This window comes from Capra hircus, chromosome 7, assembly GCF_001704415.2.
Source record: "Capra hircus breed San Clemente chromosome 7, ASM170441v1, whole genome shotgun sequence".
Lineage (NCBI taxonomy): Eukaryota > Metazoa > Chordata > Mammalia > Artiodactyla > Bovidae > Capra > Capra hircus.
This window is the reverse complement of record NC_030814.1, coordinates 86319906-86896621: the sequence shown is the minus strand read 5'-3', so window position 1 is coordinate 86896621 and position 576716 is coordinate 86319906. Positions and strand designations below refer to the sequence as shown.

The 576716-nt window shown below is 37.9% G+C and overlaps 1 protein-coding gene and 1 pseudogene across 1 annotated transcript; one reads left to right on the top strand and one right to left on the bottom strand.

Annotated features, from left to right (window-relative positions):
* Positions 158709-159393, top strand: LOC102182865 (annotated as a pseudogene).
* On the bottom strand, positions 287781-576217 carry CHSY3 (chondroitin sulfate synthase 3). Its single transcript, XM_018050710.1, has 3 exons — positions 575416-576217; positions 572596-572879; positions 287781-290183 (listed from the first exon to the last, which is right to left on the bottom strand). Exons 1-3 carry the CDS (start codon positions 576215-576217, stop codon positions 288621-288623), a joined length of 2649 nt encoding a protein of 882 aa, XP_017906199.1. The 3' UTR covers positions 287781-288620.

Sequence of the window (576716 nt, the reverse complement as noted above, 5' to 3'; positions counted from 1 at the left end):
CAGCATTCTTGCCTGGAGAACCCCATGGTCAGAGGAGCTTGATGGGCTATTGTCCATGGGTCACAAAGAGTTGGACATGACTGAAGTGACTGAGCACATCAAGGTGGGGACTATCTGTACATGTTTTTACATAAACATGTATATATGGAAGAAGCCTCACCATGTGCCCTGGATTATCCTTTGCTGGACATTTTGGCAGTCAAAAAGAGCAAATGGGGGATGGATTTCAGTTTGAAGATTTCAAGTTGACTTTGATATTAAAAAAGGGTTTAGAAGTGTTTATGTTTTCAAAAGGGTGTGATACCATTCATGTTACCTCTTAAAGAGTCTCAGTTCAAAAAAGATGATGAGGTCAGCCAGTCAGTCTTCATGTAATCTTGGTAGTAAGGCATCTGAAGAATGAAGAGTGCTTAAACATGTAATGTTTGCTTTCAAGGTCTTCAACAAACAATCAAAATCACTTTGCTAATATGTTTAGCATCTTATCTGTGAGTCTAGATGCTCTCTTCTAGAACACATTGGTCACCCCAAGTTCCCTTTCCTCAAACTTGACAAATGGACACATATATGACATTCAGGATCTAGCTGAGGCAGTGGAAGCCAAACAGGCTTGGTCCAGCATGTGGGTTGTAACTATAGTAGAGCCGCGGGTTCTCCAGTGGATTGGGAGCCCCTCTCCAGGCTTGGGGGCACTTCCAAGAAGGCCAGTGGTTGGGCATGTCTGACTGTCTTCGATGTTCATTTCTGTTACTCATCCTTTGTTGATCATATTTGTTAAAAACATTATAGTATGAAGTTTCCTTTATATATTATTTATGGTATTTTTCATAAACAGAATATTTTAACTCAAATATAGTTAAACTGGTTAATTTTTTTTTTAGAATTATTGCTTTTTAGTGTCCTGCTTAAAATACTGTTCTCTACCTCAAAGTCAGAAAGTTATTCAACTATATATTCTAACAAATTTTAAAGTTTTTTCTTTTTCACTTTAAATTTTATATTCCATCTGGATTTGATTTTGTGCATGAAGTGAGGATGGAATCCAATTTCTCCTTTTCCAAGTAGAAAATTGTTTTTTCAACCTTTGTTTACTGAATGCTTTCCTCCATTCTCCACTGATCAGTCATGCAAACTGTCAAGTGTCAAAAACTTACTATATCTCGATAAGTCCTGATATGTAATAGGTAAATTTTGGCCTCATTCTCTTGTTCGTCTTGTTCTTCTCCATTCTCTCTTCTCTTATTTTATCAGGAGTGTTTTTTCCTAGTAATGGCTGTTTAGCTTTTCCATGTAATCATTAAAACTGTTCTCTCAAGTTCTAAGAGGGAAAAAAAAAAAAGCTCATATGCTTTTTACTGGAAATACTTTGACTGTATAGATCAAATTAGGAAAAACTGATATCTTTACAAGTGTCCCCATCCATGAACATATGATATCTCTCTGTTTTTCTTTAGCACTTATAGTCTCTTCCTAGGAAATTTTACAATTTTATGTATATAGGTCTTACACATAGTTGTTAAATTTAACCATAGGTATTTTGTGACTTTGTTGCCATTATAAATGATGCTTTTAAAAGATTACAATTTGAATTGCTGCTGATACATAGAAGTGTAATATTTAAGACTACTAAAATATAGTACTTTTCTACATATCATTGCTAATATTTAATGTAGATAATCATGTCATCTGTAAATGATGAGAATTTTATATTCTTCTGATTTCTAACACTTTGATATTTTAAACTGTACTTGATAAGGCCATGAGAAAAACAATACACAGGTATGGCAATGGTGCAATCCTCCTTTTGTTAGTTATATTTTAAACTATTATTAAGCCCTTATGTCTGAAAAAATTCAAACATAAAATCTGAAGAATGTGTGAGTAAGCATAATTTTCAACCTTAAATATTTTTTTTTGCCAAACCATTTGAGAATAAGTTTCAGACGTCATGACTTCTCACTCTTAAATACTTCTAAGAAATAACCAAAATAATTAATCATATTGAGAAAAATCAAGAGTATTGTTATAATACTATTATCTAATATGTAATACATACTAAAAATTTCTCTATTTTACTGTACAGTCCTTTATAAAAATTTTTCTTAAGATCCAGTACAAGGGAACACATACAATGTGATTTTCATCTCTTTGAAAGTGAAAGAAAGTGAAAGAAAGTGAAGTCGTTTAGTTGTGTCTGATTTTTTTGGCATTCCATGGATTGTAGCCTACCAGGCTTCTCCATCTATGGGATTTTCCAGGCAAGAGTACTAGAGTGGGTTGCCATTTCCTTCTCCAGAGGATCTTCCCAAGCCAGGGATTGAGCCCGGGTCTCCCGCATTGTAGGCAGACGCTTTCACTGTCTGAGCCACCAGGGAAGGTTTCTTTCATCTCTTTAGTCAAGTGGTGCCGGGAAAATTGGTCAACCACTTGTGAAAGAATGAAACTAGAACACTTTCTAACACCATATACAAAAATAAACTCAAAATGGATGAAACTATAAAACTCCTACAGGAGAACATAGGCAAAACACTCTCTGACATAAATCACAGCAGGATCCTCTATGACCCACCTCCCAGAATACTGGAAATAAAAGCTAAAATAAACAGATGGGACCTAATTAAAATTAAAAGCTTCTGCACAGCAAAGGAAACTCTAAACAAGGTGAAAAGACAGCCTTCTGAATGGGAGAAAATAATAGCAAATGAAGCAACTGACAAAGAATTAATCTCAAAAATATACAAGCAACTCCTGCAGCTCAATTCCATTAAAATAAACAACCCAATCAAAAAATGGGCCAAAGAACTAAACAGATATTTCCCCAAAGAAGACATACAGATGGCTAACAAACACATGAAAAGATGCTCAACGTCACTCATTATCAGAGAAATGTAAATCAAAATCACAATGAGGTACCATTTCACGTGAGTCAGAATGGCTGCTATCCAAAAGTCTACAAGCAATAAATGCTGGAGAGGGTGTGGAGAAAAGGGAATCCTCCTACACTGTTGGTGGGAATGCAAACTAGTACAGCCACTATGGAGAACAGTGTGGAGATTCCTTAAAAAAATGGAAATTGAACTGCCTTATGACCCAGCAATCCCACTGCTGGGCATACACACTGAGGAAACCAGAAATGAAAGAGACACGTGTACCCCAATGTTCATCGAAGCACTGTTTATAATAGCTAGGACATGGAAGCAACCTAGATGTCCATCAGCAGACGAATGGATAAGAAAGCTGTGGTACATATACACAATGGAGTATTACTCAGCCATTAAAAAGAATACATTTGAATCAGTTCTAATGAGGTGGATGAAACTGGAGCCTATTATACAGAGTGAAGTAAGCCAGAAAGAAAAACACCAATACAGTATATTAATGCATATATATGTAATTTAGAAAGATGGTAATGATAACCCTGTATGAGAGACAGTGAAAGAGACACAGATGTATAGAACAGTCTTTGGGACTCTGTGGGAGAGGGAGAGGGTGAGATGATTTGGGAGAATGGCATTGAAACATGTATAATATCATATAAGAAACGAATCGCCAGTCCAGGGTTGATGAAGGATACAGGATGCTTGGGGCTGGTGCACTGGGATGACCCAGAGGGATGGTATGGGGAAGGAGATGTAAGGGGGATTCAGGATGGGGAACACGTGTACACCAGTGGTGGATTCATGTTGATGTATGGCAAAACCAATTCAATATTGTAATTAGCCTCCAATTAAAATAAATTACTTTAGTTCTAACACACAAAATATAAAATCTAGGATACTACCTTTATCCTTGTCTTTTACAATACTGACATTTTAAAAGTTTATAGGATAAAGTTTCTATTTTGTTTTACAATGTCCTCTAATTTATGTCGAAAGAAATTCTACATAAGTAATATTGTGACTTTCACAGTGCATCATGTTAGTAGGCATTTGATATCAGTCATATTGATTGTTAACTTTCATTTCTTGGTTAAGGTATTACCAGTCAGATTTTTCCATTACAAAATATATATCTCCCCTTAATAGTTTGCAAGTGAAAAGTTGGGAGATATTTTGAGACATTTTTATTATATTGTTGCCCATAAATTTTCATTTAGTTATTTAACAGCTACTGATGATCCTTGCCTGAATCAGTTAACGTAAGAGTAACTATTCTGCTCCACTGATCTGTCTTTTTTTAAAACCAGTACCACACTGTCTTGACTACTGTAGTTTTACAGTATGTCTTAAAGTTGGGTAGTGTCAATCCTGCAACTTTGTTCTTCTTCAATATTGTGTTGGTTATTTGTGGACTTTTCTTCTCTATAAAAAACTTGAGAAATCAGCTTGTCAACATCCACAGAATAACTTGTAGGGGTTTTGCCGAGATTGCATTGAATCTATCAGCCAAGTAGGGAAGAACTGACATCTTGACAATACTGAGTCTTCTTATCCATGAATATGGAGTGTCTCTTCACTTACTTAGTTCTTCTTTGATGTTATAAGTTTTACAGTTTTCCTCTTACATATATTTTGCTAGATTTATATCTGAATACTTTGGTATACTTAAAAGAAGTATTCATATATAAATACTTCTCCAAAATGAATACTCTCATTTTGGAGAAATGTAAATGTAAAATGTGTTTTAATTTCATATTCCATATCTTTGTTGCTGGTATATAAGAAAGTAAATAACTACTGTATATTAACTGTATATCCTACAACATAGCTATAATCACTTATGAGATCCAGGAGTTTTTCTGTTAATTCTTTGGTACACATATATATGTCAGACACACACATATGGAACAAACCAACAAAATTTACCAAATCTCGCTTAAGATGTGGTTATATTATGCTTTTGATATATATGTAGAGTCATTTGTTCCTATCTGTATATATATATATATATATTTCTCATATCTTTTGATACAATTATAGTTTAAAAAACATAAAGCATGTTAACACAACTCCGAAGGCATTTTAAAAGATGTATTCAGGAAGATATTTATACTTTTCCCCTACATCCTGTTTCCCTTCACTCTCTGTCAAGCCAGAAATTTACAAAATTGTTTCATTCATTTTTCCCTTCAAAAGGAATATTTCTAACACTGTCCCATTTAAGATGATTTTTTGGTAATAGTTTCTCAGTACACTTTTTCAGGGTAAAGAATATAATTTCTATACCTAATTTGTCAAACATTTCTATCGTGAATGGGGGTTGAATTTTATCAATTATTTCTTAATATTTGTTAGAATTATTTCTCTGGTATTATTCTCATTCTCACACACTGTTACATTTGAGTTCTTATTTTGCTTTCAATTTTTGAATCCATTCTCTTTAATAAGACTTGCTAAAAATCCTCTGTTCTCATATTTCAATATGGAGGTAGTTTTATCTTCATTTCTTTCTAGTTATTCTTTCCCCAATTTCTGATAGTTTCTCTACATGAATTCACTGATTAATACTCAGCTCAATATTCTAGAGGAAACTTTTTTACATACGTTTTTACATATCTCTTTCCATTCACCCAAAGGGGGCTATTTTCTTTGTCTCTTTTTTCTGGATATCTTTTAGATTGGTTGAATCATGTTTTCTTTTTTTAAAAAATCATTCATTTTTTGTTCCTCTGTTGGAAATGTGTTGTGTTCCTTTACATTTAATGAATATCCTAGAAGTTGAAATATGCATTTATTTATTTGCCAATTGGAGAAGGCAATGGCAACCCACTCCAGTACTCTTGCCTGCAAAATCCTATGGGCAGAGGAGCCTGGTAGGCTGCAGTCCATGGGGTCACTAAGAGTCGGACACAACTAAGCGACTTCACTTTCACTATTCACTTTCATGCATTGGAGAAGGAAATGGCAACCCACTCCAGGGTTCTTGCCTGGAGAATCCCAGGGACGGGGGAGCCTGGTGGGCTGCCATCTATGGGGTCGCATAGAGTCGGACACGACTGAAGCAACTTAGCAGCAGCAACGTCAAAACAAGCAAGGTAATAACTGATTGTATCAGAATCACAGGGGGTAAAGAAATGTATTTTGACAAGATCCTTGGGTGATTTTTTTGTGATACATTTGAGAATCAGATTAAGAAACAATTATACTAGAAAACAGCTTGAGTGAGTGAAAGTTGCTCAGTCGTGGAGTGGGTAGCCTTTCCCTTCTCCAGGGGATCTTCCTAACCCACGGGTCAAACCCAGGTCTCCCTCTTTGCAGGTGGAGCTTCCCCGGTGGCTCAGAGGTTAAAGCATCTGCCTCCAATGCAGGAGACCCGGGTTCGACGGAGAAGCCTGGTAGGCTACAGTCCACGGGGTCGCAGAGTCGGACACGACTGAGCGACTTCACTTTCCTTTCCTTTCACTTTCTTTACCAAGAATACTGGAGTGGGAAGCCTATCCCTTCTCCGGTGGATCTTCCCAACCCAGGAATTGAACCAGGGTCTCCTGCATGGCAGGTGAATTCTTTACCAATTGAGCTATCAGGGAAGCCAATAGGTTAAATCAGGGTAAACAATTAGGCTTAAATTTTATTTTTCTGTTTCTTGATAGTCCAAATAGAAGCAAATAATACTGAATTTCTATTTAGAAATAGAAGATATAACAAATGATAGAGGCATATTTCATGAGAGCAATGAATTTGAAGCATAATTTTTCTCTGTCAGATTTTAAATACTTCCATATAAGCTTTCAAAAAGGACACTGATGAATATAATGTACTGTGTTATCAGGAGCTAGTCTATAAAAGATAAAGAAATCTTTCTCATATCATCTATTGTTTAAAGTCAAACTCATTACATTTAAATCAATCTCTGTAAAGATTTTTTTTCCCTACACAGATGAAATGATTGTTTTTGCATGTCTGCTTTTGAACTCTGTGCAAGAGAAGACGACAGAAGAATTTGTGTTTATCCTGTTCTAATATAAGGAACAATTTTACGATATACTTTGTCCTAAACACTACAACACTCTGAGCATACAAAAATGGCTAAGAGCTGGCCTGTGTCCTCAAGGAATCACGGTCTAGAGAGGGAGGGAGAGTAGCAGAAAAGTGGTATACTATGCTGTGATGAATGCTTACTCAAACATATTCCATAGGCATCTCAGGAAGACAAATGGCCGACTTTTACATGCCTCAGTGGGGGAAGACTTAAATACAGACGATGCTACTCCTTGCCTCTTGAAAGATGTTTGCATAGAGGAGACAAATGTTTTTGGCTGTTCACTTCCCATTCTCCCATTTTCCAGTAAGAAAAACTCATTATTCCTTATAAGAACTGCTTCTCTTTCATCTGGTTAGAATTTCACTCACTGAGTCTATGTCTCCATCAAAAAAGGCATTATGAAACTACAGATTCAATGAGAGTATCCTACTCCTATAGGTTCAGTGCCAGGACAATGAGAGTGTTTTCAGGAAGTGTTCTGGATGCATGAAAGAGTGAAGGAAGCTAGCTATCTTTCTGAGAGCCTGAGTACTAAAAAGACATTGTTTCCCTGGAGCTGTGCGTTGCCATCTTTGTTGCCATTTGGAGAGAGCCTGCTTGAGTAAAACCAAGAAATTTTCTGGACCCAAATTCTTAGGTTCAAATCTTACAAAGATGAGAAGAAAGACTATGCTAGAAAAATAGAACATTATGTCTAAAGAACACAAGTAAACAGAATCTGAGAATTTTCTTCAGCTGAGAATAGTTTCAGAGATCCAACTGAAAACTTAAAAGGAAAACTTTGCTATACCATAATTAGGAGTTTAACAGGCAGTACAGTGTTAAAGACTCCGCCTGCCAAAGAAGGAGACACAAGAGACATCAGTTCAATCCCTGGGTCAGGAAGATCCCCTGGAGTAGGAAACGGTAACCCATTCCAGTATTCTTGCCTGAAAAATTCCATGGACCACATACAGTCCATGGGGGTCACAAAGAGTCAGGCATGGCTAATTATGCACGCACACATGCACACACACACAGTCATGATCATAAACTTTATCTTGCCTATAAAGATAAACAATCTGGATGAACTAATAGTGATCATATCTTCTACATTATCTCTGCTGAAGACAAGTCATCTTAACGAGATTTTTATAGGAACTATATAAAGACATCTGAATGATGAGATCTTTACCAAGTAGTAAATTATCAACATTCTACATTATTAACTGCTTTATATATGCAAAGTAAAAGGTGTGTAGAGAGCAAAGGCAAATTTCTAAAAAATTAAAATGGAAAAGACTAACTTTTCTTTACTGAGCTGGTATTTCTTCACATGGACAGGCTTCAAACACATATACAATGTTGAGACTTTTCTCAAAGTTCCTATATTCCCAACATGGGTTAAATTAAATGTCCAGAACCTATACTGTATTAATAAAAACTACAAAAAGTGTTCATAGTAGAAAAATTTCAGGAACAGATATTACTGTTTCTGTCGCCACGAAGGAGGTATGGTTTGTGTCTCTGATAAACTGTTCAGTTTTTGAGCAGGACTCTATCTTGACAGTCCAAGCAAGATAACAGGGCCAGAAAATGCATCCTCAGATAACTTGGGGAAAGCTATGGAAGGGAGTTGTTTAGTACAACCCATCTGGAAGTTAAAGAATTAAAGCCACAAGTAGTGGCTTAAGTTGGGCATAAATGATATATGAGCACTACTAATGACTATTTGATATGTATGGCACAAACCATGCTAACGTATGATGCAAAGATTTCTGTGTTCATTAATGCAGAACAAGATGAGAAGGGTTATCTGAAAACTGTATCAAACATTTAGATGGAAACTAAAATAAATTTGAATGTATTTATGCCAAGTTACAATAGGCCATATAAAGATAGCTTTAACAGGGAATGCATTTGATTGTCAATTAATTAAAAAAATTCCTTGTTTTAGAAACTCAGATACGATTCCTATTGTTATTTAAACTCTCCTTCCTCATGTCTACAGTGGATCTGTTTAAATTTACCTCAGAGTTTTACTTAAATCTTACAGAGATAATAATATTAAGTCCTAAAACTATAGAGTGCTATAAATGAAATATTAATAATATCTTTATTAACCTATTACTAAATAATTCTACATATTTTTATTGTAGAGAATTGACAATGCTGAACAAAAATCAACTGTCTTCTATAGAAATTTACTTAGTAGTTTTATGACATAGAATTTTTATTCCTAAGATTAGCACTGGAAGTTTTATTCTATGTTGTTTTTTTTGTTTATTTGTTTGTTTTCTTACCATGCAATATCACCAGAGCTTACCTGAGTTAAAAAGATAAATATTTAAAATCAAATAATAAAAATTCAAGATTTAGTGTTTAAACACTTAGATGATCAAAGAAATAGTATATCTGAAATTATTCTTGCTATGATACTCAGTGGTCACTATGGATCTTTGTTTAGTAGAGACTGCTAGAGAGCAATCAAAGGCTGACAAAATTAACCAGATTCATAAAGCCATTCTATGTCTATTTTTCATAAGGCATTTTGAATAGACCACTAAAAAAATGTCAATAGAGGCTCTGGTCAAAACATTTACATAAATAATGCTGATTCTGGAACTGAATTTTTTAATTTCTGTGAGATTGTTGAAGAAAAAATTCTCCTTAATGAATGATGCCATTTTGAATTCCATATATTATGCATATATTTTTAAGTATGAGATCCATTCATTTACTATTTATTATGTGGGTGTGTGTGTTTGGGTCTGAGATCTACCCCTGGATGGATTTTTACAAGCCTCCTCATTTATCTTATCGAATAAACTACTCTTAAATGAAAACCTTTTGCTATCTGAATTACCTAATTATTAAGTGGTAGATATTCATCATTCTAAAGGTACTTAACATATTGATGCATGTAACAACTTCTAATGACTGTTTGTAACAACATCTCAAGGTCAACATGACAACTTACTTGCCAAGCATCAAGAGAAATGAAACACAAATATTCCTAAACTGGCACCAACTTTCACTCATTTATCCCCTTCAACAAGCTAACAGGCAAAAGAGAAAAGGAATGGAAATAGAACAGATGATAAAAACTTCCTGGTCCATGTCTCCAGTGACATCTGTTTAGGGATAACTTAACAAGGGATTTGAGCTGCCTTATGATAAGTGTGTGGCACTCTGTAACCAGCTCAATACTCTGCTGGAACACATATGTTAGAAAGACATACATAGCCTATCTTAAAAAAAGAAAGTTAAAACCTCACCTTGTCACCTCCATGTTTTACTGTTTAGAATTTATATTTGATTTATATGATTCATTTCCTTAGTGTTTTATATTTTCATATTAGTCTTTGCATCAGAGTCCTATATATGTTGGTTTTCACAATGGAACTATAACTGATACATTTACATCATTTATTGCTTTGACTTCTAGTATATTGCACATAATACATCCACATGCAGGCTAGGGAATGGATTTAAAATGCACAAATACTCTCCTCCACCCTTCTGTGCCCCTCTTGAAAACACTTTATGGAAATAAAAAAACAAAAAAAATTAGCTTATAATAGCAAGAGGATTAAGAGAAAATAATCATTGAAGTAATTTTAATATATTTGTGGAAGAAGATGAGTGAATTAAAGTTGGTTTACAGGCAAATCTGAGGAAGGAAGCCAGAGCCCATATTAGAGGTGATGGAAACTATTTCAAGCAGAATCCTAGTTATGAGCATGGTTTCAAGAGTGAGAAGAGGAACAAAAGGTAGACATTAGTGGAAGGTCTTTCTGCACGACAGCTACAGAAATCAGTTGCTGCATCTTTCCTCCCCACATCCCCATACCCTTATTACCAGACTCTCTTGTAGATTCACTTTTATCTTCAGGTGGAAAGCCTGAGGACTCTATTTTAATGGCTTCTAATATGGATACTGGTACGTTTCCAGAGAAAATCCTTCCTCACTCTGCGATTCAGAAAGTGCTGAGTCTCAAATTGTGCTCCAAGCATATGTTCCCTGAAGGTAACTTTCCAAAGGAGAAGTCTGCCATGGACTTAACTGTAGCCACACAACAGCAAGAGGAAATCATATCCGTTTTCAAGAAAAATTATGCTATACTTTATCAATAATGTGAACAGATAATCAAGATCAATGGAGAGGAAGAGAATAATTTATGAGAAATAAAAAAACAGGAATAAGCAGAATAACTATAAAGGGAAAACAGACTACTCAGGAGACAGAGGATTCTAGGACATACTTCAGTAATTAAGAATAATAGAATGTAAAGAAAAGGGAAGATCAAGAAATAAGAACAAATCACTGACAAAAAATTAAACTCATTAAGAAGAGGAATTCATAGAAAACAGTGCAAGAATGTTAGATCATTTTCACAAGCATAGGCATTTTTATCTGTTTTGCTTATTACCATGTTCCCAATTTCTAAGAAAAGGCCTTAAAACTGAAGACATTGAATAACTATGTGTTGAAAACTAGTGGTTACCAGTGGGGAAAGGGAAGGAGGGTAGGACAATACAGAGGTAGGGGATTAAGAAGTACAACTTTTAGGTGTAAAATAAGTTATAAGGATATATTGTACAACACAGGGAATATAGCAAACATTTTATAATAACTACAGATGGAGTATAACCTTTGAAAATTGTGAATCACTACACTGTACACCAGTAATTCATATAACAAGTATATATCAACTACATTTAATAACAAATAGATACGTGTTGAGTAAATGAACAAATCACGCAAAGACACAACTATGCAAGAAAACAAACTGAGACTCAATCCTGGAATGCAAACAACCACCCATTCAAAAAGGACAGAAAAGAAAGTCAGGGGTGAATAAAGTGCTAAATAAGTATAGAGATACAATCTCCAAAAAGTGAAGGAAAACACAGATCTGCAGATGAAAAGAGTAAGATTAATGAAAAAAGATAAAAGACTCATCGGGGAGTTGCAAAGATGGCAGAATAGGATAAGCCTGAGCTCATCACCTCCCATGAGAACACCAAAATTAACTATTTATGGAGCAACTATCAATAAGAATGACCCCAAAACTAGCATAAGGATTATCTACAACTAAAGATATAAGGTAAGAATCACAAGAAGATAGGCAAGAGGGGTAGAGATGCAATATATTAACAGTAAAGATCCATAATCCTGCAGTAGGTGACCCACAAAGTGGAGGACAAGCATGATTGTAGAGGTTCTCTTCATGGAGCAAGGGATCCAAGGCCCACTCTGGGCTCCCCAGCTTGGTAGTCCTACTCTGGGCTGACAAGCCCCCACAAGGCTTGGCTTTCAAGGCCAGTGGGAGAGCCAGAAAGCTATGGGAAACAGAAACTCTACTTAACACACACAAAGTCTCACATGTTCTAGAATCCTGAGCATAAGCAGTAATTTGAAAGAATCCTGCATCAGATCCATTTGATAATCTTGGAAAGCCTCCTGGAGATGCAGGAAACAAGGAAATGCACATTGTGACGATAGCTGCTGGCAGCCATCATGGGGAGCTCATCCCACCACGAGGACCCTGGGGCTGGCAAACACTACTCTAAAATCCCCCCTTTAGCTTATTAGTTCTGGAATCTCACCCTGCCCACCAGCTGCTCAGCACCAGTCCTGGGACAGCTAGGTTGGTGGGGACAAAGAACCACCTTCCAGCAAGCTGGCTACCATAAGACACCTGAGCCTCTAGCCAACCCACAACCTAGCCCTGCCTACTGGAGAGACTAGGATCCAGCCCCATCAACCAGTGGGCCTGCACTAGCCCTGGGGTCCCACACCCAGGTGATGGAGCCAGGCTTACTCACTAGCAGACAGGCACAAGTTCCAGGACCTGGCCTCATCCTCTAGTGGGCAGATACCTGACTTGGAATACCATGGCCCAAGCCCCATACAAGAGCAGGCCAAAACCAGGCCTGGGGATCACCACAAACCTGCAATCAGCTGTGTCTAAAATTGAACTGTCCACCAGCAGGCTGGGATCATCCTGAGCCCTCATCGTGCTAATAACAGGGCAACACCAGCCTCAGGACACTTTGGCTCCTTCAGCCAGGTGTCCTCAGATCCAACGTACTCACCAGTGGGCCAACAACAGCCCTCAGACACCCACAGTCCATGGTCTTGCCCACCAGCAGGCCAACACTAGCTCTAGGACCCTGGTCTCAGAGTAAGCCAACTCAGGACCCAGCTCTGCATACCAGTGGGCCCACACTAGTTCCAGGATCCCCTGGGGCTCTGTAGACAGCTACCACACATGATTCAGCTCCATCGAACAGCAGGTTACCACCAAGACCATGACTCCCTTATTTATTTCTAGTATATAGAAACAAAAATAGTGAATTACACAAAATGAAGTGATGGAGGAATATGTTTGAAATGAAAGAATGAGATAAAATCCCAAAAGAAGAATTAAGTGATGTGGAGATAAGCAATCCACCTGATTAAACACATAAGGTAATGATCATAAAGATGCTCAAAGAACTAGGGAGAAGAATGGATGAACAGAATGAGAAGTTAGAAGCCTTTAACAAAATTGGAAAATATCAAGAGCCAAACGGCTGAATAATATAACAACTGAAGCCAAAATACACTAGAATGAATCAACAGTAGATTAGATGATACAGATAAAGCAGCCAACTTGGAGACAGAGTAATGGAAATCACTTACTGAACAGAAAAAAAATTTTATAAAAAAGAAGACAGTTTAAGAGACCTCTAGAACAATATCAAGCACACTAACATTATCATTATAGAAGTCCCAGGAGAAAAGAAAGGGGTAGAGAAAATTTGCGGAGAAGAAGTCAATGGCACCCCACTCCAGTACTCTTGCCTGGAAAATCCCGTGGACGGAGGAGCCTGGTGGGCTGCAGTCCATGCGGTCATGAAGAGTTGGAACTGACTGAGCAACTTCACTTTCCCTTTTCACTTTCATGCATTGGAGAAGGAAATGGCAACCTACTCCAGTGTTCTTGCCTGGAGAATCCCAGGGACGGGGGAGCCTGGTGGGCTGCCATCTATGGGGTTGCAGAGTTGGACACGACTGAAGTGACTTAGCAGCAGTAGCAGCAGCAACAACAGCTGAAAACTTCACTAACCTGGAACAGGAAACAGACATCCAGGCCCAGGAAGCACAAATTCCCAAAGAGGATCTACCCAAAAAGGCCCAGACAAAGACAAACTATAATTAAAAGGTCAAAAATTAAAGATAAACAGAGAACATTAAAAGCAGAAAGGGGAAAAGCACAAGCTACCTAAAAAGAAATTCCCATTAGGCTATCAGCTGACTTTTCAGCAGATACATTGAAGACCAGACAGAGTTGGACTATCTATTTAAAGTGATGAAACAGAAAACCTACAATCAAGAATAGTCTACCTGGCAAGGCTTTCTGGAAAACTGGGATAGCTACATGCAAAAAATGAAAGTGGATTGCTTTTTCACACCACATACAACAGTAAACTCAGAATGGATTAATGACTTAAATGTCAGACCTGAAACCACATAACTTCTAGAAGGGAACACAGCTAATATGTTGTTTGACACTGGCCTTCAGTAACACTGTTTGGATATCTCTCCTCAATGGAGGAAAACAAAAATAGAAATAAACAAATGAGACTACATAAAATGAAAATGCTTTTGTAGAATGAAAGAGACTATCAATAAAACAAAAAGGCTGTCTACTGAATGGGAAAAGGTATTTGCAAATGATGTATCTGATAAGGACTTAATATTCAAAATATATAAAGAACTGATACAACTCAACATAAAAAAATAACCCAATTAAAAATGGATAAAGGATCTGAATATATAATTTTTCAAAAAGACACACAGATAGCTTACAGGCACATGAAAAGATGCTGTCACTAACCGTCAGGGATATGTAAATACCCTGATACCACAATAAGGTATCATCTCACATCTGTCAGAATGGCTATTAGCAAAAGGACAACAAATAACAAGTGCTTACAAAGATGTGGAGAAAAGCGAACGGCATACTTTGGGTGGGAATGTAAATTGGTGCAAGTACTATGGAAAACACTACGGAGGTTCCCCCATAAAATAAAAACAGAACCACTACACAATCCAGCAATTCAAATCCTGGGTATTTATAGTAAGGAAATGGAAATACTAATTCAAAAAGATATATGCATCCCTATGCTCACTGCAGCACTGTTTACCAAAGCCAAGATAGGGAAACAACCTAAATGCCCATCAACAGACGGATGGATAAAGAGGACGTGGTGCGTATACACCATGGAATACTACTCGGCCATAAACTGGAGTGAGATCTTGCCATTTGGGACAAGATGGATGAACCCAGAGGGTATGATGGTAAATGAAATAAGTCAAGCAGAATAAGAGAAATACTGTATGATTTCACTTTCAGGTGGAATCTAGAAACAAAACAAGAAAATAGAAAACAGAAAGAGACTTATAGAAACAGAGAATAAACATGTAGTTGCCAGAGAGGAAAGGGATTGGAGGAGGAGAGACATGGGTGAGGGAGATTAAGAAGTACCAGCTTTTGGTTACAAAGTAAATGATTTACAGATATGAAGTGTACATGATGGGGACTACAGCCAATATCTATGTAATATCTTTGTTAGTGATAGATGACAACCAGACTTACCATGCTGATCATTTTGAAATGTATAAAAATATTGAAAGACTGTGTTCTGTACCAGTAACCAATATAGTATTGTAGTTCAACTATACTTCAAAAACAAGCAAACTCATAGAATGAAAAATCAGACTTTTTGTTACCAATGGTGGGCTTTGGGGAAGGATAATTGGTTGAAGGTACTCAAAAGGTTTAAACTTCCAGTTACAAGATAAATAATTATTAGGGATATAATGTACAACATGATAAATAAAATTAACATTGATGTACACTATATATGAAAGATAGAAAGACAGAAAATCCTAAGAGTTCTTATCACAGTAAAAATATTTATTTTTATATTTCTTTAATGCTATATCTACATGATAGATTATGGATGCTCACTAAACCTATTATGGTAATCATTTCATAATGTATACACGTCAAATCATTATGTTGTACATCTTAAATCTACACAGTGCCATATGTCAATTACATCTCAATAAAACTGGAAGTCAATTCTAAAGGAAATCAATCCTGAACATTCATTGGAGGGACTAATGTTGAGGCTGAAGCTCCAATACTTTGGCCATTTGATGCAAAGAGCCAACTCATTGGAAAAGACCCTGGTGCTGGAAAAGATTGCAGGCAGGAGGAGAAAGGGACGACAGAGGACAAAATAGTTGGATGGCATCACCGACTCAATGTACATGAGTTTGAGCAAGCTCTGGGAGATGGTGAAGGACAGGGGTGCTGCAGTCCATGGGGTCGCAAAGAGTCAGACACGAATGAGTGACTGAACAACAACAACAATAATTGGAAGAGGATAAAAGACACTCAAATAAATTCTCCAGATATTTAATAATACCAGAGGTGTACAGAATGTGTATCCTCCAGAAAAATAATATTAACTACAAAATGTTAAAGTTATGCTACAGGCTTAGACCTCCTGCTATAATCTGCACATGCTCCTTTCCCTCAAAAAGGGAAAAATGGGTTTCCAAACTTCTGACAATAAAAAAAATTAAAGCCAGTACAATATCATCATTTAAATACAAACTTAATTTAGACTGCAACAGTCTTCTGGTGGGGTAAAGAATCCGCCTGCAATGCTGGAGATGCAGGAGATGTTGGGAAGACACTCTGGAGGAGGGCATGGCAACCCTCTCCAGTATTCTTGCCTGGAGAATTCCATGGACAGAGGAGCCTGGCGGGCTCCCTGGGGTCACAAAGAGTCGGACACGACAAGTGACGGAGCACAGCACAGCAGAGCACAGCCTTTCCTGCTAACGTCATTTCTGTTTCCAGATCCAACTCGGGATCCCCCGTGGCATTTAGTTATCTCTCCTTCCTTAGTTTCCCTCAATTTGTGATAGTTACTCAGTTTTCCCTTATTTTTCTTGTGACACTTTTGAAACATACTGGTTAGTTATTTTGTAGAACGTTCTGTAATTTTTGTTTGATGCTTTCTCATTATTTGCTTGAAGTTATGTGTTCTTAGCAAGAGTATTACAGAAATGATGGTGTAGAAAAACACTCATACAGACACTTGAGTTATTACAAATCCAACAGTGTAATGTTGTAGAGGCAAGGAGAATCTTTTTAATAAATTTTGTTGGTTCAACTCAATAAATATATGGAGGGAACTTTAGCCCTTTCACTTTATAACATACACCGAAATAAATTTTACAGGAGTATAGATTTAAAAGTAAAAGGTAAAACAGTAATGTTATTGAAAGGAAACACTGACTGTGTTTGGGAGTTATTTTTAAAACATAGGACATAAAGACAACTAGTTCAGTTCAGTCGCTCAGTCATGTCCGACTCTTTGCGACCCTATGAATCGCAGCACGCCAGGCCTCCCTGTCCATCACCATCTCCCGAAGTTCACTCAGACTCACGTCCATCAAGTCGGTGATGCCATCCAGCCATCTCATCCTCAGTCGTCCCCTTCTCCTCCTGCCCCCAATCCCTCCCAGCATCAGGGTCTTTTCCAATGAGTCAACTCTTCGCATGAGGTGGCCAAAGTACTGGAGCTTCAGCTTTAGCATCATTCCTTCCAAAGAAATCCCAGGGCTGATCTCCTTCAGAATGGACTGGTTGGATCTCCTTGCAGTCCAAGGGACTCTCAAGAGTCTTCTCCAACACCACAGTTCAAAAGCATCAATTCTTCAGTGCTCAGCCTTCTTCACAGTCCAACTCTCACATCCATACATGACCACAGGAAAAACCATAGCCTTGACTAGACGGACCTTAGTCAGCAAAGTAATGTCTCTGCTTTTGAATATACTATCTAGGTTGGTCATAACTTTTCTTCCAAGGAGTAAGCGTCTTTTAATTTCATGGCTGCAGTCACCATCTGCAGTGATTTTGGAGCCCTCCCAAAAAAAGTCTGACACTGTTTCCACTGTTTCCCCATCTATTTCCCATGAAGTGATGGGACCAGATGCCATGATCTTCGTTTTCTGAATGTTGAGCTTTAAGCCAACTTTTTCACTCTCCACTTTCACTTTCATCAAGAGGCGTTTTAGCTCCTCTTCACTTTCTGCCATAAGGGTGGTGTCATCTGCATATCTGAGGTTATTGATATTTCTCCAGGCAATCTTGATTCCAGCTTGTGCTTCTTCCAGACCAGCGTTTCTCATGATGTACTCTGCATCGAAGTTAAATAAGCAGGGTGACAATATACAGCCTTGACATACTCCTTTCCTAGTTGGAACCAGTCTGTTGTTCCATGTCCAGTTCTAACTGCTGCTTCCTGACCTGCATACAGATTTCTCAAGAGGCAGGTTAGGTGGTCTGGTATTCCCATCTCTTTCAGAATTTTACACAGTTTATTATTATCCACACAGTCAAAGGCTTTGGCATAGTCAATAAAGCAGAAATAGATGTTTTTCTGGAACTCTCTTGCTTTTTCCATGATCCAGCGGATGTTGGCAATTTGATCTCCGGTTCCTCTGCCTTTTCTAAAACCAGCTTGAACATCTGGAAGTTCATGGTTCATGTATTGCTGAAGCCTGGCTTGGAGAATTTGGGGCATTACTTTACCAGCATGTGAGATGAGTACAATTGTGTGGTAGTTTGAGCATTCTTTGGCATTACCTTTCTTAGGAATTGGAATGAAAACTGAGCTTTTCCAGTCCTGTGGCTACTGCTGAGTTTTCCAAATTTGCTGGCATATTGAGTGTAGCACTTTCACAGCATCATCTTTCAGGATTTGAAACAGCTCAACTGGAATGCCATCACCTCCACTAGCTTTGTTCGTAGTGACGCTTTCTAAGGCCCACTTGACTTCACATTCCAGGATGTCTGGCTCTAGATTAGTGATCACATCATCATGATTATCTGGGTTGTGAATATCTTTTTTGTACAGTTCTTCTGTGTATTCTTGCCACCTCTTCTTAATATCTTCTGCTTCTGTTAGGTCCAGACCATTTCTGAAAGACAACTAAGCAAGTAGGAAACACAATTTGGACTACATTGAATTTAAGAACCTATGTATTTAATGAACTTGTTAGCAAAAGATACTCTTAATAGAGTGAAAAGGCAAACCACAGGGTGGATAAAGATGTTTGAATTATTTATCAAATCAAGAATATGCAAAATGATGGACATCAGTAAGTTAAAATATTCAGTAGGAAAAAGTCTGAAATAGACATTTTACAAAAGAACATATTCAAATGGCAATAAACACATGAAAAGTGTTTGCTGTCTTTAGTTATAAACCAAACCAAAATTTAAACTACAATGTGATACAAATGTATAACCATCAGGATGGCTAAACTGAAAAAGACATACAATACCAAGTTTTGAGTAACAGAAATTGCCTACGGATAGGAATTGTTTTCTACTCTTGTTTTCTTTCCAATAGTAATTAGCAAAGTCAGCCTGCAGATAACATTCAGACTAATCAGGCTTTGTCAATCACCTCAGATATGCAGATGACATCACCCTTAAGGCAGAAAGTGAAGAACTAAAGAGTCTCTTGATGAAAGTGAAAGAGGAGAGTGAAAAAGTTGGCTTAAAGCTCAACATTCAGAAAACTACAATCATGGCATCTAGCCCCATCACTTCATGGGAAATAGATGGGGAAACAGTAGAAACAGTGGCTGACTTTATTTCTAGGGGCTCCAAAATCATTGCAGATGGTGACTGCAGCCATGAAATTAAAAGACGCTTGCTCCTTGGAAGGAAAGTTATGACCAACCTATACAGCACATTAAAAAACAGAGACATTACTTTGCCAGCAAAGGTCCATCTAGTCAAGGCTATGGTTTTTCCAGTAGTCATGTATGGATGTGAGAGTTGGACTATCAAGGAAGCTGAGTGCAGAAGAATTGATGCTTTTGAACTGTGGTGTTGGAGAAGACCCTTGAGAGTCCCTTGGACTGCAAGGAGATCCAACTCCATCCTAAAGGAGATCAGTTCTGAATATTCATTGGAAGGACTGATGTTGAAGCTGAAACTCCAATACTTTGGCCACCTGATGCGAAGAGCTGACTCATTGGAAAAGACCCTGATGCTGGGAAAGATTGAAGGCAGGAGGAGAAGGGGACGACAGAGGATAAGATGGTTGGATGGCATCACCTACTCAATAGACATGAGTTTGGGTAAACTCCGGGAGTTGATGATGGACAGGGAGGCCTGGGGTGCTGCAGTCCATGGGGTCGCAAAGAGTCGGACACGACCAAGCGACTGAACTGAACTGAATTAGGCTTTTGGAAGCTGAAGTTTAGAAAATGAGTAACTCTTATAAGTTCGAAAGGGTAAACTAGAATCAATAATTTATAGATCATAAACAGTTGCTGTCATATACTATAGCTGTTCTTTAAGCAGAGTATGGGTTAGGCATGCATGCTAAGTCACTTCAGTCATGTCCAACTCTTTGTGCCCCTATAAACTGTAGCCTGCCAGATTCCTCTGTCCATGGGATTCTCCAGGCAAAAATATTGGAGTGGGTCCTCGTCCAGGAGATTTTCCTGACCCAGGGATTGAACCCACATCTCACGTCTCCTGTATTGGCAGGCAGGTTATTTACCAACAGTGCCACCTGGGAAGCCCACAGTTTAGGCATACTAACCCTATAGTGGTGGCAAGGATCGTTGCTGTACCTGTGATAAAGGACATTAGTGATGCTGCATCAGATTAAGTTATAAACTGAAAAGATTCTATTGAACCAGCTTAAGGATCTTGACTTCAGACCTGTGGCCAAAATATATGACAACGGATGGGAGATAAGGCAGTCAAACACATCAAAAGAAAAGATCTGCAGCACTTTTTTTCCTTGTGCAAAGAAAATCTACTAATTACTACCTTGGACATCAGAATCACAGAATCAGGTGAAAAGAAAACCACATATTTTTGCCACAAGAAAGTTACCCATCCACAGTTTTGTATCTCACTTAAACTCAGCTCTATCACCTATGCTACCCTGAACAAGTAAGTTCATCCCTCTGTGTCTGTTTTTTCACTTAAAAAGGAGGAAATAATTACACTTATTTCATAAGGTTGCTGGGAGGGTTAAGTGAGAGAATGAGATTTATAGTACATATAAAGCACTTAGAAAAATGTTTATTAACAGAATACTATGAATCTCTAATAAATATTTATAAATTCAGAAAAAAGTTGAAACAATATGTGAAAAAAAAAGAGGGGTGGCAAAAAAAAAGAAGTGAGGACAGGAAAGGGAATGGAGAGAGAAAAGGAGTAAAGATATGTTTTTTTTAATTGTGGGAGGGATACACATATTGGATAGCCAGAAGAAGAGGATACTGTGAAGAAAACTAATATGGTTTGACAATAAGACAAAAGAATCAAGATCAAGCAAAGCCAAAAAAATCAAGGGAAGAACAATTTCTGAAGGAGCAAATGGCTGACTAGTTTTGAACAGATACATACAAACCAAGTAATTGTGATATTCCTAATAAATGGGCTAAGTTCTTTCTTAATATTCAGTTTCTAATGTTGGACAATTTTCCAGAATAAGAAAACATAAATATAGGTCACGTGTTCTAGTGACTCACACTGACTTTGTCACAAAGTAGCTTTATTTTTGTCTATTGTCCAGCTCTATTTCTCAGGATTATGGAACTTTAGTATGAAATAAGTATGGTCTGAATGCTCATAGAACAGCAGTTTGCTATTGCCTTAAAATAGCTTCTTCAGCATTGCTGGTCATTCATTATACCAGTGGCTCCCAGCTGTGATTACACAGTTCATTACAGCTGGTTAGTCATCGAATAGGAGTCTTCATTTCAATGACAGGTTTTTTTTAAAACTCTACCACAGAGTACCAGTGCCTCATTTCTGCTCAATACAAGTGGTTTTCTGTTCTAGAAGATGAACTTTCCATTACTTACACTAATTATGTTTTGTAATGAACATGTCATGTATTTTGTTGCTAATCTGGGACATCATTTCACAGACGAACATCTGGATCACACTTGATGAGTCTGCATCATATAACTCTTCCCCCACCAATAATATGCTCTAATTAGCTTGATGATTTTATATAATTTATAATAAAAATGTTAAAAATTAACAGTAATAAGACTTTATGTTGTATAGACAGGGCTTAGAATTTTAAACACATTTGTGAATATATGAAAAGAAAGAACAAAATTTTATAAAGAAGAAGGGGGAAAGTACTGATGATCCTATCAACTGAAGGTGAATCTAGTCGGTACTCAGGCATATTTCCTTTTTATTTTTTATCTATAACTTTTAAATATTTAGATCATGTATTTGCTAATTTTTATGTTTTAACATTGTAATTTTTTTCCCTGTATTAAAAACTATTCTTAAACACTATGACATTTTAATGACTATACAGTATTTAATGGCTTGGTATACATTTTCGATTTTTATTGAATTCACTTTAGAGTTTATTCACATAATTCTTGCTCCATCATTGGGCTAACATCACGGCATACTTATTTTCTCTTTTGATAACTATTCATAGTCTCTGCCATTTTATTTTTGTATGTAGGTATTTTTATTACAATAAGCTTCCTCTATCATCTTAGTATTATACTTCCTTTTTAGTGCTATCATCAATCTGTCTTTTCTCCTTTTTTCCTTAAGTTTCCAAAAACTGTACTTATATTTTTAAAAAAGACGATATTGGTCTTATTGAATGATTTTACTGTTTGAACAATGGGAAAAAATGTTATTTTTTTGCTTCTGTTCTAATAGATCTCTTTTCCCTGGTATTTTATTACAATTTTTTTTAAATAAACTCATGAACTCAATGAGTTTTGGTTTTAATATTTTAACAATTGAATTATAACGATTTCAAACTCATAAAAAAGTAATTTTATACTTACATTGTACCAGGACTTACCATCCATATACTTAACATTTTCTTTTTAAATTCTAGTACCATGCTGTTTCATTCTTGCAGGTTTCTAGTACAGTCTAAAATGTAAGATTACACCTCCAGCTCCATTCTTTTTTAAGTCTGCTTTGGCAATTCAGGGTATTCGTGGCTCGTTATGACTATTAGGATTATTTGTTCTAATTCTTTGAAAAATGTCATGAGTATTTTGATAGTATTTTGTCATAGGTATTAGACCTGTAGGCTAGTTTGGGTAGTATGGACATTTAAACAGTATTAATGTTCTCAAGCCAAGGATGAATATTAATGAGGCTTCACTCTTCTAATACTTGAGAATAGGAAGAAGTTTACAGAGTTCAAAATTCTACTATGGAGAATTATAATTCCCTGAAAGAATAAGTTCACAAATTCTTAATGCAAAAGGAAAATATTCTCACTAATATTGATTACTGCACAAGTTTAAATATTAATAGTTTTATTTTCTTTACATTACCCGAAGTCTGATATATCATAAGATATAACCTTGACAAAGATTAATACTAAGTAGCTAAAAACCAAGCAGGAGTGAGAATGCTGACAATACCGCAAACAATAGAATAAAGAAGGAAACAACTTGCTTTCTGGTTTGCAAGTAGTTACATGTTACATTTGTAAACCAAGTGTTCTCTGGAACATAGGCAAATCAAAAATAATTTTAAAAACCTGAAACCAATGTATATGTTCCATGAAGAAAACAATGAGGCTCATTGTGATCTTATATTACAAATTAACTATTATAATTTAGCACTTCTCATTAAATAACACAATTATTAACATAACTATCTTTTTAGAACAATAACCTACATCTTTAATTTTTATATTTCAAAACATAAACCTTACTTGTTCATGCAAATGCACAGAGCTAGTGGTTTATAATTAATGTAGATAGCTGTGAAAGGAAGTTTTGAGAATCAAATTGGATGCTATTGTTGGCAACTTCAGAGTATACTATTACAGTACAATTATCCAACTTCTCTTCTGTTCGCCTTTATTCTTTTCTCAAAATAGCTTTAAGGAATGCTAGGGACAGTAATCTCTCCTTTGAAGCATGAACGAAGGAGTAAAGGTAAAGAGCTTTTCTTTAAAAACTTCTGTAAAAACCTGCTTACAATTTTCTGTAAAAATCTGCTTACACTTTAGTATCTGCTTCTGTATCATTGACTACCTCACTTGTTAAGGAAGCTGGAGAATATAGGTTGTAAATGCATGCATGCACATAGTAAAAATCAATGAGTTCTAATTCTAAGAAAGAAGCAGAATAAATGTTTGGTTAGTAACTAGTGGTCTCAGGCACAACAAAAGAGAAGAACATCAGTGAAGATAATTAATGGAAGATGTACTGCATGAAAGATTAATATATGATTGTTCCCAAGTTGGAGAATGATGCAGGGTGACAGTATACAGCCTTGACATACTCCTTTTTCTATTTGGAACCAGTCTGCTGTTCCATGTCCAATTCTAACTGTTGCTTCCTGATCTGCATACAGGTTTCTCAAGAGGCAGGTCAGGTGGCCTGGTATTCCCATCTCTTTCAGAATTTTCCACAGTTTATTGTGATCCACACAGTCCAAGGCTTTGGCATAGTCAATAAAGCAGAAATAGATGTTTTTCTGGAACTCTCTTCCTTTTTCTATGATCCAGCGGATGTTGGCAATTTGATCTCTGGTTCCTTTGCCTTTTCTAAAACCAGCTTGAACATCTGGAAGTTCATGGTTTACGCAGGCTATAGCCCTCCAAACTTCCTTTTTGAAAGTTAAGTCTGATTGTTTCAAGAAGTATATGACCAAAGAAAATATACAGTGTAAGAAATAGGGAAATAAATGGATAAGACAATTAGCATGCGTGTGTGTATATATATGTGTGTGTGTGTGTGTGTGTGTATGTATATATATGTGTGTATATATATGTATATACATGTGTATATATATATATATACACACACATATATATATAGAAAGAGAGAGAGAGAAAGAGAAATATAGGACTTTTCCTAGAAGAAAACAGGAGAATATTTTCATGAACTAAGAGTAGGACAGATTTCTTAGACCATTCTAACAAAAATTATAAAAGGAAAACATTTGATAATTGGACTTCATTGACATAAAATATTTTGTTCTTCAAAGCACATCATTAGTGAAAAAAAAGGTCAAATACTGGAAAAATATTTGTAAAACATATCTCATGAAGGACTTGTATCTAGAATACATAAAGAACTGCAACTATTCAGTAATAAAGAGAAATGTTGGAGAAGACTCTTGAGAGTCCCTTGGACTGCAAGGAGATCCAACCAGTCCATTCTAAAGGAGATCAGCCCTGGGTGTTCTTTGGAAGGAATGATGCTGAAACTGAAACTCCAGTACTTTGGCCACCTCATGTGAAGAGTTGACTCACTGGAAAAGACTCTGATGCTGGGAGGGATTGGGGGCAGGAGGAGAAGGGGACGACAGAGGATGAGATGGCTGGATGGCATCACCGACTCGATGGACATGAGTTTGGGTGGACTCTGGGAGTTGGTGATGGACAGGGAGGCCTGGCGTGCTGTGATTCAAGGGGTCGCAAAGAGTTGGACACGACTGAGTGACTGAACTGAACTGAACCCCTCAAAACAGGCAAAATATTTGAATAGATCCTGAACAAAAAATTATTAAAAGCACCTGAAAAGACATTCAGTGCCAAGAAATCACAAGTTAAAACCAGTTTTTCCAAATTCTATTCTTCCTTCAATCCACTCTGTCAGGATTCCATCCCCACCGCTCACTGAAAATGTTTTTGTTAAGATAACCAGTTTCCAAACTGCATATTTCTCTGTGCCCAGAGTTTCTAACTTTTAGCAGAATTTCAAGAAGTTATTCATTCCTTCCAACTTGAAATATTTTCTTCTTTTTGCTCTTCTTTTTGTAACACCAACCCACCCTCTTCACTCAAGTGAGAAATCATGTAGCCAACTGCTTACTTGACACCTCCACTCAGACATCTACTAGGCAGCCCTCAATGAAATGGCCCAAAGCAGAAATCCTGATTCTCTCCTCTCTATCCAACTTCTTTATCTCTGTTGGTAAGACAACTTTCCACCACTTGCTCAGGCAGAAAAATGAGACTAATCCTTTTTCCTTGTTTGAAAAATCACCTCTACCCAAATCATCAGCAAACTCTACAGGTTTAACCTTCCAAAAGAAAGAAAACCACAAAAACAAAACTACTCACTAACCAAAAAAACACCGTACTGAATCTACTGGATTTCATTAAAGCATCACAGTTCTATCCACAGCTATCTTTGCCTGGCTATAAAATACCTTCCCAATGATTTTCTTGCTGCCCTTTTTGATCTTCTACAGTCCAATATCCAAACCACAACTGGGAGTAATCATTAAAATCTGAATTACTTCTTGTCATTCTTTTCTTTAGACCTCTCTACTGTCTCCTACCAATGACTTTGAGTTGCTCTTGGGATAAAGTCCAAATTCTTTGTTTAGAACAACATTTATGTGTTTTAGAAACAGAAGAAAAAAAAAAGAGGGTAACTAGAGCATGCTAAGGGAGGATGAGAGGATCTTGCTCGTTTCTTATCCTCTCATCCTCACAATGGCAACCCACTCCAGTGTTCTTGCCTGGAGAATCCCAGGGACGGGGGAGCCTGGTGGGCTGCCATCTATGGGGTCGCAGAGTTGGACATGACTGAAGTGACTTAGCAGCAGCAGCAGCATCCTCACTTATTGTGCTCTCGCTATCCTTTATTTTCTTTTACTTCTAAAAACACATAAATGTTGTTCTAAACTTAAGAGTGGCTTAATTATTTTTCTCTCTAACTGGAATTCTCTAACCATACCAATGGATGCATGGCTGGTTCCTTCTGGCATTTTAGGTCTCAGTCTTTCCAACTAAGCAATATAGTAGTTCTCATCCTTTACTACACAGTGAAATTTTATTCTCTTCAGGTCACTATTTTGCAATCTGCTTACTCCTTGGAAGAAAAGTTATGACCAACCTAGATCATATATTCAAAAGCAGAGACATTACTTTGCCGACTAAGGTCCGTCTAGTCAAGGCTATGGTTTTTCCTGTGGTCATGTATGGATGTGAGAGTTGGACTGTGAAGAAGGCTGAGTGCCAAAAAATTGATGCGTTTGAACTGTGGTGCTGGAGAAGACTCTTGAGAGTCCCTTGGACTGCAAGGAGATCTAACCAGTCCATACTAAAAGAGATCAGTCCTGGGTGTTCTTTGGAAGGAATGATGCTAAAGCTGAAGCTCCAGTACTTTGGCCACCTCATGCGAAGAACTGACTCATTGGAAAAGACTCTGATGTTGGGAAAGATTGGGGGCAGGAGGAGAAGGGGACGACCGAGGATGAGATGGCTAGATGGCATCACAGACTCGATGGACGTGAGTCTGAGTGAGCTCCAGAAGATGGTGGTGGACAGGGAGGCCTGGCGTGCTGTGATTCATGGGGTCTCAAGAGTCAGACACGACTGAGCGACTGAACTGAACTGAACTGTTCATTTAATACTTTGCTTCTTATTGTTTACCCTTCTACCACTAAATGCGCAAGATTGAAAGTAAAATGAGAATAAAATTTTGTCATCTTTATTCATTAATTATCCCCAATGCCAAAAATATATGTTCAGTAAATGAGTATGAAATCATTGTTCCAAATATAAGATTTTCATTGCGGAACTACTGCTCTAAAACCTTGTGTTAGCAGACATAAATTAAGAATAAAGACTGTATAGCAAAAAGATGAATTAAAACCTGACTACATGCAATTAATTCCAGTTGAGCTATTTCAAATCGTAAAAGCTGATGCTGTGAAAGTGCCGTGCTCAATATGCCAGCAAAATAGGAAAACTCAGCAGTGGCCACGGGACTGGAAAAGGTCAGTTTTCATTCCAATCCCAAAGAAAGGCAATGCCAACGAATGCTCAAACTACAGCACAACAGCACTCATCTCACATGCTAGTAAAGTAATGCTCAAAATTCTCCAAGTCAGGCTTCAACAGCACGTGAACCATGAACTTCCAGATGTTCAAGCTGGTTTTAGAAAAGGCAGAGGAACCAGAGATCAAATTGCCAACATCCACTGGATCATTAAAAAACAAGAGAGTTCCAGAAAAACATCTATTTCTGCTTTATTGACTATGCCAAAGCGTTTGACTGTGTGGATCACAACAAACTGTGGAAAATTCTGAAAGAGATGGTAATACCAGACCACCTGACCTGCCACTTGAGAAATCTGTATGCAGGTCAGGAAGCAACAGTTAGAACTGGACATGGAACAACAGACTGGTTCCAACTAGGAAAAGGAGTATGTCAAGGCTGTATATTGTCACCCTGCTTATTTAACTTCTATGCAGAGTACATCATGAGAAACACTGGGCTGAATGAAGCACAAGCTGGAATCAAGATTGCCAGGAGAAATATCAATAACCTCAGATATTCAGATGATACCACCCTTATGGAAGAAAGTGAAGAAGAACTAAAGAACCTCTTGATGAAAGTGAAAAAGGTGGCTTAAAACTCAACGTTCAGAAAACTAAGATCATTCAGTCCCATCACTTCATGGCAAATAGATGGAGAAACAGTGGAAACAGTGGCTGACTTCATTTTTTGGGGCTCCAAAATCACTGCAGATGGTGACTGCAGCCATGAAATTAAAAGATGCTTACTCCTTGGCAGAAAAGCTATGGCCAACCTAGACAGTATATTAAAAAATTGAGACATAGGTCCATCTAGTCAAGGCTATGGTTTTTTCAGTAGTCATGTATGGATGAGAGAGTTGGACTATAAAGAAAGCTGAGTGCTGAAGAACTGATGCTTTTGAACTGTCTTGTAGAAGACCCTCAAGAGGCTGTTGGACTGCAAAGAGATCCAACCAATCCACCCTAAAGGAAATCAGTCCTGGATGTTCATTGGAAGGACTGATGCCAAAGCTGAACTCCAATACTTTGGCCACCTGATGTGAAGAGGTGGACTCATTGGAAAAGACCCTGATACTGGGAAAGACTGAAGGCGGGAGGAGAAGAGGACAACAGAAGAGGAGATGGTTGGATGGCATCACCAACACAATGGGCATGAGTTTGAATAAACTGGAGTTGGGGTTGGACAGGGAGACCTGGCGTGTTGCAGTCCATCGGGTTGCAGAGTCGGACATGACTGTGTGACTCGGCTGAACTGAACACACAATTAAATTAGCTCAGACACAGAGAAGATGGAAATGAAAATAACGACATTTCGATTTGGGAGAACTTGAAGTAGAAATACAATTTCACCTCTAATAGTTTTTGTCCTAAAACTCTGGTATGTGCTTTGTCTAATTAGTTGTATTAACAAGAAACTAAATTTTGGATGCTAATTCCAGAAATCTGTATGTACTTAAAGGGGATAATTTAAGTTTGGGCAGTAATCCAAGCTGCTAAAGGAAAGCAATTTGTAAGCACATTACTTAGGCTCTCAACTTTCGAAGACAATGAATCATGAATCCATGGTCAGAATCCAGGGATGAACACTCAGAAAGAACATTAAAAAAAAACCCAAACAACTCCATTTCTACTTAGCTATAAATTTAAGGAATGAAATGTGTTTGTACTCTGTAACATTTATCAAGAAATCTAATACTTTAGAGGGAGGCTAAGGCAACTCATTCAGGTAAGCTAAGGAAACACAGAGTTATGGGTTATCTTATAATAGTTCTTAAAAAGAATCAGATTAAACTATTGATACATGATGATAGAGAAGATATTTTCTATCCATTGAAAATTTTGAGTATCTTTTAATAAAAATGATTTTGTTGCTTATAATGTTAGAGATTTAAAGTCAAGTGTTGAGAGGTTATGAACATTTGGGAAAAATCAATTTGTTTACTGTTATAATGGAAATACTTAGTCTCTATTGTAGTGTCTATAGCCTCAAAGGAAAGAGCTATATCTCTAATTATCCTGCCAGCTCATCAGGAGCACCTGGGCCCAAGTCCCTTGTGACATGAGGAAAGTCTTATCACTATAGTCTACTATCCCACCTAGAATATGAGTTGAAAACTAGAAAACTGATAAAATTGTGTGAAGCACTTGCCTGAGATTTGAAGGGAATTTTAAAGATCAAATAACCATTTGACATGAGAATGAAAGTAATCATTTAAGATATACCAACAGCTGAAAAAGAATTTTAAAAGCACGTATGTTACAAAGGAAAGATTAGTCTACACACCACGATAAATCTTAATTCTACTTTCTTACTCTCTGGCTGGAAAAATCTCTACTTTTCTAACCTTTATTTTTACAAATACTTGGCATAATTAGCAGTAGCTTCATTGCATGATGGGCTCTCACCAAATAAAATGATGAAATCCTATTTTTTGAAACCCTGTTTTTTAATTCATTCATTTTAAAATCTTGATTGTCTTTGTTGAGGACTGTATTTTGGTGGTAATTTTATGCTCACTCAATTGAGTGTTCAGTACAGATTTCTATTGTTTAGACATGGTATTTTTTGCTATGGTATAGCTTATCAGCACTCCACTAGGGTGACCACCTACTTTGCTTGGTGCTCAGTGGTTCTCCAGGACACACTAGACTTTCAGTGTTAAATTCTGAACGGTCTTGAAGAGTTGGTCACCCTAGCACTGAGAAAGAGAGGTCTTGAAGAGTTGGTCACCCTAGCACTGAGAAAGAGAAAGCAAATGTAAAAATCTTTGAGAACGTAAGATAAAACAGGAGGAGTAAAGTTGCTCTTAAAAATTTTTTGCCAGTTTAACAACATGTTCCTCTGTCAGTCCATTTCCGATATAAAAATGCCATGTAAATTTTAGGATATTTCTAGGTGAAAATGTGGAGGTTTAAAATTTGGCCAAACTGAGAGCAATGATCAATGTTAGTATGGAAAAATGTTCTTCAAGAAGTGGAAACTATCAGAAATAACTAGTAGCCTCAGTGCTGTATTAAAAACAAATTGGTTTGAAACTTTAAATTCATGATTTTCAGATATTGCAGAGGCTTACTGAATTCAGTCCAAACTATCTTTTGAACTCAGTACTCCTCTATGTGCCTTCCTCCCCAGAGATTTTATTGCATGTATAACTTATTAGAGATAATTTCATACATTATCAGCTCTTAAGGATGAGTTGATATAATTTGAAGTTGAGGAACTAGTAAATCTTTGAAAAATATATCTCTCACCTTTCTCATCTTTTTGAAATCCTCTCCTTTCTAGATTTGCTGACACCAGTTTGAATTTTCAAATATATCATTCCAACCTCCCTTCTCTGGCCTCTAGCATTCAGCTTCCACTTGGGGCTTCCCACGTCTCCATCCTCCTCCTTTTTCTTCCTTTCTTTTTTTTTTTCTTTCACTTTCACTAACTGTCCTTTCCCTTCCCCTCCTCTTCATCTTCTTTTTCTCCTCTTCTTAGAAAAGGTGATTTCAAATCATCCTTAGGAGGTGATCTCATCTACTCTTATAGTTTCAAATACCATGTAAATACTTACAACTATCAAGTATATGCATTAGCTCAGATATCTCTTCTATATACAGTTGCTAAGGGCCTTATGCAATCAATTCATATATTATTCAATATGAACATGTCAAAAATGAAACTCATCATTATCTACCAAATGGCTGTTTTTCTTGACCTGCCATTTTACAGCATGGCACCACCTGTCCCCAAAGTCCAGAAAATGATCTGTATCCTTTCTCTCATACCCATCAAGTCAACAATTCTGATCAATTCTAAACTTTCTAAATGTTAAGAGCAGTTGCATTTCCTTTGCTGCAGACCATTGTCTTTGCTCACCTGGATTACTGCAGTAGACTACAGTCCTCCTACTGATGCAGGGCCTTGTCCTTTCTTCAAAAGTTTTGCACACTATAGCTGGGTGGCTGTCTAAATTATGAATTTTATCATGTCATTTCTAAGCTAGAAATTCTTCAGGGTCAAAGTCTAAGTTCCTTAGCATAAAGTACAAAGACCTTCATAATCTAACACCTATTTACTTGCCCAGTACCTTTCCTGATTACTCATCAACTCCCCTTTCTCTCTCCCCTATCCCTATTCCTTGGATGTCTGATCCAGCCAGAGTAAGTCATTTATAGTTCCCCGAGCAGATATTTGGTTGTGCCATCCTTGTTCCAGGAGTATTTTGACTGCCTGGCTAACACTTTTCATTCTTCAAGGTTTAACTCAGGCATCACATTTTTCTAAGGCCTTCCCTCCTAGGTCAGTTGGTAAAGAATCTGTCTGCAATGTAGGAGACCCCAGTTCGATTCCTGGGTTGAGAAGAGTCCAAAAGACTGTTCTATACATCTGTGTCTCTTTTGCTGTCTCGCATACACGGTTATTGTTACCATCTTTCTAAAGTCCACATATATGCATTAGTACACTGTATTGGTGTTTTTCTTTCTGGCTTACTTCACTCGGTATATTCATCCACCTCATTAGAACTGATTCAAATGTATTCTTTTTAATGGCTGAGTAATACTCCATTGTGTATATGTACCACAGCTTTCTTATCCATTCATCTGCTGATGGACATCTAGGTTGCTTCCATGTGCTGGCTATTATAAACAGTGCTGCGATGAACACAGGTACATGTGTCTCTTTCAGTTCTGGTTTCCTCAGTGTGTATGCCCAGCAGTGGGATTGCTGGGTCATAAGGCAGTTCTATTTCCAGTTTTTGAAGGAATCTCCACACTGTTCTCCATGTGGCTATACTAGTTTGCATTCCCACCAACAGTGTAAGAGGGTTCCCTTTTCTCCACACCCTCTCCAGCATTTACTGCTTGTAGACATCCCCTGGAGAAGGGATAGGCTACCCACTCCAGTATTCTTGGGCTTCCCTTATGGCTCAGCTGGTAAAGAATTTGCATGCAATGAAGGAGACTGGGGTTCAGTCCCTGGTTTGGGAAGATCCCCTGGAGAAGGGAAAGGCTACCCACTCCAGTATTCTAGTCTAGAGAATTCCAGGGACTGTATAGTCCATGGGGTAGCAAAGAGCTGGACAGGACTGAGTGACTTTCACTTTCACCTTTTTCAAGGAAGTGTTATTCCCTCTACTATGTAATATAATAACTGCATATGCCTCCTATATAAGCATTTCTCTGTTTATTATAATTTTTGTTAACTCATTTGTCTCCCTCAATAAAATGGAAACTCCTTTTGAACAGGGACCATGACTTATATATATTTGTGCTGTCAGCATCCAGCAATGGAGGTGGTTACATACTGCTAAGTCGCTTCAGTCGTGTCCAACTCTGTGTGACCCCATAGACGGCAGCCCACCAGGCTCCCCTGTCTCTGGGATTCTCCAGGCAAGAACACTGGAGTGGGTTGCCATTTCCTTCTCCAATGCTTGAAAGTGAAAAGTGAAAGGGAAGTTGCTTAGTCGTATCCGACTCTTAGCGACCCCATGGACTGCAGCCTACCAGGCTCCTTCGTTCATAGGATTTTCCAGGCAAGAGTACTGGAATGGGGTGCCATTGCCTTCTCCAGGTTACATATTAGATATTTGGCAAATGTTAAATCGATATGTGAGATGTGAGTCATAAAAGTGAAGACTTGACTTCATTTTGTAAACCTGGCTATTATAAATTTCAAAGTGAAAGTTACTCAGTCGTGCCTGACTCTTTGTGAACCCCATGGACTATGCAGTCCATGGACTTGTTCAGGCCAGAATACTGGAGTGGGTAGCCTTCCCCTTCTCCAGGGGATCTTCCTAACCCAGGGATCGAAGCCGTGTCTCTCACATTGCAGGTGGATTCTTTACCAGCTGAGCCACAAGGGAAGCTCAAGAATACTGGAGTAGGTGGCCTATCCCTTCTCCAGGGGATTTTCCTGACCCAGGGATTGAATCAGGGTCTCCAGCATTGCAGGTAGATTCTTTACCAGCTGAGCTATCAGGGAATCCATTATAAATCTGAGGCATCTCCAAAATCTTAAGGAACAAAGGGAAATTTTTTAATTCTACTTTTCTCATGTTTCCAAGAATCAGGACACCTTTCTACATGGTCTATATGGTTGAATTTCTTTCTTGTTTTTTCCCTTGAATTTCCTCAAAATAAATGTGTTTTCTATCTCAGTCTCACACATCTATTAGTATATGTTTTAAATACAGACTGCTAAGATCAGAGTGATGGTAGAATGAAAATAAAATTCTGTTCTCTTAGGTCAACAGATCCGGGTTTGAATCCAGACTCTGCAGTTTTGTTAGTCTTCATACATAATTTAACTTCTTTTATTCTTAGTTTTCAAATTTAAAATGGTAAAATGGACCTAATACAACCTTTCTTGTTAGACTGTTATAAAAATTAGAAAAGATGAAAATCAAATACACAGTAAATGTTCACTTCAATTATAAGTTTGGCTTCCCTGGTGGCTTAGATGGTAAAGAATCCGCCTGCAATGCAGGAGACCCAGGTTTGATTTCTGGTTCAGGAAGATCCTCTGGAGAAGGGAATGGCTACCCACTCCAGTATCCCTGCCTGGAGAAATCCACGGTCAGAGGATCCTGGCAGGCTACAGTCCATGGGGTCGCAAAGAGTCAGACACGACTAGGCAACTAACACGAAGCAGCAACAGCAGTTCAGTGTTCCAACAACAGCAGCAGCTGGAATTCTATCACGAAACTGAATCACTCTATTTTTAAATAGAATCTTCAAAGGATTATAAGGAATAAGAAATTCCTACAGTGCAGGTGATATCATATTTTTAAATGTGTATTTTAATAAGAGCACCAACGTGTAAGTCTGTTATAACAAATTACCTGGGTTCTTACTTTGATTTTTTTCATAGCTTTAAGTTTATGAATTTAATACATTTATTGAAATTCATGTCAAGTATTTTACTAAGCATTATGGGAAGATGCAGAATCAGGCATCACAGTACCATAATGGATCTTAAAATTCAGTCATTCAGCCAAGACATGCAGAAGTAATAAAAATGTTTGAATATTAAAAGTAACTTTTACTAAGTATATTATCAAAACCAATATTAAATATTAGTACCTTTGAGTAAATATCCACAGCATCACTTCATATGTAATCATCTAAATTTCTAATAACAAGAATGTATAAATTTAGAAGAAAGTCTACATTTGCTCCCTTTATGACCTTATCTAATGTCTTGCTTTTAAACACCACTTTCCTGATTATTTCCATATTCATATTTCCATTCTGGACTTTCACTGAACTCCAGATTCACATATCTAACCGCCTAGTTAACATCTCTAATTGAATGTGTAAGACATAACTTAAAATCCCCAACACTGAACACTGATATTCCTGCCTTCACAACATGGTCTGCTTCGTATCAGCAAATAGATACTTCATTCAACCAGTTTCTCAGGCCAAAATGGTATTGTCATACTTACCTTCTGTTGCTCACCCCTAGTACTGAATACATCTGCAAATCTCACTGGCCCTGCCCTTAGGCTATATCCAGAATCTAATCACTTCTCACTGCCTTGACTCTTACCTGAGCACAGAACATTAGAACTGTAATATGGGTTACTGCCATTTTCCCTGGCCTCTCTGCTCCAGTATAATTTATTCTCCACACAGGAATAGCAAGAAAGCCTTTTTAAAGCATAATTCAGATCCCATCAACACTCTGCCCAGACTTCTTTTGGCTTCCTATTAAACTCAGAGTAAGAGCCAAAGCTTCTGCAATTACCTAGGAGGATATATGAGATCTGGCCCCACTGCCTTTTCAGCTTCATTCATTTAATTGCTCCCTTACTGATAGTGTTCCAGCAACACTTGATTCCCTTGCTCTTTCTGGAACTCACTAAGGAATCAGGGCTTTTGTGCTTTTTGTTCTTTCTCCTTGGCATATTTTCCCCTGATGTCTACACAGCTTGCTTGCTTCTTCACCTAATTCAGGCCTCTCTTCAAATATTACCTTATCAGAGAAGCTCACCTTGCCTATCTTATATCAAATGGCACCCACTCCTGATATTCTTTCTCCTCTTTACCCCATGGCACTTATCTCCACCTATCACAGTATTTATTGATAAAAAATGTTTTTCTATATTTTCTCATTAGAATGTAAGCCACAAGGGGTCAATGAGTTTTCTTTCACGTTCACTGATTTACCCACATTACTGACCCAGAAAAATGCCTGGCACATGATAAGCACTTAATAAAGATAAGCTGAATAAATCATTGAAGAAATTTCATTGTGTTTACTATTATTGGGAAACAAAAGCAAACAGCCAAGTATGACTATCACAAGCCATTTTAATGGGATATTAGTTCTAGTAATACCAATAAAACCATTTACTTATCATCAATTAATCTTCATACTGCTGGTTTTTACATTCCTAATTTCTGATCGCTAAGTTTATCCAGAACGGTGGGGTTACTTGCAACACTTGATGCTCTGGTCAATTGAAATGACATTCTTGGAAAATAGTTTTCCATTTTACTTTACAGATATACAAATAAGTTCCGTAACAGCTTTTTGAGTTTCTGTATAGTAGCCTCACTTCTCAGCATCAAAATAGTCTCGAGTAAGTATTTACCTACTTGTCATCTATAAAACATTAGCCTGTCATCATGGTTTTTAAAGGTACATCTTCTTTACTTTTTAAAAGGCAGGAAATGTTAAAGAAGTCCTATGAATTTCCATATGCTTTCCTGAAGTCTTCCTACGTATTGGAATAGGCTACAGGGTCTTCTTATGTGGCGACCGTTTTAAAAATCATGAGCTATTTTGCTTCCATGCATCTGCTTTTTAATGTTTCCTGCACTATATTAAAAGAAAAACGAAATTTCCTTCTCTTTACCAGTAGTAATTTGTGTTGTCTGGATTTTTGCAGCCTAAACATGTAGATTATCTCTTCTGATGTTTGCTGCAGCTCCTGCTTTGTAATCATACGGGTAGTTTCACTTGTCAGAGTAACGGTTATGGCCACAAAACGAGTGTTCCTATCAGCAGTGAAACCCTGAAGGCTGACTTTCTTTCTGCACATGAAACATGCTTTATTGGAATGTATGTGAGTGTTTTTAGTGTGAGCGGGGAATGACAGGCAAAGTAGGAACGTACTGTTAAATATTTTACTACTATTTCATATTTTGAATGGTGAGATATAGCTCTTACTTTCATGCTTTACCCTATCTGCCCACATGTGCATATCTTTCACTCCCAAGATTTGACATTTAAAATTTTATTTACACATCTATCATATGATAAGAGTGCTCCAAAAGAAAGGCACTTGGAATTGGTTAGAGCCGGGTTTTTATTTCCTACTTCACCTCTTTGTTGCTCTGAAACAATTATCAAGTCATTTAACCTTTTCAAGCTTCAATAAAATGGGAGTAGTAATAGATATTTCACAGAGTAATGTGAAGTTCAAATAAAAATAGGTTTGCTAAGCACACACTTAACAAGGAGGCTGATGGACACTTACTGGTTAAAAAATGGTAGCATCACTGGCTATCAAAGTGGCACCATGAGGTAGCACCCACATCTGATGGAGAGGCTGTGGCACGTAGGCTGGTCACATTCTTATCTGGAGCTCCAGGTATTATAAAACGCATAATGGTTTTGACTGCAGGAGTGGCCCAGCAAACTGCTGGGGCAGTAGGACTCCACGAGGCTTCTTTGAGAATTCCTTACTAATGCTACTGCTACCTTTACCCTCAGAGTTCGCTGGCAACATAGAGAAATCCTCCAAATTTCTCTGTGAATAGTTGCTTGCAGGCCACAGCTGACTTGACTCTAAACAAATCAGTGTCTGTGGGTTAACATGCTCTTTTACTGACACTGAACCATGAAAATATTCTGACTTGATTCATACTCCATGATTACCAACATGTTTATAATACTTGCTAGATTGTATGTGATAAATGTCCACCTTTCATATGACTTATTATCTTAAATTTATAAGCTAATTTCAAAACCTAAATAGTATAGAAGCAAATATTTTACAACAGTTTGGGAATATATGAATATTCTCTTCTAAAGTGAAGTCACTCAGTCATGTCCGACTCTTTGTGACCCTGTGGACTGTAGCCTACCAGGCTTCTCCATCCATGGGATTCTCCAGGCAAGAGTACTGGAGTGGGTTGCCATTTCCTTCTCCAGGGGATCTTCCCAACCCAGGGATTGAACTTGGGTCTCCCGCATTGCGGGCAGACCCTCTAACCTCTGCGCCACCAGGGAACATATTTCAGTGTGTCAATAACTTCCTTAATGAACTATGTACCCATTCATGCATATACTCAGTATCTAGGCAACAGATATATATTGGTACACTAAGTATTAATATATCATGCTGCTGCTGCTAAGTCGCTTCAGTCGTGTCTGACTCTGTGCAACCCCATAGATGGAAGCCCACCAGATTCCCCTGTGCCTGGGATTCTCCAGGCTGGAACACTGGCGTGGGTTGCCATTTCCTTCTCCAATGCATGAAAGTGAAAAGTGAAAGTGAAGTTGCTCAGTCATGCCCGGCTCTTCGTGACCCCATGGATGGCAGCCCACCAGGCTCCTCCATCCATGGAATTTTACAGGCAAGAGTACTGGAGTAGGGTGTCATTGCCTTCTCCAAATATATTATGCTAGGTGTCACTAAAGAACGTCTCTCCTGTATACCTTTAAACCACCATCAGAATTATATTTCCCGATGGCAAATCTGATTATTTAAGTTCCAACCTAAGACAAAACCCCAAAACTCCATCAGTTCACTGTTACCATCAAAAAATTTGAATACATTATTATGATATAAAATCTATCCCCTATTCATTGAAACTGAAACTTCATACACTTATTCGTCTTTGCCAGTTCCAGCAAATAACATGTTCTTGTGTTCATCTCTATCATGTAAAAATTGTTGCTTTTGCCTAGAAATTTCTTACTTATTTCTCCTTTTTTTCAAAAGATAGCTCAAAGCACACCTCAAATCCCATATCCAGAAAAAAAAATCCCCCTGTCCATAATGCTCTGATGACACACATTCATGTTTCTATTTGAACTCATTGCTGCTATGCTGTATTTTCTCTCAGAGTAATACAAGTGAGAGAGAGGAATAGATTAAGGAAGATAAGATGAGGATAGAGTGATAGACTGTGGCAGGAAAGAGGTAAGGGGGGAGGGTAGGAAAAAGAGAAAGCAGTAAAGGGAAAGGACTCTTCTATAAATCTGGGTATCCAGAATGATCACAGTCTTCCATCATGCATCTCAAAGTAGAGCAAACATACTACCAGGGCTATATTACCAGGTACCAAGAGAATGGGAATACATACGATTGATTTGTTACTGATACTTAGAAGTCAATTCTCCCTGAAGACTAAACTTAAAATGTTTTATAGATAATCATATTACTATATGCCAGAGAATATAAAATGTGAATGAGTGGTTATTATATTCACATTAGTTTTATGCTTACCCAGGTTTTATCAAGCTAAGCTTACTAATCCTCTAAAAATGCCAACCTATGTGTTTACTCTCTTCTAAAAGGGATCCTTACTTTTAAGTGACTGAAAATAATGATTACTTTAGTATTCAACACGTCCTATTCATCAATTTAAAAAGAAGCAAAATATTAGACTATATTACAAAGCTACGGTAATCAAAACAGCATGGTATTGGTACAAAAGCACACACACAGGTCAATGGGACAGGATGGAGAGCCAAGAAATATACCCATGTGCCTATGATCAATTAATCTATGACAAAAGAGGCAAGAATATGCAATGAAGAAAAGACAGTCTCTTCAATAAGTTGTGCTTGGAAAACTGGGCAGCTACATGTAAAAGAATGAAATTAGAACATTCTCCAGCACTATACACAAAAATAAACTCAAAATGGATTAAAGACCTAAATGTAAAGTCAGAAACCATAAAACTCCTAGAAAAGAACATAGGCAGAACACTCTTGACATTAATCACAGTAATAGTTTTTTGTATCTGTCTACTAAGGCAGAAGAAACAAAAGGAAAAATTTGTCCCATTAAACCAAGTTTAACTTAAGAGCTTTTGCATAGCAAAGGAAGCAACCAAAAAAATGAAACGATAACCTACAGAGTGGGAGAAAATATTCACATGTGATCAACAAGGGATTAATATCCAAATTACATAGCTCATACTACTTAATATCAAGACAGCAAACAACCAAATAAAAACATGGGCATAGAAAATCTGAACAGTTTTTTTCCAAAGAAGACATATAGATGGCTTATAGATACATGAAAAGATGCCCAACATTGTTAATCATCAGAGGTTAAAACTACAATGAGATATCACCTCACATTTGCCAGAATGACTACCATTTTAAAAAACAAACTCAAATAATAGACGTTGGCAAGGATGTGGGGAAAGGGGAAACCTTGTACACTGTTGGTGGGAATGTAAATGATTAGCATGATTACCACATTCTTATAACACCTGATAAACCATCTGTGAAGAATGTTCCCCTTTCATATCACTAAGCAATTGTCTTGAATTTATGAACTAATTTTCAAACCTAGATAATATCCAAGCAAACATTTTATAATAATTTGGAAATATGTGAATGGTAGAGTTCTCCCCTAAAGAAGTTAACAGGCACGTGAAAAGATGCTCAACAGTGTTGCTTATTAGAAAATTACAAATCAAACAATGAAGTATAATCTCATACATGTCAAAATGGCTATCAACAATATGTCTATAAATAACAAATGATGGCAAGGAAGTGGAAAAAAGGGAACCCTAGCACACTGATGGTAGAACTTGAAATTGGTATAGCCACTAAAGAAAATAATATGGAGGTTCCCCAAAAACTAAAAACAGAGCTACCATATGCTCTAGCAATTCCATTCCTGTGTATATATCCAAGGAATATGAAAACACTAATTCAAAAAGATACATGTACCCCAAGTTCATAGTATCATTATTTACAATAGCCAAGATATTAAAGAAATGTGTCCATTAGCAGATAAGATGTAGTGTGTGTGTGTTAACATATACACATATATGGGCTTCCTGGGGGGTTCAGATGGTAAAGAAAAGTGAAAGTGTTAGTCTATCAGTCATGTCTGACTCTTTGCAACCCCATGGACCGTAGCCCTTCAGACTCTGTCCATGGACTTCTCCAGGTAAGAATACTGGAGTAGGTATACATTACCTTCTCCACAGATGGTAAAGAATCTGCCTGCAATGCAGGAGACCTGGGTTTGATCCCTGGATTGGGAAGATGCCCTGGAGAAGGGAATGGCTGCCCACTCCATTATTCTTACCTGGAGAATTCAATGGACAGAGGAGCCTGGTAGTGCTACAGCCCATGGGGTCACAAAGAGTCGGACATGACTGAGCAACTAATAGACACACACACACACACACACACACACACACACACACACACACACACACACACACACACACACACACACACACACACACACACACACACACACACTGGAATACTACTCAGCCATAAAAAAGAATGAAAGTTTTTCTATTTGCAACAACATGGATGGAACTAGAGGGTATTATCTTTAGTGAAATAATAATTACAAAGACAAGTATGCTATGCTATGACATATATGTAGAATCTAAAAACATAAAACAGCTTGTGAAAATGACAAAAATGAAACAGACTCACACAAACAGTGAGCAAACTATAGTGGTTATTACCAGTAAGGAGAGGGAAAGGCGGATGGGTAATATTGGTGCATGGGATTATGTATAAAATATAATGGCAACAAAGAGATATTGTATGACACAGGAAATTACAGCCATATTCTTGTAATAACTTTTAAATGGAGTATAACTTTTTGGAGTATATACCAAAGCACTGTGCTATACATCTGAAACTAATATACTATTGTAAATCAACTATAGCTCAATTAAAAACCTATATATTGAATTGTTTTAAAATAATTTTTCCTCTAATATATAAAGCAAATTTTTCATTTAGAATTTTTATGTGATGTTTTTATCTGATATTTTAGCACAGTTTAAAATTATTTAAAGACAACAGTACAAATACATTTATTTTTATTTCATTCCTTCTCTTGAAGATAAGGTACAAAGGGATTCAAACAGATATTCCAATGCAACTTTATAACTAAATTGACAATGTATGCATAATAGTACATATCTGCAGAGTTATTTTAATAAAATATATCATTATCAATTAATGCTATTCAAGTACACTCCAGGTACACAGAATATCAAAACACTTGACAGGAGATATTTCTCCTTTGTGTTAGGCACAGTTTCTCCTCTTTTTATTTCATCTTTTCCTTTGTTTGTTCCTCCAGTTCCTATCTTGCTCTTACACAGTCTCTAAGTAATGGAAACCCACAAAATTATTTCTCTTCGTCAAGAAAGCCCTTATTGAGGCACTTTTTTTCTGATAAATTCACTCAGTTTGCAAGCCTTACTCTTACCTAATAAATATAAAATTTCTTTGCAGATCTTGGCCAAAATTATGAAATAAGTCAGGTAAGACAAACATCTAGAAGACTTGAGACTTACAATGAGGTCAGTAAGCTTGAGAAGCTGATGACGACGGCCGAATTGGTCAGACTCCAGACTAAACAGTGGAGGTGGGGCGGTGGGCGTCTAATGTAAATAACTTTCATCTGGTTGTGAAATGCAGTTCTCACAAGCTAAAAGAGGTATTGAGGCACCATGTGAAGCTACAGCAGCCTTGTTTGTTGCTATAGTGCCGTGCCACTTAGAAAAATCGATTTTACTTCCCAGAAAATGAAATCTAGCCCATTCCCCTGCAGAGAGGAAGGGTTTCAGGAATAGCTGAAGTGAATTCCTTGTTTGAGTAACAAGAATCTGATACTTAATTCCCTGGTTGACTTGAGATGAGCAGTAAAAATCCACTCAATATGCAGAGACTGTTGGGCATAAATGCAAAAGGTGATTGAATTAATATGAGAAGCATCTCTCTGCCTTGAGATTATCACTGAAATTGGTTTACAGGTTTTCATGCTTGAACCAATACGCTTTTAATTTAAATTTATTTTCTTATAATTGGAGGATAATTGCTTTACATTATTGTGGTTTCTACCATTTATCAATATGAATCAGCCATAGGTATACATATGTCCCCTCCCTCTTTAACCTCCCTCCCATCTCCCACCTCCCACTCTATGCCATTCCTCTGTGTCGTCAGAGTCCCGGATTTGAGCTCCTTGTTTCATACAGCAAACTTTTACTGGTCATCTAATTTTACATATGGTAATGGATATGTTTCAATGCTATGTTCTCAATTTGTCCCACCTTCTCCTTCCCACCCTGGGTCCAGATGGCTCAGTGGTAAATAATCTGCCTGCCAATGCAAGAGACCAAAATGCTTTTTAGCTTCTCAGTACAATTGAGCTGCATGATTAAACATGACAAGCTAGAAGTCTCCGGCATGGAATAAATAGTACATTAAAGGTCTGAGGGCAGCCTCAGGCTCCTGGTGGCACGTGCTTTCATTCAACTGTCACAGGTACTAAATAATATGACCTTCTCACTCCAGTTGGATCACAAGTCCAGTTCTGAGATCAGGATTAAAGACAATCACATCCCTTATTTTATCTCTTCCTTTAGGAATTTCACTATTCTAGATGATTAGAAACAATGCATTTTTTTCTTCCATTGGAGCAGTTTATTTTTAAAGATCAACATCTATATAATCAAAATCTCAAAATTTTTAACAATAGCCTTCTGAAAATTGGATTAGGTGAGGCACCCAGCTAAAGAAAAACAAAAGGTGAAATGCATTAAAAATCACTAAGATTGTTCACTTTAGCAAATGTTTTAATAATTACTTTAGCAAGAAGAAATCAGATGGACTAGTGAAAAATTACTGTTAGATTCAAATGCCGAGAGGTTACTTCTCAAGCAAGTAGAATATATTGAAATTATTGAATTGAAAGAAGAGAAATCGATGGAAAACTTGTTGAAAACCTGTTTGGAAACAAAAACTTCATGAGAAATGGACAGTATGATGGTTACAAGTTACTTGTATTTTCAGTTCTGTAATAAATGTAATCTGAATTTAGGCTGTTTGAGTGTTCTTTCAGATTATTCTTCCTGTATCCTCCACACAGACTGAAAGAAGCAGACAAATCATCCTTGATTTTTTTTCCCACTAGACTTTCAATCCATCAGCAAGTCCTATTTTCTCCACCTTAAAATATATTCTTATTTTCCACTTTTCTCACCTCTATCGCTAACACTTGTGTACAAAAACTTCATCTCCAGCCTGGATGCCTGCACCGGCTTGACTGCTCCCCCGCATCCTACTCTCCCCTATGGTTCTGTCTTTGTATCACAATCATATTAAAAATTAATCAAATCATGGTACTGACTGAAACTCTTCTGTGATGCACTGAAGGATGAAACCCTTGTTTGTACCAGGTCTCACAAGTCCACACCTGTCTGGTCTCTGACAATCTCTCTGACTTCATCATTTTACTGTTCTTCTCCCTTACTTCTTTGCAGCTGAGGTGCCCTTCAAAGCAGCTGCACTAGATGTATTAGATAAATTCCTATATTTTAAAACTGATTTATGTTTGTTCTTCTGTCCCTCTGGAATGGCTTTTTAAAAAATTTTTGCTTTACTTCTTAAAATTTGAGTTTCTACTTACAAGTCACTTTCTCACAGTCTTCCCTTCACTATTCACTATCCCTTTATCTCAAACTTTTCCTTTTTGGCACTTATCACTACATTATACTAAACTGTCTATCTACTTCTTCGCTATCTTTCTCTCCCATCAGAATGTAAACTCTAGCAGGTGCCTTGAAAAATCAAGACTATGCCAAACTGTCTAGCAGTTTAGGCATGCATATCTTTTTTTTTTTCTCCTTTTCCTACAAAGTCACTAAGTATTTATAATAACGAGGTTTGGTTGTTGACGCTGTTATTACTGTTTTAGTAGAGATTTTGACTTCCAGGGTTATCAAACCCAGGTCAACCTCATTGCAGGTGGATTCTTTACCAGCTGAGCCACTAGGGAAGCCCTCATTGCACACATTAGCAGCTAATCCAAAGGAAGGTTTCAGAAACTTTTGAGTTCTGGTAGGTCTTTTAGTCATTCGACCAGTTCTTAGTGGATACATAAGCATGATAACATAGTAATCTAGCACACACACTCAAAACAGACTAGTTGGTTTGACTTCTTGTTCAAATCACTTGCTAAATGATCTTCTTATAAGTTATGTGTTTATAAATTATGAATAATAATACTAATAATACGCTTATTACATATATGCTGCATAAAATTCTTGCAAGGGCTCAGAGTCAATCAATGTAAAACTGTGAACAATTCTTGGCACAATATGAGTATTTAAGAATGTTAATTTTGAGATTGTTGTACAAACTTCCCTAAATAGAAATGATTACTATGCTTCATAGAAATAAGACTTGGTATTAATGACTACATCAAAGGATTTAGATTTGGAAAAAAATCAGAAAATTTGGCTTCTGCTGTCTGTGAGAGATCCTACAGCCACTGTGTGTCAATTTCCACAAATCTCATTAAGGCTACAGTAGTGATGGGCCTTTAAAACACTGTCACTTTTTCTAGGAAGTATATGGCTCTGGGGTATAGAATGACACTTCTTCCCTTTTTGGTAAAGTAAGGGTTTATTCTTTCCAGAAAGACTCAACACTTTGAATGCATAGTCAGGTTGACTGAACTGATTTTCTGTTTCAATCAAACAATTTGTCAATTGGTACAAACTGGAGCAAACTAGTTATATTCACGGTGGAGACCCATGTCACCTCATTCTTTGTTTCTTATGGCCTATGCATACAAATCTTGTAATAATCAATGTAAACAAGCAGGAAATATTATAGAAGTATCTGAGGAAATAAATGAGATTGGAATTAAAATAAGGAGATGAAACCAAAAAAGGATAGATAGATACAGGCTATTATTTCTAAGTTTTAAAATATTTCTCACGTATGACACTGGCAATATATTTTAGGGATTATGAGATGTTAGTTTGTTGATTTAGGAATCTTTAGGATCTAATAACAGAAATTTTATTCCAAAATAACATGGAATTAGTGACAAAGCATATAAGGCTGCATGCATGCTATTGTGTCTGTGGTGTGGTTGTTTTATAAAAAATGGAAAAAATTCTGGCTCAGCAGACAGAACTAAGGTTAGGAGTTATGTGAGTCTGTTATCTAACTTAGGAAAGTGCTAATAATGAATGCAGGTATATAAATTACTTCACGAGCTTAAGTACTCAAGAATGAACATGGTCATTTTTCTTTTTACCATTTCTTTAAGTCTGACTTAATCTGACCTTATATCTGCCCAAGCTGACAAACAATTGTAGCCATTTTTAGGACTCTTGGCCATGCCTTTGCCCAGCTGGGTTGAAAGATTCCGAGTATCTTTGTAGTGACAGATGTTTAAGAAGTCATTCCTAGCTCTGGTCTTCACTTGCCCAAGCCCACTTGTTCCTTAAAGCCCAATGGCTCCATTGCTTGTTAACCTTTGAATTGCTCAATGAACACAGGTAAGGAAAAGATCACTAAAATTTATCACTGAAAATGGTATGGAGACCGGATCAGTTCACCATTTTCAAATTTAATCCATAAGACACAGACAACTCTATACAGTTATTTAAACTAATCTAGGTCATAGAAAGTTACAGAAAATTCCCCAGTTTTCTTGATAAGGTAAAATAACAACAAAATGCAGTGAAGATAGCTTTAAAATAACTATAGGCCCAAAATCCCATATGAAAATAGATTAGAAATTTAAGTTAAAAGTCCATCAGTATATGAAAAGAACAATAATCTATAATCTATCATTTACTACAGAAAGGCAAGAAGAGCTTAAGTATCAGAAATATGTCAAAGTAATGAATTTAATTACAAGCCAAATGAGAAAATAAAATCCACCCAATAAATGCTTTAAGGTATTTAGGATAATTTAGCAGCTACTTATAAGAATATCTCTAAGAAACAGAAAAAAGTATATTCATGAAGGAATATTCAGTGTTTTTTTTTAAGTTAGAAAACAATATAAACTTTGAATACTGAAATGCTAGAATACTTGAAAAAAAAGCAGAAATCATCAGACAGATATGCCCACTACATTTCCCCACTGTATTGTAGGTTCAAGTGAATACAGTAAGACAAAAAAGAAATAACAGTAAAAATGTAGGAAACAAAGAGCTGAAAAATTTCCTTTTATTATGATATAGTTTTATGCTGAGAAAAACCAAGAGACTTTAGAAATACCCTGCTGGAATTAACAGTATATTATAATAATGTGGATGGATTCAAGGTAAATATTAAAAAGTTAACACTGTTTCTTTATATAAAGCTCTATTCTCCTAGATAACATAATGAAAAAATTAACTTGCAAGATTGGATTAGAATATAAGAAAATTAGGAAAACATTAGGAAATGTTATGTTATCAAATTAAGCCACCAGAGCTAACTAAAGAAAATACAAATTAAAAAACTGTAAAATAAGTTTTAGAGATGCTCTATCATATTCTTAGATAAGAAGACTTACCATCATAAAAGTACTCTCTCCTTAGAAAAGAAATTTTATGCAATCTCAAATAGAACTCCCACAGGATATTTTAGGGAGAGAAGAATTAGACAAATAATTTTAGTTCATATGGAAGAATAAGGAAGACATGGGGAAAATAGCTATTTTCTTAGAAAGACTGTTTTGTTAGTAGATATAAGAATATATTTTCTTTGAACTTCTACATATACAATCTTTGTACTAGCTTTTATTAGAACTCAATTATTTTAACAGTATTTAACAGTGTTACTCTTGGTTAACTACTCAGGAAATTTCCCCTTTTAACAGTAAATGAGATCCTATCTTGTTGAATACAGATAGGATAATAAATTTGTTATTGTTGTATAATAAATTTGCTCCCTTTTGGAGTAGCCAATAAGGTGATATCAGGTAGGATCCTTGGCAAGTTCTTTAAAAGGGGCTGACTCAGTTGGCTCATCCTTTATTTTCTCTCTTTCCCTTTATTTTTGATGCCTAGAATGTAGATGTTATATAAGTAAATCTTGAGTTGTCCCCTCAAGTGAGCTTGAGGATGTTAGCCGTGTACTAAAAAAATGACAACAGAAAGATCCCCAATCCCTGATGATGGTGGAGCCACGATGCCATCTCATGTCTGCCTACCTTTGAACTTTGCTGCTTTTTTATGATTTCTGTTGCAGAAAACTTAAAGCGCAGCCAAAATTCAGATAATACAGCGCATCTTCAATGAAATCTCCATCCTTAGAGGTACTTTCTAAGTGTGCATGTAACTGAGTCCATCTCCTGCTTAAAATACTTCACTGAGTACTTATTACTTAGAAAATAAAATTGAAATTCTTTAGGTTACCACTTACTATTCTCGATGACTCTTTCATATGCCCTCAGCCATTTCTATTCTTTCTCTAACTCAGATCCCTCACCGGTAAATAAAATGACCTGCAAACTTCTGAGAAGTCATGTGTAATTGTCTATGTTCTATGAGAAGCCCTTTCTTGGGTGTTTTCAGAAGCCAGGAGTTCCTTTAGTAATATCTTTTATTTTGAATTTTCTCTATTATTTGCCTCTCTTTCAACCTAACTGGCATGATTTACTTGGACACAGATGCAATTTCTTTCTTTTTTGTGTCACTAGGTCATTTGTAAGTAAACTGGAAAATATCAGATTTTCCATAAATATGTGTTGCATTATTGATTAGAATATATGTTAACTAAATTCTCAAGGAAAAACTTTCCATCTGTAGCTTCCTTTACCTTATCACCAATACTGTCTCAGAAAGATCCAGGAAACCCTCCTCCCTATGAGAATGTCGAATTTCGGGCACATTGGGATAAATAATATTCCTTGATCACTTAGGATGTGCTGGATATGGTGCTCAGCACTTTACATACCTTTTTTCATACAGCTTCAGAACAACACAATGAAATAAATTATATCATTATCCTCTCTATTTTGCATCTGAAGGCTCCCTAGAGGTAGGAAAATAAATGAACTGCCTCAAGTTACGCAGGTAGCCAGTTGTGAAGCTGGGGTTTGGCTCCAGGCAATGAGACTCTAGAGCTTCAGGTATTGCTCTGCTTCTCTGATGCAGTCACTGATTGTTTGGCACTAAGATCAAACTAGATCCAGGTTTTAATCACACCCTTGCCACTCATTACCTATGCGACCTCAGGAAAATTGCTTAAATTTTATGCATTTATTTCTTCATTTGTAAAACAGTGATAATAATCACCCTTCTCAGTGATTTGCTTTAAGAATTAAATGAGCTGGTGCTCAGATTATTCTAAGTCACTTTTTCTTAGAATATTGGGTTTCTTCATTTGTTTGTATTTTAAGCATTCATTTTGGGGAAGTTAAGATGTAACATAGTTTTTCTAAGAAAGTATTTGTTTTATTCAATTTTCAGCCTTTGATGAAATGCCAGGAAGTCAAGTAGCACTCTTAAAGTTCAGAGTTTCAATAGCTGGACTGGAGTTAATCACAATGGAATAGCATCCACTGCAGTCCTACAGGGATTAACCAAATCCTCACACAGCCAGTGAAATGATAGCAACACTCCTACCTCCAAGAACTTCGCTTTAGTTGACTCCTGACTGATTGAACACACACTTCTTATTTTGTTAATCAGAATTAATTAAAAAAATAGATATATTTCTTTACCTGAAATTTTCACTTCTGTTAAACTCTTTGAAAAATATTCACAACATATTCTGAACAAAATATTTGGAATCTTTTAAGTTAAAATGACTTACAGAGAAAAATTCATCAGCCAGGATTGACTAGAAGAAATGATTCCTAGTAATAATGCTCAATACTGTTCAAGCACAGTAACATTGTTCTACAATAACAGTATGAAGAAAATCAAGCACTAAGCGATGCACAAAGGAAATATAATAACACAAAGCCTTCTTTATGTTCCTATGTATCATCTGTTTTAAGGTAACTAATAAGATGAACAAAATACAGTCAGGTGGCAACCTAGCAACTTTCAAAATAGTATTAAAGGTTAACAATGAAGTTTTCTAAAGGAAAGCTACAAGACATTATTGGTTATGTTCCAAAAGTGGGACCATTGTTTATGAATATAGCTAGCAACTGCATGTTATAATTGGTGACAATTACCACTAGTTTTCAACTAAGAATTCTCAGCTGCAGTCTCTTTTAGCTTTTCTGCCAGAAATTGACTGATTGGACCTCCAAGTCCAAAAACACAGATCTATATCCAAGCAGGCATGCAGTCCTTTCCCTCTGTAATTGCGGCATCTTTCCTTTAATAGAGGAACAAAAAAATTAACCATGCTTGGTCTCCAGAGGGAGGAGGTTGCTAAAATTCTGAATGCAGCATGCTTTTCACCTTCAGAGTTCTAGACCGAGACTGATAGCTTTAGAAAATAACAGCCTTATTGCAATAGTTCAGACTAGGTGCTCAGTATCCTCAGCCACACAGGATTTTAAGAACTCATATTATGACTCACACTTGTTTTGCCCAGGAAAATGGCATCTTTTTGGTTACTGCTTTTGCACACACTCCAATCAGCAATGCCCCCTTTATCCTTTAGGTTCCTGGCTCCTTTTCAACTTTGCAAGAGAAGGGACTCAAGGATTAGCAGAATTGGCCATACATTAGCCATATGTGTATTCACTACTGCTCTTTTCTCATCTTATACTTATTGTCATCAATTAAAACTCTGAAGGATCTGTTTTTATTTGTCCTTTGGCTAAATCATTCCTTCTAACAGATTATTTCCAACAGGTCCCTTTAGCTTTAAACTAATTAGTGTATTAAAAGCATGTTCTCATGTTTATCTAATTGCATACCCAGCATGTCACAAGAAGTTTTTAAGAATAAGGGTGGAGGATCAAGGTTTGGAATTTTCATGGTTCCATTTAAATTGTTCCTAAGGCTGACTCTGAATGTCACCATTCTTTAGACATTCACAGATACAAATTTGCTACTAGCCAGAGTATCAGACTGTTTGGACTCTACCTCTCCTTTTATGGTTATTTTTCTGGATTATTAAAGTAAATACTTACATATATAGCTTGTTTTTAATACTTGCTACTCATACACCATGGGTGATTAATAACTTAAAAAAAAAAGACTCTTCATCCCTTTCTATGGTATTTCCCATTTAGATTTAAACTAAGTCTTATATACGAAGGTAATATTTCATTCATTTGTCAGGTTTTTATTAAATTATAATCCACCTGCTTTGGAGAGTGAATGTTGTTTGCTCAGTCTTTCACAAGAAGATTAATGTCATCTGTTCTGTACAATGTCCTCCCTATTTTCATGCAACAGTTTGCTGAAATTGGTGAATTGAGAATATAATGATGTTACCTTTCTAACATATTCAATAAATGACCATGGAAAACAATTTTTGATTAAAAAAAAAAGTGCTAGCAAATCTTACTTCTATTTAAGACAGCTATTTTCTTTCCTAATGGAAGAGTTAAAACATAGTGAAAAATAGCCATAGAGAAACAACTGATTCACCAATCAGTAAATATTTATTGAGCATGAACTTTGTGTGAGATTGCTCAGGATACTGTTACATGGCTGTGAGCAAGATGGACAAAAATCTCTGAACTTGAAGAACTTACATACTCACAGTGGAAACATACAAAAGTGTACAAGTAAATTACTTATAAAATGTTGGGTTAAAAGTGATAATGAAGAAAATATATACAGACTACAAAGAATCATACATAGTAATTAGAGACTGCATCTTCGAAGAGATGACATTTAAGCAAAAGCTTAAACTAAAAATACCTTTGGAGAAGTCTAAGCAGAACAAACTACTCTTAACAAAAATCTTAAGAGCATTTGTGACAGCTGTGAAGCTGTTTGGAGAAGTAGCTAGAGGCCAAGTCATTTGAAGCCCAAGAAACAATAGCAAGGAATTAAGATTTTATTTTAACCTCACAGTACAACAATAGAGATTTCCACATTGATATGACACTACATTATTCTGCATGCCATCTGGAGTATGGGCGTAGATATACAAAATTTGCCACATAGAATAAACTATTGAATCACATGAATAAGGAGTTCTGGAGTGATCAAGACTAGAAGGTACATCTGGGAATATAGCATTTAAAAGCACAATAGTAAATAGATCACCCAAGAATTATTATAAATAAAGAAGAGCAGACAGCCGTATTCCCTGGAGTTTCCCAATATATTGGTCAGAAAGAAAGTCACTTCAAAGTTGACAGCAACATAAAACACTCACAATCAAGAGTTTCAGGAAGTAGCAAATGATAAAATGTGCCAACTGCTGCTGAGAGGTCAAGAAGATGGCTGCCCAGTAACCACTGTATTTGACATTTAGAATTTATCGTAGACTTTTTTGAAGGCTTCATTTTTAAGACAATAGGGGATAAGGCCTCATAGAATTATCTCTCAATTTTCCTTTTTGCTAAAGTTAACATTCTGCTTTTATTTGCTTGAAGTCTGTTTATAAAATAACAGTACAGTTTGAAATCTGACTGTTCCTTTTTCTATGCCTTCTTCCCTGATGTATAATGAGTATCCTGGATTATTTTCCTCCTATGATTTTATGTTTATAATCAGAAAATACTTTTTGTGCTTTTTACAATTACATTGTTACTATCAAATTTTTAGTGACCCTTTCGTGATTCATTTTTTAAAACTCATTTGTGAAGTGTACAGATTGTCTATTTTGATACAATATAGAGTACATCATGAGAAATGGGGTGGATGAAGCCCAAGCTGGAATCAAGATTGCTGGGAGAAATCTCAATAACCTCAGATATGCAGATAACACCACCCTTATGGCAGAAAGTGAAGAAGAATTAAAGAGCCTCTTGATGAAAGTGAAAGAGGACAGTGAAAAAATCGGCTTAAAGTTCAACATTCAGAAAACTAAGATCATGGCTTCTGGTCCCATTACTTCATGGCAAATAGATGGGGAAACAGTGGCTGACTTTATTTGGGGGGGCTCCAAAATCACTTCAGATGGTGACTGCAGCCATGAAATTAAAAGACACTTACTCCTTGGAAGAAAAGTTATGACCAACCTAGACAGCATATTAAAAAACATTACTTTGTCAACAAAGGTCCATCTAATCAATGCTATGTTTTTCCAGTAGTCACGTATGGATGTGAGAGATGGCTTATAAGGAAAGCTGAGCACAGAAGAACTGATGCTTTTGAACTGTGGTATTGGAGGAGACCCTTGAGAGTCCCTTGGACTGCAAGGAGATCAAACCAGTCAATCCTAAAGGAAATCAGTCCTGAATATTCATTGGAAGGACTGATGTTGAAGCCGAAACTCCAATATTTTGGCCACCTGATGCGAAGAGCTGACTCATTTGACAAGACACTGATGTTGGAAAAAATTGAAGGCAGGAGGAGAAGGGGACAACAGAGGATGAGATGGTTAGATGGCATCATTGACTCAATGGACCTGAGTTTGGGTAAACTCCAGGAGTTGGTGATAGACAGGGAGGCCTGGCGTGCTGTGGTTCATGGGATCGCAAAGAGTCGGACACGACTGAGCGACTGACCTGAACTGAATGCACATATATATATATATAAAATTCAAATAAATTTGGATTATCATAATGTACTCATTATGTACTCTCAGTTTTATGTATTTCCCAGTTTATAAATGCTTATATTTTTAATTTTTTTGTTATAAGAGATTCAATGAGCATCCTTTTATATCTTATATTTGTTTCTGTGCACATATGGAAGAAATTTTAGTATATAAATTTCATGGAATGGTAATTACTAAATGTTACATCTTTAATTTTATCTCACATAGTCAACATTTTCTCCCAAAACAAGGTAGGTATGTTTGTTTATGTTAAACTACTCATTTCGTCTTTCATGTCTCTTAATTACGTTGCTTTCTCTGTGTGATTTCCTTGTATCTATCTTCTACTTCTCTAGTGTCTCTTTAGGTGTGTCTGGTTTGTTGCTGTCTTAATCTATCAAGCTTTTCATTTCAGTACATTTTAAAAATCAGAAAGTTCCATTTGCTTATTTTTATAAAACTACTTGTTCTATTTTATTAAGAATTTATACTTTCAGTTTACTTCTTTAATCATGTGAAATATATTTCTATCATAGCCTCTTCCAGAATTTCCTATTATTTTCACTTTTGGGGATGCTAATTTTTCTTCTCTTGAATCTGTTGATCCTTCCTCAGTATTTTTCATTGTCTTGCATTATTGTGAGTTCATCTACCATAAGGGATGTCTATTCAGTGGTAATCCCCTGTGAATTATATTTTGAAAATGTCACTATGAAACACTTTGAACCAACTTCTGCTTTTGATGATCCCGGACAAGTTTATAAAGCTTTATCTCTTTATGATACTTCAGTTCAGTTCAGTCGCTCAGTCGTGTCCGACTCTTTGTGACCCCATGAATCACAGCACGCCAGGCCTCCCTGTCCATCACCAACTCCAAGAGCTTGCTCAAACTCATGTCCACTGAGTCGGTGATGCCATCCAACTATCTCATCCTCTGTCGTCCCCTTCTCCTGCCATCTTCAATCCTTCCCAGCATCAGGGTCTTTTCCAATGAGTCCGTTTTCTGCATCAGGTGGCCAAAGTATTGGAGTTTCAGCTTCAGCATCAGTCCTACCAATGAATATTCAGGACTGACTTCCTTTAGGATTGACTGGTTTGATCTCCTTGCAGTCCAAGGGACTCTCAAGAGTCTTTCTCCAACACCACAGTTCAAAGGTATCACTTTATGATACTTGAATCTGTATAACTGTACACTTAGGAGTGTTATAGGTCTGAAGACTCAATTTCTACTTCATTCATTCATTCACATATTTGGCATGCAGGATCTTAGCTCCCCGACTAGGGATCAAACCCATGCCCCACTGCAGTGAAAGGGTGAAGTCAATGGCTGGAACAGCAGAGAAGTTCCTCTCTTTCTTTCTATGTATTTAATACATTTCTATGTATTTATCAATACTTCCTCGTGCCTGTACCAGAACTGGCGGCATCTGCTATGGCTCCATCTCCTTGTTCCTAAAATACCATACTTTATTGCTATCAAATTTTACAACTAGTTAAGTCATAACCCACCATTCTTACACCATTTTCTACTTCCATGTCATTCCCTGTTACTAAGTTCACCATGCTTTTGTAGCATTTCCACATTTTAGGGGTAAGCCTGCTGTGCTCGTATTCTGGGACAAGTTCGAATACAGCCCTTTGGGGATTATATTGTCTGGGCACATCTGGCAAGCATGTGGGTTGGAGTATTTTTCAATTGATGGCATTTTAGAGGTGTATCTGATCACTTAGCAGGATAATTTGTTGAGATTATAGCTGAGGTTTTTAAGAGTCAAATTTTGTACTCAAACCACTGAGTAAGCAACTAAAATATTATAAAAATACATGTTAATTACCTGTTACTTTTACAACATTGTTTCACAATGGAATGAGTTTGTTCTCTTTCTCTGGCAGATCATGGAGGTTACCAACAAGTTGGGCAACTGCACAGATTCCACACCAAGCTATTGTGTCGTCTGGGTTGTGGGGGTGCTGTTTATTACCAAGTATTGACTAAATGTCCATATAAACAACAAAATTATTTGCCTTCACCAGTCAGGCTTCTCTCATTGTCCTAATCCTTGGGAAAGGATATCCATATTACTTATGGAATAACTACAATATTAGACTTGAGATTTTTATTAGAGAAAACAAAAATAACATTATCTTCTTGGTTTGGTTAATACAAAATAAATGCCCAAGGACTGTGTATATGAGAGAAAATAGCAACACTGCAATATTTCAGTGGAGCTAAGACCTTATCACCAATCACTGCTGAACACAATTAATAAACTCAAAAACGGAGAACTCCACTCTCCTGCGTATGTTCTCTACAGATTTGTTTGTCAACTTAGCATAAGTGAGAAAAAAATCCTTTAAGTTTTCTATTCAATAAGTGACTTTCTGGTACCCATTTTGTGGCACCTCAGCTTTGAATTTTTCACTTTAAATGTTCTTTCAATGCCAAATACTATATCTCAATTCTGTGCTCTTCATTAATCAAATCCAAGCAAGTCCTTGGAAAACACACTGAAGTTTATATGGTTTTCTAAGGACTGTTTCAAGTGCAATGAGAAGATTGGTATGACACTTCTGCATAGTGTCCAAAAGTTACCTAGAGCCAGGACTTAATGGCTTCACAGGCAGTCAGTATGAGTGATGCTGTTTGTGAAGAAATTTTACTGAAATAATTAATTGGGTACACAGAGGAATCCCTCTTCAACAAGGCATCACTCTATCATTCCTCAAGGGAAGATATAGTGGGATTCATATTTAAAGGCAATTTACTACATCAAAATAAACAGATATGATCTCTTCCTAGAAAAATAAGGTTGCTATTTTAGGAAGTAAAAGAAGAAAATATCAAACGGTATGATAGCCTTTTCTTTCTTTTTCTTTTCTTTTTTTTGGCCATTTCTCCTGTCAAAGTGGTATTACTTTTAGGTTTTACATTAGTTTCAAAGACCGCAGTTGAAATCATGAGTTTATCCTCCCCACACCACCCCCAAAAAAGTAAACTGAAAAGGTAAATCAAGAATACTACTGACTTCAGAATCGTAAGAAAAAAGTTTTATAAATGATTGCTCTTTTTTCTTCTCACTCCTACTGCTTTCTGATTGGAAACATTAAATAAAGATTACTTTATTCATTTATTAACTTCTTCAATCATTCAATTAATATTTGTTGACTGTCATCTGTTGCCAAGCACTGTGCCTAGCACTGTGAATTTATGGAAGCTTGAATGAAATATGCTATTATACCTTCTCTCATGGAGCTCTTAATTTTATGGAAAGATTTCTTGATATGAGGAACAGTGAGCTGAAATGCCCAATCTGTGGCCTTATTATAGGTGAGTGTGAAGCAAAGCAGTCCTAGCTGAAGAATGACAAGGTGACTGAAGCAACTGACTGTTAAGTTCCCTTTAGCTCCGTAGGGGAAAATATCTGCTTTGAAGTGTGAAGTGAAAACAACATGCTGAAATTATGGAGATGTTCTGGATACTCAAATTTGAGGAAGAAAAGCAAAATTTTTCTCTTAGGCAAAATTTATATGAGCATGATAGTTAGCATCGAATTTATGAGGGAAATAGGCTGATAACTAGTTTGAGGTATGAGTCTTGTTTTACATTTATTTGTTTATATTCTACAAAGACATGTTTCCAAATGTGCATTTTTAATAAAAACTTCTGTCCTCAAAGAATAAGCAGAATCGCAAAGATCTTAAACTTCTTTCAAGCTCACATTTCTGAAGAGTCTCTCTACAGAGTCTTACACCCATTAACAGGCTACCCGAATGGCAGAAGTTGAGTGAGCAAGGACAGGATCAACCTCCAGTGATTTAAACGAGACAGTATTTGGGAAATAATCAAAGCAGTGATATACAAAAAAGGATCGCATGTACACCCGTGGTGGATTCATGTCAATGTATGGCAAAACCAATACAGTATTGTAAAGTAAAATAGAGTAAAAAAAATAAAAATAAAAAAAAAAGGATGTCTATATTTGAAAACAGGAAAAGTCTAATCCTAAGTAATCATGCAGCAGAAAATGAGTAAAATAACTATTTTTGATACATTTGAGCCATGGGAAATATTTATTTCCTTAGAATGGGAAATAACATGGTTTTGGTGAATGAGAAAGTAGACAGGAGAGAGGAATATAAGAAATATGCCTTCACTGAGAGCATCAAAGATCTTGGGCAAACAAAAATCTAACTTTGATCATTTCAAAGAAGTACCCTGTTCTTCAAAATGCTTTTTTGCTGTTCAGGGGAAGCAAATACTATTGGCTTCTACACCTATATTTTTAGTTTTATTTTTAAATGGATTAAATAAAGCTATCAAATTCTAAGCATCTCCTTCATTTTTATTTTTGCCAAGTTGGGAAAATCTTAATTTTCTTTATTTTCCTTTTTTTTTTAAGAAGTATTTATTTTATTTTGTTTGTGCTGGGTCTTCATTACAGTGCATGGATTTTCTCTCTAGTTGATCCGTGTGTGGGGTTCTCTAGGTATAGCACACTTGCTCTAGAGTGCACAGGCTCAGTAGTTACGGTATACAGGCTTGTTGCCTGCCCTATAGCATGTGGAATCTTGATTCCCTGATGAGGAATCAAACCTGCATCCCCTATATTGGAAGGCAGATTCTGTACCACTGGACCACCAAGGAAGTCCCTATCTTTCTCACTAATACAAAGATTTTCTGTCCCACTGATAATTATTTTCCCATCTCTGGCATTCAATTTTTAAAAAATTTGTAACTATATAAACAGTATGTAATTATATGAGAATTGAGACACTTGATGTTTTATTCTTCCTGCACCTCTGCTGTCTTCCTTCACAGCGAAAGTTCTGATTTCACTTTATCCTCATCCTTACTCGAATCTTGTGCTTTCTAGAGACAGTATGGAAGTTTTGGCTGTATACTATTATTATTCTGTTTCTTTCATCTATTTTTCAATTTCACATATAATTAACACATGTATTATAGAATTCTATTAACTTTACAATCCATTTAGAATTGAATGCAAAAAAAAAACATTAATACTATTTCACATACTTTGTATCTGTCTTCCCATAAGATCTGTGTTTACTTTTTAATGTTTACGAGGTTTTCTTCAACATTTTCTCACATAAATAATTTGGCTGGTAGACCTTCTGAATTCTTTCATGCTCAAAATGTTTCTCTTTTGTTTGACAGATAAATTGTATCTCAGATGGATACAGTTTTCTTGAAATACAATCCTTTGCTCTCAATAATCTATAGATAATTACCCAGTATTTTAGCTTTCATTGTATATTTCAAAGATACAAATTCCTTACCTTAAATGTTTTCTTTTTTTAAAGTGTTTCTGTGTGGATGCTTGTAACATTTCATTCTTATTCTTTTTTTTTCTCTTTTAATTAAACTTTTTATTTTGAGATGACTGTACATTACTAGGCAGCTATAAAAAATAAGAGAGATCTGAACTTGTATCCAGTTTTCCTTAACAGTAACATACTGCAGAACTACAGAGCAATATTATGGTATACTGACATTGATACAGGCAGAATACAAAAATAGGTCTATCACCACTAGGATTCCTTATAATTGCCCTTTTGTCGGCACACCCAATTTCTTCCTGTCCCTCTACTTCCATACCTCCTGGAAACCACTAATCTCAATTTATATAATTTTGTCATTTCAAGAATATGTAAATGAAATATTGCAGCATGTAACCTATTGGGATTTGCTTTTTTCACTCAGCATACATCTCTGGAGGCTCATCCAGGTTGTTGCACATATCAACAACAGATCTTTTTTTTTTCTGAGTTAAGTATCCTATGGTAGGGATATGCCATAATTTATTTATGCATTCATTCCACTCAAGGTCATATGAGTTATTTCTAATTTGGGGCTCTTGCAAATAAAACTGCCCTGTATATTTGTATAGAAAATCTGTGTGAATATAAGGTTTCATTTCTCTGGGATAGAAGCCCAGGAACATGACTGCCAGATCATATACTAGTTGCATGTTTAGTTTTTTGTTCTTATTCTTGAAATTGAAATATTTAGCCATGGTATATTGAAGAGCATGCCTCTATCCTCTTCCTCCATCTTCCTTTTCCTCCTCTTCTTACACTGAACCACTTGGCAAGCAACTTCCTCCTCCTCTAAATTCTCTGCTCTTGATACGACTTCTCTTGGTTTTTAAACTGTTTTTCTTGCTATTTCTTCTCAGTCTGTATTCCCTAAGACTCTGTTTTCCTTGCTTCTACTTGCATGCAATCTTCCTGGCTGATTTTGTCTGACTTTTTGGCTTCTATTATCTCCTGGTAGTCAAAGACTCTTAAATGTGTCTCTAATCCTAACAGCTTATATGCAACTGCTGTCAAGTCTTTTCCACTTTAGGAATCTACTGAATCAAAACTCAGCATGTCCAAAATTAACTCCTACTCAGCCTTCAAAATTCAGCTCTACCCTACAGTGGTTTCTTTGATTCTTTCTCCCCCTGCATATATCTTTTTTTTTCCATCAGCTGCATATCCTTCCTTCAGTTTTGAATTAAAGTGAAAGTGTTAGTCACTCAGTCGTGTCCAGTTCTTTGCAACTCCATGGACTATAGCATGCTAGGCTCCTCTGCCCATGAAATTCTCCAGACAAGAAAACAGGAGTGGCTTGCCATTTCCTTCTCTACGGGATCTTCCTGACCCAGGGACTGAACTTGGGTCTCCCAAATTGCAGGCAGATTCTTTACCATCTGAGCCACCAGGGAAACAATTTTGAATTAACTTTTCAAAAATGTTACAAAAATACAATTTTCTTTGTACTCAGAATTTCTTTATACTCTTTACCCAGCTTTCCCCAGTGTCAGCATTTTATGTAACCATAAATAACCGTATGTAACTTATAACACTAAAAAATGAAACTGCTGTACTGTTTGATAAGTGGTGATTTTTCAAGTTCCCTCACCATTTCTATATTTACTGGAATTACACTGTGAAGAAGGATCAGCCCCTTCTCATTTGTTCATATATTCCATTATTTATATCAGTATGGACTCATGGGTATTTATTTTATTTGATGGGATATAACTCATCATTTCTGTTTTGCATTTTATCTTAAATTGTTCCAAATTTGGTCATCAGGCACATGTTCAAATCAGCTTCTATACTCCTTTTACATGCTCCTATCATGTTCTAAGGGTTTCCTTACTTCCTGGTCCCACAAGATGTTCCAGTTTCATGAAGTATTTTTTCATAAAGTATTTTTTCCTCTGTTAGCCCTGGATTCAACCACTGATCTAAGAAGTCTTGGTTCCTTTTATTGGAAAATAGTATTTACAATGCTGCTGCTGCTGCTGTCACTTCAGTCATGTCCGACTCTGTGCAACCCCATGGACTACAGCCCTCCAGGCTCCTCTCTGTACATGGGGATTCTCCAGGCAAGAACACTGGAGTGGGTTGCCATGCCCTCCTCCAGTATTTACAATAGGGATACACAATTCCTGCGTGCCAGTTGTGCCTATCTTTCCTGGGATGTCATTGCTTCTCGGCTTTCCCAGCAGAAAAAGCCAGCGAAAATACATACACTGATCATACATACACACAATAACAAACACACATATACCTATATACACACACACCTATATATACATATATGTGTATGTAAATGCATATATGTCCATATGTTAAAACCTTTAAATGTTAAAGATTAAATTTCTTCTGCATTATGAAAAAAATATCTTTATTTACTTTGGCATTTGCTATTTAAATAAAGTCCATGCTCTTTGGGGAGTTATCCATATCACTTATTTTTAATGTATTTAAATGTATCAATAATATTTGCCATTATGGTTTCTTGGATGCCTACCAAGATAGAGGCCATTCAAGAACCACGAGAGAGCAATAAGCAGTATCAATTAGGAAAAAGAAAACCATGTCACCCTTTTTCTCCAATTCCCTCATCTAACCCAAAGGAGTTGGATATTATAGCCACCAGGAGCATGACAGTGTGAAAGAGGCCCAGGTTCTCTTTTCACTAAAGCATTTTTTGTTCCATTCAGCCCTTCAACTGATTTGGCATCCCTACATTAGGAATGGCAATCTGCCTTATTCAGTCTACCCAATTCAAATATCATCTCATTCACAAAGATATTCACAGAAACACCAGGATAATGTTTAACCAACTATCTGGGTATCCCATGGTCCAGTCAAATTAACATGTAACATTAAATGTCATAACCCCCTTTACCCATATTGCCCTCGTGCCTCCTGTGATGTCTCATTCCTGCATTTGAGTATTTTATATAAACCTCATGGATTTTGTTTATTTAGAGGTATCAGAAAAGTCAAGCCTAAATCAAAGTGTTATTCTTGGCTGAACTGAAACTTAAATGACTCCCTTTCTTGCTTCTCAGACCTTTGGACTCAGACTAACAGTACATCATCACCTCTCCAGGATCTTCAGGTTGCCAACTATAGATCTTGGGAATTCTCAGACTCCAAAACTTCATAAGCCAATTACACACACACACACACACACACACACACACACACACACACTCCAGGATCTTCAGGTTGCCAACTATAGATCTTGGGAATTCTCAGACTCCAAAACTTCATAAGCCAATTACACACACACACACACACACACACACACACACACACATCTCCCAGTGGTTCTGTTTCTCTGAAAAACCCCAAGTAATAAAGATGTTTTTTCTATTTGCACTTCATTAAGCCCAGTTCATTTAAAAAACATGTTACACTAACATTTATTGACTATGTTACAATATGCTAAGTATTCTGTATATTTTTCATGTTTAATCCTCACATTTATCTTTGAATAGTAGGTACTATTATGCCAGTATTACCAAGGGGGAAACAAACTTTAAGAGAAGTCAGTAATTTGCCTAAAATAACAACACTAATTAATGGTAAGGATTCAGTTCTCTGAGGTGAAAATCTATATTAATTTGTTTTCAAGTAGCAATAATTCTACATTGGCAGAGCCCTTATTTTAGAAAGCTACGTTGTAACATACAGAGAAAACAACCCTACATAATTTTCTCTTACACCACCAGCATTGTTAGATTTTATTTATAACCTTAAATTTCACCATAATATTTAAATAGGCACTGCTGCTGCTGCTGCTAAGTCGCTTCAGTCGTGTCTGACTCTGCAACCCCATAGACAGCAGCCCACCAGGCTCCCCCGTCCCTGGGATTCTCCAGGCACGAACACTGGAGTGGGTTGCCATTTCCTTCTCCAGTGCATGAAACTGAAAAGTGAAAGTGAAGTTGCTCAGTCGTGTCTGACTCATAGCAACCCCATGGACTGCAGCCCACCAGGCCCCTCCGTCCATGGGATTTTCCAGGCAAGAGTACTGGAGTGGGGTGCCATTGCCTTCTCCGTAAATAGGCACTATTGAAGATTAAAATTCTATCTTGAATGCTAAAAATCTAGTACATTCAGGGTCAAAGTAGCTGATCTTGGTGAAATGTATTTTTTGTATTTGGCTTTTTTTCCCCCACGGACAGAAACGTCTGATTTGAGAAACTGTACACTCTGCATTCATGAAATGCAAAAGAGGCAGTTCACTTGTTCTTTACAATGTGTATTAAGAAGAAGATAATTGGACTAATAAGAAATTGTTATGCCCTTTAACAATGAGTACATTCCTGAATTATTACTTTTCTAACTATGCTTTTGCTTTGGCAGCTAGCCAGACAATTGCTGCTTTACATTCCCAGTCAATATTAACTCAAATGTAAAGTAAATGGCATATTCTATTTTAGAAATGTGCAATGATAAAATGGCATCATAGGAAATGCATAAAAATTTCCATTTTAATAAGCTGAATCACGCACAGAATGCTAAAAGAGAAGAAAGGTGAACTATTTATGACTTTAAGACATTTTCAGTTTAAATGGATATGACATATTGTAGGAATTAACCTCTTTCATCGCAGCTTTATCCTGCTTCTAGGGAAATTTGATTTAAATTAGAAGTAAAAAGGTGCCTGAACATACACACGTGTATCAGATATCACTCTTTCCTCACATACTTCTGCCTGGCTTGCTCTTTCATCTCCTTTAAGGCTTGACTTCAGTGTCACATTCTCAGCCACATTTTCTCTAACCACTCAATTTAAAGCTGAATGTTTTCTTCCCCCATCTTTTCCAGTACTCCGTCACCACCTACCATACTTAATTTTTTTCCTTAACACTTACCCCCCCACCACCCCCCGGCATCTTCTTTATTGTCTGTTCTTCTGCACCAACAAGTAAACTTCCAAGAAAGCAGGAAAATTATCCCTTTTGTCCACCTGTACTAAAACACTGCCTGACACAGAACAGATGTTCAATGCAATGCTGACATGCTTATATATTTTAAATTACCTTATAAATTTAAATAAATTTAAATTTCTTTTATAATTTTTCTTAATCTTGGGACTTATGTGGCACTTTATTTTTCAAAATATATAAAAAGTCATTATCTTTCGCTATCAATTTACATCTTTACTGTTGTGAAACAATGTAATCAACAATATTGCATCTTTGAAATTATTTTTCACTCTGTTTATCTCCTAATATTTATTCAATTTTTATAAATGTTCCATATGGCCTTGAGAAATACTCTTTATTTTCGAAGTATTCAGTATATGGTTCTATATACTCATTTAGGAAGACATTTTCAAATATATATGCTTACCAAATATTTTGTCTACTTCATTTACCAAGAGAAACAGGTTTAAAATTTCAAAGAAAATATCAAACTTATTTATAAATTGATTTATCCACTTCCCTTTGTATCTGTGATGCTTCGTTTCTGTGTTAATGAATTTAGCATTATTATATATTCTATTTAATTAAACCTTTTGACAATTTATGGTAATATTTAATTTCTAGCCATATTTTTCTGCCTTAAAAAAAGCTTTCTTTATATTAACATAGTTAGATCAGCTTTATTTTTGTTTATATTTGTCTGGTGTTTTTTCCATATTTTTACTTTCAATCTTCCTATGTCCTACTGGAACAACATGAGAAACTTAGATTTGCAAATATCAACATCCTTTATTGGCCAGAAAAAATTAAAGGGACTGCCAGATCCCTAGATGTTATAATTAAAAACTAAACAAAAACAGCAAACCTACTATGATGTCATAAAATATTTAAAATTTTACACTAAATGTCATATATGCTGTCATGAGTGCCAGACCTTATGATAGGCACAGGAAAACAAATACTAGGTAAAATGAAAGTATATGATTTTTACAGTAACTTTGTGAGATAGTAAAAGTGTTATCTCTATATTAGAGGTAGCAACATACAGGCTTAGGTAGTTTTTAGTGATTTTCCAGGCTTATTCAAGTGGCAGTAGCAGAGCCAGAGCTGGTATCTTTGGACTCCCAGACTAGGTTTCTTTCACTCCATGACAATGCCTCTCTCTAGCACTTACATTTCTCAAATAAGTCAACATGTAATGTGGAGATGGTTCCAGATAACATACAGGGTGTTTGAAAATACTTGATGTCTGCTACTGACCAAAGGCTCACTGATGGAGTCACCAGGGCTAAAACCATTAATAAAGCTAAGAAGGGGAAAATAATAATACAAAGAAATATACGAGCCTTGGTAAGTCTCTGAATCTTTTTTTTGTCTGTATTAATTTTTGTGTCATCTCCCACCAGGACATGCATATGTATCGCTTAGTAAAGAAATGAAATAGAAGGCCACTGGAAAATCAGAGCTTTAACAATAAAAGTTACTGTCTTTGTGTTTAATGTGTGCTCTCTCTTTTTATTTTATAAACTACAGATGTAATATTATTACTTCCCAACGAATAGAAACATTTCTATAAAGAAAGCTTATCTCGTGCAGCAAAGTATAGAAACAGTCTTGTAGTGCTGGGCATTTAAAGCAATGAATTGCATGTCTGGTTAAGGAAATAAGCCATAATCATTAGACACATGAATGGTAACAAGCCATTTCCTTAATGAATCCCTATTAAGGTATAAGGTATGTTAAGAGTCAGCTTTATGAATAGCCTTAAAAAATCATTTGAACTAACAAAATTTATCTAGCCTGCCAGACTAACAGTCTTCAATGATGTTCCAGCTTCTATGTTCTGAGAAACCTAGCCACACTTCTTCAGCTTTCTTTTTCCTATTGCTGCAGCTGACAACTTTCTCTCTGAGTCCCTCAGCTTTGCTCTTAAGCTGTCTGTTGCTCTTTTTCTCTGCAACTAATATGTGAAATATACAGTGATGGGTGTGCCCTTCTTAATTCTCAATTATACTTAGTGGACATTATCTAGACCTATAACATTTATGTCTCTCTGCAACTGTGCCCACTCTATAGAATGTCTCCATTAATTGATGCAGGCTTCCCCATAGACATACTCTTTTATCATCAACACTCATGATTTTCACTCTTAATTTCCCTTAGCATTTTAGCTCTATGTAAAGTGATGTGATGCTCTAAACAAACCATGCTGAGGCTCCCAAGGAAGACAAAGAGTGTGGAACATCCGTAGATATTTACTGAGACTCTTTTTTGGGGCAACACAAGGCTTAACATTGAGGTGCTGAGCATGGGTAATTAGAAGTTATGTTTTATAAGTGGAAATAGTATGTCGAGAATAATAACTCAGTTGAAGTATCATTATTTGTCACATCTGAATGACACCAAGATATCCAAAGGAAAATCTAGAGCACTGAAAAGTATGAATGGAATTCTAGACAGTCCGAGTTTTAGACTTTAATTCAACTGTACAGCAGTGATATTAGATGTCCTGGAAGTTTATGCGGCCTTTAAAGAAAAAAATTATAGAGGATATAACCAAACCTCAGTCATGTTAAATTACCTACCAATGGAGGAAAAAAGAAATTATAATGCAGATTAACATGCTCAAGATAAATTTGCCAGAATTAGCAGAGCCCAGACTTTCCTGATGCTCTGAGAAGAAAACTGGGAAGGAAAACTTTATCTCTTTGTACCTTCATTTAAATCAAACCAGTGAAGTAGTTATGGAGTAAGTATGACTATTGCTACTTTACCTATAACGGAAAACAAGTCTCACAGGGATAGAAAGTTTTACTGAGATCAACAATTTATTATAGAACTGAAATTTTTTTCTAGATGTTCTGTTTTCTCAAATGCATTACTTTCTACTCAGGTAGATTCAAAGTGAAGCTAGAGGGAAAATGAAAGGCACTACTGCCCATTTAACTAGGAACAGCAGACAAGACACTTGGTTTATCAAAAAAGCAGCTGTTGTGAGAAGTCAGATGATTGGACAACTTCTATAAATCTCCCCCTCTTCTCTATGAGGAGTCATTAGGTTAAATTTCCATTGAAAATGCTGGAATTTTCACTCATTTGGTCTATAAATAGCATGTTAATACAGGGCAGAATTTGTGTTAGGATTAGTTGATAGAAATTAATAAAGAATAAAAATAATTTGGGGCATTTTAAGATGTTCTTATACATTAGCCCCCTCCCCCCCCCCAAAATAATATTTACTCCTTGTGATATATGCATTGAAAAGGTCTAGGATAACATTAAAAGGAGAAAAAATAGAGTATTTGTTCCAGAAGTGAGTATATATAATGTGGTCTTTGAAGGGTATTTAAAAAATAGGTTTACTGAGGTATAAATGATAACGGATAAACTCTGCACATGTTTAAAGTGTACAGTTGATAAGCTGTGACATCTGCATGTATCTGTGACTTCACCATCGTAATCAAGATAATGAATATATTCATAATCCCTAAAAGTTTCCTCATACTCCTCTGTAATCCTTCTCTTATTCCCACCTCTATCCCCAGGCACCCACTGATTTGCTTTCTGTCATTATACATTAAATTTGGATTAAATTGTGTGTGTGTGTGTGTGTGCATGTAAGTAGTTGTGTATAAGTGTGTATGTTATGTGTGTGTGCCTCTGACCCAATGAAAGCAGTTTAAAAAAGTGTTTAGAAGTTAATTATAGGGAATTTGTAATGTTTTCTTAAAAGTGTTAGAAAACTGTGACCTACTTTAGTGTCTGTGACCTTCTTCAGGTCACCCAGGTAATCAAGCAACACAGTGGGTATCATTCTCACTTTCAGATTCTTCAGAATTTATCAATGTATTTTGTCACAGGATATCCTAGAGGTAGCTCACTCAGTATGACAGTTTTAGCTAAAAGATATAAAATCATCCTCTTTGCAACATATTTTCAATTGCCTTACCGCACTGAGAACAAAAAACCTACAGTCCATTAAAGATATTCAGAGCATTTTCAGAAAAACAGGAGATTTTGAATTTAAACACAGTCCCCAGTCACAGGCTTCAGTACTCAAGGGGCCCATCTGGTGATTTTGTCTCCGGGGAGCTCTAATTATCTCATGATAAAGTATGACCACTTAGAGTAGAACAGCCATGGATTTAAGTCTGAGCACCATCATTAATTCTGCATCACCTTGGGAAATTATGGACTAATTTAGCATCTTGCTACTTTCACCCAAAGTTAGCCATTCAGTTCAGTTCAGTCACTCAGTCGTGTCCGACTCTTTGCGACCCCATGAATCGCAGCATGCCAGGCCTCCCTGTCCATCACCAACTCCTGGAGTTCACTCAGACTCATGTCCATCGAGTCAGTGATGCCATCCAGCCATCTCATCCTCTGTCGTCCCCTTCTCCTCCTGCCCCCAATCCCTCCCAGCATCAGTCTTTTCCAATGAGTCAACTCTTCTCATGAGGTGACCAAAGTACTGGAGTTTCAGCTTCAGCATCAGTCCTTCCAAAGAACACCCAGGACTGATCTCCTTTAGAATGGATTGGTTGGATCTCCTTGCAGTCCAAGGGACCCTCAAGAGTCTTCTCCAACACCACAGTTCAAAAGCATCAATTCTTCGGTGCTCAGCCTTCTTCACAGTCCAACTCTCACATCCATACATGACCACAGGAAAAACCATAGCCTTGACTAGATGGGTCTTTGTAGGCAATGTAATGTCTCTGCTTTTCAATATGCTATGTAGGTTGGTCATAACTTTTCTTCCAAGAAGTAAGCGTCTTTTAATTTCATGGCTGCAATCACCATCTGCAGTGATTTTGGAGCCCAAAAAATAAAGTCTGACACTGTTTCTACTGTTTCCCCATCTATTTCCCATGAAGCGATGGGACCGGATGCCATGATCTTCGTTTTCTTAATGTTGCACTTTAAACCAACTTTTTCACTCTTCTCTTTCACTTTCATGAAGAGGCTTTTTAGTTCCTCACTTTCTGCCATAAGGGTGGTGTTATCTGCATATCTGAGTTTATTGATATTTCTCCCAGCAATCGTGATTCCAGCTTGTGCTTCTTCCAGACCAGCGTTTCTCATGATGTACTCTGCATAGAAGTTAAATAAGCAGGGTGACAATATACAGCCTTGACGTACTCCTTTTCCTCTTTGGAACCAGTCTGTTGTTCCACGTCCAGTTCTAACTGTTGCTTCCTGACCTGCATACAGGTTTCTCTAGAGGCAGGTCAGGTGGTCTGGTATTCCCATTGCTTTCAGAATTTTTCACAGTGTACAAACAAGATCATCATGACCAAGATAATCATGATGGTATGATCACTCACCTAGAGCCAGACGTCCTGGAATGTGAAGTCAAGTGGGCCTTAGAAAGCATCACTACGAACAAAGCTAGTGGAGGTGATGGAATTACAGTTGAGCTGTTTCAAATCCTGAAAGATGACGCTGTCAACGTGCTGCACTCAATATGCCAGCAAATTTGGAAAAGTCAGCAGTGGCCACAGGACTGGAAAAGGTCAGTTTTCATTCCAATCCCAAAGAAAGGCAATGCCAAAGAATGCTCCAACTACTGCACAACTGCACTCATCTCACAGGCTAGCAAAATAATGCTCAAAACTCTCCAAGCCAGGCTTCAGCAATACGTGAACCATGAACTTCCAGATGTTCAAGCTAGTTTTAGAAAAGGCAGAGGAACCCGAGATCAAATTGCCAACATTCACTCGATCATGGAAAAAGCAAGAGAGTCCAGAAAAACATCTATTTCTGCTTTATTGACTATGCCAAAGCCTTTGACTGTGTGGATCACAATAAACTGTGGAAAAAAGTTAGCCATAGACAAATATCATATGATATTGTTTATATGTGGAATCTAACACAATGGTACCAATAAACTTATTTACAAATAGAAACAGAATCATAGATGTAGAAAACCAATTTATGGTTACCAGGAGAGAAATCTAGGGTGGATAAATTGGAATTGACAAATACACACTATTAATGATAAAATATATAATTAATAAGAACCTACTGTATAACAAGGGAATGCTACTCAATACTTTTAATGACCTATATTGGAATAGAATCTAGAAAAAGAGTGGCAATAAATATATATATATATATACTTCAGTTTGCTATACAGCAGAAACTAACAACACTATAAATCAATGCTAATAAAAATCAATTTAATAAGTAAATGAAACAACCATAGGCTTTATGTTAGAGACCATTTAATGCCTTTGGAGAATTTAAAATACATTACAAAAACCATAATTAGTAAAAATAAAAACATCCCAAAACAAACAAACAAAAAATATCTATCCAATAAAAACACTGTGTAACTCCGAAGAAGGCTGCTGTGGAAGGCTTATTGATGGTTTGACATTGCTCCTTAAGGTGGTCACCCAGGACAGAATACAACAGTTCCATTTAGACTTCCTCTAACTTTCACCACAACTAACATAACAATCACTAAAATAAATTGCATTTGGGTAACAAGCTTTATAAACAAAGATGTCACATGAAAGAGGTATTATAAATCATAAAACACATTAATTTATGCAATTTTATCTTTCTGGACCAATCTGTATTTTTAATAATTACTAAAGAACAAATGCAGTTGATAGAGAGGTATGGTTATTTGAACATCACTGATTACTAATAGCTTTAATTTTGAAAAATTTCCCAACTTTTTAGTTTGTCAAATAGAACACAAAAAGAATACAGTACAGGGAGAAATAATCTTTAAATTAGAAATAATTGACATCACTTCATTGATATTTCATATCTCTTCTAAAGTATCTGTAGAATAGTCTCACTTTTACCCTCCTCAGTAATCACTTTGAGTGGTCTGCTAACTGGGAAGACAAGAGACATATACCAGAGCAGATGGCAGTGTGACCTTCAGAGGTCAGTCATGGACTTCATCCTCAGTTTTGTCACTTCATCCTGAGGATGCTGGGAAATGATTTAACCTTTCCAAACCTAAGTTTCTTCAAGTTCAAAATGCAAAGGCCTCCTTCATTGGCTCTTACCATAAAAAACTGACATAATGCATCTGAAACAGTGAGTGTATATGTTTATTGGGAAAAAACTGCATAGGGAGTGATAGGATTTTTAGACTGTGACACACCCACTATGATGAGCCACAGATTGGTTCAAACTTTTAAAAACAGAGTCTAGGGAGGATCCTCTCTCTTCTTCCCTGTCCCTTCCTCCCTCCCTCCTCTCCTCTCATCTACTTCTCACCCTCCATTTCACTTCCCTTTCTGAACTGATAAGTACCCTACACAGTGAACACTTAAGTTTCTTTTATAGCTATTAATGGATAAATGGCTAGACATATTCAGAGAAGTATTAAAGTTAGAAATTATCTTTTCATTATTATCAGGTTGCTATAGATGCCTTTAATTTTGATTTTAAAATGTATGGAAGACTTGTTTATATCAAGATTTTTTTCTGGCCATGCACATAAAATGATTCAACACAATATTTACCCTCTTGTCACTAATGCTTCAATCTATTCATATAATGTAGATAATTCTCACTTATTTTCCATAGTGATGCAAATATAAATCATATAGTGTTTTAAAAAATAACATAATTCAGTACCAAAGCAAAGTAGGCTATTAGAAAATACCTATTACAACTCTCATTGTACAGATAAGGAAGACTTCCAAAAAGTTGGCTCTTAATATCCTTTTTGATTCTTTTATTGTGTTTAAGATAATTTCAAAAGAAATTAGAGACAGATGTATCCTCTACACCATCTTGAGCTAGCTGACTTCATATAATCTACTCATACATCTCTTTGGAAGGACAATGCATCAACTAACATAGACTAAAAATCATTAGATACATACCTATTCTTGCTTCCAAAATATTGCATCATTGGTTGTTTTTCATGGGTCTGATATCTCTCTCCCTTTGGCTACTGTGAATTCTCCTACTTTATAGGGAACCCTGAGAATAACTCTTTCAGACAATCATTAAAGTTGGTCATTAATAAATGCATGTTTATCAAAACAGAAATACAGCCAGAAGCTTCCTTCTACTTTCTATTCCCAGCTGTTTAAATTAAAAATGACTGAAGATATGGCTGATTTAGTATTTTTACTTTCAAGCAAACTTTCTGATGATTGGGTAGGAGCCCTGCGAGCAGCAGTAATATTCTAGTTCTTATAGGAATAATAGTTTTCATGATTATGTTCACATTTTAAAAATTAACACAAAAATTTCACTTTGAATACTTACAATTTACATACTCTGATGTTTATTTTACTTTGATAAAATTTTAAATTAAAAATTACTTTCAAAAGAAAGTAAAACTATAAACATTAAAAATTTAACATATGCTTTTCAAGAAGTTGTTATGGTTTAGAAAAATCATGAGATAACTGAAAAAATAAATGTGATTACATGAAAGAGAAATATTTTACTGGATAATTCTTAGAATATTAACTCTCATTTGGCCAGTGACATTCTATCAAGTGAACCACATTGGGCATTTTAAATTAAAAGAAATTAGTTGATTTCTTTTATATAATTGCTCAACAAACATTAAAATAATTATGCAGTTCTATAAAGAATAATGTGGAAAGAATTAAAGAGTTATTAAGTGAAAAAGTTAAGTTGCAAAGAGGTATATATTGCATGACCTAACTTGGGAATTTGTTTCTAGTTTTTCTAAGCAGATTAATTTTTGACTTATTTTGAACTTCATATAAATGAAGCTATAAAGTATGCATTCTTGTATGTGAGCAAAGAAATAAAAATGTTACTAAATGCAGGAAGGAATAAGATTAAGTGGAATATTCCCAAAACTGTCATGGAATTTATATTCGATGACTAGATAATGAGGGGCTTACTTGGTGGCTCAGTCGGTATAGAATCTGCCTGCAACGCAGGAGACCTGGGTTCGACCCCTAGGTTGGGAAGATCCCCTGGAGGAGGGCATGGCAACCCACTCCAGTATTCTTGCCTGGAGAATCCCCAGAGACAGAGAAGCCTGGAAGGATGCAGTCCGTGGTGGTACAGTGGATAAGAATCTGCCTGCCAATGCAGGGGAAATGATTTTGATCCTGGTCTGGGAAGATTCCACTGAAGCCCGTGCACCACAACTGCTGGAGTGGCGCAACAGCTACCCACACACTCTAGGGCCTGCGCGCGACAACTACTGCGCCGCGAATGCTGCAAGTACTGAAGCCTACGCACCTAGAGCCTGCGCCCCACAGAGAAGCCACCGCAGGGGAAGGCTGAGCATACTAACAAAGGGCCACCCCTGCTCCCCGCCGCGATAAGGCTGAGTATACTAACGAAGGCCACCCTTACTCCCCACCACAATGAGAAGGCTGAGTATACTAACGAAGGGCCATCCCTACTCCCCACCAGGATGAGAAGGCTGAGTATGCTAACGAAGGGCCACCCCTACTCCCCGCCACAAGGAGAGGGCCGAGTATACTAACGAAGGGCCGCCCCTACTCCCCACCACAAGGAGAAGGCTGAGTATACTAACGAAGGGCCGCCCCTACTCCCCACCGGGATGAGAAGGCTGAGTATACTAACGAAGGGCCGCCCCTGCTCCCCGTCACAAGGAGAAGGCTGAGTATACTAACGAAGGGCCGCCCCTACTCCCCACCGGGATGAGAAGGCTGAGTATACTAACGAAGGGCCGCCCCTACTCCCCACCAGGATGAGAAGGCTGAGTATGCTAACGAAGGGCCACCCCTACTCCCCGCCACAAGGAGAGGGCCGAGTATACTAACGAAGGGCCACCCCTACTCCCCACCGGGATGAGTAGGCTGAGTATACTAACGAAGGCCACCCCTACTCCCCGCCACAAGGAGAAGGCTGAGTATACTAACGAAGGGCCACCCCTACTCCCTGCCACAAGGAGAAGGCTGAGTATACTAATGAAGGGCCACCCCTACTCCCCACCACAAGAGAAAGCCTGAGTGCAGTAACAAAGGCCCAGTACACCAAAAATAAAAGTAAATTGTAAAAAGAAGTTATTTCTTTTTAATATATTTGAAAAATTAAATTTGCTCACACATCTATCCTCCATCATGTAAACAAATAAAAATAAAAATTCTTTCATTTAAAAAGAAACAAATTCAGTTCTTTAAAAATGACAGATAATTTGGCAGCAAGCAAGCATCAATAGTCCAGAGAATGGTTACATTCCGCGAACTGTACTTTCTATTATTATTGAAAACTGTTCAAGTTTGCAATTTGAACTCTCTCATTGACCTAAAGTTTTCTTGTTTTGAGCCACAGGCTACCTTAATTTATGAACTGTAATTAATTTCTAGGAAATTCACTTCAAGTTTTATAAGCAGCAACCACAGGACCCTCTGAATTCCTCCTATCTAGAACTAGTATGGCTAATCAGTGATATCTGGCCATTGCCAAATCTCCATGGACTACTCATTTTTAATTCATTTCATAGAGAATTTTTTCTGTTATCTTAGTTAATCCTACCTTAGTTTTCTGATTTCTGCCCTCCAAACACACTGTCGTAGCCACGCGTTCCAGGAAACAAACTCACTCAGGACAACGCAGAGAGTGGAGTGCAGTTTGTTACACTGGTGGGCCCACGGCAGAGTCTCCTCTTAGCCAAGGACCCCAACCAGTTTTTGTGAAAACCTATATACTCTAAGTTACTTGCCCAAGCCCACCTCCCCAGATTCCCTGAAACTAGTCTGAATAACAAAGTTAACCCAGGATTCGTATGCCTTAAGCCTAGGTAGTTAACAGTGCACAATTGTCAATAGGCCTGTGGTCATACCCCAATAAGCATAATAGAATTTGTGATTCTATTTGGTTACATGGATAATTAGGGTATTCTTTTAGGCGATGGAGAGCCTAGGTATAAGTCCTTGGGCTCTTCCATCCAGGGGGTCTGGTTTTCTAGTTGGTATGTCGTTTCCATAGATACTGGGCATATAGCTCAAAGTCCACAGTCCGGCCCACGATGGAGTCCTGATTTCAAGCAGGAGCCTGTTCTGTCTGTTTCCTCCTTCAACACCACCCTCCTTTCTGTCTCCATCCCTCATGTTAGTTGAGACAATTTATTGTTGTACTATTCATCATCTCCCATCTTCCCCAGAACAGTAGCAGCTTAACTTCATGTATCGTATCAAGCCATAAGTTATATCAGATGTAGTTTACATGAAGCGCTAGTTAAAATGTCAAGCAGAGGAATATCAAAAGTATTCTTATTTTAAAAGCTCAGAAACAATCAGCTAGCACTACACAACCATCCCTATGGCAATAGCAATTGTTGACATGGATTTCTGAGTGTCTGGATTCACATAAAACATTGGTGAGGATGTAAAATAATTCATCTACTTTAAGGGGAAAAAAACCCCTACGTTTTGCCTTTATTTAGCTGATTGTCAATGTTGGTTCAGCTCTACAAACCAGCCCTGTTTCCTTGGACACAACACTGAAAAACTTTCTGGAATCCACTGTCAGTATTTATAAAATTATTAAGTATAACTATGTGGCAACCCACTCCAGTATTCTTGCCTGGAGAACCCCATGGAGGGAGGAGACTGGTACGCTACAGTCCATGGGGTCACAAAGAGTCAGACACGACTGAGCAACTTCACTTTCACTTTCACTATGTATTTGTCAGTTCTGTGACTCTTACCTAACAACCTAAGAATGATTTTATAAATACTATATATTTTCCCTGAGTATAATACTGTATTAATTACTTTAAAGATGGAAATATTTTGTGCTTAAATCTGTTCCAGAATTAGTATAAAAATTATTAAGAGGCAATATAATAAAAAGTTTCAAAGTATTATTTGTTGAAGAACACATAGTAAATATCATCTCTTCAAAGTACTAGAGATAAATATCATTTCTTCAAAGTATTAGAGATAAAAACACAATGGCAAGGTTAGGAAGACTTCCAGAAAAAAATAATTTGAATTAAATGACTTATCTATATATTCATCCACATATTTATCAATTAAAGAAATATTTTATTGAGACCTGGGGCAGGTATTGGGGACATAAAAATTAGAGGAAATCTTTGTCCTCAAGATCCCAGTAGAATTTTACTATGGATTAAAAAAAAAAACCACGGTAAAGGAAAAGGCAACATTTTTGATAGGTGCTATAAGCATTTGCATAAAAACATAATGCTCACAGAGAAAGACTGCAATTCATTCTATTTGGACCAGGGATGAGGCAGGATCATTTGGTTTTAAATTTTAGGTATCAGCCTTAGCTAGCTTAGGTTAAAAATGAAGGATTGAACGCATGTAAGAACTAAAGATTTTAAAATTAAAAAAATAAATTAATTAAAAAAATGAAGGATTGACACCTACAATGTTCATAAATGAAAAAGCAGTTTGGATTCTGGAAGGAATGGGAACTATAAACTATTTAAAAAAAATGGTGTCAGGATTCTCTCTAGTTCTTGCGTCAGTTTCTGTCTACACATATTAAAATACTCAGTAATAAAGTGAAGTAAGGTGGAGATTTAAACCATGAAGAGTAGTAATATAGGAATGAGAGGATACAAAGAATCCAGATTGAATTCCAAGTCTGGTTTGTAAAATTATTTGGAGTATGTTCTTATCTACCAACATTGAGATTAGAAGTGAGACGGCTTAAGTGTAAATACAGGAAGTTCAGCATAGCATTTATTGAGCTCAAAGTCACTGTGGAACTCCTCAGTAGAGATAACAGATAAGCATGAGGATATGTGGAAATAGAACTCAACAAAAAGGACACTTATAATTGGACTCACTGAATTTAGTCTTTCACAGATGATGGTAGGGTATACTTTGGAAATAAAAATGAGAGGCACTGTATACAAGTGAAGAGCTAGAAAAGATTTCCACATGCCTCTACGGCTATGGGTAAAGAAGTCTGAATGATAATAAATGGAGAGAACAATGTGAAGTAAATTAATCAAAGAAATATTTTATTATTTGTTCATGTTTGTGAACTTTATTTTCTCAGCCAGACTATAAGCCAGTAACTATGTTTTGTCTTTTTGTCCCCTATGTTTTCTCTTTTTTTCCCCTATGTTTTCATTACATGATATATTGCTCTAACTGGTGTACATGTTCAATAAATATTTGATGAATAAATGAATGCAATAATGAAACTTCAAGATTAGGGACTATGTTAAGGGAAATGTTGCATTTGAAAAAGAGACTGCTTTTTCTGAGTGGCTTTGTCTGTGTTTATCCATTTCAATGGATGACAAATTTGATAAGAGGCACTGAACTCATAATACTGCTTGTGGTGGTAGAAAAATGGAGTCCATAATTCTTGAGCAAAAGCTCTGTGTAATCAGACAGCAGATTACCTAATAGTGATGTTTGCTTTTTTATAGCTCAACACTTTGAACTATTCAAATATGTTTAACATTTGAAATTTATACAGGGAAAATGACGATTTCATTCCAAGTCTAAAACTCTCTAGCCTTTACCCTATTGAATGAAAGACTTTGTAACTTGATATTTGTTCCTTTAAATTTGCTGAAGAACACAATCATATTGAATACATGAGGTTTATGATGCTTCATTTCAGCATGCCATATTTTTAATCCTGATCATTAGGGTACATGTCTCTGACAAGAGAATTATTAACACCTGCTGAAAAGCAGGGTGATTGCCCAGAAAAATAGTAAAGGTATCATGTTTAGGCTTTACCTGACAGACTACTTAGTTCATGGAATAAAAGATTCAAGATTGTAAAATACCTCAAAACTATCTACAGGTTTAATAAGATCACATTTAAAATCTTAGCAAGGCTCTTTGTGGAAACTAACATGAAATTTCTAAAATTTAGATGGAAATACCAAGAACTAAGGCTAACAAAGGTATTTACTTATGATTTATTTGCTTTTTTATTAAAATACAGTTGACCTTATAGTGATTTGATATTTGCATACATCATGAAATGATGATCACCACGATAAGTCTAGTAACAACCTGTCCCCATACAAAGTTATTACAATGCTATGGCCATATTCCTTAAGCTGTTATTATAGCCCTAAGCCTTACTATCTTTATTTGTTATATTTATTATGTCTGGAGGTTTGTACCGCTTAAATCTCCTTTACCTATTTTGAACCCCTTCCTTTCTGGCACCATCCATTCACCATTTGTTCTCTGTATCTGTGAGTCTCTTTCTGTTTTGTTTTTTTAGATTTCACATGTGATATCATACAATATTTGCCCTTCTCTGTCTGACTTATTTCACCTAGCATAATAACCACTAGGTCCATCCATGTTGTCACAAAAGGCAAAATTTCATTAAAGTTAGATTGTTTTTTTTATGCTGAATTGTGTGAGTTGTTTGTATAAATATTAACTCCTTGTGACATATATCATCTGGAAACATCTCCCATTTAGCAAGCTAAGCAAGACATTCTTGAAGGAGAACAAAATTGAAGATGTATGCTACTGAATAGCTAGTCCTAAAATAGAGCCACATTATTTTTAAATTTTTTGGTATTTCTGTAAGGATGGTCAGACCGACGAATGAAACGGAATAGATTCTGGTGATTAACATATTTATATACATTCAATTTATGATAAAGTTGGCATTGCAGAGAAATGAGGCAAGTAATATTTTTAAACAAAAACCCTGGTCAAGTGGATATTTAAATAGAAAAAATTAAACTTTACCCATTCCTTATACTATATAAATATAAGTCAATTGCAGGGGGATTATAAATCTAAATAAGATAGATAAAACTATAATGCATCTAGAAAATCACACGTACAAATAACTTCTTGATTTTTAAATAACTAAAACGTTCTTAAATAGGTCACACAAAGCACAAAACCAACAATAATGACTGATAAGCTGAACTACATTAAAATTAGGGAAATCTGCTCATCAAAAAGCTACCCTTAAGAATGAAAAGTCAAGCAGTGTGATGGGAGAAAATACCTGCGAAACGTAAAACTCACAGTAATTTTTTATCCAACTATGTAAAGATTCCTACAGCTAATATGAAAAAAAGATGGACAAACCAACAGAAGAATAGGAAAACATGTGAACAGGCACTTTACAAAAGAACATGATCAAATGAAAGAGTACTTAATCGAGTCATTAGGAATTATAATTAAAAGCTGAATGAAATACTCCTTTACATCTACCATAATGGCTAAAATTTTTAAATATTGAAGAATACTAGTAAACACATCAAGCAACTGAAACTTTCCTACACTGCTGCTGGAAACAAACTAATATGATTAACTATCAATTCTGTTTTACAGAATTTAAAGTTGAACACATAACATAATTCATAGTCCAAAAATTTGATTATTAGGTAAATATCCAAAAGAAACAGGTACATGTATGGTGAAAAGAAAAATACCAGAATATACAACACAGCATGATTCTTACTGGAATGAATAAACTGTGCTATATTCATAAAAGAGAATATGATTCACTGATGAAAATGCATAGACTACTGCCACTTGGAGCAATTTGGTTAAAATACATGCATATAAATAAAAGAAGGATGACAATATATATATTATATGACTTTATTGATATAAAGTTTAGAACTAATCTTTAGTATCAGATGTCACAACACAGGAATAAACCTGAGGAATGGAGCAGGGTTATTAGTGACTAGGAAGGGACGTGAGGGTTGTGGAGTATAGATAACGCTCCGTTTCGAAATTTAGTTTGTAAATGCATGGCTGTGTTCCATTTTTTATAATTCTAGTAACTCAAACTTACTGAGATTTGAGGAAATGACTGAATGTTCACAAAGCAATGGGGCCAGCATTATTATTGGTTACTTTGCCTCCTATGTCACAAAACTTTTCGTGTACTCAATGGGCAATGGAGGGCCTCCCAAAAATGATTATATTAAAAAGGAACACATTTACTATTTATAAGTAAAATAAGCATACTACATTGGAGAAGGAAATGACAACCCACTCCAGTATCCTTGCCTAGAGAATCCCATGGATAGAGGAGCCTGGCAGGCTGCAGTCCATGGTGTCACAAGAGTCAGACACGACTTAGCATCTAAACCAACATCAAACAGTCTTCTGTCGACAGCTGTTCAGCAGCAAGTTGCAATCTTGGAGTTCTCGCAGAAGAAGATGAGCACATGTCCTTCTACTCTGCCATCTTGTATGTACAAAGTCACCTCCACCATCCTGTGTGTTCCTAAGGTTACTTAATCAAATATGAAGAATAAGCAGAAGGCCTTTTGCTTGGCTCCTATTTCTAGGAAGTTTCTAAAAAGTAATGCTTAAATATATTTTCAGTAAATGTTGTCACCATTATGTAGTTTAAAAAATATTTTAGGTTCTATCATTGACCATTAAACATCATTTTCTTACCAGCATTTAAGTATTCTAAAATCTTTTTACATGGAAGAGATGGTGACAGAGAAAAAGAGGAGCAATACTGAAAATAAAGGGAAAAAATACTCTAAGATAAAAATTCTAAATTACTTTAAATATATTTAAAAAAAGAAAGTGTCTTATGACCAGCCTTGTAAAGGAAAGGAATAAAGACAAAAATAAACAAATGGGACATAATTAAACTTAAAAACTTCTGTACAGCAAAGGAAACCATAAACAAGATGAAAAGACAACCCTCAGAATGGGAGAAAATAACTGCAAATTAAGCAACTTACAAAGGATCAATCTCCAAACAATGCGAGCAGCTCATGCAGCTCAACATCAGAAAAACAAACAATCCAATAAAAAAATGGGTAGATGACCTAAACAGACATTTCTCCAAAGAAGATATATATATGGCTAATAAACACATGAAAAAAAATACTCAACATCACTTATTATTAGAGAAAGACATCACAACTACAGTGAAGTATCACCTCACATCAGTCAGAATGTCCATCATCAAAAAACCTACAAACAATAAATGCTGGAGAGGGTGTAGAGAAAAGGGAACTCTCTTGCACTGCTGGTGGAAATGTAAATTGATACAGCCACTATGGAGAAGAGTATGGAGATTTCTTTAAAAACTAGGAATAGAACTATCATTTTTATAGTTCTTAGCAATCCCACTACTGGGCATATACTCTGAGAAAATCATCATTTAAAAAGACACATGTACCCCCATGTTCATTGCAGCACTGTGTACAGTAGCCATGACATGGAAGCAACCTAGATGTCCATCAACAGATGGACAAAGATGAATGGATAAAGAAGTTGGGGTGCACATATGCAATGGAATATTACTCTGTCATCAAAAAGGGACGGATTTGAATCAGTTCCAGTGAGGTGGATGAACGTAGAACCTGTTACACAGAGTGAAATAAGTCAGAAAAAGAAAAACAAGTATCATATATTAATGCATACATATGGAATCTAGAAAAATGGTACTGATGAACCTATTTGCAGGGAAGGAAAAGAGACTCAGACATAGAGAACAGGCTTATGGACATAGCAGGGGCCAGAGTGGGATGAACTGAGAGAGTAGCAGTGAAATAAACACATTACCATTTGTAAAATAGACAGCTAATGGGAAGTTGCTGATTAACACAGGGAGCTCAACCTGGTGCTCTGTGACAACCTAGAGAGGTAGGATGGGCTGGGACGGGGCTTCAATAGGGAAGGAACATAGGCATACCTATGACTGACGCATGTTGATGTATGGCAGAAACCAACACAACCTTGTAAAGCAATTACCCTCCAATTAAAAATACATGTTAAAAAATAAAATAATGAAAATGCATATATACTAAAATGGTACATTTCATTGGTAAAACAATAATCCTTTTTTTTCATTTTGTTTATAGAATGTTTTCCAATTTTCTTAATGGACATGTATCATCCGTTATGTAATAACAAAACATTCTAAAGATTATGGAGCTTAATACATACGAGTGGTTTCTTACTGGCACTTGATTCAATATTGAGAAAACTGTCAGTAAAAAGAAAGAAACCTTACAGTTCAGTATATCAACTGGCCCAGTGATCCCAACACATTTATGCTTTTTGACTGACAGTAAGACTTATTTGAATAAAAGCAGAGCAAGGAAAGTAAGTTCGAGTTCACACAAGGTACCCTTATATACTTGCAAAAGGTGTCCTGTAGAAAGATTGCCTGCATATTGTCTCACAAAGGGACAGAAGAGTTTTCAGTTATCTTCTCTTTTCCAGTGAACAATCTGACATGCACTTAGTTTGAACACTAGTTATATTGATGTGATGTTTTATTTTTCTAAAAAGGGGAAATTTTAAAAAATGGCATATAAAACAAATATTAATAATAAATCAAATTTTGTTCAGGCATACATCTGCCTGTAATAATGCCCAATTTTCTGAAAAGGTGGGAAACCTCTAGGCAAAAGTAATAAATCATTAAAATCAAAAATATAATTTTAATGGGATAATTAACTTTTTTCTTCATAGTGGGAAACATTAAATTGTCTAACTTTCTATTACTAATATATCAATAATAACCTATTTTACTATTGCACTTAAAAGTTGTATTTATGATTAAAATTCCCTATAAGTAATCTAGAAACATAATCTGAGAAAATAATATACATCACAGAAAAACATACCACAGCCGTTAAACTTTTATGTCAGATCTCCAACGCCATAAAAGGATAAATCTACCTAGTGTTTATTACAGGGGACAAATGATTATCTCAGGATCTATAGAATTCCATATTTCTACTACCAAAAGCAGAGACATTACTTTGTCAACAAAGGTCCGTCTAGTCAAGGCTATGGTTTTCCCAGTGGTCATGTATGGATGTGAGAGTTGGACTATAAAAAAAGCTGAGCGTCGAAGAATTGATGCTTTTGAACTGTGATGTTGGAGAAGACTCTTGAGAGTCCCTTGGACTGCAAGGAGTTTCAACCAGTCTATCCTAAAGGAGATCAGTCCTGGGTGTTTATTGGAAGGACTGATGCTGAAGTTGAAACTCCAAAACTTTGGCCACCTGATGCAAAGAGCTGATTCATTTGAAAAGATCCTGATACTGGGAAAGATTGAGGGCAGGAGGAGAAGGGGAGGACAGAGGATGAGATGGTTGCATGGCATCACTGACTCAACGGACATGGGTTTGGGTGGACTCCGGGAGTTGGTGATGGACAGGGAGGCCTGGCATGCTGCGGTTCATGGGGTCGCAAAGAGTCAAACACGACTAAGCGACTGAACTGAACTGACTACTAAAATATCCTGAGTTCAATTTTGTGAGTTCTTTATAATATTAGTAAACTGAAAAATCACCATGGCTTTGGATTTGATACACATAGGTCCACATGACATATTGGCCTCCAGAAATATTTAACAAATACATGGTAAGAAAGAATAAATAAAACAGTTGACATCTTAAGAAAATAAGGCTTTTAACTTATAATTATTTTAACTGCTTGACATAATTTGCTAAACCATAATTTCAGAACTTTAATCAGATGCACAAGTTTATTCATTTAATCATTACATGTTGTGTCCTTTTTTGCCATTAACTTCTTCCATGTTGCAAAAAATTTATAAAGTTTGGAAATCGCCCACTGTAATTTATCCATCTGTTTACAACCTAATGAATGAGAACCCAACGTGAATTGGGGGGATCGTAACCATCCAGTTTCAGTACACAGTCTGCTGAACTGGAACTTACCAAATCTCCACTTCATATTGTGTTGTGTGTTGGAAAGAACATGCAACTTTGAACTCAAAGACTCATATTAGCCCTGATTCAGTCACCTGACTGGCTGTTTTCCAGAGGGTAGGAATGCATAGAAGCAGAGGTACCGATTCTTTGCGAGCCTCCCATATTAGATTGAGATGAGACTTACTAACTCTCTGTGCATATAATTAGTGACCTTGAAGTACACATATCTATCCTTCACTCTTTAATAAAGATGAAGAATTTTATTAGGCAAAGGGGAAGAGATTTTACAAAAAGAAAAAAATCTAAAGGTACAGAAGAAAGCCAAAGCCAGTATCAAGATACTGATGAAGGAAATAAGATAACAAAGAAGAAAAGAGGAGGAAAGTAACACTATTTGAACTTTATATTTTCCCACTGAGTAGAGCAATAAGTAGGAATGTTTTGAGGAAATAACAGCATCAAACATCCAATATAACCTTAAGATGAACAAGCAGTCAATGGTTAGATCCTTTTAACAACCCCACAGAGAAAAGATGAATTTTCATTGCCTATGAGTCTCTAACATGGATATGGAAATAGATGTAGGTACAATAATGATGGCTGCTATCTTTATTGTTAACATATTCAAGAACCCTGTCTGAAATTTTCAAACTCACTGACTTTAGCTGACTTACATGGTAACAAATGTATCCCTAGTCTCTCTAATATCCCTGGAAGGAAACAGTGTCGAACAAGAACACTAATTTTCTCTTCCTTTTTTTTCTACTTGAGACCCATTCTGGCAGTCCCAACCTTCTCTAATATAATTCGCCCTTTTTCAGTTTCTTCCGTTCACATCACCTTGCATATGTCCTTCATGGTCTGATCAAATCCAACAACTGCTTTCTATGTACAGTGATTTGCTACGTGTCTCCCTCACAGAAGCATGAGTTCCATGAGGGCAGGAACCCTGCTAATCTTGACACCACTGCATCCCCAGAAACTACTCTATCATTTGTTGAATTAGCAGTGTTAAAAATACATATTTGACATTGTAGACAAGGTTATTTCATAGGTGAATATTAAATGGTGGCCTATAGCCAAGCGGAAAGTACTCCTCAGAAAATTAGAATCAGTATTTTTGGTGGGCAATAGAGTGAACTTAAAAAAAAAATTTATATAAATTTATTTATTTTAATTGGAGGGTAATTACTCTACAATATTGTATTGGTTTTGCCACACATCAACATGAATCTGCCACAGGTATACACGTGTTCCCATCAAAGTGAAATTTAAAACCAAGAGCACACAATCCTAAATTACACTCAGCAACTATATACTATGTAGGACAAAGTTGTATTATAAAAAAGGAAAAAAAATCTATGGAAAAGATTTCAGTAATTATCAGGAGGAAATTAAGATGATGGTCAGGAACAATACTCATGTATGTTCATGTTAGACAAGTGCCACAGATATGCATACATACATATATGTGTCTCACTGCAAAGAATGTAGATGGTGAAATATGCTTGTTTCTAAAATAACAAAAATGTATATGTTCTCATGAGTGTACCTGAGACTTCTGCAACACTATTTATGGCTTGAATATAAGAACCAGAAACACACAGGCAGTGGAGGTTAAAAACAATCACACTGTCAGATAAAATAATATTTCTATAGAAATTTATACTAAATGTTCATTTTTGTTTTTAATAAAATCACTTAGAAAAGGAAAAATACTTCATTTATCTGTACACAAATTCAAGACTTGTGGGGTTTAGTATGAATGGGGCTCATAAGCTATATTCAAGTTAACTCTGTGGAAGAAAGGATAATATTTTGGGGAAAATTAATAGATTACAGATATTCTAGACATATAGATAATAAAAAGAGCAGCCAAACAAATCTGTGATTTTAAAAATATCAACTGTCTGGACACAGTAATCTTCTGCCAAAAGTGATCTCATAAGTTAGGGGGATCAAGGGTTTTTATTAATATGGACTTGTTTCTGGAGTTAAGAAATGGCTTATAATAAAGTATAGAAAGCTTGGAAAAAAATTAAGATATAATTTTAATGTTTCTAATAATAAAGGAATTGAGTTGATTACATTCAGATAGGTAAATAGATGCCAGGCCTTGGGAAATCAGATGAATGTTTAATATGAGAAAAGCTATATTTTATCTCATGACAAGAAATTCTAAAGTATAGTTTGACTGAAGGTGGGAAACTCTTCAAATAAAGTTTTATAAAATATAGAGGATAAAAAGTAGCCAATTAGTTAAAAATTACCCAAATAAGAAAACTGCTAATAAACAAAGATTTGAAGAATTAGAAAACTGACGTTGTCGTTCAGTCGCTAAGTCATGTCTGATTCTTTGCGACTCCATGGATTGCAGCATGCCAGGCTTCCCTGTCTTTCAGTATCTGCCAGAGTTGGCTCAAACTCATGTTCATTGAGTCAGTAATGCCATCCAACCAACTCATCCTCTGTCACCCCCTTCTCCTCCTGCCCTCAATCTTTCCCAGCAGCAGGGTCTTTTCCAGTGAGTTGGCTCTTCACATCAGGTGGCTTAAGTACTGGAGCTTCAGCATCAGTCCTTCCAGTGAATATTCAGAGTTGATTTCCTTTAGGATTGACTGGTTTGATCTCCTTGCTGTCCAAGGGACTCTCAAGAGTCTTCTCCACCACCACAATTCAAAAGCATCAATTCTTCGATGCTCAGCCTTCTTTAGGATCCAACTCTCATACCCATACGTGACTACTGAAAAACCGAGGGCACATGATAAAGAGCAACACCAATGTTAAGAGGCTGAAATTCACTAGACCAGTGGCCACAATGTACTGAAGCTTTGAAGAAAAATCTAAGGAGACGAAAAACAATTTTACACACATGGGAGTAAGGATAAAAAAAATAAAAATAGAAGCAATGACCTCAATTTTTCATAAAGTTAAAGACAGATGAGAAGAAAGAAATACTACTATATAAGATGCATTTGCTTTCATCTTCTCCATCTGGCAGAATTATCTTCAAACTGGAAGGAGTGGAAGAGATTTTATGAAGATTATAGAGTGATTAAAACATGACTTACTAAATGCGACAATGAGGTAGTGTACCTTCCTGAACAAATTCAAAGCACCTATATGCAGAGGAATTAAGTAATAGGGTCTTGAGAAAATATATTCATCCGATGTGAATGAACATAAAAGCATTTTCAGTAAGTTTTGGGAATCCACTGAGGATAGGAGATCTGCCAGATAGCTAAACACTAGCACATGTTGCTCCAGATTTTCAGACATGGCACGGGGGATTTCATATGCCAGTGCTAAATACCTCTAAATTATACTTTGGCAAAATTCTAGCAAAGATTTTTGTACAGATGGCTTGTGAACATTTAAATAAAGATACATTTTCTAGGAATGGGAGTAAATTGACTTAGAATGTCACAGAAAATTTAAATACTTTGCTTTTGGAAAGCAGCTTCCAGATTAGCAGGTCAGATGAATGCCATACATGTAAAGCCTTTCAATACATCCTAACTGAAAGCATGCAAAATGTTTTCACATAGTATTAATAACAGAGTTTGCAGAGGCATAATAACTTAAATAAGTATATTGAAACAATGTATGTCAATAGGTTGGTATTTTGAGAGTGGTTCTCAAAATGTATTTGGAAAACCTGCTCAATAACTTGGACAAAGCAGTGGAAGTCAGATTTTTCAAATTCCCTGTCTTGGGAAGAATTGTCAAATCAAGATGGAAATATCCTGACAGGCCCACACTACAGACAGAAGTAATAACAATATTAAAATTCAATAGGAATAAATACAAAGCCTTGATTTTAGGCTAAATATTCAATTGTACAACCGCAATCTGAAAGTTGGAATCCTTAAATAAAAGTAATTGATGTAAAAGCCCTTGCAGATTTTGAAGGACCGCAAGTTCACTGTACAACTAAATTAGGTAAATAAAAGCCAAGTGAAGGTTTATGGTATCCAGCATCACAGTATATGGCTAGCACAATGGAGGAAATGAGATTAGTGCTTTCTACAGTACTTTGAGCTACATGTTAAGATATAATTGGAAATTCAAGTGATGAAAGGAAAGGTCAGAACAGGATGGCAATTAGTAATGAAACCACACTATAAAGGTAAGGCTTGGAGACTGAACAGAAGGAAAGTTTTAAAGGTATGTAATATACGTCTTCTAAGGACTTCAATGGGAATAAGAAAACGAGGAAAGGCGAGCAGGAGATAGAAAGCAATGAGCAGAAAGACATATTTTAAAAAGAAGCAGAAAGTTAAAGATGGGGAAATAATATTTTAAATACCTATTTTTTCCAATGAGCTTTGCTAAATAAATGCTTTTAAAATAGTAGATTCATGTATTTGTAAAGGAAGTAGTATGCTTCCTTTTTGATATAAGATGTAGTGGACACATTATTTAGGTGGCATAACAAAATACACTGCATAGAAGTTAAAGGGAGCATTATTTTTGATACAATATAAAGTAGAACTTCATAAAAATTACAGCCATCCAGCAACAACAGCGCAGACTGCCTTAAAAGCAGAGTTATTCCCATTTGTTCCAGTGTTATAGCAAATCTGAGGTTTAGGGAGTATTTGTCAGGGATGTTCTGAAAGCAGTCTCCACATTTAGAAGTTCCATAATGAAATAACCTCCAGTAGCATCTCCAATAGAAAATCACAATGACCTTTTATGTTAATGGCCAGAGAAGAGTTTAAAAAACAAAAAAAAAACAAAAAAAAAACAAATGCAAGGTAGTTTCCAGTAGCTAACTTTCTCATCATGTTTATTATTCGGAAGAGAAGCCATGGATAATAAAATCTAAGAATAAACAAGTAATTTTTATTAGTTTATTTTTTCCCTTTTAATTGTTAAAGTTTAGAAAAATATGTTTGGGGGTTAAAATGCTCTTCTTTGTAATGACACTATGTATTTACATAGTACTTACCATGTGCCAGACAGTGTTCTGAAAACATTAATCATATTAACCCACTTAATCCTTAGAAAAATCCTATGGCTTAGATATCATTAGTATTCCATTCTTTCTTGCAAATGAAGAAAATGAGGCATATAGAGATGAATAACTTCTGAGATCTCACAGCTATTAAGTAGAAAATCCAAGACACCTAGAGTCTAAAAGGTGGCAAGTGCTACTCTTTGCTGCTCTTTTATTTCCCTATTTCCCTTTACATTTGAATGGAGTTGATTAAGAGTACTAAAATATCCAAGACACTGGTAAACACAAAAAGAATTTGAGATGAAAAGCAAAGACAAAGTCTATATATGTGAGTAATCAAATCACATGAAATTTTACTTATACAAAGTATTACATCTACAGAGTCACATATTTAGTATTCAGAGGAATCTTATAGCTATGTTCCCTATATCAAAGACTCAAAGAATAAAACAATTTTCTGTCCCAAGTTAAAATATCATTATGGATGGTTGTCCATTATATGGCAGTACATTCTCTGGACAGACATAACTACTGTAAGTAATTAAAAATGCAAAATTATATTTTATAATCATCCTAATGTGCTATGAACTGATCAAAATAAAAGTAGTAATCAGATGTTGCTGATAAAAGTGTACACGAAAACTGATTTTTCTCCTTAGGACACTCATCAAGACGGTTAATTTGAGCTGAAGTTTTGAAGCATTTCAGAATTCAAAGGTTATTAGACTAAGCCCAGGGCTCATCCAAATTGAGGTGTGTAAAAGAAGATCACAATTATAAAACAAGATGCCTAAGGTTACATCTACAACTTAGTGGTTAAATTTTACCCTTAAAGAAAATTGCCTGTTTCAAATTCTGGCACTGAGTGTAGGAGGAAAAAAGTATCTTTTTAGAATTCATAACCATAGGCTGCTCCTTACATATATTGCTATAGAAATTCACACTACATAGATTATGTTAAAGACAAAATTACAGTGACACATTAAAATAGGAAGGCAGTTTTTATTCAAGACCACCATGCAATATAGGTATAGGGACTACTGTAACAGGGTTTTGCAATAGGAAAGAGAGACTGTGCTCAACTTCAAATATTATACAAGGAAAATGGAAATTCATAACTAAGGTGTAGAGCACACGCATGTGCATGTGTGTGTGTGTGTGTGCCTGTCCATTTATATGGGGATATATATGTAAGTGTGGATAATTACTAAGAGGGAACACCAGGAGTAAGGGAGGATTCTAGCTGAAGACTGGCCAACATCATCACGCTAATACCTGGGAGATGGTGGGGGATGAAGAATTTGGTCAGCCACTGAGGGTGATCAGATATCCAGGGTACGGGATTCTGGCTAAACTCACTTAGCAGGATTCATGCTGAAAGGGCCTCTTCAGGACATACCCAAAGATGGGACCTAATTGTAAAAGAGCTCCAAGGAGCCTGATTAGAGTCTGCAAGGACAGAACATTTATCAAGGGTAAATGCAGACCAAATACCAAATGCAGTTGGTAAAGCAGCTCAGTGAAAAATAGAAATTTCAGTAAACGTTACTCAACCAATGGTTAGTCAATAGGGGAAAAATAAAATCACATCCCATACTACATAGGATACACAAAAATCTATTCTGAGAACATTAAAGACCTAACTGTGACACAGTATTTGTAAAAGTTTAAAAATTAATATAGGAGATTATCCTTAGATACTTGGGAAGGGAAGGATAGTTCAAACTATACACACAAAAGATCAATATATACACAGAAAATTTGTTAATTACATTAAAACAAGAAGCATGTTTCTCTAAGCCACAATTAAATGAGTTGAGAGATAATCCAAAAACTGAGAATATTTATAACACAGAAAATAATAAAATATATATTTTATCTTAAGATATATTTTGTATCTTAAATATAATAAAAATTTCAAGTCATCAAAAAAGAGAGAAGGGTAAAACATTTTAATAGACACTTCATATAAGAGGAAATCAAAATTGTGAACCAAGAAAAATTTATGAACTAAATTAATAATCAGGGACACACTGACTGAAATAAAATGGAAAACCATTTCATACCAACCAAGTTGGCAAAACTAAAATTTCAAATAATACCAAGTGTTAGTAGTTACACAGAGCAGAGATTTCTTGTCCATTGCTTGTGGGAGAATAAACTGGTATAGCCACTATGAAAATAACGGTATCATCAATTAATTAATCCTAAAAGAGCTTATAAACTTATAAAATCTTATACATAAGTTTGGAAGATACTCATAAAAAGGTTTATAGTGACTCTTCTCATAATGGGAACAATTTCCAAACCACTCAACTTTACCCAGTAGAGTGGATAAAGAATTTTCTACTAATATTCAGAAATGAAAAAGATGATATGACTGAACTGCAGGAACATAAGGTTCATTTAGAAAAGCTAGTCACAGAAAAATGTGCACTGTATTTTTGTGCTTACATACAGTACATGGACATTCAAAACTAAATATTATTTTAGAGATGGTTAACATGCGAAGAGTTGACTCATTGGAAAAGACTCTGATGCTGGGAGGGATTGGGGGCAGGAGGAGAAGGGGATGACAGAGGATGAGATGGCCGGATGGCATGACCGACTCGATGGACGTGAGTTTGAGTGAACTCCGGGAGTTGGTGATGGACAGGGAGGCCTGGTGTCCTGCGATTCATGGGGTCGCAAAGAGTCAGACATGATGGAGCGGCTGAACTGAACTGAACCAACATATAAAGTCAAGCATATGTGTGTGTGTGTGTATATGTGTATATGTGTGTATATATACACCTTCATGTTGAGGTTTGACAGAATAGAAAAATTCTATAAAGCAATTATCCTTTAATGAAAAATAAATTAAAAAGATTACAAAATAAATAAATAAATAAAGTAAAGCCAAAAGGAAAAAGCCCACAAAATTTAGGTTAGGTTGGTTATGGTCTTTTAAAGTAACTGGGCATGGGTACCAAGATGTTTCTTTAAACCTGACATGTATTTTAGAAAATTTTTTTTTACTTTTTTGTGATTTAGTATTTATACAAAACATTAAAAATGGGTCATCTATTCTGACTGTGTCATGCTGCTTCCCAGGACTAGTTAATGTATCACAGAAAATGAATCACATTTGAAAATGTAATATACATAATTCTGTTTATAATGTGGTTATGTCTAAATATTTTTAAAAGTCTAAAATATTGGCAAAACAGCTAGTAGTGCCTACTTCTATTACTGAAAATGAAATTGAGGAAAGGAAAATGATGGAATATTTGTTCTGTTTACTACACTTCTCTTTTAATTGAATTTATTTTTAATAATAGCACATATCATATAGCTTGAGATTAACTTATATGCAGAGTACATCATGAGAAACACTGGGCTGGATGAAGCACAAGCTGGAATCAAGATTGCTGGGAGAAGTATCAATAACCTCAGATAAGCAGATGACACCACCCTTATGGCAGAAAGTGAAGAGGAACTAAAAAGCCTCTTGATGAAAGTGGAAGAGGAGAGTGAAAAGTTGGCCTAAAACTCAACATTTAGAAAACGAAGATCATGGCATCTGATCCCATCACTTCATGGGAAATAGATGGGGCAACAGTGGAAACAGCGGCTGACTTTATTTTTTGGTGCTCCAAAATCACTGCAGATGGTGACTGCAGCCATGAAATTAAAAGACGTTTACTCCTTGGAAGGAAAGTTATGACCAACCTAGATAGCATATTAAAAAGCAGAGATATTACTTTGCCAACAAAGGTCCGTCTAGTCAAGGCTATGATTTTTCCAGTGGTCATGTATGGATGTGAGAGTTGGACTGTGAAGAGAGCTGAGCACTGAAGAATTGCTGCTTTAGAACTGTGGTGTTGGAGAAGACTCTTGAGAGTTCCTTGGACTGCAAGGAGATCCAATCAGTCCATCCTAAAGGAGACAGTCCTGGGTGTTCATTGGAAGGACTGATGCTGAAGCTGAAACTCCAGTACTTTGGCCGCCTCATGCGAAGAGTCGACTCATTTGAAAAGACCCTGATGCTGGAAGAGATTGAGGGCAGGAGGAGAAAGGGACGACAGAGGATGAGATGGCTAGATGGTATCACCAACTAATGGATATGAATTTGGGTGAACTCCGGGAGTTGGTGATGGACAGGGAGGCCTGGCGTGCTGCGATTCATGGGGTCGCAAAGAGTTGGACACAACTGAGTGACTAAACTGAACTGAACTGAAACATCTTTATTTAATCACATACTGTCAAGTGATACAACCTCTTTATTTCAGTTCTCTCACCTGTAAAATGAAGCCAATGATATCATCTACAACTTATAAAGTTATAAGAGAATGAAATAAACAGTGTTTGGCCCAGAGTTAAATACTCAAATATAAGAAATTACTTCTATAAAATATAGATAACATAGGTTTGTAAAAAGTTTAACACTGGATGGTAACACAAAAACTATGAAATAAAAGTTACTTCAAAATAAGATTAAGACTGAAAAGTAGGATCCACTTCTCAGCCTGAGTATAAATTTGCCTTTTTTGAAAAAATGTGAACATATGTTTATAGATGTAGTGGTTAACCTATAATTAGAGTTACAAATAAGGCCAGCAAAATCTTTTCAATTCTAATTTCATCCAAGCTCACCAACTCAGACTATACATATTACTAAAATGTATAAAGGTTTTGAATGGAGATGAAACTTCTAATGGAGTCATCAAAATTTGTCTGTACTTCTCATCTCTTTTCTCTCACTCTTGCTTCACTTCAGGGTAACTGATGTCGACTTAAACACAAATATTACAGAAAAAAAAAATTAAAAAGACCAAGTACAAACGAAAGGTGCTTTCTCTCTAATGCTATAATGCACACTTTTTCTCTTGTTCACTTCTTTGATAAGAAGGTTACTTATAATGTCCTACTAACGACAGATTTTTAAACCCAATGGTTTAGGCACAAGGGAATATTAATAATTAAGTCCCCAGAAACATCTCTTATTGCAAAATTTCTAAAAATATTTTAATACACCTGAAATTTGTATCAATAGATTAACCAAGCTTCAGCAATTTATCTTAAAAATTTCTTTGGAGCTAAGAACTCAGAACATACACTGATGTAGTCATTTAACAAGATGGAGAAAGAATAAGTAACTGTGTTAGTAAGCTGACAGATGTGCTGTACTGTATCTATACATCTAAAAAATCAGCCAATTTTAACGTATATTACTTTTATATTTATATTTTATATTAATCCAGTCATCCAATATCAAAGTTGGTAATCTTCAAAAGCATTTTGCCCTAACTCTAGGAGTAACAGAAGGTACTAGTATCTCCACCCCTTCTTCTGTTTCTTCCTTAAGGTAAGAAACATGCTTATAAGACTCATGTAATTGATGACTACCAACTGGATTGAGATGGAGGAAAAAATGAATAAATTATAAATTTAAATACAAAAGCAATTACTAAGCTTATAAATTATTTAAATATTATATTAGAATTGATTTGGTTGGGTCAGTACTTTTCAAACTTTAATATAAATACAAATCACCTGGAGATCATACTAAAAAGCTCAGGTTCCAATTCAGTAGGTTTAATCTGAAAGATCTGAAAGTTTTAATTTCTAACAAATGCCCATATAGTACTGACAATGTCAATCTAAAGACAGTATTTTGATTAGTAGGGATTAGTATAGTAGGAAGAGAGCTCAAATATTATTTTACATGAATAAAGAACTAATCTCAGGATACAACTGAACTTCAGAAAATAAGAGGTCAAACTGGAAGATTATTAGGTGGCAAAATTAAAAAGGGAGATGATTCAGACTTAAGCTCTCAGAAGTCAAAGTCAACCCTTATTAAAAAGAATGTATTTTAAATGATAAATCTTGGATCCACAATCTATTAAGTTATTTTCCCCAAAGGAAACTGGATCCAAGAACCCCTTGAGAGTCAATCTCTTAAAACTGAGGTTTAATCTTGAGAGTCAATCTCTTAAAATTTTAAATTGGAAGACAACGATATGAGCTATTAGAAATTTCCTTTAGATAGTTAAAATACAGCTATGTGAAGTGGCCACATACAATTTTGCTAGTTGAAAGAGGAAGGCCAAGAAGATCAGTGAGAATACATGAGACATTATACACTGTATTTTATGTAGTAGTAATTTTATTAATGGGTATGAAGCATGACCAATGCATTTATGGAGTCAAGAATCCAAGTAATGCCTTAAGACACAATACAAGGGGGAAAAAGGCAGTCAAACATGCCATATTTAGCACAATAGAAATCTGGTTTAAAGGTTGGCTGTTGACCAATAGAATTCTAAATCTCTGGGTTTGACTTCCCAGGGACTTAATGATGGAAGATTTATTGTTTTCTTTAAGGATTAAGTTCTTCTCTGAATTAAAAGAAGATCCTACTGGGTTAGCTCTTCCTCAACTTTACCTTTTTTTTTCCTTTTGGCAATCTTCATAGATAAAGGTTTGGAAGCATGGCTGTCCCATTTTTTCATAGGTAATGGAGTTTGCTGTTTTCAATCTCACTTTTGCATTTGGTATTTCTCAAGCAACAGCATGCAGAATTTGCTTTTCCATCGTTAACAACAGTCCAAATGTGACCACTTGCCTAGTAACTAATTATTCTTGCAATGAAGACCAAAATACACATATCTTATTTTCAAGGTTACAAGTCATGATATCATAGAAAGGGGTGGTATCTCCATGGGCCCAAGAATGAAAGAGTTTTAAATACTGACATCCTAGATGCTAATGAAGAAGCTGTCATCTGATTTATTTGAGAGATAATAGCATTGCTGCCACAGATTCAACAAAATCATATTCTCTGACTTTTCATTCATAAACTGTACTTTTTTACTATAAACTTGAATGAAGATATTCTGAAACAATTCAGAAAGTTCACAAAAGCCATGTTTTTGAAATTCCAATCTAATATACGTGAAGTATTGGCATTTTTGTGAAACATAAGTCATGAAATTATATTTCTATCTTTTGGCTCACATGCCTGGTTCTTATTCATTATGAGACAATTAAAAGCTCTCAGTTCCACAATCTTAGTGTCTTGATTTGATAGGTTCTATAGAAGCTGGAAGAGGTCAGTCTTCATTCCAGTCCCAAAGAAGGTGAATGCCAAAGTATGTTCAAACTATTGTACAACTGTGCTCATTTCATGTTAGCAAGGTAAAGCTCAAAATCCTTCAAGCTAGGCTTTAACAGTACATGAAGCGAGAAATTCCAGATTTACAACCTGGATTTAGAAAATGCAGACGGACCAGGGATCAAACTGCCAACACTGGCTGGATCATAGAAAAGGCAAGGGAATTCCAGAAAAAAATCTACTTCTGCTTCATTGACTATGCTAAAGCTTTTGATTGTGTGGATCACAACAAACTGTGGAAAACTCAAGAGATGGACTAAATGCCAGACTACCATAGATGCCTCCTGAGAAACCTGTATGTAGGTCAAGAAGCAAAATTTAGAACCAGACATGGAACAATGGACAGGTGCTAAATTGGGAAAGGAGTACGTCAAGGCTGTGCACTGTCACCCTGCTGATTTAACTTCTATACATCACATGAAATGTGAGGCTGGATGACTCACAGCTGGAATCAAGATTGCCAGGAGAAATTTCAATAACCTCAGATATGCAGATTACCACCACAATACACTGGAAAATTCTGAAAGAGATGGGAATACCAGACCACCTGACCTGCCTCTTGACAAACCTATATCCAGGTCAGGAAGCAACAGTTAGAACTGGACATGGAACAACAGACTGGTTCCAAATAGGAAAAGGAGTACGTCAAGGCTGTATATTGTCACCCTGCTTATTTAACTTATGCAGAGTACATCATGAGAAACACTAGTCTGGAAGAAGCACAAGCTGGAATCAAGATTGCCGGGAGAAATTTCAATAACCTCAGATAAGCAGATGACACCACCCTTATGGCAGAAAATGAAGAGGAGCTAAAAAGCCTCTTGATGAAAGTGAAAGTGGAGAGTGAAAAAGTTGGCTTAAAGCTCAACATTAGAAAATGAAGATCATGGCATCTGGTCCTATCACTTCATGGGAAATAGATGGCAAACAGTGGAAACAGTGTCAGACTTTATTTTGGGGGGCACCAAAATCACTGCAGATGGTGACGGCAGCCATGAAATTAAAAGACGCTTACTCCTTGGAAGAAAAGTTATGACCAACCTAGATAGCATATTCAAAAGCAGAGACATTACTTTGCCGACTAAGGCCCATCTAGACAAGGCTATGGTTTTTCCAGGGTCATGTATGGATATGAGAGTTGGACTGTGAAGAAAGCTGAGTGCCGAAGAATTCATGCTTTAGAACTGTGGTGTTGGAGAAGGCTCTTGAGAGTTCCTTGGACTGCAAGGAGATCCAACCAGTCCATTCTGAAGGAGATCAGTCCTGGGATTTCTTTGGAAGGAATGATGCGAAAGCTGAAATTCCAGTACTTTGGCCACCTCATGTGAAGAGTTGACTGATTGGAAAAGACTCTGATGCTGGGAGGGATTGAGGGCAGGAGGAGAAGGGGACGACAGAGGATGAGATGGCTGGATGGCATCACGGACTTGATGGACGTGAGTCTGAGTGAACTCTGGGAGTTGGTGATGGACAGGGAGGCCTGGTGTGCTGTGATTCATGGGGTCGCAAAGAGTCGGACACGACTGAGTGACTGAACTGAACTGAACTCAACTTAATGGCAGAAAGGGAAGAGGAACTAAAGAGTCTCTTCATGAAGGAGAAAGAGGAGAGTGAAAAAGCTGACTTAAAGCTCAACACTCAAAAAACGAGTATCATGGCATCTAGTACCATCACTTCATGGCAAATAGAAAGAGAAAAAATGGAAACAGACAGAATTTATTTTCTTGGGCTCCAAAATCACTGTGGATGGTGACTGTAGCCATGGAATTAAAAGACACTTGCTCTTTTGAAGAAAAGCTATGACCTAGACAGCATATTAAAAAGCAGAGACATCACTTTGCCGACAAACAACCATATAGTGAAAGCTATGGCTTTTCTAGTAGTCATGAATAGATGTGAGTTGAATCATAAAGAAGGCTGAGCACCAAAGAATTGATGCTTTCAAACTTTGGTGCTGGAGAAGACTCTTGAGAGCCCCTTGGACTGCAAAGAGATCAAACCAGTCAATCCTAAAGGAAATCAGTCCTAAATATTCATTGGAAGGACTGATGCTGAAGCTGAAGTTCCAATACTTTGGCCTCCCAACGTGAAGAGCTAACTCATTGGAAAAGACCCTGATGCTGGGAAAGATTGAAGGCAGAAAGAGAAGGGGGCAAAAGAGGATGAAATGGCTGGAAGGCATTACTAACAGAGTGGACATGAGTTTGAGCAAACTGTGGGAGATGGTGAAGGGCAGGGAAGCCTGGCATGCTGCAGTCCATTGGGTTGCAAAGTGAGGACATGACTGAGCAACTGAACAATAAAATGTTCATTATATTGATTGTTGTCAAGATATCATGGGTGCATATATGCAACAAAGATATCAACTTGTATGTTACAAAGATTTGCTATTTATAGTTGCCAAAAGTTGTTTATCATTTTTAATTTTCAGGGAAAAAAAATTTTAAACCACAATGACAGTACTCTTAAACCCATTAGAAAAGCTAAAACTTAGAAGTCAGACAAAATGAAATGTTAGTAAGACTATGTGGCAACAGAAACTTTTATACATTCCTGGTGGTTGTATAAAGTCCTATAAATTTAAACCCACATTTATTCTGTAATTTAGAAATTTAACTCTTGGATATTTACCCAAGGAGATAAAAACATATACCCTCACAGAGCCTTTCACAATACTGTTTCTGGCAGCTTTATTAAAAACAGCACCAAATTAGAAACAAGTGAAATGTCCTTCAACAAGACATTTGATAATTCATGAAATATTTATAGAGTTAAAAAATAGTACCAAGTAATACCTGTGATCAAGTTACCAATGCATGCATCCCCAAAACATTATGCTGAGAGAAAGAAACAAGATACAAAACAGTACATGCTGTCAATATCACATGATTTCATCTGAATAAAGTTGAAATCAGGCAAAACTAATCAGTGCTGATAGGAATCAAGCTATTGTTTCTATGGGTAAGACACCGTCTGGACAAAGGGACAGTGGAAATTTTTGGTGCTGTGGAAATATTCTGTATTCTTATTGGGATGGTTATTACATGAGCATATGTGTTTGTTAAGCTCAAAACCGAACACTTAAAAATCTGTGTATTTCACCGTATGTATTTTACTTCAATACAATGGAATATTAATCAGACATAAAAAATGAAATACTGCCATTTGAAGCAGCATGGATGGACCTAGAGATTGTCATACTGACTGAAGTAAGTCAGACAGAGAAAGGGAAGTATCATAGGATATTGTTTTACGTAGAATCTAAAAAAGGGTTACAAAGCTATTCACATTTTCTATGTGAATGATAAAAATTATCTCCAAATAACTATAAAAAATTCCTATACTATGCCCCTAATATATATTTTTTCTTCTTATACTATCTAGGGCCTCCAATAAAACACAGAATAGATGTGGTGGTAATGGACATATCTGACTTATACATTATTTTTAAGGGGTTACTTCTACTGTTATTTTATTTAAGATGATGTTTGTTCTATATTTATGATAAAATTGTATTAGGCTTTGGAAATTCCCATCTATTTCTAATTTACTAAATGTTTGTTCTATTTGTATTATATGTGGAATCATATATTGAAAGCAAATGCTTTTTTTGCAACCACCACAATGCTGGAGGTAGAAAATGCTATTGATTAGAATCTAGTTTGGCTTCTCAAGACTAGTTCCCCAGGGTTTTTGACTCTGGTCTCTGTAATCTTGGGTCCTCTGACTCATTCTTGTTCTATGAGAAATGGCTTATATTTCCATCTGAGCAGTTCTATAATACTGCTTTCTCCTCTTAGATGGCTGAGGGCTAAGAGTTCTCTTTTCATTTTCATCAGTTTCTATCCTTTGCAGTCCAAAATACAGCAAATCCTTTAAATGTTTTGTTGACTTTCTCTATATTAGATTATAATCCACTCTATTAGATTGCAGCGACACTTGTATATATCTTTAATCCATGATCATTTCTACTTCTGGCTGAAAACGCAAGGTTACCAGGCAATGTATTAACTTTTTGAACCCCTTTGCTAGTGAAGAAGCTATAAGGGCAACCTCAGATTTATCAGGGTCTTGTCAAGAGTCTGGTATTTGCAACCATGACTTGATCTGATTTCAACTAGATTTTGGAATAAAAGCCCTTAAAGCTCTTAATGGACCCATTTGCATGCTAAAATAAATGAAAAGGCTGATTCTCAGGGGAAAAGTGCAGGTAATTATTTGAATATACCAATAATAGCAAGTATAAGAAAATAAAGTAAAATTAACAATCCACTGTTCTTAACTATCCCTTTCCCATGGCAACCGTGTTGGTTTTCTAAGTCTATGTCTCTTTCTGTTTTGTAAGTAAGTTCATTTGTATCATTTCTTTTTAGATTTCACATATAAGGGATGTCTGCTAAGTTTAAATGGATAATAACAAAAACCTATTAAACAGCACATGGAGCTCTGCTCAATGTTATGTGCCAGCTTGGATGGGAGGAGGATTTGGGGGGAATGCATGCATGTGTATGTATTGCTGAGTCCCTCTGTTGTTTACCTGAAACTGTCACAACGTTGTTAATTGGCTATATACCCCAATACAAAATGTTTTTGGTGTTAAAAAATAAAAATAAAATTTAAAACACCAACCAAACAAAAAAAATCCACAGTTGTTTCATTTTTAAAATGGCAATAATTATGACACATCCCTCAAGGACTGGTTAGTATTTCCTTTTAGTTTTCAAATGTAAAAACTCTGGGATAGGAAGACAAAGAACCTAATTTTTTACTTCCTGAATTATAAATTATTTTAAGGGGACAACTCACTGTCTTCATTCTTCCTTGATTCTGTTCTTTCAGCTTCTGAAAAGATTAGTTACAGAGTCCCCATGTTAAGCTCTTTATGCAGACAGTCTGTACCATTTCAAGAGCACTTCTTCCTGACAAAATACCACTGGACTAACTAAACAAGGGAACAGAGCTTCATGTAAAAGATGTGGTCATTAACTGCTCAACTAGATTAATTAAAGTTGGTCATTTTACTTGTACTACTTAATTCTCATAATAATCACTAATACATTTTAAAACTCAATTGATGGCTTTTAAAACTAAAAGAAAAATCAATATTAATTTAACATCATGGAAAGAGAGGGTGTTTCTGGATAAATTCAATGTCTAAGGAAGAGACTCACAAATCTATTTAAATGGAAAGATCAGCCATAGAAACTTCAAGTAAATCAAAAGCTAACCAGCCATGGCTGTTTCATTATCTCCAAGTGAAAGGCAATCTCTGGAAATTGTGTGCTATGATTAATATAATTTACATGGCCTGTTTTTATTTCCTTGCCAAATGCTGTCTGCTGAATAGCTACCCAAATCTTCCCTTCATAGATAATGAGACAAAGGTTATAAAATTTTATCAAAGGAAATTTATTTAACTTATATGTATAGGGCATCTGCTAAATGCCAGGCTAGGCACTAAAAATACCAGGATTCTGCCTGAATGGAAGGCTTCTCTATGGGAGAAAAAATGACAGTGAAGACTTTGTAATTAAAAAAATGCATTTTCACTGTAATTTATGACTATGAAACTTCTATGAAGTAGACCAATCTTATACCACACATAATGTAAAATCTTCTGACTTTTAATGGTTTAAATAAAATGAGGCATTAAAAACTGTTGTAAATGTGGAAAAAAATGATACATAATTCACTTTTGTTCCACATCTACATCTCTAAGGAATCACTATTTTACTAAAATATTAGGGATCCAAATTGGTGATCTTAATCAAGATCTCTTAATCATAAGAGGTTTATTTATTTATTTATACTTAAGCCTAAAGACATTAATCAAAGTAAGAGTTAGCTGGTTATATTTTAGTATGGCATTAATTAATATTTTGGCTTTGAATTTTTCTATACCCGGTATCAAGAAGCTTTTTCTATGAACGGCCATATAGCAAAAAAAAATTAGGCGTGGGCCAGTTTCTACAACAAATACTCAATTCTAAAGTTGCAGCAGGAAAGAAGTCCTAGACAAAACAAATGAGTGGATCTGTTACCACAAAATTTCACTTCAAAATCACGAAGTGGGCTGGACTGGGGCTGTGGGACACAGTTTGGCAGTCTGTGTTGTATACTACAGGTACATTTTCTTTATTTTCAATTTCAAGATTTCTTTTTCTGGTCTTTATTTTATGTGATACTTATTATAAGAACTAAACAGTCCTTACTTATTCTTTTTCAAAAATTAACAGTGAATCTCAAATACAGTTGATATTACCATAAGGCATTTTTTTCATAAGACCTTATGTACTTTACTTCTTAATTTCCTGAAAATGAATAATCATATCATTTCCTTAGGACTTCCCTGGTGGCTCAGACGGTAAAGCATCTTGCTTACAATGCGGGAGACCTGGGTTCGATCCCTGGGTAGGGAAGATCCTCTGGAGAAGGAAATGGCAACCCACTCCAGTACTCTTGCCTGGAAAATCCCATGGACAGAGGAGCATGGTGGGCTACAGTCCACGGGGTCGCAAAGAGTCGGACACGACTGAGGGACTTCACTTCCTTAAACTGTTTTTACTACTACATGATGGCATATTTGTATCAGCTTATAAATTTTGCTTATGGTAGATTTCACTGAAAATCTTAACTTTTAATCAAATATAATTCTTTGGAGCTACACTGTATCATGCAACTTTGGAATAGAGACCAGGGAAAGATGAAAGGTAAAACAATTTGTCCTCTGCTACCAAAAAAGCATTCCAAAATTCTCATTTAGAATATTGCTTTTTCTACTGTACCGTGAAAAATTTGAAGCTAAACCTTATTAATGTGCATCACTGCAAGTTATATTCAAGGCCTTTTTAATTTCTCAGTTGGATCTCTATGTCCTTGAAATTATTTGAGTGAGCATTACTTTTTTTCTCTTGACAAAGATGAATGGTAAGTACTTTGAGGGGAAATTTTTATCTACACTTGACTATATTTGCATGCTTCATCATGAAGAAGATATAGGAGTGCAAGTTCATTTCAAAAAACATATAAACTCTTTTACTGAAAGGAAATATCAGATATATTTCTTGATTTTATACAATAAAATCTAGCATCCAATTGCAACAACTGAGGATATGTTCCTCTTAATAATTATGTTGTTTTCTTTAATAATAAAAACATTTTCTTCAGGTTAAATGTTTTCAAGTTACTGGGGTGGGGGGAGAAAAAGGATGACATAACACCTAATTTCTAAGGAGGTTTTTTTTTTTTTTTCCTATTTGTCTGGAGTGACTAGAGAATCATGACCACATGGTCTGTGATATCACAGTTTTATAGCAGAAAACTACTAATGAAGGATATTTCACTATTCCTACCAAGAAATCTGAAGTTTTACATTAAGAATGTTTAAATTAAAATAACAAATTAATACAATTATCTTAGAAGAGGTATTTTTACAAAGTCCTCAAATTTCTGCCTTTTCATGCATATCTTTTAATGCTTAATTTTTTTAAATGTAGTTTTTCCTCAGGAAACAACATTTATCAAGATTTCATTTTTGAATCAAAGCTAAGTTTCTGTGCATGTATGTATAAATATTTTAAAATCTTAATTCCTAGTAGAGGTTTTATTTTTTAAAAATACATAAATTTTGTCAGTAACATAAAGAATAACTTATTCATTTACATTTTATTTCAATAAGATAAGGAATCAGGCATCATTTTACTCGACCTCACTCACCCATTCAGCTCTACATTTCATTAGGAAAATCTGGGATTTTATATACAGACAATACATCTTACCATTATTTGTTACCTTTATGTTTATATATATAAGCTTTTTGTTTATATATATAAACTTTCTGTTTATGAGGTTTTGTTACTAGATTTTCTGGCTCTTGTACCAAGACGTTCCATTTGGAAGGATATAAGTTTTTGATTCCTGAAAGCCCCTCTGCAAGGGGTAGTGGAAATATTCTCCTATTTCTTCCTATGGTTGAAGCCCTTTTGTGATTTGATGAGTAAAACTTCCTTTTACATCTTGAGATAATTAAATTTAAATTTAATTTTAGAACTTTAGTGATGTTGCATACGTATGTGCATTTTCATGAATGTTTCAATGGAAAATAAAGGTGGCAGTTCAGATTCCTCTAGTAAACAACCATTACTATATCCCAGAAATTAGTATTTTCAGGTGTGTGTGTGTGTGTGTGTGTGTGTGTGTGTGTGTGTGTGTGTGCGCGCGCGTGTGCACGCATGCTCTGTCATGCCTGACTCTTCGCAATCCCATAGACTGTAGCCTGCCAGGTCCCTCTGCCCAGGCAAGAATACTGGAGTGGGTTGCCATTTTCTACTCCCGGGGATCTTTCCAACCCAGGGATCAAACCCACATCTCTTGTGTCTCTTGCTTTGATAAGCAGATTCTTTACCCATAGTACCACCTGGACAGAATAGCTTAAAAAATCCTGGAAGAGCCATCATGAAAAATGTTTTGGGAAAAAACCAAAAACTCAACTGCAACAAATATGGTGATGATATTTTCACTATTTACCCTTACTTCATATATCACAACTGTTTTGATCACAATGTTTCAAGATAAAAGTTGCATATCAGTTAAATTTTATGGCCCATTTTTTTCCCTTAAATGTTAAATAGTTTAAAGAAAATATCTTTACTCATATGGAAGTTACTCCCTGAAAAAAATAAATATAGTTGTACTTTGAAATATCTTACAAGGCTTACATGAGAATTATATTATTAAAAGGTAGTTGTTGTTTAGCCACTAAGTCATGTCCGACTCTGTGAACTCATGAACTGTAGCCCACCAGGCTCCTCTGTCCATGGAATTTCCCAGTCAAGAATACTGGAGTGGGTTTCCATTCCCTCTTCCAGGGGATCTCCCTGACCCAGGGATTGAAACCATGTCTCCTGCATTGGAAGGTAGATTCTTTACCACTGAGACACCAGGGAAGCCCATTATTAAAAGGATAACACTTTTAATATGAATTTGGAGATATATAATAAATCTCTACTATGTCCAATATATTGTCAGGTTTCTGGAACATAGCTGGTAAAGAACAAACCATAATCAAGTAAAAAGTTAAATACTCTAAAAGAAATAGCTATATGGTCACTAAAAATAAAAGAAACATTTCCCTAGATTGTAACTTAATATGCTTCCTTCAAGCATATGAATCCAATCTCCTGACTTTCTTCTTTTTCTTTAGGTAAAGTTGATGCTGTGCAATGGTTTAAACCTTTTGGAATTATACTTTAAAACTGGGTACAGGGAGCATTTCTATGAGCAGTGGATTATTTTTGTAGACTCTTTTATATTATGATTATTGAGCATACCTGCTGAAGAAACCAGATGCTTACTGGGCAAGTTGGGGAGGGTCTAGAAAATTAACCAGTAGTATTGAGACAAGATAAATTATTTTATGCAAGTGATTAGAATTTGCATTATTTTCCTATTCACAAGAAGTATTTCACATTATTTAATTTTAAAATAAAGATTATATTTTGGGGGAATAGGTAAAAATAGGTAGAATCCGGCTGCCATCTGGAGACCCGGGTTTGATTCCTGGGTCAGGAAGATTTGCTGGAAAAGGGATAGCTACCCACTCCAGTATTCTTGGGCTTCCCTTGTAGATCAACTGGTAAAGAATCCACCTGCAATGTGGGAGACCTGGATTCAATCCCTGGGTTGGGAAGATTCCCTGGAGAAAGGAAAGGCTACCCACTCCAGTATGCTGGCCTGGAGAACTTCATGGAGTGTATAATCCATGGAGTCACAAAGAATTGGATACAACTGAGTGACTTTCCCCTTCCATCATAAGAAGTTATACCAGAACCAGCAGTTAAAATAAAATCTATAGAAATTCCCAGTATGTCAACGTTCTTACATCTGCTACCAGTTGTCTATCCCTAGGCACACTTATAACTAGAAGATTTCCACCCATCTTCAGCGCAAAACACTATCTCATCACATCCTTTACTTAAAATTTAAAAATCATCTTGTTTGTACACAGTGCACTGGGCTATGCTCAGGAGAATGACATGAGCAACTGTAAGAGAGCTTAGTATATGAGAACAAATTTAGTTTTCAATAGGTTTCCTACAGTGAATTTTCTTCAAAGAGAATAAAAGCAAAAAGTTCGTTCCTTCTGTATAAAAGAAAGGAGGGCATACTAAAAGGCCAAGACTTTGCTCTAATTAAAACACTAACAATAATGGCACCTAAACCCTCATTTTCTTACAAAGTATGTGAAGAATACATGCACATTGTTTTCCAAGCACTGGTCTTGTCACCACTGTCGGTAAACGGTTCATCTCTTTCACAACTCAATGCTTTGAGCTTCCACATGATCTGTTGCTATTAAGTGGAGATGTAACATTGAGAAATAGTCTGTATGTTCTATTTATATAAATTTCAGTATATGATGAGTAGCAGAGTCCTAATTTGGAGGAAAGATTAAGAAGTATCACAATAAATCCAGGCTTAAAAATGAGAGAAACACAAAGCCATATGCACTGGATTTTTTTTTTTAATCTTGCTTGTATCAGGCTTTAAAGAAGCCAAAACGGGGCTTCCCTGGTGGTCCAGTGGTTAAGACTCTGCCTTGCAATGCAGGGGACACAGGTTTGACCCCTGGGTCTGGAAAGATCCCACATGCCACACGGCAACTAAGCCAGCGTGCTGCAACTACAGAGCCCACACTCTAGAGCCCGAAAGCCACAGCTACTGAAGCCCATACACCCTGGAGCCTGTACTCCACTACAAGAGAAGCCTGTGCACTGCAACCAGAGTAGCCCCAACTCATCACAACTAGAGAAAGCCAGTACTGAAGATCCAGCACCGCCAAAACTAAATACATCAAAAAAATTAAAAAGAAAAAAACCAGCTGGCACTAGTGTTTTATGCCACTCTGATAAATTAACAGGGGAAAAAAGGAGCAATAAATACTGATAAGATTACAGTTTTCAATATGGTTGTCCGAGTCAAATTCTAGGAAGCTTACTACGTTGTTAGTTTAGAAAGTCTATGAACACACGTATTTTCTAAAGAACACATATCATTCATCATATAGAGGTTCCCTCATTTCATCCCCATATGATAGAGTTTCTTTTTTTCACTGGTATAAACATTTAGGTTAGATGAAATAATGACAAAAATCAGTAATGAGTAACAAACAGTGGCTAGTACTATTTATGTTGCACATAAAAAACTAAGAGATGGTGTGAGCAAAATTATGTCCTAAAACACATAGCAATGTAATATAAACCCCCCTTGGAAAATCCCATAGCTCTACTGGTCATACAAGAATCAATGCCATTTGGTGAGTGCACTGTTTGACTCGGGACAAACTGGAGCCAGGATTGACCTCCTTTCACATAAAATCAGGATACCTGAGGAAATCTGTACTGTTTAGCTTTGCTTAGATACTTATTTTTCATATTTTTATTCAGAATACTGTTCAAATGCAAGCAATCTGCATTCTATTTTGTCCATATATCCTCAATCCAATGTCTACTCATCACAAATCCAAGACTTTGTCTGCTGTAGCTCCTCAGGCAACAGACTGAGGATTTTTTTTTTTTTAATGAGGAATTTCTCTCAAAATCTTTTCTTTTCAACACTCTGTTATCCAAATTACTGAAAGCAAAATGGCAGATCTTAATTCTCTGTCTTCCTTCCTCATCCAATACACTGACAGAATAAGAGATGACTCTTGTTATTGAAAAACTTGGGGTACTTTGCTTTGAAGGTTAGTGACTTTTTTTTCTCCTAAGAATCTCTGGGCTCAGACATGTGCAGACTGAATGAATTCACAGATTCCTCCTTCCCCCTCCACCTTTCAGATCACAGGCATCAATAATGACCAAGTGAGACGGTATGGCCCTTAACCTTATCAAATAATCATTTAATTTCTGGAAATTTGAGTGAGGCTTATAATGGGAGCCAATAAATAGTTTGGTATCTAAGGTCTAGCTTATGCTTTAGAACAATGCTTTTCTCACTGTTATAAATTAAGACAAAAGTATCAGAACTAAAGTGTGAATTATAATACATCATTAGAATCAAATTGTAGGAAGTGTTTGGCATTGAGGGCATGGGAAAAACTCTGATACCCATCTTTATTTTTAAAAAACTGATACACTAAGGAGTTTATAGAGATCACTGATGTCTACAATTCTAAGTACATTCCACACCAAAAAGTACGATTTAGCCAGACACACATTTTTCTTATTTTTCAGGATGTTTACTATATTAATACTACTCTAAGAAAAGTGGAAATTGCTTAGTCGTGTCCGACTCTTTCCAACTCCATGGACTGTACCTGCCAGGCTCCTCCGTCCATGGAATTCTCCAGACAAGAATACTGGAGGGAGTAGCTGATCCCTTCTCCATGGGATCTTCCCAACCCAGGGATTGAACCTAGGTCTTCCACATTGCAGAGGGATTCTTTACTGTCTGAACCAGGAGGGAAGCCCACTGTAAATAAGCAAACAAATCATAAAACATTTGAATCAGAGCTATATCCTACTCAAAAATATAAAATTAATTAGATATGGTGTTAAATTAGATAAGGTTTGTATGTCAGTAAAGTTTCACTAAATAACTTCATCATGCAGACTGAAAAAGAAACAAAGAGTAGTTGTCTATTTACAGTATAACTTTTTAAAAAGTATATAACATCTAGTAAAATTCATGTAAAAATTAGAATTTTCTGTTAAAAATGTAAAGTCCTATAATACAGTCAGTGTTAAAAAAAATGATGAAACTAATTCATTCAAAGAGTTAATTTTCTCAAACTTAAAGGGAGTCTCTTGACTGTGCACTCTCTCTTATCTCATTTGAGGCCCTTAGTTATTCTATATTTGTGGCTTATCACTCCACTTAAATATCTTTAAAAAGTCATTCAAGTTTCCAAATTCATAAACAAAGAGGAAAATCTTCCATCCCTCTTCTTGAACCAGTCAATGGCATTTCACACCAGTCACCACGCCTTCCTTCACAGAAACCTCTCCTCCCTCAGTCTTGGTGCCCTCTTGGAGCTTTCTTTTCAGCCTGTCCTTTACATGGTGTTAATCCTTGGGTTTTCTGTCTTCTGTTTCTCTTTGCCTTCTCTGAGAAATGTTAAACGTTCCTTCTGCTTTAGCTTTCACAAGCATGCCAAATGTGATGCAGAAGCTTAGAATTTATTGCCACTTTATCCCCCGCTACATGCCCATGATTTAAAACAGAATCTGTTTATAAATCCTTCCAGATTTGTTCATTCTCCAAATCCATCACACTGTGAACTGAAAATAGAGTTCATTTCCCCAGACGAAGTTTGATAATCATGGGCAGATCTCCATCAAGGATATGGGAACAACTCCAAAGAAATATAAACTAGGTGTTCCTCACAGTGTGTTTTGCCAGGATACAGCTCATAGATGGTTCAACAACTTTATATTAAATAACAGCAACTACTCAGAGACTATTATTACCAGCAGCTCTGGGCCTTTCACATGAATAGCTGAAATCAAAAGAATGCAACAAAAATATTCTTAAGAATCAATCAAATCCAGGTTACTTTCTGGTTTGGACAGCCTGTCCTCTGCATGTTTGGGGTTCATGTGTGTCTCTTTCCTGTGCTTGCTGTTTATATTAAAAGGTATCAGCACAGTTTTTCAAGATATGTATATAATTTCCATCATACTATAAGCGGTCAAAGGTAAAAATCAGTGGGTGTATCTAAAAATTCTATTTCACACAGAAATAAATTTTATAAATAACGATTTGGACAGTAAACATTAGTTAATATCAATTAATTGCTATTGTTAGTTAACTATCAATGTGTAACAATGCTCAGAGATTTAAAACCAATAATAAAAGATGCCATTATCTGAAAACTAAATGTTAGCTCAAGGGTGACTTCCCTGGTGGCTCAGATGGTAAATTGTCTGCCTGCAATGCAGGAGACTCATGTTTGATCCCTGGGTCGGGAAGATCCGTGGAGAAGGAAATGGCAACCCACTCCAGTATCCTTGCCTGGAGAATCCCACGGACAGAGGAGCCTGGTAGGCTACAGTCCATAGGGGTCGCAAAGAGTCAGACATGACTGAGCTACTTCACTTTCACGAAATATGCTGAGCCTCTCTAGTAATTCATATTAAAGCAAAGATAAAATATTTTATTACACAGCTACGGAATTTAATTATTGGGGACATGCTAGAATTTTCATGAAGCAAATTGTAAAAAATTATTATTTATAGAGAAGGCTATTGTGTATAGGGAATATCTCTCCCATAAGCTTTCATTTTTCTCAGTAAAATCTCTTATTAACATGTTTATCCACCAAAGTTATACAAGAATTACATTTCTACAATAGGTAACAAAGTTACAGGAGCAAGAGTATTTTAATTGGATTATTCCTATCTCTGTTAAGCTTTCCTCAAAATAATTAAAAAAAAAGCATTCACCCAAAGGATAAAATGTTCAAGCAGGAATGGCAAGATAAATATATGAGAGGAAAGAGGACGAACTTCTGTTTGGTTCAATAAATTGTCTGGTGTATTTATTTGTTTTCCATTATGTGTAAAGTGTTACAAAGAATTATGAAAATGGGATGGAATCAAGATGAGTACTATCTTTTCATAGCAAATGACTTTTTAATACAGCAGTTAATTGAATTGTTTTCCTGCAATGAAGGTCACAGACAGTGTGATTAACTATCAGAACTTTTAGAGAAAAGTGTCACACTCTCACTATTTGGAAATCTGGGAAAGCATCTTATTATATTTAGTCCTATTAAGTTACAAGAGAAAACGAAACATAATCTACAAAATGAAGATAAACTACTGGCAGGGCTACATTTTCTTCACTTACTTCAAGTAACTTTATTCATTATTCACTGTCTCACTTAAGATATCCATTACTGACCATACTGTTCTGGAGAATACAATAATACCAATGACAGAACCTGGGAAAATGTCTTCAGGAGTGATGATTTGCATTCACACAGACACTTCCCATAAGCAGAGAATACATAGATGATTGCGGCCAGTACAATCCTTGAACCAATGCAAGAGGGGTCCCAGGCCTGGGTACAATACTTGAGAAGGCCCTTCTCTTGTCTTCCTTTCATTTTGCCATAAGGGCAAAGAGCTAGGAGGCCAAGGGACAAGTTCACTGCGAAACTGTATTTTCCCCCACTTCTTCACCATGTTTTTGGTGCCTGAGATGCTGGAATTCCCTGTCCAAATGGTGCTAAGCCTATATCTAAGGCCTGTACCAACCGTTCCCCAGGCCCACCTTCCAGAACGTAGACCACATCTCCAGGGTGATCATCCCTAGGTTATAAGAATGACTAAGGAAGAGACACTGTATGAAAGAATGGAGCTGGATAAGGTTGTATAGGTGCGGGAGGGAAAAGAAGGAAAGTGGGTCCGGGAACAGCTTTTCTTATGTGGCCATACCTACATGTTTGTTCATGTTGCTCCCCATCTGCAGTTCTCCTTATTCTCCTGGTGAATACTGACTTACTGTTCAAGGCTAGCTTCCTGGGCATACTACTTATTTCTTACACAATTTATACATGTTTCTATTATTACACTTATATGACACTACAGTTGTTTGCTTATCTGTTTTCCCTTTGAGCTCTTGAGTGCTGATAAAATATTTTATTCCATTTTTGTATCCCTAGTGCCCTTCCCTGTGCATATACTAAATTATCATGTGACAGACGTTAAAGATTTCTTTTGATCTAAATCATGATCATATATCATCCATTTAAACAAAATTTAAGACTCTTATTTCAGCTGATCAGTGAGTGACCCAAATAAGTTTATTGTGTAGTATCCTTGTTATAGAAAGCTGCTATTCTAAATATGTCTTACAGAATAATTGAGAGTTTTGTTGGTATGATACTCTATTTGTTCAACTGGCATATGAGTACAAGGGAAAAGAAAAATATGGCTAGATTAAGATAAAATTAATAATTCTAAAAATTCTGATTAATTATTGAACTCAACAAGTCATCAGAATCAAGAGGATATTTGATAACAGAAACAAAAGCAATGGTGTAATGGAAGTTTATCTTTTAGGCTATTCTACTGGAGAAGGCAGTGGCACCCCACTCCAGTACTCTTGCCTAGAAAATCCCATGGACGGAGGAGCCTGGTGGGCTACAGTCCATGGGGTCGCTAAGAGTCAGACACAACAGAGTGACTTCACTTTCACTTTTCACTTTCATGCATTGACAAGGAAATGGCAACCCACTCCACTGTTCTTGCCTGGAGAATCCCAGGGACGGGGGAGCCTGGTGGGCTGCCGTCTATGGGGTCGCACAGAGTCGGACATGACTGAAGCGACTTAGCAGCAGCAGCATAGAGACTTTATTTGGAAGGCAATGGCACTCCACTTCAGTACTCTTGCCTGGAAAATCCCATGGATGAAGGAGCCTGGTGGGCTGCCGTCTATGGGGTCGCACAGAGTCAGACATGACTGAAGCGACTTAGCAGCAGCAGCATAGAGACTTTACACTGGGTAACATAATTTCATTATCTACCATTTACAAAAAAAAAAAAAGGAAAAACTCCATTTTTGCGTGTCTTGTACTGTTTTGTGTCAAACAGTGCCTTGCATTATTCTGTATAATTCTGTGTAAAACTGTCCTTGTGAAAATGTTAAGCAACCACAAACAGTTTTAATGAAAAAGTGTCAAGAAGCCTATCAACTGCTAAATATTTATTTCTACCAACTACAATAATGTGAAATTTCTGCCTAAATATCACGCCATTTAATATTTGTAATAAGCATCTGTTAAAGTTCTGTTCAGTTACTCTTTGTTGAACATCTTTCTAAACTCAGTACTGTGCTTGTTATGTAGGTTCCAAGAGAAAGAGTGAGTTGGAAGTCATTATCCAAATCAAAAAGATTTCCTAGAAAATGAAATCAAACACATTTAGGAAAACAAAAAGGAGCAATAATTAAATAAGTACTCAGCAAGGGCCTTGGAAAATTTAGGAAGAAGGATATCGGTACAATTTGGTTTCAATTTAGTTTCAGGAAGGGTAAATGCTTGTGTGGGCCTTGAAAGTTGCATTTAAATAAGTAAAAGGTGGAGAGGAATTTGGAGGACTCAGGGCTTGAGGCGGATCAAGGTTGCTTATATGAGGTAACACAACTGGAGACATGCAGATCAGAACAAGCAAACAACTGCTTTGCGATGACGTTTTAACTCATGAGAACCAAATATTAGCCAAGTATCAGATTAAATCAGTCGACAGTGGGACACAGGAGATGATAATATTGTTTGGAAATAAAAAGGTAATTCTGAATAAACAGTAATTCTTACTACTACACCAAAGAATGTTTTTGTAGCCCAAATCATTCCTGAGTTCAAAACTGTCATTTCTACATGAATTCTTAGCATTCATAATTTAATGCCTCAAATTCGTCAAACTCAGTATGTATAAGAGAACCCTTCATTTTCATTCAAATGTCCACATATCAGTAACTGTTCCGCCATATACCTAGTTCTTTAAGGCAGAAGTCTACTTTTGCCCAGTTGGTTGCCAACCCCTGCTTACTCTTACATCCAATTTGCCATCAGGTTTTAATCTACCTTGAAAATATGAGTGCCTCTACCTTCCTATGTCCATACCTATGGCATCTATCAATCGGATCTGTAATCTGAATTTTTGCAGCCACCCCTCAACTGTTCCCTTTGTGACCAGTAATCTTTCCCTATATATTATCTTAAAATGTAAAGAAGATCCTGTTCATTTGTTACTTGGAACCCCTTAAAGGCTTCCGTCACACTTGGAATAAAGATTCCAATGACCTCCTGCACCTCCTGATCCTTCCTGCACTCACCCTGGCTTACTTCTCCATCCTTATCATTTAATACACTTCACTGATCACTATGCTCCTGCTACACTTTTCTTTCCTGAGTTCTTCTGTTGTCATCCACTCCAGTTTTCACATGGCTATCACCTTCCAATTATTCAATTCTCAACTTAAAAATCCACCTCTCAAATAAGTTTTTGTCTCATATAAGTAACCGTTTCACCCCATACCCATTTTTTCATTGCTTTCATAGTATTTGCCACAATTTATAAAGTCTCTTTCATTTGCTAGCTATTATGCATTTTTTTTTTTAAAATTCTGTGAGAACAGAGGGCAGACACACTGAAACCATACTCACAGAAAACTAGTCAGTCTAATCACACTAGGATCACAGCCTTGTCAAACTCAATGAAACCAAGCCATGCCTGCAGGGCAACCCAAGACGGGCGGGTCATGGTGGAGAGGTCTGACAGAATATGGTCCACTGGAGAAGGGAATGGCAAACCACTTCAGTATTCTTGCCTTGAGAACCCCATGAATAGTATGAAAAGGCAAAATGATAGGATACTGAAAGAGGAACTCCCCAGGTCGGTAGGTGCCCAATATGCTACTGGAGATCAGTGGAGAAATAACTCCAGAAAGAATGAAGGGATGGAGCCAAAGCAAAAACAATACCCAGAGTTGTGGATGTGACTGGTGATAGAAGCAAGATCTGATGCTATTAAGAGCAATAGTGCATAGGAACCTGGAATGTCAGGTCCATGAATCAAGGCAAATTGGAAGTGGTCAAACAAGAGATGGCAAGGGTGAACGTCGACATTCTAGGAATCAGCGTACAAAATGGACTGGAATGGGTGTATTTAACTCAGATGACCATTATATCTACTACTGCAGGTAGGAATCCCTCAGAAGAAATGGAGTAGCCATCATGGTCAACAAAAGAGTCTGAAATGCAGTACTTGGATGCAATCTCAAAAATAACAGAATGATCTCTGTTCGTCTCCAAGGCAAACCATTCAATATCACAGTTATCCAAGTCTATGCCCCAACCAGTAACGCTGAAGAAACTGAAGTTGAACGGTTTTATGAAGACCTACAAGACCTTTTAGAACTAACACCCAAAAAAGATGTCCTTTTCATTGTAGGGGACTGGAATGCAAAAGTAGGAAGTCAAGAAATACCTGGAGTAACAGGCAAATTTGGCTTGGAATGCGGAATGAAGCAGGGCAAAGACTAATAGAGTTTTGCCAAGAAAATGCACTGGTCATAGCAAACACCCCCTTTCAACAACACAAGAGAAGACTCTACACATGGACATCACCAGATGGTCAACACCAAAATCAGATTGATTATATTCTTTGCAGCCAAAGATGGAGACGCTCTATACAGTCAACAAAAACAAGACCAGGAGCTGACTGTGGCTTGGATCATGAACTCCTTATTACCAAATTCAGACTCAAATTGAAGAAAACAGGGAAAACCGCTAGACCATTCAGGTATGACCTAAATCAAATCCCTTATGATTATACAGTGGAAGTGAGAAATAGATTTAAGGGACTAGATCTGATAGATAAGAGTGCCTGATGAACTATGGAATGAGGTTCGTGACATTGTACAGGAGACAGGGATCAAGACCATCCCCATGGAAAAGAAATGCAAAAAAGCAAAATGGCTGTCTGGGGAGGCCTTACAAATAGGTGTGAAAAGAAGAGAAGTGAAAAGCAAAGGAGAAAAGGAAAGATAAAAGCATCTGAATGCAGAGTTCCAAAGAATAGCAAGAAGAGATAAGAAAGCCTTCCTCAGCGATCAATGCAAAGAAATAGAGGAAAACAACAGAATGGGAAAGACTAGAGATCTCTTCAAGAAAATTAGATACCAAGGGAACATTTCATGCAAAGATGGGCTCGATAAAGGACAGAAATGGTATGGACCTAACAGAAGCAGAAGATATTAAGAAGAGGTGGCAAGAATACACAGAAGAACTGTACAAAAAAGATCTTCAAGACCCAGATAATCATGATGATGTGATCACTCATCTAGAGCCAGACATCTTGGAATGTGAAGTCAAGTGGGCCTTAGAAAGCGTCACTACGAACAAAGCTAGTAGAGGTAATGGCATTCCAGTAGAGCTGTTTCAAATCCTGAAAGATAATGCTGTGAAAGTGCTGCACTCAATATGCCAGCAAATTTGGAAAACTCAGCAGTGGCCACAGGACTGGAAAAGGTCAGTTTTCATTCCAATTCCAAAGAAAGGCAATGCCAAAGAATGCTCAAACTACCGCACAAATGCACGCATCTCACATGCTAGTTAAGTAATGCTCAAAATTCTCCAAGCCAGGCTTCGGCAATATATGAACCGTGAACTTCCAGATGTTCAAGCTGGTTTCAGAAAAGGCAGAGGAACCAGAGATCAAATTGCCAACATCCGCTGGATCATAGCAAAAGCAAGAGAGTTCCAAGAAAACATCTATTTCTGCTTTATTGACTATGCCAAAGCCTTTGACTGTGTGGATCACAATAAACTGTGGAAAATTCTGAAAGAGCTGGGAATACCAGACCACCTGACCTGCCTCTTGAGAAATCTGTATGCAGGTCAAAAAGCAACAGTTAGAACTAGACATGGAACAACAGACTGGTTCCAAACAGGAAAAGGAGTACGCAAGGCTGTATATTGTCACCCTGCTTATTTAACTTCTATGCAGTACATCATGAGAAATGCTGGACTGGAAGAAACACAAGCTGGAATCAAGATGGCCAGGAGAAATATCAATAACCTCAGATATGCAAGATGACACCACCCTTATGGCAGAAAGTTAAGAGGAGCTAAAAAGCCTCTTGCTGAAAGTGAAAGAGGAGAGTGGAAAAGTTGGCTTAAAGCTCAACGTTCAGGAAACAAAGATCATGGCATCCGGTCCCATCACTTCATGGCAAATAGATGGGGAAACAGTAGAAACAGTGTCAGACTTTATTTTTTGAGGCTCCAGAATCACTGTAGATGGTAACTGCAGCCATGAAATTAAAAGATGCTTACTCCTTGGAAGAAAAGTTATGACCAACCTAGATAGTATATTCAAAAGCAGAGACATTACTTTGCCGACTAAGGTCCATCTAGTCAAGGCTACGGGTTTTCCCGTGGTCATGTATGGATGTGAGAGTTGGACTGTGAAGAAGCCTGAGAGCTGAAGAATTGATGCTTTTGAACTGTGGTGTTGGAGAAGACTCTTGAGAGTCCCTTGGACTGCAAGGAGATCCAACCAGTTCATTCTGAAGGAGATCAACCCTTGGATTTCTTTGGAAGGAATGATGTTAAAGCTGAAGCTCCAGTACTTTGTCCACCTCATGAGAAGAGCTGACTCATTGGAAAAGACTCTGATGCTGGGAGGGATTGGGGGCAGGAGGAGAAGGGGACGACAGAGGGTGAGATGGCTGAATGGCATCACTGACTCGATGGATGTGAGTCTGAGTGAACTCTGGGAGATGGTGATGGACAGGGAGGCCTGGCGTGCTGTGATTCATGGGGTTGCAAAGAGTCGGACATGACTGAGTGACTGAACTTAACTGAACTGAACTGAGAACAGGAACCACGCCTTTTGGATTCACTACTACATTTACTTCAAGTAGCATGGTTCCCGGCACATAATAGTTACTCAAGTAATATCTGCTATCAAATAAGCATATTTGGGGTACATTTACCAATATATAGCCCTCTGAAGTACTTTGAAAAAATACTTTAATGTAAACTAAATCATACTGATATGTTTCCTCTTAAAATTTTATTGAGAGAATTTGGAATATAAGTATTAGTATTTAAACAAAGAAACAATCAATACAATTTTAAGTTCAATGGTGATGGTAAATTGGAACGACCATAACAAAAAACAGTATGAGTATTTCTCAAAATCTTGAAAACAATCCTACTTCTGGGTATGTAATCAAAGGAAATGAAATGAGTATCTCAAAAAATATCTACACAACCATGTTCAGTTCAACATCATTTGCAATAGCCAAGATGTACAAACATCAGCGTCCCTGGAAAGATGAATGAAAAACAGGGACAGGAAAATCTGGCACATGCCTGCACATGTGTGTGCATGTGCATGCGTGCAAACACACACACACACACACACACACAGAGGAATATTATTCAGACAGAGGAATATCTTGCCATTTGTGACAACACAGATGACCCTGGCAGACATTATGTTAAGTGAAATAAGACAACCACAGAAAGACAAACATTGTATCATCTCATTTATATGTGAAATCTTAAAAAGCTGAATTTACAGGATCAAAGAATAGAATTGTGATTGTCAGGGGTTGCAGGGTATTGGGAAATGGGGAGATACTGGTCAAAAGCTATAAACTTTTAGATATAAGATGAGCAAATTCTGGGGAGCTAAGATGAGCAAATTCTGTAGCATGGTGACTATAGTGAATATTAATAATACTGTATTGTATACTTGAAATTTGCTACGAAAATCTGTGCTGTGCTAAGTCACTTCAGTTGTGTCTGACTCTTTGCCATCCTATGGACTGTAGCCTGCCAGGTTCCTCTGTCCACGGGATTCTCCAGGCAAGAACACTTGAGTGGGTTGCCATTTCCTGCTCCAGAGGATCTTCCTGACCCAGGGACTGAACCTGCATCTCTTATGTCTCCTGCACTGGCAGGTGGGTTCTTCACCACTAGCGCCACCTGCTAAGAAAATTAATTGTAAGTATTCTCACCACCAAAAATAGTAACTATTTGATGTGATGGATATACTAATTAACTTGATTGTAGGAATTATTTCACAATGTTTACATATACCAAAACATCAAGTTGTATAATTGAAAGACATATTTTTACTTGTCAATTATATCTCAATAATGCAGGAAAATGGCGACTGTAATATATAATTCAATATAACACTACTCTGCAGAACTTAGTAATCACTGATATACCAGATAAGAACAAAGGTTTCCAAAATGTCAGTCCTTAGGACGGTAAAACACATTTGCTACTTTCAAATTAGGTAGATCTTTACAATTAATTTCAGAAAAATGAACTTCTTAAAATTTCAAATTTCATCTATGAATTTCACATTTAACTTCATAATTTAAAAGTGACTTCTATTTGCCAGTGGATTATTGATCAAAAATATGTTTGTAAATAGCATTTGCTCATTTTTGAAACGAGATGTGAAAGAGTATTTCAAATTTTTCCAATCTCATGAAAGAATAGTCAAGATTTCTAAGAAAAGTAAAAGCTACTCTAGACATGCTTATTTTTCATAGTTCGGTTTTTGGTTAAATTAAACAACACAATAGATAAAATATAACTCAGGTCTCAATAAGATTTTTCTTCTGGCTAAACATTTCAGGTGATAGAAACAGAAAAAAATTTAAGTCTAAATCCATTTTTTTTTCCTTTGTTTTTGGTGTAGACTCAGTACATACTGGGCAGTTATTAATTATAAGATCGAGGAATCTGTCCTTAAGTTAAAATGGAAATTCATTCCAATCAGTGTTACCTCTACAATTCAATCTCCTGGGGAAAGAGTGCCAGCAAAAACACTATGTTAGTAATTTGAGAACAAATCATTCTAGACAAGGTATGAAATGGGATAAATCTTAACATTTACACATTTATTTTTCTCTCTTCTACAGAACCTAGCAAACAATTGTATTATTATGAAGCAAAGTAGTGTTTATAACAAAAAATTACATTCAGTTCAGTTGCTCAGTCGTGTCCAACTCTTTGTGACCCCATGGACCGCAGCACTCCAGGCCTCCCTGTCCATCACCAACTCCCAGAGCTTGCTCAAACTCATGTCCATTGAGTTGGTGATGCCATCCAACCATCTCATCCTCTGTTGTCCCCTTCTCCTCCGGCCTTCAATCTTTCCTAGCATCAGGATCTTATCAAATGAGTCAGCTCTTCGCATTAGGCGGCCAAAGTATTGGAGTTTCAACTTCAACATCACTCCTTCCAATGAACATTCAGGACTGATTTCCTTTAGGATGGACTGGTTGGATCTCCTTGCAGTCCAGGGGACTCTCAAGAGTCTTCTCTTGAGAAGACTGGCAAAGTAATGTCTCTGCTTTTTAATATACTAAGTTGGTCATAACTTTTCTTCCAAGGAACAAGCATCTTTTAATTTCATGGCTACAGTCACTATCTGCAGTGATTTTAGAGCCCCAAAAGATAAAAGTCTGCCACTGTTTCCACTGTTTCTCCATCTACTTGCCATGAAGTGATGGGACCGGATGTCATGATGTTTGTTTTTGAATGCTGAGCTTTAAGCCAACTTTTTCACTCTCCTCTTTCCCTTTCATCAAGAGGCTCTTTAGTTCTTCGCTTTCTGCCATAAGGGTGGTGTCATCTGCATATCTGAGGTTATTGATGTTTCTCCCAGCAATTTTGACTCCAGCCTATGCTTCCTCCAGCCCAGTGTTTCTCATGATGAACTCTGCATATAAGTTAAATAAGCAGGGTGACAATATACAGCCTTGATGCACTCCTTTTCCTGTTTGGAACCAGTCTGTTGTTCCGTGTCCAGTTCTTACTGTTGCTTCCCAACCTGTGTGCCACTGGAGCGGCGAGTGGCTGAGAGGAGATACCCCATGTCCAAGATCAGGAGCAGCGGCCATCAGGAGATACCCCACATCCAAGGTTAGGAGCAGTGCCTGCGCTTCACTGGAGCAGCCGTGAATAGATATCCCTCGTCTAAGGTCAGGAGCGGGCAGCTGCACTTTGCTGAACCAGCCTTGTGGAGATACCCCATGTCCAAGGTTAGAGAAACTCCAGTAAGATGGTAGGTGCTGGAGTGGCTGTGAGGAGATACCCCATGTCCAAGGGCAATGGAGAAGAGCCAACAAGATGGCAGGAGGGGCAAATTCGCATTTAGAATCAAACCCCTTTCTTGCCAGAGATGCTCAGAGGGCTCAAACAAATCTTGTGTGCACCAGGACCCAGGGACCCCACAGAGACTGACACAGAACTGTGTTTGATCATCTCCTGTGGAGGTACGGGTTGGCAGTGGTCTGCCTCAGGGACAGGGGCTCTGGGTGTGGGTGTGGCATAAGTCCTCTTGGAGGAGGTCACCATTTACCCCACCATAGAGCTGCCAGAACTTACACAGGACTGGGAACAGACTCACGGAGAGCACAAAAGAACCTTGTGCACTAGGACCCAGGAGAAAGGAACAGTGACCCCACAGGAGACTGTCCCAGACTTGCGTGTGGGTGTCCGGGAGTCTCTGGCGGAGGTGTGGGTCTGTGGTCGCCTGCTGCAGGGCTGGGGGCATGGACTCTAGCAGTTCATGCATGGGATCTTTTGAGGGTGGTCACCGTTATCTTCATTACCTCCACCATAGTTTGGTACCAGGTAAATAGCAGGGAGCGAACACAGCTCCACCCATCAACAGAAAATTGGATTAAAGATTTACTGAGTGTGGCCCTACCCATCAGAACAAGACCCAGTATCCCCCTCAGTCAGTCTATCCCATCAGGAAGCTTTCATGAGTCTCTTATCCTTCTCCATCAGAGAGCAGACAGACTGAAAACCACTATCACAGAAAACTAACCAATCAAATCACATGGACCACAGCCTTGTCTAATGAAACTATGAGCCATTCCATGTAGGGTCACCCAAGATGGATGGGTCATGGTGGATAGCTCTGACAAAATGTAGTCCAATGAAGAAGGGAATGGCAAATCACTTCAGTATTCCTGCCTTGAGAACCCCATGAACAGTATGAAAAGGCAAAAAGATAGGACAATGAAAGATAAACTCCCCAATTCAGTAGGTGCCCAATATGCTACTGGAGAACAGTGGAGAAATAACTCCAGAAAGAATGAAGGTGGTGGTGGTGGTTTAGTCGCTAAGTCGTGTCCAACTCTTGTGACCCCATGGACTGTAGCCCGCCAGGCTCCTCTGTCCATGGGATTTTCCAGGCAAGAATACTGGAGTGGGTTGCCATTTCCTTCTGCAGGGGATTTTCCCAACCCAGGAATTGAAGCCACGTCTCCTGCATTGCAGGCAGATTCTTTACCGACTTAAGCTATGAAGGAAGCCCTAGAAAGAACGAAGAGACGGAGCCAAAGCAAAAACAACTAGTTGTGGATGTGACTGGTGATGGAAGCAAGGTCTGATGCTATAAAGAGCAATACTGCATAGGAACCTGGAATGTTAGGTCCATGAATCAAGGCAAATTAGAAGTGGTCAAACAGGAGATGGCAAGAGTAAACGTAGATATTTTAGGAATCAGAGAACTAAAATGGGCTGCAATGGGTAAATTTAACTCAGATGACCATTATATCTACTACTGTGGGCAAGAATCCCTTAGAAGACATGGAGTAGCCATCACAATAAACACAAGTGTCCAAAATACAGTACTTGGATGCAGTCTCAAAAGCAACAGAATGATCTCTGTTCATTTCCAGTGGAAACCATTCAATATCACAGTAATCCAAGTCTATGCCCCGACCAGTAATGCTGAAGAAGCTGAAGTTGAATGGTTCTATGAAGACTTTCAAGAACTTCTAGAACTAACACCCCCAAAAGATGTCCTTTTCATTACAGGGGACTGGAATGCAAAAGTAGGAAGTCAAGAAACACCTGGAGTAAGGCAAATTTGGCTTTGGAGTACAGAATGAAGAAGGGCCAAGGCTAACAGATTTCTGCCACAAGAATACACTGGTCATAGCAAACACCTTCTTCCGACAACACAAGAGAAGACTCTACACGTGGACATCACAAGATGGTCAACACCGAAATCAGACTGATTATATCCTTTGTAGCCAAAGATGGAGAAGCTCTATACAGCCAGCAAAAACAAGACTAGGAGCTGACTGTGGCTCAGATCATGAACTTCTTATTGCCAAATTCAGACTGAAATTGAAGAAAGTAGGGAAAACTACTAGACCATTCAGGTAGGACCTAAATCAAATCCCTTATGAGTACACAGTGGAAGTGAGAAATAGATTTAAGGGACCAGATCTGATAGACAGAGTGCCTGATGAACTACGGTCGCAGGTTTGTGTTATTGTGCAAGAGACAGGGATCAAGACCATCCCCAAGAAAAAGAAATGCAAAAAAGCAAAATGGTTGTCTGCAGAGGTGTTACTAATAGCTGTGAAAAGAAGAGAAGCGAAAAGCAAAGGAGGAAAGGAAAGATATGCCCATTTGAATCCAGAGTTCCAAAGAATAGCAAGGGGAGATAAGAAAGCCTGCCTCAGTGATCAGTGCAAAGAAATAGAGGAAAACAATAAAATGGGAAAGACTAGAGATCTTTTCAAGAAAATTAGAGCTACCAAGGGAATATTTCATGCAAAGTTGGGGTCAATAAAGGACAGAAATGGCATGGACTTGAAAGAAGCAGAAGATATTAAGAAGAGGTGGCAAGAATACACAGAAGAACTGTACAAAAAAGATCTTCATGACCCAGATAATCATGATGGTGTGATCACTCATCTAGAGCTAGACATCCCGGAACATGAAGTCAAGTGGGCCTTAGGAAGCATCACTGTGAATAAAGCTATTGGAGGTGATGGAATTCAGTTGAGCTATTTCAAATCCTAAAAAATGATGCTGTGAAAGAATTACATTATAGAAAGATATTTTGGATTTTAATCTTTCTGTTTCAAAACTGCTCCTCATTCTGGGACAAACCTCCTTGTGATTTTTCTACTTGATATGAATCAAAAATTTCAGGACACAAAATAATATATTTCTTATTACTCTATATTAAAAAAACATGTAAACCATGCTCAGTTACTATTCATGACACTCTAGAGCATCTCTGCTTAGCAGTAGCAAATTCAATGACCCATGCAGTGTTGGCCACCAAGCTCTTGGGGTGTGTGTGTGTATGTATGCTCAGTCATTTAGTAATATCTGACTCTTTGAGACCCCATGGACTGTAGCCTGCCAGGCTCCTCTGTCCATGGGATTCTCTAGGCAAGAATAATAAAGTGGCTTGCCATTTTCTCCTCCAGGGACTCCTCCCTGAATCAGGGACTGAACCTGCATGTTCTTTATCTCCTACGCTGGCAGGCAGATTCTTTACTACTGCACCACCTGGTCACTATTTCAACATGGTAGGGGCAGAAAAAATGAGGAGAGGTGGATCATAACTTGTATCTGCCTAAACAATGAGCTCAATGTTCCAGTCTACATTTACAACTATGATTTAAGAGAACAGAAGTAAGGTAAGTGGTAAAGTTACTATACTGCCATAATGTCATTTAGTGTAAAGTCCTAAGTAATTTCTTAAACGGAGATTTCAGTATTTTTCCCAAATGGGTTTAGATAGAGTAATCATGGGATTCTGAAACTGAAAATCTTAAAGCCAGGAGATACATATGTAATAACCAACATTCCGTGTGAAAACTAACATATATTTTATAGAAAAAAGAGAAACTCCTTCTTAGGGCAATGTTTGTAATACAAAATAATATGTTTTGTCACAATAAGGGAAACATTATATGGCAGAATAAGAAAGTAAAGTTTTTTCTGTCTCCCTTGAAAGTCCCAAACTATAAAATTAAAACTCGGTCATGGTATCTATTAATCCTGCAATGAATTTTATCATATTTTATAATCAAATATAAAAATCACATGGAAGCTATCATATATAAATCATCATAATGGTTAAAATCATACAGAAGTTTCTAACTTATTTTGTAGATTGTGAGATACTGTAGACAGAGATAAGAAGTACTTCTAAGGACCAAACATTTTTAATGATTTCTCAAGATTCAAGTGGATTTATAGTTCACAGATTTTTTAATAGAAAATATAGTTCACAAAAAAGTTAATTTACAAAACTAGATGCAGTTTACCAAATGGAATTAGCAATAGCATTTAGTAATCCAAAGTAAGAAAAAGAGAATGAGGTTTAAATGAATTGGGAACACTTTGAATTAAATCAGCTCACCTCTCTTGTGAACCAAATGAGCTTACATTGTAAGTATTCTTTGATTCACTTCATCAATCCAAAATTGCCTAAGTATTCAGCTAAGCAGTAATTTTATTTGAAATTACTTAGACATAATAAGTGCTGAATGGTCATGGCGTGTGTTTTTATTTGTTGTGAATTAACAAAGATGACCTTCCGAGATATACTAGTCATTTGTCCCATCACTAGAATATATTGATTTGGCACGACAAAAAAGAGAAGTAAAACAAATGGGCCATATGTGTAACTCTTTTTAAGAAACACTTATATAATTTGACCTAGGGAAAAATGGTGACATTTCAGAGGATTCTTTTGGGGAAAAGATGAGAAGGACACTGAGATCTCTCTTCACAGAAGACTTTTAAAGCAAAATATACCTCAAATCTACAGAAAATTTATAATGGCATTCATAATGAAAAATTCACTCATCTCTCTCTGAGAAAGATATCTTATTCTGCACTTCCTCAACAAATTGCCACACTGGAGGCATTTGAATTTCTAAAAGACAAAATTCTCTTTAGTAGTGAAGGAAATTGTAGAGTATCTTTCACTTTTAAGTCACTAGATATTGGCAAAGATTCCCTTGAACTTCCAGTGTCCTCAGTATAACACTCATTGAGAGGTATATTATAGCATATGGATTATAGTAAAAGTTTGGAGCCATGCAGATCTGGGGTCAAATTCTGGCTCCAATACTGGATCGTTATAAGTGGCAGAAAATACAGTTTAAACTAGTCTGAGCAATTTTTAAAAATCTCTTAGTGCAAATAATTTAAAAAGATTTAGCATAGCTGAAACTTTATTCCCTTTGGTCAACATTTATTCCACCCCTGACCCCCTCCCCTAGGTCCTGGCATGCACGTTCTACTTTCTGCTTCTATGAATTTGATATTTTTAAGGTTCTGCATATAAATGAAGTCATACAGTATTTGTCTTCCTCAGTCTTATCTTAATGTCCTTAAGGCATAATGTCCTTTAGGTTCACCCGTATCTTTACAAATGGTAGGATTTCCTTCTTTTTTAAAGTTGAATAATATTCCATTGCATATTTGCCATATTTTCACAGTTTTGGCTGCAAAATGAATAAATTTAGGAGATCTAATGTACAGCATGGTGACCATAGTTAACTGTACTGTATTATATACTTGAAATTTCCTAAGACATTTTAAGTGCTCAAACACAAACAACAAAAAAGGTACCTATATGAGGTAATGGATATGTGTATCAAAACATCATGTTTACACATGTTAAATATAAACAATTTTCATTTGTCAATTATATTCAAAAAGCTAAAAACAAGTCCAGGCGGGGAGTTAGGCTCAGCTGAATTCAGGGATCAAATAGGGTTAACAGGACTGAATTTTTTTCACCATCTGGCATGTTTCTCTCTCTTTCCCACTATGACTTTATTTGGTGGAAAATGGTTAAAAGCTCCATATTCTCTCAAGAGTAAAATCCAGCCATGAAGATGGCAGGCTTACAGAGCTTAAAAATTACATGATCTGAAAATTAAATTCGATTACTAAAGAGAGGTTAATGGATTTTCGGTGACAAAAATGCCATTTCCCTTAAAATCTTCTATTAACTGTGTGATCTCAGCAACTCACTTAACTCATCCAAGTATAAAATGGAGATCACAACACAGACTATGTTCTATGGTGTCCTGGGAGTTAAATAAATTTTTGAAAATAGTTTCTTAAAATCTTGGCAGAATGCAGACAAATAATAAGTGAGGAATAAAACTGCTGAAAATGCTCCAGAAAGAGCTGGAATAGAAAAATGGGGTCCTGACCTCAGCTCCTGATCACTAGGATGGATGGTTTCTCTAAAGCGAAACCACACTTCTGTAACAAAAATACATCTGAAAGTGTGCGACTAAGTGCAAACAAGAGCTTAAACTTGCCAAAGAAAATTACACTAGCATCTAGGAAAGATGTTAATGTTTGGCAAATAGAAAGAAAAAGGAAAAACAAACAAACAAACAACACTTGCACCCTTTTTATATGAAAAATATATCATTTGTTTTAATCCTTCTAGTTACAGATGAAAAGGAGAGAATAAAGGACAAAGCCATAGCTTCATGCATGTACAATAGCTGGATATGGGGGAAAAAAAAAACTGGTGAGATTTCCCTGTGTCTGGCAGGGATCTTCAGACTGGTAACTCACTGTACTAGAATGATGAGACACAGAGAAGAAAGAGCGAGCGAGAGAGAGCAGAGAGAGAAAAGGAAAGATGAAGGCAAAGAAGGGGTAAAGAGGGGAGACATGGAGGAAGGAAGCAAGGATAAAGCAGAGACATGTGCATTACTCCACAATGGCAAATGGAGAAGGGGCACTTGATCTCCTTCATTTCAGTTCAGTCACTCAGTCATGTCCGACTCTTTGCGACCCCATGAATCGCAGCACGCCAGGCCTCCCTGTCCATCACCAACTCCTGGAGTTCACTCAAACTCACATCCATCGAGTCGGTGGTACCATCCAGCCATCTCATCCTCTGTTGTCCCCTTTTCCTCCTGCCCCCAATCCCTCCCAGCATCAGAGTCTTTTCCAATGAGTCAACTCTTCGCGTGAGGTGGCCAAAGTACTGGAGTTTCAGCTTTAGCATCATTCTTTCCAAAGAACACCCAGGGCTGATCTAGAAACATGCTAATGATTTTATTCCAAGTTCCTTGTGTAAGAAATATGATTTTCCAGATGAGAACAACAGATAACTGCCCTAACTGGGAAAATGCCTGAAAGTGGAATACTGATTCCAAAAACTCTCTAATAGTCCTGTATTGTCAGAACCCAAGGCACCTTTTGGAGACAGGAAGTAGACTACAGGGATGAATCATAGTGGTTCCTGTTAACTCAGTTGTAGTCACATAATAAAGACTACAAAAGAAGTACAACAGGGCAAGTAGGTAGATATACTATAGCAGGTTTGACAATTATCTTTCTTTTCCATTTCTATCTCAGAGTCCCTCCAAACATAATATGGATTTTTATTAAATGGTGTTCAATATACGTGTATGTTTCTGTCACAGGGTTATTTGACTTTATCAGTATGTTATCATAATCAAGTATGCAACAATTTGCAATCGATAATTATCCAAAACAATTCAACACACTATATTAATAAAAAAAAATTTTAGGGGAAGAAGTGCTACAAAGAGTAGTTAAGTCTGTAATTATTCATATGACAAATAAAGATTCGTTGATAAACCTACCCACTACTATATATATAACAGGTAACTGATAAGAACTGATAGAGCACAGGAAACTGTACCTGACACTCTGTAATGAGTTTTATGGGAACAGAATCAAAAGAGTGGATATAAGTATATGTGTAACTGACTCACTTGCTGTACACCTGAAACTAATGCAACACTGTAAATCAACTGAAATCCAATAAAAATTTAAAAATTCAAGGCCTCACTTAGGATTTGAAATCTGGGGCAATTACATGGGATAGAGGAACCAGCAAACATATTAATAATCTTGCTACTAAACAAAACACCCATTCACTGGTATTACATAACCCTCACATACATTGTTCTCTTTAAACCTTTAAATTGTCCATTATCTTTCAGAGTAATCAGAAGAAAAATGTCTTATATTTACCTTGATTTTCTTTCCCAGTGCTTTGTTGATGAATCTGCTAAAGTTTCATCTGTTTTGTTTATCTTTTCAATGAACTAGATTTATTTTCATTTGATCTTTTTCTACTGTTTTGTCTCTTATTTCATTTATTTCTGCTTGCTCTGATCTTTATGATTTCTTTCCTTCTGTTAACTGTGTATTTTGTTTGGTCTTTCTTCTGCAGTTGCTTTAGGTGTAAAGTTAGTTTGTTTATTCGGAATTTTTTCTTATTTCCTGAGGGCTTCCCTGGTGGCACAGAGGTTAAAGCGTCTGCCTGCAATGCGGGAGACCTGGGTTCGATCCCTGGGTTGGGAAGATCCCCTGGAGAAGGAAATGGCAACCCACTCCAGTACTCTTGCCTGGAGAATCCCATGGACAGAGGAGCTTGGTGGGCTACAGTTCACGGGGTTGCGAAGAGTCGGACACGACTGAGCGACTTCACTCGCTCACTTAAGATCACATTGCTATAAACTCCCTTCTTAGGGTTGCTTTTGCTGCAGCCCATAGATCTTGAACATCATATTTTCATTTTCATTTGTCTCTAGGTTATTTTTTTATTTCTTCAGTGATCCATTTGTTGTTTTAATAGCATACTGTTTAGCCTCCAAGTGTTTCTGTTTTTTGTTTTTACAGTACAGTTGTAATTTCTGATCTCATAGCATTGTGGTCAGTAAAGATACTTGATGTGACTTCAGTTTTCTTAAATTTACCTAGGCTTGCTTTATGGCTGAGCATGTGATCTATCCTAGAGAATGTTTCACGTGCACTTGATAAGAATATGTATTCTGCTGCTTTTGGATGGAATGTTCTGTAAATGTCAATTAAACCCATCTGCTCTAATGAGTCATTAAGGCCTGTGTTTCAACAGTTCTATATAGAGTTCTGCCAAGAGGATGCACTGGTCATAGCAAACACGCTCTTCCAACAACACAAGAGAAGACTCTACACATGGACATCACCAGATGGTCAACACTGAAATCAGATTGATTGTATTCTTTGCAGCCAAAGATGGAGAAGCTCTATACAGTCAGCAAAAACAAGACTGGGAGCTGACTGTGGCTCGGATCATGAACTCCTTATTGCCAAATTCAGACTGAAATTGAAGAAAGTGGAGAAAACCACTAGACCATTGAGGTATGACCTAAATCAAATTCCTTATGATTATACAGTGGAAGTGAGAAATAGATTTAAGGGACTAGATCTGATAGACAGAGTGCCTGATGGACTATGGATGGAGGTTCATGACATTGCACAAGAGACAGGAATCAAGATCATCCCCAAGAAAAAGAAATGCAAAAAAGCAAAATGGCTGTCTGTGGAGGTGTTACAAATAGCTGTGAAAAGAAGGGAAGCAAAAAGCAAAGGAGGAAAGGAAAGCTTTGCCCACTTGAATCCAGAGTTCCAAAGAATAGCAAGGAGAGATAAGAAAGTCTTCCTCAGCGATCAATGCAAAGAAATAGAGGAAAACAACAGAATGGGAAAGACTAGAGATCTCTTCAAGAAAATTAGAGATACAAAGGGAACATTTCATGCAAAGATGGGCACAATAAAGAACAGAAATGGTAGGGACCTAACAGAAGCAAAAGATGTTAAGAAGAGGTGGCAAGAATACACAGAACAACTGTGCAAAAAAGACCTTCACAACCAAGATAATCACGATGCTGTGATCACTCACCTAGAGCCAGACATCCTCGAATGTGAAGTCAAGTGGGCCTTAGAAAGCATCACTATGAACAAAGCTAGTGGAGGTGATGGCATTCCAGTTGAGCTATTTCAAATCCTGAAAGATGATGCTGTGAAAGTGCTGCACTCAATACGCCAGCAAATTTGGAAAACTCAGCAGTGGCCACAGGACTGGAAATGGTCAGTTTTCATTCCAATTCCAAAGAAAGGCAATCCAAAGAATGCTCAAACTACCACACAATTGCACTCATCTCAAATGCTAGTGAAGTAATGCTCAAAATTCTCCAAGCCAGGCTTCAGCAATACGTGCACCATGAACTTCCAGATATTCAAGCTGGTTTTAGAAAAGGCAGAGGAAACAGAGATCAAATTGTCAACCTCTGCTGAATCATAGAAAAAGCAAGAGAGTTCCAGAAAAACATCTATTTCTGCTTTATTGACTATGCCAAAGCCTTTGACTGTGTGGATCACAATAAACTGTGGAAAATTCTGAAAGAGCTGGGAATACCAGACCACTTGACCCGTCTCTTGAGAAACGTGTACACAGGTCAGGAAGCAACAGTTCAAACTGGACATGGAACAACAGACTGGTTCCAAATAGGAAAAGGAGTACGCAAGGCTGTATATTGTCACCCTGCTTATTTAACTTATATGCAGAGTACATCATGAAAAACGCTGGGCTGGAGGAAGCACAAGCTGGAATCAAGATTGCCAGAAGTATCAATAACCTCAGATATTCAGATGACACCACCCTTATGGCAGATAGTGAAGAAGTAAAGGTCCTCTTGATGAAAGTGAAAGAGGAGAATGAAATAGTTGGCTTAAAGCTCATCATTCAGAAAACTAAGATCATGGCATCCGGTCCCATCCCTTCATGGCATATAGACGGGGAAACAGTGGAAACAGTGGCTGACTTTATTTTGGGGGGCTCCAAAATCATTGCAGATGGTGATTGCAGCCATGAAATTAAAAGACGCTTACCCCTGGAAGGGAAGTTATGACCCACTTAGACAGCATATTAAAAAGCAGAGACATTACTTTGCCAACAAAGGTCCATCTAGCCAAGGCTATGGTTTTTCCAGTGGTCATGTATGGATGTGAGAGTTGGACTATAAAGAAAGCTGAGCACTGAGGAATTGATGCCTTTGAACCATGGTGTTGGAGAAGACTCTTCAGAGTCCCTTGGACTCAAGGAGATCCAAATAGTCCATCCTAAAGGAGATCAGTCCTGGGTGATCATTGGAAGGACTGATGTTGAAGCTGAAACTCCAATACTTTGGCCACCTGATGTGAAGAGCTGACTCATTTGAAAAGACCCTGATGCTGGGAAAGATTGAGGGCAGGAGGAGAAGGGGACAACAGAGGCATCATTGGATGGCATCACTGACTTGATGGACGTGGGTTTGGGTGAACTCTGGGAGTTGACAATGGACAGGGAGGCCTGGCGTGCTGTGGTTCATGGAGTCGCAAAGAGTCAGATATGACTGAGAACTGAACTGAACTGAACTTCCTTACTGAGTTTCTGTCTCAATGATCTGACCATTGATATAAGTGGTGTGTTAAGATCCTTCACTATTACTGCTTTTCTGTCCATAAATTTTCAGTCCCTAGCAGCATAAATCCTATTTTAGAAAATAATGTTGAGTGGGATCCCAAAAATCAAGAGAAAAAAGCACAATTTTATTAACATTATTTAACAATGTAGGATATATTGATAATATTTACTTATTTAGAAAGTAAATGAAATGACAAGGTGAGTTTTTGATGATCATAGGCATTTAAAATTTGGACTTACTCACATGGGCAAATGGGTAGTTACGGTAGAATGTCTTTAATTATCTATCTTGAAATCTCAGGATATTCTTCAGTTAAGAAGAATTGGCAAGAAAAGATTTTTCTCCTTGAATATTGCATAAATATGAATAAATCCAACATAAAATTAGCATACTGATCATCTTTAATACGCTAAACCATGCTACATAGCACATTTATGTTTTAAATTATACCTTTAATAGTATAAATGTATTTATAAAATTCAAATTGATTTGGTGACATCCTGAACCCCCTCTAGAGACCTGCCATCCATCTGAATCATAAATTTATAAGAAAGAGTTACCCATAAAAATACTGAAATAAATAAAATATAGTTTCTAATTAGTCTGGTGAGGGTAAATATACTAAAGTTCCCATTCTCCACTAGCTATTTTGAATGTTGCTCAACACCTGGTTTGCTCTATTTCCCCCTAAACAAATGTATTAGCTACTATGTTAGGATAGTCAAAGAGACTTTCTAAGAAATTTAGCTTCATAATACCAACTAAAATAGTTATCTCTTGAGAGAATGAGCCATAAAATCACTTTCATAAAAGCATACAAGTTATTTTTTGTACAATAAAATTTATCTAGAACCTACAGGGCAGGGGTAACTCAAATTTTTATTTTAAATTTTTTTTTGGCATCAAAACCAACACAAGAGGTGACAAGTCAAGGCCTTAAAATAATCACGTTGATGTTTCAATGACAGCCTTATCCCTTATCCATAGGAGAATACATTTTATTTTCCAAATCCACTAATGTAAATTCAGCCTTTACCAAATTAAGAACATTTTAATCTCTTCACAATACACTCTGACTGAAGATTTAGGCACCTTCCAAATATAAGTGATTAGTATTCAAACATTCTTGCCTTTCAGAAAAAGCTTTTGAACAAATTGATGTGTAAATTGAACAAACTATCAGTTCCATCTCATTATTAAAGAACAGCATTTTGGCACTTCCTCTGCCAGGTCCTTTGTTTTAGTAAAAAATGTCTTACAATTTGTGATAGACTCCACTAGTCCACCGGTTTGTTTACAAGGCTTTCATCAAGCCCCCTGTGTCTCTTGAAAACCAGCTGAATCTCATTTCCCTTCCATTTTGGACTACACATTTGGAGCACCATGTAATGGTTTTGGCTATATGAGCAGTAGCAGAATGATTCCAGAACCATCCCAACCATTGCTTTCAGCTTTAATTCACTTTTATTAGTCTTTGATTGTGTTGACAAGACCCAGCTGTGAGTCTAATTATCAATACTTCTATAAAGTCTTGGTGCTTATGACACCATCAGAGCAGCAGAAACCAGGACTAGTATCTTAACTAAAGAGATTATAATTTAACATGATTTTAAATTATCTGATAATAATGTGATGACACTTTTAGATAAGTCAAAAGATGGCTCTTCTACCACAGCAAATAAAAAGCAGAAAAATTGTGTATGCTAACAACCTGGTCTTGCTCAAGGTTTTGAACCAATAGAAGCTGTATGATTCAAAAGTTACTGATACAAAAAAGGATTCAACAAAAACAATTCCCATTGATGAATATTTCAAAAGCCAGAATTAAACAAATCCATACAGAAAATTCTGGCATTAACTATTCTGCTAGACATGTGGAGAAATCATATTAATGGCCTTTTGCTAAGTTCTTAGTTCTTTTTTCTACCTGTGGTGGATAAAATTTCAGGATAAATTATTTATCATTTGGGGGGAAACTGTGATGGCTATGTAATGGGTCACTTGGCTAAGCTGAAAACTATATTACCCAGAATTCCCCTTTTTGTAAGTTTCCAATTAGGGCAAACCAGGAGAAGCCTCTTTCAAGATTGGAAAGAACTAGGAACATAGGGCAGCTATTTTGTCACTGACTCATATATCTGGTTGGCTGATTCAGCAGGAATTTAACCTGCAATTCTCTACTTTTTCTGGATTCACCTTCAGTTTTTTCTGGTTTTTGGCCAGGTGTGTATTTAGCTCTATAATCCCTTCTGCAGGATACAATTTTCACCAACATCAGAGACAACAAGAATGGACATGAGTTTCAGTTCATCTTCCAGGGGTTTCAGCACTTTCTCTCCAGGTTCCACCTCACACTTGCAATTTTCCCTTCTTAACTGCCTAACTATGAACTTCAAGCTCCAGTAACAGACATGGAGACAGACACAGTTTTAAAAAGACTACTTAACCAGTCTGATTATGTAAGCCAATTACCTGTGATAAATATGTATATGTATATATAGGTATGTATGTGTATATAAATGTATCTAATTTACATTGTCTCTCTTCTCCAGCAGCTCTGAGGGAAAAGAATTTTGTATCTAGAATTTTATAAAAAGACAAATTTTTAATCAAGTTAAAGGGAAAAATGAAATGATTTCAAGACATAGTAAGAATTCACAAAGTTTCCCTCCCATGCACTCTTTGAGGAAATTTATTGAGTGCCTTCTACAAAAGCAGATATCCAAGATAGAAGGTATATAAAAATCAAAAAAACAGGACAGGACAGAAATAGGACCACAAGAGCAAACTGAAGAAATGTTAGGAAAGATAGCTGGGCAATAAGCCTGAAAAATAATTGGTCCAAAATGGATGAGGGAAGCCTTAAAATTTTAAGAATACTTTAAAAAGATAGTAGACTTACTGCAACAAATAATAAGATGTATATGGTGAACAATCTTAGGGATAAATTCTTATCCTCTTCTCATCAAGGAAAAAAAGAGGATAACTCTCATCTTCCTCTTCTCATCATCTACAAACTACAGGGGTGCAGAATGGGGAGAGCTGTACAAGAAAGTCATGATGAAGAATAATACTCTGAGTAGTTAATTTTATGTTAGAAAACGGTACATACAGGAGACAAATATTATGCTTTTCAACTGCTTTCAACCTTTTGTACATCCCTTTTATGCTTGGAGAGTTTTTTGTTTCTGAATCTGTATCCCCAAAGCAGAAATCCCCAACTCACTCCCTTGTATGTGATGCAGGCTCTGCCATACAGATACAGCCTAGTAATACCTGAAAATAGATAATGTGCGGAAGCAGTCAGAACCTTCTGATAGGTTGGCAGAGATGACCAGTCTTCACCAGTCTTCAGTGAGAGAAAAGGCAGAAGTTTAAACATCAAGAGCTGAGAATACAAAGACACACTCTGGTGACTATTCTTATGTGATAGCAGGAAGGCTTCAACTGATATCACATTGTGTTCAATGGAATAGCAGGATTTCCTCCATGAAATAATTTGTCCATGCTGCTCCTTACAATGCCTCCAAATCTGACTGTTCAGTCCTGACATAGTCTGATCTGAAAATGCCATTATTTTCTGTTTGAACTACCTAGAACAGGTTGTGCCATTTGAAATTAAGAAAATTCACTAATGTAGTAATTGGTACCAACAGTTTCAGAGGAAAGCAGAACTTGAAGGAAATGAGAATTAACACTTGGTCATGCAACTCCGAAAACCCACAGTAAGACTTTTAGACTTTGTAATTGCTACCTATGAACAGTAAAAAAGGAACAAGGCTCTTCCTCTCTATACTGGAGAGATTAAAGAAACACACTGACAAATAGACTGATAAGATACAAACTTCCGAATTTCTTTCTTTCACAGTGCTTAAGTATATAAAAACAAAAACAAAAAAAATCATATTTTTTTGTAAACTGCTAAATTATATCAATTTAATTTGAAATATCACCTGGGATCTTATGGGAGAATCAGAACAATGGTTGGAAGAGTGGCATCCTTGGTATTAAAATGGAGACATGCGGATGTTTTGGGATTACTCAGAGAACCCCAAACTTCACACTCTTTCTGCCATTCTGAAAACTAGCAACGCCTTTCCTGCTTGACACAATTGTTCATTGCTTCTTGGCTTCTTTTTCCTTTTTTTTTCTGGAACCTTGCTACTGCTAAGTCGGTTCAGTCGTGTCCGACTCTGTGCAACTCCATAGACGGCAGCCCACCAGGCTCCCCTGTCCCCGGGATTCTCCAGGCAAGAACACTGGAGTGGGTTGCCAGTTCCTTCTCCAATGCATGAAAGTGAAAAGTGAAAGTGAAGTTGCTTGGTCGTGTCTGACTCTTCGCAGTCCCATGGACTGCAGCCTACCAGGCTCCTCCGTCCATGGGATTTTCCAGGCAAGAATACTGGAGTGGGTTGACACTGAACCTTAGGCTGTGGTTAACAAAACTACCTTATCAGGAATTCACTCTATTAATCAAATCTTTACAAAAAGTCCCCAAATATGAGGATTTCAAATATGATACAGGCTCTGATTTCTCATGTAATGAGTTTGGAAGTTGCCACTCCATTAAAGGAAGTAAAAAGTGAACACTGAAAATTCAAAAATTCTTCTTAGAGCCATAAGAGAAGTAAGTCACCAGGCAAACTGCTGCTCTCTGGCCGGAGCCAGCGTGAGGAACTCCGCCCATGGCAAAGGTCATGAAGAAGGAGGCTTCGGCATACGCAAAGGTGGGATCGAGCCTCAGGAAACCCCCTGTTCCCGAGCATCCACCCCCAAAACCAGAGTCTGCCTACTTTACTGCTTTATGCTCTCACCTACACCTCTGACTTTACGGGGGGCTGTCCCCCACCTCTCTCGGAGAAGGAGTTAACCTACAGTTCCAGTTAATAAAAATTCCTGGGCGTGACAAGGGTGTCTGAGGTCAAACCTCTCTTCTGGCAGACTAGCTTGTGTGACAGGATTATCCATACCCTTGCTACTATTGTTTACAACCTCTCAACCATAAACAGCACAGAGAGTTTAGAGTATTTTGAAAGTCTTAGTTAGCATTGGTTTTTTCTAAAGATAAAAATCATGTTGGTGAAGGGTTTTTCATTTATTGGGCCAATGTTTGCTGCTAAATCCCTTGCTCTTATACATGTTAATGAATATATAACTAGCATATAGGAGAAATAAGTATTAACCTTTAAGATTAATCATGTTAACCTTAGGCTAAATAAATTCCTTTCTTAATTGTAACCCACCCTCACCCGGTGGTGCCTGGTTTAAGAAAAATCACCCCTGGAAAATAAGTTTCTGGTTGACTGACCGTTATCAGAAAAGAAAGGATCATAAAATGTCAGCAGGCCTCATGGCCAGAAGATGATGTAAAACCCCTAAGATCTTTTTGTATACATTTATATGAAGCACCTGATTTTGATAAAGGTCAGGACTGCTGACCCCCACGTGACTTTAAAATTTCCATTTTGTCTCTGTGTGTAACAAAAGGTATATAAGCAAACCTGAAAATAAAGAAAACGGATCAGTTTCTGGAAAGACTGATTCCCCGGTGTCTTTCTTTCTTGTTCTCCGTTTTTCTGGCTGAATTCTCATCTGGAGCGTGGGTACTAGCCAAGCCTGCTAATTTTGTCCTGGCTTTTAAGATCCACGTAAGAGGGAGCCCAAGGAGGGGCACTCTCCGCTATTCAAGTGGGCGCCGGTGGCCTACATAGGTGGTGCAAGCTTCTTGTCTCGAAGCTTTATTGGTATCCCACGTAAACCAAGTTATTCAGCCTCTTTTTCTCCACTAATTTTCCTACTACACTATTTCTTTCTAATCTCCCTCTATATCTTTAATTAAGCAATTAATTCCTAGGACGCTGACTCTGTCCCCACTTTGAATTACCCTGGATCCATCAGGGCTGGACCCTGGCAGCTCTCAAAACTGGAGAGACTAACAAGAACATAGAGAATCACAACTCACGTGAATAGAACTCATGAGCTAAAACCTCTCTGGGAATCAGTTTCTGATAGGAAAATAACTGTAGCTGACAAACTGCAAGAAGCTCAGAGTGGACAAGTCTTATAGTTTAGAAGCCCAGGAGGGCTCAGTATTGGGGGGTTGGAGGGGGGTCCACATTTTTATAAGTTTTACAGGTCCTTAACCAAAATCTCATAACAGGTATCAGAGAAAACTCTCCTCACGCTGTTCATGGGAATATAAATTGGTATAGCCACTGTGGAGAACAATATGGAGGTTCCTTAAAAACTAAACTTAGAGCTACCCTGTGATCCTTCATACATGAATCTGGAGGAAACTGTAATTTGAAAAGATACATGCACCTCAATGTTCACTGCAGCACTATTTACAATAGTTAAGATGTGGAAATAACCTAAATGACCATCAGGAGGTAAATAAAGGAGATGTGGTACATTTCAGTTCAGTTCAGTCCAGTCGCTCAGTTGTGTCCACTCTTTGTGACCCCATGAATCACAGCACGCAAGGCCTCCCTGTCCATCACCAACTCCTGGAGTTCACTCAGACTCACGTCCATCTAGTCCATGATGCCATCCAGCCATCTTATCCTTAGTCGTCCCCTTCTCCTCCTGCCCCCAATCCCTCCCAGCATCAGAGTTTTTTCCAATGAATCAACTCTTCTCATGAGGTGGCCAAAGTACTGGAGTTTCAGCTTTAGCATCATTCCTTCCAAAGAAATCCCAGGGTTGATCTCCTTCAGAATGGACTGGTTGGATCTCCTTGCAGTCCAAGGGACTCTCAAGAGTCTTCTCCAACACCACAGTTCAAAAGCATCAATTCTTCAGTGCTCAGCCTTCTTCACAGTCCAACTCTCACATCCATACATGACCACAGGAAAAACCATAGCCTTGACTAGACGGACCTTAGTCGGCAAAGTAATGTCTCTGCTTTTGAATGTGCTGTCTAGGTTGCTCATAACAATGGAATATTACTCAGCCATTCAACTGAGTGAAAGAATGCCATTTGCAGCATGGATGAACCTAGAGATGATCATATTAAGTGAAGTAAACCAAAGACAAACACCATGGTATCTTTTGCATGTGGAATATTAAAAAACATGATGAAAATGAACTTATATACAAACAGAAATAGACCCACAAATAGAGAAAACAAACTTATGATTACAAAAGAAAAACGAGGGGATGCATAAATTAGGAGTTTGGGATTAATATATACATACTACTATATAAAAAATAGATAACAAACAAGGGCCTACTACACAGCATAGGGAACCATACTTAATATTCTGAAATAAACAATAAGGGAAAATAACATTAAAACTGAATCACTTTGCTATACACCTGAAACTAACACAACACTTTAAATCAACTAAATCAACTATACTTCAATTTAAAAATTGATTTTAAAAAACCCAAAAAGGAAAAAATATATATATATATAATAATGAATACAGTGAACTCTTTATGTTCTCTGCTTTTCTGATTCACGTTAAAAAAGGTAGGTTAATCAAATCTTTCACAGGTCATAAGTGGTATAAAAATCAAGCTAATAGTCATATCATTTTAGTTAGTACTTTTTAAAAATTGTTTTAGGATTTAATAACATTCTTTCCCTTTGAGAAACATCTGACATCCTAAAACTGATATTTGACTGTTATTTTTTGCTTTAAAAAGTATGTTAATAGAAACTTTAGTATGCAACATAAATGATAACCTCACCAATCTTACCAACATTTGTACATGAATGAGAAGACAGGATTAAAAAAAATAGAAGACAGGATAACTGGTTATTGTTGAGTAGTTAAGTCATGTCTGACTGCGACTCCATGAACTGCAGCATGCCAGGCTTCCCTGTCCTTCACCATCTCCTGCAGTTTGTTCAAACTCATGTCCACTGAGTAAGTGATGCCATCCAACCATCTCATCCTCTGCCATCCCCTTCTCTTGCACTCAGTCTTTCCTAGCATTAGGATTTTTTCCAATGAGTCAGCTCTTCATATCAGGTAGCCACAGTATTGGAGCTTCAGCTTCAACATCAGTCCTTCCAATGAATACTCAGGGTTGATCTCCTTTAGGATTGACTGGTTTGATCTTGCAGTCCAAGGGACTCTCAAGAGTCTTCTCCAACACCACAGTTCAAAAGGATCAATTCTTTGGTGCTCAGCCTTCTTTATGGTCTAACTCTCACATCCATGCATGGCTACTGGAAAAACTGTAGCTTTGACTGTATGGACCTTTGTTGGCAAAGTGATGTCTCTGCTTTTTGATACACTGTCTAGGTTTGTCATAGCTATTCTTCCAAGGAGCAAGCATCATTTAATTTTGTGGCTACAGTCACCATCTGCATTGATTTTGCAGCCCAAGAAAATGAAATCTGACAGTTTTCACATTTTAAGGATAAACATATGTGTAAGTGATAGTCACTCAGTCATGTCTGATTCTTTGGGACCCCGTGGACTATAGCCTGTCAGGCTCCTCTGTCCATGGAATTCTCTAGGCAAGAATCCTGAAGTGTACGTTGCCATTCCCTTCTCCAGGCAATCTTCCTGACCCAGAGATTGAACTCGGTTCTCCTGCACTGCAGGCAGGTTCTTTACTATCTGAGCGGCAAGGGAAGCCTGTTATTAAATCTACTAGATATCTTATAAAAACTCCTGAATCATGGTAGGGAAAGCTCCTGAGCACAATGTGATCCAACTTTATAGCTTAAAATTATCTGGTCTGTAAAATGTTTTAACTAAATAAAATACAGCTTGGGATTTCTAACCTTTCATTCTATATTTTGCTCTTAGTATAAAGTGAAAGATTTGAAATTATCCTATATAGCCAAACAGCTGTTTCATCTTCAAGTAAGTTCAGCTTTCCTAAGCTTATTTATAAGATCAAGTGTCTTCAATTTACAGCACCCAGTCTTTTCCTAAACATCAAAGAGTATAAACATTCCTTGTATTCACAGGACATATGAGAACAGTTGCCACACGATTAAATTCTTCCAACTTAGGTCCATTTAAAAACATTTAAATGAATTTTACCACTGGTTTGATATGATATAATACTGTCTGCATCTTGAAATAAGTTTCTTCACGTCACATGTTCCAGGCAATACTTAACATATATGCATGAAATTTCCCATTGTCTTAAGTGACATAATCCAAATTCCTACAAGTCAACACCTTCTCAATATTACAGATTAATCTAATATCACTCATGAATTACAACACAACAATGCCATCATTTATCATTTAGAATTCACTGCAGGGAATAGATATCACTCATGGTATTTAAAAAGGAAGGGGTTTAATGAAAATAATCAAACTAACATTCAAAGAACTGAATGAGTTGGGTCTAAGACCACCAAGAATGACTCCCAGAATAATAAAAATAACAATTAAGGAAATGATTCTGTTTACAACAGCATCAGAAATAATAAAAGACATAGGAACAAATTTAACAGAAGAAGGATAGAATTTAAATTTGGCCAAGAAATCTTTGAAATGAACTGAATTTCCTGAAAACATCTAGAATGAGTTGCCTGCAGTAAGGCAATCTAGAGCTTTATTATAAAACATGTTAAAACTCCATTTTTAGACACGATCTTATAGGCCAATGGGACTGTATCTTTACATTAGTCTATATATTCTGAATTTCTGCAGACACAAAAATGTGTGCCTTCATACTCAGAATGGGATTCCCTGGTGGCTCAGATGGTAGAGTCTGCCTCCAATGCTGGAGACCTGGGTTTGATCCCTTGATTGGGAAGATCTCCTGAAGAAGGAAATGGCAACCCATTCCAGTATTCTTGCCTGGAAAATCCCATGGACGGAGGAGCCTGCAAGGCTACAGTCCATGGGGTCTCAAAGAGTTGGACATGACTGGGTAACTTCATTTTCATTTTCTTTCTTTTTTCATACTCAGAACATACTAACTTAACTGAATTCAAACTATTAACTTAAAAAAAAAGTACTATTAAAAAAACATATATAGTGAATAATCAACTTGACTCAGGATTTTACTCCCAAATGAGTGGGGTATTTTTCCTGCAGCATATAGGGCAGATACTCATAACAAAATATAGATGTTGGCAAGTTTCTATTTTAAAAGATAGGTTTTACTTATTGTTTCTAGCTCATTTACTTCTGTCCTTGTTTAATTGCTTATAAGCCCTTAGGGTATTATAAGATAGATAATAGTCCCACAAAAAAGTTTTTGTTGTATAAATTATAGTATACATGCAATAAAAAGTTTTATATTAGATCCTAGCACCAAATTCCTCTAACTTCATGAGTCAACTACACTGGCTTTTGGCATCTAAAAAGATTTGTACCACATTCAAATCTCTCTCTCACATTATTCATAAAATAAATTATAGGAAAAGCCACTAAAATGGTATCCTTTTAACCTAATTATGAAAAGTGACTTACTATGGTACACTTAGTACACTTAGTTGTATGTTAAAATGAGCACAGAAAAGGAAGTGAACAAGAAGGAGAGAATAGCTGTAATAGCTGGTATTACAACGTATCAAGGGAAATCACTTGAAAATGATTCATAAAGCTTTCAAAGCAGACAAATGGTCCCATATATGCCATTACGCATAAGAGCAACTATTTCCACTTCTGACGGCTTGGAGGTACAGGAAGCTGCTCATTGAGGACGTCAGCAATTATTTGATTCTGTTGTACCTGCATCACTAAACCAATCAAAGAGAAACCCAAGGTAGTTGCAGTTAGAAATCAATTTTTTTGCTGCTTCATTTTAAATGTGTTATTGGCTGAGGTGTTGGTATTGAATTACGCTGTAGCTAGACGTTTCACTGCATTTAGATTCTTGAATTAAAATTCTGCTTCTAAGTCACTACAATTTTATACCTCAGTTTACTTGCATATTCTGAAATGTTATGACTTGTTAGGAATCTGTCCCCCTATCCTGGGGATTTCCTCAGACCTCACATTTTGTAATTGGGAAAGTGACTTCTCTGATAATTTACCGAATTGGTAGTAATGAAAGCTAAACAGAGAAGTGGAGCTTATAGGTGATTTACATCCAGGACATAATTAATTGTCCATGAGAGAATTATTTTCTATAATGTTTATTTAACAGTACCATACTCTCCTGTCTGTTTAAATATTCTTTTTGTGATTGTATTATATCTTTCCAGTCTGTGCTTAGGGACCATTGGTACTATTTTCCAGTGTTCCACCATAGCAACTAACATTACATGTAGTCATAAACTACTGGGGCTGACAGCATCCTCTCATCCCACCTTCACATCAAAGATGAAGAAACAGATCTACAAGTCTGAATGACTTTCTAGAGGTCACAGAGTTAATTTCAAACTTAGAGTGAAACTCAGATTTCCAGTATTCCCTCTACTATGCTGTACAGTCTCTGAAGCCAGGATGTCATTCTCGTGTATTCAGTGACAATGGTCCTTGTATGGAGGAGATTCTCCCTGACGGAGGACAAGTGATCATGATGATTCTGACATTGTGCTGCTGGCTTCTTTTGTGAAGACACTGCTAGTAACTCCCTGCAAGAAGAGCTTGCAACTCAGCCACATTTTTGGTAGGGGCAATTGATTATCAATAAGCCAAACATATTCTTAACTGACTCCTTGGGTTTATGGTCAAGGACTAAAGTAGAAGAAACTTGCCTACTTTAGCATTATTTTTCTCAATAAAACACTTGGCAAGAATCAACCACAAAAATCTAGGAAGAGAAGTCAATTTCAGCAAGAATTTTAGAACAAGGAAGGAAAGGTCTGTTTTGGCTGCAATTTGTAAACCTCTTAGCAGCCAATATACCAAGACTGAAAGAAAGCACATACGTGTCAGTTCCATTAAGGTAATGAGGCAGAAATTCAAATATGAACCACCCCAGACTTATGCTAAGTGACTGAAAACAAATTCAATCTGAGGGCCAAGCAACATTTGTTCAGACAACTCCTACAGAATTATAGCCATAAACATTGAACACCATAGTTAAAGGGCTTAAAACTTTGGAGATTATTGGACATTGACTGTCTACATGACAACTAAGAAGCTGTGCTGACCCGCTCCCCATTGAATATAGTGAAAACTATTGAACAAAAACATTTTTTAAAAAAATGAAACTATGGAAATAGACCTAAAGACAAACAGTAAATGAAGAAACATCAGCTAAAGAAAAATTTGAAATTTTGGTTTAAATAAAAGGACAAGAGTTTGTGGTATTCGAAGAAGAATATTCACTCACTACACCTCCCAAATGAGCAAGGTGGGGACTCCATTCCAAACTGCTACAGCTTCGAACACAGGGCTCCTTGTCCCTAACTCCCTGTCACAAAGCAATTTCCCCTCAGGGTAGAGTAAGATGTTTCACCCCACCCCCTAGCTACCTGTTGTTGAGGCTATACCCTGGATGAATGTCACTGAGGGGCTGCTGCCCAGCCCTCACTCACGGTACAGAGACTTTACTACATGATACTATCAGCCTGAGAGTGGAGGCTCTTTTTATCTTTGCCCTGGTCCATGAAGCAGTAGTCCCATATTAGGTGAGGTAAGCACCTGAGGACTTCTGGCTCCTCTACCCTGACTTCTTAGGATTCCAATCCTAGAGGGAGAAGGGTCACTCAAAGAGAAGCATACCACTGTCCCAGTTTAACTCTTGAGCCCCAGGTTAGAGATTTTGCCTCGGGTGGACAAACTGTAAAACAGCTCCGAATCACTTCCTGAACTGATTTCACTGGAGAAAGTTAATCTCAAGGGCATTCGCAAAAACAGTGGAAGTTGCAGTGAAAGGCAACTGGGAGGAAATTTAAGCTCAGTTGGTAAAGAATCCGCCTGGAATGCAGAAGACCTGGGTTTGATTACTGGGTCAGGAAGATCCACTGGAGAAAGTATAGGCTACTCACTCCAGTATCCTTGGGCTTCCTTTGCGGCTCAGTTGGTGAAGAATCCGTCTGCAATGCGGGAGACTTGGGTTCGATTCTTGGGTTGGGAAGATCCCTTGGAGAAGGGAAAGGCTACCCACTCCAGTATTCTGGCCTGGAGAATTCCATGGACTGAATATTCCATAGCGTCTCAAAGAGTGGGACACGACTAAGCCACTTTCATTTTCACTTTCAAACCAGTAGACTGGGTGATTTATGAGAGAGAATAATTACAGAAGAGCCCACAAGAAAATTAAAGACTTCAGCAACTCTAAGCCAGCTAGATCTAACAGATATCTACTGAGCACTCCACACAACAGCAAGAGGATATATGCAGATTTAATATTCTCCAGGATAATCTACATGCTAGGCCATAAACCAAGACTCAATAAACTTAAAAGGCTAGAAACAACACAAAGTGTGTTCTCCTACCACAATGGAATGGAATTAGAAATCAGTAGTAAGAGAAAATTTGGAAAACTCATTAATATGTTTAAACAACACACTCCTAAATAACCAATGGGTTAAAAAAGAACTCAGAAGGGAAATCAGAAAAATACACTGAGATAAAACAAGACACAACAAATACACAAATACACTGTGTACACAACAAATACTGCTACTGCTAAGTCGCTTTAGTCGTGTCCAACTCTGTGCGACCCCATAGACAGCAGCCCACCAGGCTCCCCTGTCCCTGGGATTCTCCAGGCAAGAACACTGGAGTGGGTTGCCATTTCCTTCCCCAATGCATGAAAGTGAAAAGTCAAAGTGAAGTTGTTCAGTCGTGTCTGACCCTCAGCGACCCCATGGACTACAGCCTATCAGGCTCCTCTGTCCATGGGATTTTCCAGGCAGGAGTACTGGAGTGGGGTGCCATTGCCTTCTCCTACAACAAATAAAATGCTTAGAAAGAAATGTAGAGCTATATGCCTATGTTAAGGAAGATCCAAATCAATAATCTAAACTTCTACATAAGACACTAAGAAACCAGAGAGACTAAAGTAAGCAGAAGTAAAGAAATAATAAAGGTTGTGTGTGTGTGTGTATGCACGCTCTGCCGTGTCTGACATTGCGATCCCACGACCCATGGATCAAACCCGCATTTCTTGTGTCTCCTGCATTGGCAGGTGGATTCTGTGCCACTTGAGAAGCCCTAACAAAGGTTAGAGGAGAAATTAATTAATAGAAACGGTAAGTTAATATCTCCAAAGGAACAGTAGCCTTCTTTCTCCAGGAATGACAAAAGCACTATAGGAGGGTGGTGGCTGATGAATTCAGTAGCTTATAATACTTTGCTTTTGTTACTTAGTGTCACATTGGACTAGGCTTCCCCAGTGGCTCAGAGGGTAAAGAATCTCCCTGCAATGCAGGAGAACAGAGTTCGATCCCTGGGTCAGGAAGATCCCCTGCAGAAGGGAATTGCAACCCACTCCAGTATTCTTACCTGGAGAATTTCATGGACAGAGGAGCCTGGTGGGCTCCAGTCCACGGGGTCACTAAGAGGCATACGTGACTGAGCCACTGACACTTTCACCCCACTGGACCACAAGTTGTCATTCAGTCTGAATAAATGGAACCACTATCTATGTGTGCAAATGAGAGAATATTCCCAACCCTCATCAAAATTGCATGTGCACATGGATATTTAATAGGTATCTTAAAAAAACAAACAAAATTTTGGATGATCAAAAATTCTTTTCTCGCCCTTCGATCCTTGGAAAATCTATTCCTCCCCAGGTCTATTTCTTTCATCTAAGAACATGACCTACGCAGTTGTTCAACCAAAAACAGAGAGGGATCTCTTTCTTGATAATCAATATCTAATCCAACAGTAAATCCTTCCTTGTTTACCTCAAAAACAACCTGAAAAGTATATTTGTTTTCTCCATCCTCATCAATGACATACTAGTCACCACCATCATCTTCCATCTGCAAATGGAATCTAATCACCGTGCTTTTCAAAACAATTTTATGCCTTTTCCTAGGCACTGTATAAAATGTAAGCTGTTGAACTTGGTACACCAGGTCTGACACAATTTAGCCATGCCTGCCTCTCCAACTTCATTTCTCCTATTACTCTTTTGTTCACCAGTTTCCAGACAAAGCGGCCTTTATTTACTTGATGATATTAGGTTTTTTGTTTTTGTTTTTTTTTTTTTTGAATTAGAACATCTTCACTGGCTTTTTTACTGTGATCTGGAATACTCCAACTCTATTTCTTCTGACTGGGTCATTTTTGTAATTAATATTTCACCTTAACTCCTAACTACTCCCTAGACATTTCTAAGTAAAAATATTTCTTCAGCAACTATTATTGTTACATTTTATTTTCCTCAAAATAAATATCATTTTCATATATTTTATTCATTTCTTGTTTATCTATTTGTCTCTTCCATTGGACTGTAAGCTTCACAAGAGCAGAGACCTTGTCAATCCTGTTCACTGGTATATCCTCAGCTACTGAAGAATGCCCAGCAAATGGTAGTGACTCCATAAATAAATGACATATTCTTGAAATTTCCTACTATTCCAATCCTGTATTCAACCTTTTACTGTTGAATACTGTTGTTTACTGTCTTAATGTCGAATAATCCTGTTGGCATTAATTTATAAATATCTTTTGAATATATCTACTTCTTTCCATGTCCTCTATTACTTTGCCAGATAACATTAATCTCTTAACTGAGATTAAGAGTCTTTGATTCTGAGACAGCCTCCTACCTGAATTTCTGATATCATCTTTTGTCCCTCTCTCATTTTCTTACCACCCTGAAGATATGAATAATCCATTCCAAACTATAATAGAATCATGTTGCTCTGCTATTTGGTACTGCTCAGTGGCTTCCCACTGTTCTTAGAAAAATATCAAAATTATTAAGAGCTGCAAGGCCATAGGTGGTCTTATTCCTATATACTTCTTCAGTCTCATCTCACTATTTTCTCCTTCGTGCTCCAATTTCTGGTCACCCTGGCTTTCACTGAATTACTTATCCTATTCTGCTTTTTGCATCACAAAGCTTTAGTGCCTGCTACTCCATCAGCCTGGAACAGCCATCTTACTCCTCTTTAATACTTTTGTTTCAGATCTCAATCAAGAGTGTTAGGTGCTTGGGAAAGTCCTGTTGATCCATAATAAATGAACATAGTCTTGAAATAGTCAAGATCAAATACTCAAGCCTGGGTTATCAGCAGGAACACTGTTGAAAAAAGAAGAAAAGTGAGAAAATAAAAAAAGAAAATCCAGATGAGATGCCTGGGTTCAAGGAGAGGGTTCTAGCTATTCATATTTTCTCAACAACCTCCCCTTCTGTTTGTTATCTCTGATTATGAAACTGACTCTACAGGATCTCAAGCTATTGCTGAAAATTCTCCAAAGACTGAGACTAAACTATTTCTCAAGGCTGAGCATCCCCCTTTGGTTAGCTCCAACTGATCGTTAGAAAGATCAGTTTTAGTGACTGAGCAAAAATTGGTTTTCCCTCAACCTCTTTCAACTGATGCTCATTCTGTACCTCTAACATAAATAACAAATTCGAATTTGGTGAAACACAGGGCTGCTTTGTTTTACTGACAAGTCATCTGACACTTTGACTCATAAGCTTTCTTTTCATCTAGTATCTAAGCCTCTAACACTGATGCTAACTAATGCTTCCCCACCTAATGCACATGGACAGTGTTCTGTGTGTCTTTTTCACTTGAGCACACTGTTCTTCAATCTACCTATTGTATTTGATTACGTTCTGTTTAGCCTATTCTAGAATAACAAAATCTTTGGGATCCTGATTTGCTACCCTTCTCTTTTACTTCATCTAGTAATGAACAGATGTGCCTTCAGAAAATCATTAATGAAAATGTTTAATAAAAAAAAATCTAGATCACAGACATTTTCTATGTCACTGAAAACATTTCTTTACACTAAATTCTTCTGATATCAACTCAGTTACAAGTTCACCATTTAATCAGTTTAGACAATATTGAAAACTTTCCAAAATGTTATAATTTGGGCAACTATAACAAAATATCATAAACTGTGTAATTTATAAACAACTTATAAACAGTAAGAAATTTATTTCTTACAGTTGTGGAGGTTGGAAAGTCCAAGATCAGGGAGCTGGCACGTTCTGTACCTGGTGAAAGCCCCCTTCCAGTTTGCAGGCTATCAACTTTTCCCTCTGTCCTCACTTGGCAGAAGAGGCAAGGGAACTCATTTTTAAAGTGCATTAATTTCATTCATGAGGGATCTGCCCCCATGATTTAATCACCTCTCAAAGGCGCCGACCCCTAATACTAACTATAACATTGGGCATTAGGATTTCAATGTTTGAACTTCAGGGGCACAAAAATATTTAGCCTGTAGCACCCTATGTATATGTGCTCAGTTGCTCAGTCATGTCCGACTCTTTGCAATCCCATGTACTGTAGCCACCCAAGCTCCTCTGCCCGTGGAATTTTTCCAGGCAAGAATACTGGAGCAGGTTGTCATTTTCCACTCCAGGGGATCTTCCCGGCCCAGGAATCAAATCGAATCTCTTACATCTCCTACACTGGCAGACAGATTCTTTTACCACTGTGCCACCTGGGAAACACCCAGTATGTTTTATCTAAAGCTTCTTTTAAAACAATGCAACAGTCATAAAATAGCTTATTTTATTCCAGGTGTTATTATGTATTAGGCAGCATTTTTCCCGAGCTTAAATCTATTAATTTATGCGATAAGAACTCAAAGAAAAGTGAACATTGCAATTTTTGTTGTTTTCCTTTCAATTATTATTTCTATTATTATTGTCCTTGTGTGTGTGTGTGTGTTAGTCGCTCAGTCGTGCCCGACTCTTTGCGACCCCATGGACTGCAATCCACCAGGTTCCTCCGTCCATGAGATTTTCCAGGCAAGGATACTGGAGTGGGTTGCCATTTCCTTCTCCAGGGGATCTTCCAAACCCAGGGATCGAACCCAGGTCTCCTGCATTGCAGGCAAATTCTTTACCAACTGAGCTACAAGGGAAGCCAAGCAGTTCTACAACCAATTGTAACCTTGTCAGGAAAAAAAAAAAAAAAAGAAAAAACTGTAGTTACTCTGACATAACTTGTTTTAATGAGGCCATGCTGGCTTTAATGATCCTGTTTCCTTTCCCAATTGCTCACATATCAACCTTATAATAATATATTTTAAATTTTAGCCTGGAAAAAAGGCCAAGTTTTCTGGTTTGCAGAGTGTACATATCAGAACTGCTTTTGTTGTTGCTGTTTCTGCATAGTTCCTTAGAGTTACTCAGTATTAACTGTAGGAGAAATGCACATTTTAGGAAGTTTGGGATCAGATCATTAAATAAAGTCTATGTGAAAGGCAGAAATGATTAATACTTCAATGCTTCTACAGACCACCAAACTGCTGATTAATGTGTCTTAATAGTTCATTTTTTATATTCTAAGGATGATTACATCACTTTCTATATAGGCATAAGTGATTATCACAGATTTTTGGCCACTAAGTTAAAACTATCTTGATTATAGCATACAGCAACAGTTAGATATATACTTGGTCTCTACAGAGGTTTCCTGTAATGACTAATATGGTTAGGAAGGAACCTTCATTCCTCTGGTTTTGTTTTCCCATACAGAATCACAATAACTCTATAATACCCAGTCTTCTTCCTTCATCCCTGTAATACCCAATCCTCTTTGCTCATCCCTTCTTTATTTCACCTCATATAGAAGAAGTGTTTGTGGTTGACTGGGCCAGGGTATGACAAGCATTGATTCATGTATTTTAATTAGCAGAGCTCATCTATTAAACATCTATGGGCTCTGGGGATTAATTTTCTTTTTTTCCCACTCAGGACACTTATCCCAGGTCAGTATATCTGGTTAACTCAAAGTTTCCCTTGGTAAGTTTTAGCAAATCTTTTGGTCAGCAAATGAAAGTCACAGTCTCTAATTAGCTTTATTAATACTAAAGCCAGTATTTGATCTCTGTCACTCTCTCTTCCATGTCTTATTTCTCAATTGGTTCTAAATTCAAGATGGAGCAAAAAAAAAAAAAAAAACAAAAAAAAACAGGTGTGATTTATTGGTTTTCCCATACTGAGAACTCTCCAGCTCCCATAGGATCTAAATGTTTTTCTTGAGGACTGAGAGACTTTCTTTAACTTAGCTGGAGGTGTTTACCCAGAAACAACACGTCTCATTCAAGATGGCTCAAGTCTCTCCTTGTTTAGGAATCAGGAGCTCTATCTTTTATTTTGGAGGACGACCCCCCGCCAAGTTGCGTTGGCTCTTTAGAGCTATCCTGAGAAATCCTATCCCCAGAAACTTAATTTTGGGGGTGTTCATTAGAATGGCACTCATTTTCGGTTCTGAATAGGTATCTGAGATCTCCCAGGGGCTCACAGGTGTAGAGTGTCCTCTTCTCTTTTCTTCCATGGCTTGACTCATGAGTAGTGAATCCAAGAGTCGTGTCCTGGTACCTTGACTGCTGGGGGGGTAGAAAGTATTGCAGGGTAGGGGCCCTTCCACATGAGCTGGAGTTGAGCCTTTGGGGACCCATCTTTCCAGACTTTAATTAGGACTTGAGTCCCTGGAGCATATAGTGATGGCTCTTTAGAATCTTTTGAGTCCTGGTTGACATTCCACAAGCATATATCCTGTTGGAACTGCCCAATGGCCATGGTTTAAGACCAGAGGGTCTAAGCCTTTGGATCTGGGAAGAGGTCACTGACATAAACTAAAGGTCTCCCATATAGCATCTCATGAGGACTAAGACCAGCCTGCTCCTTAGGGGCAATACGGGTGCAGAGGAGAGCTGTTGGTGGTTCAGTTCAGTTCAGTCACTCAGTCGTGTCCGACTCTGTGCGATCCCATGAATCACAGAGCCTCCTTCTATCCGAAGGAGGTCTCCTGGGTTATCTGTTTTATCACTGATTTTAAGAATTGGTTGGCTCTTTCTACTTTTCCTGAAGACTGAGGCCTCCAGCCAGTTGGAGATAATAAGTAATGCCCAATGCTTTAGAGACCCCTTGGGTGACCTTAGAAGTAAATGATGTCCCATTGTCAATTTGTAATGATCTGGGCAGACCAAATCTTGGAAAGATTTCATGGAGCAGTTTTTTTTTACCACTTCCTCAGCCTTTTCAGTCTGAGTGGGAAAGCCTTCAGTCCATCCTGTGAATGTATCTATCATGACTGGTATGCATCTATACCCTTGAGAAACTGGCATCTGGGTGAAGTCCATCTGCCAGTCCTTTCCTGGGTAGGTCCCACACCATTGGATGGGCTGGGCTAGCTGGGGTCTTCGAGCTCCTTGGAGGTTGTTTAACTGGCAAGTGGAATAAGAGGAGACCATTTGCATTATAGTCATTTGGAGGCCTGTTCCTCTGAAGGACTTCCTAGTAATTTTTGGAGTGGCAGCATGTAAGGAGTTAACCAACTTCCATTGGAGGTTCCCAGGCAGAAAAGGGAGTCCTCCTGTTGGAACACCCCATATGATCTTGAAAGCCCTCCCTCATAGCTTTAAGAGTCTCACCTTCAGGATATGAAGCAGTCTCTGGCAAATTAGTCTGTGGAACTAAGGTGGCAAATCCTATTAGGTCATGGTTCTGTAATGCTGCTCTCCTAGCTGCCTGATCAGCTGCTTGGTTCCCTCGTGCCACTTCTGTGCTCCCTTTTTGGTGTCCTTTACAGTGGGAGACTGAAACCTCGGCTGGCGGATGGGCTGCCTCCAAGAGCCTAAGGCTTTGATCACCAGATTTGATTGGGGACCCTCACATGGTCAAGTGGCCTCTTTCTTTCCAAATAGCAGCATGTGCCTGTAGCACCAGAAAGGCATACTTGGAGTCAGTGTAAATGGCTACTCTTTTTCCTTTTCCCAGCTCTAGAGCTCAAGTCAGGGCTATGAGCTCAGCCAACTGGGCTGAAGTACCTGGTGGCAAAGGTTTAGCCTCTATGGTCTCAAAGTTGGAGACTACTGCATACCCGGCTCTTCTTTTTCCATCCAAAACAAAGCTGCTTCCATCAGTGTACCAGATTTCCCCAGGATTGGTCAGAGGATCTTCTGACAATCCCTCTCGGGGTTTTTTACAGTGGCCCAAAGTTTCTGGGCAAGAGTAAAAGGGGAGAGAGCCCTCAGGGGTAGGCAGGAACATAGCTGGGTTAACATAGCTCACAGGGGTGTGGCGGATTCATGCTGATGTATGGCAAAACCAATACAATATTGTAAAGTAATTAATCTCCAATTAAAATAAATAAATTTATATTTAAAAAAAAGAACCTCACAAGGGGATACAGGCAGGCTTGGATTTTCCATCAGCACTACTTGATATCTGAGGATCCTTTTATCAGACATTCATAAATGGCCTCTCTGATTCAGGAGCTGTTTTACTTGGTGGCTGGCAAAAATAGTTTGCCCCTGAGAGAGTTTTAAAGCATCTTCTATCAGGACTGCAGTAGCTTCAAGATTTCAAAGGCAGGGAAAGATCTCTTTCCAATAAAGGAGTAGGACACTCAGGGACCACCAGAAACTGGTGGGAAAATAGTTGTCCATCCCAACAACAAAGTGCTTTGGTGCATCTTTTTGTAACTGTCTTTCCTGTAGCACCCAAAACGGTACAGGTTTGGGAGGAGAAGGCTCTGGAGAAGGAGGTCAGGACACAGTAGGTAGCCCCTGTGTCAAACAAGAAATTCTCGGATCTACCCGCCACATGCAGTTGTACCCTTGGCTCCAGCCCTGTGATGGTTATCTGTGACAGGCGGGCTGGCTGGAGTGGGCCACTTCAGTCCTGTTGAACCACTATGAGGGAAGGCTTGGCGCTTGACCCTGAGGCTTTTGGGGTCCCAAGGGCAGAGTGCCGCCCAATGTGCCAGTTGATGGCATTTGTAGCAAGCCGTTTAAGGAGACTTGCCATGGTTTGGACACTCTTTGGCCTGTATACAGATTAGGCATTTGCCTTGTGCCTGTCCTTTAAGGACTTGAGGTTTGCCATTGGACTTTCCTGGAAGGCGGCCAGCATCTGGGTAGGCCTTGTCTCTCTCCTTCTCTCCCTTTCCTGGGCCTTGGCCTCCCTCTCCTGTTCTCTGTTATAAAAGGTGCTGGTGGCTGTCATCTAAAGAGGCAGCAAGGCCCTGCTGCTGTCGCTGTTGTAACTTTATCCTGATGTCTGATGCACACTGGGACAGGAATTTGTCCTTTAAAATCAGCTGTCCCTCATAAGAGTCTAAGTCCAGATTGGTAAACTTTTGAAGGGCCTTTTTTAGACATTCCAGAAAGGCAATGGGATTCTTGTTGGGCTTCTGAGTTACTGCTGAGACCAGGCACAGTCCCACAACTAACAGGCATCCTTCTATTTCCATGGGTGGACCTCCTTAGGGGTGAGTCTTTCTGAAGCTTATCCTACCCCGTACTGTTGCAACCTGAGAGCTGAGCGTCCCTGAGTCAGGGTGCAGATCCCCAAACAGGTTGAGGCATGACAATTTCCTGGAGATCAAATCCCTAGGCAGGATGAGGCATGTCAGCCTCCCAAGAATTGGGTCCCTAGGCAGATCAAGGCATGTCGACCTCCTGGGACCTCTGGACAGGTGGATCCCCAAACAGGTTGAGGCATGACAACGTCCTGAGGAGCAGATCCTTAGACAGGTCAAGGCAGGTCAACCTCCTGGGACCCCCACGCCAGAGTTGGGCATCCCCAAGGTCTCCAGTGTGACTAGTGCTGGACAGAATTAAGGGGGTGTAATCTTACTCGTTGCTAGTTTGTCCACCACGGATGGAAATAGATACCATGATGTAAAGCAATCCAAGCCTGTGTCCTGAGACTGGGAACCTGGTGCAACAGCCATAAGCCTTATCGTCTTATTGCTCTGAAGGAATGTAGGTAACTGACTTCTCTAGTCCTCCACAAGAGCAGGTTAGGGTGTTTCCAATGGTAAACATTTTATTGTCATAGACCCACTTTAGGTAATAACAGAAGTAATGACAAAGGGGTGGGTTATCTGGTCCTGTTAGGGGCATTAAGAGGATTTTAATAATAAGCGGGGTGGAGCGATGCTGTCTACAAGGGGGCAGGGTCCTGGTTGTAGGAGTTAGGAAGTGGCTTAGGAACAAATTGATAAGAGACAACAGACCAGATGTTCAATAAAAGTGGAGCGGAGATTTGATCCGGGGGGTATGTTTGCGACTTTAGGAGAAGGGTAGTAAGGGTTTGGGCCTGAATGGCCTGCCTGCAGGGCTAATTCCCAAGTGGCAAACATTATCCCTGGAAGCCCAATTGCCCTTGAAGGGATACCACCAACAGGTGGACTTCTAGCAGGCACTGTGTGCCTGGCACCCGCGCTAGAGGGCTCACTGAGAGATGCTGTTGTTGCACACGTAGGAAACATGGAAGATGAAGGCCTGAATATCTAGAGGGGTTGGATATTATATAGTATGTCCCTCCCGAGGGCCAGCTATTTTACAGCTGTCCCTCCAGAAGACTGTAGAGGAAACACTGCGGGCCTGGAAGGGGCTCAGGAAAAGAGGATGAAATAGGAGGGAAGAGGGCAGGGCACAACTTCTGAAAGAATGACATAGCCCAAGGGCATAACAGAAACCGATAAAATCAAATGGGTCCAAGATGACCAGGCAAATTCAACTAAACCCTGATCCTCAATCTGCAAGCTAAACGACACAAACAGAGGTGCCAGGACAGTTCCAAGACACGGTCACAAGGAGTTGGAATGAACCTTCCACACATTAGTATATGAAATCACCCAGCCCATAAAAAAGTAACCACACCACATCCCATGGCCATCGCACTCACCCTCTGTGATGGCCCACACTCTTGGAGTGTGCTTCTCTCTGAATCCGAACAAATCCACCTCTTACCTATCGCTGTGTTTCTGAATTTTTTTTGCAACGAGACATCAAGAACCTGAGCTTCATTAGGTCCTAAAATCAGGCACCGAGGGTTTTGGCTGGGCTTAAGACCCAGTAGAATATGACTAAGTGACTAAGCATAGCACAGTGTCCCTGCCACATGGGTTTGGGTCCTAATCGTAGGTAAACAGTTTCAAACACAACTTTTCCCCTTCAGGAAAGATGATGACCTGCCCAATATTTTGTAAGCAGTGGCACAGACAGAGAGAGGAGCTGAAGGACGGGAGGAAAACGCAGTGAGAAAAACATGCCGAGGAATCGCCTTCATAATCTGCCAGAAAATCTGCTAAGTACCTGACCTGTGCTCACAGTTTTTATTGGCCTGATCCTTGGCACAAAGAAGATTAAGGAAAGAGGAACCCTCACCTGCTTGGGCAACAGCTACTAAGGAGCAGCAGATAGTAGAGTCTTTGGGACACATTGGGGAGTAACCCCTGCCAGAGTTCCTCACTGCACCTACTGCCACCTACCTGTTTGCAGGGGGTTTGAGAAACAAGAATCAAGAGATTGTAAAGGAATTAAGATTTTGCTAGCCGTATGTCCTTCCAGCAATATGAGCAAGGACCTCCTACCTTAACCGGAGGTCTACTGGAATCTGAGACTGAGCTGTGTGAGCTTGATGCCAAATTTGTTACTGCAGTCCTGGTTTCCGGCATGCTGGGCTTCTTGTCACTTTCTCTGCACTGGGTTTTCTTTGTGTTCAGCTTCCACCGCGGGAGCTTTCACAAAGTTGGGCTTCTGCTGTGCTTGGCCTCTGCCTTGCGGGGAGCCAAACTGAGGTTGTTTCAGCCAGGTTAAATCTGAGTCATGGCACCATATATGTTGGGGGAGTGTGTAATTTCCTTGGTTCTGTCTCACTGCAGCAGAAGTTTGAAGCAGCAGACCAGTGTTACAGCTCGGTTTTATTTGGCAAGCAAAGGAAAATACAACCTCAGGCATGAGGGCAGACTGACCCAAAGAGGCCTCGACCCATCCTGGCTTCCTTCTTTTTCTATGTTTGTCTCCTCCCCACCACCCCTTGAGCCTGCCCTACGCAAATTGGGCTGGCCAAGAAGGGGGTGTGTTTGTTTCACCTGAAGTTCTCACTCTGGTCCTCGGACCTTCTTTTGTTTAATTTTTGCAGGCTTCTCCCTTCTTTGTCTTTTAGTCACCACCATTTTGGACTTCTTTTTCCTATTCTAACTACCTAACACCTTTAAATTTATTAGTATATCATTTTAATTCCATATAGCTCATATCTGTAGCCTCACCCACATAATGTAGAAATAAAATCTTCTTATTTAATCATGAATACATTTCTAAAAGCAAATTTCCCAAGCACTATTCCTTTCCCAATCTACCCTCTAATTCCATGATATTAAAATTATGCCCCATACATGGTTAGTGACTCATTTCTTGAAGAGAAACAGGAGTTTATACAGTAACATGCTGTTTTTATGTACTTTTTAAAACAAAATGAACAACAGAACAAAAAAATGCCCTTGTGAGAAAATTAAGAATTTGTTCAGTTGCAAGTGATACCAACTCAATTTCAACTAAAACAAAACAAAATAAAACAAAAAAGGAACTAAAAGACTCTATAAACTGGAAAAAGAAGAAGGGATACTGTGCTACAGGAACAGCAGGTACCCACTGCATTCCACTGACCGGCCCCCTTGCATGCACACACAGACTGCTATATACATACTTCCTTCCAAATATACAACTCATTTAAGTGTTTGTTCAGCATTATTTACACAATTATTACAAGGAATGAAGAATGCACTCTCAGTGTTAGGAGGTGAAATAGATCCAAGTAAAAACCTACCTCAACTACCACAAGCAATCCCTGCTTTTTTCCAGTTTATCAGATTATATCTATGGGCTCTTTTTTTTTTCTTTAAATACACATACACACTTAAGTTTTTACAGAAACATACAATGTTGATGTACGCATGCATATCTTTGTGTTTTTCACAGAAAAGTCACACTTCATGTAATATAAAAATTGTTTCCATCCCTCTCCCTCTCACCCACCACAATAAGTCCCTTGGAGAGTTTGCCATGTCATTTTCAAACCTGATATATAGTATGTCAGGGCTGTATATACCATAATCTATTTGCAGTTTATTTTCCCACTAATGGAAATATAGGCTGCTTCCAATTTTACAGTAATAAACAAGACTGCAAAGAAAATACTCGTTTATTCCTTCCTCTGAAGTATAATATTAAAACTGGGTATATAACAAGAAATTGTATAAACTGTGTTTATATTTTCTTCCCTGTTTTCCATTAGCCTGTGGTTTTCATTATTTGGCTATCTATGTACATGTTTTACTATTAATCTAGTGTTCGCCATTTGTATATTCTTTTTCGTCTGTCACTTGCTTTCTAACACTGCTTATAGTGAAGTGCATTGGTTGTAGAGACTTAAAAAATGTTATACAGTCAAATTTACCAATTTAACTTTATGGCTTCTAATGTTGGTTTACAGAGAGCTTCCATAACTCAGAGCCCCCAGATTATTTTGATTTATTTTCTTTAAAAGTAATAATTTTATGTTTCAGAACTTTAATCCAACTAGAATTTATTTTTACGACTCAAGTGAAGAAGATCTTTAACTGTGGTTTTGCCAAATATTTATCAGAATTTCCAGCACTACCTTTAGGTAGCTTAAAGGTTCTCTGTCAATTCAAAAGAGTTAAAATTATTTTTATAACTAACTTTCCATACAGATGGGTCACTTTCTGTCAAAGTGATCAGTTTTTTACATCTGTACCAAATAACCAGTGCTTTAATTATTTTATATTAGAGCAAATTCTCTCAAACATTTTGCTCTAAAACATGTCAGTTGCTTTCTACTTTAAACTGAGCTAGAACAGGGACGGGGGAGCCTGGTGGGCTGCCGTCTATGGGGTCGTACAGAGTCGAACATGACTGAAGCGACTTAGCAGCAGCAGCAGAACAGAGACTGGATTTACTCTCCCAGAAGAAACACTGGACAAAATACACAAACAATAGTCTTCAAGACATTGAAAAAGGAAAATGATCACCGAGAGAAAGGAAATGAATTTAGGCTTACAACTGTCACAGCTTTATGACCTTGAATGTTCCAGGCAACAGAACAGGGAGGGAAAACCCAGGCAGAGCCTGGACGATTTCCTGACCTGAGATGATGGAAATGGGAACTGAGTGGCTATAGTTAGCCCAAACGCTACTCTGTTACTAACAAGTCTCAAAAGTAGGAACTATTCCAAATAACTTAATTTCGTCTCAGAACAAAGGTCAATCATACACGTTATCAATGCAAAAATGTCCAGCATTTAAGGCAAAATTCACAATGTTTGACATTGGGAAAATCCAGGAAAAGACAACCCCAAATTAGGGGGGGAAATAATACCAATCAAAAGCAAACAAGAAGGTCTGAAAAGGCCAGCACACCTGAGGTGGCGAGCCTTCCGGGTGGGGACTCGCCACGCTGGGGTGGCCTGGGATGGCCCTGTGGCCACCAGGGGAGGCTGGACCCTAGGACAAGGGGTGCTTCCTGCCTGACTGGCTCCAGAGCAGCTCCCAACACCTACCTGCCTACTATGCACCTTTATCCTCCACCCCCAACTATGGCCACTACAGGAACACCCTGACCCTCAAAGAGGAGGGTTTCCAACCCTTCCAGCAGTTGCAGGCCCTGTCCACATAGGCTTCTGGACAGCACCTCCCTTGCTGTGTGCACTGGCCCAGCCTTGCCAAGGGAACCACTCTGGTACAGCAAGTTGCCAACTTGGTACCCAATTCCCCGCCTCCCCAAGCAGGTGGCATATTTCCAGAATGGCAGTCACCACCAGCGAAGACTTGGGACACACCTGAGTCCCACAGTGAGCTCTGGAAAGTCAAAGTGTTAGCTGCTCAGTCCTTGTGTCTAGCTTCGTGATTGCATGGACTGTAGCCCACCAGGCTCCTCTGTTCATGGAATTCTCCAGCCCCAAACTCGTGAACCAAGGGGAAAGCATCTCACCGCTACCACCTCACCCAGGAAGACCTGCACTTAGTTCTATAATGGGTCATCCTCAGCCCACAGCTTTCGGCCCACTTGCACCATGCAACTTCCAGCCTCCTGATCCCCACCGACAGCTCCGGGTCTGATTTTCTTCCTCAGAATAATGACTCCCTTCAGCTACCAGAAGGTCTTCACCTCCAGCAGATGGAAGTTAGGTTAAGTCACAGATTTGGGGGTATTCTATAGCAGCTTTGGGGCCAAAGGAATCAGGTTTGGAACCTTTCAGCATAAAGTGGTCAACACCAGTGAAGTCAAGATGCACAATTCCTTAATACATGGGAGATCTTTGAAGACGGTCATTTGAGCCACTTTACTTACAGAAAAGGAGGTACAGGGAACTGGACATCCTATGTCAGCTGTGCCCATTTCCCGCTGGAGCAGAACCTTGTGGCCACACTATGTCAAGGGCAGATCTTTTATGAAAGCTATAAGGAGACCTACCAGAACCAAGAGCTCCTCCTGTGGTATGGAGATTGCTAGGAGAAGTCTTTGGATATTCCGGTGAGCCTACAGGTTGTAAAGCAGGGAAAGCAGGCATCTGGGTCCTCTAAGGGTGATGACATATCTTTGCCGTACCCAGTGAGGCCCTCTTAGTGGAAGGACTGGGCTCTTTCCCCAACACAGCACCTTCCTGCTGCTTCTCCACTTGCCTATGGAACTTCTCCCTCCCAACTCTAACGCAGAACACAAAACTGAGGGCGTGTCTAACTAGATGGCCATTGCCCAGATGGAGGAAGATGTCCTCATCTTTCCAAAGCTGCTGAACCTACTTCTGTTCACCAGGATACTTTTTCTTGTATCCCTTCACCTGCTCACAGAGAACAAAAGTGAAACACATGGATGCAACCTCTGCCTTAAAAAAAAAAAAAAGCAAATAAAAACAGATATTAAAATTAACAGTGATATTAAGTTGATTGTCATAACTATATTCCACATGGTTAATAAGTTAAATAAAAAACTGAGCATGTTGAATAGAGACATGGAAAATATAAAAAAAGATTCAAAAAACTCCAAACCAAAATCCTAGAGCTTAAAGTTATTATGTCAGAAATGAAAAATCCTCTGGATGGGATTGATGGCTAACTGGATACTTCAGCACAAATAATTGATGAACTTCAAGACACAGCAACAGAGATTATAGAATATGAAAAAGAGAGCGGAAAGTCTAAAATAATGATGAGAATTAGCAAGCTATGTGACAACTTCCAGCAACCTAATATATGTGTGATTAAAGTCCCAGAAGTAGAGAAGAAACAGGGGGTACAGAAAAAACATATGAAGAATAATGGCTCAATTTTTTACTAATTTGGTGAAAAGTATAGTGCACAGCGTGAAGTTTTACAAAGGCAAAAGAAACATTTTAAAAACTGCACCAAAGCACATCATGATCAAACTGCTCAAAACCAGATAAAGGCAAAAATATTAAAAGCAGCCAGAGAAAAAAGACATATTATATACAAATGAATAGAGATAAGGATGACAAAATATTTCTTATCAGAAGCAATATGAACCTGGTCATAGTGGAGCAACATCTTTAAAGTACTAAAGAATAATCAACTTATTAATAGAAATCTATACTTACCAAGGGGTACGGAGGTTTGGGAGGGAGACAAAACCTTAGAAAGGAAGAAACCTTTGTGGATGATGAATATGTTCATCGTCTTGATGGTGGTTAATTCACAGGTATGTACCTATGTCAAAATGTATCAAAATATGCACTTAAAATTTGCAATTTCTCATATGTCAATATTTAAATAAAGCTATTAACTATTTTAATGGAGAAAAATCTGGCATTCTTACACAGTTTACTATTTTCTTTTTTAAAACCAGCTGGATGAAACTGGAGCCGATTATACAGAGTGAAGTAAGCCAGAAAGAAAAACACCAATACAGTATACTAACAAATATATATGGAATTTAGAAGGATGGTAATGATAACCCTGTATGCGAGACAGTAAAAGAGACACAGATGTAAAGAACAGTCTTTTGGACTCTGTGGGAAAGGGAGAGGGTGGGATGGCATTGAAACATGTATACTATCATGTAAGAAATGAATCACCAGTCTAGGTTTGATACAGCATACAGGATGCTTGGGGCTGGTGCACTGGGATGACCCAGAGAGATGATATGGGGAGAGAGGTGGGAGGGGGGTTTCAAGATTGGGAACTCATATACACCCGTGGCGGATTCATGTCAATGTATGGCAAAATCAATACAGTATTGTAAAGTAAAATAAAAATAAATAAATAAATAAAAATTAAAAAAAAAAGAACCTAAAAAGAAATAATAAAATAAAATCAGTTGGTCAAGTTTCATTGTAATCCCTAATGGAATTTAAATTTGAATTCCACTGATGTATGATATGAGAAAGAACTGATATACTTATGATTTTGATTCTATTTTCTTAATTTGTGTGTGGGTTCTGATTGATTCTGAAAAAATGTTGAACTGTGTAAATTGTGTCTTTTCAATTTCTCTTTCCTCCTTGAACCTTACAGGCACACGTGTAATTTAAAAAATGTCCCAACTAACTTCAATGTATAAATGAAAGTACAGTTATTCCCTCATCAAAGGGTAACAACCAGTTTCTCTATCCAGTAGTATCTAGTTAGTATCCAATAACATATGTTCCTCTGCTAAGTCACTTCAGTCGTGTCCGACTCTGTGTGACCCCAAAGATGGCAGCCCACCAGGCTCTCCTGTCCCTGGGATTCTCCAGGCAAGAACACTGGAGTGGGTTGCCATTTCCTTCTCCAGTGCATGAAAGTGAAAGGTGAAAGTGAAGTCGCTCAGTCGTGTCCAGCTGTTAGCGACCCCATGGACTGCAGCCCACCAGGCTCCTCCGTCCATAGGATTTTCCAGGCAAGAGAACTGGAGTGGGGTGCCACTGCCTTCTCCCCTACATATTCCTCTACCCAGTTCCAAATTCAGGATCTCTAATTGAACAGATTCAGAAATGGTTTCTTGGGATCCCATTAATTCAAACCACAATGGGAGGAAAGACTGAGAAGTTCTCATTTAGAAATGGAGGAATAGGTCCTGGTAGTAGTGATTTGGATCCAGGATCTATATCATATCCAGATGGGCCCGAGAAGCAGAGGTTTCCTACTCTGGATGTAGTGCAAGTTACCTATTCTGCCTAACTGGCTGTCTCTCGCTCTGCTTACTGTAAGTATCTCTTTCTGACACTAGAGAGGTATACTATAAAGACTACCACTGCTGCTGACCATGCCAGTTCAGCAGTCCAGATGTTGTTGCTGCCAGGTTCATGGCCTAAAAAACAGCAGAGGTATTGAGCAATCAGAGGGCCTTGGATGCCTGCCTCAGATTTCTCTGACAATTCAACTCCTGAAACTCTATTGGTTCTCTATTAATTTTGCTCTTACAAACTCTGCTACCTAACAACCAAGACAAGAATTTTTATTAGTCAGAACTTTGAATCCAGGCATCATCTGAGTATTTTATGTTCCTTAGCAATTGGCATACAGATTTTATCCTTGTCTCCAATTACCAACCTAAAAGGTCGTGTTGGCTTCTGTGTAATGGCAATATAAAATTACAAATTGTGATGGTGAAAGCGAGCTAATCTGCCCCAAACGTCATCCCAGTGAAAAGCATAGTTAATATAGAAAATTATTCCTTGTGTAACACAGCACAGAGGACTGTAGAGCATCAGGTGGTTGTGAATAAGAATACCACAATGAGCATGGAGTGCAGGTATTTGCTTGATATCCTGTTTTCAAATCTTTTGACATATACCCACAAGGGGAACTGCCATTTAGTTATTTAGTTCTATTTTTAGTTTTTGAGGATATTCTATATTAGTATCCATGGTCTGCACCAATCTGCATTCCCACCAAGAGAGCACCAGAGTTAGTCCATTTTCATCCACATACTCCGAGCACTTATTTCTTGCTTTTGTGATAATAAATGTGCCAGTCTAACAAGTGGGAGGTGATAGCTCACTGTGGATTTGATTTGCATTTCCTTGATGATTAGTAATGTTGAGCACCTTTTCATGTATCTGTTGGCCTACTGTATTTCTTCTTTAGAGAAAAGTCTATTCACTTCTGCCCTTTTAAAAATCAGATTGTTTGGGGGTTTTTGTGTTCTTGCATTAGTTTGTTGTTGAACTATAGGCCATACTGCAGACAGCCTCAGGTTTACCTGATGCCAGCTTCTGATCTCAGAGTAAAATAAAAGATCACTTCGGTTCAGGTCAGTCGCTCAGTCGTGTCCGACTCTATGTGACCCCATGAATCGCAGCACGCCAGGCCTCCCTGTCCATCACCAACTCCCGGAGTCTACCCAAACTCATGTCCATCAAGTCGGTGATGCCATCCAGCCATCTCATCCTCTGTTGTCCCCTTCTCCTCCTGCCCCAATCCCTCCCAGCATCAGGGTCTCTTCCAATGAGTCAACTCTTCGCATGAGGTGGCCAAACTATTGGAGTTTCAGCTTTAGCATCAGTCCTTCCAATGAACACCCAGGACTGATCTCCTTTAGAATGGACTGGTTGAATCTCTTTGCAGTCCAAAGGACTCTCAAGAGTCTTCTCCAACACCACAGTTCAAAAGCATCAATTCTTTGGTGCTCAGCTTTCTTCGCAGTCCAACTCTCACATCCGTACATGACCACTGGAAAAACCATAGCCTTGACTAATCGGACCTTTGTTGGCAAAGTAATGTCTCTGCTCTTTAACATGCTATCACTTAGCCTTTATTAATTTATTTTTTTAACATTCAGCTAATACACTGGCTGCCTCGCCAGTCATAGGTCACATTACCCTTGTCAAGTTTGGTGGACGATGATTGGTCACTTTGTCAGGGAGGGACGGTTTCAAAGGATCTAACTTACAAGAAGGTAGAAATTATCTTCGTCAGATAAAGCAGTAAATTTTCTTGATGGGACAAAAAACAAACAAAAAAAAGCCTTGAAACTGATGGCATCAAGGATTGACATCACCTGATAAAAACCAGTTATTTTCTGTAAGCCGAAATTTTGGAAGTTAAAAAAGCAGAAGATTTACCTAATCTCTCAATTCCCAAATCTCTTACATTTGAAGGAAATTCCAGTGGATAAACTCAAGTATGTACCTGCTTAAAAATCAAAGATTCTTTGCTTTGCTCTTACATTCTTGAATTGTGGAAAATTTGTGAATTAATAACAAAATACTAATAATAGTTAACATTTATTCAGTGTTTGTCACATGCCAGATTCTAAGTATTTTCCATACACTGATTTATTAACCCTCATAACAACCATTATGAGGCAACTATTATTAGCATTTCTATTTAAGAGGTTAGTAAATGGAAGGCCTGGAGTTTAGACTCAGGGCTATCTGCTGCTGAGTGGGCATAGTCACCTCTCTACAAACTGCCTTTCTTTTAGTACATAGAAGGTTCTCAATATGACTTTTCAGAATGAAAAGAATGAAAAGTACACCAAGGACTGCAGGAATGATAAAAGGACCTTGTATATTTTCTTAATCTTGAAATACTAGGTTGGGCTTCTCTGGTGGCTCAGCTAGTAAAGAATCTGCCTGCAATGCAGGAGACCTGGGTTTGATCGATCCCTGGGTTGGAAAGATCTCCTGGAGAATGCAAAGGCTACCCTTTTCAGTATGCTAGCCTGAAGAATTCCATGGACTGTATTGTCCATGGAGTCACAAAGAGTCTGACATGACTGAGAAACTTTTACTTTCATATCTTTTGGAGGGTAAATTTGAAGAAAATTTTAATACTCTTAAAAAAATGTTTCCAGTAGCACATTTGGTTTCATAAAAGCTGTGCTTCTTATCTTCTAGGTATTCTTAGGATATTGCTTGTAACCCTTTTTAAATTCTACAGGCTATAAGCTACTCTGACATAATGGATCTTTTCAAAGTACATAAATTGCCACTTAAGAAGTGCCTAAACACCAGAAGAATCTAAGTTCTGTATCCATTCACTCGAGATGAGTTTTTGCGGAGGTAAACTTCCTTGCTGCTGTTTTATAGGAATGAGAGTTTGGGTGCCTATTCTGAGTCAGTTGCTGAGGTAAATACTTTCTGACCTCTCAACTCCTTCAGTCAAATTCAGTTCTTCATAACCAACAACTGCTCTGTGTGTCCAGCTAGTCATCAAAGGGATTCTCAGGTCTTCCTTCACCAACATCACAAGTTTAATTCTTTTAATTGTGCTCAAGTCATCTACATGGGTCTCTGAAACAGGCAGAACAATTTTCTGCTGAATTAAGCAAGATTGTAAATTCAAAGAGAATAGCTTAACTACAAAGGCTTATTGGATTGCAAATCAATGTAAACAATTTACTTCAAAGGTCTCTGCCTGGATCAACACTTAAGGTTGAAATGTGCTTCAGTAGTGCCTGAAAGCTTAAACAAAACTATCATTTAGATATTCCACATTTTCATGTTATAGTTTGACAGATTTTTCCTCATTCTGTTTTCTTACTAAAAAAGATTAGTCATTTGTATTTTAGAATCTTCTAAGAGTTATTCTATTGATCTACTATGACTTTTGATTACACTGAGAAGAATGTTCACACTCCAAGTTTCATGAAATTTTACTCTCAAGTAGACTGGAAAAACCAACAAATTCTCAATGTTTCTGAAACTTCTTTTAAAAATTGTTCATACAATTTTAATAACATTTTCTTTAAACATTGGACTTCTGTACAGAAGGTTGTATCTTAAGCAAAATGTAAGAAAACTTCTATTTTAATTGTTTAATTGTTTTCCCCTGTATGTCATTCCAACCAAAGCCACCCAACCAAGCAAGCATTCTATACCATGAGTGTTGTGTTTTTCTTGTTCAGTTCAGTCACTCAGTCGTGTCCAACTTTTTGCAACCCCATGAATCCCAACATGCCAGGCCTCCCTGTCCATTGCCAACTCCTAGAATTTACTCAAACTCATGTCCATTGAATTGGTGATGCCATCCAACCATCTCATCCTCTGTCATATCCTTCTTCTCCTGCCCTTTGTCATTCCCAGCATCAAGGTCTTTTCCAATGAGTCAGTTCTTCGCATCAGGTGGCCTAAGTATTGGAGTTTCAGCTTTAACATCACTCCTTCCAATGAACACTCAGGACTGATCTCCTTTAGGATGGACTGGTTGGCTTTCCTTGCAGACCAAGGGACTCTCAAGAGTCTTCTCCAGCACCACCATTCAAAAGCATCAATTATTTGGTACTCAGCTTTCTTTATAGTCCAGCTCTCACATCCATACATGACTACTGGAAAATCCATAGCCTTGACTAGACGGATCTTTATTGGCAAAGTAATGCCCCTTCTTTTGAATATGCTATCTAGGTTGGTCATAGCTTTTCTTCCAAGGAGCAAGCATCTTTTAATTTCATGGCTGCAGTCACCATCTGCAGTGATTTTGGAGCCCAAAAAACTAAAGTCTGACACTGTTTCCACTGTTTCCCCATCTATTTGCCATGAAGTGATGGGACCAGATGCCATGATCTTAGTTTCTCAATGTTGAGCTTTAAGCCAACATTTTCACTCTCCTCTTTCACTTTCATCAAGAGGCTCTTTAGTTCTTCACTTTTTGCCATAAGGGTGGTGTCATCTGCATATCTGAGGTTATTGATATTTCTCCCAGCAATCTTGATTCCAGCTTGTGCTTCCTCCAGCCCAGCATTTCTCATGATGTACTCTGCATATAAGTTAAATAAGCAGGATGACAATATACAGCCTCGACATACTCCTTTTCCTATTTGGAATCAGTCTGTTGTTCCATGTCTAGTATGTGTTTATAAAACATGTATTCTTATTTTAAGGTGATGTATTTTTAATCTCTACAAGATATATTCAGTTCAGTTCAGTCGCTCAGTCGTGTCTGACTCTTTGCGACCCCATGAATTGCAGCATGCCAGGCCTCCCTGTCCATCACCAACTCCCGGAGTTCACTCAGATTCACATCCATCGAGTCAGTGATGCCGTCCAGCCATCTCATCCTCTGTCGTCCCCTTCTCCTCCTGGCCCCAATCCCTCCCAGCATCAGAGTCTTTTCCAATGAGTCAACTCTTCATATGAGGTGGCCAAAGTACTAGAGTTTCAGCTTCAGCATCATTCCTTCCAAATAAATCCTGGGGCTCATCTCTTTCAGATATATTAGGCTATATAAATTATTCTTGTGTTTTCTAAACTTTTCTCATATGAGCATAGTTCGGAGTGGTTTTGGTTGAATTTTTTATCATGGTAAAATTTATACGTAGAAAAATACACAGATCTTAAGTGTCCACTGATGAGTTTGATAAAATGATTCATTTCTATAATGATTATTGCAATGAGATACAAACTACAGAAAATTTTCTGTTCACTCCTTTACTTAACACTCAGCCATTATTTTGATTCCTATCAACACTTATTGACAAATTTGCACACCAGAAAATAAAAATTATTTATACAGGAATAAGTGAGGAAGTGAAAAGACTGATGAAAGATCATGTAGTTTATAAGATTTTATTCTGAAATTCTTAAAGCTGTATTTTGTGTGATATCTTGACTTGTTGGAAGAATCTTTTAACAGAATTTCTATTTTTAATTGGAAAAATTTACATGAGAAGGCCTATGATTTACATATGCATTTGGTAAAATTTCAGAAGGATTATAAATAGAATTTATGAGAGTAGTCTTGAAAAACTTTTTTTTTTATTGAAAAACGATATTCTAAAGGAAGCAAAAATGCAGTACTGTGAGAAATACATGGGTTAAAATATATGTAAATTTTAATATGGAAATAATAAAAATTGAGAATATCAGCCGTTTAGAAACAAATATTGCTTGGATGTTAAACAAAAAACCATATACAGAGAGAATAATTTGTCCATTAAAAGTAGTACGGTATTCAAAGAAGAGCTCATTAAAAATGTCAAATATCTTCAAAACTGCTAACAATAATATTAAACTTTTAAAGTATCTGAATTATCTGGAAAAATAAGACCTGCTGAATAACAGTGACATACTATTAGAGACTAATAATTTTTCAAACTAATTAAAGTAGATGAATATGTGTCAAGAATAAGTATTTAAATTATGCTGTTTTTAATGTTGGATAATTACTGACTTAAAAAAATGGTTTCATGGACATAAATGCATGTTAGTTTCATTTTAAGAAAATTATATTTAAAAATAATTGTTGAAAAAAGTATCTTATAGATCCACACATATAATAAAACTAATTTTGTAGTCAATAAGTAAATATTTAAAAATTAAATTTTTCCTTTTCTCAAGCAATTCCAAAAAACTGAAGAGGATGGAACACCCACAAATTTATTTTATGAAGCCAACATTACCCTGATTCTAAAACTAGACAATGAAATTACAAAAAAGGAAAATTACTTGCCAATATTTCTATTAAATATTGATGTCAAAATCCTCATCAAAATGTCAGCAAGCCAAATTGACAATATACAAAAAGGGTCATATACCATGATCTAGTGAGCTGTATTCCAGGTATGCAAGGATGGTTCAATCCCTACAGATCAACCAGTGTGATACATGACACTAACAAAAGAAAGGATAAGATCACAGGATTATCTCAACAGATGCAGAAAAGGCATCCAATAAATTCAACATCCATTCGTGATTAAAACTCTTATCAAAGTTGAAAGAAAGCAAACATATCTCAATATAATAAAGGTATTTTATGGCCACAGATAATATAGTCAATGGAGAAAGCTGAAGTTTCTTCTTCTCAAATCATGAAGAAGGATGCACACTGTCACCACTTCTATCTTAAATAACATTGGAAGTCTCAGTCACAGCAGTCAGACATGAGAAAGAAAAGGTATTCAAATTAGAAAAAAAAACGTAGTAAAACTGTCATTGCTGACATGATACTAGAAAGAGAAAACCGTAAAATATCCACCAAAAAATTATTAGAATAAATTGAGTTCAGTAAAGGTGGAGGATACAAGTCTAATATTCAGAAATATGTTATGTTGCTTTTTATAGCACTAACAATGAAAGAGAAAGCAAGAAAACCACCCCATTTAAAATCACATAAAAAATTATAAAATACTTAATAAACTTAAACAATAAGAGAAAGACCTATACTCCAAAGACTTTATAACACTGATGAAGGAAGCTGAAGATGATACAAAAAAATGGAAAGCTAACTCATATTCATGAATTGGAAGTATTAATACTGCTAAAATTGCCATACTACCAAAATAAATCTATAGATTTAATGTAATCTGTATCAAAATACTCATGACAGTTTTCACAGAACTAAAACAAATATTCCTACAATTTATATGGAACCACAAAAGACCCATAGTAACCAAAGAATAAAACTAGAAGTATCATGCTACCTGACTTTAGAACATGCTACAAATCTACAGTAAACAGAACAATATTGTGCTGGCACAAAATCAGGCATATAGATCAAGGGAAAAATCCATAAGTAAACCCACACACTTAGGTAAATTAGAATAAAAAGGTAAGGATACACAGTAGAGGAAAAATAGTCTCTTCAATGAATGTTGCTCTGAAAACTGAACAATTACATGTAAAAGGATGAATAAGACCATTTTCTCACATTATATTAAAAAATTAACTCAGAATGGATTAAAGACTTAAATATAAGACCAGAAACAATAAAACTCCTAGAAGAAAACTTAGGCAGAGCACTCTTTGACATAATTGCAGCAATAATTTCTAGATCTACCTTCCAAGGCAAAGGAAACATAAGCAAAAGCAAACAAATGAGAACTAATTAAACTTATAAGCATTTGCACAGCAAAGAAAGCCACTCTGCATATCAAAAAAATATATACTGAAGGAAAAATATTTGCGAATGATATGACCAATAAGGGGTTAATATCCAAAATATAGAAATCAAGTCAAAATTTTAAAAAAAATCCAGTGAAAGAATGGGCAAAAGACCTGAATAAATGTTTTTCCAAAGAAGACATACAGATGGCCAACAGGCACATGAAAACATGCTCAACATCGCTAATCATCAGAGAAATGCTAATCAAAAGAAAAATGAGGCAACACCTCATACCTGTCAGAATGGTTATCATCAAAATGTCTACAAATAACAAATACTGGCAAGGATGTGGAGAAAAGGGAAACCAAGTACACTGTTGCTGCTGCTGCTGCTGCTAAGTCGCTTCAGTCGTGTCCAACTCTGTGCAACCCCATAGACGGCAGCCCACCAGGCTCCCCTGTCCCTGGGATTCTCCAGGCAAGAACACTGGAGTGGGTGGCCATCTCCTTCTCCAATGCATGAAAGCGAAAAGTGAAAGTGAAGTCGCTCAGTCGTGTCCAACTCCTAGCGACCCCATGGACTGCAGCCTACCAGGCTCCTCCGCCCATGGGATTTTCCAGGCAAGAGTACTGGAATGGGGTGCCATCGTCTTCTCCGAGTACACTGTTGGTGGGGTGTAAATTGGTGCAGCCAATATGGAAAACTTTATGGAGATTCCTCAAAGAAACTAAAAGTAGAACTCCCATATAATCCAACAATTCCACTCCTTACTACTTATCTGAAGAAAATGAAAACATTTTGAAAAGATACATACACTCTATGGTTCACAGTAGCATTATTTACTATAGTCAAGATATGGAAGCCACCAATGTGCCATGAACAGATGAATGGATAAAGATGTGGTGTAAATATATACACACACTATAGAATATTGGCCATAAAGAGAATGAAATTTTTCCATTTGAAACAACACAGATGGACTCAGTGGGTATTATGCTTAGAGAAATAAGTCACACAGATAAAGACAAATACTGTATGTTATCACTTATATGTGGAATCAAAAAAAAAAAAAGAATGAATAAAACAAATCAGAAATAGGCTCACAGATATAAAGAACAAACTAGTGGCTACCAGTGAGGAGAGGAACTGGGGAGGGCAAGATAGGGGTAAGGAATTAAGAGGTATAAACCACTAAGAATAAAATAAATAGGCTGTCAGGCTATATTTTACAGCACAGGGGATATAGCAAATACAGTAATTAAATGGAGCAAAATCTATAAAACTGTTGAATCACCATGTTGTACACCAGAAACAATATCATAAATCAGCTATATTTCATTAATTAAATTTTAATTACATAAATTATTTTAGCATTTTTTAAATTCTCTAAAGTGCCCTGGTTTAGAAAATAAATTACATAATCATATCATAAACAATGTCCTTGAAATTTCTTATATGTGACATCACTCTCTAAGAAAGTAAAAGTACAATCCCTAAGAATGAGTTATCTTTTTTTGTTTCTTTTTTGGATACTTCTTTTTCCCTGTAATGTGAGCTCTCTATGGAAGCACATTCTCTTTCCTGCTCACTGCTTTATGTTGAGCAGTTAGAATAGGGCCAAAATATAGTAGAGGCTGACTAATAAAATCTTACAAAACACTCTTTTGTTATGGGACAGATATGTTTCAACATACCTAATGGCAATTTATATTCCCAACACATTTATATGAAATTATTTACATGAAATTTATTTGAAATTATTAATGACTGCGGCTTTGTAGTAGAGCCTGAAGTCGGGCAAGTTGATTCCTCCAGTTCCATTCTTCTTTCTCAAGATTGCTTTGGCTATTCGAGGTTTTTTGTATTTCCATACAAATCTTGAAATTATTTGTTCTAGTTCTGTGAAAAATGTGGCTGGTAGCTTGACAGGGATTGCATTGAATTTGTAAATTGCTTTGGGTAGTATCCTCATTTTCACTATATTGATTCTTCCGATCCATGAACATGGTATATTTCTCCATCTATTAGTGTCCTCTTTGATTTCTTTCATCGGTGTTTTATAGTTTTCTATATATAGGTCTTTAGTTTCTTTAGGTAGATATATTCCTAAGTATTTTATTCTTTTCGTTGCAATGGTGAATGGAATTGTTTCCTTAATTTCTTTTTCTACTTTCTCATTATTCGTGTATAGGAATGCAAGGGATTTCTGTGTGTTGATTTTATATCCTGCAACTTTACTATATTCATTGATGAGCTCTAGTAATTTTCCGGTGGAGTCTTTAGGGTTTTCCATGTAGAGGATCATGTCATCTGCAAACAGTGAGAGTTTTACTTCTTCTTTTCCAATTTGGATTCCTTTTATTTGTTTTTCTGCTCTGATTGCTGTGGCCAAAACTTCCAGAACTATGTTGAATAGTAGCAGTGAAAGTGGACACCCTTGTCTTGTTCCTGACTTTAGGGGAAATGCTTTCAATTTTTCACCATTGAGGATAATGCTTGCTGTGGGTTTGTCATATATAGCTTTTATTATGTTGAGGTATGTTCCTTCTATTCCTGCTTTCTGGAGAGTTTTTATCATAAATGGATGTTGAATTTTGTCAAAGGCCTTCTCTGCATCTATTGAGATAATCATATGGTTTTTATTTTTCAATTTGTTAATGTGGTGAATTACATTGATTGATTTGCGGATATTGAAGAATCCTTGCAAAGTGTGTTTGGCCATGGCAGTAAAACGATTTTCACCATATATTGTTATAACATTTTAGAAAGCTATTTCATACATATATATATATCATAAAAGAAATATTCAAACTCAAAAACGTATCAAAAAATTATATAGCCAGAATCTCCCTTGAACAAAAGTAGTACAATTTTATGTTTTCAGAATTCGTTATGGGTAGGTACATTTTCATCATGACTAATGGGAACTAGAGAGGTGATGGAATTCCAGTTGAGCTACTTCAAATCCTAAAAGATGATGCTGTGAAAGTGCTGCACTCAATATGCCAGCAAATTTGGAAAACTCAGCAGTGGCCACAGGACTGGAAAAGGTCAGTTTTCATTCCAATCCCAAAGAAAGGCAATGCCAAAGAATGCTCAAACTACTACAGAATTGCACTCATCTCACACACTAGCAAAGTAATACTCAAAATTTTCTAAGCCAGGCTTCAATAGTACATGAACCATGAATGTCAGATGTTCAAGCTGATTTTAGAAAAGGCAGTGGAACCAGAGATCAAATTGCCAACCTCCGCTGGATCATTGAAAAAGCAAGAGAGTTCCAGAAAAACATCTATTCCTGCTTTATTGACTATGCCAAAGTCTTTGACTGTGTGGATCACAATAAACTGTGGAAAGTTCTGAAAGAGATGGGCATACCAGACCACCTAACCTGCCTCTTGAGAAACCCGTATGCAGGTCAGGAAGCAACAGTTAGAACTGGACATGGAACAGACTGGTTCCAAATAGGAAAAGGAGTACATCAAGGCTGTATATTGTCACCCTGCTTATTTAACTTCTATGCAGAGTACATCATGAAAAACACCCCGCTGGATGAAGCACAAGCTGGAATCAAGATTGCTGGGAAAAATATCAATAACCTCAGATAAGCAGATGACACCACCCTTATGGCATTAAGTGAAGAAGAACTAAAGAGCCTCTTGATGAAAGTGAAAGAGGAGAGTGAAAAAGTTGGCTTAAAGCTCAACATTGAGAAAACTTAGATCATGGCATCTGGTCCCATCACTTCAGGACAAATAGATGGAGAAACAGTGGAAACAGTGGCAGACTTTAGTTTTTTGGGCTCCAAAATCACTGCAGATGGTGATTGCAGCCATGAAATTAAAAGACACTTGCTCCTTGGAAGAAAAGCTATGACCAACCTAGACAGCATACTAAAAAACAGAGACATTACTTTGACAAAAAAGGTCCGTCTAGTCAAGGCTATGGTTTTTCCAGTGGTCATGTATGGTTGTGAGAGTTGGATGATAAAGAAAGCTGAATGCCAAATAATTGATGCTTTTGAACTGTGGTGTTGGAGAAGACTCTTGAGAGTCCTTTGGTCTGCAAGGAGATCCAACCAGTCCATCCTAAAGCAGATTAGTCCTGAGGGTTCATTGGAAGGAGTGATGTTGAAGCTGAAACTCCAAAACTTAGGCCACCTGATGCGAAGAACTGACTCACTGGAAAAGACCATGATGCTGGGAAAGATTGAGGGCCAGAGAAGAAGGGTATGGCAGAGGATGAGATGGTTGGATGGCATCACCGATTCATGGACATGAGTTTGGATAAATTCCAGGAGTTGGTAATGGACAGGGAGCTTGGCATGCTGCAGTCCACGGGGTCACAAAGAGTCAGACATGACTGAGCGACTGAGCTGAACTGAAATGAATGGGAACTTGCTTTCCTACTAAACTGATAATATTTTCTTCATGTCTCTACCTTGAACTAGAACTTACAGTGGTTTTCTATTTCTGGGTCAAGTAAAATTTACTTATTTCTGAAAGTATTTAATTATAAATTTATTTTTATGAAATGGTCACATGTACTTATAAAAGGTAGAATGACAATGGAACTTTCTTTTCCAACAATTACAAGCAAGGCAGATTAGGCATTCAGTTAGCTCTTGGTTCCCCAAGGTGAGAAGACACAGCAGACACAGAAGACACAGTCCAGGGACTCCTAGACAACTGTATATATAGGGCAGGATCCCAGAAACAAGAGGACGGCACTAACAAGAGACTCTGAAGACCTGCAGAGGTTTCCCTCTTTTTTTTTTTTTTTAACTTTATAATATTGCATTGGTTTTGCCATACTTCAACATGAATCTGCCACGGGTGTACACGTGTTCCCAATCCTGAACCCCCCTCTCACCTCCCTCCCCATATCATTCCTCTGGGTCATCCCAGTGCACCAGCCCCAAGCATCCTGTATCCTGCATCAAACCGAGACTGGCAATTCGTTTCTTATATGATATTTTACATGTTTCAATGCCATTCTCCCAAATCATCCCACCCTCGCCCTCTCCCACAGAGTCCGAAAGACTGTTCTATACATCTGTGTCTCTTTTACTGTCTCACATACAGGGTTATCATTACCACCTTTCTAAATTCCATATATATGCATTAGTATACTGTATTGGTGTTTTTCTTTCTGGCTTACTTCACTCTGTATAATAGACTCCAGTTTCATCCACTTCATTAGAACTGATTCAAATGTATTCTTTTTAATGGCTGAGTAATACTCCATTGTGTATATGTACCACAGCTTTCTTATCCATTCATCTGCTGATAGACATCTAGGTTGCTTCCATGTCCTGGCTATTATAAACAGTGCTGCAATGAACATTGGGGTACACATGTCTCCTTCATTCTGGTTTCCTCGGTGTGTATTCCCTGCAGTGGGATTGCTGGGTCATAAGGCAGTTCTATTTCCAGTTTTTGAAGGAATCTCCACAGTGTTCTCCATAGTGGCTGTACTAGTTTGCATTCCCACCAACAGTGTAAGAAGGTTCCCTTTTTTCCACACCCTCTCCAGCATTTATTGCTTGTAGACTTTTGGATCGCAGCCATTCTGACTGGCGTGAAATGGTACCTCATTGTGGTCTTGATTTGCATTTCTCTGATGAGTGATGTTGAGCATCTTTTCATGTTTTTGTTAGCCATCTGTATGTCTTCTTTGGAGAAATGTCTATTTTACTTCTTTGGCCCATTTAGCTGAGGACTGATCAGCATATTTGTGCAAAGAAACTGTCTGAAGACAGAGAAAAGAATCACCAGAAAAAAAGTAGGAGGAGTAAGTACTGAGCTTATTCCAGACAAAGTGATAAACTTAACAAACAAGCAAAATACAAAAATATGCAGCACTAAATAAGATAAAATTTATATCTTCCATCCAGTAAGAAGGGGCTTCCCTTGTGGCTCAGCTGGTAAAGAATCTGCCTGCAATGTGGGAGACCTGGGTTTGATTCCTGGGTTGGGAAGATCCCCTGGAGAAGGGAAAGGCTACCCACTCCAGTATTCTGGTCTGGAGAATTCCATGGACTGCAAAGAGTCAGACAGGACTGAGTGACTTTCACTTTCACTTTCCAGTAAGAAATTACCAGAGAGGCAAAGAAGAAAGAAAATAAGGCCTACCATACGGAGAAAAAAATCAATCAAAAGAAAAGGACAGAATAATAAAGATGACAGAACTAGTAAACAAGGACATTAAAATAGTTTTATAACTGTAATTCACATTTTCAAAAAACTAGGGGAAAAAAGAGGATATAGAAAAATAGACCCACACTGTTCTTTTAGAATGAAAATAATGTCAAAAAAAACCACACTGTGATTAAAGGCAGATCAGATATTGAAGCCAAATAAGATTCCTGAACTTGAAAACCAAGAGAAACGACAAAATGAAACACATGAAGAAAATAACCTAAAAAAACTCTAATAGTGTATGAGTGAGTTGATAAACAACTTCAAGTTGCTTAATATACATAGTTCATGAAGAAAAGATGAGAAATAACATGTAGTTGAAGAGGATAAAAGACCTATAGTTGAAGAAAGAATGGCTGAAAAATTTTCCAATTTGATGAAAATTACAACCCCCACAGACCCATAGAGCTCAAATAACTGCAATCACAAAAGACAAAACTACATCAAGGCACATATTAATCAAATTACTTAAAACTAGTGGTATAGAAATAACCTTAAAATCAACCAGAGAAACAACATACAAAATGTACACATGAAAATAAATACAGATGACAGCGTATTTCTCACTGGACACAATGCAAATAAGAAGAGCAACATCTTTAAGTACTGGGGTGGCTGAGGTGAAGGGTTGGGAGGAAGATTTCAATCTAGACTTTTATTTCTAGCAAATATTTTTTAAAGCTAAGGAAGACTAAAGCTTCTTCATTATACAAAATCTGAAAGAAATATTACCAACAGAGCTGCACTTCAAGAAATGTTTAAAGATGCTCTTCAGACAGAAGGAAAATGGTATCAGATGGAAATACAAATCTATACAAAGTAAGAACGACACTGAAATGGTATCTTCAAGATTTAAGTAAAATTTATTTTTATTTAAATATTTTTGAAAGATAATTGAGAATTTAAAGCAAAAGGAATAACAATGCACTAATACATGAAGAAATAAAATATATAGCAATGACAGTGCAAAATCAGGCAAGGAGAAATGAACGTATCTAACTGTAAGGTCCTTATATTATCTGTGAAGTGGCATAATACCAATTAAAGGTTGATTGTGATACATTAACTATGTGTATCATATAACCTCAAAAGAACCACTAGCATAATCTCAAAAAGTTGCAGTAAGATAAGAGATAAATAGAATAAAAATTAAGTAATTCAAAGAAGAAAATGAAGAACAAAAAGGAACAAGAACAGAAGGAATAGGAAATTTATAGCATGATGATAGATTTAAATCAAAACATACCAGTAATCATATTAAGTGGGAATAGTCTAATCACTCCAATAACCATGGACTGTAGCCCACCAGGCTCCTCTGTCCAAGAGATTTCCGAGGCAAGAATACTGGAGTAGGTTGCCATTTCCTCCTCCATGGGATCTTCCTGACCCAGGGATCAAACCTGCATCTCCTGGGTCTTCAGCATTGCAGGTGGATTCTTTACCGCTTGAACCATCAGGGAAGCCCTTTGTAATTATAAAGCAAGGACAGTCAGTTTGGATAGAAAGGTGACACAACTACATGCTGCCCAACAAACACTCTTTAATTAAAAAGCTACAAAGAAGTTAACTGAAAATTGATGGGAAAATACATGTAATGGTCACGTATGGATGTGCAAGTTGGACTGTGAAGAAAGCTGAGCACTGAAGAATTGATGCTTTTGAAGTGTGGTGTTGGAGAAGACTCTTGAGAGTCCCTTGGACTGCAAGGAGATCCAACCAGTCCATTCTAAAGGAGATCAGTCCTGGGTGTTCACTGGAAGGACTGATGCTAAAGCTGAAGCTCCAATACTTTGGCCACCTCTGGCGAAGAGGTGACTCATTAGAAAAGACCCTGATGCTGGGAGGGATTGGGGGCAAGAGGAGAAGGGGACGGCAGAGAATGAGATGGCTGGATAGCATCACCGACTTGATGGACATGAGTTTGGGTGAACTCTGGGAGTTGGTGATGGACAGGGAGGCCTGGCATGCTGCGATTCATCGGGTCACAAAGAGTCGGACATGACTGAGTGACTGAACTGAACTGAACTGAAAGGAAAGAGTCTTTTAAAGTATGGTACCAAGTTTCCAAACTTAGACTAAGTGAGACTGATATTTCCCTACATTTATACTGACTCTTAAAGAACAGAAGCCATAACTTACTCGTTTCTCCAGTCCTAATGCATGCACAGTGCCAAGATCTTTCTACATATTCAGAGAATATTTGTAGAATGACTGAAAATAAAGCTTAACATTTCTAACATTTGCAATGAATTTTTAAGCAGCTCTAACACAACTGTGTTTACTTTTTTGCATTGATTCCATATTTCTATCAGTTTGGCGTTCCTACCAATTAATGTGTATTTTCAAAATGTCCAAGTATAGTTCTACAGAACTTACCATTTTTTAAGTCACATTCATTTACCTTGTACTTCCTTGATAATTATAAATGTCTGTTACAAACTGTGAATGAGCATGGACACCAGGAAATTACTCTTCCTGCTTTAAGTACAAGTCTATCATCATGTACCAATTTTTAAAAATAAAAGCATGATTTTATTGGGTAAATATATAAGGATCCAAAAAAATCTGAAAAACATTGCTATGCTGACTAATGGTCAGAATGTTTTTGTAGAAATTTCCAAAACAAGTTTGTGAGAAAGCATTACCCTTCTGTCCCCTTTTTTGGCTTGTCTTTGATTTTTGTTATTTTAATCAGTGTTTTCTCCAAGCTGAATGATGTTGTTTGCTAATCTCCCTATGTTACATGAAATGAATCTGAAAACCCTCCGAGACCTCTAAATAGCAAATGCAGTGAATATTCATCATGTGGAATTTGTATAGTATCTTGAGATGTTCTTTTTTTTTTTTAATGGCCTCTCTTTACCACAATTAACCATCACCCAATGTGGTACTAAAAACAAAGGATGGCCATTGTTGGATTTTATATTATACTGACAGAAGAAAAGGAACAACTGTGAGATCACCCAGGTGACAAGCTCTGAATAACCCACTTTCAAGGTTTAATGTCTTATCAAGTATTTTGGGAAAAATCAGTAAAATTTGTTTACCCAGATAATATTTCTAACAAGAAATGAACTAAATAATTATGAACTGGCTGAATAAACTAATATCCATTCACTGCTAATTTCTGATACAATAAAATTGTAAACTTAATAGTTTTTTATTGATCGCAAGAAATTATCAGACTTGTAAAAATTAGAACTTTCCAGTGAGATGTTGGACTTCCCTGGTGGCTCAGCTGGTAAAGAATCTGCCCTCAATGCAAGAGACCTGGGTTTGATCCCTGGGTTGGGAAGATCCCCTGGACAAGGGAATGGATACCCACTCCAAAATTCTTGCCTGCAAACTTTTATGGACAGAGGAGCCTGATGGGTTACAGTCCACGGGGCCGCAGAGTTGGACATGACTGAGCAACTAACACACACAAGGAGATGTTAATTATATAGAGCCAGTGAAGGAGCTCTGCAGAATGTAATGTGATTTCTGATTTATAGAAAAACTATCTTGAGTCACATTCAATTTGTGTATCTTAGTTATTTGTATTATCAACTGTAATAGAAAAAGGAGCAAAGTCTAACAAAATCAAGTAACAGAAGACTTGAGGTCACTGTGATTTTTTCAAACATGCTTCATTAGTTGGGTGGTACTTATTTGAACTATATTTTTGCCTTTCCTATTTAAAATAAACTTTAAAAGCTAGAAAAATAACTAGATCTGCCAATTGTTGCAGTTACTTTTATTCCTGCCACTCTTCTCATGAACATTTACTTGGAAAAAGAAAAAGACTCCAAGAGTTGGTGACAGTAATTTTAATTTCATGTGTTAAATTTATTTTATTGAACTGTTTCAAAATTTCAAAATTTAAGGCTAGCTTGATACCAAAATTAGTATATTTAAATTTTGTCTTCAGTAACTACTAGGAGATTTTTTGAAATGTATAATTTCCAAGTTACTAAAGAGAAAAGAACAAAGAAGGCTCGATGAGTTAAGACAATGGAGGAAAAATAAATAAAACAAACCAAAAAACCCCCCAAAGTTCAAAGAAAACCCATAAATAGGTCTTGACAAATCCAGGGTATCTGTTAGAGTAACTTTACAAACTATTTGGGACACAATTCATGTATTATATCCCTTATAGCCTTTTCTTAAAACCTCTATTAGATATGGAGATTAGAAGGACCATTAGTCATTTTCCTGGCAAACAGAAGAGTTTCCATTCTGTCAAATATCCAGAAATCAAATGTTGGTATTTTTCATACAATTATTGTCAAGAAACATTTCCCTGGGGATATGAAACTAGCTGCCAGTAGAAGGAACTAAAAAACACATTGGTCCATTTGTTCTGCCTCCAGAGACGATTTCCCTCTGCCACCTGTGTACCAACTGGTAATGAAAACACATTTGAATACATTCAAACTAACAATCTGTGCAACAGACACTCACTACCCTTCAGAATAGGCCAAGAAATGTCACGGGTGCCACGGATACAATTTAAATTTAGATGCAATTAGACTTTGACCCCTGCTTTATCTCCCCAAATTTGAGCTGTTTGCTGCCATTTGCTGAAGATCCTTCTATGTCACAAGAATGTACATTTCAAAAGCACCATAAACACTATCCTTGCAAAAACGTATGACTTTTCAGAGACTCTTCACAAGCAGAGAGATACTGCTTTTCCTCCTTGTTTCCCAATGATGTGTATGAATTAATAAAGTTTCCAAAGTTGACTATGAAAAAATTAAAATTTTAAAAAGAAATTTACGCAGAGTATTTTTTTTTTAACTAGTAATTGTAGGTGGATGTTTTCCAAAGAGGGCTCAATGAAACAACACAAACCTAAAGTGAGATGAATATCAAAACAGATAGTTTCCCTTTTTTTTCTGTCTTAATGCAAGAAAATAGGAAAATCTGACTACATACATCAGAACGTAGAGAAGTTCTGGTTCACGTCAATTAAGAATTATCTAGATGGATTTTCTAAGCCTCTGGCAGAACTGGAAGCTCAGTATGCACCAAGTATTGTTATAATCCTGAAAAGAGACTTCAAATCAAAACTCGTCAAATGTGATAAATTCAAGTTTTCCAAAGAAAAGTTTCAGAATACAAGTGAGTGAGAAATATAAAGGTGCAAGTAAAGCGTGCTCCTCCATAGATGGATAGAGACAAGATAAAACAGACTAATAGATAAATAATAAAATAGAGCAAGATAAGAAATATATAAGGGCAGAAAATGCCCCCGGCAATCTAATGATGAAATTAATCACTGTACAAATAGGCAAGAATAAAAGTCATACTATTAAATGGTATATCACTAGAAGTACTTTCACTTACTAGTGATTATAGTGCACAGCTTATAATAGTGTCAAGAACAATAATATGAAGAAAATTTTCACTATTTCCCCCAATGAATTCAACTGGTATATCTGTATATCTTTATTTATCTTTGAGAAAAGAGAAAAAAAATCTAAATAATAAGGGTATGACTAAATTATCTTTGTGGATATCCTGAAAGAAATATGGTATAGGAATTCAAGATGCTTATTAAACTTAGAGTAATTTGAAAATCTTAAACTATTCTAATGATAAACCAAGAAAAATTAGCTCAAAAAATTTTACATGTAAAGTTTGATCACAACTATGTAAACCATAATCTAGGCACAGAGACACATCAAAACCGTTACTAAAGTCATTAGGAGCTGACACCAATGATATAGTTCTTTTCTTTATATTTTCCTGTATCTTAAAAATTATTTATAATTTATCTTACAGCATACTTTCTTGTGTAAAATGTAAGGTTTCCTTTAGGCTCACTTAGGCTACGTAAAAGTGTCCCTTTAATTTCCTTTCCAGATACTATCTAACATTCCTGCATTTACTTATATCTTCTCGAGACAGATTATTTTATAGTCTCCTCAGCTTTTATCTCACTGGATTTAAATGAACTGAATACATTCAGTTGATCAATAATGAATAACAAATAATCATTTTGCTATTTTTCCAAGTCACAGATCAGATCTTTTTCTTTAATTATTTGACATTTCATTGCTTCCCCCAATAGCTGTACTCTGCATTTTTTGTACACTCATAAATCAAGATAAAGTTAAGTATACTGCCATCAAATACAAGAGAGGCAAAAGAGTGTTGCACATGTGTCAGCTTACAAAAAGCTCCACAACACTCAAATGCAGGTTTTTAGGCTACCAACAACTGAAGCAATACCAAAACAAGCTATCCCTGGAAACGAGCTTGCTCCCTTCTTCACAAACTTTGTCAGGTATCATCATCTCACTTGGAAGGTTTGGTTAGCTCTCCTCGGTTTTTACATAATTATTTTAATTTAGAGTCTTTCCTTATGTAAGTAACAAAATAAAGGTAATCACAATATAACAATATTATCTATATCTACTATTTTTTATGCATACAAATAGTAAGGAGTCTAGTATAGTTAACACAGCTGGGGTGTACAGATCTACTAAATTCCTTACATTTTGTACTAAGAGTCATGAATTTTATTTTTCTTACTTATGCAAATTAAGATTATGAGGCCTCACAGTTTTAATGCATACCTAAATATTAATGATTTTAAAAGTGTGTCTAAATTTTCTTAGTCCTTCTATACTTAGCTTCAATAAAACTTCAGAAAACAATGTTTGCCTCTTCTTGGTCTGTACTTAAGCTGAGGTGAAAACATTTCAAAGCTCATTAAAATTTATTTTAAAAATGAGGAAATTTTCTTTTCATACAAGTTCTATTTATATATCATTAAATACCAAAACTAAAATAGTCCAACAGGAGAATGAAAAAAATGTGACTGATTGACATACCTGTTCTTATTTGCTTAATGACAATCCTAGTCTTGCTTATATATAATCAATATTTCAACATTTAAAAGTCTGCAGTCATCATGGAAGTCAAAAATTATAAAGTCAAAGGGAAACCAGAAGTTCAAAAAATAAAGCGTAATTTGTTTCATATGCCATCATACATTTTCTCATGATTAGGATGTTGCGCTGATGGCCTCTGATCTCTAGATCAGCCATCTATAGTTTTTGAGCAAATTATGAGATGAGAAGGGAAGAGGAAAGGTACTGCCCTCATTAAAAAGCCTATGAACAGAACCAAAGGACGTATCTGTTCTGTATACACTGTGAAGGTAGTATGGCTCACAGTTTTAATGATTACAATTTTATACAAAAAATCGCCCTTTCCCTGTTTTTCATTGACTTCTCTGTTTCTTTCTATTACTTTCTTGTTGTAGTTGTCTTCCAAGAATGAAGAAACACACAATGGACATGGAGCCAACTGGTCAGCTCTGCTTAGTTCTTAAATAACACAGACCAGTTGTTATTTTTCTGAACCTCAGAGGCTTAATCTAAAAGAGGGGTAATATTATCTGTGTATTTCTTCTAATTTTGAGTCTCCATAAAATTAGGTTTAGTACAATTATACTGAAAAAGTATAGCAATATTATCATATCTTCTTTGCTTACAGTTTCAGCATGAAGAAGCTAATTAATAATTATTCCAGTATTTCAAGAGTGCCTATATATATAGTAGCTATATAAATTTTTGCCCAAAATATATAATAATTACTCCAGACAGCAGGCATATGATTAACCAACTTAATACTACTGAGCTGGACAAGTTTTCAGCATATCATTAGACACAAGTGAATTCCAACAAGTAATTTAACACTTTGAAATTGCCTACTTGCTGAATGCCATGCTGTGTAAAAGCACTGAAATGGAAGAGTACTGTCATTATTTGAACAACTGAAACCAAAACACTACTTTTATCTCTTTCATAAGCAAATGGCTTTTGAACTCAATTTCACCTTTATAAAAAAGAAGACTTGGTCTGTCTTTCACTGATTTCATTTTCTAAAAACTCTGCTTATTGCTGTGCATTAATTCCCTATCAAAGAAACAATCCTATACAGTAGGTGTTTATCATCTCTGTTTTTCAGATAAAGAAACTGAGTTACAAAGGATTACACAGGCTTCACCTGAAACATGAATATGCTACACTCTTAAAACTGTTCTGTGATAAAGACGTGCTTCTTAAAGCTGCAATGAAAAACAGCATTTTTATGACTTAAAACCAATATACTTAAACGCTGCTCCATATCAATTACTAAACATAGTATCTATCATATAGCAATTCCTCAAAAATGGTCACTATCATTGTCACTAATAATATTCAAAAAAATTACAGACAAATCATAAGAAATACTGATGATAAGAGTCAAGAAAGATTTTTTCATTTTAAAATATTATCAGGAATGTTCAAATGAATTTTTGGACAGAATAATAAAAAGCCAATCAAAGTGGCAAATTAGAGTGTTTTTCTTTTTATAATTTTACAGGTCACTTACATGAGCACTGTAAATTAATCAAATTTCCTGGGCTCTAGGAGCATATCAGAATAAAACTGCCTAAAGTGTTCTTTCTAGAGAGACCATTACATTGCAGTACCATTAGATTAACAACTTCATTGTGAGAGAGGAAAGGGGAAAGTCACTTAATTTATAAAAGTGATAAATTACTTCAATTCAAAATTGAATTAATCAGTAAGTACACATTTCAGAAAGAATGAAGTTCAAATCCTCAATAGACTTACAGCCCTTTTTAAAGGCAAGAATATCCATTATTTTCAATTTAGTGGAACATCAAATATTACCAAAAGCAGAATATTTCTGTTAAAATCATATTCATTTTTAAAGTATAGTGCAGGAGACACCCTGGTTGGAAAGTTCCCCTGGAGGAGGGCATGGCAACCCACTCCAGTACTCTTGCCTGGAGAATCCCATGGACAGAGAAGCCTGGCAGGCTACAGTCCAGAGGGTCGCAAAGAGTTGAACACGACTGAAGCGATTGAGCAAGCAGGCATGCATTTAAAAAGCCATTAGATATTTAAACATTTAGTACAGTACTAATAACAGCTGCAGCAAAAGACTGATCTGTTTGACTCTATACAGACAATTTGGACAGGTAAACATAACGATCAGAAATTTCCAAAAACACATCAGACAAAAAAGTTTTCCTCTTTAACAAAGTAAAAGATAGAACACTTTAATTGGAACTATGCCAACATTCCATAAATGTTTACTACTTAAAGTTGATACTAAGAGTCTCTGGTTGGTGATCCCAAACACAAATTTTGTCATACTTGGATTTGGAGCAGCTACTGAGGAACCTGGTCCTCAGCTGCACACCATGGTCTCTCCCACAACTTGTCCAGTGACACAGAGACAACAAGCTGATGTGAACAGCTGCACTGCAGAACTCAAGATTTAGAGACCAGAAAGGGAGACAAGGCATCAGCAAATCTTTCTGGAGGCACCATCACGTTCTCGAACTTGCACAGCTTGTTGCTTGGACCATATACCCAGTCAGAAACAATTAACACCCATCTTTTGGTGGGTTTTTTCATAGTGCCGCTAGTGGCTCCTGAGATGAAGTGACTACATATAACAAGAGCCTCATGAGAGGCCTTCCTCAACAGCAGGAAAGGAAGAACGTTTCCCAAATGAGGCATCTTTTTTTATCTTTTTTTTAATGCTACAGCCCTGGGCCAAATCTTGTTATGGCATCTTCCCAGGTGCCCAACTTGCTAGCACTCCTCCCTTGTCTATGAGTGTCATACTTCCTCAGACTCCCCCTCCTCACCTACTTAGTTGGCTGCCTCTGCCTATTATTACTTTGTGCTATCAATAAATTTTTCCTAAGGTGTTTATTACAGTGGACACAGTGAGGCAATAACCTGTACAGGAAATCATCTGATTTTTCCATCCACTAAAAAAAGCCTTTTGTTCAGGGTTGCCTGGTAGACTTCCACTACCTCTCCTACCGGGTTAGCTCAGGCCACTTGTCTTTTTGAGAAGTGATTTTAGTATAATTGCTACCTTTCCCTTGATCACAAAAGATAAATTCTCCTTTCTCCTGCTTACATGGAACAAAATAAATGAAGAATTGTATTACCAATGAGTTGGTATGATCCCACTAACAGCCTCAGTCTTGTGTAAGGGTAAAATGTGCCACCTACTTTGGCAATCTACTGCACTAAACCACAGCATTCCTGAGAATGCTAGTCACTTCTCTCAACAATCACTAAAGCTAAATTTGGAAATTCATTCATTTGCCTGGTTCTCCTTGGACTGTTTTAACAACTCTGGAGCAGTAAAGATAGTGAATTGGGACTTCAACATAATTGTCCTCTAGGGAATGACATGGGTGACCTGGACTATGTCAGACTTACAGGTTTGGTTCCCACTGGGATACAAAAAGTCTGCACACATACACACGCATACACATATGTGCATACCTACAAGTTATGGAGTTATGAAATTCAGTTGTCTCAAGAAACCAGCACATTTTAAAATTTTAAACTTTTAAAATGTTTTTCAAGATCAAGCTCTGTTTAAGAGAAAACATTTTAGCTCACATCTTGCTCTATGGATATTAAGAGTATAAATTATAAAACATCAATTCAAGGTAAGAAAAAGAATTAGATAAGATATAAGGAACTGGAAGTTGTAAATATTTTTAGTCGTTGAGGCAATTATGATGACTAAATGTTATGTAGTTTTTAAACATGCCAGGTACTATGCTAAGTACCACAGATAAAATATTTCATTTGTTGCTTTCAGCAACATTGTAAGTTAGATTCTAATATTATCTCTATTTGTAAAATAAAGAAACAAGTTCAGAGGATTTAAGTACCTAGCCCAAAGCACACAGCCAAAAAATGACAAAATGGAACCAGAACACAGGTCTGCCTTTGGGACAGCAAAGAAGGCTTAGAGGATCTAAAAATCTTCTCTCTCTAGCAATACTGTGTATCATTTGTCCCCTAGTTCTTCATGTTCCAATCATGCTGGCCTTTAATTTTTCATATTCTTTATGTTTCTACAGTTCCTACTCCTGGACTTATCCCATTATAATATTTAATAATAATATATTTCCTGTGATTGTTTGATTAATTTCTTTCTCCATCACTAGTGAAGGCCAAGTACCATGTCCACTTTGCTTACTGTTACTTGAGAAGAACAGGATGGAATGGTACTCAAAAGCATGGGTTTTGGAGCCAAACTACCTGACTTCCCTACTTTATGTTACTATGCAAAAGTTATTTAACTTCTGTCTCAATGTTTTCATCTATAAAATGGGGACAGCAATAACATTTACTTCATGAGAAGTATTAAGGAGTAAATGGATTTTTAAAACACTCGAACCATATGTACTAGCAGGGTTAAATAAGAATCAGTTTATTATTATTCCTGTTTATTTCTAACAACTGTCCAGTGCTTCTCAGATAGCAATGGAAAGCACTTCATACATATTTTTAAAATAAATGCATGTTGTACATGCGCAAATGAATGACTAAATCTTCTAGAGTTATCCCAATATCATCTTTGGTTTCATCACATCACAGATAATTCAAGGTTTGACACTGCCTGCCAAAAATTTAGCCAAGCATCAGTGCTGCTTAATCCTGCATCAAGGTATAGACATCATGTCTGTATACTCTTGAAGAGTTCTGACTTTGGAGTTTTGAGATCATAGATATGACCCTTCCGCTCTTAAATGAATAACTTAGTGTCATGGCTTGGTACTGGCAGCTTCAAAATATTTCTTTTCTCTTCTAAGAAAGTAAGAAAGAGTACAGAAAATTTATTGACAAGATCTGAGCTCAGAAAACCTTTGAGTATATTCAAAATTGCCTTACAGTTGTAAAACAAGAGCATGCCCTTCTGATAACCAAACTGCACATGAACATTTCATATCAATAATGATACATTTTTGGACACTTACCATGTTTCAAGAATTTAACATACACAATCCCCAAACATCATAACAACCCTACATGGGAACTGCCATTATTTCCATTTTATCAGGGAGAAACTTAATAGAAGTTAAGGAACTTGAACAAAGTCGTACAACAAGAAAAGGAAGGCATGTGATTGGAATAACATAGTGCCTCATTTTATTCTTGTATAGGTTACTCTGAATTCAGTAATTAGCACAAATACCTTCTAAAGGAAAGATAATTGCTAACAGTCAGATTTTTAGCACACTGAAGGCAATTAGTAAAGATGTTAAAACATCAGTAAATGTGGTTTGCTTTCAAATGTCAAAGATAAAAATAACACTGAAATATTTTTGGCATCTTTACTAGACTTCCCATCTTTGGGAATGAGCTAAAGGCAATGGTTTTATTCATGTTTCCTAGGAACACAGCTAGGATTTAGTGGGTAGGTTAAATTTAGTGTGGAGCTACTGTTTGCAGCTGTCTGTTATAAAGCAGATGTTAGATTCTGTCAATATCATATTTGCAGAAAAACACAGTTCCTTTGGCTTTAATTTGTGAAAAAGTAAGATCTTTCCTAATAAAAGAACCCTAGAGGCCATCTGTCCAAGGGAAAGAGCCTATTCCCAAGCTGACAAAAACAGCATGAAAAGTATTTATTTATGCTGCATCTTAAAGTCTTATGCGTGTGCTCAGTCGCATCTGATTCTTTGTGACCCCATGGACTGTAGCCCACCAGGCTTCTCTGCCCATGGAAATTTCAAGGCAAGAATACTGGAGCAGGCTGCCATTTTCTCCTCCGGAGGATCTCCCAACCCAGGGATCAAGCAGCATCCGTCTCCTGCACTGGCAGCCAGACTCTTTACCACTATGCCACAAAGTCCCATGACTAGGCTTTAAAGGGCCAAACAGGATTTTAACCTGGCAGACAAGAACAAACTGCTCCAGCTAAGAAAACCAATGAAGAGAGAACCCAGATGAGTGAGTTTTCCTTATGCTTAAGTTGCAGTCAGTTATACAGTGATGCTTACAGATCCACTGAATGGGAGACTCAATATTCCCCTCGAACCAAACTTTAAGTTTCTTCCTGCCTATATAAGACCCTGGACTCGCTTTTCCTACAGAATTTACTGTAGATAATTTATAATTCTAAATTCTTTCTCTGTTCCTTGAGATGGAAATCTTCTCCCACCTTCCTGTTTCACAACCCAGGGAAGTCTTTCTAAAGTCCCAGGGAGCCAATTCTCCCACTGAAATGTAATCATCAAAGTCAGAGCCCCAGCCTCTAACTCTCAGGCTCTGTGGGAAGATAGGAGCCAAATTCTCATAAGAGCCAGGCAGCAAACAAAACTTGTCTAATCACACTGATCAATCTCCCAGTCTCCAACATCCTCTAGTACTTTTACACCAGTTTACCTCTGTCAACTATACACTTGAACTTGTCATCTACTTCTACAAGGATTTAAATCATGTGCTGCTGAAGCTGCTGACTTTAAGTTCAGTTCAGTTGCTCAGTCATGTCTGACTGTTTGCGACCTCACGGACTGCAGCATGCCAGGCTTCCCTGTCCATCACCAACTCCTGGAACTTGCTCAAACTCACGTCCATCGAATCAGTGATGCCATCCAACCATCTCATCCTCTGTTGTCCCCTTATCCTCCTGTCTTCAATCTTTCCCAGCATCAGGGTCTTTTCAAATGAGTCGGTTCTCCACATCATGTGGCCAAAGCATTGGAGTTTCAGCTTCAGCATCAGTCCTTCCAATGAATATTCAGGACTGATTTCCTTTAAGACTAACTGGTTTGATCTTCCTGCTGTCCAAGGAACTCTGAAGAGTCTTCTCCAACAGCACAGTTCAAAAGCATCAATTGTTCTATGCTTGGCTTTCTTTATAGTCCAGCTCTCACATCCATACATGACTACTAGAAAAACCATAACTTCGACTAGATGGACCTTTGTTGGCAAGGTGATTTTCAACACCTCCTGAAAAGAGTTCAGGATGCAGAGCAGAAATGAGGCACTCTGTCCTACTGGAAAAAGGGGCAGAACAGGTCTTCAGATAGATATTTCCAGAAGCCAATTTTATTAGTCCAATTCTTATATCTCCTCATATCTAGACAAGCTCTAAAACCCTTCATGGTGATGTCTGCTCTTTGTGACTAGCGGTAATCGTCACATGACTAGCAGAAACCTTCTGCAAAAATATGTGCTTGGATGAGAACAAGATGGTGGAGGAGTAGGTGGATGTGAAGTACATCTCCCTCCATGGAAACATCAGGAATATACCTACAGAATAGGGCCCCAGAGAGTGAAGGGCCCTCTATGTGCCTGAGACGCTAAACAACAGAGAAGGACCCCAGGCAAGGAAGCCCTCTAAGTGCCTGAACAGGTGAAGCTGTGGAGAAAGACTGGCGAAAGAGGCCTTCTGATCTCCACCTATGAGGCTCGTAAAAAAGACACTGATAGGGCCATAACTCCTGTGGCAGAGGCAGTCTGTGTCCCTGCACATTGGTGCTGCTAGGGTCCCCACAAGTCAAGCAGCAGCACCACCTTCACGTTCAGCTCTCACTGGGGCAGAGCTGCCACAGGAAAAAAGTCTCGTGTCTATGCACACAGGGTTGCTTTGGTCGTGTCCGACTCTTTGAAACCCTGAAGACTGTGGCCTGCCAGGCTTCTCTGTCAGGAAGGGGGTTCCCCAGGCAAGAATACTGGAGCATATTGGCCAATACTGGTTGCCATACCCTTCTAGAGCACTATATTTTCTGCTGCCCTAGCCGCCAACCCCCCTGAGTACCTGGTGTTTCCAGAATCCCTGCGACCCAAGCAGCTGCACCGCCTCTACACCTGGCTCTCACAGGGGCAAACCCAAACCCTCCAAGGGCAGCCTCAGGAGCTAAACCACAGTGGATGACCCACATGTAGAGGTGGAAATAAAACCACAATTGAAACCCAGGGGCAGCATGTCTAAGGAAGAAGACCCAAAATCTTCCCACCAGCTATATAAGCTGAAGATTAAATCCACATGGTCAACCAGGTAGACTCTGTGTCTATGGAATATATGAAAGGCTACTGAGAGCTCCCACAAAAGAAAACGCACTAGTTCTGATAGCTGTGGACACTGGAGGCAAGAACACAGAGAAGCAGGACCGGATGAGAATCTGAGCTGCCCCCACGGCAGCTCCAGAGATCGGCACAGAGTCGGAGGGCATCCTAGGCAGGTGAGGTGGACTGTGACTCCCAGCGAGGGAAAGGACTCTGACAGCAGTGACTCAAGAAAAACGTTTATTCTTCTTATGTTTTGACTTGTTCTGTAGTTTCTTTTGGATTTCTTTTTTCTTTTTCTTTTCCTCCCCCCGCTCCGTTCCCCCATCCCCCTCCCCTGCCCCACTCTGTTGTAGTTGTCGATTTTATTGGCACTAAGAAATCCAATTAAGTTTTGAGCTTTTTTTTTTTTCCCTCAGTCACATTTTTTATTGTTGTCATAAACCTCTGCCTCTACACTGGGCTTTTGCAGTTCTGTGGAGTTTTCCTCTTTTTCTTTTCTTTTCTTTACTTTTCTTTTTTAATTTTCAAACCTATTATTTTTTCTACATTTATTCCTTTGTTCGCTTTCTACTGTTCCTTTCCCATTGCAGTTAATTTTTAATGTATATAAATCTTCTTTATCTACCTCTATTTAACACTGCATATCTAGTTTTTCTTTCTTTTATCTCCTTTCCTCTCAACATATATTTTAGCTTTATTTTCATTGCTTTATTTCCCAATTGGCACCTTGCTTTAGTTTTGTTTTCCAGTTTGTCCTTTAATTAGTTTTGTTCTGGTAGATATAATTTTTGGTTTTCTTTGTTCGTCAGATCAATCTGTTGTACTCTATTTTCATTGGACTGTTTTGATTTTGCTTATGTATATGTGCATATTCAGTCACAATTCCTATTATTTTATAAACCTCTGCCTCTACATTGGGCTTTTGCAATTCTGTAGAGTTTTCCTTTTTTTCCCCTTTTTTTCTTTCTTCTCCTGTTTTTTTCTCTTTTTTATAATTTTAACTTTTAAAATCTATTATATTTTCTCTACATTTATTCCTTTGTTTGCCTTTTCTACTGTTCTTCTCCCATTGCAGTTAATCCTTAATGTATATAACTCTTCTTCATCCACCTCTATTTAACTTTGCACATCTATTCTTTCTTTCCTTTCTTTCCTTTCCTCTCAGCATATTTGTTACTTTTGATTTCATTGCTTTATTCTCCACTTGGCACCTTGCTTTAGTTTTGTTTTCCAGTTTGTGCTTAAGTTAGTTTTGCTCTTAACTGGGAAATACAATTCTTGATTTCCTTTGTTCACCAGGTCAGTCTATTGTACTTTATTTTTGTTGGACTGTTTGCACTTTGCTCATGGGTGTATATATATAGCTATCTATTCCATTATTTTAATTATTATTTGCCTGATTTTGTAACTGCCATTTGTCTGGGGTTCATCTTTGCTTTCTTGTTTTTGGATACTTGTTTTAATCTCAGTTAATGCCATAACAAACCACTTTGTGACCTGACTCCAACACCCTAGATTACCAGAGAACTAACCGTAGGGAGTATCAAATAGTGAGAACTCACACAAATGAAACCACTTGAATACAAGACCTGGCATCACCCAACCACCAGTAGCACCCTTTTCAGGACACCTCATCTAAACAACAAACAAAACAAAAATACAAACCCAATTATCAGCAGACAGGATTACCACCTCACTCAGCCTTGCCCATCAGAGGAAAAACAAACAAACAAAAACTCAGCATAAATTTCACCCTATAGAAGCTCACACAAACCACTAGACCAACCTTAAGTGAAAGTGAAGTCGCTCAGTTGTGTCCGACTCTTTGGACCCGTGGACTGTAGCCCACCAAGCTCCTAGGTCCATGGGATTCTCCAGGCAAGAATACTGGAGTGGGTTGCCATTTCCTTCTCCAGGGGATCTTCCTGACCCAGGGATCGAACCCAGCTCTCCCACATTGCAGGCAGATGCTTTAACCTCTGCACCACCAGGGAAGCCCTTAAACACAAGAATACAGTCTCTCAGAAAACCTCCTATAGAGACACAGAACTTCAGATAAAGGAAGCCAGGTTGAAAGAAGAATGGGGAGGAGGCAGGAGAGTGGGGGTAAAAGGGGTGGCCTTACAGACGTCTCCTGCCACCTACAGATACCCAGGCGTTATGGGACTTTTCCCTGGGCCTCCAGAGAAGGGAGGACTGGAACTCAGCCCTAGCAGAAATCAGACCAGACCAGAACCAGAATTCGAGTTCTCTGCCAAGAGGAGGTGATCAGTCTCCAATCCTCAGCTCAGGCTGAGGGCCCTTCGACCAGATTCCTGCGTCCAGGACCGGGGGACTAGAAAAACAGGGAAGGATAGAAAGGATTAAGGAGAGGAAAGAGAGAGGGAAGGGGGGAGGGCAGAAACTAAAAGGAAGAGAGTATTCAACCTTCTTCAAGCAAAGAATTCAACTCTCCTTGAAGCCTGGAAAAAGGAAACCTCAAACACAATAACTTAAAAAAAAAAATAACAAACAGAGAAATACTGCACAAATGAAGGAACAAACTAGAAACACAGAAGTCCAAATAAATGAGGAGGAAATAGGCAAACTACCTAAAAAGGAATTCAGAATAATGATAGCAAAGATGATAAAAAACCTTGAAAACAAAATGGAGAAAATGTAAGAATCAATTAACAAAGACCTAGAAGAATTTAAAAAAATAAACATGGAGAGACAACATCATAATTACTGAAATTAAAAATACTCCAGAAGGAGGAATCAACCTGCCTGACTTCAGGTTATACTACAAAGCTACAGTCATCAAGACAGTATGGTACTGGCACAAAGACAGAAATATAGATCAATGGAATAAAATAGAAAGCCCAGAAATACATTCACACACCTATGGACACCTTATCTTAGACAAAGGAGGCAAGAATATACAATGGAGAAAAGATAACCTCTTTAACAAGTGGTGCTGGGAAAACTGGTCAACTACCTGTAAAAGAATGAAACTAGAACACTTTCTAACACCATACACAAAAATAAACTCAAAATGGATTAAAGATCTAAATGTAAGACCAGAAACTATAAAACTCCTAGAGGAAAACATAGGCAAAACACTCTCTGACATAAATCACAGCAGGATCCTCTATGACCCACCTCCCAGAGTAATGGAAATAAAAGCAAAAATAAACAAACGGGACCTAATTGAACGTAAAAGTTTTGCACAATGAAGGAAACTATAAGCAAGGTGAAAAGACAGCCTTCAGAATGGCAGAAAATAAAGCAAATGAAGCAACTGACAAAAAATTAATCTCAAAAATATACAAGCTAAGAGTCGGACACGAGTAAGCGACTTCACTTTCACTTTTCACTTTCATGCATTGGAAAAGGAAATGGCAACCCACTCCAGTGTTCTTGCCTGGAGAATCCCAGGGACGGGGAAGCCTGGTGGGCTCTCGTCTATGGGGTCGCACAGAGTCGGACATGACTGAAGCAACTGAGCAGCAGCAGCAGCAGCAGCATGCATCTCAACACTAGAAAAATAAATGATCCAATCAAAAAATGGGCCAAAGAACTAAACAGATATTTCCCCAAAGAAGACATATAGATGGGTAACAAACATATGAAAAGATGCTCAACATCACTCATTATCAGAGAAATGCAAATCAAAACCACCAAAAGGTATCATCTCACGCTGGTCTGAATGGCTGCTATCAAAAAGTCTACAAACAGTAAATGCTGGAGAGGTGCAGAGAAAAGGGAACACTCTTGCACTGTTGGTGGGAATGCAAACTAGTACAGCCACTATGGAGAACAGTGTGGAGATTCCTTAAAAAACTGCAAATAGAACTGCCTTATGACCCAGCAATCCCACTGCTGGGCATACACACCAAGGAAACCAGAATTGAAAGAGACACATGTACCCCAATGTTCATCGCAGCACCATTTACAGTAGCTAGGACATGGAAGCAACCTAGATGTCCATCAGCAGACGAATGGATAAGAAATCTGTGGTACATATACACAATAGAATATTACTCAGCTATTAAAAAAGAATGCATTTGAATCAGTTCTAACGAGGTAGATGAAACTGGAGCCTATTATACAGAGTGAAGTAAGTCAGAAAGAAAAACACCAATACAGTATATTAATGCATATATATGGAATTTAGAGAGATGGTAATGATGACCCTATATGTAAGATAGCAAAAGAGACACAGATATAAAGAACAGACTTTTGGACTCTGTGGGAGAAGGCGAGGGTGAAATGATTTGAGAGAATAGCATTGAAACATGTATATTACCATATGTGAAACAGATTGCCAGTCCAAGTTCAATGCGTGAAACTTGGCACTCAAAGCCAGTGCACTCAGACAACCCTGAAGGATGGGATGGGGAGGGAGGTGGGAGGTGGGTTCAGGACGGAGGACTCATGTACACCCATGGCTGTTTCATGTCAATGTACGGCAAAAACCACTACAATACTGTATAGTAATTAGCCTCCAATTAAAATAAATTAATTAATTAAAAATACTCTAGAAGGAATTAATGACAGAATATCTGAAGCAGAAGAATGAATTAGTGAGCTGGAAGAAAAAACAGTTGAAATAACTCCTGAAGAGGAGAATGCAGTAAAAAGAATGGAAAGAGCTAATGACAGTCTCAGAGACCTCTGGGACCATAACAAATGTACCAACATTCGAATTGTATGGGTCCCAGAAGAAGAGAAAAAGAAAGGGTAGGAGAAAAATTTTGAAGAGATTATAGTTGAACATTTCCCCAACCATGGTAAAGGAAACAGTCAATCAAGTCCTAGAAGCACAAAGAGTCCCATACAGGAGAAACCCAAGGAGAAACACGCCAAGACACATAATAATCAAGCTAACAAAGACTAAACACTAAGAAAGACTATTAAAAGCAGCAAGAGGGAAGCAGCAAGTAACATACAAGGGAAACCCCATATGCTTAACAGCTGATCTTTCAGCAGAAACTCTGAAGGCCAGAAGGGAATGACAGGATATATTTAAAGTATTGAAAGGGGAAAATCTACAACCAAGATTACTGTACCTGGTAAGGATCTCATTCAAAATTGATGGAGAAAAAAATGCTTTTCAGACAAACAAAAGGTAAGATAACTCAGTACCACCAAAGCTTTGCAACACATGTTAAAGGGACTTATATAGTCAAGAAATATAACAGAAGAAAAATGATCTACAAAACCAACCCCAAACAATTAAGAAAATGGCAATAGGAATGTATAGATCAATAATTACTTTAAATATAACTGGATTAAATGCTCTAACCAAAAGACACAGACTGGCTGAATGGATACAAAAACAGGACCCATATATATGCTGTCCCCAAGAAACCTACATCAGACCTAAAGACACATATAGACTGAAAGTGAGAGGATGGAAAAATATATCCCATGCAAATAGGAAGCAAAAGAAAGCTGGAGTAACATCCTCCCTCAGAATGGGAGAAAATAATAGCAAATGCAACAACTGACAAAGGATTAATTTCCAAAATATATAAGCAGCTCATACAACTCAATGACAGAAAGACCAACAACCCAATAAAAAAAGTGGGAAAAAGACTTAGACATTTCTCCAAAGAAGATATACATGGCTAACAAACACATGAAAAGATGCTCAATTATTAGAGAAATGCAAATCAAAACTATAATGAGACATCACCTCACACTAGTCAGAATGGCCACCATCAAAAAGTCTACAAAGAACAAACGGTGGAAAAGGTATGGAGAAAAGGGAAGGTTCTTGCACTGTTGGCTGGAATGTAAATTGATACAGCCACTATGGAAGATGGTATGGGGGGTCCTTAAAAAATGAGGAATAAAACCACCATATGACTCAGCAATCCCATTCCTGGGCATATACCCTGAGGAAACCAAAATTGAAAGAGACATGTGTCCCATTGTTCATTGCAGCACTATTTACAATAGTTAGAACATGGAAGCAATCTAGATGTCCACCAACAGATGAAGATAAAGAAGTTATGGTACACATACACAATGGAATATTACTCAGCCATAAAAAGGACCATATTTGAGTCAGTTCTGATGAGGTGGATGAACCTAGAACTTGTTATACAGAGTGAAGTGAGTCAGAAGCAGAAAGATGAATATTGTATTCTAATGCACATCTATGGAATCTAGAAAAAAGGTACTGAAGAATTTATTTACAGGGCAGCAATGGAGAAACAGACATAGAGAATGGACTTATGGACATGGGGAGAGGGGAGGAGAGGGTGAGATGCATGAAAGAGTAACATGGAAACTTACACTACCATATGTAAAATAGATAGGCAACAGGAATTTGCTGTATGGCTCAGGAAACTCAAACAGGGGCTCTGTATCAACCTAGATGGGTGGGATGGGGAGGTAGGTGGAAGGAAGTTTCAAAGGGGAGAGGATATATGTATACCTATGGCTGATTAATGTTGAGGTTTGGCAGAAAACAGCAAAATTCTGTAAAGCAATTATCCTTCAATAAAAAATAAAATTAATTTTTAAAAAATCTCCAAAAAAAAAGTGCTTGATTGCATATACTCCTCCTTCACCAAAATCACATATACACTGATGGTCCCCCCTACTTCTTTGGAACAGTTTCTCAGAGCTATCTGAGATGCTGTCTCCTGAGCTACAGTCCTCATTTTGTCCCAAATAAAACTCAACTCACAACTCTCATAGTGTGCATTTTTTTTAAGTCAGCACCTCAGTGTTTAAAAACATTCCCATCTTTTTTTTCCAACAGGAGTTGAATTCAAGCTCTCTCCCCTCTTGCAATACTCTTAATAAGTTTACCTTGCCTATTTAACTCCATCAGGTGCAATTTTCTTTGACATCTCAGAGGAACTTCTTTTAGAAAGACACTGCTGTAAGGTCAAGTTTCTAGCAGCTCTACCTTCTACTCTACAATCAAATTGTCAAAAACCCCTGTAATACCCACTCCAGCCATGATACCCCTGATTCTGTCTCACCAGCTCCAAAATAAAACCAGTTACCACTAACTTATGACTTTTTTGTGTCTGTTTCACTGGAGTGTGAGCTCCTGGAAGGAAGAGAAAATTGTATTCACTTTTCTATTCCCAGAGGCTATGCCAATACCAGCAGGACACATTTGTATCATTCTAGGGGGAACACTCAGGCAACCTTCTTTTATCTTGTATACGGGGTGACTATATAGTTCTCATTTACAACAGGATAGTTTTTAGAGTGAAAACAATTTTATATAATTTCTGAAATATTTTGTTGCCACATGAATTAGTCTTTTTAAAATAATGATTAAGGGAAAAAAACTCCCTAAAATTTATTTAACAAGTTTAGATGCTGAGGAATCCAAGGCTTTCTGAATTTCAACCCATTCTAGAACAGAATATAAAGTTATACAGCTATAAACAGAAATTCAATCAAATGTTCTTCTCACAAGATATTCCAAAACACAGTTATATAATTTCAAAATTTATCCTATACCTCAGCTGAATTACCATCATCTAATTTCTTTAGTTCCTCCCTTGCTGTCGCAGGGATGTATTTCAATCACTCTGTTTGCAAGCTTTGTCTTCAAAAATTCAACTTGATAAAGTTAAATTTTTGGTGCTCCATCTTTTGAGTACTTTTATTAAAGACCTTTAACTTGTTTTTAAAATGTAACCAAAATTTATTTTGTAGTAATGGTCTACACTGTTGTAGAACATTTAGATTGAAATTTTAATATTCTCCAAAGATTCAGTATTTCTAAAATTTGCCTGATGATGGGTAGCAGAGAGAAACAAAGTCATGCTGAAGTATTTATTTTTATACAATATGGCTTCCTTAGGAAACAATTTGAAGTCTAGTTACTGTACATAACATGACTTGCAGATTTTAACGTTTTGCTTGTATGAAGATTGGTAGTGCATTTCCACTTACTTGGATGCATTACACACCTCAAACAATTTCAAGCTGATTTCTATTCCATAAACACTTTAATTTATTAATAACCCTTTTTCCACTATAATGTTCTGAGCTACTAAAATCTCTATTCATAATATCAACACACAAGAAACTCTTTTAACACCATTTTAACTACTAAATAAAGTCATATCTCTTTTTAATAATGTCACTTTTGACAGATTTAACTTCTGAAAGCTTTACTTTCTTCCATGAATTGGATTTTTTAAAAATGGAACCATTGTTAGAATCTACTGGTTTCTATTTCAAGCAAACTGATGACATTGACATAAAATCTATATAACTGAGCAATTCCCCTTTTGGTAATGCATTAATAGCCATTGATTCAGTCTATGTATACATACAAGAAAATCTAAAGTCATAATGAGCAAAATTAATACTGATGAAAAACAATTATATAACTGAAATGAAAAGTCATATTTCTGGAGTGATAAGCAAATTGAACTTTGTAGCTATATGTATTAAATCATTGCCTTTGATCACAGTCCTAAAATAATTATTAAGTTTTAAGATGGGGAGGCTTCTTAAGCAGACATGTTCTCTGGTTTTGAGAGTCAACGTGATCACTATAACGCCCCTGGTGGATGGTAAATGTTCACAAACATTTTAAGTCAAATGTACAATATTAAAATTGACTAACAAACATGATGCATTCATTTTTTTCATTAAATATATGCTTTTGTTTTTTAAACTATATTGCTATGAAATGATTTAAACTTGAAAACATTACAAAACAATAAAATAAAAAGCTGTAGAATTACAGCATGGAATAAGCCAAAGCACTGACGATGCAGCAGAACCATTAAAAATTTCACACACTCCTTCCTCTAATTCCCGTTTACCCCGACCACCCTGAGGCTTCCTACCTCTAGTAGGCTGAGACACCAAGTGGGGAGCAGGAAAAGCAATGTCAGGTACTTTCCTCACCAATTCTTGGGGACTTCTTTGGGGAAAAAAAATACATATATACATATCAAAAATTATGCACAATTCCTTGAAGGAAGCCGGTGCACGTGTGGAGCCCTAGGTCTCAGGCATTAGCTTCACAGTCCATGGGCAGCTGAGAGCTGGTCCAGGAGAGGAAAGGGCTGCCAGTCCCCAGCACAGGACACAGTAAGTACAGGCCAGGCGCTGAGATGCCCGACAAAGGGAGGAAGGGACGAGACAGAAGGCTGCTGAGGAGAGCTGTAACCAGACCATGTAAAAATTTATAATCCACTGTAAGGAATCTGAAGAGGATTAACAAATAAGTGAATAAAGTACTGAATTACTAGGAAACTTTTTTTTCTTTTGGAGAGGATGGGCTGAGAGGAACGGAACCTCAGAACTGGCTCATAGAATGGTCGAACCAAGCCGGAGAAGCCCAGCAGCTGAAACCCAATCTCGCGGAATCTCGGGAGATCTTGGCGGGGAGTGGGGGTGGGGCTAAGCTTCAGGCGCGGAATTCTGGGATACCAATCTGGTATCTGCATCTTCCAAAGCCAGGGCACCCCTAACGTGCTGTTCCATACGCGCACCCTTGGCGCAGTTCCTGCCTGCTGCTGAAATGATCTAAAGTTTGTCCCAGGAGACCATCTCTGCCCGTTCCTAAGCAAATGACTTGAAGAGCAGTCTAAGGGCATTGCTCTCTGCTTCTGAACCTGCCAGCGCATTAGGATGGGTGTGCTGGCTTCTCCGCCTACCGTAGGGAATACCATGGTCCAGGGTCTGGTCAGATGGGTGGAGTGTGGGGTTTCCCAAAAACGACTCGGGTGTAAGCAAAAGGAGAAAGATTTCTACCGTCATCCAAAGGCAGTCATCTAATGGCGCCCATAAACAGAAATTTAAGCTCTTGGATGGATGAGGCTCCTGCACTGACATGACTCTCCACTTCCCATCTGCAAAGTGTGAAAATTAGACTAAGATTGCTTGTGCCTTAAAAATTTAGTTCCAAAATTCTTTGAGAGTATTCTCCTTTTCTTACATTGACTTTGAGAGTCCTCGGAAAAAAAGTTTTCTATAGATTCCTAATACAAGGTGAATTTGAGCTTGTTTTACTGTGATTATCTTTTCTAGTACTAGGATGCAGTATTATTCAATCATTTGTTCTTGTGACAAATTTTACGACATTTTAATCTTGACTCCTCCTTCAACTATGACATCCATAAGGGTAGTGAAAATGTAGTGACAAGTACTTGTCTCTAAACCCCTCAAAGTGACAAGCAAAGTGTCTAGCTGTATCCGAAAGCCTTTGCCGCATGACACACCATCCCAAAACTTATTGACTAAAACAACAAACGTATTATTTCTCACAATTCAGTGAGTTGACATAGTATGTTTGCTAATATTGACCACAACCAGTCACATGACCATGTCAGATTCAGAGGGTGGTGAAAGACTCTGCCTCCTGTTGAGATGAGATTCTTTAAATCTATCCTATCCACCCAGCAACTGGTGATTTCTGAATTCATATTTCTGCATCACCCTGTAGGTGCCCCTGAAACAGGAATGCAAGGGTTTTCCACTCCTATCTCTCTGTCCCTGACATGGTTGGAACTACAGGTGTAGGGGGAAATGTGTAGGGGGAAATGGAAGTGAAAAAACAGAATGCGATTCTGTTTGAAGGTTAACTAGAGAATAGGAAAGAAATATTTCCTCCTTGTGAATATCTCCATTATTATAAAAGTACTAGAATGAAATAGAAGCTGAACAAGAAATCCTGTGATATTTTACCTAATTGATGTTTAATAAACACCAATTTTAAAATGTTACATTTCATACAGCCAAGGTTTGTTCATGTGGAATGGTGAAAAGAATAGATACATTTTGGCATTTTTCAGATCATGATTTGAATTCTATCTAGGCCAGTGACTAGCATGAGACCTTGAAACAATAAATTTTTACCCTCAGTTTTCTAATTTGATAAATGAGATAATCATATTTCAGAATACTACTATAAAAGTTAAACTATGTAACATAACATATATGCTTCACACATGTTAGGCACTCAAAAGTTGGTTTCTTTCCTTCCTTATGTTTATACTTACTTTCTTTCATTTATACATTATTACATGTTTTTTGAAAAGATCTGAGTTCTTAAATCATAAACCTTAAAAGCATTTTCTATGTTAATAGCTCACATACACAAATATGCATATATATAGTATATACAGTAACCCTGTTATAGCTCTTTGCTAGGTTCTAAGTGTTGTTATAAATGTTCTTTTAAAAGTAATTTATTTAAACCTCACAATATCTATGCAGTTGGTAATACTACCATGATTTAGTACAGAAGAAAACCATATATAGGAATGTTTCTTACACCTGGCAAGAAATGAGGCTGAAATTATAACCCACACAAGTGTGTCTCCTGATATTTTCTCCTAATCACTGTACTAAGCTGCCACTCTAAGGCAAAGATTCACTGCAACTATAGTTAGTAAAATGACTTTTAAAAATTATATCAATTAAACTGAAATGCGATTCTGTTTAAATTAAAATAATTGGCAGATGCTTTCCCCATTCACTTGTCCCCCCAGCTGTGTTTTAAAACAAAAAAGTCTAGAAAAGGAAATACCACCCACATTGCACTTCTTGTTTTTCTGAAAGTGTTTGGGGAGATGGCCTAAATCTGGGAAAAAATTTCACAGTATTATAATTTTAACTGGCTACTATAGTGCCTTGAACTTTAGAACATAACCCTAACAAGAATGGGTTGGATATATAAGAATATAGCTTACCCCTAGCAAACTTTTGGAACTAAAAATGGGTAGTCATTTTGAAAAGGACAGGGACTAGGTAAAATATTCAAAAGGTCAAAGGCGAATTTTGTTATATCTAAAATAGTCATGCCTCATCATGCAGTTCCGAATATCACCTAGTACACAAAATTGTACAATTGTTTTAATTCTATTTGCATTTGGGAAATGCTAAGAATATATTGGACAGGCATTTTGATAGAAATGCACAGCACATTTTCTTTTTAAAGAAAGAAACTCTAACAGAGAATTCAATTCAGCAGTAACTAAAAAACAAAAAACACTGAGTCAACTAGATGCAGTCATATAGTTCAATACTGAAAATATATGATAGTTGATATCCAGCACCTCTTACTTTATGGAAGATAGAACACATTGTTTTTCTCTTCTGCTGCCTTTTACCTTCCTAAGATTTCCTTTTCTGCCATCTTTATTCACATCACTGAATGCTTTGTGCCCTTTGCTGGCTTAAATGAATATTACTTACTCTGCATTTTCTGCTGAAACGGCCCCTCAGCCTTCTATACTCTATTTACATTGAGGGTCAGGTTGGGACAAGACGGGTAGTCTTCTCATTTAACACTGTCATTTCTTGCCAGATCACTGCCCATGCCTCATGTTAAAATCTGTACTATCTGCACTTCTGAGCCTCTATTACAGGTCCAAATGGCATAAAGCCCTCCTATGTTTCTGTCCCGGACATACCCTGTATTTTGAGCCGCTCCCCCTCTTAATTCTGTTATTGCTCTATGCATGAGATGATTCATGCAACATCGACCTCAAATTTATTCACTTCTTCAGTTCCAGAAATCTTCAGCTCCACTCTACTGTAGCCTCATACGCATGCCCTTACTTTGAACCTAGTTTTTATCCAGAACACCATCCAGAGCAAGCTGCTTAAGGACAGGGGCAGTTATTCTAGGGTTGATAACAGCATCATCGTCCATTAGCACAGCATCTAGTACATATTAGGTACTTAACTAAATAGTTATTCATAAATGAATACATTAATCACATCCCATCAGGAAATGTTAAAAGGCAATTCATTCTTTCATCTCTTCCTAACTTTCCTTGGGTCCTAGTTTTCTTAGGACCTAAATTCCAATATTTATTTTTTATCACAATGACTCATTATCCCCATCCTTTGCCTATTTCCTCATCTCTCAGCCATCCTCTATGTTTCACAAGTTTTACTGATCAATACCAAGACAACAAACTTCTGACCAAACACTCCTCTGTATTACTTGCCCATTCCATCACCATTCATAGTCATACTGCAGTACTCTGAACCATCCTTGTGTTTAACGATATTGCCTTTTCCACTACTGCTGTATAAGAACAAGAATATTTTAAGACGTTGCCCAGGAGTTAGAGAGTTGTGACAAAATGTTAAAGTCCACGGAAATGTGCACTTTTGATCATGTTCATCCATGAGATGAAATGGCAGTAGTAATGATTCACCGTCTATTTATTCATAACACTCTTAATGAGAACCTATCTGGGGTTAGAAACAAGGTCAGGTTCCGAGGAGATAAAAAAGAAAACGTGTCCTACTTTCAAGAGTTTGCTCATAGTCTATTAAGGTGATAGATATTCACATGTGGTTCTCTCACTCATACTGTCTATAAACCAACATAAGTGAAGATGGAAATTCTGACAGGAGTATAAATATGGTATAAATTATAGGCTATCAAATCAAGATAATGAACTTAATTTTATGCAAATAAACATGTGTTAAGAAGACTGAGAATAGATGACACTAAATTGGCAATATGACTTCTGTTATGAAGAAGAGATAACTATAAATATTTAAAAATAAATAACATAGAGCATTCATATCAATCTTTAATCAAATATATTCACTATCAAATCCTGTTTCTTCACTTTCAGATCCTAAGAGCTGGAGCCTGTATTCACCTAACAAAGGCCATCCTAAAACTCTGTGCCTAGAACTAAATAAATACTTGCTCCTGTCACATTTCCTGTTTGTCACCCAGTGCCGTCACAAGGTGCCTAAAGCAATGAAATTTAGGTAAGAATCTGACGTAGGGTGCAGCTTGCTTGGGGCAGGTGCATGGGGATGACCCAGAGAGATGTTGTGGGGAGGGAGGTGGGAGGGGGGTTCATGTTTGGGAACACATGTAAGAATTAAGGATTTTAAAATTTTAAAAAAAATAAAAAAATTAAAAAAAAAAAAAGAAAAACAAGTATCAGAGTTTGAAACTCACAAAAATTTTGAAGAGTGAAAAGTTCACAAGTTCAAATTATGAGTTGGGAGCTCACCAGGATCCGAGGAGTTCTTGGGTTAATAGGTGATTATTTATGAGAGGCATTATACTACTTTCATTCCCCCTTCTCACCAGGAGAACTAGGTGATCATATTATTTAAATGAAACCTGATATCAGTATGCACCATGCCCATAGCAATGCCCTATTATTCTGTGGCTTTTTGATTAAGGAAGTCACTGATGCTCTCTAATCCTTTCATAGTACCCCAACTCTTTCTTCAGAAAATTGAATTCTTCTACTGATATGTATATAAAGATTATTGATATATCAGTAGAGATTATTGATATATACATATCAGTAGAGATTATTAACCTAGTCACATCACATCTGTCACAGCTTAGTGTGATTAAATATCCCTGAAAGTAAAGTTGTATAACATTTCATCAGAAAGTTGGAGGAAATAGGGTTAACACCATTAGCAAGGAACTTAAACCAAAATAGTGACCCTGCTTCAACAGAATGTAATCCAAGACTGGTTCTCAGTTGCCTGAGGACAAAAGTCAGCATGTCCAAAGGAAATACTCTTGGAAATGCCTTCTTTATTGTAATTAAGCTCTTCCTATACCCCACTGGCTTAAAATTTTGACTTAACGCAAAACTTTTTTTCATAGTTTTCTGAAGTTTTTTATACCAGACAGAACCAAAGTCCCACAAGGATACTCCTTACATGACTAGGCCTACTCTTGGAAATCACAGATAGTATCTAAAAGATAGGTAAGGTCCAGCCAATGCAGACAGCTATCTGTGATATTATAATTTATAATAAGAAACTGTAAAAAAAAAAATTAATGAACAGAAACCTCTAACAGACTCAGGAGACCTGAGGAGGGAACTCTCATGCCCTGCAACATTAGCCAAGACTAATAGGAAGGAGAAAGACTCCCCTTCTTTCCCAGCAAATGACTCAGCCAATGAAGAGCCATGGACTCTCTGTTTACTCTAGCCTTCCCAGCTTTCTCTCCCCCTCTGTAAAATGTTCTGGTTTCCTTGCTGTGTGGAGAACTTGCATATGGAGTACTTGCATATGACTCACTGTGGTTGCAGACCCTAAACTGTGATTCTCTGCTGATCTCAAATCTTTGCTGGAATGAAATAATAAACAAAATGAAAGGCAATCCACAGTTTGGGAGAAAATATTTGCAAATTATGTGGCTGAAAAGGGATCAATTTCCCAAATTTATAAACAGCTCAAGATACTTCACAGTAGTAAAACAAACAACCCCAAAGAAAAATGGGCAGAAGACCTAAATAGGCATTTCTCCAAAGAAGACATACAGATGGCCAAGAGGCACATGAAAAGATGTTCAATATCACTAATTATTAGAGAAATGCAAACCAAAACTACAATGAGATATTACCTCACACCAGCCAGAATGGCTAGCATCAAAAAATCCACACACAAAAAAAAACATTGTTGGTGGGAATGTATTTGGTATAGCCACTATGGAGAATAGCATGAAGGTTCTTTAAAAAACTGAAAACAGAGCTAACCATCTGACCCTACAATGCCTTTCCTGGGCATATATCAGGAGAAAATTATAGCATGAAAGGATACATGCACCCCAATGTTTACTGCAGCACTGTTTACAATAGCCGAGTCGTGGAAGTAACCTAAATGTCCACGGACAGAGGAATGTATAAAGGTGATGTGGTCCATACATACAATAGAATATTACTCAGTCGTTAAAAAGAATGCAATAATGCCATTTGCAGCAACGTGGATGGACTCGAAATGGTAATACTGAGTCAATAAAGTCAGACAGAGAGGGAGAAATATTATATGACATCCCTTATGTGGAATCTAAAGAAAATGATTCAAATGAACTTACTTACAAAACAGAAAGAGACTCACAGATTTAGAGAACGAACTTATGGTTGCCAGGATTGGGGAAAAAACGAGAGGAAGGGATAATTAGGGAGTTTGGGGTGGACATGTACACACTGTTATATTTAAAATGGATCATCAACAAGGACCTACTGAATAGCACAGGGAACTCTATTGAATGTTATGTGGCAGCCTAGATGGGAGGGGAGTTTGGGGAATACATGTATATGTATGGCTGAGTCCCTTTGGTGTTCACCTGAAACTATCACAACATTTTTGTTAACTGGCTCTACCCCAATACAAAATAAAAAGTTTAAAAAAAACCCCAAATATTCACTGGAGAAACATCTGGCAGTCTATCTATGTGCTTTAGGTTAATAAAATATATATTTGGCTTTTGTCTTCATTTCTGATTCAGAGCTGCTTAAACCATCAGAATTTCTGAAAGGAAGAGAGTCATAAACGTGTCTTCTGTTTTGTTAATGAGGTGATTTGGGGAAAGCACGTAGGTAACCTAAGGATGGGGGTCAGTTGCATGCCCCATCTCCCTCTCCCACTTCTAGAGAGGGGAGGGGGGTAGAACTTAAATTGATTGCCAATGGTTTAATCAATACTGACTGCAATGAAGTACCCCACAAACCTGAAAAGGATGGGGCTTGGAGCGCTCAGGTTGATGAACACATGGGCATATTGGGAGAGTGATGCACTTTAAGAGAGCATGGAATCTTCATACCCTCTTCCTATGTATCACTTCCATCTGCTGTTCCTTTAGTAATAAACCAGTAACTAGTAAGTCAAACGTTTCTCTAAGTTTTGTGAGCTGTTCTTCCAAATAAATCAAACACAAGGCGCTATCTTTGGAACCTTCAATCTACAGCTGGTTGGCAGGAAGCACAGGTGATAACCTGGATTTGCAACTTGTGTTTGCAGGGGAGAGTAGGCAGTTTTGTAGGATGAAACCCTTAATACTGGATCTGAAACTATCTACAGGTAGATAGTGTCAGAATTGAGTTGAATCGTAGAACATCCACCTGGTGTTGGAGAATTGCTTGATGGTATGGGAACCCACTACCCTTGTGTGCATGGATGCATGCGTGCACATACACACACACACAGGCACAAAAAGAAACTGGTGATCAATCATTAGTATTTAAAACAATGACTGATTTAGGACTGTGTGAAGGCTTAATTATTGATAGGCAGACTAACCCCATTTTATGTAAGAAGAGTTACATACATTTTATCAGTACATACTAATGAATTCAAGTTACAAACAATACCCACTAACAACATCTAGGCATTCAGCACCGAGGCATCAGTGACAATGCTTAATTGAAATGGCTAGGTGAAGAGTCTCTGGATTCTTAACTGGGGAGGTATGGGGGGGTTCCACAATGCCCTTGATTTATACAGATCCTGGACTTTACTGAATAGATACTTCACTCTTATGATTTTTATTACTACATCACCTAATTCTTAAGATTTGTTTGGTAACAGGTTTATAGAACTGACGTTCACTCTGGAAATGATGACACCATGTTTCAGATCTGGCTCCCTGAGCTTGGTGTTTGATAATGAGCAACCTTTGCTGCAATGGATATATTTTCTCTGTACAGTTACAATGGAAGGTATGCTTTTAAAAGGAGGGAAGAAAATAGATTCCTTATTTTTAGAGTATCATGACATTTCATATGCAACATCATTAAGCATCCCCCAATAATGGCCAATGCAGCCTGGTATGCTGTGATCCATGCGGCAGCAAAGAGTCAGACACAACTGAGCGAATGAACTGAACTGAACTGAATAATGGCCAAAACAGAGTAATCATTTCATTAACACTTAACATCACAGCACTCATGGAAGGTACTTCTCACTCAATGCAAAACATTCCAGGATGGATATATGAGGTCCCTTCTGGAAGAGCCCTGATGAGGACAATTTTGGAGAGCATAAGGAAGCCTTTCTCATTTTTTAATTAGTAAATTTTTCAAAAAATCTTCTGTTTATTTTTATATCATATTAAGTCTGAGTTCTTCTCTTTCTCTAATTGGACTTCTATCCTTTGTTATTTATTTTTTTGAAAATGTGGGCCTTTTAACCTATTTGAGTACAGTTATCACACTCTCTTCCCTCATCCTGAACTGTGATTTATTCACTTTCCATTGTTTGGGGAATAAATGCATTGGTCTATATTTCTGTAGGCAGTGATTTCTTTAGTAGCACAGATTAGGACAAAATCTATTTAATTTAAACAAAAAAAATGACACTTTTAAAGAGAGTTACAGGGATATATCAGAGACTTCAAGGGAAGGGCAAATAAGTTCCTCAACAGATTGTAACAGGAAGTGAAAGTCACTAGGAATACAGGCATCTGTGCTGTGTGTGTGTGTGGTTGTCACTACTGGGATTTTTTCACCTGTTTCTCCGAGTGGATTGGCTTCGGCTTCCTTTCTCTCTAAAGAGTTCATTTCTCTGGCCCAGCACGGTTAACTCAGATGCCATTTTACGTGACTTTCTTGTTGAACTGATAAATAAACCAGCCTTTGTGTCTTAATACCAAATTCCCAGAGAACACATATAATTAGCTTGGACTGTAGAATGGCATGTATTGACTCAGGCAGTTTGGCTTGATAGCAGGAGTTCATCTACGGTTTGAAGGGGAGAGTGAGTTTTTTCAGAAAAAGAATAGTTGCAAAGTGAACAGAAGTTTTTTTCTTTTCATAATCATCTAAAGACGTTATATCTTTAGATGGTATTTTAGATGTGATCTGAATAAAGCAGAGTGTCTTGACAGGCTATGACTTCTTTCCAGCATATATTATAGTTCATTAATGAAGCACTAGATTGAGTTACAGTGATATTTAAAGTAATATCTTAATTATCAAAGAGACTAATGATCACAAAGCTTCTGGAAGCTTTTTCTTTAATATTTCTTTTATCACTTAATTAAGGAATGATATTGATATATAAATTTGAAAAGTAGCAATTTAATGCTATGAACAAGTGTTATTTGTAGAACTATAGAAACTATGGGCTTCCCTGGTGGCTCAGTGGTAAAGAATCTGCCTGCCAACGCAGAAGACCTAAATTTGATCCCTGGATTGGGAAGATCCCCTGGAGAAGGAAATGGCAACCCATTCCAGTATCCTTGCCTGGAAATCCTGTGGACAGAGGAGCCTGGTAGGCTACAGTCCATCCGGTCACAAAAGAGCTGGACATGACCAAGCAACTAAACAACAAGAGAGAAACTATAGAGTAAGATCTATTATTGGTCACATGTATTCTTATTGAGACCATTTGAGTCTTAGCATTTCTTTTCTGATGTTACTAGAATACTAAGTTAAGAAATCTTATAGATCATTAATACATCTTACCTAATTCTACTAACCAATTATTTTCACCACAGATTTAATGTAAATTGGCAAAGTTTTCATAAAAAGATCATGAAAATGGGATATGATATCAAACAATTAAACTAATGAATTATCATTAGCTCATGCCATCTAATAAATCATTAGATGATTTATGACTGAAATATATATATATGATAATTTCTATGAAGTTTTAGTAATTTTTACCATATTTTCAGAAATTGGCTGAAATACTGAGGAAGCATAGTTAACCATAAGAGCTATGCATAGGACATTCAAATTTATTAGTGGGATACTTTTTATTTTTGAGACATCTTGTCTAATAAAAAATATATGTACCCTTTTACAGTATAGAATGCCCTTCTGTTTTTTTTCTATTTCCTCCCCAGACAGATTAATTTACTGCACTATTTACTTCAAAGGCCTAGTAGTGCCCAGAGAGAAACAGTGAATGACAAAATTACTCATTTTTTAGTTTACTATGTGACAGACACTCTGTCATATGGGGATCCTGAGTGTCCAGTCCTAAAACTCTTATTAGAGTTTCTGGCAAACTCATTAGAAGTATGGCTAAAACCTGGGGAGGGAGGTGGGAGGAGGGTTCAGGATGGGGAACACATGTACACCTGTGGCGGATTCATGTTGATCTATAGCAAAACCAATTCAATATTGTAAAGTAATTAGCCTCCAATTAAAATAAATAAATTTATATTAAAAAAAGTAACCGTGACAAAGAGAAGTCATGCAATAAAATTCTAGTTCTTCCTTGCTTTTGTAAAATACCGTGACTTTCAAGGATCAGGAGCGTGTCTTTGCTTTCCTTTTCCATTTGAAGATGGCAGTGAATATACTGGAGCTGTTCAACATTAGTGAAGTTTTTAAAATATTCAAGATGCTCATATTTAAAATATGTTTCATAGGTTAGAATTAGTGACTTGCTTCCAAAAACCAGAGTATGAAAAGGGAAAATAGTAACTTCACAGTAAACTAGCAGACACTACCTTGATCAAGTGGCCAAGTATAAGATCACCAGTGACGTCATCTAATATGATGTAAGAAGAATATTTCCTTTATGTGGTATTCTTCCCCAGAAGAAGACTCATAGGCCCAGTTAAACGGTAGGAAGACACCACATTGAAAGGCACAGTCTGCGAACTTGACTTTTCAGTCTGTCAACCTCATAAAAACAAGGAAGCTTGCTTGATGCTTTAAAGCAGTTAAGGTCATTAAAAACAAGACAGTCTGAGAAACTGTCACTCATCAGAGGATACAAGGGAGACATGACAACTGAGTGCAGTGTGGTACCCTGGACTGGATCCTGGAACAGAGAAGGGACGTTGGTGGAAAAACTGTTGAAATCGAAATAATGTCCTCAGCTTAGGTATTCATTTCTTCATCTAAACAAATGCATCATGGTTGTATAAGACAGTAACATGAAGAGAAACTACCTGAAGGACCTCTCTGTGAAACTCTTCTGTAAATCTAAAATTATTCTAAAATAGTTTACTTTAAAATATATGTTTTGAATAATGATCTTGCATGTGAGCTACTACTACTCAACTCTCCATTTTTCAATTTTGCCATTTTACACTTCTTTCTCATTTCTCCATTTTGTTTTACTCGAGATAAATAAATGCATAGATGTTCGATAAAGCATAAAAATCTTTTCAGCCCTCAATTTGTTTACGGATAGCAGGATAAAAGAACACATAGCTATGTAAGGGTTTGCTTTGCAATCCTTTACAAGCTCGCAGCAATAACTAATTGCTAATGATATTTTAGGTTAAAGTGTATTTGATAATATACATTATAAAAAAGCTTGTAATGGTTCAGTGTTTTCAAAACCTTTTAGACACATATTATAAAGCCTTTCTGGACACCCAGTCATTATTTTTCCTTACTAAATTTATTTCCAATGTCACACTTGAGACGTCACTGAAGGCAGAATACTGACAGTTCCCATTCTTGGAGGGCTTGCCCCTGCCAGTGCACTGACAGTCTGTTTCCCCCACAGAATGCATTTCAATGTTATTTCAAATATAAACATTTTGGAGGTAATATTCCAATTGTTTTCTTTGTATAAAAGGTTAAGTGGCTAAATCTTCCTGCATTGAACTATGAGAGAAGGGTACATTTGGCATACAAATGTTTTCCTGAGCACAGAGTCAATCAGTGGTTTTCTTTAGGCACTCCAAGAGTTCCATTACCAAAGAAGATAAATACATAGTTAAAAAGGATTTTGTATAAAATGTATTTTGAGATCACTTCCTAATGCTACATAATGGTTTGAAAATAATTTTTCTGATCCCAAATCATGTATGTTTATATATCAATTTTTCATATTTCTAAAAACTGTAAGAGATTCTTAACATAGCTTATAGTAAGATTGTAAATAATTCCAATTAAGTATTTTACCATTTTCACTAAAATACTCACTATTAATAAGTATATACTATATTAAAGAAATTACTCTTCCCTGTACGAATTTTCATTCAGAATTTCACAGGAATGTTTTTACTCAAAATCTAAGTTCATATTCTGCTACTAAATTTACAGTGTAAAGTAAAATTTGGTAGCAGATAGTCAGATACTTGGAAACCTGAACTCATTTTAAAAGATATTCGTATTATCTAAAGTAATTGTTTTAAACATTGCTGCTAACTCGCTTCAGTCGTGTCTGACTCTTTGCGACCCCATAGGTGGCAGCCCACCAGGCTCCGCTGTCCCTGGGATTCTCCAGGCAAGAACACTGGAGTGGGTTGCCATTTCCTTCTCCAGTGCATAAAAGTGAAAAGTGAAAGTGAAGTCACTCAGTTATGTCTGACTCTTCGAGACCCCATGGACTACAGCCTACCAGGCTCCTCCGTCCATGGGATTTGCCAGGCAAAAGCACGTTTTTGGTTTTTTTTTAGATATTGTCACAGTTTTCCAATTAGCATGTACAAATGAAATCAAAGACTTAAAAAAATCACTATAAAAATTTAGTTTAATAGTAAAAATATACTGTTTGAAGCCATTCCAAGAGACAAAATATAATATTTTTGCCTTATGTCACTATTTAACATTTATTATGACAACTTAGTATATATAAACATTTTCAACTTATTTTTGTCCAATGTGGAGAGAATTCCATATAAAAGCAATTTCAACTTTTTTCTCTTCTTATATTTTAATTATGAATTTACAAATACCGTGATCTGTAGCTCTTGGTTTGTAGTGGGAACAAGCTTTCACACCTTTCCCTAAGGCCTCATTAAAGAAGATAGTTAGATTAACAATTTATAAGACATTATTATAAAGCGGTAGGAGGGAGATCCACCAGAAAACAGAAAGTATCAATAAATGGAATAGGTGGGTGATGACAGAGCATGGGAAATAATAACCTGGAATATGTGAGGAGAGGGTAGCAGGTGAGGAGGCTGTCTGGAAAAATTCACAGCAATACTCTAGTCAGACAGCAGGTATGACTGTGGCTCACAGTGAGTCACGAGCTGCAAGCAGAACGAACGTTTGCAAGCCTCTACATGAAACAGTGCACAGTTCTTTCCCTATACCATGCACAGTGTGTGACAGCCATTCACGTAGAATCCAAGCGAAAGGAAAAAATGTCATATTCTTTTAAGGAGATATAATTTATTATCTAGCAAAATCTGGGGCAGAGAGAGTAATGTTGGAGCTCAAAAGCAAAATTCTCCATACCCTGGTGCAGAAGAGTTCCATGTAAAATGGCCAGTTCTGCCTACCCACACTGAGCACCTTGTCAGAGTTCCTATTGGTAGTCTCATATATGAAGGAACAATAAAGAATAAAGGAAAGTTAGTTGAATAAATGAAGAAGCCCAAGACAAACTGAAAAAAGCCCCCAAAGAAAACGTAAATTAAAAAGAGAATGTAAAGAAAAAACAGTCATTAAAAGTTTCCTGAAGATTAAATATAGGATTGTTAAAGTAAAAATGTGGAAAGTATAGAATATAAATACTGAAAAAATATATAGATATTAAAGTGAAACAAAAAGAAAACAATAAAAGGAGGGATATAAGTAAAAATACAGAAATTTAAACAATCATGCCAAGGAGACTAACATCTGGATTTAACAGATAATACAAAAAAATTCCAGAAGTAAAATGGAAGAAACTATGAAAGAAATCATACAGGATTGGGATGTTAAAGGTACTCCAAGTTAGATTATAACAAAATGTTCTGATAATTTCTTGCTATATAGTGACATTTCAGTACTAACCTTGTACCCTGCCCATGCTCATCATGCCTATTCAACATTTTATTGGAGAGCCTAGTCAATGCAAGGAGGCACAAAGAAAGAAATAAAAGGAGAAATATGACCGCCTCTTTTGACAGACAATATGATTGCCTATGTAAATTATTCCAACAAAACTACAAAAAAGTTTTTAGAATTAACAGTTTTAAAGAGGTAATAAAATACAGTCAATATACAAAATTGACTGTATTTTTATATGCCAGCAATGAACTGGAAATTAAAAACTGAAAAAATTATTTTTATAAAACATAGAAAAAAATGAAATACTTAGGTGTCAATATAACAAATCCTTTATAAAATATATATGCTGTTCACTGCAATACACTGATGTAAGAAAACAAAGGCGATCTAAACATGTGACATACTGCATTCATGCATAGAAGACTCAGTGTTGTAGTTTGTCCCCAAAGTGATCTACAAAAGCAATGTAATCCCAACAAAAAATTCCAGTAATTTTCCAGGGTTTTTTTTCCCATAAACTGAGAAGTGACTACTACGATTTATACAAAAATAAAAAATAAATTATCCAGAAAACCAAAAATAAATTTGAAGAAGAACAGGGAAGAGAATGACATCAACAGCTATTATTACTTACTCTAAAGCAAGAGTAATCAAGAGTGCAATACTGGCAAAGGGATGAACATATAGATAAATGTAACAGAATAAAGAATCCAAAATAAGCCTCACATGATTGATTTTTGACAAAGGCTAATTTTTGACATGGGCAATTCAATGGACAGAAATAATTTTTAACAGATAGTGCTGGACACTGAACATTTCATATGCAAAATAAACCTCTATCCACATATCAAAGACCTAAATTTAACATGAACTATATAACCTCTAGAGAAAATGAAGAAAAAGTTTGTTTCTTAGTTATGACATCAAAAGAACAATCCATAAAAGAAAAAACATGATAAATTTATAAAATAGACTACATGGAAACTAGAAAACCTCTCCTCTTTGAAAGATAGCATTCAAAGAATGAATAAACAAGTCACAGAATTTGAGAAAATACTTACAAAACACATATTTGAAAAAAACAAATATGTATCCAGGATATAAATGGATGAGATGCGAACAGACAGAAAGATACATGAATGGAAAATAAACACTAGAAAAGATTCTACTCAGAGTTAAACCCCAAGAAAATATAAATTAAAATCAGTGAGATACCACTATCCACAATTTAAAATGACTATAATAAAGTTAGTAAAATAAAAACCTGATGATATCAAATGCTAATGAGGTTGCTATGTAGCTAGAATCTTCCAATTGAACAAGGAAAATTCTTAAGCATTGCTGATGAGAAAACAGAATGGAAAACTGCTCAGCATTTCTTGTAAAATTAAATATGCACTTACATAACCCATTATTCCTACTACTAGGAATGTACTCAAGTGAAAAAAAAAACTTATGTTACAAAAACAGCTATGTGTGGATATTTATAACAACTTGATTCATAATTACCAAAAATTAGAAATCATTCAAATTTTTTTGCTGGTAAATTAATAAACTAACCATTGTATAGTGATACAACAAAAAGCTTTTCAACAATAGAAAGATACAGACTGATACAGGAAACAAGATGGATGAATTTCAAATCTACTCAGCTAAAAAAGAAGCTAGACTCAAAAGCCAAATTCTATTTAATTCCAACTATGCACCATTCTGGAATAAGTAAAACTACAAGAAGAGAAAACTGATCAGTAATTACCAGAGCTTGTGGATGAGAGGAGGGTTTGGTTCTAAAAATGCACCTACATTTTAATTTAAAGGCCATCATAACAGGCATGGATAATAAAGTTAAGATATGTTAGTATTTTAAGCAGTAAGTAACATTAGTTTAGTATCTGTCATTTGGCCATATAACAGAATGACTAAACCAAAATTATGGAGACTGTGTAGCCACCATGCTAATTTAGGCTGATGACTTCATATCTAAAATAATATTTCCAATCCCTCTGTCATATTTCAAAAAGATTATGTGAAAAAGGACACAATAGCAATTGTCCAGAATTGTTTGATAAACATGACATAGTTAGAATATTTGAAATAAGTAAGGAAGATTGAACTTAACTGTGTTTTGAAAAGGGTAAAAGAAAAGACAAATCCCATGAAAAAGCACTGGTCTGTATACTTTATTTCTACAGATAGCAGAACTCAGACATATTGTTAAAGTTAGACTGATATACACCTGAATCCTAAATAATGACAGTACCAATTGAAAGAAGTGGTAACAGAACTGTATCTATCGTTGGGCAAAAATTGGGTACTATATGTGAGAATGCTTTGAAAGAGATTCTTTTTATTGACGAGCAATTAACATTACTCTAGAGGCTGTGCTAGAAGCCACAACCACTCAGGCCACCAATATTAAGTACTGAATATCATATCAATATTAAGATAGGCATGGTACAAAATGTTGGGCCTAGGAACATGTGTTATTCAGTCTTTCTCAGAAAATTTCGGAATCAAATGGAGGAGAGAGATCGTGGTTTGTGATTTCTAGTAAGAAACAGATGTATTTGGTCTTCCTCCACAGTTCCTGGCTCAGAGCTCCCAAACCATTGGCATTTAAGCGACGGGAGCCATGAAGATGTCTTTTGTTACATTTGGATAGGGCTGGCTGCTTCAGGAGCCAGTGCTGTGATTAGAGGTTCATCACTTTCATTCCCATCCCCCAACCTTGGGGAGGCCAGAGGGGCAGGAGGATGAATCTACTGCCAATGGCAAACGATTTAGTAATGTCTATATAATGAAGCTTAAAAAAAAAAAAAAAAACCTAAAAGGATTAGGTTCAGAGCTTCTGGACTGGTGAACACATGGAAATATCAAGACTTTGGTGAGCTCAGAGAGGGCATGAAAGTTCTGTACCCTCTCCACATATCTTGCCCTACACATGTCTTCTATCTGGATGTTCCTGACTTATTCTCTTTAGTAATAAACCAGTAATCTAGTGAGTAGGCTCTAGGAGTTGATGATTGACAGGGAAGCCTGGCATGCTGCAGTCCATGGGGTCACAAAGAATCAGACACGACTGAGCAACTGAACTGACAAGTAAATTTTTTCTCTGAATTCTATAACCTGTTCTAGCAAATTAATCAAACCCAAGGAGGGAGTCTTTGGAAATTCAAATATATAGCCAGTTAATCAGAAGCACAGGTGATAATTGGACTTGCAGTTGGCTTCTGAAGTGGGAGTGACCCATCAGCCTGTGGAATCTGATGCTATCTCCAAGTAGACACTGTTAGAATTGAGATGAATTATAGGACACCCAGCTACCATCCAGAGAATTGCTTGGTGGTATATGGGGGAACCACTTCCTCCCAGTGCAACTCGGTCTAGAACCGAATTTAGAGTCAGACACAGAAAATGATTATTAGCATAGTAATGATACTATTGGGACCCAGGGCAAGTTGCCACTAAGTATGCCTCAATGGCACATTGATTATTCTGAACTAAAGTTACTCAAGAAATAGCTGATTCCAGAGAAGCACTTAGACCTTCCTCTCTGTCTCCCTGACAGCAGGAAATAAAACTCCCATTGAAAGGTGCCCTCCCTGTACCAGCAGATAGAAAGATGTCCTCATCATCAGAGATGGGAATTTAGGGCCAAGAAGCCTGTATAAACAAATCAGGTTACTTTTTTAGAAATTTACCATCCAAGCCCAAACTTTGCTTGAATTCTTTATTAATTAAGCACTCCCATCTAATTTCTTTGTTCTTTCGATTCCTTTCAACTTTATTGTAGCTTTATCTAAAAAGCGTAAAAGCTGTCTACTTTGCGTACCTCTTAGTTTCTACTTCCATGAGACCACCATACACACATGAATCTCTTTCTTTTTCTCCTGTTAATCTGTCTTGTGTCAATTTTATTATTAGTCCAGCCATAAGAACTCAAGAGGGATAGAGGAAGAAATCCCCCCAACAGTAAACACATAAAAATTTATGTGCAAAGAACATTGAGAACAGTGAATAAGATGAAATTAACCAACACCCCTGCTCCTCTTGCTCCAGGGTTGAGTTTCCACACAAAGAAGAAATGTGAGCTGAAAGGGTGAAGAGATTGTTTTTAAAAGCCAAGAACAGCTTGTGCTTTTATATAACCAGCCATGGGAAAGAGATGGCCATGTTCATAAACCACAAGTAGTGTGCTATAGCTAGAACTGTGGTCTGCAAACCTGATGTGGGTATCACTGGCTGAGTATTTAGACTTTGAAAGCATATGAACACATGGTAAATATTAAGGGATTTAATATCCTCAATCCTCTAAAGTTGTTTTCAGAAAACAGATGTGCCTGAGAAAGCACCATTTTTTTAAGGCCCCATAACGGATGGAGACTTGGGGACATTATGGCCTGTACTGGGATCCTCTAAAGTTCAAGGTTTTGTAATAGTGGGGCAGAGGGAATAATGACAATTTTCATACAAAGATCTTGCTGCTTTTCTTATTGGACTTTCTAAAAATATGTCATTACTGAGGGAGAGAATTAGTAAGAAATATGGAATGGAGCAGGACTTTAACGTCTCCTTATGACACATCCATGGCAAGGTTCTGTGCCTTGTCCATCTGTCTCAGAATGAGATTTCCCTAGTCTCCTATAAAACGAGGAGTAAATAATCTCAATACTGAACTCTCACTAAGAAAAAGTTGGGGGAGAACTGTCGAACATCAGTGCCTTGCATGTTTTGCATTGTGTTTATCACGAAAAGGTTAAAAACCCTAATTTTATTTCTGAAAGATCAAGGTTATATTTTCAAATAAAAGAAAACTTTTTATAAAAGAGGCAGGGGGTGTAGGTTCAATACCTGGGTCAGGAAGATCCCCTGGAGAAGGAAATAAACACTCCAGTATTCTTGTCTAGAAAATCCCGTGGATACAGAAGCTTGGTGGGCTACACTCCACGGAGCTGGAAAGAGTCAGACACAACTTAGTGACTAAACAACAATAATGTCATTTAGCTCAAGATTTCAAATAACTGAGTGACTTTGGACCAACAAAGAATCTTATCCAATGCAAGCATTCTTTCATTCCCTCTGCTTATCCAAGAGAATGAAGCTTCTCAGCTTATTTATCTATGGGGAAAAAAGAAAATGCCATTCATATATTTACGGGATGTGTTTCCAATCAATTATTAATTTTTAAGTCAGATACTTACTATCAAACTGTCCATATATGTTGTTTTGTTTGACTGCTTACTACTAATAGCTATGTTGCTAGTTTAGTTCAGAATAAATATTTTCAGTCTTAAAATCTTTGGTCACAGGAAACTGAAAAATCAATTTCAATGTTTAAACATTTTTTTGTTGGAGAGCCACAAAAATGGATAAAGCCATCTAGCCATGTGGAAAAGGAGAGAAAAAGAAAGTTTTAAGAATATCAGTATTGAGAGAAGACCAGGAAGGAAAAAAGCCATGGCAGATTCATGTCAATGTATGGCAAAATCAATACAGTATGGTAAAGTAAAATAAAATAAATAATAAAAAAAACTTAATGGTGACAGAAGATAGAGAGGTAGTAGGCAAATTAAATATGAGAACTCAGGTTTTGAGTATCTTAAGAAGGAAAAATATATAATCAATCAAATACTGCTGTGAGCAAAGTAAGGCAAGAACTGACCTGTATCAATTAGATTTAGTTACAAGGAGGTCATGGGCTTTTTTTTTTTTTTTTTTTCAGGACTTTGTAAGGCTATCTTAAACTACTAAGAAATTTAAAAGATATTATCTTGAGATGCTCCCAAACACAAAGAATCTTATCCAATGCAAGCATTAAAAAAGGATTTATTTTTTCACGAGACTTTTATCATTATTTCTATGTATCCCCTGAAGCTCTTATAATAGGAAATACTGTTTTATCACAAAGGAATCTAGCCAATGAATTTTCTTTTTTGGAATATTTTGGTAGTATTAAGCCATGGTTTTAGTCTCCCTAACTGATTTTAGTAACTGCACTTGTATTAGAGAAAAATAATTGCCACATATTTAGGCATTAATTCATCATTTTAGGAATTTATTATTTTTAAGACTTTCTGGTAAAAGACCGTCAGTGTATTATTTGAGGAAATAGGCCCAAGGGAGCACTAAACTAAGAAACAAAATTATTAAAAAAGCAAAACAAAACAGAAAAGCCACTGACTTTCCAATAATATGAAGCTCAAAATATGCTAAGTTTTGCTAATGAATTTTTAAGAATATATGCCTTAGAGACAGACTTTAACAAAGATAGGGCAAAGTGGCTTTTTTTCCAGTTGGTATAAAAATGCACATTATTTATCAACACACTGAACAAACTATATTTAAAATGGAGAAATTCACCAGTATGTAGTAAAATTTCTCAGGATCTACATTTTCATACGGACTATGAACAAAATAAATCATAATTTCACTCAAGGCTGTTAAAGGAATTCCTTTGGAATTTAACTGACAATTTAAAGCAGAGGTTCCTATAAATAACAAATGTTGGTGAGGCTATGGAGAAAGGGGAATCCTTGTATACTATTGGTGGGAATGTTAAATTGGTACAGCCATTATGGAAACCAGTATGGAGGCTTCTCAAAAAACAAACAAACAGAAAACAAAAATAGAGCTATCATACGACCCAGCAATTCTACTCTTGAGTGTGTATATATATATATCTAGAACAAAACAAAAATAGTAATTCAAAAAAATACATGCACCCAATGTTCAGAGCAACATTATTTACAATTGCCAGTATGGAAGAAACTTGTAATTTACATATTAAATTAAATTAAACTTGTAATTTACAAGTATGGAAGAAAGCTAAGAAGTGTTCATCAACAAATGAAAGGATAAAGAAGCTGTGATACACATGCACACACACGCATACACACACACACATACACACAATGGAATACTACTCATCCATAAAAATAAAATTTTGCCATTTACAACAACATGGAAAAACTTGGAAAGCATTATACTAAGTGAAATAAGTCAGACAAATACTGTATGACATCACTTATATGGAGAATCTAAAACAATAAAACTAGTGAATAAAACACAGAAAGACTCAAGAGATACAGAGAGCAAACTAATGTCTACCAACAGGCAGAGGGAAGAGGGGAGGGACAATATAGAGGTAGAAGGGTAAAAAAGGGTTATTAAATGAAATCATGTGTGAGAAATTTTTCAAAATCATAAAGCATTTAAGAATCTTTAAAATCTTTCATTTAATTAAAACAACAGCAACAACAGAGGCTCCTGCCAAAATAGAGACAAATTGTGCTCACTGATTTGGGAGAATGACATTCTAACATGTATACTATCATGTAAGAATTGAATCGCCAGTCTATGTCTGATGCAGGATACAGCATGCTTGGAGCTGGTGCATGGGGATGCCCCAGAGAGATGTTATGAGGAGGGAAGTGGGAGGGGGGTTCATGTTTGGGAACGCATGTAAGAATTAAAGATTTTAAAATTTAAAAAATAAATAAATAAATAAAAATAAAATAAAATTAAATTAAATTAAAAAAAAAAGGCATTTATACATCTGACTTGAACAGTCAGAGTTGAGATATGCTCTCTAGTGTGATGGACAGCTCTACCAGGCCCTATTGTCTTTCACCCTGGTGAAAGTGAACGTGAAAGTGAAGGTCGCTCAGTCGTGTCTGACTCTTTGCGACCGCACGGACTACACAGTCCATCGAATTCTCCAGGCCAGAATACTGGAGTGGATAGCCTTTCCCTTCTCCAGGGGAATCTTCCCGACCCAGGGATCGAACCCAGGTCTCCCGTATTGTAGGCAGATTCTTTACCAGCTGAGCCACAAGAGAAGCCTTTCACTCTGGTAATCGACGCTTTTACCAGCCTAACCCTGAAGGTTCGGCATCTGTACCCCAACTTTAGACGCTTAATCTGGCTACAGTGAGTAAAATACAGGTCAAAGGCAGGGAATTTTAACCTATACGTTCACATACATGTATTAAAATTAATCTATTTCTGTTTGCCATCCTGGGTTTCTCTATTCCAGACCAATAGTGATTTGACAAGAATTAAATTATGTGGTGTGGATGTGTAATTTGTTTAATGGAACTAATTAACAATTAGTGCCTGGTTTACAAAGTTTCCTTTCTGTCCTCTCAGCACGACATACTTGAGGGATAAGCCAGGGGTCTATTAGCAAAATGGTTTGATGTCTGTCCGGAGTTATTGAGCTCTGGGCATCACATAAAACTTAAGTAGGTGATACCTAGGACAGAACCTTGAATAATAACCTAGATAGATCACTTATATGAGTAAATGTTTCTATTTTTAAATGAACAACTTAGAATAGTTTTCAGTTTACAGAAAAATTGTGAAGATAACACAGAGTTCTTATAGACTCCATACTCAATTTTTTCTACTAATAACATCTTACATCAGTATGGTATGTGTGTTGGAACGAATGAATAAATACTGATACATTATTATTAACTAAAATTCACACTTCACCTGAATCTTCTTAGTTTTTACCTAATGCACTTGTCCTGCTCCAAGATCTTTTCCAGGACACTATTTTATCTTTAGTCACTGTGTCTCATTAGCTTCCTCTCCATTGTGACAATTTCTCAGACTTTCCTTGTTTTGATGACCTTGAAGGTTAGGAGGAATACTGGTCAGATATTTTGTGAAATGTCCTTCAACTGAGATTTGTCTGATGTTTTCTCATGATCAGGGAGGGGTTATTGGATTTGGGAAGAGGACCAAAAGAGGTATAGGACCATTTTCACAACCTCAATAAAGGACACACACTGTCAACATGACTTATCATTGTTGATGTTGACCTTGATCACCTGGCTGAAGTAGTGTGTCAGTTTTGTCTAAAGTTACTGTTTTTCTCCCCCTTTTTAAATTGTACTCTTTGGAAGGAGGTCAGCATGTATAGCCCCCAGTTAAGTAGCAGGAAACTCTCTTGCAACTCCTTGAGAGTGGAGTATCTATATAAGTTATTTGGAATTCTTCTGCAGGTAAGATTTGTCTATTCTCTCCCTGTGATTTATTTATTCAATCACCTGTTTATATCAGTATGGACTCATGAGTATTTATTTTATACTTAGTGTTATAACACAATACTACTTAATTTTGTTGCTTAATTTGTTCCAGCTTTGGCTGCTGACAGCTCTTTCAGTTGGGGTCTGTGTCACTCTGATATACCTCCATCACTGTGGGATGGATGGATGGGTAGAATTTGGAACTATAAGATGTTCCAGGAGTATTCATTATATTTCCTGCCCCAGTTAAAAATTTTAAATGGCTCTCTAGTGGTGTAAAAAGCCTCAATTTGTGGCATTTGCTGTTTGCTGTTGTTGCTTAGTCAGTAAGTCACGTCCAACTCATTTGAGACCCCATGAACTGTAATTCGCCAGACTCCTCTATCCATGGGATTTCCCAGGCAAGGATACTGGAGTGCGTTGCCATTTCCTGTGCTATAAATACTTCACTATGGCCAGTTTCAAGCTACCAAAATGCTGTCACTGTATGGAGAGTTGGGTAAGGACAGGTAGGAGCACAGTTATAGTATATTTCTACCACATAGTTGCAATGGACCTCAGTAACCTCAAGAGCACAAATAATATAAAATGTAATAAAAATAACTAGAAAGAGAAATATTTTTATTACTTAATACATTTGTATAATTTAGTTGTAAGTTTTAATACATTTGTATAATTTAATTGTAAGTTTACAAAGTTTAACTTTTAATAATGGCTATTTTAATAGCAGGTTCACAAAATCCCTGCAAATCTGATCTTGCAAGTCAGCTATGGTGGTACACCATAGTACACCATTGAAATGGGTGTTAAGCAGAATTCATTATAATTATGATGACAATTATGAAGAAAAAGCAGACAAGGTGGAGAAGAAAGAAGAGAAATCAGCTTTAGACATGCTTATATTATCAGTAATGTGTAAGAACTTCATATGCATTGTGTTGTTTAATTTCACAAATCAGCCCATGGGACAGATCAGAATTAAGGAAAATTTGAGGAATTTCACAGCCAGAGAATGACTGTCATAAAAGATAATCTTCATAAATTAGATGCATTTTTCTTTTCTAAAATATATGTTTTCATATTCTCTCCTTACAGCGTATATTTAGAATACACGAAAAGCAAAATGTCACTTTAACATTTGGACAGTTCATTAGCTCCACTTACATATTTTTCTTTTACTGATGCCAGAAAGGGACAAATAACTGATTGCTGACTTTTACAGATTAAGGGGACAGTGAGGGATATAGAAAACATACAAGCTGTTACAGAAAATAAACATGATGTCGTAATTATATTCAGCATAACTCAGTTATCATTAATAACAGTCAAAAATAGCACATAATAATAATAAATGCCATTTTGGACATTTTATAAATTAAGGTGATCTTTAATTATTTAAAAATATTGAATTTCATGCAGCATTTCACTAAAAGCTTTGGTGAAGCTTACTGGAGCTTGCACATTGGATGCAGTTAAGAAGTGCCACAAGAAAGGATAAACTAAAGATGGTGAAGTCATCTGAAGTTTCTTTACTTTAAAACTGCATAAGATACTGCTGCAATAACTAGCAAATGAATTATCAGACTACTGCTCTCCATACAAACTATCTGAAAATAAACTCTCTCCTATTAACACTTTTACTGCACCAATAACTGCTAAAAGCAAAAAAGGCCATTTCTGAAGATAATCAAACAAGAAACCCTTAAGTTGTAAATGCTGAAACGCCTGCAGTGTCCTGAGTATAACCCCCAAAGACAATGATACCCCATATCATGATTTGGGCTCCCAGGAAGGGTAACCTGAAGATGCTTCAGAACATGGTGAGCTTTCATAGTTCTTCCCTCCAAAATGCTGTCCTGATTTTCAGCCTCTGTGATCAGCATCTATTTCTTGGATAGATGATTTTCTATCTTCATTAATGGATTTTATAATAAAATGCTCATTGAAAGATTTTTTACAAAGAATAACAATCTGTTACTAAATAGACCTGTGATTTTTAAATGTGATCATTTCAACTCCTTAATCTGCAATAAGGCAATTTATATTACACCAACAGTTCCTTGGATAGTCTAATTTGAAGAAGACTGTACCTTCCAAGATGGTTACCCACCACAGGGGCTACTGGGTACATGAAATATAGCTAGTGACACATGCTGAAATAATAATATTTTGAATATATTAGGTAAGTTAAAATATAATAATAAAATTTATTTTGTGTGTTTTTTTTAATACGGCTATTTATATTTCTACCATAAAGCAAGCCATGCCCATTCAAATCAAAAGCCAGAAAGAATAGAAGCTTTTGGTATTTAGAGCACACAGGTAGCAAATCTTACCACTTGGATGTGGGCATCCTGAGAGAAGAATGCTTTCTCCACAGAGGAAACTATTTTGGGTGATGGTTTAACGAAGGGAATGTAGGCTTCCCCGATAGCTTAGTGGTAAGAATCTGCCTGCCAATGCAGGAGACACAGGTTTGATCTCTGATCCGGGAAGATTCCACATGCTGCAGAGCAACTAAGCCCGTGCCCCGCAACTACTGAACCTGCGCTCTGGAGCCCAGGAGCCACACCTACCGAGTCTATGTGCCTAGAGCTCGGCAACAGAGAAACCACTGCAATGAGAAGCCCGTGCGCTACAATTAGAGTGTAGTCCCACCTTGCTGCAGCTAGAGAAGAGCCCACACAGCAACAGAGACCCAGCACAGCCATGAATAAATAAGTAAATAAACAACTTAAAAAAAATAAGGGAATGCAGTGTTAAGGGGTTGGGTGAAGTGAAGTCGCTCAGTCGTGTCCGACTCTTGGCGACCCCATGGACTGTAGCCTATCAGGCTCCTCCGTCCATGGGATTTTCCAGGCAGGATTGCTGGAGTGGATTGCCATTTCCTTCTCCAGGGGATCTTCCTGACCCAGGAATCGAACCCGGGTCTCCCACATTGCAGGCAGACACTTTACCATCTGAGCTGAATGTCAGTTTCCACTCATGAATTATGTGACCCTGGACAAGTTATTTAATCTAATTCCTCACCCCTCTGTTTTGGAAAAAGATTATGGTATTTTTATCCTAGGAATGTTCTGAGGAATAAATGAAGTAGCAGCTATGCAAAACACTTCAGCTGTTGCCTTGGTACACAGTGAGCACAAAATAAATGCTGGCTATGTTGCATGTATCCTATTATGATGATTGCTGATATATAAGAACTAGACTTCTACAGGGTTTAGATGAATGATGGTAACACTTAAGATGAAAAATATAAAATGTATAGCAAAAGAATTCTATTCTGATATAGAATATAGCAAACATATTCTTTGAACACCAGCCATATTCCAGGCACTGTGATGGGAATTACAAATTTTGGAGCTTTGAAAAATTACAGATTTTAAAGTTTTAAAAAACAAACAAACAAACAAAAAACAGCAAATATGATCCCAGAGATAATTTTGGTATAGAAAGAAGTATAAGAATATTTACTTATTAAGATATGAGAAAGACATTTATCTTCTTTAAAAGTATGTAGTCTATAAAACTTTAAATCACATAGACTACAACCAATAAGAAAGTAAAGATTCCTTCACTAAACTTTGTTATAAGTTTCCTTTTACTTTAATCAACTATTTGAAGTTAGCAAACATTTAAGAAGTCAAATGTTACTCATTTTTCTAATTTCAATGAGTAAAATGACTAGATAGACAGCTTTTAATAACAAGTATAAATAATTTATTAAAGGAATCTCTATATAATTTAATCAATTAGGAAGAAATATAGCTTTCTACTTATTCAGTGGGAGCTCCTGTAAAATTAGTACTTTAAAACTCCTGTAAAATTAGTACATTAGTAATTATTTGTACTAACAACTATATTCTAACAAACTAAAATTATAATTAAAAGCTAATAGGACAGGTGGAAGTCTGCTGATTACTTTGCTAACAGAATAAAGAGTAAAATCTTATCACTATTTTAAGATTAACTGAAAAATATCAGACCCCCTTCAACAGTCAAGGAGGTTTGTCCTTTGAGAAAGGAATATACTTATTAATAGAGAAATGTCATTTCAGATTTTCTTGCAGACCACTATCCTTACATTATTGGACAATTCTGCTTGCAGTGTGGCTAAAAAGTGAAAAGAGAAAAACAGATCTTGGAAATACCAAAAGGATCATTCTAGTTTCTAAAGTTGCAAGCATGTAGTATAATCAGTTCTCTCAAGATGGAATGGACATTAAAGGCTTTTAATAAAACTATTTTGTTGTTGTTGTTGTTATAACAGTATCAACACAGTTAAAGACATCAAGAAGATACAAGCGCTCCAAAATTTAAAGACAATTTATTTAAATCAAGATGAACTAAAATGGAGGGAGATGATTTTCTCTTGGCTCCCCTGATCAGTGAGTCTTAAGATTAAACATTACTGGAGCATGTGTTAGTGTTTCTTTAAAGGATGCAACTGTCACAATCTTTTCAAATAAATCGATTTAAGATTTTAAATATCTATAGTCCCTTCTCTTTCAAAGAACTTTTAAAATTCATGCATCTTGAAGATTAATATAAGCCCTTACAATGAGGCAGACACTCTGCTAGGTCAGTACAACCGTAGGAAGTTGATGCTACTGTTCCATGCAATTTTACAGTGAGGAAGTTGGGACCTAAGAAAGTGCAGTAACAAATCTGAATCCAGGGACTTGGGCTGGCAGATATAGTCTGTAACTGAAACAGACTAACTCCAGAGCCCAGCCTGAACAATGAGAAATCTTACTGTAAATTAGCTTATGAGTCACAGAGTCCTGCCTTAGAAAGTCAATTCAAGGAGGTCTGGAGAGGGGCCCAATAACAAGTTTTTTTTAAACAACAACAACAAGTATACTACAGTGTTGCTTTGTTTCATTTCTCATTGCTATACTGACCCAGTTTTGAGGTTCTGATTACAGGCCTGTCAATTCCTTTTTCTGAGCAACTGATTAAGTCTACATTCCAATTACTCTCCTTACTGAAGCTCACACTCTGGGCAACTAAACACCACCCCAACTGTTTCAGGACCAGGTTACAGACAACTACGCAGAGCACCAAAACCTTGGAACCCTCCAAGTTCTTCAATTTGGCCAATCCCCGGGGTCCTCGCAAACCTAAGCTTGTCCCACCTGCCGTAGGAGAGCCGGCCTCAAGTGCTGCCGCTTGCTGCTACACTGTCCCAGCCTGGAACCCACTGTGGGTCCTACATGGCTGTTCTCTCCCCCCTGGAGCTGTAAGTGGCAAGAGTTCTTTCATCTATCCAACTGTCAATGTGCTACATCTCAACATCAAAATAATCTGTAAGTAACATGAGAGGATCAACACTGTGAGCAGGATGGCTTGGCCAAGACCGCTCACCCTTGAATAACTTTCTGGGGTTCTGCTCTTGGTTCACTCACTGGTTCTCAAGCACCCTGAGAGTACTAGCTTGGACTTGAAATCGAGCTTTCACTTGCATAGCCTTGCTTTCTACTGCTGTGTCTGCCAGAGAAGACTGCCAGTGTCTCTGTGGGATATTAAAAATGAGCTGTGCTAACCAGTTAGCACACTGACTCCAGGGACTAAGACCAGTCCAAGCGGGGGCACATCTCGGGGCAATAGAAGGATACACCTCTCGAGCCTCACTTTCCTGGGTTAGGACATTTAAATAGGACCTAATTAACTAGCAGGTCCTTAAGCCCACTCCTTGTGCATTTGAAAGCTGATTTTACTTGCTCTAAAATGTGAAAAAATAAATGGTGCCTCTTGGTGGATCACTGCCACCTTAATGCCGTGGTCCCACCTGTTACAGCCCCAAACCCAACACCCAGTATTATTAAAATTATTAATCTCATCTAATTAATAACTGAAAAATACAATGGTATTACAGATTTGGCTCAGATGTTCTTCTTCAATGCCTGTTTCAACAATTTGTTAGTCAACATTCACCTTCAGGTCTGAAGGCACCTTTATGCCTTCACAGAGGTGCCTTCAGGTATATGGCAAAATGCACCTCTACTAGGCCGCCATGGAGGACCTCAGCAGCTTTGTCCCCACACAGACTTCATAGACAAGATCTTCAACTGCATGTGTCTATCAGAGCACGGGTCTAACATTATACTGATCAACCTTTTCTCCAAGGGGTTTTGATACACACACTCATCAAGCACATGAAAGTGCAACAACTTTTAGTTCCTTTTGGGTTATAGAGACAATTAATTCCTCATTTTCAGATTTTACTGAATCTCACAGATACAGCTACTAATGAATCAGCCACTTTAAAAGGGAGCCCACTTTAGCAAAAGGCTCTAGAATTCACCTAGGTTAAAATGAACAGGCTCTTCCATTAGTGTCCTCAAAGACTCCTTCACCACAGAGGTTTTAGCAACCCCTTCTCATGCCTGCTGGATTCTCTGAAACTAAGATCAAATGTTTGATTAGCCATGGACTCTAGGACCCTTAGAGACAGAAATGCAACAGATCACTGGCCCATGTTTATACAGATGAGATCAAAGGAAAGTCTTAAGGAACCATCTGAAGCTTGAAGTATCGGGCAAAAATAGAGAACAGTCCAATTTACTCTGTTAATAATACAATACAGGTGATAACATTAGACTCCAACTTTTATTTATTTATTTTTTTTTTCAAGTTTTATTTTTAAAGTATAACTGTGTGTGAAGAGAGAATAAAGGTCAGAGAAAATAGGTACAATTATATTATTATAAGGACTTTGAACCAACGGAAATTGGGAAAGGAATACGTCAAGGTTGTATGTTGTATATTTATACAAGCAGTTGTATAAATACTGCTTATTTAATTTATATGCAGAATACATCATACAAAATGCCAGGCTGGAATCAAGATTTCTGGGAGAAATATCAATAACCTCAGATATGCAGATGACACCACCCTTATGGCAGAAAGTGAAGAGGAACTAAAGAGCTTCTTGATGAAAGTGAAAGAGGAGAGTGAAAAAGTTGGCTTAAAATCCAACATTCAAAAAAATGAAATGACATCTGGTCCCATCACTTCATGGCAAATAGATGGGGAAGCAATGGAAACAATGACAGACTTTACTTTCTTGGGCTCCAAAATTGCTGCAGATGGTGACTGCAGCCATGAAATTAAAAGACACTTGCTCATTGGAACAAAAGCTATGACCAACCTAGGCAGCTTATTAAAAAGCAGAGACATTACTTTGCCAACAAAGGTCCATCTATTCAAAGCTATGCTTTTTCCAGCAGTCATGTATGGATATGAGAATTGAACCATAAAGAAGGCTGAGCATCAAAGAATTGATGCTTTTGAACTGTGGTGTTGGAGAAGACTCTTGGGAGTCCCTTGGACTGCAAGGAGATCCAACCAGTCCATCCTAAAGGAAATCAGTCCTGAATATTCATTGGATGGACTGAAGCTGAAATTCCAATACTTTGGCCACCTGATGTGAAGAACTGACTCGCTAGAAAAGACCCTGACGCTGGGTAAGATTGAAGGCAGGAGGAGAAGGGGACAACAGAGGATGAGATGGTTGGATGGCATCACCGACTCAATGGACATGAGTTTGAGCAAGCTCAGGGGCATGGTGGAGGACAGGAGGGCTGGTGTGTTGCAGTCCATGGGATTGCAAAGAGTTGGACATGACTGGGAGACTGACAACAACCAACAACAAGGACTTTGAAATGGTAAGAGTTGCTAAGAGCCTAAATTAAGAAAATGACAGTGTGGCTAGAAAGTCAACAGTTTCAAGACAGACTCTAATCAACTGAATACGAGAACTGAAGAAGAAATATCTGTGAAATGCTAGATATCTAGCATGAGCAATGGGTAGATTGTGACAAGTTTCAATCACAGTGAAAGAGCCAAGGCCCTTTGTAAGTTTTTTGAATAATTCAGGCTCCAGGATTCTGTCCTGTCCAAAAACAGGGGGAGAGTTCCTTAAATAATTCTTAAGATGGGCTGTTCTGTTAAACATGACCATCTAGGGCCAAATATTTAATACATTTATAAAAGAAAAAAAGGTGATGATTCACATAACTCATTTTATTACTTATTTGAGAGGAACTTATGTTAAGCCAGTAGATTTATAAAATATGAGGTCTCTGCTAATACAGTAAAGTTAGTTTCAACATAATGAACTTCTTTGGTGGCAAGTTGAGGGGGGGAGGTTCATGCTAGGCATTTATAATGAGTAAACTGCCTTCTAATAAAAGTGGACAGTGCAGTGAAATTGAGGGTAAAGTTTGCAATAACAAAAATGTCATTTCTGCTTGCTTGCTTAGGACTTATTCTAAAATGGAGAAGAAGAAGCCATAGAGAGGTAAGCATATTAAACACAGAGAAAAATCGGTATAAACCAGGAGAAGCATCTGCTGCAGATGATTCTGAATTCATTTACCGAATTTTAACCTTCAGCACAGAATCCTATTGTAACCACATGAAGTAATTTTAGAGAAACGGCCAGATAGTTTTGTCACGCTCATAAGTTTTAAAAAATTATAGCTCAGATAGTATCATACATAAAAGCAGACAGAAATATTCTGATGAATAATCATTTTGATTGCTCTGAGGTAATTCAGATTACCAATAAAAGACTGCTCTGATGTATATAAGAATCACTAGTAAAAAAAAATCACTGAGTACTTTTTAAAAAGCAAGCTTATTGGTAGACACTAAGTCATTGGCCTGAATTATTAACTAAAGAAACAGATTTACTGAAGTTGGTGAAGCAAAATGAACTATTTTTAAATATATTAATTCATTGCTAATGGTGAAAGAACCTCATACATAAGTAAGGGCCATAACATTTTTATGAAATCAGGGCTACTATTTAATCAGAAGAAAAGAAAACTTTCCAAGATGGGGACAGGAACCATCTGAACCAACTTTGCAATGAACATAGTCTATTAATAGAAATGCAAAGAGACTAACCAGCGAGAAATTGAGTTAACAAATAGGACAGGGTTAGGTCAGTGGCGCTCAACAAGGAATGCTTTTGCCTCTCCTCCCCCCTCAACCCCGTACCCCTGCCATACTGCCAGGGACATCTGGCAATGTTTGGAGACATTCTGGGAGTTCAGTGGGTAGAGGCCAGGTTTGCTGCTAAACATCTTGCAATACACAAGAGAGCCTTCCACAAATAAGAATTTCCAGACCAAAATGTCATAATGCCAAGGTTGAGAAGCCCCAGCCTAGTTAAATCGGAGGAATTCAGTTTATTTTAGATGGAAGCAAGGAGCTGTTGCTGTTGCTGCTGCTGCTGCTAAGTAGATTCAGTCATGTTCGACTCTGTGCGGCCCCACAGACAGCAGCCTACGAGGCTCCCCCATCCCTAGGATTCTTCGGGCAAGAACACTGGAGTAGGTTGCCATTTCCTTCTCCAATGCATGACACTGAAAAGTGAAAGTGAAGATGCTCAGTAGTGTTTGACTCTTAGCGACCCCATGGACTGCAGCCCACCAAGCTCCTCCGTCCATGGGATTTTCCAGGCAGGAGTATTGGAGTGCGGTGCCATTGCCTTCTCTGAAAGAACTGTTAGAGATGTTAAATCAGCTGGTGACACCATGAAATCATCCTGACAATGACTGGACTAGAAGTGAGATGTAGCTAACGGATGAGGACATGGAAGAAGAAACTAGGGAATACAGGTATGACGGAGCAGGTGATCAGTGAAGTGGTCCTTTGGGAGATAAAGAGGAAGAGCTCAAAGAGCGCGATCCTATGAGAAAAAAACCACCTCACAGGCACTGAACTATTCTGAAACTGAATCCCTAAATGATTGATTTACCTCTGATGTTATCCTTTATCAACTGTTAAGACTCTAAACTTCCTCAATAGTCTTAATCTAGGTCCTTTATTGTTAAGTCATTTAAGAGCTTGGACAACAAAAGTATTTTTGTAAGCTTTTAAATTACTTGGCTTTTTTTTCTTTTTAATTGTTAAATATGTAACATTTTCACATGGTTCTTAATATAAAAATACACAGAAAAGTATATGGCCAAAAAAAAAAATGTTTCTCTCAGCCTTGTTCTCCATGTGATAGTTCCCACCTACTTACCTGCGTACCTTCTCTTAAGTTTCTTATATATCCTTGAAGCATTTTTATGTCATTACTGACTCAACTGAGAGACTCTTGTGTTTTAAAATCAGTAATAGTATATCAATTGTGAGATTGTGTTCATAAAAATAAATAAAGTATTTGTAAAAGAAAGAGCACAATTCAACTGTTTCAGTGTGAGTAAAGAAAACAGAACTATGAAATAAGGAGGAGGCTTACTTAAACATTATTCTCACCCCTGTTTCTAAGTGCAAAGAAATGGAGGTAAAGAGAAACACAGTGCTGGATCTGCAGAGTGAAATTGCAGCTTCTTTTGATAAGAATTCTAAATCAACAAAAATACTTGCAGTACAACTGAACTGCTGAACAACTGGCTTTAAAAAGTTGTTAGAAAAGATGTGACAAGACAAGCAGCCAAAATAAATATCTGAGCTAGAAGTCAAACTGACAATCCTCAGAGAATTTTGACCAAGACTTTCCAGAGAGCAGGGTCTGAGGCCAGACTGAAGCTAACTGAGGAAAATCTATGACATGTTCAGCAATCAAATAGGTGTTATTAAGAATTCATTTGGGGGTTACTAATATCTTTTAGGGTTATTTACTATAATTAATAAAGTCAAAATAAGGTCTTAAATAAGAAAAGTTTCACATGGAAGGATTATGTATGGAACTTACGAGAAACAGCAGTACAAGGTTTCAAGATTTCTCAGGAAATTTTATTGTAAAATTTCTCTAATACAATAAAAATTTCTAAAGCATAACCAAAATGCTACTAAAAGAGTTTCATTCCTTCACTATTCTTTGAGCTTCTACTGGTGTCTGGATTGACGCAGGTGCTAAAGCTGCAGCAAGGGATGAAGAAAAGTTCCTGTACACATGATGCTTATACTGAAAGGAGAATGGAGGGAGGAGGTGAGCAAAGGAGACTATAAACAAGAGGTGGGAAAGACCATTTGCTACATTAGAACAGGGAGTACTACTCTGTCCCTATTTCGTTTCCTTCTTTTGCCAACAAAGAGTCATATTCAAATTGGAAAGCATAGAGAACACATTATAAAGAGCCAATCATAGGTCAGAAGACATGAAATTAGAGATTAGAAGTCACCTTCCCCACAAAATCATATTTAAGAAAAATGGAGTGATTTGCAGATGTAATTATAAGTCATTAGCTACTATAAATGAAGTTTGGGAAACTGGTGAAAAGTTTCTAAATTGGGGTGAAAAGTGGTTTCCTGAAGCTTTACACCAATGTGTTAATTGTTGATCCTGATTAGCACTCTAAAAATGAATATCAAATAGAACAGCTCTATCAAGGACTCAATGGACATGAATTTGAGCAAACTCCAGGAGACAGTAAAAGACAGGGAAGCCTGGTGTGCTGCAGTCCATGGGGCTGCAAAGGGTTGGACACAACTTAGCAACTGAACAACAATAACAACAGTTCAGTTCGTCACTCAGTCGTGTCCGACTCTTTGCGACCCCGTGAACCGCAACACGCCAGGCTTCCCCGTCCATCACCAACTCCTGGAGTTCACCCAAACCCATGTCCATCAGGTCAGTGGTGCCATCCAACCATCTCATCCTCTGTCGTCCCCTTCTCCTCCTGCCCTCAATCTTTCCCAGCATCAGGGTCTTTTCCAATGAGTCAGCTCTTCACATCAGGTGGCCAACTGATACTCCAAAGTATCGGAGTTTCAACTTCAACATCAGTCCTTCCAATGAACACCCAGGACTGATCTCCTTTAGGATGGATTGGCTGGATCTCCTTTCAGTCCAAGGGACTCTTAAGAGTCTTCTCCAACACCACAGTTCAAAAGCATCAATTCTTCAGCACTCAGCTTTCTTCACAGTCCAACTCTCACATCCATACATGACCACTGGAAAAACCATCACCTTGACTAGACGGACCTTTGTTGGCAAAGTAATGTCTCTGCTTTTAAATATGCTGTCTAGGTTGGTCATATCTTTCCTTCCAAGGAGTAAGCATCCTTTTTTTTTTTTTTAATTTTAATTTTTACTTTATTTTACTTTACAATACTGTATTGGTTTTGCCATACATTGACATGAATCCACCACGGGTGTACATGCGATCCCAAACATGAACGCCCCTCCCACCTCCCTCCCCACAACATTCCTTTGGGTTATCCCCATGCACCAGCCCCAAGCATGCTGTATCCTGCATTGGACATAGACTGGTGATTCGATTCTTACATGATAGTATACATGTTTCAATGCCATTCTCCCAAATCATCCCACCCTCTCCCTCTCCCTCTGAGTCCAAAAGTCCCCTATACACATCTGTGTCTTTAAACTATGAAAAGGATGCACCGATTACTGAACACCAGCAGAGATTAACTGGCTAGAATATCTAAAGCAGAGGAATTTTTAATTAAATACTCCATCATGATTTACCAAAGCATTTTCTCCAGAGTCTTCTGGATAAAAGAGAGCAATGTGACTTACTGATGTATACAAAGTTTCAATGAACTATAGTGACAAACCACAACCAAAAAATGTAGTCTGCATCCACTGAAAATCTGACATGGCATTAAGATAACATGATACTCTACACAGAAAATCCTTAAGATGTCACCAAAAAACCAGAGTTCATCAATTATTTTGGTAAATTTGCAGGATACAAAACGAATATACATAAATCTCTTGCAGTTCTATATACTAACAATGAACTATCAGAAAGAGAAATTAAGGGAACAAATCCATTTACAATTGCATCAAAAAGAATAATATAACCAGAAATAAACCCAGCTAAGGAGGTAAAAGACCTGTGCTCAAAAAGCTTCAACACACTTACGAAAGAAATTGAAGACAACACTAACAGATGGAAAGATATTACATGTTCCCTGATTATAAGAATGAATATTGTTAAAATGACCATACTACCCAAGGCAATCTACAAATTCAATGTAATCCCTATCAAACCAGCATGAACATTTTTCACAGAACTAGAATAAATGATTTTCTAATTTGTATGGAAATACAAAAGCCCCTAAATAGCCAAAAAATATCTTGAGAAAGAATAGAGCTGGAGGTATCACACTCTCTGACTTTAGAACTACAGTAATCAAACCAATATGGTACTGGCACATAAATAGACACATAGATCAATAAAATAGAACAGAGAGTTGAAATAAACCCTTGCATTTATGGTTAATTAATCTATGACAAAGGATGCAAGAATACACAGTGGAAAAAAGACAGGCTGTTCAATAAGTGTGTTGGGAAAACTGAACAGCTACATGTAAAAGAATGAAATTGGAATATCCTTTAATATAATACACAAATTCAAAATGGATTAAAAAGCTAAATGTGAGATCTGAAACTCCTAGAAGAAAATATAGGCAGAACACAATTTGATATAAATCATAGCAATATTTTTTTTATCTGTCTCCTAAAACAAAGGAAATAAAAGCAAAAATAAAACAAATGGGACCTAATTAAACTTAAAATCTTTTGCACAGCAAAGGAAACCAATGGTGAAATGAAAAGACAGCCTTCTAAAGGGGAGAAAGTATTTGCAAATTATATGACCAATAAGGGGTTAATATCCAAAAATATGTAATCAGCTCACAAAATTCAACAAAGAAGAAAAGACTTCATTAAAGAAATGAGCAGAAGATATTTTTCTAAAGACATACAGATGGCCAAGAGGTACATAAAAAGATGCTCAATATCACTAGTAATCAGATAAATGCAAGTCAAAACAATAATGAGGTGTCACCTCACACCTTTAAGAATGGTTATAATAAAAAAAACCCACAGTAACAAATGTTGGCAAGCATATGGAGAAAGGGGAACCCTCATACACTGTTGGTAGGAACGCAAATTGGTGCAGCTACTGTGGAAAACAGGATGAAGGTTTCTCAAAAAGTAAAAACAGAACTACCATGTGACCCAGCAATTTCACTCCGGGGTATAAATTCTGGAAAAAAAAAAAAAGACACTAATTAAAATAGGATAGGCTTCCTTGGTGGCTCAGTGGTAAAGAACCCACCAGCCAATGCAGGAGACCGGGTTCAATCTGTGGGTCGGGAAGATCCCCTAGAGGAGGAAATGGCAGCCCACTTCAGTATTCTTGCCCAGGAAATCTCATGAACAGAGAAGTCTAGCAGGCTACAGTCCATGGGTTGCGAAAGAGTCAGCCACAACTTAGCAACTAAATAACAGCAACTATTCAAAAAGATACATGCACCCCAATGTTCACAGCAGCATTACTTATAATTGCCAATATATGGAAGCAATGTAAGTGTCCATCAACTGATGAATGGATAATGAAGCTGTGGTGTGTGTGTATTCACACAAAGGAACACTACTTAACCATAAATAAAAAAAGAATAAAATTTTGCCTGAAGCAACAACATGGATGGACTTGAAGGGTATTATACTGAGTGAAAAAAAATACTGTATGATATTGCACTTATATGTATAATCTAAAAAATATGACAAACTAATGAATATAACAAAACATAAGCAGACTCAAAGATATGGAGAATAAACTAGTGGTACTAGTGGGGAGAGGGAAAGGAAGAGAAGCAGAGGAGGGATACAGGATTAAGAGATACAAACTAGTATAGAAAATAAATAACCTACAAGGATTTATAATACAACACACAGAATATGGCCAATATCTTATAATAAGTATAAGTGGACTATAACCTTTTAAAACGGTGAATTACTGTGTTGTACACCTGAAACTTACAAAATATTGTACATCAACTACACCTCAATTTAAAAAATTGTAAAATAAAGTTAGGCATTAAAATAAAACTACTGGATACCTCCAAATCATGGAAATAAAATATGACAACTCAAAAATAACAGTTTGCTGCTGCAACATTAGGAAGAAAGAAATAACCAAATAATATATACCTCCTGAAGAAAGTGTAATTCACAACACTACCTATGAAGTAATCGTGGCAAAGAAGGGGGGCGGAATCTGAAATGAACCTAATTTTCTGGTTTTTATGAAAATTTATATAAAGTATCTTTGGAACATGTTGTGTCTCATCTAGTTTTTATGAAAACTAATATTTATAACTAGTCAGCAGAGAACAGATAAGGTGGCTGAGCGGACAACCATTTAGGAAATTGCTCCTGGGTACATGCCCATCAGCCATCTGGAAAGCTTCAAGAACAGCTGGTAGACAATCTGAAAGGAGTTAACTTGTGGAAATGAAACTCATGGGTATGTGTTTCGACAATAATTTGGATTGCAGTCGTGATTGTAATAATGGTTGTCTTCATTCACAATTTTACCTCAGCTCACACTTCCTCTTCAAATAATTCCATAGAGACTGTTCATGCCACCTCACCAATGACCTCCAACGGTCATTTCTTTGTCCTTATGCTACCTGACCTAACAGGAGCACGTATCCAGTAGAAAACATCCTCCTTTTGAATACATCCTCTTTATTTGCCTTTTGCTATTTGCCTCACTCTTAGACTCATTTTGCTTCATAGGCCACTTCTCAATATCCTCCAAAGAGGCCTCTTTTTCTTTGAAACCTCTAAGTACTAGAGGTCTATTTAATAGTCATCTTTAGCCTCATTTTGGAGAAGGAAATGGCAACCCACTCCAGTACTCTTATGTGGAAAATCCCATGGATGGAGGAGCCTTGTATACTACAGTCCATGGGGTCGCAAAGAGTTGGACACGACTGACCGACTTCACTCTCCTTTCCTTTCACTTTCTTTTTTCCCTCAATTATGCTTGAATCCATCAGCAAAACCTGAAGGCCTATGTCTTCAGACCACATCCCAGATCTGACCTCTTTATCACCACTATGGCTATCACATTAGTGATTGTGACCGTTATCTCTCAATTGCACTGTTGTAAATGGCTTCAAAATAGATGTGTCTGCTTTCTCTTCAGAGTTCTACAAGAGCCTATTCTAATACAGCAGCTGGAATCATCTTTTAAAATGTTGTACCATGTGACTCAGATGCTTAAAACCCTTTAACTAAATTCACGTCTAGGACAAAAGTCCACAATCCTGCTGTGATGACCTCTCCTTCCTTCTTTCCTGGCATTCCTTTGTGGACTCCAGCCAGCCTGGCCTCCCTGCTGTACCTTCAATTCCCCATATACACCACACTCCCACCTGAGAGTCTTTTTGCTTGCTTTCTCAAAGACATTCTCAAATAACACTCCCATCACTGCTTTTCAATTACCCTGCTCACAGCACTTGGAGATAATTGGAATTCTAGCATAAGTCTGGGTGCTGACTGTCCACCATCCTTAATTAGAATGTTCACTCCACGAAGACAGGAGCTCTGTCTCTTTTCCACTCTAGAGTATCCTCAACACAAGCAAAACATGAGACGTGGAATAGAAGCTCAATGAATATTCATCGCATAAGTGAAATAATGAAGGGAATATGAGAATAGAATAAGAATTCCACTATTTTCTGCTCTGATCAAAACTTACTTAGCACCACATTTTAAGGATGCTGCAAGATAGGGCCAAGGAGGCTGACATTGATGCTATTAGGTACCTAATAGGAAGAAATGGTTAGAAGCTAGGTACGTACACACACACACAGTCAGCCATGTGATGATGAACTTAAGAGATTGGAGCTTTAAGACAAAGAACACCAATGACTGCTGGCAAGCCACCAGGAGTACCAAGAGGCAAGGAAGGATTCCTTTGGTTTCAGAGGAAGGGTGGGCCTGCCAACACCTTGATTTTGGACTTGTTGCCTCCAGAACTATGAGACAATTTCTCTTGTTTTAAGCCACCCCGTTTTGCAGCACTTTGTTATGCAACCCAAGGAAGTTAATACAGATGGTAAGTCTAGAAAATCATATTGTTTTTTGAGGAACAGATCTTCCACCTACAAAAGAAATATGCTGGTGAGAAGTACGATTACAGACAAATATTAAAAACCAACTTTCAAGCCCTTTGTAGGGCAATACATAGGAGAGAGTATCTACTTATCTGAGTAGTTTTAAAGGACATATCCTAGGTTATTTATTAATTGGGGTTGCATTTCAAAGAGTTGTGAAATATTAGGTAGTCAGCTTGACAAAAAGAAAGCCAGATATGCCTGGTCACATCTGTTGAACAGTCAGAAAGAATCTGCCAGATGCTTATGTAAATGAGAGCTAAAAATTCTGCTGGCAAAGAACTCAAGCAATATAAGCTGCCGAAGTTCAAAGACGTCAGTACATATCTGGCAAACTATCAGGGTGGAACCAAAAAATTCAGTGCTCAGGAAGTACAGAGGAATGTTTAAAGGAAAAATAAAGAAAAATCACCAGGCACTCTGAGGGTACATTAGTTAGGGCTGAAGCAGAGAAGCAGGGCTGTTATGAGCAATACGGAATAAAGGGTTTAGTACAGAGATTAGATCTTACACAACTGCAGGATCTGGTGAAGAAATCTACGAAAAGCTGTTACTTCTATGTCTGGTGGTGGGCCTGAATTTACTGTCAGTCAGCAGGACCAGAATTTGGCTTGAAAAGCACAACATGAAGCAAGGGAGAATGAGGAGAAATAGAATCTGAAACACCAACAAACTGAAATCACATGGTCAAAATTTAACGATTGTCTCTCTCTCTCACCACCTCCAATCTCAACCATGCAGGAGAGCTCCAGAAGAAATTGGGAGTTTATTACAGAATTGCACATGTATCTGGCCCAGAAGCAGAAAAGCTGGAAGAGATCTGGAAAGAGCCAGATACAAGGCTGGGAACTGACTGAGACACTAGTCCTTGGTACAAAACTTCATGGAGAGCCAAGAAATTTCCCAGGTGGCGCAGTTGGTAAATCCGCCTGCCAATGCAGGAGATGCAAGAGACCCAGGTTCAATTCCCTGAGCCAGGAAGATTCCCTGGAGTAGGAAATGGCAACCCATTCCAGTATTTGTGCCTGGAAAATTCCATGGACAGAGGAGCCTTGCAGGCTATAGTCCATGGTGTCACAGAGTCAGACATGACTCTGCCATAGAGCATGCACACACACACACAAATGCTTAGTCATCAAGATAAACATTTTAATAAACTACTTTAAAAATCAAACTACTGCAAAACTCTGTGATGAACAAAATACCAAAATTTTATATAAAGATAGCATACAACAGTACTCTTGCCTGGAAAATCCCATGGACGGAGGAGCCTGGTAGGCTGCAGTCCATGGGGTCGCTAAGAGGCGGGCACGACTAAGTGACTTCACTTTCACTTTTTACTTTCATGCATTGGAGAAGGAAATGGCAACCCACTCGTGTTCTTGCCTGGAGAATCCCAGGGACGGGGGAGCCTGGTGGGCTGTCGTCTATGGGGTCGCACAGAGTCGTACACGACTGAAGCGCCTTAGCAGCAGCAGCAGCAGACAACAGGATTAATGTCGAGGCTGAGTAGTACAAGGGCAAAGTGAGATCCTGTCTTTATCAGTATAATTGTTAATGGTGCAGGGTAATATAACAGGGTCCTCTCTTCCATTCAATGGTCAGGTATAGCTGAATTGGCCTATGGTTGGGGATGGCTGAAGGAATTAAATTCAGACTTGTTTACCGAACTAGAAACTGTCTGGTTGTTCAAATCAGGTAACACTTTATAGATTTCTTCACATAGTTCAGATCTGGAACAGCAGAATCAATTAGCCAATACCAGCAATCTCTAAGGATCAAACCACTATACTTACTCACTCTCTGCTGCCTGTGACTACATCCAACTTCTTTCTGGCAATTTTGTGCTACCACTTGACCTCTAGCACTCTGGGGTCCTATTATCTCCACTGAAATTGAGCCTAGAGTTTGACTGACAGCAGTTTCTAATGTCATGTATCACCTACCAACAACAGCTGCAACAGAGACCTTCAAGGATGTTGATGCTTATTTCTCACAACCTTGATGAAGGGATGGTTCTTCAGACCATTCTGGAAGAAAAGGTTAGGAGCTAGGTATGGGAGTTATTAACATATGATAAATCCACTTTAGAGTTCTGATATCCTTACACCTTTAGATACCGACCTCTATCTTTCACCAAAAGTTTGGCAACTCAACTTTTTTTTTTAATGTGGGTCAACTTTGGGTCCAAGTTTCAGACAACCAACAGAAGAAACTGTGAGAGTTACTCCGAGTGGTCCAGGTTAACACAATGAACCCACAACTTCTTTGACTTCCCTGGTGGCTCAGATGGTAAAGCATCTGTCTACAACGTGGAAGACCTCGGTTTGATCCCTGGGTCGGGAAGATCCCCTGGAGAAGGAAACGGCAATCCACTCCAGTACTATTGCCTGGAAAATCCCATGGACAGAGCCTGTTTAGGCTACAGTCCATGGGGTCGCAAAGAGTCGGACACGACTGAGCGACTTCACTAGCACTCACTTCGCTATTAGCAAATTCAGCCGAGTCCAGCTTTATATTCCTTCTATTCTGCTGCAATGTTCCTTGGTGACCACCCTCATGTCCCTTAGACATGTTATCAATATAAATTAGCAAACTCTTGGAATTTTTGGTGTTTGAGACTCCTCACAAATAATACTTTATCTTTTGGGATACCTGAGTTATAGCTCTAAAACAATGAGAAGTCCTTGGAAAGGTCCACAGTCCCTTCTAAGGAAACCACCACCAGGGAAGGAGGTAAAGGAAGACCAAACTCCTCTCACAGGAGGGAAAGAAGGTGTCTATTGGCAAAGGAAGTGGGGTCAAATATAGCGGTCATGGTTAGCAGCTTCACTGGTGGCTGCCTCATCCCAAAGAGATGGGCTAAAGACCAACAGCAGCATGGGCTAGGTACATGCGGTACCCTACACCAACCACAGGAGCTAAGGGCAGCTGATCCTTTTCTGCCCTCTAAATCTCACCATATCTCCTGTGGCCAACCCTCATTCAAAACTACAGGTAAAAGGGAATTCCTGAAAAAGTGGCTTTAGCTTGGCTAACTGATGTTTCGTTTCTCTCTGTAATTTTGTACATCAACTCAGAGTATACTACATTTCATATTTATGTTCACTGCTTTCTTGTGAAATAGAAACATGTTTTTACAAATATGTTCATGTGAGGGGTGTATATGGTTAAAATGAAATAAAATATTTACAATATTTATTTTTATATTAAGACTCAAAATGTTGGCTCATTTTCACATTAACCTAAACCTTGGAGATACTTTAATTTTGACTCTTTATAACTGACTCACTTTAAATTTCATTAATCATTGAATAGTAGAAATTGGTAGTGTTTCTATCCTTACCATTTCCTGGAAACCACATAATAAAGGAATAAGAAAAGAAAATTACAGAGGCAATTCAATTTCACATGCGCCACTCTAGGCTATTGTCAAAGCCATTTCCTAATATATCAATCACTGTTTCCTGAGACAAGACAATACCTGCCAAGAACAGCTGGATGCCGTGTGAAAACTGAGGAGAGGACCATCACTTGCTTTTAGCAAAATGTATCAATTCAACCTGTTTAAATAAAATAGTTAGCATTTCCCCAAAACTGCACAGTTCTTCAGGCTGCAAAGTCTAAATGAAACTCATTCTTAGAACTGCCACAGGACAAGGCATGTAACTAAACACTTAAGTTTAAATTAAGAAAGAAGCTCTTGGTAAATCATTATGGATTAGAAAGGACAAGATAAGACATCTGGCAAAGTTACGGGGGACAGTCACTGCCAATATTTACAGGCGTGTTTTTCCTGTGAGAAGTCAGGAAGATCGGCCAGCTCTTTCTGATGGAAGATCTGCACTGATTGTCCCCACTTTCCAATATGTTTCCTTTGACACAGGAAGTCATATCAAATTTTGGGTCAAAGGCGTTACTGTTATTCAGCAAACATATACCAGTAGCAGATACCTGCTCTTATTTGTTCTGATTTGTTAGATCTGTTTTCTGATGGTCAGAGTTGATTCTGATTGTTTAGTATCTGCATCACATGATTCACTAAACTATGTCATATGTTATCCGAGCCTGAACCAACAGATATCTTATTATAATCTGTATTGTGATAACAATACAAATACTTTTCCATAGGGAAAGTTGTCACATAATCTTCTTTCTTCAGGAGGTCTTTGCCAATCTTTGGCTATGTCCATATAAACTGCAGAAGAGATTTTTAAGTTCCATATACAATCTGCTGTAATTCTGATAGAATTGCCTTGAATTTAAAAATTTTGGAGAATTTATTTATGATTTTGTGTTTTTTCCATAAATACAGATAGGATATATATCTATTTACAGTTTCTTTGATATTTTTCAAAAATATTTGTTTCTTATTTATCTGGATACTAATGGTTTTATTATCATGATTACTGGTCAACATAAAGAAAACTGCCCAACATTAGAGTTGTGAGTTTAACTTGTATTCAGGGCCTTGCTGAGGATTATAGCCTAGGTGAGAAACTGTTCCAAAGAGGTAGAGGAAAGCCAGTTTATATATGATTTTTAGCTAGGAAATACATGCAGTCAAGGGCTTCCCTGGTGGCTGCGACAGTAAAGAATCTGCCTGCAATGCAGAAAACCCTGGTTCTGTTCCTGGGTCAGGAAGATCCCCTGGAGAAGGGAATGGCTACCCACTCCAGTATTCTTGCCTGAACAATTCCATGGACGAAGGAGCCTGGTGGGTTACAGTTGGTAGGATCGCAAAGAGTCAGACACAACTGAGTGACTTTCACTTTTTTCACTTTTCATTTATACATCTTGGTAAAAGATTACTGCTATTCATAAAGAACAGCTATCTCAAGATCTCATGCTTTCGTATGTACTGGAAGATGCGAGAATCTGGGTTTATTAAAATTCTTCCTGAGAAACACATATAACCAAAGGCCTGCTTGTCTGAAGCACCTGTTCCTGTCTTAATATCTTCTCTGAGTGTACTGTCAGTCAGCGATGGCCGTGGGGTACAACTTAACCATCACAGAACTGTGGGGTGAGCAACACTCTATGTTATTCATTGTTCACAGGCCTACTGGTGCTCTTCCAAATTATATATCTAAACTAATTTCTACTCTTCCCTTTTGCAGATTTCTGTATAATTAATTCATTTTTACTGAGGTTGTTATCTATTCAAACATACTTGTAATCTTAACTTTTTCTGTTTGTCCTATTTTTCTATACTATTGCTTTTGTCTTTTCTTCTTACTGTTTTAGAAACATGTATTCTTCATTTCTTTTACCTTTTATCTTTGAACTTTACACCCAAATTCTAATATTGGACAATTAATTCTTCTTCAGAATAAGACACAACTCATAAACCACTATAAATATAATCATCTCTACCTAATGTACAAGCTGTTGCTATTCTATATTTTCATCCTCTTGTCTATATATATATACACAGTATTTGTTTAGGTTTACATATATTTTCCATTTCATTTCTCACTAGTTCCTTCACATTTCAGGTTTTCCTCTTCCTTAAAATGTATTGTTCTGTTGCAAGAATTTCCTCAACAACCAAGTCTGCTATTCTGGAAAAGTATCATGTGATTAATTTATAAAATATCTTGGTAGAATAAAGATAATTTATTTTTTTCTACCCTGCATGAACACTAAATTCAAATAGTAGAGTTTTTCTCAAGTTAGAAGTATTCATTTTTTAAGCAAATTTCAAAGTTGGCAGAAATATTCTCCCAGCTAGAATACGTGGCAGAACCATCAGCATGTCTAATTTCATATACTTTATAGAAGTTCATGTCTCTACTTCAGAGCTTTTCCCATAAGTTCTGATTTGTCCCTAAAAATAGTGCTCCATTCTATAATCAGGTAATAGATACTTGTTGTCTATCTCACTGCATTACACCATTTATTTTTGTTTAATCTCAGAGACCTCTTGTGGACTGTATTCAATCTGAAATATTCAGTTCACTTCAGTTGCTCAGTCGTATTCGACTCTTTGCGACCCCATGAATCGCAGCACACCAGGCCTCCCTGTCCATCACCAACTCCTGGAGTTCACTCAAACTCATGTCCATCGAGTCAGTGATGCCATCCAGCTATCTCATCCTCTGTCGTCCCCTTCTCCTCCTGCCCCCAATCCCTCCCAGCATCAGAGTCTTTTCCAATGAGTCAACTCTTCACATGAGTTGGCCATAGTACTGGAGTTTCAACTCTATCATCAGTCCTTCCAAAGAACACCCAGGGCTGATCTCCTTTAGAATGGACTGGTTGGATCTCCTTGCAGTCCAAGGGACTCTCAAGAGTATTCTCCAACACCACAAATAATTTTATATGTAGAGTAATTTATAAAAATAATTTTATATGTAGTTCTAAAGCATCAATTCTTCAGTCAGCTTTCTTCACAGTCCAACTCTCACATCCATACATGACCACAGGAAAAACCATAGCCTTGACTAGACGGACCTTTGTTGGCAAAGTAATGTCTCTGCTTTTCAACATGCTATCTAGGTTGGTCATAACTTTTCTTCCAAGGAGTAAGCGTCTTTTAATTTCGTGGCTGCAGTCACCATCTGCAGTGATTTTGGAGCCCCCAAAAATAAAGTCTGACTCTGTTTCCACTGTTTCCCCATCTATTTCCCATGAAGTGATCTGAAATATTACAGAAGCACAATAAAAATCTAACACTGAAATCTTAGCTTTCTGCTGAAATCACAAACAAATGTGCTTGTAAAATTGTGAGCCCAGCTCATTAAGAACTCATGGAATATACAAAAATTATACTCAGAGGTCTTAGAGATATTAAAATGGCATAGGCTTAAAACGGATTAAATGCATTATCAACTTGGTCCTTTTTGTCACTCAGTTTGGTCATTTAGTCATCAAAGGAAACCTCAAAGTCAGCATCTGCATTCCTCACTCCCTACACCGAGGTGCAAAACTTTCACAAAGTATTTACCCAGAAAATAACTAGTTCCATTTCTAAAAGAACTTTCAGCATTCTTTAAGTATTTAAAATTATTTTCATTTGCCATATAATGCTAACCAAAAGAGCATTTTCATGCTTGTCTGCAGACACACAATTTATGTAAAATTATCCCAGAAATCTTATAGATAACACTATCAAAGAATTTTGGCAATAGAAATATTTATCAACAGATGGATAAACAAATGACATTATGATTATTAAAAAGCCTGATTTTAACTAAAACTCCAGATATGTTACTAAACTGCTATACACATTACTGTGTGAAACAGTCTGTAATACCTGGATATCCTAAGGTGGAGTTCTCAGTAGGTTTCTAGCAACTGTCTCTTTCTTTCTCTGTCTTGGTCGGTGTCCCACCTGTACTAGGTATTCCTGTTACATATTTTCAAACTTGGATTAAACACCACTGTAGATTACAGAACCTCATTATTTGAGTGGCTGCTGAAAGGCCGGATGATGCAATCCAGGAACCTTAGTCCCCATGGAACTAATAGTGACCACTAGGAAAGGGGAAACAGGAAGGAACTGTTCCTTCTGAACGGAATTAGTTTTTCACCTCTTTTTTCTCTCTCCTATAGATTATTCCAAGCTCAGTTCCTTTTGTAGTTGTTCCTTAGAAGTACTGTACTTGCCCAAGTAAACAAGTCTGCCTAGTGACTTGCTGTATATATCACATTATACTCCTTGCTTCATTTTCATTTTTCCTCACTCTCAATGCCTAAGGCTTGTACTTTCCTCCCAAATTACTGCCAACCTAATTCTTGCCTCCAGCTCTACTTTAGAAGACCCAGGCAAAGGCAGTAGTGCACTGTCATAGCACAGTTTTTTACACACACACACACACACACACACACACACACACACTCTGGTAGCAGAGGGTGAAAACACACTATGTCATTGTAAAAATGTGTCTATTTCCTTAATTTCTTTTCCTCAAGAATTAAAATCTGTTTTTATATTATTAAACTTCAAGAGAGATCACCACTGAGTTAAATAATATTAATTAAGCTAAGGAGTAATCTTGAAATAGATTTTATGGTTTGACTCAGGGCACCATGATAAGCCAGATTTCTTCAGAGTTTATAGGCAAATAATGAAAATTATGAAATGTTATAATTTCAATCAGATTAAGAGAGAATAGGAGATTCAGAACAAATCATAAATAGCAAAAATCTCTGGTAAAAAAATCTCCGGAAGAACCTTACTTCTTCCTCTATGTTCCCTTCATATGGAAATAGATAGATGGTTACAGTTGAGTATTATTTGAGGGGGGTGAAAATAATAAAAGAATTAAAGAATTTATCTGTAGTGAAAAAAATCAGCCTTAAGACTCTTTCTCCAAGTCAGATTTGGTCTTAGACACTCTCTTGCTTCCTTGAATTTGGCAATACCAAATGAATACATGAAAACATCCAAAGTTTTCTACAATCTATGGCTTCTGCTATGCAGCCCTTATATTTTTAGTAAGGGTTCCAAATAAATAGGAGTTACGTGGTAGTAAAGAGTATGTTTCACTTGACAGATAGTAAGTTGAAATCCAAAGAAGTTAGTTCCTAAGCCACGTCTAACTCTGAAGCCTCTGTTTATTTCATTACTCCACAGATGGGGAATGATGAGTGTAGAGCGAGAGACACAAAAGAAAAATTTCGAAGATCTCACTTAATTCTATTGGAGAAGTCACAATGTTTCTGGAAACTTTGTGGAAAATCAATTTTGATAATTTCCTCTAAAGATATGTATCTTTCTATAAAGATACAGTTATTCCATATGTATGCTATGACTTTCTAACAAGACTTCACCCTCACTGTTTTTCTAAGCTGTCATTAGGTGGCAACAGATGGTTCTAAAAAACATGGTCTCATTTAAGGTACTTCTGTGTTGAAATGCCAAGATGCAAATCTGTAGACAAAGGCTACAAATAAAGTGAGCCTTAATATATGGCCAAAGTTTAGGGGTACCAAATGTTTGTAAAAATACAATCCTCAAACACCTTACTATTCAAACAATGGATGGCATCCCACTCCAGTACTCTTGTCTGGAAAATCCCATGGACAGAGGAGCCTGGTAGGCTGCGGTCCATGGGGTTGCGAAGAGTTGGACACGACTGAGCAACTTCCCTTTCACTTTTCACTTTCATGCATTGGAGAAGGAAATGGCAACCCACTCCAGTGTTCTTGCCTGGAGAATCCCAGGGACAGGGGAGCATGGTGGGCTGCCGTCTATGGGGTCACACAGAGTCGGACATGACTGAAGTGACTTAGCAGCAGCAGCAGCCTGGGGTCAGCAGCACTGGTATCAGCTGAAAGCTTCCTAGAGATGCAGAAACGAATGCCTTACTCCAGACTTACAATATCAGAACTGCATCTTAACAAGATCCCCAACTTTGAAAAGTAATACTCTGATAGACTACACAGATGTTAGATCTAGTGAAAGTCAAGAGAAGAAGCACAAAATCAATCCTTACCTAAGGTAATTTTGGCTGGAAGCAGGAGGACAAGAAAAAAAAAAAATGACTTCCAATGTATCAGCCAGGGTTCTCTAGAGAAACAGAACTGATAGACCTATCTATCTGTCTATCTTCAAACTGAAACACTGGCTTTTCCTGGGTCTTGAACCTGCTGGCTTTCAGGCTGGACTATGACACTGGCTCTCTCTTTGTCAGCCTCCTTAACTGCATAAGCCAAGACCCTAATAAATGTCTGTCTCTCTCAAAATATATGTTTTAACAGACAGATATCCTTAAGGAATTGGCTCATGCAGTCATAGAGGTTACAAGTCTCAAAATCTGCATTTGGCGAGCTGGAGACCCAAGGAAGTCAATAAGCTCAGTTTATGTCCAAGTATGAAGGTCTGAGAACCAGGGAAACCAAAGGTATAGTCCAGTCTGAAAGCCAGCAGGATCAAGACCTAGGAAGAACTGATGTTTCGATTCAGGCTTGAAGGCAGGGAAAAAACTCAAAGTTCCTGCTCAAGGCAGTTAGGTAGGAGAAATACCCTCTTACTCAGCCTTTCTGTTCCATTAAAGGTCTTCAACAGATTGAATGAGGCACACTCACTTTAGGGAGAACAATTAGTTTTACTCAGTCTAGCAATTCAATGTTAATTTCACCGAGAAACATATTCAGAGGCACACCCAGAATAATGTTTGAAGCTCAACATTCAGAAAACTAAGATCATGGCATCTCGTCCCATCACTTCATGGGAAATAGATGGGGAAACAGTGGAAACAGTGTCAGACTTTATTTTGGGGGTTCCAAAATCACTGCAGATGGTGATTGCAGCCATGAAATTAAAAGACGCTTACTCCTTGGAAGGAAAGTTATGATCAACCTAGATAGCATATTCAAAAGCAGAGATATTACTTTGCCAACAAAGGTCTGTCTAGTCAAGGCTATGGTTTTTCCAGTGGTCATGTATGGATGTGAGAGTTGGACTGTGAAGAAGGCTGAGTGCCGAAGAATTGATGCTTTTGAACTGTGGTGTTGGAGAAGACTCTTGAGAGTCCCTTGGACTGCAAGGAGATCCAACCAGTCCATTCTAAAAGAGATCAGCCCTGGGTGTTCTTTGGAAGGAATGATGCTAAAGCTGAAACTCCAGTACTTTGGCCACCTCACACGAAGAGTTGACTCATTGGAAAAGACTCTGATGCTGGGAGGTATTGGGGGCAGAAGAAGGGAACGACAGAGGACAAGATGGCTGGATGGCATCACCAACTCGATGGACATGAGTTTGAGTGAACTCCGGGAGTTGGTGATGGACAGGGAGACCTGGCGTGCTGCGATTCATGGGGACGCAAAGAGTCGGACACAACTGAATGACTGAAATGAGCTGAACTGAAGTTCCTGGGAACTTGTGGCCAGACAAAACTGCCACATCAAAGTCTCCGTTATACCAATAAGATCTAGAATTAAATCAAGGTAGCATCATCAGAAAATATAACTAAATCACTAAAGAGACAGTCTCACTACCACCCTGAGAGTAAGAAAGAAATCTTCATAGGGTCAAGGCAGAACTTTTACCCAGTCCTACATAAAATACTCAGCATATATTTTTAAAAGTCCTCATTCAGACCCAAAATAGATAGCAAATTAAATGTCTACAAGTAGTAATTGAAACACAAAAAGCAGAACATGTGCTAAAAAAAAAAAACACCAACTACTAAAGAAATATCTCAGTGTAAGCAATTGGCAAAATAAAACCTGAATAATACCCAATATTAAAATTTTAATTATAAAAATATTAAACTCTTAAAACTTTTCTTTAATGTGTTACTATTTTGATTTCCAATCCGAAACCTCACATATTTCTGTGGTGCACGCATGCTTACTTACATAGTCATGTTTGACTCTTTGTGACCCCATGGACTGTAGACCGCCAGGTTCCTCTGTCCATGGAATTTTCCAGGCAAGCATACTGAAGTGGGTTGCCATTTCCAAGGATCTTCCCAACCCAGAGGTTGATCCCTTGTTTCCTGAGTCTCCTGCATTGGCAGGTGGATTATTTACCACTGTGCCACCTGGGAAGCCCTATTTCTGTGGCACCATAATATAAAAATCAAGTATCATTTTATTTTTGATCATTTGGAGTAGTTCTTATTTCTAAGCAATATCTTGATTGAAAAGAATGGTACACAAATGTGGTTACCCATGAACATGGATAAAATCTTGCAACATGATTTATATTTAGGGAATTAATTCCTAGGATATTTATAGAATTTTGGTTTCTAATATTATTCTACTTAGTTTTAGTACTATGTGATGCTATAATTCAGTAACATCCATTAGTACTTTTCATTCACATTTTCAAACTTAGGCAAGTGAACTGGAAAATAATAGTTTATTTTCATAAAGTTTGAAATTAAAGAATTTTATTTTTGAAAATTGTTTTCTAACCTCCAAATTTTTAGACGGTAACTCAAGCCATTACTTCCTTTTGAAAACCAGTCTCTGCTTAGGAAAGCAGACCAATGGGGCCCTGCCTAATGAAGTTCCCAAAGTCATAATTTCCCTAGGAAAGAGCAAATTAAAACATACACTGGTGTAATGATATAAATTCTTTTGAGGACCTTGCTGAGAACAGTCAAAGGAATTTCGGTAGGTTAAAATGTTCATCAGAAAATGTTTGATCTAGTCTTCACCGGTTAGCTGATTTTCACTGCTTTAAAATTTCCATAAAATGATTCAGTACCACTTCATAAGAAAACCACCTAACCTCAGTTTAACAGAGCCAGCCACCACATTGTACTTGCAGTTCATCAATCAAGACAGAACTGTCTTCAGTTCAAGCCAGGAGAACACAACTAGGGTAATAGTATTTGTTCTTACCAAATATCTCTATCCCTTTTCTTTAATCCCAATAGAATCCCATTTTTTTCCCCCTAGAAAATCAACCTCTTCTAACTGTTCATGTATTTCAGGGAAAGTGACTCAACTTCCAGCTTCCAGGGCAAGCTTTACTGGTATTAATATAATTCCTTTTACCAGTGAGTGGTTTCAGGAAAGATTTCACATATTCCACTGGAAAGAAAAGTTTTTGAAAAATGTGTCCAGCATCTCATCAGCCTGAATGTAAAACTGACATGGAGGAAGCATATGGTCTTTATTCACACATCAAAGATACTGAATCCATCAACCTTAAACCTTCCCTTGGTCTCAACATTCTACATATAAAATTATTAATTTTCATATTCTAAGCCAACTTGAGTTGGAATTTTCGATTTCGTGCAGTTGATAGGATTCTATATGATATGGGTGAAGTTTCACTTTGAACTTGTGAACACAATTCTATTCTGTTGAATGATACAATGACTTTATGTTCATTCAGCGCTGCAAAATGTTTTTTCCTCAAATTTATGTCCTATAAGAGATCCAGTGTTTGAAGAACCATTCCTTACCTGAACCATCTGTAGGCACTCTTAACAATTTTGACCAGTCTATACTAAAATTCGTAAGATGCTTTGTTAAACAAAGTTTAAATTGGTTCCTAATGCTGTGTTTGTCATGGGTACCATGTTCAAAATTTTTTGATCATATAATAATCTGTCATAATACATACTGTTGTTTAGGTGGAATTATTTATATCTACATTCTCAAAACCTGCAGTAGAAACATGCCACAAACAATTTGACTTTTTCATGCAATTGTTCGGGAAATTCTCAGCTAACTCTTCAACATTCTGATGAGTACTAATTCTGTAAGAATTAAATTAGAAATTATTTGTGGTCTCAATTCACTATCACTGTTTCATTCAATAGACATACTCATCTGCCAGAGGCTTTGAATACATGGAGAACAATTTTACTTAAGACAACTCTATTCCACAGTAGTACTATTCTTTTTCACACAGAAAAAGAATGTTTTAAATAATAAGTCTTTGCTATTTTGGCCATTAAGATTTTTTATTCATAAAGTTTCAAATATGTATCATAATTCTTTCCAAAATAATTGTGTTTCATAATAATGACTTACTCTGCAGTTTTCTGACACAGCCACATTTGGTTTGCACACTGAACAAGCAGCATCCTCTTCAATCAGAATAAGAAATATGTGTTCTATTTTTCTTTAAAAAATATATTGCCCTCTTACTTTTATATTTCAATTTTGAGAGAGAAATATTTTGCTGAACTCCACTGTAAGAAAGTAAGAGCAAAAGTAAGTACAGTGATAAATGGCAAATGACACTTTGTTTCACTGTCAAACAAACTGCAAGAACGGGAGGGGCCGTGCAGACGGGAGTACTGCGCAAGAGTCCCGGCCCAGGCACAGTGGGCGTGGTTCCTCACTTTCAGCTCACATCCGCCCCCATAGAGGGTGCTGCCAGCCTGAATTTTCAGCAGAAAGTGGAAGGCATATTTTTCTGTGAAACTCCCAATTTTAGATTCTCATAACCAATTAAAATGTTTAAAACCAACACTATACAAATCATAAAAAACGAGTACGCATTCCTATCCCTGGGTATGCACTTTGTTTCTAGAGTGGAAGCTTCTGTAATTTCATGTCTTCCTTGTCTTCCAATTACATCCTTATTTTGTTGAGCACCTCTTTTAGAAGCTTGTTAAGGAGTGAGAGATTGGGATCTTATGTGTATCAAAATGTCTTAAGAATATCCTTCCCCTGGCTGATAATGTGTCTGAGCATGGAAACTTTTGAATAAAGTTAATTTTTCCTCAGGGAGGATATTGCTTCATTTCGTTATCTTTTAGGATTCAGAATTCTGAAGTCATTTGATTTCTTTGCCCTTTGTAACATTTGTTTTTCTTCTGTCTGGAAGCTTATAGAATCATCTCATTTCCTTTATTTTTCCCCCTTTATCATTATTTTCCAGCCCTTCTATTGAGTTATTTTAGCTCTATGATGTTTTAAATTTCGAAGAGCGTGTTTTAATTTCTGAATGTTCCTTTTCATGGTAACTTGTACTTCATTCATTCTGGGGATTTTGGTCTTGTTGGTACAGCTTTCTTCTTGTATTTTCTGTTTCCTCCAAGTCTCTTCTTCCCTGGTTATTTTTTCTGCCTTTTTTCTCTTTCAGGTTAGAAACTTTCCTTGGATGTTTGGTAGCCCTTGTTTACCCGCTTGTATGTATGTGCACTAGTACAAAATTAGATTGGAAGCTCTGAGGACATGAATGCAGCTGAACAAAGTGATCTGACCGAACTGGTTAATTTTAGAAAACCTTAGCTGTATTTTAAAAAATTTCTTCTGGATTTCCCAGAGGAAATTCTTCTAAACTGCCTAAAAGGTAAAGCCCTGCATTCCAGCTGAAGAAGGTAAGAGGTTTTATGGTCTTTGTATGTGGAACGAACACATCAAGTTAATCCCCCTGTTTGCAGCACAGCACCCCCAACCTCAAAGGTGCCTGGTGGCATCTCTCAAGTAAATTATCCTCACAAGTAAAAAATCTCCAACATCTTGTGGTGATGAGTGGGGAGAGGTGAAGGAGCTGGGGCAGAGAATTTATAAATCTGGCTTCTTAACTTCTTTTAACCAAGTTTCTTTACCTCAATCCCATACTCCATACATACCCTCTTCTGGAAGTTCCTAGCCCAACGATTCCCAAATCACTGGGGAATTTTCTATTCTGCTTAATTGTCTGATTTATTCAAGTAATTTCCAGCTTCCAAAATTTTGACACTGTCTCCTCTCCTATTCTCCATGTCCTTGTGAATTTACACCTATTAAAGTTGGGTAGGTTTAATCTCCACCTTTAACTCAATGCAGATTAACTCTCTTAAATACATTAGAAATTACCATGGTTTTGGTTGGGCCTTTAAACTTGCAACCTCAGGGAATAAATGGTGATGATGATGATATAGGAATTAAGTATTTCTTCTTTGTAAATGCTTTACAGGGAAAAAATCAAGTATATTTAAAAACAGTGTAAAGTTGATATTAATATCCATATTTTCATATTTTGCCTTTGGGGGAAATGTGGCATAGATATTAAAACCCCTTCAGCAGTGAAATATTTTCTTACCAATATTTTTACCTCATCAGTTTCTCTCCCCACAGTGGCTATAATGCGGTATGTTATACAGTAGAAATCATTGCTTATACCTAGCTTTGAGAGGAATGTTTCTAATGTTTTACCTTTAATTTCCTCTAATTACAAAATCTGTTGTATATTTCTGATTAGAACACAGTTTGGAAAGGGTCTTTCCCTCTACTTTTAGATTGCTAAGTGTTTTGTTTACTTATTCTCCAGGCAAGAATACTGGAGTGGGTTGCCATTCCCTTCTCCAGGGGATCTTCCCAACCGAGGGATTGAACTCAGGTCTCCCTCACTGCAAGCAGACTCTTTACCATCTGAGCCACCAGGGAAGCCCTTATCAAATTTGGATTTATTGTATTTATCAGCTTTTATTAACCTATCCATATAATAAAATTGGATATTGATAATGTACAATGTAAAAATGTAATTTTACATTGAAAATACAGTCAATTACAGTAGCAAATTTCAGAATGCTGAGCCATCTTGGGCTTCTGTTAAAAAAACTTTTTCTAACATGTAATGATTTTAATTTGCTTGAATTTAGGATATTTATACTTGAAATTTAAGGACTGTTTCTAGTTTGTGCTGTATCCTTGCCTGATTTTGGTTAGTCTCATAAAATAAGTCAGAAATATTTCAGTTTTGTTTATCAGAAATGTTGAATCAAGGATTATCTATTACTTAGAGACTAAGTAAAACTCACTCCTCTGACTCTAATTAAAAGCTGAGAAGTAGATCTTTCCCTAGTTTTCCAAATTCTCATACCATATTTATCCAAAAATGGATATATTAATGTTGATTTTCATAGAAAATAATCTACTTCTATATTTCCAAATTTACTGACACACAAAGTTGAAAATAGTGTTAAGTGATTTAAGTAATAAAAAGTACATAAAGAACTTAGAATAATTCTGTTATAAAGCACTCAATAAAAATTATTATTAATTTGATGTGTTACAGGTATATTTTTATAATTGTCATCTATGCTATATAATTACACACACATGTGTGTGTATTCAGGCAGGTTCTTTTAAAATTATACAGACCTAGAATGCCTTTTTGGCCCTTTAAAGCAATTTTATTTTTTTCCTCATTTGAAAGCTTAACTCTTAGTGCAAAACCTTAAGTTGTCTCATTCAAAATTTTTAGGGAAAGAAATCCTACAAACCCTCTATAATGATGGCAGTGTAGACATTTTAACCAATTAAGTGTGGATAACTAGTTTTAGGGGCTTCCTCAGAAGCTCAGAAGTAAAGAATCTACCTGCCATATACAGGAGATGCAATAGACATTGGTTTGATCCCTAACTCTGGAAGATTCCCTAAAGAAAGATTCAATGGCAGCCCATTACAGTATTCTTGCCTGAGAAATCCCATGAACAGAAAAGCCTGGGGGGCTATAGTCCATGGGATCACAAAAGAGTCAGACATGACTTAGCGACTAAAAAACAAGGTGATTTTTTTTTTTTTTTAAGTAGAGCCTGCAGGAAAAAGTTACATTTATTTGCTTCTTTGTTCCTAGAAATACATAACTATTTATTTAGTAGTAAATCCTACATGCCATAAGCTGCACTAGTGAGATACAAAGATAGTAAGGCATAGTTTTGAGTATCTAACTTGCTCAAATTTTAGTGCAGAAGACTGACATATCAATAAATATCTGTAGTGCAACATGTCAACATACACAGAATACCCTAAAAGAGATATGTGGAAATGCTGTCAAGCTCCAAGAATGGAACAAAATCATTTCACAAGTTTTATATGGTGTGAGGATCTTGGAGAAAGTTACAGAGAAGAAATGTCCCCAGCCTATCATTGGCTGCCAATTTCAAGAGGATGACTCATTTATTTTCCTGGATCTCATCAGCCACAGGTAACCATCTCACCATATCTGGCCCCAAGTCCTACCCAGTTTTGTTTCTGAAACAGTCTTCCATCTGCTCGGGCATGTTGGTGAGTGACTTTCTCTTTCTTGGAAGAGTTAGGAAAGAGAACCACCTGATTACCCACTCAGGATTGAATGCTGAAGCTGCCTATAATAAAACAGTCACCACATGCTCCGAATCCACAGGTCTAATTTTTAGCCTTACAACCAGGACTTTGGGTGCTGCCCAATCTTTCATTCTTTCTCACTGGTTCCATTCAAAAGTTACTGACCTCACAGTATTTCCACTAAAGCCAATACTTCATTTGTCCATTGTAGATGCCATTATACAGTGTGACAGCGTTCAGGCAAATTTGATATATCTGTCCATCCTCTCACATATTTGAGCTTTCCTGAAGTCTTTTGCAAGCTAAGTCAGATCATATCACTTCTCTCCTTACACTCTCCAAAAGGCTTCCCATCTCTCTGAGTTAAAGCCAAAGTCATTACATCTTGCAATGCCCTCTATGACCTGGCCTTAACTACCACTGAAGTCTCATTTCTCATACACTCCATCCCAACTACTGTTTTGTAACCATATGCGTCTCTTTGCTGTTCCTCCAACCTCAAGTACAGTCCCGCCTCAAGACGTGGCACGTGCTTTCCCGTTGCCAAGGAAATCCTTATCTCACATATCAGTCTATTCTTAATTCAAATCTCTGCTCTACAGTCACCTTCTCAGAGAGGCCTTCTCAGGCTAGCATGTATAGAATAGCAAGCTCCTCTCCCTCTGGCACTCTCCTCCCCAGCTTGTTTCACAGAATAAACTCTGACCTTTGTGCCTGCTTTGTGTTCTGTTTCCTCTAGTGGAATGTGGGCACAGTACTGTTGTGGCCACTGTTTTATCTCCAGTACCTGGAATAATGCATGGCACTTACTAGGTCTTCATTAAATATTGTTCAAAGATTGAATTCCTAAGGCATTTGATACTTTCCTGTGCTGCTCATTACACTCAGATTTGCAGAGCAATTCACATTCACACCTCGTTTGTTTTGTATATTACATTGCCACATTTGAGTAATGAGATTATGCAGAATCCCAATATGAGAATGAAAAATTAAATGGATAAACAAATACGCATTGTTACATAAAAATATAGTGCATTCTCAGGTAACAGAATACTGAGAGGAATAAAGAATATACATTTTTGTGCAAAACCAGACATATACAGTGCTATCTTCTGTCCACTTAATTCATCCAGAATGTTGAGAGTGGTCAATAACTTTCTAAGTATATTGAAATTTGGGGGACCTAAGTAGACTCTTCTTTATGTGATTCATCTTAGTAGCTGGGATGCTCCGTATTTATAATTGAAGCCTGTTTAATTTAGTCTAGGATATTATGAGACTTGGTTTTTAATGAGTAAAATAATTAAGAGCAAAATAGGATTAAGTTAATAATATTTTCAAATATTTTCCCCCAGGGAAAGTTCTGCTTTTTAATACTAGCCTGAATTGATTTGAAGTCTTATTAAAAGAAAATTAAAGATTTGTAAAAGGTTCTGTTTGTTTTAAGTAAGAGGAGGAATGCATTATTTTTATTCCCTAGGGGGAAAATATGCAACTAGTTGATTCTGCTCTTTCCACTGCAGAAACCAGAAGCAGTTTCCTCATAAGCATTTCCACTATTTTTCTCCAAGTCCTCTATTAAGTATTTTAACAGCAAAATGTTTGCTAAAAGGAACAGAGGAATTAGATGAATATGAAACAAAAGAGAATATTTAGATTATTTGTTATCAGTATGATCTACATGATTTCTATCTTTCTGAATTTACTGAAGTTTCCTTGGTGGTCTAATATGTAATTAGTTGTTTTAAGAGTTCCATGGGAATACACAAAGAAACAGTATTCTGTATTGTTAGGGTATTGTGTTTGGGACACACTGATTAGGTCAACCATATGATTTATTATATTACAAGAACTCTTACATATTTTGGTCTGCTTCATCAATCATGATCTGACAGTTTATTTAAATTCACCTACAACTACTGTGAATTTCTACAAGCACTTTTGCTTTATGTATATTTATGGTGTGACAGTTGGTATATAAAGATGTTTTAAAGTTATATCCTTCTTCTAGACTGCATGCACTTCATCACTTTTAAAAGGGTACTCTTTTTCTTATTTATCATTATGCCTTGAATAAAACTTATCCACCAAGTCCACAACTTTGTTAAATCTCCAAATATTTCCTTCATTCCATTATTAACCATTTCCATGTCTGGGTATTTTTTTATTCTTCTTCCATACTGTATTATAGTGCTACTCTATTATACTGTATGGAAGAAGAATTAAAAAAAAAAAACAAACACCAGACTGGTTCCAAATAGGAAAAGGAGTACGTCAAGGCTGTATATTGTCACCCTGCTTATTTAACTTATATGCAGAGTACATAAAGAGAAACGCTGGACTGGAAGAAACACAAGCTGGAATTAAGATTGCCAGGAGAAATATCAATAACCTCAGATATGCAGATGACACCACCCTTATGGCAGAAAGTGAAGAGGAACTAAAAAGCTTCTTGATGAAAGTGAAAAAGGAGAGTGAAAAAGTTGGCTTAAAGCTCAACATTCAGAAAACGAAGATTATGGCATCCGGTCCCATCACTTCATGGGAAATAGATGGGGAAACAGTGCAAACAGTGTCAGACTTTATTTTTGGGGGCTTCAAAATCACTGCAGATGGTGATTGCAGCCATGAAATTAAAAGACACTTACTCCTTGGAAGAAAAGTTATGACCAACCTAGATAGTATATTCAAAACCAGAGACACTACTTTGCCGACTAAGGTCCATCTAGTCAAGGCTATGGGTTTTCCTGTGGTCATGTATGGATGTGAGAGTTGGACTGTGAAGAAGCCTGAGAGCTGAAGAATTGATGCATTTGAACTGTGGTGTTGGAGAAGACTCTTGAGAGTCCCTTGGACTGCAAGGAGATCCAACTAGTCCATTCTGAAGGAGATCAGAATTTGGGATTTCTTTGGAAGGAATGATGCTAAAGCTGAAACTCCAGTACTTTGGCCACCTCATGCGAAGAGCTGACTCATTGGAAAAGACTCTGATGCTGGGAGGGATTGGGGGCAGGAGGAGAAGGGGACGACAGAGGATAAGATGGCTGGATGGCATCACTGACTCGATGGACATGAGTCTGAGTGAACTCCGGGAGTTGGTGATGGACAGGGAGGCCTGGCATGCTGCGATTCATGGGGTCACAAAGAGTTGGACACGACTGAGCGACTGAATTAAGAACTAAGAACTATTATGCTGAAAACTCAGGTTAAGTTCTAATTTTAACCATTACCAATATATTTTGGATGAAATAGTAAGAGAAAGGAAGCGAAAGTGGGAAATTGATTAAATACATAAATAGAGAATTAGCAACATCAAAAACAAACAAGCAAACAAAAATACCATAGGTGGTTGTTATAACTTTCTTCAACTAGTCTTGAAGTGATAGCTGGTATTTATAACTTCTGTGTTCTTTAGCTGGTAGGGTTGAGTGATACAGTGATGCAAACCTTTCTCACTGTGGGGGATGAGACTTAGTAGTTTTTATTATTATTGCTTATTTTTAAACTCCATGAATCTTTTCAAGTGAAGCAGAAGTGCTAACAAGCATCCTAGAGAAAACTGTGGGCTTCATATATCCTTACCCCTTCTCTTGTGTAATATCAATCATATTCACTCTCTCGTTGGTCACTACAGGGAATCTATCCACTCCATTCTTTCCTCATTGCTTCAAGGGCAGAAAGAGCCCCAACCATCAGCTGGCAACCTCCGCATCAAGGTCAAGTGAATCCTTATTTTATGCCCTTGTGAATGATTTCCTGCCTTGGAAACCAAAAATCTAAATCTAAATCTAAAAGTATAGCTAGAGAGAATAAAACCCAATCTTGACAAAAGGTTCATTAAGAGAAATAATGAGAAGTACCATGCCCTTGGTGGCTATATTCTGGCTATGGAAAGCCAGAAAAATTAGATACTGATTATTGGTTTAGAGAGCATCCCATAGGATAGCACCTCAAATTTACAAGTCGTTGTCACCAGCTGGTATCATACTGAATAATTTACTGACCACTGAACCATTTTATAATAAATCCCTTAAGTATCAAGCTGTCTTGTCATTTTCACCATAAAAGAATTTCTTTGTTAAAAACAATGTATAAGGGATACAATTATGGAAAATATGGGATTCAGGATGTCTAACAAAGACAATCTGTATTCAGGAAAAAAAAAATGTTTATTCTGGCAGGGGTAGTGGAATTCTGCCCCATCCATGCTGATATGGCTGACTATTCAATCCTCCAGTCCCTAACTGGAGGGAAAAGGGTCTGTTTTGGTCTGCGCTGTTAGTATATGAGGCACTTAGCAGTGGGGTTAGCCAGATGAACTGTGAGGGAAAGCCAAGGTTGTTTATAATGCATATAACCTGCTATCTTTGCCACTGTGGCCACTTTGCTCAACCCATTGAGCAAACAAGCATTGAGGTAAGATTAAAGAGTCACAAACACATCCCTAGAACGCATCTTATAGTCTATCTGATAACTGAAAGCCTGGTCTGCAATATGTCTTTCATGAATATTCATACAAGACACATATATTCTATACTCCAGGCACATTTTGAGGAAACCATATTTCAAATTGGCTTAAATATTGTTGACGGTCCTTCTAATCATCTGACCATTCCATCCAAAATTGAGCCACTATTTATCAATCAGTATACAGTCATACTTCTTGCCAACCCTTTTCCACACCCTCCAGATATATCACCTGAAGACACAGCTAACAGGACATTATTGCTTCGTCACTGTAGTCCAAGGATAGGAGGCTGCAACAGTTCTTTTCCGGTTACTACCATCAAACTGTGCGCACTTACCTGCAAACCAGGCTCAGCTATGTTTGAGCCTGGTCAAACTTCCTCGGTCAACTGTGTCCTGGTAATCTTGACATGCGGCCATAGACTAAAGTTGAGGAAGGGGTGGTATTGCCAGCATCTCCGAGTAAATGATTGAAGACCAGACGCATTAACCACCTAACAGCAGGCACATGAGCAGTGAGCTACAGTTCGGCTAGCCCTGGACTGTCAGGCCCTCAAGATCAGTGTGGTCATGGCCTTTCCAAAACCATCTGGATACTGTCATGGGGGAGAAGGGTCCCCGTTTGCAATACTGGGGTTGAAAATGTGACGCCAGTTAGTCCCCATCAGATCGTGCTGCTAATGGGGTCCTTGGGCCTCACCATCCAAGATTCCCAGATGATTCTCATTCTACGACGGCTCCATCTCCCCTATCAACAAGGCCTCGGTGCTCCTGAAAACGTGCAGCTTCAGAGTGAATGAGAGGCTCAGTACAAGTGTGAGCTTGGACAGTGGCAGATGCTTGGTTTTTTTTCCCATAAGAGTCACGGAGAGTAACCGGCCCTCCTCCGAATTGCTTCCGGCCAGGACTGACTCCTCTGTGTTTCCCTTCGCTCCGGGGAAATTGCCCAAGCCACACAGGCGCATTTGCTCTCTCCCTGGCCTCCCTGAGCCAAGACGATCTCAGCAACGTGTCTCTTATTTCCCAGGTGATGTCTCTTATTCAAAGATCTCTCAGCCAGCCGCTCCCCTCACCCTCATCCCCCGCCCCAGCAAGACTTTTGAGTTCCCCCAGCACCTCCCCCACTCCCCTTCATGGGGAATAGGCAACGTTCGGTGGGATTGGGATTGGAATTAGGTAGCCATACTGGGTGCCGCATGAACCAGCTCCAGTTATCCGGGCCCTCACGACCCTTGAGTTAAGACCTCTGGTTTCTCTGAACCTCAAGGACTCGCACGCGCAGTACACATCCTTTCAGTAAGTCTTGGTTGGATCCGAACCCCCCCGACAGTGCCGTCCATGTGGAAGGATTCCCTCTGCCTCAGTACACGATACGATAGAATTTAGAACATTCCAACATAGTTTGTAATATCTTAAGACTCCATTCACCTCGAGGTGAGGACTGAGGAAGGCACATTCTCAAGCACATTAAATTTAGAGAACTTGAGGATCTTGAAATAAAACCCTTAATATTTGCCATGATCTCTTATAGTCTTTTAAAGTCTGAATATGATGCCAACAGTTCTCAAATCCAGTTTAAGACTGATCTTTAGCTATAGTAAAGTCCGTGAAGTTTACAAACATGCTCATTTCTTGACTGCAACTGTATGAAAGAGCACAGCCGCTCTCAAAAAACCACTGGCTTCACTGAGAGGTGATAATTTCTCCTTTCATCATCTCAGGTGGGAGTCCCTCAACCATGCTCATACGTAGGGAATACATCCTCTTTTAAACTTAATTAATTTTTGCATTTTGAGCATTCCATCTCTTTCCTGACAGAAACCTGACCAATAGAGATAATATATTGAATTTTTATAAAGTGTTTTCGTGTTTATTTGCACCATTAACTAACCTACTCCACTGCTCCGTTAGCAGAATAGCTTTGTATTAATCATTAATGTGAATGGCAAATATAGGTAGACAAAAGTTAAGCTCTTAACAGAAATAATAATATTAAAAACAACTGAATTTCCAAAGCTAGAGAAAAGAGTTTCTTGAATTCCAACAGGTTGACTCCTCATATCAAGAGCCAGAGCAAATTAAATATGGGTTAGTAACATAAACCATAAAACAGGAAAATATTCCAGATTATAATTTGAGAACAGATTTTCTGGAAGGGGGAGGATGAGGTGGTATTTGGAGAGAAAGATATATAAGTAGAAAAGAGCATAGATGCAAATAGAAATCATGTCTTCCACTCCTTTGGGTTGAGATCCCCAGGGTCAAGTTGAAAGAAATTCCACATAGGCTTGGGTGAACAGACAGACTTGTTCTTCACTTTATGTAGTCTAAGAAGGTCCTTGTGCCTTAGAGGAATGTGCGTCTAAACAGTGCTCAGGAGTGACTAACTAAATACTGTAGACAGACAGTCCAGAGAACAGATTCCTATAGCAGTGAAGAAAGCAATAGCTTCGAGCTCCAAGAGGGAATGCGAGATGAGTGAGGGAGAATACGCAGGGTAAGAGAAGATACAGATTACAAGGATCTGACACCTGTAAATCATTAGCATTATCTTGTAGCTTAGAATGACAGGGATCAGATAAGATGCTTCTCCGTAACAGAAGCCAGAACCAAGACCAGAGTGATGTGATGATATACTTATCTCTCAGTGCCAGAATGATAACCAGCACGTTAGATACTGGGTTCATAACCAATGAGATGAAAATGAGAAAGAGGGGGTGGGACCTGAATTGACTTGGGTATTTACCCAATGTGACTGAATTCTAAAGCAGGCATGACCAAGTCACTTGAATTGACATTTAAGTTTTCTATCATTAGCAGACATAGTATTGCACTAAATTCCAGACTAAAGCAAGCTTTCTATAGGTAAGCAGAGCTGTATCAGCATTCATACTTCGAGAAAGGTGACTGCTATGGATACAGGTGGGAATGCAAAGGACTTTGGAGAAATCTGCATGCAGAAAGTGAAATCATCTGGGCTTTCGACAACACTGGCTGGGAAGATAGATTGCACTTGGAAGAGAGTCAAACATAAGGACAAACAAGCGGTCATTAATTCTCCTCCATCATCCTTTAGTTTTGCTCAGAATACAATGTTAGGGAAGGGGCTGATGAGCAGAAAAAGGTTATTGGATTCTGTAACACATCTAGAGTTGAATCTAAAGGTGAGCTAAAAATAACCAAAATTTCTGCCAATCCTGTCCCTACACAAATATCGAATATATCAAAGAGGTGGCACCTCAGGAAATTGGGGCTTGAGTTAATCACAAGTGAAAATCAATTTACATATTCAACCTATTGGACATATCCTCCTGGGAGGAATATGAATGATCAGCCCTCAAACAAGCTGGGAGACACAAAGCCTTGCACTCTCTGAGAAATAAAAAAATAAACATTCACTCTCCAATATTCCTTTATACACAATTCTCAGAATATAATAAAATACATTACAAACATGAAGGAGGAAAATGTGATTCAGAACCAAGAGAAACAGTTGATAGAAGCAGACTTGCAGATAGGCAAGTTATTGAAATTAGCAGGCAAGAGCCTTAAGACAATTATTAACAATGTTAAATAGTTTAAGGGAAAATATGGATATAATCTGTGAAGAGATGGGACACTTCAAGAAAAACATAGAAACTCTAAAAAAGAACTAAGAAGAAATTTTAGATCTTAAAAATGCAAGAACTGAAATAAAAATTCCAGTGGATTGGTTTTTTTTCTTATAATACCCAATCTGCTCTTTTATCATGATTCAGTGATGGCTTGGTGAAATGAAAAGTTAAAACCAAAATGAAATATCAGAAAAGCTAAAATTAGAAAGCTATGTACTGGAGACATTGTAAAGAAAAATAACTTTCATACATTGCTGGTAGGAGTGTAAATAAAATAAATCACTCTGAACAACACTTTGCACAAGATTAAACATACATCTCTTCTACAATCTAGCAATTCTGCTCCTTAGCAAAGGACAAGAACATGTACACACACACACACACACAATGTGAAGATTTATTCACCATGGTTCCAAACTGAAAACATTTCAAACATCTACCCATAGTATAATTTACTATAAAATTTTGATAGGATACTATATAGCAGAGAATAGGACATGTCATAGCAGAGAAAAAGAAAAAAATGCTGGTACATATAACTACACGAAAATCATAAAAAAACATTATGCTGAAAGAAATAGGATTAAAAATGTACTTTCTGCATGATTCTGTTTGTATGAAATTTAGGAATAGAACGAAACTAATTTATGGTAATAGAGTTTAGGATGATGGTTACCTCTGGGTACATAGATAAATATTTACTAGAAGGCTTCAGAGGGAAACCACTGGGGAAAAGGAATATGTCTTGATCTGTACATACACAAAAATTCATCAGGCAGTACACTAAAGTTTGTGTACTTTACTGAATTCAAATTATATTGCCATAAATAAAATGATATATTTAACATAGGCTACTACAGCAAGATAAGATGTTTTAGACTTTTCAGGATAATACAGCTAAATAAAAATAAGAAAATAGTAAATATGATTTGTTTAGCAGTTACCAGAATATAGGATAACATCTATTAAGTGGCTCTTGAAATGGTCATGAGAAACACTGGACTGGAAGAGACACAAGCTGGAATCAAGATTGCCAGGAGAAATATCAATAACCTCAGATATGCAGATGACACCACCCTTATGGCAGAAAGTGAAGAGGGGCTAAAAAGCCTCTTGATGAAAGTGAAAGAGGAGAGTGAAAAAGTTGGCTTAAAGCTCAACATTCAGAAAACGAAGATCATGGCATCTGGTCCCATCACTTCATGGGAAATAGATGGGGAAACAGTGTCAGACTTTATTTTTGGGGGCTCCAAAATCACTGCAGATGGTGACTGCAGCCATGAAATTAAAAGACACTTACTCCTTGGAAGAAAAGTTATGACCAACCTAGATAGCATATTCAAAAGCAGAGATATTACTTTGCTGACTAAGGTCCGTCTAGTCAAGGCTATGGTTTTTCCTGTGGTCATGTATGGATGTGAGAGTTGGACTGTGAAGAAGGCTGAGTGCCGAAGAATTGATGCTTTTGAACTATGGTGTTGGAGAAGATTCTTGAGAGTCCGTTGGACTGCAAGGAGATCCAACCAGTCTATTCTGAAGGAGATCAACCCTGGGATTTCTTTGGAAGGAATGAGGCTGAAGCTGAAGCTCCAGTACTTTGGCCACCTCATGAGAAGAGTTGACTCATTGGAAAAGACTCTGATGCTGGGAGGGATTGGGGGCAGGAGGAGAAGGGGACAACTGAGGATGAGATGGCTGGATGGCATCACTGACTCGATGGATGCGAGTCTGAGTGAAGTCCGGGAGTTGGTGATGGACAGGGAGGCCTGGTGTGCTGCGATTCATGGGGTCGCAAAGAATCATACATGACTGAGCGACTGAACTGAACTGAACTGAAATGGTTTATACATTCTAGAATCATGTCTATGTTATAATCATTGATGCTCCACCACCTAGCTGTGGGATCTGGGCACAATAACTTAATCTTTGTGTTTCTGTGTTCTCATGTGTAAAAGAGAGATGGCAATAGTATTTACCTGATAGTATTATTGTAGGACAAATGAGAAAATATCTATAATTATTAGAGTGCCTGGAAAATGAGTAGATATCAACAAATGTTTATTATCATTATTATTTGTAGCATTATCCAAACCTGTATCTTTTTCAGATATAAATATTTGTTAAAAATAGCCCATGTGTCTGTTGTAAGGAAGGCCATAAATAACAAATAGTGATTTCTTAGTAAAATATTTCTGAAGGTTTATTCTAAAAATTAAGAAAAGATATTTAGGGAGCAAACTCGTTTAGATTTGTCATCTGGAATGATGTGAGGAAGGGAGAGCACTTTATACACATATATACCTGTGTGGAGACAATTTTATAAACAATATGCTTAAATTATCACAAAATTGAAGATAAAGTTCATGGACTTTAACATTTGATTATGAAAGAATCTTAAATGCATATTTGTCTTTGTCATTCGCCATTTAGCCTTCATTTACAGAATAAATTCCAAAGTCCTTAGTATGACAGGAAAAGTCTTTATTAGGGCTTTTTTTTTTTTTTTTTAAGAAGATGAAACCTATCTGCTCTCTGGTCCACAAAAAATTTACACTGACTCCTCTGAACTTCTAATACATTCCAGTGGAACGGACCATGGCATTTCATGTGTTTTTCAGTAGTTTTTTGCTCTTCTTCCTTTTTTCCTAGACTATGTGTTCCTTAAGAGCACCAGCCTTATTTTAATCTGCTTTGACCAGAAATTAGTACCATGATGAGAGGAATACAATAGGTACATAAAAACCATTTACTGAATGAATAACTACTTAGAAGCCTAAAATTAACAGAAGCAGGAGGCAGGGGAAAGTCAGAGAACATACACAGCTGTCTAAAATTATCAGAAACAGTCTATAAATTAATGTATAATAAGAGCAGGAGAGTGAGCATCTGCTTAAGGAAAGGATACTGAGAAATAAAGATACAGCAACAGCTTTCCATTTATCATTTTCAGAGCAACAAGCAGCTATTTAGAGCTACTCATCAAAGACTACTTAAGAAAAAGAAAGATGATGATAATGAAGTGTGATGAGCTTAAGGTTTAAAAAAGATTGTTGCCATTATTATTATTATGTACTACAACGGCAAGAAGAAAAATAATTTTAAAATTGCATCCTTGAAAATCAAAACTGTGGGAAACCAGGAATATTGAAATGCATATAAATCAGAACTGTTCTAAATTATTTTTTAAAAAAAACCCCAAAACAGGGAAGAGAAGATGGTGACACAAGTAGGGAAACAATGACAAGGAGAAAAATTGCTAGATTTTTTTTTTAAGTGTATATTTTCCATTGGAGTACCAATAATCTTGTTTGGTTGTAGGAAAATTTAAAATACATATTATATCCATCATTCTCTTACATAAAAAGATTTTTAAAAAATTTTTTAGGGTATTTAATGAACTAGTAGTCAACAAAAACGCTGGATTTGCCTCTGTGAACGTGCTAAGTTCTTCACAGCATTTGAAAATCACTGGAGAGGTAAAGGAACCAATTAAACATACTCTTTTGAGATTTCAGTTTCCTGTGTCAATTTAACACTTCGGTCTAATCAAAATTCTTGATTGACACGTCCTCCTATTGTGGCATTTTCAACCCACTAGAAACTCTTTGTCTCTGAGAGATTGACAGTGTTCTGTGAAGTGCCTTTTAAACCCAGTTTCCATGCATACACCTGTCTTCTGCTTGAGAAAAATAACAGCAGTTAACTCTTGACCCTTTCATAAGTGCATCACTTCGGTTGTTTCAGTTTCTCTTGTATTGAGACTAGAACTTGCAAGCTTTGAAGAGAGTCAGTATTTCTTTCCCTAGTTTTAATTCCCAGTTTTCAGGAGAGACAGAGTTCAGCAATTTTCTAAGTATCTTGAATATGTGATAGGTTTAAAAGGGTCACAAATTCTTTGTAATTATTCCCATTGGGAGGTAAAGTGGAATTCCCTCTCCTTCATGACTTGATTAATGAATAGAAAGTGGCATACTTCTGAAGCTAGCTTTTAATAAGCTTTCCATACTCTGCCTTGGGAAGTTAAAATTTTGCCAGAGCTCTCAGCTGTCTTGCAAGCAGCTCAACTACCCTGGAGCAGTCGTGCTTTGAGAATCCCTAGCCACACGAAGAGGAGAAGGCAATGGCACCCCACTCCAGTACTCCTGCCTGGAGAGTCCCACGGACAGAGGAGCCTGGTGGGCTGCAGTCCATGGGGTCGCTGAGAGTCGGACACGACTGAGCACCTTCACTTGCGCTTTTCACTTTCATGCATTGGAGAAGGAAATGGCAACCCACTCCATTGTTCTTGCCTGGAGAATCCCAGGGACGGGGGAGCCTGGTGGGCTACCGTCTATGGGGTTGCACAGAGTCGGACACAACTGAAGTGATTTAGCAGCAGCAGCAGCAGCCACACGAAGAGGGTTCCGGAGGATGATACATTATGTACTGAAGAGAGGGAAAGAAGGGAGAGGGAGACATACAACCAAGAGCACCACAGCTCCAGACCTGTGAGTGAAGGCACCGTCTTGGAAATGTATCCTCCGTCCAGCCATCCCAGTAGATGCCATGGGAATCAGCTGAGTGTTTCCTGTATTTCTGGCCCACACAATCATGAAGAATAAAAAAATGTCTGCTTTAAGCCACAAAATTTGGGGAATAGTTGGTTATGTAGCAATAGTTAACCAGAACAATTGGGAATCTACCAAAAGTTTCTTAAGATGTTTTTGTAAAATTAATCTTGCTTTCTACTTCCGCTTCAGTAGACCATCTGGATAAATAACAAAACAATTATTAAATTAACAGTTATCTAATTTGCATGTAATAGGTCACTCAGAGAGTGTTCAACTAAAATATGACTTTTAATTATGGAAATAATAGCAATAACAAAAATTGATATTCTTCAGACCCTTCCTTAATTTTTCCCCAAGGAATGATAAAGTGTTAGCAGTTCTAACTATCTGAAATTTTTTGTAGAACAGTTTGTGCTTTTTTGACATGGTTGGAAATTGATGAGTGAAGAGGATGTCAAGTTCATAAAAATGACAAATGCTTCTGTCATTAACAGATGCATTAATCTCTGTCAGGAGAAAATCTTTCATTTGAGGAATAAGTTAAATAAAATTCTCATGCTGAAATTCCATTCCCATTGAAAATAAGCCTTTAATGCTAAACTTTCATTTGGGATGAAGTTTGTTTTTTTTTTTTTAAAAAGTGAGGACATTTAACACACAAAAAAACATGTCACATTTCTGCCTGATCAATAAATTCCAATGAATGGTAGAGGACTGTAAAATGAAACAAGAAAGAATACCCACTGGATACCAGTGAGCACTATTTCTTTCAGGAGGAAGTTCTTAGGAATTTTTGAGGCAAAAGTATTGAGTCAGCCTTGATTTTTACCCCCCTTTAAAAAAAGGCATTATGTTGCTTTCTTTTAGTTTTCTGAATCAATATAAAAGTGGGACTTCAAAAACCCTATTTCTTGAGTCATTGGCAGGTAAGATAATTAAGAGAAAAAGAGAAGCCCAGATACACTGATAACCAGAAATTAAAATAAAACATTTTGAAACAGGGACTAAGAGAAAGTATGGTTAATTCCCAAACTTGATAGAAAACCAGTTTCATGCTCCAGACACTGCCAAGCATGTCATATATGATCAAATCACTCAGTGATTTTTAAGAGAGAGTACACTGGCATTCGGGAATCAATGTTCCATGAATATTTTTTTATATCTCTTCATGGTCAGAGCTTACTGAGCCAACAGTGCTAGTAACCTGGGTTAAAAGTGCATGAATGGTAAGCACACTTTGGAAATTCAAGTCAGATACCTCAGAGAATGCTTTACATTTTATCTCCCCTGGCCTCATTTATTTAATAGATTACAAGGATAATGGTTCTAGAGTCCCTCTGTCCTTATTTGCTCACACAGAGATGATTATTTCAGAGAAAGATAAGGTTTCTCCTTGTCCTGAGGATGGGCAGGATGGGTAGCTCTACCAGGCATCCTATGAAAGCTCTGAGATTCATAATTTTGGAATTCTTGTCCTGTGATACTGAGCCCCACTCTGCATGTCAGGTTTATCTGCTTGTAGAATCTGAGTGAACTCCGGGAGCTGGTGATGGACAGGGAGGCCTGGCGTGCTGCGATTCATGGGGTCGCAAAGAGTCGGACACGACTGAGCGACTGAACTGAACTGAACTGCCTCAACTTGTAGGAGGTTGGGGTATGGGAAATCAGTGAAGAGGCTGTGTAAATAAATAATCTGTTATTTAAGTGAGAAAACTCATGTCTTTTGTCAGGACAAAGCAAATATAGCTATAAAAACATAACAGAACTGGGGTCTATAGGATAAAATCTCCCATATTTGTGGTGAAAACTATGTTTAGGGTTTGGAAATCCCTGAGTTCTCTTAATCAAATTTCTATCCTATTTTTTCTCTATGTGTGTGTGTGTGTGTTCAGTTGCTTCAGTTGTGTCTGACTCTTTGCAACCCTATAGACTGTAGTCTGCCAGACTCCCCTGTCCATGGAATTCTCCAGGCAAGAATACTGGAGTAGGTTGCCATGCCCTCCTTCAGGAGATCTTCCTGACCCAGCGATCAAACCTGCATCTCCTGCAATGCAGGCTGATTCTTTACCCACTGAGCCACCTGGGAAGTCCAGTTTTTCCTCTATAATCCTGGAAAAATAAAATATTTTAATAAAGGCTAATTATGTATTAGGAATATTACTAAAGTGAAATTAATAATTTATTTTAATAGAACTGCATAAAAAATTTAGCTAGACCCCAAATTCTTTGCATCACTAGAATTTGAGTACAAATGCAGAAATGTGGTCACTAGTAAAGTAGAAAATTATTTCTCTTACCCAAAATTGGTGGGATTATTGGGAGTGGGGTGCAGGTTTTGCCAAGTTTACAGTCTTGGCACAGTGCCTTGTATTAGCTGGTAATTAGTACACATTAATGGAGGTAAATCAAACAGGTAATTTGTCCTGTGATAGTTTATATGTGACTAGAGACCCATCCCAAATCACAAAGATTCAATGTAATGATGAAAATATTATGAAATAACATAAAATAACCTGTAATCTAGCCAATAAAGCAGAAGTAGATGTTTTTCTGGAACTTTCTTGCTTTTTCGATGATCCAGCGTATGTTGGCAATTTGATGTCTGGTTCCTCTGCCTTTTCTAAATCCAGCTTGAACATCTAGAAGTTCACAGTTCACGTATTGTTGAACCCTGGCTTGGAGAAACTGTGGAAAATTCTGAAAGAGATGGGAATACCAGACCACCTGACCTGCCTCCTGAGAAATCTGTATGCAGGTCAAGAAGCAACAGTTAGGACCAGACATGAAACTATAGACTGGTTCCAAATTGGGAAAGGAGTAGTCAAGGCTGTATACTGTCACCCTGCTTATTTAACTTAGATGTAGAGTACATCATGAGAAACGCTGGGCTGGAAGAAGCATAAGCTGGAATCAAGATTGCTGGGAGAAATTTCAATAACCTCAGATATGCAGATGACACCACACTTAAGGCAGAAAGCAAAGAACTAAAGAGCCTCTTGATGAAAGTGAAAGAGGAGAGTGAAAAAGTTGGCTTAAAACTCAACATTCAGAAAACTAAGATCATGGCATCTTGGTCCCATCACTTCATGGCAGATAGATAGGGAAACAGTGGAAACAGTGACAGACTTTATTTTTGGGGGGCTCCAAAAATCACTGCAGATAGTGACTGCAGCAATGAAGTTAAAAGATGCTTGCTCCTTGGGAGAAAAGTTATGACCAACCTAGATAGCATATTAAAAAGCAGAGACATAACAAAGGTCTGTATAGTCAAAGCAATGGTTTTTCTAGTAGTCATATGAGAGTTGGACTATAAAGAAAGCTGAGTGCCCAAGAACTGATGCTTTTGAATTGTGGTATTGAAGAGTCTTGAGAGTCCCTTGGACTGCAAGGAGATCCAACCAGTCCATCCTAAAGGAAATCAGTCCTGAATATTCATTGGAAGGACTGATGCTGAAGCTGAAACTCCAATAATTTGGCCACGTGATGTGAAGAACTGACTCATTGGTAAAGACCCTGATGCTGGGAAAGATTGAGGGTGAGAGGAGAAGGGGATGATAGAGGATGAGATGCTTGGATGGTATCACTGAATCAATCAATGGACATGGGTTTGAGTAAACTCCAGGAGTTGATGATAGACATGGAGGCGTGGCATCCTGCAGCCCATGAGATTGCAGGAAGTCGGACATGACTGAGTGACTGGACTGAACTGAACTGAACTGAATCAAGCCATGGGTTTCCCAGGTGGTGCTAGTGGTAAAGAATCTGCCTGCCAATGCAGGATGTACGAGTCACAGGTTTGATCCCTGGGTGGAGAAGATCCTATGGAGGAGGGCATGGCAACTCACTCCAGTATTCTTGCCTGGAGAATCCCCATGGACAGAGGAGCCTGGTGGATTATAGTCCATGGGGTCACAAAGAGTCAGACAGGACTGAAGTGACTGAGCATGCACACATATATGCACGCATGCAATCTATCCATATTTAATATGTCCATTATGAAAATATGATGTCATGAAAGAATAAGAATGGTCTGCATGGAGGCTTAAAAGAGTAAGAAGAAGAATTTCTTCCAGTACCTCCATCACTTTTAGGAGACTGGCAGACTAGAATTTTCTGGGCTGCTTGGTAATTAAAATGCTCACAGTGAAGAAAATAGAGCTGGAGTTAGGAAATGCTAAGTTGAAAGACATATATCAAACAATTAGTTTTTTCCATAATTCAATTTTCTTTCATTTATTCATACTTGTGTGATGGATATAACATATCAATTAACTGTTAGTCATAAGCTGTGGCTAGACACTTTTTCAATTGACTACCCAAAAGTTACAACCTTCATGTACTACTTTTTGCAAAGTATATATATTATTGTAAAGTTCGAACAATTAACTTAAAATAACTATCTCAAATATCATATGATATCATTTAAATGTGGAATCTAAAAAATAATATAAATGAACTTATTTACAAAACAGAAATAGACTCAAAGACATAGAAGACAAATTTATGGTACCAAAAGAAGGGGGTGGGTGAGGGATAAATTAGGAGTTTGGGATTAACAAACACACACTACTATATACAAAATAGATAAGCAAGAAGGACCAACTGTATAACACGAGGAACTGTATTCAGCATCTTGTAATAACCTATAATGGAGAAGAATCTGAAAAGGAATAGATATATAATTGAATCACTTTGCTCTATACTTGAAACTAATGCAACATTGTAAATTAACTATACTTCAATTAAAAAAAAGAAAAAAGAATAACTGCCTACATAACAGGAGATCAAGACATTGCAGATTTCTGATTATGTTTATTCTCTTTTTTTTCCCCCCAGCCTGACCATTAGTCACTGATGTTCATTCATAAAAATGTAGTTTTTAAATAATTTCTTATGCATATAAGGCAAGTTTTCAACTTGCCCAAGTTGATAGTTCACAAAATATAGTTTAATAAATTCCAAAAGTGAAATAGGCTAAAACATTTCACCCTCTAAATAAAACAGTGGTTACATACACACTAAGACTAGATGGTTCATCTCAATAGCATTTATGAATGAAGCAGAAATATATTAACCTGTATTGAGTGAAGAGCCTGAAACTTCCTGCAGCCATGTAAGGGTGAATACTGTTACCTAGGATAAAGGCTCATGGTCTAGGGAGATCTGTGCCTTGGGAAATAGTATCCATTTTCCTGCTAGGTAAAGGCTCCTTGGACTTTCAGGCTCTCAAAATCTGATGGCAGCGTGGCTTAAAACCATTATCTATTCCCATTATCTCCAAACTTGTGCTTACCAGACAAACTTTCACCCTGAATTTTGCTTCTAAGAAGGCTTTGGATATTGGAAAGATAACAAAACAAGGCCAACTAATATGCCCTTGTGAATTAATTGGCAGCTGTTATCTCTAAATTGGCAAGCCAGTTGGAATAATGTACCCTGTAAAATTTGCTAATACAGATCAATCCTCTCAAAATCTGCTCAAAACCCCTTAATAAGATGGAGCTCTGAACCCACAAGGGTCTCTTGATGTAAACCCAGTGCTATTCAGATTCCATAAAAGTGTAGACCCTCTTAAGTCACAATCTTTGATCTGAAGCTTCAAACCTAGGAGAGATTTGAGAGAGCATGGATCAGGAGATCGTACAACGACAGCCAGAGACAAGGATTATTTTAACATTCTAGAAGCAAAAAAGGAACCCCTACCACAGCTGTGCAGAGTAGAAGATCGAAATGAGCCATAATATCCCTGCTGATATCCTGAAGGACGCTTTTAATACTCAGGATATTCTGAAAGATGGACAACCTGCTGATGAATGGGTGGAGGGGTAAAAAGTAAAGAAGTAAAATGTTGCATGACAGTAAATCATGCTGAAGCTACAAATCCACAAAGTTAAAAAAAGTGAAAAGGGTGAATTAAAAAAGAGAAAAGAGTAAAGATGCCGGGGGATAAAGAAGACAAAAAAGGGAAAAAAGGAGAACAGAGCTGAGCCTGAGCAGGAGACAGCAGTGATCTATGAACTAGCGATCTAGTGAACCCTAGATTGGGTTCAGGCTTCTGGTACTGAGATCCCTGAGCCAGTGCATGAATTCAGTTCCACGCTTTTCCAGAGCCTAAGCGCCCGGCACTGAGCAAGGCAGTTACTGTCCTTGTTTTCATGGAGTGGATTATCTCAGAGAAGACAAGATTGGTATATGAAAAAGTAAACAATGAGAATACCAGGTTCACTGTGAAGGAATATGCTAGATAAAGGTATATGAGCTGCTCTATTAGGGGGATGAAAATTATCTACTGGTGATAAGCAGGTCAAGAAACATAGCTTGGAGGGGGAGGGTCAGAGGAAGAGATTTAAGACTATGTGGATACGAAAGCCTCACTCACCAAGCGATCTTTGTAGTGAGACCTGAGTTACAAAAAGGAGTCAGCTAGGAGAAGATCTCTAGGACCCGCTTTCCAAGTTCAGGGAACAAGAGCAGCAGAGGCCTAAAGGTGGGAGCGAGCTTAGCATGCTTCAAAGTTCAAGTAGAGGCCCCAGTAATGGGAACAGAATGAAGCTGGGTGTAAGGGAAGGGACAAGGGGGTGGGGCAGGGGAGGATAACACCAGGCAGGTGCCTGGTGACAGCGTAAGGAGTTTAGGTTTTTTCCTAAGTATATTTGGAAAACTTTAGAAACCTTTGAAAAGAGAAGCAACAATCAAACTATTCTGCTTATTTTTGGAGTCGTAACATGCTAATTCAAACAACAACTTGGGTCTTCTAAAGTCAGTGAAGATTCTTATGAAATACAGACTGTCCTTAGGCATTATTTTAAAACAAAAAGTGAATCTAGAATATCACTTATATGTGAAAACAAATGATACAAATGAACTTATTTACAAACAGAAACAGATGAACAGATTTTGAAAACAAAAGGGAAAGTGGTGGGGGAGGGATAAGTCAGGAGTTTGGGATTAACAGGTATATACTACTTTATATAGAATAGATAAAAAATAAGTTCCTACTATATAGCACAGGAAACTATATATTCAATATTTTGTAATAATCTATAATGAAAAAGAATCTGAAATATATATATATATATTCTTTCTCTATTCACACAAATATAACTGAATCACTATGCTGTACACCAGAAACTTATACCAACATTGTAAATCAACTGTACTTCAATAAAAACAAAAACAAACAAACAAAAACACCAAAGATGAATTTTGTAATTTCTAAAGTCAGGTGTTCAAACTACTTTTAAAAAAACTACATTTGGCTTCAGTGGAAAGGAAAAAGAGGTTAGTACTATGCATCTTTGATCAATTTTGAGATTAAAATATATTTTTTCAAAAAGTACCCTAGTGTTTAATAAAACATTTTATTAAATATCCATTTCAGGAATTTTAAAATGTGTAATACAATATTCAAGCTTCTGAATATACCAAAGAAATCAATTAGAATGAGAAATGAATTCAGCGGTTCTGCCCATGTGACAGAGAGACTGCTATGAAGAACAGAAGAAATAATGAGCCGCAGGTTAGAGTTCCTGGTTCAGGAACAAGTTCCCATCTAAAGAGAAAAGTGCTAGAAACAAAAAGGTCAAAGAAGAAAGGAAATACAAAAGTACATACAAATGTATGGAAGAAAGAGACTCATTACCATGCAAATTTCTCTAAATGGCCTTCCATTTCCTTGCAGCTAATTTTTGAAAAGAATTTCCTAAACTCATATTTCTTTTCTGAGAATGCCCAGCAAAATTATACCTGCAACTGACTCATAACAGGATTTTTTTAACCAAAAGTGTTATGAATTCTCCCAGAATATCTATTGTTTCATAAGTGACTTTGACATTTTCCCATATGATTCAGAGACTAAAAGTTATTTCATGAAATAATACTAATAAAATTAAAAGAATATCCAGGAGCTATGAGAAGGAAACAATGAAGCATGTCTTAGAAGCAAAAACTAGTATGTTTGATATATTCATTTATTTAAGGAGTAAGAACAGTTAATTATGCAGTTTAAAAGCATATATAAAAGTTTTTTTCATTCCCAAAAACTATTCACTCTGTGCAGCTTTAAAGTCTTTCTTTTAGATATTTGTCCCACTATTTGTGAGTCTCGTTTTCATATTAACTCTCTCCTTTAAGATGTTTTGAAAACATGAATTTTAGTATTATGGACAACCCAGTCATTTGGTGGAGACTGATGCTATCAAGGCAGTGGTTTGAAGATAATGAGATGTTATCTTGATATATTGTCTCCAATACGCCATTAGTGTATGTTTGTTAAGCGAGGAACTATCAAAGGAAAGAGGAAGGGAAATTCACTTTGCTCACCTGTAAGATGAGGATATGGTACCTACTTAAGAATTGATGAAGCTCAAAGGAGATGCTGTTTCCCCAAACAACACTGCAGAGTAAGTAAGCATTTAATGAATGGTAGCTGTTTTGCTGTTATAATGGTAAGTCAAATAACATAAACAAATCATGTTGCCTTTTCCTCTTCTTTATTAAAATGGCTTCCTGTATGAAGCGACAAATGGGAAAAATGTTTGGGGACAGAGGGAACTTTCCCTAAATAAACTGCACGTTGTCTAAGGGGCAAGTGTAAGAGAAAAGATGAATGAGAACAATAATGTGTCCTTTTCCTTCTGAGCCCTTTCTGAACTCTGAGCCTTTTAAAAAGAATTCTGTTTGTCTTAGGTAGAATATGAAAACATAAACATTACTGATATTAGGAAAGCATAGTGGTAACTGTATAAATCATACAATTCTTTGATATTCTTAATCTTCATATAATAATCTTACCAGAAAAATAATATAAAATATATGCTAAAGTAAAATGATTTCTAAAAATACACAGTAAGGTTTATTCATTAAGTTTCCTTTCCTGTAAATGACTGAAAATTAATTCAATAAATATTTTGATGCAATGCTTTTCCTATTAAAGTACAAACCTGAATTTAATGTCGCACAGACTAATTGAGCACTTGGAAGCACTCCTAAGGGATAGCAGAATTTCAGACTTCTCTGCCTCCAGTCTAAATACTCAAGAGGAAGCATAAGATCCATACCCTTGGGATTCTGGCTGGCTAACAAGGAGGATAAATAATTCCAGCATACTTTAAGTAGACCAGGGTTGCTAATAAAAGGGTTGAAAAACATGTTCACTTGAGCCTTCAAACTCATGATTTATACGGTAGTAATTTCTGAAAACCAACACTAAAAACTTGTAGTCTAAACATTACATCGCTTGTATCGAGTAGTTCTTAAGTGTGGGAGACAGGGAAGAATCTACTAGCAGTAAAAAGGAAGGAAACTATTAAAAAGAAAAGTGGGGCATCAGTATGTTGGAATGGCAGGAAACCCAGAAGGCGAGTGACAAAGAATGATGCAGACATATACAGTGCACCATCTCCCCTCACCTCCCTCCCATTTTCTTAGTATTATGCACTGTTTTTATTGGCTGTGCTGGGTTTTCATCGCTGCATGTGGGCTTTCTCTAATTGCGGCAAGCAGGGTCTACTCTGTAGATGAAGTGCACTGGCTTCTCATTGAGGTGGTTTCTCTCACAGAGTACAGACTGTAGAGTTTGGGCTCCACAGTTGTGGCACACGGGTTTAGTTGCTCTCTGGTGTGTGGAATATTCCTGGATGAAGGATCAAACCTATGACCTGCACTGGAGGGTGACTTCTTAACCACTTGACCAACAGGGAAGTCCAAGTATTATGATTTTAATTAAAATGTTATTTATCACCTATAAAAGATTTTCCTTTTGTAAGTATAAAAGAAGGAAATGGCAAACCACTTCAGCATTCTTGCCTTGAGAACCCCTTGAACAGTATGAAAAGGCAAAACGATACGACACTGAAAGATGAACTCCCTAGGTCGGTAGGTGCCCAATATCACTACTGGAGAAGAGTGGGGAAATAACTCCAGAAAGAACGAAGAGACGGAGCCAAAGCCAAAACAGTACCTAGTTGTGGATGTGACTGGTGATGGAAGTAAAATACGATGCTGTAAAGAACAATATTGCATAGGAACCTGGACTGTTAGGTCCTGAATAAATGAAAATTGGAAGTGGTCAAACAGGAGATGGCAAGAGTGAGCATCAACATTTTAGGAATCAGTGAACTAAAATGGACTGGAATGGGTGAATTTAACTCAGATGACCATTATATCTACTACTGTGGGCAAGAATCCCTTAGAAGAAATGGAGTAGCCCTCACAATCAACAAAAGAGTCCAAAATGCAGTACTTGGATGCAATTTCAAAAACAACAGAATGATCTCTATTCATTTCCAAGGCAAAACATTCAATATCCCAGTAATCCAAGTCTATGCCCCAACCAGTAATGCTGAAAAAGGTGAAGTTGAATGGTTCTATGAAGACATACAAGACCTTCTAGAATGAACACCCAAGAGATGTCCTTTTCATTACAGGGGACTGGAATGAAAAAGTAGGAAGTCAAGAGCTATCTAGAGTAATAGGCAAATTTGGCCGTAGAGTACAAAACAAAGCAGGTCAAAGGCCAGCAGAGTTTTACCAGGAGAAAGCACTGGTCATAGCAAACACCCTGTTCCAACAACACAAGACAAGACTCTACACATGGACTTCACCAGATGGAAATACTGAAATCAGATTATCTTCTTTGCAGCCAAATATGGACAAGCTCTATACAATCAGCAAAAACAAGACCAGGAGCTGACTGTGTCTCAGATTATAAACTCCTTATTGCCATTTTCAGACTGAAATTGAAGAAAGTAGGGAAAACCACAAGACAATTCAGGTATGACCTAAATCAAATCCCTTATGATTATACAAAGGAAGTGACAAATAGATTCAAGGGATTAGATCTGATAGAGAGAGTACCTGAAGAACTATGGATGGAAATTCGTGACATTGTACAGGAGGCAGTGATCAAGAATATCCCCAAGAAAAAGAAATGCAAAAAGGCAAAATGGTTGTCTGAGGAGGCCTTACAAATAGCTGAGGAAAGAAGAGAAGCTAAAGGCAAAGGAGAAAAGGAAAGATATGCCCATTTGAATGCAGAGTTCCAAAGAATAGCAAGGAGAGATAAGAAAGCCTTCCTCAGTGATCAGTGCAAAGAAATAGAGGAAAACAATAGAATAGGAAGGACTAGAGATCTATTCAAGGAAATTAGAGATACCAAGGGAACATTTCATGCACAGATAGGCACAATAAAGGACAGAAATGGTATGGACCTAACAGAAGCAGAAGGTATTAAGAAGAGGTGGAAAGAATACACAGAAGAACTATACAAAAAAGATCTTCATGACCCAGATAACCATGATGGTGTGATCACTCACCTAGAGCCAGACATCCTGGAATGCAAAGTCAAGTGGTCCTTAGGAAAGACCACTACAAACAAAGCTAGTGGAGGTGATGGAATTCCAGCTGAGCTATTTCACATTCTAAAAGATGATGCTGTGAAAGTGCTACACTCAATATGCCAGCAAATTTGGAAAACTCAGCAGTGGCCACAGGACTGGAAAAGGTCAGTTTTTATTCCAATCCCAAAGAAAGGCAATGCCGAAGAATGCTCAAACTACCACACAATTGTACTCAACTCACACACTGGTAAAGTAATGCTCAAAATTTTCTAAGCAAACCAAGAACTTCCAGATTCAAGCTGGATTTAGAAAAGGCAGAGGAACCAGAGATCAAATTGCCAACATCCGCTGGATCACCGAAAAAGCAAGAGAGTTCCAGAAGAACATCTACTTTTGTGTTATTGACTATGCCAAAGCCTTTGTTTGTGTGGATCACAACAAACTGTGGACAATTCTTCAAGAGATGGGAATACCAAACTACCTTACCTCCCTCCTGAAAACTCTGTATGCAGGTCAAGAAGAAACAGTTAGAATCGGACCTGGAAAAATGGACTGGTTCCAAATTGGGAAAGGAATACATCAGGACTGTACATTGTCACTGTGCTTATTTAACTTTTTTGCAGAGAATATCATGCGAAATGCTGGGCTGGATGAAGCACAAGCTGGAATCAAGATTGCTCAGAGAAATATCAATAACCTCAGATATGCAGATGACACCACCCTTATGGCTGAAAGCGAAGAAGAACTAAAGAGCCTCTTGATGAAGTGAAAGAGGAGAGTGAAAAAGTTGGCTTAAAACTCAGCATTCAGAAAACTAAGATCGTGGCATCTGGTTCCACCACTTCAAGACAAATAGATGGGGAAACAAAAGAAACAGTGAGAGACTTTATATTTTGGGGGCTCCAAAATCACTGCAGACAGTGACTGCCACTATGATATTAAAATGTTTGCTCCTTGGAAGAAAACCTATGACCAACCCAGAGAGCATATTAAATAGCAGAGACATTACTTTGCTGACAAAGGTCTGTCTAGACAAAGCTATGGTTTTTCCAGTGGTCATGTATGGATATGAGAGTTGGACTATAAAGAAGGCTGAGTGCTGAAGAATTGATGCTTTTGAACTGTGGTGTTGGAGAAGACTCATGAGAGTCCTCAGACTGCAAGGACATTCAACCAGTCAATCCTGAAGGAAATTAGTACTGAATATTCACTGGAAGGACTGATGCTGAAGCTCGAATACATTGGCCACTTGATGGGTGGTACTGACTCATTGGAAAAGACCCTGATGCTGGGAAAGATTGAAGGCAGGAGGAGAAGGGGACAACAGAGGATGAGATAATTGGTTTGTATTACTGACTTGATGGACATGAGTTTGAGCAACTCCAGGGGTTGGTGATGGACAGGGAAGCCTGGTGTGCTGCAGTCCATGGGGTCACAAAGAGTTCGACACAACAGAGCAACTGAAGTGATAAACTGATTAATACTTAAGTTGTTGTATTTGTTTTCATTTTCATATGAACTTTTGGACTGAATTAATTTTGACTCTCATCAAGTTGAACACTTGATGCCAAGATCCAGTAACAAGAATCAAGGCAGCTTTGTATGTCTGTATTTGAAATTCACCTAGGTATACACCTACTTCTACCCATTAAGAGAGAATGAGAAAATGTGATGCTTGTGGGAGTTTAGGAAATAGAATTTGAGGAAGAACTGAGAATGAGATGGAGACCAGCCCCACAGAAGCAACCTTAATACTAGGGAGAGGTTTGCTTTCAGGCAATGCATATTTTCACGGTCTTAAATTTTTTACTGGAGAACATTATTCCCGAGCAAGGTCTCAATAAATGCTAATAAATTAACATACAGATAAGAGCAATTATTCTAGAAGTTAAAAAAAAAAAAAAACCCTTTCCTGTTGAAGTCTTTACATATATATATATATAGTAGATCCAACTTGAGTAAAAAATTATCCTTCTAATCTTGGACATACTGATTCCTTCAGAACTGATTCTATAAATAAAGACTGAGGTTGGGTGCTGATAGAATAGCAAGAACACTTACCAATGCATGATGGATAATCAAAACTTGGCACTCTCAGCTTTGATACCAACCTATGGACTAATAAACAGTGGTTGAATTTGACTGAAAGAAAATTGTGTGTGGGGGAGAATTCCAAATATGGCACAGAGGTTGGCAGCTTCTGGCGAGAGAAAGGAAAAGGGAGACTGACAACTCGCTGTCAAGCTGCAGGCAATACTGGCATATCCTGGCTTCCCTGTGCCAGCACCAGGCGGTTTGCTGCCTGCTGCAGATGTGGCTGTGCCATCACTTGGGGGCATGAATTACTGCTGAGGACTCATTATCCCGCCATCTGCTGGGTCAACCCCTGCAGCATGTCTGGTGCCTGAGTGAGGCTGCGGGCTACAGAGGCAGAGCCCACCGGTATATTCTGGGGCTCCATCCTGCTTCTACTGTTGTTGCTGCTCTAAATAGAAGGCCTAGGAGGCTTCTGGCTACAGCACAAACTATCGGTACTACATGCCTGACAATGATCAGGATGCTAATAAAAGTACAGATGGGGAAGGTAGGCAAGTCAGCAGCACTAAAAACTGAGAACAGATCCATTTATTATCCTTCAGGACACTACTTTGCCCTGTAATATCCATAATTACAGACTACTGCTGAAGAGATATGCCATCAATATTTAAGAACAAATGGGAGTTTTAGTGGCCAATTCCTCGGATTACCTATAATCCCCGCTTAGATATTCACAGTAAGTTCCTATGGGGTGCAGAACCACGGATGCAGATACTCAGAAAGCACGAGGAGATAGGCAAGGAAAGGCAGATGGCCACATAATGAAAAGTATGGTGATACCTTCATTCCCCCATGCACATCGCATCACTGTGGCCCAGATGAAGCTACAAATACTTTATTGGCTATTTGAGACTCATCTTGATGTATTTCACCTGACTAAACATTTTTGTTTTTACCTGATTAAACATGCGTTCTTTTGGGTAAAAAGAGGAGATGAAGGAAGATACTAAATCTCTTTCTAGGTCCAAGTCTGCCTTAGGCTACTCCCTCCAAGACAAGGTAGTCCTAGGTGAGGGCTCAATAGGCCTGGCAGCACTACCACCTCTCTCTGAGCAAGATTAACACTTGTGTATGCAATCTAGAAAAATCGTGCTGATGAGCCTATTTGCAGGGAGGAATAGAGGCACAGACGCAGAGAACAGACCTGTGCACGCAGTGGGGGAAGGAGAAGACGGGACAAATTGAGAGAGTAGCACCGACATATATATACTGCCATGTGTAAAATAGACGGCTAGTAGGAAGCTGCTGTATAACACAGGGAGCTCGGCTCAGGGCTCGGTGATGACCTAGAGGGGTGGGAGGGAGGCTCAAGAGGAAGCGGATACATGTATGCTAATAGCTGATTCATGTTGTTGTACAGCAGGAACTAACACAATATTGTACAGTAATTATACTCCAATTAAAAAATAAAGTAAAAACCAGGAAAAAAGAAAAGAAAAGGGGCCTCATCTTCTGAGTCCTCCTCCCAGAAGAAGAAATTGCCCAGGGATAATCTGAAAATGCAACCATGAAAAGTCAGAGTGGCCCAGCTATGGGGCTGCTGACTAGAGGTGGACTTCAGCTTTCTCATGTGAAAAACAAGGGGACGTTGTTAACTTACCTTTCCAGCGAGCATTTAGTCTCTTGGTTGGACTATCAGTTCACACACTTGGATATTTCACTCCAGTAGTTCCCATTTATTAACTAGGCACAAAAGGCTCAACTCTTAGATTCAGAAATATATCAGCTGCATCACGCTAAGTCTGTAAGGGTAAAGTGACATACGCAGTCAAGCAATTATGCAGTGGCATTCATTGTGGACAGATTCTGTTCTTAGCTGACTGAACCACGTAAAAGGGCTGCTGCTGGTATTGGGAATTCTGAAAATATTTTTCCTGCTGGCTGAGGTCCAATGACTTGCAAGCAAGTAGATAGAAGAAATCCTGCTCCAACACAGTGCTACTCAGAGAGAGCCGGCAAAGAGGGCAAAGACTAGGATCAAAGCCTGCTGCTGCTGCTGCTGCTGCTGCTGCTGCTGCTAAGTCGCTTCAGTCGTGTCTGACTCTGTGTGACCCCATAGACAGCAGCCCACCAGGCTCCCCGATCCCTGGGATTCTCCAGGCAAAGCCTAAAGAGGCTCTAACTGAGCAAAAGATCAGCAAACTTCTCTCTGTCGAGAACAAGCAAAGAGCAAATCAAGTTGAATAACAGATCATATGTGGCTATGGCGTCGGCTGGATCTTTGCTCCCTCGTTGTCCCCTGCCTTCTCCCCACCAACTGAAAAGCCATGGGTTACAGTAGAAAGACGGGTGCTTTCGATTCAGACAGTAATGAGCATAAATTTCTTAATTCTAAAACAAGCCAACTGTGTGAATTCAGGATAGGTTACTTCATGACTCATGGCCTCAGTTTCCATATCTGTTGAATGAAGAAAGAGAATCAATATTCTGAGAGCTATCGAGAGGATTACATATAAAAGGATAATGTAAGTAAAATGTACAGTGTTATATTGAGTGAACAGAAGGTGGTCAATAAGATGCTGCTGAAGGTTAATGAAATGGGTGTTGAGCTGATATTTAAATAGAACATCCATAGCTGTCCAAATAAAGTAATGCCAATAACACACACATACTGTGCTTCAGGCTGCGTTCACATTGTGTTACCCTTCAACCATGGGGTTTTAACTAGTAGATAGCCCATGGACAGAAAAACACTCTTAGTTTTGCTAGTATCATTTTAATAAATTTTCAGTCATATTGCAGTACCTGAAAAAAAACCATAGGAAAGCTAATGCAGAATTATAAAATAGAATTTAAGTACATTTATTTTAGCTTCAGTACAGCACGCATGTGTGTAATTAAGTCCCAATGAGATCTCTGCATTCCCTTGTGTCATCAGAAGCATTTCATCAGATAAATGATGAAAGTGGAGAATGCCACCTCATCCCTGGGCAGGTGCCTCACGACTTTCTAACACTTGGAGGGGTTTTAAATGAGGCCCTTTGCATTTATTCCTCAGTAAAACTCTGCTATTTCAGTTGCCCTAATTAAAGAGGAGATCCTGATTTCTTTTCTCCATTAATAACATCGTTAATAATTATATTTCAGTAATAAATCTTCCCAAGTGACTATCTTTACTGAATATAAGTATGCTTATTACAAGGAAAATAAAATCGGCAAAAGAGCTAAGAGCACAATGCAGGAAAAGAGCTATTAGAAGAGGTTTGTGAAGGACAGAGACAAACAAGAGAACAGAGATCAACTCTGAAAAGTCAGCCTTGTCAAGATTTTTAACATCCAAAAGTGCCATTAATTCCTCTCTAATGAATCTTACATTATGAAGATTATATGTTTTAGTCAAGGAAAGTGCCATATTTGTCACAATATTAAGCAATGTTATTTTTTTGAAACCCCTTAAAGATCTTTGCTAAAAGAGACGGTTGGCACATAAGGAAGTCATTACTAAGGCAAATGCTACATGACCTCAGGACAATCAGTTCCAAATAACGGCAGTAACTTACAATGCTTTCAAATCAATTTTGATGCAAATTTTAGTGTTCTAGTTTGAAAAAAGAAAATCAAAGTATAAAACAGCATGTATAATATGCTACATTTTGTGTATCAAGGGAGAAGAAAATACACATATGTCTTTTCTGCTTATGAAACTGTAGAAAAACATGCCCACAAACATACATACACCTAAAATGGGGGTTATGTGCAGTAAAGGGCAGATTTGGGTGAATAGAGAGTGAGGCTGACAGCGGTAGATATTAGAAATTTTTGTTTGATTTTGGAACTATGCAAATATATTACTTATTTACAAGATGAAATTTTAAAAATATGCTTTCACAAGAGCTTCTTATACAGATTTTCATTTTTTCTTACATTTATTGAATAAGATTATATTTTTCTACAAACTGGGCACTACTGATTCAGATTTGAGAAAGAATGGTATAGAAATGAAACATTTTCCTATGTGTTTTATAAATAGCAATATAATTGTAAAATTAATTTTATATTTATAATTTCTGCATTTATTTTCGTATCTTTGTGCCATCAGCCAACCTGTATTAAAATCTTTTTGACCTATTCTTGGTTCAGTTTGATCCCAAAGCTAATAAGATCGAAGAGGAATAATACTTCCTCCAGATTGTAAATTATTGACTAAACAATTGCTCATTTTAATCACTTATGAAGCCAGAACTCAAAGCATATTGACATAAATATCATGCCCATAATCCCTTATTAATGTTTCCAGCCTTTGTAGCAAGCATGCTTTGGTGACTACGACCATTATGAAATACATCAAATTTGACCAAAAGGAAACAACACAAATTTTTCAGTGTTTTGAAAAAGAATACTGTCATACCTGTTTTATTATAAATAACCAGGTTCTGTCATATTTTATCTTCTTGCCAGCAAATGAAGGACATTGTTTCATAAAGCTTCTAAAATGTACATGAATATTTAATTAAATCATATTTCCTTGAGAAAATAAAGTTCATTCGCATTTATAGCAGACAATTGTGAGGAGTAAGATAATTGTCATAAGACCAGGGTAGCCAGTACCGGTTGCTTGTGGAACAAAACTCCTCAAATTTTTAAAACTTTTTTTAAAAAATAAACTTACAATCATAAGTGTTCATTTACTTTAAAAATCCTAAAGATGAAGAAAATTATTGTCTATATATTTAAGTCCTTGTATAAATTACAAAACTCAAGTTTATGTTACAGAGTCCCTTCCCCATAGGAAGCATAAAGCACTTTTGTGGTACCTTTCACCAGTAAATATTTGTATCACATTGAATTTGACAAACGAAAGAAAAGTCGATATTGCGTCTTAAAGCCCCAAGAGAACATTCTTCTAAGCTGTCTCTCATGTTGAATGAGCTTCAAAAGTCATTTGATTGCCACGATTTAACTCAATCTCAAATAAAGATATATAAAAGTAATATGCCTATTGACTTCAGTAGAAATCTGAAATATCAGTGAACTGCAGACTCTTCTTGTTTGAGGTCAACAAACACTCTTTGGAAGACAACCAAGAGTAGTTTAAGACCTGGACAACAAAATAAAATTATAACAATAATAATTATAATAATAAAAATAATAATAAAATTAAACAACAACAACCAACAATGAGGTAAACTCCCCTTTAAAAAGGCAATATGTGTTGCCTGGATTGTCAGGAGAGAGTTCGATTGTACCTGACACCCAAATGTTTTTCCAACCATAGTTCAGCCAGTTGCACGGTTGAGGCAAAAGTACTTGCCTTGGATCCTAAGCACATCTTATACTGCTTAGGGTCCAAGTTAGGGTCACAATGAACTGGATGGAAAATGTGGACCACTCCTACTTCTTGACTTCTGAAGGGCCTCAAGCCAGATAGAATGACTTTATTGTAGAGATCTACATCTTCCAGTCCCCAGCCTTGTATTGAGGTATCAAATCCACCTGCACCCAGAAGATCACTTTTATAAATACAGGTAATTCCATATCCATAATCTCTCCAGAATCCAGTCTTCTTTGAGAAGACGAAGTCGTCATCGGTTGGAGGGTTTCCCCCATTGGTTACCTTTGGGTCATACTGGCTAAAGATGATGGGGTAGTACACCTGTTGTCCCTGAATTGTATTGTCTCTACATCGTTGGAGAAAATCTCCTCTGAAGATCAAGTCAACATCACAAAATAGCAGCAAAGTATCATTGTCAAACTGGGAAGATCCCATTTCAAGACCAAGACCTCTGGAAAACTCCCCCTTCATGGGGATCAGGGTGATTTCTGCTTTGGGGTACTTGTTCTGATATTCTTGTATAAGCTCAATATGCTTGTTGGAATCTTGGCCAGAATCCTTACTGAAAAGGATGATGATCAGTTTTACATTCTGCTTTGGGATAAGACAAGTGTTTTCAAAGTTCTCCATGAATCTCAAGAAAGTCTCATACCTTCCAATGAGAGGAACAAGAATGTGTATTTTCTTTTCACTGTGCCCTCCCACTTCTTTGGCACCTTGAAAAGAAGATAGTATCTTTAAAGAATTAGATATGAAGGAGAATGACTGAGTGTCACTGTTAATACTCTCTACAAGGCTGTTGACATCTAGCTCTTCAGTTTCTCTGAAGAAAGGCTTGCTGAACAACTGCTGAAGATAGGCATGGCGTCTTACTGGCACAGTCAGTTTCCTTCCCTTGTGTCTTTTGTATAAGAGAAGTAAATCCAAAATGTACTCCACCCCGTGCATGGGATCAACCCTGCGGTAGCCATACTGGATTTCTTTGAAGTCAATGAGCCGTCCTCTAGTCTTGGCATTCTCATTGATCATCTCCATCACCTGTAGGACGGTATCATCCAGCGCGGTTCTCAGGATGCTATTGATGCTCTGTCGAGGAGGCTGGTTCTCAGATGCTGAGTAAAGGAGTTTCCCTGTCAGGAACTCCCATTCTATCACTTCATCTCTCTCCCGAGGCTGGAAGTGGTTGAAAGAAGGCATTACTCCCAGCTGCTGGTCCTCTTTGCTCACTTCGCTATTACTAAGCTTGCTCATCAGCGCACTCTCCCGGTGGAGCTGGATGGTGCGGTAGCGCAGTTCAGAAATTTTGCGGCTGAGCATGTAATTATGAAGCCTGTACTGGTAGGCGGGCCTTTTGTTTGGATGAAGTGTTATGGCTGCATGGATTTTGCTGTTGTGAAGGTCTTGGATATAACCCTTGCGATTGTGTTCATAATTTTCATGGAACAGTTGTTGCATCTGAAAAGTAGAAGGAAATCAAGATGTTAAAATAAATTTTTAAGGAAACTAAGCAATAAAAGTTAAACTAAAATACTTAATAAGAATTACTTATACCATATTTCATAACAAAAATGATGTAACTTATGAAAAATGGGAAAAAAATCTTTAATGGGCTCTTCACAAAAGAGAATATGTAAATGCCTGATAAACATGCAAAACATTTCTCTCGCTCATTCATCACCAGTGTAACGCAATTTAAAGTCACAATGTGATATTTAACCTACAAAAAATGGCTAGTGATACATAATGCACTGTCAAAGAATTAATAGCAGATTTGGAACTCTCATACACGGCTGGTGAGAATGTAACTTGGTTCAACCACTGTGGAAAACTGTATTGATTAAAGTGATCAGATGTATTTCCTGTTACTCAGTAATTCTACTCTTAGAAATATGCCCAATACAAATACATGCATACATTTACCTAAATATATATATATATATATTTTCAAAGCAGTATTATTCCTAATGCACCCAAACTGAAAGCAACGTGAATGTACATCAAGAATTGGTAAATAAATCTAATAGAAAATAATACATCAATTAAATGAAATACTACTACTCAACAACACAGACAAACTCACAAACAAGTAAAAGAAGCCATGTACAAATGAATACATTTTATATGATTCTATTCATATGAAATCAAGAAACAGGTACAGCTAACCGATGCAGTTAGCTGTAAGAATACTGATCAAAAATCCAGAAAGGGGGCAGGAAGCTCTGCAGTGTTAACAGTATTATATTTGCTGATCTAAGTCATGGTGACACATGTGCATTTAATTTGCAAACATTCACTCAACTATTACTTAAGATGTATTTGCCATCCCCCAATTAATAAATAACTTTCTTTCAAAAATATGCATATACATGTATGTAAAACCAGGTAGGTTTTTTGATATGTATGTACATAAATGTGTATGAATATGTGAGAAGAGAGAGAGAGAATATGAATATCAGAATTTTCCTAGCAAAGGTGACCTAAAAAATGTAAGACCAATACCATGGCAGATTCATTATCTCCAGTATTTCTCCTGGTTCTTATTCTATACTCTAAGATTTTCAAATCAACATCATCTGACCTTGAAGAATGTAATAGCAGATATTCTGATATGGATTTTAATGGCAACCCACTCCAGTGTTCTTGCCTAGAGAATCCCAAGGACGGGGGAGCCTGGTGGGCTTCTGTCTACGGGGTCGCACAGAGTCGGACACGACTGAAGCAACTTAGCAGCAGCAGCAGCAGCAAGAGAGTTTAGTTACATCCAATATTTTTTCCTAAAAACATATACCAATTTTTATTTAAAACTTTGATGTTCAATCAAATTAAATCCATATACATGGGCTATTATATCTCTAATTTTGTATTATTATCCTTCACCTGAAATTGCCTCAACATATTACTTTAGGTAGGTTTCCATGGGGTTTTTTGGTATGCAACAAGGTAAAAAATTCTAATGGCATATAGAATACTAGTGTTACCACCTCTACAAAGTATTGGCTCTCTGAAACTCTTCTTTCTTAAGGCCTGCTTTACATTACTAACAAAACAGGAACATGCTAAATTAAATAGGAGACATTGCTCAGAGGTGAACTGTTAAACTGCAGACTTATCTAGCTCCTTTAGTGATACTGAAGTGATTAATACTGCACAGCTTGATAAAGGTGACATTTGTTATAGAACAAAAATTATCAGTATTAAAATGGTTAAGTAACTTGCATCACTCATATCATCACAACACAAGTTCCCTATATAGTGCTTATTTTTCTAGTGTATTCCTTTGCAGAAATATTATAAGCAAAGTCAGTGAGGGGGGCAATATTTAAAAAGAGCACACTCATACATACTCTAGGTAGTTAAGATCATCTTGAATTCGTTATATTTTCCATTAAGAAACATAGAGTATATCCAAATTTTCTGCTTATATGTAGGGAGGATCAAGCTCTGTAGCATAGACAGGAGAATGTTTAAGAACCTGGCTGTGAAATTAGCCAGATCTAGACTTAAGGACTGGCTCCACCATTTCTAAGCCATTTCCTAGCCAATCTATTTAAATCTCAGTCTCCTAATCTATAATAGAGAAAATGCCAACCACCTCAATGCATATTAAAATGTTGCTCAATAAGAAAAAAATATATATACATTGCTTAGTACTATATCTGGTATCAATCAAGACAATCAAGACAAGGATTTGCCAGCTTCCTCCGGAGATTCCTCTTTTTAACTAGGAGTTTTCAGAGAATGAGAGCAGCTCTCTCTAGGCTTGCCTCGTCTTTGTTCATTTCTGGAAATGCTTGGGAACAGTTATAATTTGGCCATATACACTCAGTGCTTCAATGTATGAAGCATATAATTGAGGAAACTTCTGCTAATAAAAATCCTCAACATTTTACTACAAGAGAGATAAAGTATTGTGGGGATTTTTGGGAAACCAAGGTTCAAGAAGGTTAAGTGATTTAACCAAGGGTCTACTGAGAGTAATGAGATTATGACCCAAACTAGAATAAGCAGTCACTTTTGCTACTTATCACACAAAATTTTGAATACAGCAAAATTGTTTTAAGAAAAAGTATAAAATACACATTTAAAATTATATTAGCTTGTTTGAAATAATTCAGAATTTCCTTTCCCTTATAGAATTTTCAGTTGGTTTCATGGTACCTCCACAACCTTATACTGAAAGTAAAAATCATTTCACACTAACAAAATCACAGAAGCAACTGACATCAATGGGTCCTGACTGATTTCAGTGTTTCTGCAAGTTTCTGTGTCTCAAAGTCTCTGCAAGAGGAAAAGACTAGATGAAAAATAGCCTCACTCCACCAAGAAAAGAATTCATGAAACTGAGGAAAATATTAAGCGACAGTTCTAAAAGTCATAAGAAGAATTTTCCTCTCTCTTGGAAAACAACAAATTAGAAATATAAGATCTAGGGATGTCATGGTAGAGATGAAATGTCAGTTCACAGAACTAAGAAATAAAGATAAACTGTCTTTATTATATATCTTTGTTACATATATAATATCTTTGTATATTATACAAAATAAACTCAGATGTGAAAATTAAATAATAAGAAAAATAATGAATAAACACTGTGGAAGGCTCAGTAAAGGGGAAAAAGAAATTAAGAAAGCTAAAAAATAAAATATAAATAAAGTTATGATGGTTTAAGAGAAATAATTCAGGACTTAGAAAAGTACTTTGTTTAGAGTAACTGCTATTAATAAGAGTTATAATAAGCGTAAGCTATTATTATTACTATAGTTGTTACTTCTCTTTTTTTTTTTAACTACTATTATCATCAGTGTAAGTATTGAATAAATGAGTAAAGGAGAATGGCCTCATTTTCCTTAGAAAAGAACTCAAATATGCTCAGTACAGCCATCATTTAATTTCAGATCATCATCTAGAAACTAAAAGACTGAATTGTCTTTAAGAGGTCTTTGTTGAAATGAAGTGGAAATAAAAGGCCATGCCATTATCAGAAAGCTTTGTGTTCTTTATTAAGAAAATAATTTAATTATTTTTTCTCTATGAAAGAGAAAATGTCTTTATTTATATAAAGAACCTATTTCAATTTATTATAAGTTCTTTTGTCCCCATTAGGCTACTTCTTTTTTCATGAAAAGGATTCTCTAATTTAGAAAATTCTCTTTAAATCTATTCCTATATATCAGACTAAGGAAAACTTGGGAAAAGAAGGTATTCTTGTCCGAGGAAGTACAGACTCAGAATAATTCATGAAGGTGAACAAGGAAATAATAAATCATTAAAGATGTGTAAAATATAATGGTGACTAGGTACCTAAGGGCTGGGCAATTTGCCTTGCAAATATTTTAATTCATTTTACTATGATTTAGTTATGCAGTTGCACATAACTAAAGGGAGAGTCTTAGTGCCCTTGATGCAAATACCTAGTGATTTTTCTTTTATTGTATAAGACTAGTAGATATAAAGGTTTAGAGCAAAATAGTGAATTTTTTTTTAATTTTTATTTTTACTTTATTTTACTCTACAGTACTGTATTGGTTTTGCCATACATTGACATGAATCCACCACGGGTGTACATGCATTCCCAAACATGAACCCCCCTCCCGCCTCCCTCCCCATAACATCTCTCTGCGTCATCCCTGTGCACCAGCCCCAAGCATCCTGTATCCTGCATCGGACATAGACTGGCGATTCGTTTCTTACGGATGGCTAGCAAACACATGAAAAGATGCTCAACATCACTCATTATCAGAGAAATGCAAATCAAAACCACAATGAGGTACCACTTCACACCAGTCAAAATAGTGAATTTTTGAATTAACACTATTACTTTTCCTCAATTATTATCTTCACATATTAACAGTAAAGTTCTTAAACTATGTCTTGCCTTTCTGGTAATAATGACACAATGAAACAGTACCTAATTCTAAATATTAAGGAGAAGAAATAAGTTTGGGGAAAATGAACACCCATATATCATTCTATAATTATAAATAGAATGAAGAAATGTTAAAGGTATACAGTTTGAAAAAGTTTTGGAATTTGACAGCAAAGAACTAAATATGATAAGATATACCCGTCTTCATGCTTGTCACATAAAATTGAGAGCATTACATATTTTGCCACTAAAGATTTATAAAATAATAGTACCTTGGCAATAGCCACATCTAATCCACAAATTCTAGTTAAAAAAATTCAATGTACACAAGTAATAAAATTGTGTGAAACTGCATGCGTAAACATAAGTAAAACTTGGGAAATCTAAATAAGATCAGTGGAATATATTAATGCCAATATCCTGGCTGGGATATGTCACTATAGTTTTGCAAGATTTTGCCACTGGGAGAAACTGCTTTAACAAATCCATGGGATTTCCTTGCATTATTTGTTAGCTGCTATCAATAATTATCTGAAAATAAAAGATTTAATAAATATATGTGCAAAAATTAAAAATCATATCATTTTAAAAAGTCATCCCAAAGTCTACTTAGAAGGTGTTAAAACTTGTAGTTCAAAGGTTGTGGATCCAAAACTGTGACTTTGCCTTTGTTTACTTGGTAAACCCAGTGTTTTGAATACACTTGAAAAATGTTATGTGAGCAGTGCATTTTCCAGTAATTTTCAGTCCCATAAAGTTTCTTTATGTTTGTTTTATGAATTTAAAGTTGCCTGAGGGCATTTGTGTTCTTGACTATCTTTTTAAAGTACCAAAAAAATATCATAAAATGTCTTCTTTTGAAATTTTGTCACGTGCCACAACACAGATGAACCTTGAAGACATTACACTAAGTGAAATCAGCTGGTTACAAAAAGACAAATACTATGATTCTACTTTTATGAGATCTATAAAGTAGTCACACTCATAGAGAGAGACACTAGAATGGTAGTTTCCAGAGGCTGGGGGAGGGGAAATGAATTGTTCTGTGGGTACTGAGTTTCAGTTTTGAAAGATGAAAAAGTTCTGCTGTTGCACAACAATGTGAATATAGCTGACATCACTAAACTGTACCCTTGAAAATGATAAAGACGGTAAAAAAATCTTTTCCTTTTATTCCACATGAGCCCCACCTTTCCTAAACAGGAAATGTGGTCAATTACAAATCACAATCTGGCCGATTAGCATGTAGTAAGAGAAAAGTGTGAACGGCTCAGTCATGTCTGACTCTTTGCGACACCAATGGGGATTGTAGCCTGCCAGGCTCCTCTGTCCATGGAGTTCTCCAGGCAAGAATACTGGAGCGCATTGGCATTCATTCCCTTCTCCAGGGGATCTTCCTGACCCAGGGATGAAACCTGGGAATCCTGCATTTCAGGCAGACTCTTTACTTTGCAGGCAGATTAGTTTCATTCCTGGGTATGAGCAAAAAAAATCTTTCCCTTTGGCTATAGGCTCAGACCTTGCACCCAGACAAGGGCAGAGAAGCAATACAAGAAAAACAGCACTGTTGGAGCGCTGAACACATGCTGAGCTGTACCTAAGATTACCCCCAGACTTCCTAGTGTCCTAGGACAGTAGTTTCATCTCTCATTCAGGTAGTTTAGCTGTGGTTCTGTCACTTGCAACCAAAGGAATCCTGTCAACAACAATCTGGTAAGTGGATGTGTTTTAATTTTAGCTCTGTATTAATGCTCTGTATGATTTGCCTCTGTTTAATTAGCTAGTTTAATTTTGGTTGAAATCCTAAACAATCTCATATGGGCAATCTGTACCATTAAAACTGGTACTATTTTTTCTGTTACATTTAATTTTGTTAGCTATTTTAGTTTAAGAAAAAACAACCTGTCAGACAACACAGAAAATAGCTTCCAGATACTCCTAGTTGTGATGAAGTTTTCTCAGCAGTATATATTTGCAACAGTTTAAAAATACTTTCAGACAACATAGAAAATCATCAAGTGACAGATTTCCCAGCAGGGTATATTCTGGACACATGCCATTATAGGCAAACTTCAAAGGGATTTAAAATAAAAAAAAACAATCACCAAGTTCATAAGATTTCAGTTTATAATATTATGGCACATAATCAATTGTTAGTTTAAATAAATCCATATACCTTAATTAAAATTAACCTGTTAGAAATAAAGTAATACTATGATTAAATATGGGCTTCCCTGGTGGCTCAGAGGGTAAGCGTCTGCCTACAATGTGGGAGACCTGGGTTTGATCCCTGGGTCGGGAAGATCCCCTGGAGAAGGAAATAAAACTAATGATAACTGAACTTGATTGCATATCAGTTTGCTAGATTTAGCCTGACATACACACATTCAGGCAGTGATCATACAAATGCTTCCTGATATTATAGTTAAGATAATAGCAGATGATTGTTGAAATCTATACACTTTACTTCCCCTGTAGATATTTTTAAATCTGGTAAATAGTCAAGTAAATTGTTTGCATTCAATATTACCTTAAAGCTTTTATTCTATTCACAATTTATTACAGTGACAAGCAAAGAAGAATTTTGAAGAAATTTTCAAGCTACCTCTTTGCAAACCTACACACATTCTTTCTTGATCTCATACCAATATAACTTAACTATGCCCTTCACTGGTGATTTAATTACCACACAATAACTTATATGAGACAATGGGAAAGAAGGAGGTTATCACTTCCAAACTAGACTTTCAAGACCTCTGAAAAACAAATGGAAAGATAGTCGTTGCATGCAATTTTGAAAGACATGAACACAATTAATGAATCTTATCCTCTGAAGGAAATATATTAACTATATGCTGGAACTGATCATGCATAAAATTATACCTTGCTTTCCAAATAAAAAAAAGAAAGTAGTCTCTTTTCTAGCTCATGAATTTTATTCCAGTTATGAAAGCTTTGAAAGCCCAAGTTGTTTCCTCTTTAACTATAAAGATGCTAAAGCTACAGTTAAAGACTTATGTTGTTGCTGTTGATTTGTTATTTCCATTCTCCTGCAATTCAAGCTACCAGTCATTTACCCTCATGAAAGACTGAATATGAAAGTGTTAGTTGCTCAGTCGTATCTGACTGTGACACCATGGACTGTAGCCCTCCAGGTAGGAGTGACTGCCTCTGTCCATGGGATTTTCCAGGCAAGACTACTGGAGTGGGTTGCCATTTCCTTCTCTAGCGGATCTTCCCAACCCAGGGATCAAACCCAGGTCTCCTGCATTGGACGCAGATTTTTTTACCATCTGAACCACGAGGGAAGCCCAAAAGACTGATCATAAGCTTATTAATTTGAATGAACATCATATTATCCAATAAGGTAAAAGGTACAAGAATGGAGCAGACATGATATTTTACTTAGAGAATGACATGCACTTCTATAATTATGAACTTAGGCTACAAGACCATTTTTAGTGATCATTATTAATGTTCCTCAAATAAAGAAAGTGAAAGTGAAGTCGCTCAGTCATGCCTGACTCTTTGCGACCCCATGGACTGTAGCCTACCATGTTCCTCTGTCCATGGGATTTTCCAGGCAAGAGTACTGGCCTGGGTTGCTATTTCCTTCTCCAGAGGATCTTCCCAACCCAGGGAATGAACCTGGGTCCCCCGCATTGTAGGAAGATGCTTTACCATCTGAGCACCAGGGAAGTAACTTCAGGGTAATTTGGAGCACCATTTGTAAGAAGCTATAAGTTGATGAAAGTGAAAGTGAAAGTGAAGTCGCTCAGTCGTGTCTGACTCTGCGACCCGTGGACTGTAGCCCACCAGGCTCCTCTGTCCATGGGATTCTCCAGGCAAGAATACTGGAGTAGGGTGCCATTTCCTTCTCCAGGATCTTCCAACAAATAAAAGGAAGGCATCATGCAATTTAACATTAACTGGTTTATGTTAGTAGGTCTATGTTTAATGTCAGTGGGTCTATGTTTAAATATACTCTGAAATGAAAATACAATATTATTTCTCAAGATTAAAGAATGAATATTTAATATTCATTATGTAGAAAGTTGACTTAGGCTGTCCGTACATTATAGAGTACAGTCTTATTGGAGAAATTGGGTAGAAGAATATAGGACAATGTTATGTGCACAGCAGATGTTCGGGAAACCTAGTAGAATCCAATTAATAAAACTTTTCAAAACACGAGAAAGATAACAGATTTATGAAAGTATGACAATTTCAGTAACTTTCCCTGACCAAACCATTCCTGATGTAATCCCTTCCGTCATTTTGTCTGCCTCTCATAATTGTAGAATGAGTGACACATTCATTCATTTAAAAATATTCATTGTGTTTCTACAACATGTCAGTTGCTATGGCAGAGCAACAAAGAAGCCTAGTCCCGGCCCTCATGGAGCTGACTGCCTACTGGGGGAGACAAGCACTAAATATATAAACTCATAAACAGCTGTCTAATTTTGACAAGTTATTAATTATGCCATTTGGTACCTGTTATTTTACTTGACTTTATATGCTTTTCTAGATAACCTGCTCCCAGGGGTCTCCTGGGTAGAGTGCTTAATAAAATATTTATAATTAATTTTTAATAAATTCACATATTCACTCCTAAACTAGTTGGTAACCAAAACAGGAATCAAAACATTTACTCTAAGAACTCTGATTCTCTAAAGGAAAATTTTCAGCATTCTGCATTATTTCTCAGGCTTTTGAATGTTTTTTTAAGTTTAAAAATGCAATGTAACAGAAGTCTTCACACATCTTTGTTGTACGAGATTTGGGATGACAGAGGATGAGATGGCTGGATGGCATCACCGACTAGATGGATGTGAGTTTGAGTGAACTCCGGGAGTTGGTGATGGACAGGGAGGCCTGGCGTGCTGCGATTCATGGGGTCACAAAGAGTCGGGCACGACTGAGCGACTGAACTGAACTGAACTGAACTTAAAGCTTTTATATCTCACTTTGCTGACTAAGGTCCGTCTAGTCAAGGCTATGGTTTTTCCAGTAGTCATGTATGGATGTGAGAGTTGGACTATGAAGAAAGCTGAGTGCCGAAGAATTGATGCTTTTGAACTGTGGTGTTGGAGAAGACTCTTGAGAGTCCCTTATGACTGCAAGGAGATCCACCCAGTCCATTCTGAAGGAGATCAGCCCTGGGATTTCTTTGGGAGGAATGATGCTAAAGCTGAAGCTCCAGTACTTTGGCCACCTGATGCAAAGAGTTGACTCATTGGAAAAGACTCTGATGCTGGGAGGGATTGGGGGCAGGAGGAGAAGGGGACGACAGAGGATAAGATGGCTGGATGGCATCACTGACTCGATGGACATGAATGTGAGTGAACTCCAGGAGTTGGTGATGGACAGGGAAGCCTGGCATGCTGCGATTCATGGGGTCGCAAAGAGTCGGACATGACTGAGCGACTGAACTGAACTGAACTAACTACTCACTTGCACTCCAATATTTAGACCATAACTGATGGTGGTCATACATCTTTTTACTATTTTTATAATTGATGTAGTCACCCAAGCAGGGTGAAAGGTGGAGGATACCCATCATCTTTCCTGCTTTGTGCCACTGGAATGTGAAATGATCGTAAGAGTCCAAACCGAGTCTAAGTCACGCTGGCCTCTGTCACATTAATAATTCCTGCACAAGTAAATGAAGTGCTGCTGAGAGACCACGGAAAATGGGAATGAAAGCAGGGCTGGAAGAAGGTCTTTGACACCTGCATGGAGACACAGCAGTCTTCCTTTCAAGAAACAGGACACAACTAAGGTTAAAGTGGGTGGCGTTAGAACTGGATTGGGGGTACATTTCAGTTACTTAAAGGAAAGAGAAATGAAACTCTCCTGCTCATTTCTCTTTCATTCTTTCAGCTTGTGCTCACGCATGTCTATTTTGAGCCAAGATCCTGTCTCTGGAGTCATGGCCCTGGCTTTGAGATCTGCTCCTCCATTCCCCATCTGACCCTGGACAAATTACAACTTCTGGGAAAAGAAGAGCTCCTGGACTGTTGTGTACATTATATAAAACGTGCTTAAAATAGTGTCTGGCATCAATGGGTATCTTTATTATTATTATTCCGTAAACTCTAGACAGTGAAATTTCTGGCACTTTAAAGCAGACTCAAAGATTTTCCTGCTATACGCTAACATTTAATTTGATAGGTTACTCATGAGTAGCCTTTCATATACATAAAGTGTAAAGATTTTAAAATTGTATATACTTTGCCTATAAGAAAAGACCTGTACTTTTAGATCAGTTTCCAGATCATCAGCTACAATCTAGTAGATGATCAGTGGGTGATCAAACTCTGGACATGTTTCTACCTGATTTAAAGGTTCCTTACCTCTCTTCTCTTGGAACATTCACTTTAGAAAACTTGTGATTGTAAATGCTGCCTCTGCTCCTTTGAGTAATAAATCTTTCAGTCTCTTGCCAGTTTTATAACCCAGGACTCTTTATCAAGTAGCTGGTATCCCTTTGAAATCAAGTAGCCCTTTGAAGGTAATGGCACCCCACACCAGTACTCTAGCCTGGAAAGTCCCATGGAGGGAGGAGCCTGGTAGGCTGCAGTCCATGGGGTCTCGAAGAGTCAGACACGACTGAGCGACTTCACTTTCACTTTTCACTTTCATGCATTGGAGAAGGAAATGGCAACCCACTCCAGTGTTCTTGCCTGGAGAATCCCAGGGACAGGGGAGCCTGGTGGGCTGCCATCTATGGGGTCATACAGAGTCGGACACAACTGAAGAGACTTAGCAGCAGCCCTTTGAAATATAATCATCCAGAAAGACAAATCCTATGTCCCTATCTTAAGGGGAAGGTAGGAGGCTTACTTCCATAAGCACCAATTAGCAAACACAGATGTTCTGATATCACTGACCAGTGTCCATGCTAAAGTCCTCCAGAACTTTTTCATGACCTCATCCCAGCACTTACAAACTCTCCTGCCTTGTGTTTCAGAGGTAGTTTAATTCAGTCTCTCTCCTCTATTGCAACAGTTTTGAATAAGGTCTTCCTGCCCTGCTTAACTCTGTCATGTGTAATTTTTCTTTCACATGGGTCATAAGCAGTACTTGGTGATGCATTGTGTTGATTCACTTAAAACTCTTTGCTCTCATTAGCTTAAAAAAAAGAAAAGAAAAGAAAAGAAAAGAAAGGCTCAAATTAAGATTCTACTCCTTATGGTGTAATCAAGGAGATAAGTAGTGCTTCCTTCCAGCTGATTTTATTAACATTAAAGTTTTATGAAAAATTATGAAGATCCCTAGAGCTAAACATCCAATTAAAATAAAATAAGCATGGCAGGATGTCTATTATAATGTTTTTCTTGGGAGAAAATTCCTAATTATAGTGCTGTAGACTTCTGCATGGGCTCAGCACTGTTGCAGAATGGAAGGGAATCACAGCTCTAATTAACAGGTAGGTGTTTCCAAGATGGTGCTAAACTAAAAATAAGTAAAGCATCATCTTTTAAAAGTCAAGTTTTCTGGAAATGAAAAGACAATGATTCAAGTCATTTTGGCCTTTTTAATTACACTGATATTTCCTTACTGGAGACTGGGTATATGGCTTTTTTGTATCACAAATGTCAAGTTGACACAACAGAAAAATGTAATTTGCTTTAGGGATTGATAAAATTATTTCATGAGATCCAGTTAGTGTCATAGTACACTCATTAGCTTTAGTAAAACAGAAAGCATAATTTGGGTTTCAAGTTGCAGAGTTATCTTTCAAGCTAGGTTAAAAGGAGTTTTTTAAAAAAGTCATCTTGTCTGAACAGATAAATGACTTTTTAGTCCTGAGAAGCAAAGGTAGAATTCCAAGAAGAAAACAGATGAGAGCTGAGCAATACAACTATCCTTAGTACAAGCAATGCCTTAAAAAGATGTATTTTATAAATAAGCAAAATTATACACTCCAAATCCCACTAGCTTTGAGGTTTGTTTTCACGACTATTCAATGCTATTCCTCCCAATACTGAAGGGCATTTAAAATATTTTCTACATAATTTTTATAGGGTTATTTAAGAAGATGGATCACTTATTTAATGAATATTATGTCTATTTTTTTTAGTATTTTGTAGGGCTAATCTCAGTGGCACATTCATTATAAAAAATACTTCATAAAAAGGTAAATGACTTGGAATCACAATTTAATATATGAGTTATAGAACAATTAGCTATTTACAAGGAAAAATAAATTTAGATCCTCACCTACCTCACGTCTTATACTGAATACATGATATACATGTATGTGTGTATATATGTCTGTATTTCAGATGTATTAAAGATCTAAATCCTACTAGTGTCATCCCTTAAAACAAGAAAAAATACTGTAAAAGAATCAGAAAAATGTAGGTAAGCATTTACATTTTCTAAGCACATGGATAAATCCTTAAGCAAAAACACAAATAAAAATTATATGTAGTATTATATTAACTGTAAAACATCACCATATCAAAACTCCATAAATAAAACTTAAAACCAAATATTAAATTGTATAAGTGATTCTTGCAATAATGATGCCACGTCAAGAGTTATTATCCTTAATATATCATTAATCTATCATTGCTCTCCTTTAACCCTCATCACCATTTCAATCTCTTCCATCTCCCAACTATCACCTGAATCTTTATTTTCTTCCTTCTATCTTCAGGATGGCCACTCTGGTCTCTCTATTTCTGTACTAATCACCTTTCTGACTCTGTATTTCTGACTAATCACCTTTCTCTCATCTGCCCACTCTCCAAATGGTTCTCTATGATGCAACATAAGTCAACTTTCCAAGATGCATATATGATCATGCAACCTTCCTTTTCCCCATCAATGACAGCCAATGCTTTTAGAATGATCATGCATTCCTCTCCAGCCTTCTCTCTTACCTCCTACCCTCTATGCTCTAGTCCTGCTGGCTTCCTCTCTCTCTTTATTGCCTTTGCACATGCTTTCCCACTATCAGTTTAAATATCACTGCCTCATGGATACCTTCTCTGAAAAGATTAGGCCTGGTATATATTCCCCTGGTACCAGGCACCATTCTTCCCCACGATTTGACTCAGTTTTAATTTTACATTAGTTTATTCATCTAAATATATGTCTCTATCACAAATTTGGGAGTTTTCCTTTTTTTAAATTTTTTAATTTTTACTTTATTTTACTTTACAATACTGTATTGGTTTTGCCACACATTGACATGAATCCACCACAGGTGTATACAAGCTCCCAATCCTGAATCCCTCTCCCACCTCCCACCCCATATCATCTCTCTGGATCATCCCCATGCACCAGCCCCAAGCATCTTGTATCCTGTATCGAACATAGACTGGCACTTCTTTTCTTACATGATAGTATACATGTTTCAATGCCATTCTCCCAAATCATCCCACCCTCTCCCTCTCCCTCAGAGTCCAAAAGTCTGTTCTATACATCTGTGTCTCTTTTGCTGTCTCGCATACAGGGTCATCATTACCATCTTTCTAAATTCCATATATATGTGTTAGTATACTGTATTGGTGTTTTTCTTTCTGGCTTACTTCTCTCTGTATAATCGGCTCCAGTTTCATCCATCTCATTAGAACTGATTCAAATGTATTCTTTTTAATGGCTGAGTAATACTCCATTGTGTTTATGTACCACAGCTTTCTTATCCATTCATCTGCTGATGGACATCTAGGTTGTTTCCATGTCCTGGCTATTATAAACAGTGCTGCAATGAACACTGGGGCACATGTGTCTCTTTTAATTTTGGTTTCCTCGGTGTGTATGCCCAGAAGTGGGATTGCTGGGTCATAAGGCATATCACTGATGAACATAGGTGCAAAATTTGGGAGTTTTCTGAAGTCTAAGAGCATGTCATAGTTTCACTCTATCTTCAGTCCCTGGTACGGTGTAAATGGCTTCCCTGGTGGCACAGATGGTAAAGAATCTGCCAGCAATGCAGGGGACCCAGTTTCGATCTCCAGGTCTGGAAGATCCTGTGGAGAAGGTCCCCACTCCAGTACTGTTGCCTGGAGAATTCCATGGGTAGAGGAGTCTGGCGGGGTTCGTGGGTTGCAAAGAGTCAGACACGCCTGAGCGACTAACGCTTTCACACTATGCTGTAAGAAATGCAGGACCAGGGCTGTCTGTAATCACACGCCTCTGAGTAGATTCCAGATTTTCAGAAAAGACAGAGACTTAAAGATCCTACTAGAATAAATCTGGTCTTTAAGTCTCTGCTTTAAAGCCTATCTCAGCACAGTGATAAAGTGAAAGGGAAAAAATGAATAAAACATACATACTAAAAGAAACAAATATAGTTTCTTCTCCTGACTTTCTAGTTCTCTGCCTCGTACCACTGATTTTCTTCCTGATATATACACTCATTACTTCAGCAATGTTGCAGATTCCTCTCTTCCTCTTCCCAGCAATCCCTTTCAACATGTTGTATTTATTTCTTTTACAACCATTTCCTAATTATCCTTTTGTTTCCTCCCTTTTACTGCTTGGACCCTGGTTCAAGTTTGGATTACTGCAAACATCTCCATTATGGACACAGGCAGTAATACTCAAAGATGCCACAGAATATACAGAAAAGATGAAATATAAGTGTATAATTTTGAACACGCCTAAATCAGAACTCCAGGAGAAACCAAGAGGACAAATTTCACAGGACTCTGGAGCCAATTTCTCTGCTTACTTCAATCAGAGCAGCTCTGCTTTGTATTATTATATATTCAGTTTTAAAGGAACAGCTTATTTGAAAAAAATTTCTGCAAACAGGAAAAAAAAACAATTTGAAAAATCACTATTCTCTACCACCTGAAGTTGCCCTTTCTGCACACCCTTGCCAATTCAAACACTATACATCCTTTTAAATCTAGCTAAATGTCTACCACACAAATGTATCTTCTGTTAATTCCAGGACAGCCTGACTCTTTTTTTTGCAAGGTATGACAGAGCTCACTGTATCACACAGTTTGGTGTTTACTATAATACTTGGTTTTCTAATTTATTCTTTTGTCAATTAGAGAGTCATTCATTTAGCTAATTAGCTATTTACTTATTTTCACTTCCTTTCCTATCCAAAGTTAGATTGTAAATTTATTTTGGCAAAGAAACTACCTAGCAGATTTTGAATTTAACTCACTATGACTAGTGTTGGGTAATTAAGGATGACAAAATCTGATTAAATGATGATGTTTTTAATGAAGAAAAAATAAATATGTTATATTAGAAAAAATAAATAGATTTTTTCCTACCACAGAATTTAGAATAAATGGGAGTAGCTCTTTGGTACCATAAGTTGAGGAAGTTTCATAAATTGAAGAGAAAATTGCTTTGACAAGTTTGGAGTGAGTCCCATGGGACTGACTCTGTCCTTTGTGCAAGGACATGAAATGTGAGGCATGCTGTTTTGCTTAAATATCTTCTTTGTCAAACAAATAGTTTCTATGAATGTTTATGTAAGTTATCTGAAAGAAAAAAAAAAACCCAAGCATAAAATATACTTTATGTGCATTTTGACAAATCCTTTCTCTATATAACAATATCATGTATGACACTAAAAGATTTATTCTACTCTTCTCAAATTTAACCTTTTTTTTTTGTGAGAATGAGAACCACTGTGATATTATGTGATATTATGTGATAAAATGTGATATTATGTTTTTCCCCCAAATGTTTGCTTTCCATGTAATCCTTCCTCAAACTTCTTGATCCTTTTATTTTTTTGGAAGGGAGGGGCTAAGCATTAAGTAGTGCCTGATAAATGAATTCAATAATTCATATACCACACTGCTGATCTGCAGAAGCTGCACTGATTGAAAAATTGCTTGTTTGATGACAAAATAAACTTGAAAGTAATTGCAATTACATAGAGAAGGTACAATATTGCTATATTCACAGCACCTGAATTTAGATCTAACTTGATTACAGCTTTGTAATTTATTCCTTCTGTATTATTGTGAGATCCACACTATAACTGCTACGTGGCTTTTCTATCACCCCTCAAGATTCCCTTCTTACAGTGTCCTCACAGCTCTGCTCCAAAACTGGCACTTGTAGAAAATGTAGTGAGAAATAACATACAAACTAAAAACGAACAAAACAAAGACAGGAATCTTGAGAGGTAGTTTCATGGCTTTTTAAAAAGGAATATTGGGAAGGAGTTGATTTTACAAGAAAGACCATCGGATTGGTAATCTTTTAGTAAGCAATGAGATAGTGAGAAGCAATTTTATTTGCGTCAATCTTGTTACCCATTAAATGGTGAGAATAAACCATTGCTTTTCAAATATACAATATTGGTGTGAAGGTCAAAGAAGAACAATTGTGTCAAAACATTAAATATATTCTTATACATGATATATTGTTTAAATAAGCAGCTTGAAAGAAAAGATATAGAAAAATTTATCTCTGATTAAATGTTAATTTTTAATAAAAGTCTCAACAAGGCAAGGAATGATATAAAGACAGAACTATCAACAGATAAGAGAGGAGGAACTGAAGAGCCTCTTGATGAAAGTGAAAGAGCAGAGTAAAAGTTGGCTTAAAACTCAACATTCAGAAAACGAAGATCATAGCATACAGTCCCATCACTTCACGGAAAACAGACGGGAAACAATGGAAACAGTGACAGACTTTATTTTTTTGGGCTTCAAAATCACTGCAGATGGTGATTGCAGCCATGAAATTAAAAGACGCCTACTCCTTGGAAGAAAAGCTATGACCAACCTAGATAGCATATTCAAAAGCAGAGACATTACTTTCCTGACTAAGGTCCATCTAGTCAAGGCTATGGTTTTTCCTGTGGTCATGTATGGATGTGAGAGTTGGACTGTGAAGAAGGCTGAGTGCTGAAGAATTGATGCTTTTGAACTGTGGTGTTGGAGAAGACTCTTGAGAGTCCCTTGGACTGCAAGGAGATCCAACCAGTCCATTCTGAAGGAGATCAGCCCTGGGATTTCTTTGGAAGGAATGATGCTGAAGCTGAAACTCCAGTACTTTGGCCACCTCATGTGAAGAGTTGACTCATTGGAAAAGACTTTGATGCTGGGAGGGATTGGGGGCAGGAGGAGAAGGGGACGACAGAGGATGAGATAGCTGGATGGCATCACGATGGACGTGAGTCTGAGTGAACTCCGGGAATTGGTGATGGACAGGGAGGCCTAGTGTGCTGTGATTCATGGGGTCGCAAAGAGTTGCACAAGACTGAGTGACTGAACTGAACTGAGACAGCATATTAAAAAGCAGAGATTACTTTGCTGAAAAAGATCCATCTGTCAAAGCTATGGTCTTTCCAGTAGCCATGTATAGATGTGAGAGTTGGATCATAAAGAAAGCTGAGCACTGAAGAATTGATGCTTTTGAACTGCAGTGTTGGAGAAGACTCTTGAGAGTCCCTTGGACTGCAAGCAAATCAAACTAGTCAATCCTAAAGGAAATCAGTCCTGAATATTCATTGGAAGGACTGATGCTGAAGCTGAAACTCCAATACTTGGCCACCTGATGTGAAGAACTGACTCATTGGAAAAGACCCTGAAGCTGGGAAAGATTGACAGCAGGAGGAGAAGGGGACAACAGAGGACGAGTTAGTTGGATGGCATCACCAACTGAATGGACAAGAGTTTGAGCAAGCTCCGGGAGTTGTTGACAGACAGGGAAGCCTGACATGCAGCAGTCCATGAGGTCGCGAAGAGTTGGACACAACTGAGCAACTGAACTGAACTGATCTGTAGATAAAAGATCTATCGGGGAGTAAAATCAAGTCCTTTTTGGTATAAATCTTAAATATTATTCGAGGATACTTTTACATTTTCAGCTAGTATTTTTCAAGTAAAATAAAATTGAATGTTCAATTGAAATCAGTAATCCTCAATGGAATAACGGTATACTAGAATTTGGGGTAAAGTATACAGATACTATGGTTTGAATGAAACATAATCTAAAATTATCACTCCTTTCATTATTTTTACCACACTTTTTCCATCTAAAGTTTTTAATAACAGCAAAGAAGGACATCAGATTAGTAAATTAGTTTAAAAAAAAAAACAAAACAGGAAACTTGGATGTCAGTAATTTGCTTTAGAACTCTGGGTTTCTTAAAACTCCATCAGGAAAAGTAAGAGTGGTTTAAAATTAGATGTTTTGTTCTTTCTGAATCCCTGAAATAATTTGTTTGCCTTTTTTTGTAAGGCAAAATAATCAAACTACATTTTACAGAAATAAAATCACTCAGTTCTACATCAAAATATTATGCTAAGTCCAAAGTGGTGAGAAAATGCAATAAGCCTTCTTTTACTGCAATGAGTTTGTAATAACTATATAATTGACTGATATCCTTTCCAAAATAACCATGCCAACTTTGTGATAAATATTATGATGTACCTTTAAAATCCTAACAAAAATCTATACAACTATTAAAGAGAATTTAAGAACATAAGAGCAAACTCTGAATAAATTGCCCAACCTATCATAATCCTGAATAAGCAATTCTTTAAAAAATAATTTCTAAGTTAGTTAAAAACTGATTAATTAATTAAATTTATTATAATTTATTTTAAAATACAATGCAATTTCAGAAAACTTATCAGTCTAAAAACAATGGAATTTGATAGGCTTACCCTAAAATATCTATGGTGGTTGAATAAAACTAGCTAACAAAAGCTTGAAAAGGAAGACATCAAATTTCCTTGAGTAACTTAAATTGTGTGGTAAAAGTATAAGAAGAGACAAATAGATTAACAGAGTAGAATAAACAATCCACAGAGTCCTATATATATTCAGAATTTGGGTAAACTAAAGGTAGTAATTTAGTAATTTTCATAGGTAGGTAAAGGATACACCATTCAACAACTGTTATTAGGACAACTGTTCATCATTTAGGAAAAATTAATTTGATTCCTAATATAGACCACACCCAGAAATATAGGTTTTAGATGATTAATAATCTATATGCAGAAATACAAAACTATAGATGTATTAGAATAAATTACTTTTTCCCTCCCTATCTTTAAAAACAAATAATAAACTTCAGAGCCTACTTTGTATAAAGAGAGAAAAGATTTTCAAAGAGGAAAAGACTACATATGTTAAGGGTATATATGGGGAAAAAGCTCCAAATGGAACGCAAGAATTCTTTGTTTCTGCCACTTTGGGACTTTATTTTCATAAGACTCAGATGAATAAATTTCACTCTTTGTTCTCTTAAGTAAGTTGTATCAAAGTCATTGAATATACTTGCCTGAGGGAAGGCAGGAAACTATTTGTTCAGACTGTTTGGTATTGTCTTCCTAAATGGATTATGGAGAATCTTGCCACAGGGGTGAGAGGGCTGGCTATGGGATCTGGTGACTCCTGTTTAGCTGTTAAGTTGTCTTGGACTCTTTGTGACCTCATGAACTGCAGCACGCCAAGTTCCTCTGTCCTTCACTCTCTGGGTTTGAATCCTGCTCTACCTATTGTGATCTAGCATAAATCATTCAGTATTCCTTTATCCCAATTTTCCTACCAGTAAAAGGTAGAAAATACTGTAGTGGTCATGAAAATTAATTAGTATACACAACACACCTGGGAGCATGTCTGGCACACAGTAATCACTCAATAAATATTTCACCATGAATACTAGGAATGATTGAATATCACAGAAAGCCCATAGACTATGCTCCCTGGAAAGTAATAATAAAAACAAGCTGGACTTCATTCCACTTTCTGGAGGTGCTCCTGGTATTCCCTCCAAAGGTTGCACTGTAGCTGTTGTGAGTTCTGCTGGCAACGCCTCTCATCCTCTACTCCTACCTTCATTTGCCAAGTGAGCAACACAATCTAGGTGACAACCTTCCTTTAGGAACTGAGGATTCCTTTTTTGGAAGCACAGAACTGAAACCAGTGTAGTTTTTTCTCTGCTACTAAGGGAAGCGTTTAATGCCAGAAACAGAAAGGAGATTTCCATGATTCCTCCCATCTGTGAGAATAAAAGAATTAAAACTCTCTAGCTCAAAGAAGCATCTCCAAATGCAGAAGACACCAGGACAGCACATAGTAGGTGCTCCCCAAACTGCTTAATGGATTTTAAGAGAAAGAAGCAAGAGGCAAAGGGAGGAAATTAGAAGGGGAAGGAGACAGGCATCTGAGAAGAAATGAGGCCCAAAACACCAGTGATGGATGGGCCTTTACTAGGATAAAAGACATTTCCTGTGTTACAGTAAGGGAATGAGGAGAAAAGGGTGCAGAATCAGGCAGGACTGAGGGTCAGGTGGTGGAAAAGGGAAGGCCCATGGCATGTTTTGCAAGTAACTACTTCTAAGTAGCAGAGTATTGGGAGTAAGATGGTCAGAGAACTTGCTTGTTCACAATTTAACTCTTCTTGGTTGAAATGAGTAAAGCTGTAGTTCTGACTTTCATAATCTTCCCTTGAACAAAAATAGGATGCAAAAATTCAGTCTGTTCCAGATTTAGATCCAAAATAGTATGAAAGACTTGACAGAAATCATCTTCTAAGATGAAGTTGTCTTTAAATGGTGCTAATGAATCTGAAAATAGAGTATATATCCAAAACATATGCCTCTCTTTTTTTTTTTTTTCCTGAAAGCAGGGTGACACCTTCAGACTCTTTTCAAACCACTGTACTGCCTATGATTTAGAGGGAAAAAAACCCAAGCCTACTAATATGGAGTTTTAGTTGGAAATGTCCCATGTCACATTAGATGGGCACTTCTACCAAGAAGCTGTCCCATGGTAATGTCCCCATGAAAAGATTATGTTGGATGCATTTCTTGGCTGCCTTACAGCAATTAATGGTGCCCATCCCTGTTCTTACTTGGCCTTTCAATCACTACCAATATCCTAAGTCTCACCACTCACACATCTAGTCATGTGTGCAAAACTGCTATAATAAGTATAACTGACATATGCTAATTCAGTTGTGTAAAGTTATTAGATTTAATTTGCCATCTCACAGAGAAAATTCATAATTAAGATACTGCATTCAAGCATTGATTTCATTTACTTATTATGCCTCAACTGAAAGGGTTGATAAAGGAGGGGAAATATATGCAAAACAAAAGTGCTTGTAATGTAGTCATCTTTTTTTACGATTCTTTTCTTTTCAATTAACTGATTTGTTTTAATTGGAGGATAATTACTTGACAATATTGTGATGGGTTTTGCCATACATCAACATGAATAGGCCACAGGTATACATGTGTCCCCCGCATTCTGAACCTACCTCCCACCTCCCTCCCTACCCCATCTCTCTGGGTTGTCCCAGAGCACCGGCTTCGGGTGCCCTGCTTTATGCATTGAACTTGCACTGGCCATCTGTTTTACATATGGTAATGTACACGTTTCAATGCTATTCTTTCAAATCATCCCACCCTCGCCTTCTCCCACTCAGTCCAAAAGTCTATTATTTACATCTGTCTTCTTTGCTGCCCTGCATGTAGGATCATCAGTACCATCTTTCTAAATCCCATATATATGCACTAATATACAGTACTTGTCTTTCTCTTTCTGTCTTACTTCACTCTGTATAATAGGCTCCAGGTACATCCACCTCATTAAAACTGACTCAAATGTGTTTCTTTTTATGGCTGAATAATATTCTCCATGTGTATGTCATCATAATATATAAAGACGTATAAAGTCATCTTAATAACAACTTTTGTGTGAAACCTTCTTTAGAACATCTTAATACAGGATTAAGAAATAAATGCTTTTTAATACACTGAAAATCTCTGACTTCAATTTTCTCTTTCTTCCTTTACACTTAAGTAATACTTTCCAGGTTATGTTGCAAAAGCTTCGGAACAAACTTTCAACTCATTTGTACTTTCCTTTATGAAATATCACTATTTACAAAATTCATTCCCCTGATTAATGGCTGCCCTGATTTAGAAATCAAGGTCGTCCAGCTCTTTAGAACATATCTCGTCTAAGCCTCAATCCATGTAAACTGAGAAACTAACGTTAAATGTTTTCTAGGTGCTCTTGTTGGCCATGAAGAACTCCAGTAAATTTAACATAGAATAGACCCTATTGTTATTCGATTCTTTAGGAACAAGACAGCATCAGAGAAGATGGTAGAGTTGAGATTCAAACTCTGGCAAGTCAGACTCTAAAGGCATGCTCCTCCCACTCAACCAGTCTAATGAAACTTTAATGATTAGGATTAGGTAGCTTCCTGGCTAACTGATTTATTTCTTGAACAGATCTGAGTCAGAAAAATTTTCTCTGCTAGTCTTTGGCCCTTTAACTCTTAACTGTTGGTGTTTTGTTCTAATATCTTGTGTTCTAGTGCCAAATACAGATGAGATTCCTTATTCCAGACAACATCCTTTCACATGAGTGATGACTATGACTAAGTCTGCTGCAGTGCAGCCTAAATAGATCCTACTGGCACACCAGTTCTTCACCTCTAAACATTGTTCTGCTGGATTTTAGTCCTCTTCAAGTATAGTAACCAACCACACTCCAAGCATGGCCTGATCAGAACAGCATTCCATTTGGCTCCTTATCTTGGCCTTTTGAAAATGTACTGTATACTTATTCTCTTAACTAACATTTACGCTCTTAATCTTCACAGGGTTCCTAAACATGATGGCTTCCTGTCTATACCTCCACCTGAGCCTCTCATAAGAACAAGAGAGAGAGAAGTCAACACTGGGGAGCATGCCTACAAAGCTCGCTCTCTCCATCAACAATGTCATCATCGGCATGTCTGGGTACCACAGGTAAGCAACCACTCACAAATTCAGGTTTGAATCTAAGCCTCACTTTCAATCAGACAAGTGATCTGGACAAGGAAATTTAACCCATTAAGCTTAGTTTTTTAAATTCTCAAGTTGGGAATGATAGTACCTTCTCATAGACATCTTAGCAATGACATTTGTAGATTCTAAGATCATCTACACACAGAGTAGATGCTTAAGAAAAAGTACTTGCTGTTTAAAAAAAAAAAAAAAGCTTGCCAGGATATTGTCACAAGAGATGAGTGTCAAAAAGTCCACGGTTCCACTTTCAGTCAGGAGTTCCCCCTGCAATGCAGCGTGCTTGCATGTGGCACACCTAGCTCACGTAGTAATCAACTAAACTCTCTAATAATTTGTCTCTTCACTACTTACACAAAACTAGCCTTGCATTTGATAACATCATGTGTCCTCTGAGCACTGGGTGCAGGGGCACTGATGCTCAGAGTGCGATATGTGGTGTGATCTCCCAGGCTGGTGCTAGGAATCCATTCCTGGTTGACCTTGACATGTTATATTTCCTCATTCAAATCACTCAGCTTCTGCCATCCGACTTTTCTGATTTTTAAATGAGTGATAATAATATTGACCCATACAGGCAGGCTGTGAAGAAATGCTAATTAATGTTCATGAAACCCTTTGAAAACACAAATTGTTATTGAAAGGCTAAATATGTGTAGTCAACAGAGGACAAGTGTAACTTGGGAGTAAGATGTCCTAGATGCTGAAACGGCCTTGTCTTGCTCAAACCAGAAAACCTTATAAACAATCTGACACCTGCTCAAAATCCATACCCTCACTCTATTTTGAAGCAACACAATTTTTAAGGATTTTGTGACTGAAAGCTAGAAATAAGCAGTAACTTGAATGTCTCTCTTTCTAAAAGGTGCAGGATGCACTTTCAAGGATTGTCAGAAAGAGAAGTTACTAAATTGCACAGGCGGGAATAAAATGACTCCAGTAGAATATGATATGCTAAGAAATCTAGCAGTTCAAGACTCTTTTCTGTAAAAACTCAATATTACCAATATAGGTTTAACAGTACTCTACTCATGCAATAAGATCTATTGATTTGGATCAACAGATACAACTTGCTTTCAAATTCTAAACTGTCAGGGTAAGAAAACATTTGGGGGATTGCCAAATAGATTAGGAGTGCAAAATGGCTTAAAAACAAGAGATAACTTGAGTTATCTCAGCCTTCTGCTAAGGCAGATCTTACCAGAGCTGAACAGCTGTTTAGCAGAATCTCACTGATGCACTGGTACCCTAGGAACTAGGCGGAGGGTTGCAGAGGCTTCTGAAAAGGAAGCTGCTAAATATTGCTCCAAATAACTTTTCACCAACTCATCCAGTGTAGGATCCCCCACCCCTTGCTCCCAGGACATATACAACATAATGCCTAAACCATCTGGAAATGTTTTGAGTTGTCTTTTTACCCCACCAGGGGACTATGGCAGGATTTGTATTTTCCAAGCTTTTCAATTTTAAACAGTTAATCATCTTAGAGAATAGGGATATGCAAAGCTGGCAGTGTTTCTTAGGAGACTTGATACAAACTCAGTAGAGGAAAAGCAATGTTTTTAGTTTGAAGTGGAAGGTTGCATTAAACATGAAGTAAATATGCCTTCCTGAGCTGCCAGAATCTAAAAATAGGCCCTTGAACAGATTTTAAAGTGCCATTCTATGCTTTCTCCAATGAAGCCACTGGCACTATTAGCCTGATTACTATGTAAGAACAGGGCCAGATGGCTTGCCCTTGAACTGAAATCAAAGGGCCTTCTTTTATGTGAGCATTTTTTCACAGTGATGGCTTCCTAAATATGTAAAGGTTCTGTGTTTAGTACACAAAGGGAAACCGTTGCTCCATCACGAACTTCCTCTCCAGAGTTCAGTACTAGGTTTTTTCAGCACACTGAATAATTACAAGCAAAATAAACTCATGGAAACGCCTCCTACAGCTTTTAATTCAGATAGCAATGTGTCCTGGAGAGGGAGTCTCCCACTTATTCAACATTTAAATTCTGTATTAAAGGATCAAATGTGTCAGACTTGCACTCAAGGTTTTGCCTAGGAGATTGCTAGAAATACAGACTTTTGGGTCCCAGGCTGGACCTACAGAATCAGAAGCCACAGTTTCTCAAGATTCCCAAGTGGCTTGGATGCAAGTCCAAGTTTTAGGTGCACAGAGTTAGTCACTTTCAGTCCAACTCTCTGTCTCCCTAGTAAGACCTCTAATTCCCTTAGTAGTTCAACTGTATTATGTCGCAGTCCTAACAGCAACTTTAAATTCTCCTGCTACAAAACAGGGCTTCCCCGGTGGCTCAGCTGGTAAAGAATCCGCCTGCAATGCGGGAGACCTGGGTTCAGTCCCTGGATTTGGAAGATACCCTGGAGAAGGGAACGGCTCCAATATACTATTAAATAAGAAAGAATTTAAGCTGAGAGTTACAAAGCCATACCACACTGACACCTCATGTCAAAGTTAATAAACCTGTTGCTATTTATTGAACATCTTACTATGTGCATTTCATTAAAAAATGAAACAGATATGCTCCTAATCCAAAGAACTCACAATAAGAAAAGGCAGATGTAGGGAAAGCTTTGAAAACCAAGTAAGCAGTTACTCTTTTGTAAGAGACATTTACATTTATAAGGGAAAGCTCCATTTGCTAGAGTGTCTCCCTCTCTTGGCCTCTGAAGAGGAGGATGACTAAGTCTCTGGAAACCTGTATCAATGGAGAAAGCATAACTTCTTTGTATGACAATCTGCCCTTGTTTTCTGCACTTTTCCTGGTATCCTCCTATAACTGACCACCACCCCCACCACTACCCCTGGTGATGGTATTTAAGGTGGTGGCTTGGGCCAACTGTGTCTTCCTCGGTAGCTCAGTGGTAAAGAATCTGCCTGCAATGCAGGAGACTCGGGAGCTGTGGGTTTGACCCCTGGGTCGGGAAGATCACCTGGAGGGCATAGCAACCCACTCCAGTATTTTTCCCTGGAGAATCCCATGGACAGAGAAGCCTGATGGCTACACAGTCCATAGAGTCGCAAAGAGTCAGATTGAACTGAGCTCACTCACTTGGGTCAATTAGCTTTCTTGGGTCTCTTCTATGTATACAGAAGGTAGGCATGTTATTAAACTTCTACTTAATTTTCTCCTGTTAATCTGTTTTTTGTCATGAGGGGTGAGGGTGAGCATGGGAGCAGGTCTCAGCCAAGAACATAGCAGAGTTGAAGGAAATTATTTTGCCTCCCCCACATTATCAAAAAATGAAAGAAAGGCTTTTAACAGATGTTCAATGGACATGAAATATTATCAATCAAGTTGATTTCATATTTCTTCTTAAACAGCTTTTAAAAACAGCTGTGATTCTTTTATTTGCTGCTTTTTAAGAGAAACATGTCTTGCTATATCTGTAATTTTAATTGTAAGTATTCCATCTGTGATTTTAAATTATTTATTTAACCTCCAATATTAGCGAGAAAGCACTGATTAGGAACTTAAATAGCTTTCTCCCTCTTACTTACTATCATAGAAAAAAAAAATTAAATGCTCTTTGGTGAAGAAAAAAGCTCAACATAAAAATATCTACAAAAATTTCAAAAAGAAGAGAAATGATGAAGTTTATTAGAGTATTAAAACATCTTGTTAAGCATATTTTATTTAATTTTTCAATGTGTGCTCTGGAAATCATTAATGTAGTCAGTCTGCAGCTGCTTCTTTTTGAATACAGAGGGTAAGAATCGGAAGACCACAGCTTTCATGGCTAGTCAACGATTTCGGTTACGGTCACAGGGTTCGCAAATTTCTCTGGCCTTCAAATATTTTGCTATTATTTCTTCATAGTAAATATTAGAAATAAAAGCCTACAACAAAGGCTTTTTATTTGAGTTTTCAAATTTAAAAGGTTTTAAAATTTTGAATCACTCAACTGAGGTGTGATTAACATGTAAGAAGCTGCACGTATTTGATGTATACTATTTGTGAGTTTGTGGACTGGTGTGCACCCATGGATTCTTTACCAGTTGAGCTACCAGGGAAGCCCAGGACAGGGAAGCCTGGCATGCTGCAGCCCATGGTGTCGTAAAGAGTCGGACACGACTGAGTGACTGAACTGACGGATGCATCCATGGAACCAACGCCACCATCAAGGCCACAGACAGGGTCATCATCTGCTAAAGGTTCCCCCCATCCCTGTTGCTGCTGTTATATTATTATAGTCTGTGTGTGCACAGTGTGTAATGTATATTAAGGGCACTTAAGAACTACCCTCTTGGAAGTTGCTGTTTAACACAAGGAGTTCAACCTGCTGCTCTGTGACAACCTAGATGGTGGGATGGAATGGGAGGTGGGAGGGAGGCTGAAGAAGGAATATTCGTGTACTTATGGCTGATTCATGTTGATGTATGGCAGAAACCAATACAACATTGTAGCACAATCATCCTCCAATTAAAAATTAAGAGGAAAAAGAAAAAAAGAACTACCCTCTTGATCAGTAGTTTTAAACTTCAGTGTGAAGATGCTGCTGGGGGGACAGGCACTTGTTTAAAAAAATGCAGATTTCCAGGTCTTATCTAAATACAATAGAATTCTGATTTTTTCAAAAGAGCCCTAAGTGATTTTGATGCAAATGGCCCCAGAATTACAGTTTTAATGATGCTGGGCTGATGATGCACTGAGAGTCTGGAATCTTCAAGGAAATTAAAAACTTCTGAGATATATCTGCAGTGATCATGCCGGTGAATGCGAGTTCCATGAGGGAACAGACTTGTCTGATCTGTTCACAGTCACGTACCCAGTGCTGAGGTCAGCACCTGGCACAGAGTGGGGACTCCATAGCCATTTGTTGAGTGAATTCATGAAAGAATGAATTGACCATGTCAGCAGCTGCTTCTAGATTCCACGCCCTTTACTTGGTCCTCCGTCTCAAATTAAGCATCAGCTGGGTAATGGACTCATGTCACAACTGCTCATCAAAAGGCACACTGACAGGCTCAGAATGGTGACATTCTGCAAAGTCATCAGCAGTCTTGACATTTACGCTGATCAGTTTTCTTCTCTGACCACTCACAAAATGAGAATATATCTGACAAACTTGCAGCACCCGGGTGGATTACGATGCATCAGCATTCGTTTTCCAAACGCGTTCTCTAACACATCATACAAGATACGGCACCCATAGTCCTAGTTCAATGCTGTGTACATCTGAATGATATTGAACCACAGAGGTTCTTTTTTTTCCAGATCTTGTGAGCTTGTGAAATGTTTCTGCATTAGTTCAGTCATGCTCTGAAACCAATTTGGTGTGATGTTGCAACTGCAACTAGAGGTGAAGGGGGTAGGCCCACATAAACACATGATTTCTTTTACAAAATCTTTTATTATTTCTCTAGGGCACATGGAAATATTTTTATGAAACCTTCAAGTTACATAAAACACAGAGGAAGAAACCAATACAGTTGCAAGTTTTATTTCTCCTTGGAGATTCAGAAGAGATGGAAAACCCATGCCATTAACCACTGGAGCTGACCCAGTGTTACTTCAAATGTGCTTTTCGTTTGTAAGGACATAAGCACTAATACAGCTTAGACTTCTGAGGTCCTATCTATCCTGCAAGTTAGCACACTTAGCATGAAAGTTCACAGTGCTCTTAACACCAGGCTAAAAAAATCCTGAGATTGCTTTAGCCTAAATATTGTGTAATCATTAGAATTCTATTGATAGTATATATTCAAGCATTGTTATTTATCAATACTGGTTCACTGCATACTTTTCTGTTTATTCACAGTATTTTCAATGGTTTCTCTAGCACAGTACTTCCAGTTTTCATTTTGAAATAATAAATGTCTGTTTTACAAAATGTGGGAGATAAAAAAGTAGTCAAAATATCTATTTTTCCAAAATCACATGAGCATCACCATTAATATTTTTATATACATACTTTCAATCTTTTTTTTAATTTGCATACTGTTGTATACAAGGCATATGCAATTTCACAATCTACTTTTAAAGATAGCTAGTTCAAATAGTTCATAAACATCTTAATGGTTGCATTAAAATTTCAATCATAATTTATATTTAAAAATTACTGTAACTTGCCACTTCCTTAAAGAAACTTAGGCACAGATACTGATGTATTTAGCAATAAATGCAAAGCAGCAACTCTGTATAACTCCAATCCTGGGAAACAGATCTGACCCTTATATACCAGGCTGTTTGTCCATGATGCAGTTCTCATTCTTCAAATAAATCAGTTCTATTTAACATGATAATCTATCATAATGAGAAGCCATTACACATGCAGCTAAAATGTTGGATGTTTTAGAAGTTAAAGACATTTTAACTGAAACTTCAAAAATAGAATATCACCTACTAGTAACATTAAGCAAAGCACTTCATCTTTCTATGACTTGATTTATTCTCTTTAAATAAAATGTCAAAAATATTTTCATTTAATTCTATTGCTTCAAAACATATGAAATTTAAAATTGAAAGAATTACAAGACCCATTTAGCAATCGACACTTACGGTAGGAGAGTTTAATGCAGATTTCTCAGTAAATGGTAGATCAGTAACTGTAAGGAATGAATGTTTGTGTGCACTCAGTCATGTCTGACTCTCTGTAGTGCCATGGACTGTGGCCCACCAGGCTCCTCTGCCCACAGGATTTTCTAGGCAAGAATACTGGAGCGGGTTGCCATTTCCTTCTTCATATGACTTGATTTCTAATTTCTTTTAAAAAGGGAAAATGATGTATAAATGAAGATAAAGCTGTCATGCAAATCAGCAGTGGTACTGACTGCCTGAAATAAAGTTCAGCTAAAACAATCACAATTCACATATACTTCTAAGACTGGCTCACAGAACTATGTCTGTATCTGAGAAAAACAGGATCTCGGGCTATACTACAAAAATCTCAATCATTGGCCCAGATTTGATGTGGAATGATACTCTGCAAACAAAGATTTTCACCTTTTAACTTCTCTGGATCTCAGCTGCATTATGTGAAAATGGGGCAAAGAGTATTATCATTAGATAACAATATGTGAAAAACTTTGGAGGTTTTGGGAAGATTTTTCTGTGTTCTGAAGTACTATTACTTATATAAAAAGTCATTAAAACTGCCATTAGCAAATATGAAAAGTGCTTCTGAATATTTTTCAGCTTGGAAAAAATATTTTTATAGAAGAAACACTTTTAGAATCTTTTAAGCAATAGTGACCTATGGTCACCTACAAATCATTTTCACTAGTATCTAGTTATGCTTAGATTGACTTGAACAAAAGAAGATAGAGCAATGTAAAAGTGCCATTCTGATGTTTACTTTGTGATATTATTTTTCCCTGAATATAAAGGTCATACTTAATTTCCTACACTACTGGTAGGACTGCAAAACTGGTTCAATCTCTTTGGATAACTGTTTGGTAGCATACAGTACTGCTAAGTATATGCATATCCCATGACCACTGATTCTACTCCTTAATCTATATAAAAAATATGTATATCTTTTCACCAAAAGCCAGGTATAAAATTTTCATAAGAGCAATAGTACATAATAGCTGCCAAGAGTAGCAATAGCCCCCAATTGAAAATAGTCCAAGTATCTACTGACCATTAGAATGAGTGAATGTATCATCCAAATGAATAAACTATACCTCTATGCAACAATACAGGTGACTGTCACAAATGCAATGCTGAATGACAGAAGCCAGATGCAAAAAAGCATAACTACATGAATTCATAGATTTAAAGTTCAAATAGCTGAGATTAATTTGGCCTGCTTAGAACTCTGGTACCTTAGAGGGTCTTTTAAGGCGGTTTTTTTTTTTTTTTTTTCTGTTTGGCTTATTTTCACTAGTAAATTCAGTATTATTTTATATCTTGCTACTACAACCATTCTCACACTTAACTAACTCTGGAGGAGTAGTCCCTTTCTGTTTCAGCTGATGAATTCAAGCCAGTGTCATCAGACCAGTTCTGACAATGATCAAAGGAAAGAAACAGTCTGAAGAAGACCTAGCTATTTTTTATGCTTAGCTATCACTGCACTTCTATCTATAAAAACATTCTCTCTTGTCATTATAGATTTTTTTTTAGTACACACAGAATTCATAGCAATGCATATTAGTAAGAAAACAGTATTAGCAAGTGATAGATTGTGTGTTGAGGTGTCACACATTTCCAAACATTTACAGAAGACAGAATGCAGGGTCAGTTTCACATACACTATTCCTGTTTCTTTCACAGTTGCCCCCTTTCCTCTTTCTGTCTACCCTACTTCCTGCTATCTCCTGTTTTCTGGCTGATAAGAAGCTCCACCCACACAGGATCACTTGATTCTGCCCTGTTTCCTGGGGCATGGCCTCTCTGAAAACTTACCAAAGCAGCTATTAAGCTGCTTTTCCACCCTTGGAAAGTAGAGATTTGAGACTTTCAACCAGATGGTCTAAAAGATCCCTACACATTTAATAGCAGCAGCAACTGCCAGGATAATTTCCCCTCAGAAACAGCTTTAAAAGTAAGAGTTTGATGATCTTGAGTTTATGCTTTCATTGTCTCTTGACATTATGTAATTGATTCCCACAAAAACAACCAAAGCCTTTAAAACAAGATGGATTATGATACCTTACTTCAAAATATTTTCTTCAAATTTAATTACATTGAAATATTTTATTTCTTATTTAGCTAAGAGTAACATTTCAGAAAAGAAAGGTTTCAACTTTCCAATTGGAAAATAAAAAATATAAGCAAAAAGCCAAGATTCTCACATCAGAGAATACATTTTTGAGAGCCAGCAAATAAAATCATTGTTACCAAATGAAGTCATGATTTACTTTAAATAAATGAAATCATTATGTATGTATGTATGTCTGTGTGTGTGTGTTGCAAAGTACACTAAGATTCCTATTTTCTCAGTTTGTGGCTTGGCCATGTAAGCCAGTAGAAAGTGAACAGGAACTAAAAAACCTCTTGATGAAAGTGAAAGCAGAGAGTGAAAAAGTTGGCTTACAGCTCAACATTCAGAAAACGAAGATCATGGCATCCGGTCCCATCACTTCATGGGAAATAGATGGGGAAACAGTGGAAACAGTATCAGACTTTATTTTTGGGGGCTCCAAAATCACTGCAGATGGTGACTGCAGCCATGAAATTAAAAGATGCTTACTCCTTGGAAGGAAAGCTATGATCAACCTAGATAGCATATTCAAAAGCAGAGACATAACTTTGCTGACTAAGGTCCGTCTAGTCAAGGCTATGGTTTTTCCTGTGGTCATGTATGGATATGAGAGCTGGACTGTGAAGAAGGCTGAGCACCGAAGAATTGATGCTTTTGAACTGTGGTGTTGGAGAAGACTCTTGAGAGTCCCTTGGACTGCAAGGAGATCCAACCAGTCCATTCTGAAGGAGATCAGCCCTGGGATTTCTTTGGAAGGAATGATGCTAAAGCTGAAGCTCCAGTACTTTGGCCACCTCATGTGAAGAGTTGACTCATTGGAAAAGACTCTGATGCTGGGAGGGATTGGGGGCAGGAGGAGAAGGGGACGACAGAGGATGAGATGGCTGGATGGCATCACTGACTCGATGGACATGAGTCCGAGTGAACTCTGGGAGTTGGTGATGGACAGGGAGGCCTGGCGTGCTGCAATTCATGGGGTTGCAAAGAGTTGGACACAACTGAGTGAATGAACTAAACTGAAATAAGATTCAGGAAATATTGATTGGTAGTCTAGTGATGTGAAAACCATATTACTTTGGAATGTTTTTAAAAAAGGCTTCAAACCCTGTCACTGCACCTGACTTCACAATTAAATTTTGTGAGATGCAGTTACATTTTTGAGGTGAGGTCTATTATAAACACAATCATTGGCTAAAAATTGTTTTAAAATCATACTTAAAATGTATCCAAGGCCTAAACGTAAGGCTGGACACTACAAAATTCTTAGAGGAAAACATAGGCTGAACACTCTTTGACATAAATCGTAGCAAGATCTTTTTTGATCTACCTCCTAGAATAATGAAAATAAAATAAAAAAAATGAATGGGATCTAATTAAACTTAAAAGACTTTGCACAGCAAAGGAAACCATAAACAAAATGAAAAGACAACCCACAGAATGGGAGAAACTATTTGCAAATGAAGTGACTCACAAGGGATTAATCTCCAAAATACACAAATATCTCATGCAACTCTATGTCAAAAAAACAACCTAGTCATAAAATGGGCAAAAGATCTAAATAGACATTTCTCCAAAGGAGACATTCAGGTGGCCAAAAAGCACATGAAAAACTGCTCAACATCATTAATTATCAGAGAAATGTAAATCAAAACTACAATGAGGTATCACCTCACAGCGGTCAGAATGGCCATTATCAAAAAGTCTACAAACAATAAATAAATGCTGAAGATGGTGTGGAGAAAAGGGAACCCTTCTACACTGTTGGTGGGAATGTAAATTGGTATAACCACTATAGAAAACAGCATGGATTTCCTTAAAAAACCAAAAATACAACCACCACATGATCTAGCAATCCCACTCCTAGGCACGTATCTGGAGAAAACCATGATTTGAAAAGACACATGTACCCCAGCGCTCACTGCAGCACTACTTACGACAGCCACGACATGGAAGCAAACTGAATGTCCACCAGCAGGGTAACTGATTAAGAAGGCGCGGCACACGTATAAGATGCAATATCACTCAGCCGTAAAAAAGAACAAGATAAAGCCATCTGCAGCAACGTGAATAGACTTAGAGATTATCATCCTAAGTAAAGTACGTCAGAGAAAGACAAATGTCATGTACCACTCATATGTGGAATCTAACTTTTAAAATGATATTAATACAAATGAATTTATTTATAAAATAGACTCACAGGCTTTGAAAACAAACCTATTGTTACCAAAGGGGAAACGTGGGAGAGGGGGAGCAATTGGGGTTAAAAAACACACACTACTATACATAAATTAGATAACCACCAGAACCTACTACATAACACAGGGAAGTCTATCCAATATTCTGTAATAGCCTATATGAGCAAAGAATCTGAAAAAGAATGAATATATGTATATGTATAACTGAATCACTTTGCTATACACCTGAAACTAACACAACATTGTATATCAACTATATTCCAATAAATTAAAAAATAGTCATACTATTAAGCATTCCAGTAATACAGTACCTTCAAAATACTGCATTCTGCTTCCAGTCGCTTCACAATAGTCAGCATCTATTCTAATGACACTTCTTATGATAACTGTATTCTTTGCCACATTTCGAATATATAATACTCAAGTAGAACTGCATGGTTTTGATATTCTATTGTGAAAACTCAGAAGGCAGCCACATGTCCCAAAGCCAGGAGAGAAGAAAACCTCAAACTCAAAATGAAGAGAGTCCTATTCCAAAAAGTTGTTTTTGTGTAGAGTTTCTAACAAAGTGTTGCTTCAGTTATTATGGTTGACAGCTTTTTGCCTGACTAGTGTCAAGATGTAACTTTATCACATTCATTCGGACCTGTAGCTCACACTAAGACTTCAGTGTCCTGCCAAAGCATGATGGAGCCCACACAGCTTGCTCTCAGCTTCTGAACTTACAAAGTAGGAAAAATCATCACCTGCTGTTATCACTACTTCTGTCTTCAAGGTTGGTTTCCATGTGTCTTGCCCGAGGGATCTCCTTGAGCCAACTGATGACTAGCCTTGGCTGACTTACTGTTTGGATAGATTTCTTTGAGAATCTCATCACTGCTCTATGTTAACAAAAGTGATTTGGTTCCAACAGGAACTGTATGTGCTCTTGAGTTAATATATCCTTATCTCATAATTCAGGACTATTTTAGCAATATCTTGCTGATTGTTAAAGCAGATTGAGGGTTTATTCTTTATGTGGCCTCTATTTTCTCTATTACATTATCTTTGCCAATGATTATGAAATGGAGTCAAATTGGAACATATCTGTTACATATGATTACTCCCCAATAGATCATTTTTCAAAAGGGTGCTGATTTAGGACTATGATTTTATAGTTTACATTTTAATATGGATTAGCCTAACCACTTTGGATCTGCAAGGAAAAATAACATAAATGCTAACCTTGGAAAGTCTTTTGCCATAAAACAAAATCATCTCAACCTGTTATTTATCATCATTCTCAACAATAAAAATACATCTTTCACAAGCACAAATTAAGAGGAAGCTTTCTTTTATCTTTTCCTTAGAAGACCATAAACCACTTGCCACATTGTGAAAATTCATTCATTTGACAAATATTAATTAAGCACCAATATACACCATGTACCATACCAGACTAGGTACATAGAAGCAAACTCAGTGACATGATACTGCCCTTCAGACTTTTCACTAGGCTATTTCCCTTTTCATATAGTTGGATTCAGAATCTTAGTGGGATTATCAATGTTGAAATTATAAAATCAGTTACTTCTTTCAGTTACCTATATTCGCTTTCTGCCATGTAAATGGGTTCCCATTTCAGATTCTCTGCCTGGCTGACTGCCTCTGAATCCCCTACCTCTAAGCTATGCACACTACCAGTACCCTGTATGCACAGGGTCCCCCCTTGCTTGCTCTACCAGCTTTAGAGGGAACGTTTGCCTACCCTTAGGTGGGTATGAGATTTCCTGGCTGTTGCTGATAGCCTGTGTCTATCTCTGGCTGCAGCCTGCCTCTAGACTCCTAAGGAGATGCTGCCCTTGGCTCATCTACATGTGCCCTGGCACCTGGGGCTGGCTTGGCCCTCGCACAGCCTCCTCAGCCCAGCTGTGCCTCTTTGGCTCCACAATTCGGCCAAATGAGCCTCAATTCTGAAAAACAACATCTGCAGCAGAGATTGGTAAGCAGGAGTAACGAACCTGCCATGTCTGGCATACAGATGTATTTATGTATTTTGTTTGGCCAGCACAGTGTTGATACACAGATTTTTCTCCCTTTAAAAAAAAAAACAAAAAACAAAAAAAAAAAACCACCTCACTACTAACATCTGAGAATTAGAAATTTTCACGTAAAAACCCCAAACAAACAAAAATCAAAAACTGGGCTTCCAGGCTGGTTAGAAGGTGGAGGGTGGAAGCTATAACATATGCTGGGTCCACAATGGCACATAACAATCTTCTACCAGAAATGAGCAGTCTTTGATTCTTCAGGTTGTGTTATTTCTCTCTCCAGATGTTACCACTGATGTGCAGTCCGTGGTATCTCTCAACTGCAGTCAAATGTCAATGTCTGTGGTCATGTTTGTGCTGCTGCTTTTTTTCATATGGAAGATTTGAGTAGAAACTTCATATATTCTTCTACCTCTGTCTCTTCTGCAAGCGGGAAAACAAATGATTGATTTAAAAAGGGCTTCCCAGGTGGTGCTAGTGGTAAAGAACCAGCCTGCCAATGCAGGAGATGTTAGAGACTTCGGTTCCATCCCTAGGTCGGGAAGACCCCTTGGAGAAGGAAATGGCAACCCACTCCAGTATTCTTGCCTAGAGAATCCCATGGAAAGAGGAGCCTGGCAGGCTACAGTCCACGGGATCACAAAGAGTTGGACATGACTGAAGTGACTTAGCACACAGCACAAAGGTGAGAGGAAAGGGGGAGAGAGAGAGAGAGAGAGAGAGGATACCTATTAGGGGAAGAGAAGACCGTTCCATTCCTAAATGTTTAATGTGCAACATTTCTGATAGACTTCCAGTCAAATTCACACATTCACCTTAACTGCCTGATTCCTGTTCACATTCAAGTTTTTAACCCTTATAACAGAGTGCTTTAAGGAAAAGGCTCAGAGTGTGAAAGGATTCAAAATCAAGCTGAAGTACTGAGAATACCTGGTAGGATATTTAGCTGGAAAAGAGAAAACTTAGAAAGTAGAAACTTAGAATCTTTTCATGTCTGAATAGCTATTAGAAGAAGCACTAACTTTGTCTTTGTGGTTCCAGAGGGCCAATAATGAGGAAGGGTTTGTAGGGAGATGTATTTGGGGTGTTTTAAATAGCATGAAAAACAGCAGGATACAACAAGATTCTACATCCCTGGATGTGTGCCACCAGGGTCTGTAGGGACATCTAGACTCCAGTTTTCTTTCAGCCCCAAATGGCTATGATTTTTAAATGGCAGGAGACACTGTATTAAGAACAATGATGCTTCCCTCAATTTTCTCTGAAGAGTGGAGGCTGGATAAAAGATGTGTATAAGGAAAACTGAAGAAAGAATGAGAGGTAACAGTTTTAAATACAGAGTATTGTTGGGAGCCAGTGAAATATTAAAAATCCCAAGAATTGTGAAGGCATACTTGGCCTCCTGAGGCTTATAAGGCTTTGGGCACTGAAATAAACTCTTTAATTCAGAGACAATACACTTTTACCTTCCTATTATAAGGTACAAGTTCTGTAGGAGGAAAAAATTACTAGAACAAACTCTAAGGTGATTAATCATAAAGATACCTACCACTTATGTACTTGTTAAGTGTCAAAGCAAGGCTATTTCACACTTCCTTTAGGCATATGCTAGGATCATCAAAAATAATATATCTCTTTTTAATTATAGTCATTTAAAATACAAACATATACTTGTCTTTGAAAATAATCCCTATGAAAATACTCTGCACATATCAATTAAATCTTTTACTTTGGAATACTTTTTGTTCAGTGAAAGAAATGGAAAATTCAAAATGTAATAATTTCCATTTTATTTTTTCTCTTTATATGTAAGTTAAGTTTTATGGGCTAAGGTGTACATCTCCTCTGGGTCTGTAGCAGACACCCCAAAGTCATGTAGAAATGGTAGTTTAATTAGCATTGCTGAAAGATCAACCAGATTTATTAAATAAATTTATATAACTACCCTGATAACATTTTCACATGCGGCTCCAGGTAATTCCGGAGAAGGCAATGGCACGCCACTCCAGTACTCTTGCCTGGAAAATCCCATGGACGGAGGAGCCTGGTAGGCTGCAGTCCATGGGGTCTCTAGGAGTTGGACACGACTGAGCGACTTCACTTTCACTTTTCACTTTCAAGCACTGGAAAAGGAAATGGCAACCCACTCCAGTGTTCTTGCCTGGAGAATCCCAGGGACGGGGGAGCCTGGTGGGCTGCCGTCTCTGAGGTGGCACAGAGTTGGACACGACTGAAGCGACTTAGCAGGAGCAGCCAGGTAATTTCAGTTGTTCGGCTTTGTTTTGCCTCAAAATCCCCATATACTTATGGGTTACTTTAACATCTCAAAGCTTATTTCTCTCACGCAGAATATTATATATTACATAGATCATCAGTTATTAGGATGAAACTTGATTGTAAGCATTTAATATATTTTCTAAATCGGAAAAAGAATTGTAAGAAAAACAAATTTACCTTCACAAAATATATAGCTATACAAATCGAATTCCCTCCAACACGATATGAAAATGCTTTACTGAGTCTGGAATGCATCTGATCTTCAAGGTTGGTGCTTTGTCACAGCCTATAACATGGGGCCCCTCTCCCAGGAGAAGGTCAGCCTATGCCCAGGGTGATGAGTGAGACTCTTCAAAAGGATATACACAGTAACAGAGTTTCTAATAGACAATTTTAATAACATTCTATTCTTGCTATCTTTCAGAGACCATTCACATTATACACAGTTTTATTGTTTGTTTTTCTGTTCTAACTTCTTGTCTCTGAAGGAAGGAATGTCAGGAAAATATAGAAATAGAAAAAAAAATTGTCAAAGACAAAAGGGAAAAACTCATTTTATTACCTTCACTCTCATATCTAAGTCTTGAGGACTGATGTCTCCATGGGAATTCTAAGACTTTGTTTTCGGGTTATACAATGTATTAGCTTGTCCTTTTCTGCAGTATATCTGTACACTGTACCTGAGAGAGTGGGATTATCTATTTACCTATCTATCTCAAGAACCAGTTGAGCTCTATCTTCTTTCTGTCTCTGAGCCCACACTTCCTCATTTGTTAAAAAGAAAAAAATACTATTTTATCTGAATATTTTAAAAAATATGTGTAAAATTTCCATCTGTTGGGCACCATACATATAGCTATAATATCGATATGCTTTCTCACAGAAAGGGAGAATTTATTGGAAGTATGAGAATAAATATCTTTTGACGCAATAAAACTTGCCTTCTGGGTTTCCCTGGTGGCTCAGTGGTAAAGAATCCGTCTGCCCATGTGGGAGACATAGGTTCAATCCTTGGTCCAGGAAGATACCACTTGCAGCAGTTCAACTAAGCCCATGCGTCACAACTACGGAGCCTGTTCTCCAGACCCCAGGAGCTGCAACTACTGAGCACATGTGCTGCAGCTACCAAAGCGTGCATGTCCTAGAGCTCATACTCTGCAACAAGAGAAGCCACCACAACGAGAAGTTCTCGCACCACCACGCAGAGAAGCCCCAACTCGCCACAACTAGAGAAGACCCTACGCAGCAATGAAGACCCAGCACAGCCAAAAATAAATAAATAATCTTAAAAATTTTGCCTTTTACAGTGAAAGGGCAAGTCACAAACTGGGAGAAGATATCTGCAATGCATATAGTGACACGTTTATCATATGTGTAGACACAAAAAGTATAAGCCAAACAGAATAATAAACAAAAGACTGTTTACAATAGCCAAGAAGGAAGCAACCCAAATGTCCATCAACAGGAGAGTGAATAAAGATGTACATACATACAATGGAATAAAATTAAAAAGAGTGAAATAACGCCACTTGCAGCAACACGGATGGACCTAGAGATTGCCATAATGAGTTAGGTAAGTCAGAGAAAGAGAGATATCATATGATATTGTCCATATGCAGTATCTTAAAAAATGTGAACTTGCAAAACAGAACCAGATTCAGAGAATGAACTTATGGTTACCAAGGTGGGGCAGGGGAAGGACAGATAGGGAGCTTGGTATTGACATGTTTTAATAACAAGTTGACAGAGTAAATTTACTTGTGATAAACCTAATTAAAAATCAGGCTTAGGGATTTTCCTGGTGGTCTATTGATTAGGATTTTGCCTTCCAATGCAAGAGGAGTGGATTTAACCCCTGGTCAGGGAGTTAAGATCACATATGCCTTATGATCAAGAAAGCAAAAACAAAAAACAGAAGAAATATTGTAACAAGTTCAATAAAGACTTTAAAAAAACAGGGCGGATTTAATATCTTTTTCATTGTCTTAAAAATTCATTTTATCTCTTTTACAAAAGAATATTTTTAATCTTTGAAGTACTAAAAATAAAACAACCAAAGAAAAATGAAACTGATCATTCAACAAAGATACTTTGACCGTAGACAGCTTTTGCACTAGGGAGGCTGTCAAGAACAACCATGTCAACATTGCTGTGCTGACAAACAGTAACAGTAGAAACCTTAAAACTGAAACCAACAAACTAACAAAAAAAACCATTAGCAGAAGTCTAGGGAAGTAAATTATGGTATACTAACACAATGGAATATTAAACAATAGTAAAAATTAATGGACTATAATAATGCAAAATAATATGAGGGAATCTTAGAAAAGTAATGTTGAGCAATAAAACCACGCTGCAGAGAGTTCTCTACAGTGTGGCATCATTTTTAAAAAGCTCAATACATATAATTGACTCATTCATTAACAAGTTAATGAATGAATGAATTAAAATAGTTTTATGGCATACATACTAACATGAAAGAATTTTGTGTTTCAAGCTGGAAAATGATGTGCTCTAACCCAATATAATATAATAGATACTATGCTGAGGCAATGGCTGTAGGTTAGGGGAGAAATACCAAGAATCATTTATTGATGATGATCTGGTTTAAGTTGGATGATAAGTCCAAAAATGTTTGTTATTATTATACCTTATATTTTAAATAAGTGCTTTTTTAAAATTTTTGATGCACAAAATAATTCAAAAATAGAAAGCATACGCCAAGTAAAATTTAATCAATTTTGGAAAAGAACTGTCAAAAGTTTTGTGGTTCATGTGTTGCAAATAATGAGATTCTGACTCAAGTCTAAAGATAATCAATATCTCCATTAGATGATAAAATCTAACTATAAAAACATTTGAAGTCAGGTACTGTAGTAAAATATGTTGTTAAGACGAAAAATCATATATAAGATGTAAGAACTTTAAACAATTGTCATGGTCTCTCTGTAAGTGGCCATATAGTCAAAATAGGAATAAAGTCAACAGTTACATATCTTGCTGCTGCTGCTGCTGCTGCTGCTGCTGCTAAGTCGCTTCAGTTGTGTCCGACTCTGTGCGACCCCATAGACGGCAGCCCATGAGGCTCCCCCGTCCCTGGAATTCTCCAGGCAAGAACACTGGAGTGGGTTGCCATTTCCTTCTCCAATGCATGAAAGTGAAAAGTGAAAGTGAAGTCGCTCAGTTGTGTCCGACTCTTAGCTCACATATATATAAATAAAGCCACATCTGGTGTAAGGAATCTGGCATTCTAACGTAGTTCAAATATTTCTCAAGCTGTCATATCTCAGGAACAAATCTGTGGCTGGAAGTACATGGCAAAATCGACAGGCAGGATCCTATTTCAGGGTGATTTAAGATGGAGAGAATTAGGAGAGGCAATAGGATACTAAGTAAGTGATAAATCAAAATCATGAAGATAATACACTAGGGGAAGGTGACAGAAGATAATAAACTAGGGGGAAGGTGACAGGGATGTGAAAGGGGCAAGTGATACATGGAGGTCAGAGATGCCGTCTCTGAGGAAGTAGCCATTAAGCATAATGTTTTCTGGAGGGAAAAAAATCTGTTAGTTCAATGGCCCTGAATGGGACCAAGGTTGGCGTATCTGAAAAACTGAACCAGATCTATCTGGCTGAAGCCATGAAGTTGAAGGCGTGTTTAGGCGGAGGTCACGTGGCCTTGCCCACCATGGGGAAGTTTCTCAGAAGTTTATTGATCAACTTCTTTTGGCTTCACTCTACAGCCTACACATTTTGCCTGCACACGGTGATAACACCTCCATAGATACAACTGTCAACTACACACCATAATTCTCATCTCTTTTTGTATCTTTCACCAGATGACACTGCTGACAGTCACCTAAATTCAGCCTGCCAGCTTCTCCAGTTGGTGTTCGCACAGGTTCCTAAAATTCAGCAGAACCAAAACCCCACACATTCCCCAGCAGCACGGCCCCTTCTGTGGGGTCCCTGCCCCTGCTCACCCAGTTGATCACTGCAGAATTTGGGAGTCAGCCTCAGTTGTGTTGTTCCACTCACTCCTTGAGTTCATGACTGAGTATTACTGGTGCTAAATCATAACATGTCTTATCTGTGTCCTGACCTCCATGCCTGCCATTTCTTTAGTAATTGTCACCCCACCTATAATTATTAAACTGCTCTATTTTGCTGTTCTTCCTGCCTCAGGTCTTGCCCACCTCTAATTTGTCTTGCACTAGATTCTTACGGGAAACTTTTTAAAGGGCATGTCTGCCTTAAAACTCGTCAATTGCTTGCCTTGCCTAGAGGATGAAGTCCAAACTCTTAATGAGGCATGTAAAGCCTCTGGGCTCTGTTCCCTGACTCCTTTCCATGCTGTTCACATGCAAGGCTCCAGCCGAGCTGAGACTGGCAGTTCCCCAGAGAGAATCATTACTCTCTCTGTCCTCATTGCACTAGTATAAACTTCCAATGCAGCATGGAAAATAGTTGCTCTTATTTGATAATTTGCCTCTTTTCTTCATACCTTCCATCGATCCTCCATATTTAGGACAGAACCTACTAGCCCGTAGGTCGTGGCTACCTTCTTACTGAATGACTCAGAAGTGCATTAAAATCTGTCTGTTTAATTTCTAGATAAATCTCAAGCTTTCTTTCCCTTCATCATCCCTGCCAAAGCTCAGATGTGTGTCTCATCAGATCTGGCCTGGACTATTTCAGTAGCTTCTGAAATGGCCCACTCTCATCGTTCTCAAGTCCATCTGCCATACAGCTGCCGGAGTTAAAATCTGCTCTCATTGCTCCCAGCCTTAAAACGTAAGCTGCTCAAAGCTCCTTGGCACGAAGATCCATGACCCTCCCTGGATTTCTTTGTAGCCATCACACACGTAGTATGCTTCAGTTATACAAACTTGGAGTTTCCCAAATTTATTTCTTGCTTTGGACTGAACTAACTCCTCTGCTTCAATCTTTTGTTTCTTCTCTACCTCTTATATCACTCCTTCCCCAATCCTTTCTCTGTCTGACTTAAAGGACTCAGCCATTAAGATTCAAATCAAGCATTACCTAATTAGTAAGCCTTCCTCTGACCCCTACATGGCTACACACCTCTTCAGATTCCCACAGTATTCAGTGCGTACCTGGATTATACAAAACCATGCGCTATTATTTTTCACTGACTTGCTTGTCTCCTTCATGGAAGGCGGGAGTCTGGAATTTTTCTTAAAATGAATCCTTGACACATGGCATTATGCCTAGGAAATGGAGGGCCTTCCATAAACATTTCTAAGAACAGGAGAAAAATTAATGTTCTTAATTTTAATCTATTGCTAACATATGGCCTCTAAACAATAATATAAGCAAAATAACAATGGCTGTTTCTGATTTTTTTTTTTTTTTGAGTCTGAAGATTAATGAGGGCGGCAACATAATCTTCTGTCTTTTTACTTTTGCTAGGAAATATATAATCAAGATATAGTCACTTGCATGAAACACTATTTCCAGAGAAATGAGTAATGAGTTTAACACTACTTGCAAAGCCTGAGAGCTTTCTAAACAGCATTTAAGTGACAGTTTTGACATTTAGGGAAACCAATTCATTGTGATATGAGGAGATGGAGAAAAATGATGGTAACAAACAACAAATAAAATCAAATTTTGGAGTGTGGAGAGTCATGAAAGAACATGACTGGCATGAGCTACAAACTGAAACAAATGAAAATATATGTAAAAGGAATTAAAAGTTGATTCTAAACAGCTACAGTGCTTCTTGGTCTGGTTTTCCAAAGAAAAATCTCAATGTCTATTCAGCAATTCATCCTGCAGTCCTCAAAAGGAATGAGATAACTCTGTATCTGTCAGTATGCAGTGTTTTAAGAGATGTTACCAAGTGAAAGAAACTAAAGTACAAGAGTGTTTATATAATATACTCACATTCATAGCCAAAAAGAAGAGAACATACATACACCAATATGTGTATATGTGTATATGTGTATACATATTTGTAAAGGTGTGTATATCTATGACTATATCTATGCCCATCTATATACAAAAAATATTTCTGGAAAGATTAGATTCACAAATGGGTAACTCCAGGGACTGTTCTTTAGGGTCTGGTAATGGAGAGAAACACACTTTTCAGTTTACCCTTTTGCAGTAAGCTTGTGAATATTTAGGCACATGTCACAAAATCATCAGAGGGGAAAAAAACACAAAATGTGGAAGAACATTTAAGTAAATAAACTGTGCAATTTAATTGTTCACTTTGTTTTAACGAAACTCGATACTACAGTTGTCCTTACCATTAAAACGCTGAACTATGACATTTCAAGTGTGTGCACACTAATGGTGCAAGCAATATATAAAATTATATATATGTATTTAAGTTAAAACCTTCAATCATAAGATCTTAAATAAATTAGTATAGGAGTAGTAATAGTAGTTAGTAATTTCAAGAGGATTCGTAAGTTTGTCCTCCAAGGAGGTAAAGGTCCTTTTCAAGAGTAAATGTCTTCAACACATGTATGTAACTGGGGTGTCACATGCACACATAATTGAAGATTATAATTAGTGACTGTCAACAGGATTCAGGAAAATGTTACATGTTCTTGATGGCTATCTGCCAATGTTAAATTAATGATCCTAGTCCTTATTGTGCCTTTACCAAAATACATAACTGGAATATAATATTTTGATTTCTAAGCCTCCCCTTCTAAAGCACAAAACTTATGACCTGCCTGATAGAAACAAAAAATAATAAAACAAAAAGACTGTTGGAATGTTCAAATAAATCACCACGAACTCTAGTATAGTAATCACTTAGAGATAAGGACCACTGCCTACGTACAGAGTCAGACAAACCTAAGCTTGAATGAAAATGTGACACTTACAAGCTCTGTAACCCTGTAAAGCGAAACAGCTTACAAAAGCTTCACTGTCCCCTTCAGGGGCTTCCCTGGTGGCTCATATGGTAAAAAGTCTGCCTGCAATGCAGGAGACCCAGATTCAATCCCTGGGTCACGAAGATCCCCTGGAGAAGGAAACGGCAACCCACTCCAGTATTCTTGCCTGGGGAATCTCGCGGGCAGAGGAGGCTGGCCGGTTATAGTCCATGGGGTCACAAAGAGTCAGGCATGACTGAGCATGCACACATTAGCACTGTCTCCTTCAATAACAAAGGGAACATGTCTCTCTGGGTTGTTTAAAACATTTCTCTTTGGGAAAATATAAATAAAACATTAAGTAAATGGCCTTCAGTAGATGCTCAAATGTTATTAAATGGTAACACTAATACTTATAATAGTTATTAATCCTAATAACATATCGATAGTATTGTTCATGTGGTCTTCCCAGGTGGTATAGTGGTAAAGAATCTGCCTGCCAATGCAGGAGATGCAAGAGATGTGTGTTTGATCCATGCGTTGGTAAGATCCCCTGGAATAGGAAAAGGCAACTCACTCCGGTATTCTTGCTTAGAAAATGCCATGGACAGAGGAGCCTGGTGAGCTACAGTCTATGGAGTTGCAAAGAGTCAGACACAACTGAGCAACTGAGTACATCCCCCCCGCCCCCACACACAGCACTGTTCATATGAAACAACTGGAAATCAAGAACTAGAATCAAGCACTGGATGAGAGTAAGAAATCTAAGTAAAGGGAGTATGGTCTGGGAACAATTTAAACAAGTTATCTCTACTGCTGCTCTCCATCAGGGTGGCAGCTCATTAGGAGACCCTTTCACTCTTTCTATACCTTACAGCTTTATCTCTATGCTTAACCTCTTCTGAAACTTACTTTCTGAGATATGGTAGAAGGCATAACATTCCATTAATTCCAAGTTCCTGACAGCTAAAGTATAAATTATGTGTCCCAGATGGCACCCAAAGCTACCCAATAATCATGCATGTCTATACACAGCAAGGGGTCAATTTCAAGAATGACTGGATGAGAAAAAATATATTGCAAGTAATCTGCACAATTATCTCACCGATGACTGAGAATTTAATGGAAGCAAAATTATTAAAACCTTCTGATTCTGGCCCTTGTCACAGTGTTGAGACTGAGTCCTTCTCATGTCTACCAAGAGGAACTTTTGGTAAATGGGTAAGTGGTTATATAATCTTTTACAAAAAAATCCAAGGACTCAGCACTAACAACATCTCTCCAACATGTCCAATTATATTGCAGAAGAAGTCGAGAAGGGACATATCTTACACGCCCATAAGAATTTCTAATAAAGGTTTTCTGAATGAATTATGCCCTGTAAGGGGGCTTAGAAAATATTAACTGTAATTTTTATGATGCCTTTAGGGAAAGACTACAGAGTCAGATTCTGAGGATTGTAATGGGCTCTCTCGGGTTTCCCAACCTCAGTGTTATTGACATTTGGGGCTGGAAAATTATCTGGTGTGTGTGTGTGTCCGTGTGTGTGTTTCTGTAGATATGTGAAGGGGGTCAACTTACACACGTAGGATGTTTGGTTGCATGTTGGCTTTTACTAATTAGATGTACCTGCTATGTGTGACAATCATGATTGTTTTCAGACATTGCCGAATGCCTCCTGGAGTGGAAGGTAAAAATATCCCAGCTGAGAAATGCTGCACTACCTGTATTAATCAAATCAATTCTTGCTTCTGTAAGCCTATTCACTTTCTAAAGAAGTGCATATATTACACGTCTAATTCCTTCAAGGGAGTGAGGAAAGTTCTGATCTTTTAAAACTGTTTGATAACTAACATCATTACTCCTTCCCTGATAGCTCAGTTGGTAAAGAATCTGCCTGCAATGCAGGAGACCTGGGTTCGATCCCTGGGTTGGGAAGATCCCCTGGAGAAGGGAAAGGCTACCCACTCCAGTATTCTGGCCTGGAGAATTCCATGGACTGTATAGTCCATGGGGTCGTAAACAGTTGGACACACTTTAACTTTATCCATTTATTCATTCTTTCTCTAAAGAAATGATCAGCAGCTAGAAATATATTTTGGAAGTACTTTATTCATGAACCTGTGCTGCCACCTGTTATGCTAGGAGGATGAAAACTTTGAATAATAAAGCTTTTGTTTGCTTATTTGCTTTTGTTTTGCTTTAATTTCTTGATTGGCATAAATAACTAGGACAATGTATTCATCACCATTGTAATAATTATTCTCTTTCTTGTTTATTTTCTCACTGTCAACTTCAGTCCACTCTAAATCTTATCTACTGTATTGGCTATTTTGATATTTTCATAGGGAGATACACCTGTGGTTTACATACCCCCTCCACACATACACACACCTGTATGAAAGCCTGTGGTGCAGAGTGGAGGGAGATTGGACATGGCATCAGTTCCTGTGAAGGATCTTGTATGACTGACATCTGCTGTGATCCCTCAACAGATATTTGGTGCTTAATTTTTAAGATCAATTATTGATCAACCAAAGACAATAAAGATAAGAAAAGTTAATTATAGTGGAAACATGATATCCTGAAGAGGGTGAAACCAGACCTTTGTAGAACTAGGGGCCAATGCTATATGAACAAAATAAAATTAAACACAGAGATACAAGAAATCATGACGCAAGAGTTACAAGACACATTGTGAACAGGCTGGAGAACAGCATAAATGGGAGAAAGGGTGCCTTCTTGAAAAGTTCAACTGTGAGGTTATTTTTGCTGAGGCAGAAGCCAGCATTTGAGGAAATGCCCCCAACAGGCAGAATCACTAAGCAATACAGTGAGCCAAGCAAATTGCTACTTATTCTATGAGGAAGGTCAAAATCAAGCCAAAGGACATCTTCCTATTGAAAGACATAGGGAAGACTACAATTTAACCCCAACAAAGTCAGTTAACAGAACACGTGCCTCATATATCCATACATCCCACTGGAAAAAGCCTAGCTACTTATATCAACTTGCATTTTGGTACTGTAGCTTAAATCCTATGCATAGTGGGTTTTTCTACAATAACATCATGTCATGTTACATTATAATTATGTATTATTATACATAATATATTGGAGCAGGAAATGGCAACTCACTCCAATATTCTTGCCTGGGAAATCCCATGGGCAGAGGAGCCTGCTGGGCTACAGTCTATGAGGTCACAGAGTCAGACACGACTGAGTGACAAACACACACACATGTACATTACACACAAGCACTCACAACCAGTAAGACGCAGGGAGAGCTCCAGAGTTAGAGCTTCTAACAGACCATACGTGCTCTTTCTACTACAATATACTTTCAGGACAAAATTTAAAACTAACTTGAATACTCACTTTTCTAAACTTCTATGTATATTTACTTCACTGCATCTCTAAAGAAGGTAAAGGCCTAAACATTTTATTAGTGTTGTAAACAGTACATGTATAACCATGGAAGGGAAGGTTATCATTCTCTTTTTTTTTTTAATTTTTATTTTTACTTTATTTTACTTTACAATACTGTATTGGTTTTGCTATACATTGACATGAATCCACCACGGGTGTACATGCATTCCCAAACATGAACCCCCCTCCCACCTCCCTCCCCATAACATCTCTCTGCGTCATCCCCGTGCACCAGCCCCAAGCATGCTGTATCCTGCATCAGACATAGACTGGCGATTCGATTCTTACATGATAGTATACATGTTTCAATGCCATTCTCCCAAATCATCCCACCCTCTCCCTCTGAGTCCAAAAGTCCGCTATACACATCTGTGTCTTTTTTGCTGTCTTGCATACAGGGTCATCATTGCCATCTTTCTAAATTTCATATATATGTGTTAGTATACTGTATTGGTGTTTTTCTATGAACAGAGCAATGAAATTCTTCTATGTTGCAAATTACTCTGGGCCATGTAAACAAGTATTCCTAACAAAGACAGCAATTCGACTGCTCACCTAAAAGCTCTGGATCCTTAACTATGTGCAGCTAGCAGCACATGGTGTATACAGAATCTGGAAGCCCTGTTTAACCAACTCTTCAGAGCAAGTCCACCTTTCAGGGTGGTCAAACCTTGATTTAATCACCTTACACGGCCATTTAGTCAAGGGAAGATTCAAAATGATGGCATCTTTTATAGGTGTTATACTTTAAGTATTCATTAGCAGAGAGCAGATTTTGCGAAGAGAACACACTGGTCAAGGCAAACATCCTCTTCTAATAACACAAGTGAAGACTCTATGCATGGATATCACAGAGGGTAAATACCGAAATCAGACTGATTATATTCTTTGCAGCCAAAGATGGAGAAGCTCTATAGAGTCAGAAAAAAAAAAAAAAAAAATGACCATGAGCTGACTGTGGCTCAGATAATGAACTCTCTATTGCCGAGGAAAGGAAAGGAAAGTCGCTCAGTCATGTCTAACTCTTTGCAACTACATGGACTGCAGCCCACAGGTTCTTCTGTCCATGGGAATTCCCAGGCAAGAATACTGGAATGGGTTGGCGTTTTCTTCTCTAGGGAATCTTCCTGACCCAGGGATTGAATCTGGGTCTCCCACATTGCAGGCAGACTCTTTATTGTCTGAACCACTAAATTCAGACTTACATTGAAGAAAGTAGGGAAAACCACTAGACCATTCAGGTATGACCTAAATCAAATCCCTTATGATTACACAGTGGAAGTGACAAATAGATTCAAGGGATTAGATCTGATAGTCAGAGTGCCTTAAGATCTTAGGACGGAGGTTCATTACTTTGTATAGGAGGCAGTGATCAAAACCATCCCCAAGAAAAATAAATGCAAAATGGCAAAATGGCTGTCTAAGGAGGCCTTACAAATAGCTGAGAAAAGAAGAGAAGCTAAAGGCAAAGGAGAAAGGGAATGATATATCCATTAGAATGCGGAGTTCCAAAGAATAGCAAGGAGGGATAAGAAAGTCTTTCTCAGTGATCAGTGCAAGGAAATAGAGGAAAATATTAAAATGGGAAAGACTAGACATCTTTTCAAGAAAATCAGAGATACCAAGGGAACATTCCATGCAAAGATGGACACAATAAAGGACAGAAATGGTATGGACCTAACAGAAGCAGAAGATATTAAGAAGAGGTGACAAGAATACACAGAAGAACTGTACAAAAACAATCTTAATGACATGGATGAACCACAATGCTGTGATCACTTATCAAGAGCCAGACATCCTGGAATGTGAAGTCAAGTGGGCCTTTTAGGAAGCATCACTATGAACAAAGCTACAGCTATTTCAAATCCTGAAAGACGATGCTATGAAAGTGCTGCACTCAATATGCCAGCAAATTTGGAAAACCCAGCAGTGGCCACAGGACTGGAAAAGATCAGTTTTCATTCCAATCCCAAAGAAAGGCAATGCCAAAGAATGTTCAAACTACCACAGAATCACACTCATCTCACACACTAGTAAAGTAATGATCAAAATTCTCCAAGCTAGGCTTCAACAGTAAATGAACTGAGAACTTCCAAATGTTCAAGCTGGATTTAGAAAAGGCAGAGGAACAAGAGATCAAATGGCCAACATCCGTTGGATCATAGGAAAAGCAAGAGAGTTCCAGAAAAACATCTACTTCTGCTTCATTGACTAGGCAAAGTCTTTGACTGTGTGGATCACAGCAAACAGGAAAATTCTTAAGGGATGGGAATACCAGTCCACTCTGCCTGCCTCCTGAAAAATCTGTATGCAGATCAAGAAGCAACAGTTAGAAATGGACATTGAACAACAGACGGGTTCCAAATTGGGAAAGGAGTACGTCAAGGCTGTATATTATCACCCTGCTTATTTAACTTATATGCAGAGTGCATCACATGAGATGCTGGGCTGGATGAAGCACAAGTTTGAGTCAAGATTGCTGGGAGAAATATCAATAACCTCAGATATGCAGATGACACCACCCTTATGGCAGAAAGTGAAGAACTAAAGAGCCTCTTGATGAAAGTGAAAGAGGAGAGTGAAAAAGTTGGCTTAAAACTGAACATTCAAAACACTAAGATCACCGCATCTGGTCCCACCACTTAATGGCACATAGGTAGGGAAACAATGGAGACACTGACAGACTTTATTTTCTTGGGCTCCAAAATCACTGCAGATGATGACTGCAGCCATGAAATTAAAAGAAGCTTGCTCCTTGGGAAAAGAGGTATGACAAGCTTAGGCAGCATATTCAAAAGCAGACACATTACTTTGCCAACAAAGGTCCGTCTAGTCAAGGCTATGGTTTTTCTAGTCAAAGCTGTGATTTTTTCAGTAGTCATGTACGGATGGGAGAGTTGGACCATAGAGAGCTGAGCACTGAAGAACTGATGCTTTTGAACTGTGGTATTGGAGAAATTCTTGACAGTCTTTTGGACTGCAAGGAGATCAAACCGGTCAATCCTAAAGTAAATTGGTCCTGAATATTCATTAGAAGGACTGATGCTGAAGCTTCAATACTTTGGCCACCTGATGTGGTGAGCTGACTCATTGGAAAAGACCTTGATGCTGGGAAAGATTGAAGGCAGGAGGAGAAGGGAACAACAGAGGATGAGATGGTTGGATGGCATCACCAACTCTATGGACATGAGTTTGAGCAAGCTCTGGGAGTTGGTGACAGACAGAGAAGCTTGGCAGGCTCAGTCCATGGGGTCTCAAAGAGTCAGACACGATTGAGCAACTGAACTGAACTGAGTGGAGAGCAATACAACAAAGAATTGAGGACCCTCAACATAATTGGCCCTGATAAACTTTAAGATTTTTTTTTTAATGTGGACCATTTTTAAAGTCTTTATCGAACTTGTTACAACATTGCTTTTTTTTACGTTTTGGTTTTTTGGCCCTGAGGGATGTGGGATCTTATCTCTCCAGCCAGGGATCGAACCCAGACCACCTGCACTGGAGGCAAAGTCTTAACCACTGGACCACCAGAAAAGTCCTGGCCTTGATTATCTTAAGGAAACTTAATAGAGAGGACTTTCCAGTGTCCACTGCAGTTGAGATGTGTATCACTAGTATTGAGTGGATGAGTGTTTGCCTGTATGCATTTCCCTAGAGAACTGACCAACTGGAATAGCCATAACTTTGCTTGAGCATTCTCATCAGAGGTGTTGAAAAAGGTTTGGGCGGGGAGACCTCATTGTTTCTTTAATATACACATGCATGTGCCCCTCCTTTAATAAGAAATAAAGGCTGTTGGGGAAATATATTTTAATCCTGCTCACTTCTGAGAGCAGAAATGTTGAAAGAGACTTGTATTTTTTCTTTTTTTTTCACTCTGGGATTTTGCTATTTTCATTCTTCAGTATGCGTTCAGTATTAGAACTGGAAACATTTTCTTGCAATAAGATAAAAACATTACTTTTCATATTAAATTTTCCATAAAGTTGGGATCAACTTATTTCAAACTTTTTGAATAATTTAAAGTTGCAAATTGTCAGTGTGGTGATGGTAATTTAGGTACATACTTCCTTTCTTGGTTGATAAGGTGCTGAAAATCTACCTCACTGCTATATTTCAAAGCATATATTTATAGAATTGAGAACACTAATAGTGTATAATCATAAGAAAGCATCCTACACTCTGAAATAATCTTTTTTAGAAGAGAACAAAACCTTGTTAGTTCATCTTCATGGAGTAAAAGCATGGGAAACAGGTTAACCCTTATGCAGCTGCTGCTGTGTTGACAATTTCAGGATCAATGATTTTTCAATTATCTACCCAAACTTGAGAACTTACTAATTTTGTGACTGTTGGGTTTTCCTAAAGTATGACTTGGTAATGGTCATAAGTTATGTGAAAATAAACAAAAAAGCTTATTCATGAAAGTGAAAGTGCTAGTCGTGTTTAACTGTGTGATCCCATGGACCATAGCCCAACAGGCTCCTCTGTCCATGGGATTCTCCAGGTAAGAATACTGGAATGAGTTGCCATTCTCTTCTCCAGTGGATCTTCCCAACCCAAGGACTGAACCCAGATCTCCTGCATTGCAGGTAGATTTTTACCGTTTGATCCACCATAGTTTATTCATTGATTTACAGAATATGACTTCTCTGAGGTAACAACTAAAAGTGAGACATTACTATATTATTATTACAAGCTGATGGTACTTGTTAATTAAAGAGATATCAGGGTTTAGCAGAAAGAACATGGATTTAGAGGCAGACGGCTCTGTAATAATATGGAAACCAGAACCTACATTTTACTGATGAGGCAATTTTCTTAATCTCTCTGCTCTTCTTTTACTTCAGATTTCACGTGCGGAAATGACACTCAGCTTACAGATTTTAGAAAAATTATTAAATATAATGTAAGAAAGCAGCAGAATGTATGGCATAAAATAGGGGCTGACTTTGGAAATATTAGTATAGTTACCCACAAGTTGAGATTTTTTAGAAAGTCTAAGTCTATGAGGACTGGCTTGAGAGAAGCACGTGGCGTGAAGTCACACCGACTAATGCCACAGCATTTGTATCATCACAGTATGGTGACAACTTAAACTTGGAGAACAAAGTTGCTGCTTGACTCAGATTAGCTTCCATGAGAGTGTCTGCATACATATCACAGAAAAACAGATAGAGCCTTTGCTGGGAGATGACAGCATCTTTCTTGTCTCTTGGAGCGATGCTCCACTGATAGAAAGCCAGAAAACATTTAGCAGAGCCACACAGGCCACGAGCAACAGAACCATGGCAAAGCCCTTATTGCCTCTGTTGGAAGTCAGACAGGGTGGCTCACAAGCGAAGTAAGAAGTTAAAGGGGAAAAGACAATAATGACAAGGTGACCCTACAGCTTCCAATGGTACTTTTCATTTCTAGATAATTACAGATGTGCCCCTTTTATGCTCAAAACATCTTGGTTCATATGCTCTATCATAAGGTCATGCTACTATTAAATCATATGACCAAAAAAAAAAAAGCTAATAAATGAAATGTGAACAATCTGACCATTCAAGTTCTGGCTAACCGGAACAAAGGACAAAGACATAACACCATAACTTCATAAGATCAACATGCACTCAGTTTATGGACAGAGTCTCTCTCTCTCTCCCTGGCTCCCTCATTCTCCGACTCTCTCCTTCATGATAAAATTACAGGCCAATCTTATTACTACAGGAAAAAATTTTAAAGGTGGGCACCATTCTTACTAGGAAATTCTACTTAATACCACAAGCATAGTTATGTCTTCACTGATTCAGAGTTGGTAACTTAAGGACTATAAACACAAGCCCAACATGTCACAACAGGATTTGGAAGCAGGGCAGTGGACTCTCTAATGTTACAGCGTAAGACTTGGCATTTGGTACTAAACCTATATAACCAGTAACCATTGGTCTTTCTTCCTCAGGCAAGGTTAAAGAACCCAGCAGAGACCACTCAGCAGGAAGTCAATACTAGCATATTTATCAACTAACTGTAATGTATTAGAGACTCTGTATTTTGAAGAAAACTATATGGGGAGAAGACATGAAATCAGTTCTCAAGCCACCTCAAAATGTGAGTATTAATTAGAATAGCGTTTGCCAAAGAACAATGAAAAAACAAGAATATAAACAGGCATTTGCAAGAGATAAATCCAAGGTATTATCATGATAATCAGTATGAAGTAAATCAGAAAAGTCTGTAAGGAAGACACCTTGAGAGCTGGGAAGATACAGTCAGCTTAAATGTTCCAATTAACTGTACTCATTTTATCAGCTATAGAGTAAGAGGGATGACATTTCTGGGGCCAGTTTCCACAATCAGGAGAAAGAGAGTCATAAAATGTAAAATTCATGCTGGTTACCCAAGAAAACCTAAGACAGCACCATCCTTACAAGAGCAATTCTTAGGATCACTTCTCTCTTCTACTTTTTGTTTTGCCACCATCGATTCGACAGATTCAAAGGCAAACAAACCTGTTCTCCAGTGACCTTCACAGCAGTGCATAGATTTGTGATCAAAATGGGAATCAAGAGGCTAAATTTTGATTCCATTACTCTTTTCTTATATTAGATATTTGTTGGAGTTCATCACTGTCTCTAAGCTGAAATTTTGTTATTTACAGCTCAGCATTTCATTGCTAACCTTTATTCCCCTTTGTGCTCTAGGGATGAAGTGAAAAAGAAGAAAAATGCACCATGGCTAATACTCAGTCCATTTATTTTATTTTAACAACCATTTTCTCTGCCAGGATTTTTACTGATGTTGAGAGGAAGATGTGAGAGGTGACTTAAGAACTATGCTATGCCAGAGATGCTGAAGGGTACTTCAGCTTATTTCTGGACTGCCTCTTGATTATCTCTCCCCAACTTGTGTCTTCAGCCATACCTCACGCTATGCTCCCTCTCATTCTCAGCACTGCAGCCACAAGAGAGTTTTTCCAGTGTTTCTAATGGACCGTGGTTCTTTGCACTGCACGATATTGGTACATGCCACACCCTCTGCCTTACGTGGATGGGAACAGCTTTGAGTAATTATCTCCTACTGATCATAATTCATACATCTTATCAGTAGCCATTTTCCTGTAGGATGTGTTCTGTAAGTTATGTCTTTATAAATGTACATTCATTCATCTTTTTATCAGTTTTAAGCTCCAGGGGGTAATGAATTGCAGAAGAAATGGAGGAGCCATCAGAGTCAGTGAGAGTCCAAAATGCAGTACTTGGATGTGAGCTCAAAAATGACAGAATGATCTCTGTTCGTTTCCAAGGCAATCCATTCAATATCATGGTAAACCAAGTCTATGCCTTGACCAGTAACGCTGAGGAAGCTGAAGCTGAACAGTTCTATGAAGACCTACAAGATCTTTTAGAACTAGCACCCAAAAAAGATGTCCTTTCATTATAGGGGACTGGAATTCTTGCCTGGAGAATCCCAGGGATCGGGGAGCCTGCTAGGCTGCCGTCTATGGGGTGGCACAGAGTCGGACACGACTGAAGCAACTTAGTAGTAGGAATGCAAAATTAGGAAGTCAAGAACCACTTGGAGTAACAGGCAAATTTGGCCTTGGAATGTGGAATGAAGCAGGGCAAAGACTAATAGAGTTTTGCCAAGAAAATGCACTGGTCATAGCAAACACTCTCTTCCAACAACACAAGAGAAGACTCTACACATGGACATCACCATAAGGCCAACACCAAAATCAGATTGACTATATTCTTTGATGCCAAACACGGAGAAGCTCTATACAGTCAGCAAAAACAAGACCAGAAGCAGACTGTGGCTCAGATCATGAACTCCTTATTGCCAAATTCAGACTCAAATTGAAGAAAGTAGGGAAAACCACTTAACCATTCAGGTATGACCTAAATCAAATCCCTTATGATTATAAGTGGAAGTGAGAAATAGATTTAAGGCACTAGATCTGATAGACAGAGTGCCTGATGTACTATGGACAGAGGTTCATGACACTGTATAGGAGACAGGGATCAAGACCATCCCAAGAAAAAGAAATGTAAAAAAGCAAAATGGCTGTCTGAGGAGGCCTTACAAATAGCTGAGAAAAAGAAGAGAAGCAAAAAGCAAAGGAGAAAAGGAAACATACCCATTTGAATGCAGAGTTCCAAAGAATAGCAAGGAGAGATAAGAAAGCCTTCCTCAGTAATCAGTACAAAGAAATAGAGGAAAACAATAGAATGGGAAAGACTAGAGATCTCTTCAAGAAAATTACAGATAACAAGGGAACATTTCATGCAAAGATGGGCTCGATAAAGGACAGAAATGGTATGGACCTGATAGAAGCAGAAGATATTAAGAAGAGGTGGCAAAAATACACAGAAGAAACTATACAAAAAAGATCTTCACGACCCAGATAATCACGATGGTGTGATCACTCGACTAGAGCCAGACATCCTGGAATGTGAAGTCAAGTGGGCCTTAGAAAGCATCACAACGAACAAAGCTAGTGGAGGTGATGGAATTCCAGTTGAGCTATTTCAAATCCTGAAAGATGATGCTGTGAAAGTGCTGCACTCAATATGCCAGCAAATTTGGAAACTCAGCAGTGGCCACAGGACTGGAAAAGGTCAGTTTTCATTCCAATCCCAAAGAAAGGCAGTGCCAAAGAATGCTCAAACTACCACACAATTGTACTCATCTCACACAGTAGTGAAGTAATGCTCAAAATTCTCCAAGCCAGGCTTCAGCAATACATGAACCATGAACTTCCACATGTTCAAGTTGGTTTTAGAAAAGGCAGAGGAACCAGAGATCAAATTGCCAACATCTGCTGGATCACTGAAAAAGCAAGAGAGTTCCAGAAAAACATCTATTTCTGCTTCATTGACTATGCCACAGCCTCTGATTGTGTGGATCACCATAGACTGTGGAAAATTCTGAAAGAGAATATAAGATCACTTGACCTGCCTCTTGAGAAACCTGTATGCAGGTCAGGAAGCAACAATTAGAACTGGACATGGAACAACAGACTGGTTCCACATAGAGAAAGGAGTACGTCAAGGCTGTATATTGTCACCCTGCTTATTTAACCTCTATGCAGAGTACATCGTGAGAAACGCTGGGCTGAAGGAAGCACAAGCTGGAATCAAGATTGCTGGGAGAAATATCAATAACCTCAGATATGCAGATGACACCACCCTTATGGCAGAAAGTGAAGAAGAACTAAAGAGCCTCTTTAGTTGAAAGTGAAATAGGAGAGTGGAAAAGTTGGCTTAAAGCTCAACATTCAGAAAACGAAGATCATGGCATCCGGTCCCATCACTTCATGACAAATAGATGGGGAAACAGTGGAAACAGTGTCAGACTTTATTTTTTGGGGCTCCAAAATCACTGCAGATGGTGATTGCAGCCATGAAATTAAAAGACGCTTACTCCTTGGGAGGAAAGTTATGACCAACCTAGATAGCATATTGAAAAGCAGAGATATTACTTTGCCAACAAAGGTCCATCTAGTCAAGGCTATGGTTTTTCCAGTGGTCATGTATGGATGTGAGAGTTGGACTGTGAAGAAGGCTGAGTGCCGAAGAATTGATGCTTTTGAACTGTGGTGTTGGAGAAGACTCTTGAGAGTCCCTTGGACTTCAAGGAGATCTAACCAGTCCATCGTAAAGGAGATCAGTCCTGGGTGTTCATTGGAAGGGCTGATGTTGAAGCTGAAACTCCAATACTTTGGCCCCTGAAGCGAAGAGCTGACTCATTTGAAAAGACCCTGATGCTGGGAAGGATTGAGGGCAGGAGAAGAGGATGATAGAGGATGAGATGGCTGGATGCATCATCGACTCAATGGACATGAGTTTGGGTAGGCTCTGGGAGTTGGTGATGGACAGGGAAGCATGGCGTGCTAAAGTTCAGGGGGTCGCAGAGTCAGACACAACTGAGCAATTGAACTGAAGTTCAACATGCGTTTTTAAAAAAATTTATTTTCACAGAAATAACTTTCTAGCTAATTGAAGCATTAACATGCTTGCAAGACCCATTTTTATAGACACGATTACAAAGATGACTACTGCTTATTCAATCTTGGTAGGATATTCCCAGGTAGAGGTTTCAGGGGCCAGGAATACGTAAGAAAGATATGAAATGTAAGTTGATGCAGGATGAGTTTGGCTTAGAGCAGCTATTTCAGCCCTTTGACATACTCTTTTGCCACCAGGGCACACATCCTGTTGACATCACATATAAGCTATCAGGAAATTCTGTCTTATATTTCATCATGTGACTTTGTTGTCGAGTCATTAAGTCATGCCTGACTCTTTTATAACCCCATAGACTTTAGCCTGCCAGGCTCCTTTGTCTATGGATTTTTTTTCCAGGCAAGAATACTGGAATGGGTTTCCGTTCCCTTCTTCAGGGGACCTTCCTGACCCAGTGATCGAACTGGGGTCTCCTTGAATGCAGACAGATTTTTTTTACCACTGAGCCACCTGGGAAGCCGGGCAAATTACTTTACTGAATCTTTATTGCTTAATTAGTTCTATGATTTTCTTCCAGTGCTCTTAGAACTGTTTATTTCTTTATATTAACTTTTGTCATCACTGTAACACACTGTTTTTGAGCACTGATTATGTCTGTGTACAAATTTGTGTGTATGGATATGTGTGTATTGGCACTTAAAAACTTGATAAAAATCAATAAAGAGCAGTAAAGTTACATGCCCTAAAACATTTATTTGAAAAACAAATCAGCACATTCATCAGACTGAAAATGGTGAATTTAAAACCTACACTTTTTGTGAAATGCTCTCCCTCTTTGGGCTCAACAGAAATACTTTCAAATCATTGTAATTTTATTTTTAACACAGTAGCTACTCTATAAAATTAATCTTTTATTTTTATAAGTATCTGATGGAAATGTTTTTAGTTACTGACTCTCTTTGCTACTGAGCCTTTAACAAATTTTTTCATTCTGCATGTTATGGGGGTGAAGGGGGGTCACACCTATCAATTTAAGAGAAGGTCAGTAGGCTGGATCCAGAATATTTATTTGCTCCAAGTATCTGAAATCTAAAAGTAGGATAGCATCAAATACCACAGAAATACTGCCATGGGGTGAGTCAACATCACTTTTCTTGACCACTGAACTGAGAGCAGACAGACATCAGAAATGACTCCCTATGTGGTAATTTGCCCATGTTCTCTGCTGCTTCTAATATGTGTTGGTATGAAAGCACATTTGTAAAGGACATGAAGGAAAAGCACACAACAGTTTGAAAACTTACAGCTGGCTGGCTGATAATCTCTTTCCCTTGTATTTTTAAATATGTAGGTAAGCCTACATATTTAGGCTGAGTTTCCTGAGAAAATACTCAAAACTTCAGAAGCAGCATAAACAGCACCACCTTCAGCCTACCAGCAAACACCAGCTGTCACGTATTCACGATCACGCAACTGTCTGCATGCCTCCCTTTGAAAACTGCCACAAACACATCTTTCAAGACAATGCTGTCAGAAAGCTGAGTGCTGCCTTTGTGCTCCTTCCCACTGGCTGCTAAGAGAACAAAAATGTATGCTCCTATTTCTTCTGCTTTTCCTTTGTCAGAAAGGCTTCAAGAAAAAGTCCAAGTATGGGACAACATTCACCATTAAGACCTAAACAGCAATACAAAGCAAGAATTCTCCTCAGGTTAAACAAAGATCCTCCATCTATTGTTTTGTACAAATCTTATCTTAAAATCTGAAAAAAAAAAGTCTATTTCAACTTCAAGAAAACATATGGTCTACTAATTATAGAGAAAGGGGAGAAAAACAAAAATAGCGACAAACTGAAGGAGCTTGGGGTCACCTAATTCAACACACATCCTCCTGTGCAGAGAGTCTTAAGACACGGTTAAGCACACAGTAAACGCACAGTGGATCTATGGAATGTGCAGCCAAGAGCACTGAGGCCTGGACAGACTTATCCAGGGTCCCGTAGCCATGAAGCACCAGTCAGTCTCTCAGCCCATTGCTGGCTCCATTATGTAAGCCAAGACTCATCCTTCTCGGCAGCCTGACTTTCCCCAGTTCTGAAATGTGATAAGCAATTTGAAGATTTATATGGCCCAACAAAACACAGTGGGTTTACTCTTATTGCTTGCCTCTCACCAATGACGAAGACTGTACTTGTTATTTCTTAGAAGAAAACAAATAAATCTTGGAATGAATGACTTCAAGCCTAGTTAACAAGATCACCACCCTAAATTCCGCATAAATCACATATAGATCACAGCAGACAAACATTCTACTGCAGTTATCTAACATGGGCTGCACCCCCTTTATCTATATATGTCTATGTCCAAGCTTTATGACTGGAGCTACAGTGAAGCTCGCAGAGAAATTACAGAGAACCCCTCTAATAAATTCATAGTCTGGCCTTCAATTGTGAAAAACTACCGAAGGAAAAGAAATTCACCAGTCTCCTCTATCAATTCACCTTGACTTGACATCTTCTCTCTAAATACATTAGAAAAATGGATCTTTCAGCTTCCATGTGAAATATGGTTTCACCCCTCCATCCTTCCTTCTCTCCTCGTTCCTTCCATTTACCTATCAACTCAGTGTTTAGTTATAGAGCCCCTACTCCATGCCATGAACACTATTAGATTTTAGGACCTTGTTATGGAAAATCCCATGGACACAGGAACCTGGCTGGCTACAGTCCTTAAGGTTGCAAAGAGTAGGACATGACTTAAGCAGTTCAGCATAGCATTCCAAGTGTGGATTAGCAGCAGCAGCATCAGAACCAAATAGAACTTGCCTTTTAACAAGACCCCCAGTGATCCATGCTCAAATTAAAGTTGAGGAAGTACCAGGAAGACATGGTCCCTATTCTTGAGATTTACAAAACCTGTCAGGAAACAGACAGGGCCACAGCCTGCCTGAACAGAGCAGCTGGACACAATTTTTTTATATGAAGCTGATAGCTCAATACACTGTTTAAAAAAATGACTGAATTAGTTGCCATATTGCTTCTGCTTTATCATTTGGATTTTTGGTGGTGAGGCATATGGGACCATGGATTGAACCTGCATGCCCTTAACTTGAAGGTGAAGTCCTGACCACTGGACTGCCAGGCAAGGCCCTAGACACTTTTTAAAGGTACTGATCCCCATATGGCTGAAGAGTGGTGGGCACGTGATGTCGCAAATAGAGGCATTTTCATGCAAACTAGAAAAAGGAGCCTCTTCCTCCAGGCAGTCTCATCCACATGCCTGGACTCAGGGCTGCAGGAAGCAGCATGCAGGCCAGATTCAACTAACTGAGTGACTTGTGCAACTAGAAGTCTTATACAGTGTGTCCCTGAGATAGTCATTTTTTTTTTGTCTTTCTTCCTCCCTCCCTCTCTTCTCTTTCTCTCCTGTCTTGTTCTCTTTCTGTCTTTCAAGAGAGACTGACAGCCCCCATTCCCAGCACACCCAAAGGAATAGGTTGTATATTATTCTGGGAAGAATGAACATTAACTATAGACAAAAGAAGACACTATAGGAACTGCCCAACTTACACAATGATCAGGTTTTCAGGTTTGTTTACCGGAAGATGATATAAGAAGCAATGGAAGAAATGTAAGAAGTTAAAAAAAAAAAACAAACAGAGCAGAGATATTTAAGGGAAACCCCTCAGTGTCTAAGCAAGAGGTAATGAAGCCCTGGAAGACTGTGAAGGTCACCAAGGAGCAAGACGGGAAGGCTCTCTGGACGACAAGTGGGGGTGGGAAGTGGAAGAGTGAATATTTCTAATCCAGGAAACCACATGGACAATGAGTCAAGAATACAAGCCATGAACTTCCACCAGGGCAGATAATCCCTTCTGCTGGGAGTATCAGGTTGAATGTATCAAGCAGAAGCCTGCAATAAAGATGGAAATTCAGGAGCCTGTGCTGCTCTGCGTGGGAGAGAGCATAGGAGTGTCTAAGAGGGAGCCCCTCCCTGAGGTCGGAGGTCTTGCAGAGGCATTCCAACACACTGAACACCCACACAATGAATCAGGGGCACAAAGCAATAGCTAGAGCTCCATTTTCCTCATACATTCAACCCTTATTCCTGCAATCATGGCCACAAAATGGCCTGTTTCTGTAAATAATCTGGGAACTGCTGAATGGCAGGAAAAGAGAGCGGAGAGCAAACAGCAAATGGCCAGTCAGTCCGGGTTTGGAGTTCTGGATGTTCCACTTCCTAAATATGACCTTGGGCAAAGTGCTTTTCTCTAAAACTGTCTTCCTAGCTGTGCAATGGAGGTAGGGGTCTGATGTTCCTGTCTGGTTGTCAAAGATAGCATGACCACATTTCCCCGTGTTTCCAGGACAGGCTTTTTTTTTTTTTTTTTTTTTTTAACAGCTCTTGCTCCTGATCAATTATTAAGTGTTCCCTTTCATTCTCAGATGTGTGAGTCTGAAAGAAAACGGTATGCTATCTCCTAATCATGGGGACATTAAATGAAAAGATGCGTGGAAAGCCAGACCCAGACTTCTAGCCAGCACTTTCCCCTGTCCTATCTGTGCATGAAAGGAAATTGGCCAGCTCTTCATTAATGAAGCCCCACCTAACGACACACCTGAACACAGAAGCATCACAGCACCCCTACTTCATGGACACTTAACTAAAGAATCACTTTAGCAAAGTGCTTTGCCCGTGGTAATCTAGGGAATAAAATTTCACTTCCGTGAAAAGAAAAGGCACAATTCTCCATTTTAAGGTTACATGTGGAGAAAGGAAAGTGATGGTAATTTGCAAAAATACTGCTGGAAAGTATCATACTTTGCAGCATATGCTCACCTGCTCCAGTCCACCCTCCCCATATACACAGCAAGAGCTGAAAGTCAATGTCGATCATCGCTATTAACACAGGTGGTAATCCTGGGTGAGCTAGCAACTGTCTACTCAGAACAACCTGGTTTAATGATAAGACATCTTGGCAAATTCTGATTGTTCTGGTAAGTATATTTGCATTTAAGACATTGTAAATGTCCTAAGTCATATATGTTGAAAACAGAGCTGAAGTATCAGTTATTAATGCCTGAGAATTTCAAGGAAACACAACAGTGCTTCGCTGAGCACCAAGAAAGGGATCTGGAGACATCAGGATTGCACAGATGCACGGGGTATGTGACACTAGATGAGCTGTTTACTCCCAGCTCTGTCGCTCTCTGGTCATGAGATCTCGAGGGGATTTCTCTGGGTTTCAGTTTCATTGGCTATAGACTAAATAGTTTGGAAGCCTCTGTTTCCAACATTCTTTCCAGCACCCAAGTTCCATGACCGCATGCTTCCTTAGTGTAGAGATTACGGACATAGGACACATCTCCCAGGCTCCTCTGCATTCTGGAGGCACAGCAACACCATCACTCTTCCATTCCCACCAAGTCCTTATGTTCCACCAAGAAGGTTCCCATACTGGCATCTCTTTGCTTCTTTATCACACCCCTGTGGAGGGTTTCTGCATTCTCCTTGACCTGCTCCCCTCTAGTTTTGCTTGAGAGACAAGAGCTGCTAGGAAGGGGAGGGACACACTCTAAGAATTAGAATGCTCTCTTTTCTCATCTCAACCCTCTCCTCCATCCTCCAAAAGGTAGTCCATCTCCCCAGGACAAACGATCCATAGAAACTGTAAAAATATAACACCAGTCAGTCAACACTTTTGTTTATAGCACAATGAATTAACTCTTCAGTCAAACCATTCAAATTAGAGCTGAAAGATGATTTCCCCTTAGGGTAGGTCAGTCAATTCCCTCATGATACTCCTGAGTGAGTTTTCAGGAGAACCAATTTTGAATAAGTTTGGCTTCAACAGTCACAGTGGATCATCTGACCTTTACCTGCTACTGCTGCCTTCAGGCTGACATTCCTCCAAGTGGCACACAGGTGGGCTCTGTGCAACTCTAGGCAACCCATGGAGGTAGCAAATGCTCCATTTCAGGAAGAGTGATGGACTAATGAAATCAGGATGCACCATTCCATTTGGCACCAGCCAACTGCCCACGGAGGTGGGATCATTCATCACAGCCAATTAGAGTGATTGTTCCATTAGGATAAAGAAAAGCATGTGCCAATGAAGTTTCTAACAGGATTAATACTGCCCGGGAATCTCCCTTCTCTTTAATTCATATGAACTCCTGTTTAGTCCATAGGAACAAACATTCCAGAAGAATTAAACACTGGATATAAAAAGTGACAAACTTATTTCAAGAACATATTTAAAAGCACAGTGCTTATTCTGATTTAGAAGACAGTATTTATAGCTGGATTGTATCAGAAAATGAACATTACAATTACCATTCTGTCCTTGTCACATTTTGAGAGCTCCTCTAAGATAATTAGTATGATTGCTTAAGGTTGTGGGAGTATAACCCTCCTTTTTAACATTTTTTTTTTAAAGTGCTGGAAATGTTGTTGTTGCTATTTGGGTCAAATTTCTTAAAACTTCCCAGAAAGATTTTTCAAAAATAACTCCAGGAGGCAAACGAAGGAATCACCAGGGAGATTCTTGAGAAGGAAGGGGTACCAAGGTATGCTGGCTGAGTCACTTTGGGATCGATAATGAGCTGAGGGTTTGAAGTCCCCCTAGGCAAGAAATGACAACCTCTGGTGTGATTAGTGAGAAGACACTGGGAAGAAGAGGAGAGGAGTCTTTGATGTGGTACTAGGTGCTTGACATGGGACATGGACAGATCGCATGGTGGGCTATCCTGGGCCTCCCTAGGCTGCAAGTCTAGAAGAAAAATCCAGGATGCTGCCATTCCAAAGAGTAGTGCTGCCTTAAAAACTGCCCTCATATCAGCACGTAATCTGACTGAGCTCAGATCAAATGTTATTTAGGACTAAAGGCTGCATACACTGTGTTCTTAGTTGCTGGAAATTCACTAACACAATCTGAGCCCAGACAGGAAGTCAGCAAAGACCATGCTACAATCATCCCACATGAAAAATCGACAACTGGACCCTAAATAAGGTATTGACAGTGATGTAATAAAGATCAAGACAGACAATCATGCAGAAGTGAAAGATTATGTAGGAATACAGAAAACCTTGAATCATTAAGAAATATGAGGGGAAAAGGACAGAAAAGTGTCAAATTCTGGCTTAGGCAGAATAATCAGAGCTTTCACTTTCAAGGAACATCAGAAGCAGAAAAGAATTTGATGTGCTCAGCTGTGGGAACATGAAGATATAAAACATAAGCAAAAATATTAGAAAATATCAACATGGAAAAACACTTTATGGAAGCTGGGAAATTGTGAAATTCATGCATTGCCCTGACGTGATTTTTTTTCAGATCTCATATTGCAATTTAGGAATATAAACATTAACATCAAAACATTAAAGTTGATTATTTGCTTACAAAATGACTCTGTTCTCTGTATTTATGGACGTAAAGACATGGAAGGGAAAAAATTTTAAACTTTTCTTTTGGGGGGGTGTGAGATGAGATTTGAAAACAAAAAAATAATCTCTGCAGTCATTTATACTATAATCTTTCAATTTCACTGTAGAAGATATATAAAAAGTTGAGAAAAGAAATAAAATGATCTAAATTTTAATAACCTTTATTTAATATTTGCTTATTTTTTCTGCATATATATATATGTGTGTGTGTATATATATATTTGTTGTTATTTAGTTGCTATGTCATGTCCGACTCTTTTGCAACCACAAGGACTATATCCCTCCAGGCTCCTTCTGTCCATGGGGTTTCCCAGGCAAGAATACTAAAGTGGGTTGCCATTTCCTTCTCCATGGGATCTTCCCAATTTAGGGATCGAACTCTCAGCTCCTGTGTTGGCAACTGGGTTCTTTACCACTAAGCCACCAGGGAAACCCTATACATAAAAACATACATATATATACATAGCACACAATGTTTCATAGTTGTGATCATATTTTACACACAATATTTTGGCTGTATTTGAAGTTTGACATGTCAGTTGTACACTGCAAAGTGATAGCTAGAGATGCCACTGTTAGTTGAAAGATCTAGGACTTATTGGAGAACTGTTCCATACAAGTGTAGCATCTTCAGGAGTCAGCTAAAGACAGATGCTCCTGGAGGCAATAAGGCAGGAAGAGAAACAGGTACTGGGAAAGGGAGCAGCATCACTTGCACCACTCAGCCTGGGACTGCTGGATGACATCCTAAAGGACAGCTAGAAAGGGACATCATCTGAAGAGTCCTTGCAACTATTTTGAAAATGGAAAAGGCAATAAAAGGATAAAGCTTTTTGCTTCAGGAACATAACATGAAAAAGCTTTCAAGGAGTCTGCTGCTGGCTAATTTATTATTGTATTTATCAAACACTTCCATGGCACTACTAGGTATTCATGATACCTCCATGAAGTATCATGTTATTATTATTCTCAGTATGGAAATTAAAAAGTGCTACATGTTTTCACATTTCTAATTTCATGCAGGGGCTTTGGGATCTTAGGAAGCCAGAAGAACAGCAGTGTCCAACAGGACTTTACAATACTATGCATATAACACATACTTTCCCAAGCCTTCTCTTCTATATCAACCACCATCACATTAAAAACTTTAATCACAATTCTCTAGTTGGAAAACTTTCCAGTCTTCTAGCTGTTTTTGCTGTCCTTATAAGCCAATATTAAGAACCACAATTAAAACAACAATCATATTTGGGATAAACAATCATCTGGGATTTTCAAACCTACAGTGACATTTTCTTAGGCTATTTCATACAAGTGATTTATGGTAACAAGAAAGAAAGAGATTATTAACAAAAATTGAGTCTCATAAAATGATACAAATGACAAAAAACAGTAGCGGTAGCAATGAAGCTCTCATGTTGGCAGTGAAAAAAGGAGAGTATACTTATAAGAATTGTATATTTAATTCCTATTGACTCCATTGAGAGAGACAACTTTTAGCACTTTTATGCTTCCTAGGAGAAGGCAATGGCACCCCACTCCAGTACTCTTGCCTGGAAAATCCCATGGACGGAGGAGCCTGGTAGGCTGCAGTCCATGGGGTCGCGAAGAGTCGGACACGACTGAGTGACTTCACTTTCCCTTTTCACTTTCATGCATTGGAGAAGGAAATGGCAACCCGCTCCAGTGATCTTGCCTGGAGAATCCCAGGGACAGGGGAGCCTGGTGGGCTGCCATCTGTGGGGTCACACACACACAGTCGGCCACGACTGAAGCGACTTAGCAGCAGCAGCAGCAGTGGTATTTTCAGGTGAAATATGTTTTAATAAAAATTATTTGAGTTTTATGTAACTGTGGAAAAAGAGCACTATAAAAATGACTCTGGGTGGTGACAGAGATGGTGGGTGAAACAGCTCTGGATGGTGCAGTGTCGTGTGTGTGTGTGTGTGTGTGTGTGTGTGTGTGTGCTCTCTGCTGCAGATCTACCTTTCCTGCAATTCCTGGGCTGCATCAGTCTGAAGAGGAGAGACAGAAAAGGAGATACTGAGCTGTATGCCACACAAAGGAACCATGCAGTGGGAGCAGAACTCATCAGACGTCGACGTCCACTCTCTGCCAAGCCATTGAATACAGTGTGTCCATGTTTCTGAACTGCTAGTTCTGGTTATTCTTCTTTTAATTCTGGATTACTAGTTTTATAGAAAACAGGATTCTTTTGAATGGATAAAAATGTTCTTTTAATAGCTCTATCTTGCTTCTGAGATTAAATATATATTGTGACATTTATTGACTGAGAGATAATTGAAGTGCATAAAATCGCCCAGAAAATACATTCTTACAGAAGTCAAAACTCACACTTGTGTTGGACAAGGGCATACTAAAGATCTAAGCCTTGACAAAAAAATTTATGGGGACATTATGCTTGATTTACACAAACACTAATGTTTTGGGGCTGAAATATTACCAGAAAGATAATCTATAAATTCATCATTTGTCATTTTCCCTGCTATGAATGCTAGCTGATCTTCTATCTCATATTCTTAACAGAAATTCTCTCTCCCCATATATGTATATACATATATTTTATTGTGTCATTTACAGGATCACTCATAATCACAGAATTCTAATATACCTCTCACCCCAAGAAAAGAGTAATACAACTAGCTGAAAAGTGACTTGTAGTAGTCTCTCAAAGCAGCTACAAATGAGTCTGTAACAGAAATTTTCTGCATCAAATTACTAACCACTGAATTATCGAGCCAAAGGAAAACGGAGTAAGGATGCTATGGAACACAGTGCCTAAAAGGGGAAATAGTTGAACTGTGGTGAAAAAAAAAGAGTGGAATGAGGATACTCTCTATTTACAGTCTTTCCCTTTTATTGTCTTTTCGTTTGTTCAATCTCTAATCAAGAACCCAACGGCAGCTTCTGCAATTAGCACCCTGATTTATCACCGCCAAACGATGCCAGCCCACGCCTCTACAAACTCAACAAAGGTGACTCTGAGTAGAAAATATGTTACGTTTATAATGAGACTCGAACTTTTAAGTTTATATTATTCTTAATTAAAAAGACTATTCTAGAGTGGAACATCACGGGGCAATTTGGAGAGGTAGTGTAGGAGAGTATAGTGATTCTCGGTGGTTCTCCAGGTGGTTACCAGATGGGTAGCAGCATCACCTTGAAACTTAGAAATGTAAATTCTCAGGCTCCACCCCACGTTTATTGAGTATGACATTCCAAGGAGGTCTGAGGATGGATTTCTAACAAGCTTCTAGCCGAGACTGATGTACCTGATTCAGGAATCACACTTAGGAGCTGATGGATTAGAACACAGACTCTGAAGCTAGGCCCAGTCCTTCACCAGCTGTGAGTAAGCCTGAAGAATTTGAATTTAATTTTCTCATCGGTAAATGGGACTGAGGTAGTGAGTATGTCACAGAATTGCATCAAGGGTTAAATGAATCAACCACTAAAAACTCTGCCTGACATTTATTAAGTCCTATATATGTGGTTTTTCAAAAAATAAAGTGTGTGAAGCCTAATGCATCTGTTATATTTCACTCACACACTCAGCTCAGTTTACCTGCTCAAATTCTGCCAGCATTTATTTCCAGATGGCAGAAGGAAGTCAGCTGAATCCAGTAGTTTCCAGTAACTATCAACTACTAGAATCACCTGGGGATCTTTTTGAAATTTACTGATTTCATGATTTTGATTTATTTGATCTAAACTGAAGCTCAGGTATTAGAATATTTTAAATGCTCTGCAGGAAATTCCAATGTTCAACCAGGATTAGAAACTATTACCTTAACTCATAAATCAGTGGTACATTTCTAGAATACATGGGTCATATTTAGGATCCTTTGTGAATCAACATAAAGACTTTTATACCGAATAGAGCAAAGCTCTAGTGCCACATAGAGAGCTGTTTGAAAACTTAGGTTGATTGTGTAATATGGCTGCAAACCCCAAAACGCCTGGATCCTGACATATCTCAGGCCTTAGGATAAAATAAACCATGTATATTCAGGGTGATAAAATGTATACTTTCAGGCAATTCACTGTGATATGTACAGAATTTTAAACACCTGATTATTGATTGAAGGAGTGATTCTTCAATCCTGGCAACACTAGTGAAAACACACATATAGCAAATTCTCGGCATTTAAGGGTTTAAAGTTATCAGTTTTTCATCCTGAAAGTCCATAGCTAGAGGGCTTTGTACTTTACAGAAACACAGATTCAAAGGAGTCATGCCATGGAGCTGGAAAAAAGGATTCAAACTGCTTTAGGGACTGAGCATAGCTGATGGGGTAGCATCCTTTGCTAGCATCCCACATCATGTTTTCAACGACGAAAACATGGAGGTTTCTGTATAGATAAGGGCAAAGCAAAGCAAAGGGCAAAGGAGAAAGGGAAAGATATACCCAACTGAATGGAGACTTCCAAACAATAGCAAGGAGAGATAAAGTGTTAAGTGAATAATGCAAAGAAATAGAAGAAAACAATAGAATGGGAAAAACTAGAGATCTCTTCAAGAAAATTAGAGACATAAGGGAACATTCCATGCAAAGATGGGTACAATAAAGGACAGAAATGGTATGGACCTAACAGAAGCAGAAGAGATTAAGAAGGGGTGGCAAGAATACACAGAAGACCTGTATAGAAACAATCTTAATGACCTGGATAAGCACAGTGGTGTGATCACTCATCTAGAGCCAGACATCTTGGAGTGCTAAGTCAAGTGGGCCTTAGGAAGCATCACTCCTAACAAAGCTAGTGGAGATGATGGAATTCCAGCTAAGCTACTTCAAATCCTAAAAGATGATGCCGTTAAAGTTTTGTACTCAGCATGGCAGCTAATTTGGAAAACTCAGCAGTGGCCACAGGACTGCAAGATGTCAGTTTTCATTTCAATCCTAAAGAAGGGCAGCTCCAAAGAATGTTCAAACTACTGCACAACTGCACTCATTTCACACGTCAGCAAGGTGCTCAAATGTTCAGGCCAGGCTTCAACACTTCATGAACCAGGAACTACCAGATGTACAAGCTAGATTTAGAAAAGACAGAGGAGCCAGAGATCAAATTGCCAACATCTGCTGGATCAAAGAAAAAGCAAGAGAATTCCAGAAAAACATTTACCTCTGCTTCCTTGACTATGCTAAACCTTTGACTTTTGTGGATCACAACAAACTATGGAAAATTCTTCAAGAGATGGGAAATACCAGACCATCTTACCTGCCTCTTGAGAAATCTGTATGCAGATCAAGAAGCAACAGTTAGAACTGGACATACACAACAGACTGGTTCCAAACTGGGAAAGGAGTATGTCAAGGCTGTATATTGTCACCCTGATTATTTAACTTATATGCATTGTACACCATGTGAAATGCCAGGATAGATGATTGATGCACAAGCTGGAATCAAGATTGCTGGGAGAAATATCAATAACCTCAGATATGCAGCTGACACCACCCTTATGGCAGAAAGTGAAGATGAACTAAAGAGCCTCTTGATGAAAGTGAAACAGGAGAGTGAAAAAGTTGGCTTAAAACTCAACATTCAAAAAACTAAGATCATGGCATCTGGTCCCATCACTTCATGGCAAAGAGATGGGAAAAAATGAAACAGTGACAGACTTTATTTTCTTGGTCTCCAAAATCACTGCAGATGCTGACTGCAGCCATAAAATTAAAAGATGCTTGCTCCTTGGACAAAAAGCTATGAAAAACCTAGACAGCATATTAAAAAGCAAAGACATCATTTTGCTGACAAAGGTCCATATAGTCAATGCTATGGTTTTTCCAGTAGTCATGTATGGATGTGAGAGTTGGACCTTAAAGAAGGTTGAGTGCCAAAGAACGGATGTTTTCGAGCTGTGGTGCTGAGGAAGACTCTTGAGAGTCCCTTGGACTGCAAGGAGATCAAACCAGTCAATCCAAAAGGAAATAAATCCTGAATATTCATTGGAAGGGCTGATGCTGAAGCTGAAGCTCCAATACTTTGGCCACCTGATGCGAAGAGCTGACTCACTGGAAAAGACTGATACTGGAACAGACTGAAGGAAAGAGGAGAAGGGGATGACAGAGGTTGGATGGCACCAAGTACTCAATGGGCATGAGTTTGAGCAAACTCCAGGAGATGGTGAAAGACAGTGAAGCCTGGCGTCCATGGTGTCGCAGAGTCAGACGCAACTGCGTAACTTAACAACAACAATGGGCAACATACAAAAAAAGAAAAAAAAAGAAAAAAAGTCTGGCTTCCCTGGTGGCTCAGTGGTAAGGAATTCGCCTGCCAATGTATAAGGTAACAGTTCAATCCCTGGTCTGGGGAGACTCCACATGCTCAGGAACAGCTAAGCCCGTGTGCCACAGCTACTGAGCCTATGCTTTAGAGTCTGGGAGCCGCAACTACTGATCCTGCGTGCTCCAGAGCCTGTGTTTAGCAACAAGAGAAGAAATTGCAATGAGAATCGCCTGCATTGCGACCTGAGAGTCACCCCCTCCTGCCACAACTACAGAAAAGCCCATGTAGCAACCAAGGCCCCGCACAGAGAATAAATCAATAAAATTTATTTTTTTAAGTGAAAAATAAAATTCTTGGCTTAAAGAAAAGTCAAGTTTCAATGAAAGTAGAAACGATAGCTATAAAAAGCTACTCACAGCAAAAATCAGTATTGCACAAGAGCAGTTGCCTGTCCAAACATTTTCATGTTCCCAGTTCTAGACATTTCTAAAAATCTTACAAGTATTCCTTTTGAAGGCATCAAGGATACAATGTACACAGGGTTTAAAGATCTCTTATAATACCACATATTTCACTTAGATTTAATAAATCCTCTAAGTTAATGAAATGGAAAGAAACCACACTTCTTACATAAAATAGGAGTTAGATGCATTTATGTAAGTTAGGAAAAAAATTGCATGTAAGTGTCCATCTACTATGAAGATTGTATCTCCCTAAACCTCAAGACAGCTCTTATGAAATCTGAGCTTCACAACTGCCAGCATAAACTCCCCTGGGCAGAAGAAAAGCCACAGATTAGATTGTGGTTTACCTGGGTTTTCCCTTGAGAAATTTTAGAACGTATTTCCAATGAATTATCAAAGCTAAAGAAGCAACAGTTTTACATAGCTGCTCCCTCTCTGTGTTAATGTGAGCATGCTCGCAGGATAAAGAAAATCAGATGAAGATATATATTTTTTAATTCTAAACTGAGGTATCTATTTTATTGAAAACACAACTCTTTGATGGTGGTGGAAGTTTAACTAATAGCAAAAATTTATTCAACCTTTTCTCAAGAAATTAAATGAGAAACACTAGTGACTCATTCAAACCCATGTTCACTTGAAGCCAAGGCAAATTTCAAAATCACTACAAAAATAAGGTGCTGGAGCATTTCTTGCAGACAAATCCCAGCAAAAAAATTCAGAAGCCACTAGGTTTGCTATTGATAATCATGTTCTCTCATTGTTTCTCTTTATTGAAGAAGTTACAGACTGTATGGTATCTCCAACCCCAATAGTTAAAAGCCTTTTTCTGTGGGAAATTATAAGCAATGGTTTCCCAAGAAATTTTAAACTTCCCATTCTCTGTCCTACCTCTATATCCAAGCTCTAGGCCATCTCCCCTTTTGAGGCTCTGCAGCTTCCAAACCACTTACAAGTCAAACAAGAAGACTGTGAAAACTAAATGAGATGATGGATGAAACCTGCCTACCACAGTGTACAGCTCTGATCAGATTCTAGATGATTATCAAAGTTCAATCCCTTATCAAGTTCCCACCCAGTATTGTCATTTCCACATTGCTTTGTAAAGTATTACATATGCAAAGTTTTGTTTTTGAAAATTACTTCCTCCACAACAAGGAACCTTTGTTCTTTAAAGAAGCAAAGATAAAGTATTTGATGGGCATGCTCTTTATACTCAATACTGCTGAGGGGGGAAAAAAAACAAAACTTGAACTGAAATTTGGAAATTGAGAAAAAATTGCTTGACCAACATATTTACATTTAAGTCTCAAAACTGTATGCTTTGTTTATGCTTAATAAAGATTTTAGCTTTCTTCTTGCTGGACCCAACTTCAAACATATTAATCTGTCTCTTACTTTTACTAAAAACATTTTATTGGCGAGTTTTCTACCAAGAGTTTCCATTTTGCAATGGTAGGGCCGCAGTGTGTTTTCAAATTTTCTCTTCTTATTACTTTCAATAGCAGATCACCCCCTAGTGGAAATGCAGTATATATTTCTGTAAATTTAAAGAAAATCCATGTCACTTATAGTGATGTTTATACTCCTAAGCGAAGACTGAAGGGGGACTATGTAATCAACAAAGATTTCAAAATTATAGTAAGTCTTCATTTGCATAACAATAGACAAATAGTTTTAAAATTTCTTAGTTTGTTAGTCGTTCAGTTGTGTCCATCTCTTTGCGACCCCATGGACTGTAGCTTGCTAGGCTCCTCTGTCCATGGGATTCTCCAGGGAAGAATACTGGAGTGGGTTGCCATTCTCTTTTCCAAAGGATCTTTCCAACCCAGGGGTTGAACCTGGCTTTCCTGCATTGCAGGCAGATTCTTTACCATCTGAACCACCAATGTGCATCCTAATTCACAAGTTAACGTCCATTTTCATTAGAACTTTTTATCATTTTCAAAGAATGGTTACTTATAGACTGTAACTGTAGTGGATTGTTATCATCTTTCTGCCCAGGAAACTTGAGGTTGAGACATAGGCAAATGAGTAATACTCATTCTTCAGATTATTTGGACCTGTTTGTAGAAGAAAGTGTTCACAACATATGAAATAAACATTTACCTTTTTACTGAATAGATGCTATATATATCAGGACTACTCTGGGTGCTGGACAGATGCTATTTCATTTATAAACCTTTAAAAATACTTCTAGATAAAAATGCAAAATTATTATCTCTAAGTGTGAATCCACTTCTGAGTTCATAATATAGCATGTGAATGTTATAATGAAAAGTCTAAGTACCAATGCAGTTATTCTTTTAAATGTCATGAAACCTTACCACATTTACAAAGCAAGTCCCAACAAATCGGCCAAACCTCACATTAACCTCACAACCTCATGTACGTATGACTGTGTTTTTAGGATAATATAATGACAATGCATTACAACTTAGATTAAGTGTTAATTTTATATTTTTCTATCATTCTATGGAATATTGAGGACAAGTATTACTCCTGAAAGAATAAAAATCCAATCTCATATAACTGGAAATTACCACTTACAATAAATTGGCCAAAGGGAAAATTATTTGTATTAAGATACTTTACATAAACTCTAGATTCCCCTATAAAATGTAAAATGTAGACACAAATATAAAAGTATAATATAAAACATTAATGCAGGAGGATAATTTCTTCAAACTTTTCTCTGGAATTAATCATAGAAATTCTAACAGGAGCATGATGCTTACAGATAACTTCAAATATATCATGAACACATTTAAATATACAAGCATCTATGTGACTTTTCATTACATAAAAAGTGTTTGCAAGCATTTAAAAATTAAATGTGCAATAACTACAGTGTATAAGCTAGAAATAAGCATGGGATATTAATTCTTGCCTGATATAGCATTCAAGACTTTTGGGAGTACCAAAATTTAAAAAAATAATAATGTATCAAAGTCATTTAAAAAGAATTATACAATTTTCAGGAATTGTTATGCTTGTATCAGATTGTTTTCTGAAAATAAAATTGTTTTCTGTTTTCTGATAATGAAACTGTGTCTGATAATAAAAACAATTCTTGTTTTCTTAATAAAAAACATTTCTCAAGCTGTAAGTGCTAAAGGAATCTACCAACTTCAGGAAAGAGTGTGTTAAACAGTAAAACAAACATAACCTCTTGCTCTTCTGCTTCTGGTGAAAGGAAGTCAGAGAGATGAGAAAATCAACTAGTTAATTGATTAATTGTGGATAGAGATGGAGAGGCTAGAGGTTGCTTCAAATGCAGGATATCAATGATTAGATCTACTTACTAACTGAACTGACTGGACTGGTCAAATATCACGAAGTTTTACATTGTATCTATTCCAGTCTAATTTTTAACTTCTGAGTCCTACCAGAGTTTGTTGTATAAATTGCCAAAACATACTTTCACAACAGATTATGTAATTCTATGAGTGGAGTTAGGGCTACCTAACAACACATTTGCAAAAGTGGTATATGTATGTATAAAGCAGAAGAAAACCAACTTATTTTCAAATTTATTTTAATATTGGTATCTTTCTCTTTAGGTAGATATATAATAGCCCGCTCAGTTCAGTTCAGTCGCTCAGTCGTGTCCGACTCTTTGCGACCCCATGAATCGCAGCACGCCAGGCCTCCCTGTCCATCACCAACTCCCGGACTTCACTCAGACTCACATCCATCGAGTCCATGATGCCATCCAGCCATCTCATCCTCTGTCGTCCCCTTCTCCTCCTGCCCCCAATCCCTCCCAGCATCAGAGTCTTTTCCAATGAGTCAACTCTTTGCATGAGGTGGCCAAAGTACTGGAGTTTCAGCTTCAGCATCATTCCTTCCAAAGAAATCCCAGGGTTGAATCTCCTTCAGAATGGACTGGTTGGATCTGCTTGCAGTCCAACGGACTCTCAAGAGTCTTCTCCAACACCACAGTTCAAAAGCATCAATTCTTCAGCGCTCAGCCTTCTTCACAGTCCAACTCTCACATCCATACATGACCACTGGAAAAACCATAACCTTGACTAGATGGACCTTAGTCAGCAAAGTAATGTCTCTGCTTTTGAATATGCTATCTAGGTTGGTCATACCTTTTCTTCCAAGGAGTAAGTGTCTTTTAGGAATGTTTAATTATTAATATCCAGTAAAAGGGACTCAGAGCAAGTTACCTTTATTTAAAAATACATATGACACAGCAATCCCACTGCTGGGCATACACACCAAGGAAATTGGAATTGAAAGACACACATGTACACCAATGTTCATCACAGCACTGTTTACAATATCTAGGACATGGAAGCAACCTAGATGTCCATTGGCAGATGAATGGAGAAGAAAACTGTGATACATATACACAATGGAATATTACTCAGCTAACAAAAAGAACACATTTGAATCAGTTCTAATGAGGTGGATGAAACTGGAGCCTATTATACAGAGTGAAGTAAGTCAGAAAGAAAAACACCAGTACAGTATGCTGCTGCTGCTAAGTCACGTCAGTCATGTCCGACTCTGTGCGACCTCATAGATGGCAGCCCACCAGGCTCCCCCGTCCCTGGGATTCTCCAGGCAAGAACACTGGAGTGGGTTGCCATTTCCTTCTCCAATGCATGAAAGTGAAAAGGGAAACTGAAGTCACTCAGTCGTGTCCGACTCTTCGCAACCCCGTGGACTGTAGCCTACCAGGCTCCTCCATCCATGGGATTTTCCAGGCAAGGGTACTGGAGTGGGGTACCATTGCCTTCTCCCAGTACAGTATACTAATGCATATATATGGAATTTAGAAAGTTGGTAACATTGACCCTATATGCAAGACAGCAAAAGAGACACAGATATAAAGAACAGACTTTTGGACTCTGTGGGAGAAGGCAAAGCTGGGATGATATGAAAGAAAAGCATTGAAACATGTATATTACCATATGTGAAAGAGATCACCTGTCCAAGTTCGATGCATGAAACAGGGCACTCAGGGCTGGTGCACTGGGGCAACCCTGAGGGATGGGATGGGGAGGGAGGTGGGAGGGGGGTGAGGATGGGGGACACGTGTAAACCCGTGGCTGATTCATGCCAGTGTATAGCAAAAACCACTACAATATTGTAAAGTAATTAGCCTCCAATTAAAATAAATATATTAATTAAAAAAATATATATATACTATTCATTTTGCTAAGTTAGTGGAACTCTACATTACTAACATTAGCTATTGTAACATTATGAAGAAGCCAGGAAAATGTACCTATTATATAATGCTCAGATGGTAAAACTGCAATTCAGATCAGTTTTACCTCTGTTTTTACAGATGAAGAGTAAAGAATTGAGGCTCTGATCCAAATAATACAAGCTACACAAGTATAAATCATTTTTCTTTGAAAAAACACAACATTAAATGAAGAACCATTATCAATGTTATGCTGTATTAAGCATATTAGCAATCTCAGTTACTCATATTTTAGTAAAAGATCTAAGATCCTTCAATGGCACAGCCAGAAATGGACTGTTACAGGGACAAAATGGCAGCAACTAATTGTCACTCAATCTCAGCTCTTCAAAGCATAATCAAAGCATAGATAAAAGAGGTCACTGAGATTCTGGAGCATATGCCACATAAAAGCTGCTTTGATGAAAATTGTCAACCTTCTTGAGTATTCATCCAAAGATGGATTGATTCTTATTCTAACTTTTCTAATCAGGTTCATTTCCAGGCTTTCTTGTCCATGCAGCTAATAAATATAGTAAGTGACGCATTTTGAGGAAGGTTTCATGACCCCCAGAGCAGTGACAGTTGAGATTAGAAAACTATCTTTGAGACAGACAAACATAACCATACCAATGTGTCATACAATCAGGAATATTTATAGCAGATGATGCCAAGGACAGGTTAAACTGTGTTCAGTACCTTCATGCCAACAATCCCTTCTTAGGCCGATTCCGCCACATTTATTTATTTGTTAATAGGTTTACTGTCTGTATCCCTGAACTCAATTAACCTGAACATATTAGTCACTCTGGACTAACGAACACAGTTGTGCCGACTCTGCAATCCCATCGCCTGCAGCCCGCCAGGCTCGTCTGTCCATGGGATTCTCCAGGCAGGAATACTGGAGAGGGTTGCCATGTCCTCCTCCAGAGGATATTCCCCACTCAGGGATCAAACCCAGGTCTCCTGCGTTGCAGGCAGATTCTTTTACCCTCTGAGCCACTGGTCTGTACATCTATAGTAGAATAAAAGCTGCCTGGAGGCAAGGACTTGATCTACTTTATTTCCTAAAGTCTCCCCAGTGCTCTCCATATATAAGGATTCTAAGTAATTGATGGACCTGTAGGGTGTGGTTTGTCCTCCTGTACTGCTAGGGACAACAGGCCCTAGACACAAAGTATTTTGTGATAAGGATGTTCTTTCACAGCATTCAAAATCACTAAAACTGTGTGAATTAATGAAAAAGCGTAAGTGCATGACAGTGTGATATACTCACTTAGGTTGTTGAAAAGCTAAGCAATGTTTTTTCATACCATTAATAAAATAAAATTCCCTTTCGATTATTGTGGTTGATTAAATCCGTCGTGTGGTATAGTAAAATAACACGCTTGGTAGCTATTTCTCTAAAAGAAACCCGAGACACTTACTCTCAAATCTAAATCCATGTGGGCTTGTTTGTTTTGAGAGACCGAATAAGAGTCTCAGAGTGAAACACTTTCACATATTCACAACAACAAAAAAACTGAAACCAAAAATAAAACCCTAAAGCTCTGTTCAATAGAAAGAAAAGACCAACACGTTAGTTCTCGGGGAAATGCTAGGAAGACATTTTGACAGAATTATAATGGGACGTATGTGATAAAAGGTGGGGGCGGGGGGTATGCATAGGGCTGTATTGCTATAAAGATCTGAACTTTGTTTTCCTTAATCTCAAACTCATTTTCCACTTCAACTGATTGCCACATTGTTGTCACATCAATTATCCCTAAAAACTGCTAAGGCCACCTGCTCCAATAGTAAGTATGGTTGCTTTGACTTGATGCATCAAATTTAAACTTCCCTATCAACTGAGGCCTTTGATAGCCTGGATATTAGTCTCACATTAGCATCTATAACAGCATATTAAAAAAGAGGTCCTAGAAAATCCACCCCACCCCAGGCCTTTGTTCAGGGTACTGCTATTTCACTGTTCTTCCTTCTCTGTGGTTACCTGACATCTCAAGCTATGAGACCAGGAGCCCTGGACCTCTGCTGGGGTTTTTGGTGCGAAGTCTCTCCTGAAACGAAGGTAATCTCTTCCTCCAGTTCCCAGGTCCCAAGTTTTTCTTTCTGAGTCTCATTACGCTTCACCAACAAAGCACATCATCATGATGTAAGGTGGTATTTGAAAACACGTTTCGTTAATTTGATCAAGAGTGCTAATTCATTCCGGAAGCCACATAAGTATGCATGAGAGTATTCTTTGGTGAGAAAGGATTCCCATAAGAAAACATCACAGCTGAGATGCACTGAAATATGTGTTTAATCAACAGCTTCAATTTTAATCTGCTGGCAAGTATGCAGAAGTATTTCTTTTATTAATGTGAATAAGCAAGCTATCTATGCCTCTGCTGAGTTTTATGGACTGGTGATATAAACTGTAAAAGGTAAGCTCTTAAAGTAAAAATCAACTTAAAAAAACCCCTAAAGTTAATATAAAAATGTGCTTTCAAGTTTAACCACCAAAACAGCAGATGCATTTGGCCATTTATGAAAAAGGAATGCTTAAATTGAAAGTCCATTTATTCTCTGCCTAGAACAAGCTGCTGCTTTTAAAATATAAGACATTTTGAGGATATAGGAGACTCCTGGCAACACTATCAGTAATGAATTATCTCAGAGTAAACAGTGTATCTTCACCAGCTCAAGAAATGTGCTTCTTGGCAGTTACAAAGGACAGTCAGAATTAGGAAGGTATTTTATAAACAGAGTGAAGTGCAAACACAAAAAGCAAAATTTGCCTATATATTAGAAGCTAATGCCCTCAGGTAAACTTATGCATAACATTAAAAATTCCCTATTTGTAGTAGTAAATGTTTATGCACTATAAAATTGTTCACTGAGAAAGATATTTCATTTTCAGTACTTTTATATATCCATATCCATATATACATATCTATTTTTCTTCCACCAGTCAGATTTTCCTCTCTTATCTGATAACACAATGCTACCATTTTCTAAGTCTCAAGTATGCTCTGCAAAAAGATGGAACGGGAATGGACCAAAACATAAAAGGAAGATAATTATAATGATGAAACTGCAGCATATAAAGGGAACATTTAAGAATGCCTTATAAGACACACTTGGCTTTCATACATTTTCCTTACTTTCTCCTCTCACTGTGGTACAATATCATAGCAGCACAAGACTCAATGGAATCACTTTAATATCATCTTCCTAATACATTAATCTCAGAATTCCACAGATCCCTTCACTTTTCAGATTGCATACAACCCTTCTCCTGCATAAGTAGGTTTGCCTCACAACTTTCAAATATGGCCAGAAGGCTAAACAAGACCACAGAGTATGCTGTTGCTAGAAATCTTGTACATTCTAGAAATGGTTCTGCTAGTGCATGGCTGGTTCCCAACAGGAGTCTCTTAATTAGCCTCTGCCATATGTTCATCTGGCTATATCCATAGTTGCATCTAGGCATAAGGAGTCTGAGCAGTCCTATTTTCCTAGGCGGGCATGTGATTCATTTTTTGTTAGGCAAATAAATAACTGTGCTGTTGCCCTCTGAGTTCCTTGGTAAATACTTTCCTCTTCAAGTGGAACACTCTACGAGAGCCATTTTAATAACTTTTCTCAGAGAACAAGCTGCTAGGAAAACATGAAGGCAAGACAGTCCATAGAGAAGGGAGAACAAATTTCTGAAATAACATCAGCCGGAAGATATCTGGCCCCCATTTCCATCTTCCTTCTCCATAATTGGGCCAATATGCAGAAGCTTACATTCTAATTAAACTATGTTTATAACTCATGCGCTGGCTTTAGATTCAAGAATTATTTGTGGCCACCAACATTATCTCATCCTATGAATCATGTTCTTAAATCTTGTAGGTAAAATATCAGGCACGGGCTTAAACATCAGCAAGGTAAGTGGCCCCAGCTCAGTGTGAAATCACCTTGCTCCTGCCACAGTCACTGATCAAATGACGATATTACTGCTTGCTGGGGTGGACTTCTGTTTGTAGGAGGAGAGCAGTTAAAAAACACAGAGTGTCTTCCTTGATAGTTAACGCCCAGTAACTTCTTTGAATTATATTAAAAGATTTTAAATTACACTGCTTTATTAATAGTAATGGGCTTCCCAGGTGGCAGTAGTGGTAAAAAACAAGCGAACAAAAAAACTGCCTGCCACTGCAGGAGACACAAGTGATGCAGGTTCCGTCCTTGGGTCGGGAAGATCCCCTGGAGGAGGAAAGGGTAACCCACTCCAGTATTCTCACCTGGAGAATCCCACGGACTGAGAAGGCTGGCAGGCTAGACCACAGGGTCACCAGAAGTCGGACACGACTGAGGCGACTTAGCATGCATGCCCATTAATAGTAGACATTTTACTGTTGTTTACTTATAACAGTATTCAAGATTGATAACAGAATTTGTGAAATATTTTAAAATTGATATATTGATAGGATATAACAAAAATATATTAGAATTCACACGTGTGATAGATTTTGAGCTCAATTCTTTGTGTTCATGTGTGTGTACATGTGTTTTCGTTTCTGGCTTTATTGAGATATAATTGACAAGTAACACAGTACAAGTTTAAAGTATACAACACGACGGTTTCTACATACTACGAAAAGATTATTATAAATAGGGTTAGTTAATATTTCTACCACCTTACACAATTACTTCTGTGTTGGGGGGAGGACATTTAAGATCTACAATCTTAGTAAATTTTAAGTATATGATACAGTGTTGTTAACTACAGTCACTAGGCTCTACAGTAGATCCGCGGGACTTATTCATACTATAACTGGAAGTTTGTACCTTTTGACTGACATCTTGGTGGGGAAAAAATGACACTTAAATGTAATAATGAGGCACTTCAATATAATAGTACCATAAACAATGCTGTTTTTCTTAGTACAGTCTTGTTTTCAACATTCATTACAAGCTGTGAATTGTAAAAATAAAATGGAGCTTGGAAATAGTCTGATCCTTTAAAATAAACTCAAAGGGAGCAACTGAATTTTGAGAAGCCTCATTAAAAATTAAAGAATGATACAGAGTTAATATGGCTTAATTTTCAACCAGTAGCAGATTTTAAATGCTTCCTAAATCAAAATACTTCAAGTAATTGCAATTAGGTGATTTCCCAACATTCTATTATGGGACAATGACAGAATTATGTACCTATGAGTTTCTAAATATAAGGATTATTTGAGCTATTTACCCAGTATTCTCCTTTAAGAATGAAATACTATGAAAAATATTGGCTTGACTGACAAGGCCATGTGTTTTTGGTGATTTTTTCCCCCAGGAGAAACGTTTGGGCTATACAGTGTCTCTCACAGGCTTATAATAATTGCTGAATAATGATGAGAAATATATGTATATTATTCTATAGGGGAAGTGATAAAGTAAAAAATGACATTTATTTGGTCATTAATCTGGCTGAAATTATGCTTTGACAATGTTAAATTGACAAAGCAAATCAAAATCATGAGGTGTATTTCAAGATTTTGCAGCAGTGTGATCACTAGTGAGAAAATGGGAGTATAAAGAAATAGTCCACTGAATACCAGCTCGTCTGAGATTCTCCAGCTGTCAGATAATTGCTAGTAGTCTTAGTTTTCAATTAAAGAGCACTTTAGGGACTATTTATTATATTTAGATTCAAAAAGATTGTTCACACCTCTGGGGCAACTCAACTAGAGAAATTTATACCAGATAAGAGAAAATTTTATACTTCAAGGCAAAGCTGAGATGAGCTTTTTCATTACTGGTACAGTTAATGTTTGATTAAATCAAAAGTTAGTCAATTGTTTTTTTCCTAAAGTCTATTTAAGAGTATTGATGGTAATTACAAATTTACAAGGGGGAAAGGAGTGAAGAGGGATGGATGGGGAGTTTGGGATCAGCAGATGCAAACTATGTAAAATGCATAAACAACAAGGTCTTACTGTACAGCACAGGGAACTATATTCAATATCCCATGATAAATCATAATGGAAAAGAATATGAAAATGGATGCATACACACGTGTAGAACTGAATCACTTTTCTGTTCAACAGAAATTAACACAACACCGTAAATCCATTATACTGCAACAACATGTGTTTATAAGAAATACCACCTTTATAAGGTTAGTTTGAGGATTAAATCACACAATTCTTGCAAAGCACTAACCCAGTGCTTGGAGAATAATAATAAACACTTAACAACAGCTAAATTATTTATCTACTATCACTAAGGGGCTTAAATTTAACTCTTCTATTCAAGCTTTAGGTGGAATCTAGAGAAAAATTAACTACTAGATACTTTGATAAATAAGAACATAAAAATATATAAATGAATTATATGTCTAAATCTTCAAATTATGTTGAAAGAGTACACTAAAAGCCTTCTTTTTCTCTCTGTCCTTCTGTGAAATATTTTCATCCCTTCTCCCTGTGCTCATAAAAACATTCTCCTATCAACGCTTGGGGTTTTCCCACATATAGTATGTATTTTCCAAGTTTCTCCTGCAATACTTTCTCTATTTCTTGTGATCATTTTTAAATAAAATGAACAATAACTGGCAGATGACTAATGAGTCCAGGCACTCTTTAGCGATCTGAGCAGAGTCTATGACTGAGTCTGATTTAGCCTGTACCAAAGTTTCTGCTACAATTGCCAGTCAGCTCTGAAAGCTTGGCAGCTCTGGCTTCAAGAGATTGACATAGCTCTTATGTGCCACGGATTAACTCATGATTTTAACCTGAGAATATGTGCAAGGATGATCCTCTGGGAGTGTTTTGTCATTCCACTCTGACCTAACTTTAGAATCACAAATCCAGTTGATAATAACAGACATCACCTCATGTGGGTATAAAAGAAATGAAAAGATGGAATGCTTAACACTACATTTATAGGTAATTACTTGCATATAAAGAGAATAAATTACGTTCAAAATAGAATTATTCTCACACATTTCATGTGTGAGCCAACATGAAATGTTCCCCTTTACTTATTAAGGCAGGGAAAATTCCTAGTTCACTGTCATTGTTAAATTATGTAATTTTTGAGAACTATATAAGACTTTATATGGCCATACATCCCTGGCCTCTGTGGCAAAATATGGTCCAATTTTAGTTAAAATATTACTAACAATGAACATATCCACTTGCCTCCATATCATTAACCAGCACGCCAAAGGAGGTGTGGAGAAATGGAGAGCACTGCCTTTCAAATGTTTTCTCAAAGAGACTTGTTTGGAAAGAAGCATTGGAAATGCCAGTAAGAAAGACAAATTCAATACAATTATTCCATTTTTATCAACTACCAAATAAACATTTTCAGACAGTCTCCAAGCCAGTCTATGGGAGGTAGAGTCAAGGTTTATTTTAGATGTATACAGTTGTATGACTCACTGGGGGGGAAAATGAATGTGTTGATTTACCAATATGTTGTATCAATTACAGGCACTGCTCTGCCTAACTGCTCCTGAGCTCTGCATGCTTAGTAGAGAATGAATTTAGATTTGTCCAGGCGCACATTTAGGGTTGTGCTGCAGAGTCAAGTTAAGCCCATATGATAAAATAAAGGCATGTTTTAAGAGAGCATTCTAAAACATTTAAAAATTTTCAGAGACACTAACGGATAGGCTCTGATTATAGATGATGAAAAGCAAATATCACTGTTATCCAAAGTTAAAATACTGATCAAGAGTTCTTTCTAATTTTAATTCTACTTTCATATTTTTTAAATACCCTGATGGCTCCTTTGAGGAAATAAACTCATATAAACTTGATAATTTTTCTGCTGGGCCTGAGAAAACAGTTAGGAAGTAGGGTTTTCAGATGTCACTTGCCTTTCCCTCACTTTCTGAACTCTGTCAGAGCCTCCTCCATCAGGTAAGAGTTCCAGATGGATCAGAAGGATGAGTATGTTCCAGTTGCCATGTTGAATAATTTACTTAAATCACCTTCTATAGTTCTGTCCCCAGTACCTTAAGGTAAGGATCATTATTCTTCTCTGATCCACCCTGCTTCAGAGAAGTCTCCAGTTTGTCCAAGGTCACAGAGCCAGTAAGAGGCAGAGATATAATTTTATCCTTGGTAGTGGGTTGCTGATCCCTGTGAATTTACCACGAACTCACCCATGCACAGCTCTCATAGGTACCCAACCTTACAGGTCAAGGTCTATAAACATGGTAGTATCGACCCTGTCAGGTTATGGGAGAAAGATTGCCTTTTATTGGGAAGCAGGCAAATCAATTAGTCTTTATTAATTATTTTTTTAAGTGCTTACAGAAATACAGAATTGAAGAATGGCTGTCAGGGATTAAGAAGGAGGTGGGGCAGAAAGGGAGGCAAGGTGAAAGGACAATAAGAGGGATCCTTCAGGGGATAGACATGTTCTGTATCTTGAGTGTGCCAATACCTGTGCAATAGATTAAAAGTTTGTCCCCCGAACCCCCTAAATTCATATGCTGAAACTTAATCCCCATAATATCTGGAGGTGGGTCTTTTGGAAGGGGGTTAGGTCATGACAGTGGGGCCTTCATGAATGGGATTCGTGCCCTTATAAGAGACCCCAGAGAGCTCCCCTGCCTATTCCTTCATGTGAGGGCACAGCAAGAAAGCCTGCCATGAACCAGGAAACAGATCCTCGCCAAACACCAAATCCGCCAGTGCCTTGATCTTGGTCTCCCTGGCACCCAGAACAGTTTGTTATTTAAGCCGCCCAGTCTATGGTACTTTTCGTCAGAGCAGTCTGAATGGACTGAGACACTTTCACTGTGATATTGCCTTCTAGTTTTATAAGATATTTCCACTGGGTGAAAGCTGAGTAATGGACATGCAGGATCTCTCTCTGGTATTTCCTAGAACTACACATGAATCGGCAATTATCTCAAAATAAAACATTTAATTAAACATGGTGCAGGCATTTTCCCACATAGTTATACAACACTAATGTAAAATACCAACTAAATAAAACTACAAAGCCAGGTCCGTGTTTGAAAATCCAAACCCAGGAAAGACGCTCATATGGCCGCCAGGGGTAGGGAGTGAAACCCTGCAGAAGCACTTTTTCAATTCAGTCATCCTCACAGGGAGCAAGAGATGCCCAGTCCCTGCTGGAGGCTCCTCTATGACAGTCCAAGAGGAGAAAATGAGCGATGGCAGCCAGTCTTTGTAGGGTTCCTTCCTAGGTCTGCTCACAGAGGGAGACAAGCAGAGAGGTGGGAGACTTTCTCCAAGGTTTGTCTGGCCCTCTGGGCTGACTGGCTTCTCTGGGAAGCCTGCTAGTAGATGTACCCAATAGCTGGTGTCAGGGTCATAAAAGGAACCACTCAGAAAATGACAGAATGGTTGGTAACCTAGGGACTCTGCAGAGGCCACTCTGCAAGCAGAAGAAAATGGACTACTCTACATCTGACATACTATCTAGCAGCTTAGGGCTCCGTGGGCAATCAGTAATTCCAAATTTCTTAGCAAATTTATAGTTAAGTCACAAAGTTATCAAAGAAAACTTCTCTCTGTGTGTGTGTGCACGTGTATGCACCCCAAAGCCGGGCAAAGACCCAGATCTGGCCTTTGAAAGCAGCATACTGAAATATTGTATTTAAATATCAAAATATTGTCGACTACACATCATAATAGGAGAAAGAGAGAGAAGGAAAGCAGTAAAAATGTTAGTACTTTAAGGAGAAAAGATGACTTGCAGATAACCCAAGGTCTCCATTAAGGTAATTCTTCCAGGTACTTTCCATTAAAAGCATTTGGAAGTTACCGGCTCTATACGTGGGATGAAGAAGCTGAACTTTACAACAAATGAAAGATGGCACAATTGCTTCTCACTGCAGGTGGTGGTCACTCATTTTAAAAAGGTACTAAAAAATGTTTGGCAAAGGTTTTATACTATATTATGGATAGAAGGATTGAAAAATTCTTTTTATTATGAGATAACTTTAGATCCACAGAAGAGTTGCAAAAATAGTACAGAGAATTACCATATACCCTTTGCCCAGCTTCTCCTCTCTTGATGTCTTACATAACCATAGAAGAGACATAAAAACTAAGAGCTCTGATACAATCCTAATAACTAAAGAACAGAAGAGAACTTATTTAGATTTCTCCACTTTTTCCAGGAAAGTAATTTTTCTGTTTCTGGATCCAATTCAGGATCCTATATTGCATTTAATTGTCATATCTCCTTAAGTCATTTCAAGACTAGAGCAGTTCCTCAACCTCCTTCACCTTTCATGACCTTGATGCTTTTTGAGGATTGTTTGGGTTATTTTATAGATTGTTCCTCCATTTCGCTTTGTTGATGCTTTCTCGTGATGACAGTGAAACTATGCATTACCTGGAGTGACACCACACAGGCGTGTCCTCTGTGCATCATATCAGAGGTTTCATTATGACCATTTATTATTGATGGTGATGTTAACCTTGGCTAAGATCATGCTACCAGGATCAGTTCAGTTCAGTTGCTCAGTCATTTCCAACTCTTTGCAACCCCATGGACTGCAGCACGCCAGTCCTCCCTGTCAATTGCCAACTCCTGGAGTTTACCCAAACTCATGTCCATTGAGACAGTGATGCCATCCAACCATCGCATTCTCTGTCATCCCCTTCTCCTCCTGCCCCCTGCTCCCAGCATCAGGGTCTTTTCAAATGAGTCAACTCTTCGCATGAGGTGGCCAAAGTATTGGAGTTTCAGCTTCAACATAAGTCCTTCCAATGAATATTCAGGACTGAAATCCTTTAGGATGGACTGGTTGAATCACCTTGAAGTCCAAGGGACTCTCAAAAGTCTTCTCCAACACCACAGTTCAAAAACATCAATTCTTCAGTGCTCAGCTTTCTTTATGGTCCAACTCTCACATCCATATATGACTACTGGAAAAACCATAGCCTTGACTAGACGGACCTTTGTTGGCAAAGTAATGTCTCTGCTTTTTAATATGCTACTAGGATAGCCCATGGTAGAAATACTATTTTTCTATTTGTTATTGCCAACTATCTGGGGGGAGATCCTTTGTGCTGTGCTTAGTCGCTTCAATCATGTCTGACTCTTTGTGACCCCATGGGCTGTAGCCTGCCAGGCTCCCTTGTCCACAAGATTCTGCAGGCAAAAACACTGGAGTGGGTTGCCATTTCCTATTCCACGGGATCTTCCCAACCCAGGAATTGAACACATATCTCTGGGGTCTCCTGCACTGCAGGCAGGTTCTTTACCCACTAAGCCACCTGGCTTACACTAATTTTAGCATCCATTTATGGATCTTGCCTGCACCAGTCATCACTGTGATAGCCTATTAGTGATTTTCTATTTATGCTTTTGTATTTCTAATGAAATCCTTCCTTCTACATTTATAACTGCAGGAAAGAGTTGCTGTGTAGTCCCCCTTATTTATTCAATTATTTATTCATATCAGTATAGGATCATGAATATTTATTCATTCCTTAAATTATAATCCAGTACTATCATTGTTGCTCAAGTTCTTTCTGGTTGGCTCCTATGCCACTTTCGATATGCCTCACCTCCTCTTACTTTAAGCACATTTCCCTATCTGCATCACAGAAGTCACAAGATGCTCGATACTCATCTTGTATTTTCCCTGCTCCAATCCTAGAATCAATCAGGTCTCCAAGGATCCCTCAGTTTTTCAATGCAGAACATATTAATATTTAGAGAGGACTCGACGGGCACTCAGTGTGGTCCTTGCCACTGAGGAAATGACTGATTCTAGCCCCTTCACTGAAGAGAACTAAGGAGTATGTGTATGTACATTAACTCATGTATGTGCAAGCCTCTGCATTTCTGTATCTAGTTTTGTGTGTATGTAGTAAAAGGCAGAGGAACAAGAGAGCAACTTGACAACATTCCCTGGATCATAGAGAAAGCAAGGGGATTCCAGAAAAACATCTACCTCAGTTTCACAGCTAAAGCCTTTACCTGTGTAGATCAGAATGAGCTGTGGAAAGCTCTTAAAGAGACAATCATCTTACCCGTCTCCTGAGAAACCTGTATATGCGGGTCAAGAAGCAACAGTTAGAACCCTGTATGGAACAACTGATTCATTTAGGATTGAAAAAGGAGTAATGACAGGGCTGTCTGCTGTCATCCTGCTTATTTAACCTATACACTGAGCATATCCTGGGAAATGCTAGGCCAGATAGATGAAAATTAAGACAAGGTGAAATTAAGCAGGAAAAACATCAACAACCTCAGATATGCAGATGATACCATTCTAATGGCAGAAAGTGAAGAAGAACTAACGAGCCTCTTGATGAGGATGGCTTAAAACTAAATATTTAAAAAACTAAGATCATGGCATCCAGCCCCATTACTTCATGGCAAATAGAAGGGGAAAAGTGGAAATAGGGACAGAATTCCTCTTCTTGGGCTCTCCAATCATGGCGAATGGTAACTGCAGCCATGAAATCAGAAGATGATTGCTTCTTAGCCGGAAAGCTATGACAAACTTAGGTAGTGTGTTGAAAAGTAGAGACATTATTCCGAAAAAGGTCCGCATTTTCAAGGATATGGTTTTCCCAGAGGCCATGTACGGCTGTGAAAGCTGGACCATAAAGAAGGCAAAGCGCCAAAGGACTGAGGTGCCTTCGAACTGTGGTGCTAAAGAAGACCCCTGACAGGCCCTTAGGCAGCAAGGAGATCAAACCAGTCAGTCTTAGGGGAAATCAACCCTGAATACTCATTGGAAGGACTGATGCTGAAACATCCAGTATTTTGGTCACCGACCAGCCGACTCATTGCAAAAGTCCCCAATGCTGGGAAAGATTAAGGGCAGAAGAAGAAAACAACGTCAGAGGATGAGATGGCTGGATGACATCACCAATGCAATGGACATGAATTTGGGCAAAATTCCAGAGATGGTAAGGGACAGGGAGGCCTGGCGAGCTGCAGTCCATGGGGTCGCAAAGAATCAAACATGACTGGGCAACTGAACAACAAATATATGTATGTACTCATGACGTGTATATATATTTTATGCATCCATATAGGTACTTCTGCCTCTAACCTTGTACCAATGGATTCATTTTCCCTTTTTCTCTTCCTTTTTCTAACTCCCTATTCTGATAGGGGGAAACCTGGCCTTCATCATCTGTATTTCTTCAACTCTAGTTTACAGAATTCCTTACTAATTTCCCTATGAGAAACAAATTTATGAGATGACAGTGCTTGTGTAAAGTTTGGTTGGTTGTTTACAAACAGCATCCCAGTCGGAGCACTACTTTCCAAAGTCACGCAGATCGGGTCCTTTCTTCCCCATCCTCCTCAGTGTAGGTATGTGGTTCACGTGTAATACAGGTAGGCTCATTTGTGTGCATTCTATTTTTCCTGCATCTCCTTTTTCCTTTTTAATTACCAAGCAATATCTGCTTTTTGTGGTGTACAGTTCTTTGGATTTTAACAAAAGCGTGAACCGTGTATCTGCCTCCACAGTTCCATATAGAACAGTTTCATCAACCCCTCAGATTTCTCTGTGCTAATTCTGTATAGAAAACTCTGCCCCAAACCTTTATCAAAGCAAGCTTATGCTTCAATTATCCTGGTATATGGCTTGGAATTAATTAGAATTAAATACAGCAGTTTAGGCATGTAATAATAATAATGCACCTAATGTCAGTATAGCGAAAAAGCCTAATCTGTAAAGCTGCTGCTTACATCAGTGCTTAGATTCTACCTTTAACTGGATCTAAACAGCTCAAAAAATCACACCATGGATTTTTTGTTGTTGTTAACTTTTCCTTCCTTGGTTGTTTACACTTGGAATCTCCCAAAGCACCCACGGTCCAGAATCACTATTTATAGAAAAGCAATAAAAAACCCTGCCTGCTCTTTTACTCCTTCACATGGTGAAAGACTGCAGTTCAGGAAAGCAGTCGGTACTCACTGAAGATCCCTAGAAGGACTAACATTTGTGTCACCATTGAGCCCCTTCGGAGACTGTGCTAACACCAAGTGGCCCATGTGGAGAGGACCAGCGTTTTGTTTTTTTCCAATGTATCCCATTACTTTGTTATTATTGCAGGCAATTGTGGATCATGGTGAAATGGGATGGAAGACCATGATTAGCAGGATGTTACGAGAAGGCAGTAAAGGAGATATGTAGTCATATCTTTTAGTCAGCAGAAAAAACAAACAACAACAGCAAAAAACACTTTAAATTATGATGTGGACTTTTTCTATGCTTAAATAGAAATTTTTCGAAGTGCATTTCTTGGTGGTTACTATCTGTGGTTACAAATAAATACAGGGAGGAAAAGAAACCCACCCTTCGAGAGGATACTGTCTCCTTATGGCCCAATCAAGCAGAGCGCAGACGGTACAGCTGCCCTGGACCAGCAGCTGTGTGATCTGTGGAACCTAACACATCTCTCTTGCATTTCCTTCTAATACCCCACATAATATACAACTATTAAGGTTGTTGTGATAATTAAGTTAAAGCATATGAAGCACCTAGAACAAAGAAGTATACAGTAATAATAATAGCTAGTAGTGGTCGTGGTATTTGTGCATGGACTTTCCGAGTGCTGCTCATGTGCTCAGCCCCCTCAGCCTTAGAAGAATACCGGAGTGGTTAGCCATTCCCTCCTCCAGTGGATCTTTCCCACCCAGGGATCGAACCTGGCTCTCCTGCATTGCGGGCAGTTTCTTTACTGTCTGAGTCACCAGGGAAGACGCTCAAACCTAAACATCATCATAGTAGAGGTCCCTGGCCAAGACTGTGCCAAATTCGCAGTGGGTTTTGGCCAGTTTATGCAAATCCGGCTTCCTAGTAGGGGAGGTCTGCCAGTACTTCCTGTATTAGGGCGTTTGTAACTCCGATTTCTCCCTTAACTAACCTCTTCTCTGCAGTGTGACAGAATGTAGCCGGATGGGGAAAAAAGCATCTTCTCATGTTATATGCCGGAGAAGGCAATGGCACCCCACTCCAGTACTCTTGCTTGGAAAATCCCATGGACAGAGGAGTCTGGTGGGCTACAGTCCATGGGATCGCTAAGAGTTGGACACGACTGAGCGACTTCACTTTCACTTTTCACTTTCATCCATTGGAGAAGGAAACGGCAACCCACTCCAGTGTTCTAGCCTGGAGAATCCCAGGGACAGGGGAGCCTGGTGGGCTGCTGTTGATGGGATCGCACAGTCGGACACGACTGAAGCTACTTAGCAGCAGCAGCATGTTATATGCAAGAAGACAAGGTGGGCTCAGGGTTCTTAGGTTTTCAAAGATGACAGGTCCCCTCTACCTTCCTGATGGTGTGCGACAGTGGAGTCCCAGGGAGGGGCTGGAAACACTGTGGGGCCTTCACATACAGGGCTCAGCAACAGACCGCACTCAAAGCCACAGGCACAGAGAGGAAGAAGACGAGAGACTCCAGTCACTGACTGGCTTTGTTGCTGCAGACGAATGAGACCACATTCCCTCTGGGGATTCCCAAATCTAACTGCTGGGGACCTGACGTGGGCAGTGTCAGCAAAACAGGCGTCTTCACCGTGAATGGAATTCCTTTTATCCTTCAGGCTAATTAACCTTATGAAGCATGGAGGACCTGGAAATATCAATTAACTGTGCAAAAAACCAAAACAATGCCCACGGGCAACAAAACCAGTAAAACTGGAATTTTGTGAAAATTTCCTCAGAAAGGAAGCTTCCTCCCAAAAAGAAAAAAACCTTTCTTCAAGAACACTTTTAAAAGTCTATTTTTTAAAAAAATTTAAATGTTATATGTTATTAGAGAAAACAGTATTTATTTCATGTTGTTTTAGGCATTGTTAACATCATACAATGTTCCTATGAATTTTATGAAGTATAATTACCTTAATCCTCCAGATAAAGAGCATGAAAACTGAAAAAGTGAAAAAAAAAAACTTTTTAGCATCTTCAGGAAGATCTTCAAATGAGCATTTATTTAGCTTAGTCCTGCCATCCAACATTTAAGCTATTCACAGATGTTTTGCAGTTAACGCAATGGATGCTTCAAATTTTCCTTTTTTGGGGGGGTTAATTTATTTCAAGATTAATTCTCTCTACCAAGTAGGCATTCAAATTCATGTGTTTACATTCAGGATCACAAAGGCACAACTGAAAACAAAATGCTGTAAAAGATTTCCAAAGCTGAGCAACCCTTGGTTTTCTGACAAAAATATAGAGATTCTCACTTTAGCAAATCGAGGACACTTGGGATAATTACACACTAGAAGGACTAAATCATGGTCCTGATAACAGGAGAGCAAAAGCCTACATAATTAAACAGAACAAAAGCAAAGAAGTTTTTTCTTTACAGTTCAGAAACAGCAGACCTGGTGCTTCTGGCAACGTTCTAGGTTCATCTCTGGTAAACAGGAATTATAACTACTTCATAAACGGAACATCCCAAATGAAAAGAAAAAAGATCTGAAAGAGAAGAAAGCATCCACGTGGCGGACAGATAGTTTCTAGCAGGCTCCACTAACAACATTCTTCACATAGAATATTCATTCACTCGTTTCATAGGCAAAAGCCAAGTAAGGCCCCCTTTATTTTCAAAGATGTATAAAAGCCACATGTTGGGAAGTATCAGTCTGAGAGGGAGCACTTGCTTCCTTCTGAACTATTTGTGATATTTTTAATATCACAAGCATAACAGTCTTAAATGGGAACAACTCCATGTTTTCTATATGTATCCTGAGTAAATATATTATGTGCATTAAGATTCATGAGCGCTGAATGTAATCACTGCAGAGAGAAATGGATGGGCCCTGCAACGTGATACATGTTCCCCAGACTTTGGAGGATGCAGGGATAGGTACAAGCTCACAGCTGAAAAGTTTACATGCTCAGTAGACCTTCTAGAACCCAAAATGAGGAGATAGTACCAGTGGGGAGAGGAGAGAGAGAACAGAGGTGGACTCTCGAGGAAGAGAGCCAACACTGCATTTTTCCTGAAGTGATTCCACCCAGGTGGACACATGTTAAGAGAAGTGAGCAGCAAGGAAGCATGGACAGCCAGGGGGCTAACCAGAGGGACTTCAGCATTCCAGGGAATCAGGAGATTCCAGTGAAGGGCTCCTGGCGGAACACGCAAAAGCGCTTCACAAGAAAAAGGATGTGCAATTGGATGCCACCACCCCAGGCTTTTCTGCCGCCTTCTCTCACCTTCTCTCCTCCTCATCCAGCTCTCCGAAGCACAGGCGGCGGGCGAGTCTAAGAGGAGAGCAAAGGGTGAGCAGGCTAAGGCAGGCCTGAGAGGGGAAGACAGTAAATTTCAAGCTGGTAAAAAATGTGACAGCAGGCTGCAGTGAACATTGTATTGCCTGAAAAACAAAACCACTTGGTACCTGGAGCAAGTGTGAAAGCCATGGCAATTATAAGGGGCTTTAGCCAGGAGCGTGAAGGAAAGACAGTGGCATGCAAGAATGAAGATGTGTGCCCCCTACGGTGTTCAGCTAGTTCAATATACCGGCTACAACTGCACTTTCACATTGAAGTGTAAATATTGGATGAAGAACCTTATTAGCCCACAGTTGTTATCTGGACACACGCGGACAATAATAAGCTTCTATTTCCCTTGTCATCAAAACTACATGGATGCCAATTTACAGAGCTCTGCATTTCTTTACCCATCTGCCTACATATACCCACACAGGGAGAAATATATAATTAGGCACACACAAATAAGTAACAGGAGTCCAGCATTCTAAACAGACGAGAAGAAATCAAACAATCGTACTCAAGTCAGGCAATGTTGCCTCCTCTAAAATCACTTCAGCAAATATTTTTCAACCAATACTTGTATCTTCACCATTACAAACTAATCGGATACTGGAAACTCAAGTCAAGTTTATACAATAAACACATCTTGTACCATCTGCAGATTGAAATTACTGATAAGCAAAAGTTTAATACCCATTTGAAGGTAGCATTTTTTTTTCTTCTCTTGGTCATTATATGATGCTTAATTAACTAAATGAGCTTTCTATTGTTGAATAAAATAACTCTATATCATCCAAGATAGAAGATGCTCTGATTTAAAATGCATCATAATTATAGACAGAATTTCTAACACTGAGGTGATTCGTTAATCTTGTCTGTGATGTTTTCGAGACTCCGTTACATATCAACATTTCCTATTCACTATTTGGTTCATAATATGTATTACACTTTCCTGTTTAAAAATCTGATATAAAATGTTCCCACTGTTGAAGAGAATGAATTTTCAGTAATTCCAGATATCTGTAACATAAACTCCAATGCAGAAGAAAGTAGAGAAAGGGCCTTTTTAAGGTTATCATATAGAACTAACGTAAATCATGTTAAGGCAACTATAAAAGATACTCAGTTTGTAGTAAACTTCAATTCTGACTAAATCACATCAATGGTTAAAGAGAAGAAAGATAAACATGAGTGCTGGGTAGTACGGTTATTTAATAAAATTCACATTTCATATTTAGAGAGAGGAAAACAATGAAATATAATCTCCAACTTAAAAAGTAAAATAAAAATAAAACAGAAAGATCAGCACAAATCTTTTTATAAAAATGCCCCCCAAAAGTATACTCCTTAAAAGCGTCTGAGGAATTTCAATACAGATAGAAACAAGCAAAAAGAACAATAACATTTTAATGATAATGATCTTGAATCATCATAAAAATGTTTGCTGGCAATTAGAAAAAGGTATTTTAAGAACTCATACTAATATAACTTCATATTAGAAAGATACACTGGAGAAAGCCTGCTAAAATGGAAAAGCACAGAATAAAATAACCCTTTATTATATAAAATATTCATCTATATTTATTATCTAGCTCCTTAATAACACCACATAAATCAGATGTTACCACATGTGATGATTCAAATTGATTGTAATACTTTTCTTGTCATATTTATGGCTAAGTAATAATACTTATACCTCCTGATAACATAGAATTGTTAGCCTTAGGGCAGTGGAAATGAGTTTTGAGAAAAGAGAAAGATAGGATGTATTTTCCTATGCACACATTTCCATAAAATGCTAACATTAGCAGAGACAGTTTTAAAATAATAGAACAGGATCCAGTGAAAAAAAGATGCCTTGCCAGCTCAATACTTTCTCTGTTCTAACATAAGTACGTACGTAGGAAGATGAAGAATTGAGAAATGAATTAGCTTTACTGATGATCAAATGGACAACCCCCAAATACAAAATAAAATAATTGAAATGAGACCAAACAGTGCTTTTGAGCACAGTAATCACTTGTAACAGGGAGAGACAAGGATTCAGGTCTTGGGCAAGTTGTCTCGACACTGTAGTCAATGGGAACTTGCAACACTGAAAGTAATTGAAGCTCCTATTTCTGTCACCTCTGTTTCTATGACTAACAGAATTCCTACTCTCATGAAAAAGGTTCTCAAGATCACTGGTTGCCAGGGTGTAATGGGGGAATGCGGTGGGGCGGGGGGCGGGTATGAATAGGTAGAGCATAGAGAATATTTAGGGCAGTGAATATACTCTGTGATATTATAATGATGGATAAATGTCATTAGACATTTCTCCTAACTCATGGCATATACAAGACCAAGAGTAACCTGTAATGTAAACTACAGACTTTGAGTATTATGATGTGTCAACGTAGGTTCATCAATGGTAACAAATGTATTACTCTGATGGAGGATGTTAATAATAGAAGCCAAGCATGTGTGGAGCAGAATGCATACAGAAAGTCTCTGTGGATCCCTCTTAATTTTGCAGTGACCCCAAAATGTCTCTGAAAAATATAGTCTTAAAAAAATGTTCTCTAGCCTCTTGGGAGAGCTCCTTTCAGCCAAGCATGTGCAAGTAATTAAATATACTTCATTTCTGTAATTGGGAAACTTGGGTTTATCATGTGTTTGTTGAAGACTTTTTGTAAGCAAGGACAAAAACATGTAAATGTGTCTTCTCACCCCTGTTCCACCCCAAATCAAAGATTCCTGATACCTGGGGATAAGATACAATATGCTCAATAGGGAAATGTTGCTGTTCAGTCACTCAGTTGTATCTGACTCTTTGCAACCTCATGGACTGCAACACACCAGGCTTCTCTGTAATTCACCATTTCCCGGAGTTTGCTAAAACTCATGACCATTGAGTCAGTGATGCCATCCAATCATCTCATCCTCTGTCATCCCTTACTCCTCCTGCCCGAAAACTTGCCCAGCATCAGAGTCTTTTTCCACTGAGTCAGCTTTTTGCATCAGGTGGCCAAAGTATTGGCACTTCATCTTTAGCATCAGTCCTCCAATGAATATTCAGGACTGATTTCCTTTAGGATTGACTGGTTTGATCTCCTTGCTTTCCAAGGGACTCTCAAGAGTCTTCTCAAACACCACAGTTCAAGGGCATCAATTCTTCAGTGCTCAGCATTTCTTATTGTCCAGCTCTCACATCTGTACATGACTACTGGAAAAATGACAGCTTTTTCCGGACAGACTTTTGTCAGCAAAGTAATGTCTTTGCTTTTGAATACACTGTCTAGATTTGTCATTGCTTGTCTTCCAAGGAGCAAGCGTCTTTTAATTTCATGGCTGCAGTCACTGTCTGCAGTGATTCTGGAGTCCAAGAAAATAAAGTCTGACACTGTTTCCATTGTTTCCCCATCTATTTGCCATGAAGTGATGGGACAGATGCCATGATCTTTGTTTTTTGAATACTGAGTTTTAAGCCAACTTTTTCACTTTCCTCTTTCACTTTCATCAAGAGGCTCTATAGTTCCTCTGACTTTCTGCCATAATGGCGGTGTCATCTGCATATCTGAGGTTATTGATGTTTCTCCCAACAATCTTGACTCCAGCTTGTGCTTCATCCAACCTCAACATTTCACATGATGTACTCTGAACAGAAGTTAAATAAGCAGGGTGACAATATACAGCACTGACGCACCCCTTTTCTAATTTGGAACCAGTCCATTGTTCCAAGTCATTTTAACTGTTGCTTCTTGAGCTGCATCCAGATTTCTCAGGAGGCAGGTAAGGTGGTCTGGTATTCCCATCTCTTTAAGAATTTTCCACAGTTTTTTGTGACAGTCATTTAAAACAAGTCAGGCAGGGAATTTGATCAGATTCTTTAATTAGGAATCAGCATTAGTGAGATTTAGTTAGATAATCTCTCTTAACAGTAGAAAAGGAAAGATTCCCTTGACAGCATTGAATACCAAGGATAAATCATTGTGGGGAAATGTCTTATTAGATCAAACACATGATTTGAAAATAAACTGTTTTGTGATTTAATTTCTTATCTCTGAATAAAATAATAATAACTGCTTCTCAAATCTGTCATATCCAGAATCTCATGTATTAATTTTTCCAGAGAATTCATATTTTTAAAAATGTAATGAATCACTTGATAATTGTCAATAATTGTTACTTTTTCAAATCAAAGCTCTTCACCATGTAACACATATGCAAAAATTCAGCAGTTTACTCTAAATGTCATTTCTGTTAGATTTTTGAAATAAGGCCATTATCATAAAAATTCCATGAACCTCCAATGGAGATGACTAATGCTAACAGTTAGGATTGCATTATCCTGGACTGAGGTAAGAAATACAATTTTCCATTGTATTCATATAATGTGCACACCAGTCTGTGGGTATTCCTTAGAGAAGGATTATGTTCAGTGCAGAATATCTTTTCAGATGTACTTCTGATTAAAGGCATGTAAATAGAGATAATCTCTAGTTTAAGCAATAACTTGGGGTTGTTTTCCTTAATCCTCCTATTAAATCTTTGTGGCAAATATTTTAAAAGGGAGGAAAAGAATATATGTTGGATATAAAGTGCTCTTTTGAGACATTACACAACATACCTAATTTAATCCTCACACCATGCCCATGGGATATATAGTCTTCAGTTTGGAAAAAGGGGCTTAGAGACTCTGACTGACCAAGATCCACAGTAAAAGGAAGCATCTTAGAGCCATTCCACTCTTTTCTGCTTGGGTGCTGCCCACAACTTTCAGGCAATAATGGAATGAAACAATATAGGAGGCCATTTTTAAAGAGAAGCCAAACTGTTTAGCTCAGCACACACTGACTTCTGGTTTTGACTCTTTTCCAAGGATTACATTAAGTAATTGTTGAAATTTTGTTTACATTCCCATTCAGTTCAGTTCATTTCAGTCTCTCACTCATGTCCGACTCTTTGCGACCCCATGGACCATAGCATGCCAGGCCTCCCTGTCCATCACCAACTCCCAGAGCCTACTCAAATTCATCTTCACTGAGTCAGTGATGCCATCCAACCATCTCATCCTCGTCGTCCACTTCTCCTCCTGCCTTCAATTTTCCCCAGCATCAGGGTCTTTTCAAATGAGTCAGTTCTCCACATCAGGTGGCCAGAGTATTGGAGTTTCAGCTTCAGCATCAGTCCTTCCAATGAACACTTAGGACTGATCTCCTTCAGGATGGACTGGTTGGATCTCCTTGCAGTCCAAGGGACTCTCAAGAGTCTTCTCCAACACCACAGTTCAAAAGCATCAATTCTTTGGTGCTCAGCTTTCTTTACAGTCCAACTCTACATCCATACATGACTACTGGAAAAGCCATAGCCTTGACTAGATGGACATTTGTTGGTAAAATAATGTCTCTGCTTTTCAATATGCTATCTAGGTTGGTCATAACTTTTCTTCCATGGAGCAAGCGTCTTTTAATTTCATGGCTGCAGTCACCATCTGCAGTGATTTTGTTGCTGCTAAGTCACCTCAGTCGTGTCTGACTCTGTGTGACCCCATTGACAGCAGCCCACCAGGCTCCCCCATCCCCAGGATTCTCCAGGCAAGAATACTGGAGTGGGTTGCCATTTTCTTCTCCAATGCATGACAAAATAAAGTCAGCCACTGTTTTCACTGTTTCCCCATCTATTTGCCATGAAGTGATGGGACCGGATACCATGATCTTAGTTTTTTGAGTGTTGAGCTTACATTTCCATATTTTACCTAATATCCTAAGAACAAGGACAATATATTGTAAACAAAATAATAAGCTCATTACAAAGTGCCCTGCTTGCAGAAATACATTGTGAGAAGAAACAAATTCTACTGGGCTTCAACTTGCAACTCATAGAAATCAGCCCAGTTATAAAGCAGTCCTATAATCAATATGGACAGAGTGCCTACTATGTTCAGGCCCTGCTGATGATGGGCAGAATAAATATGACAAAAATCAAAGACTTCCCATAAAAACCTCAAATTGTCAAAAGCAACCCTGAAAAAAAATGACAAAGCTCGAGACATTGTGCTCCTAGATTTTAGTCTCTACCTCAAAACTACAGTGACGAAAACAGCAAGATACTGACACACAAGAAAGACACATAGATGAATAAAACAGAAATAAACCCACACACCTACCATCAATTAGACATATGACAAAGGAGGCAAGAATATTCAATAGAGGAAAGACAGTCCCTTCAATAAGTGCCGTTGAGATAGCTGGACAGCTACATGCAAATCAGTGAAGAACACCCCCCCTCACACTGTACACAAAAATAAGCTCAAAATGTATTAAAAACCTAAATGTAAGACCAGAAACCATAATGTTTCTAGAAGAGAATATAGGTAGGACACTCTTTGACATGAACTGAAGCAATACTTTTTGGGATCACCTTCAAAGGCAAAATAAATAAAAGCAAAAATAAACAATAAGCCCTAGTTAAATTTAAAAGCTTTTGCACAGCAAAGGAAACCACTGTCTTTTCATTTTGTCAATGAATGGGACAGAACGGGAGGATGGAAGAACGTATAGAATGTATAGAATGGGAGAAAATATTTTTAAATGATACAGCCAACAGGGGTCATCCCCACGAGGGGTTAATATGAAAAGTAAATATATAGCTCAACAACTTGATATCAAACAAAGAACCCTATTTAAAAATGGTCCGGACTTCCCTGGTGGCACAGTGGATAAGAATCCGCCTGCCAATGCAGGAGACACTGGTTCTATACCTGGTCCGGAAAGATTCCACATGCCATGGAGCAACTAAGCCCATAAGCCACAGCTACTGAGCCCCCACTCTATAGAGCCTGTAACCACACCACTGAGCCCACATTCTGCAACTGCGGAAGCCTATGTGCATTAGGACCCACAAGTCAGAACTAATGCGCTCCTGTGCCATAGTTACTGAAGCCCGCGCGCTCTGGAGCTAGCAAGTCACAACTCTGAGCCCACATTCTGCAACTTTGGAGGCCCGTGTGCCTAGAGTCTGTGCTCCGCAACAAGAGAAGCCACTGCAAAGACAAGCCCGTGTACTGCAACCAGAGGGTAGCTCTTGCTCTCTGCAACTTCAGAAAACCCATGTGCAGTGACGAGGACACAGTGCAGCACAAAAATTAAAAATAAATAAACTAGAAAGAATACAGTGATAAAAACATGGGCAGAAGATCTGAACAGACATTTTCCAATGTCTATTCAGACATAAAAGTGGCTAACAGGCACATGAAAAGATGTTCAACATTGCTGATTATTAGAGAAATGCAAACCAAAACCACAATATCACCTTACACTTGTCAGAATGGCTATCATCAAAAAGTCCACAAATAACAAACGTTGGCTAGGATGTGGAGAAAAGAGAACCTTTATACACTGTTGGTTGGAACAAAAATTGGTGCTGCCACTATGGGAAATGGGGCTTCCCAGGTGGCTCAGTGGTAGAGAATCTGCCTGCGATATAGGAGATGAGAGTTCAGTTCCTGGGTGGGGAAGATCCCCTGAAGGAGGAAATGGCAACCCACTCCAGTATTCTTGCCTGGAAAATCCCATGGACAGAGAAGTCTGGTGGGCTACAGTCCGTGGGGTCGCAAAGAGTCAGACAAAAGTGAACACACAGCACTGACAGACAGACAGACTATGGACAACAGTATTGAGGTTCCTCAAAATCTACAAACAGAACTACCACATGGTCCAACAATTCTACTCGAGTGTATATCTGGAGAAAATAAGCACTAATTTGAGAAGATACATGAACCCCAATGTTTACAGCAGCAATATTTACAATAGCCAAGAGACAGAGGCAACCCAAATGTCCATCAATAGATGAGTGGGTAAAGATGTGGTATATATAATACAATGGAATAGTACCCAGCCACAAAAAGAAGGAAATTTTGCCACTTGCAACAACATGGATAGATGTAGAGTATATTATGCTTAGTAAATGGGTCAGTCAGAGAAAGATAAATACCCTATGCTATCCTTTTTATGTGGAACGTAAAAAAAAAAAAAAAAAGAATGTATAACACAACAGAAATAGGCTCACAGATATAGAAAACAAACTAATGGATACCAGTGGGGAGAGGGAAGGGAAATAAATAATATGAGCAATAAGGATAGATTGTACAGAACAGGGTTAATATCATAAATCAACCACATTTCAAGAAAATGTTTTTTAAATAAGAGAAACTATTTTAAAAGTAGTAACAAATATGCGATGCTCTGACCAAAAGAAAATAAAAATTATAGACTTTGGACACAAAGAGGGATGGGTACACAGTGCAATGGAAGTGCATAATGGAGGTCTGACCTAGTTAGAAGGTGAAAAAACACTTCCTTGGTGAAGCGACTTATAAAACTATATTATTTTACTAGATTTGGATATGAAAAAAAGGATAAGTTTGAAATTTGTAAAGATTTAAAGTAAGGAGTTAATCTACTTAAATCTTTCCATTTACAGATGAATAAACTGGGGGCCAATTGACTAATTTTGGCCATAGAACCATTAAATAGATTGGATTCTTTTTGGCTTGTAGAACCAGATTCATGATTGATTCAGAGACAGATATACATACATACAGAACTTTTATGTATATGCTTAACACATTATTGGCCAGGGGATTTTTGCAGAAACTAATGTGTGTGAGTGGCCATTTGTTTGTAAGTGAGTATCGCAATGTCTCCAGTCATAATATTCAGGTAACAAAAGATGTATTAATATGTTTCTGGTCAATAGGTTGTTAAGTACATGCATATGTATAAAATATGCAAGCATATTTCTTTAGGGCCAAAAATATTTCCCTGAGTGAGGCCAACTATGAGCTTGTCCGAAAACAACAGAAAAATTTCATGGCTTCACAATAGCACTTGGATCATTAGAAGGAAGCTAGAGAGAGAAATGCTAGACTTCCAGTTCTCACACTGATGTACTCACTTATACCAAGGATTTCATGTGAATATCAGGTTTCTGCATAGCATCTCTGTGCAACAAAAATGGTTATTATTCTACTTTCATAGAAAACAGAAAGATATAAAAAGGTTGAAATGTTTGCCTGAAGTCAGGGCATTAGTGTCAGATTCATCTAGTGTTTGGACTAAGTCTGTAACATTTGTATCTGTGTTCTTAACTGTGTTATCCTTTTCTGCTTCTCTCAAAACCATTTTCTTTAAGCCTAGCAGAGTACTTCATTCTACCCATGACAACAATCATTGAAACCATACATAAGTAGCAAAAATATTTGTGTTTAAACCTAACAAGACAACATTCTGTTTTCTATATACATACAGCCTTAAATCTATCCCAATGTCCAAAAACAAAATGACCATATGCGGAAAAAGTCTTCCTTGTAAGATATGGTTTCAAGTATTTCAAAGAAGAAATTTCCATTTATTTATAGGGGCATAAAATATATTCAAAGAAAATGGTCTTCTTAGAAGACACGACTGCAGTACAAGTCAGACTACCAAATGTCTACAGAAAGTAGCTCTGGCCTCAGCTTGGCACTTTGTCCTCCTTACGACCTATATCCAGGCCAGGAAAATGGCTGGATGAATACTGTCCTGGGTCTCAGAGGCAGACAAGATAAAAAAAAGTGGAGAAGAACATTGTTTTGCTTCAAATTCAGCAGCTCCTGATATGTAGGCAGCACTTTTCATTTGATGTTTGCTGGAATCTTTCACAAATGTAATCTCATCAATCCTCAGAATAACTTTCGGAGGAAAAGAAATCTCAGGACTTAATGTCCTGCTTTGATGACTACAGCACATTGCACAAGGGAGCCCTGAGGGGCACGTTATCAGAAAGAGGCTAGGGAGAGACAGGGCTGAGGTCAGGTACCGCTAGATCCATCTTACCCTCTACTGTTCTGCACAGCCTCCCCAGGGCCTCCCAGAGAGGTACCTAACCTGTTTCCCTCCTTCCCTTTTGGATCCCAGCAGGGCCCCAGCAAAGGTTTAAGCACTGAACAAAAACAATCAGGCTGCTTTGACGAAGGGAACAGGAATTTACTTAGGGGTTTTGTATTTTGTGCTTTTTAGAACCAGCTATGCATCCTATATCCAAGTCATTTTTTAACATCATGCCTGTAATAGTGACTAGGAGAGCAATCTGTCTTAGCAATGATTGGTTAGGCCAATAAGTCCAAATAATATCTATGGTTTTTGAACATCAGATAAAAAGTTGAAGTGTCAGTGCCCACTGGTGACAAAACTGACTTGTGAACTAAATTCAAAAAATCTAAAACAAGGATCTCAGAAATTAACACCTTTTATAATCCCAAAGGGATCACATTATTTAGGTGGGGCAGCTTTGCAGGACCCACAGCATGTGTTTCTCTATGTGGCAGCTCTATAGGCAAGTGCTCACTCTCATCTTCCAAAACAATGAGCAGACCAATGGAGTAAGAACATCACAGCATGAGGAGCCTGTGAAATATCTGGTGTTTCTGAAGCTGGAGAGAAAGCATTTATGTTTCAGGCAACACATATATATATGGGTGGTAACATTCTGTGGATGGTCCCACAATGTGGTATCTTTGGGATCTGGAGTCAGCCTGATTTACAATCCTATTGCAACCTCTTAGAAGCTGTTTCACCTTTGATGAGTTCCAAATTCTTTAAACTCAGCCTCCTTAACTCTACAATGGAAATAATACTTCACAGTGTGGTAAAATTAAACAGAGAAAATTTACATACAGTACTCAGCAAGGTCATCAAGGTCTGACAGAATGTGGTCCACTGGAGAAGGGAATGGCAAACCACTTCAGTATTCTTGCCTTGAAAACCTCATGAACAGTATGAAAAGGCAAAATGATAGGATACTGAAAGAGGAACTCCCCAGGTCAGTAGGTGCCCAATATGCTACTGGAGATCAGTGGAGAAATAACACCAGAAAGAATGAAGGGATGGACCCAAAGCAAAAACAATACCCTGCTGTGGATGTGACTGGTGATAGAAGCAAGGTCCGATGCTATAAAGAGCAATATTGCATAGGAACCTGGAATGTCAGGTCCATGAATCAAGGCAAATTGGAAGTGGTCAAACAAGAGATGGCAAGAGTGAACGTCGACATTTTAGGAATCAGCGAACTAAAATGGACTGGAATGGGTGAATTTAACTCAGATGACCATTATATCTACTACTGTGGGCAGGAATCCCACAGAAGAAATAGAGTAGCCATCATGGTCGACAAAAGAGTCCGAAATGCAGTACTTGGATGCAATCTCAAAAATGACAGAATGATCTCTGTTCGTTTCCAAGGAAAACAATTCAATATCACAGTAATCCAAGTCTATGCCCTGACCAATAATACTGAAAAAGCTGAAGTTGAACGGTTCTATGAAGACCTACAAGACCTTCTAGAACTAACACCCCCCAAAAATGTCCTTTTCATTATAGGGGACTGGAATGCAAAAGTAGGAAGTCAAGAAACACCTGGAGTAACAGGCAAATTTGGCCTTGGAATGTGGAATGAAGCAGGGCAAAGACTAATAGAGTTTTGCCAAGAAAATGCACTGGTCATAGCAAACACCCTCTTCCAACAACACAAGAGAAGACTCTACACATGGACATCACCAGATGGTCAACACCAAAATCAGATTGATTATATTCTTTGATGCCAAAGATGGAGGAGCTCTATACAGTCAACAAAAACAAGACCGGGAGCTGACTGTGGCTCAGATCATGAACTTCTTATTGCCAAATTCAGACTCAAATTGAAGAAAGTAGAGAAAACCGCTAGACCATTCAGGTATGACCTAAATCAAATCCCTTATGATTATACAGTGGAAGTGAGAAATAGATTAAAGGGACTAGATCTGATAGATAGAGTGCCTGATGAACTATGGACTGAGGTTCGTGACATTGTACAGGAGACAGGGATGAAGACCATCCCCATGGAAAAGAAATGCAAAAAAGCAAAATGGCTGTCTGGGGAGGCCTTACAAATAGGTGTGAAAGGAAGGGAGGTGAAAAGCAAAGGAGAAAAGGAAAGATATAAGCATGTGAATGCAGAGTTCCAAAGAATAGCAAGAAGAGAGAAGAAAGCCTTCCTCAGCGATCAATGCAAAGAAATAGAGGCAAACAACAGAATGGGAAAGATTAGAGATCTCTTCAAGAAAATTAGAGATACCAAGAGAATATTTCATGCAAAGATGGGCTTGATAAAGGACAGAAATGGTATGGACCTAACAGAAGCAGAAGATATTAAGAGGTGGCAATAATATACAGAAGAACTGTACAAAAAAGATCTTCACGACCCAGATAATCACAATGGTGTGATCACTCACCTAGAGCCAGACATCCTGGAATGTGAAGTCAAGTGGGCCTTAGAAAGCATCACTACGAACAAAGCTAGTGGAGGTGATGGAATTCCAGTTGAGCTGTTTCAAATCCTGAAAGATAATACTGTGAAAGTGCTGCACTCAATATGCCAGCAAATTTGGAAAACTCAGCAGTGGCCATAGGACTGGAAAAGGTCAGTTTTCATTCCAATCCCAAAGAAAGGCAATGCCAAAGAATGCTCAAACTACTGCACAATTGCACTCATCTCACACACTAGTGAAGTAATGCTCAAAATTCTCCAAGCCAGGCTTCAGCAATACGTGAACCGTGAACTTCCAGATATTCAAGCTGGTTTTAGAAAAGGCAGAGGAACCCGAGATCAAATTGCCAACATCTGCTGGATCATGGAAAAAGCAAGAGAGTTCCAGAAAAACATCTATTTCTGCTTTATTGACTCTGCCAAAGCCTTTGACTGTGGGGATCACAATACACTGTGGAAAATTCTGAGAGAGATGGGAATACCAGACCACCTGACCTGCCTCTTGAGAAATTTGTATCCAGGTCAGGAAGCAACAGTTAGAACTGGACATGGAACAACAGACTGGTTCCAAATAGGAAAAGGAGTACAACAAGGCTGTATATTGTCACCCTGCTTATTTAACTTATATGCAGAGTACATTGTGAGAAACACTGGGCTGGAAGTAGCACAAGCTGGAATCAAGATTGCCGGGAGAAATATCAATCACCTCAGATATGCAGATGACACCACCCTTATGGCAGAAAGCAAAGAGGAACTAAAAAGCCTCTTGATGAAAATGAAAGTGGAGAGTGAAAAAGTTGGCTTAAAGCTCAACATTCAGAAAACGAAGATCATGGCATCCAGTCCCATCACTTCATGGGAAATAGATGGGGAAATAGTGTCAGACTTTATCTTTTGGGGCTCCAGAATAACTTCAGATGGTGACTGCAGCCATGAAATTAAAAGACACTTACTCCTTGGAAGGAAAGTTATGACCAACCTAGATAACATATTCAAAAGCAGAGACATTACTTTGCTGACTAAGGTCCGTCTAGTCAAGGCTATGGTTTTTTCTGTGGTCATGTATGGATGTGAGAGTTGGACTGTGAAGAAGGCTGAGCACTGAAGGATTGATGCTTTTGAACTGTGGTGTTGGAGAAGACTCTTGAGAGTCCCTTGGACTGCAAGGAGATACAACTAGTCCATTCTGAAGGAGATCAGCCTTGGGATTTCTTTGGAAGGAATGATGCTAAAGCTGAAACTCCTGTCCTTTGGCCACCTCATGTGAAGAGTTGACTCATTGGAAAAGACTGTGATGCTGGGAGGGATTGGGCGTAGGAGGAGAAGGGGACAACTGAGGATGAGATGGCTGGATGGCATCACGGACTCGATGGACATGGGTCTGAGTGAACTCCGGGAGTTGGTGATGGACAGGGAGGCCTGGCGTGCTGCGATTCATGGGGTTGCAAAGAGTCGGACACGACTGAGCGACTGAACTGAACTGAACTGAAGGAGTAACATCAGAGAAGGCACTGGCGACCCACTCCAGTACTCTTGCTTGGAAAATCCCATGGACAGAAGAGCCTGGTAGGCTGCAGTTCATGGGATCGCTAAGAGTTGGACACGACTGAGCGACTTCACTTTCACTTTTCACTTTCATCCATTGGAGAAAGAAATGGCAACCCACTCCAGTGTTCTTGCCTGGAGAATCCCAGGGACAGGGGAGCCTGGTGGGCTGCCGTCTCTGGGGTCGCAGAGTCGGACAGGACTAATGCAACTTAGCAGCAGCAGTAGCAGGAGTAACATAGCCTCCTTAGGAAGAAGATGTGCTTATTTTCATACGGAGTAAATTTCAGGAAAAGTAAAACTCTATTATGTATGTGTATCTAAATATATATTTTTCTTTCAGAGAACTTGGAAAGTGTGTATGTAGGAATATTTTCAATAGCATTTAAGTCTGAAATTACTGAGTTATGCATTCATATATTCATTCATTTTTCATGCACTAATATTTATTACTAGCCTATTCCTCAAGACTCAGGACACCAATGTGAAAAGGAACAGTCCTTTTCCTTAAGGTCCTTTTAAACTAGTTAAGGGGTAAAGAATACTCTCAAATAATTATAATGTGCCATAGCATGGGATGGAGCCACGAAAGAGGTGGAAATAAGTTCCTGCCTAAGGGTCCATCAGCTTTGGAGAAACGAGATTCGCTCTTAGTTGTGAGGGCAGGATGTCCTGAAACCAGATGCAAAACACACGGTGAGAAAAGACAAGCAAAGTTTATGGACAAGGTTGCACCTGAGTCAGCTGTTTATGAAAGTGAAAGTGAAGTCGCTCAGTCGTGTCCGACTCTTCGCGACCCCATGGACTGTAGCCAATCAGGCTCCTCTGTCCATGGGATTTTCCAGGCAATAGTACTGGAGTGGATTGTCATTTCCTTCTCCAACGGATCTTCCCGACCCAGGGATCGAACCCAGGGGTTCGATCTGCATTGTAGACAGACGCTTTACCATCTGAGCCACCTTTGTAGCCTCTAGTAATTACTTGTAGAGAAAGGGCATTCCAGGTGGAAGAAAATAGATATGCAAGGCTGCAGAAGACCAGCGGCATAGGGTGTGTTCACAAAGTGGGGATAGTTAGTTCAAAGCAAGGCTGGAACCAGGAAGGCAACAGACACACAAGCTCAGTTTCAAGGCATACAGATCCTGGCCTTACAGAGATTGGATGTGGAGAACGGGAAAGGGTTAAAGACTACAAAGACTTTAAGCCTCCATAGCTGAGATGAGGGTGGCATCCTTGAAAGAAATGGGAAAATCAGGTTAAACAAAAATAGTATTTTTGGAAATGATGATAAATTCAGGTTGTATACCATTGAATTTGAGGTACTAGGAGAGCAACAGAAACAATCACAGGTAGTATGAATAAGCTATACTGGTCTAGATGAAAAGGACCTAGGGTGGTACATGCCTTGTTTAATCTTATGCTCCTGACACTGCCCTCTGCTCCCAGAGATGGCACAGTGAGCACCGTTCCATTTTCGCCAAGGCATTACTGTCTTCTTTTCAGTTTGTACTTTCATATGCATAGTCAATTGATTACCTTTACCCTACTAGATGCGAAGCAATTGGAGGTCAAGATTTATACGTTTTGTCACATTATTCTTCACAGTGCTTAGCAAAAGATCTTCTCTCTGTATCAACCACTTGAAAAATAAAAGCTTGAATGAATGAGGAAGGAAGCAAGTCTGTCCTGAGAATCTAGGGAGGAAGGAGGGGGGTTCAGGATGGGGAACACGTGTATACCTGTGGCGGATTCATGTTGAGGTATGGCAAAACCAATACAATATTGTAAAGTAATTAACATCCAATTAAAATAAATAAATGTATATTAAAAAATAAAATAGATAGTAAATTTAAAAAAATAAATAAAATAAAATCAAGAAAATAAATGACCCAATCAAAAAATGGGCCAAAGAACTAAATAGACATTTCTCCAAAGAAGACATACGGATGGCTAACAAACACATGAAAAGATGCTCAACATCACTCATTATTAGAGAAATGCAAATCAAAACCACAATGAGGTACCACTTCCCACCAGTCAGAATGGCTGCGATCCAAAAATCTGCAAGCAATAAATGCTGGAGAGGGTGTGGAGAAAAGGGAACCCTCCTACACTGTTGGTGGGAATGCAAACTAGTACAGCCACTATGGAGAACAGTGTGGAGATTCCTTAAAAAATTGCAAATAGAACTACCGTATGACCCAGCAATCCCACTTCTGGGCATACACACTGAGGAAACCAGAATTGAAAGAGACATATGTACCCCAATGTTCATCGCAGCACTGTTTATAATAGCCAGGACATGGAAACAACCTAGATGTCCATCAGCAGATGAATGGATAAGAAAGCAGTGGTACATATACACAATGGAGTATTACTCAGCCGTTAAAAAGAATTCATTTGAATCAGTTCTGATGAGATGGATGAAACTGGAGCCAATTATACAGAGTGAAGTAAGCCAGAAAGAAAAACACCAATACAGTATACTAACACATATATATGGAATTTAGGAAGATGGCAATGACGACCCTGTATGCAAGACAGGAAAAAAGACACAGATGTGTATACCGGACTTTTGGACTCAGAGGGAGAGGGAGAGGGTGGGATGATTTGGGAGAATGGGAATTCTAACATGTATACTGTCATGTAAGAATTGAATCGCCAGTCCATGTCTGACGTAGGGTGCAGCTTGCTTGGGGCTGGTGCATGGGGATGACCCAGAGAGATGTTGTGGGGAGGGAGGTGGGAGGGGGGTTCATGTTTGGGAATGCATGTAAGAATTAAAGATTTTAAAATTAAAAATAAAAAAAATAAAAAAAAATAAAAAAATAAAAAAATAAAATAAAATAAAATCAAGAAAGAAAGAACAAAGAGGCACTTTAGTATATTCAAAAAGGAATGTTTTTTCATAGAGGAAAGTTCAGTTCAGTCACAGTCGTGTCCGACTCTGTGACCCCATGGACTGCAGCGTGCCAGGCTTCCCTGTCCATCACTAATTAGCATAGCCTGCTCAAACTCATGTCCATCAAGTCAGTAATGCCATCCAACCATCTCATCCTCTGTTGTCCCCTTTTCCTCCTGCCTTCAATCTTTCCCAGCATCAGGGTCTTTTCTAAGGAGTCAGTTCTTCAAATCAGGTGGCCAAAGTATTGGTGTTTCAGCACCAGTTCTTCCAATGAGTATTCAGGACTGATTTCCTTTAGGATGGACTGGTTGGATCTCCTTGCAGTCCATGGGACTCTCAACGATCTTCTCCAACACCACAGTTCAAAAGCATCAGTTCTTTAGCGCTCAGCATTCTTTATAGTCCAATTCTCACATCCATACATGACTACTGGAAAAACCATAGCAATGGTTAGATGGACCTTTGTTGGCAAAATAATGTTTCTGCTTTTTAATATTACTGTCTAGGTTAGTCATAGTTGTTCTTCCCAGGAGCAAGCATCTTTTAATTTCATGGCCACAGTCCCCATCTGCAGTGACTTTGGAGCCCAAAAAAATAGGCTGTCACAGTTTCCATTGTTTCCCCATCTATTAGCCACGAAGTAATGGAACCATATGCCGTGATCTTAGTTTTCTTAATGTAGAGTTTCAAGCCAGCTTTTTCACTCTCCCCTTTCACTTTCAAGAGGCTCTTTAGTTCCTCTCACTTTCTGCCATAAGGGTGGTGTCATCTGCATATCTGAGGTTGCTGATATTTCTCCCAGCAATCTTGATTCCAGCTTGTGCTTCTTCCAGCACGGCATTTCTCATGATGTACTCTGTATATAAGTTAAATAAGCAGGGTAACAATATACAGCCTTGATGTACTCCTTCCCCAATTTGGAACCAGTCCGCTGTTCCCTGTCTGGTTGTAATGGCTGCTTCTTGACCTGCATACAGATTTCTCAGAAGGCAAGCAAGGTGGTCTGGTATTTCCATCTCTAAGACTTTTCCACATTTTGTTGTGATCCACACAGTCAAAGGCTTTGGCGTAGTCAATAAAGCAGAAGTAGATGTTTTTCTGGAGCTTTCTGGCTTTTTCAATGATCCAACCGATGTTGGCCATTTGATCTCTTGTTCCTCCGTGTTTTCTAAATCCAGCTTGAACATCTGGAAGTTCTTGGGTCATGTACTGTTGAAGCCTCACTTTGGAAATTTATCTGTTCATTTCTAAGCCAAACCAGTCAATATCACAGTAATCCAAGTCTATGCCCCAACCACTAATGCTGAAGAAGCTGAAGTTGAATTGTTCTATGAAGACCTACAAGATCTTCTAGAACTAACAACAAAAAAAGATTTCCTTTTCATTATAGGGGACTGGAATGCAAAAGTAGGAAGTCAAGAGATACCTGGAGTAACAGGCAAGTTTGGCCTTGGAGTACAATATGAAGCAGGCCAAAGGCTAACAGGAGTTTTGCCAAGAGAAGACAATGCTCCTAGCAAACACATTGTTCCACCAACACAAGAGATGACTCTATACAATGACATCACCAGATGGTCAATACCGAAATCGGATTGACTATATTCTTTGCAGCCAAAGATGGAGAAGCTCTATTCAGTTAGCAAAAACAAGACCATGGCTCAGATTAAATTCAGACTTAAAGAAAGTAGGGAAAACTACTAGACCATTCAGGTATCACCTAAATCAAATCCCTTATGATTATACAGTAGAAGTGACAAATAGATTCAGGGGATCAGATTGACAGACAGACAAGGCTGGAACTGGGAAAATTACTGCATAATTTTAATTTTAGGTTTTTATTTGTTTTACAGAAAATTTTGTAATTTTTTGGTAATTTTAATTGCATAAAAAGGAAAGTATTTTAATTTTTTCTGCAAAGAAAGGAGAGAATAATGAGATGGATGTGTCACTGGGCCTGAAATATTTTAAGCCTTTTTAAAGTATGCTTACCACAATATCCTTTTGCTGTTGTTGAAAACAGTGGAAATTGTTTTAAAATAAATGTTATAGCACCTCAAAGTGAGACTTAACGGTCTCGAAGCCCTGTATTCTATTTCATACTGACAACATTCCAATAATAAAGGAATTCTTTTCTCATTTACAAATGATGAAACTGAAGTTCAGGGTAACTTGTCTGAAGTTATGTGGCTATTAAGTCAACAAGTTTGATAAAGGGTTCCCACATTCTGACTTCTTTATTATTATTATTTGTTTCTTTAACTCCAACTGGTTCCTTTCAGAAATTCAGCTTTTTTAAAAAAGATTTAAAAATCAAATTATAAAATCAATGCATTAAAAAAATATTGAATTCTAAGTGTAGTAATGATATTTTTATATGGCAGTACTCACATTTATGGGCACTACTAAGTTAATGTAAAAAACAGAATGAAGTCTTATAGTCTTTAATAAACCATTTCTTTTCCCAAGACATTTACTAGGGCAAACTGTTTCCTATTTTCACAACCAATAAATAGGAGTATTCCAAATATTTTCCATACATACATAGTTGGATCTTATATATACATAATAATATATATATGTATATTATTGGGGTTTGTTTTTCAGTCACTAAGTCATGCCCAACTCTTTGCGACCCCATGGGTTGGGATTATACAGCAATTTCACATTCTATCAATATGTTATTTTCAGCAGTTTCTAGATTTTAAGAGAGTTAATTTATATCCACATGGATTACATCCAAATCTATCCTCTTATTTCCCTCTTGTTGTTTACAGCTTTATTCAACTGTGTTGCTGTGTCTTTTAGAAACGTGTACCATAACTTCCAATAGGCAGAACACTATTAAAGAAAAGAGCTGAAAACTTACACAGTGGATAGCTGCATAGTAGCCATAACTGAGCTGTTAGATTGTCCAATGTGATATCATTTTACTGGAACAAAGACGAGGAAACAAAAAGTCAGATGAACTAAATAAGTCTAATCCCCATGCGGATGGGTCTTTATGTACTAGTTCTGCAAACTTGAGTTTGTCACTTCAATCTCTGTATCTCACTTCTCCTATTTGTGAAGTCTGCTATGAGATGAGAAATAAATGTGAATGTGCTTTGGAAACTATATACAATATATTCTCTAACATGAAAATTGTGGGGAAAACTATTATATTTTATTTCAATACAATTTTGTCAATGGTGATATTTTTCTACTCTGCTATACTTTGTTCCATGCTATGAGGTGAAATAAAACTGCTTCATTTCCTCACACAGACATGATGGATGTTTTCACTCATTTATTTATATTGTTCGAACTGCTCAAAGGATGGGCCCGAATTCCTCTTCTAACAATACGTAAACAACAGGTTGGGAAATTAATTTTGAATGGAAACCTTAACTCATTTCCATGCAGACATCTAAATTTAAAAGACTATGCCACAAAGAATTAGTTAATATTTCCTTCACAAATGCTACTTATGGTATAGTAATAAAAATGGGTCTTTACTGATTTTCCAATTAGTTAAAAAACAATACTATGCTATGGGGCTCTCTATATCTCAGTAGTGCTATTATTGAGTGAACACTGAATTAATTTATTGTCAGTGTTGGGCGTAAGATTGGGTTCCACATGGTTATGCTGGTACCATCCTGAAAATAAATATATAGGATAGTTAAAAGGCACAGACAAATAGATAGACAAACGCATTAACATTTAACACCTGTCTATGAAACCTCCAAACTCTTTCCACTGCAAATAAAAAGAGATCATATAAAAGTGACTTCCAATCTTTACCAAAGCACCAATAAAACAGATCTGAGCTTGAAAGGAGTCAAATCTGAACTATTTTTATTCCTACTCAGTTTTATTTTGGCTGCTGAAGACAGTTTTAATACCACTGAGATTTATCTTGCTTTTATTAATGCTTTGAGAATATTGAAGATCTATATTTTACCAAAGTAGTAAAAGTTGAATTTATTTTTATAAAATTATAATAAATAAGCTAGGAGTGCAGCCTTTAGCCAAATAATTGAGTACTGACCTTAAAATTATTATCCAGTTTCAACTTTCAATAAAATCAACTACATTTAAAAATTTCAAAACTGCACTATGACTTATATAATTAACTGCACATTTGTACTTGGAAGATTTTTTTTTTAAATTTGATGATTTTAAGACAGCAAAATCAATGGAAAATTTAACGTGATCAACCAGGGAAATCTGGACTTGGAGGATTCATTCATCCAACTCTGCTTTTCAATCACTGTGCCCTAATCTTGACTTATTTTTGGTTGAAAATCAGACATTCCAGCCTTCACTAGCAAGAACCTTGATGATCCAATCAAACAGTATCAATCCTAGGGGCAACTCTAACTGCTTGATTAGTTTAACAGTTGTCCTATTTTAACATTAAATGACAAGTGATAATCCAAATGAAATAATAAAGAAATTATATACATATATATACATGCTCTTCATATATATATGTGATTTTGATGAATAGAAACATCTGCATAAAGAGTATACTCAGGTAGAAATAGAAAGGGAAGATATTTATCAAGGTTTGATGATTACCTTTTTAAGAACCTGGCTGTTCAGAAAATACAAAAAAATGTTCACAGGAATGAGAGCACCAATAGGAAAAACAAGCAAGATACCAACTGTCTTTGCTTTTTAAAAATTTTTTCAAAAAATAAAATGTGGTGTCCCAAGGACAAAAGTATAGGGCGGGGGGAAATAACAAGGAGGGTCTTGGAATGCAGGAATGGAAAAAATAAAAAAAAACAAGGCAGATCTTTATCGTCCTTCCCTCCCCCACATTGTAATGATTAACCGATTTCTGGTTCTCCTGAGCAGTATAACCTGTCTCCCCTCCTATGCCACACAGAGAAAGTATTTGGCTTACTCTTCCCCACACCCAGTATACACGCCTCATCCAGTCAGCAAATGACCCACAAGACCCCTATCCCACTCCTTGTATCCTGGTTATAAAGATGGACTAAGGATCTCGTTCAAGGTCGGTCCTCCCTTGAGCTGGCCTGCTGTTCTAATAGTGGTCCTACTCTAATAAACTTTATTTCCCTCTCATTCTGTCTGTCTGGAAATTATTTTCCAACCCTGGCAGAGATCACAACATAAAGAAATTCTTAGTCTACTTTATAATCTTAAGGTTAAAAAAGTCACTTGAGTTTTTTCTTTATAGACAAAATTTAAATTAGGCTATCAAATAACCATCTAACATTCCTACACAAAATCTTTGTATAAATTTGACTTAAATACTCTTTAAGTATTTAAAAAGAATCTTTCTCTTAAATTTAAGCCATACTTTGAGTCTTTACACAACTGTGGAGAAACAATACTGTGAAGATAGTTAAGAGAGGTTTGGGAAGAAAAAAGGAAGATACCTCTTTATGAATGAGGGAATAACTTCCAAGGTTTTACATAGTCAAATCTTTCAAACAACTTCTATCCACCACCAACATTTGTGGATAAAGAGAGTAGAATCAGGTTGGTTGAAAAGGCTAACTTGGACAGTTTGTCATGCTATAGGGACTATGCAAGGAGATCAAACCAGTCAATCCTAAAGGAAACCAACTCTGAATATTCATTGAAAGCACTGATGCTGAAGCAGAAACTCCAGTCATTTGGCCACTGGATAGGAAGAGCTGACTCACTGGAAAAGACCCTGATGCTGGTAAAGATTGAGGGCAGGAGGAGAAGGGGTCGATAGAGGATGAGATGGTTGGATGGCATCACCGACTCAATGGATATGAGTTTGAGCAAACTCCAGGAGACAGAAAAGGACAGGGAAGCCTGGTGTGCTGCAGTCCAGGGGGTTGAAAGAGTTGGACACCACCGAGCAACTGAACAACAAAAACAGGGACTATATGTATGAGAAAAAATAGGTGTCTAAAAGAACTGCAGAGAGATGAGGAGCCTTGGAATCTTTGACACTGAATAACAAGTAAATTTAGAACAAATCACAAAAGGAAATTTTAGATCCATGGTGAAATTTATAGTGAAAGTGAAAGTCACTCAGTCGTGTCTGACTCTTTGCAACCCCATGGACTATACAGAATTCTCCAGGCCAGAATACTTGAGTGGGTAGTCTTTCCCTTCTTCAGGGGATCTTCCCAAACCAGGGATAGAACCCAGCCCCTCAAATTAAGAAACTCAACATTGTTCAGATATGTATCAAACTCTACCTTACTTTTTAAAAGCATGCTCTAAAATAAGTATGCATTTGCTCTTCTGCTCAGTGTTTATAGAAATTTAGATGCTTTGAGGAATATGTACATTCTTTATTGAAGTATGGTTGATTTACACTGTGTCAGTTTTTGGAGTACAGAAAAATGATTCAGTTATATATACACATATATATTCTTTTCCATAAGAATATGTGCATACTTATATGTACCATTCTTTTTCATGTATACAGACAATTCAAGAAGCCACTTCTTCAAAGTGCATCCACTCTAACCTTTGTTAGAACCTATGGATAAATCTATCAAAGTGCCGGGGGCCAGGGTGAGGAATTCCGCCTGTGGCAAAGGTCATGAGGAAGGAGGCTTGGCATACGCAAAGGCGTGATCAAGCCTCAGGAAACCCCCTGTTCCCGAGCATCTAACCCCCAAACCAGAGTCTGTTTTATGCTCTCACCTACACTTCTGACTTTACGGGGGGCTCTCCCCCATAACCATTTCTCTCGGAGAAGGAGTAAACGTGCAGCTCCAAGACAATAAAAATTCCTGGGCGTGACAAGAGTGTTTCAGCTTGCGGACGCCTCTGAAGGTTATCTAGCCCACCTGTAGGTTTGTCCGGCCACATGTGATTGTTTACAGCCTCCCAATCTGAGAGGCACGAGATGTTTTAGACTTACTAGAGGCAAATTATTTTGGGGAGTTAGAAATTATTAGTATAGTGTGTTGGTTAGGAATTATATTGGTGAAGGGTTCTTCATTTGTTGTGTCAATAATTGCTGCTAATTCCCTGCTCTGGGTGGGACAAGGATGTTTCAGGTCAAACCTCTCTGCTGACAGACCAGTTTGTGTGACAGGATTATCCATACTGCTGCCACTATGATTGTTTACTACCTCTCAACTGTAAACAGCACAGAGAGTTTTGGAGTGTTTTGAGAGTCTTAATTAGCATAGGACTTTTTCTTCTTGTTGAGTCAGTGATTGCCGCCAGGCCTCTATATCCTTAGGCACCTGGGAATATATTAATCAATGTATTTGGAATATAGCAAAGGAAATATAGTAGTTTTTGATGTTAGCAATACTAGACTTTTTGAGTTAATGGATTTTCTCTTTTGTAATAGATCACTGTACTTTGTTATAAATCACTGTGTCCTTGCTATGTAAAAATGTAACTTTATCATATCTTAAGACTAAATAGATCTTAAGGGGAGCATTGGTGAAAGGATTTTCATTTGTTGGGCTGATGTTTGCTGCTAAATCTCCATGTCCCCTACCCTTATAATGAATATAACATATATGAAAAATAAGTATTAACCTTTAAGCATATAGGAGAAATAAGTATTAACCTTTAAGACTAATCATGTTAACCTTGGGTTAAATAAATTCCTTTCTTGACTGTAACTCACTACACCCTCACCCTATAGGAATGTAACTTTATTTGGAGGGTGGTGCTTGGTTTAAGAAAAAACACCCTTGGAAAAAAGTTTTTTTGGTTATCAGAAAGAAAGGATCATAAAATGTCAGCAGGTCTCACTCATGGCCAGAAGATGATGTAATATCCCTAAGACCTTTTTTTTTTAATACATTTATGTGAAGCACCTGATTTTGATAAAGGTCAGGACTGCTGACCCCCGCACGACTCTGTATTCATCCCTATGTGTAACAAAAGGTATATAAGCAAACCCAAAAATAAAGAAATCGGATCAGTTTCCGGAAAGACTGATTCCCCCATGTCGCTTCTTTCTTGCTCCCGTTTTTCTGGCTGAATTCCAATCTGGAGCATGGATGCTATTCCACGTAATCCAAGTTATTCAGCCTCTTTTTCTCCACTAATCTTCCTACTGCACTATCCATTTCTAATCTCTCTATATCTGTGATTAAATATGTATTTTTCCAAAGACGCCGACTCTGTCCCCACCTTCGAATCACCCTGGATCCACTGGGGCTGGACCCCGGCATCAAAGAAATGGAGTATAGAAGAAATGGAGTAGCCATCATAGTGAACAAAAGAGTCCAAAATGCAGGACCTGGAGGCAATCTCAAAAACGACAGAATGATCTCTGTTCATTTCCAAGGCAAACTATTCAATATCATAGTAATCCAAGTCTATGCCCTGATCAGTAATGCTGAAGAAGCTGAAGTTGAATGGTTCTATGAAGACCTACAAGACCTTCTAGAACTAACACCCCAAAAAGATGTCCTATTCATTATAGCGACTGGAATGCAAAAGTAGGAAGTCAAGAAATACCTGGAGTAACAGGCAAATTTGGCCTTGGAGTACAGAATGAAGAAGGGCTAAGGCTAATATAGTTTTGCCAAGAGAAAGCACTGGTTATAGCAAATACCCTCTTCCAACAACACAAGAAAAGACTCTACACATGGACATCACCAGATGGTCAACACCGAAATCAGATTGATTATATTCTCTGCAGCTAAAGATGGAGAAGTTCTATACAGTCACCAAAAACAAGACCAGGAGCTGGCTGTGGCTCAGATCATGAACCTTTGCCCTTATTGGCAAATTCAGACTCAAATTGAAGAAAGCAGGGAAAACCACTAGAACATTCAGGTATGACCTAAATCAAACCCCATACGATTCATACAGTGGAAGTGAGAAATAGAGTCAGGAATTAGATCTGATAGAGAGAATGAATGAAGAACTATGGATAGAGGTTCCTGACGTTGTACAGGAGGCAGGGATCCAGACCATCCCCAAGGGAAAAAAAATGCAAGGAGGCAAAATGGTTGTCTGAGGAGGCCTTACAAATGGCTGTGAATAGAAGAGAATCTAAAGGCAAAGGAGAAAAGGAAAGATATACCCATTTGAATGCAGAGTTCCAAAGAATAGCAAGGAGAGATAAGAAAACCATCCTCAGATATCAATGCAAAGAAATAGAGGGCAACAATAGAATGGGAAAGACTAGAGATCTCTTCAAGAAAATTAAAGAAACCAAAGGAATATTTCATGCAAAGACAGGCTCAATAAAGGACGGAAATGGTATGGACCTAACAGAAGCAGAAGATATTAAGAAGAGGTGGCAAGAACATAAAGAACTGTACAAAAAAAATCTTCATGACTAGAAAATGTTGATGGTGTGATCACTCTCCTAGAGCCAGACATCTTGGAATGTGAAGTCAAGTGGGCCTTAGGAAGCTTCACTATGAACAAAGAAAGTGGAGGTGATGGAATTCCAGTTGAGCTACTTCAAGTCCTAAAGGATGATGCTGTGAAAGTGCTGCACTCAATATGCCAGCAAATTTGGAAAACTCAGCAGTGGCCACAGGACTGGAAAAGGTCAGTTTTCATACCAAACCCAAAGAAAGGCGATGCCAAAAAATGCTCAAACTACCACATAATTGTACTCACCTCACACACTAGTAAAGTAATGCTCAAAATTCTCCAAGCCAGCCTTCAACAGTATGTGAACCGTGAACTTCCTCATGTTCAAGTTGGATTTAGAAAAGGCAGAGGAACCAGAGATCAACTTGCCAACATCTATTGGATAATTGAAAAAACAAGAGAGTTCCAGAAAAATATCTACTTCTGCTTTATTGACTATGCCAAAGCCTTTGACTGTGTGGATCACAACAAACTGTGGAAAATTCTTAAAGAGATAGGAATACCAGACCACCTTACCTGCCTCCTGAGAAATCTGTATGCAGGTCAGGAAGCAAGTTAGAACTGGACATGGAACAACAGACTCGTTCCAAATAGGGAAAGGAGTCCATCAAGTCTGTATATTGTCACCCTGCTTATTTAACTTCTATGCAGAGTACATCATGAGAAATGCTGGGCTGGAAGAAGCACAAGCTGGAATTAAGACTGCCAAGAGAAATATCAATAACCTCAGATATGCAGATGACACCACCCTTATGGCAGAAAATGAAGAACTTGCAGACCCTCTTAACAAAAGTGAAAGAAGAGAGTGAAAGGTTGGCTTAAAACTCAACATTCAGAAAACTAAGATCATGGCATCTGGTCCCATCACTTCATGACAAATAGATGGGGAAACAGTGGAAACAGTGACAGATTTTATTTGTTTGGGCTGTAAAATCACTGCAGATGGTGACTGCAGCCATGAAATTAAAAGACGCTTGTTCCTTGGAAGGAAAGTTATAACCAACCTAGAAAGAATATTGAAAAGCAGAGACATTACTTTGCCAACAAAGGTCCATCTAGTCAAAGTTATTGTTTTTCCAGTAGCCATATATGGATGTGAGAGATGGACTATAAAGAAAGCTGAGCACTGAAGAATTGATGCTTTTGAACCGTGGTGTTGGAGAAGACTCTTGAGAGTCCTTTGGACTGCAAGGAGATCTAACCTGTCCATCCTAAATGAAATCAGTCCTGAATATTCATTGGAAGGAGTGATGTTAAAGCTGAAACTCCAATACTCTGGCCACCTGATGCAAAGAACTGACTCATTTGAAAAGACCCTGATGCTCAGAAAGATTGAACGCAGGAGAAGTGGATGACAGAGGATGAGATGGTTGGATGGCATCACCGACTCAATGGAGATGAATCTGAGTAAACTCCTGGTGTGCTGCAGTCTATGGTGTCACAAACAGTCAAACATGACTGAGCGACTGAACTGAAGTGAACTGAACTGATAAATCTATGTAAAAAAATATATACCCACTTTTCTGATGTAAGACTGGAAGTAGAGGATTCACTTAACATCCCCAAGTATGTGTGAGAAATGCTGCAGGGCAAGAGGGTGTAAAGAGAATTGGGCTACTTGATTTCCAAGGCCATTTCTGATACTGATATAATAAGCAGTTAAAACTGGACTTGGAAAAACAGACTAGTTCAAAATTGGGAAACAAATACATCAAGGCTGTATATTGTCACCCTGCTTGTTTAACTTATATGCAGAATACATCATGCAAAATGTTGGACTGTATGAAGCACAAGTTGGAATCAAGATTGCTGGGAGAAATATCAACAACTTCAGATACCAGTTGATACCACCCTTATGGCAGAAAGCCAAAAGGAACTAAAGAGCCTCTTGATGAAAGTGAAAGAGGAGAGTGAAAAAGGTGGCTTAAAACTCAACATTCAGAAAACTAAGATTATGGCATCTGGTCCCATTACTTCATGGCAAATAGATGGGGAAACAATGGAAACAGTGACAGACTTAATTTTCTTGGGCTGCAAAATCACTGCAGATCGTGACTGCAGCCATGGAATTAGAAGACGCTTGCTCCTGGGAAGAAAAGCTAAGATCAACCTAGACAGCACATTAAAAAGCAGAGACATTCCTTTGAGGACAAAGGCCCATCTATGGACCGTAGAAGGACTATGGTCAGATCTATGGTTTTTCCAGCAGTAATGTATGGATGTGACAGTTGGACCATAAAGAAGTTTGAGCACCAAAGAACTGATGCTTTTGAACTGTGGTGTTGGAGAAGACTCTTGAGAGAACTGTGTGCTGCAAGATCAAACCAGTCCATCCTAAAGGAAATCAGTCCTGACTATTCATTGGAAGGATTGCTGAGGCGGAAGCTCAGATACTTTGGTCACTGATCAAAGAGCTGATTCATTGGAAAAGACCCTGATAGTGGGAAAGACTGAAGGCAGGAGGAGAAGGGGACAATAGAGGACAAGATGGTTTGGTGGCATTGCTAACTCAATGGACATGCATTTCAGCAGGCTCTGGGAAATGGTGAAGGACAGGGAGGCCTGGCATGCTGCAGTTCAAGGAGTCCCAAAGAGTCGGACCTGATTGAGAGACTGAACCACGAAACAAAGCAAGGAAAGAATATATGTAAGACTATTTGAAAGAGCTTTAGCAAATCATTATGCTAATGTAGGCCTTAGGACACTGGATTCTGATTTCTTTCACTGGAAATTATATTTAACAACAATACCCACCTCACAGTGTTACTGTGAAGATTCAATGAAATAATACATAGAATGTGCTTAGTACAGTATTTGGCATTTAGAGACTGGCCGGTCAATAGTGTTCATTAATTTTAATACACTATCAGCTCACCTAAAATGAAAGATCAGCTCTTTGAACTAGACCTTGACTGTGGCAAACTATAAATTAATTGACAACCCTGATGCTGGGAAAGATTGAAGGCAGAGGAGAAAAGAGCGACAGAGGATGAGACGGTTGGATGGTGTTATTGATTCAATGGACATGAACTTGGACCTGGCATGCTGCAGTCTGTGGAGTCGCAAACAGTCGGACATGCCTGAGTGATTGAACAACAAAACATCACATACCACCATAATTGATGAAATCTTTTAGAAAATATTTTTATAGAATTACACTCTTCAAGACTGTGTTTCATACAAAAACAGTATGGTGGGAGCTTATTTCCTATTTTCTATCCAGACTTTTGTGCTTGAAATCCTTTTTGCCCTGCCATGAACCTCCAAATATATACCCAAGGATGTTAAGTGAATTTCCCACAGTCAGACATTTTTATATTAGGAAAGGGATAAGAAATTTTGTTCCACAGTCTTTCCTGCTTCAGAGGAGTGCTATTTTCCTTCCAGTGTTTTCCTGGTCACTACGAACAAACAGGAAATTGGCACAACTGAAAACAGCCCATCCTGTGAGCACCTGGACCATAATTTACAGTCAGAGGCATCAATTCAAAGCAGCAGAGAGCCTCTTCAGTAATTATAAAATCTTCTGAAAGTGAAATAGGCAATTAGTGAATTTCCATCTTATTTTTTAATTTTCATGGGAAACTCAAGTGTATTCAGTTCTTTCACTTGCAATTATAGGGCTAATTAACAGGAATTGGTGGTACTCTGTGTATGATAATGACACTTAGCTGTTGGCTGGAAAACCAATAAAGAATTACAAATGAAATTAAGTTCAATATGAAAACAGGCTACATCGCAGAAGGAGTGGAAAGAGGTGTTGGCAACTTAAATATTAAATAATTACACACAATAAATGCCTGGATATTTATGAGAGGGGAGTCCAGTTATTCACTGGGACAGTTATTTACAGACTGACAAACATTAAACTTTCACAAACCTAAACTATGACTGAGATTTATTTTCTAAAGAGTTCTAGATTATTTTGGGGAACCTATACAACATCAGATCATTCAACCATGCTTTACTGTGATAGACTCTTGGAATCCAAAGATGAATAAAACACAGTCTACATCTCTGCGATCACAATCGAGTTAGGAAAGCTGATATGCCAGCATTCATAATTCATATTCTTAACTTCTACCCTGAACATTCCTTTCATCTGTTTGTTCTAAAATCTCTCCCACAAGGGCATCACTTTCCCTGGAATCTTTACAAGGAGCTACTCTTCTAAAGCTTAGTCCATCAAGCATAAAAGTTTGGTAGATCCCTTAACTGCCACTATACATAGTCCCTGTCTTTCCTCTACAAAAACAGCCAATTTTGCATTTCCTGTCATCAAATTATGCCTGCCATCCTCTATCACAGCTACAGCAAATCTGGACCACTGTCCCCAAATCCTTGCAAATTTAAGCTCTTGAGTTTCTGAAAATATCTTTAATCCTGTCATAATTCTTTGTAATATCAACATCCACTAAAACCAACTTCATAATACTCTGGCCTCTCAAATCTTTATCCTCTTCACCTCAAATAGTATAATAATCTTATCATCCCTTTATGTTAGCCCTTCACTTCCAAGTCATCTTATTACAAATAAATGTAAACCACCCATAATTTCATTTTCCATTATCCCATCTTATGACTAGCATCTTCTATCATTCCAACATACTCTTTTAGTAACACCACAATTATTTAACACCTATAGGACCAATGATTGATCCTGTTAGTATTTTACTTATGTCCTTACTTCCTGCCTTCCTTAAATGATCCATGGTCCATTAATATAATCCTCATAATAAAACATACTCTCGACTATTGCCACTCTCTTGATTCACTTACTCCTTTCTTGAAAACACATCCGTGAATACATCCAGTCTGCACTTACTCTGTACTTACTCTGTGCTTGCATGACTGAACAAGTTGGGAGAGAAAAAAAAATTGATTTCCACATCATCCTCATTGCAGTGGCAACCTCTAAATATCTGGTTCATTTTTGACTCCTATCTTTCTTCCACATAGCACATTCAGTCCATCAGCAAATCCTGTTGACTCTCTTCAGAGCAAAACCACCATTTAACTACTACTTCTTGCCACCTGTACTGGTGCTGCTCCAATCCAAGCCATCATCATTTCTTCTATGGATTAATAGATTCCCAGCTTCCTGTATTGCCATCCTGTGGTATTTTTAACATATTATCTCCTAATATTCTCCCTCTTACTCAGTGCCCCAGAGCCATACTAACCTTTTCCTTATTCTCAGAATAATCCGGGTATAAGCCATGACCTTTGTTCCAAATTGTTCCTGTGCCTGGAATGCCTTCTCCCCATCTAGCCACATGGCTCATGACCTCAGGATGGATGACGTATAAATTTTTAAAATAATTCGTATTGAAGTATACTTGATTTACAATGTGTGTGTTAGTTTTAGGTGAATAGCAAAGTGAATCAGTTATACATATGTATGTGTGTATATATATTCTTTTCCCGTAGAGGTCATTACAGATTATTGAGTAAGTCATTACAGAGATTTAAGTGCAGTAGGTCTTTATCAGTTATCTCTTTTATATATAGTAATGTGTATATCTCAATCCCAGTGTGGCATTTAAATCATCATAACAAAGAAAGTGGGACCTTATGAACTGCTTAAAGAAAAGATGGCAAAAACAGGAGGATGGTCAATTTAGCTAGGAGGAGTGAAAAGTAAAGCCACAAGGGCAAAACTTGGCATGAGAAGCTATGACAAAAAAATCCAGAAAACAGAACATTCTATCATATCCCTGCAAGGATCTGTCTAACTGGCAGGTATAGACAAAAATATAGGTGGATCCAGGAGAGTTTCCCAGTCTGATTCTGATGGTTTTAAATATTTGAATCACACAACTTACCACCTTTACATTTCATGCTCTCTATAAAAATATTTAGTCGTTTATAGTTTCATGCAACTTTCTACTTGGTACATAATTGACTAGTAACTTTAAAGCGAAGAGCTGACTGATTAGAAAAGACCCTATAGCTGGGAAAGACAGAGGGTAGGAGGAGAAGGGGGCAACAAGAAGATGAGATGGTTGGATGGCATCACTGATTCAATGGACATGAGTTTGAGCAAGCTCTGGGAGATGGTGAAGGACAGGGCAGCCTGGTGTGCTGTAGTCCATGGGGTCACAAAGAGTTGGACACAACTGAGTGACTGAATAACAAGTAACTTCAATGTCAACACCCTGTTATTAAGTTTTTTAATTTACTGCTTCAACAAGCAACTGTTATTACAATTGAGCATCCCAGATACTCACTTACAGGCAAAGAATGTAGAGATCACTGATGTAAATATGTTGCACTTGACATTGTACATATTATTTGTAATTAGTAAGCTGCATTTTGCCTTGGAGATGAATAGAGATCATTCTGTCGTTTTTGAGATTGCATCCAAGTACTGCATTTCAGACTCTTTTGTTGACCATGATGGCTACTCCATTTCTTCTGAGGGACTCCTGCCCACAGTAGTAGACATAATGGTCATCTGAGTTAAATTCACCCATTCCAGTCCATTTTAGTTCGCTGATTCCTAGAATGTTGACATTCACCCTTGCCATCTCTCCAAGCCAGGCTTCAGCAATACGTGAACCGTGAACTCCCTGATGTTCAAGCTGGTTTTAGAAAAGGCAGAGGAACCAGAGATCAAATTGCCAATGTCCTCTGGATCATGGAAAAAGCAAGAGAGTTCCAGAAAAACATCTACTTCTGCTTTATTGACTATGCCAAAGCCTTTGACTGTGTGGATCACAATAAACTGTGGAAAATTTTGAAAGAGATGGGAATACCAGACCACCTAACCTGCCTCTTGAGAAATCTGTACGCAGGTCAGGAAGCAACAGTTAGAACTGGACATGGAACAACAGACTGGTTCCAAATAGGAAAAGGAGTCTGTCAAGGATGCATATTGTCACCCTGCTTATTTAACTTCTATGCAGGGTACATCATGAGAAACGCTGGGCTGGAAGAAACACAAGCTGGAATCAAGATTGCCGGGAGAAATATCAATGATCTCAGATATGCAGATGACACCACCCTTATGGCAGAAAGTGAAGAGGAGCTAAAAAACCTCTTGATGAAAGTGAAAGAGGAGAGTGAAAAGTTGGCTTAAAGCTCAACATTCAGAAAACGAAGATCATGGCATCCGGTCCCATCACTTCATGGGAAATAGATCAGGAAACAGTGGAAACAGTGTCAGACTTTATTTTTTTGGGCTCCAAAATCACTGCAGATGGTGATTGCAGCCATGAAATTAAAAGATGCTTACTCCTTGGAAGAAAAGTTATGATAGTATATTCAAAAGCAGAGACATTGCTTTGCTGACTAAGGTCCGTCTAGTCAAGGCTATGGTTTTTCCAGTGGTCATGTATGGATGTGAGAGTTGGACTGTGAAGAAGGCTGAGCACCAAAGTATTGATGCTTTCGAACTGTGGTGTTGGAGAAGACTCTTGAGAGTCCCTTGGACTGCAAGGAGATCCAACCAGTCCATTCTGAAGGAGATCAACCCTGGGATTTCTCTGGAAGGAATGATGCTAAAGCTGAAGCTCCAGTACTTTGGCCACCTCATGCGAAGAGCTGACTCTTTGGAAAAGACTCTGATGCTGGGAGGGATTAGGGGCAGGAGGAGAAGGGGACGACCGAGGATGAGATGGCTGGATGGCATCATGGACTCGACGGACGTGAGTCTGAGTGAACTCCGGGAGTTGGTGATGAACAGGGAGGCCTGGCGTGCTGCGATTCATGGGATCGCAAAGAGTCGGACACGACTGAGCAACTGAACTGAACTGAAGCTGCATTTTGGCATCAGTGTTAGTGAATTTATTTTGATCCAAGAAGATTCTTCATCAATGTACTGACTTAACATTGACATTAATGGATATAATGCAATTCAGTTACGGTAACTCCCAAAGTAAAAGTCCCTTTGTAGGGTTCTTTGTATATTGGCACCCATCAGTGTCTTCTGCCTCACCCCACACTATGACTTATTTCCATTTCTAAATGTGAGGAAAATCTAAAGAAAGGGTTTGAGATATCAGGCTGGCACATACTCTGCTGAATTTGTAGTTGTTCCAGCAGAAAATAATCATACAGCAAAATGACACTTAGAAATAATCTCTTTGGTCATGCTTGGACAGTGTTTTTGTATGTAAGATAAAGATGGAAGGGGAACACAAATAATTCCAAATTTCCACCTAACAATAGCCATTATTTTATCTAATTACTCAAAAACTAGTTTCCTTCTGATTTCCCTCCTGGTTATACACTAGAAACAGTTTTAAATCTTTTAAATGAATATTTTTGCCACTAAAACATCTGTTTTAATATAAATACTCTTCTCAAGTTTTTATTAGACAGCTAATTAAGAAGTTGGGAGAGGGAACAAAATTTCATGATCTCAAAGTCATTTAATTAGAAGATATTTGAGTGTCCACTGCATGTAAACCATTCTGCTAAGTTTATAAAGGATATGCCAATATTAGAAATGGCCTCTGCACACAAAACATATTACAAAACAGAATTATAGAGACATATTTAATAAAAAGGCAGAAAGTATCAAAGTCATACAGAAACTTACATGTTCAACGATTATAATACTGAAGAGGAAGAGAACTATTTGACCAGTGGAATTAAAGAAGACTTTAGAACTTCCCTTGTGGCTCAAATGGTAAAGAGTCTGCCTGAAGCATGGGAGACTCCAGATTTGAGAGGAAAGTGCAGCCCACACCAGTATTCTAGCCTACGAAATCCCATGGACAGAGGAGCCTGGCGAGCTATAGTTCAGGGGGTTGCAAGAGAGCTGAACTTGATTTAGTGACTAAACACCAACAAAAAGGAATATGGCACCCTAACCTAGCTGACAGTTATCCAGCACAGGATAAAACATCACTCTCACTGAAGTAGCCACCATGAGTCTATGATGACCTAGACCCTGAATAAGGCTAAGAAATGTCTGTGAGGGTGTTCCCGGGCTCACTGCCTTGTCTGCATTTTAGGTCTTTACCAGAACACCCAGAACAGATGAGTCTTCATTTTCTTCATAGAAATGTTAGATTTTATCAAGAAAATCACCTGGAAAAAAAAGTCAAAGTGCTTCTGCAAGTTAAGTAGAAATTAAAAAAAAAAAAAGTGTAAGCTAAATAAAGCTTTATCTGCCAGAGGACTGGGTGAAATCTTTGGAGATGCAAGGGAAGCTATGTTTGGGGTTTTCCTCACATTGCTTTTGGGGTAGTCAAACCTCACTGTACCAAACGTCCAAGTTTCATTTTGTTTTGAGAGTGGAACAGTATGGAAATAATACTGGACTTAGAGCAAGGAGTCTTAAGTTTAAAGTCTTAAGTCTTAAGTTTTATCTCTGTTAGTAATTAGTTGTAGATATTTGGCCAAGGCTCTTTGATTCTCCTTAGTCTTCTTATTTTTCAAAAGAAAGGAAGTTGACCAAGTAGCTTCTCTGTGCTTATAATGCTCTATCATTTTGGTGGTGGGGGGGGGGTGGTTATGGGGGTACAAAAGATCATACTCAAATGTTTCAGAATAACACCTTACATCGTTGTCTGTGAAATCAAAAGGGATAGAAGATTTTGGTAGAAACTCAATAATCACCTATGTATCTTCTAGATAAAAGGAAGAAATATGTAGAGAGATATTAAGACAGAAGTAATGATTAGCAGAAACCTCTCACAGAAATGACAGAAAAGGCTGACTTGGGGAAATATGTAGAAATGAGGGCAAAGATCCATGATTCTGTGTTGGTGCAGCCTCAGGACACTGTGTGTCCAATTTTGGGTTTATTTTCCATGGAAGGAGCCAGTATGTGTTTGGGAACAATGAGTTAATGCAATTCAACTAAAAGCACATTGGGGAGAATTTAATATAATATAAAGCAGAATGAATAAGGGAATTGTTTAGAATTAGGAAAATTGTGGGCCCTGAACCAATGTGACAAGGGAGGGTACTCTGTGTGAAGCAGATCTTTCAGTTTAGGAATCTGGAATCTCACCAAAATGGAAAAGTCGATGAATAACTGTGATTAAACAATAAAGTTAGACAATAAATTTAGGAATATATTAACAAATTGGGTCCAATGTAACAGTTAAAAGTACATCCTTCTCTGATTCCTTTACACTGTAGTGAAACAGTAGTGAGAGCTTAGACACCTTGTACATGCAGGCTCAGTTGTGTCCGACTCTCTGAGACCCCATGGACAGTAGCCCACCAGGCTCCTCTGTCCATGGGACCTCCCAGGCAAGAATACTGGAGTGTGTTGCCATTTCCTTCTCCAGCGGATCAAACTCACGTCTCCTGCGTCTCCTACACTGCAGGCGGGTTCTTTACCACTATGCCACCTGGAAAGCCAAGACACCTTATACTTAACCAGCTTTTCTTGACTTACTATAAAGTTAATGAGTAAGGTTCCCAGGGAGAGTCTTTGGTAGTCCTGTGATCTCCACCAATTTGTCAGATGCCTCCAAGGACAAGAAGTTGCTCCAAGGAAGAGCAAAGAGTCATATAATGGATGGAGTCTAGTGAACTCCACACAACCACTAAAAAGCAACCTCATTTTACATGAATACCTTAAAATTGTCCCATAATCAGAATTTTCTATGGAAAGGAAGAGATGAAGGGCCATTGATCTACATGGCTTGTATTTTTCTGTTTGTTTTTTATTAGCATTAGATACAGGCTAAGAGCTACTATGAATTCTTCTATAAATATACAAACATTGTTAAGAGAGAACTTTACAAACTGGTTCTAAATGTCAAAGTTGTTATTAGTCAGCAACAGTGTTCTTCCTGCAAAGTGAATTTATTCTTTCACAGCCATGAACACGAAGTTCATATTTAAAGGCAAACCCAAACAACCATCACAAAACAACAACAGATTTTTAAATAAATTCAATTGTTCTGAGGCATTTGCATCTGTTGACTCAGTAGTAGCAAAATAATGGACTTCTTCCAGATGAATGAGCTACAGAAAACAAGTTCTGTTCACAGCATATGCAGGAAATCATTGTGCACAGAGTAAAGAAAAGAAGAAAAGAGAAACTGTTCTTGCAAACTAATGCATGCAAAGGAGAAACTATACATGGATCCCTGATATTCCAAAATAAAGATATTCCTCCTAGGCAGCTACCCAGAGAAGCATACTTCCTTAAACTTAACACAAAGGCAGCATCAAAAGAAGGGAAAAGAAAACTGTGTTTTCATACACGCCGAGGAAACCAGCACTGAAAGAGACACGTGTACCCCAATGTTCATCGCAGCACTGTTTATAATAGCCAGGACAGGGAAGCAGCCTAGATGTCCATCAGCAGATGAATGGATAAGAAAGCTGTGGTACATATACAAATGGAGTATTACTCAGCCATTAAAAAGAATACATTTGAACCAGTTCTAAGGAGGTGGATGAAACTGGAGCCTATTATACAGAGTGAAGTAAGCCAGAAAGAAAAACATCAATAGAGAATAATAATGCATATATATGGAATTTAGAGAGATGGTAACAATAACCTTGTATGCAAGACCACAAAAGAGACACAGATGTATAGAACAGTCTTTTGGACTCTGTGGGAGAGGGCGAGGGTGGGATGGTTTGGGAGAATGGAAGTGAAACATGTATATTATTGTATGTTAAACATATCACCAATCCAAGTTCGATGCATGATACAGGGTGCTCGGGGCTGGTGCGCTGGGATGACCCAGAGGGATGGGATACGGAGGGAGGTTGTGGGGGGGTTCAGGATGGGGAACACATGTACACCCATGGTGGATTCATGTCAATGTATGGCAAAACCAATACAATATTGTAAAGTAATTAGCCTCCAATTAAAATAAATAAACTTATATTTAAAAAAGTAAAGCATGCTTATTTGGTATTCTACCCAGTTTTTCCCTCTCTTCTCACAGTAAATGACTTTGGACTTAACTTTCTAGCTCCCACAAATTATTTGGGAGAATTCTAGAAAAAGCCCTTGCCGTGGAAACTTTCTCAGAGTTGATTCTAGATGAAGACTCAGGCATAAGCAGCATTAAACATCATATATGCATAATGTGAAATATGAAGTCACTGAATAGCAGACAAGACTTTCATCTGTTTTCCAAATTAAGTAAAATCTTTGAACTGTTTTCTAAATTCTTAACATGTGTCACAGAAGTAGGTTTGCTCCTAAAACATGCCTAGAGCAAGTAAAGATCATTTCAAAACCACTACCTTTATTCCCAAACACAAAATAGATAGCCAATGAAGAACTGGAGCAATAAACAAACTTCACCTCCAGGCCTGGCTCAGCCACTGTATAATTGGGTGCAAGTTTCATACCCTCTGCGGTCGTTAATCTCTCTATGTAAAGTGAATCTTATCCCTACTTGGGGACAGGAAAGAATATATGCAAAATTCCTGGCACGTTTCTGTCAGAGCCTATGTACCTAAAGATAATTGTTAGTAATACTAATAGATAAGACTACCTAGCAGCTTATCGGCTAATGATGGAAATATTTTTAAATGTAAAGATGTCTCCATCCCAAGTGCCAAGTCAGTTGTTTTCTAAATCTTCCTTAACACATCACTGTGTTAATTTGGCAAGCCTCTTAGAACTTCTCTTTCTCTGAAGTCTGAAAAGAGGCAAAGAGATTGCTCATAGAGTCATCCTGTACTGTTAGAAACCCTCCTGGTCAGTACTCACTTCCCTAATTAACCAGGAAAATGAAAATGCTAATTTTATAGAGAGATTGTGTTAGGGGAAGCACAGGACTGAAACCGCCCACCCTGGCCAGGCACCATAGTAACTATTTGCATGAGTTGTGTTTCATGACAGGAGGTCCTGGTAAAGAACACGGAACTAACAAGCCACTACCAACTGCAAGAGTTCTGGAAAGATCAAAAGCAAACACCAGGTGTCCAACCACCTCCCAGAATCCTTTTCCCTGGCATCCATCTTGGCTGAACAAGGCATGCACCACCAGGAAGGACTCTGAGTAGAATGATTGGCTAAAGACAACCTAGAAACTAATCCCATCACCATAAAATCCAAGACTGTGAGCCACATGGCAGAGTAGTTCTCCTGGGTTCCATTACCCTACTGCTCTTTCCCAATAAAATCTCTTGTTTTGTCAGCACATATGTCTCCTCAGACAATTCAATCTGAGTGTTATCCGAGTGTTAGACAAGAGCCCATTTTTGGCCCCTAGAAAGAGACCCCCTTCCTGCAACAGTTGGACACTCTCATCAGATATTTAATAACAATAAGAAAAATGACAGGTTCTCTAGAGGAATAAAGATGGAAATTTAGGAAGAGAGAGGAGATACAAGAGTACTACACAAACGTACGCCTGAGATGTCCCAACAATAATAAATCAGAAAAAGAATATTTTAGTACAGTGGAAACTGTGCTACTGAATCGCGTCCAAGTTTGTGGATGAAAGTTGAGCTCCAAAGGCTATTTTAAAAGTCATATGGCTTATTCCTTTATGCTTAGAATCATGTTTTTCCTTCATTTTCAGCTGCTCTCCATACCACCCCGAAATCAAATACCTGATGAAATTCAGGCCAGTGGACATATATTCACAAAACGACTGCTCTAATTATTTCAACATAACAAGAGAATCTCTAAAATTTATGTTGTTTCCACAAGGTGAGAAAATTAAAAACCAGATGCAGCTATTTCATATAGAAGACAAAGTTCTATTCTGAATCTCAAAAGAAGAGATTTTGAATAAGAAAGAAGACAATACCAAAAGAAGCCACATTCAACAAAATCCAAAAGCTATTTATTATCTGACTGAATGCAAAATTATTTTTAAATGAAAATCTGTTTTTTATTTGGTCACTGACTCCTATCTGAAAATAATCTGTATTTTTTCAACATGCTTAAAAAAAAATTGGACAGGCAGAGGGGAATTAATACATACCTTAAAAGCATGGTCATATTTCAATCTGATACATAAGAGACAGAGTAACTTATTCACTGGAAAAAATTCTTCATAACCTCTGGCAAATATGCAGATTAATAAAACAAAAATAACATGTGCTAACCTCTAGGCCTAATATTTAGAAATGAGTGTCTGATTTGTAGAAATATGGATTTCCTTGTAAATTACTTTCTTTTTTTTTAATGTGACTTAGACTCTAGATTTAATTAACAAATATAGCTATATGCATGCACTTTTAAGTTATAATTCACTAAACTATTGATCCATCTTAAGACATTCTTCTCTCTTGTAAATTCCACCTGGCATACACACTCATTCACTGATGCAAATAAAATTGTTTTGTGTTGATACTTGTTTTAAGAATTGTTTCACTTCCTAAAAACTTAACATTCTGTGGTATTCCTTAGGTAGAATCAGGAATTCCTAATTTACAGAGTAGTTGTGGTAGGAAGGAAAATGCCCCTCCAAAGATATCCACATCAAGTTCCTAAAACTTGTGAATGTTACCTTATTTGGATAAAAGGCCTTTGCAAAGGAACTAAGTTAAGAATTTGGAGATGAGGTCAACCTGGATTATCTGGCTGAGTCCTGTATTAGTCAGAATTCTCTAGTGAAACAGAACCAATAGGAAACAGAGACAGAGAGAGACAGAGATAGATGAATTTTAAAGAATTTTAAAGAATTAGCTCATGCAATTGTTGATGTTGTTCAGTTGCCCAGTCATGTCCGACTCTTTGCAACCCCATGGACTGCAGCACACCAGGTCTCTCCATCCCTCATCACCTGAGGCATGCCCAAGTTCATGCCCATTGCATCGGGGATGCTGTCCAGACATCCCATCCTCTGACACCCTCTTCTCATCTGCCATCAATCTTTCCCAGTATTAGGGACTTTTCCAATGAGTCTCCTGTTTGTATCAGATGACCAAAATACTGGAGCTTCACTGATAAGTCTAAAATCCATACGGTAGGTCTAGAAATTTAACTAAGAGCTCCTGTAGTCTTGAGTCTCATACTTGTAGTGCAGGCCAGTAGACTGGATATGCTGGCAATTTTTTTATGTTAGTCTTAAAGTAGAATTTCCTCTTTTCCTAGAAACCTCCAGTTTATCTCTGAGGTTTTCAACTAATGGCATGAGGTCCACCCACATTATTAAGGATAATGTTCTTAAGTTAACTGATTATAAATAAATGTTAATTACATCTACAAAATATTTGTGCAGAAATGCCTAAACTAGCATTTGTCCAAACACTGAACATCAGAGCCTAGCCAGGTTGACACTTAAAATGAAACCTTGCAGGCTCTCAGTCCAAAGACAAGTATCCTTGTTAGAGACACAGAAAAGAACAGATACAGAGGAGAAGGCCAGATGAACATAAAGCAGAGAAATGTGGCCTCAAGCCAAAGAGGCTGGCAACAACCAGAAACTAGAAAAGACAACAAACAGATTCTCTCCTAGAGCCCCACGGGGAGAACAGCCATAATGACACCTTGATTTTGGGAGTCAGGCCTCCAGAACTGAAGAGAAAAGCTTCTGTTTTAAGGCACTAGCACAAGAATCTAATGCATTAGCTATAAACAGAAAATTAATATCTACCTCAATCAGCCAATTAAACTAAACTTCTTCTAATATTATTTTATGATATAGGAGGCTTCCCAGGTGGCAGTGGGTAAAGAACCTGCCTGCAATGCAGGCGACACAAGAGATATGGGTTCAATTCCTGGGTTAGGAAGATCCCCTGGAGGAGGGCATGGCAACCCACTCCAGTATTCTTGCCTGGAGAATCCTGTGGACAGAAGAGCTTGGTGGGCTATAGTCCATGGACGGCAAAGAGTCAGACATGACTAAAGCAACTGAGCACAGCTGAGCACAATCTAAATTTCTTCAAATATTATTTTGTGATATGATTTTTTATCATCCCATGTCCATTTTTCATCTACCCATACACAAAATATAATTAACCAATGCAACATTTTTAACACAATGAGCATCTTGATATCTGGATTCACTAATAAAATATAATTTGATCAACAAAAACAGGTTGCTGAATATAGTGTTAACATAGGAAGAAGACAATCAGAAATGGAGGGTTCTGTCTTAAGTCATGAAAGGTGATGGAGAAGAAGGGAGAGTAACAAGAGTCCTTCCATGTTACTGAATAGAATATAAACATTCACTAAGAGTTAGTTGCCTGCTGAATGAATGTAATATAGAAAAATTATAAATCAAATCAATTAAATTATGAATCAGCTGTAGTTCAGCTGATAAAGAATCCACCTGCAATGCAGGAGACCTGGGTTCAGTCCCTGGGTTGGGAAGATTTCCTGGAGGAGGGCATGGCAATCCACTTCAGTATTCTTGCCTGGAGAATGCCCATGGACAGAGGACCCTGACAGGCTACAGTTCAAGGGGTCACAACTGAGTGAGTAAGCACAATCTTTGGGACTGGGAATTAGGAAAACAAAGGTACATCTGAAAAGGAAGTTGAGCAGAGATGCGTGTGTATACATGTGCAGACGGAGGCAGCAGAGAGGCAAAGCTGGAGGAGTAGAAAAAGAGGGAAACAGACCTAAATGATTAAGACTGATGTTTCAAATATGCTGTATTTGAGGGGTTAGATAGACACCTTGGTTTTCATTGACAGTTAATAAGATAGATACAAAGAGAAAACTGCCTAAGAATCATAGGTGATTCTGCCACTAGTCTATTTATATTTACCTTAAAAGTCATCATCATTTAACAAATGCAAAAGCTTAATGTTATTTCTTTTGTTATCAGCTCTGAAAATGAATCAACAGCATATTGACCAGAGATGTATTAATACACCTTTTGTTAACCAAATGTTATTGACCAGAGTGTTTCAATATTCACGTACATAACAAATTGCCAGCCACAAGCATTAGTTGCTGCAAAAATCTCCCAGTCAATAATGACCTATAATATTAATGACAAATATCAGTATTATTGGCTTACTGATAAATATTTTCCTTTCAAAGGTAACAGATTATGTTTTCTGTACTTTTATACTGAGTCATCCAAAGGAAAGAAAAACATTTTAATTTCAGAAAACAATGATACCAATAAGAACAATTACTGTGTAATCAGCATGCATCCTATTTGTAGGTTGGAAGCTACTTGGTAATAATTTACTACACGTAAAATATTTTCACAAACAGCTTCAGAAATAATTTTATTTTAGATAGTCTAAGAACTTAAGCTTCCCCATAATTTCAGGTGGTTTCCCTTAAAAGAAATACCAATATCAAACACGTACATGGTGCTTCCATGCAACAAGCATTGTTCTATGCGCTTGGTGTATACTGGCTTATGTGGTCCTCTGAACAATACTGTATGTAAAGCAGATACAACTATTCCTAGTATATGCTGCATGAGGACAGTGAATCTCAGAAAGGGTAAGTGTCTTTCTTGCTCATGCCACCTAGAGATAGGATGGGAATGAGCCAGGAGTTTATTTGTGATCCAAATCACTAAACTCTACTAGTTTATGCATTCTATTTCACTTAGGAGAATGTGATAGGTTTGGAATGACTTAGTTTCCTTTTTGGAGAAGGCAATGGCAACCCACTCCAGTACTCTTGCCTGGAAAATCCCATGGACGGAGGAGCCTGGTAGGCTGCAGTCCATGGCGTCACTAAGAGTCGGGCACAATTGAGCGACTTCACTTTCACTTTTCACTTTCATGCATTGGAGAAGGAAATGGCAACCCACTCCAGTGTTCTTGCCTGGAGAATCCCAGGGATGTGGCAGCATGGTGGGCTGCAGTCTATGGGGTCGCACAGGGTCGGACACGACTGAAGCGACTTAGCAGCAGCAGCAGCAGTTTCCTTTTTAATTGATGTGGAAACAAGTTGCAAAACAAAAAGATTAATTATGTAAGTCAAGTTTCCCTTTATCATTTGCACGTGTAATAAGGAAAATGTCATCTCTTGATTCCTTTTGAAATTCCTCTTCTTTCTTTAACCGAAACAAACAAACAAACAAAAAAACAAAAACCCAAAACTGAAGATGGGAACTATCATAGATGAAAATGCTATCATTTTAACATAAAGGCGGCCCATTTTAAACCCAACTGAATACTGAGCTGTCAAATTTACTGCTCTGTTTTTAATTTTTTGTTTAATCCTAAACTTTTATTTTTGATGAACCAGAAGTTTCTTTAACCAGCTGAGTCAGAGAGTTTTAGTGCCAAATTGATGCCATCAGATAGTTTTTGGGTCAATGACTTAGATCCAACTCAGAGAAGTTAGATGCGCCAGAGAAAAGAAATTACAGTATGAGGTTTCAAAGCATGTCACACAAACCTCACTCCTTAGATAGGGCATTACAGGCATTCCCCTCTCTACCAAGGAGAGGTTTAATGAGCAGCAAATTCCAGGCAATAAGAACACTTATGAGCTCAAAAGGGAAAGAGAATCAACATCAATTCTCATCTTCCTTCCAAGTCTTTCCACCAGCATCATTTTGATCAGTTGCTAAAATGACAGCTCTGCAGGGAAGGGATGAAAGCACTACCGCCATCACCCTGCATGAGCTCAGACACTGACTACACCATCTCTTCAAAACACCCGAGAGCCTCACTGGCACCCTGCTTGGAAAATTGAGTCCACTCCCAACCCAGTGCTTCTGGCGGCAGCTGCTGCTGCTGTGCAGCTAATCCCCTATTCAGAATATTCTTCGGGATGTGGAGGAAACACTCCGATGCTCTCAGGGTACTTTTGTCTTCACATCTTCTCATTCTCTGCCCTGATGATGCTATTTGATTCCATGAAAATAATTGAGAAAGCTCATCTGAGGAAGAGGTGAAGGAACTCTTACGTCTCTTCTAGTAGTTCAAAAAAGCCAAGGACTTAAGATGCTTTCCAGTTTTTCCCAAGCCTTCTTTCTAAATCAATGAATGAAAACCTCAGCTCACAAGGAAAAATCCATACTCTGTGGTATTAACGGATCTGTTTAGACATTACAGCCACATATCCTAAACTATAGAACGGAAATAATGACCTTATCTTTATAACACTTTTGTAGACTGCCACATGTCCATAGCTAAAAATGACCATTTTGACAGGGGGCAAATACTAAGACTGAGTGGAAGAGAAAAGGTTATGTCAAAATTACACACCTGTTTGTCAAATAGGATTATGCAATTCACATTAGAAGCAGCCACCGAGGATCTGCTCAAGAAACAGGTCACAGCACAGGGTTCACTTCACTTTCTCATCATAAATCCTTACAAATGACAGAAGAGAGAGACCCACAGGCTGACACACTCCCAGTACAGTGAAGAGCAGTCATGTCAAACGGGAGTGGCTGGTAGCCCTCCACCTCAACACACACTTGGAGTGAGAAAGAGCCACCATGCTTGCCCACTAGCATCTTCAGACTCCGGCCATCCCTTTGGAGCTGTAAATGCCCCAGGTGAATGCCTACATTCACTAGGAACAGAAAGTCCCCAGACTCAGAAGACAAACTACTGGTATACTGCCCCCAAGAGCACATCCTAGCTTCTCACACAATCACTGGGGTCTGGCTGCAGTAAAACACTTCGGCAGACACATAATACCAACAGCTAATATTTATCAATAATAAGCACTTCATTATTCTCATAACATTAAAAGCCAATACTTATTGAGTGCTGCTGTCATTGTTCAGTCGCCTAATCATGTCTGACTCTTTGCAACCCCATGGACTGCAGCATGCCAGGCCTCCCTGTCCCTCACCATTTCCTAAAGTTTGCCCAACTTCATGTCCATTGCATCCGTGATGCCAACCAGCCATCTCATCCTCTAATGCCTCTTTCTCCTTCTGACATCAATCTTTCCCAGCATAAGGGACTTTTCCAATGAGTTGTCTGTTCACATCGGATGACCAAAAAATACTTCAGCTTCAGCATCCGTCCTGCCAATGAATATTCAGGGTTGATTTCCTTTAAGATTGACTGGTTGAGAGCTAAGGAAGGGGTATGTGGTAGGCTGTCTTCCAAAACTTTTAAACATTTAATTCTCACAAGCCACTTAATTGTGGCTCAATTAAAGTCACTTGAAAAAAAATAAAAAGCCACTTGTTTAGCCACTTAATTAGAGCCGCTCACAAAACGTTATAGCTAAGGGCTATAATGGCCTTCTTTTTAATGATGAGGAAACTGAGGTGCAGAAATGTGAAGTCATTAGTCACATCCCCAGCTCTGGGGCTCTGAACTGTGTACCCTTAATCACTTCACTAGACTTTTTCATGAGCTAACAAGGAATCTCAGTTACAAAGGTGAGTGCACAGACAGCTGAGGAAAGCCAATGCCACGGAAAACAGGTAATGCATATTCATATATCTGGAAACACAGTTAACAGAAGAAATTGCTTAAAAATTTAGATAAAATATAATTAATGTCATCAGGGATATGAAAGCCTATAACATCCATAAAGAGTCAATTAATTTTCCAAGAAATGACAAAAATGATCATTGACATTTGAATTGTAATGGATAAGGGAACTCCCTGGCTGTCCAATGGTTAGGATTTGGTGCCTCCACTGCAGGGGGAATGGTTTGATCCCTGGTTGGGGAACTAAGACCCTGCAAACCACACAGAGCAACAAACAAACAGAAAACAGCAATGGATAAGCTGAATCAGAGTAACTTATAGCTGAAGAACAAACTACCACAGCTAAGGAATTCTCAGTTAAAAATACAGAGACACAGAAAGAATGAAAGAAAAGCCAAACGATATGGAAGACTGATTCTAATATTTGGCAATAAGCTTTCCAAAAACAGAGAATAAGTAAATAAAGCAATGTAAAGCAATAACAGGACAAAACGTCCTAAAACTGAGGAAAGTTTCAGGTTTAAGTTTTCAGATGTAGAAGTCCCAATAAATGCTTAGTCAAATAAATTAAACGTATCTTAACACATCATGCATAAGCTTTCCAGAGTTTTAAACATTAGTATTTCACTGCTTTTGATCACCTTGAAGTTATCATAACTAAAACGTATCTAAAATTGGGCTCACCTAATCTAAATAGGAGATCCAACCAGTCCATTCTAAAGGAGATCAGCCCTGGGTGTTCTTTGGAAGGAATGATGCTAAAGCTGAAACTCCAGTACTGTGGCCACCTCATGTGAAGAGTTGATTCATTGGAAAAGACTCTGATGCTGGGAGGGATTGGGGGCAGGAGGAAAAGGGGACAACAGAGGATGAGATGGCTGGATGGCATCACCGACTTAATGGACGTGAGTCTGAATGAACTCCAGGAGTTGGTGATGGACAGGGAGGCCTGGTGTGCTGCAATTCATGGGGTCGCAAAGAGTTGGACACGACTGAGCGACTGAACTGAACTGAGCTGAATCTAAATAGGTTCATCTCATCTTAATTTCACCATATCCATCACCAGTATGGCTATTCTTCCAATCACCCAGGCTTTCAATGAATGCCTTCCTTTCTTTTTCTCTTTTCTGACTGCTATACACTGATGCATGTCCTTTGCAAATTTATATGGTGAAGCTCTCACTCCAAAGTGTGATGGTATGTGGAACAGGGCATTTGGGTGGTAATTAGGCCTAGACAAAGTCATGAGGGTTAGGCCTTCATGATGAGTTAATGCCCTTATTAGAAGAAATAGCAAGAGTTGGCTCCTTTCCACCACATAAGGACACAGTGAGAAGGTATATTCCAGGAAAAGAGTTCTCACCAGAACCTCAACAGGCTGGTACAGTCTCAGACTTCCAGCCTCCAGCACTGTGAAAAAAAAAACAAAAATTCTGTTGTTTACATCAAGTCTATGGGTATTTTGCAGTGGCAGCCCAAGCTAAGAAATTGACCATACTTATTTTTCATCCTACTTGGGCCTTTCAGCTATAAAGAACGGAGACTCACTCAGGCCAGGACCCATTATAAAGACACATGTGGCATTGTAAAAGTGAGGGGATCGTACGGAAGTTCACAATCATGAGGTATCACCAGCCTGGTCTCACCATTATGAACTGGAAGACAGCTCTGGAACCAAGTGAGTAACGAGGGCTCTGAGAATCATAAAAACAAGGAATGATCTTCATTTTTACCATAGTCAGTTCCACATTATGAATTCCTTCTATAAATCTGCCTACTTGGGCTTCCTACCACAGATTCACTAATTTTTCCCTCTCATTCTATGCAGCTTTGTTAGGGGAAGCACACTGACTGACTGAAACAGCCCACCCTGGCCAGGCACCATAGTAACTATTTGCATGAGCTGTGTTTTACGACAGGAGGTCCTGGTAAGGAACACGGAACTAATAAGCCACCACCAACCGGAAGAGTTCGGGAAAGATCGAAAGGAGACACCACATGTCCAACCACCTCCCAGAATCCTCACTGGCATCCATCTCGGTTGAACAAGGCATGCACCACCAGGAAGGACTCTGAGTCAGAAGGATTGGTTAAAGACAACCCAGAAACTAATCTCATCACCATAAAGCCTGAGACTGCAAGCCGCATGGCAGAGCAGTTCTCCCGGGTTCCCTTACCATACTGCTCTCCACCCGGGCACTCTTCTTCAACAAAATCTCTTGCTGTGTCAGCACACATGGCTCCTCAGATAATTCATTGCCGAGTGTTAGACAAGAGCCCAGTTTCGGGCCCTGGAAGGGGTTCCCCTTCCTGCAACAGCTTCTGCTTAATTACAGTTCTTGCTTTCCTTGGATTTCTGTGATTTTGGTCTTTAGCCTGTCTTTGCCCTCGTCGTCTATACCATTCATGTGTTACTGCAAATCAATTACATCTCCTAGGTTTTATTTTATTTACTTCTCAGATGGTAAACAATCTGCCTGCAATAGAGGAGACCCAGGTTTGATCCCTGGGTCAGGAAGATCTCCTGGAGAAGAGAATGGCAGCCCACTCCAGTATTCTTGCCTGGAGAATCCCAAGGAGAGAGGAACCTGGCAGGCTACAGTCCATGGGGTAGCAAAGAGTTGGACATGACTGAGTGAGTAACACTTTCACTTTCTGTAATTCCAGTCCCCTTTATGTTACTATGTCTTATAAATAGCAGCTATTTTCCTTTTTACAACAAATTCTGTTTTAATTGCTCAATTTAAGGAGAATGTCTCTACCCGGGAATACATAAATTGCTAAACACCTCCAATCATGCTAAATATCACTTTCCTCTGAACTTATAACATTTAACACCATACAAGTGACTACTAGTTAATTGTGCAATGCTGGGGAGTTCACCAATTCACTAGATGTCTTTCACAATTATTAACTTTTTACATTGTTTACTTGTCATGGTTTAATACCTTTTTGTCTCTCCCAGGCATTCTTTCGAGCATCAGAGCCTTTTCCATTACTTAAAGTGATGGGTTTGTTGATTCGAGTCCATTCTTCTCAGTCTCATGTAGCTTTGAGACAATTTAAGTGCTTCTGTTTTCCACTTGTGAAATAGGGGCAGCAAAGAATAATCAGAGCCTGTAGATATTAGCTGATTACATTCAAATAGATTTAAGATGTAGTAGGCTCCATTTGAAAACTGGAAAAAAAACGTTCCATGATTGGTTTCAATTTTTCTTGATTGGACAGAAGTCTGTTTTCCTTTTGACTAAAATCCCTGTTTCTTTTCTCTCAGATCAGAAAAGTTCTAAAATAAAAATAGTTATTCTTGGTGGTGAACTGGTGTAAGCAGAGGCATGGAAGCAATGCTTTATCTCGAAATATTTCTTAGAACTATTTTTATTAATCATCATTCCAAAAGGGAAATATCTACAATGGCTATTACATGGTGACTAGCTATAGAGTTAATGGAGGGAGAAAGTGTCTGGTTGACAACTCGACTTCCCCCTTTCTCTGAGAATTGCACTCCCACATTGGGGTTAATGTGCAGGAGTCACGACTGTACAAGCAGCAGCTCACAACTCTCACTGGAGGGTGACTGCATGGGTTCTGGAAGCAAGCTTGGCTAATCAGACTCCTCTCTCTTTGTGATGAGAGATTTGGGTGAGAGGGGATCCCAGTACTTCTGTGTAGGGGAGTACACCATGCAGAGAGGGAGCTGGGGAAGTGACCGTCTGTGGCAGCGTGAACTGACAGTCCCTGTAAACTCATCTGCCAAGAAAGAAAAAAAGGAGAACACAGATATACCTAGAAAAGCCAAGAGGAGGCAGATTATAGTTCTTGGTTGGCCCAGCTCTAATCCTTTCAGTATATTACACTTTTGTTTCAAAAACCAAATGCACACAGTTGTCATTCTCAATTCTACTCCAAACTTGCCCTGTCATTTCAATGGATGGCATCTATTTTTATGCTACTTGTCACCTCCTCTGGCAGCTCTAATTCTACAATTGATTTACAAGCCCATTCACAATTCACTTCAACTTGTTTTTCCCCAGTAGATTCTTCAAAATGCTTCATCAGTTTTGCATTTCATCTGTCTGCTCCTTGTGTGTGTTCACTCAATTGCGTCAGATTCTTTGCAACTCCATGGATTAAAGCCCACCAGGAGTAAGGAATTTTCCAGGCAAGAATACCGGAGTGGGTTGTCATTTCCTTCTCCGTGAATATGCCTTAAATGCTACCTCTCTCTTTGCCCATAAGAATGTCTCTTTCTTCAAATGCCTGATTGTGACTTCTCATTCTAAGTAGTTAAGATTTCCTTCACCTGAGAAAATATCCCTCCCCACTCCCACCCAGGTATTTATGACTCCATATGACAATTTTCTAAATCATTCTTTGGGGTCCTATTATATATATCCACATGGTATGAGTTTCTGGTATTTAATGATTGCACTGCGAATACTTCAGGCTCACTATGGGCTCCCAATCAGTGTATTGAGTAAGAACACGTGTACACCCGTGGTGGATTCATGTTGATGTATGGCAAAAGCAATACAATATTGTAAAGTAATTAGCCTTCAATTAAAATAAATAAATTTATCATAAAAACAAAGAAAAAAATAAATGTTCCCTTTCTTCTCAAAAATATGTCTTTCTGAGATTAGGAAAGTAAAATAGACTAGAAAGAATAACAATTTTGTAGGATCTTAAAGACAGATGTACAAATATCTCAAGAAGTGTAGTTTCTCTAAAAAAAATTCTACAGTGATTTAATAACTAAATTTATTGGTTTTGGTGATTTTCAATTATATTCCTTATATTTTACTTACAGAAAACAACATAAATATATCTTTATCTTAAAAACAAATTCAACATATAAATACTACTATATGTAACATAGATAACCACTAAGAACCCACTGTATAGACAGCACAGGGAACGCTATTCAGTACTCTATAATAACTTATATGGGAACAGAAACTAAAAGAGTGTATATATATATGTATGTATAACTGACTCACTTTGCTGTACAGCAGAAACAAATGCAACACTGCAAACCAACTATACGCCAATAAAAAAATAATTGCAGGAGAATGAACACCAGCACGCCCACGCCCTCTTACCTAGGTGTATATTAAGAATCCCTGTTTCTTGACACTAAAGTACAACATGGGAGGTATCAACTTTGATTTCTATTTTGCTTCTTGTATTGCAACGAAAATAAAGCTTGCGTAAAGTAAAAAAAAAAAAAAAAAAAAATTCGAATAATACAGACTTGTACAGAATATAATATGAGGCTTCCCTTCATGCAGTAAACTGCCACTTTTCCCTTCCCCTTCCACCTCAGAGGAGATGGATGTAAGAGTTTCATGTACATTGTTCCAGATTTTTTATTGAAGATTTACCTGTAAATATGAATAATTTTTATATCAATATTTTGTTAGCAAAAAATGATAATGCTTTATGGAACTCTAAAATTGACTGTCTTCTGTTTAAGAATATTTTATATTTATTTTTCTATAATAAATAATACATGCAAATATACCATATTTTTAGCTATAACTATATTAATAGTCTAAAGACAGATGTATAACAATTAACACAGCTATGTTGCTATTGCATCAATCCTACAGTGAAAAAAGATAAATTGTGATTTCATTTGCCAGCTGAGTTTGGTGACCATCTTACCAGTTGGTTTTCCTCAAACCTTGATGTGTCTCACTGCCTATTTGTATCTACAGACGAATGTCAATATTGGAAATGAGTCTATTTACATAAGCTAAGTTACAATACTTATTCCCTTGTCAGTGAAGACAGGTCCTTATCTAGAGTTTGAATCCAAATATGTATGATATTTGGATTCATTTGTCCATATTTCTTTCATTTTTATCAGGTTTCCAATTTTTACACATATTTTTCATTTGTTTTTGTTCCTAAATGTCAGTGCTTATAAAATCTTCTGTAATGGGTCAAGTAGTATCTGTAACTAGCTATGGCATACTATTCATTTAAATTATTATTTCTTTATAAGTTTCTGGTAGTTAAAAAAAGCAGTCAGTTAAATCAAGATTATACAACATAACAAAAAATTGGTATTCTTTGTGTAGACAGAGCGCTAGGCTTTCCGTTAGCTGGCAGATGGTATCATTTACAAATTCCCCTTTTAACAATAATATATTGTTTGGAAAGACCGCAAATGAAATGTAAATTATTTTTAAACAAGAAAATATAACAAATGGAAGCTAATTTGAATTATTCTTACGAAAGCTTTTAAAAAGAAATAATAGAAGGTAACTGACATGCAACTGGCAGCACTTGAACAACTCTGGAAAGGGATACACAGGCCAAAAGAGCCGCACCCGAACACAACCCAACTACAGCTGCGTTTTCAGTCCTCTCCCTGGAATATCCACACAAGGACTAGACCCCAGGTGGCTTAGCAGTGAAATCTGGGTTCTTAGTGCTCAAACATTAAGGAGATATAGCTCACACATCATACTCACAAAAGATTCTCTAATGTGCCTTTGAGGGTAGAAAAAAAACTCTTGAGATACTAATACAAGGCTCTACCTTAAACTCCCCTGGCAAGGCATTCACAAATATACAAACCATAGAGGAATTTTACTACCCAACCAAGAGGGCAAAGGGATAACAAGTTTATTCCTTCATTGTACCAACTTTATGGTGCAGAAGAACTTTATTTCCTCCTATTTGTGGATTGACATGGGAAGGACACAGTTACTGACATTCTCAATTAAGGACATGGGAAGATGTGCGGGAAATGTTCTATCAGTCACTGATTGTTGGTCATCAAAGAAATCACCCAAGTAGGCATTAATTAATGAGTGCATCAAACAGTATTTTATCAAGACATTTACAAAGCAAATTCTAGTGGAGTTTATCCTTTTACTTTATTAAGCAAACTTCTCCTGCTATTCCTTTGATAGCACCTTTTAAAATTAAAATATGTATGTATGTACATATATATGTATATGTATACATATATATTCAGTGTGTATGTATGTATACACATTTATAAATATATTATATACATATTCAGTGTCAGAACACCTTGAAAGGTTTTTCCCAGAAGTCTACTTAGACTTCTTGATTTAGAGGAGCTGCTACATTTGGACACCATGTAAGGGAACATCTGAGAATGATTTCTTGTTCCTTTTCATGGCAAGTGCCAGCTATCTGTCGGCAAAGTGTAAGGGGACACAGCTTTAATGAATTATTTTATTTCATAAGAGCAGGTTTGTACTACGCAAGCATGTTCCCAGCTGACATAAAGAGGAGCTCTAGTTTCCGTCAATAAAATCATTAAAAAAAAAAAAAAAAGTCTTCTTGAAGTGAAAATTTCTTGCCAATCGTGAAAACCGAAACTCTCAACTCTGGCCAAATAAATGTCATACCTTATCTTTTATTTAGAAACTTCACATCAAGTTCTAAAGTGACAGTTTAGAAATGTATTAATATATCTCATGACTTAGGGCCAAATTATACATATCAGTTACGTAACCACTATCCCATCTTTCCTCCTGTAACTCTGGTAAAGGAGAAAATAAGAGGGCTGAAAACTGGGTTTTGCTCACAATCCAAATCCTGGTATCTGTGCTCATCATCTCACATATTAGAAGGGGACTTAGAAAGAGAAGAACCCGGACAAAGTTTACATAACAAGATCAAAGAAGAAGAAAAATAGAGGAGGAAAAAGGGTGGGATCCAGTCTGGACATGGGGTGGTTTGTTTCCTGACTGAAGATGAGAGTTCACCTAGAGACAAGCAGAGACATAAATCTGTGCCCCCAATTGTGCCTCTACCCCAATCTGTGCTCCATATTTTTAAAGGGATACAAGAACTGCTTCTGCTGAAATAATTATATATAGAGTGCTCAATTTCCAGAGGCGCATACTGAAAATCATAAACTGAAAAAATGAAATAGGGACAAGGAATTACAAAGTACACAGAAAGAGTCTCCAAGGAGTAGGAATACAGGAAATACTTGCGTGTGAGCTTAGTAGCTCAGTCGTGTCTGACTCTTTGCAACCCCCTGGACTGTAGTCCACCAGGCTCCTCTGTCGGTCAGATTCTCCAGGCAAGAATACTGTGCTACATATTTCACTTCATATTTTAAAAGATACTTGACTTTTTCACTTTTTCCTCCTCTTTCTTTGCTTTTTTTCCCTTGCTTCCTCCGTTTTTAAAGCCAGATGCATGCAAAGCAGATGAGGTTATACTTACTTTTTACTTAAAAAAGAAAGAAAAAGGATGGACACTCCTAGAGTTGCAAGTTAAACAAAACCCTGAAAATATACTCTACTCAATTATTACAAAAAGGGAAACATTATATTAAAAGATGAATTTACAAAAGTAATTAAAATATGTACATATATAATACAATGATAGGTTATAGGCAAACATGACATCATTTTAAGGGACTTGAGTATCCATGGACTTTGCTATCCTGGAGTGGGAAGGGGTGTCCTGGGACCAATATCCGTCAAGGGTACTGAGAGATGACTGTATTTAACTTGTAATTAGATTGTATTTGTAAGATGCTACGGCTAGAGGTTCCTGTCTAGTTTATCTTCATATCATAGTAAGAACTCACATGGTACTTTACATATAGTAGGGGAAAAATAAATATTTGTTGGATGAATGAGTCATTACTATTCCTAAGAGTAATTAAAATCTTAAAGAAGAAATATCAAATAAAAGGTGAGTTGAGTTAAAGTTATATGAATATATTCTTGAACATGTAAACATTTTACAATGGTCAATAACAAAATTAAAAATACTTCTCTTTTATTTTTATTATCCTGAGGTTTTTGCAGAATCAGATCTCATAGCTTCTCAAATATACTTTTAAGTTTGACTTATTTATGCTTCTTATATTTACAGAAGATACAGGAAAACATGTACCTACCAAAACAAGAGAGGAGAAACAGTACTATTTTAAAATTTTTTTATTTTAGCAAATTTTATAATTAATTTAATAATTACATAATTAAAATCTAATCTCTTCTATATAGATAACAACTGAATACACTAAACTTATTTATAACTAACTTGCTACCAATTAAGATGTCACTGAAAGTCTGATTTTTCTAGATAACCATGTTAATAGTAAATTTAAAAATTGATTCTAATTTCATGCAGAGGTCACAGAGAAAATTATTTATTGATGTTTAGAGCTCCATTCATCTGAGAAGTCTGTCCTGACAAGTTTAGCTTCCCTGCTCTTCCAATGAGGATGGTAAGGTGCCATCTGATTGTATCTTTTACTAGAAGGCAAGTTTATTCAAGTCAGGAAATATATCATATTTAATACTGTGTGTCCAGGTACAGCTTCCCTCAAAATTAGTTGGTCAGCAGTTATTTGGGACAATCCCAAGACAAAATCTATTAGTCTACAAGTTTAAGGTCGAAATGAAAACATCAAGTTTTGAAGTACCTTAATAACTAAACAATTTTAAATTTTGTTTTCTCATGATGACATCCCTCCCATCTCCTCAGACTGCAACCATTTATTTTAGCATATACTAAAAGAACAGCATAGCACACATGGCATTTAATTATTAGTCAGTTTAATTTTTGTCATGGATCATGTAGTTCCCCTTCACTATAAGCCCCATTACTTCCTAACCTTCAAAAAGATTAGGACAGAGAGATTCAAGTTCTAAACGCAGGATCATTTCTACTTAGATATAATTTGATAATAATAAAGTGGCCTCCCTGGGCAGGACTTTTCCCCCTGTAATGAGGTAATCTTAAAGATGTTAGTATAATGACAGGAGTTATCATAGTTGTTTCCCATTCTCTAGCCTTACTGATCATAGTAGAATTGGGACTGCTGCTCACAAAATGTGCAGGAAAGTAGACTGCAGTCAAAGTAAATGAGACAAGATTGTCAAGAGCCGGCACAGAAAGACACTCTATGAAAGTTAATTTGCTTCACTCCTTGCCCTGCCACTGAGCACAGAGCATTTTCCACAGCAAGAAGTCTGAAGCACACTTAGCTCAGATGGTAAAGCATCCGCCTACAACACGAGGGACCCGGGTTCAATCCCTGGGTCAGGAGGATCCCCTGGGGAAGGCGATGGCAACCCACTCCAGTACTCTTGCCTGGAAAATCCCATGGACGGAGGAGCCTGGTAGGGTACAGTCCATGGGGTTGCAAAGAGCCAGACACGACTGAGGAACTTCACTTTCACTTCACTTGGCAGGGTTGAGAACTATGACCCACTTTGAGCATGCACACGCATAGGAGTGACATTTTCTGTCTCAGAAGACTTGCCTGACTGAGCAGGACCCAGGTTGAGGCAAGCCAAAGAACATCCCCATATCCTTAGCTGGTAACGGTACTCACAGAGCCCCCGCATTACCATCTCCTCCCATGGAGAGTACCCCCTTCATTACACCAGGGAAATCTTCAGGCACCCAGCCAGAACTGATTGGGCCTCCTTTCACGTGGATACGTTCAGGACTAATTTCATCCTGCACTTTCCTGGCAACCAGCAGAAAGCAAACTTCCTGGATCAAATCACTCATTCTGACTTGGACTTTCATCTCCAGTTGACTCTCTGCAAATTTTCTAATTTTCCTCGCCTCTAAACATTTTTATGTGTCCTCTAAAATGCCATATCTATGATCACCAAACTTTCCTCAACTCTGAATTTCTCTTTATTTCTTTTACCTTGCTATACCCAAATCTGAGCACAGTTTTGTGTTTTTTTCTTTAAACCAGCCTCTCCTAGTTTTCTTTTATACTCTGTGTGCCTTGGGGCCGGGAAGTGGGGATGTGTGTTCTTGACCCGTTTTCATATTTGTAATACAATTAATCCCATTAAAAACTCTAACTGCTTATGCCAACCAACTATGTCATACATCAAACTTTCTCACTTGGGTCATTCATCAAACTCAGGTGATTCATTGACAACGTGGGTATCTCCTCTGTTATCCTTCTGGGTGATCAACATCCTGTAAATGACCCATCTAATACTCTGATGTCTTAATTCCTCGACTTCATCACTTCTAACAACCTTTCCCTCTTCTCCTTCTTAGGCTCCCCCAGTATCCTAGTCCTAGTTTTCAACTGAGAATTCTCTACCAGCTTTCATCTTGTATACAAGTATCAGTACTGACTACATCCTCCCACCCTTTTCGTTTACTCACACACACAACTCAAAAATTCTACTACCTCATAATCACTGTCACTGACCCATCTACTTTTTTCACTGCTCATCACCATTCTCTCAACTTCTAATTATTTCCTTTGCTGTTGCTGTCCATTCGCTTAGTCATGTTCTGACTCTTTGTGACCCTATGGACTGTGCCCTCCAGGCTCCTCTGTTCATGGGATTCTCCAGGCAAGAATACTGGAGTAGGTTGCCATTTCCATCTCCAGGAGATCTTTCCAACCCAGGGATCAACCCAGGGATCAACCCAGGTTTCTTGCATCTCTTACATTAGCAGGCAGATTCTTTACCACTGTGTCACCAGGGAAGCCCACTTATTTCCTCATCTGACTTTTATTCCATCACCCATCATTATAGTTGCTGCCTTATAAATAATTCCAATTTCTTGGCCATCCTAGAAAAACCTTGACCCAATTTTCTGCCATTATCTACATCTATATTTGAGCATCTAATATCGCTGGAAGAAATCATACGATGGGCTGACTGCTTCCAAATCAGATTCACAGCAGCCAATATCGGATGGCTCTCAGAAGTACCAGAAGTCCTTTTGTTTTCTAATAACGACCATTTCCTACTCTTCAGAAAGATTATTTGACACATTTTCTTCTGCCTTAAACTGTCCCATTCCTTCCCTTACTCATTCTTGGCTCATGATTATACTTTTTACTTTATTGAGAAAATAGAAGCTATTAGGTGAGGATTCCCCACCTTCCTATCACTGAATCTACAAACCTGCCTGCATCTGTACCCATCCTCTCTGCTGTCCATCCTGTCACGATGGAGGAGGAGTTTCTTTTCTTACTAAAGGCCAACTTCTCTTCCGACTCTTTTATAACTTCTAACTCTGCATCGCACCCTGCCTTGTCTCCTTTGGGACTTTGCAAGATACTATCTTTGTCTTGTAACTTGAATTTCTCCTTTCTATTAGGTCAGTCTCATCAGTATGCACAAACATGGTTAACAGTTTTTCATCTTTAAAAAATACACATTTCCTTTGACCTCATCTTCTCTCCAGCAACCATTTTTCTCATCCCTATTTCAAAGCAAAAGCCCTTAGAAGACTTGGCTTAACTTTCTTTCTGTCCTCTTTTTCTCCTACCAATCATGCTTCAGTACACTTCAATCTGACGTCTGTCTACTACACTTCTGAAATTCCTCATCAAGGTCACCTACAAACTCTGTGTTTTAAAATTCAATGACAATGTCTCTAGATTCAATTTTAGCCACAGATGACCTCCTGTCTCCTTCTCAAAATATCCAATTATGTTGTTCTCCATGTTACCATATTCTGCTGATTTTTATCCTTCTTTCTCAGCAACTCCTTGGGCTTATTTCCTTGTTCTTTCTTCTCTACTTGACTTCTAAACAATGAATTCCTTGACATCAGTCAGGTTTAGATTTTCTTGATCTATATTGTCTGCTTGAAGCAAACTTATCTGGTTCTAGGCCTTTAACTGCCACTGAAAATGTATACCTTCTAGCATATGTACAACATTTTTAACTCTGGTCTATATGCTGTCGACTCAATTCAGCTGTATACCTGCCATCTCCATATCAGCTGTCTAACAAGAATTTTAACCTCAGTGTGGCCAAATCTAAGTCTTGATCCCCACCTTGATACTGCCTCCCCAGGCTGGTATCTGTCATCGCAATAAACCATTCACCTAGGTTGCTCAAATTAAAAAATAAATAGAAGACATCTTTAATTATTGTTTTTCTTCTCTGTTTTAAATTCAGCAGGTGCTGGTGGTTTTATCTCCAAATACTGCTATCATTTATTACTTATTCACACTGTTCTCATGCTCATGAGCATGCATCTCAGCAGCCTAACTGATTTCCCAGCTTTCAACCTTGTGCCTCTATTCTATTTCTCCAGAGAAATCTCTTAAAAACATTGCCATTCCCTTCTCCAGGAGATCTTCCCCACCCAGGGATCAAACCCAGGTTTCCCACATTGCAGGCAGATCTTTTACCAGCTGAGCAACCAGAGAAGCCCAAGAATACTGGAGTGGGTAGCCTGCTCTTCTCCAGCAGATCTCCCCAGCCCAGGAATCAAACTGGGATCTCCTGCATTGCAGGCAGATTCTTCACCAGCTGAGCTTCTAGGGAAGCCCAATTAGATCACATTGCTTCTCTGTTAGAAAACTATGAATGGTTTTCCACTTTCCTTACAATAAAACCCTCCCATTCATCTATAAGACCTTAAGAGATGGGGGCCTTGCCTACCTTTCCATCCTTGTGCTTCAGCTTGGCCTGCAAGACCACTCAGTGTGTGCCAGGAAGCCTGGCCTTGGCACCTCCCTTAGATACACCAACCATCACCCATGGCAGGATCATTGCTAAACAACTTCCATAAAGTTACCTCTCCTCATCCTTTCTTTCACATCACCTCCTTAGCTCCCTTCACTGCAGTTTCAAGATTTATACTTATCTCATTTATTTTCCTGTTTATGTCTCCTCTAAAAGACCTTGAGTTTTATTAGGGCAGGTATCTGCTCTCCTTTTCACCTCAGCATTCCCAGAATTGAGCACAGTGAAGAGCGCTGGGTAGGCACTTAATAAATACTTGCTTAATGAACAAAATGAATGAAGGAATGTATGAGATCATCAAATTCCTGTTCCAAATTCTCATTTATAGCACACAGATTTGTTACACAACCACAAAGCTGATAAAAGAAGCCTTGCAGGGTGAAATGGTTTTCACTGTAAAAATACACCGATCCTGAATCTAGAGCTAAATTGTAATTAAATTCAGAAGCCAATACTTGTCTTGAAAGATGTTTTAAAGGCTGCTCTTGTCCCATGATCTTTAGCGCAGTCATAAACATTGTAAAAACGTGTGCATACTTCAGTTATTTTCCAATGATTTCTTAAACTGATTCTGCTACATTATATCAAATGCAACAAATGGATAATCTGTGTTATATGTGACTTATTTTCAAATTAGAAGGCCAAACACTCTGCAGTAGTATTGCAAAAGATAACCGTAGAGTCAGCACCCTTCATTTAGGATTATAGATGGCTAACGCTCTAACACTTTGACTCAGGGAAAGCATATGCATTATTCCTGTCTGCCAAACAGACAATGCAAACAGACCTATGTAGGGAAGACTGTGAAATGGGAAATATCTCAAATAACTTTGCTACCTGTCTCCAATTTCTGGGTTTTCCCCATCCCAGACATCCAAATCCGTGCAAAATCTCCTTCTGATGCCTTGAAAAGTGAAAGTGTTAGTCTCTCAGTTGTGTCCCACTCTTTGCAACCCTCTGGAGTGTAGCCCGTCAGGCTTCTTTGTCCATGGGATTCTCCAGCCAAGAATACTGGAGTGGGTTGCCATGCCCTCCTTCAGGGGATCTTCCTGACCCAGGAACCAAACCCACGTCTCCTGTGTCTCCTGCATTGCAGGGAGATTCTTCACCAGCTGGGTCCTCAGTGAAGCCTTTTGATCCCTTATCTCTTTATTAAAATCTATCCTCAGGAAAAGATTTGGTGAATCATTCACCTGGTATTACAGACTATAAGACAAGAAAATAGATGACTCCCTATATCAACAATTAACATTATCTAGACATTTAACAATAAATAAAGTTAGAGTTTTGTAAAGCAAACAAAACAAAAACCAAACTAACTAAAAAAATAAATAAATAAAACCTAATTTCTAACACGGAAGATTTTAGCCTTTCTGATCTAGTTAGGAAAGGTACTCTTGAAAACAAGAGGACTGCTTGTTAACCTAAAATTTATATCAAGATTAAGGGAAACATTTCAGCTTGCTTGCCAGGTCAGTTATAGCTCTAGATGGGTTTCAGGTTTTAGGATAACTACCTGAGGTCCGTTACTTAACTCTCTATATTCAAATTTGGTGCTGTCAGTTCTTGAGGGTAGAAATTTGTAAGTTATTCTCACGAGCTTGCTGAGGAACCAGAAATTTAAACTCCTTTTCTAAACACATTCTTGTGTCTCTACTAATGAGAGTTAGATAATATGTGCCATTAAAACAAGCGCAAACTGCTCGAGGGCTTTTCACACAAGAAACAAAATAAGGAATTAATGCTTATTTGCTACATGAGGAGCGAGGAAGATTAAAAACATCAGGGTACCACTTTACCCCATAATAACAGTCCTGCTAACTGTAACCACTATAAGCATGTCCCTACATGAGAAGAAAGTGATTGATTTCACCTCAAAAGATTGATTTCACTGTTATTTAGAAAAATTAAAAACACAGTTTTATTGAGCATTTTTATCAAACTTAGAACATAAACACAATATATCAATAAAAAACAAACAAATATTGAAACCCTGTCATATATACAAGATGCTGATGGAACAAAATGATGAGCTTGGCTTGTTAAAGTCAGTAGACAGAAAGGAATTGATAGCATGATAAGCATTTATCATTTAAAAATTGTAATAGAAGGTGCAAATAATTCAAAGTTAGGGTATATGAATATGTATTTTCCCTTGATCTAATTAAAGATTTGCCTGAATAATTACTGTCTGGGGGGAAATGCATATTAGTTAAATGCTATGCTTCAATAAATTCATATGCAAATGAAAATCTAGAAGGTAGTAATGATATCTGGTAACAGGATATTCATGAATCTTAATGCCAGCTTTCCTTAAAATTTCTTAGAAAGATTTTATCACTTCTATCAGGGTCCCCTTTTTGCACTCTTTCTAATTTATAATTTAGAAAGACACAGGCATGGATAAAAGATGTAAGAAATACTTTTACGTTCTCTGAATTTTGGAATGCAATGGTTATCCATTTAATCTCTGTCTCTGTACTGCTTACCTATAACTATGTCAAAATACAGCTTTATGACCATCAAAATAAGCAAATCTTTTAAAATGTCAAAAATGGAAATTTAATGACCCATACACCAGTATCTTAAAGTCACTATCTGTGCCCTTCTCTTTCTCTGAGCCTCATCTTTACAAAATTAGAACATACTTCTCAGAAAACACTCTTTATTTTTATCATTGTTAGTTTAGTATGATGACTGGAGCTAGGCAACCGACAGCTTGTGCATCACTTCAGGTGTCTCTTACATTTGATACCAACAATTAAGAGTAGAGGTGATGAAACGCAGCATTCACCTTTGTCTTGGATTGGGTTGCCCAGAGGCAGGCTCAGGTGCACAGGTCTACTGAGGGAGCGCCCTTGGATGAATAGGAGTGAGGGAAGCAGTTAGAGCAGAAGAAGTTAAGCTTGACGTGGTCTCAAGTAGAGTCCAGCTACACTGTGACTGCTTGGAGAAGAATGGAGGCCACCTACACATCAGAGTGTATTCCACCTGGAAGTGAGGTGGCCTCCTTCGATACCCTTTTATCAGTCCATCATTGGGTGAAAACAGATGCCTCCTTCAAGGGTAAGGTAATTGTTGTTGTGCCAACAGCAATTCCCAGAGAAGCAGACGGTTTGAGCTGTTAGCAGTCAGCCCTTGCAGCAATTCCGGATGACAGGATAGGTGAAGATGTGAGCTGTAGCCCAATAGTGGAGACAAATAGGTCTTCCTTAGCCATCGTATCTACTCAACAATATGAATTTGCTTCTGTTAAAGAAATACCCAAACTTTTTTTTCTGCTTGATCTTACTAAATATTATTTTTTCTTCTTAAAACAAACAGACTTAGTATATTTAATCATAAGTTGGCCTCCCAAAATGATCTGTATGGTATATACACTGAGGAACTTTAAAAGGAGCCTTGAAAGAACCACTTTTTGTCTTTCCTCAAGAAATACTGTGTCAACTTAGGTTGAAAACTGTTCATTTAGGTGTTTGATGTGAAGAATCCATTTTTCTGAAACCTAATCATTTCCTCATTTTGAGTGCCCATGAAGTCTCAAATTATTTGCCTTTCTAATTTTCAACATCATAGCTGCATGTTATAATTTACAGCATTTCATAATACTGAAAATGTAAGACCCATAGAGAATTCATCATAGACTACTGAGTAAATTCCCCGCTAGTATGAGACCTCCCCACTGCCTCAAAATCAAATATGGGCAAAGAAAAGCAGTTTGGATAGTTGGAACCTTTTCACAGTCTCAAATACATATCATTACATGTCTGAATAATTTGAGGGAGCAAATTTTAGAATGACTATCTTGTCACAAGATATGGAAATTGGTACTCTGGACATCTGATGACAATCTAAGGCTGACATCTGGACAAAGAAAGCTTCCCCTGAGACTTGATTGCTCACAGCACACTCTAAATGCAAGACAATTACTCCATGTTTCCATGAAAATGGTCACTGATTAGTGGTTGAAAATTCAATATATTTTGAAAGCAACTTTATCTCAAATTTAATGGGAAGACATCCAATGGCCTCAATTAGTGCTCATGCACCTAAGCTCCCAAGTATCTAGATTCTCAGCAATCAGTGATGTGTTCAACAGATCACAAAACTCTGGACTGAGGTTCAAAATGTTTACAGCCACACTCTTCACTTTCCTCATGGAAGAAATAGATTAATTTCACCTAAGTCAACCTCCCTAAATCCATAGTGTCAGTGTTAAAATTTGAATTACTTAGATTAATATCCAGACTATTTCAAAATGGAGTGCTGGAAAATCAGACATCACAAAGGGAAAAGCGCAGCAGTAAAGTTCTTACAGGACAAACCCCTTTGCCACAATCAGTGTGTAGGTTGGGCTGCAAGGAGATCCCACCAGTCCACCCTAAAGGAGATCAGCCCTGGGTGTTCTTTGGAAGGACTGATGCGAAAGCTGAAACTCCAGTACTTTGGCCACCTCATGCGAAGAGTTGACTCATTGGAAAAGACTGTGATGCTGGGAGGGATTGGGGGCAGGAGGAGAAGGGGACGACAGAGGATGAGATGGCTGGATGGCATCACCGACTCGATGGACATGAGTTTGGGTGAACTCCGGGAGTTGGTGATGCACAGGGAGGCCTGGCGTGCTGCAATTCATGGGTGTGCAAAGAGTCGGACACGACTGAGCGACTGAACTGAACTGAAAGAAAACTGTTTATGTCATGGGGAGGAACTCTAAATCCTAGACAATGACTGCAACAAAATTCCGATATATTAAACAGTCTAATAAAATGCTTTAGCATTCAGTCAAGTAACTTTAGGAATACAATGAAATAATCACAAAGTTGTCTTTCCTGCTCCACCACTTCCTGCCTAATGTAGGCTCTCATGAGCATGTGGCGCACGCGTGCACACACACACACACACACACACACACACACACACACTTTCTCTCTAGCTCATCATCTATTTTCATTCTATGAACTATCCTGTTGCTGGAATTCTATCCTGGTAGATACTTTTCTTTTAAATCACTCTGATGTCCTTAGAAAGGGAATCTACCACACAATTGCCACCTTGCTCTTGGTGTATCTTTAATTAGAGATAAATCAAAATCAGAAAAATGTCATGAAGATATTATAAGAAATTATAGTTATAACATCTTCATGACATTTTTCTCATTTTGAAAATCTGGAAAATATTTCAGTTTTTTCCTTCCTTCTCTAATAGATTCTGAGGAATCATTCCACTATAGAAACCTCCTAATTTTGGCATTAATGTTATGCTGTTTCTTGTTTTTGAAGTAAAATTTAATTTCAAGTAAATTTAATTACCATAGGTGGAAAAGGAAAAGAGCCTGGGAAGTAAAGATAATCTTGTAACTAAGTTTGCTTCTTCTTTCCTAATGACTTCTGTTATAACTTTACTTAAAACCAGTCATTCATTCTTAACCACAATAATGGTTCACATATTGTATCGTGAGGTGCAGATCAACATTTTCTATCCAGGCCACAGAACATTCATTGTCTTCTGTTGCAGATGTAGAGGGAAATAACCATTTGGCAAAAGGACAAAAATAAATAGTCAAACAATGCACTGTGCAGAGGAAGGTAGAGAATCCCTCAACAGAATTAGCTGCCTCACAGTATCACTAAGGCTTTGATGTATTTCATTCTTTCCCAATCTCTGCATGCAGGGTATGAATCTATGCATGTAAAATCTCTACATTACTTACTCTTTACACAAATTTATGGTCATATTTCAGAGAAAGTTTATAAAGCCTTTTCTATAAAGTTATAATTATGACCAAAAATAGCACAGTCACTTTGTAAGTTAAGAAGTGTATTTTCAAGTTTAATAACAATCAGCTGTAATATGAGAAGGCAACAGAACAATATTGATTTATAACTTCTCAAGGAGATAAAGGCGGAGAAGGCAACGGCAACCCACTCCAGTACTCTTGCCTGGAAAATCCCGTGGATGGAGGAGCCTGGTGGGCTGCAGTCCGTGGGGTCGCAAAGTCGGACACGACTGAGCGACTTCACTTTCACTTTTCACTTTCATGCATTTGGAGAAGGAAGTGGCAACCCACTTCAGTGTTCTTGCCTGGAGAATCCCAGGGACGGGGGAGCCTGGTGGGCTGCCGTCTATGGAGTCACACAGAGTCGGACACGACTGAAGCGATTTAGCAGCAGCGGCAACAGCAAGGAGATAAAGGAGAAGGAAATGGCACCCCACTCCAGTACTCTTGCCTGGAAAATCCCATGGACAGAGGAGCCTGGTGAGCTGCAGTCCATGGGGTCACAAAGAGTCGGACAGAACTGAGCAACTTCACTTTCACTTATCACTTTCATGCATTGGAGAAGGAAGTGGCAACCCACTCCAGTGTTCTTGCCTGGAGAATCTCAGGGATGGAGGAGCCTGGTGGGCTGTGACACGACTTAAGCGACTTAGCAGCAGCAGCAGCAAGGAGATAAACATAAAGAAGGGTCCTTTTCACTCTAACTGAATCCTTTTCAGGGACAAATGATCTGGGGACAGAAAGGAAAGGATAATTACAGCATATGAAAATTCTGCCATTTTGCTAGGCAGAGTATTTAAAGTCATTTCTTACAGAGAGTAAATACAAAAGAAATGTAAATTTCAGGAACTCCCTCTGCTGTAGAAATTAACCTACCAAAACAGGTATCTTTTGAATTCAGTAGCACTACATATCACAGGGGCTAATGAAAGATCAAGTTCAGGTTAATAATATTTATCTCCCTTACCATCCTCTCACAGTCACTCCTTAAAAGTCAAATAGCACCAGAAATTAAGGGTCAATAGGCTAAGTGATTCTAAAAATAAGTATCTCATTGCCGATACTAATGACCCTGGGATTAAAAACCAATCTACATTCTTTTCTCTATACTTGAACAGATGACTACTTTTACGTGAAGGGACGATTCAAATAGCTGATTAGCTAACATCCCAAGGAGATGGTTATTTCTTCCAAGAGATCAGACTCTGAGACACACTTTTCTTCCCCCTGTGAATGAACCCAGTACTGTGCTGGCCACTTTGAGGAATATCTACTTCTAGTGGGCACTATGCTAAGTGAGATAAGTTACACAAAGACAAATGCTTCATGATCTCATTTACATGTGGAATCCTAAAAACAACAATCAAAAAACACTTCATAGAATGAGAGAACAGATTGGTTGCCAGTGGCACAGGGTAGGTGGTGGGAGAAGAGGGTGAAGGGAGTCAAAAGGTACAAACTTATAGTGATAAGTTCTGCGGATATAAATATAACATTGTGACTATAGTTAATACTGTATTGTATATATGAAAGTAGCTAAGAGAGTATATCTTGAAAAATTTTCATCACAAGAAAAAAGTGTATATCTATGTAAGGTTATGAATAACCTCAGGATAATCATGGTTCCATCACTTCATGGGAAATAGATGGGGAAACAGTGGAAACAGTGGCTGACTTTATTTTGGGGGGCTCCAAAATCACTGCAGATGGTGACTGCAGCCATGAAATTAAAAGATGCTTACTCCTTGGAAGGAAAGTTATGACCAACCTAGATAGCATATTGAAAAGCAGAGACATTACTTTGCCAACAAAGGCCCATCTAGTCAAGGCTATGGTTTTTCCAGTGGTCATGTATGAATGCGAGAGTTGGATTGTGAATAAAGCTGAGCACTGAAGAATTGATGCTTTTGAACTGTGGTGTTGGGGAAGACTCTTGAGAGTCCCTTGGACTGCAAGGAGATCCAACCAGTCCATTCTAAAGGAGATCAGTCCTGGTGTTCTTTGGAAGGACTGATGCTAAAGCTGAAACTCCAGTACTTTGGCCACCTCATATGAAGAGTTGATTCACTGGAAAAGACTGATGCTGGGAGGGATTGGGGGCAGGAAAAGAAGGGGACAACAGAGGATGAGATGGCTGGATGGCATCACCGACTCGATGGACATGAGTTTGGGTGAACTCTGGGAGTTGGTGATGGACAGGGAGGCCTGGCGTGCTGCAATTCATGGGGTTGCAAAGAGTCGGACACGACTGAGCAACTGAACTGAACTGATGGGAAGGCGACTGCTACAGTTTTGCTGAGTACAGTCCCTAAGGAGTGCATGCTTCTTGAGCATTGTCTAATTAATTCTTCACAGTGTCCTGGAAACAGCGTAAGAGAAGTGAGTATGAATTATTGTCAGGGTACAGCAGAGTGCAGGATACTATTCAGAAGCTACATCCACCTTCCACCTTTTTGTTAAGACCAGCAGTGTCTCTGGAACCAAGACAATGGTCTTCACTCAGGGTCGAGCAAAGCGACTTAGAACATTTTAAGCATCGACAGCTTTTAAATTCAAGGCCACCATGCCTGACACCAGGGTGTGAATGAAGTACTTGTAAAGCAGTACTGAATGAATGATCAGACGGGCAAGGTGCTCTAGAATTATGCTGCACAGGCCACTGTTCTGATCAACTGCATACCTTGTTCTTAATTTCACTGTGATTTCAAACAGCTGCCAAGATTTCAAGACGCCATTTTAATTTTAAAAGAAAGTAATTTAGCAAGAAGCCAGTGTTTTCAAAGTGAAGATCAGCTCTGTCAGACTTTGCATGAACAGAACCGATCCCCGACTTCACACAGTGTTCTGTACTCATTGCTACTGACCTCAGTTCATTTTCTGCTTCCTGTATCTTGTGGACTATGTGACGTATCACTCATTTCTCTTCACGGAGCATTTTCTCAGGGTTGTGTACAGCCCGAGATCGTCTGTAAGCCTCATATTGTTTTACGTACTATAGCCAGTTTAGTTTGTTTTTCTCTCCTCTGTCTAGCAATACCTAATACCAAGGAGTGTCCAACACCAAATGTAGACGTGATTATGACTGGATCACAGATATTCACATATTGTGATAACGCATCTTTTTTATTTTCAAAATCTTTTATCTTTTTAAAAATCTCTTGGCTGCACCAAGTGGCATATAGGAGCTTAGTTTCCTGACCAGGGATGGAGCCCACGTCCCTTGCATTGGAAGCGTGGAGTCTTAGCCACTGGACCACGGGGGAAGCCCCCATTTGGAAGATCCTGAAGGCAGGCCGACTGCTCTTTTTGTTTTGCTGGCAGTCCATTAGGAAATCCCACTGGCTCAATCTTCAAAACATCCAGAAAAAATGCCTCTTCTCCCTCTCTCCTCCATGACTATGTTTGGTTCAGGTCACTGTCATCTCTCATTTGGATTGCTACCACCGCCTCCTACATCATCTCGCTGCTTCTTCCTTTGTTTTGATATATTTGCAATACATGTTGAAATGGAAGTCAGAACACTATCACTCCTGTGATCAAAATACTTCTATGCATTCCCATCTCACTCATCATAAAAGTCCTAGTTCCTAAGACAACTTAGAAGACCTTCTCCACCATGCCCCTGTTCCTTACCATCTTTTTGGTCCATTCCTCTGTCTGCACCATACTAGCCATACTGACCTCCCTTCTCCTCCTTTGATACACCAAGGAAGGCCTTGGCACTTGCTCTTCTCGCTGCCTGTGATGTTCATCTTCTATGTATTTGTCTGACTTGCTTTTTGATCTCCACTCAGTCTTTATTCAAATGTTATTTTCTTAGCGACCACTTTCTGATTTAATCTTACAACACACGGTCCCATCAGCACTCTCTGCTCTGACTTCTTGCTTTATTTTTTCACCGTAACACTCACTACCATGAGGTATGCTAAATATTTTTCTTTTTTAAAAATTGTTTATCTTGTTTTTATAAATACGAGTTCTATGCAGTGAATAGCTTTGTCTGTTTTGTTCAAAGTTCAGTCATAGCCCCTAAATCTGTGCCTGTGCCATAAATATCTGTGGAATGGATCCTTTGTTGGTTTTGAAAGAAAACCAATTAAATGTCAAAGATGAGAATAGTCACAAAAGCTTATAATGAAATGTTGCTAAAATTGTCAGTGCTCAGATTTCTATTTGGGGAAATGAACCATTCTTTTAAAAAAATATAAAGCTGTACCTCTTATAAATATGGAAGAGATGAATTCTGAATAACTTGAAATTAATAATGCTAGAGTCTCCCATAAGAGAATCATTCAAGATTAAAAGCTAAAACTCATCAGAATACTCATTGTAAAAGAAAGTAAAATGTGCTTCCATTTCATTTATGTTCTTTGTAAACAATAATAGCAACCCCCACAAATCTTGACTTCCATATTATTCTAACATAAGAAAAAGTAGAACTAGCCACAATTAATGTAAATTCTATTTCAAGTGATAAACACCAAAGCAATTTGCAAACAAGCATCTGGAGACTTTAGACACATTTAAGCAACAGCCAAAGGCAAGATTTAGTTAAATTTGCTATGTTACTCTCCTCAACAACATCTTCCCTAAAAATTCACTCTTTCTGAAACTTACTAAAACGTATTTTCCTAAGGCCAAAACCCACTTAAACCCATTTAAAGCTGTCTTCCAAAGATGCAGAGAACTGCAAGTCGAGCTTCATGAGTCTGTTCTGAGACTGTTGTTCTGTCACTAAGTTATTTCTGACTCTTTGGAAGCCCATGGACTGTGGCCCGCCTGCCAGGCTCCTCTGTCCATGGGGTTTCCTAGGGAAGAATATGGGAATAGGTTGACATTTCCTTGACCAGGGGATCTCCCTGTATCAGGGACTGAACCCGTGTCTCTTGTGTGGGCAGGCAGGTTCTTTACTACTGAGCCAGTGAGGAAGTCTTTCTGTTCTGATACAGTTAATTGTATTTATTCACTTGATTTTACTAAGAGTAAGAGCAGTAATTGATAAGTATTATCAAACCCAAGGGTTTTATTGCACTAAAAATAAAAAAGGAAATATAAAGTAAACAAGTCTACCCTAATTTGGGCAGCCTATGAACAAGAACTGTGGGGTCCTCAGATTCCAGCTCCTCCATTTACCAGCTGGCTTTGGTTCTCATGCTGCTGCTGCTGCTGCTAAGTCGCTTCTGTCGTGTCCGACTCTGCGCGACCCCATAGACGGCAGCCCACCAGGCTCTGCCATCCCTGGGATTCTCCAGGCAAGAACACTGGAGTGGGTTGCCACTTCCTTCTCCATATATAAGGATTAATATAAGGGTTAACATTCAACAGGGTTATAAATAAAGTGCTTAGTAGAGTGTTCGAGTGTCTGCCAAATCAGTGGTAGGTATTATGATTAGTGAAAGCACATCAGAAGTATCTAATACTTTCATCATTCAATAAAGTTCCATTTATCACACAACAGTTTCCTGAGAAGAGTCAGTAATTGCGCATCTATTGGTCAGATAGACCCTCACAGTATCTCGTCTTCCCACCAGTATCTCTCCTGTGTTTAAACTGAAAGGGTGAGAAACTACCTCTGGCAAGTGGGAGGAAGATGAGTTAAAAAGCAAAAGAAGGAAACAGTGTGGTCAAATACATGCTGGAGTTGGAAGAAAAAGAGAAACTTGGAAGAAAATTCAGAATTCTGAATTATTACACTAGACTGATAAAATTTAATTACTTAAATGAGACTGTTTCATGACTAAAAGTACATGGAGGACTTTATGACTATAAACGGAAATACTAGGGATTTTTACCAATGGAGATGCCCCATTCAGATTCCTCTCCAAGAAAGCACTGGAAGTCTAAGTATGAGGAGCATGACTGGTGTCCAGCTGTCAGCTTCACCTCGGTCTGCCTCAGCTTTTAAGCCAAGGGCACCATTTTCTCAGGGTGGTACCCACGGTATGACTGAACAAGGCTTTGATACAAGGGCCTGGCCATTTCTACCCAGCATGAGATGCTTCTCAAGTACACTCTGCTCAGAGCTCCTCCTACTGGACCGGCTGAGACTTCATCAGGTCCGCATGGCTGACTGATGACTTTCCTGGTTCAATCAATCAATCCTGCCCCTTTCCTTTTCTTTCCACATGTGTTAACTTTGCAACAAATCCTTTTGCACTAACTCCATCCTATTGTCTGCTTCCTGGAGACTCCAACCTTCAGTAAGAATGATTTAAGAGTCACCTTGGGAAACTCCAACAAACTTCAGGAGTACAGGTGTACCCCATGGCACCCACCTCTCTTTCATTTGTATTCAACTTAGATTTCTCAGGCAGGCATCTTTTAGACAGTAGTTTACTCTGTCTCTAAGTTTCAGGGACTCATTTCGTGCCCTCAGAGCAGTCTCCTTAAATCTTCCCTTTCCTAACCCAAGGTGAAGGGAGAAGTACCCCTTAGAAGGTGGGGGACCAGAAGACACTGCAGAGCTCTCTCCAGTAAACCTCCCCGAAGACTCTGTCACTCAGCTCAGGTAGGAGCTGAAATCCTGCACTCTCATTTTGGGTCTAGGAGATGTTGACTCACAGCCAGTTTCTCGCTGAAGGAAGCCTAGGCAAGATCTGCCTTGATAATGAGTTTCAGTCAAGGCTTCCATTTTAACCCTCTGTCACACAAATAAGCACTAACAAAATACTATTACATTGTTAGAAATGGAATGCATACAGTGTAGGTGCCAGGAATACTATTTTTCATACAATAACTATTTTAGGAGGGAAACACTGTCTTACTGTTTAAAATTGTCACACATCTCTGAAACACGGGGAAAAATGATTTGCAAATAGCTCACATAAGAGACCATAACTACAGAGAAAAGAACATACTACAGAGAAGCAACAGACACATTCCAAACCCATGCATACGTAGTGACATAACTGAACTTATAGACAATAAGCAGTAGAGGAACAGGGGTCAGTCACGGGTGAAACAAAAGTGTGCTTTCAACTTGGAATTTACTAAGTGTTTCATTGAATGCCTAAATTCTCTTATTTTTTAAATTGCAAATTTATTAAGGTACATTTGAGTCAAAGATCATTTTCTTCCTCCTAAAAGTTCCTAGCCTGTTTTTGTGACATATCAGAATGTTTGCTTGGGCATACTTCTGTTCAAATAAATTTCTCTCAATAGAGAGAATTTATTTTTAGAGCTGAAAACAACAGATTGTTACATATTTACTTAAATGTCACTTTGTGACATCAATTTGCCTGCTTCATGAAGGAAAATATTGCACTTATTTGGTTCACTTTTGTGTACCAGCATCTTACATAGCTTGGGTACATTGCTGAATGAATACGTTAACTGTTTGCAAACCATGTATGCTATTAAACATATTCTATAAAACAATATATATGGTATTCACATTTTATGCATGATTATGTACCCTTGGAAATCTGAACCAATTCAAAACTTTCATAATGCACATGAATCCTGATGACCAATGACGGCTTTATTTGTTTACTAGTCTAAGCAATGATGTCACATGGAATATCATAAATGAAGTATACATATTACTTAATCAGCCATCTTTGGAATTTTGGAATTCTTAAACAGGTAAAGAGTTAATTTGGTCTGTCTGTACATACAGTGAGACAAAAATATTGTATATAATACTATTCCAAGTTTATATTATGCAAAATTGTATAAAATTTATTAAAGGATGACAGAGCAGCAAAAAAGTACATCCTACACAAACCAAAACAATTAGAGTCTCATAATATCAGTCCTTGAACAGACCTTCAGATACCTCGTGTCAATAAAGATGCAGAAGTTAAGGACCCATCCGGACACGCACAGGGAGAAGCGGCATCCAAATCTTCATATATTATATCCTCTTTTATCTTTAATAATTAATATTCTTTCTCAAAGAAAACATTAAGAACTAAGACGTCATACTCTCAGAGCATGCCTATACATAAGCTACTCTCAGTTCAGTCGCTCAGTCGTGTCTGACTCTTTGCGACCCCATGGACTGCAACACGCCGGGCTCCCCTGTCCAGCACCAACTACCAAAGCCTACTCAAATTGATGTCCATCGTGTCAGTGATGCCATCCGACCATCTCATCCTCTGTCAATCCCTTCTCCTCCCGCCTTCAATCTTTCCCAGCATCAGGGTTTTCTCCAGTGAATCAGTTCTGTGCATCACGTAGCCAAAGTATTGGAGTTTCAGCTTCAGCATCAGTCCTTCCAATGAATATTCAGAACTGATTTCCTTTAGGATGGACTGGCTGGATCTCCTCGCAGTCCAAGGGACTCTCGAGAGTCTTCCCCAACACCACAGTACAAAAGCATCAATTCTTTGGCACTCAGGCTTTCTTATCATCCAAATCTCACATCCATTCCTGACTACTGGAAAAACCATAGCTTTGACTAGGTGGAACTTTGTTGGTAAAGTAATACCTCTGCTTTTCAATATGCTGTCTACGTTGGTCCGAGTTTTTCTTCCAAGGAGCAAGAGTCTTAATTTTATGGCTGCAGTCACCATATGCAGTGATTTTGGAGCTCAAAAAAATAAAGTCTGCCACTGTTGCCACTATTCCCCATCTGTTTGCCATGAAGTGATGGGACCAGATGCCATGATCTTAGTTTTCTGAATGTTGAGTTTTAAGCCAACTTTATTACTCTGCACTTTCACTTTCATCAAGAGGCTCTTTAGTTAGTTCATCCTCGCCTTCTGCCATAAGGGTGGTGTCATCTGCATATCTGAGGTTATTGATATTTCTACCAGCAATTCTGATTTCAGCTTGTGCTTCATCCAGCCTGGTATTTTGCATGATGAACTCTGCATATAAGTTAAGTAAGCAGGGTGACAATATACAGCCTTGACGGACTCCTTTTCCTATTTGGAACAAGTCTGTTGTTCCATGTCCAGTTCTAACTTGCTTCCTGACCTGCATATAGGTTTCTCAAGAGGCAGGTCAGGTGGTCTGGTATTCCTATCTCTTTCAGAATTTTCCAGTTTATGGTAATCCACACAGTCAAAGGCTTTGGCGTAGTCAACAAACCAAAAGTTGATATTTTTCTGGAACTTTCTTGCTTTTTCAATGACCCAGCAGGTATTGGCAATTTGATCTCTGGTTCCTCTGCCTTTTCTAAAACCAGCTTGAACATCTGGAAGTTCACAGTTGATGTACTGCTGCAGCCTGGTTTGGAGAATTTTGAGCACTATTTTGCTAGAGTGTGAGATGAGTGCAATTGTGCGGTAGTTTGAACATTCTTTAGCACTGCCGTTTTGGAATTGGAATGAAAACTGACCTTTTCTAGTCCTGTGGCCACTGCTGAGTTTTCCAGATTTGCTGGCATATTGAGTGTAGCACTTTCACAGCATCATCTTTTAGGATTTGAAATACCTCAACTGGAATTCCATCACCTCCACTAGCTTTGTTCGTAGTGATGCTTCCTAAGGCCCACTTAACTTCACATTCCAGGATGTCTTGCTCTAGGTGAGTGATCACACCATCATGGTTATCCGGGCCATGAAGATCTTTTTTGTATAGTTCTTTGTATTCTTGCCACCTCTTCTTATATCTTCTGCTTCTGTTAGGTCCATACCATTTCTGTCCTTTATTGAGCCCATCTTTGCATGAAATGTTCCCTTGGGATCTCTAATTATCTTGAAGAGATCTCTAGTCTTTCCCATTCTATTGTTTTCCTTTATTTCTTTGCATTGATCACTGAGGAAGGCTTTCTTATCTCTCCTTACTATTCTTTGGAACTCTACATTCAAATGGGTATATCTTTCCTTTTCTCCTTTGCTTTTCGCTTCTCTTCTTTTCTTAGCTATTTGTAAGGCCTCATCACACAACCATTTTGCCTTTTTACATTTCTTTTTCTTGGGGATGTTCTGAATCACAGACTCCTGTACAATGTCATGAACCTCCATCCATAGTTCTTTAGGCATTATCAGATCTAATCCCTTGAATCTACTTGTCACTTTCACTGTATATTCATAAGAGATTTGATTAAGCTATTAAAATTAAGGAAATCAAAACTATTTCTAAGCAATTAGGCAAAATTTTTCATTTTCTGCATAGTAAAATGTTTTATAAGAAACTAATATGCTAATGAGCCTTAACTACCATCCTCAGACCATCTTTGAATCTTCAAAGGCAAATTCAAAGAGCCTGGGCTCACAGGCACACTTCAATAGCAACTCCAGGGAGTAAGATAGAATCCCCAAGAGCCACAGAGAACTACTCTGTCTGAGTAAAGAGCCCACCCATAGGGCACTGTAGGATATAAGCTTAACAGTATTTCAAAGGTGGGTTTTGGAATTTAAAATGTCTAATTATTACTAATATAACACTTTTCAAAAACTATTTAAAGACCACAATTGAATTAACATTTTGAGAAAACAAAATAATAATAAAGAGTAACATTGATGTTTTTCTTTTTAAATTATGACAAACGCAGGAGTATTTGAATCAGAGTTGTGACACAGGCTCCTCTGGGAGGAATTAACCCTGAAATGCAGTTTTAATAATAAAAATAACTTTATTGGACTTCCTAATAAGGGAAATTTAAACAAAGCTGCATCCATTGCTAGAAAAAAATAAAAAAACATACACATTTAAAAAACTCTTCTGGAAACTATGTAGAGAGTAAAAAGATCAGCTGGAGAGGATGGTGAGGGACATATAGGTGGAGAACAGAGGGTCTGGGGGGCGACAAAGCACTATGTATGATACTGTAACCGTTGTTGTTGAGTCACTTAGTCATGTCTGACTGTGTGGGACCCCGTGGACTGCAGCACGCCAGGCTTCCCTGTCCTTCACTACCTCCCGGAGCTTGCTCAAACTCAAGTCCATTGAGTCGGTGATGCCACCCAACCATCTCATCCTCTGTTGCCCCCTTCTCCTCCTATAACAGTAGGTACATGTCATTATACAGTTATCCAAACCCACAGAATGTGCAACACCAAAAGTAAACCCTAACGGAAATTATGGACTTTTGGGTGATTGCAGTATATGATTACAATGTGTCAATGTAGGTTCATCAACTGTAGCAAATATACCACTCAGTCTGGGATGCACAGGGCATGAAGAGGCAGTGATAATATGGGAAATCTCTGCTACCTTTCCCTTAATTTTGCTAAGCACCACAAACTGTTCTAAAAAAGTAAAATAAAGCCTTAAAAAAATTGCTCTTCTAAACCTGCAATGCACAAAAAGCTAAATGTCACAGAAATGGAAAACTATGACATTTAAAGTTTCCCTTTTCAGTTGGCTAGAACAAAAGATCAGCAATGATAAAGATATTTTGAGAGAAAATTCAAATATTGTTAAAGTATCCAAAATAATAAAAAAAGATCAAACTAGAGAGTAAATTAGAGGATCTCTGGAAAGTAAATAGAAAAATGAGAAGAAAAATCAGAAAAGTAATTTAGGAAAAACATTAAGCACAGGCCAGATGCAAACATTTGTGCCTATAATAGCTTTCATTTATAATATTTGCAGGAAAGAGGACTAATATACTACTTATGTTTTTCAGCTGTCCAACAAAGATATGATTTGGCATGTTGTTGAGAAGGGGAAGTGGGGCTTCAAGTCTCCATTCCTGAAGGAAATATAGAAATGGGGCATAATTTCTCTGTGTGCAGAATGGCAATGGATGCAAATGTGCTCTCTGACAGCAAGAAGAGATCGTATTACTGGGAAGTCTGGATGATCTAAAACAATGTGTTAAAAAAAAGAAAAAAAACCAGGCATTGTTATTTAAAAAAGAAAAGAAAGGGAAGTAAGAGCTACTGGGGAGAAGCAAACATGATTAAATACATTTACAATATACTTCAGATCAACTGCAACATTAGCATTATAAGCACTAAATAGTAGAAATATCTAAATCAAACATCTTGTCTTATAGATGAAGAAAGGAAGACCCAGAGAATTTAAATGCCTTGTAAGGCTTTGACATGGGTAGAATTCAGAGCACAAGAGCGTAGGCTAGATTGTCTATTTTCTAATGCCAGCTCAGTTGCTTGTTTAATATATCCCGGTCAAAATACTTCACTTCAGTTCAGTAGAGTTGCTCAGTCCTGTCCAACTCATTGCGATCCCAGGGACTACAGAACGTCAGGCCTCCTGGTCCATCATCAGCTCCGGGAGTTTACTCAAACTCACATCCGTTGAGTCGGTGATGCCATCCAACCATCTCATCCTCTGTTGTCCCCTTCTCTTGCCTTCAATCTTTCCCAGCATCAGGGACTTTCCAAATGAGTCAGTTCTTCTCATCAGGTGGCCAAAGTATTGGAGTTTCAGCTTCCGAAACTCCAGTCCTTCCAATGAATTCAGTCCTTCCAATGAATATTCTGAACTTATTTCCTTTAGGATGGACTGATTGGATCTCCTTGCAGTCCAAGGGACTCTCAAGAGTCTTCTCCAACACCACAGTTCAAAAGCATCAATTCTTCAATGCTCAGCTTTCTTTATAGTCCAATGCTCACATCCATACATGACTACTGGAAAAAACATAGCATTTACTAGATGGACCTTTGTTGCCAAAGTAATGTCTCTGCTTTTTAATATGCTGTCTAATAACTTTTCTTCCAAGGAGTAAGCGTCTTTTAATTTCATGGCTGCAGTCACCATCTGCAGTGATTTTGGAGCCCCCCTAAAATAAAGTCTGCCATTGTTTCCAGTGTTTCCCCATCTATTTACCATCAAGTGATGGGACCAGATGCCATGATCTTAGTTTTCTGAATGTTGAGTTAAGCCAACTTTTTCACTTTCCGCTTTCACTTTCATCAAGAGGCTCTTCAAGTTCATCTTCGCTTTCTGCCATAAGGGTGGTGTCATCTGCATTTCTGAGGTTATTGATATTTCTCCAGGAAATCTTGATTCCAGTTTGTGCTTCCTCCAGCCCAGCATTTCTCGTGATGTACTCTGCATAGAAGTTAAATAAGCAGGGTGACAATATATAGCCTTGACGTACTCCTTTCTCTATTTGGAACCAGTCTGTTGTTCCATGTCCAGTTCTAACTGTTGCTTCCTGACCTGCATACAGATTTCTCAAGAGGCAGGTTAGGTGGTCTGCTATTCCCATCTCTTTCAGAATTTTCCACTATTTATTGTGATCCATAGAGTCAAAGGCTTTGGCATAGTCAATAAAGCAGAAATACATGTTTTTCTGGAATTCTCTTGCTTTTTTGATAATCCAGCAGATGTTGGCAATTTGATCTCTGATTCCTCTGCCTTTTCTAAATCCAACTGGAATATCTGGAGGTTCAAGGTTCATGTATTGTTGAAGCCTGGCTTGGAGAATTTTGAGCATTACTTTGCTAGAGTGTGAGATGAGTGAAATTGTGTGGTAGTTTGAGCATTCTTTGGCATTGCCTTTCTTTGGGATTGGAATGAAAACAGCTTTTCCAGTCCTGTGGCCACTGCTGTGTTTTCCAGATTTGCTGGCATATTGAGTGCAGCACTTTGTCACAGCATCATCTTTTAGGATTTGAAATAGCTCCACTGGAATTCCATCACCTCCACTAGCTTTGTTCGTAGTGATGCTTCCTAAGGTCCACTTGACTTCACATTCCAGGATGTCTGGCTCTAGGTGAGTGATCACACCATTGTGATTATCTGGGCCCTGAAGATCTTTTTTTGCATGGTTCTTCTGTGTATTCTTGCCACCTCTTCTTATATCTTCTGCTTCTGTTAGGTCCATACCATTTCTGTCCTTTATCAAGCCCATCTTTGCATGAAATGTTCCCTTGGGACCTCTAATTTTCCTGAAGAGATCTCTAGTCTTTCCCATTCTATTGTTTTCCTTTATTTCTTTGCATTGATCACTGAGGAAGGCTTTCTTATCTCTCCTTGCTATTCTTTGGAACTCTGGATTCAAATGGGTATATCTTTCCTTTTCTCCTTTGCCTTTAGCTTCTCTTCTTTTCACAGCTATTTGTAAGGCCTCGTCACACAACCATTTTGCCATTTCTTTTTCTTTTTCTTGGGGATGTTCTTGATCACTGCCTCTTGTACAATGTCACAAACCTCTGTCCGTAGTTCATCAGGCACTCTGTCTATCAGATCTAATCCCTTGAATCTATTTGTCACTTCCACTGTACAATCATAAGAGATTTGACTTAGGTCATACCTGAATGGTCTAGTGGTTTTCCCTACTTTCTTCAATTTCAGTCTGAATTTAGCAATAAGGAGTTCATGATCTGAGCCACAGTCAGCTCCTGGTCTTGTTTTTGCTGACTGTATAGAGCTTCTCCATCTTTGGGTGCCAAGAATATAATCAATCTGACTTTGGTGTTGACCATTTGGTGACGCCCATGTGTAGAGTCTTCTCTTGTGTTGTGTGGTTGGGGGTGCTTGCTATGACCAGTGCGTTCTCTTGGCAAAACTCTATTAGCCTTTGCCCTGCTTCATTCTGTACTCCAAGGCCAGACTTGGAGTTTCTTGACTTCCTACTTTTGCATTCCAGTCCCCTATAATGAAAAGGACATCTTTTTGGGGTGTTAGTTCTACAAGGTCCTGTAGGTCTTCATAGCACCATTCAACTTCAGCTTCTTGAGCATTACTGGTCGGGGCATAGACTTGGATTACCATGGTATTGAATGGCTTGCCTCGGAAATGAACAGAGATCATTCTCTCGTTTTTGAGATTGCAATACTTACTTTTTCTCTAAACCACAATCTCCTCATTTATTGAAGGGGTACAGTATGGTTCTAAACATTCAAAGACACGTTGAGGATACAAGATTATAATAAATATGCAGCACAGGGTCTGCTACACAGTAAATCCCTAAAATTATAGTGTTTATTATTGTCACACAGAACCCATTTTGAGTCTAACACATCTGGGTGAAACAAAGCTCCTGGATACAGATATGGACAAAACAGAATTTTATTTACTTCTGGGGGACTGGGGTAAATGCGTTTTTGCTGGAGATATGGAAGAAGTGGTATTCTTGTTTCTATGGGATCACCAGCACTGATTTTCATACAAACTGTCAGAGGCCATCCTGACACCAGAGGCTGCCAAGAATTATAACCAAGAAACAGGAAAGTAGGTGGGACAGAGACAGAATAGAGGAGGTGACAAAGAGACGCACCTGGAGGGACAGAGAGAAGGAGGGAAAGAGAAGAGACATGAGGGAGAGTAGAGGTGGGGAAAAGAGGGCGAGGGGAGAGAGAGAGAAAAGAGAGAGGTGTGTAGAGGTAGAGATGGAGGCAGGAAGAGTCAGTGGGAGAAATGATAAAGGAGACAGTTTTAAGGAGAAAGAAAAGGCAAACAGAGAGCAACAAAGAGGCAGAGAGAAAAGCAGAGACAGAAACAGACAGAAACAGCGAGAGAGAGAATCACAGAAAGTGACATGAGAGAGAGAAAACGGATTGAATTTTGCCAGCACCTTTTCTGAATGAATCGGGAACTAGTACTACCCCTGGATGTTTCAGTAATGTGAGACAATATATTATGATTTTAATTATAGAGACTTAAATTGGGTTTCACTTCAAATAAAATAATTATTAAACGGCGACTATGTACCAGGCAACATGTTGGATGCTCAAATGCATAGCAAATCATCACCACTACCACCATCCCCATCATCATCTTTAACTAGTGAAAACTGCTACCCATCTAGAATTTTGCTGCATGCCATATTTAATTTAGTCCTTACATTAATCCTATGATCACATTCATTTCACAGATAAAATAAATGTTCAGAGAGATTTAGGGCCTCTGCTAGTATCACATTCATTTTAGTGACCAGCTGGGTGTTCTTTGGAAGAAATGATGCTAAAGCTGAAAGTCCAGTCCAGTCCACCTCATGCGAAGAGTTGACTCATTGGAAAAGACTCTGATGCTGGGAGGGATTGGGGGCAGGAGCAGAAGGGGACGACCGAGGATGAGATGGCTGGACGGCATCACCGACTCGATGGATGTGAGTCTGAGTGAGCTCCGGGAGTTGGTGATGGACAGGGAGGCCTGGCGTGCTGCGATTCATGGGGTCGCAAAGAGTCGGACACGACTGAGCGACTGAACTGAACTGAACTGAACTGAACTGAATAACCAGCAGAGCCATGGCTGTTCTTCTCACTAACTATATTCTCCTCTCCAAACTGGTGTAGGGCTTAGACTTTTCTAGACATCAGGTGAAAGACTAGGTCCTTATCTGCTCCATGTTCATCAGACTCATGTTGCAAACATTACTCAGCTTGGTGCAGAGTGTCAGTGCCAGTGTGAAGCCCCTTCCCCATTTATCCAGAAGCACCAGGTGCAAGAGAGTCCCAAAGGCTGAATTCACCATGGTGCTTCAGGCACATACTTCCTTAGAGGGCTGCAAGGGTAAATCACATGAGGTAGGGATTCTGCAGTGATTAAGACCATAAATGCAGGAAAAGAGAACACAAACCATCCCACTGTCCATTACTTTAAGTTAGATTGGTATACGTAAAGCCCTTGGGAAGAATAACATTTTCTTTTCACAAACTAAAAAAAAAAACAACAAGTGAACTAGGTAGTATTTTTTTTAAGTGTGATAACAGAATAAAATGTTATAAGCATTTTGGTTCATTCACATGCTTTAATACAAATTTAGATAGATTAATCGGCCAACTTGCAGAAGGGAGGTAATTTTTAAATTATAATTTCTTTATAAGAACATAATTATAAAAACACAACCTAGTATAAAATGCCTAAAAAGTTACATACAATTTTAAGGGCAGCAAAATTCCATTTTCTAAGAATTAGTTCTGGACTATGGTTATTAAACATGATTTTCCTGTAAGAATGCAAATTAGCAAATTAGGCCCAGAAATTAGAAGGCATAAATCCATTTACACAATACCACTAAAATATATCACTTCTATTTATAGATTCCACCTGATAAATCCATAATATTTTTTATAGATACCACCTGATAAATCCATTTTTTTTTTTTTTTTGCTGATACAATGCAATGAATTCTATTGAAGGAAATCCTGCTCACCAGTGTTTTCAGCAGGCAGTTTATTTAAAAAATGATTATCCTCCTTTACTACAGTATTTAATTATAGTGAAAGCAGTTGATATTTTAATCACTTCATTACTCATATTTTAATGCTTATCCAATAAATGTGATGTTTTTCAAAATGGTAATTAAGAGGAAATACTACAGATACACAGTAATTCCTATTTATAGATGCTACAGGAAACTGCTAGGGAATTCAGAGTAATATGGAAAGTTCAAGGAAAGGAGGGCTGGAATGCAGGGGTTACAGGGAAAAAAATTAAGGCAAAAATTTTGAACAGTAACCTTCAAAAAAAAAAATATGAACAGTAACCTTCCTTGGTTTGAGACAACATGGTCCAGTGAGCAGATTCCCTGCATATCCGTTCATTTCTTCCTCACCACCCTGGTCCCGAGAGGCACCTCCATCTCTCACCTAGCTGCCGCATGGTGCTAGGAGTGGGACCGTGAAACTGATCTCTCCTTGCTTCCTTTTCAGTCCATTCTCAACCTGGCAGCCCAGATGATGTTCAATCAGAACATACCACTTTTCGCCTTAATAACTCCTCAGCCTCTTTTGTTAAAAGACGCTTTTTGGTGATCCAAAAGGGCCCATGCAATCTGGCTCCTCTGGGCTCTGCAGCTTGTCTGAGGCCCCATCTCCCTTGCTCCCTTCACTACAGCCTTTCTCCGGTAGCTTCTCTTTGGCACGTTGCTTCTTTTGACTGGAGCACACTTCTGTGCACTTTTTACATGGCTTGCTTCACCAGCTTTCAACCTAAAGGCTACTTCTTTAGAGAGACTTCACCGATCACTCCACCAAACCCAACTTAGGATCCTTCTGTTATCTTCTCTCATGGAAAGCCAAATCAAGGGGCCGGCCAGCCAGGAAGGCTATTTAGGGGACCAATCCATAACGGTCCCTAATATGACACAGGAATGAGTAGTACAGCCTGAAGAAAATATGTATTTATCAAAGTTTTTCCCAAGTGATAAAGTCTCGGTTTTCCTTTTCACTGTGAAACTCGCTTCAGATCATAAATTAATGACTTGGACATCTGCTGAACCAATTAATGACTGCAGAATCACAAAACAGAATTCAGTCACAGCGCTCCCACTCTCAGCTTTGATCCTGTGCTGATCTGAACTTCTGATAGCTTATTTTTCAAACTGGAATTAAAATAATAGCTGTCCAGCCTACTTCATGGTGTTTACCAAAGATTAAATCGGGTGGTGAATATGTAAGGTATCTTACCTCTGTAAAATACTTTTTACTATTTGTCCACATTGTTAACTTGCCCAGTGAATTCCTACCGAGGTCTCACATATTTCCTTTTGCAGGGAGGACAGGAGCTGTGGTTGGAAGGCTATTTCTGTTACTAAATAATATCAGTTACCTTTTGAATTCCCCTGTCAATCAAGTTTATATATAGTAGCTGACAGAGCAATGGTAGGGACCAGTCAGAATTTGCCAATCTCAAACTGCAGATTCTTCAATGGAAACTGACTGCCTCAATGTTATATCTAATTTTCTTTCATGCTATCCATGGTAAGAAAAACCATCTAATCTCTCACCACTTTTCTAGGCATGCAGAAAAAAATTAACTCTCCTTACGGTCTATAAGAAATCAGCAAAAGTACACTTTGTAAAACATGGTGCGATTAAGACTGTCTTATGACTGACGTTGAAATGGAGACTCGGTGCATCTATGGGACCGCCGCATGGTGCACCAGGCAGGGAATCTGCTTCGGGGTCCACACGCAGTCTTCTCTCTCAGAGTACACCCTCCCCAAACTAACTGCTTGCACGTTCAAAGCACTCAAGACATTTCCCTTATACTAACCAAGTAAAGGCTTAATAAATTAGAGACCCACTGGGTTTTCGTATTAAAAATATTTAGGTGAACTGCTGTCATTTTGAAATTTTATCAAACTCATTTAAACTGGATTCTATTTCTGTTGGAAAAGCGAGGAAAAAAAACCTTGATGATATGTTATGCCTAATGGGGAAAGAACTAACATCTCCCTGGAGGTTGGGGTTATACAATTACATAATAACCAGACAGGCAGTGAGAGAGCCCTCCATGGAGCAAGGGCAGTTTTGAGTATCTTATGGCTCTCTTATTACAGGGAAGGATGGGGGTGGCACTGGATTAGTACAGAGGAGGTATAAGTGGGGCCCAGGAAAAGCATCTATACTGCTTACTTATTTTATGTGGAATAAACTGTTCAAAAATTTTGAGAGGTGCTTATAATACCTGATATCAGGAAAATGTGATACTATGAGGCATCATAGTCATTCATGCCATAAAGTTTCATTTCCCTTTAAAAAGCTATTTTGTGTAAAAAAAAAATTTTTTTTAACTTTTGCCACGTTGGATTTAAATAGTGTGTACTTTAATGCTGCATATTTAGAGAACAAGAGTATCCGCCTATGTTAAGTTAAATTACCTGACTCATTTTCCCTCTCTGCACATTTTAATAACACAGGAGAGATAAAAAACGGAGTTTCAGGGAGTGGAGGGTGTTACATTACAACCTGGGTGTTAATTTCCACAACACTGTTCTCAGGATGGCCTTTAATATCCTGTGAAGATAGTTTTAGACTTCAACATCCTGTATTCACTGCTTATATATGTTTTATTGAACACTTGCAAATTGGAGGCATAAGACACAATGATTAGCTCTCATTTAAGTTTGGTTGGGCCCTTCCCCTTTGTATGTTAAACACCCTGGTTTTAAACAGCTGATGAAATTCTCATAAACACTCTTAACTTCCCAAATTAATTTTCCATAATATTTTGCACTTATTACTATTATTGTACTATATTTAGCTTCACGATAGCTATTGTGAGACACAGTGGGAAACAGACTTACAGAGAAATTAAGCCGCAGCACAGTCAGAATCAAAGGCCTGACTGGGGTCCCTTGTGCTCTCTGCAATTTCTGGAGAAGTAATGTATACACCCAAAACCTCTTGGTATTTATCGAATTCCCTATAACTGGGTGCACCAGCATTGGTAACAACTACAACCTTTTTTTTTTTTTTTTCTGCAGAGTGGGTAAAATTTAAAAATTGAAACAGAAACCAAAAAACTCAGAGACTATGCAGTTCATATGTTGAGGTTTATCCATTTCTGAAGGAGGAGTTGAGGCTCCAATTATCTAAGAGTTTGCCCTGGAGAAAATCATTCTAGCCTGGAACATCCTAGGAGGTATTATGAAGACTTTCAAGGATTTTGGTAAGTATTCTCTAGGGATATTCAGGGATATTCTAGTCACTGTTTATGGCTTCCAGGATCTCAAGTTTATGAGTCTACCTCAAGTCAAGTTTACAGTATCTCAAGTTTAAGTCCATCATTATTTGACTTCAAAACACTGTTACTGGGAATGAAAACAGGTATATCCACTATATATACATTGGAGGTTTGTCAAAAAACTAAATACAGAGCTGCCATACAACTCATCAATTCCACTCTTAGGTAAATATCTGGAAAAAAAAAATGAAAACACAAATTTGAGAAGACACATACAGCACAAGGTTCATAGCAGCATTATTTACAATTATCAAGATACGGAAGCAACCTGTCTATCACCAGATGAATGGATCAACAAGATGGGACTGATATATACACACTTATATACCTATATGTATATGCCCATAGATGCACACACAAACAGCGTGGAATACTACTCAGCCATAAAAAATGAAATTTTGCCATTAGCAATAACATGAATGGACTTGGAGGGTATTATGCTAAGTAAGTCAGAGAACAACAAGTATAATATGATATCACTTATATGGGGAATCTAAAAAATACAACAAACAAGTGATTGTAACAAAAAGAAAGAAACAGACTCATAGATACAGATAACAAACTAGTGGTTACTTTTTTGTCTTTCCAAAGAAAACCAAAATAATAGAACAGAATAATTCTGAATTTACTGTTTAAGAAAAATTACTAGGAGAAACTGAAAGAACACATCATCCTCCAAGAGGAAATGGCTCGGAATGGTCACAACAGAGCTATTCTAGCAAACTTACTGGTCTTCCAAGTTAAAGACCCTTGAGTAGTCAACAAAAAAAAAAAAAAAAGGAAGAAGAAGAAGGCAGTACAGATCTTTAGTAGCCATAATAAATTCAAATCATTGACAAAAATAAGCTGGTATAGGTAGAAATAGTATTCACTTATTTCACAGGTACAGAGTTAAAATTGTTTTCTACATTAATACTATAAATTAAATTACCATATCTATCCAGGTTCCATAATGGGGGGAGGTATTTCCAAAAGCAAATTTAGTCTTTTAGAGGACAGAAGAAATTTAATCTACTTCGCCATCAAATGAGCTAATTCATTCAAACCTATAAAGAATAACGTGTTAATTACCACCATACTCCATGTGTCTCTTCTGAGAAATGGAACACAATTACACAAAATGCATATTGGTAAGATAATGAGCAAACAAAACGCATACTGGCAAAACAATAAGTAAACAAAGGCAATAAAAACTCTACTTTCAAATTTCATTAAAACCCCCAATAATTAGGGAAGTAAAAGTCTTCATAACTTTTATGAAGTTGTAGTATATTTCGAAAATATGATACATTTGCTCCTTTCTTACTTTCTAAATATTTATTATAACATGAATTTAGATAGTTTACCCTTTTCTGAAAAGGGCAACAGCATTGGTAAGGCAAATTAACTGAAGCAAAAAGAAGTATTAACATTGATTCTAGTTTTGACAAATTTTGACAGAATAACTTTTTACAGTGTATGTTATATATGTGATTATGTATGTGTGTGTGCATGTGTATATACATATATATATATTGTGTGTGTGTGTGAGAGAAAGAGAGAGAAAACAGGTTGTGATAGCATTCTTTGCTGGTTAAACACATAGAAGGCTCCATTACCATGGTAACCATCAAGAGAAGCAATTTTTTTTTTTATTCTCTTCTCTTTTTTAGCAAGATGAAGAAAAAAAAAATCAGGTTGCACTGTTGTAGTTAGAACAGGATTTCAGTTATGACTCAAAATAATAGTAATGAAAAGCTCCAATATTGTTTGGTAAGTACTATTGGGGGCACTTTACCGGTGGTGGTAGAAAAGATAGCATTACAACATCTATAGGCATTGAAACCAAGAATTTCTTAGTACAGCACTTAGTCATCCGTGTGTGTGTTCAGTTGCTCAGTGTGTCCGACTCTTTGCAACCTCATGGACTGTTAGAGCCTACCAGGCTCTTCTGTCCATGGAATTTTCCAGGAGTGGGTTGCCATTTTCTTCCCCAGGGGATTTTTCCAACCTAGGGATCAAACCCGAGTCTTCTGCGTCTTTTGTAGTGAAGGCAGAAATTTTTTACCGATGGGCTACTGGGGAAGCCCATACTTAGCCACGATCCCTCAGCTATTAATAAGATTATGTAGATGGTAATACATACTTATTGGAGTGTGAATCGGGACAAGATTCTTGTGATTAAACCCATCATCTTAAGCAAGTAATATTAGAGTAATAAAGAAAACATAAGCACAATACACAAATATAAATATAGCAACAAATAAATATCCTGCCTCCAAGGATTATGACCTTATAAATACAATTATACAATTTCATGTATCTATTAATATTTGACAGTCACTTCTATACAGATATTTGCTGCACAGCAAATTCTGGGGACACTGAATGAAACACAGCTCCTTCTCCTTTTCTTGTGAGCCTACAAGAAAGCTGAGAAGGAAAAACCTGTAAATAACTGAAAATGTTATGGTGTGGAGGAAAGTCGATAAAAGTCTGTACAAGGACAGATCGGAATGCAGACATGTAGCATCTCCGGGCAGGGATCAGGGGAAGAGGCAAGGGGATTCCCAGGGGGACAACACAAGCACTTCATCAGCCAAAGTTATTTACTCCTTGGATGAAAGTCAGTGATTTCATGTTTATGAACTTGGGGTGGAGCCCAGATTCCTACGTCTCACTCCCAGAGTCTCTGATTCTGCAGATCTGGGAAACAGTCTGGCAATTAATAATTTTAACATGCATCTCAGGTGACTCAGACACATGTGGTTGTGGGTGGAAAAAGACCACCATAAAGGCAATGTGAAAAGTCTCAAGGAGGTTCAGAAGGCTTTCTTCAAGGGAGCAGATTATGAACTTTAATCAGTAAGATGTGGGGGAACTGGAAAAAAAAATTAATAGGGGGGATCAAATTCGTGTTTTAGTAAGATCTCTAAGACAACAGTGTGGAGAAAGTATATGTGTCTCATTCTTAACATCAATAACCCATGAAAATGAGATGTTCTGATATTCTTTAGTAAAGCGTTCATTGGAGCTTATTTTCCATTATTTCAAGTGGAAAGAATTATAATGCATAATAAATAAATCAACCCAAATCCTTAACATTTTACTGAAGCATATTTTAAATAACTACAGAGTTTCTAAAGCATATTTTAAATAACTACAGACTATTATTATATTTCCAGATAGAACAATATGATTGTGAAACCACAAAGGTTTGTGAAGAGTACCATAGCTTCTCATTTTAGTGATATCAAAGATGTACAGACTTTTAGCTGGTACTCAACCTAAGGCATCTTTACTAAATTAAAATTGTGTAAACTTTTCCAATCCAAAGATCAAGTGAAATTATTCTATGATGCTTTAGTTTCAAAAACCAAAACGAGTTCTACCGGGAAAACACGAACCAGGTTGTCATCTGTGGGATAAATCTGTAGAAAGACTGGCCAGTCTGGAAATAGATTAATTAGACAGAAATTGCAATAATCTAAGTGAGAAGAGATAGGAATTTGAACTAAGGAAAAGGGGATCCAAGTGGGAATAAAGAATTGGGTGGAGAAGTGACAGAAATAAGAGATATTTAAGAGATAAGATCAATCAGGTAGTAACTGAGGGAGATGAATGCATTCTGGAAGGCAAAGGATGCCGTTTTCTTGGCTTAGTGATGGAGTAGCTGATGTATGCCATTCATGAAAATAAAGATCACATGAGGAGAAAAGGGAAAAGACAAACAAGGGCAAAATGAATTGTTCTAGAATGTATGTTACAGTCTAATAATATTGCCATGTTGATGGTAGCTGTAAGAACTCCTCAAATAAGCAGATGTTAAGTTCTGTTCAGTTCAGTAGCTCAGTCATGCCTGACTCTTTGAGACCCCATGGACTGCAGCATGCCAGGCTTCCCTGTCCATCACCAACTCCTGGAGCTTACTCAAACTCATGTCCATTGAGTCAGTGATGCCATCCAGCCATCTCATCCTCTGTCGCCCCCTTCTACCCCTGCCTTCAATCTTTCCTAGCATCATGGTTTTTTCAAATGAGTCAGTTCTTAGCACCAGGTGGCCAAAGTATTGGAGTTTCAGCTTCAACATCAGTCCTTCCAATGAATATTCAGGACTGATTTCCTTTAGGATGGACTGGTTGGATCTCCTTGCAGTCCAAGTGACTCTTAAGAGTCTTCTCCAACACCACAGTTCAAAAGCATCAATTCTTCAGCACTCAGCTTTCTTTATAGTCCAACTCTCACATCCATACATGACTACTGGAAAAACCAAAGCTTTAACTAGACAGACTTTTGTTGGCAAAGTAATGTCTGCTTTTTAATAAGCAGATGTAGAGACTGTTATTTAAATGACAACATGACACATTTTAGAAAAAAATATATTTTCTAGGTGAAATATTAGGCTAGAGCCACGAAAATTCAAGGCTGGCTGGTAGTTAGGATGTCAAATCATTTTTATAAATAACCAGACTCCAAGAAATCTGTTTGACCTAAAAGAATCACCACGAAGTCTTTCATAACAAGAATATGTTCACTTCAAGAGACAGTTACAGCATCCTATGAAAAGTACAGGCTGAACCAGAAGCAGAGTACTACAGAAGCATTTATTATCTCAATTACATTTCGTTATTTATTAAGTATGTTAAATAGCCGGAAATAGATGGATGCTTTCAGTGTAAACAGTAACATTTCTGGATGCTCGTTAAAACACCAGGAGATGTCTATCTAGGCAAGAAACAGCGATTCATCCAGCAAATAAGGGCCTGCTATCTTTCTACTGAGTTAGTATGACTTATTTAAACAAATATCAAATCATACTCTCTCTTTAAGGAGGAGAACAAAATAGTTGAGGTAGGAGAAGTTCGCTATTAAAAAAATTAAAAATAAGAGAACCTAAAACGAGCATCTCTACGGTCTTCAGTGGCAATTCCCACATGAGATGACCAGGCAGCGGGCACCCAGCTGTAGCCCCCAGGCCCCTTCCCAGGAGACAGCAGTTACTACAAAGGAGTTGCATGTCCTTCGGTCCCATTCTCCCAAGAGTAAGCTTCCTTGTTCAAGAGGCTTGAAGAGAGTTAGGGTTGATTTTTACTGGAAGTGGAAACAAAGCTGTTTTTGTTACTTTTGTTACTTTCTGAATTTCCGGCATTCAATCCACTTAATGTCCCTGTTTAATTTTGTATTTAAATGGGTTCCAAAGCTCTGTTTTAGTAAGCTTTATATTTTGCAACAAAAGATTGTTTAGAGACATTTTAAAAATTTGTTTCAGAACCTTAGCTTTCAAGATGTCTGAAGGAAACAATAAGTAAGCGTAAACACTGATCAACAGAAAGGAATATGGGGTGAGATTTCCTTGAAAAGAGACTTTGTGAGAGCCTGTCAAACTTTCTTATTGGAGAAAATAAAGATAATAAGGACTTCTCAGGAGATCAGAGCAGCCAAGCAAAATGTTCACTTTCATTGCTTTCCCCTTCCATCAGGATGAACCCCCACACTCGCCAGCACCCCCGTCGGTGCCTGCAGACACTAAAAGACGGGCTGGAGAGGCAGTGGGGGACGTTAATGACTCAAGAAAGCCCGAGGCAACCGAGAGACTAGCTTGTTAGGGAGTCTCCCTTTCTGACTGGGGAAAAACAAGCAGCAGGAATCTGAATGTGGTGCAGCCACTAAACTCCAGAATATCTGGAGGCAGGCAGCATCCTAAATACAGACCTTTCACACTCAAACCTCTGTATCCGCATCACCACAAACAGAGATACCGCCAACACTATGCGTTCCCTCAAAGGACTTCAAATACCATAAAGTAACTAGTTGAAAAAAAAAAGTAAATCCTAGGTAAATCTGGGTTATCTTAGTGTCTTTCAATTTTCAGAGCTCTTGCCCTCATCCTGGTCCTCCTTATCAGGATCAGATGGTTACAGTAGTCTCCTAAGACTCAACTCTCTTCCCGTCCTTGCCAACATCACTACACCACACCCCATTCTGATGTATCTCTTGATCATATTTCCCATACCAGCCCTCCTTCCCAATCTCCTCTATAACCTCAAGAGCCTTTACTGAATGGTGTCCATTGCCTACTAAATAAATTGCAAGCAGAAATCCTAGGTCAAACACACCATTTTGGCCTCACATCTAAGCAATCCTCAGTGTGATCTCTATGCTTCAGGCATTCGAGGGCTCTTCCTCTCTTGAATGCTATTAATGTTTATGAAATGGTGGATACACAAAAACATCGGCTATGCCACTCAGCTTTGTCTACTCACTCCACACACAGGATCTATCATACAATCTATGCACAGCCGAATTTCCTGATTGTGTGTCTTTACCTCCCCTTTTAAATGGAAATTTCTTAAGGGTGATGATAACATCTTTCACAACTTTTTGCCCTTCACAATAGATTAGTAACTAAATAAACAAACAACATAAAGGAAAAACATAAGAGAGTGCTGAATTTTTCACAGTATCTAAAGGTGCCTGGATAGAATCTTAGGACAGTATTTTCGATACAAATTAACACCAGCAACAAGCTGTACATTGTTGTCCATGCACTGCACATTAAAAAACTTGTTCAGTTGCTTGGTCATGTCCAACTCTTTGCAACCCCATGGACTGCAGCACAAAACGCTTCCCAATTCTTTGCATCTCTCAAAGTTTGGTCAAGCTAATGTCTACTGAGTCGATGATGTCATCCAACCATCTTATCCTCTATCGCCCCCTTCTCCTCCTGCCTTCAATCTTTCCCAGCATCAGGGTCCCTTCCAATGAGTCAGTTCTTTACATCAGGTGATCAAAATACTGGAGTTTCAGCTTCAGCACCAGTCCTTCCAATGAGTACTGAGGGTTGACTTCCTTTAGGATTGACTGGCTTGATCTCTGTAGTCCAAGGGACTCTCAAGAGCCTTCTCCAACACCACAGTTCAAAACCATAAATTCTTCAGTGCTCAGCCTTCTTTTTGGTCCAACTCTCACATCCTTACATGACTACACTAAGAAACTAACTTATTGAAAATTCCATTTTATTACTCAAAGTGTAATCCAAGGACATACATCATTGGCATCACCTGTGAGCTTGTTAGAAAGGCAGACTGGCTCCACTCCAGACCTACTGAGTCAGATCCTTTTTCTTTAAAGGGGATCATTTTAAAAATATTTATTTTCTATTATTTATTTGGCTGCACCAGGTTTTAGTTGTAGCATATGGGATCAATTTTCCTGACCAGGGATCAAACCCAGGCCCCCTACACTGGGAGCGTGGAGTTTTGGTCATGGGAACACCAAAGAAGTCCTCAGGATTTGTACTTTTAACAAGATTCCTGGTTGGTTAGTATAACACTAACATTTAAGTGAAAGTGAAACTCACTCAGTCATGTCTGACTCTTTGCAACCCTATGGACTATACAGTCCATGGAATTCTCCAGACCAGAATACTAGAGTAGGTAGCCTTTCCCTTCTCCAGGAGATCTTCCCCACTCAGGAATCGAACCAGGGTCTCCTGCACTGCAGGTGGATTCTTTACCAGCTGAGCCACATGGGTCATCCAACACTATAGGTTAGGGACCCCTCCTTACTGATTATATCTACACAGGATTAGATAAATTCTTAGAGGCCTCAAACAATAAAAATATAAACCCTTCCTATATGCAATTTAAATGACAATAATAAAAGTTTAAAGCTCTAATTTATTTTTTCCACTAATGAATACTGCAATGCTTTTCTTAAAGATATCAAAGCCTTTCACAAGATTTTTTGAGGATATTTTGCTGATATGCCACACCTGTGCTTCATCTATCTTTTGGGTAATTCAACACAGTATTTTAGAAAATACAAAACTTTATTAACAGTTTAAATATTGTCAAAATCTGTAGCATAAACTGTTGACCTCATAAAACATTTTCAAACACATGAGCCCAGCCTAGAGCCTCAGGAAGCTTGCCACCTTCTGCTCCAGGATAGAGCTGGTTCTTTAGCACTTGTTGCCCTCAACCCAGAGACTTTCAGAAGCCAGAGAACAAACTGCAGCCTAACGCTGTTCCGTCTCTGTCGCCCTGTGTCACACTGCATGAGCTCGTGCTCTTCCAGACAAACATTTTATGCACAGTCCTAACTCGACAACTTAACCCAGATTTCCACTGTTTGGAAAATGTTCCTCCTTGTTTTCTGCCTTTTTGAGCTCAGTCCTGAAGGTGATAACCAAGTATAAAATCCAAGAGCATGAGTTCCCGGACCACTCTAAAACCCCCAGTATCCCAAATACCCACCTACTTTCTGCAATACTTAGATTATTTTTGGCACACATTTTAAGTACAATTTTCCCAGCAGACCAAGTTCCATGCCTGATCCTCTGGGATTTCTGTTACCTTCAGGAATACTCTATAAAGAGGCAAGGGAGGACATGAGTATATGCTATTGATAGTACAATGAAGATAAATGAAAAGGAAAAAAGGCATGACTTAATATACTCTATAGCCAAAAATAAATTATTTGGGGATTATATGTGCAATACCTCCCTCTTTCAATAGAAAGCTTTAAAGCTGACCACATTTCCAATCTGCAGTTGAGAGTGCCAAAGTGCTTAGGGAAGAAGTTATTCATTATTATCTGACTGTAAATCTGAACAGATAAAATAAAGATTGTTAGACTCTTTTCTAGCACTTTAATTTGAAATCTTACCAGAAATATCTACAGATTAAAAAATGCAATTAGAAAGAAATAATTAATTTTAAAACATCATAGGTTTTTAAAATTCCATATCTCCAGAATGTTAGTATAAATTGAAATTCAGTACTGTGTTGAGTCATATATAGAAATATTTACTACAGAAGTGACCTTTTAAAAATTAACTTTTCTCAATAATAATAGCTTGTTTTAAACTATAACTTTTAAAAATCTTGGCTAATTTATTAATCTAAATAATGGTGATTTTTGCAAAACTGGACTCTATAATGATCTTTTAATAGTTTTATATAGAGTTTTAACATGTGCTGTTGAAACAGAATTCTCAAATTACTAATGTTACATATATACACAAGCCATCATCTTTAGATAACATTCAAATAATATTCACCTAATCCAATACTTGATATAAGGGCAAATGGCATAAAGTCACTCATATATCATTAAAAAAAATGCTACTGACAAAATAAGATTGAGATTGTAAGGATATTAGGTAACAAAGAAAATAAATTAAAACATGCATAAATATAACTTTAAAGTGACAAGTATACTCAAGTCCTATGTTATTATCTTCTAGTTTCATAAATTTTATTTCCCCATCTCCTAAACAGCACTCAAATCACTTTAAATAAAATATTCATATTGAAAATTATTCATTTTTAGAGATATGCAAATAAGTATTTCAGAACTGCCTCAATCCACAAAAACCAATTTAAAAAAACTGAAATATATTTAGGTCTTCACATTCTTATCCTAATCAAATATCATATGTTTTCCTCATCCTATCTCTTCCCTGTTCACGTAAATGTTGTTAACAAATAAAACAATAGGAAAAACAGAAATAGCTGGGTAACTGTAGCTTCTATGTTTTAGTCTCTTTTTTTATTTTATCATTTAGTCATTAATAAATATCAAGTTCCTATTTGCTTATCTACTCTAGAGGATTTAAAATTTTCAAAGTAAATAGAACTATATCACTGACATTCAAAGATATAAAATTTTTAAATACTGCAAAATATATTTATTTAATAAAAGATGTTGCATTATTCACTATTCCCATGATCAATCTCATACTATGGATCAGATAAAAAAAAAGATAGTTTAATTTAAGAAAAGTGGTTGAACGGTCACTAAATGGAGAATACAAAAAGAAACAAGAGGCAAATTCCTTCCTACATTTTAGCACTTCAAAGTTTACAGTATAAAGCAAGTTTAAGGATAGCATATATTCAGAAAATGTTTAACTTCTCAATAGCTTCACATGTTTTGAAATATTCCAGGTACAGATCTCAAATGAAAGCATTCTCAAATGGAAAAACAAAAAGAAAACAAAATGGCTATCCCATCAAACTAGTCTTTAAATGAATAAGTATCCATATTATGAGAGAGATTTGAGCCAATTCTAAAATTTTAATAAAAAGTGTTCTGAAAACTGGACAGCCACATGCAAAACAATGAAACTACATCTCTCTCTTACATTGCCCACAAAAATCAACTCCAAATGGATTAAAAACTTAAATTTAAAGCCTATCACTGTAAAACTCCTAGAAGAAAACTTAAGATCCTTGACATCAGTCTTGGCAATGAATTTTTTGGATTTGATGTTAAAAGTAAAGACAACAAAGGAAAAAACAAGTAAGTGGCACTATATCAAACTAAAAAGCTGCACAGCAAAGGAACCCATGAACACAATGACAAGGCAACCTACGGAACAGGAGGAACTGCAAATCATGTTAACTTAGTTGCCCTCCTCCAGGGGATCTTCCCGACCTAGGGACTGAACCTGTAATAGCTGCATTACAGGCGTTAAAATCAAAATATATGAAGAATTCACACAAGAGCAAAGAACTAAGCAATCTAATTTCAAAATGGGCAGATTATCAAATAGACATTTTCCCAAAGAAACCATAAACATAGTCAACAGGTACATAAAATTGTGCTCCACATCACTAATCATCAGGAATGTGTAAGTCAAAACTACTTGAGGTGTGACCTTATACCCCTAAGAATGATTATTCTTTAAAACACAAGAGGTAGCAAGTGTTGGTGAGGATGTGGAGAAAAAGGAACTTCTAGGCACTGTTGATGAGAATGTAAACTGGTGCAGCCTCTACAGAAAGCAGGATGGAGATTCCTCAAAAAATTAAAAATAAAACTATTACATGATACAGCAATCTCAGTTCTGGCAATGTATCTAACAGAAATGAAGACAGTATCTCAAAGAGATATCTGCATTCGCATGTTCATTAAAAAGCATTATTCACTACAGCCAAGACTTGGAAACAATATAAGTGGACAAAAAAAATGTGGTATGTATAAAATGGAACACATTCAGTCATGAATATTTCTGAATATTATTCAGAAAGAACATCCTGCCATCTGTGACAACATGGATGGAACCTGAGGACATTATGCAGAGTGAGATAAGTCAGAGAGAGGAAGAAAAATACTGCAGAGTATCACTTATACGTGGAATCTTTTTTTTAAAAAAAAGCTAAATTCTTGAAAACAGAGTAGAAAAAGGATTGTTGGAGGTGGGGGACAGGGAAAATAAGGAAAGGTTGGTAAAAGGGTACAAACTTCTAGCTATATGATGAACAAGTTCTGAGGATTTAATGTATTGTATGGTGACTACAGTTAATGATATGAATTCCATAATTAAAATTTGCTAAGAGAGTAAAACTTAAATGTTCTCCTACACACACAGAAAAATATGTTAGGTGATAGAGGAGGAAATCCTTTTACAATGTGTGTGTGTATATATATGTATACTTTAAAAGTCTCAAAATTTCATTCATTATTTATACCTCAACCAGAGATCAAATTGCCAACATCTGCTGGATCATGGAAAAAGCAAGAGAATTCCAGAAAAACATCTACTTCTGCTTTATTGACTATGCCAAAGCCTTTGACTGTATGGATCACAATATACTGTGGAAAATTCTGAAAGAGATGGGAATACCAGACCACCTGACCTGCCTCTTGAGAAATCTGTATGCAGGTCAGGAAGCAACAGTTAGAACTGGACATGGAACTGGTTCCAAATAGGAAAAGGAGTACATCAAGGCTGTATATTGTCACCCTGCTTATTTAACTTCTATGCAGAGTACATCATGAGAAACGCTGGACTGGAAGAAACACAAGCTGGAATCAAGATTGCCGGGAGAAGTATCAATCATCTCAGATATGCAGATGACACCACCCTCATGGCAGAAAGCGAAGAGGAGCTAAAAAAGCCTCTTGATGAAAGTGAAAGAGGAGAGCGAAAAAGTTGGCTTAAAGCTCAACATTCAGAAAACGAAGATCATGGCATCCGGTCCCATCACTTCATGGGAAATAGATGGGGAAACAGTGGGGGAAATAGATGGGGAAACAGTGGAAACAGTGTCAGACTTTATTTTTGGGGGCTCCAAAATCACTGCAGATGGTGATTGCAGCCATGAAATTAAAAGACACTTACTCCTTGGAAGGAAAGTTATGACCCAAAGCAGAGACATTACTTTGCCAACTAACGTCCGTCTAGTCAAGGCTATGGTTTTTCCAGTGGTCATGTATGGATGTGAGAGTTGGACTGTGAAGAAGGCTGAGCACTGAAGAATTGATGCTTTTGAACTGTGGTGTTGGAGAAGACTCTTGAGAGTCCCTTGGACTGCAAGGAGATCCAACTAGTCCATTCTGAAGGAGATCAGCCCTGGGATTTCTTTGGAAGCAATGGTGCTAAAGCTGAAACTCCAGTACTTTGGCCACCTCATGCGAAGAGTTGACTCATTTGAAAAGACTCTGATGTTGGGAGGGATTGGAGGCAGGAGGAGAAGGCGATGACCCAGGATGAGATGGCTGGATGGCATCACTGACTCGATGGACGTGAGTCTGAGTGAACTCCGGGAGATGGTGATGAACAGGGCGGCCTGACGTGCTCTGATTCATGGGGTTGCAAAGAGTTGGACACAACTGAGCGACTGAACTGAACTGAAAGGCTGAAGGAAGAAAAAAAGGGAACATCTCTCAGTTACACAGTAACTTTTCTATGCAGTGTGGACCAAGAATAAGATGTTTATAAAATGTACTCTAGCTTATTAAAAATTTACTGAATTTCCTATACATCAATTTTAATAAAGGAAATAAGTTTTTTGAATCTTAAATCTCAGCACTAAAACGACTGTAGTAATTGTCACCATAACTCTGAAGTAACTACTTTTCAACAGTGAGCATCCTAGCTATACTGACTACTAGTAAAACTCTAGCATCAATGCTTTTCTGATTTAAACACGAAGTAAATATGAAATTTTATACTGTTATCAAAAATACTAATTCTTTAACATCTATTTTCCAATAAGTAAAGGAATAAATCATCCTAAAAAAAAGATACAAAAATTGATTCATGACATCTTAAAGGATGGTATTTCAAAAAAATCTGTATAGGTCAGAAGCAACTTCTGGGTGCTTTAAGGTGCATATGGATTTCCCTGGTGATTTAGCAGTAAAGAATCTGCCTGCAATACAGGAGTTGCAGGTTCGATCCCTGGGTCAGGAAGATCCCCTGGAGGAGGTCATGGCAACCCACTCCAGTATTCTTGCCTGGAGAATCCCATGGACAGAGAAGTCTGGTGGGCCAAAGCCCATAGGGACAGAAATAATTGGACATGACTGAAGCAACTTGGCATGCATGCATGCAAGGCTCATAAACCAGCCCTACCGTGGGACATTTAATTTTCCTCCTTATACAAAGTTCAGGAACACTGGACCACAACATCTCAAGTTGCCCACAGAAGAACTTTAAAATTCTTCTCCTTTTATTCTTTGGGATTATTTTTTAATAAAATATTGTTTAATCCTGTCTGACTCACCTTTCTCTGTTTTGCCTCCTGAGCACATGAGCCAAGGACAGAAGGGAATGGGATCTTTTTCCCCTCCTTTGCCCAGGAGCAAGACGGCCACCCACAAGGCCCAGTGTCACCCTGCCCTTGGCCAAATCTAACCTGAGCCTCCCCACTACAACAAGGTCCCTGAGATAAGGCTTCCCGCAAATTTTTCCTTTATAACCAGTTCACCATTTAAAGTAATCATCTACCAGATGCAAGGGTTAAAGGTCACTCTAACCACACTACCCCCCACAAGGAACCATAGTGTATGGCTCTTTTAAAGCCATGCGCCCATCCAAGGGGCTTCCCAGGAGGTTCCAGTGGTAAAGAACCCAGCTGCCGATGCATAAGACATAAGACTCGGGTTTGATCCCTGGGTTCGGAAGATCCCCTGGAGGAGGGCATGGCAACCCACTCCAGTATTCTTACCTGGAGAGAATAACATGGACAGAGGAGCCTGGTGAGCTACATTTCATAGGGTTGCAAAGAGTCGGACATGACTGCAATGACTTAGCATGCATGCAGGCCCATCCAAAGGAAACAAAGACATCACCATCCCCTTTACATACCAGCAAAGTTGATTATCACATGGCATGCTCCTTATGAAAAACTTGTGACCTGAATAATCATGCTGCTAACCACGTTACAGTTTTGAAAGCAAGAACCTGGACTGTCACGGACCTCCCATCTGGAGTCCTAATAATTCAATGGGCAACGATCCCATCACAACATCAGAAAGCAGGGCACGGCTTCTCACAATACACACAGCTGAGTTCAGTTGTTACAGGACAGCTTAGAACAAATCAGTGTGAGTAGGAAGTTATCTGAGACATCCAGATAACATTCCTGTGCAAAGGGACAAGAGGAAACTGAGACGGAACACAGGAAATTTAGACAAAGAGAAATCAGAAACAGTAATTCAAAAACAAAGAAATGAAAGCATTTATAAAACAATTTGGGAGCACATCAGTTACATTGGAAAGGTGGGTATGTAGTAATAAAACAAAAACCCACTAATAAAGAAATAAAGAAGGAAGAGGGGAGGAAGGGAGGGAAGGGGGAAAGAAAGAGCTAGAGAAAGAAAGAAAACACAATGTATGTCAAGGTTCCAACTATTAAAACGTGTCTCTTTAGACTCTAATCTGCTCTTAGCGGCCTCTTCATTACAGTATGAAGCTCAGGATTGTCTGAAAATGACTCTGAGAATACCCTGGCTGCTTAGACACTGAGTTGGCTGTTATGGGAGTTCCCCTGTCTCCTGACAGGAGGGACCAGGCGGCTCAGCTTCCCATGACTTATCTCTATCTACAGAGAGAACTGGAATACCTTAGAGGATAAACCATCTGGAACACATGGCAGCTGGCATTTCCATATTTTTAAATGGCTAGTATCCTGAATTCAGGCTCTCTGGCACCCATCAGCCTGTGTATCCCCCTCTAAACAACGTCCCCAGAAGCACCCAGCCTTGACACATTTCTCTATGGAAAGAAAAAGCAGACATCACTTTGCCAACAAAGGTCCATCTGGTCAAAGCTATGGTCTTTCCAGTAATCAGGTACAAATGTGAGAGGTGGACCATAAAGAAGGCTGAGCACTGAAGAATTGATGCTTTAGAACCGTGGTGCTGGAGAAGACTCTTGAGAGTCTTATGGACTGTAAGGAGATCAAACCCATCAATCCAAAAGGAAAGCAACCCTGAATATTCATTGGAAGGCCTGATGCTGAAGCTCCAAACACTTTGGCCACTGATGCAAAAAGCCAACTCACTGGAAAAGACCCTGATGCTGGGAAAGACTGATGGCAGGAGGAGAAGAGGGTGACGGAGGATGAGATGGTTGGATGGCATCATCAACTCAATGGACATGAGTTTGAGCAAACTTCAGGACATAGCGAAGGACAGGGAAGCTGGGTGTGTTGCAGTCCATGAGGTCTTAAAGAGTCAGACACGACTGAGTGACTGAACAACCGGAGGAAGAGAGGGCCCCACACTCTCTCTTCTCTTGTTGATCCCTGGCTAGGTATACTGTCCCGACAAAGTCTATTCCTTAACTATGAAGGCTTTGAAGAATTTGTCCTGAACCCTGGGCTATGAAAGGCAGAGACCCATAATGGTTCTCATAAGAGACAACAGTTAAGAGACATAGAAGGAAACCACCTTGCCCTACCTTCATATATAGGCAATAAAATGTCATCTTTCATTGTTATTAAGTCATGGGTTAAAAAGAATAGAACAGGAGTATAGAGAGTAATTCAAATGTAAATATAAGGATTCGCTTACACATTAATAACCTAAAGGCAACAAGGCAGAATTTTAACTAACTGTTTGAGCTACCTTTTTTTGTTGTTGGGGTAGGGGGGCACCTTTTTGGTTTACACAGGATTATGGTTGTGTGGGTTAAATCTCTCAATGTCAGTTGCAGGCATATAGACGTTTGTATTCCCTTAACCTAAAAATCTTCCCTGGTGGCTCAGAGGTTAAAGCGTCTGCCTCCAATGTGGGAGACCTGGGTTTGATCCCTGGGTCGGGAAGATCCCTTGGAGAAGGAAATGGTAAGCCATTCCAGTATTCTTGCCTGGAGAATCCCATGGACGGAGAAGCCTGTTAGGCTACTGTCCACGGGGTCGCAAAGAGTTGGACACAACTGAGCGACTTCACTTACTTACTTACTTAACCTAAAAACACAGAAAGCTATTGGTCAGTGCATATTCAGGGTAAGAGATGACAATTTTTATGAGAATAAGGATCTTTTAAAAATAACATGCTATTAATTTTTATGAAATCACTATGGAAAACAGCTAATAAGCAAGCTTTTAAATTATTCTATACCTATTCCCCTACCCTCTTACTAGAAGCAACAACACATCAGATCTCACAGAATGCTCACTTGGTACTCTTCTTGTGGAATAAAGGAAGAAGGGAAAGACATACTCAGTGAGGTCCCATTTATCTTGGTTTCCGTCCCAGGCCCTTCACTGGACCCTTGTACCAATCTCTGCCAGAGGCACAATAGGACATTGCATAATGTGTTACTGTCAACATCTCCATTATTTGGCAATTTCTTCAGTGGCCCACTTACTGAATGTCTTCAAAGGAAAAGAAAAGGAGAATTAAAAATAATGAATTCCAATGAAACTCTAATTCTAAAATTTTTTGAATCAAGACTATTTCTCAGATAACCTTTTCTTTCCTATAAAAATGAATTCAACCTCCAAGGAAACTGAGGGTTGAGAGGTGGAGCCCTTTGCCTAAATTTTAAGCACACACATCAAAAAGAACCCCAGATGTGTACCTGGCTTTTACTACAGTCTGTAAAATAACTGTCAGGCTGTAGGTCACTTAGTTTGGGGAGGAAGAGCAGGAGGGAGGAAGGGTGATAAAGAATATGAAAACATAATGAATACAATGAATATATAATTAAAAGGTAGTAGGCATAATACCAGAGAAGGCAACGGCACCCCACTCCAGTACTCTTGCCTGGAAAATCCCATGGATGGAGGAGCCTGGTAGGCTGCAGTCCATGGGGTCACTAAGAGTCGGGCACAACTTAGCAATTTCACTTTTGCTTTTCACTTTCATGCATTGGAGAAGGAAATGGCAACCCACTCCAATATTCTTGCCTGGAGAATCCCAGGGATGGGGGAGCCTGGTGGGCTGCCGTCTATGGGGTCGCACAGAGTTGGACACGACTGAAGCGACTTAGCAGCAGCAGCAGCAGGCATAATACATCTGAACATAAATCCATGTTAGAAAGATCTTTTAAACTGACAGAAATAATGTGAATTTTTAAAATGAAGTATAAATTTTGGTTGACTTGAAATTTAACATCAAAGATAATTCTAGTCATTAACTCTTAAATTACAGACAGGCAAATAAAGATTACGCACCCTCATTCTATTTACCTAGTTATTTGGACCTGTTAGTAACAGTGTTATTTTATAGTGCAACCTTTCACAAGTTTACACCAAAATCCTAAGATGCTTTTAAACTTTACGGTCCATCTCTTAAGATGGAAAAAGACTTTTTTCCCTCATCTCTCCTAAAAAGCAACAGAAGGTGAAATATTTATTCTTCTTCTTCATTATTTTGGAAAACTAAGTGTCTCTTCTTTTAAAAAGTCATGAGTTCTTTGAATACAGTGATCATCTTTATGAAAAATATTTTTCACCACTGTTCAAAGTTAGCTGCTAGTGAGACATAATGCTGAAATTCATCACAAGTTTCTTGGCAGGCGAAAGGTTTTCGGCTTCTGAACGAACAAAGTGATGCTGTGTAAGAGGGAAATGACAGCCAAATAAGCCACAGCCTTACAAAAACCAGTAGCTCTTACAGCAAATATGAAATGATTTCAAATTTAGTCTTCAAAGATTTGTACTGACATACACTGGATTGAGGATTTTTTTTTCTTTTTAAGATACATTTATATGCCAATGGGACTTGAGCCTGTGATAAATACACACTCTGAACATACTCACATACTTGAGGTTAATGAATTATGTCATTACTTATTACTTCCGTCCTTTATTCCCTCAACACACATTGCCATAGAGACTCTTAAATAGTAGGCAGGCACTATTTTATGTGATAGGCATGACAGGGAGTCGCAAAAAGACAGTGCCTGACCTTGTGGGGTTTCTAGTCCAACGAGCAAGACAGAAATTAAATGAATAATCACACAAAGATGGAATACACTGTGCTAAGTGCTATTATTAATGGATGCCTTGAGAGATCACTGAGAAGGGGATATCAGAGCAGATGCCTTAGAAAAAATTAATACCTATGCATTTTTAAAAACCGTTCATGAAGAGTATTATAGAAACTTTTTCTAAAAGGCCAACAACAAACTGAAAAAATAATTTTGCCACATATGGCAAAGGACCAATTTTCTTACTGAATGAAGGGTTCCTATAAATGAGTAAGAAAAGCCTCTTATATAATTTAAAAATGCAAGTTAAAACAGCTGAAGAGGGACCTGTCATTTCTCACTAATCAGACTAACAAAATTCAAAAAGACTGATCATAAACAATATTGGTGAGTAGCTGGCATGAAAGGTGCGTTCAGAAACTCATGGAAGGAACATAAATTGTGGCAACTGGCTTGCAATAAAATTTGGCAAGGTCTATTATCACTGAGAAAGCACATATCCTTTGACCCATTATTTTGCTTCAAAAATTCACCCAACAGATATATTTAAATGTGTATATAAAAGCATTTTAGTAATATACACTGCAGCATTGTTTTTAAAACAAAGGCTAAAACTATCTTAATGTTCGTTTATAGACTGAATCAATAAATGAAATTATGTCCACACAATGAAACACCTCACAGCTGGTTTTTAAAAAGAAGCAAATCCTTATGTAGTAGTATAGTAACACCTTGAAGATGCATACTTTTAAGTGGGGAAAAAGAACCAATGGTTATAACAGTGAATGTAATATTCATTCATTCATACACCTTGATGCTGGCAGAAGAGTTAAAAATGTTTCCAAATATTTTACTGTTAAGTTACTGCAAATCAAATACTTGATCATTTCTGGGCATGAAGCCAAAGGGTCTGAGGTGGCAAAGAGACTTTCATGTCATTGTACAGTTACTATTAGACTTTTTAAATACATGCATGGATATGAATTTTTTATGGAAAAAAAAAGCTAGCTTAAGAAAAATCAATTTAAACAAGGAGGAGTGCTGCCCTTAGAACTTTATTGTCTGAGAGAAGATGAGATGGGTGTTATATATTGGTCATATATATGGCATATGTTTTCAAATAACCGATTTTACTAAGTAAGTGCAAACAGTGGTCTGGTTTTCTTTTTTTTTTTTTAAGTCATCCTCAAGAATGAAACAAAAGAGCTATAAATTCTTAAATATACTTTGAGTCATCTGAGAAATGAATCCATCAGTGGACTTCAAACATCAGAAGTTCATGCAAAGACGATTCAAGAAACAGAAACTAACATTTACAGATGCATAGTTATGAGCCAAACACTGGCACTTCACATAGTTTCATTCATTAGTTCAAAAAATTCATAAACTCAGCAGCTGTGCTTTGCACTAGGGATATTGAAAACAAGTCATTGAAGAGCTCTACTTTTATTAGTCTTTGAGTATGGTGGGGGAAACATCGTAAACAAGAAAATAAGACTGTTACAGATAGGATAAATGCTATAAAGAAAAGAAAAGAAAAGCTAATGATATAAGAATATGCGTGTGTGTGTGTGTGTGTGTATCGGGGATGGCAGACCTTAGGACTGCTATGTGTTTGTCATTAAGATAAGAAATTCTTTGAAACATCCAATCTGGTTCAGAAGTCTTTTTCTTCAGAAACTTGACCACATGAAATTTATCTATAATGTTCATCGAGACAGAACCTGGCTGTGTACTTTTAAGACAAGTTCTAACCATGAACTAGGAAATCAAATTTAAAAATCCAGTATACTGGTTGGGAGGCAGAAACTATTGCTGGCATTTATTTCTACAACATTTTAAAATGTAGGACGATGTAACAGTAAACACATCCCACACATCCAAACAACTCCAGGGTTCTAAGAGGCAAAACCACCATCCGGTCCCACTGGCTTCTTGCACAGTTTGTTAAGACATTCACAGATGGTGTCTGAAATAACACAGCTTCTCAAAAGATCTTAGGAGCAAACTGTCCAATCAGCTCTAGAGAGGTGACAAAGAAACTGGGCTACACTGAGTGTATCAATGACATCAGCTTTGAGAGTTACCCTCCAATATGACCTAAAATAAGAATACGGATAATAATAACAACATTTAATCATAACAACAACAGTTACCACGGTTAAGAACTTCCCAGACACAAAATCATTTAAATGGAAATTACTCTGACAAGGGTTATTACTTTCTTTTTAAGACGGGAAAACTGAGTCTTGAGGAAGTTCAGCATCTTTCTCAAAACAAAGTGGTGAACAAAAGACGGACCAGGTCTTGAAATGAGGTCTGTTTGGTTCCAAGCCCCATGTCCTTTATCTATAAGCTGAGAGAGGGATGGGAGGTGAAAGGAAGCAAGCAGAGAGAAAGAAGAAAAAAGAAGAAAAAAAAAGTAAAGCAGAAAGAAATAAAATGCCCAAACACGTAACTCCAGGGTTTTCCAACATGTGAATTGAGAGGGGGTTATTGAATGCAGTGGAAATCTCTTCATGTATATTCACTTTCTAAAAAGAATAAAGGCAACCTCTATGAACATGTACTACATTTTTTAACGTACACAAATACTATGGAACCAGATCATTCTTACAAGACAAAGTATAGTGGATATCAGGTGCTACGGTCATAATGAATGGCTAAAACTAGAATCCTGGTTCCAATACATATTAGTTGGAACATAAACTTCAGCAAGTCAGTTCCAGTTTCTGAGCTCAATTTTCTCATCTGAAGCACCATATGCTAGTATCCACTTCTCATATTTGGGGTGAAAATTAAGTGGTAATATTTATAAGGCATTTAGGACAGTGTTCTGAGTGTCAGAACACTGAAGAAAAGTTTGCTTTATAAAACACTGAACTCCGAACATTCAAAAATACTGAACAAACCTTTGTTGTTAACTTATCTCTAATAATAGTAATAAAGAATATGTGTGAGAATTGAATATAGAACTATAGATTTAGGGCACAATTTGACATAACATGGCATGGCTGGGGATTTGCTAGGAAATCGCTAAAAAGAGACCTGCATGCTGCAATTAGAAATGGCTTGGTTCTTTTGAACAAAACATTTAGTCGGATCAGAGATTGAAAAGTCAAAGCCACAAAAGGTAAAAGTGACTACAAACAGTCACTCCAGCTATGAAACACAGGAGTGACTGACAGGACAGGACTCCTGATCGCAATCTATCTACCTCGCTTTCAATACTGCCAATAACAAACATCAAGATTGCTTTCCTGCACTTCTGGCCGGATGATATAAAAATACATTTCCTCTGAAAATCTAAAGACTATGAAATGTATTCAACAACTCAAGATAATCTTTATGTTCCAAAGGTGCCAATTATTTCCATTCTGTATCTTATCTTGTACTTGTCATTTACTTCATCTTCTTTTCATAATTAAAAATACCAGTAACTCAGTGATTTCCTGTTTCTGAAGTTTACATAAAATCAAATGTTATTAAAAAAGAAATCTGAGTGGGAGAGATATTCTTATTCCCTCTAAAAACCACATTGGCTTAATCAAGGAAATCACTTAGGTGTGAGGCCAAGGTAATGTACTATTGAACTCTAGTCAGATTTTAATCTGCTTTTATTGTTGTTGTGCCTGAAAGATTAAAAAAAGAAAAAAAGTGTGTGCCTTAGCAAAAGCATATAACATCTTGGAAGAGAATGCTCACAGGTCTTCAGTTTCAGCAAGCTGACTTATACCATCACGTGCCTGGTTTGAAGTGCTAAAGGAGCACCCAGAAGAGAAGACTTCAGAGGAAAACTACAAAACAATTGATTACACAAAAGACTCTCTTCATCCACAATTGTCTGTATCCAGTGCTTCTCAGGCAGAATTAAATGGAGAACAAAGAGTAGGTTGTACTATAAGATGGGTCTATCCATACACTCTCTAATAGAGAGAGGGTGCTTACCACAATGCAATTACCTAGCGAACTGCAAGCAGCAGCTTTATCTCTGCTAAAAATCCCAGGGATAACACTGTTCCTTGGATTCTTTTTTTAATCTAAGGGCTAAGGGTTACCTACCTTCCTGATTTCCAGTCCAGAACAAGAACTCCTCCTCTTCCCCTCTCTCCTCCCTTCTCTCCTTTCCACTCCTTCCAGTGACAGACTACCCATTGCCCATGGGTAATGTTTTTGCATTACCCACGGCTGCTTCAAAGTTACATTACTTATAGAATCTGAACTTTATGGCTGTTAACAATGGCAACACAATCAATTTCATTAGGGCAGAAACTGGTTAAGACTTGACTTTTATAAAAAACTTGGAAGATTGTTGATTGGCTCTCAATGCTTCATCTATTGTTACCTTTATTACTGTTACAATATCCAAGGACCAAAATGTCAAACACATCAGCACTATCATTATTTTGTAATTAGAACACAAAGGGTAATTGATGAATGTTGAAATTTCATACTTGAGATGCCAAGCATACACTGGTATAAAAGCCAGAAATCTCAAGGTCATCCTGATTCCATCTACACTCTTCTTTCCCACTTTGCATCTGTCTTCAAATCTTTTATCTCTACCTTGTAAAGTTTCTTCAGATGTCCAAGCTGACATCATCACTCACCTGGATTACCACTACAAAACTCTTAATTTGTCTCAAGCTCCAGACAGTTCTTTCTTCCAATTAACTCTTCACCTGCCACTAGATGTTTCCTAAGGACAAATACAATGATGCTATTCCTCAACTTAGTCACCATCGCTGTAATTATAGGGATGTGGAACCTCACAATCCTTTCTCACATGACTCACCCCCAATGAGGTCACTTGGTGTCCCTCTGTGATCTTTAAGCGTGGTGTTCCACTTGTTCGAAATGCCTTTCCCGGCATCCTTAAACCTGATAACAATAACCTCTCCATTAGGTCTTATTTAGGTGTCATCTCCTTGGGAAGGCCATATTATACATCATGGGCCATTTCTCTGCATAATCACAGCCCTCTGATGTCTGGCTATGGTGCCTTTGTCAATCAAAATATAGTCACGCTATTGTTATTGTTTCTCTACTGTTCTATTCTACTGTTAACATCGTAATCACTGGGACTATGGGCTTTTTGTTATTCATTCTGTTGTTCTCATATCCTAACCGAGAAAAGGTGCTCAGTAAGTTATTACTAAATGAATTTATGAAGGAAAAACTGAGTCCGGATATAAATGAATATAAGTGAAAACCACTACTGCATAAGCAATGGAGTTTGATTAGATTAATCCAACTTCAACGGAATAGAGACTAGGATAATATTTCTAATACTAAGTCAGTTACAACCAGATAGTAAAGATTAAGGTCTCTAAAATCAAAAGTCTGAGTTGAAAACATATTACCTACCCATCTTCAAATATACACATTGCTTCATATTAAATTTCTATTTGGCCAAGAGGTAAATATTCTGAATCCAATCATACTTTCAGTTCAGTTCAGTTCAGTCGCTCAGTCGTGTCCGACTCTTTGCAACCCCATGAATCGCAGAACTCCAGGCCTCACTGTCCATCACCATCTCCTGGAGTTCACTCAGACTCACGTCCATCAAGTCCGTGATGCCATCCAGCCATCTCATCCTCTGTCATCCCCTTCTCCTCCTGCCTCCAATCCTCCCAACATCAGAGTCTTTTCCAATGAGTCAACTCTTCGCATGAGGTGGCCAAAGTACTGGAGCTTCAGCTTTAGCATCATTCCTTCCAAAGAAATCCCAGGGCTGATCTCCTTCAGAATGGACTGGTTGGATCTCCTCACAGTCCGAGGGACTCTCAAGAGTCTTCTCCAACACCACACTTCAAAAGCATCAATTCTTCAGCGATCAGCCTTCTTCACAGTCCAACTCTGACATCCATACATGACCACAGGAAAAACCGCAGCCTTGACTAGACGGACCTTAGTCGGCAAAGTAATGTCTCTACTTTTGAATATACTATCCAGGTTGGCCATAAATTTTCTTCCAAGGAGTAAGCGTCTTTTAATTTCATGGCTGCAATCACCATCTGCAGTGATTTTGGAGCCCCCTAAAATAAAGCCTGACACTGTTTCCACTGTTTCCCCATCTATTTCCCATGAAGTGATGGGACCGGATGCCATGATCTTCGTTTTCTGAATGTTGAGCTTTAAGCCAACTTTTTCGCTTTCCTCTTTCACTTTCATTAAGAGGCTTTTTAGTTCTTCTTCACTTTCTGCCATAAGGGTGGTATCATCTGCATATCTGAGGTGATTGATATTTCTCCCAGCAATCTTGATTCCAGCTTGTGTTTCTTCCAGTCCAGTGTTTCTCATGATGTACTCTGCATAGAAGTTAAATAAGCAGGTGACAATATACAGCCTTGACGGACTCCTTTTCCTATTTGGAACCAGTCTGTTGTTCCATGTCCAGTTCTAACTGTGGCTTCCTGACCTGCATACAGATTTCTCAAGAGGCAGGTCAGGTGGTCTGGTATTCCCATCTCTTTCAGAATATTCCACAGTGTATTGTGATCCACACGGTCAAAGGCTTTGGCACAGTCAATAAAGCAGAAATAGATGTTTTTCTGGAACTCTCTTGCTTTATCCATGATCCAGCAGATGTTGGCAATTTGATCTCTGGTTCCTCTGCCTTTTCTAAAACCAGCTTGAACATCAGGGATTTCACAGTTCACGTATTGCTGAAGCCTGGCTTGGAGAATTTTGAGCATTACTTTACTAGCATGTGAGATGAGTGCAATTGTGTGGTAGTTTGAGCATTCTTTGGCATTGCCTTTCTTTGGAATTGGAATGAAAACTGACCTTTTCCAGTCCTGTGGCCACTGTTGAGTTTTCCAAATTTGCTGGCATATTGAGTGCAGCACTTTCACAGCATCATCTTTCAGGATCTGAAACAGCTCCACTTTAGACTAGCTGATAGAAAGGCCACAGAATGAGAAAGCAGTGGGTGAGTGCAGGTGTGTACACGTATACACACAAATGTACACACACACACAAGTGTACATACATACACACAAATGTACACACACCAACTCAGCCCCTGTTCCTGCTGTTTCCCAGCTTCTTGATTGTAGAAAATCACTAAGTGTCCCTAAGACAATTTCTTTTACATTAAAAAAAATATTTTCTAACCATATCTTTCAACTAATTTGAGGTTTCCTGCCAGAAATCTTCAGACATTCTTTCACACAATAATAATTTTGCATGTTTGTTTTAAAAAATTAGATCTTCAAGTACACTCTCTTTTCTTTATACATTGGGTAACTTTAAGTACACTCTCTTTTCTTTATACATTGGGTAACTTTAAGTACACTCTCTTTTCTTTATACATTGGGCAACTCTTTGTGTCCACAATAGGTTAACTGATGAAAAGTCTCAGAAAGGTGGAAGATAATAATTCTGAAAGTTGATTATATACTAAGCAAAATTTTAGACAAGGAGTCAGTAGACTATGACTTCTGGACTGCCTGTTTTGGTAAATACATTTTCACTGCAACATACTCACATTCATTTATGGATAATCTATGATGCTTGCACATCAGAACAGTGGAGGTGAGGAGGTGCGCGAGCCTGAAATGTTTACCATCTCTTCTTTTGCAGGAAAGGTTGCTGAATCTTGCTCGAGGTACTTTACATGTATTGAGTCACTGAATCATAAAAACAACACTATGAAGTTGGCACCATGGTTATTCTCATTTTATGGATGATAAACTGAGGCACCAAAAAATTAAGCAATCTGTCCTAAGTCACAAAGTTAGCAAGTGGCAGAGCTGAGACAATGGCACTTTTTAAACCACTGCCTGTCAGGTTAATACAATATAAAGAATCTAAGCAAAGAACACTACTCGAAATCACTTTTTTTGACTGTTGCTTACTCTGTATGTTATTTTCCACTACAACACATCAATTTTACAAAACCTGGCATAAGAGAGAAAAGAGTTTGTATCTGCAAACTGGGAAACCTAGTTGTCACAGTGTTTGAATCCAAGTTAATTTGATGTACTTTAATGGTTTGCTAGGTTTAAAATTAATAACTGCTTTCTAAATAATGAATAGTTCAGTACATATCTCATAAACAATAATTATTTATATAAAACATATAGCAGTTTTCTTCAGAGTCATGCTGTGAAATCCAGTAAAATCTCTGAGGAAGTAATTGGGAACCTTGATGCTTTCTTCTTTCAATGATATACTTTTTGGGAGTGGCTTCTAAAGTGTGAAGCTTTGGGGCCAAATTGTTAGAAAGTATCAGGATTACCAATGATTTCAAGCAGATTTTACTGGACTTCAAAATCTCTTAATGTGCACGTCCTTCCATTTGGAGGCTTTCCTCACTGGAATGAAGCTTCATGAAGTAGTACAGCCAGTAATGAAACATTTCAGGCAGAAATGTTCCAAATTGCCCTTCCAGGAGGTATGCCCCTTGGATGACACTGGCACAGAAGAACAGTTTGTAAAGTCCTCCCAGCTTTAAATTCTATAGCAGCATTTACATATACTTCCACATTTTCTAAAATCTTAATGAGTAATTAAAATAATGTAATTATTGCAAAGATCAGAATTCTCTCTTGAGAAGTAAGTAGCTCCAAATGGCTAAATCTTCAACTTTAGCCAAATGATCTCATAAAAGTTAACTGATACACAAGTGACGCTTCTAGTAGAAAATATATAATGTATTCATTCAGTCAGTAACATTGAGTGTTTACAATATGATAGGTTCTGTTCTAGATGCTGGAGATATAGCAGTGAACAAAACTAATAAAAATTTCTGCTGAGTCATCCTGAAAGTTTATCATAATTATACTCTAAACTAGCTGTAAATAAAAACGTTATTCTGGATTTTAAAGGAAAATGAAACAAATATAGCAAAAATGCACTTTTCTCTTTCAAAATCAAAATACAAAGAGGAGTAAAATAGTGTTATTATTTGTACAGTTGGTGTGAGATGGTAACTGCTAACAGATACTGCTTTTCATTCTGGTTTTATATGCCTTATTTGCTAGATTCTTCCTTTGAAACTTTTATATATATTCTTAAAATGCTAATATTTAACTTTTTTCCTCTTGTCAAAAAAGGACTCTTTCAAGTCAAAGTTATAGTTTTGGAGAGTAAATGGAAAGATGATCATTTCTGCCCAACACCATGAAAGGAGAGTCAGCAGCCAGATCATTACTTATATGCTGAGATTATAGACACACTCTGAGGATAGAGTAGGCAAAGCATGACACCTGGCGATACAGGAAATGCAGAGCCCATTGCTGTCCGTCCTCTTTCTAAAACATAGTCAACCCTCCAGTCCTCTATATCTGCAGGTTCCACATCCACAGATTCAACCAAACATGGATTGAAAGTATTGGGGGAAAAAAAAATACAGAAAGCTCCAAAAACCAAAACTTGAATTTGCTGGCAACTAGTCACATAACATTTACATTGTATTAGGTATCATAAGTAATCTAGAGGCGGTTTAGAGAGGATCTATGTAGGTTACACACAAATACTACACATGCCAGTTTATACAGGGACTTGAACATCCACTCATTTTGGTACCTGCGAGGGTCCTGGAACCAACGCCCTGCAAGGACACTGAGGGATAATGGTATATGAATTCATGTACTCTGAAACAGCAGAGGCCAACAATGCCTAACACCAACACAGAAAAAGAATGTTTCTAGACAATGCTATGAAAGTGAATGGATTTCTCTGGTGGCTCAAATGGTAAAGAAACTGCCTGGATTGCAGGAGACCAGGATTGGATCCATGGGTCAGGAAGATACCCTGGAGAAAGGAATGGCAACCCAGTATTCCTGCCTGGAGAATTCCATGGACAGAGGAGCCTGGAGGGCTACAGTCCATGAAAAGGAATGGGGCCTCATGGCTACCCTTACCACTGCCTGATTCTCAAACAGTGTTTAAAAATAGGTCTGCTTCTGAAAGCCATGTTGTAAGGAAGGTAATGGAAAATAATGATAATCTTTTAGATGAATATTACAGTAAGCCTTCCATCAGTAATGTTTGCATCCCCTGTACTCCTCTCCTGAATGAGGGAAAAGGATTAAAAGAATCAAACAGATTTAGACTCACTTATACGTAAAATGGCTGTGGTGTTATTACTCATCTAAATTCAGGGAACAATATGCCATTATTAGGAGAGTACATGTCCCTGGACAAGAACAGTAACCTGTTTTTAGCCCTGATCCAAATGTCACTTTGAAGCAAATGTCATCCTGTGTCTCTAAATGTTTTATAAAATTTTATTGCACTTCTTGGTTCACTAAAACACACACAGAGATTTTTTTTTTAAATCAAGCTGCTAATTATAAACTATAGCACAAGTATAAAGGGGAGATATTTGAGAATGATCTGAAACAGGAAGTGATGATATATTTCAGTTCAGTTCAGTTGCTCAGTCGTGTCCGACTATTTGTGACCCCATGAACCACAGCATGCCAGGCCTCCCTGTCCATCACCAACTCCTGGAGTTTACCCAAACTCATGTCCATCGAGTCAGTGATGCCATCCAGCCATCTCATCCTCTGTCATCCCCTTCTCCTCCTGCCCCCAATCCCTCCCAGCATCAGAGTCTTTTCCAATGAGTCAGCTCTTCGTATCAGGTGGCCAAAGTATTGGAGTTTTAACTTCAACATCAGTCCTTCCAATGAACACCCAGGACTGATCTTCTTTAGGATGGACTGGTCGGATCTCCTTACAGTCCAAGGGACTCTCAAGAGTCTTCTCCAACAACACAGTTCAAAAGCATCAATTCTTCGGCGCTCAGCTTTCTTTATAGTCCAACTCTCACATCCATACATGACCACAGGAAAAACCATAGCCTTGACGAGACAGATCTTTGCTGACAAGGTAATGTCTCTGCTTTTTAACATGCTGTCTAGGTTGGTCATAACTTTCCTTCCAAGGAGTAAGCGTCTTTTAATTTCATGGCTGCAGTCACCATCTGCAGTGATTTGGGAGCCCAAACAAATAAAGTCAGCCACTGTTTCCACTGTTTCCCCATCTATCTGCCATGAAGTGATGGGACCGGATGCCATGATCTTCGTTTTCTGAATGTTGAGCTTTCACTCTCCTCTTTCACTTTCATCAAGAGGCTTTTTAGTTCCTCTTCACTTTCTGCCATAACGGTGGTGTCATCTGCATATCTGAGGTGATTAATATTTCTCCCAGCAATCTTGATTCCAGCTTGTGCTTCTTCCAGCCCAGTGTTTCTCATGATGTACTCTGCATAGAAGTTAAATAAGCAGGGTGACAATATACAGCCTTGACGTACTCCTTTTCCTATTTGGAACCAGTCTGTTGTTCCATGTCCAGTTCTAACTGTGGCTTCCTCACCTGCATATAGGTTTCTCAAGAGGCAGGTCAGGTGGTCTGGTATTCCCATCTCTTTCAGAATTTCCCACAGTTTATTGTGATCCACACAGTCAAAGGCTTTGGCAGAGTCAATAAAGCAGAAATAGATGTTTTTCTGGAACTCTCTTGCTTTTTCCATGATCCAGCGGATGTTCGCAGTTTGATCTCTGGTTCCTCTGCCTTTTCTAAAACCAGCTTGAACGTCAGGGAGTTCACGGTTCACATATTGCTGAAACCCGGCTTGGAGAATTTTGAGCATTAATTTACTAGCGTGTGAGATGAGTGCAATTGTGTGGTAGTTTGAGCATTCTTTGGCATTGTCTTTCTTTGGGATTGTAATCTTTAGTTGACATGAAATGACTTCAGAGCCACAGAGGCAGCTACTAGTGTTAGCAACTCTTTCCACATCTTTAACAACAACTGAAAGAAATGGCCCCCAAATAAAATCATGCTTCCCAAAATATTTATTTTTTTCTCTGGCCAGCTGTCATTTAGGTATAATTTATGGTCAACTCATATATAACAGAAATATGCTAGCTTACACATATGACCAAGACGGGGAGAAAAGGGGGGTAACATGGTAATCTTCTTTGGAGAGGAATTAAAACCAAGCCAGGGAATACCATTAAACCTCTAATATCTATGAATGAGATTATTACTTTCCTTGAGAAGTCATTCCTTTAAACATAAGTGATATACATCTTTGTTAGTAACAGTATATTTCACGGAGGAGGCACTGGCACCCCACTCCAGTACTCTTGCCTGGAAAAATCCCATTGACGGAGGAGCCTGGAAGCCTGCAGTCCAAGGGTTCACTAAGAGTCGGACACGTCTAAGCAACTTCACTTTCACTTTTCACTTTCGTGCATTGGAGAAGGAAATGGCAACCCACTCCAGGGTTCTTGCCTGGAGAATCCCAGAGACAGGGGAGCCTGGTGGAGTCTATGGGGTGGCACCGAGTTGGACACGACTGAAGTGACTTAGCAGCAGCAGCAGCAGCAGCAGTATATTTCAATGAAGATATTACCCTCCTCCAATACTATAAAAGAACTGATATTAAGAAACATCTCCTATCACTAATTACACAGAATCCATATTAACGTTCAATTAGTTTAAAAAAAAGCTTATTACAATAAAAGTATTTTATACCCACTTCACATAACAAGGACAGAATTTTACATTCTCAACATCATTTATTGGGATGCTGTTGATATTAGTCTTATATTAAAGAGATCCTTCTATTTTTCAAATAGCTCTACAGATAACATAAAGTTGAGTCCCTTGAATATGACCCAGAGAACTTTATGGACAGATAGATGAACCAAATCCCTTCCACCACAAACTGAATTCTAGAACAGTGGGTAAATCTTTATGTTTTCTGCCATTATTTTAATATTTTTATTTTGTTAAACATCAAGTTCTAATACAACCAGCAAACTTTGAAAAACATATACTTTTAATAAAACCAAATTTTTAGAAATTTAAATAATTATAAAATAAGTAAAAGATTTTGCTTCAGTTTTTATATCTATTTTCCAATTTCCTTTAATCAAAGAAAATTCATTAATAAGAATATTTTTATAATTCATAAGTGGAAATAAACCAATCAAGCTGGTATTTAAAAACTCAGTAATATATTAAAAAGTAAAAGACAGTCTCAATCAAATGAAGTGTGAATGCTTTATTATGAAGAATTATTTAAAAATGAGGTTTCCAATGCACTTTCTTATTAATCGTCAGGCAGACAACCCTTCCTTCTTACCATAATTAAATTTTTTTAACTAGAGTGCATTAGGATGTTTTGCTTAATATTCAGGAAATTATCATGATCATAAGTGAATCTTTACTGATGACTGAGGGTTTAGTGATAATTCAGAAGGATAATTATGAATATAATTATCATTCTACTTTCTGAAGAGTTGTTTGGGCTGGATTCACTTCCTGGAAGCTAGATTAGATGTTTTTCCGACACTTTTATTTTCCTAGCATTTTATGCATGAATCGGTCTTAACATTTCATAAAGTGCACTGAAATGAGTCTGTATGTACCTAAGAATCCTAAGGCAATTTTCATGGTTTAAGTATACAGTTGATGCTCAATAAATATGTGTTGAACAATTTATAGTCCACATCAGAGAAAACTGAAAAGACTTCATCTTCCTCAGAAGTCAAAAGAATAGTTAAGCTTAATCTAAGTGTATACAGTAGAATGTTGATATGCTTATAAAAATGGAGCAAATAATAAACTGATTTCTTTCATAATAATTAATATATTGCATTGCTTACATTTATAATACTGACAAATATGGTTCTCTAGGAGGACAAGGAATGCTAGTCAAAATATAGATTTAATTACAGTCTCAGTGAGTATAAGTTTAAAACAATTAAAATATAGCACAGCACTAAAGGTCTCTTTAGGACTGAATGAGACTTTCCATTCAGGAAACAGAGAAGAGAAGTAAGGCAAAAACACAGCTTAAAATACACAAAGGATACCCACTAAATTTTACTTTTTAACTCAGTGGATGTATAACAATCTTTTTCAAAGTAAACCTTAAAAGTTAAATTTTTATTTTTAAAAAGCATATGCTTCCATATAGTATGGAAAGTTACAAACTGGTTAATGATAAAAAATAAAATTCAAATCCCAACCAGAAAATTATAATGAACATTAGCTATTGATAAATGCCACCGTTTATTAAGCATTTATTGTATGCCAGGTACTGTGCCAATCCCTTTATCTACATTGGTTAATTTAATTCTTAAAAGTGCTTTGTGAAGCAGGTACCATTTTAGCTTCTATCAGATAAGGAATCATTAAGTAATGAATTAAACTTCACATTTAAATCAAAAGCAAAAAGTATATACACTTCAAATCAAATTTAACTCTATTAATGTTTATAGAATTTGCTGAGTGCTGCCTCTGACACTTTGCTTTAGTTAGACTAATATAAATTTTCTAAAGCCTAGATGTGAAATGTTTAATTTACATTTGAATTTGATGAAACTTCTATAATAAATTGGAAAGAGTGAATGAAAGGCACTCTATTTTATATAGTAACTGTTTCTCTCACATTTTTTTTTTAAACCATAAATCTGAATTGTTCAAAAGAAAACTACACACTGGGCTAATAATCCCAGATACTAATTTTGATCAAATTATATAACTGCTTTTAAGACATTATTCCATTCTCCAAAGGAGAAAAGATGCTTAAAGAAATATGCTCACATCTACATGTAATAAATAGATGAAAGAGATAAACTATGTCTTTGTCCTATGTTTTAAAATATTTGTGTTTATAAAGAAAACCAAGCCAACCATTCTAGTGTAGAGGTCATCATGGCGGGGCAGGGGTGGTGGTGTGGGCCTGTGCTTTTATACCAGAAGAATATAGTCGAATATAGACATACATAAAAAGAAGAATCATTGAAAAATGACTTCCTATCATATAAATGAATTAAGTATATAATGTATTATAAAGAACCTAAAAGAAGACTTACAAAGCAAATTAAATTATAGACGATTACTAAAAGATAGTACTTACATCAGTAAAATTTAAAATATACATGACACTCAAATTCTATTAAAAGTCAAGCAAGACTCTCATTCTAATTGAACCATTTTTTATGAACTGAACCATTGAAATACTACATATCATCATCCAGTGAAGAGTATATAAGAAACACAGATCTAAACCTCAAGTCCATTTTAATTCTCATTTATGATTTTAACTTTTCTTTAAGACTTGTTTGATGTGCAACCATTTTTAAAGTCTGTATTGAATTCGTTACAATATTGCTTCTGTTTTATGTTTTGGTTTTTTGGCCACAACGCATGTGGGATCTTAGTTCGCTGACCAGGGATCGAATCTGCAACTCCTGCCCGGGAAGGTAAAGTCCTAACCACTGGACTGCATGGAAGTAATTAACTGTCTAAAGCCACCTCACGCGAAGAGTGACTCGTTGGAAAAGGCTCTGATGCTGGGAGGGACTGGGGGCAGCAGGAGAAGGGGACGACAGAGGATGACATGGCTGGATGGCATCACCGACTCGATGGACGTGAGTCTGAGCGAACTCCGGGAGTGGGTGATGGACAGGGAGGCCTGGCGTGCTGAGATTCATGGGGTCGCAAAGAGTCGGACATGACTGAGCGACTGAACTGAACTGAATCGAATGTAATATTTTCCATATTACTTTCTGTTTTACACTGCTTACTACTAAACTAGCAATAATTTTGCTAGTGACAGTGGGATACAAATGGACAATTCTCTGACCTCTTAGGTCAGTAAATATAAATAAATAAATACAGTTGTAGTTGGGAAGTTAACCATGATTTCAAGCTTAAAAGATAAATTATCAAATGTAGTGTTTTTTTCTTCTGCCAGATAGACTTTCATATATTTAGATAAACTAAGATATAATTACTGGAGAAAATTCATAAAAGCATTCAAAAAGACAAAATACTCAGTGCTCATAGGAAAATCCCATCAATATTATGAGCTTATCTTTAGGATGACCTGTCTATATACGTACATATATTCTATAAGTAAAACAATTCCAAACATATTGTTTTACCACGTGCTTTTTTTCTATTGCATTATCAGAAAGACCTTTCTAGGATAATGAATATAAATAACAGACTATACTTTTCACTGCCTGTACCATGTTACATTTTCTCAACATATCATGATTTTCTTTTTACTTACATCCCAGTAATTGACATATAGATTGTTTCCAGTTTTTTCATTATTACAAACAGTGCTTCAAGAAATACTTTCATTCACATTACCCTCCAATGTGTTTTCTCCTGAAAATAAATATCAAGAAGCCAAATTGCTGGGTTAAAGATTGTCCTTAAATATACTGACATTGCACCCAAGAATCTCTTACTATTTTTAAACTACTACTTAGCACCCAGAGACAGTACTTATCATAATTCGTAATAATTTATAACTTCCCTTCAACTTTCCATATCCTCATTTCTTCTGTATATGAACAAGCCTCTTTTCCTCAGTTTAATTCAAAATAATGTGGTCTAATGGTAAAGTGGCACTAATGGTAAAGAACCTGTCTGCCAGTGTAGAAGACATGGAGACGTGGGTTCAATCCCTGGGTCAGGAAGTACCCCTGGAAGAGGGCATGGCAAGCCACTCCAGCATTCTTGCCTGGAGAATCTCAAGGACAGAGGAGTCTGGCGGGCTACAGTCCATAGGGTCTCACAGACCCAACTGAACTGACTTAGCATGAACGCAACCAATGGTCGCAACCGGGGCTTCCGAGGTCTGGTAAAGAATCCACCTGGCAATGCGGGAGACACAGGAAATGCAGGAGACATGGGATTGATCCCTGAGTTGGGAAGATCTTCTGGAGTAGGAAATGGCAACCTGCTCCAGTATTCTTGCCAAGATAATTCCATGGACAGAGGAGCCTGGTGGGCTATGGTCCATGGGGTCACAAAGAATCAGACCTGACTGAGTGACTGAGCACACACATACACACAGTAGCTATGTGACACAGATGCAATTCCATATGATTTCTTCATATGTACATGAGTCTCCCATTCAAGTCTATCATATTAAAGTCAAGAAGCCACATCAAAACAGCAAAGAAACTAAAACATGTAATCCAGGCTTTTCACATATCTCAAAACTACTACTTAAAAACACACACACACACACCCCTCTAAATTTGGTCCAGTGGAGAATGCACTCAGATGAGGAAGACATGAAGCTTAATTCCTCCTGGTTTTGAAAGTTGTAAAAGACAAGGATTATAGTACTGAAAGCAGGCACATTAGAATTCACAAGAGAATTCACAAAGAATTTTCACATATATATATGTACATTTTCAGATATAAATATATAACTGCTTTGAAAACTCTTACAATTAATGTTCAATATAACAGACACTTGAAAGCCTGCAGCATTTTAGAAACGGTGCTAATTTCTAAGGAGATATAAAGATGAATTAACTCTTAAAACTCAAGGAGCTTTCAATATATCTATCTTAAGAGAAGAATATGAATAAAGGTATTAAAAAACTCACATTAGTTCGATCTCCATTGGTAAGACATACTTTAAATAACTTAGATATGACTAAAATAAATATGTTATATTAGATATTAGTATGTTTGGGGATAAAAGACACAGCATAAATATTAAACTATTTTATCAGAAGCATAATTTTGATAATCTTCTTTTCAAAAGCAAAAAACAACAATGAAAGTCAACAATATAATCAGAACCCCAAGTTTGGAACTTTAAGAATATCCAAAAATAAATGATGTTAATATTCAATTTATAGCACTGTAAACTCCTGTAAGTACTTAACACATTTACTTTCTGGAAAGACAGAAAATTGTGTTTAAACTAGAAACAAATACAACAAAAACTGCAAAAGAGAAGGGACTAGGGAAATCTGATGAAAGAAAGTTTTGATGGATTTCTTTCAGGACTGCCTTCCTATAAACCCCACTTAGAAATCTACCTCTCCTTCATTTTTTTTCTCCTGAAGTAAATTGTTTTGTTTTTATTCATAGATACAATGGTAATACTAAGCACATCAAAATCAAGGAAATGGTGTGATATTTCCACATATGTTGTTAAAATGTTTCTTTTAAATTAAAACTGTAATACAGATTATCTCATCATTATTAATCTTTGACAGCTTTATGGTCATAAAAAAAGGTATTTTTCAATCTTTTATTTCCCCACAAAGTAAAAGAATATTTACTTAAGGGGGATTATTACCATAGAAATGCAGATACCAGCTTCAAAGGTATGTTCACTGCATTCTTTTTCGAGATTTTGACGCACCATCAGCATAATGTATTTATTCTCAGCCTACATTGTTAAAACTCTCACAGATAAATTAAAGCAGCTTTGGGTGACATTAGAGAAATATGCAGTTAACTTATTTAATAAAGACACATTATGTATGTACACATGGAGAAGAAAATGGCAGCCCACTCCAGTGTTCTTGCTTGGAGAATCCCACGGACAGAGGCGCCTGGCAGGCTACAGTCCACGGGCTCGCAAGAGTCGGACGTGAGTTAGCGACTACACCACCACCACCATGTAGCTGCCACAGGAGTGAGGGCTCACTGGGGCAGTTATTCCCAAGAAATCTGTGTCCAAATAAAAGCACTGTCCTTAAAAGCCTGCTTAGACTTTATCATTTGTTTGTTAATCAGTAGGTCAAAATACAACCTACTGTTGAAAATGCCTTTTTTTTTTTTGATTCATATTGTCCCTGGAAGTTGGTGTGATACCGGGAAAATGGTGCGACCTCTGGGGTGAAGGGACTTGGGGTTTGGATTGCAACAGTGTCATTTCCTGCATGACCTCTGGAACATATTACTTCACTTAAAATTATCTCAACTTTGGCTTTTTTGTAAGTAAATCAGGGTTAATAAATTCTACCCTTTGCAGATTATAAAGGTGATATACATATACAAATATATATAGAAAATCACCAGAGACTTTCATAGTAGCTACTCAATTAAATGATATAGATTAAAATATTAGACTAATGAGAAACAAAAAGCAAAACTAAAATAAGAAAATCTTACTTATATACTTACTTAAAATATCTTATACCTAACTTACCTACGTCTAATACACAAGAAAATTGCTTTCTCAACAAATCAAAGAAGAAATTTATATATATAAATATTTTTTTTTTAATGGACTGCTCAAAGGAACTATCCCTGGAGACTATCATAAGAAAAAGTGATTCACTTTGCTCTTCTTTTTAACAAATCCTTTTCATGTTATGATAGAGATTCCTTCCTCATGAGGTTAAAAACCCCTAAAGTAGCCAGTTTCTAAAAATCTGCTATAGTCTTCCATCTACAAAGTATTACAAACATAGCCTGAAATCCCACCATTAAAATCAAAGACCTATGTGTGAAGACTTTTATGTACATGTAAATCTTTAAATCAGAAAAAATCTATATTAAATATTGCTAAAATTCCAAAAATGGTAAGGTCCTCAGATACTCTTCATTGAACCTCTCTTTCATAACATTTGATTCTAATGTTCCAAGAAAATTCTCTGTGATTTTAAGCAGACATGTGTCACAGCAAATATTTGAGTACAATCACAGGGGTGTTATATATGAAAACAACAAGAATTATTACAGACCTCAAATCACTATATGTTTCCTTATTTTACTTTTATAATTTACAGGCTTTTGGTGTACAGTTGCTTAGTTGTGTCAAACTTTTTGTGACCCCATGGACTGCAGCACACCAGGCTTCCCTGTCCTTCACTATATTGCTGAGTTTGCTCAAACTCATGTCCATTGAATTGGTGATGCCATCCAAACATCCCATCCTTTGTCACCCTCTTCTCCTCCTGCCCTCAATATTTCCCAGCATCAGGGTCTTTTCCAGTGAGTCAGCTCTTCACATCAGGTGGCCACAGTACTGGAGTTTCAACTTTAGCATCAGTCCTTCCAAAGAATATTCAGGGTTGATTACAGATTACCCTTCTTTTTTTTTTTTAATGCTGTCCTTAATGTTCCTCAAATAATTCAGAGGGAAACACTATGCTCCATATTACAGAAACTGGAGCATGTCACTCTAAACATTTAGAATTTGTTTATTTTTGCATTATACTCTTATTTACTAAAAGATGATTATGTTTTAGAATGAGCAAGAAAATCCATAAAGACTTTTTAATATCTTTAACCCTAGTTACCTAATATCTCAGCAATATACTCATATAAATACATATGGAAATACATGAGTCATCCCATGGAAAGTTCTGACAAGTGATGACTAAACTCCTAAAGTAAGTGTAAATTCTTGAATCTCACCCTTCCTGGCAGGTAAGTGGAAGTGAAAGTGGGACGTTGCTCAGCTGTGTCTGACTCTTTGCGATCCCATGGACTATACAGTCCATGGAATTCTCCACGCCAGAATACTAGACGGTATAGCCTTTCCCTTCTCCAGGGGATCTTCCCAACCCAGGGATCGATCCCTGGTTTCCCGCATTGCAGGCAGATTCTTTACCAGCTGAGTCACAAGTGAAGCCCAAGAATATTTCCCTCATAGCTCAGTTGGTAAAGAATCCACCTTCATTGCAGGAGACCCCGGTTCGATTTCTGGGTCAGGAAGATCTGCTGGAGAAGGGATAGGCTACCCACTCCAGTATTCTTGGGCTTCCCTTGTGGCTCAGTTGGCAGGTAAGCAGGGTGCCTTTTTTGTGTGTGAAATAGGTTTTTATTTAGGTTCAACTTTAGGAATCCCTGGTTTCCAAGGATGTGAGGCAATCAGCTAAAATTTGACCTGCTTAGGCTCTGAAAGCTTCACAGGTATTTGCTCACTGGATGGTCACCTCAGTTTGTTTTGTTTTGTTTTAATTCCATTGGAGTACAGTTGATTTACAATGTTGTGTTAGTTTCAGGTATACAGCTTTAATAGCAGAAATATCTGAATTGGTAACAGAACACTGGAAAGATCAACCAGTATGCTGGCATCCAAATACAATGTGTAAGAATCTGAAATGTTCATTAAAGATGAGATGGTAACTGAATGAAGTTGACTGTGAGAACACGTTCTGAGTCCAAGGGGAGGGGATAAGTTTAAAAGACACCGCATCTGTTGATAGTGAAGGAAAAGGGTTCATTTGGCAGGAGAATTAGGATTAGGAGGATTTGTGCATTGATTTCCACTATTCTCAGGCTACACCCTCAACACCACATGAGCCAAAATCCCTTCATACTGCTGAAGGTAGCGCTCTGGGGGCCAAGTTTCAGACTTCTTCCTTGGGAATGTTCTGCCTATCTTTACAGTTTCCAGTTTATAAAAGACGGATTCTAGTTCCAAACTGACTGATCACATCTTCCTTGTTTGTGAGACTCCTTTCTCACAAATTCAGGGCTCATTTCTGACAACTGTGGGGATTCTAACAGAGAGGTGTTTTCAAACCAACGATTGTATCAAAAAGAGAGCAGATAAAACAGCAGACACTCTTGAAAAAGAAGAAACTGCAGCCAACTGTTTCAGTCCTGACACACGTCTCTTGGGGACCTTCTTGCGTAAACCGAGGAGAGGAGGGCTACTGTAACGGCTTCAGGCATCTGAGCCAGCGAATTCAGTCTCTGCCTTTAACTACTGATCAGCCTTATTAAGTGTCTAAGTCAACTTTCAGGAAGAAAGAGATGACTCCAGTGCACTTTAGGTAAATGGACAAATATTTGCTAGATGTTGAATTAATAAATGCCTTATGCATCACATAAGAAGTTGTAATAGAGTAAAATGAAATCTTAGAACAAATCATATAGCAGAAACAAAGCTTAATTTGCAGTCAGGAGATCCTACTCCTAACTGGCTACTGGTATATGACCCAGTGAAAGCATATGACAGTCACTAGGTCTATCTGAAGAGATAATTAGGTAGTGTCTTAACTTCTAAAACAAAGAGCTTAGACAAGTCTATTGATTCAAACTACTGAATTGAACCTACAGATGCAGGATAGATGTTATGCAACTGGATCTAGGTTGTGCCCCTAATTTCAATCAGAGAAGCTTTCATTTTATCTTTTTTTTTTTAATACACAGAATGGTAAATTGGGTCAGACAAGTTGGAATACAGCTCTTAACTACAGCCACTTACTAACCTGGGTAGGTCACTTCAATCCCCCATGCTCCAGTCTCCTTACTGCCCAAAGAAGAAAATGATGGCAATCAGCTCAGAAACGATCTCATTCAATTACTTAGTAGCCCTACACAAAATATGGGGAACACTGATATGCATAAAATATGAGCTCAAATTTCACACAATAACTATCACCTTGTCATCATCATCACTATTATCAACACTGTCACCAAAGAGAAATATCATAAGGAAGGTGGTTCAAAAGTAATTTCTTCATTACACAGATGCCTTGCTATGCAGAACATATGGAAAGTTTCAAAGGAAAATTCTATTTAAATATGCATAGAATGGCATATAGTCTATGCCAAAATCAAACACAATCATCAAATTATCAGATTAGAGAAAGTGCTTTCTATTTAAAATTTAATTTTGACCATCAGAGACACATTTGAAAAGAAATAACTTTGTTACATATGAAATAATTAATAATTCATTATTGTATTAAAATACTGTCCTCACATTAAAGAGCTTGACAATCAACATAATCAATGATTTGCTAACATTTTTCAGCTTTGTGCTTCCTTTAGAAATCTAGGGTCAAGGAGAAGTCATTTTGTCATATAAATTATAAAGTAACCATTTTAAAGTGATAATTATATATAGATTGAAAGCTAAAGTTCTGCGTGCACTAAGTTGCTCAGTCATGTCGGACTCTTTATGACCCTATGGACTGTAGCCCACCAGGCTCCTCTGTCCATGGGGATTCTCCAGGCAAGAACACTGGAGTGGGTTGTCATACCATCCTCCAGGGGGTCTTCCTGACCCAGGGATCACATTCTTCTGCCTCCTGCACTTGCAGGCAGGTTCTTTACCAGTAGCGCCACCTGGGAAGCCCCTAAAGTTCTGAGTAGACGCTAAAATATCAGAAACAATGAAAGCAACAGTTTTACTAGATTTTAAATATCATCATGCCTGACATTACTTCTGTACACTCTTACTTTATGCCAGAAACCTATTTTTCAGTATAAATTATAAATTTAGATCTTTTCTACAAAAAGAACATGGGCCACTCTGCAGTGGCACGAAATCTGTAAGAGCAGCTGTGACTCCTTCACCATCTGCTGCGCTGTTCAGCTGGACTCCCAGTGAAGGAAACCTGCTCAGCTTTCTGTTCCCAGGGGCACCTGGCAGTTTCTCTGAAATCATGAGGTGCACCAACTAACCCAGCTCAACAGCCCTGAAGAACCACAAGTACACAGGGGCTTTTGCTTTTTATTCTCCACCATGGTATTTTGATCTCACCAAAGATAATTTAAAAGATTCTGGTGCTTCAGAATCCCAGTTCAAAGATCAGCAAAATAATGATATCAAGAGCACTGAAGGGTAAGAGAGAGCATAAACACATTTTAAACATTTCAACTGGAATTACTGTTCCTCTGACCATTCAATCCTTATTAAGAGTAACAGTATTTCCAAGCCAGAGTCAGTCCACATAAGGGCTAGTTAGTTTCTCCATCCTGTGGTAACCATCTGCACACCCGGACCGGCACATTCCATCCCTTGTACGTGAATCAGAAGGAGGTCCAGGCAGGAGTGAAACCAGATCAGTATAAAAGGCACCAAGAATTCAAAAGGCACCCCTTCCCATGAAGGATTACTAGAAAGAAGTTATGTGCCCAAGAAATCCCATTTCCTTCCAAATACATTTGATGAAATGTATTTCTAACATGTCATATCTAGGTATGTGTACTAATGAGTTATTTTTACAATGACAGAAAGTTCCAGGGGTGGTCAATCTATGAAGAATGCGGGGCAGATAGGAATTTGCCAAATAGACAAAATAAAAGCATTCCAGACTGAAGAACCAGCACGGAAAAAGTCATAGTGTTGTGTAATAGCATATCATTCTAAGAGAAAATACAAGTGGTTTGGGTTTTACAGCAAGTAGGGTAAATTTTATTGAGAAGGCAAGCGGGGGTAGATCTTGCTGGAGACATTGAAGAGCCCTCAGCATAAAAACACCTTACTCAGAGTGACACATTTTAGAGAGATTACTGTACAAGCAATTGTGTGGAAAGGGGAAGGACTGTGAGGATGCAGCTCATCAATCCTCTGGGAGAGGTAATGAAGCCTTTAATCAAAGCGCTGGCTCTAAAAACGGAAGAGAGATTTCACAAAATGACAATACAGACTGCTGAAAATTTCTAACAGAAATCATACCAAACAGCCATGGGCATTAGAGAGACAGAGAGAAAAAAGAGTAATAAAAATTTTGAAATCCTGAAGAAACTAAGCTATACTTTAAATTAACCTCAAAAATTTAGCAAACATTGAGAAAGAAACACTTTATATTCATTTGAATAGGAACAAGAGTTTTATCTTTCAGAAAACAGCTAGTCATACAGGAATATAATTCAGAGGTATATAAAAATTGGCAAAATTCGCTCAGTTCACTTGAATCTGCAGTTAGAGGTCGTTAAGCTAGGGGTATGATAGGATTCTAGATTCTCTTTAAAATTCCTCATAAAAGGTGTCATAAAATTTTAAGAAATAAAATAGAAATGAGCTCTTTTCGGAAAGCTGACAATCTTGCCCTGAGTAACATATGAATCAACAATTACGGCTTAACAGGACTAAAGTCCTAATAAGAGTCGCTCAGTCGTGTCCAACTCCTTGTGACCCCAGTGGACTGTAGCCTGCTAGGTTCCTCTGTCCCTGGAATCCTCCAGGCAAGAATACTGGAGTGGGTTGCCATTTCCTTCTCCAAAGATTGGTACAGGCGGGACCACAAACACTAGAATGGAAAAAGAACTCACAAGAGAGGCATGTAGTGAAAGAGCCCTCACAGGGGACGGAGGGGCAGGAAGCATCACGTGAGAGTTAGCAAGACAGCGTGAGAGGAACAGAAGGCATGAGACTCATCATGAGATGCGAAGGGAGGGGTGAGCCCTCGCAAGATCCAGTCAATGCGCTAAAAGTCACATAAGAAGGAACAGGGTGGTACATGGGAGAAAAGGGCAGAGCAGGCGAGACAGGACTACAGGACAGAGATGACGGGCATGAGAAGGCACCCCGCACATGACTAAGATGGGTGAGTAGAGGACACAGGTATCCAAGGCCAAACCTAAGAACTGCGCTGGGAGAAGAACAAAGAGGAGAGATGCCCTTCTTACCTCTTGCCTGTCACAGGTCAGGTTTCGAGTGGGGGAGAAATATCCTTTAAGAGTTCAATCGAGCGGTATTTTCCCATATTCATCTAAGATAAACAGATATACACACACACAACACAACTGCAGAAATAGGCTAGAGGGTGCTTTCATGGTGCAGATTTCCCAGAACAGAGCTCTTGAAACAGACATGAAGAGTTTTAATGAGCTAATAAGGTCATGAACTTTAGTTTATGAAAAAAAAATCAAGATACCTCCTTCTATATATACACAGGCTGAGAGGACTAAACTGGGTTTGTTTCACCACATCCTGGAATACTAGAAATAGAAAGTGGGAAGGGAAACATTCCAGGGACAGGGGTTAAGTGTCCTCAAGTCATCTCCTCTCTCGTGCATGATTTTTCATCCTTTTATCTTTCTAGAACTCTGATGTCTCTTTAGACGCTGGGATTTTCTTAGGATGCTTTTCTTAGGTACTGCTAGAGCTCTTAACAAATTCTGAATTCAAATGAAAAAAAAAACTTTTATGTTGTTATTTGAAAGGTGAACATGGACTAAAATACTAAACACAAAACAACAAATATGCATAGGATTATTTCTCACTTTTAGGAAGAGGCGATGAATGTGTGGTTAGAGGTCACTCCAATTGAAAGAGAGATCACAGGCACATATTTTTAGGATACTGTTCACCCTAAACACCGAGGAACTCTTCTCCCCATCTCCTATGCAACACACACCTTTAATGGTAATTCCTAAAGCTGAATATTGGAAGTATTACGCTTTGGTGTATATACACTGTGTATTGATTTTGTTACTCAGATCATAACAGGATTGGAAAAATAGGAAAATATACAAGTTTACAGATGGTACCCTGACAGTTGGTTATTACAGGAAATTAGACACATTTAAGTTTTATTATCTAGTTAAAAGCAAAAACAAGCACAAATGCATATAAGCCACGAAGACACTGTTGGAGAGACAACTTGACTGAATGGAACAATATGACAGTCCTCACGCTAGCAATGATGATGTTATAAACACATCCTATGTTCAATTAAGCCTTCAATGGTTTTCAACATGAGATTTCTCATTTTGCAATGGAAACAACTTTGCTTTTGTGAATCTTCAAAATTAAAGAATCAAACCAAGTATACATACAAATTTTTTCCTTGCAGATTCCTCCCAGCTAAAAAAGTTTGCGCCCTGATCCCTTTCTCATAGGCAATTGACAATGGTAGCAAGTAAGTACTTCTGCTTAGAATTTCTCCCTTATTCTCGAAAGTAAAATCTTTCCCAACTGAAATACTCAGTGCTGATGAATTAGTCCTAGTCTAATAAAGTTTCACCTTGAAAGGAATTAAACAATTACAGCTGGTCATCACTAGAAATTACAAGCCTTTGCCTAGTAACTGGATTTATTAATTGATCCCACATGCATTAAATAAAAGTCAGTTGTGTCCAAAGTCCCAGCTTGGTGTTACAGAAACAAAAATGTATGATACGATCCCTGATCATCAGATGTTTACAATCTATTTGAAAATATAGTCACACACTGAGTATAGAGATGAATGAGGACGCAAAAGGTTAGGGAACAAAGAACTGTGAAACAATATGGGCTAAAAGAGTTCTGGGAAAGGATGATTAAGAGGGATGGGAATAGTTGAGAATGCCTTTGCCAAGGAAGTTGACTTGAGCCAGACATGAAATACAGTAAGGTCTGCCAAAGCAGCAAAAACACTCCACGCACAGAGAACCCTACAGGAAAGGATTAGTGTCAATAACCACCAGGGCAAATTTAGGGAATAAGGAGGAAGATAATTGGCCTTTCAGATTTGAGGGCTCAGAGGGGTATTCTAGAGACAATTTGGAATGTTTTTACATTTAGAAACTGATGATGTATTTTGAAGTCAATCTAACTGAGATTTACTCCATAGGTAGCAGGCAATATTGAATTTATTTTTGTAAATTACCTACTTTAATACAGTCAAAATTCCAATCTGATGCATAAGGGAAAATCTGTCTCTTGCCAGAATGATTTAGTCATTGTTGGTTAACAAGGCACATTGAGAGCTGTGCTAGGGGAGGCAGTCCTTTCGCAGTTTGAATTAGCTAGAGATGAAGAAACAGTGTGGCTAAATTCCCAGTAGAACCCAAGCATGTACAGAAATTTATAGCCACTAGTGACAATCTCTTCTTACCAAAATAAAGTCCTTGGGGACAGGTTTCATGCATAATTTTAGACTGTTCCTAATTCTCATTCAGTACCTGGTCACTTCTTCTAAATGACTGACTAATAGAAAATATAAACTACATTAATAATATCTCTGAATATCATTTTAAGTTGCTGAAGCTATTTTCTAGAAGCAATGCAATACATTATAAAGAATTGGGGGTTTGAAAGCAGATAAACTTGACTCAGCAATTTTTTAGTGATCTGGCTTTAGACCAATAAATAACCTCTAAGCCACAGTTTTCTCATCTGTAAAACAGAAGTAATAATACTAACTTGCAGAGCTGCTGGGAAGTTAGATACATTAAAAAGCTTATCTAGCTCAGAGCCTGATAATGTAATAAACAATTACATTTACAGTGTATAGTATTCTCATGCTAGTCTTTATTAATCAATGGTTGAAGGTGTATAAAGCTGAAAGACTAGCATGTGAAAATAAAATTAAAAACCAACCTCATAAATTATTATTATCTTTGGATATCTTTAAAACAGCCTTTAATACAACTTATATATTGTCTAATTAAATAACATATTACCTACTATCTTTCTCAGCAAAATGATGCCAAATCTAAAATGCATGGTTTCTTACCTTATTGTTAAAATTAAAATACATGCAGAACTCCTTTCATCTTAGAATACATTAGAGGAAAGAGTAATTTTGAAAACTTCTCTTTTACAGTCTCTGGGATCTGTTCATTACATTATCTTTCAATTTAAAAAGCAGATGAATGGATAAGAAAGCTGTGGTACATATACACAATGGAGTATTACTCAGCCATTAAAAAGAATACATTTGAATCAGTTCTAATGAGGTGGACGAAACTGAAGCCTATTATACAGAGTGAAGTAAGCCAGAAAGAAAAACACCAATACGGTATTCTAATGCATATATATGGAATTTAGAAAGATGGTAACTATAACCCTGTATGTGAGACAGCAAAAGAGACACAGATGTATAGAACAGTCTTTTGGACTCTGTGGGAGAGGGCAAGGGTGGGATGATTTGGGAGAATGCCATTGAAACATGTATAATATCATATGTGAAATGAATCGCCAGTCCAGGTTTGATGCAGGATACAGGATGCTTGGGGCTGGTGCATTGGGACAACCCAGAGGGATGGTATCGGGTGGGGGGGGGGGGGAAGGTGAGGGGGAGGGGTTCAGGATGGGGAACACGTGTATACCTGTGGCAGATTCATGTTGATGTATAGCAAAACCAATACAATATTGTAAAGTAATTAGCCTCCAATTAAAATAAATAAATTTATATTTTTAAAAAAAGTCTATTTTCCTCTAAATGTTTTCATGTATTTTTAAAAAGAACACTAAGGAATGTGCTAAGTATACATTTTATAGATACATACTGCAATAACGTTTCTTTTTCTTCCTTCATGGAAAAGAACTGCCAAATTCATATATTTATCTGGCATTCAGTTCAGCTCAGTCACTCAGTTGTGTCTGACTCTTTGAGACCCCATGAACTACAGCTTGCCAGGCCTCCCTGTCCATCACCAACTCCCAGAGTCCACCCAAATCCATGTCCATTGAGTCGGCGATGCCATCCAACCATCACATCCTCTGTTGTCCCCTTCTCCTCCTGCCCTCAATCTTTCCCAGCATCAGGGTCTTTTCTAATGAGTCAGCTCTTCGCATCATGTGACCAAAGTATTAGAGTTTCAGCTTCAACATCAGTCCTACCAATGAACACCCAGGACTGATCTATCTGTCATAGTAGAGGCATTTACACTGATAAACGCCAATAATAATTTAGAGTTGATACATGAACTCTTTTTTCTCCAATGCCATCCTATGTATCATCAAGTTTAGATATTTATCAAATTCAAATCACAGCATAACTTTTGACAACATGGCTTTACAGCCTAGGGTAGCTGGTGGCATTATTAATCATATTATACCCGTAAGTCATGTCTCTTTTACAAAACAGAGAAAAAGTATGTCCACCATCATAAAAAGAAAATTTCATCTGCAGTGTCAACCAAGTCACAGTAATAAAGCACAGGATCTCAGTAAAAATGACACAAGCCACAAAATGCTACAGCTCGATTAGCTCAATTCCACTTAAATAGCTTAGATAAATATAAAATTACTCTAAAGGTTTCTCCATTCCTCAACACTGATCAAATGTAAGTAGTATTTCATGTTAGCATGCCATTTAAGATCTCTCTCCGTAAACATTTTCAACCCAAGAGCACTTATCATTCAGCTACTCATCCATGTATCCATCCAATCCTGAAGCCAAATATATATATTGAGTACATTTTATGTGCCAGTCCTTCTGCTAGGCTCAGGCAATACAAATGTTTAAAAGAGAAATATTTTCTCTAATCTCAAGTTGCTTACAGCCCAGTGGAAAAGACAATCAATGAGTCTACAGACAAATAAAACAATTACAAATGTAACAAGTCTTAAGAAAGAAGCAAAGGGTTGTAACTGAAGATCTACTTTAAATACAGTAGTCAAATGAGGCCAGACTGAGACAATGACTTTTAAGTGGGAATCTAAAGGATGAGAACAAGGGAGCTTTGCAAATGTGGGGGCCTTTGCATAGGCAGAGGGACAAGAACTGAGGACAAAAAACAGCTCTGAGTATTGGAGAAACTGAAAGAAATGCAGTATTCATTTTATTTATTAAACAAATAAATATATGCATAATGCTTCACTAATCGTTGGTTTGTTGTAAGTTCTTTTTTTCCCCTTGAGTCAACAGAAAATGTCTTAATGAATTAATTAAAATAGAACATTTTGTTCAAGCTTATAATGCTGGCTGACCATTAGCTATTGTAGACACAGCACTAAGAATACCTTACCAACAGGATTCCACTGCTGAATAGAATAATGTAAAATTGGGGAGGAGGATACATTTTCTACTCCAAAGAATCTTGCAAATCCACTTACATCATGCTTTGAAACTGCATATCCTCTGTGTAAAGAGAAATGAATTAAATGCTTTAGGATAAAGTTTCTGTTAGGCCTGAGTTCAGTCATAAGTGAAAAAAAAAACAAAACTGATAGTTGTTCTTATAGTATTTCAGATTAAATGTCTATAAAGAGCAAGAAAATGTGGTTAGCATGCAATCAGCATACTTAATGATTTAACTACAATTATCTAATGCTTAGTTGAAGAAAATATGCATCATAAAACATGATCCATTTAATTACATTAAGTAATGTTTAAGCATTAAACATTAATGGGTAAATCATTACCTTGATAACAGAAGTAGTATCAATTACTTTAAATATAGTGGTATTTATACTGACTCCAGAAATCTGGTCCCAAATTTGTACCAACTTATTTAACCCTGGCTATGCCTGAACTGAACTGAACTGAACTGATGCCACTTGTTAACATCACATGTGTGTTACATGTACACATACAAAGTAAATTTTTTTGAGGTATCATTTTATAAGAAATAGACAAACATCTGTCACAACAGCATCAATTTACTTTCACTGACCCACTCTTCTCCCATCTTTTGAAAGATACAGTATTCTGTAAAATGTATACCAATACATAACAACAATGATTAAACCATAATGTGATATCCACTAAGTATAAATATTATTCAGAGAAATAAATTCTTCACCCCAAATGCTAAAAAGATAACTTAAATCAGTGGTTAAGTATTACCCAAGAAGTGGTTTTCAGATTTCCCAGCTCCACTTCTTAGAGATTCTGACTCAGTTAAGTCTGGAGTGGGGTCAAGAAATCTTCATTAACATATATTTCAGATGCAGACAGACTATCAGCAGCCTGAATTATATAGCCTGGAAAATCTCCAGAAGAATGTTTAAATACACTCTGGCCTATTTGCTCCAAGATCTTATTGTCAGAATGCTTATCATTTAATAAAAATCTACAATCAAAATTACTGATTCCCTTTTGCGTTTGCTCAAAGTGTGAGAAATATCTGCCATTTACATACATAGTTACATCTCAACTCATAAAGAACCAATGAGAAACCAAGTGGTCAGATAAGATTACTAAACATTCCATCCACACCATTAGCAGTGTGGGAAAATCCTCTCTTCCCTACCCTGCCTTTCCAAGGTAAATGCTAACTGTCCCAAATTTCAACCACCCATCGGAATGATTTAATATGCATACATACACACACACACACACACACACACACATATATATGAATGATTTAATATAGCACAAAGCATTTTACACACAATATTCAATATAAGTTTGCCACATGACATTAAGGCATATCATTTTAATATTGGAAATGATATGGATTTTGCATACAAAAATAAAATACAAGCATTTAACTTCAAAAAGAGGCCAAACTTGAGAGCACTTGACCACATTTTAAAAACATCAGCTGCACAATCAAAACTGAAAATAGAGAATCCACAGGGCTTATTGCACAATCATTTTACTCGATACTTATGATGGGTTTATAGGGTTTCCCAGGTGGCGCTAGTGGTGAAGGACCTGTCTGACAATACAGGAGACAAAAGAGACATGGGTTCGATCCCTGGGGTTGAGAAGATCCCCTGGAGGAGGGCATGGCAACCCTCTCCAGTATTCTTCCTGGAGAATCCCCATGGACAGAGGAGCCCGGCGGGCTATAGTCCATAGTGTTGCAAAGAGCCAGACACGACTGAAGCACCTCAGCACGCATACAAGTTGGGTTTATAAAAATATATTATAAGAAGACGCTACTCTAATAGAAAGGAAAGCAGAATGCAGATTTCCAGTACAGTTTATATTTAATATGACACAATCAACTGGCTGACATCTTAACAATAGGTGTGAAGACTGACTCTTCTTTTATCCTTATACTAAGGAAACATTTTATTTTAACCTGTGATAGATTTTAGAAGAGTACACCATTCTACTTTATGATGAAGGAAGAAGAATTTAGTTCATAAAAACTAATCGGCAGCTTCTCAGGATTGACTCCTATTATATCATATATGCTCTTTTCTTGCTACTTTAAGCATTCATGCAAACTCAAGAAAAATGACTTAGCAGTAAATTTAATTAAACGAAAAAAAACTTGACATTAATGCTGCTTCTAGATGTGTTCTTTAAAAACCCTTACTCTGGCTGATTCCAAATACTTAGGCAAATTAATGCCTGTCAGATGAAGTGAATAACGCTTGAAGACACAGTCAGGTTTAAGCATGGTTTGCCTTTGAATGATCCTTTCTACTCACTCATCGTCTTCTGTATAATTAATAGCCACTCTCCCAAATCACATGCCAGTTAATGAGATGCAGATAAAGGCCTAAAGGTCTGTCCTGCAATTCAGTCTTAATGAAAGTCAATATCCTTTTGCCAAGAAAGCCCAGATCACATTTGGCTTTCTCAGATAATTAGGAAGGTTTTATGGAACCAAATAGTAGCAGACAGTGGTAAATATTGGACCTTTTAAATAAATGCCATATTTAGTCAGAAAAATAACAAAGTTATTTTTAATTCCTACAGAAATAAATTTATTTTATTATCTTCAAAAGATATTTAAAGGAAAACAAGGTACGCATATACATGTACATCTATAATTTAAATGTCATATAAATACTTTTTATCAAGCAGGATCATTTAAAAATAGTTTTCCTTCATATTACTTGATTTCTCTTGGATCAAATGTTAACTCTTCAGACTGGGAAAAAAAAATGCCATTTACTGATTTCATCTCCCTTCAGACTCTTTTTCTCACCCTACATACATGTGGCCTGAGAAGTTATACATTATCCTGTATAATCAGCCTCATTCTCATCCTTCCTAAACTCATACTTTCTGAACAGTACCTCATGTCCTAAAGTGTTCTTCTCTTCCCATCCACCCATATGCATTAAGAGATATCTGAGCCCGATATCTCCACACTTGAGTTCAGTGTGCCCAGGAATCACTTTCTAGTTCTACTATAAAACCAAACATTATCCTACTGACTATGTTAAAGACTTACAGGAGCTCGAGACATTTCTCTGTCCTCCCGAGATCACTGGTACCCGAGTCAGGTAGCTTCTTTGCAAGCATCTTGATTTTATTCAGCCAATCTCATTTAGATAAATACAATTATCTGAAGAAAGAGGTAATTTTCCATTTCCCTTCCCTTTTTAATGAAAAATGAAATGAAGGGAATTCTAACAAAGATTCAGTTCAGTTCAGTTCAGTCACTCAGTCGTGTCTGATTCTTTGTGACCCCGTGAATCACAGCACGCCAGGCCTCCCTGTCCATCACCAACTCCCGGAGTTCACTCAAACTCATCTCCATCAAGCCGGTGATGCCATCCAGCCATCTCATCCTCTGTCATCCCCTTCTCCCACCCCCAATCTCTCCCAGCATCAGGGTCTTTTCCAGTGAGTCAACTCTTCACATGATGTGGCCAAAGTATTGGAGTTTCAGCTTCAACATCAGTCCTTCCAATGAACACCCAGGACTGATCTCCTTTAGGATGGACTGGTTGGATCTCCTTGCAGTCCAAGGGACTCTCAAGAGTCTTCTCCAACACCACAGTTCAAAAGCATCAATTTTTTGACACTCAGCTTTCTTCACAGTCCAAACTCTCACATCCATACATGGCCACTGGAAAAACCATAGCCTTGACTAGACGGACCTTTGTTGGCAAAGTAATATCTCTGCTTTTCAATATGCTATCTAGGTTGGTCATAACCTTCCTTCCAAGGAGGAAGCGTCTTTTAATTTCATGGCTGCAGTCACCATCTGCAGTGATTTTGGAGCCCCCCAAAATAAAGTCTGACACTGTTTCCACTGTCTCCCCATCTATTTCCCATGAAGTGATGGGACCAGATGCCATAATCTTAGTTTTCTGAATGTTGAGCTTTCAGCCAACTTTTTCGCTCTCCTCTTTCACTTTTATCAAGAGGCTTTTTAGTTCCTCTTCAGTTTCTGCCATAAGGGTGGTATCATCTGCATATCTGAGGTTATTGATATTTCTCCCAGCAATCTTGATTCCAGCTTGTGCTTTTTCCAGCCCAGCATTTCTCATGATGTACTCTGCATGTAAGTTAAGTAAGCAGGATGACAATATACAGCCTTGACGTAACTTTCCTATTTGGAACCAGTCTGTTGTTCCATGTCTAGTTCTAACTGTTGCTTCCTGACCTGCATACAGGTTTCTCAAGAGGCAGGTCAGGTGGTCTGGTATTCCTATCTCTTTCAGAATTTTCCAGTTTATTGTGGTCCACACAGTCAAAGGCTTTGGCAGAGTCAATAAAGCAGAAATAGATGTTTTTCTGGAACGCTCTTGCTTTTTCGATGATCCAGCGGATGTTGGCAATTTGATCTCTGGTTCCTCTGCCTTTTCTAAAACCAGTTGAACATCTGGAAGTTCACGGTTCACGTACTGCTGAAGCCTGGCTTGGAGAATTTTGAGCATTACTTTACTAGCATGTGAGATGAGTGCAGTTGTGCGGTAGTAAGGCAATGGCACCCCACTCCAGTACTCTTGCCTGGAAAATCCTATGGACGGAGGAGCCTGGAAGGCTGCAGTCCATGGGGTCGCTAAGAGTTGGATACGACTGAGCGACTTCACTTTCACTTTTCACTTTCATGCATTGGAGAAGGAAATGGCAACCCACTCCGGTGTTTTTGCCTGGAGAATCCCAGGGATGGGGGAGGCTGGTGGGCTGCCGTTTGCACAGAGATTCACACGACTGCAGTGACTTAGCAGCAGCATGAGCATTCTTTGGCATTGTCTTTCTTTGGGATTGGAATGAAAACTGACCTTTTCCAGTCCTGTGGCTGCTGCTGAGTTTTCCAAATTTGCTGGCATATTGAGTGCAGCACTTTCACAGCATCATCTTTCAGGATTTGAAATAGCTCAACTGGAATTCCATCACTTCCACTAGCTTTGTTCGTAGTGATGCTTTCTAAGGCCCTTTTGACTTCACATTCCAGGATGTCTGGCTCTAGGTCAGTGATCACAGCATTGTGATTATCTGGGTCGTGAAGCTCTATTTTGTACAGTTCTCCTGTGTATTCTTGCCACCTCTTCTTAATATCTTCTGCTTCTGTTAGGTCCATACCATTTCTGTCCTTTATTGAGCCCATCTTTGCATGAAATGTTCCCTTGGTATCTCTAATTTTCTTGAAGAGATCTCTAGTCTTTCCCATTCTGTTGTTTTCCTCTATTTCTTTGCATTAATTGCTGAGGAAGGCTTTCTTATCTCTTCTTGCTATTCTTTGGAACTCTGCATTTAGATGCCTATAGGTATAGAAAAAATTCTGCTTTTATGGCTTATTCATTTATCTTTTATTAACTTTTCAGCACCTAAAATCCAATTCCCAATTTTGAGAATTTTTATAAATTGCATTTTAAAGTATTGTAATGTGAAAGAATCTATGATGTTAAATACTTACATTTTGAACAATTTTAACAAAAGATAATTAATTTTCAGTTCTGAAAAATAAAGAAAATTGAAATAAGTAAGTCCTGCTATTTTAAGCTAGATTTAAGCCATTTCCTCTTCCTATATATAGAAGAACCACTTTGTTACAGAAATGGTGACACACCATGGATCACAGCAACACCCCGATGACCACAACTTGAAAGAAGTTCAAGTTAGATTTTTTATATTTCTGCAAACCAATGTTTGAATCAAGCCAACCTCAAATAACTGGATTAAGTTTCATATTGACATATAGGGGGTACTTATTATATGTGAAGTACATTAAACTGGAGAATCAGTAAGAGAAATATAACATTTTTATTCTACAGATTAAAACACAGAGGGCAGTAGAGGAATGAAGTCTGATTTTAAACATAGGTCCTTTGATTATAAGATGAGTGTTTTTTCCATTACAACCTTGTCACTCTAAATTGGTCATATAAATAGAAGATGGTCAGAATCATTCATTTACTGCCTTCTTAAATTGCTTTCGACTCAAGTAACACTAGACACGTTGAGATCCTACACAAGGAGTCCTTTGACTTTAAGTATAAAATTACTCACAGCACGCCCAGTGTGAGACAGGCAACTGGGCACCAAGAGAGAAAATAAAGTCAGACACAGCTCCCTTCTTATTGTTACATCTTATTGCCTTTTTTCTTTCCCTTTTTAAGGCCAAAGCTAAACACATTTCAAGAAAAGTGATCCTCAATAGCAAGTTCCAGGCTCTCCTTCAAGAAGCCACTGAATAAAACTGGACATTTTTACAGAACTGAAAAGCTCCCATTTAGTAAAGAATTTCTGCTGAATTTGCAGGCTTCATAAACTCCAAACTGATTTGATGGGTATATCCTGGGAGTTCTTCTGTTTTGATTTCTTTAAAATGTGCTAAGTCCCAAATACAAATATCTATTATTAAAATTATATTACTTTGTTTATATCTTATTATCCAATTTAATGCTTCTAGCAGCCCCAAGGCATGGGTTTTATGATTGCCCTATTTCCCGGTGAACACACAGAAGTTCAAGAAAGATAAGGGCTATTAGACAAACAGATTGGAGAGTCAGGAGGCAAGCCACTCCAGGGCAGCAAATTGAACAGATGACCTGTCTACCTGTTGACTGTGCACTAAGAAATGAGGCCTTGATTACTCTTATTCACCATATATATCCTTCAGATAAAAGGCACTGGATAATTTCCAAAGATAAATTTACTTGGATGAACAGATTAAGCAGAAGAAAAATATTCCACAACAGCTTGTACCATTAATTTTCACATGTGTGTAGAGAGATCTCCCCCTATCAAAACATGTTTCTGATTAATAGAATCCACAATGCATGGAACATAACAAGACTTCCTCAGCCAACTACTGTTCACTGAATAGTTTTAGACAGGAAATTAAGACTCTGATCTCACTAAATGATATGTATTTCGACCAGCAGGTTTTACAAGTGACAATGGGTGATGAACAAGTGTTTTATAAAACAAAGCCTCTGGTGACCCCAGAAGGGACATCCCTACACTTCCTTTCTTACTGCTGGAACAAATAATTACTGTAGAAGAAAATGTCTGGCAAATGTGGAAAATTACCCCTTATCAATTATATGTTGGAATTAGTAACCTCCCAACAATTCCAGGTTTCTTTTTGAAAACTGTCAATTATCTCGCTTCAGTGAAAAAAAGTAGAGAGAAAACTTGTCTTCAACTACTCTCAGAAGCAATGTATTGATTTACAATGTGTTTAAATGGAACAACAGCAACGCCCACGTTAGCACCAAAACAGCATATGATAACTAAAATCAAGACTTCCGCAAAACAAGTACACACAGTATTTATGTAACTGTCAGTACTGACAATTAAAACAAACTTCAGATGAGCTGCAGGTAACATGGAAATTCTTGACTACAGTGAAAGAACATGTGATGGTGTCACAGACTTTAAAACTAGCTGTTTTAAAGGACTGACTATTGTGTCCCTCAAATCATATGTTGAAGCCTCAATTGATTGGTATTGGGAAGGTACTTAGGTCATGAGGGTGGAGCCCGCATGATGGAGTTAGTGCCCTTCCAGGAATAGACATGGACAGGAATTCTCAGTTGGGACCAAAGTGGCCTAGACCTTGATTTTGGACTCCGAGCCTCCAGAATCATGAAAGATAAACATCAACTGTTTAATCTGGGCCTCCCTCGTGGCTCAGGGGTAAAGAATCCACCAGCCAGTGCAGGAGACACAGGTTCAATCCCTGGTCTGGAAGATCCCCTGGAGAAGGAAATGGCAACCCACTCCAGCATTCTTCCCTGGAAAACGCTATAGACAGAGGAGCCCAGTAGGCTGCAGTCCATGGCGTTGTGAAGACTAGGACACAACTTCGCAGCTGAACGACAACAAATCTTTAAGTTACCCAGCCTAAGTTTATTTTGTTTAAGAAACCCAAGCTAAGTCTCCGGCCTATCAAAATCCCTGAAATAGATCTAGCCAAATTCTGCTTATTTTAAGATGATCAATATTTTTTAAAGATTTGTTTTTTGATGTGGAACAATTTTAAAGTCTTTACTGAATTTGCTACTATATTGCTTCTGTTTTATGTTTTGATCATTTTTGGCCTCAAAGTATGTGAGACCTTAGCTCTCTCACCAGGGATCAAACCTGTAGCCCCTGGATTAGACCAAGTCTTAACCACTGGGCCACCAGGGAAGTCCCTAAGATGATGAATGTAAGTGTTAAAGCAGTAACACCATTTGCCCAAAGTTAAATGTCAGTGTTTATCAGAAATTGACCTGAAAACCAGACTTCTGATACTCATTACATGGGTAACAGATATAACATGCATCCTCACCACTGCCCAATCTCTTGCCTCTTACTCCTAAAACGGAAACTCCTCTTAAACCTAAATTTTTGCTAATACTCATACCCAGAGAGTTCAAGGCATGTTGAAGCTTGGAATTTTAAAAACTTTCAGGAAAAACATTTTAAATAAACGTGTGCTGAGAGCTTGTAGGTATCAGGAGTGTCACCTGCCTTACCTATAGATATCACATGGCCTATTTCTGATTATAAGTATATTGTCCTGGGCAAATACAGAATACTGCAGACACTAAAGGGATACAAGAACGGGGTGGCCTCATTAGCCAATCACCCACAGAGGTGACAGAGAAGGTCTTACTGTCTCTTCTTGATGATTCCAGTCACTAAGTCATTCAGCAAGCCTTCACTGGCTTCCCTGTTCACTCAAAGGAAAAGCAACATCCTTACAAGGGATTCTAAGCCTGCAATGGTCTGCTTCCATCCCAAGATTTTACTGATTCCATACTACTATTCTTAGCTTTGCTCACATCTCTCTTGTCTTAATGGCCTGCTGGTTAAGCCTCTGAGTACACCAAGCCCATGGCTGCCACAAAGCCTCTGCACTTTCTCTGCCTAGAACTTTCTTTCTTTAGATATTCACAGGGATCGCTACCACTCTGCTTACATGTTATGTCAGAGAGAGCTTTTTTTGATTTTTCTTTGTAGCACTCGGCAGCACTTAACACAGAATAATTTATTTGTTGGTTCGTTGCCTGTCTTTCTGAACTAAAATGCAAATTCCAAGAGGGCTGGGATTTGGTTTTCTTCATCTTGAAATCTTTAGCACCTAAAACTCTTCTTGGCATATAATAGGCACTGAAATTTTGGACAAGTAAGTTTAACATGCAAAGCTTATTTTAATGCTTGTTTTGTTGTTGTTCAGTCATTAACCTGTATGACTCTTTGTGACCCCGCGGATTGCAGCACATCAGGCTTCCTTCAGTGCTTATATTTATAAAGATTATTACATTAATGGTTGGATGGCATCACCAACTCAATGGACATGAGTCTGAGCAAGCTCTGGGAGTTGGTGATGGAAAGGAAGCCTGGAGTGCTATAGTACATGGGGTCACAAAGAGTTGGACATGACTGAGCAAATGAACTGAACTGATTACATTAATAAAAATAGGCATGCTAATGCATATATTTATAAAAATATCACATCAAAGTTAAATTTTAGAAGACAATGACCTAAATCAATTAGCACACTGAATGCAAAGGGATTAGTTCCAGAGTATTTAACTTTTCCCTTGAAGACCAGCTCATTCATTCATTCACTCATTGAAAAGTTATTTACTGAGTGCTTACTATGAACCAACACAGACATGGATAGAGGTGCCGGAGATAAGGGCCAGTGAACAACGCACATTTTAAAAAATCTATTATGAACTTAACATTATGAATTGCCAAAAGAATACTCACAATCCCAGTCACCTAAATCTTCAGTAAGAGAGAACTATTAATTTTAACTAAAATGATATAGCTGCAACAGAAGCAGATACTAGCAGAGATGGCTCCTAATGTGTGTGTGGCCAAACAGCCTGACAATTTCTAGCACCTAGCACTCTTCATCCCCTCACCGCCCACCCACACACACGCCCCTCCTGGCATTGCACAGCCACCAGCACTGACATCTATCTTTCAAACTACAGTCAAGGAAACACTCAAAGATTAGAGTTCTGATGGCAAAACATAAGCCTAGGTACAGCCCCCGATGCTGATGAGATGGACAATCACAGCTCATTGTGTTTAGACTGGTAATAAGGCAGATGCCAACACAGCATTCTCATGAGACACGTAACTACATTTTTGCAGTTACAGAAATCAAAAGTTTAAATTGGTAGAAATGAAACCCTCTAAATGGTTCAACCTGTATTTTTGATAGCAGACTAAACATACTTCAAAAATATATCCACGTTTGAATGCCAGAAAAAATATTTGGGGGGGGGGTGTGTGGAAAGAAAGATTAAGGTAAGAATATTTTGTGTTTTCGATCACATCTCTAAAAGTAAAAAAAAAAAAAAAAAAAAAGAAAGAAAAGTAAAGAAATGTTTATAGTGTGAGCAGCTTTACAGCTCAAGCTAGTTAGTTTGTACAGGGAGGAATAAAGACTGTTCAAAGTCATTTGAATTTTAAATATATCAGAATTACAGAATTACTAATAACCTATCTTATGTTAGTCATTAAGATTATTTCTAAAGTGATTAAGATTCTGTACCTACTATTTGCTATACACCAGGAGAAAAATCATACCAAATAACTCATTCCTAGACTGTTAAATAGTGGCTGTTAAAATAAGGAGTATTGGAGATCATGCACAGTTTCCAGGTAGAATCCAAAACAGAGAAGAGACAATGATATTGTCAGGGATGGATTAGGCGCTATGGGAATTGCCCAAGCCGTGTATGGATGCACACTGGAGTTACACCAGCCCCGAGCTTCTAGGAAGGTTATATTTATTCTCTTTCCTGGATCACTAGCACCTTCACCGACCTCCTCCCCAAGATAGGCAAGAGCCTGATTGTTGGGACCAGGGAGGTTATGGTGGCAGTGAAATGAAGTGAAAACTGCTCAGTCGTGTCCAGCTCTTTGCGACACCATGGACTATACAGTATATTGTATATACCATATACAGTCCATGGAGTTCTCCAGGCCAGAATACTGGAGTGGTTAGCCTTTCCCTTCCCCAGGGGATCTTCCCAACTCAGGGGTCGAACCCAGGTCTCCTGCGTTGCAGGTGGATTGTTTACCAGCTGAGCCACAAGGGGAGCCCATGGTGGCAGTACTTACTGGGAATTTCACCTTAGAAAAGGACCCACCCCTCCTTCTACACAAATATGCACAGAGTCAGATCAGACCTGCAGCCAGTCACTCTAGAATCACATACCAAAAGGCACATCAGATTCTCTTCTCTTGAAGCATCTTCCAGCCCACGTAGAAAGTCTGGCTCCTGAGGGAGAAACTGAATGATTTCTTCATTTCTACCCAGCCTAGACTTTTCTGTTGTCCATGAAATGGGCCTGAAGGGGAGATAATCCATTTTATCTACTGCCGACTGGCACTCACATTCTGAGAGTTGAGGATAGAAAAATGAAGCTCCACCATGACTCAGAAGTTCATCACAAGTGAATTACAGGACACACGCACACATATGCAGAATTTCTTATTAGTTTTTTCTTTTTTTAATTCTCAAAGAAAATTTAGAAAATCCTGACATTCTATAGGACTCAAGATCAGCTGAGCCCATTCTGTAGAAGAAAATGAAAATGTGTATTTTCTGGGTCAGAAAACATCAGAGACTTTCAATTGGTGACTAAGGGCAAGTAACACCAACCAGAAGGTTGTAGACACCGCTCAGTGCTGCTCTGGGCTCCGTCCCAAACCCAACTAAAAATAGGTCAACTTAACTGCCGAATAGAGGGCTGCATTGTGAAAAGCAGCTGAAAATTGACTCCTCAATGTCATCTGCTGGTTATTTTCCTGCTGCATTACACTTCACTAATATGTTAATAGTACACACTGTGATCAGAATAGTGTTGAATTTTCTACAAACCCCACTATGTGCAGCATAGAAATGAAATGTGGTTACTCATTCTGGCTTTGAAACTTATGAGTTATGTTGAATCGACAACCTTTCTTTTAGCTTCCTTCTCTATACCGAAAGAATCTGGAAAATGGTGCTTGTGCCCACTTTAAGCGCTGAGATATAAACCAAGTTAGCAGCTAAACATAGCTTTATAAACACTAAATGCTATAGAAATGGAAATTATTTGCAGTAGCTATAATCCACTTCCCTAGTTTGAGAAATAAAATAAGATCATATTTTCCTTTAATAACCAATAATGTTCTAACCACTTAGCACAGAGATCATCTCTCTACCACACCATAGTTTCACTGGGAGGATTATAAGCAGTGGACAGCTCTGGTCATCCTGGCCTCACCAATGAAGCTGGAACTCCACGACAACCACCTGAGTTTCCTAGAAACCACCTTGAGGCTGGCAGAACTCCAGCAGCACATGTACCATAAATCTCACCTGATCCAGCTGCTCCAGGATGGCGACTATCACCTGACGTGACTATCATCTAGTTCACAATCCATGAGCTCTAACCTCTCAGAGTCAATTTGTCCTTCGAGATTATTTAGAAGATTCTAGAGAACTCCTCTCTTACTTCTGGCGTCTTATTTCGAACGCAATCCTTGAGGCCAGAATTCTACCACTGAGTTAACATCTACAGAAAGCCTGAGTTCAGACACCTGATGTCACCATCGAAGATGAGGAAACAGGATCCCTTTGCTGGGCCAAGGAGAGAAAGCAGGTGTGACTGGAAATTGGGAAGCAGGCAGAAAAAGGCAGGGCTGCAAATGCAGGCAGGGACCAGTCCAGGTGGGATCTTACAGCCACAGTAAGGACTTTGCTTTTTATTTTGCTTGTTATTCAAAGTAACTAAAGAGTGTTAAGCAGAAGAGTAATGGGTCATAGTTATAATCAGAAAAGATAAACACAGCTTCCTATTGGAGAACAGTCTTGAAGAATTAGGAGAGCTTTTGATACTCTCTGGTAGGAGGTGATGCTAGCCTGGATGAGGGTGTTTAGGGAGGTGACATGGGAAGAAGTAGATATTCTGGAGACCTTTAGGAAGCAATAGGAATAAGACTTGGCGACAGACTGAATTCAGGAAGTGTGAGATGAAAGCTCACGAATGACCCATGTTTCTATGTGCAATTGGCTTGGAACTGCACTATTCACTGAGACCAGGGGATCAAAGGCAGAGGATGGTGTTGAGAGTCAGGCTTTCAATCCTGGAGGTTTGAGTCTGAGGCTTGATTACAGTGATTCTTTTTGTGATCCCTAGTGAGATGAAACAGCTAGCTTGGGAAAGAGAAGAGAGTTTAACTGACAAGGGAAATTTCCTGAGAGAGCCGGTGATATAGGAAATAAATCCCAGATGAAGGTACTGGCACGACATGGCCAGAACCTCTCTTCTGTAACTGAGGGGAAAATTGAAAGGATGGCTGCAGATGCAGGTAGCTTCCTGATTTGGTTAACGGAAGCTGTGTTTTCCTATGACGCCTTTCATATTCTTTCGCATAGCAGAAACAGGGTCTTCTGTAGGAAATGACATGAGAAATAAGAGGAGGTTTGAATGGCTATTGAAAGTTTCTTTGTTAAAGTACGTTGATTACGGAAAGTACAGTCATTGTATAAGTTGACATCAGGTTGTATTTTTGTAAGAAAGTTTGGGCTTAAAGGGAGTTATGATAAAGCAAAGAGTTAGTGAAACTGTTGAATATGCTGTGGGGATAACATACACACACTCTCTGCCTGTCTATGTGTACATATATATATATAACACCTTTCATACTTAAGAAAGTATTAGTTGCTCTGATATGTCCGACTCTATGTGACCCCATGGACTCAGAGCCCACCAGGCTCCTCTGTCCATGGAATTTTCCAGGCAAGAATACTGGAGAGGGTAGTCATTCCCTTCTGTAGGGGATCTTCCCGACCCAGGGACTGAATCCAGGTCTTCTGCATTGCAGAATCTGTATTTAATCACAGGTGGTGTGAAAGGATGGAAGGCAATAAAATGGCTAGTGGAAGGAAAAGTAGGGAAGAGTTGAGTGATTATTCTGAAAGAAAACGTTATCATCAGAGAAAGGGCTCTCTGAGGTGGTGAAAATTAGGAACACAGAGAGATGAGAAAGCCTAGAGCAGTTTAGGGCTTTGGTGTGTCAGAGAAGGGCTTCCCTGGCATCAGGGTAACATCCCAGGGCTAAGTGCATATTGTGTAGAGTTTGCTCAGATATTAGATGAGGAGGTGATGACAACTGACTACTGTTCCTTAAAAGGGGTAAGTAATCTAAAATTTTATTCTCGAGTGAAAGGGTTCAACTTGGGAACTGCAGACAATTCTGAGGAGAAATTTCCCCTATATTGCTATGGTTTCACATGAAAGTACTGTAAGAGCGGGCCAGCGTGAACACACTTGTTATTCTCTCTCAGTTCAAACCCTTTTATCACTATTACATACCTCTCCTGCTTTTACTGACTTTATATGTTACAATTAGGAAAGGAAGCATTTTGAACAACTTTAGTAATGTCAGAAGTACTAAATTTAAAGAGGGAAGGAAGCAAGCAATTACCCCTTTTGGTGTATTCCATGCATTAGCTGTAATTTCCATTGCCCATTTTCTGAAAACTCACGTCTGTACCATTTATGGTGAAAAGCCAGTCAGACTTGCCGCAATCAACCAACATTCCAATTCAAGTCACTCTGGGAAGAATTTCAGCTCACAACATGCTGCAGAAATTTTCTACTGGTTTGAGCATATCCACTGGTAGACATAGTATTTAGAATACCTTAGAAGATAAATCACAATTTGATAACTCAGAACACTAGACCCAAAGTACAATTACTACAAGGGCAGTCCTTTCTTACTCTTCCTTAATCATGCTAACACTGGAAGTAGAGTACATGTAAAATGTTTCATAAAATCTACCAAATAGACTTCAGGAAAAATAAAAATTGGTTTATTTTTTAAATGATGAAACAAGTTCATTGTTTAAAAATAAATGACACTATATAAAACAATGGAATTACTAAAACAAGTCTGATGCAATTACACACTTATCTAAATTATCACAGATTTTATATCAAGAGTTTTAAAACATTCAAACAAATAAATCTAAAACCAGAGCTGGAGGTAAAATTACCCTTTTTATAATTTCCATTTTCTCATGTATTCAAGTAAAGTGTCCAAATCCTTGCTCATCTCACTATAGCCATCTTTGAAAATTAAAAATAAATTAGCTTGAGCCATTCCATGAAAAAATAAACCTTTGAATTTTTTATTTATTAAAAAATGTATTCAGTAATAAAATAACAAGATCAATGGCATTTTAAAAGGCAAATAAATTTTTGAAAATAAATATTTTGGAGACACATTTTTACCATGTTACTTTTGGTTAATAACCTTCAAAGGTCCTCCAATGTTCATGAAATCAAGTTTTGTTCATTTATTCACTTTCTCTCCGCTATATGCCAAGCCCTAACTATCCTCCTGTGGACAAAGCCAAGTAGATAAAGAGGCCTATAAAACCAACCAAGGCTGTATAATGACCTTGTTGGAAAGATGTGCTCAGAGCTTTGGGAACAGAAAAAAGTTAGGCATTAATGGGATCCCAGAAAAGCCATTTTAATTTCATCAAATGGTGGCCTACTGTCATAAAACCAATTCTATTCAGAGTTTTCAGGATTAAGGATTTTCTAAGATTTGTTTAAACAATATTACCAGCACAAGAAATGCTTAAATATTCAACAAGAATCAATTATGTAGCAATGTAAAAAAAAAAAAGATAACAGAAGTTTAAGATGTTGTCAAGAAGTAAAAAAAAAAAAGATTTACATCAAGTATAATAAAAGGAAAAACAATACCTTAAATTGTAACAAAAAGTACATGAAAGTACAACCGTGAGTAAAGACAATTTTCAAATTTAGTATAGCTCTCAGCATCTCTCTCATGCTGGTGACATAAAAATCTTAATGCAAATAAACCTAAAAATGCTATCTATGGAAACCACTTATATTTAAAATCTTGCCTCTTTAAGCTGTACATTCAGGCTGAATAACAATGAGCTCAGCTATTACAGATCATAAATATATGTTTATTGTTATTTTTCTCTGTTTATCCATATTGAACATGACACAGCTCACATCCTTTTACATGCAAATTAGTAGCTTCTTTGCTTTACTGAGTTATAATAAATATGAATGTGAAAAATTAGAGAAAAGAGTAATTTTGTTCAAATCTTTATTCGTAATATCCATATTTTAAAATGTAAACCATAATCAAAATACAAATTATAATTCCATAGAAAACTTAGGGAATATGAGAGAGCACACCAAAAGGCAGAAATATTCTGCATATATGAACAATGATTTTGCTTAGAAAAAAGTAAGAAATTATCATTGGAAAATGGTAAGATTGGAATAGTTCCAATCACTTAATATTATTTACATGTCTATGAGGCAAAAATATCTTGGAAATACACAAATACAATAAAAAACATTTTTCACAAACAAGATTGACAGCTAACACTAACTATAATATTAGCACACAAATCTGCATATGAAGCAAAATATCATAAGTCTCATGAGAGAGGGAAACAATGATGTGATTATGTAAACTGATTAAAGAACATATTTAGCTGGGGTTTGTCCAGGAAGACTTCATTAAAAAGGGCAAGATTCAAGCTGATCTTTGAATGATAAATTGGACTTTGCTATGTTTGGCTAACAAACTAGGGTAACAATTCACTTGTTTAGGCTAGTAGGGAAATATCAAATTCTGTCTCTCATTCTTTCAGGGATTAATCTTTGTATGTTTCTTTGTGCATTCAAAAATAATCTCTCTCTAGAAGAAATTACTTTTCTATTTTCTTTAGAAAGAAGGCATTGAAAACAGTTTAACTTGGAGATTATATAACTTATTCAAATTCTATAGCTTCATCCTCTATTTACTTCCAGTCTCCAGGAGAGCACCTACTTCTAACCATACCTCTTTTCATTATTTTAGCCTTTTTTAAAATCTATGGGTAAAGAAACAAGAAAGCAATCTGGTTAGAAAAATAGGGAAACACACAAATCAATGAAGTCCTTTATGAAGGATAAGAAATAAATTCTTGATTTTTCTCTAAGGTTTCTGTGACAGAAATTTTGAAATCACAGTACCTTTCTTTGTTTACTTTCAACCCTGCTTTGCAGGTTAAAAATAATTGACTGAACTTGTTAATAAGTAGGATTTCCATGAACATAGAACCTACAATAAAGTGAAACTTAATGGATAACAAAAATGATTCAACAAAAGCATTTAAGTTCCAAAAATCAAGTAATCCAGAGGATAGCTTTCTCCTGTAGGCTTGGAGGTCATCCACTTGCCTGCCCACTCACTCTGAGTAAGACTCATCAGTTAGCTCATCTCTCTCTTACACACATGTGGGTTCCAGGGAGATGGTCTACTCCAGAGAAAGGCCCAGTAGGAGAGAGGTCAGTGAGACATTAGAAAGAAATCCACACAGCCTAATTAGAATAACCAACCAAAGTTTTCCCTCAAATATGGCAGACAACCAAAAATTCGCCTGATTTCCAAGGAAAATCAACAACATGAGCAAGAAAGAACAGGAATAAAAGGGCTATTTCAAGCTATAAAAGAAAAACACATAAACTAATAACACCCAAGTGCTCAAGAAGGACATGATATCCATAAAAATAACTGGATGCTCTTCAAAGAAACCACTTGAGAACATTAAAAACTCAGAAAGTTACACAACTGTCAATTTAAGATCAATAGGAGGTCTGGAAGATAAATTTGAATATATTGCCCAAGATGTAAACCTAAGAAAGAGGAAAATATGAAATAAAGATAAAACAGAGAATCTTTTCAGCAGGTAGAAGATCTGAATAATGAGCATTAACTTCAGGGGAAAATGGGAAAAAATGTAGTGAAGGAATACATCAGTCACAATAGTGGAAAAATATCCCAAATTGAAAGGACACAAGTATTTATGTTAAGACGAATAGGAACCTAGACACCTCGGCATGTTATAACTGTGTCCTACCAGGCAGTATGAGCCTATTTACAACCATATTAACTTAGATAGCATATTCAAAAGCAGAGACATTACTTTGCCAACAAAGGTCTGCCTAGTCAAGGCTATGGTTTTTCCAGTGGTCATGTATGGATGTGAGAGTTGGATTGTGAAGAAAGCTGAGTGCCGAAGAATTCATGCTTTTGAACTGCGGTGTTGGAGAAGACTCTTGAGAGGTCCCTTGGACTGCAAGGAGATCCAACCAGTCCATTCTAAAGGAGATCAGTCCTGGGATTTCTTTGGAAGGAATCATGCTAAAGCTGAAACTCCAATACTTTGGCTACCTCATGAGAAGAGTTGACTCATTGGAAAAGACTCTGATGCTGGGAGGGATTGGGGGCAGGAGGAGAAGGGGACGACAGAGGATGAGATGGTTGGATGGCATCACTGACTCGATTGACATGAGTTTGGTTGAACTCCGGGAGTTGGTGATGGACAGGGAGGCCTGGCGTGCTGCGATTCATGGGGTCACAAAAAGTTGGACACGATTGAGCGACTGAACTGAACTTACTCCTTCACTAGAGCCAAATAGGGTTCTCCTCATTGTCATGAGCTAAAGATAGCAGAAAAGAGTCAGATTCAATATGGACATAATATATTAGCACCAAGATGAAGACTAAAATAACATCAATGAACAGTAGGAGAAAGGTTTTGTAGCAGTTCAGAAAGAAGAATGACACTCTTGAGCTATTAGCTGCTGAAGATTACACAAAATTACTAGATTTGGTAAAAGAAAATTGATAGGATTAAAAATATCTTCAGAACACGTGTGTATGTGTATTAATTTAACTATTCTTGAATGAAGCCATGTTCTAAACATTATTCTCAAAATATCCATGTTATTCTAAAATATCTATTAATTAAAGCAATATAGATTTCACTTTTATTTATTCCCTTCCAATTGTTTTTCAAAAATGCTAGTCTCATTGAAAACCTTATACATCAGTTTTTGCACTAACATAACACATTTGAATTTACAGATTAGAAAAAAACCTGAGAAATAATATTAACTCTCAAAGTGCTGAAATGAAATTACAAAAAAATATTATATTATCATAATAACTTTTCTACCCAATCACATTTATTTATATAGACATGTATCACTTAAATATACTCATATTGATACCAATGATTAAATAATAAAAAGCAACTGAAACCAAGACAGGATGATATTTAATGTAACTCACAATTTTATCAAATCAAAAAATGCATGCATTTAACTTAAATACATCTTTTTAAATTAAAAGTGGAGAAGGCACACATTAATGCAAATTCTAACATAAAAAGTTCACATAAATTTATAATTGTGTTTAGATTATTAGGTTAAAAATTTCAGTTTTAACCCTATAACCTAATATTTTATCTTGACCTAATCTTGAATAATAATTGCCTCAATCTAGAGAGATCTCTTCTAGAAATATGCTTACCAAAATCCCCTAACCTGTCCCCAAAACCATTCTCTAGGATGCAGATATGAAAGGAGAAATAAAAATGTCTACAAACATTGTTTTTTCTCAAAGAAATGATTCCTTTCAATCATTTTACTTAAAATCAGCCAACATACATAAACACAGACATGGTTAAAAGCAAAAGAAATAGCTGGTGAATCATCTAGGAATATTCATCAAGGTGAAGTACTCTCATTGTGTTACACTTCACCAAGTCAAGCTGGGCTTCTCTGTTGCTATTCAAGTCACTGCTAAGTGTGGGAAGACTGTTAAAAATAAGTTTCGTGGCTCCAATAATATTTTTATAGTTTCACTTCTCTCAAAGTCTTGTTCTTTTTTTCTCAGAGAAAGTCAGCGCCTCTCAAATCCACAGGATTAAAAAAAAAAGAAGAAGAAAAAGTACCAGCCAGTTGAAGAGTTTTAAAGAAAAAATAACTGGTAAAGTTTGGGAGCTAGTGCTCAATACCAGCATCGTTGCTCCTTAACAAGAAGAGAAACTAAATTTAAAAGCCCACAAGTATTTTTACATGCCCTACCATGTGCAAGGTACTTTATTACATACTGTGAGAAATCCTCAATTTTTATCTACCCATCTCTTCTCCCATATTACCCGAAATGAAAAATCCATGAATCTCCTCTCTTTCTCCTCATCCTCATCATATAGCAGAGTTACTCAAATTTTCCCAAACAGACAGGACACATAACCTCAGAGAGATGTAAGCTCAATGCTTAGAAGGAATTTGTCCTGTCTTATTGCTAAAATTTTAAAATTCCTACAAATTAGGCATTTAATTTTATTCCTTAACACCTCATTTATTTTATTATAACTTTCTACTCTCAAAACTTGAAGCAGAGTTGATACTTCAGGAAACTGAGCCATATTTCTCCTGTGGCTTTTCTTAGGGTGCTCAAGCCATCTGAAAAGAACAGGCCAGTGATTTTGGTTTTTGTTTTCTCCCAGGAGGTGAATGCACCACGTTCCACATTCCTCCTGCCCCACAGAGTGTCTGAATGCCCATCTTTACCTACTAAACCGAAGGCAGTAGCTCAAAGAAGGCTTCAGAATGATTCAGGGACTTTGAAAAGTAGAGTAATGATGTATTAAACAGACATCTGTTGTTACTGAAGCACAACGGGTCCAACCTGTGGGCTCCTTTCATGTTAGTTTCCAATCCAGTTAATTTGGGAAGACAAATTAAAAGAAAATTTAAAAATCTAATAGACATCTTACCAGGAAATATTAGTATACAAAAATTATCATTTGACATCAGCATTTTATAAGAAAATGACAAAATCATCCTTGCTGTGCCATTCGTTTTTCAATTAAAAATCCATTGTTTAAAATATGAACACATATTATGAACGATACAGAGAAAGGGGACTGACTTTGTTCCACTTACCTGTTAGTAATTTTACTTAATAAGAAGCATGTATTACTTTCGTAATGTAAAAAAGGAGAAAAACTATAGAACTTGGAATTCTCATCTACAAGCAGGAGAACTTTTTTTAATGTAACACTTTTACAAGTGTATTGATCCTTAAAATTAGATCACAGTTACAAATATATGTTCTGGTCAACAGTTCAAAATACGAAACCAATTTCATTGTCCCAAATGAGTGACCTTTCGACCCTCTAACACAGGTGATTTATTCGGCCATCTGCACACAGTTTATTACTCTATTTAAGGAAATTAAAATGGATCTCTTCCTTGTTATCTTACATCACCAGCCTAGAATGACTAGTCTTCTCTCTCCTCCTCACCACCACCAGCTAATTATAACACCATAGGTATCCAGTCGGGCTACCTATTCCAAGAAAGGAGACCTCTAGGTTAAAGGTGCTGACTCTTCCTCAGATTAATTTCAACTAACCCCTTTCCAAGCACCATAGGAAGGGATGCTATAGACTTAGTGTTAAAGCACAGGGGAAAAGGGGTAATTTCCTGACTATTGCTTTCTAACTGGAAACTCTAAATTTAATAAGAATGGCTGAAGAGCTATCACTATAAAAGGGAGGTAGCACTGAATAGAAGAAAGATATTCATAGAAAGCAACTTTAAAATAACTCATACTTGTGTGCTCCCCAGCTCTGTGCAATTCATGTTAGCATTCATCTAATTCATGAGATTTCTAGTTGATGTCATTATTATAGAGTTCTATGTTCTATGTGTATGATGACCAGTGTCTCTTTAATAGTACATTTCATATTATTTATATTTATACTATATATCAGTTCAGTCACTCAGTCTTATGCAACTCTTTGTGACCCTAAGGATTGCAGCACACCAAGCTTCTCTGTCCATTATGAACTTCTGGAGTTTACTCAGTCATATCCATAGAGTAGGTGATGCCATCCAACCATCTCGTCCTCTGTTGTCCCCTTCTCCTCCTGCATTCAATCTTTCCCAGCATCAGGGTCTTCTTCAATGAATCAGTTCTTCGCATCTGGTGGCCAAAGTATTGGAGCTTCAGCATCAGTTCTTCCAGTGAATATTCTGGACTGATTTCCTTTAGGATAGACTGGTTGGAACTCCTTGTAGTCCAGGGGACTCTCAAGAGTCTTCTCCAACACCACAGTTCAAAAGCATCAATTCTTTGGTGCTGAGCTTTCTTTACAGCCCAACTCTTACATCCATACATGACTACAGGAAAAACCATAGCTTTGACTAGACAGATCTTTGTTGGCAGAGTAATGTCTCTGCTTTTTAATAAGCTGTCTAGGTTGGTCATAGCTTCTCTTCAAAGGAGGCTGAAGTCACCATCTGCAGTAATTTTGGAGTCCAAAAAAATTAAGTCTATTACTGTTTCCATTTTTTTCCGCATCTATTTGCCATGAAGTGATGGGACCAGATGCCATGATCTTAGTTTTCTGAATGTTGAGCTTTAAGCCAACTTTTCCACTCTCTTCTTTCACTTTCATCAAGAGGTTCTTTAGTTCTTCTTCACTTTCTGCCATAAGGGTGGTGTCATCTGCATACCTGAGGTTATTGATATTTCTCCTGCAATCTTGATTCCAGCTTGTGCTTCATCCAGCCTGGCATTTCGCATGATACACTCTGATATATAAGCTAAGTAAGCAGGGTGACAATATACAGCCTTGATGTACTCCTTTCCCGATTTGGAACCAGTCTGTTATTCCATGTACAGTTTAACTGTCGCTACTTGACCTGAATACAGACTTCTCAGGAGGCAGGTCAGGTGGTCTGGTATTTCCCATCTCTTGAAGAATTTTCCACAGTTTGCTGTGATCCACATAGTCAAAGGCCTTGGCATAGTCAATAAAGCAGAAATAGATGTTTTTCTGGAACTCTCTTGCTTTTTCCATGATACAGGGGATGTTGGCAATTTGATCTCTGGTTCCTCTGCTTTTTCTAAATCCAGTTTGAACATCTGGAGGTTCACAGTTCACGTACTGTTGAAGACTGGCTTGAAGGATTTTGAGCATTACTTTGCTAGCGTGTGAGAAGAGTACACTTGTGCAGCAGTTTGAACATTTTTTTGGCATTGCCTTTCTTTGGGATTGGAATGAAAACTGACCTTTTCCAGTCCTGTGGCCACTGCTGAGTTTTCCAAATTTGCTGGCATATTCAGTGGAGCACTTTCACAGCATCATCTTTTGGATTTGAAATAGCTCAACTGGAATACCATCACCTCCACTAACTTCATTCATATTGAAGCTTCCTAAGGCCCACTTGACTTCACGTTTCAGGATGTCTTGCTCTAGGTGAGCGATCACACTATCGTGATTCTGGGTCATGAAGATCTTCTCTGTACAGTTCTTCTGTATATTTCGCCACCTCTCCTTAATATCTCCTGCTTCTGTTAGGTCCATACCATTTCTTTCCTTTATTGTGCCCATCTTTGTATGAAATGTTCCCTTGATATCTCTAATTTTCTTGAAGAAATCTCTAGTCTTTCCCATTCTATTGTTTTCCTCTGTTTTTTTGCACTGACCACTGAGGAATGCTTTCTTATTTCTCCTCAGTATACTTAGGAACTCTGCATTCAAATAGCTATATCCTTCCTTTCCTTCTTTGCCTTTAGCTTCTCTTCTTTTGTTAGCTATTTGTAAGACCTCCTCAGACAACCATTTTGCCTTTTGCATTTCTTTCTCTCGGGGATGGTCTTAATCACTGTCTCCTGTACAATGTCATGAACCTCCATTTATAGTTCTTCAGGCACTCTGGCTATCAGATCTAATTCCTTAAATCTATTTGTCACTTCCACTGTATAATCATTAGGGATTTGATTTAGGTCATGCCTGAATGGTCTAGTGGTTTTCCCTATTTTCTTCAATTTAAGAATGAATTTGGCAATAAGAAGTTCATGATCTGAGCCACAGTCAGCTCCTGGTCTTGTTTCTGCTGACTATATAGACCTTCTCTATCTTTGGCTACAAAGAATATAATCAGTCTGATTTTGGTATTGACCATCTGGTGATGTCCATGTGTAGAGTCTTCTCTTGTGTTGTTGGAAGAGGGTGTTTGCTATGACCAGTGCATGCTCTTGGCAAAACTCTGTTAGCCTTTGCCCTACTTCATTCTATACTCCAAGACCAATCTTACCTGTTACTCCAGGTAGCTCTTGACTTCCTACCTTTGCATTCCAGTCCTCCATAAAGAAAAGGACATCTTTCCGGGGTGTTAATTCTAGAATGTCTTGTAGGTCTTCATAGAACCATTCAACTTCAGCTTCTCAGCATTACTGGTTGGGGCATAGATTTGTATTACTGTGATATTGAATGGTTTCCCTTGTAAACAAACAGAGATCATTCTGTCATTGTTGAGATTGCACCCAAGTACTGCATTTCAGACTCTTCTGTTGACTGTGAGGGCTATTCTATTTCTTCTAAGGGATTCTTGCCCACAGTAGTAGATATAATGGTTATCTGAGTTAAATTCACCCATTCCAGTCCATTTTAGTTCACTGATTCCTAAAATGTCAATGTTCACTCTTGCCATCTCCTGTTTGATCACTTCCAATTTACCTTGATTCACTGACCTAACATTCCAGGTTCCTTTGCAATATTGTCCTTTACAGCATCAAACTTTACTTCCATTACCTGTCACATCTACAATGGGGTGTTGTTTTTCTTTGGCTCCATCTCTTCATTCTTTCTGGAGTCATTTCTCCACTGCTTTCCAGTAACATATTGGGCACCTACCGACCTGGGGAGGTCATCTTTCAGTGTCCTATCTTTTTGCCTTTTCATACTTTCATGGGGTTCTCAAGGCAAGAACACTGAAGTGGTTTGACATTCCCTTCTCCAGTGGACAATGTTTTGTCAGAACTCTCCATCATGACCCGTCCATCTTGGGTGGCCCTACATGGCATGGCTCATGGTTTCATTGAATTAGACAAGGCTGTGGTCCATGTGATCAGTTTCATTAGTTTTCTGTGATTGTGGTTTTCATTCTGTCTACCCTCTGATGGATAAGGATAAGAGGCTTATGGACGCTTCCCGATGGGAGAGACTGACTGAAAGGGAAACTGGGTCTCGTGCTCAGTAAATCTTTAATCCAATTTTCTGTTGATGGGCAGGGCTATGTTCCCTCCCTGTTGTTTGACCTGAGGCCAAACTAAGGTGAAGGTAATGAAGATAATGGCAAAGCAAAAGCAAAGTGAAGTTGTTCAGTCATGTCTGACTCTCTGTGACCCCGTGGACTGTAGCCCACCGGGCTCCTCAAGCCATGGAAGCCTCCAGGCAAGAATACCGGAGTGAGTTGCTATTGAAGATAATGGCGACCTCCTTCAAAAGGTCCCTTGCATGCACTGCCACAGTCAGTGCCTCAACTCTACACCAGGCCACACCTGGTGGACAGTCACCAGGTCATGGTGGATGACCCACGCCTCCACTGGAGACTCCTGGACACTCATGGGCAAGTCTGGGTCAGTCTCTTGCGGGGTCACTGCTTCTTTCTCCTCACAATTCTTCACAAATTTATTGAAAGCATCTATTCTCTAGAGGTCTGAATAAGACCTAGTCCCTGTCTTCAAGCCATTTGGAGTATCCAAATCAACTCTTCGTCAAAGTTTATGTATAAAACACTGTGAAAGGAAAAAAGTTCTTAAGGATCATGATTGTTGACTTGAACTGTTTATTTCTATTGTACCTAAATATGTACAAACATATCACTATATATAAAGTCCACAGACTCATCCTGCATAACAACATCCTTTAAGATTCTAATTGGAGAAGGAAATGGCCACCCACTCCAGTATTCTTGCCTGGAAAATCCCATGGACAGAGGAGCCTGGTAGGCTCCAGTCCATGCGGTTGCAAGAGTCAGACACAACTTAGCGACTAAACCACCACCACCAAGATTCTATTATAACACATCATCCAAACCTTCCAGAATCCGTTCATGTTCTGTTATATAATTTTAATTATAATCAAAATAAAAACACAGAATAACTTCCATGAAGAACTTTCAGACTCATAAAAAAAGCAACTCTTAATTCCATAAAGTCAAAAAGAAAAAAAAAAAAAACCTCTATGGAACTTTTCCATTGGAAGCAAGATAAAGATAAAGGAAGCGAATCTCATAAACTATTATCAACACTATTTGCATCATGCTATAAGTGAAGGAAGTCTTACACACAAGTTCTTCCTCCAAAATCCATCATTACATAAAAGATACTTTTAAAAATTCAGAACAAAATGTGTATTTTTGCGCCAGTCTGGGAAGGTGGAATGCTAAGAGTACAGGCCTTGAAGTCAGATTTTAGTTAAGATTATTTAACCAATCTAAGCATCAATTTTCATTATTTGTAAAATGGAGATAAAAACACATACACTAAGGGTTACAAAGAAACTAAACAAAATAATATGGAACATGCTAGGCACTGTGCCCAGCTAAATAAATGTGAATTTTTTCCATTATTCCAGTTAATTAGGATAATCTCTGTTAGGGAAATTTTTAAGTAATTATTATTTGATTTTATTTTTGTACCAGAATAAAATTTATACTCAAGAATATGGAGTAAACTTATTTTAGAAAACTGATAGAAAACTACAAATATAATTTACAAATAACAATAGAAATTTTGACATTTTTAAGAGAATAATATACTCATTTAAATAAACTAACTGCTCTTATGGTTTCAATAAGTGTTAATCTCTGGTAATATTCACAGATTAGATGGATTATATCAGCTAGAATTCACCTTATGAGAATTTAAGCAGGCCTTGCTTGCTTTGATGAAAACATCAAAAGTGATGTTTTCAAAAGTGTATAGTAAAGTCTCACTAAGAAACATGGTATAAAAATCACAATGAAGACACTGGTATAAATCAGTCTACTACTAAAGCTCTGTGTGTGTGTGTGTGTGTGTGTGTGTGTCTGTGAACATATGTACAATTACAGACATAAATATATGTATATAGATAGATAGATGGATATGTTTGTGCTCTGTTGCTTCAGTTGTGTCCGACTCTTTGTGAACCCATGGACTGTAGCCTGCCAGGCTCCTCTGTCCACGTGATTCTCCATGCGAGAATACTGGAGTGGGTTGCCATGCCCTCCTCCAGGGGAATCTTCCCACATCTTCCCAGGGATCGAATTCGCATCTCTTGCAATGCAGGCAGATTCTTCACCATTGAGCCACCAGAGAAAGCAGTATATAGACATATTTATCTGTAATTACTATTTAGGTAAATAAATATATATGCAATATACATAACATATAATATACATACATATTCATCCATACGCACATATTTCACATTAATCTGTATAGTGTATATAATGAATACATATATAGCATACATGTACAGATAAATCCTACCTCATTTTTTAAAAAACAAAAGTGAAAAATTTTTTATAGTTTTGCAATATGATTTAATATAATACTTTCTGTTAATTATAAATTGGAAGAAAATTTTTAACACACTTACTATCTACACTCTGTTTTGGTAGAGAATAAAAATATACAATGCTATGTCTCTTACTTCATTCTTTTTGTTAAAACACCTAATGCAGGGTTTAATGAATACTTAACGATTGATAGATATTTCATATTATTAAATCTATAAAAGTGAAATTTTTTAAGCATAATTTATAAAATGATGAACAAAGTCAGCTTCAGATAATTCCAGTCTCCCAAGCATATTTTTCCATTTTTAAGCATCTACATGGAATTACTTATGTGTAGATTTGTTCTCAATGTATTTTGATAAAAGTTAACATAATGGCTAAAGAATATATGTATAAAATTTTTTTTGCAAAAGTCTAGTGACGTATTTTTTGACAACTACTTTCTCTGAAAAAGTTTACTTTCTGATTCACATGTAAGTTATCACTAAAAGTGAAAAGAATGAGTGAGAAGAATCAAAAGATTCCTCACATCTTAAATAATTCAATGATCAGAAGCTCATCTTATATTGGCAATAAATAAAGATATCATTTTCTTTTTTAAAAAGCAAGCAATATGCCACTCCCACATTCTTTTAGATCTAGACAATGGTCTTAAGTGGGGGCTTGCCTCAAGAATCTGCCTGCAATGAAGGAGACCCAGGTTCAATCCCTGGGTTGCGAAGAGCCCTTGGGGAAGGAAATGGCAACCTACTCCAGTATTCTTGCCTCAAGACAGAAGAGCCTGGTGGGCTACAGTCCAGGGGGTCACCAAGAGTCAGACACAACTGAGCAACTAACACATACCTTGTCCAGAGACTATGTGTGATGCTGCAGGCAGTGAGAATATATTCCCTATGTCCCCAAAGACTAAAGTAACCCAAACTGGCAAAAGGAATTTAGAACAGTTCTATTTGATGTTGAGCCTTTAAAGAATCCTTTCGATGGTATCATAATTTGATTAGCATAAACTACTTAGAATCTAAGATAATATAGCAAGATCTTTCTTTAATACTTCTATAAATCAGATAACAGAAAAAGGTCCCCAGTGAATAGGAATAATATCAGCCCCTATGATAGGAAACAGAATAATCAGAACTTCAGATATGCTTGATCTTTACATCTTCATATCCTCAGGCTTTATCATCTCATCGTGAGGCAGTACTTATAAAAAGATTTCTCATGTTAATTGATATTATGGGCTCAGCATTAAAACAGTATGAGCACCTTGTTTTCAGTGTATCATTTTCAATACCACTGAAGATTATTCATGTCTCAAATGGAAATCCACAACCATTTTAACAAAGTCTACTACATGGCATAAATTCAAAGCATCATTTGATAAATTAAGACTATTCATATTGCAAGCCTTCATCTAGCAATATTCCCAGTTTGTATTTGTCTTTTATTTTTAATCTGAAAAATTCCTTATATGATAGCCTACCAATATCACTGAACTTACATTTAAACAAGCAGGCAGGCAGACTTGGTTTTAATCCAAAGCAATTTATAACATTACACACTAGTATTTGGGGAGAAAAATTCAAAACATGTTAATTTCTGGGTTTGTTTTACATTTTATTTCTCAAATTCCATGTAGAGAAAATACCTGAAGCTGTATGCAAAACAGTGCTTGGAGGAAATAAAGTAAAATTGTAAATTCTTATTCAACTATTACAAAATTAGAGTCTTAAAAGAGTCCCATTAAAAACTCTTTTGACTAGGGTCAAAAGAATGTACCAGTGAGTACCGCCTAATGATCAGTATGACTTGAAGCTCCACCATCTGGAGGAGCTTTCCATTCAAGGGAATAAGACAGAAACCAAAAAGAGAATAGGAGTGAAAGCAAGAGAGTGAACTCAAAGTGACTGATAGTATTTCTTTCTAGGGAAAAAAGGAAGATTTTGCGTATGACGTGGTTACTGGCAGCCCTTGAAGGACAATCTACATAAAAAGGAAAATCTTAGGCTCAGGAAACAATGTAGCAAAACCACAGTGTCAGAAAATTCTAAGGCTTGCTGAAGAGTTGATGGCCAGAATGCACAGTGTATGGGTCAATGCAAGGGTGGAAGAGAGTAAGCTATGGGGCTGAAAGTTGAAGACCTTGGAGGCCATATATATTTCATATATGGACTCTGATCACCTATATTCCTTTATAGTGTTTGAGGAATCCTCCATCTTAGACTATCCAAGAAGCAAGGAATGAAACATAGCCACATTCACAACCTTCCTTAGAGCTAGGGTCCAGAAATCTGCCAGGGATTTTCCCATCGCCTCACATGATGCAGTAAGCTAGTGACATGAAGAGGCATAAGCAGTGCAGGTCGTTTCCCTGCAAGGGAAGATTGGTGTGGATCCAAGGGCAGGGTCTAGTAAGTGAGGTCTGGTGTACGCTTAGCCACAGAAGCAAACAACATCACACCAGACAGCAACGGGAGCATAACTCTGGGCCTGTCCCTGGCACCCTAGCCTCAACCTGCTTCTCAGAGTCTGCCAGAAGTTTGTAAAATGCCCGAGATAGTTTAATAAGTCCCCTTCTGTCTATCCAGAGGAGGTACTTTCTCTTTCAACCAAGAATCCTGACTGATATGCCATTCAGAAGTTCCTTTTTTTTTTTTCACACTTAAGATGACTTTATTGTGTATCTGAAATTCTAATATACCTGGTGTCCTCTATTTCTATTTCTTTTTTTTTTTTTGGTCATTTTTTAAATATAAATTTATTTATTTTAATTGGAGGCTAATTACTTTACAATATTGTATTGGTTTTGCCATACATCAACATGAATCCGCCACGGGTGTACACGTGTTCCCCATCCTGAACCCCCCTCCCTCTTCCCTCCCTGTACCATCCCTCTGGGTCATCCCAGTGCACCAGCCCCAAGCATTCAGAAGTTCTTGACCCTTTTGTAGAGAGTATAGAAGCAAAAGGGACTTCCCTGGTGGCTCAGGGGTAAAGAAGCTACCTGCAATAGAGGACACCAGGGTTGGATCTCTGGGTTGGGAAGATCCCCTGGAGAAGGAAATAGTTACCCACTCCAGTATTCTTGCCTGGACAGAAGAGCCTGACGGGCTATACTCCATGGGGTCGCAAACAGTTAGACATGACTAAGCAACTAACAATTTCATTTTTTTTTTCATAGAACCAAAAGTCTATCAGAGGCAAGTTAATTTTTCTCCAAATGCGGGTTTAATTTAGAAGTGTTCTATCTCTTATGCTTTAAAGAATTTTATAAAGTTGATCAAATTTTCCCAAAATTTTACATAAGAACATATGTACTATTAATTGATAGTTAAAAAGAATATGGATATAGATCACCTTTTTTGAATACAGATGATCTTTTAATTGTTAGTATTTTACTGAAGCTTTGAAATCCTGATTTTTTTTTAACCTTTATCTTTTTTTCCAAAATTGTCCTCTAAATCAACAGATAAGAAATTGTTTCCTACTCCCAGATCTGTGTAGTCAGAAACTTCTCTGCAGCAATTTGCTTTTAAAAAGCATTCAAGAGGATACTTTCCTGCACCAACTTTGCAGATGAATACTGTCTAAACAGTGGTCAGTAATTTATAAGCTATATAAGTTAGTACCTGAATGTGGCCACATCAGATAAGAATTTGAGAACTGAAAATGCTATGCTTTTACACATAACTTTAAAAATGCAATATTTCCATGTGATCAACTCAGAATTCAGTAAAAAATCAATCAATCAAAAGAACACTCCCATCTCATTTCTAAGCCCAACAATTTTAGGTTTTCTTTTTCATGCATTCTACCTTTTCATTCAGGCAATTCTGCTTATAGAAAATTTCCCTTTGTTATCCTTGTTGTGCATGAATGAACTATGAAAATACACACTCTGCCAAATTAATATTTGTCCAAGTGATAGATTGTTAAGACCCACCTTTTAATTGGATGAACGACAAAGTGGCCTCAAGAGTAATGTCTCTCCTTATTTATTTGGCAAGCAATATGAGTGTGCTGAGGTAAGGCTGTGCAGTGAGTCTAATTTAGGGACAGGGAATGGATATAGATTGCCAAAAATAAAAACAATCTTCTTATTTCATATATCTCATAGGACTATATGTGACTCCTAGGAGGAAAAGTGATACATAATAAGACAACCTCTTTCATGGCTATGATCAGAAAGAGATTATTTAAACATTAAAGGGACTGTTAAAAGTATTTTAGAAAGTCCACCACAGAAAAAGGAATTTGAATATTCACATTAAAATTTTCTTAAAATAAAAAAAGAAGGAACTGCACAAGAAAAAAACATATTGCAACCAAGGAAAATTCTATCTTTACTAGAAATGTACTTCTTGGCACAGTAATTAAAATAGCTCTTTTTAGGAGTCTGTCTTCTTTTTATAGCCCAACCCAGTATGATTCATGTAATGTGAGGGTCTAATTCTTATTATGAGTAAGAATTTCTTTCTGTATTTCTAAGCACCACCTTTAAACTACGTGCTCCTAAGTTTGTACCATGATGTTCCCAAGTAGGTTGTTAACAGTGAAACTCTTTCCAGTTGTCAAAGCTAAACCTCTTAAAGCAACCTGTTTTCCCATCACTTCTCTTCTCATTTAGATCAGATCTTTATTGGAAATAAAAAGATGTATTACTTTTTGAAAACAAAGTAAAATACCTAAGTTTAATTTTATGTTTTCCAAGAACTAAAACTGAGCCTTTTTTCACAGTCAAGTACAATGAACAACCCATTCTAGATAAATAACAAAAGCTTCCTATCTACCTTTTCAAATCCAGTTACTCTAGAATTTTCCACATACTGTGCTTCAGCTATCTTCCTCAAAGACTATTGTAATCATGGAACTTAATTACTGAAGAATATATGATAGTGTATATTGCATTAAATTCTTCTATATTGACTATATGTCCATTACCTAGCAATAAATGTATCATATTTGTTTATTCATTTCCCCACATGAAAAATCACTCTACATTTCAGTAAGCAGAGCACTCACAGTATTTTACATATTAATATATTCTTGTGAAGAATAAAAGCATGCAATGTACTGTCCCTGAAGTCCTAATTATACTGCAATATATAATTTATATTTTGAATTGAGGTAATGACTTATACTCCATTGTTAGCCTATTCTTTCACATAGCATTATGTCGTAAGTATTTTTCAGTTTCATATAGTGAACGTAGGAAATCATTTTTAATGATTGTAATTCTGTCATAGTGTGTGCAGTAGTTTCATCATTACCTCTATATGTTTTCTCACTTATTAAGTATCACTCACAAATGTAAAGTCATCTCTGCTTTCTTTAGGATAAAAGGATGAAAGTGAAATCACCAGGACAAAGGCTACATTAAAAATAACCAACACTGAAAACTTGAAATCAACTTTGATACTTTAAGTGTTCCTTTCATATGAACCTCAAGAAAAAGTGTTAAAAGCTAGTGTTTAATAAGTTCAAAATCAATACTTTTAAAGGAATCAAATTGTTAGGTGCACTTATAAATCTTATAAATAAGTTCATATCACATATAAAATACATTCAAAAATCATTCTCCCAAAGACATTTAAAATTATATGACAGAAGTCAGAGGTTAATGATAAATTTAGTTAGGGTTACATAAATCCCATTCCAGAGAGAGATTTATTATCACCTAGTTTTGAAGTTTACTTGATTTGGATATGCTTGAAATGATGGCCCACTGAGTTAAGAAATTGTCAATGACTTTTACTTGTGCCTAACTATTCTACTCTAACCCAAGTCGCAGAGTCGGACATGACTGAGTGACTGAGCTGAACTGAACTGAACTATTCTACATATAAGAAAAATTAAGTAACAACACTCAAGACTATTTAAAGGCTGCTCTTCATTAATACAACATTAGATAAACTCTTCTGTTATTCCCTCCTCTATTTAGTTTTTTAAATTAATATTTAGCTATAGAATTTTGTTCTTAAAATGAAATATTTCTTGAATTATATTTATCCAGCATTAGTTGAATAATTGTGTATTTCCAAAGGAGAGAGCAGGAGAAGCATGGATTGAAACAGCTGTCATGCTACCAAATCTAACAGCCTGATGTTAATTTTGAAACATTCCTCATTCTGCCAGGGAATGGCCTCCTATGGCTTTCCAAAGAATCACAATCTCATGGAATGAATGTTCCTTTGAGGGCCTCTAGGCTAAAGTTTATCCTATCAGTTTGGACCAGACCATTTCTGAGTCTGCATTCAGCTCCAACTTTCATTTGACAGCTCAACAGCCATGCCACCCTCCAATCACAGAGGAGGTTGTTATGAGACATTTATCTTTATATCTGAGTGTCTCAATATATTTTTATCACTCTGCGGTTCATAAAGCATTTTTAGATCCATTATCTCGTGTAACTGTCACAATCCAATAGAAAGGGTATGAAATCTATTATTAGTCCTCTTTTACAGGTGATTCAGGAAGACAAGGTGATAAAGTAACTGATGTTAGAGATATTATAAATACCTAGGTCTCTTCATGTCCATGACAGTCAACATTCCACTATCTCTTCTAACATTCTCTGGTCATTTAGGCAAAAATAATCTTATTGCTTAAAATGATCTGTCATTTACCACCTTAAAATACACAAGAGCCTAAGAAATCTCAGTAGATCTTTTTTTTTAATTATGATTTCTCTTATTTAAATAGACAGTACTCTTTAAAATCCATTTCAGAATTAGCATAGGTAATTTTCTACAATACATAAAAAATTATTGTATTTGATATACATGAACTACAACATGAAAAATGTCAATCCACTGAGGGTAAGGCAGGATTTGAGGATGCAAATGTTCTAAACCACTGGATATTATCAAACCTTAGTAAGTAATGCAGGTATGATGGCTAATTTTATGTGTCAGCTTGGCAAGGCTATGATGCCCAGCTGTTTGGTCAAACAACAGTCTATGATATTGTTATAAAGGTATTTTTAGATGTGATTAACATTTAAATCAGAACTCTGAGTAAAGCGAATTACCTCCACAGTATGGGTGGGCCTCATCCAATCAGTTGAAGGCTATCAGAGACAAGAATAAGAGTCCCCCAAAAAGCAAGGCATCTTGCCTCCAGACTGTTTTCAGATATGAGCTGCAACATCAACCCCTGCCAGAATTTCCAGCCTATCAGACTTCCCTATAGATTTTGGACTTACCAGCTCCCACATCGTGTGAACCACTTCCTAAAATCTCTCTGTCTCTCTACAGAGAGATGGATAGACAGGTAGTTAGACAGACATACATACTATTGGTTCTGTTTCCCTGGAGAACCCTAATGCACTAGGTTAGATTTATTAACACCTATTCCTAAGCTCCTTCTGCTTTTCATTCTTTGGGCTATGGAAGGTAGAAGTACTCAATTTACCCACCTCTCCTGCAGTCACAGATAATTCTAACCAGGTATATGGAGGCAGAGGTCTATGGAGACTTCAATCCCTGAGAAAAAGGACTAAGCTCAAGCCAGTAGAAAGTATTCCCCCTTCCTACCTGGTACTAGGGTTAGTTTCTTTTAGATGCATGAAATCCATACGCATGGGAACAGAGTCAACACTCTTAGCAAAAGCAGACCAGAAAGACAGTAAAAGCATGGGAGCATGATGGATCATTTAGTATCTCCTTAGTCCTGCCCTACTCACCTACATATCTGGAAAACTGACAAACAAAAGCCACTGTGGCCAAGTTTTTATTTTTATTTTTTAGTTAAACATATTCTTATCTGATACAATAACTTGTAAAATGGCTTTTGCAGATCTACCCAAATATTTACAGCATTAAACTGGTAAGTATTTGTTTCCTTAGGAACAGGTTAGTAAAAAAGAATTTTAAAAAGTAAAAAATTAGAAGCCTGAGTAAAATTAAGCACTTAATGATTTCTTTAATGAAAATCTGAGACAATTAATGAGTATCTTTTTTAAAAGGCCTCATTTACAGCTATGCTGGAAGAAACCAGCCATGCTAATCAGTTGATACCCACAAAGAAAGACTAAGAAGTCAGTTCACCCCTAGGTACAAATAGCTCTAGAACAGCATTAATAAATAAGAATGTGGCCACATTTTTAGGCTAGATATACTTTTCACAAATAACACATTTTATTTACAAAGCTGCACAAATCAGAAGCTGTTTTGTGAATTAATAAAAATGAAAAAAATAATTATTTAGCATGAAATATGACCCTAAATGGCAACCCACTCCAGTGTTCTTGCCTGGAGAATGCCAGGGACGGGGGAGCTTGGTGGGCTGCCGTCTATGAGGTCGCACAGAGTCGGACATGACTGAAGTGACTTAGCAGCAGCAGCATGACCCTAAAAAATAGGGTTACAGGCAGGTTTTAATATGATTTTGGAGGCTGAAATAGAGGCATTTCAAAATGAACTGGATTGGAAAGATTGAGGCACATTGCACAGGAATTTGAAGAAAGCAGTTTTCAGAGTACATTAAATTAACCTAGTGGCTTAAGGTTTCCCAGAATTCTAAGACTAACTGAGAAACCAGAAGAGATCCTCAGTTCCCAGAGGGAAAAGAGGATTGTCATTCATACTTCTCAGGGTCCATCTGTCAGCTCTTGTCTGTAGTCTTATGCACTGCTTTTTGGCAACAGTTCAGCTCTCAGTTACACACTGACACAATCAGCCTTATGTGGGTTCAGTTCAGTTCAGTTCAGTTCAGTCTCTATTTTCTTCTTTCATGCTGTGACCTCCTCTTCTACAGCTTTGACCTCAGGGGGTCCAGACTGCCCACACAGCACCCAGAGAGCATCAGGCACAGCCCACCTTGGCTCACCTATGCCGAGGAAACTGACCTACCTACTCTTTAAAGTTAAGATAAACTTTTCCATGAAGCCTTCCTGCCAAAATGGCATAGCCCCCATTGATGCGCCTTTTAAACTTTTACAGTGCTCATCTATATACAACTCATAGATTTCATGCTCATTTCCACACTATTAATATTCTCAATTTCACTATCCTTTTTCCCAGATACACTTTAAATTCTTCAAGGGAAGAACAATTCATGGACTCTTATATACGGTTAAGTGGTTTAACCGCACTTATTCAGATATGGTATCAGTTCAGTTCAGTTGCTCAGTCATGTCTGATTCTTTGTGACCCCATGGACTGTAGCACGCCAGGCCTCCCTGTCCATCACCAACTCCCAGAGTTTACTCAAACTCATGCCCATTGAGTCTGTGATGCCATCCAACCATCTCATCCTCTGTCATCCCCTTCTCCTCCTGCATTCAATCCTTCCCAGCATCAGGGTCTTTTCCAATGAGTCAGCTCTTTGCATCAGGTGGCCAAAGTATTGGAGTTTCAGCTTCAGCATCAGTCCTTCCAATGAATATTCAGGACGATCTCCTTTAGGATGAACCAGTTGGATCTCCCTGCATCCCAAGGAACTCTCAAGAGTCTTTTCCAACACCAAAGTTCAAAAGCATCAATTCTTCAGCACTCAGCTTTCTTCACAGTCTAACTCTCACATCCATATATGACTACTCAAAAAACCATAGCCTTGATTAGATGGACCTTTGTTGGCAAAGTAATGCCTTTGCTTTTTAATATGCTGTCTAGGATACAGTCTAATATCATGATATTTCTACTGTATAACATCATTTTATTTAAACTCAAGAAGTAGCTGTATCTTTCTAAAGATAAAACCATTTATCTTTCACATAAAACCGTTATCTGAAGCACCATCTTTATTTTCGTATTATGTCTACAGCTAAGTGCACAGCTGGCACTCAACACAAATCAGCTCACTCTGATATTTCTAATAAGTATGTTAATAACTCCATTTACACATAGGGCTTTTCATGAGAATTTATTCAATGTAAGTCCATGTAAAAGTCACTCTTAGAAACTAATAATTATGAAACATTCATATTAAAAATCTCAGAAACAATAAGGGTTTTTACAAAGTCTTCACTCTTTTTGAAAAAAAAAAAAAAACCATATTTCACCATTTCTGAGATACTACCTCTTATGTTGTGTGCTTTTTTGAGAATTAAGGAGAAATATTCATTCTAATATAAACTAATTATCAGAACAAGAAATATTCTTGAGATAAAATGAGCTCTCGGAATACATCCCAATAATTGAAATTCTAGTGTGATATATATGCTCGTGTGCACTTCATTTCTAAACAGTACAGCTGGGAAAACAATTTAGATAAAACTGACAGCCTACATTTTTACTCTTGCCCTGAGGTAGAGTAAAATATACAATTTTCTGTTTCTATTGAGAATGAAAACTTTAATGTTAGATATTTTTCTTGTAAACATAAATGCTAAGGACTGGAAGAACTCAAACAATTTTGGTCCCTTTCATTCACTCTTCACAGATCTCTTCCAGAAAGATTAGGAGACTCTTTATCTCTAACAGGTAAGCATGTCTAGTGGAGAGGGCAGTACCTCTCCATTCAGGGTCTTTACTGTCTGACCTTTGTAGCCTACCTCTTTTCTTTCCAATTCCCTCATACTGAATTACTTGAACTTGTCAATTCCTATCTGACATCATAGATTTAAAATAAAAATGAAATGCCATTTTTTGAATCCTTAGGCAGAAGGTGAATGTAACATTTCAAGAAAAATATGGTCTTGGGAATCAAATAAAACAGAGTCTGAAGCTAAACTCTGACAGCTCTCTAGTTGTGTGACCTTGGGCAAGTTACTGAATTGCTCTGTGCCTGTTGTCCACTTCTAGCATAAGACAAGGCAAACTTCATCTCACTTAATCCCCCTTACAGCCAGTATAATGCTTGCTACATAACTAGTGATAATTTATTTTCATGGCTCATATAACTATAAATCAATTTGGTGGTTAATTTGATTACATTATAGACCTAGAAAAGTTAAAAAGCTCAGATTATTACTTATGATAAACATCATAAAATACTGAACATTTCAGACATTTCCTAGCATATATTCATGAGATGGAGTAGAAATTAATAAAACCACACCGAGCTTCAGGCCAGCATTTGATCACACTGTCTACACTGCTTTTTATACCACAATAAGTCCTTGTTTTGACTTCCATTTTCTCCACAAGCAATAAAGCTTAACTATTAAAGATCCAGCGATGCATCCAAATTTACTTCAAGAGTAAGGATAGCATTAAAAAAACATCTGACAAACAGCACTATAACATGATGCCAGCACTACTAATCAATTTTTAAAATAAAAGAAAATCTATTTTACCCAGATCTAGATTAATTTGGCCAAGCCACACTCGTTCTACTCTACAGAGAAAAAAATATGGCAAATCTGCCAACCCAAAAATGTGTTCACAATTTTCTAATATTCCAAAATCTGTGACTAACAAATGTATATTAAAATGGTGATAAGAATAATATGCCATTAACATCATTCTTTATTCAGCTTACACAGGAACTGTGGAGGCTGTCTGTGTTTATATCACATCTTTACATACATTTCAACTGAAATTTACAACTAGGATAGTGAAACAGAAAACCGAAAAAGAAATTCATTACTCAAATCCCCCCAAATATTTTTTCACATAGTGTTTTCAATCACAAATTTCCCTTTGGACAAAGAATAAGATGAAAGTGGGAGCTCTTTAAAAACTAAAAGCACAAATGTTTTACATAAGCAGGAACTGTCAGTGTTATTACTTACACACTACATAAAACTGATAATTGCTAAACAGTAACACCTGGAAAGCAATGGAACAGACAGATCTTCTGCTATTTTCCCATATATTTTACAGCTGTCTGTCAAATTTGGTAAAAATCAACTACACCCATTATCAACTGTTGCAAGTGATTCTTCAAAATGATGTATTTGACAAAACGGAACTTTGGTCCAATTCAACTGAGATTTAAGTTTTACAAGCCTTGAGTATTTTGAAAGTGCTTGCTAGGATTCTATTTGCATCTATGAACACAAAACCCACTCCATGTGACCCTTTATTAAAAACGTCAAACAGAAATGCCATATTTTCTCTCTTAATCTGGCAATTAAGTTTTATAAGAAAACTATAATCAAATTTCATCATGTGTCCAGATTATTAGGTCAAGCTTACTTTGTAAGCTTAGAAATCATTCTAAATATGAACTGAGGGAGAATAAAATCTGATCACACACTCTGAACACTATGAACTCTAGAAAATAGAAATATTAGGTAAATAAAGGACAGAAGTTAAATTTTAGTTAAGATTAAGAAAATTAGAAGTTAGGTAAGAAAAAGGATAGAAAATAAACTTTATTTAAATAGGGGACTTAGAGGACCTCATGAAAAATGTCAAAACCTATAGGGTTTGCTTCATGACTTTTTTTATTGCATAACTCATAATTATAATAAATATATATTTCAATTAATACAATGTCATTTATTATATTGCTTAGGTTTCAAAACACTAATTTATGGTACAGTGTTAAATGTTCTTTAAATGAAAAGACATCAGTTAAAATGGACTTGAAATTATTTTTACAACTGACTAAGTGTTAAACAGTCCATACGTAGAATTTACTCAACTGAATATATATTACAGTAATGTATGTGTAACAAATGTATAGCAAAAGTAATCATCAGTTACACATTATAACCAATGAAAATAAATACTCACAAACACTATTATAAAATATATTGTCAGAGCAACTATTGATTAGCAAAGGTTATTTGACTGTGGTGGGTCTCTCTACAGACTTTCCAAAGTTAGGAGATATTCTTTCTATAATGTGATTAACGACACCTTTGCAAATCTTTAAAAATATTTAATTTAAAACAAGGAAAGCAAGAAAGCTATACATTAAATATGAGAAGTGCACAATTTTAAAGAACCTTGGGGTAAAGACATGAATCTTAATGTAAGCAATTATATGGGTATGATGGATTTATATGCTATGTAATAATCTAAAATTATCCTGCTGTAAATCTACCTGTAACAGAAGCACCTACAGTGCAATTAATTAAGACACTAACAGAATTATATGTTCATAAATCTGAAACTCCAGTTTGACAAAGGAAGACATGTATCTAAGACATATGGAACACTGACCTAAAGCCATTTCAAACAGAAACCTTATAAAATGATTTTATAAGAATAACTCTAAAAAATATTCTTTATTGAAAAAGCAGCATTCAGAATAATATTTCTATAGGCTACCTCTTGAGACAGACAAAAATTAGTGACTAGGAAGAATACAGTATATGCACAGTTGGCTGATACCCAGGACAAACCCTGGAAGAAAAGAGTGGATACTTAATAGGTGGAGGGTTTCTCCAGGCAGACAGAAGACAGAATTTGAAAGATTTTTCACTGTATGTATTTTTATGCTTTTAGGTTTTTTTTTTTTTTTTGGAGCCATTTTATAATATTACTTGTTCAGAGCACTAACTACAATTTACATTTTAAAGAATTTTAAGATAAGTCACTAACCTTAACAATTAAATTTTAAACAAACTAAACTATTTCATCCTATGACTATGATTTGATTCTTTTTTATTTTTAAACAATAACTGCTTAATCTATGAGTCAAGCTTGCTTTAAAAAAAGGCATTTATGCAGTCTGATAATACAGTAGAGCAATACTCCTGCCTGTATAATCTGGGAAAGTTGTTCAAGTTATGTGGGCCTTACTTTTTAAGTATTTGCTAAATGAATGATGAGTGAGACTTAATATACCCAAAATAGAACTCATTTCTCCTTTGCCCATGCCTCAGAGAAAGCAATCACTGAAAACTACCTTCTTCCATTACTCCCTCCCTCTAGAGATATTACTCTCACCTGAGACCAAAACCTAGGCGTGACTCACCTTAAATCCCATTCCCCCCACCCCCTACTACATCTAACCAATCACCTACTCTGGCAATTCTCTGCCCTCACTGTCTCTCAATTCCATCTCTTCACCTTCACTTCCACTTTGATCCTGTGATTAAGACTTGTCTCTAACTTGGGTATGGGGCGACAGCCTCCTAACTGTCTTATTTCACTGTCCTTCGATACAAGAGCCTCCAATCCATCTTTCTGTGCTCCGGCCACTAAGGAGTAAACTGATCATGGCTGCATATGAAGAATTCTTCAAAGCTCCCCATTATGGAACCGATTTTTCACTCTGACTGCTCATTAGAATCACCCAGAAAGAGTTTTAACATACTACTCATGGTCTCCCCATCAACTGAGTCTAAATCAATTATATCAACCCCACTAACTCTATGAAACACTCATCTACAAGGTATACCCTAAACTTTTGAGGATGCATTACAGGGCCTTTCACAATCAAGTTCTACCAACAGCTTTGGAGCCTCATGTCTCCTGCCACTAGATATGATCGAATCAAACACACTATTCACTACCATGCTATTCTTTTGCCCTTGACTTCTCATATATCCACGCTTACTTGGCAATGTCCCTACACATGACTTCATTTGGAGGCTGCACGGCATCTTTCTGTTCTCTTTGGGGACTTCTTCTCTTACGTTCCTGTGCTCCCTAGGCTGCCGGTAGGGAGCAGTCGAGTGCTCAGTCGACTCTGACTCTTCGTGACCTCGTGGGCTGTAGCCTACCAGGCTCCTCTGTCCATGGAATTTTCCAAGCAAGAATAGTGGAGCATGTTGCCATTTTCTACTGCAGGGGATCATCCCGACCCAGGAATCAAACTTGAGTCTCCAATGCAAGTGTCTCTTACATTGGCAGGCAGATTCTTTATCACTGCACCACCTGAGAAGCCTCCTGTGTATCCTATACTTTCCTCCATGATAGCAGTCAGGTATAGCAGTGGACAAGGAAATACTTTAGAATGACAGGCTGAAATTAAAGTCATCCCTTTAAGCTATGGCTTCTGTACTCAATGAAATAGATCACTAATAGCTTTTTTCCTGCCAAGTCTAATTCAAAAAGTCACTGTTAAAGCAAATAATTCAATGGAAACCTTTCACCTATATTTTAAGAACTCTATTACTATATAGTATTCAAATGCAATAAATAAAAACAGAAACACCTTAAGCCTTGCATGGATAAACGATGTGTTTTTTTAAAATGTTTTAAATCTTGTGTTTTTCTAAAACAAAGAAATGTATGAACCATAAAAATCAGACCATGAGAAAACATACAATTGTTTTCATTTTATATATTAATATATTCACTTGGAACAGATAAGAAACAGACATAGAAATAAATGCAGAAGTGCTGATTCTTCTCCTGTGATTTTTCCCAAAAGGGAAATATAACAAAAGGAAAAAAATATAACTTTCAAGGAATAGTTAAAGATAGACTGTATATTTGAAAACAGAAAATTAATAAGCCACATGAGAATCACAAGTTTTTAACACTATCCATGCTATTGGACTCACTTGTCAAAGATTCTGATGTAATGAGTCAGGGATGTGTTCCAGCATCAGAATTTTTTCAAAGACCCCACAGAGCTCCCATCATGCAGTCAGGTTAAAGTACCACTGAACCAGCACCCTCCCTACTACAGCAAGGTCCATCTTTCAAAAGGCAATTGCAATAAAACATTCCAATCAACATGACTTCCTTCCCATGAGGGGAAAAAGGCATATTAACATTGTAAATCGGAAAATACTAATGATAATTGTTATGCAGGAATTAGCATATGTCAAGCATCATTCTAACAGCTTCCAATACATTGATCTTTTTATTCTTTGCAATGACTCTGTAAAGCTGGCACTATTGCATGCTGATCTATTTCTGCAAAAATAGCTAATAGTTACAGAATGCTGACCACTGTCAGGTATTATTCTGAGTGCTGTCATATACATTAACTCATTTAATCTTCACCTCAGTGTTGCGAGGTAAGTACTGTTATATCGACTTGACATAGGAGGAAACTAAGGCACTGAGAAGTTAAATAACCTGACTAAGGTCACACAGCTAGTGAATGGCAGAGCTGGCAGAGCCAGGTACTTAAGCTCCAGACTTAATTAAAAAACAAAATTCTAGTGATCTGCGCTTCAATCAGTCGTGTCTGACTCTTTGCAACCCCATGGTTTATGCAGTTGATGGGATTCTCCAGGCCAGAATACGAGAGGGTAGCCTTTCCCTTCTCCAGGGGATCTTCCCAACCCAGGAATCGAACTGGGGTCTCCTGCACTGCAGGCAGATTCTTTACCAACTGAGCTATGAGGGAAGCCCATATAACAGACCTAAGATATATTAATAGGCAATAAAATTGCTAAATATGTCTTTAGCTTTCTCCTCTTCAGGAGACTGTAATACAAACAAGAGAGGATGATGCTCACTTAAGAAAATTAAAATAAGAATCTTTTATTTGATTCTAGTTCCAAGACAAGTACCACCGTTGGACACAACTGGAGCACTCATGATTTAGAAGGAAAAAGACTGAGAAGGATGACAGAGATGGAAACCCAATTCGATATCAGATATGAAACAGATTGGTTAGAAGACTGACTCTCCCTCCCTGGGAGCTCCATAAAGACAAGGAAGGTGTGTGTGCCCACTGCTGATAAAAACTGCTCAATAGATCTATTTGAGCAAGTGAAATGAGCTAGCTTTTAAGATGTAAGATAACTGAATTCTAAGGCAGAACACTTCAATTTATTATAACCTTATATATTTTTCACATTTTAAGATACTCATCATGAATATCAAATATCATTATTTCATTAAAGATTCATTCTTGAATAATAGAGTATTAGATATTATAATATACCATTTCATCATTAAAATGTGGATCTTTAAATCTTTATGCATGTAAAATTTATGTTAAAATTAAAATTTATATAATAAATTTTAAATACATATAATTATATAACTTATATATAATACTTATTAAATTCATAAAAAAAGACATTTCTAATAATCAGCTCAAAAGCTAGGTAACTCTAGGCTGAGCTGTTAGGAATTCTTTTGGGCCTGACCCTGGGCTGCTCAGGTGAGGTTCGCTATCTGTCCATGATCTGGTTTTGTAGCAGGCATCTCTACCTTCCTCTTAATGAGCAAAGCACAAACACAGAGCTTCCCTTAATCAAGGACACAGTGGCTGTACTCTGGGTTCCCACCGAACAAGGTGCATGAATCAAACTTCCTGTTGGTCAACCTAATATAGATCATTCAAGCAAGAAATACCCATGGAGGGCTCTCTGAAGGCTATTCTGTATTTTAAAATATAGTCAAGCAAATTATCAAAGAATGGTGTACTTGCATTGTCTCCAAGTAGAATTCCTCCTGAAGAATTGCCCTTGTGTGCTACAGTCCAGGTTTATATCGAGGGAATTCAAAAGAAACATCCAAGCCAATCATACTATTCTACTTATCAAAGAAGTGGTGCTGAGTATATATGATCCCTCATAGCCCCTGTCTGCTCCACGGGGAAGACTTCTCTTAGGTATCAATGTAATGTCAAACTAGTGTTCTCTTTAATGCCACAAAAAAAGGAGTTCAACATGCATTTTTCCCTTATGAAAAAAAAATATTTTCTATACATCTTCCTTTCTCCCCTTGTTTTATTATACGTTATGTTTATTAATCTGTATATTTCTTTAAACCATCCACTTTTGAAGGTACTGGTACTCTATAAATAAATAGGTCTACAGTAAAAATTAAAGACACAGAAAGGAATACGAAAAGAAACCGACTGTGAAGAATGAAGGACTTTAAAAGAATTAGAACTCAGAGAAACTGCAACTCTTCAACTGTTCAGTTTACATGCTTTCCTATTGTTCAATAATATTAGATAATGACTTTATGATTCAAGACACTGATTTTTTAAGTTTTAATAAAGTTTATGTTTAGCTTAAATACTTATTAAAAGTTAATGGCTTTCAAAATAATAAATGGTGAGTGAAAGATTTTAAAATCTCAAAAAATTAAGATATCTATTTCATTCATTAGTTCCAAAACAATGCCTGCTGAATTTTAAAAATAAACATATTTCTTTGATTCAGTTCATTTAGAAATGTGTATCAGGCTCCAGTTCAGTTCAGTTCAGTCACTCAGTCATGTCCGACTCTTTGTGACCCCATGAATTGCAGCACACCAGGCCTCCCTGTCCATCACCAACTCCCGGAGTTTACCCAAACTCATATCCATTGAGTCGGTGATGCCATCCAGCCATCTCATCCTCTGTCGTCCCCTTCTCCTCCTGCCCCTAATCCCTCCCAGAATCAGAGTCTTTTCCAATGAGTCAACTCTTTGCATTAAGTGTCCAAAGTACTGGAGTTTCAGCTTTAGCATCATTCCTTCCAAAGAACACCTAGGACCGATCTCCTTTAGAATGGACGGGTTGGATCTCCTTGCAGTCCAAGGGACTCTCAAGAGTCTTCTCCAACAACACAGTTCAAAAGCATCAATTCTTTGGTGCTCAGCCTTCTTCACAGTCCAGCTCTCACATCCATACGTGACCACTGGAAAAACCATAGCCTTGACTAGACGGACCTTTGTTGGCAAAGTAACGTCTCTGCTTTTGAATATGCTATCTAGGTTGGTCATAACTTTCCTTCCAAGGAGTAAGCGTCTTTTAATTTCATGGCTGCAATCACCATCTGCAGTGATTTTGGAGCCCAAAAAAATAAAGTCTGACACTGTTTCTACTGTTTCCCCATCTATTTCCCATGAAGTGATGGGACCAGATGCCATGATCTTCGTTTTCTGAATGTTGAGCTTTAAGCCAACTTTTTCACTCTCCTCTTCTACTTTCATCAAGAGGCTTTTTAGTTCCTCTTCACTTTCTGCCATAAGAGTGGTGTCATCTGTATATCTGAGGTTATTGATATTTCTTACTGTACTGTAAATGTCTAACACCTTTCAAAGACAGGGTAACATTAAATGTCTGTCATGATTCAAACTGATTTATTTGTGGTTAAGCCTAAACTAGGCTAAACTGTTTATTAGGACAGTAAATGAAGAGCTCATTAGAAATCTGAAAAACTGCAACCCTTTAACTTTTCAGTTTACATGTTTTCCTATTGTTCAATAATATTAAATAATGACTTTAAGATTCAAGACACTGAATTTTTAAATTTTAATAAAGTTTATGTTTAGCTTAAACACCTTATTAAAAGTTAATCTTAAAATATTTAGAGCAAAGGAAGTCACATGCTATCGTCAAAGTAAAGTGCAGTACGGTTATATGACAAATTACACTTATTTGTATGTTGAACCCTAATTCATCAATTCGCTAGATAGAAAAGAGATTAAATAAATGTTTCTCACATAGCTTTTTAGAAGCCAACACAAAGGAAGTGCAAATAGAAAACTGACTTGGATTTTTTTCAGGAAATTAGAATAATTTTGATTGATTAAGAAGGAAGAGTATTCAAAGGTTTTTAACTAATATGAGAATTTATGTTATCATGGAGCTAATTTCAAATTGCATGGAAGCATCTTCCCAGCTTAGTATTTTCCATAACTGTTAAAAATCACACATTTTTCATAATTCAGGTGGTAAGGCACCAGTTAACAATGAAAACGAACTACCTAAGGCTACAAAACATGGAAAATCTGTACCAAGTTTCTCCTTCAACTCATAATGTAATTTTATTTTGTACAATGAAGAAAACAGTGGGGTAGAGAGAGATTTCATAAAATCAACGTGTGATGATTTCATCTGACAAGTGGAATGGGGGTGGGAAGAGTAGGTGTGAGAAGCTTACTGCTTTTAGTGAAGTTGAAAACGAAATATGACTGAAATAGAACCAAGAAATGATTTCTGAAAGACTGAATTTAAGATAAAAATCCCAGACTTATACTTTTCCATAGATATTAATATACTTTGGGGGCATAAACTGTGTTCATGATACAGTAAAATTAGCATTATAGAAAAAGGAAGCTCATAAGTAAGAGAAAGAAGCTAAGCAGGATGTGTAACAGCCCTATAAGAATGGGGCACATATTTTAACCTTAATGGTTATGCTACAAAGAACTTATATATACACTTAAATTTTTTATAGTTTAGCTCTCTGGTATTAGAAGCCCAGGGAAACTCTGCCAAAATATATTCTTTTGTGAAATAATGGAATTTTCTAGGGTGTTTATAGCTTTTAGGGGGCCAAGCTAAGACATAAGACACTTTGGTATGAAATTAACTCTTTAAGAAATCTAATAAAGATCTCTTTAGTCATAAGAAATGGTTTTTTAAAACCACAGAGAAATATTACTATCAACATTGAGCTCTGCCTTGTTTGAAACAACATTTAATTAGACAATAAAGATATATATTCTTTGGCTCCATTTAACCGCAAACATTAAAAAGATAAATACACACTATTCTGAAAATGACTCTTAGATAGATGAAATGCAAAACTCCCTCACAGGGAAAAGAATTATGGAAATTAAGTTGTTTTAATGCTTTAATATAAATGATCTTACTAAAACCAGAACCAAAGAAAAGGAACTTCCAATTCTACTAAGACACAGAATGAATATGAATTGTATAAAGAAATTTTCAACAGTGAGAACTTTCTACTTATTTACACAAAAATTCCTATAACAAAGAAAGTATAACTATCTTATATGATGTACAAGTCTAAATGGCCAAATTTGAAAAAATTAATTTTTCTGTACACTATTTAAAATAAACATCTCATTTTCACTAGAAAATTTCTTCATATCCTGGAGAATACTTAAATGAAATTTTCAACATGTGGATTATTGATTCAAAGTATAACACTCTTATACCTATCTGGGCCAGGCAGTTAAATAAGCGTGCAAGGGAAGGCTGGTGCACAACAATAAAAAGATGTGAAGGGACACAAGACTGCCTGCCTCTGCTAATGGCATCAAAAAACAAAATTTAAAAAAAACCTTAAAACAACTTACATGCCAAACAACGTTCAAGAGCCATATGCAGCCTCCTAAACTGCCAGATTGCAGCCCAGATAACTAGAAAAACTGTAGCCAAGATAGAGCTCAACCAAAAATGTGAACTTAGCCGAGAGTAGATGCCAATAAATTCTAACACTCACAGAGTGTAAAGCATAGAATAATTTTTCACGATCATGCTTCAGTTAGTCATCTATACTTACACAATTTGAGGCATAAGTAAGTATAACGGCAACTCATGAAATCTGTTGATTATGAACATCTGCCTCATGTTCTTGAGAACTAGATGTTTCTAACTCCAGGTGGGAAAGTAAGACTCTCAATTCTGACTCTCCAGTGGTCTCAAATATAGAGAGAACCAGTCTAAGATCTGTCAGCAACCAAAGGCCCCTCTATTCAGAAGAAGGCTAGCTGTTCCTGGGCCCTGCGAGTGATGTCTTGGAATATCAAGGTTGGCCTGTCATGAGCACTTTCATTTACTGAAAACCTGATGAGGAGAGTGCGTATCAAAATGCAATTGTAATTTATTTTATTTATCGTTAAGGACAGAAGAAAGAAAAAGAAGGTAGAGATGACAGAGGAAGAAACAGATCAAAGGACCAACAAGCAAGACATTTTTCCAGACCACCAGGACCAGATGGTAAGGAAGAACTGAAGCTATATATCAGTTCCTGAAATACCTGGGAAACCCCGGGATGGGGTTCTGGTTTCCTTGAGACATAAGTTCCTGAGTGGGTCCTGTGAACTGACTGCAGGATGAGATACTGACTTCCTTTCCTACTAAAAATTCCAATGAAATTCAGAAAAGGAGGTTAACCTAGAAAGCCACACAGTCATTTTTTTATAATGTAGATAGAGTCTAATCTGTATGGGATTCCTTAAATACATATATTAAATATCGCTTGTTAAACAATGTTTTCCACCATCTCCTTAAGATTATTTAATATGATGTTCAAAGACTGAAGCAAATATTTGTAGTGTGTGTCTTAAAGTCTTCCATGTTTTATGTTTTACTAGTATTGGATTCTTTATAATTCTAAAATATTATAGAAACATACAGGATTCTTGTTCTTTGACAAAAAAAAAACCCTCAAACTTGAATTCTGTAATGAACAAAATTTCATTTATTTCCAGTCTGACTTTTCTGATATAACTGAATCACTTATGACTAACAATTATTAAATGAATAAAACTGATGAATTGTGTTACATGTAATATACTATATGATCTATGCAGCATTATGACAATAATAACTAACATCTATTGACAATTTACTACATGCCAGATACATACTGTCAAAACTATATAGAACTATACACGGATCATGTCATCAATTCACTTAATCTTCTAGAAAATCTATGAGGCAGACACCATTACAATATCTACTTTCAACCGAATTAAACAAGACTTGTAATTTAAAAAGACAATGAAACTAATGAGCGGTACACTAGAGACTCAAATCCAAATTCAAGTTTATACCTCCATCTCTCCCCGCTCCCCCCGACTTCCTTTCTCTCCTCTCCCTTGCTAATATTATGCTTAATTATATATATAACACAGAGAAAGTAGACTTCAATCTAGCAGTAAAGAATACTAGAAGATTCCTAGAATTTCAAAAAATGTAATTTATAGTCAAGAATAGCTACATGCTATACTGCTGCTGCTGCTGCTGCTAAGTCACTTCAGTCGTGTCCAACTCTGTGCAACCCCAGAGACGGCAGCCCACCAGGCTCCCCTGTTTCTGGGATTCTCCAGGCAAGAACTGGAGTGGGTTGCCATTTCCTTCTCCAATGCATGAAAGTGAAAAGTGAAAGTGAAGTCGCTCAGTCGTGTCTGACTCTTTGCGACCCCATGGACTGCAGCCCACCAGGCTCCTCTGTCCATGGGATTCTCCAGGCAAGAGTACTGGAGTGGGGTGCCACTGTCTTCTCCACATGCTATACAATCTATAATTTTAATATTTTGTCTCAGTTCTCTTCCTACAAGATCTGCAAGCCTGTTTATCATTTTTAAAATATTCAGGCTTCCCTAGTGGCTCAGTGGTGAGGAGTCCACCTGCCAATGCAGGAGACACGGGTTCGATCCCTAATCAGAGATGATCCCACAAGCCACAGAGCAACTAAGCTTGAGCGCCACAACTATTGAACCTGCGCTCTGGAGCCCCAGACCCTCAACTACTGAAGTCTAAGCACCCGACAGCCTGTGCTTTGCACTGATAAAAGCTACCACAATGAGAAGCCTGTGTACTGCAGCTAGAGTAGCCCCCATGCTCCAAAACTAGAGGAAAGCCCACACAGCAAAAAGGCCCAGCATAGCCAAAAATAAATAAACATTATAAAAAAGATAACATTCCATCATGTTTAATTTATTCAGACTCAGAAAGTGCGAACATGTTTCTGTAACAGTCCTCTAAACTTTTCATAAGGAGGAAAGGTCAAACAAATTTCTGAAATCCATCAAAAGTTCAGCAAAGAAAATTCAAAATTTTAAGAAAAATCTTTTTGCAGATGGTTCTTTTAAAAGAAATATGGAAACAAAATTACAGAGCAATTTCATAGTTTATTCTGTGACTGGATATGAAATCTCACCTTTACGTGAATGCCAACCCAGAATGGAACAAATTAATTTTTTAATATAATGTGAATAGTAGCATAGTTGGACATTTCAAGTAATCTAAAATCCAAACTGGAAAGCCCTAATTTGGCTGTGTCCCAGTCCACTTACTCAGGCATCTATTAAATGTAGAATATACCCTAATGTTAAAACACTTAGATATAACTTAATTGTATACTTATCATTATTAACTTTATTAACAGATACTGTTTAATATATTCCTTGGTAATGAAAGTTTCCATCATTCCTTTAAATAAGACAGAGTTGCGGTTCAGTCTCCTTTAAAGACTGAAATCCGAAAATAAATTCTATATAATTGCTTAGCAAAACATCAAGTCAACATTCTAAAACAATATTTCTTTAGAAAATAATGCTTTGTAAAGCTAGGAAAAAATGTAGAAATTATTTTTTAAAATAGATTCTGAACTTAGTGATGGACAATTGTCAGTCTAAAATTCAAATGTATTACCAAACGTTAATGTAAATATGGTTGTCATGAAGTTATATCCTACAAAGCTTGGCATCCCCTCTGTCTCTTCACTTATGTCAATTAATGAAAATACCTAAGATCCACTTATTCCAATAGAGAGGGTACAGATCTATGATAATACCCTTTTAAGCGAACAAATACCTATATTATAAATAAAATAATAAGTCAATTCTTAAGCATGTATGTCACCTGAGCATATTTTGCTGTCTTGGACCATGAATGGGGAGACTGCTTTGTGAGGACTGCACCTTCATAGCAGAATCAATGAAAACTTGAATGGAAGGACATGAAACAAAAGGTTTTTTAAAACTGCCTATGTGATTTTAAGGCAATACAGTATCAGATAAAACACAATAATTTTCCATCTTTTATTTAAAATATGGATGATTTTTTACTCATCCATACAGAGCCAACATTTACAAAATGATATTTTTATGTAAACAAAAATCCCCTGAGATTTTCATGTTAAATATTCATTCTTACCTTCCAGCTAGTTTTATATAAAATGGAGACAAATCTTTTTCATTAAATTTATTCCAAATTACCTATTTTTCAACGATAATGTACTTACCTATATCTTTATTATAAAAGTAGTCATTAGCCAGTTTTATAAAAGAAAATTACTATTTCTATCAATAAAAGTAATGAGGTATATACTCATTTTAAATTTGCATAGTGCATATTCCAAGTAACTAGTTGTTATTAATATTTACTCTCTGTAATAAATATAAGAAATACTTTCTATTGTGTAGATATCCCGAATCATTAAAAAAAAATAAAAGCTAAATTAAGGAAAGTAGGATTACACTTCTAAAAGAAAAGTGAATGGAACTGTGTAATCTTGAGGTATAATGACTTCACAGGGAACATGTTTTCATAAAATGTTTCTTCTATACTAAGAAAGTGTGAAAAATTTGAAAAGATACCTCCATGAATTAAGTTATAATTCACAGAGGTGTGCACTAGGTAGCTAAAATATATTTAACTCCAACCACTTGAAAACCAAAGTATACTGAAAATTGCAATATGTTATTTAAGTGTTAAGTAATTTTTACTCAGATTAACTTTCAGGAAAACTGTTTTAAATACAACTGCTTTTCACATCAAAATCAATTTCTGAAGGGGAAAAAAAAAACTCAGATTACTTTGTAAAACTAATTACTACAATGAAACAGCAGTTCATAAACTCAGATTATTTAAATAATGGCTGCTCTGAGAAAAACGGAATAAAGGTAGACAAAAAATTTTAAAGAACCAGCCATAATATTAAGCAGTTACTTATTACCTTCAGAACTGTTTTACCAGATAATCATGCCTCTTAAAATGTTGTGAATAAATCTATTAAAAGTGATATAACATTATAAGTTAACTTTTTCTATGCTTTAAAAACACTGCATGTTAAATTTCCATATAAGCATCTTCCAAGAAACTTCAGAGTTGAATTATTTGCAAACAAAGAGATACAATCACATACCTAACCGAAATGACAACAAAGGACAAAATGCTAAAAGCTATGGCCCAAGAGCATAAAATTAGTCCTCTTGTTAGACAGGAAATATATTCAAACACCAATAAAGCAAATAAACAGGAAATAGCCTCTTCAAGAGATATGACTATACATGTAAGATGCTGCTTAAAGTTATGGGTTACACTAATAAGAAAACCTCAGACACACCTTAGCTCTAAGACAGCCTCTCACACAATAGCCCTTGTGTCCATCACTGACTGTTGCTGTTGCTATCAATTTCAAGCAGATACAAAGATACGGAGAGAATAAATAAATAGAATCACTGACCCAGACTGTAAACTGTTACCTACCTGTAAAACGGGAACATTTTCATCACAGCTCAAGTCTTACCTCATAAGACCAGACACACTGAGTCCCGCCAAAACGTCGAACACATCTGCCCACTTCTACATCCTCATGAGTCGTGTACATTTCTCTGAGGCATTCACCGATATGTGGCACCATCCTCCTGAGAACCTCGCGACTGAAGATCATGCCAGGTCCTCCCATGCAGAAGTTCTCCCCAGGCTCCAGCCCCAGCTTTCCAAGTTCTTCAATATTCCCCAGGCCAGTCTGGCCCAGGTAGAGGGGCTTGCTGCTATTCAGTGATCTAAGAAACTCTTCTAACTTATCACCTACAAAGAAAAAAACCAACAATCACTCCTTTTCCTAATTTCATAATCATCTATAACACACCAAGTAAGGGAAAGAGTTCCCAATATTGTGCATAAACTCTTGACAAGTCTCATACAATTGAAAAGAAGAAAAACCTCTTTGAATATTTCATTATTTAAAAAATACGAATTCATAAGTATTAAATTAAAATTAGATTTTATCAACCTTCTAGTCAATGAAAAACCTTAGTAAGTCGAACAGTCATTAGATTTTTTTAAAGCTTAAATAATGCTGAGAATAAAGACAGGCTTTTTAACATGTGTGAAGTAGTGATAAAATTCTCAGAAACATAATATTAAATATCAATATTTAGCACTGATAGGAAGATCATTGACACCCAGTAGATTTTTTTCCTGATAATTTAGTTTACTGCTTCATCCTTAATTAAACTCAAGCCATAAACAACCCAAAAGACATAGATGTTTGTATGAACATATGTACATACATATATATATATATAGAGAGAGAGAGAGAGAAAGGGAGTCTGGGAGAGAGTGAGAATATCAAACTTGTCTTGAAATATAACACTTTGGAATTTTGGAAAGCACCCTTTTGGAAAAAAAAATAACATTTGTTAAAATTTATACAATATAATTGGTTTATAAGTTTGTAAGCTCATCAAGAAAAACAATCTCAAAATAAGGTTCTGTAGCTAAAACAGTTCCAAAGCATTAGGTACTCTACACAGTGATACACTGGAATAAGTAGTTGCCATCTCTATTTTCCCAATCAGCATTTCTACTATGATTTTTGATGAGCACAGAATCTGCAGTCATTATCTTAATCCTATGCCACGCCCCCTTGGAGCTCAATGAGTTTTAGCTATTATTGGGTTCTTGATACAAAATGCATTTCATTCTTAATAGAAATGGAAAGAATATGGCATTTCAGTGTTCTGAAGGACAGTCTTTCATTAAAAGATATGATACGGATGGTGTTAATGTATTTTGGAAATTGCAGAGTGCGCAAACTTCTGCCAGTAAACCTTTGTGATTTTAATGAGGCACAAAAGACATGGGGACTGTAAGATAGTGGATCTATCAATTATAGATAAAGATACATGTATCTTATCTACCTATGAGACAGTGGGTTCACCAGGAATGCAATTTCTTTAAAATTTTTGTATCAAATTATTCAGTTCTTTATTTTCATATCTAATTATCAATATTTCCTCTGCCAATCAGCCCTAAGGATTTCATTCCTCTCAACCCAAACCCAGGAAATTTCTGGTTATTAAGTCTACATTCAGTCCTTGTGCCAAAATGTGTCTGTTTGTTATTTGTTTGCTAAAAGTTATGTAAATGATGCTACCTGAATCAGGAGAAAGCAATGAGGCTGCAAGTAGAGTGGGGTAAACTGAGTAAGGGCCGCCCCCCTTTGACCAAGAAGCTAGGAAATGTGGAAAGAAACACTTCCTTCAATACAAGCCTGCTACTTCCCTTGTGTACCTCTCTGCAAAGAACAGGGCTGGAAAGATTTCCTCCTGCTCTAAGGAACATTCTTTCGCTGAGTTTAGCAATCTCTGGCCAGAGCCACTCACACTCAGGGTGAAGGACGGCGCCTCTTTTAAAACTGACAAAGTTTTTTGGTGCTGGGGCTGCGCGTGGTTTGGGGAAGGACTTCCAGCCTCTGCTTAACGCCGCAACCACCGAAACAGACTGGAAGGGATCCACACTAGTGAGTGCTGGTACAGGCTGGAGCTCCTAGGGTCTGGATAATTCGCGTGCGCCGTCCCCTTTCCCTCCACCACTAATTCCTGTCAATACAGTCATCCCCTCTGGGGTTTACTGAGCTGTTGCCAAGGGGTAGGGAAAGGCTTGCTACTCCACTGTGGTGGCTGGAAGGAGCTGCCTGCTGGAGTGGTTGGGGTGCCCAAGGACTCCCATTGCGCGGCGGGTGGTGCGAAAGGGAAGGAAACGCACAGGAAAGGGTTTGGGACAACGAGGACGGTTCCTCGCTCTCACCAGTCCCGAAACTAAGCTAGATTAGTTAAAACAAAAGGGTAGGGGAATAGCGAAGATCACCGATTGCCCGTCTGGCTCTCGCGGAATGCTCTACCCTCCTCTTCTCCACGGAGGACACGCCCCTCTGGGCCAACGTGGGAAACTACCACCACCTGGCAGGGTAGAATGGGAATAGCCTCAGGTTTAACCCCGAGGCCCCTTTCCTCACCTTCCTACGCGGTAAGGAGGAGCAGCAAGCGATGGGCGGAAACCAGAGCAGCAAGAGTGAGGACGGCGGAAAAAAAAAAAAAAAAAAAAAAAGCCAGGCAGGTCTGAGGAGGGTCCAGACCCGCAGCAGAGGAGGAGGAGCAGAGTTGGAATGGTGGGCGGAGGCGAGAGGTGGGGGCGACCGGCTAGGGGCTGCAGGAGCCCGAAGCACGTGCAGGCAGAGAAGCAAGACAGGGGCTGGGCAGGGATCGGGGCTGGGCAGGGATTGGGGCTGGCTGCAGAGAAAGGAGGCGGGGAGGCGGGACAGCTGGCGCTGGGAGGTCACCTTTAATGTAGACATCGTCGTCCGCGCGCATGAACCACTCATACTTGTCCAGGTAGTGGTCGTGCATGTACTTGATCATCATGAAGGACTTTTTCTGGGGAGGGTAGGAGTCGTCCACCCCAGGCAGCGCGATGACAGGCAGGGGTGGCGGGGGCTGGCCAACTCCAGCGTTGGGGGGCTGCTGGCTGGAAAAGAACTCCACGCGGCCGGGAATGAAGCGCGCCCAAGTCCGCTGCGCTGCCAGCGCGCGGCTGCCCAGGTACTTCTGCGCGGTCATCACCCCCACGTACAGGAAATCGCGGGGTCGCGAGCTAGAGGCAGCGGCGCCCCCGTCCCCGCTGCCGTTGTGGCTACTCCCCGGCTGGCCTCTTCTCCGGTGCCCAGCCGCGCCCCCATCCTCCTCCTCTGGTTCCCTTTCAGCCACCGGGGCTCCGGGGAGCCCCGTCGCGCCTTCGGGCTCGCGTCCTCGCCGCCGCTGCTGCAGCGGAGGTGGTTGCTGCCAAGGGCTGCTCCGAAAACTGGTTACCCCGGGCGCTGCTTCAGGCAGCTGCGGCCCCCGGAGCTCCTGGCGCGCTGGGGGCGGCGACTGCCCTGGCCACTGCCGAGCATGAGGCTCGGGGAGCGGCTGCTGTGCGCCGGGGCCAGCGGCCGAGCGGCCGTAGTAGGAGCAAAGGCTGGAACCGCGTCTCTTCCTCTCGCTCAGCTCCGCCACTCTGGGGGCGATGAGCCAGGACGCGGCGGTGAAGCCCAGCACCAGCCCCAGTGCCACGCTCATCCACGGGCGGCGGGAGCGCACGGCCATCGCGGCTGCCCGGGGCGCGGACGCTGGCTGAGTGGCCGCGGCGCTGGGCGCGGGTATCTCGGTTCACACCCACCCCTCCTCCGCCTCCACGCCCCCAGCCCGGGCCGCTGCCGGTTGCCCAGGCTCCGACTCCTGATCGAGGTCGGAGCGCTCCCGGCGCCTAGCCGGCAGCGCGTTGCAGCTGCCAGCCGAGCTCCCCGCTCCGCTCCGGGTCCGGGTTCCGAGCGAGGGTCGGGAGTGAAACTTCTCCCGACGGAGGAGGCGGCGGCGGCGGCAGCGAGAGGAGCTGCAGGAGGACGAGGAGGTGGAGCGGCGGCGGCGGCGGCGGCGGCGGCGGCGGCGGCGGCAACGCGTCCGCTCCTAGGCTGCCACCCTGTCACTGGCGCGGCTGGTCCCTCCCTCCTCTCTCCTTCCCGAACCCCCACCCTCGCTCCCCACCCCCCCGCCGCCAAGCTCCGGACTGGCCCGGAGGAGGAGCCACGAGCACCACCACTGCCAG

What these genes read in the sequence shown, in the direction of transcription:
- CHSY3 (XM_018050710.1), bottom strand. Translation starts at nt 576,217, where the DNA reads ATGGCCGTGCGCTCCCGCCGCCCGTGGATGAGCGTGGCACTGGGGCTG. An exon ending in CGACGATGTCTACATTAAAG is followed by an intron (nt 572,880 to 575,415) that starts GTGACCTCCCAG and finishes TTTTCTTTGTAG; the next exon opens with GTGATAAGTTAGAAGAGTTT. An exon ending in AGTGTGTCTGGTCTTATGAG is followed by an intron (nt 290,184 to 572,595) that starts GTAAGACTTGAG and finishes TCTACTTTTCAG; the next exon opens with ATGCAACAACTGTTCCATGA.